This window comes from Hippoglossus stenolepis, chromosome 20, assembly GCF_022539355.2.
Source record: "Hippoglossus stenolepis isolate QCI-W04-F060 chromosome 20, HSTE1.2, whole genome shotgun sequence".
Lineage (NCBI taxonomy): Eukaryota > Metazoa > Chordata > Actinopteri > Pleuronectiformes > Pleuronectidae > Hippoglossus > Hippoglossus stenolepis.
Window position 1 is genome coordinate 7,697,164 of NC_061502.1, and position 569,499 is coordinate 8,266,662.

General features: G+C 42.2%; 26 protein-coding genes across 56 annotated transcripts; 13 read left to right on the forward strand and 13 right to left on the reverse strand.

Annotated features, from left to right (window-relative positions):
- Positions 1-1,300: 1,300 nt before the first annotated feature.
- LOC118099588 (1-phosphatidylinositol 4,5-bisphosphate phosphodiesterase beta-4) lies at positions 1,301-69,702 on the forward strand. Of its 6 annotated transcripts, none has more exons than XM_035144259.2 (40): positions 1,306-1,492; positions 4,881-4,926; positions 17,731-17,800; positions 34,622-34,719; positions 40,435-40,515; positions 43,155-43,214; positions 45,138-45,281; positions 49,259-49,338; positions 49,466-49,519; positions 49,640-49,721; positions 49,817-49,917; positions 50,347-50,404; positions 51,348-51,456; positions 52,601-52,811; positions 52,903-52,996; positions 53,268-53,347; positions 53,582-53,666; positions 53,772-53,862; positions 53,956-54,051; positions 54,368-54,498; positions 55,203-55,298; positions 55,394-55,538; positions 55,741-55,825; positions 56,435-56,559; positions 57,636-57,687; positions 58,260-58,362; positions 58,703-58,867; positions 60,236-60,440; positions 61,579-61,667; positions 61,871-62,027; positions 62,117-62,166; positions 62,449-62,514; positions 63,303-63,418; positions 63,799-63,874; positions 63,986-64,161; positions 64,344-64,445; positions 64,579-64,636; positions 65,083-65,169; positions 65,781-65,817; positions 66,503-69,702. In XM_035144259.2, the coding sequence occupies exons 4-40, from the start codon at positions 34,636-34,638 to the stop codon at positions 66,577-66,579; spliced, it is 3,708 nt and encodes a 1,235-aa protein (XP_035000150.1). In that variant the 5' UTR covers positions 1,306-1,492; positions 4,881-4,926; positions 17,731-17,800; positions 34,622-34,635; the 3' UTR covers positions 66,580-69,702. The 6 variants fall into 6 exon arrangements, 5 of the variants coding, with proteins under 5 accessions (XP_035000153.1, XP_035000150.1, XP_035000149.1 ...); XM_035144258.2 differs by having other exon boundaries at positions 1,306-1,475; XM_035144261.2 differs by lacking the exon at positions 1,306-1,492 and adding an exon at positions 1,728-1,828.
- A 3,906-nt stretch (positions 69,703-73,608) lies between these two features.
- On the forward strand, positions 73,609-79,535 carry lamp5 (lysosomal associated membrane protein family member 5). Its single transcript, XM_035143419.2, has 6 exons — positions 73,609-74,244; positions 74,771-74,949; positions 75,503-75,634; positions 75,873-75,969; positions 76,562-76,750; positions 78,394-79,535. Exons 1-6 carry the CDS (start codon positions 74,184-74,186, stop codon positions 78,567-78,569), a joined length of 834 nt encoding a protein of 277 aa, XP_034999310.1. The 5' UTR covers positions 73,609-74,183; the 3' UTR covers positions 78,570-79,535.
- Positions 79,536-83,178: 3,643 nt separating this feature from the next.
- Positions 83,179-149,824, reverse strand: pak5 (p21 protein (Cdc42/Rac)-activated kinase 5). Of its 4 annotated transcripts, none has more exons than XM_035143695.2 (12): positions 149,635-149,824; positions 117,035-117,258; positions 115,027-115,071; positions 96,984-97,823; positions 92,434-92,643; positions 92,179-92,320; positions 91,931-92,085; positions 90,651-90,784; positions 86,580-86,706; positions 85,932-86,057; positions 85,175-85,309; positions 83,179-85,078 (listed from the first exon to the last, which is right to left on the reverse strand). In XM_035143695.2, exons 2-12 carry the CDS (start codon positions 117,236-117,238, stop codon positions 84,923-84,925), a joined length of 2,274 nt encoding a protein of 757 aa, XP_034999586.1. In that variant the 5' UTR covers positions 117,239-117,258; positions 149,635-149,824; the 3' UTR covers positions 83,179-84,922. The 4 variants fall into 4 exon arrangements, with proteins under 4 accessions (XP_034999586.1, XP_034999583.1, XP_034999585.1 ...); XM_035143692.2 differs by lacking the exon at positions 149,635-149,824 and adding an exon at positions 122,729-123,056; XM_035143694.2 differs by lacking the exons at positions 115,027-115,071; positions 149,635-149,824 and adding an exon at positions 122,729-123,053.
- A 7,887-nt stretch (positions 149,825-157,711) lies between these two features.
- On the forward strand, positions 157,712-161,832 carry LOC118099038 (galectin-3). 4 transcript variants are annotated; one of them, XM_035143287.1, is made up of 7 exons: positions 157,713-157,787; positions 158,841-158,887; positions 159,085-159,684; positions 159,771-159,859; positions 160,026-160,197; positions 160,458-160,552; positions 161,172-161,302. In XM_035143287.1, the coding sequence occupies exons 2-7, from the start codon at positions 158,846-158,848 to the stop codon at positions 161,173-161,175; spliced, it is 1,002 nt and encodes a 333-aa protein (XP_034999178.1). In that variant the 5' UTR covers positions 157,713-157,787; positions 158,841-158,845; the 3' UTR covers positions 161,176-161,302. The 4 variants fall into 4 exon arrangements, with proteins under 4 accessions (XP_034999177.1, XP_034999178.1, XP_034999176.1 ...); XM_035143286.2 differs by lacking the exon at positions 160,458-160,552 and having other exon boundaries at positions 157,712-157,787; positions 158,841-158,851; positions 161,172-161,832; XM_035143285.2 differs by lacking the exon at positions 160,458-160,552 and having other exon boundaries at positions 161,172-161,832.
- On the reverse strand, positions 161,830-187,464 carry LOC118099036 (mitogen-activated protein kinase-binding protein 1). 3 transcript variants are annotated; one of them, XM_035143284.2, is made up of 33 exons: positions 187,083-187,464; positions 185,502-185,593; positions 183,910-183,972; positions 183,714-183,771; positions 181,044-181,214; positions 180,813-180,950; positions 180,407-180,589; positions 178,927-179,087; positions 178,532-178,721; positions 177,300-177,443; positions 176,983-177,164; positions 176,773-176,864; positions 176,549-176,674; positions 176,310-176,380; positions 173,315-173,436; positions 173,122-173,197; positions 172,893-172,998; positions 172,667-172,730; positions 172,232-172,339; positions 171,954-172,114; positions 171,678-171,715; positions 170,748-170,936; positions 170,517-170,656; positions 170,221-170,360; positions 169,345-169,539; positions 169,102-169,168; positions 167,800-167,916; positions 167,361-167,539; positions 166,482-167,084; positions 166,302-166,389; positions 165,749-165,837; positions 163,435-163,520; positions 161,830-162,905 (listed from the first exon to the last, which is right to left on the reverse strand). In XM_035143284.2, exons 1-33 carry the CDS (start codon positions 187,182-187,184, stop codon positions 162,741-162,743), a joined length of 4,506 nt encoding a protein of 1,501 aa, XP_034999175.2. In that variant the 5' UTR covers positions 187,185-187,464; the 3' UTR covers positions 161,830-162,740. The 3 variants fall into 3 exon arrangements, with proteins under 3 accessions (XP_034999175.2, XP_034999174.2, XP_034999173.2); XM_035143283.2 differs by having other exon boundaries at positions 167,361-167,536; positions 172,893-173,004; XM_035143282.2 differs by having other exon boundaries at positions 172,893-173,004.
- Positions 187,465-188,356: 892 nt separating this feature from the next.
- On the reverse strand, positions 188,357-205,981 carry magl (MAX dimerization protein MGA-like). 2 transcript variants are annotated; one of them, XM_035144528.2, is made up of 22 exons: positions 205,766-205,981; positions 202,687-203,870; positions 201,060-201,513; positions 200,726-200,822; positions 200,455-200,568; positions 200,219-200,344; positions 198,627-198,737; positions 198,090-198,447; positions 196,584-196,770; positions 196,184-196,418; positions 195,859-196,034; positions 195,515-195,653; positions 195,084-195,304; positions 194,565-194,795; positions 194,178-194,439; positions 192,685-193,325; positions 192,457-192,554; positions 192,287-192,332; positions 192,022-192,171; positions 191,706-191,817; positions 190,979-191,557; positions 188,357-190,805 (listed from the first exon to the last, which is right to left on the reverse strand). In XM_035144528.2, exons 2-22 carry the CDS (start codon positions 203,832-203,834, stop codon positions 189,916-189,918), a joined length of 6,375 nt encoding a protein of 2,124 aa, XP_035000419.2. In that variant the 5' UTR covers positions 203,835-203,870; positions 205,766-205,981; the 3' UTR covers positions 188,357-189,915. The 2 variants fall into 2 exon arrangements, with proteins under 2 accessions (XP_035000419.2, XP_035000418.2); XM_035144527.2 differs by having other exon boundaries at positions 195,084-195,307.
- Positions 205,982-209,855: 3,874 nt separating this feature from the next.
- On the reverse strand, positions 209,856-210,782 carry LOC118099832 (cysteinyl leukotriene receptor 2). Its single transcript, XM_047338124.1, has one exon. It carries the CDS (start codon positions 210,780-210,782, stop codon positions 209,856-209,858), a length of 927 nt encoding a protein of 308 aa, XP_047194080.1.
- Positions 210,783-216,256: 5,474 nt separating this feature from the next.
- On the forward strand, positions 216,257-245,138 carry LOC118099621 (bromo adjacent homology domain-containing 1 protein). 2 transcript variants are annotated; one of them, XM_035144305.2, is made up of 7 exons: positions 216,257-216,891; positions 232,577-234,367; positions 235,250-235,608; positions 236,087-236,246; positions 236,391-236,470; positions 238,504-238,595; positions 238,945-245,138. In XM_035144305.2, the coding sequence occupies exons 2-7, from the start codon at positions 232,597-232,599 to the stop codon at positions 239,132-239,134; spliced, it is 2,652 nt and encodes an 883-aa protein (XP_035000196.1). In that variant the 5' UTR covers positions 216,257-216,891; positions 232,577-232,596; the 3' UTR covers positions 239,135-245,138. The 2 variants fall into 2 exon arrangements, with proteins under 2 accessions (XP_035000196.1, XP_035000197.1); XM_035144306.2 differs by lacking the exon at positions 216,257-216,891 and adding an exon at positions 227,273-227,708.
- A 2,213-nt stretch (positions 245,139-247,351) lies between these two features.
- On the forward strand, positions 247,352-258,032 carry LOC118099094 (echinoderm microtubule-associated protein-like 1). 4 transcript variants are annotated; one of them, XM_047337963.1, is made up of 8 exons: positions 247,352-247,368; positions 252,716-252,953; positions 253,958-254,158; positions 254,861-254,990; positions 255,762-255,857; positions 256,597-256,637; positions 256,844-256,870; positions 257,129-258,032. In XM_047337963.1, the coding sequence occupies exons 2-8, from the start codon at positions 252,794-252,796 to the stop codon at positions 257,401-257,403; spliced, it is 930 nt and encodes a 309-aa protein (XP_047193919.1). In that variant the 5' UTR covers positions 247,352-247,368; positions 252,716-252,793; the 3' UTR covers positions 257,404-258,032. The 4 variants fall into 4 exon arrangements, with proteins under 4 accessions (XP_047193919.1, XP_034999259.1, XP_034999261.1 ...); XM_035143368.1 differs by lacking the exons at positions 247,352-247,368; positions 252,716-252,953 and adding an exon at positions 248,409-248,695; XM_035143370.1 differs by lacking the exons at positions 247,352-247,368; positions 252,716-252,953 and adding an exon at positions 248,409-248,695 and having other exon boundaries at positions 256,600-256,637.
- Positions 258,033-261,203: 3,171 nt separating this feature from the next.
- Positions 261,204-305,821, forward strand: evlb (Enah/Vasp-like b). 4 transcript variants are annotated; one of them, XM_035143317.2, is made up of 13 exons: positions 261,204-261,671; positions 291,597-291,765; positions 292,817-292,994; positions 299,187-299,253; positions 301,908-301,975; positions 302,101-302,348; positions 302,447-302,553; positions 302,744-302,783; positions 303,440-303,491; positions 303,962-304,019; positions 304,112-304,169; positions 304,390-304,447; positions 304,932-305,821. In XM_035143317.2, the coding sequence occupies exons 1-13, from the start codon at positions 261,667-261,669 to the stop codon at positions 304,967-304,969; spliced, it is 1,146 nt and encodes a 381-aa protein (XP_034999208.1). In that variant the 5' UTR covers positions 261,204-261,666; the 3' UTR covers positions 304,970-305,821. The 4 variants fall into 4 exon arrangements, with proteins under 4 accessions (XP_034999208.1, XP_034999209.1, XP_034999206.1 ...); XM_035143318.2 differs by lacking the exon at positions 261,204-261,671 and adding an exon at positions 262,495-262,681; XM_035143315.2 differs by lacking the exon at positions 261,204-261,671 and adding an exon at positions 273,485-274,298.
- A 1,552-nt stretch (positions 305,822-307,373) lies between these two features.
- On the forward strand, positions 307,374-315,192 carry yy1b (YY1 transcription factor b). Of its 2 annotated transcripts, none has more exons than XM_035144011.2 (5): positions 307,374-308,133; positions 309,605-309,767; positions 310,651-310,711; positions 312,838-312,996; positions 314,089-315,192. In XM_035144011.2, the coding sequence occupies exons 1-5, from the start codon at positions 307,539-307,541 to the stop codon at positions 314,269-314,271; spliced, it is 1,161 nt and encodes a 386-aa protein (XP_034999902.1). In that variant the 5' UTR covers positions 307,374-307,538; the 3' UTR covers positions 314,272-315,192. The 2 variants fall into 2 exon arrangements, with proteins under 2 accessions (XP_034999902.1, XP_034999903.1); XM_035144012.2 differs by having other exon boundaries at positions 307,377-308,133; positions 309,617-309,767.
- Positions 315,193-324,905: 9,713 nt separating this feature from the next.
- Positions 324,906-338,073, reverse strand: lrfn5b (leucine rich repeat and fibronectin type III domain containing 5b). Its single transcript, XM_035143348.2, has 6 exons — positions 337,298-338,073; positions 330,931-331,847; positions 330,001-330,175; positions 328,183-328,522; positions 326,742-327,042; positions 324,906-326,609 (listed from the first exon to the last, which is right to left on the reverse strand). The coding sequence occupies exons 2-6, from the start codon at positions 331,819-331,821 to the stop codon at positions 325,914-325,916; spliced, it is 2,403 nt and encodes an 800-aa protein (XP_034999239.1). The 5' UTR covers positions 331,822-331,847; positions 337,298-338,073; the 3' UTR covers positions 324,906-325,913.
- Positions 338,074-342,474: 4,401 nt separating this feature from the next.
- LOC118099416 (methylmalonate-semialdehyde dehydrogenase [acylating], mitochondrial) lies at positions 342,475-351,705 on the forward strand. Its single transcript, XM_035144020.2, has 12 exons — positions 342,475-342,665; positions 342,934-342,978; positions 344,197-344,271; positions 344,712-344,873; positions 346,190-346,268; positions 347,210-347,512; positions 347,799-347,920; positions 348,155-348,344; positions 348,457-348,638; positions 349,377-349,556; positions 350,374-350,472; positions 350,563-351,705. Exons 1-12 carry the CDS (start codon positions 342,627-342,629, stop codon positions 350,665-350,667), a joined length of 1,581 nt encoding a protein of 526 aa, XP_034999911.1. The 5' UTR covers positions 342,475-342,626; the 3' UTR covers positions 350,668-351,705.
- A 1,940-nt stretch (positions 351,706-353,645) lies between these two features.
- On the forward strand, positions 353,646-362,448 carry LOC118099456 (ectonucleoside triphosphate diphosphohydrolase 5). Of its 3 annotated transcripts, none has more exons than XM_035144092.2 (14): positions 353,646-353,864; positions 355,649-355,875; positions 356,421-356,500; positions 356,786-356,929; positions 357,383-357,458; positions 357,975-358,010; positions 358,293-358,381; positions 358,473-358,555; positions 359,240-359,301; positions 359,691-359,792; positions 360,047-360,190; positions 360,455-360,511; positions 360,697-360,812; positions 361,719-362,448. In XM_035144092.2, the coding sequence occupies exons 2-14, from the start codon at positions 355,656-355,658 to the stop codon at positions 361,800-361,802; spliced, it is 1,293 nt and encodes a 430-aa protein (XP_034999983.1). In that variant the 5' UTR covers positions 353,646-353,864; positions 355,649-355,655; the 3' UTR covers positions 361,803-362,448. The 3 variants fall into 3 exon arrangements, with proteins under 3 accessions (XP_034999983.1, XP_034999984.1, XP_034999982.1); XM_035144093.2 differs by having other exon boundaries at positions 353,864-353,888; XM_035144091.2 differs by lacking the exon at positions 353,646-353,864 and adding an exon at positions 355,402-355,514.
- Positions 361,636-374,685, reverse strand: znf410 (zinc finger protein 410). 2 transcript variants are annotated; one of them, XM_035144090.2, is made up of 12 exons: positions 374,558-374,685; positions 374,152-374,240; positions 374,018-374,069; positions 373,804-373,933; positions 372,639-372,824; positions 371,042-371,254; positions 366,799-366,958; positions 365,872-366,053; positions 365,128-365,217; positions 364,878-364,997; positions 363,079-363,198; positions 361,636-362,630 (listed from the first exon to the last, which is right to left on the reverse strand). In XM_035144090.2, exons 3-12 carry the CDS (start codon positions 374,048-374,050, stop codon positions 362,530-362,532), a joined length of 1,335 nt encoding a protein of 444 aa, XP_034999981.1. In that variant the 5' UTR covers positions 374,051-374,069; positions 374,152-374,240; positions 374,558-374,685; the 3' UTR covers positions 361,636-362,529. The 2 variants fall into 2 exon arrangements, with proteins under 2 accessions (XP_034999981.1, XP_034999980.1); XM_035144089.2 differs by having other exon boundaries at positions 371,042-371,263.
- A 3,655-nt stretch (positions 374,686-378,340) lies between these two features.
- cipcb (CLOCK-interacting pacemaker b) lies at positions 378,341-384,046 on the reverse strand. The gene is made up of 4 exons (XM_035144228.2): positions 383,704-384,046; positions 382,050-382,235; positions 381,796-381,965; positions 378,341-381,220 (listed from the first exon to the last, which is right to left on the reverse strand). The coding sequence occupies exons 2-4, from the start codon at positions 382,156-382,158 to the stop codon at positions 380,279-380,281; spliced, it is 1,221 nt and encodes a 406-aa protein (XP_035000119.2). The 5' UTR covers positions 382,159-382,235; positions 383,704-384,046; the 3' UTR covers positions 378,341-380,278.
- A 1,429-nt stretch (positions 384,047-385,475) lies between these two features.
- On the reverse strand, positions 385,476-393,468 carry pgfa (placental growth factor a). Of its 4 annotated transcripts, none has more exons than XM_035144788.1 (7): positions 393,337-393,468; positions 390,483-390,516; positions 390,213-390,409; positions 390,041-390,117; positions 389,562-389,591; positions 389,415-389,483; positions 385,476-385,514 (listed from the first exon to the last, which is right to left on the reverse strand). In XM_035144788.1, exons 1-7 carry the CDS (start codon positions 393,409-393,411, stop codon positions 385,490-385,492), a joined length of 507 nt encoding a protein of 168 aa, XP_035000679.1. In that variant the 5' UTR covers positions 393,412-393,468; the 3' UTR covers positions 385,476-385,489. The 4 variants fall into 4 exon arrangements, with proteins under 4 accessions (XP_035000679.1, XP_035000677.1, XP_035000678.1 ...); XM_035144786.1 differs by having other exon boundaries at positions 389,415-389,486; XM_035144787.1 differs by lacking the exon at positions 385,476-385,514 and adding an exon at positions 385,694-385,863.
- Positions 393,469-396,197: 2,729 nt separating this feature from the next.
- actr10 (actin related protein 10) lies at positions 396,198-404,619 on the reverse strand. The gene is made up of 13 exons (XM_035144369.2): positions 404,411-404,619; positions 403,165-403,237; positions 402,993-403,075; positions 402,655-402,763; positions 401,956-402,063; positions 401,565-401,632; positions 401,341-401,420; positions 400,542-400,577; positions 399,796-399,875; positions 399,618-399,691; positions 399,318-399,399; positions 397,882-398,083; positions 396,198-397,511 (listed from the first exon to the last, which is right to left on the reverse strand). The coding sequence occupies exons 1-13, from the start codon at positions 404,485-404,487 to the stop codon at positions 397,330-397,332; spliced, it is 1,254 nt and encodes a 417-aa protein (XP_035000260.2). The 5' UTR covers positions 404,488-404,619; the 3' UTR covers positions 396,198-397,329.
- Positions 404,620-406,027: 1,408 nt separating this feature from the next.
- On the forward strand, positions 406,028-414,698 carry LOC118099317 (armadillo-like helical domain-containing protein 4). The gene is made up of 8 exons (XM_035143795.2): positions 406,028-406,370; positions 407,457-408,385; positions 410,023-410,409; positions 411,224-411,373; positions 411,489-411,647; positions 411,811-411,842; positions 412,546-412,695; positions 412,846-414,698. Exons 2-8 carry the CDS (start codon positions 407,476-407,478, stop codon positions 412,918-412,920), a joined length of 1,863 nt encoding a protein of 620 aa, XP_034999686.1. The 5' UTR covers positions 406,028-406,370; positions 407,457-407,475; the 3' UTR covers positions 412,921-414,698.
- An 89-nt stretch (positions 414,699-414,787) lies between these two features.
- naa30 (N-alpha-acetyltransferase 30, NatC catalytic subunit) lies at positions 414,788-424,286 on the reverse strand. The gene is made up of 4 exons (XM_035143799.2): positions 423,184-424,286; positions 421,357-421,480; positions 420,274-420,329; positions 414,788-418,705 (listed from the first exon to the last, which is right to left on the reverse strand). The coding sequence occupies exons 1-4, from the start codon at positions 424,051-424,053 to the stop codon at positions 418,568-418,570; spliced, it is 1,188 nt and encodes a 395-aa protein (XP_034999690.1). The 5' UTR covers positions 424,054-424,286; the 3' UTR covers positions 414,788-418,567.
- Positions 424,287-440,894: 16,608 nt separating this feature from the next.
- On the forward strand, positions 440,895-446,342 carry LOC118099093 (homeobox protein OTX2). Of its 2 annotated transcripts, XM_035143367.2 has the most exons (4): positions 440,895-441,032; positions 443,753-443,944; positions 444,243-444,394; positions 444,913-446,342. In XM_035143367.2, exons 2-4 carry the CDS (start codon positions 443,848-443,850, stop codon positions 445,531-445,533), a joined length of 870 nt encoding a protein of 289 aa, XP_034999258.1. In that variant the 5' UTR covers positions 440,895-441,032; positions 443,753-443,847; the 3' UTR covers positions 445,534-446,342. The 2 variants fall into 2 exon arrangements, with proteins under 2 accessions (XP_034999258.1, XP_034999257.1); XM_035143366.2 differs by lacking the exon at positions 440,895-441,032 and having other exon boundaries at positions 443,518-443,944.
- A 19,623-nt stretch (positions 446,343-465,965) lies between these two features.
- Positions 465,966-476,945, reverse strand: LOC118099654 (E3 ubiquitin-protein ligase pellino homolog 2). The gene is made up of 7 exons (XM_035144360.2): positions 476,402-476,945; positions 472,389-472,518; positions 471,862-471,963; positions 471,208-471,405; positions 470,470-470,655; positions 470,161-470,366; positions 465,966-470,062 (listed from the first exon to the last, which is right to left on the reverse strand). The coding sequence occupies exons 1-7, from the start codon at positions 476,479-476,481 to the stop codon at positions 469,678-469,680; spliced, it is 1,287 nt and encodes a 428-aa protein (XP_035000251.1). The 5' UTR covers positions 476,482-476,945; the 3' UTR covers positions 465,966-469,677.
- Positions 476,946-488,299: 11,354 nt separating this feature from the next.
- Positions 488,300-491,103, reverse strand: arf6a (ADP-ribosylation factor 6a). The gene is made up of 2 exons (XM_035144137.2): positions 490,928-491,103; positions 488,300-490,795 (listed from the first exon to the last, which is right to left on the reverse strand). The coding sequence occupies exon 2, from the start codon at positions 490,158-490,160 to the stop codon at positions 489,633-489,635; it is 528 nt and encodes a 175-aa protein (XP_035000028.1). The 5' UTR covers positions 490,161-490,795; positions 490,928-491,103; the 3' UTR covers positions 488,300-489,632.
- A 2,179-nt stretch (positions 491,104-493,282) lies between these two features.
- prpf39 (PRP39 pre-mRNA processing factor 39 homolog (yeast)) lies at positions 493,283-500,588 on the forward strand. Of its 2 annotated transcripts, none has more exons than XM_035144105.2 (15): positions 493,283-493,436; positions 494,436-494,876; positions 495,369-495,565; positions 495,674-495,799; positions 496,001-496,119; positions 496,291-496,458; positions 496,772-496,952; positions 497,367-497,474; positions 497,573-497,737; positions 498,180-498,306; positions 498,461-498,729; positions 499,005-499,189; positions 499,279-499,362; positions 499,562-499,676; positions 499,934-500,588. In XM_035144105.2, the coding sequence occupies exons 1-15, from the start codon at positions 493,424-493,426 to the stop codon at positions 500,018-500,020; spliced, it is 2,385 nt and encodes a 794-aa protein (XP_034999996.1). In that variant the 5' UTR covers positions 493,283-493,423; the 3' UTR covers positions 500,021-500,588. The 2 variants fall into 2 exon arrangements, with proteins under 2 accessions (XP_034999996.1, XP_034999997.1); XM_035144106.2 differs by having other exon boundaries at positions 499,279-499,353.
- Positions 500,589-501,045: 457 nt separating this feature from the next.
- Positions 501,046-502,583, forward strand: faua (FAU ubiquitin like and ribosomal protein S30 fusion a). Its single transcript, XM_035144398.2, has 5 exons — positions 501,046-501,156; positions 501,642-501,723; positions 501,860-502,004; positions 502,174-502,229; positions 502,360-502,583. The coding sequence occupies exons 2-5, from the start codon at positions 501,649-501,651 to the stop codon at positions 502,483-502,485; spliced, it is 402 nt and encodes a 133-aa protein (XP_035000289.1). The 5' UTR covers positions 501,046-501,156; positions 501,642-501,648; the 3' UTR covers positions 502,486-502,583.
- A 560-nt stretch (positions 502,584-503,143) lies between these two features.
- On the reverse strand, positions 503,144-505,605 carry fkbp3 (FKBP prolyl isomerase 3). The gene is made up of 7 exons (XM_035144397.2): positions 505,446-505,605; positions 505,011-505,112; positions 504,774-504,875; positions 504,546-504,681; positions 504,386-504,453; positions 503,640-503,737; positions 503,144-503,477 (listed from the first exon to the last, which is right to left on the reverse strand). Exons 1-7 carry the CDS (start codon positions 505,590-505,592, stop codon positions 503,423-503,425), a joined length of 708 nt encoding a protein of 235 aa, XP_035000288.1. The 5' UTR covers positions 505,593-505,605; the 3' UTR covers positions 503,144-503,422.
- Between the last annotated feature and the right edge of the window lie 63,894 nt (positions 505,606-569,499).

Consider the following 569,499-nt stretch of genomic DNA (forward strand, 5'->3'; position numbering starts at 1 on the left):
TATTCTGTCGCACAGTTGACGGGAAACGAATTCCTCTGGCAATGATTAACTCCACTGGTTTCACACAAATAAAAGTTACCGTCCCAGCTGTTACTTCTTAACCTGTCACAATATTTGGATAATGTCCTCTGGGGCTCTGTAGCAGCTCCTGATGATCAGTGCTATCTGGGGTCGCCTGTGGACACCACAGACACACATAAACCACAGACACACACGTTGTAATGCATGGCAGTGAGCTGCATTATGGAAATATCAGGATCCAATAGTTTTGTAGCATAACTTTAAATGAAAGTCACCTCTGCTGCATCAGCTATGACCATTCCGTTTTTTAAATGGCTTGCAATTCCCCAATAGACTGTATGGTGCATAATAAATAAACTGCTGGAATTTAAATTATAATACTTAGATTTGTTATTCAACTAGAGCTCCCCAAAGACCTTATATGTATATTTACCCCAGAATCTACCGCAGAAAAAGTGATATGGCCACGGAAAAACTGAGAACTGACAACTGAGTTGTCTGCCAGTGTGTAATTTACTATATGGAGAACCTAAATTATCATTAGGGTAAGGGTTAGTACATAAAAAAAAAAAAAATATGAAATAAGTACAAAAAAAAAAAAGTAATAATACTGTCAGGGCCAATGTGGGGTTGAGGATCCCCAAGGACACTTCAGCATGTGGAAGGGGGGGGGGAGACAGGGATCGAAAGTGCAAGACCCTCTGGTTAGTGGACGGCCCGCTCTGCCTCAACTCCGGTTGATGAATTATTGCCAGGGTGATACTGCTGATAAACTCACATTGTGGAAACAGGCCTGAGAAAACCCAGTGAATGAAACAGAAGTGCAATGAAGTGATGCTCCACGGTAAAGAAAAAGGCAGCGCGGCATCACAGGGACTCTTCACAGGCAGGAGGAGGGAGGTTTGTCTGCAGGAGTCAGCTGCTGGAGAGAGGGGGAGAGGGGAGAGGGGGAGAGAGAGGGAGAGAGAGCTGGATATGCTTCTGCTGGATGACTCACCCCTGGTGTCAACCCCAGCCACGCTCATTCACTCCCCTGCGAGCACGCGCGCCTGTTGTGCACGCGCGCACGTTTGTTTGGTGGGTGCGGAGGAGGAGGAGGAGGAGAAGGAGGGAGGGAGGCAGACAGTGGGGTGTTCCCAATCAAAGCACCAGAGGCGGCAGCAGCAGCATCATCAGGGCCGCTCACTCTCTCTCTCCACTGGAGGGCGAGTGTGGTACAAGAGCAGCGGGGGAGCGGGGGTGCGAGGGAGGGAGGAGGGGGTGGAGACGGGACAGAGCAGCAGCTGGAGGGAAGACACTGTGGTAGAGAGAGGTTCACACACAGAGAGAGAGAGAGAGAGAGAGAGAGAGAGAGAGAGAGAGAGAGGGAGAGAGAAAGTCCCGAGCCGGACTCTGCACAGCATCATTCCTCCCTCACCGCCGCCGGATTAGAGCTCCTGCTGCAGCGACATCACGTAAGAAACACGCACACGTAAGCACACACACACAAACACACACTAACGTTAGTATTGATGATTTGTGATGTTTCAGGGTAGGGGGCTCACTTTAACGCAGGGTTACGCGGAGCTGTCAGTCAAACTGGGGGATGCTGGGGAAACAGGCGCTTCAACTCCATCACGTTAAAGCTGCTTCCATCACACTCACACACACACACGCACACACACACACGCGCGCTCTCTAGCCGTGTGTCGCTAGCTAGCTAGCCCGGACGCGTTCAAACCGAGCGGACCTTTAGCAGCCCTGATAGCGGGGGCTTTGGTTTCTCCTCTCCCCTCGGCGCCGCGGCTCCTCTCCTCATCTCTCGCAGGTAAAAACGTGACACACGCGGCCTGAGAACTTGCAGGGTGCCGGTGGTGGGGGGGTTGTTGGTTGCTGGATGTTGCCAGCGGCTGCCGGGGGGAGGGAGGCTAGTCTCCGGAGCTAGCTGTAGCGGGACAGAGCAAGAGGCAGCCCCGGCCGATGTGACAGGCACACGGCGACAGCACAGGGGCCATAAAATAAAAGTCAATGGACTCAGCGACACGGGGCGGCTGTTTCCGGGCTCGTGTTGACATCACGGTCCGCTGCACTGTTCTCTATCTATTTATACATAAACACATGTGCAGACTAACGAGGGTTTTTCTCTGCGAGGTTAATTTAATATGTTGCATCCACAGACTGTGGGAGCTGCAGCTGCCATGCATCCATCCCACTCTGCAAGGTGTCATTGATTCACTGGCAGGGCAAACACAAAAGAGCTGCTTTCTGACTCGAACGAGGCTTATTTTCTGTCTATTTCAACGCGTCTCCATTGTGATATCAGTGAGCGGTGAGTTTTTAATACAATATTCCATATGTAACGTGATAAAATCTGATTTTTCTTGCTCTATCTGTCAAAAATAGGTATATTTTCAGCCTATTTTCAGCCTATTCTCTTCATGTGCATCAAATAAGTGAGTGGAAAAGAAGATGTTGGGGATAAGATTTCGTTGCTGACACCTTCCCACCGAGTTTTAGGTTTAATCACTGTCAGATTGCTGTCTGCATCCGTTTTTTTCTACAGCTGGAGATGCATATCTAAAAAAGTGTCATTCTTTGATGCAGGTTGAAAAAGACACGCTCGATTCAGAAAGCAGGTTTCTATTTTCATAACCTGTTTTATCACACACACCCGGGAGGCAGAGAGTGAGCGTGTTGTTTGTTCAGGAATAACCTGTCGGCTTGTTTGCAGTCCAAACAGCCCATAATGCATTGTCTGGTACAGGGTTTCACTTGGGTGTAAATGAACAAACTTGTTGCATGAGGAGTTACCTGCTCACACGGACGTCCTCTGTCCACTTCTGCATCGTGAGGCGTGAGCCGTGTTTGCAGAGGAAGTATTCTTCTTGTCAAAAAAGCACCACAGGTGTGTTACAGTGTGCTGTAAAACACTGTTTGGCCACTTTATCTTATCTCAGACTTTTGTTCATGGAGTGTTTCCGTGGGTGTAAAATTACAGAAGGTCGTCTTGTCTCCCGCAGCTTCGCTCACACTTTGTCCTCGGGTGCAAATGATGGATCACAAAGGAAACTCTGCATCGGCGTATTGACACAGCCACGTAAACGTTTCAGTGGTGATTACAGTCAAACATCAGCCTCCCTCACACAATTGCAATCCCTTACCTGTGGCTTAGACCCGGACTGTGAGGCTTTGTGGATGAACAGAGGTGCACTAAGAAGCTTACAGGCTGTGGGTGTGCAGGTGTTTTTTTTGTATTTTTTTGTTTGGAGCAGAGGACATTGTGTAGTGTTATGTCTTTGGTGCACTCAGTCGTCAGAAATGATTGGTTATGTTCAGCAGGTCTTGCACAGGGCAGCGTTGTCCTGCTGTACTTGGTAATATGATGACAACACGATTAGGGCTTTAATGATAATTGCTATCTTCTTTTTTTTTTTTGCAAATGCTTCATTATCGTGCTGGAAAACCACCATTAAAAATGTAATGGCCTCATGTTCTCCCTGATATCACATAATATTTTTGGAGAATTTGCAGATTTTGTGAGTGCTACGTATTTTTATTGTGAGACTGGTTGCTGTTTTGTTCTTTTTGAGTAAAAATTGTCCTTTTGTGTCCTGCTTGAAATTTGTAGCATGTGTTTTTCTCTATGCAAAGCAGGTGGCGAGGGCTGCAATTTAATTTACTGCTCAGATTTGGATGGATGAAGTGTTCAGAATTAGAATCAGAACGTGTTTTTTCAATATCTCTGTGCATTCAAACTGACAGAATAACAACATATTTGCTCCGAGTCACAACAAAACTATAGATTGTGACACTCGGATAAAAGAACACAACACATAATGGAAGAAGAGGAAAGTAAAACAACATTTCAAAGTCGTGGCACACACATGTCAAGCCTGGATCCGCAGCTTTTTTTTATTACATTTTCAATGTTTGCAAATGTGACTGTGCTGCAGCCACAGATATTTGTGCGATGAGGATATGAGATGTGTCTGAGGCGCACACATTTCCCAGTGTTGTCTTTTGGGATTCTGGCAGTTCTGTGGAAAGCTCAGTTGTAGCTGAAGGGTTTGGTCCAAACGGCAAATGAAGTGAGAAAAAAAAAAATCAGTTTTTCTCTGTTTGTATGTTTTCACACTGGCGTCCTTGCCAACATCATATTGAGTTGCTCGAAGGTTGGAGGTTTCCTCTGGTGGGACTTCAGTTGGAATCCATCCCGCTGCCTGCCAGTTTACTGTACGTCTCTATTACTTGTTTTTTTAAAGGCTGGCATGCTCGCCCGCTTGTTTCCTCGCTATTTATTCTCATGTTGCTTTTTTTCCCTTTTTATTAGACGTCTGGTCTAGATTAGCTCGGCTGTCTCCTCTTCTGTCCCTGTTGTTTTGACGTGGTCTAGCAGGTTTTTATCACAGCGCAGTTTTATTTGTTTTCACACGCGACTCCCTTGACAAAGCTGTCAGTCATCCTCGTGGATGTTTCTGAGGCCTCACAGAGAGATCTAGCGCGCACAGTCGGATGGATTGATCGGCCGGCAGACGAGCAGGCTGGCACTAGATTTGACAGACCCAGTCTTATGGTAGCATGTTAAAGAAAACGTGCTGGATCACAACCCTGTCGCTATCCTATTGTTAAAGTCTGACGAGCTATAAGGCTGATCCGAGGCTTGTTTGTCAATATCGTGATTTACTTGATGTTTTCCTTGGCAGCGGCATAAAGGGACGTGGTATGTGCACGCCTCTCTGAGCGGTTCTCTCTCAGGTCCCGTCCTTCCTACTGCACGGAACAGGTTTTTAGACCTCAGCCAAATAAGTCCACATTCAGGTCTCTTGTGATTTATGAAACTCTCTCTCCTTCTTAAAGTATGTCCTTTTTTGTCTCTGCAGGCCAAGACATGAGCTTCTCCCGCTGAGCGTTATTGATGCTGAACTGGTGAGTTTCTTATTTTATTCTTTCTCTGCTTCAATACAGGTTTCTTTGTCTTTTTCTTATTTTTTATCAGTCCATGTTAGAATTGTCAGGTTTCACAATCACCTTTTCAATATTAGTTTCCGGAGCAGCCGGTTCGCGATTGCATATTAATGGTCTAATCTGCATTAAGTCAATTAAATAAAGTGTATGCATAATGTGCGTGAGACATATGGCCCCGTCCTCCCTGCAAGGCCTACCTGACAACTTATGTAATCGGGATGTCTCGGTGTGTAATCTCATGTGCTTCTGAAAGCACAAAAAAACCCCAGAGGAAAACTAAACAACAACCAACAGGAAGCTGAGGAGTGATAAGGGGTGTTTCCTGCCATGTTGGCTTTACCACAGAAATCTACTCGACTCTTATTTCTGCCTTTTTGTTGTCCCGTCTCTCTCATTAGAGAATACAAATGCGTTTCCCGGCAAAGCATTCTGCATTTGTAAAACGAGCTTGCATTGAGAGCTGCGGCCGAGAGACATTTTATTGGATTTGTGCTGAATGATGAAAGCAAGTGGCCCTAATTTTTCACTGTATCTTTCAAACAAGACTGATTTGCAGCGCCCGCCCGTCCGTGGCCAGACATCACTCACTGATAAGCAGGTTGCGTGGCTTCTGCAGCCGCATGCTCCCTCCTGCCAACCTAGAAACTGTAATGCGGCTGAGAGGTGATTGCTCTCTGTAATATGTTCTGTATTAAAGATGTAATCTGTATTAATGATGTCATGTGTAGCATGAAGGATGTTTGTCGGCCCCGGGGCCTGATTAATTGATGTATGCTTTAAGCTTTAATATTATAGAGGAGGGACGTATACTTTTTCATTACCCTGACATTATGTTTGCTTGAATATAGGAAATATATTTATTTAGTTTTACTGCTATGCTATTGTCAGGGTTGAGCAATGGTTCTGATACTTAACAGAATTTATTTTAGAAAGCTTTGAATTCTACAAGCGGCTAACTTGCAAGATTTAACATAGCAAGATCATTAACTAAATCTATTCATCCATTATCTATACTGCTTTTTGCCTCTTGAGGGTCACGGGGGGAGCAGAAACCAATAAGACATTGGGCGAGAGGCTAGGTACACATTGAACAGGTTCACACCTATGGACAATTTAGAGTCTCCAATTAACCTATACCTCAAACCTGCATGTCTCTGGACTGTGGGAGGAAGGCCCCCGGAGAAAACCCACACAGACACGGGGAGAACAGAACATGCAAGCGCCACACAGAAACGATTTATTGGAATTATGCAAAATTATTTTTGTAAGGTGAACTCAAGCGTGAGTACAACAGAATAGGTCAAGGCACTATGGGAAAAATAAGGATTTTAAGACAGGAAAAAACACACGTTTGTTTTTGCCTTTTTTTTGTCTGTCGCTGTAGTCCAGATAACACAGGACTCATCAGTTTGTAAAAAGTATATGTTCACATTATTTTACAGGCTCATTGATTCTAATCAAGTCTTTAATCGCGGGCTCTGCTCTTTTTGTGATTTTAAACAATATAATCTTTCCTCGCTTAGAATTCTCTAGTGCATAATGTGGCTGCATAATAACATAGATATAAGAGTAGAATAGATACAAGTTTGCCTCTTTGTAGTCAATGAGGGGGACAATGATGTGCAATGGACATTGTTCATGTATAGTTTCTCAGTTTTTTTTGCAATTATGGCTCATTTAATTTCTCTATGTATTCAATCCAGCAGGGATAGTGCAGCTTGCTCCTGCTGCTTTGAATATTTTAACAGATTATAATTACCCAGCTTGTTAAACACTGTACAGTAACAGAACTTAAGGTACCAGTAATATTTGGATTTCATTCGATAGAAAATCCTTTGAGCCATATGATTCTGTTTGCAGTTTTTAGAGTAGTGTTCAGTGTGTTTGTTAAGAGAAAAGCATCATATAGGACGGTGTATGAAAACAGACAACCTTCGAAATATCAGGCTCATCCACTGTTAGCTTCAGCGTTGCCTCTGAAGGAGCATCTCTGTCAGACTCTTTTAAACGACGAGAACAAATGCTGTTATAAAAGCAGCAGCAGTCATACACCGACACTGTACCGGCAGCAATGTCAGCAGCAGCAGAGTCAACACCTACCTTAATCAATTCCCATCGCAAATGTTTGCATCCAGCACCCTGATACGCTGTTCTGCCTTCAGCCGCATTTTCAGACCTTGACATTCTTTGAAAATATGGATGTGACAGTTACCTGGGGCTGCATCCAGGCAGAGTTGGTGTCACTTTTAAAGCAACTGCATTTTACAATGTTACGGTCGGGATTTTAATGGCTGATATGGTAAAACTGTTTCATGCTCATCGAAATGTGCCGAAGCCGCTTGTTTTGCAATTTAAAAAGTAAGAGATGTTTTCAATCATTGTTTCGTACATGACTGAATATTTGTGCAATTCAATTATCGGGAATGTAGATTCAAGCACCACACTGCAGGTGATTTTAAAAAGTAGGAATGTCTACAACTGCTCAAGCATCATTAATGGACTCAGTAAAATGTTTACTAGTCTTTTTAAGATTTGGGGCGGATGCCAAGTTTAGGGAATGGCTTTGTATCAGGAGCTGTTCATCCACTTATGTCGCTGGTTTGATCCCTGGCTTCTCCAGTATGCACCTCGAAGCGACCTTGGGCGAGATGCTGAACCCCAAATTGCCCCTGATGGCTGTGCTGGCAGTATTTGACTGCCATTCGATTGATATAGTAGTGCTGTATGAATGTGACTTGTGCTGCACGGTGTTCAGTAAGTTTAGATAAGCATTATATAAATACAGTCAATTCCCCCCCCCAAAACAACATCGATATATGATATGAATAGCAAGCTAGCTAATATAGCGAATTAAATATACTGATCATGGTCATAAACACGTCACTTGTAATGGGTCCATTTTTGCAAACCCACACCCGCAGAGCTCCGTATACTGGACCTGACCCTGATCTCAAATCCAGACCTATTAACATATGTCCAGTGACCCGACCAGTAACCCGTGATCAAACACACACGCTACATGCACGGTCCTTTTCCATCCTTGTACTTGTGAATTTTTATAAATATATTTTTTACCCGTTGCACAACTTGAACCCGCAGGTATCCTACCCAGATTGATTCTTTTAATGTACATCACAAACCAGTTAGCAGCTTATTATGAAGACACTGCTTCACACTGCACCACTGTCTGCTGTGATCTGCTCCATGTACTGTAACAGTGATTTTTTAATAAATGGAGTCGGAACAGGATCTGCTGGTTAAACTATGATGACAACACCATTTCTAAATTATTCAAGGCATCTTTTTTGCTTTTTCATTTCGTAAAAAAATCCTTTTCGCAGCAGCACGTATGCCGATATATTTGGAAGACAATATCAGGTGATTAAATCAGCAGACCGACAAAATTGGTCTGGCTCCAGTCAAGTAAAGTATTTTATTTATATAGCACCAAATCGTAGGAGAAGGGCTCTACTCATCACTATGGATGTGCAGCTCTATGTGCAGACGCAGCCATAAGAGGCTCAGTTCTCTCCAGCATTACCCTCTGCTCTGTGCACTGTTAAACCTCTCAGCTCTGCTCCGTCAGTCTCGGCTTCAAACGCAGCACAGCTGATCAAAACCTGAACCTCGAACCCGACCGCTCCACATGTTATGGATAAATACGACTGGCGCTGTTTGCTGCTGGAAGAAAATGAGACATCAGTGATGAGAGAGTTGGTCTCCACTACAAGGGTAAGTGTGGCTGGAGGCTGAATATAATGACAGGGGTATTCTCTGCAGACTCAGGCAACACACACACACACACACACACACACAAACAGAGGGAGAGATGGAGAGCGTAAGCAAAACAGTCAGAAAGCGAGGGAGCCGCTTACTCTCACACCAGCAGATGGGAGCTGCAGTCATCAAGTCAATATTTACTCGTTCTTAACCAAAAATTGGCAGCATTAGCTTAGCTGCTTCGGTAGCAGGCATCCCGGTCTGTGTGAATGAGGCTTTAAGGAGGTAAGAACACAAAAGTGATGATAGTTCTAGCTCGACTAACCACGTGCACTCTTTCATTCTTCCATCCCCCCCGCTCCTTCTCACTCACATTCTCCGTGTGCACATTCACTTTATCCATGGCTCAATCCACTGTGGGGATACACGTGAACGCAATTTGCACTTCCAATTAAACTGTCGACCTTCGCTCCAGAATGCAAAGCTTGATTTTGTACCATCCTCCCCTGGATAGCTATTATTATACCCAGCCCGCCCAGTAATCGAGAGAATAAGGCTTTTTTTTTTTTCTTCTTCTTCAATCCACTGACGAGGATGATTGAAGTCAGCAAAATAATTACTGCATTTATCACACTGTCAATATCTGAGAGGGGGATATTACGAAACCTTTAGGGACACTTAGCAATCGATTGATTTCTGCATTTTGTCAGTGTATTGACTGAAACCTATCGTTTGAACAAGACAAATGCAAAGCAGGTTGTGGTTTTCCATAACAAGGGCCTCAATACGAAATAAAACTTCTACATTTCAGTTACATATATATATAAGAATTTACCCATATTTGGAATATAGAATAGATGAGCTTCAAATGTCTCAAATGCAAAGATGTCTTGCAAGGAAGTCCTTTTCAGTGGTGACCATATCTTTTTTAAATGAATGTGATTTGGAGGATGACACAGCTTGTTTGTATCAAAAGAGCAGTGTGAAAGGAAAAGTAGAGACCGAAAACAGCAGAATACACTGGACTAGGGTTAGGGTTAGCCTCAAGCATGCTGCTGAGCCTCTAACATGGCTCCAACACATGACTCGCTGGCCAGATCAGATGACTAGATAAACAGCAAGAATGCTGCTTCTTCCTTTTCTACAGCACGGCTCTTGTCTGGCTGGGAAAGGAGAGAGAGATGTTAGTGTGTGTGTACAGTATGTGCCAGAAGAGCATCTTTAATCAGCCCACTACTGTATGAGATAAAAAGTCCAAGCAATGATGTAACGTTTAACGGCTGAGCTTATCACTTATCCTGCTCAGCTAAGTTGAAATGCAGATTACACACTACACACAATTGTTCCCATTTTATTTTTGACTTGCATGATTTAATGGCTGTGAGGGATTGTCTGGTTCTATGCAGATGTCTCTGGAACAGCCTGGAGTGTTATATACAGGGCTAATTTATGTCTGTTTTGTGTGTTGAGACACAAAGTGGATTTTAACCGTGTTTTTTTGTTTTCCGACCGCGCTCGTGGGTTTTCTCATAAAATAAAAAAAAAAGCTCCCTGAACTCCAGGATGGAGAGAAACAAACACATTTTAGGCCGAGTATAAACAACACAGTGCAGTGGGCAAACAGTTCCCTCACATGGATTTCTGATCAGTGCCAGATATTTGTCAAAGGCCCCTGGCGATTTCTCATAAGCCACTTCTCGCATGTCATTTAAACAAACCTCTGGACTTGGCACATAAATCCATTCGATGGATATCATAACAAACTGCTGTAAGTAATGTAAAGTTTAGAAAAATGTCACAATCAAAGCACATAATAAGAGAGTTGTAAACATTCTTTTGGCAAATGCTGGGAGACATCTCTTCTCCCCAAATGACATTATTATGAATGGGAAGCACGTATAATATATACAGTTTTTCCAAGCAGCACTTAACCAATCCTGGCAATTGTTTGGGTAAAACGCTATTGAGAAGCTTCAACTTGCGTTCTCTGTGCCCCTATCTCTGTGACCTCTTTATTTCCCAGTGACCTTATCTGCTACGTGAGAATTATATGATATATACAGTGTAACACACTAGAATGTGTGACTTGAGAAATCCCATCAGGCCTTTGAAGATCAGAAAAAAAGTGACAGGTCATACATTACAGCTGTTATGTATTTCACAAAGTGGACGGTTATCATGTCACAGCAGTTTCCTGGCTCAGTTAAAACTGACTCAATCATTCTGTATACACACTCCACTGATGCAAGAGTTTAAGAAGGGACCTTACAAGACGTGTTTTATTGTGACTTCAAACATGCTGTTCCTTTTGCCGTTGACAAGCAGTGACATGCTTGAATAAGCCCGCAAGTCCCTTTGTTGCAAACCTTTCAAGAGCTATTTTAAAGGTCAAACCTGCAATCAGATCATATCAATATTTTATTTATTTTATGGATAAAGGAATGAATCCGACCCTGAGAACCCAGCATTAGACTGTAACTTGAAATAGCTTGTAATCTTTGCAGTTTTGCAGCAGCAGTTATCATGATCCGTGGTTTAATATATCTGCAAATACTCACTGAGCAGCTACTTTGTCAGAAATCCAGCTGAAAAGCAACTGTTTACAGTGTAGACAAACAAACTCATGTTGTATTAATAAAGCAGTGAGTCAGATAATTACCACTGCGATCTGATTCAATACTGAACATGGTGTAAGGAGTTGGAGGTCCAGCCTGCCACTCTTCTGTTTAATGGAACAAGAAGCTGCTGCCACTGTGAGCTGCTCCTTATTCTCTACTCACCCTCAAAAATAAAATAATGGCAGATTCAAAAGACCCTGTCTGAGCCGACCAAATACACGGCTTTGTCAGCGACTTCTGTGGAATAAAAGCCACTCCGTGTTTTGCCAGATGAATAATTTGAATGTACACTAGCAGCAGTCGGAAATGTTTGGTTTGCATTAGCAGTAATTTAATACATATCTGATATGGCTGTGGGAGAGTGAACAGGAAATTGCTGATACCAATGGGGTAAAATAAAAAATAGCAACGCTTAATTACATTCAGCCCTTGTGTCCGGTGAAGCTCCTGTGCATTGGCAGTTTGAATCCAGTGTAGGAATGGCAGACTCTTACATGAACAATAAAATTTGATTTGGCGTTTACAGTGGTATAGTTGAAAAAAGGCAAACTATTTTTGTATAATGAAAGTGATGGCAAGTAGCTGTGTGATTTGGCCTTCATGTTGGACATTACTAAGCACCTCTCAGAGCAGAAGGTGAAACTTTAATGTCCCATCCTGCACCTCAGGTCTCTACTTTCAGATATGGAATCATTTTAAGCAAATTCAAAGCTGTGGTCACTGGAACTGTAGACACTGCATTGGTCTGCTGTGCAAGAGTAAAGACCTGTTATGACGTTTGAATATGCTGCTGCATAAGCAAAACTCCTTCAGGCGTTGAGCGGTGTCAGAACATGATAAGCTAATAAAATGAATTGAACATATTTGTTAAGCAATCCAAGGTGGAATCAGCTGATCTGCCTGCCAGCTTCAACACAAACTCATTTAGCTGCAAAGCAATGACAAGCTCAGTACAACAAACTCCCTCTACTCAAGCTCTATAAACTGCATGCAACGTACATCCTTAGGATTTCCTCACTCTGAGAAGACGCGCACTACTACATGACTCATGCGCAGACTCAGTTCTGACGACTTGGGAGTAGCATCCTCATCACTACCATTTGACATCAAATATTATTGCACAAGAGAAGCAGTTCCAACCATCCGAATAGAGAGATTAGTGTGATGTTCAGTAATTTAGTGTGGCCCTTTTTAAGGCTGTAAGAAAAATTGAAATGGTCCTCAAAAGGTTCCCCACCCCTGACATCTGAAACAGGTCAGTACCTTACAATGGCTAAAATGACATTTAAGAGCCTGCAAATGTGTCACTTCTTATAGTGTTCAATGCCATATTAGCACTAAATATGCTGTATAATAGCTATTGTCAGTATGAGATGAGTTTGAATACTTTGCCATCATTGGTGGTAAAGACCATATTCCTTCAGTTACTGTCCTTGGATTTTGCACTCAATAACATGTGATCTAGTAATTAGCCAGCATAAAGGTGCAAGAGGAGAAGTACTGTGCGTCCATGCACCTAATTTTGTCCTTTTGAAACACAGTCGTCAATCACTCTTTAGGGCAGTGAAGCAGAGCTTTTCTCTCTGTGAGTTCTCTGTCTGACTCACCAAGTAGAAACAATCTCCCTCTCACCTTTCTCTCTCTGTCTGGATTTCACTCTCTCTGGCTGTCTCTCTCTTATTTTGGCCCTCGGGGAGCTGCCTCCTGACAGCTTCATACAGAAAAGAAAGAAAACACTGAAAAGTCGGAGTGTATTTGAAATGTTTTGGTGCATGTGCATGTCTCTCTTTGTCTGAGTGCCTCCCTCTACTCCTCCAACGTTCTCTGCTTCTCTCTGCTCACCTCCCAGTTTGATTTCACCCACGTTCTACTAAGAACACAGTAAGAGAGTGTTGTTTCAACTCATTCATTCAGTTAATGTCAGTACTCTTCTTTTGCTTGGTTTGTAGTTTTAGTGTATCTTGAATATAAAATATAAAAATAGAGAGTATTCTATCATAGCCACTTGCAATTACACACGGGGGAAAAGGTAACTGTATATAGATTTAGATATATTATGGAAATTCTTAGGCGTTCAACAGTTCCTCTATTTCTTCACCAAGCACTTTTTACATTGTTAAAATAACTATGGAAACAGAAACAAGTAACTGCAAATAATTTCAACAAGCAGAGGTGTGCCACATTCTGGGTCTATGAGTAATTTAAATTATTTCACAATCCTTCATATTGAAGCTCAATACATAATTCATCATTCTGAGCCCCTTCATGAATGTTAACTGTACATAGAAGGAGCTGTAGCACAGTTGGCGGTCAGACAAAGTTGAATTGACCGTTTTAAGCTGCCACAGATTTTGGTTGACATCCAATTATTCTCTTACTTTCCAAAGTCATAAAAAAAAATTGATTGGTTAATACCACTCTCACATTTGTACAATAAATACAAAGATGCCAGTCATCTTAGTTTATCACTGAGCTGAAAACAGCCTCTTGGAGTCTTTGCTGATTACCTAGCAACCTAACATTGGTAACAGGACAAGACAATGAGATGTAATCGCCCCATGACGTGACATTTTTACGCTGCTGTTTATGTAAAGAGTCAAGAAAAATCGTACGTGTTATTTTGTGAGCTTGAGAAGTGTTGGAAGGCTAATTTTGTTATATTTTGTCAGAGCGTTCCTGTTGGTCTGGATTGAAGATAATTTATTTTTAGGGCTTGCTGTTTCAGTTCTTTGGCCTCAGAATCGCTTTTCCAATCTGGTGACCCCACCTCAAGCCTCTGAGGAGCCCAGTCGCTCTGTAGAACGCAGCTGCATGAAAAACGGGAGGCAAGGGTTTTCTCAGAATGTTCCTCTCTTATTGGATGTCCCCTCACTGTGAACCCCAGAGATGAATGATAAAAGAGGAAGTTATCTAACGCCAGGGACAAAATGAGAGCTATCCTCTCAATACCCTGGGAGGTGTTGAGCAAAGCAGGGAAACTGAGCTGAGACAAGGTTGATAGGATTTTTGGTTTTGATTTTCAGATAGCACTTGTCTGCTTCACTTTTGAGCAATGCCACACTTGTTTTATAACCACATTTCTCCTTCATGTGTGTGTTATTTTTAGACTGGGCTATTCCAGGTAACATGTATAATGTCACTTCCCCTGCCACAGCCCATCTTGTAATACCTGTGGGAGTGAGTGTGTGTGGTTGGCTGCATTAATGGTGCTGTCCTTTTAATCAGCACCCCTGTGTGTTTTCCCTGTAGAGCTGTCACAGGTTGAGTGATGATGGCGGCTCTGCCACTGTTTACACCGTTTAAATCCTCCTGTAGGCAGGGGTGAGATTACCAGCCTCTTACCTGTTGCCCTAATCAAAGGAATTATTATCGCGCCACTGGATGTTACTTGGAATAGCACCATCTAAAAATACACACACTCCAAACACACACACACACACAGACAGACAGACAGACAGACAGACAGACAGACAGACAGACAGACAGACAGACAGACAGACAGACAGACAGACAGACAGAAAGGGCAGGGGGAGAGAGCTCAGGTTGTAAAGTACATCCATCCTTTGTTTGATATATTGTATCCGCCAGTGGACTATGCTAGCAGAGGTGCTTCCAGTGAGTTTCCATGGTAGCTCTGGGCTCTCATTTGTCACTTAAAAGCAAAAGACTTACACTCAAAGATATAATATGTAACAATTCTCCATTAAGACCTCCAACTAGACCTATGTTATACATTTTGTTGAGTTGTGTACTTACATTATCCGAAATGTTTACACCAACGTTCAAACCCAGAGAAATACCAAATTGTTTTCAAGGAAATTGGATGATTCATTTTGTCACCATCTTGATTGCATGATATCCACTTTACTCATAACTTTGCCCCGTCTCTGCTATAACCTACAGTGCAAATGATGCATTATGAAGGAAAAACACATTGCTAGCCAGTTAGCCTGTTGGCTACTCATAATGGATCACGCTTGCTGCGTAACGTGAATAAAAATCAAAGCAACACCTACTCAGTGAACATTATTTGCATCTGAGTCACGTCAGCTAGATTTTCTTCAGCAATGGTGGTGAAGTAAACAACTCCCATGATCCCATGCTGCTTTAGGACGTCATCAAACTAGGCCTCTTGTTATTGTTTGGATTGAGAGACCGTACATACTGTACATTTAATGCTGACAGTGTGTAGAAGTTCACTACTTTCCTCTCTCCTATCTTGGTCAAAAAATCTTCGGACAGGCTTTGTATTTAAAATCAAACAAATAGAACAAATCAACCTGTCTGTTGTGGGATAGATTTTATATTTGTACCTTTTTTAAATTTGTTTGGATTTCTTTGCTTTGTTACATTACAGAGTCATTACAGCCTACAGCTGTCCCCATGGACATCTTAGCTGTCCCCCAGTCCAGATTAAAGATCGGGGGGGACTGAGCCTTTGCTGTGAGGTTGCTCAGGCAATGACCTGCATGAGGAGATTCTGTTTGTCTGTCTCTCTCTCACTAAACTGTTACTCCACAGCATAACATAAATACTGATCTCTGTATACAGAACGTGACTTCCTCTTTTTTTTGGCACCGAGCGTTCCCACTGATCCGCTGCCCTGGCTGAAGAGGCCTGTGAACAGCTCTTTTCCAGTGAAGCCACTTGACATGTAGAATATTTGATCCATATAAGCTGCGACTGTGAGAGAGGCCCATTCACATTGAAGAGCAGAGGGAGAGAGAGACAGAGAGAGGAAGTAATACAAATAGAAAGCAGATGATCACCAGCAAAATTAATGTAGCACGGTCAATATTGAGTTGATCGATGGCAGATTACCTTTTGAAGACATATTGACTCCGAAAATCAATTCAATATAATTGATTTTGTTTAAGTTCCCCTTGAATTAATAGTTTTCTGTGAAAGGCAAAATATGTTTCACAGCAATCCCGTGTGGTTTACACGGGCCATTTATAGCGTCATGTCATTCATAATCCTGCTCATTATAATATTATGCATAGCCAGATTAGTAATCAAGGGCCACTCCTTTGTATTGCATAAAGCTGTCAGGGTTCCTTTCAGCACTTAACCCTAGTAACACATTTTTTGTGTTTAATGTGGTGAAGCCTTGTGGCAATTTTGGTCCAAGTGTGTTTCATAAACTACCATTTTATGGATATTTATGAGATTCAGAGAGTTGAGTGTTTCTAAAGACGATTCCCCCCTGGGAGAGACAACTCATTCAGGAAGTGGTCGTACAGGAAGTAATAGGCAGAGAGGTTGTGTAAAAAAAAAAAAAGAAGAAGGAAAGTAACAGTGACAGATGACATCTTTTGCATGGATTGTTGTGCAGTTGGATGGATGTGTTTGTTGCATATGTCCAAAATGCTTTGCAATCATATTAGAATGACAATATGTTTTCTGTCATTACATAAATATTGCAATATTGTCTCTTCCATGCTTCTGAACACGTCATCAGATGTGTAGCCCGGGGTCATTGGGTGTCTGAATTAAAGTAATGTAGAGTAGTTCATGTTAAACAGTTAATAAGTCCATGTTGTTCCATTCTCTGTAAAATGTGCCCAGAGGAGGTTCTGTATGAGAAGCCCTCTGCACAATGGAACAAAAGAGCCAGTCACAGGATACATTTTTTTTATCGGGCTTACAAAAATCAACATTAATAAGCTTTGATAATCCCCCATGTAAATAAAATCTCCAGGACGGCCAGGTTCCTCACTTGCTTGTTGAAATGTATCCTGGGCCGTCCACGCTTATCTGGCAAAGTTTATCTTCCAGAGTGATTGTATAAAGAAACCATTACCGCTGCAGTTCCTGTTCTGCGCTCGGCAAAGCAAGACGGAGCTGTGACGACTAGGTGCGGGGAGACACAAGCAGAACAGTCATCTAACAGGAAATGTTCAGGAATTTGTCTTTGGTTTGGAACTGTGGATATAAGAATATAAGGTGTCTTGCCAAGAGGAGGATTATCCCTTTTTGTTCCTGTTTCTCTCCCCACTCTGTCTCTCCCTCTGTCCCTTTGACCCAATCTGTACATTACATTTACGTCGTGCTCTTAGCAGTCCCTCTTTACCTCATCGACATACCTACCTCTATCTAAGGCAGAGAGAGAAGCGGAGGTGGTGCCGCTTGTCTTATTTGCCTGCTCATTCCCACAGCTCCCCCTCTGACGAAGGCAGCCTTTCTTAAGGGCAGCAGCTTCCTATTAAAAGTTTATTTAGAAGAAGCCAGAGAAATGATTGAAAATCTGCACAAGCCAAACAGGACGAGGTGGGTGCGGGTGATTACACACCAGTGTGTTGTGCGTGCAAACGCTCATGTAGGGACGTGCTTGTGTGTCAACCCAAGAGGAAGCTAGATAAGTTAGCAGCTAGTTGGATATCTGCAAATTGCACTTCATTTTTTTTTTCTTTTTTTTTTCTTTCAGAGTGGTCCAGTGCTGCTGTCCTCCAGTATTTCCCCTTCCCTCAGTTATCTGTTCCTCTGTCTGTCACCAGGTAAGTAACGCTCACATTCACCTCCCACATATATACACTACAGCACAGAGGCTCACAGTCTTTTTCAGTCCTTTACGTAATCATCAGGTCACTGCCTGGCTCGGACTGCAAATTGCTGTCACCTTAATAACACTGAGCATCTCTCCCTGTTAATGTGATGTGATGTGATGCAGGCATACACTCTACATATACCTCAGAAAGTAATGCGTATTAGGGTCTTGTTTTTTTCCAATTTGGTAAGAAAAATCCAACAGACACTACCTGACATAGCTGCAATGTCAGAAATCAGAGTTATTTATGCAATGAGTAAAACAACACAAAGGTCAAGTTTAGCAACGTGCAAAACTTGAGATTAGGACAAAGATGTCTCGTCCCTGGGTGACATTTCACTTTGCTCTTCCTCTTCCTCTCTCTCTTCTGGACAGGGCCGTATACCTAAATGATAACAGAGCAGCTTGACAGATCAAATTATGTTACAAATGACAATTTTCAGATCTCCGTGACACACCTGGTAATGCTGCCGAACAAGAAACATCGGTAGTCATCTCTCTGCAATGCCAGCTGGCCTTGCCGAGGCCTCACACCTGTTGCACGTCAATCCAATAGATTATGATATATCTCTATTATTTAGGATAAAACCTGGGTACAAAAGGCTTCAAGCGAAAACATGTCCAAATCGTCAGTAAAACAGCAGTTTTTATTAGGGAAGGATTGATTTGATCTTGTTGTAAACAAGGACTTTTCTTCTTTCCTTTCTTTTGTCCTCTTGAGAAAATTATTAAGAATTATCGTCCGTGGACCTTTGTGGGAAATGATCCGCTGTTTTCACACATAGCTTCTCTAACTGGGTGTGTCCTGGTGCCACTTTAAATAATTGTGCAGAACTCGACTGTTGTAATGCACTGGAAAATTCTAGAGAAAAAGTATTTTTCTCCATGTTAAAATGGCTGAATGCATTAATATTTAACCAGTGCTTTTTGCATGTACCGGGGGAAAGCAGCAACACAAACCAGCCTTAATGTATAATTCCCAGCTATCTGTTATCGCCAATTACAGGGCTTGTTTACTAGAATTGAGAGACTGTGTGTGTGTGTGTGTGTGTGTGTGTGTGTGTGTGTGTGTGTGTGTGTGTGTGTGTGTGTGTGTGTGTGTGTGTGTGTGTGTGTGTGTGTGTGTGTGTGTGTGTGTGTGTGTGTGTGTGTGTGTGTGTGTGTGGCCGAGGCTTTTAATGATGGGGGTAGTTGGTCTCCCACTAGAGATGTGCCTGTGCTCCGGTAAGGCCCGAGGGGGTAGTTGGTCTGGGTGGGCTAGTGAGTCCCTCTGTCTCTATTAATACACACTGGTATCCCATTCAGTGGCTGAAATGTGAGTGTTTGTATGTGTATGGTGTTTGTGTGCGTGCGTCTGCATGACGCCACTGCAGCCAGGCGAGCTTGAGGCTGTTACTGGCCAGAGGGTTGCTATGGAGACCAGTGGTGTCAGAGAGGAGCAACATCTGTGGGGTGTTTGTTTGTCAAGACAGGTTTTCCTCTTTTTGTGTCTGTCTTCCCACTTTCTCTGTCAGTCTAGTAGTTTAAAAGTCACCTTCTTCTGGGCTGAATTTTGAAGAGCCTGATGAAAAATCTCCGGTTTCTCATCATTAGTCTTTTCAAACAAGGCACTTGGATGTGGAACCAAATTAAAGCTGTGATTTGTTGTGCAGTAGTTCAGCTGCCCATGCTCACCCATGCTCAGAGCAGGCCCTCAGGCTGTGTCAGTCAGCAGGGACTCTCTTCACTGGGTTTATGCCAGTGGAAAGCTCGGATTCTGGGGAACCGTTTAACCTCTGCCCCCGTCCTGCTCCCTCTCTCCACAGCTCCCCTCTCTATATGGTCATGTTCTATTTCCACAACTCCTTTCTCCTGGCTGCCTTATCGGTAGCTCAGCAGGGCACAGATTCTCTTTTAATAGGTACTTATTTGGGCAATGGGAGAAATCCCATATTTTTGGAGTAATCCCTACTACCTCCCCCTGCCCTCCTCTTGCCCTCCTCTTGCCCTCCTCCTGACTGGTTCTCAAATTCTCAAGCTTCTCTTTATTACCCTTTTCTCGTGCTGGGTTATCCCTCATTTCTCTGGTTCCTCCTCTGAGCTGGACAGCAGAATGGAGAGAGGGTGAATCTTTGGCTTTCATTTCAGATGTAACAGCCCACTCCGCGAAATTGGGTTTCCTCTTTTGAGTTCCTCTAATTTAGGACAATTGAATCCTCTAAGGCATTGTTCTAAGTTCCATATGCTGTTTTGCAGTAGCCAGAATTCCGCAGCTTCCCGAGCACTTTACAGAGGTCAACCAGACTATGTTATTATCTTTGACCATGTTTGGGCAAACCTGCCCCAGAAGATCCTTCTGAGGGGCATGTGTAGCTGGGCAAACCAAACCTTTGACCCCCTAATCTGGTCTGAATGAGACTGTCATACACACAGCGCAGAGCAGCACTGACTCTGTGATGTAACAAAGTCATTTAGGGATAATTTGGTGTTTTCCTTCTGAAGGCATCCCTCTGCAAACACCAGTTGCCCAAATTAACTTGCTTGTATAAGTCACCCTGCACCTACCGACATCAATCAATTTACGCCAAGATTAGACTAAGCCCAGATAACTAGATTCTGTCTTTGTCCTTCCATGACTCTTGGAATATGATAAAATGGACAGGCAAAAGTGCTTTTCTAGTATGAAGTGTTAACAGCATGACTGTTACAGCCTACAACAGCAGAGAATCATGCCGTGTTTGGAGAAAATGTCAACTGCTGCCTGTGAGATAGTCGGACCAAAAAGATGAACCTACTGCTTGTGTTCAGAAAAAAACATTTCAATTAGAGCTATGACCAAAATAGAAAAGCTAGATGAGTCCACTTCAGAGGGGATGGAGATTGATCTTTGTCCTCATCAGTCTGTCAGAACATAAATTTGTGCTGCAGTCTACACAGGCTCCACACAGGCCCACTCTACCTTCACTTCCTCATCACTTAACCTGCACTATTTTTCGAATATTCAAGACTCGTGCTATGTCTAACCACACTTTTTAAAATGAATTGCATATGCTTCAAAGTCTTTCTAATACCAGTTTTGCAATGTGAGGTTTCTATTATTAACCAGACACATACATGAACTCTTGAAAAATGGTCTTTTCCACATTCCAGCTGGTGTTGTCGGTTACACATATTCATCACTGAGCAATAAGTCATTTTAGTTATATTTTCAGATAATAGTTATAATAATTAACTTCATTTATAAAGCACTTTTCAAAAAACAGGTTTATAAAGTGCCTCACAGACATAAAAACAGAAAATACATGCAAGTGAATGCAAGAGGCAATTGATCAAATAGAGCAATGAAACTAACAATCGTCCAGTTAAAATCCATTTTATAAATATGCATTTTTAAAAGAGGATACTGAGGTAGCTTGTCTGATCAACAGAGGGTGGTTGTTCCACAGCTATCGAACCCTAACAGCGAATGCCCGTCCTCCCACTGTCTCTTGTCTTGCCCTGGGTACTGAAAACAGCTCATGGATAGCAGGACAAAGATTGCGAGGCTATAAGGGAGAAGGTCTGTCTCCAAATCAATTCCTAAACCATGGGTAAAAAGCCCAATGAGGTGAGAATGGGTGCAATGCTTTTTCGCATTAATAAGGATTCCCCAAACAATTTGAAAGTGTTGATCTGCGTTGCTGATGCATTTTGTTCTCTGCCTTGAGTCTTGGTCCTGGGTTGTTTTGCTGACATTTCAACAGGGGTTTTATCGAAGAGCTGGAACACAGTCTGAGGGTTGGTGTGCTAAGTGTGCTGAGCCGGGCCCCTCTATTACATTGAGGGAACTCCCTGACTAAGTGCCTCTTTAAACAGACACATAAACACACGCACGCAGGCACACAAACTTGTAATTCTATCTTTGTGAGGACCCTCGTTGACATAATGCATTTCCTATAGTCTCTAGTGTTGTCCCCTAACCTAACCTAAAACTTATTTTAATCAGAACCTTAAAACCAAGTCTTAACCCTCAATCAGCCATTTGAAGCTGCGTGGACCAAACTTGCCTCATTCCATAAGGTCTATTACTCAAATTGGTTGTCACAAATTTAGAAGTGCAAGTACACACATGCAGACACCAACAGTCATACATATGGGGCTCTAAATACCTCTGATCAAGATTGCTGATTACCCGGGGACAGCCCTTACCCCTCCCTCCCATGATCTGGTTCCCTTAGAGAGGCCTCAGTATTCCCTCGGTGAGTCATTGGGGGTAGTCGTTGGCCCTTGGGTCAACAGACTTTCTCTGATACACACTCCTTTATAAGTTGGATGCACCGTCCACTCGGCCATGTGCTAAATTCTTTGTGTAACTCAGTTTGGCAGAGGTTGGATGTGGAGGACTATATATAGCTCTTATATAACTCTTTGAGTATGTGAATGTGTGTGTCCCAGCAAGGCTGTGTGTTTTATGAACTAATTTACATCTTCGTCTGCTGTCGGCAGCTGACCCGATAAGCATCTCGTGTTTAATGGTGTGGGAGATCCTGCCGCTGTATTTGCATGTGCGAAAGTCATATTCATACTGACACTCATGCATCTTGTGAATGATATCTGTGTGTGTGTGGTAAGTGCCTGTTTGAATCCAGATGGCGGACCACAGTTGGGCACTGCAGTCGATGTGTTTGACTGAAAGACGGCCAGTTTCCATCCCAGGCTAAAGTCAATTATATAACCCGGGACCAAGGAGCATGAGTGAGCAGGGTGATCCTCAACTATAAAAGGCAAGGAAGAGGTCAGGGGAGGGTCATTTAGCCTGGAAAAAGACATTCTTCCATCCAACAGCATAATACGGCCTCATCCCAGAGAAACAAACAGTGATTACACCAGTTTTGTAAGTACAGCCCTAGAAATGCATATATTAGTTTGTTTTCTTTACTAGGAGTTACTTAATGTCTGTTCCCAACAATTCTGCATACAGAGAGGAATTTTTTCATCAATATTACATCAGTGAGATGAGAACTACCGAAAATTACAGAAACTATCTCTGAGAAAATGTATGTAGCATGTACTTAGACTTTTCAGTTTGTCCCATGTCCTGTTTGCTAACATGGAGGGGGCGGAATTATGACCTATAATGCAGCCAGCCACCAAGGGGCAATAAAGATGATTTGGCTTCACTTCTGAGGAGCTGTCATGTAAATACCAGTCTATTGCTGATACAAACTTAGAAAGAAACAGACATGAACATAGACAAATAACAAAAGCAGACATATGCATCCACACGCACATATAGAGATAAACAAACCTTGTCACTCGACAAGTGAAAATAGAGTTTGAGAGAGTTTCAGTGCTCGTTTTACCATTTAGCTTTTCCTTTCACACCTCTACTCTCTCTCTTCCTTTTGGCCCGCAGCTCTTACACCTCAATCTGTTCAGAGCCCTGCATGCCAGATTGTGTGTTGTAACATGTAGCCCACACGTTCGTATGCTGTAGTAAGCTTCAGTTGGCCGTAGACAGGTGTGATAGTCAGTGAAATCACAGATGTCACACAGGTCGCACACACGTACGCAGGACCTCCGTCCTTGTTGAGCACATGTTTACTCAGCGATCACTCTGCATCCTCTGCACTTCCCCCCTGTGAAGTGACTCAATGAAAAGTAAAAACAGGTGCAGGCCATAGCAACATTGATTTCGCTGCCATATGTGCTGTTTGCTCAGAGAACAAAGGTTTTCATGCTGTGAATAAAAAATCACTACTCTCCCAGTCAAGGGCTCTCATTGCATTAACTTAAATCCAGTGTCAACAGTAGCATTTCTATGATATTGCTTTGTGTCTCATGGCATGAGTGATATGTGCAGCAATCAATGGGCAAAAATAAACCCTTCTGCTAACAGGATTCTCTTTCATAGGGCTGAGTTTAATATAATTCATGCTAATGCAATTGAAGAACCCTTCCACTGCCAGAATGTTGTTATCTGTATGTGATCTTGAGTGAACAGTGGCAACCTGTTTAAGTCGGCTTCCAGGATATATTGTATATGTGTGTTCCTGTTGTTTTTTCTGTGTGTATCATGGTTGGAGGTTGTCTTGCCTAAGGTCATAACATCCACTGTTTAACTTAACAAGCAGAGGAGTGTGTTTTTTTTATTCCACTTAGTGTGGACACTGGAGACATAGCACAATATCATGAACACAATTTTATGTAGTCTTAATATTTTTGCAATAAAAAAGCACTGAAATAAATACCTACATTATGAAGTTTTAATTCAATTTTAATTTCAGCCATTTTAGAAATGTATTGAATCCACAAATTTGTACATTTTCTGAATTTTTTTATTGTTCTAGTAAAAGTTATTTTGTTCCCATTGTATGTGCAGATGAGCAATTAGGTTCACAACAGTCGCACTGTATCACATTCCAATACAACAACACAAACTATGTCCTATTACTAGTAGACATATTTTAGCTCAAATTTAAAACGGCTGTTGCAGAGGTGTTGTGTTTTTTTGCCCAACCTCTGTTGTTCTGCCCGATAGTGCAGTGCAGTAAAACATGACAACTAAAGTGTTACATAAATATGAATGAACCTTGAAGTCTAATGTGCTGTCTCGAGGAGTAGGATCCCTCTGTGCTCTGGATTTCTCCTCAATTCCTCCCCATCGCTCACACCCTGTCCTACCCCCTGCTGATCCTTCTCAGTGCAGGATCCCCGCTGGTGTGTGTTGTTTATGTCCACACTAGTGCACAAACATTACACACACCTACAGTGGAGGTGAACAATCAGCCTAGGGCTTGAATATGGCCTACGAGGCAATTCACAAATACAAAAAAGCAACTCTGAAAAAATTACCCTTTTAAAACAAAGTATTATTAGTAGACTTGTGTGTCTTCAGGTTGGTACCGCCCCTTTCTGTTTGCATCTCTGTCTGGGTCCTGGTCAGGGTGAACATAACACACATAGTTATGTGTCACTGCTTCTATGCATCATTGCAGCTCTCAAGAAAGGAACATTTGCAGTTCCGGAATGGATAAACATTTTTTTTTTTTTTTGTTAAAGTCAAGACAAGCCAGTGTGCTAATTTCTCAGCTATGTGGTCACAGTGAAAAAAAACCCAATCTTTAGCATCATTACAACTCAGATCATGCGGCTAAACTAGATGAGTTGCAAGGAAAAATGCTCTTGGATGACGTGAGAGAGAGCTGACAGCTATTTGTGATGGAGCCTTGTTGCCTTGTTGCTGCTGTGGAGCTGCTGCATCTGGACAAAGTAAAGCTGTTCCATAGAGTCTGAACTGTTACAGAGCAGATTACGGATATGAAAGAAGATATTGAAAAGGCACTGCAAGAGATGTCTAGTCTTTCTCTCTTTCCGTGATGAAACAACAGATATAACAAAGACAGTTTCTGCAGGAGATTACCACCTAGTTTTACATCGTAGCAAGCCATGTTTGCTTTGGCAAGTGCGACTGAAAGGCAGTAGAACTGCATTTTCCTTCTGTGTGAGAACAAAAACCTGCAATGATATTTGAATGTGTTGCTGAGTTTGTAAACTCCTGCAGGCGTTCGATGAGAGACGATGAAGAGTAAACATACTGAACATATTTGTTAAGCCTCTTAAGGTGGAACCAGCTGATTTGAATGACAAACAGCAGCACAACATTATTGAGCTGCAAAGCAATGAGGACCTCAGAGCTCAGTACAGCAACCTTCCTCTGCTCGAGTTCCATAAACTGCTTGTACAATACGTCCTGAGGATTTTCTCATTTTGAGGAGACGTGCACTGAAGTTTGCATATCTGTTCGGGACAATCTACTGCTGTAACTCTTGCAAAGACTCTGCTCTGACTAACTGACCAAAACCTGGAAAGCACCATCGTCACTGACATCAAACGCATCACATTAGGAAAAAGTAAGAGTCATTTCTGTGTTCTGTTACTAAGTATTGAGCTTAAAGGATGTTAGACAAATGGGAAGGCCACCTTTTGAGTCAAGGACTCAGTTTTCTTAGCAGAGACTAATGCAGTTACAGCATCAGTATATTTTGGTAATTTTCAGATCTTTAGTTGGGCTTTGTCTTTAGTATTTCTGTGTCATGCATGATAAAAGGTGTAGTGAGATGAGGCGGTGCAAAGTGTTCATATCTCAGTGGAAAGTGACTTTGGTGGTTTGCTCTGTAGTTAACCTTATGAAGTAATGTGCACAGACCAGGCAGCTGTAAAATAGCCACTCAGACATTTGGTTGCTTCACTGGTTGGGTAGAGATTTAGGTATGATTTATTTCTTAGGACATTTAGTTGATTGAAAACTTTTAAGAGAAGTTTCACTTTCCTCTTATCTTCACCCCCATTATTTCTCCAAACTTGGCTCTGTCTTTCTGACTTCATGTGAGCCTTTGCCAGCACATGTTTACAACATATTGTACATACATATACAATGTGGTTCAGACTTACCAAATACCATGAAAGCAGCACTAGAATAAATGGTCCTGGTGGGATTTGACCTCTAACCCTTGCCGTGATAGTGTTGTGCTTTCTGAATTAAAGTAAACAACTTGTTTGTGTGGACTGAAGCAGGCTGAGAGAAGACATGCGTGGGAAGTTATCTCAGTTATTTGTTGGGAACTGAATGTGATGCATTAAAATTGGACAGAATACACGTATAAACAGAAGGGTGCTCAGAGAGCAGATACCTACTGCCAAGGTTAACGCTCTATCTTGCCACGGTAAAGAAGGTGAAAAAGAAAGATCTGCTCCAAAATAAACTTTGGGTCATGCCCCAGACTCCACAAAACTTCATGGAAATCAGACAAATAAAACAAGCGGCAATGAAAACATAACCTCCTGGGCAGAGGTAATAAAAAACTACAATGGATGAGAAACCATTGTTGTATAAAAACTCTGTATTATTTGTTTGGAAATGTGGCTTTGCAAAGATACATAAGCACTCAAAATTGTGTCAGTGTTAATAATAATAATCCACTATGACTGGTATAATCATAAAGAAAAGCAATGACATCATCAGAATCTGATGATGAAAACAGAATTGAAATGCCAGTCATAATGTGTAGCTCTGAATTAGTATTTTTAAACCTAATGACTAATTGAGAACATTAGTTAAAGTCATGCCTTTAGAGAAGATGACAGACTTCTGTTTTTTGAGTTTACTACCTTTCAATGTTCACGTCTTTCCCAGTCTTTTCACACTTCAGTTCTTAAACATGACGGAAATTGTTCTCAGCCCCGGTGGATGTGTTTTGCAGAGAGTCGGCGTAGGTGAGTCGGTAGATGTGTGTGTCCTAAGATGGTTTCAGCCTCAAGGGCTTCTCTGACCCTAATAGTGACAGAGGAGGATTGATGGTACTGTTGAAGAAAAGGCACATTAAGAAGCAGTGTAGAGACTCTGCACAGGAAACATTCCTGTTTGTCCTTCTCTGCCCTCCAGTAGACAAACACACATGCATGGGTGGTGTGTGAAATAAAATATTTTTTAGTTTTTAGCTGTATAATCCACTCTAAGTAGGACGATTAGACTAATGTTTTACTTCACTTTCACACTCTCGTAGCCGCAAGACAAGGTAAATATCTTAGACAAACAGAAAAGAGGACACGATGACACTTTGCCATGTTTATAGTTCAGATTAGAGGCCAGACACTGGTGTGAAAAGCCATTGTATATACTTCTGCAATAAAACAGTCCAGGTGAAAAGTAGGCATAATGCTACAGTCGTGCCAGATAAGAGTGTTATAGCATGTTTGACTTGGGTGTGGAAGGGTAGTCGAAGAATATTGTACATCACTTGTGTTTGCAGAGTATAAACTTCACCTCACACTCTCAAAGTTCATATAGAAGCCATAGCATGTCAAAACACAATCAGACAGTGTGTGTGTGTGTGTGTGTGTGTGTGTGTGTGTGTGTGTGTGTGTGTGTGTGTGTGTGTGTGTGTGTGTGTGTGTGTGTGTGTGTGTGTGTGTGTGTGTGTGTGTGTGTGTGTGTGTGTGCGCACATATATTGTTGCCTCCTCCTTATTCACCTGTTTGTCAGCATTAACAGTGTATATGTGCACCATAGATTATATATATGATGTGCACACAGGCATGCATGCGTGTGTGTTAACTCATTCATTTGAGCAGAAAGGTGTGCTTATGTTGTGTAGTTTTGCGTCTCTTCTACATTGTTATGATGTGTTAGTGCTACTGTGATCTGTCCAGTGTATAGTGTACCTGGATCTGTTTGTGTGGTACCTGTGTCTTGAATCTTTGCAAGGAAGTTTTGTTTGGAAGCAGTGAATGGTCGGTCACTGTCAAGTTGTGGGAGGTTTGGTGATGTGAAACAGCAGTAAATTGTGTTCTTTTTCAATTGGTGCACTCAAGTGTTTTCATGAGTGATTTGTAAATTGTACTCTCTGTACAGTAACTGACAAAAGTGAAATTGTGCTTTTTGCTCACCCTGCACTGACCAAGAGCAGGTGGTGTGTTCCAGCTGGTGAGGCTGAGGTAAAGTGCCACTGATCAGTAGTAGTAGAGAGAGGGCTGCAGCTTGCTGTGAGGCAGTGTGCGTGTGTGGTGGGGGGGTTCTTCAGCTTCATCATGTTTCTGTTACATTTGTCAGGGTTCGCTCCTTCCCTCTGTTTCATCAATGCTTTTATAATAAACACTTCATTTTTTACTGCTTTATTTGACATCCTCTTAGAGTTAAAGTGGAAACTGCAGCTTTAATGAGTTGTCATGTAAACAGGCTGTATCCGTTTGTTTTAGTCGACTGGTTCTTCTCTCAGATGTGTTTGCTGTGCACACACAGCTCTTGTTTGACATATAGGTTGAAACGATGTTCACCTTCTTTTAAATAACAAAGATCCGCCCACATTCAGAATGTAAGAAGGTACAATGAGCCAGAGAAAGTGGAAACATACACACACTGGGCCTTTTACATATTGTTCTCATCGACACGTCCTCTTTCTGAAGTACAATCTGATTACGTTTAGACATGATATGGTTCACCTGGCTTCACCTGCTCGGTAAGTCATGGAAACAGCATGTGGCCACAGCGTTTGGTTACCAGAAACACACTGTCCCTCAGCTGCCACTGGAAATGACGAATTGGGAAACTCCACTGGAGGAAGACTTTCCTGGTTTTTAATGCAGTGAGGAGGAAACAATATGTCAATGTCGTTTTTTAAATTGAGTCTTTTCTCAGTATGTTCAGGTGAGTGAATACAGTTAAACCACCGTTTTTCTCTTTTTAATATTTGGCAACCACAGACGGTGTTTGGAATACATCTGCATAAAATGGACTTTAAAGATTTACACTAACTATACTAAAGGGCTTGTGTTCCCAGCAGTGTCCTGAGGGAAGTGGAGCTGATGAGTTCATGTTTTGATGTACTAAGCAGCAGGGATGCTAACCTACACTCTGGAATTATAGGTTGCTGAAGATGCCCCTATGCGAAACACTTTCGGGAATATAAGTTTGGGAAATAGGCTTGATCTCAAAGATGAGAATCAATTCTGTTTCATCTCTGATTGTAGCATAGATGCCCAGGAGCTGTGTAGTGTGCCAATGCATAACCATGAAGCAGGGAGTGAGTTCAGCTGTGGTACAAGTAAAAGAAAAAACTTGTGTGAGAATACATAGTCCTGCATGTGTTGTCTTTGGCCGTCTTCTGGACAAAGTAAAGCAGACACCATGGGGTTCAGAGTAGACCTAAGACACAACTGGAGGATTTTTTTTAGTCAGGCCATACATGGTCAGAGTGCGAGTGCTTAGGAAACCATTGTGAAGCTGCAAGATGAAGACCCATCATAGATAAATAACATTTATCTTTTGCACTAACTCCGACCAGCTGTTTGACACCGAGTCTGACACTGAGTGAAGAACAATGTTTTCTGAGGCAACAAAAGGAGAAGAAAATCGAGGTCAACGTGGAATTTAAATACTTTTAATATTTTTGTTGTCTGCCATTGATGGAGTGGAATATTTTCAGTTCGGCTCCGTGTTTTGTTGATAGTTTCGTTCCAGTTTTTTATGAAGCATGGTTCAGAGGAAGCCTTGGCCTAATTCACAAGTGTCTCTTGAGTGTTGCATATGTAGTGGTCTGGCTTTTTACTGGTCACAGGCATAAGTGTAATTTGTATATGATATTAAGTTTAATAAGTAATCACAATAATGATACTGTACGAGCTTATAGTTTTCATATTTTTACCTTTCACCAACCCACTAACATCTGGCTCTTGCAATATGCATTAATAAAATCAGCATTCATTCCCAGGTCAAATAACTCTGTCTGTAGACACTGATGCTGCACCTTTTCCTGTGTGACCTCCAGATGTGCATTGAACTTCTGGGCATTGTTGAGTAAATAGCCATGAACATTGGTGTACATATTGTTTTTTTAAATCTTGGGAACAACGTGCAAAAGCGATTTTTATCAAATGTCAAAAGCAAGGTGAGAGAGCTTCTCAGTTTGTGGGGGGAAAAACTGGCAAACTCCTACTGGCAATCTGAAAGGAGTCAACGGCCTTTTTTTTTTGCGGTTTAACCTGCAATTAAAAAACCTCATACCCACTTATTATGGTTTAATAGAGGTATAACATGCAACCTCGTCCCCTCCCTGATCACATTCACACAGTACCATACTCGTACAGAGTCTCACCTACAGGCCACTGAGCCGCTCCACTGCTCCACAGCGCCATAGTGGTGCTGCTGTTTTGTCACCGCTTGCTTCTTTAACCTTTAGGTCTTAATTCTGATGACTCACAGCCTATCTGGTTTATTTGAATTTGAGTGAGGTAAAGCAGTGATGTCGTGCTTTCATAAGCCTTAGCGGTCCTCATCTCTGCAGCAGTATTATCCAAAAACATGGGTTAGATGGGGTCAGGTTTTGCATGAATACATGGTGATGGTAATGCTGCAATCATCAGGCGACGATGTGTGCGGTAAGATCAAACAAGGCATGAAAAGAGGTCCTTTCTAAAAAGCCTGTTATTCCACTGTTTCCTGTGGTTTCACTTGCTTAGTCTGAGCTGCAAAATGTGTTGTTTTTAATGTTGAATCTAGTTGCTTTATTCCTTGTTGGGGATTATTTGCTGAAGGATAGCCTCGCTCATTGTGCCAGCCAAATAAAATGTACTACTGTGTGTGTGTGTGTGTTGTTCACTTGTGTCCACATGAATGTGTCCTCAGTCAACCCTTCCACCACTGGCTGGCCTAATTTTAGTTTATGAGGTGTGGGACCGCTGGGTGCTACCCTAGCTGCCATTTTAGACGAGGAGGCTGGGAACGGAGAGCCTCCCGGGGCTCCTATCTATCGTAATTATCTCAGTGTCAGGGGTGGGCAGGGGGCTCGGACCTCGCTCTCTTCCTCCAGCTTCCCTCGGCTCCTCACGTGCAACGTTCACACGTCCAGGAGCTCAGAGGCCCAGCCAGTATGGCCTTACGAAACCTCCGTGTGCCGCGCTGCTATTGGACAGATTACATCCCGCTGAGGAAAATGTTATCTAATGCATACTGTTGAGAGTGGCAAGATCTAGGCTAACATCAGACAGGACAGCACAACCCAATTAGTCCAAATTAGATGTGTGATTTGTCCTATCTGAATACTTTTAAATCTGATTTAGGAATGTTTAAGATTTCCTTGAGATTTGGTTTATTATTATTGAGCAATCTGGACACGGTGCCGCCTATTTACACTAGTGGTCTCTCTGTGGGTTGTGTTGATGGCACGCTGCCTGTCCCCGGCTCTTAATCTCCACAGGAAGTGTGCATCTGTGTTTTCATTCCCCCTGACGGGACGTGTGTCTGTTTTGGTCCCCTGCTAGCTCACCACAGATGGCAAAGGGCTGGGTTTGATGAAGTTGGTTCTTTTCATTTCTATTACTGGATGTACTGACCCGGCCTGGCTGCTACACCTCCTGTAGCACTGTGACGCAGATCACACTTTTTGTGTTGGCCCCCGAAATACGCTACACTCTACACTCAGAATTAAAAAGAGTAATTGTATGTTCTCAGTTTGACTAAAGGGTCAGCCCACTATTATCAGGCTTAATTTGATCTATTATGAAGCAGCATGTTGGGTGAGATTAGCTGTTATTAGCTGCTGTTTAATGAATCCCTCTGATTGGTGATGACGACGTGCAGACAACTCGAAACCCTTGTTTCACTCTGCATTTGTCATGCCAGGGGGTGAAGTGCAGCCCTCCCGGCCAGCAGTTCTCTGTAGCCTCTGTTGCCACACACACACACACATACACACATACACCCCCCACCCGCTGTGCTCACCACCCTGTCCTCCAGCCTCTCTAGCAGCCTCTGTCACACACAGCTGTTTTACTCATCCGTCTCCCGCTGCCCACCACTGTTCTGTTTCATCTCCATGCTTCTCCTGTCACTCTCTCCTCGTCTCTCATCTCTGTGGCCATGGGAAGCTAAGGGGCCGAGAGATGTCCTCTTCGTGGCGCCTTTACATATCTCTCTTTACCATCAACTTTCTCCTAACACTCTCTTTCTGTTTGTCCTTACTTACTTCTTTTTCTGTTTTCCTTTTTGTCATTTCACCCATCAACGTTAAAGTTGATCTCTCTTTATCCCTGGCAGGAAAATGTCTGGTTTCAGTCTCTACTCTATCTGCAGGGGGGGGGGATCACATTCACAGACAGACACTACGGCATTAAAGCTTTTTCTGAAGAAATTAATACAACCCTGAATAATCCTTTTGAATATTTTTCCAAATAAAGCTGCAGCAGTGCTATATAATTATATTTTCTGTACATGCAGTATGTGATCGTTATCCCAGGGATTTGCAGCACTGTAAGATGAAAGACCACCTAATCACAGCTGAATCTCACCTCAGAGTATTCCCATTAGGACATAATACCAGCTGAGCAATTAGACTATACATAGCATGTCACGTTTTCAAGTGCGCTATTGCATGACACATTTGCGGCTGACGTAAGGGGAGCCTATATTTGGACGGTGTCATCAACAATATTACAGTTTCCTGTCAGGACCCCCGCCCCCCTCCGTGCACTGGATGTCTTAGGTGATGATACACGTGCAGGTGTGTCACATGAATCAGGCCTGACTTGCTTTTTGTGTGTTTTAGGAGGAAAACACTTCACTTTCATTACAGGCCAAGTGTGGGACAAAAGTAGACTTGATGGAAAATTTCACTTTCTCACCATCAGATGCTCAATCTGCGTTGTTCTGTCTCAGCCTGTGATGAAGTGGTGTGCCCACTTCTCCTCAGCCTGCCCTGTCTGGTGTCCATGTAACAGCTCCATTGCAGTCAGATATAGTGATTCTACTGGTGTAAATCTTGCATTTCTGCACATCATTTATTCTTATTTATGTTTATTGGTTTTATGTCAGTTATCAAGACGACTTACCTCATTAACAAACCTTAAGAACATAGAATAAAATAATACAAAATAAAACACCAGAATAGAAAATGTTCACTTCCGCATCCAAAGAGATTGACATCACATCCATGGGTGCATAGATGCACAATCGGTACTGGGTGAGAGAAATATTGGAGAGAGGAAATGTTAATTTGTAATTGTTTCCATTTTTACTATGTGGAAGATGAATTCCACTTTGACAAAACATTCAATATAACACTTAGAAAATAGTCCTTGGATTGCAAGGTTTTGCTTTATGTCCCTTTCTGGACTTTGTATTATTCTGGTCTGTAGGAAAAATATATCTAAACATTGGATTGTAACTTAATCGAGCAGTGTCCTTTGTGATGCCTAAAACACTTCACTGTGAGGCTGAATTAAATGTTGTGCTGAGATTTAACATTTGTTGTTGCTACAAAAAAGGATTCCTCTGTTTTACAGCTTAACTGGACTGAATGAGCAAATCCTTGCCTCATGCTTGCTGCAGGCCACTTTGCCTTGGCTTTAACTCTCTTATGAGGGACACTGATGTATCAATAATTTAAAGTGATATCTTCAGTGTTGCACTTGTGGCGTTTTTAGATGAGAACTAATTGTGCACCCAATTTATTTTTCATCAATGTCATGCATCTGACATTAAATGCTAGGTGATAATGTGGTGGAAGGACGTGACATGGGTCAGGAAAGAACTGCACATTGCAAGATGGAGCATATTTTGTTGATACCTCAGAGTATAGTCCTATAGTCGTATGATTCATGGATCTTGATGAAAATACCAGGCATGTTTACTGGACTGATTTTTATGAGTGTGTGCAATATGGTGCAGATCCAAATAAAAATCCATATCTAGTGAATTTAACTGAGGTTTCATAAGGTGACTGTTTATGGGCTCTCTGAGTGTCATTCCCGTTTTCATTGTCAACCTTGATTTACCGGCGTTAAGTACCACCGTGTCACGGAAAGGTTAAATGAGAAGCTAAATCAAATAGCTAATGGGAAAAGGAAAAGCAGCAGTGACATGCAAATGGAAAAGAAACGTCCTATTTGAATGCTTTTAAAGTGCATTTTCAAATAGATTTTTAAATACATCATTTATGAATTTGATCGATGTTTGATGTGGTTTTTGTTTAACGCCTCTTTAACATTTTGAAACCATTTTATTGTCCGTTAAATAACCCTGTTCAAATGAATACCCTGAAACCTAAAGCTCCTGCACATCACACCTTGTTGAGTGGTAAATGTTTTATAGTAGCTGTGCTCAATGAATTCAGCATCTTTGTGACTGTAGGACAGACGAGGACAGAAACTCGGTCCTGGAAACATCTGTGTGTTCGCTGTCTTGGTTGTTGAAGATATTCTGTTACTAACCCTGTCTGTTTCTCTTTCTGCATCTCCTCCCCTCCTCTCTGGGTCTCAGGTTTGTGAGCAGCCATGACGAAGTCCTACGTGTTCAACTGGCAGAAGCACCTGCCTGAGTTCATGCAGGAAGGCACCTCCTTCGACAGGTTTGATGAGGTAATAATGACACATTTCTTTGGTGCTTTGTCAAATAAATAAAAACCGTAAAGGCTCCAATTGGAGAAATAAAGCCTTCTAACCTCTTAATGGCAGCTTATCACATATACTGATGCAGTGAAGATTTATGTTTCATATCCCTGATGAACACATGAATGCGTGGCCAGTGTTACGAGCTGTATGAGTCTGTCAATGACATTGTTGATACTGACATAGGTTATTAGTCCTACTATCATTCTTCACTTTAATGACCATCCCCGGGCCAGTCATTAGCGTGCACACACACACACACACACACACGAGCAGAGTCTCCTTTATAACCTGACACGTCATCGGCGCACTATAGGCAGGCTACATTCATCAGCCTCATTAAGATGCCTCGCCATGGCGACTGCTTGTCTGCTACACATCCACTGAGCGTTTTTGACCATCAAAGTGTTAAGATTATCTGTGTGAGTGCGTCGTCCTTGTTTTTACATATAGACCATTCATCATAATATAAATAAAATAGATAAAATCATACATAAAAAAATCTAAGCTAAAAATATGAACTTTAAGGGGAACAAATCCGATTTTTGAAAACAGAGAAACATTGAATTATTGCTCATCAGTCTGTCCAGTACCAACAGCAAATATCTGCTCTAAGTCTGTCTGTATGTATATATGACCCCATCTATATCCTCCTGTCTTTTTGCCCACGTTTCCTCTGACTAACTTAATCAGGACACTGAGCGAGGACATTTGCCGAGCAAAGGCAAAGTGTGTCACACACGCACGCTCGCACACACATACGTACGTACACAAACCCTTGCGCGCATCAGGAAATCCCCTCAGTGCTCTCTGTTTATACGGGCATCAGCGAGGGGAGGTGCATCCCTCTCAGGCAGAGAAGGAAACTTGAAAAGCCGGTGGCAAAAAAGTCGGCATCAATTCCTCAGCTATGTCAAAGTGAGCCGTGAAACTGGGCCAGCATGCTTCTGAAGAGAGTCCTCTGTGTGCTGCTGCTGTGAATGCGAGCCAGGCTTGGACAGGACAGGACAGGGTCAGGACTGGTATGAAGCCTGCCAACAGGGACGCAGCATTGTCCTCATCCTTCCTCTAACTGATTTTCTAAGTCCTCTTCGCTGAGAGACTATCAACCTTTTGAGTTTTGTATGAAATTGGTGTATGAAATCAAAAAAATCAATAAACGTGTTACGGTGTTTTCTTTGCTATTTTATCACAATTATTTGCACCCCCCAACTACAAGTGTTCCAACACTTCCCCACAGTTCTACAGTACAACATTCCCTCCCTGACATCTACCTTGCAGGTGCACCTTTGCTGCATCCTGAGCTTAGCATAAGATGATTCTGATTGTTTGAAAGAAATAAATAAACCCAAGAGTTGTTTCCTCCTCGATAGCAGAAAGTTAGTTGTTGCAACACATGCCCTGCAGATTCTCTCCTATATAAGCAAATAAACACTGCAAATAATCATAATACAACCAAATACAGAAACATGCTGCAAGTAGGATGTAACCAGGGGACACAAAAAGTGATGAACTGACTCTGACATGTTGGGTGTTGGGAAATTAGCTATAATGTAAGAAAACCAGTCAGCATTGTCACTGTTTTTCTCTCCTCAAAAACACATTACTCTGTCGTCTATCACTCGCAGCACATTGCTGCACTTATTTGTGCTTTGACTATTTTTAGCACGTTTGTCAATTTGGTTTTTGTGTATTTACAGTGGATGTGTTGTCACATTGATTTTTCATTTGCTTGTGTTTGGTCTGTTTGCATATGTGTTCTCTTCAGTTGCAGTGTTGAGCTCTCAGAGCCGTAACTCCCCCACACAAATGCTGTGGGCGATTCCGTAGTCTTGTCTGTGTGAGACTATAGAACTGTCCTGACTGATAATAAGGTCAAACTGTGCCGGTCACTTTAAAGGTTAAAATTAATGATGGCAGCTTCCCTCTCAACCCTCTAACAGGGTTTCCTCTGGGTCCTAAAAAGTCTATCAAAGTCTAGTTTAGTCCCTAAAAACGAATAAACACATCAAAATATTACATTTTTATATGTTTTAGTAGGTCTAATTATGTTAATGCTACTTCCTATATGGTTTCAAATTTGACAGCATGCAAAGTTTGTAATACCTCTCTGTCTAAAACAATACAGATATTAGCACGCTGTTATAAAACTAAAAATAAGACCAACATGGAACTAATAACTGAGTCTACAAATACCAGAATTGATCTCCTATGGGATGTGGGAAAGTCTATAGATACCTACTGTCTATACCTGTAGGATGAGAGACAACGTGGTCTTTCAAGTGGTATTAGGCTACTTCACCTTCTCCTCAATTTTAGGGAGGTGTTAGTTATTCTGGGACTCTGATATTCCTGCATATCTGTTGCACTTGACATTGGTCTTAAATTTCATTCATTATGGTCTTAAAAAGTCAGTAAACTGATATTATCCTTTCTTTTAGCGGAGTAGTAACAGGAATAATTTTGTTCACTAAAAATTATGTTTTACATGATTATTAAGTATTTTTTAGAGACTTACTCAAATTATTGTATTTTGGAAGGGATAGTTCTGAAACTCATAATTAAGTAACTTTGTCCGAAAACTTCCCTTTTTAGTTGAGTGAGTGACTAGCTGTTGCTCCGTTGCTTGGCAAATACGAAGCCTGCAGGGGACATCTGGGTCAATTGAAATGACATTTGCCAAGAGTCCACCCACCCACAAACAAAGACATGCTCTCACACACACACACACACACACACACACACACACACACACACACACACACACACACACACACCGGCAAATATGCTAAACAGCATGGATGGATTTTTTTTCCACAAAACCTTCTTCACTGACTGAAACCCCACTGAGTGACAGATGGTAGAGACAGGTAGTACGCATGTTTGTTAGCTTGTGCGCGTGTGTGTGTGCGCGCGGGTGTGTGTGTGTGGCTGCATGGTTTTGAGTGTGAGTCAAAGCTTTATAGGGGACCTATTTCACTACCTGGATTTATTGTTTTTCTTCACCTTTTATTTGTTTAGCTTGATTTCTGTACAGTTCTGTGGGAGATGCCTCACATGTCTGTTACCTTTGCAGTATCTTAACAGTGAAAGTGGGATATTAGATTTTCCTCTTTGACCAGTCAAGTGGCAGTGAGGTCAGAGGTCAAACGGATTCTCAATGATCAGTTGTGCTTGAGGGCTTTGTGTGTGTGTGCGTGTGTGTGTCAGTCAGTCATTGTCCTACTACTAATCAAGCCACATAGATTAAGATCTTGCTGATGTTTGGTTTCCATGGAAACTGAAGAGCCACCTATTGACAGGTGATGATGTCCGAGAAAAACAGGTCACAAATGTTAAAACGTAGAAAGAAAAAAATTCAAATTCTTATACTTCCTTCTAGTTTACTTCAAAGAAAACTTAATATAGTAGATATTATTGTAAGTCCTACATAGGCTGTATTAATTATCAGGTTCAATATTGTTTCAGTGATTTAGACTAAAAGTATCACACTCACAACATGTGCACTCCATCCATGAGTTAGATGTATACAGTGTAGATAGCTTTATTTCTTTACTGTCATAAGGATAAAGTTAATACCTTGAAGTTGACTGTGACGTAACATAATCCTATAATACATGAAGTGAGATCCTTTCACATTATCATTACTTACATTGTGGGAGTACAACATATGTAACATATTGATGAACATACAAAAATAAATACATTTATTCGGATTAAAGACAAATGGCTGAAAAAAAAGCAATATGTAACTAGATACTGAACATGGTGACCTTGCATTTTTTCACTATGAATAGTCATTCACTGCTAAGCACCAGTTGGTCAGAACACAAACAGTTCCTGTTTTCATCAGACAGCCAATGGCTTCATCTTGCTCGAGGTCATGTGTGTGTGTGTGTGTATGTGAGTACATCTCCTTGATTGTCATTCATACAAATGTAAACAAAGGACTTTTTGTGCCTTTTAGTTACATAGCTTAGCTCCCTTTGAATATATATAGTACATACGTTAGTATGATGAACCATTGATGTGTTTTATCCATGTCAGTGAGTGAGAGTCTGTTTTTGTTTGCTGTTCCTTTATCCAAGATGGAGGCAACAGAAGAGGATGAACAGAGAACACACACATCCACACACACTGAATTACACTTCCCCGGGCACTTAGCAAAGAATGTACACATGTCGCAAAGAAGCTGGGCCATAACCAGGGGTCTTAATGTGTCTGTCCACTTCCACAAGGAGACGGCTGGGTCCTGAGTGAATTGTTCCTCTGCGTTTGGAAGGACTGAGTGTTCCCATAAACCTTTTAGCTTTACAAGAACAAGCCGTCTGATAGTGTAACAGTAGCCTGCTGTATGTTCTTAACAGTCAGGGCTCATTTGGGACCGTCTCTTTCATACTCGGCTTCACGATGTGCAACTGAACCCTCTGTCATACTTATTTCAGATGAAAGAGAGTCAAGCTTTTAACTGCACTTAACAGCAGTCTCACTGTTTCCTAAATGGATTTAGGATTGTTCTATTGGTTTTCATGGTGGTTTTGGATGACATGGTAGCGCAGTATGGAGAGCAGCCACAAAACAGCTCAGCTTAGTCCTGTTCTCAGCAGTGTATCTCATGGCAGCAGCATCCTGAAAGATTAAAATGTGTGTGTGCGTGTCACACACTGTTCCCTATTGCTAATATTAGAGTAAGAGTGACCCAGCAGCCATCTCCTATTTTCTATGTTTCTCACTCTCTATGTTTTATTATTCTTAGATGTGTGATTGTAGCTGGATAAACACACACAGCTGTGTCTCCATGACTCCCGAGGACATTTTATTGACTTAAATGGATTTCCTGGAGACTTAATCTAACCTTAACTATAATTACTATTTGCCTAACCTTAACTTAACCTTTAACCTAAACCTATACCTGAAGCTAACATTACCCTTAACCTAACCTGAATCTAATCTAATCTTAAAATTTCTTTGTCTTTATCTTTTATGGGGATTTGGTCTTTTCCCCATGTGGAAGACATGTCTCCATAATGTGACCGTGTAAACAGATTCATGACCCCACAACATGACTTATACCTGGACACATACACACATTTGACACAATCATTTATCAGTATAATCTCAGCTTGCAGCAGCTGATTGAGTTTAGTGTAAAATGTTTGGGTTAGACAGGCGGGCTAATGTTTGGAGATGAGTTGAACCAAATCAGCGGTCGCTCCATGTTACACATCAGCTGATGGATCCAGAGCGTACACCAGTGTGCAGCAGCGTCATAGTCACTGTACCAGCTCACTTCTGGATCCTCGAGACAGACAATCTGCTCAGGGTTGTCCTCTGTCTCTAATGCACAGCCCTGTGTTCCAGTCAGAGGGTGTTGGCATTTAACGGTTCCTGGCAGTCACATTTATCTCACCTTGTGTTTGCCTTAGCAGCAGGTTTCATCTCCTCCGCACGCAACTCGTGTGTGTACAAACTAAATGTGTTGTGCGTACTTTGTGATTGAATCGTTGTGTGTCCTCAGGCCGACAGGTACATCGTGGAAATGAATTTGCGTTACATGTGTTTGTCTGGTTGCATAAGCCCTTTGTGTGTGTGTGTGAGAAACAGGTTGGCTGTTTAATGTCATTAAATGTCAAAAGCCTGTGATGCAGCCCCCTGTCTCATAAAAATCTTCTCTTCCCTCTGCAGGACCCGTACTTCTTTGAGCCCAGTTGTCAGATGAGGGTGGACGAGTTTGGCTTCTTCATCACCTGGAAGAGCGAGGGAAAGGTATCACCTCCACGTCTTGACATTTTGTGTGTTCTTTTCTCTCTCGGGAGGTCTCGCAAAGGAAAAGCTTTTGGTCCAAAATAGGATATTTTATACGCAGGAGACAGCATCTAAAAGTCAACAGAGAAGAGGTGTAGTAAAGCAAAGTGCACATAATCAAACACTAACATGTCACTGAGAAACTGGTGTCATTCTGGTGTTGCACTTTATATTGTTCGGTAAACTTTATTTAACAAGGGACTTGAGACAAGACCCTTTCTTTTAAGGAGTTGCATTTGGTCTTTTAGTCCTCAACCCCCTCCAATGAAAATCAACTTTTTAACCTTGGCTTTTTTATTTGATACATGACACATCATGCCTGATTAGCAGTCAACGCCACGGCTAACTATGTTAATGTCAAAACTTAAGTGCAGCAATGATGGTCTCTGCCAGGGTTAAGGGCGTTGTATTTGTACCATTTGTTCCATTCCTGAGTGAGCAATTTGAGATTTGAAAGTACGGAAAAAATATATATATAGCAGACACAAATTATATTTTAATTGTTTGTAAGTGAAAGTTATTTTATTTAAGCAAATCAAAATCTATTGTGTGTGCAATAAATATAGTTGCATGTTCTATGTGCTAAATAACCCATCACACACAGTTGAACTCCTACATTCACACAAACTCTCCACTCTGTGCCTGCACACACGCTCAACCTGCAGCATTACACTTGTCACAAAATAAACCAATCCACGAGGGTAAATTCTGAATGATAAAACACAGAACGGCCAATCAGAATTCATACAAATACATTTATTGTGAACATAATTGATTATCTTTACCACTTATCCCTTGAGGGTCAGAAGGGAGCTGAAGCTAATCCCAGCTGACACTGGGCAAGAGGCGGGGTCCGCCCTGGACAGGTTGCCAGAGTATCACAGGGTCAACATAAAGACAAATAACCATTCACATTCACACTTATGGACAATTATAGTATCCAATTTACCCATCCCCAATTTGTATGCCTTTTGGACTGTGGGCAGAAAAATGTCTCTTCTAAATATAAGTTATGTGGTTGCAACATAATGCTCCAAATCTCAAATTGCTTGCTCAGGAACGAGGCACAAATGTATAACGCCATAAAACCCAGGCTGTCTAAATAGTTTTTTATGAGACCGCCATTGGGGCATTAAAGTTTCACGATAGACATAGCTATGGCGTTGACTGCTTATCAGTCACCAATACATCAACTTGTAGATAACCCCGTATAATTTGCTGTTCTGTAGTCGGTTTCCAGTTTGCAGATGATTGCCTGACTCCAAAATCACTTGCTATTGTGTTCAGTCACTAGAAAACAGGAAACTAGCAGAGGTTTGTGTGTGTGATGCGAGATACAGGCGTGCGGCTGAGGAGTGGGTGGGGATTGAGGCAGAGCCAATTTCCATATTCATAGATCTGCAAATATTAAATGAAGCAAAGATGTAGAGTTGCATTGGAGCCATTTCAAGGTCGTGAAGAATTGTTTTTCATGGGAAAAAGTAATTTTGAGCTTCCATCAAAGCCAAGAGAAGAACCTAAAAGCAAACAGCTCAACGCAGTTTCATCACCATGACAGAAGATATGTGTGGGCCACCAAGTGAATAATAGAAACAAAATTACATCTAACAATGAAGGCCCCCAGAAATGAAATGAGACTAGAAATCCTCTTCCTCACTGCTGATGTTTTCCCCAAGCATGCAAAATTTAGATAGACTCTCAACATTAACTGTGGTCGCTTTATTTTTCAGTTTAATTGTTTCTAGTTTTAAGTTTTTTTTTAAACATTTTAAGATGCACTGACATCCTTGTGTTTGAAATGCTATTACAAACTTCAACCTTTAAAATGTATTGATATTTTGTATGTTTTGTATTTTCTTTTTCTTATATTTGGGTGTGGTTTTCATGTAATCCACTTCAATCAATTGCCCTCCCGGTGGCTAGTTACAGAATAGGTCATAAACCTCGCCTCATCCATGTTAGTAGATGGGATATCGACCAAAGTAAAAACTCAAACTCTGTGTCAAATTAGTTTCTGTCTGGTAAGTTTAGTTTTAACAATCTATCTGGTGCTATAAAAACAGGGGGAAACATCATGATTGACAGTTCAAATTGCAATTGGTCGAGTGCGTGTACTCCCCCCCCCACCACCATTACAACTGTACAGACTCTGGCTCCATCAGCACAAGATGGCAGCGTTTTGGAAATAGGATATTTTGGGATAGTGGGAAGAAGTCGTCCATCTATGTATACATTCTATGCTCTATACCTCTTTATTCTGTGTGGGAATACAGGTGGGTGGAGATTAGGGATTAGCTCACTGCCAATCAAACTTGTATATTGAACCTTTGAGTGTCATTACTGCTTTAACCAAAACACAAAATAGACATGATTATAAGTAAATATGTGCAGATATTGACCAGCATGAATAACTTACAGACAGATGCTGAGAAGTTGTGGCGTAGAAGTATTAGCAGAAATAAAAAACAAATCCCACTGTAATCCATCTGCTTTGATTTTGTAATCTTCTCCTCCTCCCTCCCCGTCTCCCCTCTCACCTGCTGTCATCCCTCCCTTTTCCACCGCCCCTCTTTCTTTCCATCTGTGTTTCTCTCCTGCAGGAAGGCCAGGTGCTCGAGTGTTCGCTCATCAACAGTATCCGAGTCGGTGCCGTCCCGAAGGTGAGACCTCAGGAAATAAACAGTTTCCATCGCTTCTGCCTCCAAAACATAAATGCTGTCTGCCCACTTCAGCATTCAGTCTCCTGCTCCCACGCCGTCAGGCCTGGTGGAATCTACAGAGACCGATACGTCAATGGTGGTATTCATGCTTTAATTAGCCGAGGCTTCAGCGGTGTGATGCATAAATCGACAGACTGATCTGGGACTCTCAGCCGACTCCTCGCTGCCAAGCTTCTCCATCAAATATCACTTTCACCTGGGGCACTCGAGGAACATAAACATGAAATATTTAACTCATCCATATTTATCCAACCCTGGCTCGGTTTAGCCGCAGGTTGTATCTGAAACTTATTTCTTATTTCTTGCCGCTCTGGTTTGTGCTTTTGACCCAGAGAGGAATAATGAAAAAATGTGCTTCAAGCCCTATTATGATGGGCTGTCAGAAAATCAGTGGGTTAAGGAGTTCACTCTATGGGATCAAATGCTCACAGCCACAAGACGTTCTGTCTCTGTCAGAAATACTTTTCCTTAGGTAACAGGGAACTGGTCCTGAAAAAGCAAAGAGTACACACTGCATTATTCTTCTTCTCAGTGCTGATTCTGAGTCGCTCACACATACGCGGCGTGTTTACCTGCCTGGTTTTTCTGTATATTAAATATTGATTTGTGCAGTTTAGCCTTGACAGTGACACATTATATCATAGGCATCATGGGGAGCAGATGAATAATGAGAGCTGTTACAGGAAAATACCCCTGTGGACACCTGCTTCTAATTAGAATGCAAACCTGCGAAGCCTCTAAAACTCCGAGGGCTGACGGAAGACACTGGTGTGTGCTGAGTACACAACCTGTCTGTGTATGTACTGTTGGCCGCAGGAGGGGGTCTGTTTGTTTGTGGCTCTGTGTAGACGTGTGTATGTACATGTGTAAGGACACGTATACAGATACTGGGGCCTGACAGCAGCTCCTCCTGTTTGATCGAATGCTCTGCGCCGCTCTGTGAGAAGCGTCCGTTCGCGGGGCTCCTCCTCGGAGGGTAACGTGGTTACACAAGCTCAGGCAGCAGTTTCACATAATCCAATGAGTGAGAGAAAGATGAATGGCTTCGGATAATTGCTGGCTGGGGTTTTAAAAGCAGCCAAGCCTGTTGCCTGTTAATTCAATCGTATAACAAAAATACGAATTACTATCTGCAGGGCGACGATAGTGGCAGACTGAAATCGGATTGAAAAGATGAGAGGGAGGAATCGTGCTGTGTTTTTGAATGTGTGAGTGTTGTCATGGATTTTCTATTTCAGGCTGAGCTGTGGTGAGAAGTATAGATTCTGAGGAGAATAAACCGGGGAAATCCGGCTCTTTAAATGTCCGAAATGTCATGTCTTTAACAGGCATTAGCATTGAGCACAGGTTGTTGTAATTCAAATGATCTTTTAAATGTAAAACATCTTGTGCAGTGCTCGGCTGTTTGCTCTGCCTGTGGGGAAGTGACTCAGCTAAACTTTTCAATAATCTAAATGAGTTTTTTCGGCTGAGATTTGTTTTTAGTTGAGTTATCTAATTTGTTCAATGATGATGATATGCATTATATCAGTCTGTAGCTGACATGGAGCTTCAGGTGTCCTGAGCAACACGCAGCCTGTAAATCGTGCTATTTTTTTTTTATCCAGTGGCGTCTCCCCACAGCAGCAATTCACTTTTCTACATCTTTCTCCCTAAGCTTCTCTCCCTTTGTGTTTTCTTGTCAGTGACTGTTTTACTGCAGTAATATCAGAATGCCCTCCGAGATTTTATTAAATTTCCCTCTGCTGACTCTTAAAGTTATAGATTATTTTATGTCTGAACAACATGCCCCAACCACAGCCTGATGAAATCCGTCTTCCTCCAGAAACTGAATTACCTTTCCCCTTTCTCCTACTTTCTCAGGACCCGAAGATCTTGACGTCGTTCGAGGCCATTGGAAAGACGGAGGCCGACTTGGAGGGTTGTATCATCTGCATCTGCAGCGGCACAGACCTGGTCAACCTTAACTTCATGTTCATGGTGGCAGAGAGCCCAGACACAGCCAGGGTAAACACATGCATCCTCCGCATCTCCACAGCTTATTGCCCAGGCTCTGTGATTAATGAATTAATTTATATTCACTCACTCACTCACTACATTTAAGCTGCTTTCAGACATGGGCTCTTTCCTTTCACATATGAAGAACACAGCAGGTGATTGTCCGGGTCAGATGTGTTCACACCAACAGGAAAACGTCAGAAACATTCAGCAGGGAATGGCATCTCGAGCATGAAGGAGACGGGACGTGATGTATAATCACTGAGGAAATCTCCTGTATAGTTTACAGCTCAGCCAAATCTTTTTCATCCTGAGACATTCATTCTTCCACAGTCGCATCCGTCACATGTTAAAAAAAGCTATCAACACTTGTGGCTGTGTTTCCTCCTGTATTCTCACATTGGCTGGTTTTTGGACAATTCAGTAGGAGGCTGGCAGGAAAGTTTCTGGAAAATGTCCAGAGCAACTGACTCAGACATTTGAGTTCTCAAATTAAAACGCCTTCGGAAAATGTCTGGAGTTCAGTGCATGTCTGGGAGCAGTTTTAGTTGTGCGTCCCAGATGGTTGGAAAACAAAGCCACTGTGTCGTACCCCCCCAAAACCATTCAACATTTCCACAGTATGGAATTCAGAGGTTTAGAGAACACCCTGACACGGCACATATTTAATTCGGAACAAAGGCAAATTGGTAGGTGAATGGTTTATATGCTGACTCCCACATAAGGCAGAAATGACCTTGGATAAATAGACACTTTTAGAATGACTCATCTTTTCCTCTCTTGGTTCATCTCTTTCCTTGGTCCCTGCTGCTCTCCTGCTTTAGCTGTTACTTTCTGATCCCTTTTGTCTCTCCTGAAGTGTCCCCTCGCTCTCTTTTATTTCTCTCTTCTTTCTCTCGTCTTCTACCCACTCATCAAGGGAAAAGCTCTGAGAGAAATCAGGCTGATTAAGTACAGAAACAACTTTCTCACTCATCTCCTCCTTTCTGTTTTTGGCTCAGACAGATGGATAACACCCCTTCCTCTGACACTCACTCTCTCTTTCACTTACTCATCCACCATCTCTCTCTCTCTTATTCTTTCGCTCTAATCAGCTGACATCAGTATTGCAGATCCCCACTGGCAAACTCAGACACTGATAACACACAGGAGTTTGTTTAGACTACACTTCGGTTTTCTGGACCTGAATTGATTTGAAGAGTGATGCCACAAAGATGATTCTGTGTCAGTGTTGACATAACGAAATGCTTCACACCAGAGTCCGAACAACTTATTGGATGTCCTTGAAAAATCCGCCAATATGAGCCTCTCACAGACGTATCAGTTTCTGCGTTGATGTTTGCAGATATCGGCCGACTAGCTAACATAGAAAAGGTTTTCATAAACTCCCCAGAAACCTGTCGATATGATCTCTGACAGAATAAGTACACAAAGCTGTATAAACAAACTCCAGACGTGAAAGACAGCAAATCGTTTTGAGTGTCAAATCACCAACATAGTGGTGTCTGCGTTTATGTTGCAAATATGTGTTGATATAAAAACCTAAATTATACAGAATAAAAAAGGCAGAAAAAATGTGCAGCTGCTTATTTTCATTTATTTTTCAAAATTATTATTTGTATTATTTTTTATTGAAAAATAAACATACTTTTCTTAATTTAGCTTCTATTCTAACTTTTTTTTTTTTTTTTTAAGATTTGAAAAAAATCTTAAATCCCTAATATCTGTATCAGCATCGGCTTCCACATCAGTCAGTCCTTTGGTTGGATTGGGTCGCCGGCAACAATGCGTGAACATAAAATAAAGTTTTGTTAATATGGACATGATTTATAACGCTAAAATTGAAGAAATAAAAACCGATAACAATGTTCGGTGGTTCTCTCAATTCTCTCTGTCTTCCCTTGTGTCTGTCTCTAAAGCCCTTTAAAGACGTAAGTCTTTTAATATGAGTCACAAATATAAAGCCTAATTTTCTGAAAGGCTTTCCTCAAAAAGCTGAGCACTGTAATTCTTATAGAACAGTACTCGTGTGTACAGGACTATTTTTAGCTGCACGTTAATATCCATTTGGTGCACTGGGGTGTAGTTATGGCAGCTTGACAGTGTTTGAGGGCCTGACTCCAAACAAGCTGCAGTGCCCATGTTTATTGTAACTGTGGAAAATGGCTCCCAGTCCAATAGTGTGGCCCATTGATGAAAAAGGTGTAAAACATAGAAACAAGCTCAATTTAAAGCTCAAGCTACAGAGACGACACTTGTTTTGATCGATCGAATGTCGTTTTTTGGTGTTTTCTTGGCATTTTTGAGAATAACAAAGACCCGCACAATATCTCCATCCTTTCACTGTCTGCAAAGGTTAGAGACGCCGCTTCAAGGCAAAGGAAAGTTTTCGAGGACAACCCAGTAAAAGTCATCTGCCCTATCTTCTATTTGTGAGAAATCCACTGTGGCCCAAAGACCTGGCAATCACTGAAAGACCCAAAGACAAAACAAGAAAAAGCACTTTAACAAGTTTGAGTCAGCGCACTTTTTCTCAACCTCAGGGTCGTCTACCATCAGATGGATGGATGGATGGAGAGATAGATGGAGAGATAGATGGAGAGATAGATGACATACAAACAATTTCTGATGAATATAAAGGCGACGTACAGAGTCCTTCTGCACCTGCGGCTGGTTCAGTTCCAAAACCTTTGCTGCATGTCTTCCTCGCTCTCTCCCCCTGTCAACCTCAACTCTAGCCTATCAAAGCATTTGTTGTTAATCTATTGTTTTCAGTGCTGGGTGCTGCTACGTCAAATGACGTTTTTATCAGCTACGTCTCTGGCAACGAGACTACGTGCAAGTGAATGCGCTAACATGGCAGACACTGTGGGGGAGAGAGCACCTCAGTTGTCAGTGCATTGGTGACATCAAACAGGATGCAATGGGGGGGCAGAAAACGGTTTAAAAGAAACCAGTTTGAAACCAGTTTGAAACAGGCTGGTGGGTGCCAGCACAGCTCTGTTGGTCACCACAGTGTTTGTGTTGATGCAGTTTCCAGGAGAGGGTGTTTTTGTGGTGATGGGTGTTACAAATGATGTTTACACTCCAGAGAGCTCAGTGCCACAGGGCTGCCAATGATATGGGGGGGGGCCTGGCACACACTCACACGCACAGAGATCCAGGTACACGCCCTCATCCCCCACAGTTTAAAACACATTAATTCTTGCTATTTCTGTCCCCTTGCCTTGCTCTCTCTCTCACACACACACACACACACACACACACACACACACGCAGGCGGCCCTAAGTATCAGACCCCGGGAAATGACAGAGTTATTTACATCAGCAGACACACACACTCACACCAACGCTTACACACCGCTTCATGAACACCACACACATACCCACACAGCCTACCCACTGCTGCACCTATGTTATCTCTGCTTTTATAATGACGTCATCAATAATTCGTGTGGAGGAGAGTCGGAGCACAAAAGACGGAGAGTGTGAAGCAGTGACGGGAAACCAGGAGGGTCAAAAACGTCAGTGTTGTTTGTGTGGATGCAGTCAGCAGGGTTTCCATGAGAATGTTACACGGCCTTCTCTAGCTATTTGTTTACCGTCACCGCTTGTGGCCTTGAAACGACGTGTGTGTGCTTCCGTATGTGTGTATGTGCCTGTACCCAGTGGTTCTGTCAAAACACACGCCTTTGTGTGTGAATAAAAGGGCAATTCGTTTGCTTTTGTTTATTTCCCCAAAGACGGACCTCTAAACACAATACACACCTCTGGATACCCTCTCAGCTGCTGTGTATATATCTGGCCTTCTGCTGGTTAGTGTGTGTTAGATAAGTGTGTGTGTGTGTGTGTGTGTGTGTGTGTGTGTGTGTGTGTGTGTGTGTGTGTGTGTGTGTGTGTGTGTGTGTGTGTGTGTGTGTGTGTGTGTGTGTGTGTGTGTGTGTGTGTGTGTGTGTCCTAAATACTTTTGCTTGTTTGTTTTGCAGAAGTGGATCGAGGGTTTGAGGTCGGTGATTCACAACTTTAAGGCCAACAACGTCTGTCCAATGACCTGCCTCAAGAAACAGTAAGTGCCTCTTTCTGCCCACTTTCCACACGTCTTTATTTAGCTTCACTCTGCGTTGGGAAAAGTGTGATAATAAACAGTTTTAAGTTCACTTTGTCTGTAAATCCAAATTCCTCGTCTCCTTTAGTTGGATGAGAATGTGCTTCCTGACCAACGTGAATGGGAAGATTCCTGTGAGAGGGTAAGAGAACATCGTGGCAGATTAGTTTAAACAATATCAATCGATTTAATTCTAGTATAACTCACTCATCTCATATTCAGCTCTTCTAACTCAAACCCTTTCCCTCCTCGTCTTTCACAGCATTACACGCACATTCGCATCAGGGAAGACGGAGAAAGGGATTTTCCAGGCTCTGAAGGACCTGGGCCTTCCTAGTGGAAAGGTCAGACAACACTGATTGTCCACTGTAATGATCAGATGGATCTATACTGTATGTGTCAGTGAAAAGCTAACAGCCGTCTCGTTTCCCTTCCCCAGAACGATGAGATTGAACCAGTAGATTTCACCTATGACATTTTCTACGCGCTCACACAGAAGATCTGCCCTCGCACCGACATCGAAGAACTCTTCAAGAAAATGTGAGTCTCCCTTTATAACCTGCCTGCACGCTTTTAATAATGACTGATTGTTACACCTGAAATATAATCCATCTTCCAAATAACCAAGTGACAGTGGTGCCCTTGCATTGCCCTGTACCCATGTTACCATGTGGCCGGACAGAACAATGATATCCACTGTTCAAGTGTGAGAAAGTGCATCTTGTTGGTAGTAATCAGGAGAGATGTTTCTGCGGCCGCTGCACTAACTACGTCTGGACAGCCTAACCTGCTTCCACGGCTCCACCTAATGACAACACTTAGAACGAGCCGTGATTAACATGTTGTGACTAAAAGTGTAACGTTGAAGACTGATCCTCTTTCTAATTTTAACTGACTGTGTGAATGACTTGTCTTATTAAGAAGCATAACATTTTGTTTTTTTTCTTCTTCTAATTAATTCCTTTGCAGCAATGGGAGCAAAACTGATTATTTAACTGTAGAACAGTTAGTCAGCTTTCTGAATGAAGTAAGCTCTTTATCATTCATTAACGTCTCTCTGTGTGTGTGGTTTGCCCGCGCCCCTCTCTGCGACTCCCCTGCTTCACCCCCTCCCGCCCCCTCCCCTGCTCTCGGTGGAAGTTGCCCTCCAGCTCGGACTGCACGTCAGCCGGCCCTCATTTGAACTCCGTTAATGGGATGTGGGACAAAATGTTTTCACTTCCAGTCAGCCCTGCGAGGGCAACTTCAACCCGCTGCCCTGTCCTGCACGCCCGCCCTCATCCCAGTCCCCCCCATCTTCCATCGCCGCCGCGGCTTGCCTAGCCTGTGTCTGATTGGTGTTGCCATGGCAACGGGAGGATAGAGGTTTCCATCCTGTTGCTTCCCGCTTGGCTCATCTTGCTTCCCGCTGTCTGTCTGTGGTGCGTGGCCGTGCTCTTTGTGGCTGAATACCTGCTTAGTGGCTCCGCTGTGCAGTCCCGTGTGTGCCGCTTCATGACCAGTCCTGTTGCTCACGCTCCGGTGCCACCAGTAGACCCTCAGCTTTGGTTAGATGAACTCCCACCTGGCTAACACAGTGGGCTGTGGCATTTATTTGTCCTAATGCTGATGTGTTGCTTCTATAGAGCTGACATGAACCCCTCCATGTGTGACTCCCTCACTTTTAAACCAACCACTGCACCGTTGGCTCAGTTTCCTGTGAATATCTCACAATGAAGTTTTGTTTGTTACGTCTTGTCTAACCCGGAGTGGCTTTCTGTTTGTCACATTTAGTAAACTATTAAAAACAATTCTATTTGTCTAAATAAGAGGAGGAGCGCTGTTAGCACTTTGTCCCATGCTACATTAAACTGAGCCCTGTTCTGTGTCAGTGTCTTAAATCCAGTTAGTGTTTGGAAATAACTCAGTGTGGATGACTCTCTGTGTGTGTGTGTGTGTGTGCGTGTGCGTGTGTGTGTGCTGCTCTGCAGAACCAGCGCGACCCCCGGTTAAATGAGATTCTGTTCCCGTTCTATGACCCTAAGCGAGCCATGCAGATCATTGACAAATACGAGCGAGATGACGACCTGAAGAAGAAAGGTAAAAGGCTGAATGGAGGGAAACAGGAGGCAGGTGGATATAGAAGGCTTTGCTGCCACCTGCCTGTGTGACTTTGACATTGCAGTGTGTCACACCAAGTAATAGACCCTGCTGTAGTGTTAAGTTGATGCAGTAAAATGCATCTGTGTCATTCAGCTCATTTCTTATTCACACAGCAGCAGGTGTTGCTAAATCAACTCCATGTACCTTTGACACAGAGCAGCTGATGTTCTGTGGCAGGAAACTTCTACAGCATTTCTTTTCATTACAATCTGTAAAGCAGACAGTCTGACTGTTAACATGAAGGCAAATGTGAAGATTTGACCAGACTCCTGGGTTCAATGTGTGTTATCCAAGGGCCTGTTCGAGACAAACTCTGAGTTTAAGTCTGAGATCAGTTTCTCTGTCTGTTCCTGCAGAGAATGATGAAGCTAGATCATGTTTCAGTTCCTCATTCATACAGTTCATGTTAAAGTGCATCAGAGCACATCTACGTGCAGAAGTTTGAGTTGGATGATAAAAATATCAATTGGACACTAATTTGTAAATGAACATGTATATATTATGTGATTAATGTGATTAGTTCTGCTGATTGTTCATTTCTTTTTATTATATTACTGTATTGTAGATTATTTCTGAGTGAGCACGATAATGTGGCTGAAAAAAGACTTTTGTTCAAACGTGATCTTTATACTGTGACATTTTTAAATTGCATTTTAACTATGATTATATAAATGTACGACTACTTGTTGAAATATAGTCACTGAATGCTATTGAGCAAGATTTATGTTAACCACTGACATGGTGAATCGCAGTATCTGAGCTTGATTGAACCAACTCACATCAGCTGATCTGGAAATGAAAACTCTGACTTTTCCATCTCAGGGTTTAGGAGAGTTCTGGTTTGGGCTCAGTTTGTTAAATCAGGTTTTTTTTAAGTAGTCCCAGACTTGCAGACAGTGGGAGTTAAAAACAGGCAATGCACTTGTAGGATTCCATTAAAAAGCAATGAGTCTAGTTTAAAACTTGCAATATGCAAAATTTATCCAACTATTTCCTTTTCTACGGAATTTCTAACAACTGCATCATCCAGCTGATTATTCTCGTATGAAACAGGGACGACCTCTTACCCTCTCTTTTCCAGGTCAAATGTCCAGTGACGGGTTCTGTCGGTACTTGATGTCAGATGAAAACGCTCCAGTTTTCTTGGACCGGCTGGAGTTGTACCAGGAGATGGACCAACCGCTGGCCCATTACTTCATCAGCTCCTCCCACAACACCTACCTGACGGGCCGACAGTTTGGAGGGAAGTCCTCCGTGGAGATGTATCGCCAGGTTCTACTGTCAGGATGCAGGTAGATGGCGGAGAAACACACAGCCCATTGGACAAGTGAGGGTTGTATGTAACTATGCATGTTCATTGGTCGGTGCTCTTCATGATGTCAGGTGTGTAGAGCTGGACTGCTGGGATGGGAAAGGAGAGGACCAGGAGCCAATCATCACTCATGGAAAGGCCATGTGCACAGATATCTTGTTTAAGGTGAACACAAACACACACACACACACACACACACACACACACACACACACACACACACACAACCACACCACACCACACCACACCACACCACACCACACCACACCACAGTACAGAACCTGCTGAGCCATTTCCTGCAACATCTTTAAGAGTTTATTTGTGTGTGCCTGCCCCCTGGTGTTGAAAGAATGGTGGTGCGTTAATCATGGCTTCTTCCTTCCTAATGCTCTTTGTTTTCTTTTTTTTTTCCCTGTTCCTCCTCCTCTTTCAACAGGATGTTATCCAAGCGATCAAAGAGACGGCATTTGTCACTTCAGATAACCCGGTTATTTTGTCCTTTGAAAATCATTGCTGGTAAATGTACAATTCAGTCATAAGCAAGTTTTACTGTATGATTTTGCTCGTGTGATTATTTGCCGTAGTGCTTTATACATTATACAGTACATGGACACAATTCATTCTGTGTGTGTGTGTGTGTGTGTGTGTGTGTGTGTGTGTGTGTGTGTGTGTGTGTGTGTGTGTGTGTGTGTGTGTGTGTGTGTGTGTGTGTGTGTGTGTGTGTGTGTGTGTGTGTGTGTGTGTCATCAGTAAACCACAGCAGTACAAGATGGCCAAATATTGTGAGGAGACCTTTGGCGACTTCCTCCTCAAACTGCCTGTGGAGAACTTTCCGGTGAATACGCTCATCTCGATCAATAGTAATTTTATGATGATGGATTATTTAAGGATGATGATGATGAACATGTATTTAAATATATGACTGTGTTCTCTTTGACAGATTGAATCTGGGCGCCCCTTGCCCTCTCCGAACGACCTCAAACGTAAAATCCTCATCAAAAATAAGCGCTTGAAACCTGAAGTGGAACAGAGTGCGTACACAAGTCGTCCCAGTGAATAATTGGATCTGTTCATGACCTGTGTGTCATCTTGTTTTGTAACATGTGTCTTCATTTGGAATACAGAGCAGCTGGAGGCCTTTAAGAAACACATGGAGGCCGGAGAGACCAACACCCCAGCCATCATCATGGGAGAGGAGAATGAAGAAGAAACAGAGAACGGTCAGTTGTTATACACACTATGTAGTACAGTGTGTGTGTGTGTTGCTGAGTTTCTCACACAGCTGTAGTAGTATAGTATAGAAGAGGAAGTGATTAAGACATTTAGTAATTGGCTAACACTATTTTAGCATGATAATTAGATTGAATAAACATTTGTGCAAATATTGTTGTAAAAATAAAACATTTCAAAAAGCTGCATCAATACACTACAATACACTGTAAAGTAGTGTTTAGTATCCCGGCTGAATGCATCATGTAATGGAGATATAATTGGAGAGATGTGCTCTAATATTAGTTTATTTGTGTTTGTGTGCAGGAGAAAAAGATGCTGAGGATAAAGATTTGAATTTGAACTCCGAGGCAACGAGTATGAAAGAAGCAAACAGTGTTTCTCAGAACGCTGTCAGCACGAGGAAACCGGAGGAACGCAGCAACAGTATTAAGAAGGTGGGTCAGCGCTTTGATTTACTGACGTCACCATGGTTACAGCGTCTTCGACTCACAGGAGAACACTGAACAATAAGATTTAGATTTGACTTCAGGACCTAGTTGTTGATGGAGCTCAATGGGAAAGAAGGAGTGGCTGCAACTCTTTGGCCCAAACCCTTCCACTCTGATGTGACCACTGCAACAAGAAGACATTAGAATTACACACTTTGCCCGTGTGGCTCATTCTAATCACGGTTTGGCTGTAGCCTTGTGAGGTGCAGTGAGACAAACCTGACAATGCCTCTGATTACAGGCAGTCACTTAGTGAACCTGCTGATAATAATGTTTATCGACACTGTTAAAAATGAGTCGACCGTCGATTATTTATGTTATAAATAAGGCATATCTTTCCCTGTGTGCTTGATGACAATTTAATATAAGTAAAAAATATATCCAATTCAATTGGTTTTTTAAACCTATTGTGCTCTGGACGTTGATTATGTGCAGCCCAGCTTTGCTGTTTTGTTTTTTTTAAACTTCATCTTGAGGCTTAAAAGCATAATAAATAAATACATGTATAATGACAACATCTTTTCAATTGACTAACCTATGTAATACATATAAAGCAGGTAATTGTTGTGGTTTAATGAGAATGTTATAATGAATGAGAATGAATCACACACATCTAAGTGGATGTTTTGTTATGCGTGTGTTGTTTGCAGGTACCCGATGATGAAGTGACGGAGATGTCAGAAGCCACAGAAGCAACAGATGCCACAGACATCTCTGAAGCATCCGACCAAGACAACAACAAGAAGGCGAGGACACATCTGCCTCCACTCGTTCTCCCACACACTCATCACTACTTGTGTCTAACCCCAGATGTGTGTGTGCGTGTACCTGTCCTGTGCAGGCTGCAGAAGAAGCAGAAGACTCTGAAGAGGCTCTGATCGCTCAGTACACGTATGTAGGAGCCACCACCAACATCCACCCATATCTCTCAGCCATGGTCAACTACGCACAGCCTGTCAAGTTCCAGAGTTTTGATGTGGCAGAGGGTGAGCTTCCACTTCCTCGTTGTATAATTTGCCTCTACTATAACCAGATGATTTATAATTACATGATATGAATTAATACAATAATTAAGGGCTGACCTGAACTTTTAATATATTTTGGTCTGGATAAAAAAAAGATTATAAAATATTAATGCCAAACAAATCCAGCTTAACTCCCTGATCTCTCAATTTCTCTGTCTCTCAGAAAGAAACATCCATCATAACATGTCATCTTTCAACGAGTCTGTCGGCCTGGGTTACCTGAAGACCAACGCCATCGAGTTTGTCAAGTATCCTTTGGACTGTTGAGAAATCATTGTCAGCTGCACTGCATTTATCTGGAAAACAGAAAAGCATCTTTCAGAGTGACCAGATTTTATTATAGCACACGTTTAATTACCATTGTATCAGAAAATCTCCCAGGTGAGAAAGACGTCTATACTGCTTAACTTTAAATTTAACAAGAAGCTTTAATTGGATGTTTTATTGTGATCAGTACTACTGAGATTTCCCCTCTTGTTCACTGAGCACATTCACTTCCACACCTTTGTGATAGTCAGAGTTATATCTTAATAAGGTCACCTATATGAGATCTGGATGTTGGGTCAGTGCTGATGTTTTCAGCCATATTTGTTTCCACTCTGCTGCTGGAAGAGAACTGAAGGCCTCTGGAGGCCCGTGTGCCTTTGGACTGTGTCACTCGGCCTGACCCGCATACACACATATTCACTTGCCTCCCTCTCTCTCTCTCTCCCCCCCCCCCAATGGGACTGCATGACCCAAGCTGTTCACACTAAAAATAGTCCTGCAGTCTGTTTGATGGACACACACACATGTGCTGTAACACACATGGTCTCTTTCCTTTGGAAAAAAAATGAATTCCCTTAGCGTCAGCGCAGCTACAACAAGCGTCAGATGAGCCGTATCTACCCCAAAGGGGGCCGGGTGGACTCCAGTAATTACATGCCTCAGATCTTCTGGAACGCAGGCTGCCAGATGGTCTCACTGAACTTCCAGACCCCAGGTACCACAACACGCAACATGGGTCCCCTGACCTCACACACACCCAGAGAAGTACTCCACGTTCAGGATTGCATCAAGCTTTTGATGTAGGAAAGCGCAGCATGCAGTGAACTTCTGACCTCACGTTCACACATCATAAGCTTCTTACATTATACACGTGTAGTCTGGAATAACATGGAGCCACGAATCAACAAGCCACACGACCCCTCCACCTTACAAATGCACACATCCCAAAATATACGCATTCCAAGAACATTTTTAACTTGAAAAGCCAGCTTTGATTCACTTCACCCAAATTACAAAAAGCAAACTTTCCTCACCAACCTGTTGATAGCTCTGTCTCTATAGGCCAAGGTGTTCAGGTGTCTACAATGGAAGCTTTTCTTACTGCTCATTTGTGTTGTTTAAACTTTTATATTTTACACAAACTAGTAAAGGGCATCAGAACTTGAGTTTTATTTGGGTATCAAAACATAGTTGTTATGAAAACTGCACACATCAATTTCTATGTCAGTCTGAAACTAGAAAATAAATGTTTGGTGCATTTGGCTCAGCCTGTGAGAGAAATCTATTGCTTGTTATTTTGCAGCATCAGGTTAGGCATCCATGAACCTGAGTGGATTCATCTCATACTCAACCAGTTCATCTGCTTTTCAATAAGACTCTAAACACATCATCATAACTGCCACAGCCACATACACACCTATACAGTGAGGGATGCCTGTTGTAAAACAGCTGCTGTCCCACGGCCAGAGGCAAGAGGGCTCAGACCATATGGCTCGCTCGGAGCAGAGCATGTGCAACATTGGAGGGAGGGAGGGGTGGAGCGTCAGGGTTTCTCACAAGGGAGCTGGGGTCACACAAGAGCTGGAGCGTCTGTGATGGAGGGATAAATGGTTAGAGGGGGAAAAACAGATGTCAGGGGAAATGTAAAATGCTTCTCTCTCTTTCAGCTAAGAGATAGCTCCTCAGAAATGAATGCAAACTAAAAAGTTTATTAATTGTTTTGGATTTTTTAAATGATATCTCAGTTCCTGAACTCCACTCACCCTCTCATGTCTCTGATCTCTCTCTCAGACCTGGCCATGCAGTTGAACCAGGGAAAGTTCGAATACAACGGCTCCTGCGGGTGAGAAAGCTCCTCACTCCTGTCCTGAGCTCATTCCCATCCCTCCCTTCTCCGCCCCTCTCTGAAACTCATCAATTAAAGCTTGTCACATCTCATTAGTGGTTGCCAGCAGCGACCGTAGCTACTGTCTACCCCTGAGAGCCAATGAGTGTTTTAGAGAAGCAGGCTCATCTTCACTCGCCTCCGAGGCTCTCTGCAGTCATCTATCTCTTCCTCCCTCCATCGCTGTCTTCATCCCTTGCCTCTAATGCTATCCCTGAGGGAGAGATTTAACTGCTAATGCTGTAAATCTCATATGTGGGGAGATCAGGGCTTTTGCAGACACCCATCATTACTAATGTCTTTCTGATGGGCCCCTGGTTAACACAAAAAATGCCACACACAAAGCCTTAGTCCCACTGTGTCATTAAAGAGCACTATTGAAGCTAAAAAATGTATAGTAATAATAGAAACTATTTTATTATGAGGACTGTAATTTACATCAGAATGTCAGTGTTCCCCTATTTGATCTTCAAGGTAGATTAATTCTACTGTGTGCATTTTCCTCCATTTATCTACTGTGTGTGTGTTAGGTACCTGCTGAAGCCTGACTTCATGCGGCGGTCAGACAGGATGTTTGACCCCTTCTCAGAGACACCAGTGGATGGTGTCATCGCTGCAACCTGCAGTGTCCAGGTCAGAAAAACCTGTAAATAAAGAGAAAATTACAGCATTTTAACATAGAACTTAATCATTAAAGTAGTTTTACTATCATATTCATACAAGGCCTGGTTATCTCACTCCTCTCTGTTGTGCATCCTTCCAGGAGCCAGTTAGTTATTACAGACAAATATAAGTATATTATAGTTATAATACTGGTTGTATAATTGAGGATATTAAAGAAATTTAGATGGCGCTTGATTATAGATAATACCCTTTGTGTCAAGAATATGGTCCCATCACAGTGAATAATTACATATTAAATATGATTCCTATGAAATCTAACACTTGAAAAGTATCAATATCTTTTTCTCAGGTATTCTCTGGTCAGTTCCTGTCTGACAAGAAAATTGGCACGTATGTTGAAGTGGACATGTACGGGCTGCCGACAGACACCATCAGGAAAGAGTTTCGCACACGCATGGTGATGAACAATGGGCTGAACCCCGCCTACAACGAGGAGCCCTTCGTCTTCAGAAAGGTAGCGAGACGTCACAGTAGGAGGAATAGGAAGCCAGTGATTCGGGTTTGGGGAAAATGGGCAATAACGAGGCAGGAGTAAGCAAGAGTACATTTCTACGAGATGATGCACAATAATGCAATTTCTCCTAAATATTTAGAAAAAAGTGACATTGGATTATCTTGGATGAAAGACAATAATTATGGTCATTAGCAAAAGCATCAAACCAAAAGAGAAAAGTAAGTACAAACTACACTGGGGTCCAAAAGTTTAAAAGCACTTTCCTTGAATAGGAAACTGGTCTTGGACTTTTGGACCCTGCTGTATGTTTGCCTGTGTTGTAGCTCGCAGAAGAAACAGCTAGGGACAGCACAGAGGGAGGAACAACAGAAAGAAATAATTAGAGGTGGAGAAAGAGATGGGAGATGAAGAGAGCATAAATGTGTGTGTGTGTGTGCGTCCACTCGCTGAATAGTGCTGCTCTCAGCAGAATGAGGAGTCTCTCAGCCATGACTGTGACTCCAGCTTCCTAACACACACCATCAATCACAGCCTGCCGCAGTGCTGCTCTGCTCTCTCACACACACACACACACTTGCACAGTGCTATCGAACGGGGGCATCACAGGCAAAGCTGCTGGCAAAGACTCGTTTCTCGCATCCACACACACACACACACACAGCCCTGAAATACTGCCACACCTTTGCATGCGTACATACACACTGCTGTCAAGATGACTCAAAGCAAACAATACACACCAGCGTTTACACACACAGCACATCTGCAAGGCTACATTTGTGTAGGCGTACACACAAGCGGTGCTTCCACCCATTCATCTCCAGTGAGTATTCTTCGGCCTTATCTCTTACCTTCCCCTCCGTCTAGGTATTAATCATCCTCCTCTCGCCGCTCACTTATCTCCACACACAAGGCCAGTTAAGACTCTCGCTTCCTCTTTTTTTCCTCCAAGGGTGTACGCACACAAGCTCATCCACAGAAACAAGTTGCATACACACACACGTGTTCTACGAGATAGACTCCAATCCCTGGATATGTAGTAGCTGTGGAGATGGTCTTTTCAGTGCAGATATGCTGTGTGTTGCTCTGCTATCATGCAGTTTCTCTGTATCTCACAGTGACTGTCCCCTGATACTGTCCCCTGCAGTTTTATCCTTGACCTTCGCCTTTAATGATGCTGGTTTATTGCAATGGCTGCAAGATTTAGTTGCTTAACCATATACACACCAGAAAGAATTATGTGGGGACCGGCCTCTAATGTCAACTAACGCCCACGCTCTTTACCTAATCTTGTTGTTCATTATATTATTATAATTCCAGTTGCTTTTCCCTCCCACCCTCTTTCTTTTTCCTTGCATCTACCACTCCTAGGTGATCTTACCAGATCTGGCGGTACTGCGCATCGCCGTTTACGACGACAACAACAAGCTGATTGGCCAGCGCATCCTGCCTCTGGATGGCCTGCAGGCCGGCTACCGCCACATCTCTCTGAGGAACGAGGGCAACAAACCCCTGTCGTTGCCCACCATCTTCTGCCAAATCATCCTCAAGACCTACGTGCCCGACGGCTTTGGAGGTGAGGCGAACAAGAACCAACACACACTCACACGTTTGAGAATTTGAGGGGGGAAGCAAGTTTTTGAAAATAGACATGGGTCACTAAGAGTTCTTAATTTTTTGTATATTCTGTGCAAAAATAATACATTTCTTAAAGTTAGTAAATAAGATATATGCTGTCTGCATGTAGTCTGCCATCACTGTAACACTTGTGTTGTCTGTGAGCTTCTGTAAAACCTGCTAGTTATTATTATTATTATAAAGATTGTTTGTCATGTTGGGTCCTTGAATTTAAGGGCATTGGGTCTGTACATTTTTTGAGAAGTTCAAGAATTTTAAGCTGAGGGTGTTGAAACAGGGATTCCATGTTTGTTTCAAACTGACATACTTTGTTTTCCTGCTTCAGGAATATTCTTTATTCATGGCTGATAGGAAAGTAGCTTCTGTAGGGAGGAGAGAGAAAAGAAAAGCAGTGCAGCTCTCTCTCTCTCTCTCTCTCTCTCTCTCTCTCTCTCTCTCTCTCTCTCTCTCTCTCTCTCTCATCCGCTCACTTACTCTTTGCATCGGGCTGGTTTGAATATACAGCGTTAACGACATGAGGATCCAAATGATGATGACAGTGAATCTGCAGTAAGACCGAAGCATACAAATGAGCGGGGCAATTGAGTTGTCATTAAATAAAGCCAAGGGGTTTGTGCTGAGGAGCCATTACTGTAACCATTAGCTTTCTTCTGTGAGATCTGCTTCCAGAATCACTTCTCTACCCCGTGCAGCAGTGTAGTGGAGTTGAAAATAAAATCCTTCCCTTAAGATGCAGTGTTAAACAAGTTAGATCTAATCCAGTCCTGACAGTATACTTTCTCAATATAATAATGCAGTCGTTGCTCATGAAGAGAGGGATAGATTTTGTGATACTGTGCATCTCTGTGCGCAGGAAAGAGATAAAATCAAACACACTTTGTATACGGCATTTCTGTTTGCTTTAACCACTTCAGACATGTCTCTTTTAAATGGTCTCTTTCAGGTTCATTTACTTTCTTGAAATATGTTTCTTGCTTTGGATAAGCTTGAAATAAAAAAGGTAGTTTGTGGTCAGTTTATAAAATCATCTTCTCTTTTCCCTAAACTATACTAACTAATCGTTTTGTGTGTTTCAGCAATTGTGGATGCTCTATCAGACCCAAAGAAGTTTTTGACCATAGCAGAGAAGAGAGCTGACCAGATGAAAGCACTGGGGATTGACACGGTACACACGACAACACACAAAACAAACACAAACACACCCCGGAAGCTACAGACTGAGTTAACTGACAGGTTAACTGGTAGGAAAAACATGTTCTCACTCTGTGACCAAAAGAATGCTCCAACTATGTGTTTTACTCTGTGAACAGCACTCTCAATGAAATCATCATGAGATTTCCACTTAAATCCTTCCCTTCCCTGTTGTAGAACGACATAGCAGACGTTCCCAGTGGCAGCTCCAAGAACGACAAGAAGGGAAAGGGTAAAGGAGACACGGTGAAGACCAGTGTGACACCGCAGACCAGCTCAGACATGGCCCAGAACTCCAACAGCGCCCAGAATAACACAGCCGAAAGCAAGAAGGGTAGATGCTGATTTAGAAACATGCATATTCAACATATACAGATGTACAGTATGTAGACAGAGTTCAAACTCTCTTTTCTCCTGTGACAGATAATACACTGGTGCCTAATGTCAACATTGATGACTTAAAACAAATGAAGGTTGGTTTCCACACTTCTACCTCACCTACTCTGGAGATGCATTAAATGTGAAAGGAGTAATAAAAGTAAAATGTATCAAATATCAAAAATGTGTACAATAAAAGTTCTCCTCCTGGTAAATCTATTTTATATATTTACCCTTTTGTACTAAATTACTGTTCTGTAAACATGCTACCAGAAAAGGCCTGTACCCAGCCATTATATTGCCCCAGTCTGTTATGTTCAAAAGCTCTTCTCTACATGACTTACACAACATAACTAAATGTTTGTCTCCCACTGCAGACGTACCTTAAACTGATTAAAAAGCAACAGAAGGAGCTGAGCACTTTAAAGAAGAAACACGTGAAGGTGGGTATTAGATTGAAAGCAGACCTCCACCTTTCATCTTCCACTGACCATGGCTTCATCCCTGTGTTAGCTCGAACAAACAGCCACATAATTTATGTTTTATTTGAAATTAGACTTGCTAAAGTTGCTTTCCTTTTGACCAGAGCTCACCATAGCGACCAGAGTGGGTGTCAGCTCATTCACAGTGGCTCATTCATTATAACAGGATTAAGTCCTGTTGTGTAACATGTATAATGATACTATCCAGAGTCCAGGACCATCTGCTGACTGAATAAAGAGGACTGCTGCCTCCTTAGTCAATTTTACAACATAAATCTTATGATTTCAGAATCTGTTTTAAGCTTTTTATTTCATATGTGCTTATGAAGGAGGAGCACACAGGTTAAGAGTGCACCTCCACAGTATAAACTAGAATAGCGCATAGTAGAGCACGTACCTTCGCCAAGGTCCAACAGTCACTTTACATTTAATCAAGCTGCACCAAATTTCCCACACTCATAGATATCAGTTCTCTAATTCTGCCAGCCTTATTTCATCGAGATCCATGAATTATTCCCTGGGAAAACTGAATATGTCAAAAAACGCCATCCAGATCTGCACCAAAATGTAATGTGTTCCTCCCTGACCCAAACCACAACCTTCCACCTAGTAATGTGTTAATCCAGCGGTAGGTAGGTGTGGGAGTTTTTGTGAAATCCTGCTAAATATCAAATGCAGAAGAAAACATAACCTTTCTTGGTGACGAAATAAATACTTAAGTGGTCCATGTCTTTTCTTTTTTTCGACAGGATCAAAATATAATGCAGAAAGCCCACTGCAGTCAGATGGAAAAGTTGGTGTCTCTGAATGATAAGGAAAAGACAAACCTGGAGAAACTGCTGGAGAAAGCCATCAAGAAACGTGGGTAAGTAGTGAAACAAAAGAAAATTCACGTTCGTATTGACATTATGGCTCAGAGCTGACCAGGTTTGCCATGTATACTTTATATGTCCAGGGATACACGCTGGACCGGCTAATGTTTGTGTCCGTCCTCAGTGAACGGACCAAACAGTGTGAACTGTGTTTAAAATATGTCTACAACTCAACAATAGTGTCAGATGTAAAATTGTAATAACAGGACTCGACTTGTATGTACGCTTTTGGCCATATAGTCTGTGATCAATAAGAAAGGTCTCATTAAAACTGAACTATCTGACTAAAGTTCTTCTTTAGAGATATATTAGGATACTAAATTTAACTTGCATTGTTTTGATTGTCACTTATATTTATGTTCTTTCCTTACAGGGAAAACAACTGCCAAGAGCTGAAGAAGGAGACAGAAGATAAGATCCAAACACTCGTCACTGATCATAAAGCCAAGGTCACACTGCACTGGCTTCCTGTCCTTTCCCAAAACCATCATGTTTTTTCTGCATAGTTATTATTATTTAGCTGTGGATTACTAACTGCTGTGTACATGTGGTCTGTGTAGGTGAAGAACATCACAGCACAGCACACTAAAGAGTGGTCAGAGCTGAGCAGCAGTCACAGCAGCGAGGAGCAGGAGATGAAGGACAGCCACGTCACACAACAGTGTGAACACCTCAAGAAACTCCTGGCCACGGTCCAGGAGCAGCAGACCGTGCAGCTCAAACTCATCCATGAGCGGTGAGAGGCCTCATACACAGACACAAGCATAAACACCCGGTCACTATAGGTGATCAGGCCCAGAGGGGCAGGGACCCTGTATTTTCCACGATAAAGTGAAACCTCTGCCTTGCTGCAGCTACAAGTAATACAGTTGTTATCAAGTTTCCTTGAAGTAAATGTGGATTCTTTCACAATTTAAGGCAAAGCAAAGAGATGCGGGCCAACCAGGCTAAGATGTCCATGGAAAACAGTAAAGCCATCAGCCAGGACAAGACCATCAAAAACAAGGCAGAGAGAGAGAGGTGGGTCACACACGCACAGTAAACTGTAACTATCTGTTATCATGAGGTCATTTTATAAGAAGTTTGCTGTTGAGTTATGATGTGATGATTATTGCATGACACATGCAACACATTTCCACTTTCTGTTCCTTAGGAGAGTGCGAGAGTTAAACAGCAGCAACACCAAGAAGTTCCTGGATGAGAGGAAGAGGGTGGGTTGTTTACACTGTTCATTTTGAGTGTTTAGTTAAAAGATGTACGTAGGGTCACTGCACAGGTATTGCATTACTAGAATACATTGAATAATAATAATTGCATGATTTGTGTGAATAGAGGCATATTGCATTCACTTGAGAAAAAAAAGTCACCTATCTCCCAATGTCTCAAACCCAAATAATTTTTTTCCTTGTGCATGAAATCTATATGTTTTAGAGTTGATTATGAAAAGTGTGTGTGTGTCAGCAAAGTACAGAGATCTCAACAGGTTGTACCTCTAGTAGTTGGTTTCAATTTCAGAATCATCACACCCTTGTTGACTTTTAGTCAGCTTGAAACTTTTAAAGTTTCTTTTTAAAAGTAACCATATTTATTTAGTATTTGTGGGTTTAAACAGCGACTAAATGGTCATACTTTATTGCCTTTATCCCGGTTTCTGCAGCTGGCTATGAAGCACCAGAAGGAGCTGGAGCAGCTACAGAAAAACCAGAGAGAACAGTCGGAGAAACTGGAGAAGTTCAACGAGCAGGTACAACACTGAACAAAAGAGAATGAGCTGTACAGACAACATTTCACTGTAGATTTGAGAGGAAAATGACTGAAGAGAAAAGTCCTGCCATCCAACTTTAATTGACATGTGTAACACAACATTTATTAGAGCGACTTCCTGCACAAACCAGAACATCTTCATGCATCACTGGCTTTTTAACTATAAATGTCATGGCGGAGGAATACTGCAGCTCTCCAAGTTCATCCATAGATAAAGACACTAGTTTGTTGAAATTGTGATGCAAACTGTAATAAGCTTTGCTTTGCAGGATGTGTTAAAAAAAAGCTAGCTTCAGAACTGTGTTAACAGATTCCAAAGACAAACAACAACGATGGTTGTGCATATCAAAGAATAAGACCTTTCTTATTCTAGTATAATTTCTTTGTACTGATGTTAGTGTCCTCAGGATCATATCTCTCTACATTAAATACTACAAATGCTTAGAATATAATTCACTTTGTATGTCAATTGTCAAGGTCTCATGTTTCCATCTTTGCATTTTTTACCATCTGTCACACTCCATTACCTGAACATGTTTACCTGTATTCACGTATTCATTATTTCAATATGATTTGCTTCTTCTGGCACAGCTTTTGAAATCACACCATGCAAACAAACAGGTTCAAGGTAGGCATCTCCATCTCACTCAACTCTACCTCTGATACCACCTCTCTGTCAGTGCATCACTTATCAGTCGTGTTTCTCTTCTCCCTCTACCTCTGAGTCGCGTCACTCGTGTTTTTGTCACCTCTGTTTCTGCTGAGCCTATTTAAGATCAAATGATGGTCACCACTGAATAAAGCAGGGAAATAGTATATGGCAGATCTCTCTGCTCTTTTTTTCCAAACATGCCTCATTTTCCTTTGTATTGTGAAAATCCCATTTCCTCCTCTCTCGTCTGCAGCTCTCAATGTGTCAGCAGAGCCAAACTAGCAGCTTGAGTCATTCATCACCATGACTCACCAGCTATTACTAAGCAAAAACAGCCTGCTCCCAACCTGCTCCCCTGTGCTTTCACTCCAGCTCATAATCGTTTGCTTTCATAGAATGTGACAGTGTCTCAGTGCAGACATTCTGTAACCACCATTACACGACACTATCACTAAGCATGTGGTTAATATTACCTGTGAAAGTACTGTCATAGGCAGCCAACAGAAGGGATTACTGCAGAGGTAGAATCAGACACGTCTCTTACTGATTTACATTCAGAGCTCACAACTCCAGGTCAACAAAAGACAAGTGGATCATTTGCATAGACGTTTTTTTCTATTTTCAGTCTATGTTTTTATGTTTTTTTTGTCCCCCTCAAAAGGCCAAGGACATGCAGCAGATGGTGAAGCTGGAGGAGGAGATGGACCGCAGGCCTGCCACGGTGGTGTGAGCGACTGAGACACAAACACGCACACACGCAGGTGCAGAAACACTCCACGCCGCTGACAGCCCTCTTACAACCCAGAGACTAAAACCCTGCCTGCATCACCCGTCTCTGTACTGTTCTGTCATGCTCACAACACACAGGCAGTAGTTCTCGCCACCTCTTTTTTTCACCTGTAGTCTCTGTCCTCCACCACCTCTCCCCACCCACTAATTTTATAACACTGAGCCATTGGTGCTTATCACTGTTTGACGGGGGTTCAACCACTTGAGGAAAAGTTACTTCAGAGCTGAAGCGACAGAGTCAGACGCATCCCCTCCTCCATTGTGTTTCTTCTTTAGGTTTTTTTTAAATCTTACACTATTCTCTGCAATCTACAGCCACACAAACACATTCCCTCACGGGTCGGATGAAGTGAACATCCATTCCTTTTTTTTTTGTGTTTTAGCTTTTTTAAACCAGTACACTTTTAACTGCTCCAGAAACGGACGAGGGGAGAAGAGTATGTATAAGAGTTGTCATTACAGCACAAATAAATAAACTTTGTGAAATACACTGTATGCTACACACCAGTCCTGTCCTGAGCACTTTGTATGTAATAGGCCATCATAACAATGTGGAAAATGTAGCAGTACTAGAACTACTAGTTTTCTGTATTTCAGTAAGAATGTATTTTTTAAAAGAAATCACTGTATGAAGGAGAAGCAAAACCTCTGTGTCACCTAAATCCTACAATGCAAGATGTTTGACCTCACGGAAAATGTATTATTGACTTTTTGTTGTTTGCCAATGTCACAGCAGACTTATTATACATTGTTGAGTCAGAAGACTACAAAGGGATCACGAGGAATATCTATATATAAAATCACTTGGATGATTATGGCTAATTTGTTGTTTTTTGGAGATTTCATCACAAGCACAACCGATGGTGTAACAGCTGTACTTCACATGGCCTCACAAATGGCATAGTCCCGTATATATTTTTAAATTGCCCATGCTCTATTTCATAAAGCTGCAAAACCCTTTAATGCAACATTCTATGTGTCTAAAATCCTGTATACTATGCAAAAGAAAACACGATTCTCTCAGAGTTTAAAGTGTACAAACACGAGGAATTTCCAGTACTGGTATAGATAGGAGTATTACTGTTATAGTAACCAAAGGTTGGGACTTTGTTTGCCTTAAATGTAATGATTCCAAAATAGGGCAATGTCATTAGTAGCAGTGGTGGAGGAAGTGCTCCAACATTTACTTAAGTTTAAATAAATAGACAAATGTGCTCAAGTAGAAGTTCCATGGTCAATTTTCTACTTGAATAATAGTAAGAACTTGCTTTTGAATATACTCAAAGTATTGAAAGTAAAAGTACTTGCCGAGTGTAGCCTATCCCCTAACGTTCTATTGCAGCATTAAATGTGCCTGCTGTATATTCTGTTAACTACAAGAATAGTACAGACTCTGTCATAGTAATAAAGAATGCGGCAGTAGATGCCACGAAAAACACATTCTCATACCGGTAAATGGCTAAGAGTGAAGAGTACCTGAAAAAAATCTAAGTAAGTCTAGTACAGACACATGAAAAGTGTACTTAACTGTAATGAAGTAAATGTACTTGTTACATTCCACTACTGATTAGTAAGTAAAACACTAACGGCATGATGATGATATAATGAACTGGACATTTATGATTAAGCACTAGTTTAAGTGAGACCTTGCATTAAGGGGTTTTGCACTCAAAATTAAGTCCACGCTGTGATACACTCATAACAAAATGAATCCATACGGCAGCAAATTAATTCTGCTTTAATGCTCTTCTTTAATTGACTGGCCTCTCAACATCAGACAAGAACTTTGGCCAATTGAAGCCGACGCCATCTCATCCTGTCAGTTTCCCTCTCATAAAGCCATAGTTAAAGTGAAGTGCTCCCTTAATAGCTTCTTGACTGCACCTTATAAACCTCCGCTGGTAATCCTCGTCGTATCCCTGCTCGCCTTCGGTCAGGGCAGATCAGACGCAGTAATTATAACAGATCTGTAACAAAGCCTGAGACATGGCTGCTACACAATCCACACTGGGGATTTTCACTCCCAAAATGGTTCCCATTAAAATAAACATTTAGTGACTCTGCAGAAGAGTGTTGCTGCTGAGAAAAAGCAACTGCAGAGGGAGAGATGTGATGTGGAAATATAAAGTAATTCTGTGGGTACTGTACTTTAGTGCACATACAATCAGGTAATTACACTGCAATGGCAAACACTAACAAAGAACAATCAAAATGACCAAACGAGTTATGCTATTGATTGAAAAAAGGAAAACATGAGGATAAAAGCACCTTGAGGTATTTTGGCCTTTTTAAAGATTTTCTTTTCTGCTGTTTCATTCTGCTGTAATTCACTTCAAGGGTAGATGGGATGTTCTTGTATATACTGGAATGTATGTAGTTTGAATTTACTTTTTGACCAGTTGTGTTCTGTCATTTAAGGGCTCGGGGACAGAGTTGGGGCGCTGTGGGATGTTTGGGGGACATTTTTCAATCACTTGGTTTTTTCTCGTTTTGTTTTTTCCAGTCTGCCCTTAATGCACCACACGACACAGTATAAAACTCTCACCACATATCTAGTGCAGAGATAAACGAGTAAAAAGTGCTTTTAAAATTTTATTCCATCGCTTTCAAATGTGCCACTCAGTGTCTGTTAGGACGTTTAAATTATTTTATGAATGATAAAATGCCAAATTAAGGGGTTATTTATATGAAAATATATATAAATAAATGAATATATATATTATATATATTAAATATAATGTGTAGTTTTAAGATTGTTTTTAGAGGCTTTTTTGCACTAGTTGAATGTTTTATGTTGTGTGATTACATGTAACCTTTGGCTCTAGTTTGTCAAAAAGCAGATTATTTTTGCAGAGCAACGTCACTGAGTTTGAGTTCCTCAGATTCTACTGTATCTCCTCTTTGTTTTCTATTTGAACTGTAGCTTGTCAACAAACCATTCTGTGCGCGTTTTTGTATTTATATTGTATTGTTGAACTTATAGCAATGAAAATACTGTTGTTATCCAGCTCCTTTAATACTGTTTTATAGTATGTGTACCAATAAATCCAGGTGTAAAATGGGACATAGCCATGTGGTTCCTTTTGTGTTTTTTTTCATCTAAGTGTTTTTTTGTATGTTCGTTAGCAGGATTACACAAAAACTACTCAGGTTTCCAGGAAATTTTGTGGCCCAGGGAAGAACCAATTATATTTTATATAAATCAGGAGGTGGATCCAGGAACTTTCTTTTAAAGCTGTCTTTAACATTGTGAGATCATTTTTTTTTATTCCTTAGAGAATAATTTTTTAATTTACGAGATTGTGGAATTTGGTGTAGATCCAAATGCAAAATCTGCATCTAGTAGCGAATTTAAATGCTTTAATTTGAAACCTTAAGTGGTTTCATAAAGGGGTCGTTGGGCCTTGGTGGAGGTCAGCTTTCTACTGAGTGACCTTCGACTTTATTAATCCTGAAGGAAACTCTTGTGCCGCCTTGGTCTGTATTTATATAGAGCTTTTTTTAGACCTGATGACCACTCAAAGCACTTTAATGTACAGTTTTTTCCATTTACCCACACACACATTCATACACCATCTATTAGCAGCACTTTCTCTATCACACTTCATTCACACACTACAGCAGCACAGCCGTTAGGGGAAATTTGGGGTTCAGTATCTTGCCCAAGGACACTTAGGCACAAAGAATGGGGGAAACTGGGATCGAACTGCAGACCTTCCACTCAACCTCCTGAGCGCAAGCCGCCCCAAAATAAATATATACACTGTATTATAAGTGAAAATGAAAAATATAAGGCGTATGTGAAGTAAACGTTGAACCAGTGCCAAATAGAAATGAGAATAGTAATAAAATGATTTACGTGAGACAATAAACTAATACTGAGTGATAAAATAACGTAAAAGGTGATATTATATGATGGCAGGAATATTCAGAATAAGGAGCTTGTTGGGTTTTGCACTGAAGCAGCACCACAAACTTTGTCTCTAACAAAATCGCTCTTTGACTCAAAACATGAATCTAATTCCAACAACAGAGATTGTTTGTCTCCTCAGTTTCATCCTGACCTTGTTTTTAAATCAGACTATATCTTAGAGTCTAGGTTCCAGATTTACTGTTATCTGCGGGAGTGCGCATCGCGTGCACACACACCACCCACGTCCTTATTGACAAACAATTATCTCTGCTGACTAATCACTTTCAACAAGCGCGGGACGGTTCATAACACAGATCCACTCCTGAACACAGGCGGCTCCAGCGCTGACGCTCTTTGTTGTCATGATAAGTGAAGTATTAACATGAGAAAGACGAACAAAGCGCAGTAATTACATTACTAATTATGTCTGAGTTGCCCGGCAACACCGTGGCTTCCCCCGTCTCTATATAACAGGGTGGTGGGTTTGTTTTGTCAGCACTGGTTTGGGGGGAGAGATTTCCGAACCTGCTCCACATCATAGAAAGATGACATTTCTCTCTTTTTAAGTCAAACTCAGAATCATGCTGAAGGCTCCTGGTGGGTGTGAGGGGCAGACGGGCACCAGGATCCTCCTGGAGGCGATGTCTAAGGATAAGGTCCACCTGGCCCGGTTTGTTCTGGACGCGATGGATGGAGAAATCGTGGACTCCAGAACAGAGGGCGCACAGACGCCCCTCATCTCGTCCGTCCTGCTGCCTGACGCACACACTAGCTGTAAGTTTGTGGAGCTGCTGCTGCAGAGAGGGGCCAGTGTGAACTGCCGGGACGGGGTCGGGCGCACTGCGCTCAGTCACGCCTGCGAGAGAGGCTTCCTGGACGCTGCGAAGATCCTGGTGCGCAACAACGCAGATCCGGAGATAGTGGACTGCTGGGGAAACACCGCCCTGATGTACGCCGCGGTAGCAGATCACTCCCACGTTGTTGAGTTTTTGGTGAGAGCTTTCAAAAGGCTGGGGCTCCAGATAGACAGACAAAACAAAGTTGGCAACTCTGCTGTTGAAGTGGCAACGTTTCTCGGCCACACAGAGTGCATCTATGCGCTTACTAACAACTCCAAGAAGGGAAACACGCAGCCACGACTCAGTCTGAGATGTGACGATGAGACGTTGGAGAGGAAACCTTTAGTGAACAAACTCGAAGTCCTCCAGACGTGTGATCATGCAGATTTCTTTCAGGTTCAAAACGACACATGGCAGTCCAGACCTCGGATGAAGCAGAGTAGGTTACAATCGATGGACTCTATAGAAGAGTTTGAGAGAGAGAATGACGGCTCCTCTTCATCTCCACAAGAGCTGGATTTCTCAGGAGTATTAACACCTAAACCACTTCCGCGGACTTACCACCATTTTCCAAACTCCAGTCATCTTAAAACCACCTCTGGTTTTCACCTCCCCCCTCTTATTCACAGTGGTGAGGCTCAAAAATCAATTTTGTTCTCACCACGGCCCAACAGGAACACGCCCAAACCCAGTACGCCCTCTGCGCTGGGAATCTTACTGACTCCAATTGTTGCCAACAAAACTAAAAGTGAACCAGGATCAGAAACATCGAAAGTACTCGACTTCGGTGTGCGCAGGTTTCATGACAGCTATTATGAGAAAAGATGCAGTTTGCCAACCAGTATCCTCAGCCCCACACCCCCGGAGCGCACACTGGTGCCTTTGCGTAAATCCAGAACCGTGAGGATGCGCGAAGCGTCACAGTGCAAAGCTGAACCTCCTCATTTGATCGCACCGGCCACTGCCACTTCAACCACGACCTTCTCGGTGCTGAGCAATAAGTTCTTACGCCGGTTTACCTCCCCGGAATTTAAAAAGGACGTGAAGGAGTTGGAGGAAGATCCGCTGTTGACTTCAGGGCGAATTCCGCGATCAGAAACTTTCCCTCAGTGCCTCAAACATCCCCAGGTTGGCAGCAAACCCAGCATCGACAGCATCAGCTCCGTGAAGTGCGAGTTTGACTTTAACTTCAGAGTAACAAACTCTTAAAAAACCGCAGTGCGCCGTGCGTAAAAGTGTCGATCTCTCCACCATTAAAGACATCATGGTTACCTGTAGACCTGGTTCCAATACAATAAGTTTCCGTTCAATTATGCCACTTGTCTAAATTCACCTTCAAAACTCAAGTGTCTTCTCTGAAAGTGACGCGAACATCCAGACAGCGTCGATGTGTCATGTTCTCGTCACTGTTTAACATCATAGCGGAGACAATACATTCGCCCTGCAAACGGTTCGGCCACTGCACACCCGGACGATATGAACCGAGATAGGAGGGGGGGTGAAAACGAAGCTAAACGACCAAACTAGAAACTTAACTCGAGCAATTACAAATAACAGGAACAGTATAAACTCTGTGTGCGCTCCTGCAGCTCCAGACCAGTATAACATCCAGTTCCAGTGTAGATGTTGCGTCTGTGTTTAGCAGCACTTGCCACTCCTTTTGTAATAGGTGGGGGTTGCATCGAAGGTGGAGGGGTGATGTGCAGTGACATATTACACATATTCGTTTCTGCTGGACTGCAGTTTTTTCTTCCACCTTCATTTACTGATTTTAATGGAAATTTTAATGGAGTGTGTGTGTGTTAGAGGAGAGAGAGAGAGAGAGAGAGAGAGAGAGAGAGAGAGAGAGAGAGAGAGAGACTCAATCTGACACTATTGTGAACAGTCTTTACGGTACAATTAAAAAGGTCAGTGTTGGTTTGAGTCATGTATTCGGATTGGGTTTGGATTCAGGTTTTAGGTGTAATTTTAGTGATATCAAAGGACTAAATTATGTGCAAATTGTCTCAGTGATATGTTTAAAGCAAGTGAAAAAAATACTCCCTATTCGTTCCAATGCAGGTTCACTTACACCATAACTTCTGAAAGGCTTCTCAGTGTCTTGAGACAGGAAAATATATATATCAAATAGGACAAGTTTGTTCATGGAGGTAAATGCTCTAAAATCCTTAAATTTTGAATAGATTTGAGGTCTATATAGGATGAAGTGGATTTTTGCAGCTCTCATTCTCACCCACACTCAGCTGCAGAAGTGGAGTTGGTGAGAGGAAGGGAGGAAGGGAGGGAGGGGGTGTTGTCGGCGTTTCCCTCCAGACATACATCATTTCAGCCCATCCTACAGCTGCTACCACAGGGATGGAGACTACAGCATTGCGGGAATAACCGAGGCTGTCTGCCGAGAGACAAATTCAATTGACGGACCTTTTCTCTCAATACGGATCGTGTTTTTCCTGACGATAATAATGCGCAGAGGGAGCTCGGTGCTGCAGCTGTCACTGGGTTAAAACCTGTCAACCTTGGACAGACAGAACTCCTCGCTACCGGCTGCTCCTGCGGCGCAAACCGGATCTCACGTCCAACCTGGAGACGTTTTTTTGCTGCATTCATGATGATCTGAGCGTGACTTCTGGACGCTGAGTGTAGGCATCCCTCTCCCTCTCTCTCTCTCTCTCTCCCCCTTCAGTTTCTTTCTCTCCCGCCCCTCTTCCGTCTTTCTTTCTCTCTCTCCTTTCTTTTCGCGGGTTCAGCACCGGCTGCCTGTAGTTATAGCCCTTTTTTCAGCGCTGGGGAAGCCGACAGAGATGGGAGGACCGGGTTTCAGCACCACGGAGAGCGCCCGACTACTGCTGCTCAGTGTGTTTGGTAAGAGAGAGAGATAGTGTGTGTGTACGTGTGTGTGTACGTGTATGTGTGTGCGTGCGTGCGGCTGTCGTGACTCCTCACTGCAGTGTGTGTGTGTGTGTGTGTGTGTGTGTGTGTGTGTGTGTGTGTGTGTGCGTGTGCGTGTGCGTGCAGGTATGACTCGGCACGTTTCACCTCATCTTTCCTCCTCACATCAGTATTCTAAAAGTGGTAGAAACCTGGTCAGAGTTGCAGTCCATCACTTCCTGATGCTGTTTAGGCTGCAGCCAGTGTTGCGCCGTTGCTCCCCTGATACTGCAGATTTCAGTCTCCGGTGTTTTCACCTGACTCTGACTTTGCCGCGAGGAAACAGATGTGAAACGCCCGTGATGTGAGGATGTGGGAGACCTTCAGCTAAACTGAAAGTAGCCCACTGTTTCTGCTGGGTCTGTATGTTTTGTGCACACGTGCGTGCGTGCCCCATCTGTTACCCAATTTGACATAATCGTTACCCCCCCTCCCCCCCTCCCTGCCAACTTTTCACCAGGTGTGCTGCTGCTCTCCGGGGCGCTGGGGGAGCAGGAGGGGGAGAACCTGTCGGGTCTCTCCAACAACCCGGACAAAGCCATCTTCGCGGTGCGGGAGAACGGCACGACATGTCTGATGGTGGAGTTCGCCGTGAGATTCCTCGTGCCATATGACGTGCTCGCGCTCAACGGGATAGACGTAAGGAATCCCACCTCGCATTGTAACACAGTACATGTGGATGGTTAAACAAAATTAAACGCAGACTATGAATCAATGATGTAATCTGCGTAAAATGTTGCAGGCGTTAAATGTTTCTGTGCGTAATGGTGGCTGGAGTGATGGAAAATGTCATAAAATCTAAATATTCCACACCTTTTTTTGGTTTAAATTGACTAATTTGCTAATTAATAAAGGCGAATATATATTTATTACATTAGAACTGGATTTTGGATGCTGCTTCTGTAGTGTGCAGTCGTGCGTAAAATGCTGACGACGCATAAGGTCCGAATTTTTTTGTTTTTTCAAACGCCATAATCATAAATTCAAAAGATGATTATGGATGATTTAAAAGTTGTTTCTGTTTGTATCAAGTTATTCAAATAGCCTGGTATGTTTGTTTTTTTCCTTTTTGGATTTCTTGTTCCCCAATAAGTTTGTGCGTAAAAATGGAAGCCAAATTCTTCCAGAGGCGTTTGAGTAATCTGTCCCTGTCTCTCAATGTTTCCCACATGTTTGTTGTGTCTCTCTGCAGCTGATCACCGAGCAGGCGTCGTTCACTCTGCCCCGTGGTGCAGAAATCGAGGGGAAATGCGGGATCACCGAGTCAGAGATCCACATAAGCTGGAAGAACGACGCCTACACTCTCCGCATCTACTTCTCCAAGGTGGGCGAGGAAACCGACACGATGCTTTTACGGCATATGCAATAAAAAAAGTCGGAATCCTCTAATGGAGAGATTAAAACACCAACATATTACAATTCATCTCAAATATGTAGGTTTTAGCAATGTCACTTTGAATCTTGTTTTTCAAGCGGAATGATGTTCTTTAAAGTGATATTTCTGTTTAGATATTTCTGTTTAGAAAAGACCGCGGTTTGACGCGTGTGTGTGTGTGTTGCAGGAGTTCCGTGACAAGGAGGCTGAGGTGTGGAAGGTTAGCAAGGTCCAGTTCGTCTACGACACCTCGGAGACATCGCATTTCAACAACGCATACAACCGTGAGTCTCCCGCTGTGTACAGTAGCAACTCAGCACATTTCCGTCCTGCCTGCTTCGATCGCAACTACAGCTCTCATTCACCTCACATTAGCATTCAGATGGAATTACAGGCTGATTCATGCAGGGATTTTAGATTTTCGCCCACGTACACACTCCAGTTGTGATTTTCTTTGAGCCAAATTTGTATTGAATTCAAATCTTTAACCCGCCCATTTTTATTATAACTAACAAGAATATATATATTTTTACTAGTATTGAGGTAGTGAGCTATATATTAATTTTATATTAATAAATTAAATCGGATGCATAAATCTGCCTCCTGTCAGACATTACAACAAACACATCTTTCATAAATTAAAAATAATTTTATTGACTGCTGGAAATATTTTGTAAATTTTTTTAATTGTATGTTCTTTTCCCAGTCTTTTTGCTTTTAGATGCAATGATCCATCCAACATACACTAAAAATCATGACAAATTATTTTGTTGAATATTGTTTTCATGCTAAATGAATGGGGGGCTAACAACAACCCTTACACACTACAAGCTAACAACTTCCTGCTTCATATTCTTTAATGACTCTTTTCTCCAGCTGGGAAGCACACAGCAAGCACCCACCGCCTGTCGGCCCTGGTGACCCCCGCTGAGCACTCCTTTGTGTGCGCGGCACAGCAGACCCTCACCCTAATCTCCAGTGACCACCAGAAGGGTGTCACGGTCTCCATGTACGACATCCAGATCCAGCCCTTTGACATCGCCTCTGACTTCATGTTCGGTGAACGTAAGAACAACCTACGTTTGATTCCTTCTTTGAGGAACACAGCCACGAGGAACAAGTCAACCTTCACCACACACTGATACTGTTTTCTAGTCACATATCGTGAAAAAACAGATGATGACGATAATGAAACACAGAGGTTGCTTCGCTGTGGCCTTACATCTCTGCACTGAGACACACACACACTCACAGCTCTCTGGGGGGTTATTGCTGCAGTGTGAGTAGTACTTTGGGCTGCAGAGAGGGAGACGGGGTAAAAAGAGAAAAAAAGAGGGGGTGGGGATGCAAGAGAGACAAAAGAGACGAAAAGAGAGAGAGAGAGAGAGAGAGAGTCATTAGGACTTTATGAGTACAGTCATATCCTTGCCCTCAATGCAGCTTTTATAGACATACTCAGTGAACCTGGCCGTCCTCTGAAGCCAATCACCTTGGAAGTATTATTTGCTGTGAGCTGCTGTAAACTAGGCTGTGCTGCAATGCTGTTCTCCTATAGTGGGCATATACTGCTGTCCACAGGGAGAAGCACCATCTGCAGCCAGATGTCTTGACATCCTTCCTCCTCACAAACACACAGAAGATATGTGCAAGCTAACGTGAATTTAGCTGCTTTAATGCACAAAAGGCGTCCAGTAGTATAAGTGAATGAGAGAGGGTTAGGGTTAGGGTTAGGGTTAGGGTTAGAGAGAGAAAGGAAGCATCTGTTTGAAACTTGTGTCATTTAGCAAATGAAACCCTCGGGAGCAGACACACATAGACGCTACCTCCATTATCCACTCACATATTACACACAGCCATGCAACACACTCACACACACAAGCTTTGCATGCTGCATGTACAGTATGCATACCTCTAACAGCTGTTGCCCAACTAAGCGTCTATAAGAGGCCACATGATGAACATGTGGTTCATTACCGAAGATAATAAATCAGTAGAGCGGAGTGATATTTCTAATACAACAATAGCAACAAAGGCCCAACAAATTCAATCAATCTGCACCAAATTGCACACTCATAGGTATCACTCCCCTAAATATGTCTGATTATTTTCATTAGGATCTATGAATCATTCCCTGGGAAATCAGTGAAAATATTGAAAAACGCCCTATCTTGCAATGTTAAATAAAGTGGGGGAAAATTCCTAGATCCACCCCCTGATAGGTTGAGAAGTTTCTGCGTAATATTACTTATGAGCAAACATACAAACCAACAAATAAACAGACAGGGGTGAAACCATACAAAATTAAATAAATCCCTTACAGAAATTATGTTATATGTGAAGTTTAGATTTACAAAAAAATGTGACAAATAATCTTGAAACATTTATAAAAATTCAAACATTTAATAGCCTAAAAATAATAAAGAAAATCAATTATTGTCAGTTTAATCAATAATGAAAATGAATGTTATTTGCAGCCAGAATTTAACAGAATTTAGTACGATGATGAAATGGATAAGATTGTATATGACCATCCATACAATTAAACATGTTTATTATTGTTTTTAAATTGTAGTGTAGTAGAAAACTCAGAAATCACCAATCTTCCCTAAAAACATGCAGTACAAAGAACATGACCTCAGGCCTTTAGAATCCTTGTCGCTCACATTCAGTCTCTTAACCATCCTGACTGTGTCTTCCACTCTATGCAGCCTTCAAGTGTATCACCGACCAGCGGGAGCGCCTGGAGGAGACCCTCCCCATCGTCCTGGGTTTCATTTTGGCTCTCATCATTGTCATCACGCTCACCGTCTACCACTTCCACCTAAAGCTGACAGCACCCCAGCCTCAGCTCCCCAGAGATCGCTCCATGTACAAGAACATGTAGTCAGCAGCAGCGGCTCCCTCGGCTCTCTCCAAAGCTACCCTGATAAAAGACTTGTATCCTCCATGTCCCAGGCCTATCACCAGAGGAAAGTGGTTGGCCATGGACTGATCCCCTGATAAGAAGAAATGTGTGTAGCCTGCACTGCAGGCCCACTGGAACTTTCCACCAGCTAAAACACAGGTGAATGGGACAGCTTGGGGCTTAGCATGGATGTAGTTGGAGGGTCAACCCACAAAAATCAAACACACCGGGCTGCTGAAGTGAATCTGTGTGCCATAAATTCATAGTCTGTATCACAGTGATTAGAATTTTAAGGAAAATAAAAACAATAATTTACGCCTTATGAAACTAAAATTGATTTATGTTCAGATTGGCGTTTGTCTGACATTTGAAAATCACCTGTTTCTTTCCTGACTATCACTGAGGCCTACTTCATCACTTCAGACATTTTTATCTAATTGTCTTCAGAAGAAATTTCAGATATTTGCCTGAACGTCTGCTGTTTGTCATCCTCTCCCTCTCTCCGAAACTGCTGCTACACAATTCATTACCTACTGTTGGTTCTGTATTTGCTAACCTCAACACATTTTTGTTCAAGAATCCCTTTTTTATTTCAGTTTTGAATGCAGCCATAGTGTTGACAGTGGACAAGTCTTGTAGTGTGTACAGTGCTGTGGCATTAAGAGTTGCAATGTTTTTGCTTTCACTTAAAAAATATCTTTTTTCTCCACACTTAAGTATTGAACATATCAACAAAAAAAAAAAAAGTCTGACTAAAAAACGTCTGTACTAATACTGAAGAATTTATCAGAATGCCATGTGGGTGTTTATTAAATGCAGAGGTTATGAAAATAAAAAAGTAATAATGTGTAAAATATTTTCAGAAACAAAGTCTATGCATTAACCTCTGCTGATGCAATCTTGTGCAGTATTCTTCTGTTCATTAAATAAATTACTGGAATCATCTCCACACCTCAGTCAAGTTATTTCTATTATCCATCACAACAGTACAGTGTCTTCAATCTTTCAAACTGAATGTCACAGCTTCTTTGTTGTATCTGATTAAAACACATTAAACAAGACGACAGTGGAATAGAGGGCCTGTAGGTGACTAATATACCTGATGTGAGTAAAGACGCTGCAGGGATGAATTATTGATTTCATTGTCTGAATCTGAGCCGTTCGAAGGAAACACAATATGAACAAATCTAATTGAAAAGAAACAGAGCATTTGTGTCAGTGACACCCATTTGCTTCAGCAGTGTGGACATCGTACATCATCCTCGGACATCGGAGTCAGAGCCCCTCGATCCAGTTTTTCCCTCTGTCAGACCACTTCACTGCTGGAAATGATCTTTTGATGAAAGGTCAACTCAAGACCTGAGAAGCTCATTCAAACTTTTCCTCTTATCCTCTCTGAGCGTTGTCAAATCCAACTGAGCTCAGATAAATCTGGTAACAACACCAACCAAATGGGAGAAGAGAGACAAGTGTCTTTAACACTGTATTCTCTAGAACAGACAATCCGTCCGTTAATTAATTAGGCAATAGAAAATCAATCACCAACAGATTTTATCTCTGGTTCATGTTTCTCCAGCTGTAGGATTTGCTGCTTCTCTTTCTTAAACGACAACAAACTGAATTTGGTTGCGTTTTTATGCTGTTTGGACAAATCAAGGCACCAGAGGACGTCATGTTTGAGATATTAAAGAACTAAACAATAATTTAGATGAATCAGATTGATTGATTCAGCCACAAAGAAGCCGCCCTATTATCACGTTTGTGAGCTCACGATAGTTCCAGGATTTAGTATTTTTCCAAAGGCATTTAGGGCTGAACTGTAAATTGTTCTGTAGACTCAGTCACTTATCTCATCTGCTTAAACTGAATGTAACATTAAGCCAAGTAATATAAACAGTCTATTTCAAGCATTCAACATAAAAAAAAACATTATTGTTATTATTATTTTACAGGCATACACTTTTATAAATGTCATCAAATTTATCTTTGTCTTTATCTAATTTTATTCTGTTTATCATCAAAGTCTGGAATACATATTCTCGTCTTACAACTCCAACAGTGATTGCTAGTATGTTGTTTGAGTGATAGTGGTATATTCAAGTTTCACCTAACTGAAATAAATGATTCGAGCAATCATCAGCCAACCGACTGTCCTCTACATTAGTCCACAAACATGTCCTATCTCCTCTCAGCCAGAAAATGAGTGGAATAACGCACAATGTACCACATGATCAAGCCCTGTATAGAGAACTTACTAGTTAGATGGCAAAGTGTCTACATCTACAGAAAAAACACAAAAATCAACTGTTTCTCTCAGTTTCTGCTTAATTCAAATGAAGCTAAAAAAACAAAAACACACAATAACACAGTTGACCTCAGACCCACACAGACAAACTTAAAATGCTGCTTACCAGGACCTCAGTACTTAGTGTAACTTAGTGTCGTTCCCTCTCATGTACCTCATGTACCTAACCCTAACCCCTAACCCTATTTGGAATGATAATAAATCAGAGCAACAACAAACTAACAACTTCAACAGCTTCTCAATAACCTGAGAAATGACACAACTCATACTAATACACTCCAGATCATAGACTGTATATAAAGGTTACATAGTTTATGCTGCCGACACTACACAGGGTATCAGTGTGTGTTTGCAGCAGGTGACACATTCAGACACAAACTCATTCAATGTAAATTAACTCACCGGTCGCTGAGCTTCACAGGTTCAGTGTGTTTAGTTTCCTGTTGTGGCAGAAACACACCAAAACAATCCTCTTCAGGGAAGAACATCCTCCTCCATGGAAACGTTTCCTCAGCCACAGATAGCTCAACACAAGTCTCCATTTCCTCACCTAACTAATAACTTGTGTATTTTAAAAGTGTTTTAAAAAGTCCACATGTTGTTATTTTAGTTTGTCACGAAGCTCGTCGTTGTAAATAAAGGTTTAAATCTCAGTTTTTACACAGTAAACACTCAGAGGAAACTCACAGGTGGAGCTCGTGCTGCTGATTGGCTCTGCCCTACGTCACCGGCGCGGTTTCGACGCCAGCGGCAGAGGAGCCGCACGCTTTACGGCAGAGCGACAGAGACAGACTTTACACAGGAGTTCAGACCGTGGACTGTATATAAAGAGGTTTAGACCTAAGACACGTCTGAACACATCCTCCAGCACCTGTTGAAGTATTATTGTGTTTTACATAACATGTTTCCATTTATCTTACTATGTTTTAATGCTAAAGGAGCTAAACGCTGCTTCGAATAATTGTCCACACTGCCTGGAATATAATATAAGTATAGAAATACTAAATTCATTCATTCCTTCCTTACATAACTAAATAGTTTTGCCCATAAGCAGTAATATTTAAAGATACTCATGTAACCAACTTATTCACTTAACTCACTTATTTAACCTGTTATAATAAAACTAATTGCACAGAGTTCAAACCACTGCAAAGGCCCAGCAGTCCTCTTATGACATATGAATTCAATTTTTATTTGGATCTGCACAGAATTGCACACACGCATAAATATAATTAATCTAAATATGTCTGCTTTTTTTTTCTATCAAGATCCATGAATTATTATCTGAGAAATCAACAAAAATGTTGAAAAATCTCAGCGCGTTAAACAAAGGGAAGAAAAATTCCTACATTCATCCCTGATCCAGATTTGCACCAAAACTAAATGGGTTGTCCCCTGACATATATCACACCCTTCCACCGAGTTTTGTAGTAATCTGTCAATAGCCTTTGCGTAATGTTGCACACAATAAAAACAACAAACAAGTGGACATGTGTGAAAGCCTGAACTCCCTGGCGGAGGTAATAATACCACGATCAGTCTGAAAAAGCCGGTCATGTGTAATTTGTCTATCACTGTGGAATATAACAATGTGCAATTAATTAATGGTATTAATTGTGTACTTTTCTTGCTGTAAAATCTCAGATTAAGTAAAAAATACATTGACCACCAACCCTCTTACTGTCAGAGTATTGATTTTACAACACAATTAACATGATGCTGACCTCCTACGAGTGGAGCTGCCAAATATAGTGAGTTGTTTAGTATGTAGAAATGATTATATCATTGACCTTAACAGTAACTGAGTGACTCTACACTCTTCAGTCTGATCCTCACTGATGCCCTGCATACTGTGAGTTGCCCCAGTACTGTTATTTATTGGAGCCGTTGGCAGAGGTATCTCTCTCTGAGAAAGAAGCTCCATTCTCTGTTCGAGCCAGATCAATATCCCATTATAGTGTTTCAGAGGGAAATGGCTTAAAGGAAAGAAAGAGAAATAACCTCGTATATTATGGCAACACTGATCCACGAACGTGTCTCTCTGCTTCTCTGGTCAGAGGTGAAGTTAGGGTGAATTAGTTGGAAAATGAGAGCTGTCGAATTCAGAGAATATGGGAGGACCAAAAAAACAAAGAGAAGATGGACTGTTGATGGCTGAAGTCCCTCAGACGATCGGACAGTGTGCTGTTTGAAAAAAAAAAAAATCTCGGCTTGATATGAGACACTGAGAGAGAAGAGGAGGCTGTCGAGGGTAATGAAGGAAAAATCCATGCAACACATCTCAATGTTTTTATGGGCGTTTTTTAATTGAAACCAGCTTCACTGATAACAAACATGCAGTATCACTGTACAAGCCAACACCACAGATAAGTGTTACTCATTCAAGTCCTGACACATTGTCAAGGATTAGCCAGAGGCACACACACACACACACACACACACACACACACACACACACTCGCACACACACTTTCAGATGTTGTACAGAGATAAACACGCTCTACCTCTTTTGCTGTTTGACATACACTGACACACACTCACACACACACACACAGTCATATTTACATATCACAGTGAATGATGGGTAAAAAAACGACGCAGGGAGGAGGATTACACTGTTCTCCCGGTCCAACCAGAGATGAGAATGGCAGCACAGTTCCAGTGATAGCGAGTGTGTCTCTGACGGAGGTGGGATAAGGAGTGAGATGATGACAGTGACGATGTGAGTAGAAAACGAGACCTTTTATCAGCGTCCTAAAATCTGTGCGGTACGCAGGCGTCTTGGATGGGCGCCTCTTAGCGTTCATAGAAACAGGATGAGCCTCCTAATATTAAAGAAAACACGTCTGCGTAGAGTAAATCTTTTTTTTCAGTCTGTGCTACATTTAAATGCATGGTGTAGTTACAGTATCATAAATACAGGGCTTCATGGTTTCATAAATAGGTTTGGGGTATTGCTCGTATGATATAACAACTGATATCACTGTCCGCCGACGTGCTTTTAGAAATGTAAATCAAAACCCAACAAACAAACAAAAACAAAAATAAACAAAAAAAGGCCACACTACCAAAAAATAAAACTTCAATTCCAATAAATAAATAAATACTTTAAAACATCATACAAAATTCTGACATTACCCTTTTTTCCCAACATTTAATGGAAGTTCTGTCTACAAATGTAAGATAATAAATATATTTAGTATTTTTAGTAACAGTTAGGTTTAGGTGGGTTTATTTGGGATATCTCATATCTTTAAGCAAAAACTGGATTATAAACAGTAGGAAAGATCTCTGCAGAAACTCTGTTTAATACTGCTCATATCACAATGGTTACGACACGATAAAATACTGCAAATTATCAAAACTGTACAGAAAAACTTACAAGTTTCTCTAAAATACATTTTCACTGTTAGTGTGTGAGAAGAGGGAGACGGGAGAGAGAGAGAGAGCCCCGTCTCCGTTCGACCTGCGGGGCCGCGGCCCTTGCTTCAGATGGACTGATGATGCAGCCGCCGCCTGACAGTCACTACACGTCAAAAAACCTCTCTCCGCAGGCAGCCGATTGCTGCTCTGGTGCGGAGCAGAGCGCCAAGTTCCCAGGATTCCTCCACCTCGCCGCGGCCCTCTGTAGCTCTTCCTGATGGCTACTACGACTCTACACAGAGCTAGACACTCACAGTCTGTGAGGAGAGAAGACGGCAGCAGGGCGAGCCAGCTCACACGTGTCTACTGGATGTCTACTGAGTTCCTCTGGCACAGCACAGTCTTCTACTCCAGTTCATATTTAAAAAAAATAGTAGACGTTTTTTTTCTTCTTTTCTGTGTCGTGTGTGTTTTTTTAAAACAGATTTCTTAGATATTCCTCAAGCTAATCTACGTCACGGTTACAGTTGTGAGTGTTAGTGGCTCGCCACCGAGCGGTGGAGTGTTTTGGCTGGGTGAGGGCAGTGCCACCCTGGTAGTGTGTGTGTGCAGTAGGCTATGTGTGTGTTTTCAGTGTAGAAAAGGGCAGGGGTGGTCCGGCAGGTCAGCGGTGGCGGTAGTGTCTCATGAGGGGGACGATGCAGGAAGGTGGACCCGACAGCTTGAGGAAGGGGTGCTGGAGGAGCTCCTGGGCTGTGGCTCTCTGAGACGGCTCCCTCACCAGCATCAGGTCCAGGAAGGATCGCAGAACCGAGGACACCTGGAGGATGGAAAGAAACACTTCAACTCTGGTCCTTCTCTTGAAAGATAGAGGAACTTACAGTTACTTATAATTTGTATGTATCGAGAGATCTACCTTGTGTGATTCTTTTAGCCGAGGAGGCAGGTTGTCTCGTATCCTCCTCATGGCCTGCAGAGGGGGCTCATTGAAGTAAGGGGGCTCTCCATCCACCATCTCAATCACCATGATGCCTAAAGACCAAATATCAACCTGGACCCACACCAGACCTCATCAGTTTTATACGTTATCACAAGGCAGTTTACTAAGTAAGGTCAAGACAATATTATAGAAAAAAACCAACAGTTCCCACAATGAGTGAGAAATGACGCCAAAATATCCCGGTTACAAACGCTGCCATCTTGCACAGTGGCCATCGTGGTATGGACCCCTGGTTGCAAGGTCCCACCGATTCATGCTCTCGACCAATCGTGAGTCAGTCTCAGCTGACAATCATGATGTTTCACCACGTTTTTATAGCATCCAATAACTACTTAAAATGGAAAAAGAGAACACTTGACCAAACATCATCTTCTTTTTAAGTTTTGTTAACTTTAATTTGGTCCATGTACTATCCACTAACATGGAGGAGGCAAGATTCTTTACATATAATGCAGCCGGCCACCAGAGGGGCAATCGAGATGCTTTGGCTTCACTTTTGTACAGCTGTTGTGTCCTCCATCTTTACATACATTTTATGCGTTCAACACAGAGCAATGTTAGTCAGTGTGTGTTTGTTTGTTTGTGTGTGTGTGTGTGTGTGTGTGTGTGTGTGTGTGTGTGTGTGTGTGTGTGTGTGTGTGTGTGTGTGTGTGTGTGTGTGTAAAGTCCCCACCTCCGTCCCATAAGGTAGTCTAGAGATGACCTCTGGTGCCATCCAGTACGGCGTGCCCACGAGGGACTTCCTCTTGGGCACCTCTTTGGAAACTTGGGCACAAAAGCCGAAGTCTGACAGCTTGATCTGCAAACACACACACACACACACACACACACACACACACACACACACACACACACACACACACACACACACACACACACACAGCAGAGACTGTATTAGTTCAGAACCTCAGTGTCTGAAGTCAAGAAGTGCACTGACCCATTGTGATGAAGAGCTCTCATAGAAGACACTAATCCCTGTATTAGTGGTTAATTATCCTTCAATTAATCATGTCTTATCAGCTCGTTCGAGGCATTAGGCAGGATTTAATTACTAGGGCATGAGTGGTAATTGATGATGATGAGTTTCTGGCGCTGGCTGTTGACAAGTAGCGGGAGTGACACCCATGAGAAGGTCAGTGAGTGTGTGAGAGAGTGTGTCGACATCGCCACTGACAGGAACAATGGCGATGGTTACTAAAACCTAAGGTATTAGTTTAAATGAGCATCTTCAGGTTTATTAACAAACCAAAATACATCATCTAAACACACAAAGGAAGAAAGGCATGACACACACACACACACAATCATCATATGCACTTACCCTGCCGTCGCTGGTCAGGAGAATGGAGTCGCTCTTGATGTCGCGGTGGATGACGCCCTGTGTGTGCAGGTAGGACAGAGCCCTCAGCACCGACAGACACACTGTAGCAATCTGCTCCTCGTTCATCCTGTGAGGACACGCGCACACACACACACACAAATACACACGCATGTGTCAGCGATAACTATAAAAAGTAGAGGAGATGGTACTATAAGAAAATATGTCACAAGTTATAATATGTGTCTGGTCATTTGATTAACAATACATTTCTTTGTCTGTTAGCAGCATCAAACTCAAACTATGGGATTGGTGGAGGGATGCAATACGTGTCAGGGAAGAACCAAATCAAATTTGGTTTGAATCGGGATCAGGGGGCAGATCCAGGATTTTTTCACATATTTCATTTTATTCAAATTTCCCTTTTTATTTTTATTGGATACTCAAGTAGTAAGTAATTTATTTATTATTATTATTTATGTAATCCATGTTTTTTTTATTATTTTGTAATATGTCATATTTTTGGAAATGGTATAGTATGGAGGCTGTGAAAAAGTAAAGACAAAATTTGCCTGTCTTAATTTATATTCAAAGAAAGTATATCAAAATGATATTATAACCACCAAATGGCCAAATATATTTCCATATTTGAAATGATAACACTTTTTTAGATGTAGAAATTACATCTAAACTACACACAATTGCAGATTTTGCCTTCATAATGAGATTACAGTCCAACACAGCTGATATGGAGCAGAAATCCGGTTTGAAAATATCCCCCTGTAGCCTGCAGCGGCTGGAGCTGTGATGTGCGCAGCAGGCAGGAGGGTCCCATATGGAGAGACAGGGCGATGCAGTGTGTCTGACTGAGCTCACACACAAACCCCCAGCTCCACTGAACATTAACATCTAGACCCAGCTGGCCCGACCATGCTGTGCGTGTATGTGTGTGTGTCACATACAGGACATGTGCAGAAGCAGAGACATTAATTTGCAAGCATAAATTAAGGAAACAAACATACATGTCATACGTGTACGTACAGTAAAGACAGCCATGGTCATGATTGCTCATATTAACACTCACACTCACCTCTCTCTAAAAGATCCCACTGTAGGAGTTGTCACTTAGATACGTTATGTGAAACAACCCCCAGGCCACACACACACACACACACACCACACACACACACACACACACACACCGCACAAACACACACACTCACACACAAACACACCCACTCCACACTGCAGCAGATTTTATTGTCACACATGTATGCATTTACAATCACGAGAAATAAATGAGCCTTCTGCTAATGGAGAAACAACTGGCTAACCCAGAGTGAATGGGATGGAGACGTGTACGCAAAGACAATTCACCTCTTACCGATAACCAACCCCCCGCCCCCACCACCCCATCCTATGCCGCCAATCCCCGCTCTCACACACACACAAACCCACACACATAGAAATTAACGCAGACAATCAAAAGCGAGGCATGCTCGCTGAAATAGAAAATTGTTTCAAACAGAAAGTAAAACACAATTTTAATGAGCCTGTAAAGGTTGTCAGGGGGGAGAATTACGCACACACCTACACACACACACACAAACAGACACACACACATACCAGTAAACACAAATACATATGCTTTTGCACTTACACTGGATAAAATCCCTGTGAAGTGCAGCTCATTAACCAACTCTCAAAGCATAATTGAAATTTGAACGTGATTGAAATAGTTCAGGAGCAGGGACGGCTGTTCTGCCACTGCTGACTTGCCTGTGTGTGTGTATGTGTGTTCGATGATTGTGTGTGTGTGTGTGTGTTCCCAAATGTCGTTGTGTGTGCACTCGTTGCCAATGACCCAGCGAGCTGGTGAGGCTTGCGCAACGTGAGGCAGGCAGCAGTTATTCCCACAACAAAAGGCTTAACAGAAATAGCACAAAGCTTTCACCTGGACAAATATGGCTGAAATTACAGAGGAACAACACAGCGCTGTATTCCTTACATCATAAATATATAGTATGATGCACAATAATTACATCAAGTGGTTAATCTGTGTGTCTACTAACCAAACAATATATAATACAGTGATTTAAATGACGAATGTGTATTTTACTTAGAATATTTAAAATGCAAACTTCTAAACACACATTTATTTCAATATACATCAAACACATGGAGTGGCTGTGAGTGAGAGACGATGACAAAGAGAGCGAGTTAAAGACAAACGTGTGCCCAATAATATCCTGTTCACTGAGATATCTATTAGTACATGCACATATGTACTGAAACTCTCTCTCGCACACACACACACACACGCACACGCACACACGCAACGCACAGCACGCACACACACACACACACACACACACACACACACACACACACACACACACACCGAACACTCAAAGCCTCAGCAGAGCGTGTTATTAGCATCCGACACCGCACAGTGCTAATTCTGACACTCCACACAAATGACTGTAATTAAACACCAGACACAAAGTAAACTTAAAACAATGAGGTGGCAGCTTCGAAAGCACGACTCAACAACAGAGAAGCAATTAAGGAAAGTTGGAGAACAATTATCTTGAAAAACTACCAACACCAGGACTGGATAACAACCCACCTGCTTGATTTCCCTGCTCGTCTTGTGAAATCACGTAGCTTTGTGAATTTTCCAAAGTGTAGTGCACATCAAATGTCCACATGATTTTGTTAACAACCCATGCTCACTTATTTACTTCATTCAGACATAACAAGTAAAAATGGAGGATGTGAACCTTCTCCCATGTGGCTGCTATCTCAGTCTGACTCTATGTCACATTGGCTTCTATCTCTTTTATTTACTTATGCACATACCACCCTTTTCAGTCCTCCTTCATTGGAGTGTGTCCAAAAGCAGCTGTTTAGGTTTTATCGTGACAGTTTGTCATTTTGGGAAATGTGCTCATTGTCTTTCTTTCCGAGATCCAGAGAAGGAGATTGATACCACTCTCATGTCTGTCCATTAAAAAAACATGCAGCAGCAAGGGGTTAATTAGCCTAGCTTAGCACAAAGGCTTGAAGCAGAGGGAAACAGCTAGCCTAGATCTGTCCAAATGGAACATGCCTACTAGCAGCTATAAAACTGACCATGTTGAATTGTGTTTGTAAAAACTCCTGGTTGCCAGCTAATCAACCAAAAGAGATCAGATGTCCATTAGTGTCCTGCAGACATGTTTGAAGCATTGACTGTATATAAAGATGGACGACATGACCAATTCCCAAAATTAAACCAAATCATCTTGCTCGCCCCCTGGTGGCTGCAGAATAGGTCATGAGCCCTGCCTCCTCCATGTTAGTCCATGGGACATGGACCAAACAAAAAAATTAAATGTTCCCATTGACGGTTTCTGTCATTTTCGGGAGATCTTATTACACAGATTTATGTTCAATTGTTAAAATATGTTTTAGTATGTTAACTTAGTTATTTGATGCTATAAAAATGGGGTGAATCAGTGTTGACAGCTGAGACTGTGCGAGATTTTGATACCGCAGCTCCACACCACGTCAAAAGCCCAAGATGTTGAAACCTGTTATCCAGGATAATTTGGCTTCACTTTTGCACAATGAGAGTCAATGGAGAGGCGTCGTCCATCTTTATAAACTGTACAGTCTATGTTTAGAAGGCCGATTACCTTCGCACAGAGACAAACAAGCTTGTCACCTCTGCTTGCAGCCTATCTGCTAAACTAGCTGTCCCCTGGGTGTAGTGGTATCTAGATCGCCTAATCTCTTTGCAAGTAAGCGAAGAAGTGTGCTTCCCAAAATGTCAAACTATTCCTTTAATTGGTACTCCTGTTCTGTTATAGTTGGTGATTCATTTTAGAGGTGATTGATTTTACTTTGGACTCGTCATTCATCTAAAGAAGGGGTGGTCCTGTTTAGTGCTAACACTCTGGAGCTTAGAACTCCCTCTACCTCGTTTACTTCTGTGATTGTTACTGTTGGACTACAGAGTTCACCTCAGGACTTTTCTCTCCTTATTTTACACCTCAGTATGCTATACTGGATTTCTACATTCAAGGTTACCTGGTGTGAGTCACAATGTCAGTGAGCGCCCCACCCTCCAGGAACTCCATCACGACCCACAGCTCGTCTCCCACCAGGTAGCTGTTGTACATGTCCACCACGTTCTCATGGTGGTAGTCCCTCATAATCACCACCTGAAACACAGGGAGACAGATTTTAACTGTTGCTACATGATTATTATAATCAAAATCACAATGTTAGCTTGTTCTATTATATAACCGCAAAAAGCTGCGATTTGATTTAATAAAATACTGTGGATTAAGGGTTTTTTATTAGGATTTTGTATTTTTCTCCACAAGTTTATAAGTTGGTATGTGCATGAAATATACATTTTCTTTGATAACCAAGCAATCACACTCAAAATAACACTTTATTATTTTTATTTATTTTTATTATAACCCAACTGCAAGTCGTGATATTGTCCACAATAATTGCACTGTGGCTTTTTCACCAAACTTTGCCTAATTGTCATATATTTTTACATTTAATTTTCTTTTAAATGATGTGTTTTCATTGGAATGTGTCATGATGTCGAGCTATTTCAAACCGTGGCCTAAAAATTATATATTCTGTGTGTATTCAGTGTGTGTGTGTATCAATTTAATTACTGTATCAGAATGAACGTTAAATATGTTGTAAAGACATGATCCACTATTTCATTACTTTATTTAATTTATTCATGTAATTTCTATAATTTATTAATTTAACTCAAGTGGAGGCAGAACTATAAAAGGATTACATTCAGCAATTAATGAGATTACATAAACCAAATTAGTTCTCAGCTGAACACCCACAGCTTCAGATCAGTGTTCACTGTACACACATGTTTGCATGCATACCAGCATATATTCATATGTTTTATTTCAGTGCAAGTGCAAATGACACAGAGCTCATTTTCAATAGTTGCTGAGCCATAAATAGAATTAGCCATGAATTAATTTGTTGCCTAAGGTTTGCAACATGAACACAGTTTGGTTTTCAGTAAATACATTTTATTATGGAAGTAAAATGTGTGTTTGGATGGACATGAACAGGGAAATAGAAGAAATTTAAACTTGTATTATTCATTAATAAGCAGGCTCCTGTAACTCTGAGGGATAGGGAGATTTATTTCCATCTATTTGGCATAAAATCCTCTTTAATGATGCGACTTGAACTGGTTTCATCTCTGCTGCTGCTTGTTTGAGCCAGTCAGAGCTCTGATCTCACACGTGAGTAGTTTTGAGGAGTGCCTATCATTCACTGGATCCAGCACCAGTTAATCCGTCAGTCTCTCTCACCTCATTGAAGAGCAGCTCTCTCCTCTGCTGTTTCCTGAGGTCCATCTTCTTCACAGCCACCTGCTTGCCGCTGTGTTTCTCGCTGGCGATGCACACGATACCCGTGGAGCCCTCGCCGATCTTGATAAAGCTGTCCAGGTATTCCCGAGGGTCGCCTGTAGCGAAACACAAACCCAGCTCAGTTTTAATTGAGCACCAGGCACCTGAAGCATTTCAGTATCACTCTCATTTCATTTCCCATATCTGACCTGGGTTGACCACCAGCTGAAGTGCAGCTCTGAACTGCTCGTGGGAGACTCTAGAGGGTTGGGTGTCCGAGCTAGACCCCCAGGAGGGAGGGGGATAGGCCCCCGGGGGGATGTAAGGTGATGAAGGCTGTGAGTACGCCCCCTGGATGGAAACACAGGTATAGCAAAAATACAATGTTATTAATGTTTTCCTGCAGTTATTGAATTTGGGAAACTGTACCAGCTCTAAACGTTCTGACTGTGAACATACTGTACCTGAGGGGTGTACGGTGGGCTCGGCTGGGAGGGAGGGTGATGGTAGGGTGAGGGTTTGTAATGGTGAAAGACAGGGGGGTAGGGTAAGTGTGCTGGGGGGTAGCCTGGTGGCTTGGAGTGGCTCTGAGGTAGCTTAAGAGGCCCTCGGGGGTAGGTGTCACCGCCCATAACCTGGGGACTGCCGTCACGTGATGGACGCTCATAGTCACCCTGGAGGAGACAGAAATGACAAGGTTATTTAATTGATTGAGCTCAAAATTTAAAAATAACTAGAAATATGACTAACTTTCAGCAAATATGGTGAAAATCTCCTGTACTATTCCCGAGTTATGGCGTTCCTAAGCGCTGAATAATACATGCATGAGCACACACAGTAAAATGTCGGCTCTACTTCTAGGTAAGTCAGCAGGTACGTTGGCCCTCGACAAACTTAATGGATATCATTTAGTCGAGAGGACAGGGGCCATACTTTATCATTAGTATCCCACAATGCTCCTCAGCTGCTCCATTCATCAACTAGGAGCCAAGAGAGAACCCAGATCTGGGACACACCTCTTCCTCAAGATCCCAGAAACACGTGAGCGTACGCACACACACACACACACACACACACACACACACACACACACACACACACACACACACACACACACACACACACACAACAAAAGAGAGAATGTTGAGTCTAGAAAAGCTCTAGAAAGACCTATTAAAAGCTCAGTTGTATGACTCAACTTAAATGATCTGACTCATCAAAGGCCTGGTGTACACACTTGGCACGCACACGCACACACACACACACACACACACACACACACACACACACACACACACACACACACACACACACACGACACAAATGACAACACCAGTACTGATTTCATCACTCAGTGACTTTATAGTCAGCATCACACAGTGTCAGTGTATAAAGGTGGAACCTGTCTTTCTGTGCCCATAGCTAATAGAAAACAGGAAAAGGATAGATTGACTTGTCTAAACCACAGTATAATGGATGGAAGAGTGATGCAAACATAGAAATGTGCCTAACTTGGCTAAAATAGTGAAATCAATTTTGCATGTTCAGCTTCATCATATACAAACAGCCACAGTCATTTTCATGAATTAAGCTACAGCCTGCATATAAAGAAAAGAAAAAGGTACAGTGCAATAACAAAATATCAATAGACAAAGATAGTCGTTAGCAGTGGATCACGCTAACTCCACCATGCAGAGATTAAAGTAAATAACGTTTGCAACAGCTCCAAAATATGCTCTTCAACCAGCAGGTTTTTTAAGTCATACATTCTCAGAATAAGAGAAAAATCATTCCTTGTATTTGTTTCTCTCTCTGTGTGCCTTCTTTTACACTTACACAAAGACACACACACACACAAAAAGACACACACGCTCACGCACGCACACAGGGCAGGAGGAGGAGGAGCACTGATATGTTAGAATGGTGTATAATTACATGGTATGAACTCTTTTAATCAATCACTCAAGGCAGGTGTGTGTGTGTGTGTGTGGGGGAGAGGCGGGCTGCCACTGGGCCGGCCTAGCCTAGCGCCCCACTATCATTGGCCGGTACCACTGGCTGGCTGTCAGCCAGGGGTCTCCTGATCCATGTTGGTTAAACGTGCATTAATCTGAGTTTGGCAGGGTAATCAACAACCTAACTCAACTGTGAAATTGAATTCCGCGGTGGAACATCGTTCGGCCAGTTTTATGCTAAGGCTGCAGAAAGGGAAAGTGCCGCAACATCAATTTGTCACCGAGAGCTGCGGCACTGAGCTCAGACTCGCCACCAAACAGAGAGAAAGAGAGAGGAGGAGGAGAATGGAAGGAGGAGAGAGGGAGTGTGTTTGTTTGTGTCTTTGTGTGTGTGCATGTGTCTGTGTGTGGCCGAGTCTCTGGGCTGTCTACTGTTACATCCCCACTGGCTCCCAACAACAGCGGGGAACGAGAAGGATTTACTTCAGTGGTGTGAGCAGGCTGAATGAGGGAAGAGGAAGAAAAGGCGGAGAAGGAGAGAGGATAGAGAGGGGTGGGTTTGTTACAGGGTCCATGAGCCGAGAAGAATAGTGATTCTTAAGCTGCCAGATGACGCCTTGTTTCTTTTCCCCTTATCACCGCTGAAAAATCTTCAAACACTACAAGGCAAATTAGGGCACATTGATTCCACCACCGCACTTCATCACAGCCTCATTCATTTCATTTAAACACATAAACAACCAATTAAACATCAAATCTATTAACAAAAATACACCAAACATAGTCAGAGGGATTTTGTTCCTACAGCATTTTCTGTCTTTTTGGATCATTACACAAACTGTGGATGAGTTAAGTCCTAAATATTTACATTGCCTACAAACTTTATACATTTCCAGAAAAGCAAATGTGCCTCCTCAAGAAAAAGAAACTCAGAAAATGGGGATAATAAAGAATATATAAGAAAAAAATGACCTCTCCCTGCATCACTTTCAATCCTGCATACTCTTGCGTTCTTGTTTTTTTTACTGAGTAGCTATTTACTGAAGCATGCAGGTTAAATGGTATTTCATCAAGGCACCCTGGGATCTACATCAGCAAAACCCAGTTCTCCTCTCAGCTACTGGACTCACTGGGTGTGAAGGGGGGATATTGGAGAGCAGTACACACTCCTGTATAACGGACCTAATGGGGCACTGAACGCTTCGGAGAACGATACAAAGGAAGTGACCAAACCCCTGCTGTGGCATTGACTCGCAGCATATTTTGCCCCCCCCCGCTAACATCCTCTACTAACCTGCAGTATTCTAATATGTCCCACAGCTAAAAGGCAGTTCTGTATCATAATATTGGCATAAAAGAATCACAACTGGAAACATATGGTTACATTACACAGCCACTAAAGCGTGGGACGTTTGTTTGCTCTCGGAGTCTGTGTGGGAAAATCTCTTGGGTGTCCCTGGCTCTCCCACAGCTCCACTGGAGAACATCACAGCCGGCATCACACTCTCTGCCACTAGTGCTTACAGTGAAGCTGTTTCTTACACAGGGGGAAGCAATAGCCTGTGAAACGTCAATATCAGGTCACGCTGCTGGGCAATTTTACTCGTAATCAAGTCTGTCAATTTACATTTACTGCACAGTTTACATTTTTGTATCTTTGGCATTCTGCTGAACTTAACTTTGGTTCAAATCTTTGGTTAGGAAGAGTCATATGTGTGTGTAGTGTCTCATCTTCGTAAAGAAGATGAACCTGCTGTGTTAATAAAATCATTGTAACAGTTTAACCTGACCTGAACCTTGTCCCTTAGATAATTATTTCCATTATTGACACCAATGATCTTTGATTTGATTTTTGACTTTTGATTTTACTGACGGTATAATAAATAATATAAATGATGTGTCGTAATGATGAATCTGGCAAACTCAAATATATAATATTCCACTGCAGTTTCTGTTGAGGGTATACAAAATAATTAAATGTTGTATTTTTTGTAAGCCTAAGTACAATTCTCAGTACCTCGTGTTGTCATTATTATTGTCAATCTTTCTACAGAAGCCTAAGTCAGAAATCATTCTATTGTCTGCAGGTCATGCAAACTACAGATATGAGGCCTCTGCACAAATCTTAAAAACCGTGTGCAGGTTACTCCGATTTACGTCTCTCTTAGATATTATTATTTCAGATTTGTCATGACACCTTTGGAACATCACGTCCCAGAAAATAACTTTATGTATGTGCTCTTGTAAGTTACTCCTTTTCGTGAGAGTTATTCATAATGCTATTTTATGATGTGCACATTTAAAGATTCTTTGATATTTATTGTAGTAGTAGCAGTAGCAGTAGCAGGTGAGGTACATAACATTTATCACAGTAAAACAACACAATTAGTACCAAAACATTACAGTTTTTGTCAGTTCTGCTCTGATTCAGTCGTCTACTTGAGGTTCTGAGGATCTAATTCCCTTTTCATTTTCCTGCCATGTCACTGCCTCTCACCTCTTTCTTTCTTCACTACATTCCTTTGTGCTTTTCTGGGTCTGGTCTGTGTAATTCAGAGCTTTCTGGTCGATGGTCAACCTGAGTATTAATTGATCTGTGTGCCGAGACAGTGGCAACTGAAGAGGGCTAATTCTGTATGTGGCAGTGGCTGCATCCTTTAGAGAAGAGTAGATTAGCTGCTGACACCGTCTATCTGGCAAGAGGACCAGAAAAGAAATGTACAAAGAGAGACTGTGAGAGAAACATGGGCAGAGAGAGTGGAGGGGAAAAGGGAGGAATATTTGAAAAGCGACTGCAGGTGGACGGAAGGTGGGACTAAATGTGGGCACACATCTGTGTAATTTTCTCTGAAATGTTTCTACACACTTGTCAGGGTTGTGTTGAAACCTGTTTCCTGGACAGCCACTGCAATTTGGCACCTTCTAAAATATGCTCTGCAGTACAGAGTAAACACTGCTAAAATCCTTGTCACAACTATTTTCATCGATGACTCGGCCTTTTATATAAATTCATACATGTTGCATAAATAGTGCATAGGTTGGGGTTTTGTTGTAGTTACCTTAGCTATGGTCTGTGAGTTAGCGAGACTCTCCGAGAGGCGAGGGTAGGTGTAGGAGCTGTATGGATGGGCCTGTGGAGGGTGCTTGAAAGCGCCGCTGGCTGCATAGGGGACATTTGGCTCCTGCAGCCCGGAGCCTGACCGAGATCGCTGCCTGATAGCTGGCGTAGGGCTTGTCTGCGTCACATAGGAACTCTTGGGTCGCTTTTCGTATTCGTCCCGCAGGCCACCATAGCTCCACTCACTGTCTGGGTAGTTGATCTGCTCACTGTGTAGTGAGGCACGAGACGGCGTGCCCACTGAAGTGTCCCGGTAGTCCTGACTGGACGAGCCCCCCACAGACGCCCGATAGTAGCCACTGGAACCCACCCCGCTCCCCACGGTGGAGGCCACCTCATCGGCTGAGCGCCCTTTGCTCTCCAGGTAGGTGTGATAGTCCGGCGGCAACTTGCCATAGTCTGATTTTTGGGGCATGGCGTCTGGGTAGAAGTGGCTGCGTATGGGGTGCGAGTGGCCATTCTGCTTGGTGAATCGATAGTGCCTCCCCACTGCCCAGTCCCCATCTATGGAGAAGCTGGGCTTGCCAGGATCCAGCGAGAAGTCCCTGCTGGCGCTGTCTAAGTCACAGGAGTAGCGGGAGTAGTAGTGGTTGAATCCGTTCTCCTCCGGGGCGTTGGGATGACCACTGCCTGAGGGTTTGGAGCTGCTTCCAGCCTGGTGGGCCCCTGGGGGACTCTCTTTGCGCAGGGAGTTGGAGCGTGTCACTGAGATGTTGTCGAACTCTTCCAGCAGGCCGTTGATGGATGCGTCTTTGGGTGGCCGGTTACCTCGAACGATGGTCTACAAGAAGAACAAACACATTTACACTTAACATGCAGAGAGTGTGCTGCCTGAGAGATTGATGGAGACAGCCCTGATACTGTGGGTTGCAGGACATTTGATTTCAGTTCAATCATTCTTGGCTGAAAATAGAAAGATGAATTGAAATTCCACTTAAATGAACTAAAAACATACATTTTCAAGACCGGAATTTCAATGAGTGTGTATCAGGGCTTTGTGACAAGTATGAAAGGAATCATAACTTGCGATAAATGAATGCTGGTGTTTGTCACCTGAGAGGATCAGCAGGCATTGGTCTACACAACCACTAGTTGTTGTGAGATGGGATGCAGCTAGAAGATGCATGAAGATAAATTGCGGGATATCTCGGATGATAAAAGGAAACCACTGGTGGGTTTAAGGAGAAAATTCCTGCCCCATTTCCCTTGTAACAGATTAGCTTCATTTTCAGCGGGCTGATCAGGAAACATTAATAGTCGTGACGTGTGGTTTCGGAGCTCGTGAGGCACGCGAGCATGCGCTTGCACACACAAACTGAGAGAGGGCGAGGAGGAGAGAGAGAGACTGAACACGTATGCTCACATCTGCTTCAAAGCATCGGCAGCTTAAACATCAGGGGTGCTGCTTATCCCCTCCTACCTTGTGTTAAGCCCTTTACACGGCTGTGTCGTGAGTCATGGGGAACTGGTGCCACAGCTGTACGCATGGTGTGTGTGTGTGCACTGCTTATTTTTTCATGTGGACTGTTAACCACCTCCACACGGTAAAAAAAAAACCCACCAGAGCGATGGCAAAAGCCGCCTGGCCGCAGACACACGGCTTTTATCTCCTCTCCCTCTTGGACATGACAGGAAGGACTGCATTAGAACAATGGAAACATGTTGCGTGACTGCTGAGGGCTGAGAGGAGGCTGAGCTGTGGGGATTATTTGAATTTCAAAATCTTACATAATCTAATTGAGAGCTTTTTGTCGTGATCAAACAAAACTGCAAAATTTTATTTTCGTATCTGCGGCCGTGTTGCAGTGGTGTTTTCTCTGTATTATACAGCCTCCCAGTACTTCAAGCAATAAATCCTCCCATCAACATCTTGTCAGTTGTTATATTTTGTACAATCTCAGTTCTCTTACAAATCCTTGTGTGCTTCGACATCCCTACTTTCTTTTCCTCTCCTCGTATCCATGGTGTACATCATGGGAGCATTTGTATTTACATCTTGATGTTTTTATGGTTTCAGTCAGTTTTCAGCTGACTATTCACAAAAATTACTACCCAATGCATACTTGTGAGGTTTTCAAAAGCCTGCAACTATTCTATTCTATCTAAACCATTCATCTTATGTGTATTGTTAAGGACCCAAGGAAGTGCAGTGTTGAATTTGGCTCAATTTGGATATGCGATACGCTCAATATGAATAAACTCTAAATGGTGACCAGTGCTCTGCAGTAGCGGCAACTGGGACTCATCAACGTAAGTGACTTTGTGGATCAGCGCGTCTGAGACAATGTTTTTTTTTCCCTGTAACAGCAATGACAACATGATTTTCAAGTTTGGGGAGTCTAGCGTCACTGAAACTTCAAGGTGAACAGCTACTCTTAGGCATTGCACTAGTTCCCTACAAATTCTGAATGTTATATTTCCAAGAATGTCTTCAACTAAATTCAAGTAGTTATTACGTTAACTTGAACCGAGCCTGCCAGTTTCACAGCTGTTTGAATCCCCACTGGAGCAGCCTTTTGTGAAGCCTTACTACGACAGACCTACTGTATTGTTCGCCTGTTCCACACTCGTTAGCCTTTTCCACATCAGAGGGTGTTTGCTGAACTGCACATTAGCCCCGACACTGTCACATCAGCAAGTTGCGAGACACCCTTTGACAGCGCTCACGCCTCGCTGTCCGTCACATGGCTGTCATACTTGTCTCTTTCACGGTTTGTCCGTGTCACATGTGCTGAGGCAGAGTCTCAGAAAAGCCGGGATAATCATCAACACTGAGCAAACATTGTGTTGACACAGGGATACATTTAGTAGCCTTCACTCGGCTACCTGCAAACTGCCCTGCTGTCGTCTCATTCATCCATGAGACTGTGGCTCACACAGTCTATAGAGGCAGGATTATCATTTCCTAAGACTTGATTGATCCTTATAAAGGCAACCTCTCTTCAATTCCAGTCGTCAACAGGAAGGTCAGAGTTTTGCTCAAAGATACACTTTAAGATATAGGTTCTTTTAGGTGAGTTAAATCTCCTTTGCTGCCACGTTTATGATTTTAGCTGAGTCTGCCAGTCTCTGCAAATCAGAGCAAAGTAGAAAAAAAACGCAAAAAAGCACAAATAGTTCCCTATTATGATTCGATGACATAAGAGATTTTGAAATACCATTTTTCCCTTCACGATTCCGATTCCTAGACTTTGTGTATCAGCCGATACCGAGTACCGATCTGACACCAACAACTTATATATTATCTATTTGAACAGCTGTCTGCTACTAACCCTGTATGGAAGGGATGATTGTTATCATTGTTGACCTGGATCGCGTTAAATCTTTTCAAAAACAAAGAAATACAAAGAATAAATGCCATATAACTTATGTTATTATCTAGTTTGACAGTCTTAACTGAAAAAGAACCCAAATAAATAAATAAAAGAATTAACGGTAGTATAGATAATTCTAAATGCTACACTACCATTCTAAAAACAGTACTTTCCAATGGCAGTATAGCACAAATACAAAAATTTCAGTCGCGAAGAGGAATAGAAAATTGCTTTTTAATCTGGGTGGAACAAAAATACTTTAGAGACGTGGTGTAGGATCGTACCCAGATTTGCGTACTCCTCAAACCAGAAGAAAACAGTATAGTGGTACATCTCTAAATGGAATATGCATATATTACTCAATTACATGAATTACATTGAATTATTAGTGCAGGTTACCATGGTGACAGCCCTTTCCTTGTATTTAACATCTCCAAGGGCAGCTTTCATTTTTTAGTTGTACTAGTTCCCTTTCTGTTTTGCTTTTTCTACAGAGCAGATTATAGTTTCAATGTAAAAGTAGGAGGGCTCTCTTCGGAGCCCTCTGCTATTTCTTACAAATTTTATTTCTCTCCTCTATTTTGTGACTTGGTACATCCCCCCCCTCTCCTTCTTTAACACTCCACTTGCTCTCCTCTGTGTGAGAGCCATTGGCTGCTTGGTGCCATGAACTGGAACCCAAGGTGAAATGGCCTATAAAAGCAGTGAGTTAAGTCTGGCTGAGGGGCTGAGGCTGCAGGACGGATGGTCTTTTAAAACAGGTCGATGGGTAGAAATCTATCAGGCTCCGGACAGATGTTGCAGTGCACGGAGCAGACTTGGGCTGACATCGTGAAATCACAAAACATATTAAAACTCGCACATGGGTCTGTTTCATTTTGCTACACTGCATTTTCTTTAGGAAATAAGACTCAAGGCATAAAGGATATTAATGAATGCAAATAAATCTTCTACCAAAAATAAATGCTGCTGTTCTTGTGATGAGAGTTATCCCCTCATCTCCTCTAAACAGAGCTTTGAGTGAATCCTAAAATGAGTCACATCGCGTTGCTCTATATGGATGTTGGTGATTCAGCTAATTCAATTGGCAGACTACAGCGGGGAGTGTCAGTTATCTAATAAAACATCATCATCTCCATTTGGTTCAGAATCAATAAGACTGTGTCACAGAGCGTGACAGGTACCGCGGCTGGAGAGAGTCGACGGGAGAACAAGGGGGTGAATGAAAGCTGAGGAGGTGATGGAGGAGCAGAGGGGAGAAGGAGACCAGGTTAATTGTGTGCCAAATCACTGTCAAACGTCCCGGCATCGGCCCTGGAAATCTCCACGTTCATTTGAAAATAGGTAGCTGATACTGGCTTCTGTGCCCCCCTCCCCCGTTCTCCTCTCCCCTCTCACTTCCCCCACCGCCGTCCTTACAGCTCTGTGAGCCTTGTGCACAGGTTGTGTTCAGCGGCGGCTGTGACAGCAGCCATATTTCACGAGCGTGCAGCGTTGGCCTGTCCTTTGGTGATAAGCTGTAATAGATCTACTCTCTCCACTCACCACGGCCAGTTCAAGGTAAGCACAGGAGAGGAGAGGAGAGGAGAGGAGAGGAGAGGAGAGGAGAGGAGAGGAGAGGAGAAGAAAGAAAGAGGAGAGGAGAGGAACGACTATGAAAGGAAAGGAAAGTGAAGCTAAAGGAGAGGAAAGGAAAGTAAAAGTAAGGAAAGGAAAGAAGATAATGGGAAAATGATTGATGGGAAATGAGAAGAGTAAATAGCATATGCGGGAGAAGTGACCAAGAAATAGGCAGAATGATGCAAAAACAGTGAAGAAGAAACCGAGAAGGGCCTTTGAACGTAGAAAGAGAAGAATCCCAGAAAGGAAAGGGTGCTGAAGGGGTGAGAGGGGGTGGGAGTGTCGTGGAACAGGAGCCATGAAAAATGAGGCTCGTTGGGAGATAAGGGGGGATTAACCTTGCTGGTAATGAAGGGAGGATGTGATGTGAAGATGGAGGAGGGAAGAGAGGGGGAGATAATTGATGAGCTTGCCCTTCCTGTGACTCCTAGCCAGCACCCTGGTTTGGAGGCTGCGCTTCACTGGACAGCAGGGTCCCGGGACAACTGTGAGGCCGGAGCAGGAGGAGATGGAGCTGTGCACAGTGCGGTTTCATTTGATTGAGTTTCTGCAGTTTGCCGGAATCTGCATATAAAACAACTTCTGCAAACATTAAAGCAGAAGCCTTTGATTCAAAGAAGAATTCCCAGGTGAATTTTGTCGGAGAAAATTGGCAACTCTCATGAAAAAGTTTTCAAATGCGGTAAATCAACAGAAAAAGCTAACCACTCTTGAAACTTCTCTTTTTGACATTTCTGAGATAACATTTTGAAAGAAATACGCTCCGACAAACTTTGCTTAAATGTAAAAACAATTTTGTTGACATTACTTGATAGTTAGTAGCTAGGAGGAGATATCAGAGGACATCTAGGCTAAAAAGATGGTGTAAATGACGTTGATTCGAGTCGAATTTGAATGTCGGGGCTTATGGACACTACCACACGAGCAGTATGGAGGCATTATACATTTTTCTGTTGTTTTTTTACACTTTTTACAAGTGTTCACCATTTACTTCAATTGTATTGGATTTGGCTCCAACCTTGTCCGCCCTTGCAACTCCAAAAGTGTTTCGTGAACTCAAACACTTCCCCCCTCCCTCCATCTGCATAGTGGGGAGGAGATAATGAGTGAATTTTCATTATTGGGTGAACTATCCCTTTAAAACCCGATATATTTGAAATGTTGCAAGGTTTAGTCCATTAAGTTCTGCAGATATTTTCCAGTGTATTCCAGTTTGCGATCCTATACCTGCATCAAATACAGGATAGAAATGGCAAACAAGTTATATATACACACACACACACACACACACACACACACACACACACACACACACACACACACACACACATGCACAACAGGGGCAGGTGTGTAACGCCTCCTCTTCGCGTGTCTTTAGTTACACATGAAAGCTCATCAACCTACCACACCCCCACTCACCCTTTCTGCCTCGCACACACACACAAGCTGTGGAATACCGCCTACTCAAGACACCCACTCTCAAATCCTGCCTGTACTCAAACATACACACAGAAATTATATTTTTTCCCACTGGGACATGTTTGTTGTCATGTTGTTCTATACAGTCGTACATGATGAAAAATGTATTAGTACAACAGAAAGAGTGTATTTGTTTCTCCTCCTCCACATCGCAACAGTCTCCCTCCGTCTCCCTCTGTCTCTATTAAATCCCAGACACCACCTCTACTCTGTGAATTTCGGTCACGAAGCACACTGCAGCAAGCAGGCAAGCACGCGTGGGTATTTACACACTCACACACACCCACACCCACACACACACACACCAAATGATAAATGTATTGTACTATTCTAGTCTAATCAGCTCGAATCCATTTAAGGTTCAGTATCTTGTCCAAGGACACCTCAAAATGCAGACTGGAGGAGACCGGAGGGATCGAACCACCGTCCCTCCAGTAAACGCACAGCCCGCTCTCCCTCCTGTGCGACGGCGTGCTACTACCGCCGCCACTGCCGCACCTAAAGTGCAATATCCTTTTGCATCAGCTACCAATTTGTGAACAGAGGCTTCCTCACTGCCGTCTGAGAAAGATAATATCAGCGAGCCCTTGAGACAAAGACTCTGCCCACGACTGAGAGTCTCGATAAGCACAGAACATGACCTACAGTGCCGACTAATGAATGATCCAACTACCACGGATGATGCATAAACAAAGAGCAAAGACGGTGTTTGTGTAAAAGCATCCATCACTCACAGTGATAAAAAAAAAGAAGCTGGGTGCATTATCTCTGCTCTGTATCAGGCTCATCTATGCAGGTGATACTGCACGAGACAATCGCTCCTATCGTTTTTCAACAGTCTGTGGATTCATGCCGAACGTAACATGGATTTAAACAGATGATCTCACACGATTCGGGTAAGTACTCAGATTATAGGATGTTCTTATCCTCTATCCCTCTCTGCTGGATGGACGAGGTAAAGAGAACAAGCTGCTACAAAGCTAAAATAATAGCGGCGCTGCAATTGTAATTATTCCATAAATATTACACCTAATTTGTGGTTATGATGTGTATTTTATCTTTTTATCTTTTTGCGTTTATTGCTATTTTTTGTATTTGCTTTTATTTACTTTCTGTGTTTTCTGTACCTATCGATGTAAAGTATCTTTGAGCATTTTTAAAGGCACGATAGAAATAAAAATCATTATTATCATTATTGTTATTATAATGTTGATGATTATATTTGTTCTTATATATAATATCTATATAATTAGATATAGTAGTATAGGAGTAGTGGTAGTAGTAGTAGGGGCATTATTATTACTATTATCATTTAATTGTATACATCTCAGAATCCGAAAAGACCTGCAGACATAAAACTTGGCAGATACATTCAACACATTACCAACTACAACTCCCCCAAAGAATTACCTTAGCTGACCTCATGGTGGCGCTGTAATAACAGTTTTTACAAGCTAGAAACCACTTGTTCCCTCCCCTAGATTCTGTGGATGATTTTGCATTATTTGTGGAATAAGAACCTGCCCTCCCTGATCAAAATATAACATGAATCATGTCCAAATTATTCTAAAAGTCTTCACGGCTTCTACATTAGACGGGTCACATGGTCACGCTATCCCTTCATGTATGATGTTGGGTGTTAAAAGCACAAGAGGTTTATTTACTGATTTGTCACCTTCCAAACTCATTCTCTGTGAAGCACTGATCACCAGGATGAGTGTTTTAGTAGTTTTGAGATCATTTGTAAACGAGAATGACAAACAGAAGGGCACAAAGCTCTACCAAGGCCCAACAGTCCCCTAATGAAACCATTTAAATTCAATAGATCTAGACTTTTATTTGGATCTGCACCATATTGCACACACTCATAGATATCAGCCGTCCATACATGCCCGATTTTTCAGCAAGATCCATTCACTATTCTGTGAGAATCCAGGATCCGCCCCCTGACCAATACCATAACCTTCCACTGGTAATCTGTCCAGTAGTCTTTGTGCAATGATGCTTACTAACAGACAAACACAAAAAGACATAACCTCCTTAGTGGATGTAACAATTACATGTATACACAGACATAGGGAGGTATTGAGAAAATAGAAACAGAGGTCTGAGAGCTGAGTTTTACTAGTTTTTGTTTTTAAAAGATTTTGGCGGGATTTCCAGAGGTCAATCATTGAAATAACTGCTCCACTAAATCCCAGAAACACATATTCATATATATATTACAGTCCATAGCTTTATAATCCATTTTATGCTGATCTTCATGTTTGACTAGTATCAAATTTGACCTTTTTGCACTGTGCGATAAGTGTAGGGATCTCCTAGTATAAAAAACATTGCTCTTTTCAGATGGTTCCATGGTTTTTCTCTTCCATTTCAGTTCCTTTCCAGGAAATTAATGAAGAACTGTAAATACTAAAATAAAAGATCTTCCCAAAACTAATTCACCACACAGTTGTATTTTCCTGTGTCTCCTCAGAGATTAAAAAAATGCTTTTGTGATGTGAAACATCTGAAAAGGAGCCATACGTTTTTTTTTTTTGCCCATGGCATCAGTGTTTGTGTTACATTTCTGAGAGAAGCAGGAAGTAGCTTGTGCTCTGCTGCCCTCTGCTGGTCCGACTCAGTATTTCAAACCTGAACCAGAACATTTACTGTGAATTAAAATAAGCGTGCGATAAAATGATGTGGATGTTAATTTCACTGATAAAGAGACAAAGTGCAGTGAGGCCTCTGGTAATAAGTTTCCCTGAGGCACATATCTCGGATCTCAGATATTAATTACTATGACTAATCCTGACCTAGAAACCCCGGCGGGATGTGACCTCAGATCAGTATGCAAGCTGACAGGTTGACCCACCTGTATTACTTCAGCCGAGGACGTGCAACATTTTCACTTTCACTTCTTGACATGTTATTAACCAAACTAGATGAGGTCTCAGCAAACGTGAACAAAATTATTCAAGGAGCGGCGTTTTTTGGAGCATTTCCATGATTAATAGGCTGCGAGCTGACCTGTTTCCTCAGGCCATCCTGCTGCCTGTTAGTTACAGAAGCTAATAACCATCATCTCAACACGCTGAGCGGAGGCTGTACAGAAGAGAAATACTATCACGTCACATGTGTAACAGTCAAAGCTGACTTGAAGTTTATCTTGCTACAGACAATGTCTTACAGCAAATGTTTGTGCATCTCAGGGGCATTTCTGTCCGCACAAAAGATTTTTGGAAGTGTTTCCTTTTGACGAAACATTTAAAACAAGCAATGTGAAGGAGAATGTTCGTCAAGTGGTCCTTTGAACTTTGACTCATAAGTCGAAAAGTGAGTAGACTAATGTGATCTTAATACAGAGACACTAAAAGTGACTTAAGACTAACATTTTATGAAGCTATCTTTCCGACCGTATAAATAGTAAATTAGTACTCGTAAATAAAATCTTAAATAAGTTAAGTCAGTTGTATGAATTGTTTTAAGTGGTACACACGAATGGAGGTCTTATAAAATGCTTTTTATGTAATTCAAATACATTACGATTAAAGAAAGAGATCATAATGGTCAAGCTTAAACGAAAAATGTCAAAGTTGAACTAATAAAAACAAACAACTATGTAATAATTAAAGCAGAGTTTACAATTGATTTACACACAGCTGTGTGTGAGCGAGAATAACACAAAAGGTTCATATGATTGTACTCAGACTGGATCCATTGTCCTGCAATTTTAGGAGTGTGTTAGGAATGTGGTTATTCACTTTGCAAAATATTGAAACATAGCATACAGCTTCCTCTGCTAGTCACTATCTAAACTTCTCTCTACTCTCAGTCGTTTTTGAAAGACTGTTCAGATTAACTTCTGAAGTAGACATGGATCATTTGCAAAAAAAAAGGTTGGGCACAACCCATATAACAGCTTTCATCCCATTTTTAATATGTTTGAATAACCTATATGACTACTTATATATTTGAATAGCATATTTCTCCAGCTGAGGGGTTTCATGACCAAGGGGTTTTTGGTCACATGTGCAGGTGTGTATACTTTTGGAAACCTGTGATGGAGGTTTTCAATGAGCTTAATGTGTAAAGAAAGTATTGTGTACATGTGTCTCATGCTGCTGTAGGCAGACTGTGGAGCCCCTGCCTCTAGCTGGCATTGCTACTGTTTGTGTCTATCTTTTCTTCCAGTGACACGATGCCTCCGACCCCCACAGCTCCCGGCAGCTCAGACCAGTATGACCCAGTCACCTCTGACCTCAGCTGGTTATAGAGCCTCGACTACCAGCTCCAGGATCCATGAGTCACACAGGGTGCAAACACGTGGAATGAGGGATGATTTCCAGCAAAATGGATTAGCTGAGGGGGCATAATGAAATACAAACATAAAGTCAGAGCAAATCCCCCGACCTTAAGCATATTAGTGCGGTAAAGCCTGGACAACCCTCTAAGCACTGGCACATTTAGGCTGATTCAGAAACATAGCAGGCATAAGACATAATACCAGTAAAATAATAAACAGAGCCAAACAGCAGCACTCTGTCTTTCCCTGTGTGATAAGTGATGTGAACTAAATTACTTTTCTTTCCAAGGAGTTTCCAAATAAGTCTGTCACTGTCTGAGAAACTTTCTGATGTAAAGGAGGAGAGAGGAGAGGAGGCAGAGAGCAAGAAGAAGAAGAGGAGGAGGAGGGGATCAATTAGACGTCCCTCAGTTATCTTCTTGTCAACTCAGAGGCTGATAAACAGACAGCTGCCCGCTATAGATTAATTACACAACAGTGCTCATTAATCTAAGCCCTGTCAGTCTGTTAACAGCCCCAACAACACATCACTACCCCCACCGTCCTCATCCAACTCTCACTTTTTACTCCATTTCCCTCTCATTCAACTGCCTCTGCTTCACTTATTATTACACACCTCACATGTAGCTAAAAGAAACAGTAGAGTGAGTTAATAACTTCAGATCGACACTGAATATGATGAAAGAAAGTATGACTTTTACTTTTACTTGTATTCAGAAATAACTGAATACTTTACTTTGGCTCATCAGCATCATATTATCATAAATATCGGGACTTTGAATAATTTGTGAAGAATGCTTGTTCAAGAAACTGTCGACTCTGAAAAAAGAACCAAACAGACTTTGAGAAAGTTGCCTGTTTTGAGGAGGAGGAAATGTTTCTTAGTGATTGAGGTCATCGTTGGTTAGGAGTGTGCGTCATTCAAAGGAAACATAGTCTCTCAAGAAACAATGACATTGGTTCAAGATTTTGGATCCGGGGAGAGTGAATCTCTGGTGAGCACGAGTTATTCTTGATGGTTCTCTCTTTTTTAATTTTTTTCTTTAAATATTATGACTTTTTTCTCAATAAATTACAACTTTATTCTTGTAATATCATGAGTTTTTATCATGAAAAATAAAAAACGATGCTCACTCATTGCACTCACTGCAAAACATGATTTCCATTCAATATTTTTTTACAATGGGGGAAAAAGGAATTGCATGATTTGAACAGCAAGTTGTAGTTTATCTTTCTGGCCACACGAGGCTACTGTAAGTCCAGTCATTAAGTAGCATGTGCTGATGGAGAAACAAATGTTGAATGAATGTTCTCACTTATGACACTGATTTTGAAATCACAAAAGCACATTCATACTGAATTCATAGGTCACAAAGTGTGTTGAAGAAGATTAAGGTTTTTGAAGAGTCACAGTTTCTCATTAAAGAAATTGGAGTGTGCTGCAAATCCATTACAAACTTGCAGCTTTAAAAGAGTGACACACCAATCACCTCATATTTAAAAAAAATTTCCTGCAACAATCTATTGCTATTTAAAATTCACAGTTTAAATGTCCTTCCAAAAAAACCCACATGCAGACACTGAAGGATGGTTGTTCGCCAGGACATTTTGAGCTGCCCTGGCACGATGCGGTGCACGTTACCAAAAGCCAAAATTCCCTTCCACCCCAACCCGCCAACTGTGGCTCTGCAGCCTCTGTGAGAGGTGAGAGTGCGACCGTGAATGGCAGCAGCGAAAGAAGACAAAGTGAGAAAGCAGAGGAGAGGAGGAGTGGAGAGGAGGAAGGAATGAGAGAGGTCTAAATCAATGCCATCCACTTCAGCTCAGTGCCAAGAAAGACAGATGCTCTCTCTATCCGTTTGCATGTGTGTGTGTGTGTGTGTGTGTGTGTGTGTGTGTGTGTGTGCGCGCACACACGTGCATGCATGCATGCTCAGACACACATATCAATCAGGAGTTATCTTCCTTCGAGTCAATTTCTGCTTTGACCAGTTTCATCACAGATCAATGTGGAAGATGGAATGTAAGACACACTGAGCCGAATTCAAATTAAACTTGAAATTAAAACGGGTATCGATCACAGCATCCAACTTTCTCTTCTGTCCATTAAGAAGTTGAATGAGTGCCACAGTCATTGTGCATGTTGAGCTGGAGCAGGAGCACAGAGGCAGTTTGGCAGATTCTATGCAAAGAAATAGTGTGTGTGTGTGTGTGTGTGTGTGTGTGTGTGTGTGTGTGTGTGTGTGTGTGTGTGTGTGTGTGTGTGTGTGTGTGTGTGTGTGTGTGTGTGTGTGTGTGTGTGTATCTGGTGGAGGAGATTGTATATGACTTGTTGTACGTAATTTAAATCCATATTTTATCTTCCTACAAAAGAATCTAATAAAATCTGATATGGGTTTGAGCTTGAACTTTTAAGGAGGGGACATGTTGGAGATTCTGAACCTGCCTCACTTTTAACCTCTTGTCAGAACCTCCTTCCCTCTCAGTCTGGGCAGTCCACTGCCTTGGAGCTCGCCCAGTATCATTAATACACGCTGCAATAAAACGCCTACTCGAATTGGCATCTCTGTGCGTGCATGTCAGAGCCCTAACGGCCCACTTCCCTATTCAATAAAGACACAAGTTAGCATTTCTACCCCTGAAGCAAGGACTGGGTGACCCTGTTAAATCAGACACACTATCTCCGCTCCATATGTATACATGCAGCAAACCCAGCAAAGCTACAAAAATAACTCCTGCCGTGCAGCGCACAGAGCACGAGTCTCCATCTGTCAAGAAACACGAGGAAACAACCTGCTCCCTCATTGCACGGCTATAATTCATGGAACGTCACAGTTTAGTGTTGAAAATGCAGCAAGAATAGAAACAGGTTTAAACACAGTCTAAATATGTGACCTGATCTCTGGGGAGTCAGCACTAAACAGCAGAACAAATGCTGAACGGACACGTTACAATATTAAAATGTTACGATCTTGCACCATCGGGGTTTGTTCTGCTGTGTGTGTTTTCACAAAGTGCTGGCAGAGAGAGCTGGGAACTTGTTGCAGAAGTCAAATCTGCATAGCCAGCATACCAGTGTGCAGCCTTGGCTCGCACCAACACACACACATTCAAACAGCCCACCTGTAACTGTTTATGAATCGTCTGTGCCTGGGGTCTAACTGCCACCGCCTCCTCGGTCCTCACCACTCCCACCACCTGCCTCAGCTGTGCTCTCGCCGGCTCTCTCGGCCCCTCGCTCGTCCCACTGGCCCTGGCCCCGATCTCCACCACTCCTCGCCCCCCAGCCATAGCCAGTGGCTCAACCCGGCTGCAGCATGCCTCCAGGCTGGATCGAGTGCAAGTCGGGCGCTCTACACCCACAGCAACCAAGCGACTCGATGATCGAGTTTCCACTTCTGTCACCGGCCATCAAGCTGGTGGGGGCTGTGGTGGCTGTGCTATTACTGACCCACTGACATTTACAGTGGGGCTTTACTAGTTATCACCTTGTCTGTTGTACACGCTGTCGTGTGCTGTCGCTTACTTTGTCTCCCTATGAGCCACAGTGACAACATAAACGTTTTGTGTCATTTAAGTCACTGAAATTCAACTTTTATGCATGAATTATAGTAAAGAAGTAAACTAAAACATTTCACTCTGTTAAATAAGCATCTTCTAGCAGTGCACCTTACAAATCTGGGTGCATTTTAAATCATTTCTCTCTATGGGTGAGATATTTTCAGTGAGGCTATAATGGGTTTGACAGCAGCGAGATGTTTATGTGCAGCGATCTGAAATACCACCATGCAGCTCTCTCCACCTACACGGGTAGGCAGTGGACTGGAGGTTGTCAGCAGTCCTTCTGGGAAATGTTAGAGATCACAAGAGAGAAGAGGAAGACAAGAATACAGGCTCAACAAGGACTGCTATATCTGTAAATGAGTCTATCCAAAGTTGGACTTTACATAAGTCTTTATTTAGGAAAACAGAGTCCGACCGATTTATCACTTTGCCCATATTATCGGCCGTTTTTTGGCTTATTGGAGTCATATTGGTGAGTGTCGGCATCGGCCAGAATTTCCTGTGAAGAGTGTGAACGGGCAGTGGGGTTTGGGACTACTTCTCCAAAGATGGTGGTCTAGTTGTCTGCAATACCTGTAAAGTAAAAATAAGCCAGGGATCTAAACCATATCAGCTCACGTGTCAATATCGGATATTTCTTCCGCCCGAATATCCCTACTATAAACATTATTACGCAAATATCTGATAATCTCCAATTGCACCAGCCTCCTTCATCACAGAATCAACGTGCATGTGTAAATTGAAGTTCTAATGCACCAGAATTGGTTCCCCTTCCTGCAGACTGTGTCTTTAAATCATGAAAACCTGTGGATCAACTCGAGCTGTAAAACTATTCTCACATTAACGTCCCGCTCGCATGGCGTGAGGCTGAAACTGATATCATTACTCACACTGTAGCTGTAAGCGTCAAAATACACATTAATCAAAAATGGATTTAGGTGTTATTTTTAAAAAAAATGAGCTGTTACTGCTCTGTTGGATTTATCGTCAGAGACAACGCGAATAAAATGATGCGTTCCGATATCAGAGGGGTGGATTGGACTTCATTCAGGAGGCGAACATGTTATTTGAAGATAAGGAGAAATATGCAACTTAGATCACGATGCACAAATTATTCCATTGATCCCTCCAGGTTCACTTATTATCCTCTCTTTTGCTACAGCTAATGTAGCATGACGAGGAATAAGCTGGTCTCCTATAAAATCCTCACAAGTTGTTTTTTTCTTTTTGCTCTAACTAGCTCACTGAGGCTGATGTCGATGCCTTGAGGCTGTTTGATAGCCCTGGGATCAAGACAAAGTATTTAAACAGCTCCCATATAAATCATGCAATGGAGGGAAAAATTAAAATGGACTAACATTATCTCTCATTTAGCGTATTTACTCTTTCTGCAGCAAACTGACACTGATGTACAGTTTATGCATCTTCACTCAGTATGTTGCTGTCTGAGTATAATCGACCTGTGTCTACCACTGACCCTGACCTTGTGTGAAGGATATAAACTCTTGCTGTTTATTAGAATCCCATTAAAACAGCCCTGTTGCTAATTACCACCGTTTCCGTGCTGCTTTCTTGAGCACTTTATTTTGTCACAGTTATTGTCGGGTTATAAAAGTTTTGACCCATTTTCTAGACACTAATTACTGACCTCATATAGCCACGACAAAATGCTAGTGCTAATGAATGCAACACATTAACACGCATGTAGCCTTTGTGTCACACACCCACCTACACAGACACACTTGAACCATGCATGTCAACATCAGACCAAGAAGTGCAACATAAAAAACATGTTTTGAGGTTGACGTACTTCTGGTACACTTGCTCCAGAACATCAAACACTTCACACTGTCAGAATGGAGAAGCTTTAAGAGCACAATGTTTAAAACATGGAAATATAATGTTAGGCTACGGTGTTAGCCTCAAGTTTTGGATTAGCATGTGTGCTGGGGGCTGAAGAAGGGGGAGGTAGAGGGGAGAGAATAGAGATGAGAGCCAAAGCTTTAAGCAAAACCAAAGCTCAGCTGTGAAGAGCAGTCTGACAACAAGACTACAAGACGGGTGAATGCACGATGAACGCACAAGCCAGAGGGCAGAGGTAGTAGTTATTTCATACTCACACACACACACGCACATACGTAAACACGCACACACACACACACACACACACACACACACACACACACACACACACACACACCTTTGTTGACCTTTTACAGTTTACTATTTGTCTGCCCGGTTTGGTGGGGACAGCACTGGAAGTCTGCCAGACTGGAAACCACTTCACCCATGCCCACCTGGTGTGTTCATAAACACATACACACACACACACACACACACACACACACACACACACACACACAGACACACAGACTTAGAGGACAAGGCTGGGGAGTCTGCCAAGCAGAGGAAGCCTTGTGTCAATCAAGTGTCAGGGCAACCAGGGGAGAAGGATATCAGGCCATGGGTGAGACACTAAAAATATCCCTGCCCACCTTGAGAGTCAGGGTCAGACACACACACACACACACACACACACACACACACACACACACACACACACACACACACACACACACACACACACACACACACACACACAGACTCACTAGCAATGCATGTGCATACACGCTACTCTCATTAAATTGACAAAAAACATAAATACCATTCTTTGTGTGCGCACACAGGGCTGTGCAAGATCATCTGGATTTGACAAGTGAAGCGACCCCCACTTCTAAGTAACATCAAACTACTTTCCTTAATAAAGACTTCGACTACAGCACAAATCAGATGGGTATTTTTCCTCGAGGGAAGTCTGGGTGATTTTGATACGGCACATGCAAATTTTACTATAACGTTTGTGAAATCCACTTATAGTATCCCAGGAGTAACTAGAGTTATAAAATACTGTTTTCATACTTGTTGGTCCTCTTTGAGTTTTAGGATTTGTCTACACTAGTGCAATTATTTCTTTGAATTGATATTTTCCCTTTCATTTAAAACAAAAACAAATCTCTGTCCACACGACCTTCATTTTACAAAATATCTCCGTCCAGATGAGAACAAAAACACCTACAAATAGTCAAACAAGCTCCTCAGAAGGCAGCGATAAAGTCTCCATCAATGATACAACAAATACCAGAGAAGAACGTTGTGAGAGGAGAGGCGAGGAGAGTTGTAGAAAGGGTCCTTCTAGCACGTGCGAACCCTTTATAACCTATTTTCTGGTGGCCCACAACACAGCAGAATCAGTTGTCATGGCAACATGCACTTCATATCTCAGCACTCATCATCATCACCATTATCATCATCATTATGATTATCATCATCATCATCATCATCATCATCATCATCATCATCATCATCATCATCATCATCATCATCATCAATAGTGCTCCATAGCAAAGGGGAGAAACAAGGGAGCATGCTGCTACAGTTAATCTAGTCTTTTCTGGGGAGGCTCATGCGGATGGAACAAAAGGAGAGTGGAGATGGAGTCTAAGAAAAGACTTGGCAGAGCAATGTAGTTATGTCATGTGTGTGGAGTCATTCTCGAGCGTTTCTCCCTGTTCCTGCTGACACACCACCTCCACCTGAATGCATGACAGCAGGCACTGGAGGAGAGATGTGGAAACAAAACAGCAAAGTTGTGACTGAACAAAAAAAAAAAAGAAAAGAAAGAAGGGTTGAAACCAGAAGGGAAGAGGATGTCATACTTTGGGCAACGGCGTTTCGGATGACCGGACTTTCTTGGGAGATATCTGTGAAGAGAGCAAGAGAATTATTGTCTTGTTGCCCCCTCTTCAGAGATATCTCCTGTGGCATATTGCTGTTCTCTGTTACAGGACTTCAGTGGATGTCTGAGCACATTATTAGACCTGTAAGTGGTTCCTCAAAGATTATGCACAGCAATTTAGCTTAATGCTCACAGTAGTGCATCGTGAAAGATTAAAAGTGAGTCGGTTATGGGACGAGGGATCTTAACATCTTATCAAGGTCAACAGAAATGGTGTAAGCAGGTGTTGTAACACACGCGAGACAAAGGGTCCCTACGTTCAGAGCTGAGGGGCACTGGCCCACTGAGAGGTTGGAATATGGGTCACACGCAGTAAGATGGGACCCACAGAAAGTACAATGGAAGAGAAAAGAAAAGTCACAGTTTAAGCAGTGACCCTGTGAAGACCCACGAGGCCTAATACAACCTGCAGTATGCAAAAGAAGGCCCCCTCGCAGTGCAAAATAATCACTTGTTCTGCTACAACCCAGGGAAAGGTGCACAGAAATATTAATCTTCACGTTTATAAATGACAGCTAACATTATCCATATCAAATTTCAGTTGATTAAATAGGTCGAAATGATATGTAAAGAAGAACCAATGAACAACAACACATCAGAGGAGACACTCAGAAGGTTCGGAGACAAGAGGAGACACACAATCACAGTCAAAGTGGGGAAAAGGAAGGCAAATAGGGCAGAATGAAAAGGGACCTCAGTTTGTATTTGGGCTTCTGATGGTTATGGTTTGATTTAATACATAAGTTTAATAAGGTACTGTCATTAAAGCTGCATTAAGCAATTTTTGACCAGCAGGGGGCAGAAGCTCTTTGAGTTTATAAAGACCTTGTGGTTAAGATGTGTATCGTAAGTTTCTGCGAAGTATCTATGTAATATTCACTGGCCTATATCTTTATCCTAACTACATTTTGCACATGGTTTGGGTCTTTTTTTTCTTTCTTTGATAATTCATAGAATAAGGTATAACATAAAATAAACCCTTGTTACAGTAAATGGTCTTCAGATACTCAAATTTCTACTCTACTCTACCTTTTTGTTTACCTCAGTTGTCTGCAGGCTGAGCTGAGATAGGTAATGAGTTAGTGAGATATGTTGGATGTTTTTTATGTTTGATATAAAGCCATTGAAATATGACGACACTGTATTGTTACAGTAGCTAAAGCAGAGAAGACTCATTGAATTGAGTGCGGGCTGATGTTAAAGGGTATGAATTGAACAAATTAAGGTCTCGGTTAGTTTGGTTTGTTGTTTGTTTTTTAAATGTTCACAAAGTTTAAGGGAAACAGCAATGATTTCAAATGAAAGCCAAATATTTAAGCTATGATTTTTTTTTTTCATGATTCTATCTTCTTCGGAGGCTGAGAAATTAAGTTTTTGTAAATGTTGGCAATTCTGTCAGCTCTTCAGAAACCCCTCAGGTTTCAGGGGGTCGTTTTCAAACAACACTTTTACGGTTTTAGAGTGATTTTATATTTGGCACCTGAGGTCCTGATGGGTTAAATGTTGTATGAGGGAGTCATTCAATGTTAGTTTAATATTTAAAAAAAAGCTCAATGCAGCTTTAAAGCAATATCATTTATATTGATATGACTATAATCTTATATGTGAAATGGAAAATTGAACAGTGTGAAGTAGCCAGGTGGCACTGGAGAATTTTCTATTTTGCCTCTGAGGAAAGACAACATAGTGTAGCAAGGGGACAGTGAAAGTGAAAAACAGCTGCACAGAGTGAGTTCGCAAAGAAAGAAAAGTCAAATGAATAGATTTGAGACAGTGGATGGAAGAAATGAGGATTGTGCAAATCTAAATTCATACATAAAGACAGAGAGAGGAAGGATGTGGGTGAGAAACAGAAGAATGAAGAGTCCTTGTTACTAATTTGTGCCCCAGTGCTCAGCCCTGACGCCCTCTGTCTATTCACTCTCTACCTTCATTGGTGCCAGCTGGATGGGGGTGATATAGGAGGGGTCCACCATGGGCTTGGGCCGGTTGGCAGTATCCGCCAGGAGGCTCTGCCATTGCTGCGGCAGCCCGGTGAACTTCTGCTCCCGCGGGTCGAAGCCCGTGTGGACCCGGTGCTCGAAATTAGACGGAGCAGAGATCTCCAGCCGTTTCTTCTTCTTCCCAAACATGCTGGAAAACCCTGGCAAACCTGGACAACGAAAGAAGAGAGCTGAAGATTAACACTCAAAACTCATTACTGCAACTCTTATTCTGAAAGGCAACACAATTTCTCGCCTTTCATTTCAATCTGTCTTCCTCAAACTGTTCTCCGCTTCCTGTCTAGCACTATGACATTAGCCGTGTCTCAATTCAGAGCTGCATCCTTCGGAGGCTGCATTTGAAGCATTTCCCATTTCGAAGGCTTCTCAAAATGTGGCCCACAAATCCCCGATCCAACGGGTGGATCCCTCTCGGGCCAACCTATCCCAGTTTTCATTGCAATCTGTTTTTTTAAAGAGGTAATGATGCAAGTGACAAGACGTTCAATGCTGAAGTATCAGGCTTAAACTCAACCAGACCGCAAGACTACAGGGTCGACCAATGGGCATTAAAACATTATTGTTGGGTCCAGCTGCAGCTCTGTCAGCTCTGAAGACCATATTGTCTCATTTCGGTTCGACCTTCGCAGTCTACTCGGTCCACAAAGGAGACGGCACCAGAATTGGGTCCCAGCTAGTGAATGCTGTATGTGGGTGGTGTGACACTATCAGGTGGAGTGGACACAGGCGAGTGTTATTAATCCAGTTTGGATCAATGCTTGATCAAATTGAAAATCCCAACATATAATATAACATGAGACATGCAGTAATATTGCACGCACCAGGGCACAAGCAATTGCTGTTTTTGACATCTAATTAGCACAGTGATCGGGTCTTTAAAGAGAAGCTGCGTACTGTGTTCAGAGTTTTGATTAATGATTCCTCCATGTAAGGTTTTTTAGAGCTGAAAATGTCATGAAAACAAGTTTTTTTCCCTCCAGCTCAACTTAACAAGCAAACCATAAAACTTATCATAAAACTTATCATAAAATCTCATAAAAGTAAAAAAAAAAATCAGTATTTCAAGAGTGTGCAACAACAAATATGCATCAAGATTTATCAAATATCTCGCCAACTATTTATCATTCCCTAATAATCATTCTGACGATTAAAAAATCAGCACAGCAATCAATTAGGCTGTGCCAATCAGGGCTGCAAGCTGCATGGTTCAAGCGTCCCAGGTCGGTCAGGCTGATTGGCTGCAAATGCCGGTTTTATACGGAATGTTTGGTGTTGTGCTCTGCTGCTCTGTAGCATGCCATGCTCTGCCTCAAAAAGCTGCAGGATACAAACACAAAAATGAACAAGCAACAAAAACATGCTAGAAAACCTAGTGACCACTTTGGTTATATAATATAAACATCATAAAATCAAGCTGATGCACTGAAGCAAAAAGCGAATAGACTTTGTTTTTTTTTACATGAGGTGTGATAGTGGTTTACAGTATGCAGCTACTGTAAGAGGCACGGCGTGCATGGCAGCTGCACTGCTCCTGCCTCCATACCAAGAGGAACTGTTTGGAAATCCCACTGTGGTTTGGGTGGGTGCATGACGTCCAGTCACAGGAACCAAATGTCATGCTGTTGTTGTTGTGCCAGTGAATGGAGCCTATTGTGTCACTTCCTTCTAGAAGGCATTGTCCTCAGAGTAAAACAAAGTCATCCTTCTTCCTCCTCCTCTTTCTTATTTTTCCTCTCCCGCCTCTGTTATGGCTTACAGATAATGTTTGCTGTGCCAGTCCATACTACTAATTCCTGCATTAACATATATTGTACATTATACATATTGTGCATTATACTCAAAACAAGCAAGAAACCTACACTTGAGCAAACATGGAGGGTAAACCAGTTGAGGATTGAATATCTTGAATATCTGCCTGTTGGCTACACCCCACCCTCCTCAAACTTTCAGTTCTTTGACACTACTTATGCAGAAGAGTGTTTCAAGGGACTTCAGGGACCCCAGGAAAAAGGAACCCTGGGGGGGCCTACATCGAACCAAACCAAATAACATAGTCAAATGTCCTTCTAAGCCTTCAACACAATCATGGCACAACAGATGATTAGGAAGGACACTGCTGCCTTTAGAAAGGTCAATACTGGATCAGGTGTTGAGTCATAGGTGGAAAGATCATTCCACAGGCAGGTTTCGAGAACTCTGTGCTCTAAGTTTGCACTGAAAGATTGTGTGTAAGTGTGTAATTTTAAGTGTGTAATTTTGAGAAATACAAAATGTGCATTATTTTAGAGAAAAGAAAAGATATACAGTGTTTTAGCCTGAGCAGAACAATTTTACATTTATTGTGATAAATAGTTCTTAAATTTTAACTGTGTTGTTATTAGTATAATGAGTTACAATAATATATCTAAGAGCAGGGTGCATCCAACAAAAACCTCCACCACAGCATCACATTATAGCCCAGAGGGGTTATATCCAACAACTATCTAGAGTTACAGATTTAACGGGGAAAAAAAGAGAGGTAGGCTGGAAAACACACATTCTATTTGTCTCTCTTGTTCCATTCCATCGTCTAATTAACTTAAAAACACAACTTGAATACTCTTCACAGGTTTCCAGATAACCAGCAAAAAGAAATGTCAAACAGTCCACAGCCTGTGCTGAGCCACAATTCTCTTATGCAATGCAGACATGTCAGCAACCCTCTCCACTTTTGGCAGATGTCCACCAAATCTACACAAATCGACCCGAGGCTACTGACTTTGTTACTATTTTTAGAGCAGGCATAAAATGGCTTCAGCGGTTTAAATTTGAGATTGGAAATTGATTTCCCAAGATAAAGTCAATAAAGACAACATCAAGGATAAGGCTGAAAAACAACTCTTGGGAGAGACAAGTGTGACAGAAGGCGCTGCTCAAATATTTGGTAAACATCGGCCATAAAGTGGCTTTCTGCAGTCACCACACTGAGACACACAGTGACTAAATGGGGCTTGATTGCAGCTTTGCACTGAATCATCTTCTGACACACGCAGTAGCTGAAGCCCTTGTTACCTAAGAGCAACACAAACACACACAAAAAAAAACCCACATCCCATAATGCTGGATCCCACTCTGAACCAGACGTGAAGTCCAGTACAAGGGGCTGCCTCTAAGAACTGTTTCTAATTGGGTGTATGGATGGTGGCACTGTTGGTAAACCTCAACCAGGTAAAACCAACAATACAAGAGTAAATTGATAAATGAGTACGTCTGCTTTAATGTTAGCAGCAAATATTAGCATGTCCAGCTAACTAACTGAAAATACAGTGGCTTTTATAGCATTTATATTAAGATATTAGGAGGTAAAAAAAGAATTATGATAACGATATAGTGGCCGATATGTATATATTTATAAAATCTAATCATGTCTTTTTTCTCAATCATGTCTGTACTGATTTTCATGTCAAAATCAAACCATCAAAAGGAATCAAGATTTCCGTTCAGTGGACAACCCGATTTATCTCCTGAGCCACAGTCTCCCCTGACAGAATCCAAGAACCAAAAACTTGACAGTAAACAGTAGGAGACTTGACTGTGCAGACAGCTGGGTTGAACTACACCTTTCTTTTATCTAAATTTAATTTCATGATGGATAAAATGTACTAGGGAACACCCTGTTTCACCGTCTCTGTGGTCTGTGCGCAGCCACATGGAAGCCCCTGACCTAGATGGTACATCTTGGGAATGAGATTATTAAAGGCTAGTGGGGCTTAAGTAGTCTAGGCCAAGCTCAACTGCTAAGACACACAACAACACATGTGCACACACACATACACACATAGTGAATGCATGTAAGACAACAGATGGAGGTGAACGTATATGCAGGCATGTCTTACTCCTGCAGAGCTTTTAGCAGTCGCCCTCTCACAACAGTTGAAAAACAGGTTTGGACTGAAGTGTACTTTAAGGGTAGCGGCCCCTGGGAATTGCCTGTGTGCAAAGGCCATAGGAATATATGTACTGCTCAACCTCTCCTGGCTGCCACATAAGCACCTCTTCAGCTGTAATTTATGGGCAGGTTGTGAAGCACTTTGTGAAGTTTCAGACTTAATGCCTGCAAGGTTATTCTGCCAAAGAGAAGCAATGTCACTCTGATGAGAAATTGCACCTGCTAATATACGGCAGAGATTCTGAAACTACATTATTCTGCAGTGTGCGTGTCACTGTGTGTAAGACTGGCGTGAGCTGTGACTGTGTGTGTGTGTGTGTATTGTGTGTATTCACTCATAAAACACAGCTCTCAGGGCTCTGGTGCGGAGTGTAGCTTGAATAACTAAAAATGTAGATTGTTCTGCCCCATGAATATTTGCCCTATAAGTTTGTGAAAGCGATATATTTTTATGTTCCCGTCACACCTGTGCATGATGTTACGAGAATCATGATATAACCACGTGTACTTATACACAAACCATGACTTTAACATCCATTACACTCAAAACAGAGACATGCTCAGTCATGCATATGTAAACACATACGTATATATATATAGTGGATGAACCTGGACAACACACACGCAAACACATGCATATCAACGAATACACACAAACCTACTTAAAGGGGAGACTAGTCCCAAGGCAGAGATCCTGACTCCCAGGCTGATTTGTCTCCAAACCATCTGTCACCATCTGAGCCTCCACAGGCATTTCCCCTTTTGTACAACAACACCTCAACGGACACACACTTTCACTGGAAGCTGCCCCATGCATGCTACAGTCAAACATTGACTCATTGCGTGTGTGTGTGTGTTGGTGTCAACTTGTGCCTTGTACGTATAGTGCATCTATTTTTGTTTCCCATGCGCATGTTAGCACTCAGCATGGCGTAATCGTGTTTTCAAAACAGCACATTTATTTTGTATCCTTTAGATTGTAATTTAGAGGCATAATTTGGTACTGAGATGCAAAGCATTCACTCATGCACAACATATGCAAATGCATTTCATGCATAATTTAAAATGCAACATGAAAAGGACACAAATTCCTGCTGATAAACAAGTGGAAGGAGGGGCGACGCTCCCTTCCTCGCTCGCTGCTACAGGGAAGAGGAGGAATTCCTAATTTAATTAAAAAGGTCAAATGTTTCAGAGCCAAAAGAACAAAACCTGAAGGAACAGTCTCACTCAAGGTACGATTCTTTTCCTCAGTGTGGCTTTACGTGGTTTGAATGACAGAAGCTGCACAAAGCGAGACGATATTTGCTCCTGCATCATTAGCGTCTCGGTTCTGTGACTGCTCGCCTCTTTGTCCTGCGCCGCTCCGTAGTCTGCTGTTCGGCTCGGTCCCATTTGCATTCACTCGTTCTCCCCAGACCTCGCTCCTTCAGATGATTTAATTGGCCCAGAACACTGTTAACACAGACGTTTGGATCGCACCTTCCATTCCCTGTGGATGTATTTGTAGAGCGGTAAACAACTTCAGCCAGAGAAGCTTTTTATCACTCGCATACTGTTCACAACATGCTGAGAAGTTTGTAACATCGCTCCCGCACATCCTGTTAAAAGATGTGATGATCCAGAGGTCGCAGCATGTTAAATTATACCTCTGATTCTTAAAATTCTTATATTTAATTCTCTCCTCTTACCTGGAAACAAACTGATGGTTTCTTTCAGCCAATCAAAATGCTCGGGATAAGCCATGACGAGGGAGTCCGGGACAATCAGAGCCTCCTCACAAGTGTTTAGATGTGAAATTGCACTCCTGATAAATCCATTATGCACCTCAATTTTCTTTCAACGAAACCTGAAACAGTGAGTCCCCTGCTTCAACCATGATTGCCGAATTATGACCAGCAATTCCCGAGAGGAGCGACACTTCAGTGACTTCATCGAACTGACAAATCAGGTCAGATCCAGGACCCTCTGCAGCCCCCACTGAGCTCCTGCTACTACTACTACTACTACTCCTGGTCTGCTGCTGCTGTGACTCCTGCTGCCTGCATGCTCTGATAACTCCCAATGTGAGATGCACAGGGCAGGGAAAAAGTGCCGACGCCAGCAGCCCGAGCCAAGGCACGGCCAGACAGCTTAAGCCCAGACCCATCCCATTTCACTTTCATTGTTTGTCTAACAGGGACAGACCGGCCGCGTCCCAAACTTACCACCCTGCAATGTGACCTTCATCATCCTCCTCCCACCTGTCTGTCAACTGAACCACAAAAACAACAAGAGAGCGCAAGTGTCTTCTGTGTTCCCACAATCCACATGCTGGTGTTTGTGTCCTGCCTTACTCTGTCACACACACACACACACACATGTCTCCCACTGATGCCCGCTTGTGTGGATATCAACTTTGGTGTCAAGTGCAGCACCACCAGGCGCCCTATCGCTGCCTCTTTCACAAGGCAAATCACACAGAGGGAGACAGATAGTGTGATGGAGGAGATAAGACGGAAGAAAGAGAGGGAAACAGCTGGTGCAGTCAGCGGCTGTGACAGAGCCTGGCCGTTTGCCGACACTAAGGGGACGTTTAGCGGTGGCAGTCACGGAGAGGCCCTCTGCTGAGGGCAACACACACACACACACACACACACACACACACACACACACACACACACACACACACACACACACACACACACACACAAGAGAACAAAGCTGTGAGGATCACACTCTACAGTAAATTCCCTCAGAGACAGAGTTTGTGAAAAAAGGTAGGTATGGCCCTGATGTGGCAAATCACACAGTGCACCATTGCAAGGCTGTGGGCCAAATTACAATATAGTAAATTAATGGAACGTATCTGTTTTGAGACACTGAAAATAAACAATTTTTAAAGTGTTGTCTCTCACTGACATTGTGTTTTTACAAATACAAGTTCCTCTGTCTAGAGGTTAACACACCTCTACACTGTTTTTCTGAACATCTGAGTATTTTTTGGACAGAAACCAGGTTACCCAGCTTCATTGAGTTTATCCAGCTCCTGCATTGTGTTACTTATCATCTCATGTAGTATGAAAAATGACTAAAGCACACACAACCACACCGACACCGACACACGGGACAATATTATAGACTTCCAGACAACTTTGAAGGTGCAGAGTTTGTCTTTCCTCTTCATTTCAAGTAGAGATTTTGTAGAAATCAAGACACTGTTCAAGGCTATAGCAAAGTGATGACATTAAAAAAAAATGTTCAGGATGAAACGTTAATCCTCATACATAATACATATTTTACAGTCCAAAAAGTTTCACAGTCCACAAAGTTTGACATAATTCTACAAAGGTAAGTCACAGGGAGGAGACAGGGGTTGATGGTTGGTTGTACAAAGCAGAGCTTTAACACCAGACTGAGGTTCACGTCCTGTGTCCCACATGTTTAGACACAAGCTGTTTTCAGCAGGACAGGGGTGGTGTCTGGGCAGAGCATGTAGGAAGCAGCACAAAACATACATTCTACTGTGGAAATCTTTGTTTTTGTTTACAGCAAATTGACCCCAGCGTGTGACCTCATCACCAAAAGCTCTCAAATCTCATTGTCTTTAAAGGTTGACATCTTCATCACATGTATGACACCTCTTTTTCATCCTGAAATATTTTCATCCTAATCATTTTGTTGTTGTTTTGTGGCTGTTATATGTTACAAAATGTCATCAACCAGCTCAGATTTTCCGATTGTCTTCTCAAATGGGACACAAGAGAAATGGAGTTAAATGCATCTCAGAGAATGCTTAAATGTGTTGGCAGTAAAAAGTTTGATATATTCAATATAAATATTTCTTTCTTGCATTATCCCACAGCATCAAATTTCATACAAAATGCTGTTGAAGACTAGTTGTATACATACATGTCTTCTTAAGGTAGACAGGGTTGTCTTATGAGACAAAGTAAAGGACATTAATAATATGATGATTAACACAACATAACTCTAAAGGCCATTTAATGATCCAAACTTTGCTGTAAGATCAAAATAATGAAAAATGGTTTAGGATACACTGCAACTTATGGAGTTTAGATTTTGATATCAGCCTCCTGCTTTAACATTAAGGGAAGAAAGAATGTGTTTGATGGTGAAAAGACTCGTGCAGCTGACACACCCCTCTACACACCCTACACTACTGGATATAAATACACATACCACACTCTCTCACCCCCTCTCACCCCTCCCTCTCTCTCTCTCTCTCCCCCTCTCTCTCTTTCTCTGCAAAACACAAACACATGCAGAGGAGTAATGTAAGTGCTCCAGAGGTGGGGAGGAGCAGACTAAATAGAGAAAGAGACAGCTATTATGGCAGCTGATGTGGCTATGCTAAGTACCCCACACTTTAAAAGCATCAATACAGCACACGCCATGGCTAATGGGCGGCTACGTCTCAACTGTCACACGACAAATGCTTTCAAGTGAGATAAATGATATTTCTTGCAAAGTATTTAAGTGCAAACAAAGAATGTGTATTTTGGTGGTGCAACTCCAAGTCAATGCAAAAGACAGTGAGAGAGTGTGTGAAAGGGAGACGTCCGGTTCAGACGGGGTCTTGGAGTCTCCCTCGGATCTCTCACTATATCGAGGGGAAGGATCGGCTGAAGTTGTTGTTGTCTCCTCATGTGGAAACACAATGGAAGAATATAGCAGGGAAAGGGTGAGTCTGGGAGGCACTGACAGATCAGGAGAGTTATCTAAATGAGATCTCCACAGTCCTGAGGACAGAGGAGAGTGTCACTGTCTGCGTGTGCACACATGTGTAACCATGTGGATGTGTGCAGCTGTGTGTCTTTGATTTAAAGGCACAATGAAGCAAAGGGTGAGATAAAACCGAAAATGTTTAATTCTATATATTTGGTTGTATTTGTTTAAAAATATCAAGCCTCAATTACATGTATTTGACATAAGGGTTTGATAATGACATCTTAGGAATCATTGCGCATTTCTTTTTTAATACATCGGCCGATTTATCTATATTGGAATTGTTTTACTCCCTAATATCAGTATTGGAATTGATCAATAATCCAAATCAGTCAGGCTCTATACTTTAGTTACTTCTAGTTTCAACTGTTTTATTACTTCTGCCTCACAATGTAATAAACTAAATAGAAAGGGGAGACTGCTTTTACTGGTTCACCTGAGTTAACCATCCATTTCTACTACTTATCTTTGTCTAGGTCTTATGCTGGGCCCTTAGTAGATTAGTTGAGACATCTTTATCCCTAGCCACCTCCTCCAGCTCCTCCTGAGGTGTTCTAGATGGAATATGTTATCCCTCCAGCATGTTCTGGGTCTGCTTCCAGTGAGATGTGTCCGACATACAGGCCTCCCTGTATCCTTTCAAAGTGAAGGATCAGCACATGTAAACATTAGTCTTTAAACCCCCTATTCTGCGGTATGAGTCATCATCATTTAAATGATTAATTTCCATTTAATTCTTTAGTAGAAGTTGAACTGCACAGTTCAACGCTTGCAGAATAACTGCACAGAATGGATCAGCTTAGAGCAAGTTTGAACAAAAAGGGGCCCTCCATGTAAACTCAACCACGTCTTTTATTTGTTTTATTTTTTAGCCTATGTTTATTTACATTTTGGTAAACTGCAAATTTAAAGGTTAGCCAATTTATCTATTAGCAATTCCTGTTTGCAAAGACATTCATGACTTAAAGATGTGCTTTATGGATGTGTATTTGCAATAGATATCAGAGATACTGGTATTCTTGCAACATGTAGGTGCGTGCGTGCGTGTGTGTGTCACAGCCTCTGCTGCTGTTGGAAGTTAGATGTTTTTTTATTATTTTGTGATGCAACACACCTTTTGCATGGTCTAAACCCAAACTTTAAAAAATGCAGCTTTCCAACACATTCATTTAAAAAGAATTTGGTGTTACGGAGTTCTAACACAACAGCACAACAGTAACAATAAGCTCCACAGTTAATCAAATGTATAAAAGTTTAACTATATGTGGTTGTTACATGTTTACATACGATACATAAAACAATACACTGTTTGCTTCAGCAAACAAGCAAAGGCAGATAAAGACATGTTCCTTATCTGTGCAACAGGAGCTACTGATAAAGAATGAAGGAATAACCTTGCTGTCAAGCACGTGAAGAGAAGACTCTGCCATATGTTATTAGTTTCAGAGCTCGGGGGCAAACATCTGTATGCAGACATCATCCACATCCAGCCTAGGGAGACAAATGCTTCTTCTTTTTAACTGAGAGCCGCCTTTTGATAGACTCGCCATCTCAATGAGACACAGTCAGACATAAAGAGAGTGACTGGCAACGCTGCAGGGAACTCTGACTATTTGTTTACGTTAGCATCTGGATGAGCGTGCAAATGTGTGTGTGTGTGTGTGTGTGTGTGTGTGTGTGTGTGTGTGTGTGTGTGTGTGTGTGCGTGTAGTGTGCACGTCTATGTCGATTTGCATGATGGTCAGCTATTGATGCTGAATGAGCCACAGTCTTAGCGGATGAATCTCTATATTGTACAACCACTTAAGACGCACTACATAAATAAATGGCAGGAAATATGTTATTTTGCTCTGTGATCATAATGGTATCTGGTGAAACAATACAAATGTATCCTCTTATCAATAAGATAAATCTATAAATTGGTATTAACATGACAGAACCATCCCTTTTTCTTAGCTACACTGCACTGCATGTATATTATTTACTCACAGTGCCGAGCACAATGTAGCTCTTTCAGGTTTTCTTGCTCATTGTTGCACATTGTAGTATTAAAGAGGTGTTTACAACTACAAACTACAGATATCAAGTATAATCCCAAGTTGTCTGAGTGCATGGAGGATCATCGGCCAGGGCAAGGGGAGTAACAAACGTAAGCACTCACTGTGGCGGAATGACTTAAAATCGCAATCTGTTGGTCATTTCACTCGAACTGCTGGGATTAAGTTCTTAATTCACTTAACTCGGTGTCCCCAGCTGTCTGGCAAATTTAACCCAGACCCTCCAGTCACCAGGTAATTGGATTTGATGATGTGAAGGTCAAGATGTCTGGGGGTTTAGCATGTTTAGGTCACAAACAGTTGTTGTTTAAAAAGCACATCTTTTTCGGTTTAGCGGGTCTAAATGACACAATGAAATTATACCTCCAGCTATCTCTGTCTGTCTGTATGTGGAACTCATGACTCAACAACAGCTCATCTTATCGGCTTCAAACTTGGCATGTTTATTGGTAAATGCCCAGGGAAGTGCCGTGTTGAATTTAGTGCGATTTGGAGACACCATACGTTCAATAATAATAACATTTGAATAAACAGCCGGCCAGCAGTCTGTAGCAGTCGGTGGGAACGGGGTGAATTGAATGCACAATGGCCTCATTGCAGGTAAACCAGATAGGAAAGCTCTGCAAACAACATCCAGCACACACACACAAAAAAAGGAAAGTGAGATTATTGTAGAACTGTTTAAGAAGGAGTCATTAACGATAAGGAATAATTCTCAATTCCCTCCAGAGCATTAACACAGGCCAAGCAAACCACCCATCCCAAACAGACACTGCACTAGTGTCATTAAATAATGTTGAAGCGATGCTGATTTTCCACCTAAAATTAAGATTGTATTCATCTTTGACTTAGTCTGCCAGTCTTTTATCAGTTTCTCAGCTTGTTCTGCCCCCCCCACCCAACCAGGAAAAACAATCAATTAATGCTACTTGGATTTGCATTGTGTAAATGATACCATTATGCATTATTTGAAAATAATAATCACTCTCCACTTCACACACAATCCTAATAGTCATTTTAAAAAACATTTTGAATATTGAGTAATAAGTTAATCATATGCTAATTGACACACATGTATATGCTACATTAAATTAATACTGTCCATTAGCACTAATGGTTGTAATTTGAAAGAAAGCATTTACCACGTGTAAGAAATGATGCTTGAACAGTAAGCCAGCACCTTCAGCCTCTGACCATTAAAAACCGAGCCCTTCCTGCCTGTGGTTTCTAGGCTAAAAGCACTCTGTTCTTTGAAAGCCTCCTCCTTTCCACCCCATTATCTACACAAGGATGTTAAACTCTCAGCTTAATCGTTTATTATTGATAGCTCGGCAAGAAGCCTTCCCCCCTGGTGTTATGGGAAAATGGTTAAGGCAGAGAAGTAAAAGACGTACGTTAAGGATTTGTACAGGCAGCCACTTCGCATCAGGGCAGCATGAGACGCTGGCCGTGTTTATGTGTACAGTATATTGTAATGTTTGAATGTTATCCAGCCTAAAAACTGCTGGGGTAAGGCGTGTGTAAGTGGTCGAACCAGCAGGTTTTCCTGATGTGAGTGTGTGGATAAGACAGAATATATGTTTGATTTAAAGTGGTAACAGTGGCCAAAGTGTTTCCGGAGCAGGAGACTAAGTAGAATAAAATCTAAATAACATGAGTCTTTTTCATATTGACAGAATTGTCTTATAACTGACCTTCACTAAGCTTCACCCCCATAGATAATAGATAATATGTTGTATTCTATCCACTTCTTTTATACACATTCTTTAAATGTGTGCAAACAAAAATGTTGGAGCAAACTCTAATTATAGCAAAGACGTTTTCATGCTTGGCTGAGGTGGAAAACTGGAAGTACGAATAAAAGGACATTTTGACAATGTGCAATGGAAACATGAAGCATGAGCCTTAAAGGAGACATATTATGTTCATATCCAGGTTTATAATTCTAATTTAGTTTATTACTTGAAAAGGTTTATATGCTAAATACTGTCCATTAGTGCAGCTCCTCTTTTCAGCCTCTGTCAGAGACACTTGGTTTTAGCTCTTGTCTCTTTGAGACCCCCCATGAAGCCCAGTCTGCTGTCATTGGCCAGCTGGTTTTCTTAGGGGGTGTACCACACAAGCCACTAGATAAGGATTCAGCAAATGTGGGGCATTGTGATGTCATAAGGTGGAAGTATATGGGACCTTTTACATACACAAAAAATGTATATAACACTAGAGGAAAGAAAAAGTGAAAAATACCTTATGTCTCCTTTACACGTCAACAAAAGCTTCTGCTAGCACAGAGTGGATGTGTCGAGGCTATTTTTCATAATTTGTAACATCTGCTGTAAACCTCATAATGTAGTTAGCTAAGGATGCTAGGTTACTGCTGTAGGTTGTAAGCTAGTTATCCAGGCCTGCAAATCTTTACAGCTTGCTCAAAGGCAGACAAACACACTGTTTAATCATTAAATTCTTTCTTAAATTTGGTTTGTTAAAGTTCTTTCAGTTTCTGCTGTAAAAAAGACACCATAGATGCAGAGTATCGCTCTAACTCTCCCATGCACATCATTTTAGCATGAGGGAGATCTTAGCTATGACCTATATATAGCTGCTTGTGGGAGGGTTTGGTCACCTGATTAGCATTTGCCCCTTCATTCAACAGCCACGTGTCAGTGTTACTGTCTGACTGCGATCTATGAAACGGAAGCACAGGGTCGATCTGTGTGGCGGGCGTATCAGGGGTTGCACCTCTTTAAAAGTTGTGGCAAGGCCTGCCGTTTATGAGCTGGATAACGTCGCTTTGACAGCATATCAATCCGTCACATCTCAGCCAAGGACGCAGAGCAAAACGTCCGCTCTGACAGATGATGCGGCCTGGGATTTTCACCATAACGGCAGAGGACAATCCAGTTTACAACGCTGCTCCGGACCACTTCTACTATGAATGTTAATCCTCAGAAAAGCCACACACACACACACGAAGCGGCGAGATGCACCAGGGTGACCTCGTTTTAAAGAGCAAAAAGTCATGTGACCACGCACTTGTGGACAGAAAGGAAGAGATAAAGAAGATGAGTAAAGAGGAGGAATGATGAGATAATGTTGAGAAAGGAAGCAGGCGAATCAGAACATGTGGATCTTGATTTTCCATCAAGGACCAGCTTCATTTGCAATATCTGACCTATTTAATATTAAACATTTGTTGTGTAATATTTCTTTAAAATAATTGGCATTTAAGCTTAGGTCAACACAACCTTTCTGCTGAAATAATAAAATATATTTAAACAGGAAAACATCTATAAATATATCTGTATCTGCTCCATATAATTGCAACCATAGAAACCTTAATCTTATCTGGCAACAGCGCTGTTCAGTCTCAAATGGTTTCATGCTCTCTAAATTAAAAGTAATGTCGGTTAATTGTATTTCTGATTAATTGTACTGGGAAAACACAATGCACACGAACAATGCAGGGCGTTATCTCAACGGTACAGTCCAGTGTGTCTCACAGCTCCACCATTAGCCCACACATGGCAAAGGAAAGATAAGTCTAACCTACAAACAGAGAAGTGATACTTATAAAACATTGATCAGAGCCCCACTAAGGCCTACGGACCAATCATTTGCCACCATTTCCTCTTTACCTCCTCCTCCTCCTCTACAACCCGTTCCCTCTGTAGGGTGTTTATATTCCACTGCCTCCTCTTCCACCTCGCTTGTCTTTAGCTGTGCATGGTAAGTGCGAGCTTATACCTGTTGACCCAGATTACCAGTTTCTTGCGGGGCCTGAACACAGGAAGTTGCTTCTGTGCTACTGAGAGCTCAGTAATGTAAAGAGAAGGGCCATCTTTTGCGAAATGTGCGGATGATTCAGGCGAGGGGTGGGGTCTGGGTATAACATGGAGGAGGCAGGACATGAAGTTTAAATTCCACAGCACAAATCACTTGTTTTTATTTACAGCACATCAACACCGGCATTTGCCCTTATCACAAAAAGCTCTCGAATCCTGGTTGAAATCTTGTCAGCATCTTCTTCATGTATGGCACCTCTTTTTCATCTGAGATAATTATATTCTTCCAGCTTTGCGCCCAATTGCTCATGGTGAATTTTATGCTGCATTCTCACATGGGCTCACTCTGGCAGGAAAAGTTCCAGAAAATGTCCAGAGGAACTGACTGGAACACAATTTATTGGCAGATTCAATTTATTGGCAGATTCTACCAAAAAGCAATGTCACACTGAACAGAAGAGGACCATTGAGATAATCCACCCTTTGGTCCTTTACTGCATTGTGGTTGCCAAAAACTGACCTGATTGAGGCTCAATAGACAGTTAACCAGACAAGTTATCCACATGCTCACTCATACATTTTATACCACTGTAGCCGTTTTAAGGCAGCGATTAATTCTCAGTATCCTAATAATATTGTCCTACATCTAACAAAGAAACTGTCTCCTGGAACCATGTGAAAATACATTTTACTGCAATGCATGGATTAAAATGCTTATTGGTTTCAGTTTGTTGGAAACGATGTTCCCCAAAGGCTCTATCTGCTGTCCAACATAACCATATCAGAGTGATACTGAGTTCTGTTGAGCCGTTTTCAGACATGACCTCCGGGTAAAATCCGGAGAATTGGCTATGGACTTTAGCTGCAGTTTGCCTTTTCACACATGCACATCGCAGCGGGGGGTTCTTTGCACAGACGCGTTCACAACAGCATCAAATCCCCCGAATAATTCAGGTGAGATGTTAGAAGCGTCATACACCCCCCCACCCCCCCCACTCACTTGTGGTCAATCCAATGGTTTCAATGGATTGTAAGCGCTGTAATATCCACATTACATACAGTAGATCTGATGCTGTGTATCAACATGCAGTGCTGTATAAAATACTTCACAAAAAAAGCCATAAAAAGTTTTTGAGCGACACAGCGAAAAAAAACCCAATCACTGTTTATGAAGTATCAGCTCTATTGAGCCGATAAGTGGCAAGTCAGTTCAGGCACAGGCCCAAAGTTGTTACTCAATAAAGGCTCCAATTAAACACCCTCCAACCCTTTCCAGTCCAACAAAACGAACACCTGACTCAGCATCACTCAATGCGACACATCTGCATCACTCTGCTTTCATCCAGGTACGGTAACACTGACGGTCACTCTTTAAAACAGCTTCAGCTTTTTGTTTTAAATGTTACGTTAATGCAGTTTCAGTTTGTGTGGGCCGTTTGATGAGTTGGAAGAGTTGGAAGAGGTTGACACGCTGTCGTGTTATATAAAGCTGCATTATAGTTGAAACAAAATGGAATGTATGCATGTGGCAGTGTATCAGATGAATAAAAAGGTGCATGGCAGCGGAGATGACGAATTTCTCTAGTAAATGCTTGTAGACGACACAAATTGAGTCATGATCCAAACAAATAGAGACTGACATGACAGTGTGTTCAGATTGATCTACTGTGTGTCATGTCGAGCATTTAAGCCGATGCGGTTCAATACCAGTGTGGAACAAATCCTCGACCCTCCATAGATGATGCGTACAGAGACACACAGGCCTGTTTACTTCAATAAAAGGGAGTTCAATAGCAGCTCAAACAAACATTTGTGGATTAACAAAATCTGTTCGCTGAGTCTCTGGAGCGCCGAACAAAGTGTCTCTTTGTACTCGAGAAGATAAAACAAATGGAATACTAGATGTGATTTTTTTGTTCTCGGAGAAGTCGGATTAGTACAGTTACAGCAGGGTAGTGCTGTAAAAGATTTTTTGACTGGTCTCCTGACTGCAACGCCTCTTGACTACATGAAATGCTAAATATAGCCTCCCTTCCCTCTCCACCAAACAGCTTCTGAGCTAATGTGGGCTGCTAGGCAGTGGTGGGCCGGGGTGTGAGAGGATGACATGCGTCCAGCGGAGATGCTCTCATCAGCGGATCTCAGCTGTGCGGTGTTTCAGTCTCAGCCACAGACTCATACCAGTCCACATGACTTCACACACTGATGCTCACTGATAACAGCGCCGGATTAGGGCCACTGTGTGTCGATATGCGAGTGTGTGCACAAATGTGTATGTGTGTGTGTGTGTGTGTGTGTGAGTTAGTGCTTAGGCCTAAGTTCCGTGGAAAAAGCCACATATATCCACACCCCACATAGCCACAAATTCCTGCCGGTAGTACCCACCAGCAGCGATGTGACCAGATTCCAGAGCGTCTGAGGCAGAGGTTTTCAATCCGGGGATCGGGAAACGCAAAGGATCACTCTTAGGGGTCATAAGATGATTACCAGTTTCCCAAAGAAAACAAGTTCTTACACTGAACTCTCTCTCTCTCTCTCTCTCTCTCTCTCTCTCTATATATATATATATATATATATATATATATACTGTATATATAATTATAGACATTTTGCTTCATTCTTTTTTTGCAACTATTGCAACTACACATTTTAATTTAAGGGCCACAACGTTTTGAGTCATTAAGTAGGTTACTAAAAATGAAGGCCTATATAAAAAGTTTATTTCTTAGACTGTATATAAAGATGGACAACATGTCTCCACTTCCTCTCACTATCCATAAGAACGCTGCCACCGATGATGTCAACTGGAGCCAGAGTCTGTGCAGTAGCAATCAGGGGATGGAGCCACGTTGTTGAGGTAACACGATCCACACGTTCAGCCAATCAGGAGTCATGTTTCACCAGGTTTTATATAAAATAATTAAATAAAACCAAACTTACCAAAAAGATGGCACTTCAACAAACCCTTTGAGATAAAATGACAGAAACCATCTTTGTGAAAAATGTATTTAAAGTGTACTTTCACTGTTTTAGTTTGATCCATTTACCATCCACTAACATGGAAGGGGGTAGGGTTTCTGACCTATACTGCAGCCAGTCACCAGGGGGGAGATCAAGATGCTTTAGCTTCACTTTTCCGGAGCTTTCATGTCGTCCATCTTTATATAAAGTCTATTGTCTATTTACAGCTAAAAAGATAAATGCAAAATGATGTTGACCAGAAAAAGACATTTCACATGCTCTAATGCACTAATTTTGTACAGAAATTCTTCATCTTAATGGCAAGGCAGTGTAAAAGGAGTAAAAGCTTTTTCAGTATTTCCCTCATGGCTTTAACTCTATTCTTCTCTTACAACCCCGGCCATCGTCTCCACGAACACAAAGTAATAGAAGATAATACTGTCAGAGCCCGTTACTATCAGATGTGCACCCAATACAAAATGAGACGGGGTGTGTTCTTAGTCTCAGGCATGACACAGTTAAATTCAACTTATATTTCTTCCCCATCCTTTTTTTTTTCATTCCTTTTTCTTTCGGTCTTTCCCTTTCTAACATTCTCTAACTCTTTCATATCGTATCTGTTCAAATCATTCATGGTATTTGTATTTCATGCTATGGAGTCTTTCTATAACATCCAACTAACAAACTTAAATACAAATCCATATGAGAAATTCGCTTTTAGATGACAAATTAATATATTGCTCATCGTGTTTCAATATGTAAAAGACTATAAATAAATGGTGGCACATCCACACACACATTTCACACAGAGGCTTTGACAGTGATTGGCATGAGCAAGATGAGATGTAGCAGCCTTCATGGTCATGTCTGCTTTTTCAAGGACAGTCTTTCAGAAACAATGTACAGATTTTTCTTATCAATATAAAAACCATCAAAAGGTCCAGAATTTATTGAAATTGCTCCTGTTTAACTAATTCCACTTAAAAAAGAAGATCTTTAAAATCCTAGAGATCCAGGATCATTGATATGGATGTTTGGGGGTGGATGCTGATATAAAATACCAGATACCCATATATCAGCCAATAAATATATTTTAACAAATTGGCAATGATTACTTAAGCCTAGTTTATGCTCGCTGTTCCTGTTCTTGCATCTAGTGCAACATGGATTGACCAAGAGTCTGTGAACAGGTCTGTCTCCACAGATATCGTAATACTCCCTCATTAATGTCAAAGCTGTTCTTTTTGTCTTCTTCTTGGCCTTTTTCCGGCATTGTGTTAATTTTCCATGTGGTGACACCTATCGTTTTTTAGAAGAATGCCATGCGTCACCACACATTCAAAATCGAGTATAAAATGGAGAGGCTTCATGTTGACATTGGCTGTGTACAATGAGCAATCATTAATAACATTATAATGAGTATAACCGCAGCTTAAGACGTCATCGTCATCGAACGTTATGACAACGAAATGTAACTGAGGGTTGATATTTGATAGATTAACCATAAACATTATATCAAATAACTATAAAGAAAAAGAAAAGAAAAGAAAATATTTCTGCATTGTTTATTCTGTAAAGTAAAACCTTTATATATCGGTGTATATCCATAAAACATAAACATAAATTCCAATATGTCTGTAAAAGGCTCATATTGGTGGATAACATTTATAATATTATCAGGTTCTATAGAGATACTGTAGGTCCAGTAAACCCTCACATTTCTCCACATTGCAAATGTGCATGCACTTGAGGAGCATTGATGCATCTAAAGGGCTTGGAGAATGATGAATTGATAAAAAAAGAAGAAGAAAAACACAAGAGCAAAGATGTAAGGAATTGATCAAACTGTGTATTACGCTGCTCCAACAGAAGCTGCAATTGTTGGCATGTTCATCCAGCTTAGTGTCTACACTAGTAACTCAGCATTACCCCCAAGACCAGGGAGGACATCGGAGGCTTCACTCTGCATTTACAGAAACATTCAAAAGTCAGCAACAATCAGACAAATCCATGGTCACTGCCAAGAAATGAGAGGCAATTTTTGTGTATCTCTGTCTTCAATCAAGGACACATTGTCTAATAAAATTACTATGAATTTTGATGAGGCTGCCACCTTCATCACCATAAAATCCATACGTGTGGAAAGCTCCGGAGTTGCATCTAAATGAGACTTGTGATGAGACTGTTTTGTCAAAAAAAGACGCTTTAAAAAGAAACATTAAAATGTTGCTCAGGAAGATGAAGATGCCCTCAATAACCCGAGCTACTACTTGTAAACCATGACAGCTCTTAGCTCCATTTCCTACTGCACGCACACACACACACACACACACACACACACACACACACACACACACACACACACACACACACACACACACACACACACACACACACACACACACACACACACACACACACACTGACTCACTTCAGAGGGATTGACTGGAGCAAGTTGAGAAAGTAGCAGCCATTACCTTGTCTGCTTGTAAACCACGAGGGCCAGAGCAATCATCACTCTTAAACACAACGTTTCCTATTACTCACACACACACACACACACACACACACACACACACACACACACACACACACACACACACACACACACACACACACACAAACACACACACTAGTGCATGGTCCATTTGCAGATGGATAAACAGAGAGGGAAATGCACAATGGCACGGCCATCTGAGGAAATGAAGAGGCTTAGCTGGAAGGATAATAGAATGACAGGGGAAAAACAAAGCCAAATAATTCATAATGCATCGTAGCATGCTGCATAACTGCACAATCAGGGAAACTGCCTTTTTCCTGGAGCGTTACAGAAGAGACAGCGTAGCTGCTTACAGAGCTGAAAGAAGTGAAGGACCTAGTTTCTGTTGCAGTAGTTTTTGGGTGACAGAGGTCGTTCTATTTCTAACCAGATAATGTAACATCACAATTTTCTAATATATTGAAATAAATTCAGAATGACTTTGCAAAACAATAAGAAATCTTGGCTGAACAGTTGCCAGTACAGGGGTCCACCATTTCATTTGCTCCCTTGCAATAAAACTCACAACAACAACAAAAAGATGTGCCGCCCATTTATATTTCAGCAGCATGCAGCTTCCTCTTCCTCCTCTTCTTCTTGCGTCTCACGGTAGACTTAGAAAGTTTTTAGGTTTTTTGGTCTTAAACACACAGGGGGTTTAAAAGAAACTGGTGCCTGGTTTAATTGGAGCTACGCTGGCAGGGCTGTGAACGCTGCACAACCAGAACCCTCAACCCAGGCAAGCAGGAACACACTAAAGCCCCATGGAGTACATACAGCTAACAAGCCTATATGCTGCACCTTTAAACTCCCTTTACACTAATAGATAGCTTTAACTCAGCTATGAATTAGCAAGTCAGTTTAAAAGCATGAGAATATGAGCTGCTGCTTCCTGAAACATCTGTTCATACACGATCTTGCTTTAAAAAACTTAAACAATGACTTTATAGGTGCAGAATATTGTGGTAAATTATGAAGAGTTGGGCATTAATTAATACGGCGCCCCTGATGGGTCACAGCAAGAATTGAGGATTAGGACACGGTCACACATATGTGAGTGTGAAGCGAAGTTCACACCTGCCAAAGTTGATCTCCAGTTGAAACCACTCTGCGATCTACTTCACCACAGGGAGTTAATATTTTATTCCCCTCTTTGCTCGCCCTGACTGGAAGAGAACGTTAGGTGAAGGATCACGACTGAAAGATTTGTTGTTTTGCTACTTTTGCGTTCTCTCAAAATACATTTTACATTACAACATATAGTTTTGTGTTACCTCGCAATACATTTCTTGTTCTATTCCTTCTGATCAGATTTGTAGTAGACTGCAACTGGAGCCGTTTTTTCCAGTCTGTACCTGTCCAACTCTGAGAGAAAACTAACCCAGTCCGACCTGAACCCGACAGGCAATGTTTTTGTGTTCGAACCTGACCCGAGCCTATAATGGAGTTAAATTAGACTGCACTGATTTTGTGTTACTCTGTCCTTGACACACATGATTATTGTTCTTTTCCCTTGATTTCAGACGTGATCTGTAAAAACAATCAGCCCAGCCAACATAACCAACCTGCCCCGGACAATATCATTTCATGGCCTTCCGACAGGTGCAGGCCGGGTGTCCACACTCTAATATGTGAACCATTTCAGCTCATTTTCTCCCACCAAAACCCTGTAGTACCAATCAGGTTATTGAATTTTACTTTGAATGGGGCATGAAGCATGCTGACATAGTCCGACTGCTTATTATATAATAAGTAAAAGTAAACTCTTAGATCAGAAGAAGAATGCAGTATGTGATCTGCAGGATGCTGTCAGATTCATTCAGAACCAGATACTGGACAACTGCACAGATACAGATGACTGCACACTTGTGCACCTATAACAAAAAGACAGTGTTGCATGATGAGAATGGGAAACTATTGCAAGATAATGTGAAACATATTGTGAGGGAACACAAAAGTATTCTTCAAAGAATCACTGTGACCCTTCGGGGGCTCCGTAAATTACATAATAGTAAGTAGTTAAAGATTTTACGTAGCTTTTTTACAAGTACTCCACAAATAGAGAAGTATATCAATCAATCTAATTGGCACAACCACACGAGCACCGGCCTGCAGCTGCTGCTCTGACAAGTTACACAGCATTAACACGCCGTACACGTCAGAGTGGATCTGTCTCTCTCTCTCTCTCTCTCTCTTTCCTTTTTTTTTTGTAATCAGCTACGTCTCTGCATCCCTCTTTTGTCGAAATTTCCTGCAGTTTCATGCCCGGGCATCAAAGAGAGCACAGCTGTGTCACTGGATGAATGCTTTAATCTATTCAGCCAGTGCATCTGTGTGCTCTGTCTTACCCTACGTCATTAGCCGCCCGCCCTGATGTGTGTATTTGTCTGTGTGTGTGTGTGTGTGTGTGTGTGTGTGTGTGTGTGTGTGTGTGTGTGTGTGTGTGTGTGTGTGTGTGTGTGTGTGTGTGTGTGTGTGTGTGTGTGTGTGGTTAGGGCTATGTGAGTACTCATGTGAGTGCATATACAGTACATTCAGTTATGCACATATACACTATGTATGAGTCTAGGTGCATATGTGCTTTCACACGTCTGCGTGTGCGCTCATGCAGGACTCAAGACTAAAAATGAAATATACACACTGACACACACACACACACACACAGATGACATGAGAGGATAATGAGGGACTTATTTTATGCCCCAAGTTGTGTTTGGTTCCCGGCTGAAGTCCATCTTAAGACATCACATCACGGACACTAATCTGTGTGATGGTCAAGTTTCCAAGCAGTGCTAAATTTAGGCCGTATCGCTGGTTTTTGAATGATGAGGGATGAGAAACAACACTCTTCATCGTCAGAAAAGGGAGAAAATAGAGGACTGGAGCTCTGCAGGAGATCGCCACAAGCTACAACATCCTCCACCCTCAACAGCAGTATTAACACTGTCCAGCAAAACATGTCTGCTTGTGTTTACAGTGACAACACATCCACATCTACAGAAAGCATCTTGATCACAAAACTAATTGTGGGATAGATTAGTCTTGACTCATATAAATCATTGTCGACTGGCTGCGTCCAATCAGACAGTCATCTATTCTGTATAATTAGCTTCACGACAGGACACTGTTTGTCCTCCTGTAATGCTGACTGAATGGATTTCACTCATTGAGTCCGAAGAAGAACACAGTTCCCTGTGCAGTTTAAGCTTAATGGCTTAAATCAGAACTTAACATTTGTGAGATTTAGTCTGCTTGACCTTTTGCTAAATCCCTCCTGAACAGAACAGTTGGACAATCGTGGTTTAGAAACACTAACTAGGGACAGCAGGTCTGTGGAGTTTCATATCTCTCCACATGTAGAAGCCATGTATTTAGGACTGTGGTAGGCGGAGGAGGCATGACATTAACATTACATTACATTAAAAAAGCCCCAATCACAACTCGTATACCCACAGTGTGGGAGCCAGTCCTGGAAGCTGTTAGAGTCTAGGCTAACATTTATGTCTTTGACCTGCTCATTATTGTATTTGGAGAAGTTTATTCTACAGCATCCAAAGCTTAACTTGTTATTTTAAATATCTTTGCATTCACCAGAAGTATCGGTTACTCCTAACATATAATGCTGGCGCTAGCCATCTCTAAACAGCAAAATGTGAACCATGCTTCCATGTGTTTCCATGTCTTTCCACATAGCTAGCTGTAGTGTTTCCATTTTTTAGCATGTCCTGCATGTAGCCATCATAGACTGTATATCAAGATGGACATGGCAACTTCCCAAAAGTCATGGAAAAGATTCTCAATCGCCCCCTGGTGGCTGGCTGCAGTATATTGGTGATTAATCCTGCCTCATCCATGTTAATGAAAGGGACATTGACCAAACTAAATGTTTGAAACATCATGGTTGACAGCCACTGCTACAAGATAGGATTTTCAACAGTCATTGAGCTAATAATGGCTTGCTATCTGACTTAATACAGCTGATCAAATCTGACAGCTGCAAAACTTGTACGTTGGCTGGCTGGAAATTAAAATGCTGCTTGAAATCAAGAACCAACTGTTTCAAATACTAGAAAATATTTCAAGAAGTAAATCTGCCACTATTATCATTCATATGGTGTCTGCTAATGTGCTAACCAAAGATGTTAAGCTTTACAGGGATAGCAATAACAGCTGAAGGAGTTGGGGCTTAGTGAATGATCTCAGTTCAAGGGTCAGATTGAGTTGGCTCAAAAACACAGCGGTCAGGTTTGGACCACATCGTCTCATAATCACCTCTCACATGGAGGGAACCATGCAGTTGGCGAAGAGGCTGCTATAATGTGAGCTTCAGTGCGAGCGCAGCCTGCATCTTCAACCTCTCACTTCCCTTTGAAGCCTTACCATGTGGGTGAGGGAGCTGGGGGATGGTAATGAATCAAGCTGAGCCATAATGAATGTCCTTATTCAAGTCTGCTTTGATGAAATTCCACCTGACTGATCTCAAATCACAGAACAAGCTTGCTGGCAACTGTCGGACCATGGTGGCTGGCAATAGGATGGAAAGCGTTGAGCGACTTCAATGATCCCTTCAGAATACTCTACTGTGTCCCCCTTTCACTTCTTATGTCCCTTCCCTCCTACTTCCTCAGTGATCACTGCGTAGGATGAAATCAGACGAGAGTTTGTTCACTTGCAGAAAACAGTCCAAGTCACTCCTGGATACTTGTCATGCCTCTACAATACAGCTTTTTCCATTTCTAAGAGGAGAATACACCCAGAGGAACATTTAAACAATCGAGACATAATTTACTGCTGCATTCATGTACTGAAACCTGCTACAATTATGAACACATGCAGCAATTAAAATGTTTTATGAGCCCTATAAAGTGATTTACTCAATGTTAGCCTTGGTCCATTCACCAGTGCACTGTTCAAATACATCAACCACATTAAAACATCATAAAAAACACGGTACTGATCACTGCAGAACAATAACCCTGTTAACAAAGCCAAAGCAATAAATACAAGCTGCTGTTTCACTTATCTCACAATTCATTTCAGAACAGTCAGTGTGTGGACGTAGAAATGAGCAAATACAATGTCTTTCTTTTTACACTTCATATGAGATGAGGTGCAGCAGTGTTATCTACAGGCTTTTTAAAAGTCTGGGGCCCATCTGGAAGCCTGCAGCTTTCAAGATAGGTACTGAAGACTGCCAGGAGTAAGAATGAAGTAATTATAGAGAAGGATCTCAACAGTGTTTAGCTGTGCGTACGGCCAACTGCCGCTGCTGCAGGTTATGAGTTGTGTTTATGACGGCTTGCCTTGCAACTCTTCTTTTTTAACAGGACTTGTAACACTGCAGGGAGAAGTGCATTTTAGTTCAACCAAAGCAAGAGTCGATAGAGTAAAAATGAAGCAGAAGATGAGGGAGATGAACAAGGTTGTTGCAGGACTGAGGGTTTGCGCTAGACTCAGAAGTTTGCATTGCGTTAATGTGGCCGTCTCTAATTGTTGGTGCTGAAGTGAAAGTCATAAGAATGACGATTACGGCTTCATGCTCGAATCACACAACACAGCCGGCTTTTGCGCTAACGTGCCATGCTGGCTATCAATGCAATGCTAAAGAGAAGTATACAGGAAATAGAATCCTAGACCAGATGACCACACACCATCTGCCTCTGTCTCCTCTTTCACATTGATGTGATTTGATTGGCCGGTGCCTCCGCTGATGGATAGCTTCTGCTGTATGCAGCTGGACAACAATGCAGTTCGACAACGTATGATGTCACCCCATTCAAAGTGAATGAGCAGCGTTTCGATTGAAGCCTCCAAAGCATACAAGTGATTACAGTGTTATTGTGTTAAAACTAATTTTACATTGATCCTCACTTTAGTAATATCATCAACACTAGTTTCAATTAATATGATGATATTTTAGAAATGTTGTAAAAACCTATACTCTAAGTGCTCATAGTCTTCCTTCCCAAACTGTCCCTAAAGTGCAGGACAGGCATTTTGTATAACAGTGGATATGACAGAAATGAGAGTGTCACAATTTTTCTTTCACATTGATGTGCAACAGTCCACTCATGGCCCTGAAGTACAGTGGACCACAAGGACAAAGCACATACATGAGTGAAAGCATGAAGGAAAACCACGCTCCACACTCTGAAATGCAACTAATATCAAAATGCAAGAAGAATAACTACACCAGGAGTGCTCAGGATTTATGTAACTCACCTAACATTTTATTAAGGGTTTGATGTTTTCAGACAGAAAAGTAATCATTTAGATTTCAAATATGTGGTCAGTCTGCAGTCTGGCTCCAGAGATGACTTGTCGGGGCACTGTAGTGGATTGCCCTGGGGAACAGTCTTATCTCAGGGCTTTTGGTAATTTATTGCTGGCTCTGTTGTCTGTAGCATTTTGAAATATAATTCCCTTTGTAAGATAAAAAACTGCTTTCAAGAGTTGAAATATTATATTTGTTGCTGCCAGTTTGTCTGAAGGGTGAAACTTAGTACATGCACTGCTTTAATAAACAGAGCAGTCTGTGCAGTCTATATTAAAATAAGCTTTATCTCTTTATGTAGGTTACAGATTGAACAAAAAGGCAGATCTTTTACTACACTCACTGTTCAACTCTTTGGGGGAAGGGTGCAGACACAGCAATTGGCTTTCTGTGGCTGCCCATTCTAGACAGGTATCGCTTTAATAGCGATTTAACTGGAATTAAGCTCCAACTGGTTACTACAGCAGTTTACTATAGCACATACACGAACACAGACACAGTAACGCTCAGACTCACACAGGTTTGCAACAGATTTGGCCTTTGCTGCACACCTATTGTAGAAAGAACCATACAGTAGGAAGCTCCTTTTGGCCAACATGCAGGGAGGCTGAGGCGTGTTAACACACACATTTGCCACCCACCATGCACACAGAAATAGCGTTAACACCCTTAGCCTGGAGGGTGGGTGACAGGGCTGCAAGGGCCAGTGCTGTGTTGGGCAGCAGTAGAGGCAGATGCAGCACTTGGTAGCTTGAGGGCATCACTGGATATTCAAGCTTCACTGGGCCTCTTCATGAGTGCCCTCTGATGCCTTAGCCCCATGACCAATGGCACACACACACGCACACACACACACACACACACACACACACACACACACACACACACACACACACACACACACACACACACACACACACACACACACACACACACACACACACACACACACACACACACACACACACACACACACACACACACACACACACACACACTAGTCAGGCCTCTCCAGCTTTGGACAAGAGGGGAATTGGTAAAGAAGTACAGCAGCCTCACTGAACGCAGACACAAACAAGCTAGACTGAGAAAACTGAGAGTCTGTCAGCTACAGCAGTGGACTGTGTCTCTTCTAATACTGATTCTGCCAAGTATCTAGGTCTACGCTTTGTGTGTGTGTGTGTAGGTGGGTGTGTGTATGACAGCCATGACACAGCTGTAATATGGCCAACATTTGGCACAACATTTAGTGTAAAACAGCATTTTGACTTGGCTGCTGCATGTGAGATGACACCAGGTGTTGTGCAGATCTACTTTGATTTATTTAAGCTAATTCCATCCCAAGTTAACAAGATAGATAGATAGATAGATAGATAGATAGATAGATAGATAGATAGATAGATAGATAGATAGATAGATAGATAGATAGATAGATAGTGTAAATATCAAGGTAAGAGTGTATTGCAGCTCAACAGATGATAGTGCTCAGAGGGGAGTCTTTATATATAATAATAATCATATAATAATAATAATAATAATAATAATAATAATAATAATAATAATAATAATAATAATAATAATACTTTTAACATTTAAAGTGTAATTGTCATTTAACCTCAACTTGGATTTACAAATTACACTATAACCACAGACTGTAGACAAAGATGGACGACATGACAGCAATCAGTTACACACACACACACACAGACACACACACACACACACACACACACACACACACACACACACACACACACACACACACACACACACACACACACACACACAGTTTATTCCTATATTGCTTGTGCTCCACTCCTCCTTTGTCATAATGTCTCTCTACGCTCAGTCTGTCTGTCTTCCTATTTCACACACACACACACACACACACACACACACACACACACACACACACACACACACACACACACACACACACACACACACACACACACACACACACACACACCACACTTTGATACTGACATGCCAAGTCATGCAGAAAACACAATGGAAGCTTTTTTTAAATCCCAGGTCAAAAACAGCAAAATGCAATAATCTGGGACAAAAGTGCTGACATCTGAAGATGACTGTGGCATTCAGATAGACTGCTCAGCTGCAGCTGAAGTGAACAGAAGTGACAGACTGAGGGAAAGCGAGACCTCCAACACAGACACAGATAGATATTCAGACTCTACTTCTATAATCTCATCCCTCCCATTTACTCTTTCTGTTAGTTTCTGCGTCTCTGATACTTGAATTCTTCCACTTCTTTCTCTTGTTTCATCCTTCACTCCACCATTTAACCACCTTGTTGGAAATCCCTGTACTTTACCTGTTCTCTATTTTTCTTTCATCCCCACCACCTTCACCTCTCAACTGCCTCCCATCTCCTATCCCTGTCCTGCTCTTCCTCTTGTCTACTCTCCTCTCATATTGTTTCTTCTCACGTCTCATTTATTCTACCATCTTCCCCCTCCTTTCCTTTCCTTTCCTTTCTTCTCCTCTCCTCTCTTCTAAACCTAGCTTTCATGCTCCCTAACTCCGTGCCCTGATTAGCAAGATCCACCAGCGCAAGACTGCCAGACACTTGGTTGACCAATGAGTCTTTCGAGAGGCTCCAATATAAATATACGGTTGATTCAGACACTTCAATTACAGAGAACACATTCCTGCCCATGCATTTCAAACACTGTTAGAGAGAGAGAGAGATTGGCGGGTAGCACGAGGTCAGTCTTGAAGGTTGAGGAAGTCGCACCGACAGAGAGGGCCTGGATGGCAGGGCAGAGCTCGATTTTCTTCTTCTGGCGAAATTACTCAACGTATGACTCCCGCCGACTCTTACGTAATTTGGGATTTTGTGCGAGCAACGCTGGCCGAATCCTCGTAGACCCCGAGAGCTGTGCAGTGCAGCGCAGAGCCATCAGGACGGAAATAGTTAGTCATGTGTTCATTATCGCTATCCTCTTTTTAAGTGCTCAGCCCATATACAGAAACATTAAACAGAAGAGGACCGTCGAGTGGGTCTGTGCACGCGTGTGTAGGTGTATGTGTGTGTGAGAGAGAAAGAGACACGGAAAGACAGAGAGAGGCAGAATATGAAGGGAATGAGGTTGTGGGATTGTGATAACTTCAAAGGTTATTATTATTAATACTGCGGGCTGAAGCCATGCTCCAGCATCCCTCAAGCTTTGATCATTATGTAAAGCTGTTGTGCTCATTGCTGGCACTGAATACATTACAGAGTGCGCACACAAGCGTACAAGGACCCAACATTGACTCAGTTGCTTCGAACTTTCTCCCAAATATAAAACAACGTGCATCCCTTATGAATCTCTGAGAGCATCTCCAACCTTTGACCTCACGTTGACGTGTGATCTGGACAAGAGGATGCAGATGTGGCAAACGCCGATGATACTACAGAGGCACTCCGCGAATCTGATACGTGAAGATCAGTGTAGTAGGTACAGAGACCACTCATCATCTCGTGAAAACAGTTGTATAATGGCTACTTTACTTCTAGAGGAGCTGTGTCAAGTTTGAGGGGGAAATAATGATATCATCGGGGTTAACTCAGCTTCGGTTTCATGGACACATTTGTAACTAGGATAGCACTTATAGGAGCGCAGAACTCAGGCCCAACAGTCACACTCATAGGTATCCGTCCTCTAATGTGCCTGACTTTATTTTCCATCAGGATTCATGAGTTATTTCTCTGGGAATTGGTGAAAACATCATAATGCTAATCTTGCAATGGTAAAGACAGTGAAAAGAATTACTGTATCCACAACAAATTGCAATGGCGTCTTCCCTGACCCATTCCGCATCATTCCACCCAGTTTAATGGTGATCAATCCAGTGGTTTTTGTGTAATGCTGCTAACTATCAAATGAACAAATGCTGATGAAAACATAACCTCCATGGTGGAGGTAAAAACTGAAGAGTCTTAAATATGTGGATGTTACAAGGCAGGTAGGGTAAACACAGAGCTGCTTTATATGCAATATGGGGATTTTAGGACTCACTCGTCTGAAAGTCATTGCATTACCCTCTGGGATATTTTTATACCATAACTTTTTTAACCAGTCCCTCAAAAGTATCCTGCTGGGAGGTCATAACTCTTGAGCCAGTTTAGCCATCATAGTTTTTTGCAGAATACGGATTTATGCCGCAAATTAATTGCGTGTTAACTGTTTCTATGAAGATACCAAATCCTTTATTACTGACATTTTTAGTTGTTTGTGGGGCTACGAATAATGATTATTTTCATAATCCATGAATCTGCAGATAAAATATCACATAGGTTTTGGCATGTCCGGCCATAAAGATCAAAATAAGTGCTACTTTAATTGATTCGACATTGAAATGCCAAGTGATGAAAAACAACCCCAGAAATCATTATCCAGCTCATAATGAATAAATGGTTTGTCATTAAAATGTGTAAAAAAAAAATGCCTATCATCCCTTTCTAAATCACATGACGATCTCCTCAATAAACAGTCCAAAACCAAAATATATTCAGATACTCCAGTGGTTCTTAAACTGGGAGGTTAGTCCCCACCTTGGGGGGGATACAGTGACTGAAGGGGGAGCGTGGATGACCAGGGGGAAATATGGAGTTAAATAAAAATGAACAAACAAGAGAGTGCTAATGTGCTCGTGTTGACCTTTATCTCACTAAAAAAACATTGTGGGCTTGGGGGCATGCACTTTTTTCGCCCTCTGAAGGGGGGCGCCACTGAGATACTATCACAGGCAAGCAGCCAATATTTGTCAAATAAACTCTCAATCAGAACAATAACAAAAGACCTAGTTTGATGACGTCGTGACGCAGGCTGGGCACCATTGCTGATGAAAATCTACCTGACGCAAATAGTGTTTACAGATGAGGTAATGTGTTTAAGATTTAGTCACATTACGCAGCAAAGGAATAATCGTGATCCATTACGAGTGACCAAAAAAGTTGACTGGCTAACTGGCTACTAGTGGGTTTTTCCTTCTTAAAGCATATATTTTGCAATTAAAAGGCGACCAATGGGAAACATCCCGTTACCTTGAATTAAATTGGGGATTTCTCTGGGTTTAAACATTGTTTAGTACACAAGTCAACAAGGTATATAACACAGGCCTGGACATTTAATGAAGAATTGGTACACATCATATCTTTAATTTTTTATCTGAATAAACCCCTGCTTAATTTTCTGTCGATCAATGCATTCATTAATGGACTTATTGTTTCATCACTAGTTATTTGCATTGGGATATCTGTCAACTGAAGGTCATTTGTCTCCTTTATATCGCTTCTAAACATAATAATAGTACTATAGACTGTGTCCACTATCACCTTTAAGCCTAACACCAGTGAGCAGTCTGGTCCATGTCCCATGTTCTTGACAAAATATGGCCGTCCTGACAGCTTTACAGGTTTTGTGCTACATGTTATTATTACCCCTATTAATAGAGACGTAGTTGCTGTAAGGACGATTATGAGCTTAGGAGGGGAACCCCGGGCTCAGAGGGCCGAGCCACCACTTTTAATTTTCGTCTACACATTCTAATCCAGGAGCCACATTGAACTTGAAAACAAGCCATCTGTTCCTGCCCCTACCTGGCCTACATTAGCCGAGCACACACACTGAACCCACTCACACACGGGCAGTGCAAACACAATGTCTTGCACTGTCATCATCAGAGAGTGGTGTGCCACAATGCGAAAGGGACCAAATAAAGAGATGGAGCAACATGACAGCTTCACCTCACCACTGAGCACCATCCACGCACTGCGAGACCCCCTCTGTACATTATGAGGCTGCGGGTGCATTACAGTGATTTCCCTCCAGCCATCGGCAAACAGCAATCCCTCCTCGCTTGTGGCAGCATTGGGGGGAAAGCAGGGCACAAACAGGCCTCCACTATGTACCAGCAGCATGCATATAGGTGTGATGTGCCCACCCAGTTCAACACCAAGGACAGCGGCCGGCGCGCGGAGAGCCTGACAGCCATGACAACACATGCACTGCGAGAAAAGGATGATTTATTTCTGCACGGATGCACCGCAAACCTGCCCTGGATGACGCTGCTGTTTCACACACAGACCCGGACTAAACCCCTCACTCGAGCATTTCGCCTTCTCCATGCACAGCGGCTCTTTTGCCCCCTGCAAGAAGCAGCAGCCACATTTCTTTTCTTTTTTTTTTATCATTTCATCTAAACCACGGCGTCAAGGCGCACGCATCGAATAAAACGCTCCAGCACCTACCTGCTCTCTTTGGAGGGGGGGTCGTCGAGGAGCTCACATGTCCCGTCGCTTATTTTGGTCTGTTCCCGTGCAAGAGTGTTATTATGGTGGGCACCGTTATGTGTCTGCCAGCGCCATGTTATCCTCGCTGAGTGGAGCACTGTGCGGTGCTGTCTGCGCGCTACATCCGGGCTGTTGGAGGGGGAGACAGCGAATGAGCGCGGCCGCTCGGCGGAGGAGAGGGCGGAGAGCGCGGCGGATGTGTGGAGCACCTGTGTGGAGCAGGGACAAACCTCCAGCTACATGATCCACGCCGTGATCCACACCTCCACCTGCAGAGAGGAAGGCTACTGAGCGCCCACCTCCACCCTCTGGACATTACTGACGTTTCACTCATTTCAATTACACACACTAGTTCCATTAAAGGTTCAGTGTGTAGAATTTTAGCAGTAGAATCTAGTGGTGAAGTTTTATGTTGCAGCTGAATACCCCTCACCTCACCCTCCCCTTCCAAACATGAACCTGTGGCAACATTCAGTTGTCATTAAAACTCAAAAGGTGTTAAGATTGTCCAGTCAGAGCTACTGTTAAAAACATGGCAGCCTCCGTAGAGAGGGCCCCCCGATGTAAATATAAAGTATTTAAATAAAAAGGGGCCATTGTAGAGTTAAGAAAACAACAATTTGTACTATTTAGATGAAACACACTTGTGAAAACATCACTCGGATTATTTTATATTCAATTCTGCCGATAAATCCTTTTCACCTCAGTCTTACACACTGGACCTTTAAACAAATATATATTAAGTTATCTGCACCCAAGCACAGGTGTTGTAACGCTTAGCTAGCTAGTGAGCAGAGGAGGGCAATCAATTGAATTAAAACTAAAAATACATTTCTAAAACAGTGAGCTAAATGATACAGGTAAATATATAAAAATAATTAAACCTAGCTGAATATGTGGACCACAACCTCATGCTACATCCCTGTAGATCAGTGGTGGGTAGAATAGACTGAAACAGTACTCAAGTATTGTTACTTTATAATTCTAATGACTAGTTACTAGTTACATTAAACAAATACATAAACTATATATAAAACTAGTTACATTAAACAAATATATATACTATATATCTAACTAGTTGCATTCAACAAATATATGTATCTGCACCGACGCCGCAAGCACAGGTGTTGCAACGCTAACTAGCTAGCTAGCTAGTGAGCAGAGAAGAGTTAAACAATTAAAGAAGAAATGGTTGAAATTAATAAATTCATTGATTAAACCTATTGCTGGAATAGTTCAAATACATTCTGAAACAGTGAGCTAAAAGTTACAGGTAAATATTTGAAGTAGTTAGACCTAGCTGGATATGTAGAGCACCTGTACAACTTCCAGGTGCATCACTGTAGATCCACACCTCCCCCTGCAGAGAGGAGGTCTAACACACTGAGCTCCCACCTCTCACACTCAATTACACAAAATATTCAACAAACATATTGAGTTGCCTGCACCCAATTACAGGTGTTGTGACACGAACTAGATAGCAAGCGAGTAGAGAAGGCGGAACGATTAAATTAAAGCAAAAAGGGTTGAAATTGATCTGAATAATTGATAAAAGCCACTGAAATGAATGAAAACAGTGAGATACAAGTAAAGGGTAAATGGTTGAAATACTGTAGATAGACATTAGTATATCCACTAATGTCTATCTACAGTAACAAACAATGTCGAAAAGTGTTTTATCGGTATTTTACTAATGGTAGAAATAAAGGTTGTTGCTAAATAGTTGAAAAGGTTATCTAAAAGTAGATGACAAATGTGCAAGCAGGCCAAACTTTAAATAAAGAGCACAAGCTATATACTATAGACAACGGATAATTAACTTTAAGATTAAGCTAACATTAAGATTAAGAGTAAACAGACCTATATACTGTCCTAATCTTAGCGTAAGACTGTGGGGGCAGATACTTTCAAGGCTGCATCATGATTTTAATTAATATGTTTATATATGTAGCCTATACAGGGCTGGAGTGACCTTCTCACAGGCCCCATGGCAAAAATGATCCCCTATTAACCCCCCTGTCATTGCACAAGGAGTATAATTAGGTTAATGGGGGAAGGTTTATATGCTGGAATAGTATCTGCTTGCATATCTGATTTGTAGTGATTGGATTTCACACTCACACAGTAAAAAACATGCATTCATTTGGGAATTTTCAACTCTTAAACAGAGATTTTAATTTTGGCACGGGGGCGCTCTCCAGAACAAGGCGTCGAGATTTGTCAGTAAAGCATACGGATATTCAAATGTAAGTTTTCTTTATTTTCTCTCCTGAGGTTTATTACTTCACTGAGCTGTTGCTTCAGACAAAAACTGAGCCAGACCTCTTCTGAAGTGCATTACTGTATTATGTTGACATTTCTCTGCTACTCAGGCTTGGGTGTATATGCAAGTGTTTTTTTAAGAGAGGCCAGGCTCATGGCTATGGTCCAGCGCATTAGGGAGACACACACACACAGTGGGTCAGTCTCTTCCAGCTCCTGCAGTGTCACAGCCCTTAGTGTCCCATCTCTGTTTCTGATATGCCATTTGTTGCATAGGACTCTTCACCCGACTACAGTGACTGGATCTACAAGGGCACGAGTCCGTTTCTCTAACCCTACCCCTAACCCCCTTTGGTTAACTGAGGGAGAAAATGACAGAGGAGGTGGTGAGAAAACATTATCATTCCATGGTCTTGCTCTATGTGTTGTTGTTAAAGATAGGGATCAATGAGGGCGCAGCTACCACCTGTATTACCATCTTCCCTCAGGCTCATCAGCCTGATAAGTTGATTTACTTGCAAGGAAACAGATTCCATTCTCCCTTTTCCCGAGCTGGTCCTACAGGTGGGGACTTTAATGCACATCACATCCTACAGAATAAATCAGAAGGGCATTTCTGCTCTAAATCTGTGCTATGAACCATATCTAACCACCATAGATGCTTGTAAAAGTGGGCGTACATTTTACAAATTGACACACTCCTCTTCACTACTACATCTTCTCCTTGCTCCGGTGATTTGTCCTCTTCCGATGACACCATCCTCACCTCCTCCATCTGCCATGCAGCCTCCCCACCCCCCATAAATCTCCATGGGAAATGTGATCCCAGACTATATAAGCAGTGGGAACACCCCTCCAGCTCAGGACTATTCCAGGCTGAGACACGTTGATTATGGGCTGCATGGACAGCCACATCTATCCTTCTCACGGGGGAGGGGAGCCTGGTGATTTAGTTTAGGAGTTCAATCATTGAACGAGTTAAACATAGTGGCTAGATAGAGTACAGGACAAGACAATTAAGTGTGCATTGCACAAAAACATTATGTTTTCTCAGAGATGAATAATGGTAAACATCTTCTGGGAAACCCTGGCTCTAGAAACACTTGCATAAGCACTCAGAGGGACACTTGACCACAAACATATCTCTTGAGAATCAATTAGTCACATTATTGGAATTTGTTAGAGTTTGCAATTTCTTAAAAGCCTTACCGGAGAGCGATAGCTTCAACTTTGACTTTAGTATTATCCCAAAGGAAATTAGGTTTGCAGGCCGGCATAAACACGTAGGTCACAGGAATGACAATCAACAACAACATTTATTATTCAAGGAAGACAAATAATGTAAAATATGGAGAATGCATAAAAATAAAAATGCTGAATGAACAGAGCAGCGTCATGCCAGAAAATATAAACAAATCATTCTGTGTGTGAACAAAAAAGTGGAAAAAAAGATTAGACCAATGCCAAATAAAATGCCTGATAAGATAAATATTAACTCATTTGGAATACAGCACTTGCTGTTGCATTGATTTATGCTCCTTAAACTAAAGCTTAACAGTGCAGTATCACTGTGATTGGTTACAGAGCTGCATCTCATCCCTATGCTGCTTTGTGGCTCAGTCATGTCATGTTATATGCTGATATCATGTCTGTTGACCATACATAAACTGCAGACTCATGAAATCTTATTTCCTTGAATAAAGGACACTCCAGTGACAAAATCCCTCTAACCCACATGTGAGTATTTTTACCCCATCTAGTGCTGGATTGTGGAAGCACACAGGTTACTACAGTGCATCACTGTAATCCTTTGTGGTTATTAAATTGATCTCATAGTGGTGCAGATGTGATGATGATTTTAACACACACACACACACACACGCTAAAACATGCTGCTGTCCCCATGGCAACAGCAGCAAAATAATTTTCTTTTAAATCATCACACACACACACACACACACACACACACACACACACACACACACACACACACATGCTTTGATTCACACTTGTGTGTTTACTCGCTCTTTGAAGGCACAAAAGCATCTTGAGCTTATTTTCTTCTCTCAGTGAGATCTGCCAGCCACAGGTTATTAAAAATACTATCTCAGAGAAAACCACTCCTTTCATTACAGGTAAACATGTAGAAATGTCACCTATATTTGGGGATTACCCTGAGGGAGTGTTTCTTTTGTATTTCAACCACCCAGCAATTTTCACTTCATTTAAGAAAAAGTGGTAAAAGAGGGAAAATGTGAAGAAAGGGAGATAAGGAGGTTGCAGCTTACGAGTGTTGGAACCAGGCCCAGAGCTTATCAGAGGCTAATGCCACCACCGTCGTTTTGGAAAACCCTGCTCCTGCCAGAACACTCTCTTCTGCCTAACAGCAGCGCTCCTCACGGCCGTGTCCCTTTTTTCAACAGCCCTCCCATTGGCTGAAACTACAAAAGGAGATGTCCTGTAAGTGACATCATGACTCCTTCTCTTGACCACATGGTAATCCTGCACTCAAATGAAGCACCGTACCCTGCTTTCAAATTCAAATTGAGGTTTATTTGTGGCCCGTGCATAACTTTTCTTTATCACATTATCTCAATGATACATATCGGGTTGAAACCAGCTTGGCCAGTTCCAACATGACAGGCTGATGGGCCAACTGGGTGAATTAGCATGAACCAAATGTTGTGGATTGTATCTTGGCGAGACGTTTCTTCTGACAATAGGGAGCCCGAGCAAAGAAATTATCCACAATCCTCACAAGAAGCTTGAGAAACGATTTCCCATAGATTCTGCATAAATGAGAAATCTGTGTATTACATTCAGTTCATTAGCTCTGTCGCAACATGAAGGTATTGATGCCTGTCTCATTAAAGGTGAAGCTGAAAGTCTCCAATGGGGAATCTATAGTGCGTCAGAGCAGCAGGTAGAAACATAGTATTTGAGTCAACTGAGTTTGAGCCACAGCAGTGTTTAAGGTTCCCACTGCTTATGTGTCCTTGAGAAACATGTCCAAGGTTTTTGTAGCTGATCTAGTGCCCTTCAAGCAGGATTACATATTTCTCTAGTGACGGTCAGCTCTAACTGTAAAAGAGTCTTTTTTTGGCTCACTTGAGGGCAGTGAAACACGTAAACCCAGCAATGACACATTATCACATTTTACAGTTGATATACATGTTGGCAAACAGTTTCCACATCCAGCAGATAAGACACATTCTTACCATTTGGTTGGAGCTGTGATACATGTGACACGTGATGAATGTAAAGCCAATGTTCAGTCTTATTTTATCTCTGTTTTGGTCTCCACCAGCCCTGGGGAGACATATCCAAGTCTTAAGCAGCTAAATGCTCCACTATCTTCACTAGCTGGTCTGTTACTTCTGCTATTTGTAGGGTACAGTGGGTTTATCAGGGCTTTTATGCTTCTCCCAATAATTCGATGGGAGTAGAGTTAATAGAACAGTTAAGTTTTGGTCACTACAATCGAAACATTGAGCTGAAAGACGCTTAAATTCTCTGTAGAGCTGAGAAGACCTCCAGAGTTATAATGATACTATTAATCAAATTGTATTTATGAAAATATTGCTTAAGTTGCACAACCTGTTCTCAGCAAAAATGTCATGCTGCTCTAAATGTCAAGTAGATACCGTACACCACTATATGAGTATACTGGAAATTTATATTTACTGCTGTAATACAGGCCAATGCAAATTTACAGTTTATCAATAAAAAAATAAAATAATACAAGAACAACACTTTGCTCTGTCACGGCTTGTAAAAGATCTAATCATCCCAGGTTCTTAGACCAACAGATTTGAACACAATTATATCTGATTCTCCTGTGTCCTATCTCTCTTTACAGCTTTTCTTTGGTTTACGACTTTATGACAATTAGCCACATGACTCTATTGAAAATGTCAGATATCTATACTCTAGTATGTTTATGAATACAGAAAATACCAAAGAGGAAAATATTCCACACTCTAACGTGCCTTTAAAGCAGGCACTATAAAACTGTTATTATTGAAACGCTGTTAAGGTGTCAAGCTAATTTGTGAATAATAATTTGTACAGGCTTATTTGCATGAACGTTAACTTAAAAAATACCTTAATACCTGGTTCTTTAACCCATCACATCCTGTCAATCAAAGCAGTATTGGAGGTAGAAATTACCTGTAACCCTGAGCGGCTACTTATCTGAGGGAGGGTCAGCTTTGACAGCAAGTTTCATTAAATTGACTTACAGTCAATTATATTCTCTATATGTTCTACATATATGAGGGATGTTCTTCATCCTCTATGTCTCCAGATGGAGTTTAAACTTAGAGACTCAGCTGCATAAATGTCAGGCGCTGAATTCTCTGAGGATTAAGTCTCAGCATTCTGAGACGCTTCTGCAATTTCTGACATTTTTCAGCTCAGGTGATGGCTAATCTAATAACACAGTGAGGACAACCAGTGCAGTTCTGTTAATTCACATATGTGTTACTTGTTATGGAGCCTGTTGCCCTGGAGATTCATAATTTGACCCTGACATGTCTCCTGTTTATCAAAATTATCTGGATCAGTATTTTAACATGTTAGAGGAGGACAGAGAGTTCAACAATAGAGAAACATAACACATGAAGTCTGACTGAGCCCATGACAGTGAGTTAACCTGCAGATGAACTGATCAGCGTCCATGAGCAGGAGTCATTGGAACATACAGAAAAACAGCAGTGAGACCTGACTTCATTGTCTGTCTGCTGTAATTGTGTTACCATGTGAAGCTTAGACAGATATGTGTTACACCATCTCATGACAGCTCCACAGTGAAGGGAACCACAGTAACACAAGAACAGGTCATTGTGCTGTCAGCGGATCTGGTCAGGGGTAAAAAAGAGAATGTCATCCCCACCACCAACACTTCTTCTTCACTCCTTCGCTCTCGACCAGCCAGAAGCTGGTTCTTTGCCACTGTCACATAGTGCTCACTCATTTAGTGCTAAAAGTTGTGGGAGTTTACTGAATCCAGATATATTTAATCCAATACACTCATAGGATCCAAAACTCAAACTCAGGCAACAAAACTCAGTTGCAAAGAACTAAACCAAGCGAGAGGTAACATCAGTGACCAGAGCTGGAACTTAACAGACAAAGAAGACTGTGGAGCAGAGAGAGAAATACCAATGGAATGAAGGAATAATACAGCACAGGTGAACACGTCAGGGCAGACAATCACTAAAAAGGGAAACCAGACAAAGGCAGAAAGAAAGAGACTCACAAGATAAGTAACTTCAGAGTAAAACAGGAAATTACAGGAAAAAGTCCAACCTCAAAAGTCCCAAAGTCAGCACAAAAAAGTCATTCACAGACCAAACTAAATAACAAGTTAAAATCAAAAGATTTCCAAAACGTCCGAGTCACTCCAAACCTCTTAATGGACTTAAACAACAGAGGGGAAGTTGGGTTTATATATTAAAAGTACCCCGTGATAATTTCTGTTATTTGCCACTGTGACAATAAAATTGACTTAACAACACACTATTGTATATATAGTAGTATGTGAATACATGGCAAATATTATATATATTTCCTTTTTCTTCAGTTTTATTTGATTAAAAACCCTCATAACTTTTATAACTCTTCGGAGGAAAAGGCGACCATTCATAAATGTTGTGACAAGTGAGGGCGTGGCATCTCTTTGTGACGGTGCAGTGATGGATCGAGGAGGGACCCAGTGCTGAGAAGCGTTTGCAGCTATAAAAGACAGTTGCCTTGTTCATGGCTATAGGACGACTGACTCACCTGAACCACACCACAGCCTGCAGCCTGCTCCTGTGTGCACCTGAAGACGAGAGACAACAAAAAAGGTAACTTCTTGGTTTAATTGTATCTGCAGCAGCTTATACAAATTATATTAATTTCAAAATATATATTTTATTTCCATGCATCACAACCAAAAAGGCTCCTCACATCCAAAAATGTTCATGGTATCAGGAAAAAGGATGTTTGACCTGGTCCTGGACTGATTCTAATGTAATAATAATAATCAATAATAATGATATAATGTTATTCTAATATATAAATATTAACAATCTGCATACAGCTATATGTCGTGAATTGGTTTGATTGCCGTGCATTTGTTAGTAATGATGGTGATGATAAGGATAATAGGGTCAAAAATAAGGTTTAAAGATAAGCCTTAAACATTATTCCTAAATACAGATTGTGTGTAATTATAAAATCTTATCAACACTTTTGCTTTAACATGCATTAGCTGCACACTATTATAATTTTTTTAGTAAACACACATAATAAATAAGCCATTATCATAATGACATATGTTGTATTTCTTCTAAATAGTTTACGCAAAGTCTCAGTAGTGACTGAAATAACCTTATACCAGTAAAAGTGGATGAGGAGTCCCAGGAATCATTGTTATTGCACATTCCTCTCTAACAGCACATATGACCCACAGTCAATGTTCTGCTCTCATCATTCCATTAGTGTGTCCCATGGCATCCAATCAGCTGCAGTTAACAATGTATTTCTCTATGGAGACAGTCATTCACTGATGCATTTGTTTGCTGACACTTTATGATATCTTTAAACAGCTAGAGAGTCCCCTGGTGGTCACCTGGAGAACTATTTTCTCCTCCCCACAGCTTATAAAAAACTCAGTGTTTGGAGTGAAAAAAGAAAAGAAAGAAAGAAAGAAAGAAAGAAAAGAAACGAAACCATTTCATACAGTCTCAATACTACTGTTTGAAATCTTTTTTATTTATTTCAACTCTGGTTTGATTGGCTGTTATGTCCCATAAGATGCCATTTTCTTTTTCTTTTATGATTTCCTTCTCTTTCTGTCTCTACAGTTTGCGCTATGTTTGCAATAATTAAATGTGTACTTGATCTTGTTCTGACAGGCAGCATGGATGTAAGTACCTCATCAAATTCTCAGATCTCTGCACTGGTAAGACTTACACAAGTCATTCTCCCCATTTTTCCATCTAAACATAAGTGCTTACATCTTTGCTTGTGTCAAACTGCCATGTTTGCAACTGCAAGATGGTGTCCTCCATCCTCTCCACCCTCTCTCTCCCTCGTATCTCTATCCTCGCCCCTGACCCTTCTCTCTCTTCTCCCTCCTCCCCCTCTCCTCCCTCTCAGCATTCTGACGCTCTCTGTGGCAGCTGCCCGTCCTATGGTTCTGCCCCACAGACTAACAGCCTCTGGCCCCCCCTGCCTCCGTCTGGAACTGGTTTCCCTGCGTGGCCGGGACAGCCCGCCCAGGCCACACCGTGCTGGACCGGCCAGCCAAACTCACCCTGCTGGACTACGACACAACCAGCTCAGGTCTCCGTCCCGGCTCCTGTTCTGTTTCCTGCCCCAGTGCAGGCTGTATCACCAGCTCCAGTACCAACTGCCATAGTGCCAGCTCCAGTTCTAGCTCCAGCTCAAGCCTCAGGGCAGCCCTGCTACCCTTGTTGGCCAGGCACAGAGTATCAGCCTTTTCAGCCACCAGCTCCAATTCAAGCCCAGCTGCCTGCTCCAGCCCCGGCTCCGGCCCCGGCTCCGGCCCCGGCTCCAACTCTAATCCCAGTTACAGCACCTGCTCCTGCTCCTGCTCCTGCTCCGAGCGCCCATCAACATTTACCTGGGTGGCCTGCCCGCCCCGGCTGGCCTTATAACCCAGGACAGTCAGGGTGGCCTGGACAGAATCCATCTATGATGCCTCTCCACTGGCTCCCACCTACATCTGGACCTCTAGTAAGTCCAATGCAAGGAATCTCACTACAATGGTGCTTGGTTGTCAGGTTGGTTTATGGTCCTTCTCTCCCTTCTGTGCTGATCAGAGTGTTCCATACAACTTGAACCTGGCCCGAGGGGTGTATGACAAGATGATGATGACCATCCTGGGCCACGTGAAACCTAATGCTAAAATGTAAGCATGTTTAAATGTGCTTAGTGTCTTCCTGTGCCAATCTGTTTCTTATATATTCAGAGCACATTCAAAATATGAAAGTCTCATTATCGAGGGAAAAACAGATGAGTTCAACACAACAGAGAAAATACAGCATCAGTGAAAGTCAAGCTTTGGTCTCCCGCAGGTTCACAGTGAACTTCCTGAGGGGCAATGACATCGCCTTTCATATCAACCCTCGCTTCAATGAAGGGGGCAAACAGGTGTTTGTCCGTAACCACAAACTGGGCGAGCGCTGGGGCCCTGAAGAGAGGGACCTGAAGGGGCCCTTCCCCTTTGCCCCCGGGAGCCCGTTTGAGGTGAGTTTTAGAAAGAGAAACCTCATAGTGGATTCAGATGCTATATGTAGCATGCTAACATCATTAAAATCATTATCATTTACCTTTAAGTATCAGCGTCTGTTGCTGTTAATATACCCTTATATAATTCCATTCCATTAACAGACACTACTAATCATTTTTTAACCATTTGTTTGTGGTGAGAGTTTTAAACGATGTTGATGTTTCAAAGTTCCACACGTCACCTTTAACTGAGGTCACTTTCTCATGGTTAACGTCAGGGTAACGTTTGGAAAAGACTGAAAGGGTTGGAAAGTCGTTTGTGCAAGCGAGTCCTAGATAAGGGAGGTGCTGCACTGCAGGGAGGCTCCTGGAGGTCAGTGGGGGTCTCACGTTGCTCAATAACATCAATAACAATTATGCTTCTCCAGGAGGTGACTAATCTGAGGAATCTATTTCTGTCGCTGATGTGTCCGAGAGTCCTCATGTCCATGTTTACTGACAAACGTAACAACCACAGTGGGTTTCACTACAGTTTTACCTTAATTAACTTTACATCATTATCCTAGTAAAATATTTTTCCAACATAAGAACCCCTTAAAAAAATGCTGTGATTTTTGACTGAATAAAAAGATGGACGAAATGACAGCCCCTAAAAGTGACACCTAATCTGGTTGATTCCCCCCTGGTGGCTGGCTGCAGCATACGTCATAAGCCTGGCCTCCTCCATGTTAACAGATGGGACATGGACCAAACTAAAAACCCAAAGTACATGTGAAATACATTTCTCACTCACTCAGCCCAGGATGGCAGCGCCAGAACCTTTTTGTACAGTGGGAGGAAGTGGAGACATTTCATCCATCTTGATATACAGTCACTGCCTGTGATTTATTTATGTATTTTTTTATATTTAACTTGAGCACTGCATGCATGATAGTCTGATAGCACAGTGTGTGTGGTCAGTGTTACATTGGTGGTGACCCGCTCCATTCCAGATGAAGATCCTGTGCACTCAGGAGGTGTTCAGGGTGGCGGTGAACAACATCCCGTTGTTTGAGTTTCGACACCGCATCAGGGAGCTGAACCGGGTCGACAGAATCAACATCCTGCATGACGTCGTCCTCACCTACGTCAACATCGAGACACTTCCATAGAAAACACGCTGTAACTCATGTGCATGTATACATGTACTAGCACAAATCTATGATAGACGTATGAGTGCGTTGTAAATGCAGCAGAAATACATATATAGGACACAGAAATTTGCCCACACACAAAGATACATACAGGCTATTAATACATTGTAATGTGGAAACACTGAAGCCTTCTCTTTTTATATCATAGTGCTTAGAGATTGAATAACTGTGTGTTTTTAAGAATATTAATAATCACAAGAGCTGAGCTCATTCTATAAAGTGCCACAATTAGTTACACCGCTAACCATTTAGTTTACATAAAGCTTTTCATTATAAAGATGCTCCTGCTATTTATTGTGCACACTTGTATTATTAAATTGTCACTAATAAGAGAAAATAAAACATGTATCAATATTGTCTGAAGACCACAGGATCTATTATGGTTCAGTTTTCTGTGGTTCTGTTTACTGTAATTATTCTTGGATTAGATTATGGCTGAGAAATAAACAATCAAATCCAACGTCTTCATTGTTTATTTTTTGTAAGAGACTTCTTCTGTGTTTGACAACAACAGAATACAAAGATCTTTCTAAAAACCCTGTAAAACCAGCACAATGAAAACGTTCATACATACAGACACTAACAAATCTTCATTACATGACATACATTAAGCAATAACTGTATCAAAGGTTACAGCTACTTTTGTATTGAAGGAGACACTACTGGCAATAAAAGAGAATCACATGGCTAAATTTCAGTCTTGTCCATATCCTTCATCTGACACGTGACCCTACTCCTGAGCTTCACTTCCTTTATCGTCCCACCTGAACATGATCCCTCCGTCACAACCCTCTGTTTTTATTAATATATAAAACGAAAAGATTGTTGTCCCACAAGCAGAGAGGACCTGATGATGTGACTGTCCTGCAGTCAGCACTTTAGTCGTACTCTGTTAAGTGTCTGAGATTTACCATGTGGCTGTTTAGTGATATACAACTGAACTGAATTCAGTTTTATCTGAATCAGTTTTATACCAACTGTGCTCTTCATGTAACTTCCTCATTGTTCCTCTAGTGTCTCCCTTCATTACATATCCACTCATTAAGGTTTAAGAAAAAGTGGAAAACAAACTATGGCATCTTGAAAAATAAGGCAACATTTTTACTCATTATTTCAGTGCATGACACTCGTGATTTAGTTCCAATTTCTTCAAATATAATAACATCTCATGAGTTTACAGTTAAAAAAGATTAAGTTTAAAAACATCTCTGTGCAAATAACAAGTGTGCAATTCACAGTGCTACTGAGTGTGCATACGTTTGTTCATGTGTTGCATAGCAGACTTCAGGTCTTGGTATCCAGCCTCCTCTCCACAGACCTCAGCAGCAGCTCAGCGTACTGCTCCAGCAGAGCGAGGGCCTTGTCTCCTTACCCCTTCACCACCTGGTCCTGGTCCTGGTCCTGGTTCCCCTCGCACTGTGAGGGCGGCTGAAGCAGAGAGTCCAGCTCCGTCTTCACCGTGAACATGGCCTCGGACAGGAGTCTCCTCATCTGCTGCTGGTCCTCACTGGGCTGGTGGCCACTCTGTAGAACCTGGTTTAAATCAACCCATGGATTCAGGACCCAGACAGTGAGTAAGACAGTCAGACAGTTTGGTGAAACAATCAGTCGATACATAGATTGTCAAAAAATAATAATTTTGGCCATGTTTTAAGTTGGTTATAAAAAGAATCAATAATAATTATAGAATTGATTATTATAATATGTAATAATAATTTCAGGCCTACAGTCAAGATGTAAAAATGTATGCGTGATAATTACAATGGATTTCTACAGAAACGAGATGTACAAACATAACAACAGCAGCATCCACACAAGTAAAATTTCAAAAACAATACATTATAAGAATGTGTATAATTTAAGCAGTAAATATTTAACCTATACATGCAATTTATAACAATGAGAGAAACATGAGAGTGACAGGTGTGTAAACATGCAAGAAATTATTTGTATCTATTCCCTCTTAACTTTCACCATCTCTCTCGTTTCCTCTTATTTAATTTTGTCACACATGCACGCACACACACACACCTGGACATACAGCACAGACACACTCACTGACCGTGGTGTAGAGCATGATGGTCTTGCTCAGACTGTTGTGAAGCTCGATAACCGTCCGCCTGCAAGTTTCCAGGGTGATAGAGTGATCTGTCGAGAGAGCAGGAGAAGGACTCTATCAGGTGCAGCGCGGCATGTGGCAAATCAGTGTGTGCACACAGTATAGACACACTACGACACACTTTAACTGAGTGCAGCAAGTGCACAGTTAATGTTGAGCGAAAGGTTCAAGAGTATCAAAAGAAACTCTATAAATCTCACACACACACACACACACACACACACACACACACACACACACACACACACACACACACACACACACACACACACACACACACACACACACACACACGGAGGCTAGAGCGAGAGCAGCAGGCGTGAAACTGAGAGATATGATTTCAACATGTATGGTAAAAACACAGCTGTGCCGCTGGATATCAGAGAAGCTAGTTCAGTGAATGTCTTTAAAAGAAAACTTAAAAGACATTTCTCTTTGTTTCAGCCTTCAACTGGTTCAGCACTTGCCTTCTTTTATGAATATTTAAATATTTATTTTTCTTTTAAATGTCTTTTCAACAGGTTCTTATGTTTCTTAAAATCTGTTCTCTTCTTATGTGAATTACATTTTAACATGTTTTTTATTGTTATCTATGTGATGTGTGTATGCTGAGGTTGGTTAGGTGAGAAACCCACTGAATTTGGTCTTTTACCCCCTGACATCACCTCCCTGCTGTCTTTTAACACGGTCTCCCATTAAACACGCTCCAATGGCTGGATCAACTTCAGGAGCAAAACTGTTTCTTACTGAGCTCGGTAAATCCAGTTTATCGCATCATGCAGCTGCAACTTGGAGCAACATACAGAACATTCTAAAGCTCAACTCGTTATTATCTTTCCTCCAGCTTTTCTTGTTCTAGTTGATTCATTTGCTTTGAATTAAAATGTACAGTATGTTCTGTATTTATTCCTCAGGCTTTTACTTTTGCTCTTGTTTTTGCCATTTAGCTAATTTTAGTGTTTCTTATTTCTGCTTTCTTGGTGTCTTGGAATGTTTCGTTTATTTTCGGTACTCAACTATGTTGGAAAAGAGATCTCTATCTCAGTGTATTTCCCAGTTAAAATAATGGTTGACATAACAGCAGGTAAAGAGGCGCGAAATTACCTCAGTAAGGTTCACCTCAGAATTTTAATACTATTACATATGTATTTATTTACTGAGAAATGTGAGGGAAACTGGGAGCATTAATGTGTGCATTATTAATTCATTTTCATTCTTGATGTCTCCAACATGGAAAGGATCTATCTTTTTAGGAAGCATGAATGTGCTTTATACATTTTAAGGAGATTGACTGTTTACGTTTTCGAATTCCAAGAGTCAAGTTTCAAGCCTGTTGCATGAGATCTTGGTGTTTTGCTCCAGATCAATTTACATGTTTAGCAGCACACAATCATGTTTGCTCCTATTTTAATCATCATCTCATCAACTTTTAAAGACACAGAGAAAAAAGACGACTGAGAGAGCAAAAGTCGTGACTCTTGTCATACATGTCCAGTTTGGAGTCAATTGGACCATGTATGTCCGAGATACAACAACCTTGTGTTTTGATGGTGATTCATCAAAATTTGCCACCACGGCACTTTCACACCGTGTGACGTAAAACTCACTATTTGAGTTAGTTTTGTTCTCCAGTCAAGATGACACTCACCGAATTTGAAGTTGATCTACATCTCTAGGAGGAGTTTGTTAAAATACACAATGTGTAAAACGGCCAAAATAGCCACAAAATCCAAAATGGCCGACTTCCTGTTGCGTTTATCAAATTGGTGCAGGGGACTATTTTTTCCGTCTGGTCACGATACATGTGTGTAACACATTTCGTAAAGATCGGTTAAACCAGAGGGAATTGCTGCGTTTTAGGGGGCGCTGTTGAGCCATTTTTCCCACGCCCATTTCGAATTACTCCAGCATACATAAATTTCCATCAGGCCTGACACGCCCGCGAAGTTTGGTGAGATTTCAAGTACGTTCAAGCTGTCATAAATGCTAATCATTTACCTGAATAGTCAAACCAAAAGCAATAGGGCCTTTGCCCAGTCGTGCTCGGGCCATAATAAACCAAAAGAGAGGACGATACAAAATAATCAAACTTCTCATTTGTAATAACAGCACTGACAGAAGGAGGGCAGACATAAGTAGACTGACAGACAGGCCGGTAGACAGACAGCAGACAAGCAGTGTGAAGAAGAGGTGCAGTGATGAAGAGAAGGGGCATTTGCGACAGGCAAGTTAATAAACGGTTTGTGGGGAGTCAGACCTGGCTGAGGGTCAGTGCTCGATGCAGGGGCCTGTCCGCGCAGCAGAGGGCACTCTTTAGCCGCAGCCACCTGTCCTGACTCATAGGCACTGGGGGTGGGGGGGATGAGAGAAATCAGCATCAGTTACTGTATTTAATGCAACTGTGACAAGTTGAATTAGAAGAGCAAATAACAAGCAAAATCTGTGAAATGAGCTGAATTTTGCAAATACAAAAATGTAAGGAGGTAACTATTAAACATAAAACAGTGCTTATTGCATACTCAAACATTTTCCTCAAGATTAGTAGTGATTCGGCTATCGGTCATTGTTGTACTGAATATAGTTTTTTGTACTTTTTCTCTGTCTAATTTCACTGATTGCGTGTGTATGTATATGTTTTTGATAGTATGATTTTCCCATCAACCTGCCAGGGACTGTGTGATTAAAAACTAGTCTGTATAACAATCTGGCACATTTACATGTTGGACTCAAATATGAATGTTATTTAAAGTAAAGTACAAGTATGAAATAAAACCATAAAGTGTAATAAACATCTAGTGAAAGTGTTTTACCTCTTAGGAACCGAGCCTCCACTCTGCTTCACTGATAGTGAACTCGGCAAAGAAAGATCCAAACTTAGAGACAGATGTCGACCTATTGCTAAAAATAACAAGATAAACACAAGGCAACACATGTAAGAATGTAGTTCTGTGTGTATATGGCACATTACAGGATGAGGCTGGCTGTCTAACCTTGTTTGTTTCCTGGAAAGTCACACTGGGGGTCTCTGAGGCCTCCAAACCCACTGGTGCTTGGTTTTACCTCCAGGCAGAGGCTGCGTCGAGGGCTGAGAGGCTGCTTGGGCAGCGGGATGCGAGAGGGTGGAATGTTGTGGGTAAAAGTCGAAGGTGAAACTGCAGCTGTACGATGGGGAGAAGCAGGGGAGGGACTTTTTGCCAGAGGGTACAATACGGATGACGATGAAGAGACGATAGAGGGGAAAGCAGTGATGGGAGAGGAGGTGAACAGCGGGAGCTCGACCTCCATCTCCCCAGATAACCTCATGCCCTTAAGGAAGGACGGGGAGCAAGGAGGCGTCCCGACCTGGATACCTTCCGACAGGGAGGAGGAGCGGCTGCTTTTGGCCATGGAGCTGGCTGTAGGGTTCATGTAGGAGTGCTGGGGCTTGAGTTTGGGACTCTCCCAAGGTAAGGGGGACTGGGGAGACTGGGGAGAGCCCGAGGAGGGCGAGGAAAAGTGGAAGGACGGCCTGGGGGTGTCTTGGTCCAGGAAAAGCTGCTGAGGTCTCTTGCGCAGGTCCTTTCGGTCGGTGGAGAGGACGGGGGACTGAGGAGCTGGAGAAATAATGTTGAGGGGGAGATGAATGTGAATTTTTATATATCAACTTTATGGCTTTTATATATATAAATTGTCAATCCTGGGAAATTATCAAAAGTAAAACTAACGAAATGTTATATTTCATAGTAGAACCGAACACAGATGCAAATGAGCTACATAGCTAACTCTCACTTAATGGTTGTGTCGTGCAGGATCCCTGTTAAATACATGTCAGCTAATAAACCAAACTCAAATATAAAGTAATAAATGAGCTAAGTGAGGATGGAACATACCATCCGAGGCCAGGTTCTGAGCAGAGTGGGATTTCATCAAACACGTGGTTCTGTCCAGCAGGAGCGGAGCTTTGGGTGGAGGAGGGTTGGACATCCTCCACAGGTGGGACCTGGACGTCTTCTTCTTCTTTTCGGTTCTGAGGGTGGGGGTGCACTCCTTCTCTGGAGCATCGGCCCTGCTGAGACACGTCAGCTTTAAAATCACTTCTCGCACATTTATCAGTCGTCAACAACATAACAAAAACACGCTAAAGTGAATATCAGTCTGTGCTTCATTTTAATGATCTGCTCTCTACCAATGATTTCTAATCATTTATTTAAACAGAGTAGCCTACCAATTGTACTTTGTGAACTTTTAATTTATAATTGATGACTCTACAAAGCAGCCCTTGTCTAAGATTAAACATCTTTCAGGTCCATGTCTGTATTTCCTCCTTACTTTGGCCCCTCAGTCCAGCCAGGGGACACTGGGGTCTTGTCCTCCATGTTTCTGCTCTGACCATCTTCCATCAAGGGCCGTACCTTTGACACAGGAGGCTTGGTGGAGTGGTTGCTCCTATTCAGAGGGAAGTCATGACAGGGTTAGAGGAGCAGACACACAATGTAATCCCTTGTTAAATGAATAGTTAGCACAATCACGTTAGGATCCATACTACTCTAATAAATATGAAGCTGTCTACGAGCTGGTTATTCTAATGCACATGAAACAGTTCAGCCCATTAACCTGTGGGAACCATGGCATGTTCTTTAATTTAACTTTTTCAAATCAAACAAAGACAGAGCCACGGTAGCTTTTAGACATTTGATTATATTCATTGATTTTTAGATTCATTTTAAAGGAATAGTTGCACTGTTTGAGAAAGTATCTATAGGCCTTATACTACACAGCCTATGTGGACAGAGCCAGAAGACATGATATCAGCTTACAGCTAACATGGCTCTGTGTACAAAAAATACACATCAGCTCACTAGTTAACACATTAAATCCTTGAATCTTGTTTGTTGTGTTTGTACAAAAACAAATTGTATGTTTTACAGGGGTTTAAGAATTGGCTAAGACCAGTTGCCAAGCAACCAGCAGAGACTTCATTAACTTGTAGATGGATGTTGTTATCATCGAACAGAGCCAAGCTAGTCGTTTGTCCGTGGTTCCAATCTGTAAACTGGCTGCTGGCTGTAACTTCACATTTGCTGAACTGCACTGACATGGGAGAGGCATCCATTCGCTCAGCTAACATTTGGCAGGAATATGGATAAACACATTTCCAGAAAATATTCAACCATTTCTTAAATTAAATAACATTTCACACAAGTGAATTCCAAACACTCCTGCAATCTTTCATGTAATTTGTTTTATTTATTTAGTGCCAAATCCCAACCTGCATTATCTAAAGGCACTTCACGTAATGAGGTCAAGACCTTACAATATTATAAGGAAATCCAAAAGTTCCCACAACGAGCAAACGCTTGGTGACGGCGGAAAGAAAAAAGACCCTTTGCAATGTAATGAAAAATGCAAGTAAAAATGTTACAACCTTTAGGTCATCCAAGGACCGAAAACAACCCAACAATGTTCTCTCACACAAAATTACCCAGAGAGCCTTCAACAATGTCTTTACAATCCGACAGCCGGCTGGATCAAGAGGGTACACAGATGGTTTAGCAGAGCAGTGTGCGTGAGTCCACATGGATTTGTAATTATAGCTGTGAGTCCACACTGGTCTGAAGTGGTCAGCAGTACCTGTTATTATGTCCTCTGGCCAGGAAGCGTGAAGACATGCTGAGCCTGGGGACTTTGCTCTGCTCAGCTGTGGACAGACAGTAGACATTAGAATAAAAACAAACAAAAGGATAAACGTAGAAATTGGCAGAGAAAGAAGAGAAATACCCAAAGGAAAGATAAATCTAAAGTAGAAGGAGAACCACCAGACTAATCAATACTGTGTGTGTCGGTATTAGCACGTGTGTGTTCGCCCTGTCTGACCCGTGCTGCAGCTCTCTGTCAGCGTTTCAAAGTTCTGCTTGAGGAAGTCTTCTCGGCTGCGGCCGGCACTGTCGGTCACCGTCCTCAGAGCCTCGTCCATACTCGTCACTTCTGCCTTTTGTTTCACTTCCTCCCTCTCTTCATCGTCCTCCTCGTCGCAGCTGTCCGGGCTCAGGGACTCCACATCTGCAAAATCTGAGGACAAATAGAAATGCACGTACCAGATAATCCTTAGAAACGGCCAGTCAGAACTCTGAGGCTTATGTGGTAGAAAGTTATTATCAGACATATTTCTATCAGAAAAAAGTTTCTCAACTGCAGGGTCTATATGAATAAACGTGGTGTCTTGTGAGATTTCTGCAGAGGTGTAAGAATCAGTATAGATGTTACTAGAGTAAATGAAGATGGAAAAGAACATAAATGAAAAATGTAATGTTCGCTTAAAAGTTTAGAGTGAATTTCCCCTATGGAATCATGTAGTTGCAGCTGAAAAATCCACAGCAAAACATCTGAAAATTCCCTGTGCCAAATTTAATTCTAATAAAGTGAAGCAGAGCAGAGTTAAAGAGGTTTTAGTAGAGATATGTACAGGCTTAATCTGTGTCATTTGAGATTTCTCACTTTAAAACTCATTTACTTTCTTTTTAGTAAATGTACAGCATGAGCAGCTGACAGCCACAGAGTCTTTTCTGATACTACCACTAGGGGGGACTAAAGTCAGAACATGTCTTACTGTAAACAGAGAAATAGCTTTGAATCTTAATTTTTGGTGCTTTGTGTTTTTATTCAAGGGAAGATAGGTTATTAAATGAAATACTGCACATTGCTTTAATTGTTTTCTGGTGTTATTTTCTCTCTCATCGTTGTTGCTCTCACCATCCAGGACCCCATCCAGGCTGGACTCCCTGTGGTCGAAGCCCAGGGAGCAGGCGCTGTCCGGGCTGCGGCTGTCCTGGCTCTCACTGCGGATCCCTCGTCCTTGCATCCTGCGGTGCTGCTCCTTCACTATGTAATCACTGACGTATGAAAACACAGAGAGGTGGAAATAACAATGAGGAGAAGAAGAGGGGCGGAGAGGGGGGGAACAGCAAACTAAGAATAGAAAGGCACTTTTGTTCTCTCTCACGGTCACTGGGATGAAAACAGTGTGTGTGCAGCAGGCAGGGATTTACCTGCCCTGTAGACTTGTGCTCTCCTCTTTGTCCTCGGGGTACAACACTGCTCCGTCGTTCCCCTTGATGCCCTTGGACGTGTGTGAGGACAGCCAGTCAGCATGTGGCCAGGCCTGATGCCTCTTGGATCTCTCCTCCAACTGCAGCAGCAAATGAGGAAAGGTGACTTAGTGCAGCAGACAGCAATTACACACATACCTCTTTCTTTTCCTCCTGTACGTGCATGCACACCATGGGCTCCTGCAGACTGGACGTGCTCTGTCTCACTGGGCCGTGGGGGCTTTTCTTGTGAGATAAGCTCTCCAGCTGCCTCAGGTCCAGCATGGATTTGACCATCAGCTCCAGAGTGCCCATACGATGAGACCAGCGGCGGCGTGGACGCTTGGCAGGGTCCGGGGCGACCTGGTTGATGACTGCATGCTGCGAATGAGACAGGAGACCATGACCTTTGTTGTTATAAGACAGGGCTGAAAAATATGGCACAGAGGTTCTGGAAAATGAAAGTTTGAATTAATTAATGTCAGTTTTTCATAAGATGCGGGTATGTGGTGTAACTTATAGTGCCCTAAATTGAACTGCGTATTTCAGAATGAATTTCATATCACTTTTGAAGACTCAGCCTCCACCCCCAGCACATCACAGAGGGATTAATCTCATGTTTGGGGGAGATAAGCCTGAGATCCTTAAGCCACTTCAGTCCTCCTAAAGTCTTTATAAAGACATGGTAGACATCAGCTGTCCAGTCTGTATTAAAAATATTCTGCATATACTTTATATATATTTATACTCAATATTATGCACTGTTCATAAAACAATTAAGCAGGGATGGAGTCAAGGGTGAGTTGTGTATTGTGAATTAATGTGATTAACATGGAATGACAATTAAATGCACTGGAACACACACACACACACACACACACACACACACACACACACACACACACACACACACACACACACACACACACAGACACACACGGAGGACTTTTCATTGACTTATATTGATTTCCTGGAGACTTGCTTTAACCTTACTTTTTCACTGAAAGATAATGATGGAATAATTTTGAATTTGTAAATACAATACCATACACATTTAATACTTATAAACATGCATCCAAAGCTGATCAAATTTATACTGATCCATTGAATAAAAGCTCCTACCTTTGTCTGCTCCCACTCCTGTCCTTCATCTGAGCCTCCTGATGTATGGAAAAGCACAATAATTAAAAGTTATGAACAATGACTACACCATGATACAATTTTGTATGCCTGAATTTGGATTTTTTAAATTCTCTTGCCCTCTGCACAGAGGTTAAATAACAGTACAGCAGGGCGTGTGCTCACTAACACGGTTGCGAGAGGACATTCCTCCGCTCAGTGCTACACCCTGATTCTAATTCCCTTGATAAACATTTGGATTAGAGTCTCAGACAGTACCTGTGTCCTCCTCGCCATGGCTGCTCTCAGAGGAAGCGGTGGTTGCGGTGTCTTCAGGGTCATCGGGGTCAGCAGCGTTCTCCGCCCCGTCCTCCCCCTCAGGCTCGTGGTCACTGTCTGAGGACATGGTGCCCAGAGTGGGGGCGCTGTACACCTCCCGCCTGGAGGAACACAATTGGAGGGCCAGAGAAAAATATTGTGTAAAGTGGCAGCTGTATGATCATTACTAGAACGAACGTGATCAACGAAAAGGCCTCGACGGCGGAGTGAGTCGTCACCTGAGGCTGGTGGTGGCGGGCGGCGTGTTTGGGTTCTGTCTGAGTTGGAAGAGCCGCTCCCTCATGCTGATCGTCAGCTCTGGAGCCAGTCGCCACACAAAGATACAGCTGGGAGATAAAAGCATTCAGGCATTAAAAATTCAGCATTTCATTTCAGCTGCACTATTGAGGAAACTGTCTGCAAACACATTTCCTCACTCATTTCCTTCTGCAGCAGAGGTTGTAGATGATATTAATTTGGGTGCTGCTGTCATCCTGGGTACAATCTTATTCTACTGCACTGAACATTTTCATACTTAAGCATCTTATTGTTGTCACAGCTCTCATTTTAAATATATAACTAATGCTACTCTTTTTCAGAAATATCACGATTATTCCACCTATCAACTCGATGCTGGATTTTACAGTAGAGCTACACACAATACTGTCTCTCACCTGTCACCTGACACAGAAATCAAATGCTTGCAGTCGTTGGTAAACTTCATCCCTGTGACAATCTCTGCAAAAAAAACAAAGTTATGGCCGGTTAGTTATTTTATTGCCCCCGGCTGTGTCGGGCGTTGCATCCTATTCCCTGCTGCTATAAAATGTGTAATTTACTCTGCTCAGTTTGGCTGCATGAATTGTGTATGCGTGTGTGTGTGTGTGTGTGTTCTGTTACCAGAGTGTCCAAACATGGTGGCGACACACTCCCCTGTGTAGAAGTCAAAGATGCTGATGTTTTTATTAGAGCAGCTCGTGGCCACGTATTGACCTGAGGGATCGATCTGCACCTGCCGGATACAAACACATTCTATAGTCGATGAACCGTGTGTGTGTGTGTGTGTGTGTGCGTGTGTGTGTGCGTGTGTGTGTATGAGAGATGAGTGGACAGTGGAGAAAGATGTTACCCTAAGCAGACTGCCATCTTCACTCAGCGATCCTTTATAGAGCTTCTTCTGCTTGCCACTGCTGATGTTGAAAATCCTGCAGTCAGGAGGGAAAGAAAACTCAAATATATTTTAAAAAACAACTTTCTTATAAGATGCATTTCCAGTTGCTATAACCTCCCTGTCCTTCATGCATCCCCATGCACACACTCACCGGATGCAGCGATCTTGGCAGCCGGCAGCAGCGTACTTGCAGGTGGGGTCTACACCCATGTCGTACAGCGTGGCCTTGCTCACCATATGGTGGGAGCGCCTGAACTCTGTCCCTCTGTCCGTCTGTAGAAAAGAGAGAAACACTGTCAGGTCTGTGCAGAGGAGGAGGGAGGCGGTAGATACAGCATCAGAAGAAAAGATGCAAATGACACATAAAGAAAGTGGGATGTTAAAACAAATGAAGACTAGAATGGCCCAACAGTCCACTGGGGAAACCACATTTGAATTTACTAGATCTAGATTTTTATTTGGGTTTGCACCACATTTCACACAAGCAAAAAATGTTGACCCTAACCATGATGCGGATTGGCACCATCATTTATTGGGTTCTCTCCGGACCCATAACAAACCCTTCCACCAAGTTTCATGCAATCCATGAAAACAACCTTGTTGGTGGAGGTCAATTGTTAGTGGAGGTCAATAGATGGATTCTCATTTACATCTCAGCACTTCCTCTTTATTGTGCACGTCAATAATATAATGTTCTCTAAATAAATATTGTATTACTGGCGCAGGGCATGTTCTAAATCCATCGTTTGGAACGGGCTGTTTCCTTGGCCTGTGGTGATGCAGCTTTCCTTGTGAAGCTGTGAAAGTGACCTGCAGTAATCGAGCTGCAGCAAGTACAGACCTGCTGCTGGACTCAGTCCACAGAACCCTGAAGCTGCTGCAGCTGCTGCACAAAGAGCCGTTCAAGTGATTATTCAAAGCTCAGTGAAGCTCAGCTCAGTACGCAGAACCCTGAACCGGACAATCAGTTGTTGTTGCTGTCATCAACGTCACTTAGGTTGATGAGTCCCAGCCGCTGCTGGTCACCTGTTTATTCTAATTTCTTTTAATGAAACAAATAATGTGTCCAAATCGCTACAAACCCAAAACTGCACAGGGTTGGGCCCTTAACAATACACATGCCAAGTATGAAGTCGATAAGATGAATGGTTCTGGATGTATGCGTTCCACGTACAGACAGGAACTTCTGGAATTATTAGATACACAAACAATTAGTCCCAATTTGAGTGGGATGAAGAATTTTAAATTTTATTCTAAGCTCTTTAATTTCGCGTATGTATTAACATAGTATACAAAGAAGACAGCCATGACCTCTGCGTTATCTAAAAGGTGCAGAGATTAGTTGGAATAAATAGGAATATGTGTATCTTAGAAGTATGAATATACACATACATGTAGTTGTTTTACTGCCGTATGCTTTAAAATGGATTTGGAGGAATGAATAGGTTTGACAATGACCCACTGTGAGATAAAATAATAAAAAACGTTTTTGAAGTTTGTGCAACGGAGACTCAGTGTTTGCTCGTCCCATTAGGAATCCTTGAGAGCACACAGCACCGACGATGCTCACTCATGTTTTGCAGAGAGCACAGGGCTGTCACAGTACGTTACTGACATGAGTTGTCTGTAAGTGTCTGGATGCTGAGGGGAGGTTCTGCTCCAACACTAATAAGCCACTGTTTATTGTGCTCTGCAAATCTTAATGTGCACTGACCTGAATTCTGTCTTAAGTTTAAGAAGATTGTTGTAACTTATGCAAGACGAATCAAACAGAAAAATACCACAGTGACCCGGGGAAAGAAAGCAGCATGACGTCTCCTTTATTGCTTCAGTTATACAACTTGTACTGCAGATGGTCTTTATGTGGTACATACTGTAAAGTTTTTTTGTATTTACAAAAAGAGGCTACATGGGTTGTGTAACTCTTGTGCTGCACAGTGAGAACTCTCTTTGGCAAGAAAGCAGCAAAGAATACTAAACCTAGATGAGCTCCTCGCTGTGTCTGTTATGGTCAGAGAGAAAAACCACAGAAAGGAGGCTGTGCTTTCATTGCCGTTTGACCGTCTGTTCACGGGATTGCGCAAAAACTACAGCTTCTATTTCATTGAAACTTGGTGGACAGGTGCCATATAGTCCAAGGTAAAACCTGGATTTGATTAAAAGGTCCAAGATTTTCTTTAACACTGTGTGTTGTGTTTCAACATTTTCAATAATTTCCTCAATGAATAATTCATAGGTTTTTATAAACATATTTAGAGGACTGGTATTTATGAGTGTTTGTAATTTGGTGCAGATCCAAATCCAAATCTGGATCTAGCCGATTCATTAAATGTGGATTCATAAGAGGACTGCTGGGACTTAGTGGAGGTATGCGGTTCACTGAGTGCTATTCTAGTTAGTTAGCAGGATTACTAAAAAGCCACTGAACCGTTTTCCATTAAATTCAGTGGGATGGGGCATGACCCAGAGAAGAACCCATTACATGTGTGAGCAGATACAGATTAACGGGTGGATCCGGGAATTTCTTTGCACTTTCTTTAGCACAGTAAAATAGGGTGTTTGCCTTGATGACTCATGTTACCCTGCTGGCGTTTCCCTCTCTACCAAAATGAAACAGTAAATCAGGAGTAACCAGGAATTTGACAGTGATATTAAAATTGCTGCGAGCCTCAAATTACTTATTGCTTTTAAGTGATGTGAAAATACGATTATGTATATATATATATTTTTAAATAGCATATTATTACTGTAGTTTATTTGACATACCTCTGCCAAGGCCCCTTTATGAAACCACATTTAAATTCACTAGATCCAGAGTTTTATTTGGATCTGCACCAAACACATAAATATCAGTCTCCTAAATGTGCCAGATTTTTTTCATCAAGATCCATGATTTATTCTCTGAGAAATAGAAGAAACTGTCTTAAAAACGTCAAATCTGGGAAAAGAAAGTGGAAAAAATATACTGGATCCACACCAAAGGTAATGTTTTATTCTCTGACCCATTGCAACCTCGTTAAGTATAACTGATGTGAACAGAGGTAATAACGTTATGTGGTTATACTGGATGTTCTACAGCATATTCCACATGTCACAAGACTCACATTTGATTGTTGAGATCTGACAAACTGAATCTTGTGTCCTACCTTGTGTGCAGTCCGGACGTAGATGCTCTTGTCTGCTCCACAGCTGATCATCCTCACCTTGTTCTCGTTGGCTGAGGAACAAAAATAATTAATTGCAGGACAACGTCAGTCAGTTTTATTCAGTGGGGCTTAAAAAAATACAAGCAGCCAAATGAAAGAGGGACTTGAAGGAGGGAGATGAAAACGAGGATTAAGGACAGATTAGCTGTCAGATGTTGACAGTGTCTTGTGGGGCTCACCAGCGAAGCGGACGGCTGTTATGGATGAAGAGTGCTCGTCGAGCGTCTGCACCAGACTGTAGTCATCCTCAGCATCCAACACATGGATCAGACGGTCCCTGCTCGCTGTGGCCAACAGCTTCAGACCTGACAGTGAGAACTCTGTTAAAGCTAATATCGTGCACTCGTCCAATGCACAGTTTCTCTCACTACATTCAGTAGCACAGACACGTGAAGACACTGACCTGTTTCTGGGCTACTGTACTCCAGACAGATTATCTCAGCATCATGGGCCTCCACCTTCAGAATCTCTGCCATGCTGCTGAGGTCATGAACCCTGGAGACGACACACACACACACACGCACACACACTTTTTAAAGACATTTTCAAAGGTTACCTGTCAGTCATTATCAGTCAAACTCTGGGAATAGTCCATTGTCTAAATCTGTCCTACCTCAGCATGCCGTTGCGGTCTCCAGAAGCCAGGTGTTTGCCGTCTGGACTGACACAGATGGTCCTGATGCCTGTCCTGCTTTCTGTCGCCTGTCCATCCCCTGATTTATCTGCATTCGTCACACAGTCTGCATCCAGTAATGCTGCAGTGTTTCCATCTACATAGATTATATTCAGGAGATCCTGCAATGCAGTAATGGACAGAGAAATAACTCATCATGGAGTTCTGCTTGGGGGAACCAGCGAGGATCTGGAAGGTATGTGTGGCAGACCCCACCCTCTAGAGCTCTGATATACAGATATTAATGTCAAACTCACCCTGCTGAGGATGTTCTGGAAATGAACACGAGTCTGAGACCAGTCGTCTATGCGCCACAGTCTGATGGTGTTATCAGCCGAGCAACTGAGGAAGGCGCCCGATGACAAACCAGCCGCCACTTCCCCGGGAACATCGGGGAAAACCTGACGAGGAAAAGAAGAGAAGATGGTTTTTTTGGAATATAAACTCCAGGAAGCTAAACGTGTTGAATTACAAGGCTGTAATATACTTTTACAGTCATAATGGAGTGTTGTCATAAACTGCAATAAAGCAATTTTACAAAAGAGTATGCATGAGCTTTTATTGCCTATTATGAGCAAGTTAAAATGTAAAACATCTATAAATACAACTATATATAACTAATTCAATGTAAATATAAACAACAACATTTTATAATTAAAATATCCATTAGTGTGTTTACAAAGTGTGTGTCCCGTTTTAGCACTGGGGTGGTGTAGAAGGGTTAGGGTTAGTGTGGTTCCTAAAGGAAAAATCCCACATTCTTATTATCGGCCATAATATTTTAACCATCCAATGTAGACTTAACAAAAGCTATGCGATTGTAAAATGTTGTTATATTCTCCTGTAAAAAGCCACAAGTCTGTATGATATCAACTGTGTTTTAAGAAAAATGGTTTTAATTTCGTGATGTCAGCGGGTACCATGCTTCCCAAATCCTCAGGTGTAATAGCGGCGGCTGTGATTGATGGAGCTTGCTGTTACCATGGAATCTCTTCCACCACTGCATCATGTCAGATTCAATCGGATCATTCAGCTTTACACTTTACATTTACTACGCTAAATCACTACAACAACATTAAATCCAAGAAGAAGTGCACTGGACGTTGTTGGGATCATTTGCAATGGTTTATGGGATGTGTAGTTTCTGTACTCTTAAAACAATTATGTACAAAGTCTTGTTTCTTTGCCTTTTTTCTTTATTCCAATATTTTCTATTACTTTTGCTCCGAATCAAACGCTGGTCATGATTCCTCTCGTAGCTGGCCAATCTCGTTCCAGGCTTAATACTCTCTTAATAAGTATTTTCTGGAACGTCAGTGGAGAGTGAATTAGTGGAAAATTTACTTCTGGAACCAGAGCCGGATCCCTGATATTGATCAATTCCCCCCCCCCCGTTTCCAAGAATCAGCAACCTAATCAATAACCAACATCCAAACTATTGAGCCAGGATCTGTCTGCATGTGTCGTTAATTTCCTCTTGGATGTTTACCTCCAGGTCCCAGACACAAGCAGCATGGAACAGGGCAGAGTGCACCTTCCCCACCCTGCTCACATCTCTCACATCCCACACATACAGACTGTGGTCATTATACACACAGCTGAGCCAGTGGCCGAGGGGGTCGTAGGTCACCGCGATGGCTGCTGGGTAACGGTCATCTGCCTTGGTGGAAAATAGGTGGCTGGTGGGAGAGAGAGAAAAGGTTGCTTAAAGATCATGGAATAACAATATCAGATATTTTCTTTTGAAACATCAATAAGGGAGGGCTTCAGACTGTGAAATGGGGCAGCTGGAGACAGGAAGCGCTATAAATAGAGAGCGTTTGATCCCGCAGTGGATCGCTGCCAAGGATTGGCCGTGTGTGTGGCTCCTGAGCTCTCCCTCACCTGGCCTGGGTGATGGCCGAGACGTCAGCGCGAAGGGGGTGCGGCCGGGGCAACGTGCAGACAAAGTGCAGGTTGGCAGGGCTGAAGGCTCGCACCGTTCCGTCAGCGCAGCCACAGAAGATCATCTCCTCGGACAGGGACAGAGACTGGGCCACACTCGTCTGCAGCGCATCACACAAAACAGTAGACACATCAGATCGATTTAGAAGATCTGTAATTTACAGATAAGCACTGAACTCTGTCCAGAGTAAAGAAAGCCATGTAAACTGAGGCTTTTAGTAATAATCAGCAGGACATGGAGTAATAAGTTGCAGTTTTGGGAGTTTTACTCATTTAACCCGAAAAAATTGTTTGTTTTTATCCTTGAAAATAACATTTATGACAATTTATCTTAGGTGCGTCCACAGGAGTCCTGCCTGTCACTCATAATAAAGGTCCCAGTGGAACATATCCTGTCCTTGGTCCTAATCTGTGTTCGATCCTCCGACAGAAGGCAGGAGCAGCGGCCACACGCCTTCATCCTCACCTCTTAATGAAACACCACAGCTGGACACTGACCATACACATGACTGGTACAGAGCTCAGAACCAAAGTGATGGATACATACAGTAAATTCACTCAGTGTTTAGATGAGTGAATGAAGTGGGTTGGGGATATAACATGATTCATCAATCCATCCATTATCCAGATCACTCATCCTTTTAGGGTGGTGGTACTCACATACTCCCTTTCGCACTGATCTCCAATTAACCTAACCCCAATCTCCATGTTTTTGGACTGTAGGAGGAAGCAGGAGCACACAGAGAGCACCCACCCACTCAGACACGGGGAGAACAAGCAAACTCTACAAAGAAAGACCCCGGACGAATTGGGATTCAAACCCTTTTTGCCCAGTTCTGTTTGATCACAAGACATTTTTCATGAAAATCAGTAGCATTTTGCCAAACCAACTTGGGTTTTAAACTACACTCGTCGATGTCAGTTGGGATGAGGATCAGTTGGCACCAAAGCTGGTGCAATCAAAATGTATTTCTATGACCCATATTCACAAATCACAATTTGTCTCATAAGGCCTAACAAGGTGTGACATCCTCTGTCCGTAACCCTCCATTACAGTGAAGATGAACTCCCTCCCAAAAAACTTTTAATCCTAGGGATCCCTCTCCCAGGACGGACAGACGTGCAATAGATGTTGTGTGTACATCAACAAAAAACACAATATTTACTACTTTCATTTGAAGGCAGTGTCTAACATAAATGGAGAGGTGTATCAAGCTGGAGAGACAAGTTGTACTAAAGCAAAGGTGCTTATTGACTTTCTGGCAGAGAGACAAACACTTTGATTAATCAGTGTTGTGCATCAGCAAAGATAATGTTTCCCTGATGGATGTAGTGACACAGCCCAATCATTACCATCCCATTACTGTCTTTACAAAACAGGACCAGTATCTAAACCACACACACGTCCCCTGTCACTCACCCGCAGGTCCACCCACTTGTCCAGCATCCTCTTGCTGTTGAACTCGCACAGCAGGCCGGAGGAGGTGATGCAGAAGGTGGAGTCCCACTTAGAGCCCCGCCCACAGGCCACATCGCAGAAGAAGTTGTTCCGCAGCTCTCCCAGCAGCGCCGAGCGGCCCAGCAGCGGGACGGGAGCGCTGGCCTGAACGCCACAGAAGGATGAGGGTTAGCTGAGGTAACACTGAGGTAGTTAATGCACAGAGCTTTCCCACCATAGACGCTACATAAAGATGGACAGACTTCTACAAAATCACTCATAAAACACAATATTCTCCTTTATAGACAGAAAAAAAACATTGTCCAGGAGCATATAGCCCACATTTCTGTGGTGATAAAACTTTTAAGGTTTTATGTTACTTCAGTACCTTGCTGGCCTTGCAGTGATCCAGATACCAGAACTTGACGTGTCTGTTCCCCACAGTCACAAAGTAGGAGCTGTCCTCAGAGAAAGACACACTCGTCACTTTACTCGACACCTTGTTGGCTGCGACAACGACGTCTTTCTACAAGAGAACACACACAACAATACATGTGACAGTTACACAGATGGTAAGAGGAGCTGAGCTGGCTGTGAGCTTAAAAGGAGTGTGAAGTACCTTCCACGCCCACACGTTCACCATCATGTCATGTTGGTTTCCCACGCTGACGATGTATTTACTGTTGGGGGAGAAGGCCACGCACGAGACGCCATATTTGTGCTCCTGGAGCTCCGCCACCTGTCGTCGCTCGGCCACGTCCCACAGTCTCACTGCCGGTAGGTGACCACTCTGGGGACATGGAGAGGGATGTGTTGATATTTGATCAACAATGAAGAAGGAGCTCATTGTGTGTATCCGTTACATCACTTTAAAGGAGATGTATGATGCTTTTTCAGTTTTTCGTTCCTATAGTGTCATTGTTTGTGTATGTAAAAGTTCTGCAAAGATAAAGAGTCCAAAGTTCACGATAAAGGGACACAAAACACTGCCCCATCAATACTGCAGCCGATACTTCCTGTGAATCTGATGACATCACAATGCCCCACATTAGCATAATGCTCACCTAGCAGCTAGTCTGGCACGCCCCCAAACGAAGACAAGCTAAGCGAGCAAATGGGCCGACATCTCCTACTTATGATGGAGGCGGTTGACTAATCGCAAAAGAGTGGGGCCAGCTGGCCAATCAGAGCAGATTTGGCTTAAAGAGACAGGAGCGAAAACCAAGCGTTTCAGACAGAGGCTGAAAGGAGGAGCTGCAGCAATGGACAGTGTGAGGAAAGTGATGTTTTTAGAGCTTGTAAACATTTTTAAGTAATAACTCAAAGTTAAATTAAACTATAAACATAATATGTCTCTTTTAAGTGACATGTTCATGTACATCTGGATTTACTTGCTAATTTAACGTTGTCAACCTTTTGTTGATACCTTCAGTTTTCCACATCAGCCAAGCATGAACACTTTTTTGCAATATTAACAGGTTCTTCGGGTGTTTCCACACAGTTTATAATGTGCATACAAACAGGTAGAAACCCACCTTTTAACTATGTGGGTGCGGGGCTATAGTAATAAGTAATAACCCACATTAAAATAATAAACCTGAATATGTTCATGCTATGGCTCCTTTAAATCCACTGCAGCAGGATACAGGCAGCAGTCACCTGTCACTGCAGTCTATCCAGCTCTCTGAGAGATTATCCTTTCTGTCCTCTGACCTCTGCTCACTGCACTTGTCCCTCAACCTGCTCACATTATTCTCCTCTCGGGGATCACAAGGTCAGCAGGCTATTTGTGTCGCCTCTTTTTTTAATATGGTGGAACGACCTCTCCAAGGTCAGTTACTAGGTGAGAGGAAAGGCAGCCTGGAGGATGCTGGAAATGGATAACGCTCAACTAAAGGCAGTGCATTATCCAATAGGAACAGACAGTAAGAGAGAATAAAGAAAGAAAGATGTCTGCTGTCAGGCTGCCCTTTATGTAAATGAGCCACTGTTTGGTTTCTTATCAGATCATTCAGGAATATCTTAAACTCTTCTCCTCTTGCAGGAAATCCTCGAGGGGAGCTGAGATGCTCAGAGGTTTGATCACAGAAATACACCAGTCAGAAGAACCACAACAATTCTTGCAGATGAATAAGATACATTCCACATTTGCAATTGGACTATTGGCCAGTAACTGAGAAGATTGAATATAAAATAAGCTGCGGCCCTGTCTCAACAACGCCTACTCAGACACTGAGATCCATCAATCAATCAAATTTTAATCAAAATTTCGTATTTGGTTGCAGGACAGCTTGTCTTCTGCGTATTTGTTTTTTGAACTTTGGTCTCTGCCATCATGGCAACTACAGCCTGCTCATCCACTTACACAGAGAAGTCATTCATCGGCTTTGATTGGCAGCAGGGAGGGAGGATTAAGAAAGCGTGTTGTGTGGAAGCACATTCTGTAACTCCAACACAGTGGGTCAGGACGCTTTGATGACAAGACACGTTAGTTTGTAACTTGAGGAAAACTTGAAAACTCTGGATGCTTCATTATCATCCCTGGTTAATAATCCAGAAGGCCTTCGTCCCGCTTATACTCTGCAACCTGGGTGGATCTAATTAGCTGAAAGCTGCAGTAAGTATCTAATGTATTGGAAACACTTATCCTCAAGTCAGGAGTGTTTCAAGGGACATGATACCAAACCACATTGACCCAGTCTTCAAACAATTCTTTGAATACTAATATCGTAAACAAAGTGCAAAATGTGCATACTCATAAATAATACCTCCAAAATGAGTGAGTATACACATGTTTTTTTTAATGCTAAAAAGGCGATTAACTTCTTTCTCATTGTCAATGGAGGAGTTTGCCTTTGTGTTTTTTATGACGTCCTTTTTACGCTGTCTTGCCAAACTAACGAGTTCACTTGAGTTTCATGTTCATCAGCAAAGATCGGAACCAGAGCCCATAAAAACTCTACTACAGAGATGCAGACAGGCCAGATGTTGGCAGGTGTTAGTAGGCACAGGTCCTTGTAGGGGGGTTTCCTTGTTGCAGATTCCTGTATATCATCGATAATAGAATTCAAGGAGCTCTCACAAAAATGGTATTGGTAATCAACTGTTCTCGGGGGTCCCCTCTCAACTCGGGCAATTGCCTACTTTGCCCACCCTGTTGCAACACCCCTGCCCGCTGTCAAATTCACCAGGTGAAGGCCTTAGTAAAGTGACGTAAGGAAGGGAGAATTTGATCCGGCACTTTGAGAGAATGCATAGTAAAAAATATTTGCCATGTTAGAAGACTCACCTCTCCTGTGACCAAGAACTTGCCATCAGGGGAGAAGGATAGAGCTGTGATGGTCTTTCTGTGAGAGAGAGAGAGAGAGAGAGAGAGAGAGAGAGGAGAAAGAGAGAGAGAAGAGAGAAGAGAAGGAAAGACGCTTATGTTCTGCTTGACTGGGACTTTACACAGTGTAACGTGTGTGACTGTATCTGTGACTCACCTTGAAGTGTTGATTATGTGGTGCTGTCTGTTCTTTTTGGGGTTCAGTAGCACAACCACACACCTACATGTGAGGAGATCAAAAAATATATGAATCCATATAAATACTTCAGTTGGAACAGGGTTTTAAAATTCTACAACGTTATGTATATATTGAGGTTATAATTTAGTATAAAGGGAAATTCGTCATCTTTCAAGTGTTTTTGTATTGATTAAGTCATTGTGTTCTCAGGAAATGCAAACACTTGTCTACGCCTGAGTGGAAAATAACAGATTATTAAAGTTGATTGAACGCACACTGCATGGTACAGATTACACACTGTGAACTTAAAGACATTTAAGCTCTGATGTTTACACAGGAATCCAAACAGCATTACTGTACCAGCAGCTAATCTGTACACAAGTAAACCAGAGTTTACAGGTTTAGCAGAGGATTCAGGTTTGAAATATACACTCATTCCTGTGTTTATTCTTCTGTTGAGACATTTAATAATACTTTTTATTCACTACTGAAGTGTGCTTGAGTTAATTAATATTACAAACACTGCTGCAAAGGCCGGTCGAAGAAGGCTGAATGTTAATTAGAAGCATTTTTTGACTTTAAAGCAAAGTAGCAAAACTCAGCTTCAAAACACATCAGATCACATCATGCGGAAGTATCATTGAGCAGGATCCTGTCTGTTTCCAGTCTTTATGCTGAGATAAGAACTAATGGTTATAGCCTCAAACTTACAGGCAGACATGAGAGCGTCTGATGATATGAATGTTTCAGAGAAAAAGTAATGTCTTCCTTATTGGCAACACCTTGTGATTCTACAATTATTATTGAGTTATTAATTTCCCTAATCAAATAGCTAAAAAAAAACTACATTTCCTGTTATTAGAACTTCCTCTTTACAACTTGTTCAAGAGCGGCACAAACTGTAGATCAACAGTGAACACACACAAGATGAATGGCGGAAAATGCACAGAATGAATGAATCAAGGTAGAATGAACGACATTTCCTGACACGGTAATAAAGTCAAGGACTCTAATTCTCCTCTGTTTTCCAGCCGTTGAACGTCTTATAGCATTAACACAGCGTTGCGACACAAAAGAGGCTCAGGGCTCAGTTCTCTGGCCTTTATGTACCTCCTCTGCTTGTTCTGAAACCCTCACCCTGGTGGTGCTGCAGCTCCGAGGCCCCCGAGCATCGGCCACCCCAGATCTACAGTTAAATCCTGTAGATCCTGCAGCTCACACGTTGCTTTGGATTTTTATTTTTTTATTTTCTGCACTTTACATTGTGAGTCTCAGTGTTTGCACAGAAAGAATAAAAAATTACACAGTGCTTTGTAGATCAGTGTATCACTGACTATCAGAGGAACTCTTCCTGAGGAGAGGATAATAAACTGCTGTGGAGCTTCTCTGATGAGACGGCCCACAGAGCTCTCCTCCTCAGTTCCTCTGAGATAACACACACACACACACACACGGAAATATGCACACTAAACATCTGTGTGAGGTCGATATGATAAGGAAGCTGTGCATGGAGGTGCGGATAGGTCAAAGGTCAGATGTTTAGATAATGATCGGTCTCTCTCTCCTCTTACCCAGCAGGGTAGGCCACTAGCCCAGAGTGGGGGTCACAGGCCAGACCACTGTTTCCTGAAGCAGTGATGCCCAGAACCTTCTCCAACGTCACCTGTGGAGACACAAAGCAGGAAAACACACCTTCACTCAGTGAGAGGGGAGAGTAGAGCTGGTTGACATTGGGATAATTGCAAGGCAGCAGGGATGTATACCCAAGCAGCTTCGTCAGTGAGTGAAAGACAGAAATAAGACTGCTGCTGTGTGCTGTTGTGTTGTGCAAAGACGATTAGCTTCATGTTACCTTAAATCAAACCACTCAGTAACATCTCCAAAACTCTGACTTCCCCCGTTGCTTATAAGATACAAAAAAGGTATTATCTCTCTCCTTATCTCTCTGATAGTGCCCGGGTATAAATAACCATTGATGTGTTGGTTGCTGGTGTGAGCAGACCTGCACAGACACTTTGGTTTGCAGACTTATTCTCCCCATGATAAACAAACAAGTGTCTGGCAAACAGGCTAAACAAGCTGCCAAGTCACGTGCAGCAGGGGGCATCTCCTTGGTTCCAAACTGAAGCTTTGGACTAAAATAGTCGGTTGGCCCGATTCAGGAGGTCGGTGATTCAGGAGGTCGGTGGTTCAATCCCAAGCTCCTCTGGTCTGCATGCCGACGTGCCCTTTAGCAAGATACCGATCCCTTAATTTAGGCTAACGAGTGCTACGTCAGTGTGTGAAAACAAACAACAAAGCGAAGAATATAGAGGCACTGTACGAATGTGTGTGAATGGTCGAATGTAACTTTGCTATTTAATATGAGCAGCGCTGTACAAACTCAATCTAATTTCCATTTAAAATATTAATATTATTATTTCTCCCTTTCTTGTAGAGTAAGAAAGTAAATGAAGAGTTTTACGTCGCAGTTAAACAGAGGATGCGACAGCCGGCTTGGCGTGTCACGCTGTCTGTCTGTGTTGGGATTTATAAAGCAGCTGTTAGTGTCTTTGATTCGTCTGGAGCAACATATGAATGTACCTGAGTCCACTGTGTCCTACTGACACATATATTATTATAATAACAGGAAATATTTAAAAGCACTATCACATACTGTGAGGCCAGAAACACAGTCAAACTAGTGTGAGCTTGTAGTTTCTACATTGCTCTTATATCATAAATGAATAGTTTTTCTCTGTACCTCTTTCTAAACAGACAACTTTTATTATACGCTGCATCTGAGAACACATTTGGGGTTGGCTCAATAGTAAGTTATCGTTCATAAATGTTTAATAAAGTTGTTAACAGAGTCCAATCATTTCATGTCAATTATCTTTTACTAAGTTGTTCTTGGTAAAAGTTGTTTTTGTTAATGTCTCATATGATTTGATTGCCATCAATAAGGCCATTAGCTTTATCTTGAATATTTATTAAGGAGGCCTTATTAGATATTTTCCCTCTGCAGCTGCATTTAAGTAAAGTTGTTCAGTTATACTGTTGAATGTAGCAGGAGATTTGATTCCACAAATAAAAGAGACGCCCATTGCGTTAATACTCATTAAAGAAGTGTGTGTGTATGCGTGTATGTGTGTGTGTGTATAGAGACGTGCCTTGCTGCTGAGGTTTTCTCTCCTGTTCTTCTTTTGCTTAGTTGAGGGAGAGCGCAGCAAATTCCTGAGGCGACTTTTGATCGTGAATCCATCTCCTGGCATGTTGTCTGCAGACCCCCACCTCACACACACACACAGACACACACAGCTGACCCTCCACTGAGACAGATCCACCACCAGAGGAAGAAGTTAGTGAGCGTGCGTAATGATCCACCTAACCCTCCACAGGAGACGATCTGTGGATCTCTTTACGGAGTTGGACACTGCTGCCGGGACATGAGGACACGGATCGCTCTTCTCTTCTCCTGCAGCTTCTCTCTGTTAATCCTCTGGACTGCTGCTGCTGCTGCTGGAGACGGATCCTCAGCCTCGGTGCGTTTCGCGCTGCGTTTTACGCACAGACCGGGATCCAGGAGAGGCTGTTTGCCTGCGTGTGTGACATCACAGCCTTAATCTGCTCCGGTCTCATGATTAAATCAATGATTGCTTTTGTTGCAGTTCGTACTAATTGATTTAATAGGATTAAACAGAGACTGTGGACTCTGCACTGATTGGCGGATGTTGAGGCACCACTGCTCTTTGTGTTCTCAGCTGATTGATTATAGGTAACTGATCCATCATGTGCATGGTGCAATAATACAGTCATAATTATGATTTAATAGAAGCAAGAACAAAAATTACCATAACAACAGAAACTAACTATATTCAGATAATAGAATAATCCATCTATTAATCTATATTAAAATGAGTCGTAATACAGAACAAGCTCTCAGTAGACACACAGGCACTTCATCTAATTCATATGCAATAAAATCAGACAGAGCCATAAAAAGGCAGCCAGCACAGTTATAGTGTGTCAAGTGTCTCGGTCGCTTCATTATCATCCAACAGTCAGATCATAACGTTACTTAAATATTATGTTTGAGGTGATTCCCAGAGATTTAAAATGTTGGCCTTGACCACGTGCTCCCTCCATTTGGCTTCCTGTCAAAACAGACCACGCCCCCTCCACGCAGTGACGTCAGGCCACTGGTAATTTATTATTTGTCTCCATTTAACCTGGTTACTCCCACTGAGATTACAAATCTGTCCCTTTCACCGTGTATCAAGGTGCTTTAATTCCAGAGGCAATGATTTACACAAAATAACCAAAGTACAATGAACTGATAAGGTCTACTGAACGTGAGTGTTCCGTCATTGTTGCTCTTTTGGACGATAACTGGGCGAGTGTAAAATGTGTATGAAGTGTAAAATGAATTGAACAGAAACAATAATTCCAATTTAAATTCAGTGTCTTTTAATGATCTTTTTAAAAACAATGAGCAAATTCTCTGACCAGTTGTGTTTGTTCTAGAGGAAAAATGTTCGCTCCCTATTCACAAAAGGAAAATCAATTCTGTCTCAATACTTTTTGACAGATTGAAGTGTGACGTGATAAATGCATAAACATTTTATTCATTTCAAAGGCCACATTACTTTTCACATTTTCAACTTATAACTCACAAGTATTAGGACAACCAGTGTTTCAAAAATCCCTCTTGAGAAAGATATATAGTGATTAAAAAAAGAAATACATTATGTACAGGTTATTTTTATAGATACAGGGCTAACAGCTTCTTGATTGCTTGTGACACCTCAGGTTTATTTATTATTGAACTAAATCCCCAAATAAAGATCAATACAAGTCAGATACTAAAAGAACCATAAAGTGCTCCTACAGATGATTTTCACTGTTAGTGACAAAGAAGGAATTCTAATGAGGAAATACGCATCAGACTAGCTCCTAACAAAAATAAAAAAACTATTAACATTTAGGTTTCACATAGTTAATGACACAGTGTATTGTCTGATTCTATTCAGGAAACAGATATTTAATTCACACTGGAAGGCTGAAGATTAATTAATGTCATCTGTACGGCTTAATATTCATTTGCATATGACAGATTAGTAATAAATGACTTCAACAAAAACAATCTGAATTAATCTTAGTATTGTTTTTGAAAAGAAATAAACGTGAGAGTAGGCGTCACTTAAAGAGGAAATTTACCACGGAAAATATCAAAACTAAATTTCATTCATACATTCAGCAGGTCACGTAATGCATTCTCTTCTTTATACCAGAAAACTAAAATGGGCGAGACTTCTCATACAATTTACAAAAAACTCTGCCAAAGCCTCAACACAGCAAGAAAAGTGAGTGACAACCCATGTTGACAATGAAACGAGCATTACTTACTGTCGTCAATTCATTGATGCACGTTTGTGGAAACACGCACAAACCAGTCGCCACTTAAATTTGATGCTTGTCTATTTGAGGTGTTACGGTACAGGTGCGTTCTTCCTTTTATGGAGGCCCAAGCAACACCTCACATAGACAAGCTTCACATTTTAAGCAGGCTTGACTAGGTTTTCATGAACAACAACTCAGCTCATTTCATTGTCAATATTCGTCATCGCTCAAACTGTTGTGATAGAGTTAGTTTGTCAGTTGTGCTGTGGCTCTTGCATTCGTGTTTTCCGTAAATGTGCTTGTGTGAGACGTCTCGGCCACCGTATAAACAGCCCCGTCTCTACAGTATGAAAGAAGTCCACTGAGTTGTGTGCTGACTCGTACAGAAAAAGAGCAGCACCTAGTGTTGGTCTCTGGTCCTTTGGATTTAAACACAGGCACGTTTGGTGAGGCTTTCAAGACAAGCCCCCTCTACATGTGTAAGACTCGGAGGATGACGGTCGGACAGGTGTGTCTGCCTCAGAGAGGGATGTGGTTTCAGTGTGAGACTGAGGTTAAATAATCGTGTGCGTTGGTTATTGCAGCGGCAGGAAGTTAAGAGAGCTATTCAGAATCCAGCTCTAGTTCCAGCTCCTTCTCTACGTCGATCCACGAACGTCTCTTGGCACTGGGGAGGTCCTTTCCTAAAGCACCGCGCGTTAACGGCCGTGATGCGTTTAGCTCGCCTAGTGAGGCAGTATTGGTATCTTGGCCTTTCAAAAGGTAAGACAGTCTGACAGGGCTGTCCTCGTTGGATTTAGAAGAACGTCTTCTCCTCTGTGCAGCCGGAATCCATTGCTCTCCTGGCTCCCTCTGCTTCGGGGGCCGTCCTCTGCCTCTTTTCACCGGGACAGGACTGTCTGCTGCATCACTGGCCACTGCTGGGCTGTCCGCAGCTCGTTTCTTGGTCAATCCCAAAGATTCAGTTTCACTTTGTCTTTCTTCGACCAGAGGAGATGTTGCACTTTCAATGACTGGTTTCCTGGTCTCGTCTACCACAGGGAATGGTTGGGTAGCGACGCGGTTCTTTGGAGGCCTGCCTCTGCGGGGTATTATTGCAGGAGGTTTAGGTTTGGATTTAGAACCATGAAACTGTTGCGTACAGTTTAAGCTCAAAGAAGCAGCTGGCGGTGTTATGCTCAAACCTTCCACTGTGCCCCCCTTCTGGTTGTCCTGCAAAGCCACTGAAGGCATGATAATTGATTTGTTAAGGAGGGTTAACTCAAACATGGGATTGAGTAGATGTGGAGACTTTGGATCGGAGTTTAAGGATGTAGTCGTTTCCTCCAGAACATGGCTGCTCTCTGAGGCCGAGGGTGGGTTGGATGAAGACAGGCTCTTCTCCTGGTTGTTGGATTCCACATCAGACGGCATATCAGCTAAAGTGCTTACCCCATTCACCCCTGTCTTCAGCTTTGCCTCCATTAGCATGAGAGTAAAGAAGCCTGGAGAAGCTGTGAGAAGATAAACAAAATATGCATTTAATAAAATGATAATTGGAAATTTAAATGAAACAATTAGACCTGGATAACTAATAATAATACTAATAAACTATATTTATACAGCACTTTTCAAAAACAAGTTTACAAAGTGCTTCATGGATGTCTTACGCAATGCAACAACTTACTTGGTTTCATGGATGAGGGAAGTATGAGTCTGCCAGTCTTAGAGCGAATCAGAGGAAGTGCAACGGACGGTAAAGGGCGTTTGGAGGGCTTTTTGCGATTGGGTGTTTTAGTTACAGGGGTTGCAGTGGTTGGAGGGATGTCTTTACCTGCCGGGACCTGAGAATGTGAATTAGGCACGCTGCCCTGGGCTGGAGCTCCAGGCTCTTTCTGATTCTCTCCCTGGGATAGGGCTGCAGTGAGGTCAGCCTTGGCAGGCGTGGACGCAGCCTGAGGATGAGGCAGCGGTGTGGACACGGGTTTGGGAGGGTTTTCACTGGATTGGGTTGAGTTAGGCTCAAGCAGGGGTTGTGCATTTGTTTGGGCAGCAGTTTTGTGTGGCTTCGCCTCAGATTGAGTTGTGATGAAGTCAGGTTGTAACAGGGGCATGTGCTGGGACTGGGAGGCTGTGTTTTGCAGGAAAGCAGCTCTGGACTGGAGGAGCTGGGAAAAGAATGGACTCCATTTCATCGCCTTCTCTCTCATTTTATGCCTCATGCAGATGTCACTCAGCTTGTGTTTGATCAGATTCTCGGACTTCCCTAAAAAATGGTGACATTTCACATGAAACAAGTTTCAGTGAAGGCAGCTAAAATACACACACACACACACACACAACTTAACATGAGCGGCTGCATTTTATTTATCGAATTTAAAATGTCAACTTGCAGGAACAGAAACTGTACATACCAGACAAAATGGAGAGCTTATTCACATAGTCTGACTGTAACTGAGACAATTTCCTCTTCTTCTCCTTGAGGAACTCGGACGTCTCACCCATGTCTTGGATTTCCTTCACAGCCTGCAAACACAGAACCCCCCAGAAAAGACTGTGAAGACGGTAACAGAGCTGTGAATGGATTATCCTGTCGGACTACAATTATACATTTGTAAACAGTTTATACAGGGATACACAGCTAATATAAAAGGGGTTTTATTTATTTTATGTTTGTGGGCCACCATAATTGGAGAAAAAAAAACTGCTTGAGGATATTGTGGAACTGACCAGTGAGAGCAGGTGGAGCCTGGGGGGCTTGATGCCACCGAGGTCACCGCAAAGGATGGTCTGGAGTTTGTCAAAGAGTATCCGCTGTTCAGAGCGTCTCTGCCTTTCAAGCGCTGTGTGGATTTTTTGCTTCTTTTTGTCCCGTTCTTCCTGGGGGGGGGAGAGAGAGACAGCAGAGATAATGAGCAACACATGCAACACCAACACGACCCTTCACTTAAAAAGCCACGGCAAAGTGATTTTAGAAATGGTTGGTTGTGAGTACCTGGGTGCTGAGTTCCGTTTCAGGTACAAGACTGGACTGGAAGAGACTGGAATCGCAGAAAAGAATAAAAAAAAAAATTCTTCAAACCTCTCGAGTATAATTCAAACTTCAACACATACTTCTTTATATATCTTTTCATTCACAAGCACACACATTCTCGTGTGTATTACCGTGAGTCCTGTAATGTTTTTATAGCAGCCTCCTTCATTTCTGCGATGGCCATTTCTTGTCTTTCTTCCTCTACCGTCTCAATGTCCAATAGCTCCTCCTGAAGAAACAACATTCACAATGTTGTTTAAGCTGTGACTACAGGTTGATGTTTTTGTTTAGGCCATATAATTCACATTTTACATTTCAAAACCAATTTACGCTATGTAATAAATATTTCTTTAACATACGTATTCTTCGTCACCATCACCATCTCCACAATAGTCAGAGTCTTCAGAGCTTAGGCATTCTGAGGTGAAATCCATGTTTGATTCCACCCGTCTGCTGTTGGCGTCATAACCTGGAGACATCTTTTCACCACACACCAGCCTAGATGAGAAGCCAGGCTCTAATGATGCACTACTTGATAAAGTGTCCAAACCGAGCCAGTTTGCATCCCAACTAGCTGGTTGTCTATAATTAAACAAGGCATCTTGTTGTGGGGGAGTTATATTTTTAGCAGCAGTCATGTTTATAGTCTTTACAGTTTGTGATGGTTGTGTAGCTTCATTACATCCAGGCCTTGGGAGGTCAATGAGGGTGAAGCCCCCAGGCAAGGCCACCCCTGGTGGATTCTGGCCTTTGGTGCTCTCGTTGGCTGGAGGGCAGATCCTGAAAGAATAAGTCCCACTCTGTCCAAGGAAGCTGGGGCTTTTCAGTGAGGGGGAAACGGTGAGAGAGACCGGCGAGGACTTGGAGCTGGTGTGGCGGTGACTGACTGAGCTGAGCTGGGTCGAGATGAACGGCTTGACACGGATAACACTGGAGGAGTTTTGTGAATGCTGTGGGAAGGGGGTGGATCCTTTTTTCCAGGAGTCGAGATGCAACGGAACTGAAGGAACAGAAAAATGCGAGGCAGGGCAGTGAGACAAAGAAATAATGATCCTGCTTGATTAGGGACTTTCAAAGAATCTCAATCTTTAAAGAAAAGTTATGGAGAACGAATAACATGAAGGTCTATCCTTGGATTCTTTAATATTGTGAATTAGCAGCAATGTTTAATTAATGCTGATATAACTACACTGCTGCTTTTTTCTCAGCCTGTTTATTGTACTAGTAACAGATATATCATGATTAAAATGCACAGAACACAGACAAAGGTTTGTGTTCATTTATTTGATCCTTACACCTTACATGAAATTTAGTTTTATCAATAGATTGTAAATTAAGAACGGACAACGCAACTCTATTTCCTCCCATCGTACAAAAATGAGGCTAAAATGTATATCAGATACTGGTGCCGCCATCTTGTGCTTTTGATATCATTTGGAGCCAAAGGCTGTGCAGTAGGGATCCTGGTGTGGCGCTGCGGTCAAGCCGATACACTCACTCGACCAATCGCGAGTCAGTCTCAGCTGTCAATCATTACGTTTCACCCCGTTTTTATAGCATCAAATAACTAATTAAAACCAAACTTATCAGGTATATGAACAATTAAACACTAAGAACAACTTAAAATGGCCGGCACTAACTCTGGGGAAAAGGGATTTGACGTATACTTTTGACTTTGTCAGTTTGACCCAGGTCACATCTACTAACATGACTGAAGCAGGGATTTAATGCAACCAGTCACTAGGGGGCGATCAAGATGATTTGGCTTCACTTTAGGTGTGCTGTCATCTAAATAGTTTCAACAATGTGTGTGTGTGTGTGTGCTAAGGTGTAGCAACAGAGACGATCTTACCTAATGATTGGACTGCAATCTTCAGCTTTGTGGTTCTCCTTGCAGTGACCGTGTGAGGCACTTCAGTGTCTGTGGCTTTCACATGCAGAGTACTAGGACTGTTGCTCCTTAGTATTGAGTCTGGCTTCTGAGAGTTTTTATGAGAAATGTCAGCGGGAGCATTAAGTCGGCCTGTCACGTATGCTGCAAGGCGGTTAGCTGGATGTAGAGATCCCATACTTCCCAGCAACAGTCTGGCCTGATTGTAAGATTTGCCATTCACCTGCAAAGAAATATATATATGAGAATGTTAAACTTTACAATTACAAGTACATACTTTACACCCAACCATTATCAACACCGTCAGTCATTTTCTACTAGTTAAAGGTGTTTTTCCTTGAGGCTAACCTGTACAAGTGCACATGGTTGGCTGCCAGCAGGTTTGGTCCTGGCTTTGAGTTTGCCTGCAGGTAAAACTCCACCCAGGAAAGGCGTGACTCCAACCTGCATCTCCAACTCTTCACTGAGGCCGTCTTCCTCCTCTGTGTTGGTTTCCCCATCAACAAGCTTTTCCTCATCACTGTTGTCACGTTCATCCTCCTCATTATCACTGGCTTTTGATGGTTTACTTATTTGCACCTACAAGAAGTAGAGTAGGAGAATTATATTTAAAAAAAAATCTAAGTAATGAAACGAGGTTAAAACACTACTTAGAAACAACCACTGAGATCTGACAATATTTAGAAGCTGGTCTATTTTGGTGTACCTGCTGTTCTTTTTAAATGGTAATGCAAATAGCTAAGAAGTCAAAGCTGTAAGCCTGTAAGTTTAAGTGAAAAAACATCCCAACCATTACTTCTGTATAATTCTTTAAATATACTACAGGTAATAGACTTAAAACCAATAGATTACTCATTGGAATCCTACCCTGTAGGTGACAATCAAGCCACTGGGCTTTTGCATGGAGATCTTGGTGAGTGGGCTGATGAGGTATGGTCCGATGTGGAAACTCTGAGACAACCTTTTCTCATTCATGCGCCGACATAAAGCTCCTAGGACCATTTTGTGGTCCTTTTTCCACTGACATGTTGACTGGATCTGGATTTGCTTCTTTGGTTCTTTTTCTGTGGTTTCCTGACCTGTCTTCCCTGCTGAGGGACATAAGGAGATATGGTTATGTATAACAGCAAATATTTTCAGTATCATACAGTTGGGTACATCCAGCCAACACAAAGAAAACACTAGTAAGAAAACACAAAACAACAAAATAAGGATTTAAGAAAATGTAGTCTAATTGTCTGTGGTATAACAAACAGGATTACATTATGTTTTAATTACACCCATGTACATTTCTTGACCTGTTTTCTTTAAAGTACTTGGATGGTATCTCTGCGGGTTGTCAGTGGTTGTCTTCTGTTTTCTGCTTTTGAACTCTCTGACACGAGCACATGTCATGCTATCCCAGTATTTATACACTGGATCCTTGTCCTCTCCAATCTGAAATAATCAAAATTTCAATAAATCAAAAAAGGGACAATGGATTAAAGAAAAAAACCATGAGCACAGATTTTTTGATATAAAAACTAACAGTAAATAAATAGCAATATTTACAAGAATCTAATGAATAAATCAAGAGCTTTTAGTACAAACATTTGGAAAAGCTTCATTTAAATCCAATAAAAGAACGGCTTTTATAATTTACCGGCTGTGTTAGACGAGTAACACTGCTGTGTTTCACGTTCTTTGCCGAGACCAAATATTGAGGACTTTCGGGGACGAAGAGCGGCTCTGCATCCTCATCAGTAATGTTGCGTTTCCACAGTTTATGAGTGTGGGAGCCTGGGCAAGGTTGAACCACATGTTGCGTATTAGTCATAGCTGAGGAAGGACAAAAGCATGTGGTTAACACTTGTGAGTTACTGAGGGTTGCAACCAAACAGACGTCCAAATAAATCAAAAGCCATACAAATTGAAATAACCATTTATGAGTCAGAATAAAAATACATAAATGATATACAAAATCTTACAGTAAACAGATTGGATCTCTGGTTCCCTCTCCCCAGCAGAAATGTGCTTGGTGATCTTGCGTTTGAAGCAGGTACAACCAAACATGCATTCAGGCCGGCGGCAGTGGAGAGGACCTCTGTTCAGATTCTGCAGACTGGAACACACACAGCCCAGTCTGCAGAACTCCTGACTACATTCTAGTCCAGTGTCTTTAGACTGTGGATATAAAGGTTCCTTCAGGCCCAAAAAATGCATCTGATTAAAAGGAAAGGAGAAGACAGACAACACCTCTTAATCTCTGATTTAGATTTTACATTACAAAAACAAGAATTACTTTTTACTTGACCAAAAAAAGACATCAGAACAGACACAGCCCGTCATTGGTATCAAATGATTGTACAAACACAGTATGTCATATACCTGTTTTGTCAGGAGTACAGACAGAGCCACGGTCAGCCTGTCTGGAGTCAGCTGCGTTCTTCTCAGACCCTCGTTCAGGGCTCCGACCTCCATTTGCAATAGTTTGACCTCAAACTTAGGTAAGCTTGCCGGTCTGTGTGTTATCCCCTGGTTCTGCCCAAAGCTCGCTGGGTGGTGTGTAGATGATCTGAAGAGAGAGAGAGGAACAAATTATGTTCTGCGTGGTTTGAGGTTTAGTGGGAAAAACAACGAGATAAAAGACTGTAGGTGGAATGATGGAGGGGAGTTTACATGGAAAGATATTTGTAGTATTTAAAAAGGTATGTGCTAATTCAGATTGAACTTAAATGTGTACATCTCAAAGAAAGCATGTTAACATTGTTCTACAAACACAGACATACTCCACATAAAAGGAAGACAAGTGGGCTAAACAAGACATAAGCTCAGGAGTTACTCTTACAAAAATTAAAGACAAAACACATTTGGAAAAAGCTGTGAAACTGTAAATGGCCATTAGAAGAACGGTTCTATCTTATTACACTTTTTGTGAAGTCGATACATATGTTTGTTGTTAAGGACTTGGGGGCGCTTAGGGGACGCCGTTTCAAGTCGAATATGACACCACACGAGCAGTAGGCAGGCATGTTATGATTTGTATGTGGTTTTATTACGTCTGAACTGTATATCACCAGTTACTTCAGTTGTATGGGATTCAGCTGCAACAAAGTTCAGAAGTGTTCAGTGGACTCAAACACTTCACCCACCCCTCCATCTGCATAGTGGTGAGTAGATAAGTGAATTTAAACTATCCCTTTAATAGAGCTGATATGTTTAACATTAATACAATTTGATTAAACAGTTCATGTTAATCACGATAACAGGTGCGTTTGCGAAACTGATTTTCAAGTTTACGGTTCTGTGAACTGAGTCAAGCGTCACCAAACTTTGAATAAACAGGTGAACAGCTCTTTGTGCAGAAGCGGTGATGCTGCTTTAGGTTTCTGTAGACTGCAGCTCAATTACTGCAGGGCAGGTTTACAATTTCAGAAAGAATGCTGCAACCAGCATTACCAAAGGTCCAGTAAAAAGCCCAATCCAAACAGGCAGGTTTAGAAAAGGCAATGCACTAGTAAATGAAAGAACTGCATCTCAGAAACCCCAGGTTTCAACAAGTTAAATATAGGACCTTTATAGACCGTAATAAATGAAATGTAAGATCTATGTCAAGTACGACAGATATAAAGGGTCACAGAAATACTTACACTCCTCCATAATTTAAGATAAGATGAAGTAGCAGACTAGGAAATAACCCTCGATACACCACCTAATCTCGCAAACAGCATCCACAGCCAAGCCAAGTGAATTGAGATCAATTTTGACCAAGGAGTCAAGGACTCTCAGTTATCAGTTCCACATTGGTCTTATTCATAGTTTTACAACAGTGTGCCAATTTTCTGCACTAAAAGAAAATAGCATAAAACCATAGACTAACATGTTCTTGCGTACCTGTGTGAAACAGCACTAGACCCAGAAGCAGCATTTGCAGCATCTGTCAGTGTGGACGGAGATTTGGCTTGAACGGGTGTGGCAGGGCTGGGCCGAGGGGGAGCCGGTGACGTCACTGCAGCGTAGAGGGGGGGTTTGTGGGAGAGCGGGCAAGGTCTGTTGGGAGCAGGCTTCCGATGCTTGAGCACGCTGTCCAGGGTTTTTACGTAGCTGGAGCCTTTAGCGGGCAGCTGATAGGCCACAGAGTCCTCTGAGTACGTGGAGAAGGCAGCAGCCCGCTCACTGATTTGCTTAGCTTCGCTTTCCAAGTACTCATCCAACATGTCGCTGCAGAAGGCAGAAAGGTTCTTCTGTAATCCTTTTGGAGAGGAAGAATAAAGAGACTTTAATTTATCAACGGGGAATAATGAATCAGACACTAATATATTCAGCTGGTTTCAGTTCAGTTAATCTTTTAGTAATTACAATGACTATACTAATCCCACTGAATGATAAAAGGGACACAGCAGATACTACAACAAGGAGAACAAGCCTCACCATCACTGTTAAAAGACGATTCTTTGTTTTTTATGAACTTGTTTTTCCAGCCTTTTATTTTTGTCACGTCACTTGTCTTCCCTGTCCTGGAGATGAAGGGTAGTCCTTTCTCTGTGAAGGAAATATACTGTGTTAGTCGTCAGTTAAAGGACAAAGCACACTAATAAAAAAAGCTTCACAGTGTGGGGTTTAAGTGCTACTTAGGCAACAGATTTCTCTACAGTTATTCTCATTATTGCAGAATACAATGTGTAAATTGACAGAAATGAAAATCCTGAAAATGCTTAAGTTGAGCCGCAATCCTTGATAGAAACAACTGTTGAGAAGGGAACAAGATTGGAACTACGATTAACCACTGCCTCTGTTTTATTGTCCGTGTGTATTAATGTATAATTATCAGGGGGTGGGTGTAAATAACACTGTGAATACTTAATTATGTTCTTAAGAATGGTTTAAGAGTGCGTTTGTTTCAGCACCTTAGGTCTTAATGGGTTAAATCTAGTCCATTGATCAACGTAACACTTCGATCCAATGAGCACAAAGCGGAGGTGTCCTGGGAACCACACAGAGCCAGGCCCTCCGGACTTGTTTGTTTCTAATTTCTGTCCAACGTGTTTCAAACACAGACATTCAACATCAAAACTATTTCTAGGCTATTTTCTTAAACTACTTGAGCCACTGTTTCAGTCATACAAGGCTCTAATCTCATATTTGTAATCACCATTATCTGGTTTCTGAGCAATGACCCTGTAGTTAAGCTAGAGTTCTTTTTTCTGCATCTGCAAATACGTAAGCAAAGGCCTGCAAGGTTCACCATGACATTCATTTTATCATCACATTGCAAGGCTTTGTGTGGACATCAGATTACACTCTGATCGGTTGTGTCTAGAAATCATAACAAATCTCTTGACTCTCATTATGTCAAGGGTGGAAACAGAGCAGACAAGCACCAACAAGACACACCCGCACAGTGTCTACACTTAACTTATTAAAGAACATTTAATTAGATGTTTCAGAACTTAAAGTATCAGGTTTTTAGATCAAATTTTGTGGACAATTCAGTAACATGATAATAGTGACAGAAATGATAATTCATTGACAAATGTGCTGAAAATGTTCATAAAGTCCTTATACACAAACTGAAAACATTTGATTATGATTATGATTAGGCTATAAACAAGTTAGACAGAGAAACTATGATTTACCTCATTCATAATTCCTCACACTTTATGGGTACCAACAACCCACGCACTCTTCCAAGTGGACAAGGAAGAAGTATGATAAGAACAACTACTTGTCTGTGGAGTCTGCAGCTGTCTGTGTGCACACCCAACAGGGAGTATAATTGAAGACTTGGGGCGCAACACTAGTCAGGAAGTTGAGCCTGAGGCTGCTTGATTAAGGGTCTTCGATCCTATATTCAAAGCCAATAAGGATTTAGACTGTCTTTTATTACACAGGTTAAAGTTAAATCTTGGGGTTTATTTGTTTTACTCACTTTCTTATTATGGCAGCACTGGCACAAATTATGTGTACAACGACAATATACCATAAATAAAGTTTGCAGACAGTAAAAAATCTGTCCAACTTACCACAGAGAGAGAGCGATGTGGAGTTTTCTTGTTCTGGTAGATCTGCTGGAGGAAGAGGCAGATGAACCCCCACATACTGCAGGTCAACAGACTTGGTCGGGTTTAGAGAGCTCAGCTTCAACCCAACTATAAAAAGGACAGAAAGGAGTCAGAGGCAGAAAATATTCACATTATGTTATTTGGTCAAATCCTGGTCAACCACTGGGATGATTGTGTGTGTGTTTGTATGAACTCACCTTCCTGCAGCACAGGATGGATGACCTGTCTGTGTTTGAAAACTCTGAGGTCCTGCAGCAGGACGGCCTCCTTGTGAACGATCTTCTCCTCATCAGTCGCTGGGGTCAGCTCCTCTGAAACACACACGCACAGGAGAAATGTTTACAAATCACAAGCACAACATTTGCTTCACTGTTAGTCGAGTAAATTAAAACTAGGTTGTAACAGTATAATAAAAGGTTCAAATACAGATCAAAACAGGTGAACAAATAACAATTTCTTTATGTTCACCTGTTTGCTTCAGTTGCTTCTGAGTCGTTGGGGAAACTGGAGATACTGGTTCTGTGCTTTCGGATGGCTTGTTCCTGATGTGAACATCAAGAGCTTCCTGTGAAATAACAAAAGACATTTACAGAACTTAAACCACAGACCACTCATAAAGACAACATCTTCTGCTAAAGAAAAACTAAATGTCATTTCAGAAATGTGTGCAGCTTCACAGAAAAGTCAACAAGCTCATTGGTTCACTGGAGGAGGAACAACACCTGGATTATATTAAATAAATCTTCAGAGCTGTGCTGATATTTGCAGAGCATTCTTTGCTAGTCATTTGTGGTGGTTTTACCTTTGAGGTGAATGACACAAACAACAGGCCCTCGACATTGTCCAGCTCTGGTTGCAAAGCGACAGTCAGTGACGGGCTGTGGACGACCTTGTGAGAGGGGGCAGCTGCAGCCCTCCACTCTCTTCCCCGAGCCACCCAACGTGTGTTTGTCTTCTTCCTTCTCTTGCGGGTCCTAGGCGATGACCCCGGGGTAGACATTGAGGGAGTGGGAGTCGTGGATATTGCTTCGAGGCTGTGCTGCAACTTAGGGGTTACAATGTTATCGAGGTTTTCCTCCACGGATTCCACAAGTGGATGTTTTTCGACAAGCACAAGCTCACCAAGAGCATGCTTGCCTCGTAAGCAGTGGACATATTGTTGGTTCTTATTAGAAGATGTTGACATTATGGGCTTCAGGACCAGCCGAGTAGGAGGCACATTTGAGGCCGAAGCAGGGACGACGTGATTCTTTGTGCTGTAAGATACATTGAAGGTAATATTGTTTATTGATAGTAAACATGAAGAAGTTTAAAAGATTTAATGATTTCAATAAAAAAAATATTAATTTGTAATACATGTGTTGGTGGTATTTAAACAAGCTAATTCCAGTAGTTTAGTTGGCACACATTTCCCTTATACTATATATGAGTATATGTATACATGTCCATATACTTGAATAAAAGGCTTAAAAGCTAATACATGTAACCATAACACAGTCTGATTTGGATCTTATATCTATAGATAGAATGCAACAATGGAGAACTGCTTAAGAACTGCTGCACTCTGAAACCCATTCTTCTCAATAGCACAAGGACATTTTCATTGCTTGCTTATAGGGCAGCACACAGCTTGGAGAGCTCTCAAGCAAGCTGTGACTAACACTCCAATACAAACGAAGCTTCCAGTCGGGCACGGAATGCACAATGGAGGAAAAAAAATGATATTGTTAGTGTCTAAATTCCCTGAATAATCTGACATGAGTTTATGTGTCTATCAAGACACCAGAAGGGAAGCAGTATCACGGATACACATTTCAAATCAAGTAGGTATGTCAGATGTGTTGTTGTTGGTAGGGAAAATGTCTAAACAAAAAAAGGATGCATCTCCACCTATTAAGCTCTGAAAGCAGCAGCCAGTGCAGCGCAAATTGCTTTCTATCTGGAAGGGCAAAGTAAAGATACAGGATCGCAATAAATACTGGTTTAAGTTATATGAATATTATACTTAATACATACAATTTTTAGTTTTAGTGAAGACTGTGTAACAGGTGCTAGCTCAAATGAGTGGTTGGTCTTAGAAAATACTTCACTTAGATGTTTTTAAAGTTGTCAACATTCTGTAAATTTGATTGTTTCTGTAAGTGACCTGCCAGAATTTACTCTCATTATTTATTGAAAAATTTAATTGGGGTTGATTTACTGAGTTAATACTGTAGTTATAATAAGTTAAAAGCAGTGATTCAGTATGTGTGTTCAGCACCAACATAACAATACAAAAATAATCCAGATTGAAGCGCACTGAACCTGTTTTCAGGTGATAATGACAACTCACTTTAACTGGTCTGACAAAGCAAACTGTCGAATGGTTTGTAAGAGGAATATGAATGTGTTACTAAGTGACCAAATCAGACGAGAAAACTGCAACTTACCTCAGATCCACAACCTCCTCTTTGCTTTCATTTGGCTCCAACACGTTGAACTGAGCTTCTATCTTCACCATAGATTGAGGCTCTGCACTGACCCGGACTAGACGAGGGTTGTGTCCGTCCTCCCTGAAGCCTTTTGCAAATGGGTTATGGTTAATTTTCAGCTGCGTGATCCGAAAGTTCTGGTAAGTTGTCACAGCCATGAATTCAGTTTGTGGAAAAGTGAAGGTCATGCTTTCCGGCCCCATAACCACAGGCTTATCGGGTGTGGTTATGACTCCATCTGGGACAGGTATCACATGTAGCCTTGGAATGTAGCGATGCATGGAGTGTAGGATTATGTGACCGTCCTGGTCTTGGAAATTATTGGTCAGTTTGAGCTTGTAGAAAGAAACCAGGCCGCCCATCCACACCGAGCCTTTGCTAGTTGCGTAATGGTGGGCAAAGGCTCGGATCAGACCCTGGGTCTGGTTTTCAGCTGCTGCAGTGCTCTCCCACTGGGATCTGTTCCAGCGGTATTTGAACTGGTCAGACGGAACCAAGGACAGGACCAGAGTGTAGTGGCCCTCAGGATCTAAGCCAGCCAGACGATACCGGCAGTACGGAAACATGCGTCGTCCTTGTTTTGTGAGAATCATCTCAGTTCCACAGCTGTTAAACTGCTTCCACACGCTGTTATTCTCCAGAGAGACAGTGACGCCTTTGAAAGTTAGAACAGGAGAAAAATCTTGTTTCTGGACTGCACCGCCGAACGTGCTGGATGGCCACTCGGACAACGGTAATGAGTCTGGAATGTTGAGAAGATTTGTCCCTGAGCATTTTAAAGAGTCTGAGGCTGATGCTATGTTTGAGGTAGGTGGGCTCGTTTCAACAGTCCCTTCACGGGTATTCGATGATGTTACTGCAGGCTTGGCTGGGCTAGCTTCAGCAGGTGAGGAGAGGGCAGAGCTGCAGTCATGACTTGCCATGGACACGGCTCTGTTCTCGATCTCAGTCTCACTAGTGAAATTAGTCATAGTGGTAGGAAAAAGAGGTGAAACAATGATGGCAGCAGGAGTAGCCGACGGAGGGACATCAGTCAGGCTCCCCTTCTCCTCCTCCACTACAGGGGGGTCCTCCATGGACGTGAGTTCAGAGTCTGTTGCCGGCATCACCAACGGATATTGTTATTCCACTTCATTTAATACCTAACGTAAAAAAAGATACAAGAATAATAATGTTATTCATTTAGTAGAGTGGCGCTCCGAAGGTACAACATATATTACAGAGATATTAACATACTCAGACAAGACAGAGCATAGAAATCCAAGACAAAAAATGTTGTTTTAAATAATTACAACAGAAGTTAAGAGAAGCCATTAGAGCTCAATCAAGAAGAGCAAACAGTGGCAGAAAGACAAAGCTGCTAATGATTAATCAACAAATGCAAACAATGATCAGCAATTAGTACAACCTACAATGTGCAGCACTACTCTAAATATCAACCCAAGAAACAAGAAAGTCAATATCAAAGCCTTGTTTCTATATTGTACAAATTTAGTGGGCATCTGACTCTTGGTTTCTGTGGTTACTAGCTGTATGACTGTAAAATAAAAAAGGCATCCGGGACAAGTTTCAAGATATCTGATCTGCATGATTCATAGAAGAGCTCTTTATGTCAAATAAGAATCCCATTGAGAATCAAACCATTTCAGAGCAATTTTAGGATCAGACCATACCCTCCTGAAAAATAAATTAGCTGCTAATGGAGAAATGATCATTTATTTACAAGGGGGGGGCATCGCTCATCCTATGAAAAGCTGGTGGAGACATGTTCTCACATTGATGGATACGTTGGAAAGAAAAATTATTGAAATGATTATTGATATTGTTTTATTGACACTATGGCATGACACTATGAGTAGGCCGATTTGTTTGGATGATTCCTGCACATATAAGATAATTAGAAACATTACATTTGAACAGTTCCAGATTCTGGACTAAAGACTAAGAGGTTCTGGAGCACTCTGCCTGAGGAAATATGACAGACTGAGACGGTAGCTTCTTTCTTTTGCTTACATTTATGTCTTACGTTTCTTTTATAACTGTTTTTGTTATTCTTGTATGTTTTTTTTGTTGTTTGTTTTCCATTGTGTAACTTTGTTTTGAAAAGTGCTATATGAGATAATATTGTTATACATTATGTACAATATATTTTATATATAATACAATATTTAGGCTGTTGTGATATTGCTATAAGTGAAAATGATATTGCGACAATTAATGATGTTTTATTGCCCAGCCGTAGTGGCATGACACTGAGCGCAGGTTGATACGTTGAAATGATGTTGCATATGCATATATAACAATAACAATAAAAACATTCGATTTTAAATTAAATCTGGTCAGGGTTAAGCCCCTGGAGGAGAAAAACAGTAACTACCCCCTTAGGTTAGCACCCTTTAAAATCTCCATTCGATGACATGTGCCTGGTTTTACTTCCATTTTAAAAAATGCCAAAAGTGACTTTAGGTGAGAGTATTTCTCAGTTTGATCATTTATCTCGGCCGTGTGAGGGAGCTGGACTTTGTCTTCCTGGAGCGAGCTGCGAGACCTCTTCGGTGTGACTGACCAATGGCCTGGCAGATATCACTCAGCTGAGGACATGGCTCAAACGCTCGGACGGGGGCCTGTGTTTCTAACTACAGATAACACACACACACCAACACGTCTTGTGCTCGGGGTCCCACCTTAGAAACCACACGCGCGTTCAGTGCCGTCGACGACAGAGGCGCCACAGAGGAAACCTGTTTTCTGCCCCACGGTTCATCCCACACGGTCACACCAACACCCAGATGCTGGGCTCTGAGGAAAAGGTGTTAACCGGCCGAGCGAGCGCTTCGAGCGACTTACTACCGGCGTGTTTACAACGCAAACACACAACTATTCTCCGGGTAACTACGTAAACCATTCAAATGTGAAGCCGGGTTAGAGGTTTAAGTTGTTTAACACCCGCTTTAACAGCGCGCGGGGAGGAGAGGAAGGCCGTCCGCTCCTCCACTCAGCAAGTTGGGGAAAGTTGCAGGTTTCACTGACGCCTCACCTTTTAACCGTCGGTTGGAGCTCCTCGTGGCCGGCGGCGGAGACGCTGTTCCCGGCGAAGAGTGGCGACTGTTGCACGTCCTGTCGGTTGTAACGAGCCTCGTCGCGGTCCCTCGAACATAAACACGAACTGGCAAATGGAGGCCGAGAGCCACGCCAGTGTGTGCTCGTATCGACCGACCCGAGCGTGCACGCGGAGGAGTCAAAGCGCATGCACGTATATCAGCACCCCCCACCTCTCTCTCTCTCTCCCTCTCCTCGATGGCGCGCGATTCCCGGGTCGCCAGCAGCGCGAGGGGAGCGGGAGTCCGTGCGCGAGCCGGTGAGGACAACAAGTTTGCACGAGGGTGCGTGCGTGTGGTTCTATTGACCCACACACGTACACACACACCTGAGACTCTTCCTCTTCACTTGTTTCACCTTTGACGATCACATCTCCATTCTCTCTCTCACACACACACACACACTCCTCTCTGTCCCTCACACGTACACACACACATACACACTTACACACACATCCGTGCTCTCGGGTCGTGACGTCACGCGGTCACCATGGCGGTTGCGCTCCCGCAGCCAATCCTCACGCTTCCTCCGCAGGATTTTTACGACCTGTTTTTTCCTCGTGACACTGTCCGGAGTGAAAACGGCCAAAAACACCCCGCCCATGTTAATTTGGTTCTAAAATATAATAAATACGACAACGCCCACGTGTTTTCTCCTCGGACACACGACCGATCGTCAACTCGGACCTGCGCAATTCAAATCTATAACCGCTGTAATTCGTAGACACGCCGCAAAACTGCGGGGACCACTGTTTTTAACCTCAGCGACTCTCGCAAACATGGCGGCAGTCGCTGAGGTTAAAAAATTAAAAAACATCGCACATCGGTCCAAACTTTTCTGTCCTGCAAACATCTGTCGCATAATAACGAGAGAAAAAACCTGAATATAAATAACCAAGTTATTCTATTGTCATGTAAGAGTTTCCCCACATGGACAGGAAGTTATAGCATGGTGAGTGTTGGGTGGTGGCTATTTACTGGGGTGCAGTCACCTAAATATTGACGTTTTGCAGTCTTTACTAAAGAAGTTAATAAACGCTTATTAATTGTTATTTTGCCTTAATATGCTCGAAAGTACCTGTACGCTACATGTTACATATAACACCTACAGGCTAATCAAAGATCTAAACCACAAACACAACAATTAGCTAAGTTATATAGCCTTTAATATACTTTTATACAAACAATTAGCTGGAATAAATTTGCTGAATATTGATAGTCCGATTAAAAGTTATTCTATCACCATGTAAGAATTCCCAAATAAGATGCACAGGAAATTGAAGCATGAAGCGATTTTTGGGTGGTGACTATTTACTGGGTTGCAGTAACCCATTTAAAGTTTTTGATACCCAAGTATGTACAACATAAGAAAATACACACTCTGTAAGTCCTGCTTAGCCTTAATATTTAATTATAATGTACACAGGGATTTGATTCATATTAAATATTATACGAACATGCTAATCTAATTTAATAACAACACAATCAAAAATCTTTAGCTAAGTTATGTGTCCTTAAATTTACTTTTATGAATCTTTTAACTGGCAGCTGGACGTAACTAAATTTAATGTTGGCAAGGGTGTTTAAAATAAACAGACAAAAAAACATGTATATATGTGCTGTATTTTCACCACTTAATATTATGTCTTACATTAATATGGCAACCAACCATCCATATAGCCACATGGTTCACCAAATCTAGTGGATCAGTAAACTGATGGAGTCAATGAAACATTTATTAATGTTTAATTTTTTGTCTGGGTGTCAAAAGTGTCTGTGGATTGAGGGTGGTATCTGTCCACCATTGTTCTGATAGGTGGGGAGGGGAGGGCGCGGAGATGTATTCAATGCCTCCATGAGAAAGATGCAAACACTTATAATAAAAGTGGTGAGCGTGCATGGCAGCTGTTGTGTTCGACACCACGCAGCATCGTGAGATGATGACATCTGGGTCATTTCTCGCGTGTGCCACTAAAAGACACCAAGCAACTTATATTTTCTGAAACGGTTGAGTTCACTGTGGCGTTAATATCCAGCGTATTCATATGAAAAGACGAAATTTCGACCATATCATAAATGTAACGTGATGTTTGTGTCAACGAGGCGGAGTCTAATCGCGACAAGGAAGTGTGGGGGGAATCCACGTGAACCCATCGGTTGTGACCCACGTGGACGTCTCGTGGTGACGCGCTGCAGTCTGTTCCTGACAACACCTCATGCTCACCTAATCCTGGAGTAAAACTATAATAAAACCTGTGGGGTTATTCTGCTTTGACAGCTTATAAACGATGTATTCCGTCGTGGGGGGTGGACTTTGAAACGCTTTTACATACAAACTGTGTGAAAACAATAAATAAATGAATATAAAGATATTTACTCTGCACAAAACAACACCCAAGTGGTAAACCCCCCATAAAATCCCTTAATTATGCATAAGTCTAATGTCCACTGCAGGGTCTTTTTCAATTTCCACATAAATGTGCATAGATGATCAGATTATTTGTTATACATTAAACATAAATTCATCACTACACAATTTTAGAACTGTAAAATAACTCTAGGGTTTACAAGTGCGCTCGCACACACACACACACACACTCACACCCACACACACACACAGCTGTAACACAAGACAGGTATGTACATTTAAAATACACTTATAATGCTGTGAACATTTAGAAATTACTAATAATTTTTGTTTCGCATTGGTTATACAAAAAAATTACTTTATTGTGTAAAGTCTGAAGTTCATCACTATCGATTTTATTCTTCTTTGTCATTTTTTGTTGCATAACAAACAATAAACTATTTACAGACATTTACCAAAATGTGATATCACTGAGACAAAATCAGAAGTGGCAGCGCAGACAATAAACGGTGCACAGACTTTGTTTGACCTTTGTGAGTTCTGTCACAACTGTCAAACCAAGTTTAAAATGACCATGAATAGATATAATAACCTATTTAATCAATCACCACGCGTTTAAAACCCAGATTCTACTCATTGTATTTTTTATAATGGAGACGTGTTTGACCTCATATTATCAGAGTGTTACAATCAACCTGCCATCAACCAGATCTCTCTAAACTTAAATACATTTATCACAACCAGCCTCAGGAATAAAATGGAACCTGCGTCTAATAATTTTTACAGTCGTCTTTTTAAGTGACTCCTTTTTTTGTCCAATGTCAAAACAGAATCTTTTAATTTTGTTGTTCATGTTACATTTTCTCCTGAGCTAACTGTCAGGTCAAAGGTGTCAATGCACGCGACATGTCACATGACAAAATGTTAATGGATGGGACAGGTTGTCAAGAGCTGAGCACTTCAGAGTTCAGTCGCACGTCCATGCACGCAGCTTCAAATCCTATCCACGAAATCTGTATTTACACGGCAGTGAGAGCGCAGTAGAAGATGATGGAAAGTGACGGGTCAAGTTATGAATCTGCTGGTTCTGAGTGAGAGAAGAAGCAACTTAGGCTATGTTGGTTTATGCACAACAGGGTAATGTTCATTTCCAATCACAGCTGTTATGTTCGTAAGTGCAGTGAAAAACCAAAGGGAGTTTGTGAGTCTGTATTTATCAGAGCGAAGCAGCGACCAGCAATTATTTCAGGTCACACTTTCACCGCATGAGATTCTCTTGTCCTCCTCCTGCTGCGAGAGTCTCTTTAAACAGCAAATAATAACACGTACAAACTGAAAACTACTCTTAAAATTGCAAAAACAAACATTTGCACCTAAGGAACATTTTTATTTCATATGTGATGTTAATAATAAAGGTATAAAACTGTAAGAAAAAGCTGTAATATCATGAAGAAGTAAAGATTACTTCATCACGAAAGCTCTGAAAAAAGTGTTGCAACTAACTTAACAACCTAACATAATTTTTTCGCATATAATGTCGAATCATAAAACACATTTTCATTGATGATCTTAAAAACCTATTTGATTTGTTATATTACAAATTCACAAAAAATATGTAGTTAAAAGAATCTGATAATTCTGACCTGAAGAGGGGCTCTACATCACTTCCTCATAAAGTTTTTCAGAGAGAACAGATTGTTTCCTATCCCGTACACATAGGGACTGATGGATGTGTAAGAAGTTGAGATGAAGAACTCCATTTCTTCCCAAAAAGGAAAGTCAGTGGGGATGAAAGCCAGCTGGAAGATCAGGTAGAGAGTCCAGTCTACTTGGAACAACCCCATAGCGGCCAGCACAGCTATCACGCTGCGCTGACGCCCCGGACCTTTACTCTTCTTTCTGGTCTGGCTCGACACGCTCACGCTCGTCACGGATGTCACCCGCTTCCTCTGGCTCAGCAGCACTTTGATGATGAGGCAGCCGGTGCCTGTGACAATGATGAGAGGCAGCAGGTAGCACATCATGATGGACAGGTATTTGTAGAAGCGGTTGATTAGGGGACAGAAATGTTTGCCACACTGAAAGAAGTCTGGCGGGCAGCTGCCTTTGTCTCTCGTCACATTGTCCGCAGGGCCTTGCAGGTTTATGACAAAAATGGGGACACTGAGCAGCAACGAGAGCACCACACAAACCCCGCTCACCAACCACGCTGTCCTGATGCTGTCCAGACAGATCGGGAGACTGACCCTCGTGCTGGCGTCTCGCAGCTTCTGGTAGCGGTAGATGCTGATGAGGACAGTGAAGAGGATGCTGCTGATTTCCCCGAACATAGTCAGGAACTTGAGAATGCGACACGGCCATGTGCTCGTGATGATGAAGTAACCCTCAAGAAAAACAGTGTCGTAGATGTTCATGATGACAATCTCGTCTAGGTTGGCCGTGGCCAGTCCCAGCAGAAAGAACTCAAAGGACTTCACTCGGGAGAACTTGGTCTTAAGGATGGAGAGGATGAGAAATACGTTACCCACAAGTCCTATGCAAGAAATGAAGATCCTCAAGCCGAGGAGGTTGACAGAAAATCCACTCATTATTATAAAATGAGCTAGATCGCACAAAAAAGTCACTTCTGTGTTGTTGTCACAGAAGTCGAGAGGGTTATGATTTGCTGCATCACTGACCAGAAACCCTTGTTATCAAGATCTGAAAGGTGGCAAGAATCTCGATTGATGATTGGCTGCGCTCATTATAGAGAGAAGGAGAACAAGAGGATGCTGGAAACATTGAAGGGTGGGACTCATTAAAGTTTTACCTTTGAGCTTTTCGAAGCTTCATCTTGAGACCAGCTTTGTGTCTGACATCACAGAATACAACTCCTTCGAGAACAGGAATATCCTTCAACACTTATTATTTAACGAATGTTCTCCACCTAATCTTTTTCATTTTGTGGTTTAATTAACATGCTACACTTTGACTTATGATGCACAATTGACAATGTCCAATAAATGTTTTTGTTTTTTAACATCTCTACCTAATACCCATTTGTAAGCATGTTAACTCTAATGATTCTTTCAATATTTTAGGAAAGTTTGAGGGATTATGTCAAAGTTCTATATATATAAGAGAGAGGAGAGAGAGAAAGAGAGGAGGAGAGAGAGCTCAAGTAAATTGTGTTTCTAACCAGATGTACTGGTTAAAACTTCCTGTTCCTGTTTTAGAGTGGGGCAGTAAACATACAATAGAATATGAGAGAAGACAAACTGCTCATCTGTTCAAATATAGTCAGTGTGATAGATATAAGAACATTAATCTCCTTATTTTAGGGTTGAAATATAAGGTCCAGAATTGAAAAAAAAAGAAAACAATGTGTCTGGGTATGACCATATGTCTGTCTTTGTGTGTGTCTGTCTGTCTGTCTGTCTGTCTGTCGGTCTGTCGGTCTGTCTGTCTGTCTGTCTGTCTGTCTGTCTTTGTGTGTGTGTGACAGAAGCTTGTGGACCCTGCTGTTGACACAGAACCAGTTCATGTTCCAGCTTGCCTCTTTTCCTCTTTTCCACTGTCTAGTTAGCATTTGTTCTCTTCAACCATCCCATATCCTGATTCAGCTTAATTGTGAATCCCACTGTGTGTTTACTGTGTTTGTTTGTGTGTGTGTGTGTGTGTGTGTGTGTGTGTGTGTTTGTCTTTGTCTGTGTGTGTGTGTGTAATTAAGGATAAGCCCTACATTGGCAGTTTATGGTTAAACTGAGTGTTGCGCAATGAGCCTGGACAGCTCAGTCCTTTTTCACCATCCAATAATTAGCAATCAGTAACCTGATCAAATGGCATGTACAAGTTTAATAGTAATAGTAATCATAACAAGGTATCGGACAATAGCCCCAACCCTACGCAAAACCCATTGTTATTTCACTTTGATACAGTTGGAGTTTTCCTCACATCACGACCTCTTCCTTACTTTATACAGACTTATTGATTTTTGGAAAACACTAACCAAATCCTCCCATATTAGACTGACAGACAGACTTTTGCTATAGATTGGCACCCTAAAAAACATTTATGGTATAACCACATAAATAAATCTCCAGCCATACTGTTAACTCTGTTAGGTTGTGTTTAGGTAAACACAGTGTTCCTCTGGGCCAATCTTTATGTACAGTTTATACGTACCTGCTGTGATACCTTGCTATGTCTCTGACTCTATTATTAGTGTTTTGACACCTGATAGGTTGGTGAGTTACATTTCTATCATTCCTATTGGTTGGCATAGTTTGTGACCCCATGCAATTCCTCTCCACCCACCTTCAACCTGAGCAGAGGTCCAGTGAAAACACCTGGGTTAGTGTGCAGGGAAGAACTAATCAGTCCCAGTAACATGCACATATCTGCTGTATGACCGTGAGACAGATAGCAAACTTTATTTCTTTTTTCCATTTTTCTGGATCTCTTAAAAAAGCAAATATTCACCAGACATCACGTTGTAGTCTACATTGATCTGCAATTTAAGTTACAGAAGAGTCCGAGGCCTTATACTCCTGAAGTCTAGTCCTCAGGTTTGATTTAGAAAACTTGATCTATTGGCTGGGAAATATACACATTTTTATTTATGCATAATAATAAGTACATTAAGAATCTGTACATTGAAATATAATGTTATCACTGGAGACGTTTTGACACGGCACAGATGTAAATGTTGAAATTAATCACTCCATTTAATCACTGATTATATGGAATTTCTCTATAATTTTTCATATTTTCTTTATATGGAGTGTGGTCTTTCATTCTTTCATTTTGAGTGCATTATTTCTTCAGGTTAAGACTTTGTAGTATATCAATCAATCAATCAATCAATCAATCACACAGAAAAACCTTATTTGTATAGCTCCTTTCATACAGGTTAGTGCAGTTCTAAGTACTTCAGACTTGATAAATAAAGCAAATAAATATGCTGACAATGAGATACCGTAAAATGTATTTAAAAAGTTATAATAACAGTAAAACCAATTAAAAACAAAAATACAATAAGAAGAAATAAAAAGTCAATAAAATTGGATAAAAACACCTGCATACAGATAAAATTGAATAAAATTGTAAACATAGATGCTATAAAATAATGTCTATAAATTCTAAATCAAACGCCAGGTATCTACAGATATAGCAGTATATGAGTACAGATAAACAGTCTTGAGCAGGAGCAGAGCTAATTTACATGCAACAGGATATTTGAGAGAGATAAGATGTATTTTGAGGGAAGCCTTGAAAAATGGGAAAGAAACTCCACATGGTTTGTCTCCTATGACAAGTCAAAATGTCTGCTATTTTTTATTTATATATATATTTATTTATTCCTTACATAGATTATTCAAAGTGGAGACTTGGACTTCACGCATCAAGGATTAATTTGCAGATGACCTTGACTATTTGAGGTCAGATCTGAACTTGGACTTGAGCCGCAGCAACAAAGCCACAAGGCTGCTTAAAGGGTTATCAAACATTAATATGCAGGAGCAGCAGCATTCAGAATACAATTGCCAATCATGTTGTTGGCTGCTATTCAAGATTTATATTGCTTGGTGGAATAATTACATTTAATTATCAGTTAATGAAAATATCAAACATGTTTGACTTGTGGTGAAGTCATAGCTGCTTAAAGAACGTCTCCGTGAAGTTAATTATGAGTGTAAATTGAGGTTATGGAGACACAAAATCTAAATTTGATTTGAAAAGTGAATGAAGAACGAGAAGAAATGCATCCTGCAGGATCCTCCTTAGTTGAAGCTGAATTTTCATGGGGCATATTTTAAGACAATTTGGAAATTAATAGAATTACCTGCAAACAACTGACAAACTGTAACAATGGGGGGTTAGGGACCCAACCTGTTGACCTTTGGTTTGAATTTAAGTTTATTTATGTCTCCCATTCGCCACTGCATTAGCCAACCCCACATGTTTTTTGACAGTATTTCCTTAACAGAAGATACTTTAATACACATCATTTATATTAAGACTCCCAACCACTAATTCGTAAGGACCATAGACTTAACATAAAGATGGCGCACATGACGTGGCTGGCTGAAGCATAGGTCATGAACCCTACCTCCTCCATGTTAGTGGATGGGACACAGACCAAACTAAAAAGTGAAAGTACACGTCAAATAATCTTTCATTGGCAGTGCCCAGGATGATTGATAAGATAAAATAAGAAAAGATAATCCTTTATTAGTCCTACAACAGGGACATATGCAGTGTTACAGCAGCAAAGAGCATAGTCAAAAAATCTGAAAAGTAATAAGTAAACATGCAATGTGCTGGGATATATAGAGTGTAAATAAAATATGTACAATGTGAGAATATGAGCAGTGAAATGGGTTGCACATTATCCATGAATTGCACAGGCAGAAATGAATATTGTACTGTTAAAAAGTGAAAAAGTGAGTGTTTGCACGGTGAGCATTAACATTTTAGAGAGAATAATGCAACAGGCATACACTCAGTGTCCATGTCTCTTCAAAAGCCTCCTGGCTGCTTGCTTTAGAAGTAACTTTGTGCAGTGCCTGTTCTAATCCTGCCTGTTTGGATTGGGCTGTTCTCTTGTCCTGTGTTGATGATCTGGAGCCACTCCAGAGTTATCAGAATAGTCATTAGTGAGTCCTCCTCAAACAGTTCTACAACATGCTGTCACTTTTTATTGTTTGTGTGCTGGACATTGTGTGCAGAACTTTTTTATAAACAGTCAATGGTACAGAGTGAAGTTAGTTAGCTTCTGTTCATCCTACCTGGTTTATCTGCAATGCATATTTTGTAGTCAGTGTTTTTCATAAAATGAAACTAAATTTGCTTTATTACTGTTCACATGTGTGATTCATATATAAGTCTGATTGATTAACTTCGCTGCTGTTATTTTTTTCATACATTGCATGTCGGCTATTTCAGAGGTCGCAGATCAGCACCTGTCACGGGTCAGTTCATCAGTCCGTTATGGTGCAATAAAAAAATCGGATTATCAGAATGATCTGGCGGTGATTTTGACCCACGGTTTGACCCAGTTGCTGACCAATGCGTTTGTGAGATATGCGTTCCACTTACAGGTTAAGTTAGGTTCCATTTAGGTTTAGGTTAAGGGTGGCATAAGGGTTAGGTGTGGTTTCGGTTAGGGTTAGGTTAAGGTTAGATTAAAGGGATAGTTCACCAAAAATTCCCTCATTATCTACTCACCACTATGCCGATGGAGGGGTGGATGAAATGTTTGGTGTCATTTTACACCATGTTTTTAGCCTAAATGTCCGTTGTTATCCTCCTGCCTGGAGCCGCTTTCATGTTCGCACGTGCACACACCGCACAAGCTCGCGCCTCTATGCTCTTGCCCAAAGGGCACGTGACGACATCAGCGATACTCAGCAGTAACTGCAGCTGTGCAACGATGCTACCGGAACAAGCGATGCTACAGAGTAACCAGCGCGCACCATAGGAGAAGTATGGAGGCATTTTAAGTTTTTTGTTGTTGTTTTTTTAACGTTTAAAGAAGTGGTCGGCAGTTACTTCAATTGTATTGGATTTGGCTGCAATGCTGTTTACCCCTGAAACTCCAAAAGTGTTTTGATGACTCAAACACTTCACCCACTCCTCCATCGGCATAGTGGTGATTAGATAATGATCACCACTATCCCTTTAAGGTTAGTTTTGGGCAAATGTGAAGCCAAGAAGGTTTGCCAGATATTCGTTCCACACACAGAGAGACAGACAAACGTTAGTGGAATTAGAAGATGTATGATTATGCTGAAAAATGACAAGACCTAAATGTCTGTACGTTTGTTAAGAATCCCTGTTGGACTCATACTTGCAGTGGTTGGCATGGTCCCCGCTCTGTGACACAGCATGTGTTGATGTGCGGGTTCTTCCAGGCTGAAAGACAAGTCACCACCTCCATGTCCAATTAACACCACAGCACATCCTCCTCCAGACTAAGTGAGCTGGGGGTGGATCCAGCGAGAGGCGGCCCCCCCTGGCCGCAGTTACGCGTGGATACGCCTTTAAAAGGCTCACCATGTTGCCATCACATGCTCCAGCGCAGAAGTAGGATGAGGATGTGCTCGTTATGTAAAACGCGTTTGTTACTTATATCGTGAAGGCGCTTGTGCAGAGTTTGTTGTTGTTGTTGGGAGGCTGGTGGACTTTGTGAGGCAGGAGGAGCCGCCGTGTGTGTGTGTGTGTGTGCGTGCGTGTCCGTCAGAGCGCTGCGAGTTGTTGTTCAGCAGCAAACACACACTGACTGGTGCGCAAACTGAGAGCAGCCGTGTGTGTTGGTGCCAAGTGACGGATATCAGCGACGTGTGTGTGTCTCCAGCGGCTCCCCTCGAGCCTCGCAGCCGCGTGTCGCTGCAGGAGGAGCGGATGTAAAAACAGAGAAACCTCCGCCTGCTTGCGTCGGGGAGGAGTGCTGCCTCCTGCTTCTAGCGAGTTGCTCGCTCTCCCTCTCGTCGACAGCGAGGGGGTCCCCTCGAGTGTGGAGGAGAAACCTCGGCCACAGTCGTGTTTATTCCCCCCAGTGGAGTGGAGCTGCGTCGGGTATAACCAGGCGGCCGGGGCGGACTCGCCTCACCTACTGTGGCCGTGTGGGGGGAAACAAGGTGCCCGGACTCCGGCTCCTCTCTCGCCGCTGACAAGCAGACGGAGACGGTGGCAGCCGCGCACAGCTACGTTACGGTAAGTGGCCGCTGCTCATTCCAGCTCCCTGTGTGTTTGTATCGCCACCTCTGCTCCGTGTGTTGTGTTTAATTTGTATTTGAGTGCTGTGTGGGGGACGTTGCGGAGGCAGATAATGGCCATGGTGATGAAGGAGATTCCCAGGGAGTGGTACTCTGTCTGTCGGACTGGCCCTCCACTGTGTTATCATAGCCAGCCCCCTCCTCTCTCTGCCCCCCTCTGTGCCACCAGCAGCCTCCACCAAAGTCTCGTGTCTGACACGGAATGGACTCAAACAGGGTCAGTGATAGTGACACATGGCCTCAGAGATCACTGATCTTATGATGGGCTGGATGGATGCGCTGTGTTCACGTGGATATCAGTCCGTGTGTGTGGGGTCCAGGTATTACTCATCATGTGGGGACCTAAATCATTTACCCAGTCCCGTTATGGGGACAAAAACAAGTCCATATAACGTAAATAACTACATCGCAAGGTGAAGACATGCTTTAAGTGTAGGTGAAGGCTCAGGGTTAGGTTAAATTTAGATTAAGAGTGGGGTTAGGGTTCAGTTTGGGTTAAGGTTGGGTGAAGGGTTAAGAGTGGGAAAAGGATTCAGTTTAGGTTAAAGTCAGGTGAAAGGTTAGGTTGAGGTCAGGTTAAGTTTAGGTTAAGAGTGGGGTTTGGTTAAGGTTAGGTGACGCGTTGGGCTTAGATTAAGGTTAGGCAAGTAGTAGAGTTTAGGTTAGAGCAAGTCTCGTGTGTGTGTGTGGGGGTACACACACATGTATGAGGGGTTACGAACTTCACACTACTGATCGCCTGTGGCATTTCTTGGGGCTGTAATTTTTGTGTGATGCATGTTGGGCCTTTTAAGGGTCTGACCAACTGAGGTGTGTGGGTGTACTTGTTTTTGTTGCCTCTTTAGCACCTTTTCCAGTAGAAACACTGAGTTCAGTTCACATCATTGGGACCAAAGCCTAGTCTTAATGAGGAAAAACTTAATTTCATGGTTTAGGTTAGGCTGCACAATAGTGGGAAGTCAATACTGTGTGTGTGTGTGTGTGTGTGTGTGTGTGTGTGTGTGTGTGTGTGTGTGTGTGTGTGTGTGTGTGTGTGTGTGTGTGTGTGTGTGTGTGTGTGTGTGTGTGTGTGTGTGTGTGTGTGTGTGTGTGTGTGTGTGTGTGTGGCTCAGGTAAATGAAGAGGCTTCACAAATGCCGGAGCAATTAGCCCACATCACAGTTTGTCAATTAGGTCGTAAAGGCAACGAGCTCATAACGGATGATGCCATTATGACATCATAGATAAACCTCCTGGGCCTGGAGGCTCTGGTGTGTACAGCACATACACTGTAAAATACACGTGTGCAAAAGTGCTTTACGTTAGTTTTTTATTTACAAGAAAGAGTGCGTGCAAATAAAAACCGTGAAAAAATAAAGCTCTCTTACACAAATTTCAATTATTTATTTAAAATCTTTATTTTGTTATTGTGAAGTGCAGGATAAATGCACCTCTTTGGGCCTCAGACGGCTATTTCAGTGAGACCCTGTGAGAAGTTTTGAGGGGAAATGTGTCTTTGTTGGACATAAACGTGACGAGGTAGACCCTGGGATCACAAGCCAAAAAAATATGTGATCATATTTAAAAGAAAAAGTGAAATCCTAATTTGAAAAAGCATGTGGTAATCACAGCTGTCAAATTAATGTAGCTAAAGAAAAAATACAATATTTCCTGTGAAGTGTAGTGGAGAAGCAGTGGTGTTGAGAAATTACTTAACTAAATATGTATATTTAGTTAACTAATAAAAGGTTGGTTTAATGTTAGAGGAAGTGCAGACTTAAAAGAGAACTTCCTCAGTTACACATTTAATCCTTGTTTTTTTTTCATGCTTGATTGAACAATTTTAATAAACAGCCACCCCCGGCCTGTATATAAACCTCTCTCCCTTGTTCACGCTGTCGTAAATAACTTTTTTTTCCATCCACCAAGTCTCATTTTCCCGCTCTGCCATGAGGTTTTCCTGCAGTGTAGATGAAAAAGAAACTGATCTGCCGGGCCACACTTTGACGCCCCAGTTTATTGCAGTTGATCATTAATCTTTTGGAGTTTCCTCGTGGACGTACGTACGTATACTTCCACAACGCTGCACTCGTTCAGAAAGATCCAGCGGACGACCGCACCCCACGTCACTAAACCGTTGTAAATGTCGTAAAACTTAATATAAAAGTGTTTTAATGACTCACACCTCAGACCTGTCGTTAAATAGCCAAGCCAGACTAATAACTGAGCCATTACTGTAAAGTCAATCAGCTGTGGATTAGCAATGGATCTCTGCCAACATACAAATCTCAATGTTTAAATCCTCAAAGAAAAATGGGCCATTTGAAATGTTTTTGGAGCAATAGCCTGTTTTGGATATTATAAACATCTTTGTAGTGGGTCCACATCTTATTCAATGTATTTACTTGTTTTCATTTATTTTATTCCAGTTCTGTATAACTTCATTTGCATCGTTTACAATACATTGGCTATAATAGGTCTTTTTCTCAGCAGACATTTTGACATGTGACAGTAGGAGAAGCACGGGTGTTAATAATGAAATGAATTCCTGAGCGGAGCCATCGTTAATGTGATCAGAAACACTGCGTTCAGTCTGGATGAAATGTTGCAAAATGTGTATGTAAACGGCCGTGTGTTTAATGCTCTGTTGTGATATGCAAGCGTTGCAACTATGGCAGCTGAGAAGGCCATCCTTCCTCAAGGATGCCAAGAAGACATCTCGCCAGTAGATGACATGGGTTTAAATGCATGTTTAACTCTTCAAAATAAGCTTGATGCTACAGTCGATGTGTTTTTGCTCTCTGGAAAAGCTGCTTCATACATCTTCCATTGATGCAAACACCAAGCAGCAGTAGATAACTTTAGAAACCATTATGGATTTGTATATTTATATATGTCACTGCTGATTGGGACACACGCACACGCACACACCAAATGAAAGAAAACGTACCATTGCACACTGTTGCAGCTCGTTTCGAGCAAACATGTCGTTCTGCCCAGAAATCGAAGCAACTCGCTGCAAAACATTTTGAGAGTAAAGGTAACACTGGAGCTGTGAGAGAGGCCAATTTTACTTTCTGCACTGTTCAACAGAAATAACACAGTATTGGATTTTAGGGAGGACGCCTCTAGAAGCTTCCTTCTGTTTTCAGTTATATGTAATGTACAGTGTGGAGGAGGGTTTGTGATTTTTAACAACATTGTGTATGTACAGTATTATATTTAATGATGCTATATGATACAACCTACTCTCACTTCATTTAAAATCTTTGAAAAATATCAATTCTGTGGAATCTTATCAGTTCTTTTATTGGTTTATTGACTATTCATTTCATTTAAAGGTAGTAAATGCTTATTTAAGCATCTTGTGCACCGACGTGTTTACATTGGCTGTTTGATCAGAACCTTCTGAGGAGAGGCGATGGGATTAAAGTCACAGTCGCTTGGTTTCGTAGGAAGTTGCTTGTTTATGTTCGTTTACTGTCATTGCTCTAAAGAAGTCTTGTACCTAAACACCAAGTTTATGAGTTCAATTATCTTATAGGAATAAAGCTTTTTATTTTACATACTTCACGGCACCTTGTGAGTGTCTGTGCTCAATCTCGTGAATAACGAGAAATCCTGACGTGTGTGTGTGTGTGTGTGACTCTGTCCTTTTTTACGGGGCTATATGTTTTTAATTTCATAATTAATCCATGGTGGCCCTTTAACTATAGAAGCTGTGGCCTAATTATTGAATTAATTTTTGATGCCCTGCCATGCTCGGGGTTCACAGTAGCGCTGATGATGATCAGATTAAAATGGCATTGAGAAGTGGGACGAACACCAAAATATTCACTTGCATGTTATCCTTACAATACATTCGAAGTAAAAGCATGTTAACAAGGTTGCGTGTATGAGGGGACTCTTTAGTGTTTGCGGCCGACCAAAACACGTTGAATACGTGAGTTGATAATCAGTACTCCACTCAAATAAATCTTCAGTTTTTCATACAATTACTGACATTGCATGACAGTGATTGTGCTTTTGAAATGTTTCTAGGGCGCAGAGAAAATAAATACTATAGAAGGTTTCTCATTGAAAGTTGCGTGTTTTTCGTGAAGATATCTATTTCTGACATATGCTGTTCTGAAGTAAAGTTGTAACAGCTGCTGGTGATGAAGCCCAGTTTGTCTCTGTTAAGCAGTTCTGACCTGCGTGTAAAATCCGGGGAATTGGCGACGGAGTTTACCCGCAGTTTGCCTTTCACACATGCACAACACAGTGGAAGGCTCTCTGCACAGACGCATTCACAACAGCAATAAATCCTCCGCATTTTTCAGGTAAGAGGTGGAGCAGCCGGGTGCAGCAGACAGAAACAGGAAGTGACGTATTAACTCCATTTTCACACAGGCACTGGGGTTGGCTCTTCTCACCACAAACCCTCTTGAAATCTTCGTCGGTGTCACTGCTTTTTCACCAAGAAATATTTTGTTTCTTGTGGTGAGTCCAGTGTCGGATCCCATGCTGTGTTCACACATCGACTTCTTTACGGACATTATACTAGGGGGGGCCAGGCGGAGAATATACCGATGGACTGCAGGGTTCGGTGCATGTCTGAAAGCAGCTTTAGAGTCTCTGTTGTTATAGTTTCTACAGTAAATCACTTCATGAGCAAACTAAAACTCTATCTGTCTTTGCTGAAAACATTTAAGAACCAGAGACTTGAAAAATGGCTGTTGAAACATGCATTTTTCTTCCACTGGGATGATTCACACTGCTTATAACGGCTTCAGTCATCCAAATTCTCAAAACGTCCTCAGACATGTATCCTGAATTTCTTACAGTGTAAGCACGCAGCTCCTCCACCCTCCATCCTTCTCCTTCAGTTCACTCAATTACCTCTTCTATAAACAAAACCCAGACTCACGGCAGCTACGCGTTACATTTTTGTGTCACTAAGTGTGTGATGGTAAACTAATCAAACTTAAATTCAATCATGCTCCATGTGCACAGTTCCCCACCCCTCACCTCAAACAAAACATAGATTTTAGCCTTGTCTGTGAAATAGCAAGTAAGTAAAATGTATGTAGCACCTTTGACAGGGCAAGTCACAAAGTGCTTCACAAGAGTGCAGATGTTAAAAGTTAAACAATAAAAGAAACCGTCCAAGCATTTGCACACATAAATTCATTTCCAGCTTTTCTGGAGGCGTCCACAGAGACCGCAGATCTTAAGTCAATAGAAAAAAAACATTCCATCATGTCGAAGTAATTGCAAATATCACCTTTTGCAATCACCTTTTTGTTTTTATCGTGTGGGAGGGACAACTAGAAAGACCAGATCAGAGGAACTGCTGGTGATGTAAGGTAGCAACAGGTAGGAAATGTATAAAGGTGCCTGGCCATGAAGTTACCTATATTTTACGAGAACCTTAAAATGATTTCTGAATTTAATGGGAAGCCAATGTAAAGAATATAGAATGGGTTTGATGTGGGTCATCCTGCTGAATCCAGTCAGTAGCCTTGCAGCAGCGTTCTGGACCATTTGCTGAGGCAGGTAAAAAGGGAATTACAGTAATCGAGTTGGGAAGATATAAGAGCGTGAGTTATCCTCTCCAGTTCAGCTTTTGAGACACTAGGCTTCAGTTGCATTAAATGCTATATTAAATAAACTTTACTTACTGTGAAATATTGGATTTTGGCTAATCCAGGACCGGGTAATTAAACAATATCAATAATATAACAATATCTATCATTATTGCAGTATGATTTTCAAATAAAAAAGTACTATATATGTTGATATGATGCTTGTGATCCTAATTGATTTACCTCAGGTATGAAAATTGATTTAGTGTCCATCAAGTGTTTGTCATTTTCTGCTAATAGGGAAGTGTTTGAAACCAAGTCTTTAAACTTAATAGAAATAATAATGTGACATTATCACTATGATAATTACCCCCTAACCCTGATATGATCATTTTTATCTTGAGATAATTTTCGGCCATATCATCCCGCCCTAGGTAAATTTCTTAACATTTCATCCATTATTCCTATTACATTATACACCTTATAAGGTTTTGTGACAAGTAGGTAGAAAATATCATCTTTATTGTTAAAAACACATCGATTGATTTGTGTTTCTGTTCACTTGACGGATTTAAGTCCAACCCTCTTTTCCACTCTTTAAAAAAAACCACTGCAACGCACTAACATGTGGCCTTTGTCTGCAATGTGAATGGATATGATCAGCATTCAGTCCCGGGTCAAGTGACTCTGCAGTAGACATGGGATTTTATCGGCTCCGTTGGAGTGTGATGGAAACATGACACCCGGGTGAACACGCTTATTAGTCAAAAGAGCAAGGTGAGAGAGAGAGAGAGAGCGCCTCAGTTGTCTGCACTCGTGACCTCAAACACACCCGGGATAAAAACAGAAAGGAAAACTCTTCTACTGGCAACGGGAAAGGAGTCAATTGCCTTTTTTTAGTAGGTTTACCTGTATTTAAATACCCTGTGACTTTTGGTGTAAAAGAGGTATATTGCTCTACTTTAAGTGTTTGGTCTCTACCGCCTCCCAAAGCACAAAATAATCCCAGACATCAATAGTTCTGCTATGTGGCATAAACTAGGATGACCAGTGTCCAAGCTGAACACATGACCTCCACATGCTTTCCGTTCAACACCACAGCTTCCTTCGCTGGCGCAGAACATTGGTGTTGGATGGTAAAGCATCTCCTGCAGAATCATTTAGTAAGAACATAATTCCTGTGGTCTGGGGGAATATGAATTTTAAGAACATGCTGAACGTAAGGATGTATTAGAGGTTTCTGTTGATGTTTCCATGCCATAAAAACTGGTCCCTATTAGAAACGATTGTAATCGCCATGAATCCAGACTGACCACAGCCCTCCTTCCCTGAGAAGTTTTTACAGACGAGTATTTTGTACTGGGAATGTAGCTTATGAGGGTTGAGTGTCAAAGTAATAACTGTGTAGTCAGCTCTTTCATTAAGTAAGGCTGTACGTGTATAATCAAAGCTCTTTCATCCCTATGTCTTGTCATTAAAAATAGTCTGGGTTTGGATTGGTAGCAGACTGGCTTCCTTCACTGGTGGCAAGTTTGGATTCTTTAAATTATATAACCTCTTGCAAAAAATGACTTTCAAACCCAGAGTGAAAGGGGCAAAAACATCAATTGATACTCTACACTGGCCAATTTAAAATTAAAATCGATAAAACTAATACTTTTATACTTTTAATTTTGATAATCAAGAGTATCTCAATTTCTTTAACAAAGCAGAGAAACAAAAGCTGTTTTCAGACATGACCTCCGTAGGATCTTCTGGAAATGTGGGTCTGGAAGCTTTCTGGAATTTGCCTTTCACACATGAAGAGCACAGCTGGAGATTCTTTGCTCAAACATGTTCACAACAACACAGAAATCTCAGTGGTGCAGCAGACAAAGGCAGGACAAAAACGTATTAATTATTTTAATTAATTAGATTTTTGTTTACAGCACATTGACACTGGCATCAGCTCTTATCACCTAAAGCTCTTGACATCTTCGTCGGTCTCTTCTACGTGTATGGCACCACTTTTTCATTCGATTTTTTTTTTTTTTTTTTTTCTTTTTAAAAATTGAATTTTCATTTTGCTCACGGTGAATCCTGCGGAGGATCTCCTGCTGCAGACTTTATACTGGGGGGCTGGCCAGAGAAAGTCCGGAGGCTCTCAGTTGGACAATTGCGTTTTCATGTACATTTCTCCGGAGGATCTCAGGAGCTCAGTGCATGTATGAGAGCAGCTCAAGGCCTTTGTGCTTATCTGTTTCAGAGTCTGTTTTTTTTTTTTAGGGGTAGGCTGTGTGGAGAAAGGTGGATCTTAAGCTGTACTGCTCAGCAAACTGAAAAACAAATAAAAAAGTCAGTAACTGTTGAATTTTATATATTCTGGGTAAATGTGATAATAAAATATTGTATTTAATTTACATATATGCTCGATAATGTATCAAACACGGTCAAGAGGCAGGATTTGAAATGATGAAGTTTCAATAGGGTGCTGGAACAAAAAATGAGTCATCTGAGTAAGATGATGACGCACTTGTGGACATTCCTGTAGAGCAGTATGGTGAATTGACTGTATTTCTATAGTATTTCTCTAAGTCTTATCGATCTTTAAGTGCTTTACACTACAAGCTACAGTCACCTGTTCACACACTATTCAAATAGTGCTGTGCTTTTTATCACAGACCATTCACACACAGCACAGCTGCCAGAGGCTAATTGGGACTCAGTATCTTGCCCAAGGACACTTCAGCATGTAGAGTGAAGGAGCCCGGGATTGAACCACTGGCTTTATCTCCAGAGCTGGAGACACCCGCCTGAGAGCAACACCCAGGACTTTTCCATTCTATGGGGGACATCTATTAGGGTGCAGATAATTTAATCAGCTCTGCCGCTGCCTTTTGTTCCTGTGATGAGGACATGCTTCATGTCAAAACATTAGTCGCTGCACCGTATTAAAAAGGTGTGACTATACACCGGGGCCTCCAGCCCTCACCACTCTAGATCCACTCATTCTCAATGAACTGTCAAAAGGCAGTTTACTTTATTTCATGTAATGGATTACATCATCAAAAACTTGAGTAATCTTTCCTGTACTTCTTCACCCCTGTGCTCAGTCAGCAGTGGTGAAAATTAACTTAAGTACTCCAATACCTACTACTAAACTGAGGTGTTTGCACTCTACTTGGGTATTTTCAGTGCTCTTTTACACTTGTCCACTACACACAAAAGAGAATATTTAACTTTTCTCTTTTACACATTAATTTGACAGCCGCGTTACTTTACAGATTAAAGTACATACAAAATTAATGGAGGTGCTCTAGCTTTAGTTGCGGATGCTGAGGTCATGTTCTCTGAATTTACCTTTGGGATTTGAGGTTTTAGAGACCCGTGTTGAGTTTCTTTTAAATATTGACACAATGTGTGTATTTCTAGATATATTTAACTGAATATATTAAAAAGTAATTAAATAAGTAAAGGCATACTTCCATTGGTGTGGAGAAGGAGCCTATTTGTTGAAAAATAAAAGTCACATACTAAAAAAAACCTTGTAAACTGAAAAATCTATATGATTACAACATTTTATAGACTATAAAGACAAGAGGAGGGAGTAGACTTATTGTCTCACTATTTCAATACAGCTCTTTTATTGAACCTCTTTAATATGATTGTTATAAAGCTGTAAATGATATTTATAAGCTTCACTTCCACCAGGTAGAGCACTAAACTGATGCTTACATGTTCATTTATGCATATGTCTCTTTATATTTTAGTGATAAAACTTCTTATTGGCGATTTTTACTTCTGAGTAGCTTTTATAGTGGGATTTTGCTGCTTGTGTACATAGTCTGCCTCTGTCAGTATGTGTATTGTCGTTAGACGACACAACCCAACAATGCACAATGGGGTTTGCTTGTGTTTCTTGGGCCATGTAGAGGGAATACATGCGTCCTCCCATCTGGACATGTTGAACTTGATCTGCAGCCTAATTGGTTCATTTTTCTTTCCAACCCCAGCTGCTTATGAAGAGTTTAATTCTATATATCCTCCATTTAAGGATGAATGTCAGCTACATAAGTTAAGATATGTATTGTTACCTTCAGGAGGTTGTTTCTACTCCTACTAGTTGGTTGACTGGTTTGTCAACAGGATCAGGCAGAAACTACTCAATGGATTTCCATGCAACTTGGTGGAAAGATGGAAGATGGGCCAAGAAAGAATCCATTACATTTTGGCAAAGACAATGGGGCAGATACAGGAATCTCTTTCCTTAACATTGCAAGATAGGGTGTTTTCCAACATTTTCATCAGTCTCTCAGGGAATCATTCATGGATCTTGAAGATAAAGAATAAGCCACATTTAGGGGACTGATATTTAATGAATTTGGGCTACTTGGTGTGGCTTGATTGAATTTAAGGGGACTGTTGGGCCTTGGCGGAGATATAAGCTCTACTGAGCTCTACCCAATCTCTAAGGAAATGTTTAATGAATCTCAATGTTTTTTTTTTTAAGCATTTCATATTATTTTAACCCCTTACAGCTAACTTTCTGTTTATGAACTTCACTTGCGTGTGGTGCAGATTAAGTCATCCGAACTTTGTTCAATGGGGATCATTTAAAAACCATGTGTCCCTCTCACCACATGGGACACTGTTGATATCGGTTTTAATGGCCTCCCTCCGCGTTCACCTCCACATGAACGTCTCCGGACGGTGTTTGAAGAGTGTGACGGTGGTTGGCTGGTCGTGGCTCGGTCACGTCGAATGACAGGGTGAGGCTGCCGTCGTAAGGGAGGAGGAGGGCAGTCACATCCATCGCCCGTGATGTACTAGCTCCGTGTGTTGGAGGCAAGTTCCCTCGATTACTGCGAATATTTAGTTCCTCGCGGACCGAGCAGCCCTCCGCAACACACCGCTGCCTGTCCGTCACCGGAGGACGGGGGTGTCGAGCAGGAAGGCTGGATTAAGTTTGTCCTACTGATCGGTGGAAGCCCAACCAGGAAGAGCGCACACACACGCACACACACTGACACACACTCATCGCGCAGGCAGCGCCACCGACCGTCCTCCCTCCACTCCTCCCCAGCTCTCCCAGTTCACGGAGCTCTGCCATCGCACCAGTCCGACTCTTCTCCCGCACCTCCTCCTCCTCCTGAGCCGCGGATTTGTTCGACGGCTCCCCGGCTGGCAGGCGAGGCGAGGCAGGGCAGGAGACGGGGAAGCGTGTCTGCGCGTAAGTTGTGGCGACATTCTCCTTTTTCTTATTATTATTTAGAAATTATTCTTATTTCTCGCTGCCATTCGGCCCTGCATGTTTGAAGTTGCTCCGACTGCCCAGTCGTCCAGGAGCGGAGCGCAGAGCCCATTTTTTTCCGCTTCGTGCACCAGAAGCGATTCGCAGAGGCTGCCGCTACGTGCCGTGTCCTCCCGGGGCTCCGCCACCAGGACCGGGGAACCGAACAGCCGCCGTGTCGGTAATGAGGGATCCGTCAAGTAAATGTGATCAGGAGGGGGGTGGGGGGCTGACTGCCCTTTATTTTTGCTTGATGTGTGTGTATGTGTGTGTTCTGGTAGCCACCCCCTCCCCTCTCCAGCCCATATTTAGAGCCTGGGCTGGCTACTTCAGATGGGCAAGCTACGTCAAGCTGCACAGTTTCCCATCCTACTGTATTCCTCAGCCACATTTATACATGCGTGTATGTGTTTGCATGTGGTGTGGATGTACAGTACATGCATGCAAACCCCCGACACCTCAATGCATGTGGATCAAGCTCAAGGCTGCAAGTCTGGGAGGAAAACAAGAAAAATCCCAGCCGGCTAATGTTTGAAATTCTTCTCGTCTTTTATCTGCTCTTGATAAAAAAGAGAAAAAAAACCCCCTCAACATGCCAACGCTTCCAGTTCAACCTGCCCGTCAGCAGCTGTGACATGGAGCATGTAAAAGAAGAGCCCTCTCACTGTGACCCGATGGGCTCCCTTTACCCAGGCTGGCTATTTATTTTTGATGTGTGCTGCCTCCACCTGCAAGTTGAAAAGCAGGAAGATTAGAAAACAGAGGAAAAAACAACAAGTGGATGGAGTATTGAGTGCAGGTGTGGAGGTGGAGGTGTTTGTGGCTGTAGCAGAGTTTGAGTTTTATTCTGGAAGGTGTACGTGTGTTGGCTAATGCAGTGGTTTCTGATCCTTTTTAAAATGAACCTGTATGGGACCCTTCATTGTACGAGTGGTGTGTCCTCAGAGACGTCTCATTTGAAGGAGTTTTAGAGGCTCAAAAAGATGTCAGAATTACACAAAGACTACAAAACTAAGTAGGCACCGTGTTAAAGTTATTAGTGGATAAAAAAGGGTTTAAAATAACAAGGGCTAGGCTGTGTAGTTTAAAAAAAAGTTTTTGTGTGTCAAGGAATATTTTTCAACTTTTTAAAATAATATTCTTTCATTAATTTCACCAGCAGTATTGAGCAGCGTTGTCTCAGTCACTCATTCAGAGGCTGTTAAAGGCCAATGTTGTGCTTTACTCAAAAAGAAAGTCTATTCTGATACGTCTGCCGGAAATATATTAGTAATTGATGGAAGGGGATCCAAACAATGATACTGTAGAGCCCTTTGCCTTTTATTAAAAATAAAATAAAACCTGATTCAGTGCACTTGCCACCTGAATAACATTCAATTAGTTCCTTAGAGAAATGTTACAGTATTGCTTAAGCAAAACCCCTACTTGGAACATATACGCAGTGCATAAACAATTATCAAATAGTTTATACACACTGTAATGTATTGTAAACAATTATAAAGACTTATGACCTGATCTTTCATTCTAGTCTATTCAGTCTAACACTGTTATAATCATATTAATCCCATTCCTTCAGTAGTTTTAAATACATTTAAAAACTGACCTGTGATATCATTTTACAAGATGGTTTTACTGAACTTAAGGTCTCGTTGCAGGTGTTTTTATAATATCAATTACAGAATAAACACAGATGTTGAATAATTTAACAAATGCTTTTCAACACAATGTAAAAAGGTTATAATACAATATATAGTTAATCATTATTGATATGCTTTACAAACACATACAATGATTTATAACCCAGATGAAGGGACTTCAATTAAAGCATAACTATCCAGAATAATTTAAATCACTCTCAGGCAAGTTTATAAATGCATTTGAAACTACTGAAGACTTCTGGTTCAAACTGTAAACCCTTTGTTACACTGTAATAACAAGAATTCATAAACTGTTGCATATATACCACTTACAGAGGATTTATATGATGGTTTTTTTGTCGTTACCAGGGATATAAGTAAACATAAATAAATTAAAATCAAAGCCTCTGTTAGAAACCCATCTACATCATATCTTATAATTTTCTCAGTATCAGAGTAGTTCAATCTTATTTATTGCTGACCCCTTCGATTTAAGGGAGTGTGGAACTATTGGGACGTCTCAATCCACAGTTTGGCGACCACAAGGCTATTGAATGTATGGCCAGATACCACAAATGCATGCTCGTGCTGTTGGTATTCATGTTTGCGTGGCGTTGCGTTGCGTGTCGACAAATTGAATTTCATTTGCGTGTCCCGATGCTGTAGAGTCATTATTTAACCTCATCTGCGTTGCTGTTTTGACCTTATTCTCATGAGTGTGAAGAAGTCTTACCATAAAACATGATCCTGGTGAGCTGGCTGCTTGATGCTCAGAGAGGAACTGATGATCTGTTTTCTAACCAATTAGAGACAGAGCGCAGGGCCATTGATCTTGCTATAAATGTGAAATTACTTCCTGAGGATCACCGGGCCAAGCTGTTTCTAAAGAGCCAAATTGCCATTTGACCAGAGCGCTGCCACCTGAGATAATATCTTACAGGTTATTTATTTCGGTGTTTGCCCTCCTACACCTCGTAGCAGTGTCCCACAAAAGCTGCTGGAAAATTGTCTGTCATGCATTCATGGCACGATAAAAGCTAAGTTTCAAGGCTTTTGAAGTAGGGCAGTTTTGAGTAGAAATATCGAATTGGATGTCAGAGAACTACTTTAAATTAACATACAAATACAGAGTTTGATTGTTAAACATGAAGTGAAACACCTCAGGTTTTTTTGGTGCCATTCAGGTATTGAATTTCAGTCCTAGTCGGCAAGGTCACACCATGAAACTGATTAGATCTTCTCTGTGAAGTGCAGTCGAGAGTTGGGCATTCTGTGACAGAGCAAAGATGAGATGAAGGTTCACACATCACTGAGCAGATCAGTGTCAAATAATGATAGTTCTTTTTTTGTTGCTTCAAGGTCTTTAAGCTATTAGTTACATGTAAATCTTGTATTTAGTGTTATGTGAAGTGCAGTGGGTCGAGACACAAGGCTGCTTCTTCCTATTTAGGTTGTTGTTCAATTTATAAATAATTAATCAGGCTAAATAAGAAATCTCAAATTGCTTCAATTATCATTAACCCTGGAGCTAAACCCTACTGCCAGGATCACTCACATTTGAGTCCTATGGCACCTTCATGATGCACAAGCCCTCAGACGAGACAAAATCAAACATGTTTGAGACATTTTGTTGGGGTTCGGCTGCCTACGAGTTGTCAGTTGTGCCAAAATCTCCGGTCTTGAATGTGATTAAACTGCAGAGTAATGTGCATCAGGCCTCTCAGTGCCACACACAGCCACGCTAGTCTGAACAGATGCCCTGACCCGTAACTCAGAAGTGCTACTGCATACGGAAAGAATTAGGAAACATTAAAAAGCTATGATAAGACTTCGTATGACTGATATGATGAATATTTCAAGCTAAATTGAGGAAAAACCTCAAAATACTGTCTTTTTAGAGATTAGAAAGCGCATGCTGTAAATATGCATGTCAATAGTCTTTTAAGAGGGGATTTCATTAACTGTATTAATTAGCTATAATGTTATAGCTAATTACGGGATGGGAGTTTGGTAGTCTTGCGAGTTTGGAAAAGAACAGTTTGATTTCCAAAATGAATGTTGAATGATAGAAAATATAGTTCTATTTGGGGTTTTCTCTCGGGAGCAGGACTATAAGCACAGTTTTTAATGCAGATCTTAGTCTTAACAAGTTTGTCCATCTCATCAGGGAGACAATAACTCTTTATGATCTTCACTTTAGAAATACACAGTGCTTACTTCAATTCTTTGTTTTTTTTCTTCTTTTTTTCCCACAAAAACTCCCAAGCTAATTATCTGCGGCTGGTTGTACATTTAATTACTAAATGATTTTACAATGAGCTTTGGGAATATTTATGCTCTAACATACTGAAGATGTATGCACGAGATCCTATTCCTCTGTGTAACATAGAGATAATGAGTCATTCGACGCCATGAAATTACAGGTACAAAATGTGACTGGGTTTAAATGGGCTTTTAGTCAGCTTGTTTATTTTGTCTTATTTTACTCAGCGGAGTTGAATGTTGTAGTGAATCCTGTCGGAGTCAATATTTCAGATGAAACAATTGGCCTTAACAAGGTTTGATTTACATGCTGGGTGCACATCGGGTGATAAGGCATCAAGCGCAGTGAATGAATGACAGAGTGTATCAGATTCTTCCATTGAACATAAAACGGCCACACAAGCACATTGTAATGAGAGGAAACAGGTGTATAATAGCTGGAGCTATTGATTACAAAAGCATTCAGCTGAATTTACTCCTCATTAGGCTTCTTTATTGAATCAGAAGTTGCTGTTGTATTTAAATCTAAACTAAAGGCTTAGGTACATCATTTTCTTAGTTATGTTTGTGTCTTTTTGGTTTAATCTTGTTTTCATGTTCTTTGTGCCTCACTTATTTCCACACATCAAAAAAACTTTCTGCTTTATTTAATTTTAAGTAATGACAATTAAAAAAAAAAGTAAGATCTTCTGTGTGATAATGAGAAACGAAACTCTCCATAGATGTTATAAAACATTAAACATGTGTAATACTGAATCACCTCTCTATGGATCTAATTAACAGCCTTGATTGTGAATTGATGTTCTGTATAGATTACTGGTTGTTGTTCTGCAGATTGTGAGCATTGCTCGGACATGGTGAAATGAGGACAAACTGGGTTTTAACCACTTTCTGGTCTCTTATCTCTAGGCCCCCAGGAGAAGCATGTGATGACTCACGCAAGGCAGAAGGGTTCCCTCAGGCAGAGCCGCAGTAGTGCTGAGTGGTGGGACAACTGTCCTCTTGGGCCACATGGTGGCACTATGGGCGGCACCGGGCCTGAGCGCTCACTCCGATTTGGCAGGACAAAGAAGATAAGTGACGTCACCAAACAAGGGAAAGAAATGGGCAAGAAGATGACTCACAAGAGAGGGAGAAGAGAAAAATCTGATCAGAACAGGAAACTCGACCGACGGCGTGACAAAAAATTGGACAGGAAGTTGTATCCCTTGAGAGGGCGGGCTGGGGGTTCAGGTGAGGAGGGGCTCAGCTGCCGCGTCCTCCTCACCCGATTGGAGGAAAGCATACGTGAAAAAGAGAGTTCTGAAGAAAGGAAAGGAAACCATGCACGCCGACATTTAGCCCTCAAAAGTAAACCCCAAAAAGGGAAACGCAATGAAAGAAGAGAGTCAAAGAGTTCACCAAAAAACAAATCAAAGTCAGTTAGCTCAAGTCATGGGGAGGGTATTAATGTCTTACAACCACGCAAGCGCCGGCTGGCCTCTCTCAATGCTGAGGCAGTGAACAGTCTACTGCTTGAAAGGCCTTCTGACCTTCAGCCAGCAGCCAAACAGGCCAGGAGACAGATAGAACCCACAAATGGAGGGGGTTCCTCAGATGCAGATCCAACCAGAAGTGTCCCAGGAGGTCTGAAGGCCTCACGAGGTAATATCAGTAAAGTCTCCTCATCTCACAGACGTGAACTGTGCCAAAGCTCTACGCCAGTCAAGAGGGCCAAAGTCAGTCGTGCTGATGAGCGCAGGGAGATGAGTCAGGAGAGTCTCGATGCTCCCGCCCCCAGACGATTGGCTGGACTCAATGCCGCAGCCCTGCTGAAGTTAACCAGCTCCTCTGCTACCAGTAAACAGAGATTAAAGGCTGCACCCACAGCTACTATCACGTCAGACTGCAAGGCTCCAGCTGCAGTCTCAACCCCAATACAGGACTCTAGAGTCAAACAGAAACACAAAGGGCGATCACAAAAGCAGAAGGGGAAGAAGGCCCCCTCCCCACACAGCAGTTGCACAGCCTGCAAGAAGAAGGCGGACTTTGAGCCCAAAGTTGAGTGGGAAACAAGCAACTGCACACACAGACTGACCAAACCCGGCTACCAGTCACGCAGCATGCTAGCATACCCGCTAAAGCAAGTGAAGGAGGAGCAGCTGGAAACTGAACTGAGCCCATACTACTGCTGTCCACCAGAGGGCTCAGTAGAATACTGCCACCGTTTGGCCTTCTTTCTGGGTCAGCAGCCCTATCGAGAATCAGACGAACAGCCTCTTAACACAGCCATGACCCCTGTGAAGCGCGAGTGCCTCGTAACCTCACCGTCCCTGACCCATTCCCATCCACACACAGCCCTGACCCTCAGCCCCCACCCCTGCCTCTGCACCGCTGACCACTGCTTCTCCAGCTACTACGTCCACATTGCCCACCCGACACACACTGGAACAACATCACAATCCCTGGCCCCGCGACCTCTGAACTTTTCCCCATCCAGTCTGTGCCCTAACCGGATGACTGGCTCCAAGCTACTGGGTTCACGGATGTCCCACGGCTCAGGGCTGGCCCACCCTGCCTACTGCAACTCTGTGGCTTCACCCTGTTATGGTGATGCCTGTGGGATCAATGGTTACACCTACAGAGCCATGCCTCCCGTCACCAGCAGGGGTTGCTCTTTCAGCACAGGATGCACTGGATGTACACACAGCATCAAAACAGGTGAGCTAATGCGACCTACAAAAGAAAAACACACTATCTGTACTGACCAATTCCACAAGATTAGTCTCACTTCAGTAAATAGTAATATGATGACCAATTATCCCCAAGAGTGTTGCAACAGCTGCAAGTAGCATTTTTCAGTAAGATGTGGAGCAGGTTGAGCGTTATGGCAAGTTCATTGTGATTTTGCCTCTTTGATTCACTCATCTTAAGCCCTCTTTGTACAGCTGTTATTATGAAAGAAACCCTTATCCTTGTGTTATGCTTGGATTTATCTATTACTTGCAGAACTTAAGATTCCTTTGTTGTTGAATGTGCCTTGAGCTAGTTGTGTTGTTGAACATATGTGAACATCTCATTTTTTTGTTGCCTTTTTTGTTGTCCATAGCTCAAGGCTCTGGCTCAGATCTTTCTTGATAAAGAGGCTAATTTGTAATGTGTTCATACAGTACATATATAAAGGACTGATGAATAAGATAAGAGAAGCAGGTTATTTTTTAGGTCAATTATATATTTTGCTCATTTTAAAGTTAGTGTAACCTTTGCTGAATAGCATCAATAGAATCAACTTAATTTTGTTAACATGAGCTAACATAAGCCACTATTAGCTACTGGTCTTCTTTGTTCATTTTATAGGCGTTTGGCTAACAACGTCAAGGTGCATTATCGCCATTTACTATATTTTCCTCTTCTTTGCTCGGCCCACCATTCCAGACCACGCTCAGTTATGCTCAGCGCCTTTGAACATCAAAGGATTTGTGGCTTAAGTCCCATTTATGCTGCATTTATGTACAAAAAGTGATGCGTCCAGACACGGTGGACGGTTGTAATGCATTTCTTGCCATATGTTTTAAGTGTTATTTTAATCTTTTACCTTTCCAGAGGGTTATGCCTCCCCTCAGGGTGACCACAGCTCCTCCCTTCTGGTATCCCCATCCCTGCCCATCTCCAGCTGCCCTCTCTCCAGCGTGCCCACTTCCACCCAGACTAAACCCCACCTGCTGACCCCCCTGTCTGGGCGGGACCAGCCCCAGGCCAGGTTAAAGCTGGCCAGGGAATGCTCTCCGAGCACCAAGCCCTCAAACGGCTCTCTGTCCATAGGTCGAACACGGCCGCCTCAGAAACAGTCATCACCTGTGCCAAGCTGGACCAGCACCAAACAAAAGAAAATCAGCCGCAGACGTGCCACCAACGGCTGGCGGCCTGTTGGAATGCCCACTGAGAGGGATGTCTTCATTGCGGTACGTTATTTGGGAATGTGTCTGTGTACAACTAAGATGAGCTACTATTAGAGAGCCTCTTTTCTGGTTGTCTCTCTCACTCTCTTGTATACCGTTACCTGATATTACCCTGTTAGTAGAAAACTCAGCATCCACACAGCTGCCTGGCAAAAAAGAAATCAGCTCATGTGGGAGAAGATAATTGTGTTTTGACCACACAGCTTTGTGTGACACATTCTTTTTTTTATGCCTCTGCACCAGCAAAAGCCGTGGCTGGAGGCATAATTTTTTCAGTTGTCCATCCGTCCCATTAACTTGAACGCGATATCTCAGTAACACCTTGAGGGAATTTCTTCAAATTTGACACAAACATTCAATTAGACACAAGTAGGAGCTGGTTTAAATTTGGAGGTCAAAGGTAACTGTGAACTCAAGAAATACACTTTCCCTATAAAGATAATTATATGTGTCATTTTCGTTGTGTATGTGTCTGTCGCAGGGGGAGGATGAGACGGCCCTGCGGCAGTGTTATGAAGGAGTCGAGAGGGACGGTGAAGTGATACATATCAGAGACACAGTGCTGCTACGATCGGGCCCCAGGAAGAAGACCCTCCCATATGTTGCCAAGATATCAGCGCTGTGGGAGGACCCCAAAACAGGTAAAGGAGAAGAGGAGGGGGCAGATCATTTAAGATGCGATGGTTTGTGAGCATGGATGGATGGATGGTTGAGGAAGTATCTGGCCAAGGTTGTTTACCTGTAACCTCTGTGTGTTTTGTGTTCGTCTCTACTCGCTGCCTCAGGAGAGCTGATGATGAGTCTTTTCTGGTACTACCGACCTGAGCACACCCAGGGAGGCCGAGATCCCAGCGCCCACTGTGAGGTGAGGCTAGAATAGACCAGAGCAAAGACTCCATTTTTCCCACTGGTTAAACTACAGTTCAGCAGGAAAACAGTAACATCTTACATAAAAACTGTGTGTGCCCTCTTAAACACAAATCACTGTACCTGTAATTAAACTACAAACTGCTACATGTTAATTTTATTATCATATTTTATATGATTCAGTTAATTAACATAATGCTTTCTCAGACCTTTATCGAGACCCAAAGGTGTAATATTGATTTAAAAAGTAAGACAGTATGGAAAAAAACATCCATATGAAGACTATATTTATAACCTAAACATAACATTGTGAAATAATTGGTTATAATTTACTTTTTTCAGAATGTTTTTCCTGATTCCCTCACTAAAGCAGATTATACTGCAAGTTATTTGTATTCATTTGCAGCTTTTTTTAATGTTAAATTACTATGTTTTTATTTTACAGTGTAATTTTCATTCCAGCTGTGGCTGGAGGCATTTAGTTTTATTGGTTTTCTGTGTGTGTCATCCATTACTTCCCATGAACACAATATTTCAGTAAAACCTCAAGGGAATTCTTTTCAAATTTGGCAAAAGCATCAAAAGATAAAAGATGATTGGATTTTGATGGTTAAAGATCAAAGGTCATGGACACTGTGATGTTACCCAGATTTAGTTTGCATTCATTTGCTAGATAAAAAACATGTACTCAATACAATTCAATAATTATTCAGTATTTCAGTAGGGACAAACATGGATATAAATTGCAACTTGAATGGAAGCAATTCTTGTTCCAGCGTGAATCTATTTCATAATCCATCTTCTCATATTGAAGTTTTTGGGCAGAGGCAGTGATGTAACTGTTGCTATGGTCTAAAAGAGCAAACAGCATGAATTTAGAAACAAGTCAAATAAAATAATTGTAAAAAAATCATTTCACATAAAAAAATATTTCATTATGAGTTTTGATGGTACATTAATGAAAAATGCCATTGTATAATTTAATACTTTACATTTTGACCCCCTGAAGTCTTTTATAGCTGGACTATATGGGCAAAAATTATATCAAGAAATGACATTTTCATATCAGTCAATATTAATTATCACAATAAATGTCACATTATTATTTCTCTCAAGTTTAAATATATTTGTTCCTGTGTGAAGGTTGTGGTTTCAAACTCTTCTTTATGAGCAGATAATGATAATCACTTGATGAACAACAACACATTTTATAAATCTAAGGTAGATAAATGATGTATTATATACGTTTTCACTGTGCCTACACAATGCGTAAGTATTGTATCCATATACATTTATGTTGTATTAATATTTCAATAATTATGGATATTGTTTTATTGCCCAGCACTATAGTGAACACATACAACCCAGTTTTGTAGAAGACAGGTGGAAAATACAATAAATTCTATGGTCTGTTGAGTAAGTTTGATAATAATCAGTTTAAGAGAAATACCATCCTGTGCTTTCACATTAGTTTTTTTTTTTTTGTGTGGCAGAAAAGATTATTCTCTCAGATCAGAGCAGGTATTGTCGATTGCATGACTTGTATTAAATATTTATTGATCTGCTTTGTTAAAATTATGTGATAATTATTTATTTATAGGTGAGGGATAATGTCCTGATATGTGAGAAAATTGTGTGCAAGGTGCTGAACAGAATTGCTTGTCTAGGCACAAATATTTAGACGCCGACTGCTGCAGGAGACATCATTATCTTTCTCTCGCAGACCTGAAACTGTCGATAGTTGGTTAAGTCTTTAGCGTGAGCACAATGATGATACCTCTGCCTCAGTCAAACAGAATAAGAGAAGTGTTCCCAGTGAAACACTTCTCATGTTTCGAGCGTATGTTGTGTGTTTGCGTTTTACCTCGGCTCAAAGCGTAGAAACACACCGAAACAGTCCTATTCTGCATGAACAATTATGACTGTGCTCACAATGGGGGAAAAAAAACCTTGTCATTTCTTCAGCCTTCAGCTCGCACAAGAGTAAACACTTGTATTGATGTGACACTGTCCACCCACTGTTGCTTTCAGAATGAGATTTTTGCCTCTCGGCATCAGGATGAAAATAGTGTGGCCTGCATAGAAGACAGATGCTATGTTCTCCCACTAGCCCAGTACTGTAGGTAAGTACACACACACTTGCACACTCACACTCACACACACACATGCTCACACTCACAGCAATATATGCTAGCAGAAAGTCTGTTCAGAAGTCTTTCCTTTCAATCAACACCTCAGCGTCTGAGATATGCAGAAGCCTGTTTTTCTGGCTTTCATATCACACATCGGTGACACTGCAACTGTTAATGAATTTTAGGGAACACTGGGCCATGAACGTTTGCTTAGAAATCATTTCCAAATATCTGTTTCGAGTTCTGTTGCTTGTACTCTTCAGATAATCCTACTAACATGAGGACATATTTTAAATGTCACCTGTTGATTTTTTTTCCTGCTCTCCATTCCTTTTCCTAGATATTGTGCCTTGGTGAAGCGGCGTGCCGAAGGTGCCCCATCTGGCAGCGCCAGCATGGTGCCCTGCCGCCCGGACTTTGCCCCCCCCTCCCACCGCTGTGTGCCCACAGACGTTGACCCCGAGCTGGTGTATCTCTGCCGGCACGTCTACGACTTCCGCTACGGACGCATCCTGAAGAACCTGCAGTAGAGGGCAGACGGTTTGTCGCATCTATGAATTAATCATCAAGTCCCGAAGGAGCAAACACCCTGGTCTTTTCTGCAGGGGACCTCATGGTCAGAGGGAAGGGGGATGATGGGGTTGGGTTGGTGATGCAAAAAGTGTTTTTACGAAGCACAGTTCCCTTTAGTCAACTACAGAGGGGGGTTACTATGTGATAGATGAATCTGTCTCAGTCACGGCACCGATATTTCCTGCTTTGGAACAGTTAGGCGCGGACTTTTCGTCCATCAGTTTGGATTTTTTGGCTTCCACAGCACTCCGAGGTTACATAAAAGGTTGTGTCTCCCCCTCCCCTTTGCCTGCCAGGAATGCTGAACACCAGGCTGAACTTGGCTACTGTCAGGACCGCATTTCCCCCAAAGCATCTTAGCACAACAATCATGTTTGTTCCATTTGTAAACCAATGGCTCAGGGATGGTCTGCCTCTAAGGTGCTTCTGGGGAAGACAAGCCTGCACTGTCAGCTCGATGTTAACGGTGTTCAACCAGCCAGTGTGGAAGAGCAGCTAATGGAGAGTGTCGTCTTATTTCCCCTGATTTGAGTTTGTCTCAGTGTGAGTGTGTGAGAGAGTGGCAGAGCGAGGGTTGTCAGTATGGATAAATGGATAAATGTGGGTGTGTGTGATGGTTTTTTAGGAGGCTTTCAGGCAATCAAACCAAACAAGCAGCTTTAGAGGAAGTGGGGCTTTCTCTCTCTCTTCCACCCTCCTCTCTCCTTTGTGCTTCAGCTCACTGACACTGACATTTTCATCTTGAGTGACGCTCCTCTCAAACTAAATTACCTGAAGAGGATATGTGTGACAGACCTTTACTTACCAAACTCAACTTGAGTTAAAGTTTAAGTTTCTTTAACCTGGGGTCATGGCTCTAAACTGATTCTACTAATGAAAACACACTCAACTATGACAGGCACAGTTGGGGCTGGTTCAGGGGGGCTCACTGAAGCCCCTCAAGGCCATGACGAAAAATGCATGAGGTGTTATCTATATTCTTTTTAAAATAATACCAGTGTTTCCCATGAATAGCTTAGACTGTGGCGGCCCGCCATAGTCCAATTCATCCAGCCAGAGTCTCCTAATGAACCAAAATCTTTATACACACTCACAATAACATAAAAGATATCTACTTTCTACTTGCTGCACCTTTCATCGTAGAACCGCGTGCAGCGCTCCTTGATGAGGAGCACACAGTTCTCCACAGACAGGGAGCTACAGTCTTATGCTTTATTGTGCATGACAGCAAACTGTGTGCTCTTGGGCGTGTTGCAAGTTCAGTTTCTATGGGAATTCTCGCAATATTACATAACTCATTGGGCCTATTAGCCAAGTTATGAAAGTTCACCTGCTGGTATTCTGATTATTGTTTTCATGTTGTACACACTACATTTCCCCTAGATTTATCTTGTGAACCTCCAACCTTGAAGTCCAAACTGTGCCTATGACTAAAACCACAGTTGATCCTCAGACTCGTTTTTCTTCTCAGCCACAGCCCTTGTTTGAAGAAGCCTTTGTTCCAAATAGGATCTTAGAGGATCCGACGGAGAGAGAGAGAGAGCCCTTGCTGAAGATTCGAGACCCGCCTCTGCCCTGTAGAGGCTTATTAAGAGGAGGGCCATCGTTCATTGCGTTTCTTTTATTGTCATATTTTTTCCCCTTTGCTGTTCCCTGTGACTTGCCTTATGACTTGCAGGTAGAACATTAGGCAGCTAGTCTCACCACATACGATAAGGAAGTGGTAGATTGGATTTACTCTTGTCCCGAGAAGTAGGATTTTGCTGCCGATCAATTGACAGCCGTGGCATGAAAATGCACTGGTTTAGGGCTGCAACTAATGCATTATCTAAGTATTTTCATCATCTGTTTATGGTTTTGCTGATAAATTGCATCAAACTCATGAAAAATGGCCTGTGTCATAAAAAGTGTCTTGTCCAAAACCCAAAGATTTTAAATGGCTTCAATGAAGATTAGATCATCAAAATACTAGCTGATTAATTTGACATCTATCGACTGATCGTTGCAGCTCTACACTGGTTAGAAACCCAGTGCACTTTTCATGTTGTCGACCTGCTTTGCTCTAGCTGCTCACCGTGTGTCCTGAAGTGCCACAACACCTGGGAAATGTCTATTCTATCCGTTCTAATTCTACACCCATACAGATTTTTCTTCCTCCTCCTCCTCTTTCCCCAAAGACAAACCAAAGGATGTCACACAAGCCAGAGTCCCCGTCTCCTCCCTCGCACTTCTTCTTCTCTTCAGCACCTCTGCCCTCGTTCCCTTATTATATTGCACTAATCCATTCCTTAATTACAACAAACATGATTTATTTGTTTTCCTTTTTGTTCTAGCTACTAATATTGTCCTGGGGGAACATACTGTTTATCATTATCAATGTATGCGTGCGTGTGCGTATGTGTGTGTCTGTGTGTTTTGTAGAGAAGGAAATGGTAACGATGTCATGGCTGCTTTTGTCAGTGCAAACTGTATATTTCGATGATTTCACCAGTAGAGGAGTTGGCCAGTGTGTTTGTCCGGTTACCTGATGCACAACCTGTTGAATCCCATGGAATATAAACAGTATACATATACAGTATATGTATATTACTAGAGTCATTCCATTAGATTTTTTTGAAATCAGCTCTGACATACTTATATAAATATACAATATAAATGTATGTATGTATTATGTATCCTCACTGTTGATGTGCTGAGGTTTCAGAAAGGGATCTGGATGAGGCCTGACTCAGACTGTAGATAAAGATGGACGACACGTCTCCACTTCCTCCCACTATCCACAAACGAAGCCAAAATATCTTGAATATGAGCGCCGCCATCTTGTGCTGATGATGTCATTTGGGGTAGCAATCAGGGAATGGAGCTGTGGCAGCGAGAGCCTGCAGATACATGTGCTCGACCAATCGCTAGTCATACTCAGCTGTCAATCATGACGTTTCACCCCGTTTTTATAGCATTGAAGAACAAATTAAAAACCAAATTTACTGGGGAAATGAACAAAGAACTACCTAATATTACAGAAACCATCATGAACTTCATTTATTTGACTTTTTTAGTTTGATTCATTCACTAACATGGAGAAGGTGGGGTGTATGAGCTATACTGCAGCCCACCACTAGAGGGCATTCAAGATACTTTGGCATCACATTTGGGGAGCCGTCATGTCATCCATCTTTATGCACAGCCTATGGGATGAACATAGCACCATGTTAGGCGTGTGTTTGGATTGCAGGGTGGGTTTCGGGTGGGGGTCGGGGTGGGGTTGATACTTATTTGAGTCGTGGCGGTCTTTCACACCGCAACTCTTTCATTGCCTTTTGAACCTGCAAGTGTTTTACTCAGCAAAAAGAGTCGGAGTGTGTGTACCTTTTTAAACAAACAAACCTAAAGATTACCCGATTACTTTACTACACAGCAAATGCCCTGAATTTCAACGTTATTGGACGAGTAAAAGTTTCTAACACTTTAAAGCCATCTTTAACTTTCTCTCTATTCGAGCAGCATGACTCCGAACACAGATCCCAAAATCAAATCCTGCTCAATAGGTTTTTTTTTTCTTGGTTTCTATTAAAAAGCCCAGATTCTTCAAAGAAGTAATATATATATTCTCCTACTTTACAATTTCTCCTTATTAAGAATATTTTATTATGTCGATTTCCTAAGATGGCATATGCAATATATTTTTAGACTTGCTATTTTTGGAAAGTGAACTTAAAAAAAAGATCAAGAAAAGAATATGCATTATTATTTATTTCTGTATTACAAATTAGTTTTAAAATCATCAGAGTGTTAATTGAGATTTGACCAAATGAAAAAGAAGAGAAGAGAAGAATGAAGGGAACCGATGCCGTCGTATAATCTGAGGCTGTAGATAAAAAGCAGTGAGGAAAATTCCCTTCCAGCCGATTTCTATCGAAGTGTACATATCTGAATCCAGGAAGCACTGGGCACTCTTTAAAACAAGCAGACAGCCAATGCACAGCGTAGTATTTTTGCAAGATCTGTAATAGTTATATTTAAAGTAAGAAAAAAAATATTTAAATGGAGTAAACAGTACAATATATTAAGATTTCAATTTAACTTATTTGGAAATATTGTGTCTAATTGATGAACTATATCTTGTTTCTTTGTTCTCCAGGATTGAAATGATTTCTGTTTATTTGTAATTTATGAGTTTAGAGATTAAATGACTGCGCGGTGGTTGTCGACGGAGATGTAAATGTTGTTTACTTTGAATCGTTTTGCTGTCGGGGGCTGGAGACCAGACCCATATCACGCTCTGACAGACAGGAGAGCAGAAGTCGACACAAATTTGAACATTTGATCAGATTCCCTTTTTGAGATACTTTGAAATAAGTCAAGACTGACCTGAGGCCTCTGGGACTTCAAGCTCTCCTGCTCAACTTGACCGACCTTAAGTGCAACAGTTGGGAGAATTCCGTGGCGACGTGGTCACCTGAGCTTTTATCAGTTCATCCTATCAGGGCAACGGTACACCTGAGACAGGACGGGACGTCCTCTGACCTCCAGGTCTAGTTTACTTTTCTAAGTTTAGCCCAATATTGGGACTGTGGGGAAATTACTACGGAGGATGATGCAGTCAGAAGAAGTTTTAATCTTTATTTTTGCTCAGCAAGTGTAGTCTATATTATTTTGGGGAGCAGGAGAGGGTGATTAAACTTCCCTTTGTTACATAATTATATTTTTTCATTTGAAATCCATTTTTTTGGGTTCCACAAAAGGAAGGGACAAAGATAAATATGTAGAATTCTTCTATAATAAAAAATATATGATTTATCTCCCCTTCCCAACACAAGTAAATCTCCCTCATTGAAGTCATTAAATTGACAATGACTTAACATCCTTGTTTAACTTCTCTGAATTTAGCTCAATATTATAGTTTTCAATTTGAGTCAGGAATAAGGGACAAGGATAGTCTTTATTTGTGAGAGCAGGAGAGGGTGTTTTAGCTTTCTTTTATTTCATAATTATATTTTAAATAATTTTTTTAAAGTATTGCATAATTTAAGTCCAGTTTTCGTAGGGGCCAAAAAAGAAAGGGTCTAAACAACATATTGATGTGCCTGTGGAAGTTTTTTTTTTTTAATTGAATTTATTACATAAAATTTAAGATGTATCTTCCTTCACACAAATAATTTTCCTACAGCCCCTTATGGAAGTCATTAAAATGACAAGGTTTAGCAGTGGGCTGAGATTTAATTTAGGAATTTTTATATACTTAATGAGTAGATCAAATTAAGGATCTACTGAACAGCTTCTCCCTCTGTCCCCATCAGCTGGCCACCGCTGCCTTTCTCCCAGATGTGCATTGATGGTGTTTGGCCCCTAGAGGGCAGAAATTCCTGTGTGACTCATGGACACATCCCAATGCTGTCCAACAATTTCCTCCCTCGTGCTATGGCCTTGAATTTTTATCTTTTGGCTACTGAGAGCGAACTTCCTGGAGGTAGTCATAAGTCTGGTCAGCACTGCTAAAAGCATGGACCAGACTGAATGTTATTATTGATGTAAATTAATTTTCCAGCAGCTTTTCATGGACACAGTTGCATCCCTTGTTGCCATGGCAGCAGGGCAGGGCCGTCACTCAGGAGATGGTTTGGTGGCCAGGGTCAAACGCTGGGTGACCTTCTTTTGATGCCACACAGGAAGTGCGTTCCCTCAGCGAGTCCAAACAAAAGCACCCGACCAACCCATGAGATTCTGCTTTCTGTGTCTGTGCTGATGCTTGTTGTCGACATATACTTGGAAAAATGGGGGAATATACAGTAAAGAGTCTAGATATTTTTGGAGTAGAGAAGCGATGTGTGTATCAGAATATTGTCACTTTGTCATGCTCTCTGAAAATTGCTTGGATTTTTTTTTGTTGGAAGAATTATAACATCCCTCTGATTTGATGTTCCATTCAAAGAATATTTATAAATTTTAAGTCCTTTGTGAAAATTGTGTCTGTGTTTTTTTGTTTTTTTTTAAACATTTAAACATGACCCGTCAACTTGTTCCACCATTATTATTTAAAGTGTTTTTAAAGGTCACCTATTTCTCTTTGAAGGACCTTTACCAACAGGTTAAATATTCTTTTGCAGTGGATCTAACTTCAGTGTATGTATCAACTATCTCTATATAACATTATACTGTATTAAAACTGTTCTCCTTGCATGTGTTCTAGGAAATCAATGAAATTCCTTAAGCAACCAGCTGTTATTAAGTACAGTACCCACAGGAGGTCAGTAGTGAGACTATATGCAGGGGTCAGGGTCAGACCGTCAGAGGTGTGACCTCTGTGACCTCTGTATCAAGGTAGTAACCAGGACCAAGACACTGGCTGGTTATCTGTAAATGTTGAGGCTACAGTGTGCAGATTGATTTGAACTCTCTCTTGTCTTACTCCCACGATTCCCTGTATCTTCTCCTCCGTCAGCAGAGTTGTTATCTGTCTGTGGCCTTCGTCTGTTGTTCAGACCTCATGCAACTCACACACACATGCACGCACGTCTCTCTATAGTTGTAAGGAAACTCATTGACATAATGCATTACCTAACCCCTTACCCTTAACCATCACAACTAAATGCTTAACCCTAACCCTAAAACCAGGTCTTTACCCTCAAACAGCCCATTGAATTTGAAAGGACCAGCCACTCATTAAAATGTCCTTCATAACTATATAACTATATGACAGACAACCACGGCTGAACAAGACTTTGTTGTGCAAGCATTCATGATCTGGAGCAAATATAAAAAATTGAAAATAGCTTTTCCTAATATATGGTTCGAATATTTTAATCAAAAGTATCAAACAACTAAGTTAAAATACTTGTAATTGAGTTCTTATACTTTGCTTAAGTGTAAAATGTATATAAGGCTGCACAATGAGAAGCCTGCCTTCATGAAGACCACCTGATGAACACTAGCAGAAGTATTTTGTACTTCTTTTAAAACTAGGCCTGTACTCAATGATTGAAATGATGGCTGTGCCTGGTAAAATATCTGTTCATTGTTAATGCTTAAGTCTAGTATGTAGAATACTGTGTGTTGTCAGGTAGTGGCAAGGTGCTCCATTGGAATTGCATTGGTGGAGATAGAGAAAAATAATTATATGTATAATAAATATATATTTAATATGATTATAATAATTATTTGTACAAAGAAAGACACGCAGGCATGTACAGTTATGTAATCTACAGGGGTTTGCGTTCAGGGTATTTACAGATACTACAGGGATCCATAATTAGATTTTAGATAACAGGCCAAATTTGTATTTTTGAAAATGATTTAAATCTTAATGCTCAGCCTTACTCCTATTCTTACATAATCCTTTAAATGGGATTTTTCTATCTGCAATATCCATGTTTATTATTCTATGTATGGCCTACTCTGACCCATCAGAGCTATTATTAAAATCATATCTTAAGTATGATAATTAATTGTAGTAGCCTGTTATTATGGGAGAATCAACAGTCCACACATAGATGCATATTAAGTGACTGTTTATCTTTCTCATTGTTTTCTTACATTTACATTTATTAACATAAATTTACACTAAATAGTTCCACCTCAGCATTTATCTAATTGCAAACAGGAAGTGAGAGGAGGAGACAAACCAAATGTGAAAACCGAGGGGGGGAAATATGAGAATGAGAGGAACAGGATGTTTACACACAGCATGTCCTGTATACGTTTGATCTCGGTTGCCATCTTTCATCTGAAGATTTTTATGAAACACCAGGAAAAGTGTAAAAGGTAAATTTTAGTTTTTTTACATTATAGGAAACAAATGAAATTGCTCCAAGGGGGGCGAGGAGGCTCTGACGGATCAGCAAAGAGAAGCATCTGTTGGAGAACGAATCCGAGCAGCGAATGCAAAATAGACAGAAAACCAGCTTACACCGGGGGAGACCCGACACAATCACCTAACTGGCGTTTCATCTGCTCCTGTTGTCTTTCTCTGTCGGTCTAATTACCACGTCCGGCTTATTGTCCTCCTGATGACTGTAATTAATCAAGTTGTGCTCCCTAATCTCTGAATCTCATCATCCTTACAGTGCACCAGGGCTGGACACGCCGGATGGTAGCCTGATGTAAGCTCTTCAGGGGGGTGTAATTGTGTGCTCGGCTGCAACTTTGTGTGCAACAGCAAATTGCATGGTCCCACCCTGCTGTGTGTGTGTGTGTGTTCTCAGCGCGCAGGTCAGTAATTGTTACTCGGTGCTCTCCTCCTCGAAGCAGGAGCTGCTTGTTTGCTGACAGCGGTGTTATGTAACTTATCTTTCAGGAAGTTATTTTGAGGTCTTTAATGTGAAAGTCTTTTCCCTGTCTGAGGCCTCCCTGACCCCCGTCTACATGCTCTACAAATATAGATGGATTATCAAACAGGACTACAAGGAACATGAACCCCAGAGGCCCTGACATCCTGACCATGAGGACCACAGCTTCTGTATAAAGATACACAAAATGACTGAAAGGACACAAACTGAGATATAGAGAGATGAAAAAGAGAAGAAGTGGTCCAAAATGACAAAAATGGACACAATTCTCCAAAAACGAGACCCAAAATTATCTCAAAGAGACAGTATGGGCACAAGAGGCTCAAAGAGCTCCAAACTACAAAGAAGAGACCAAAAATGTCCATAGACAGAAAAAGGGTTGAGTAGGGATTCAAAATGACCCAAGATACACAAAATGAATGACAGACAAAAAAGAGGTCCAATATAACCACAAACGGTCTCAAACGTGACAAAAAGGGGACAAATAACTACCCAAAAAAGCACAAAATGACCGCAAAGACACAAAAAAATGTCCATAAAATGAGCATAAAGAGAAAAAAGACTTTTTACAAACAGACAAAAACTGACCAAAAGAGGCAGAAGAAGACCACAAACAGAGTCAAGTAGGACAAAAAGGGGCACTAAATGATCACGAAGTTAAAAAAACAGGACACAAAACGATAAATGATTATATTGTTGGCAGGTGATTGTGTCTCTTTCAGGCTCAGTGGTCCTGTAGTGGAGGGATGGGGGGGCCTTTAACCCGTCTGATCCCAGGGGCCGTTTTCTCATTATCCATCCATGTGCACAAGACACACACAGCACAGCACAGATCCCTTAGTCTTGTCCTGAGCTTCAGATGGCTTACAGGTCCTTAATCTGTCCTCTGAGTGACATCACCCTCTCCCTGCACAGCGGGGGAGAGAGAGAGAGGGAGGGAGGGAGGGAAAAGGAGAGGTGGTGTCCACCGGTGGTTTAGGGAAGGTGAATTATCTCGGCAGTGAAGCGTACAAGACTTAGCAGGAGCCTGAGGCTCACCCACTCAGGCAGACAGACGGAGTGTGTCAGGGACCATGGCGGCGGGCACAGCGGTGGAGGGGGACGCACTCATGGAGGAGCTGGTGGACCAGGGCCTGGGGATGGAGGAGACGGATCACGGCCTGCTGAGGAGGCCCTCGCTGAAGGAGAGCTACAACAGCGACTCACTGCTGGCACCGGACACCGACTTCATGACAGGTACAAGACCAAGTGGCATTAGATGTTAGACAAACAGTTTAAACTTTTCATTATTTTAAATCTCATCTTAAAAGCTTTCTCTTTTTGGAATGTTTGATTAGCATTTATTTACTTGTTTTTATTTGTTTTGTTTTTTTATCACTTATTTGTCTGTTTTCTTTACCTTTGCTTGTTAGCACTTTGTGACACTGTTTAGGAAAGTGCAAACAAATTACAGTTTATTATTGTTATGGTGATGATTATTATTTCCATTTATGAGGCAGATTTATTAACTATATAATATATAACTATATAAGTTTGTTCAATTCCGTGTGAGGTGCTCAAAGCTTTGACAAGTTACGCTTAAAAAGTTTAATTAGCCAAAAACCTGATACTGTTAAAAAAACTGAGCTAAACTTTTATAGTTCTCTATATGAATGTATAACCATTTGTGGTTTGTACACTTCTGAACAGATTCATTTATGTTGCTTCTGCTTTGTCAGCAGAAAAAAACTCAACGAATCTAAGTTATATTGTCACTGGCAGCTCTTGCGTCACTGGCAGCCCAACACACAGAGTTGTTCAGATGTATTCATGGAGCTTATACAGTATAAACAGTTGTATCAGATGAAATAAACACTTACAGTGACACACAAATGAAAATAAATGAGTTTTATAGTGAGAAATCTGAAATGGCACACATGGTGCCAAAGTTGGGCCATTTTGAACATTACATCTCTACTAGAACCTGTATGACTTTCCTCTGCTTCACTTTATTAAAAGGAAATTTGGCCCGCATTAAATTGAAATGTTTTGCAATGGATTACTAAAGGTTTTGGGTTCCAACTGAATAATTTCACAAGGGATATTCATTCTAAAATTTAATAAAAACCAGACATGAAATCTTTCATTTATGTAGCATTTCGTCTTTATTTACTCTGACCTTGCAACACATATACTGATACTACTGATATTACTATACTTAATATAGAGCCTGTGGTTGCAGAGATTTACTCTATTGGTTTTGGGCATGTTATTTTCAAGAAACAGGCAGATTTTAAGGGGTTAATGAGTTAAAAAATAAATGAATCTCCAACATTTCATGACAGGTGAGTCTTGGAGGAGTATATGTACTATTAACACAGAACATGTGACTCACACAGCACGAAAAAAACCTCCGACTGACAATTTATTGTACAAATCCGGGTTTAATTGAGATCAAGGAAGTCACAACCTCACGAAATGCATTGGGTGTAAATCCATCTGTCCTCACTGCTGCTTTGTTAACACCGGCACTGAACAGGCAGGTTAAATTAAGCTGCAGTCCTGCATACCTGTGTGATGCATCACACGCGGTGCAGTCAGTGTGTGGGTGTTGTGGAATGTGGCTTGGCCGAGGAGATTTTAGGGGGGAAATGCCCCCCGTGCCCCTGGGGATATTAGTATCAGTGGACTAATAAGTGCAGGATTGCTCGTGCCCACGTGGCCCGTGTGTGTCAGCGTGCAGGGTTGTGCTGATGTGAGCAGACAGATGCTGCGTCTTCATTCAAGAAACACCATCTGTGAGCGGAGATTAAAACACTCCACTGCTTCTCTGCGATGTATTTTCATTTTAGCCAACATGTATAACAGGCGTATGATATTTTTGAGGCTGCTGCTGCGGCCCTGACTCTCGTGCACGTGTGTGAATGTGAGTGTGTGTGAGTCACAGGCACAGAAATAGACTCAATGCTTGTGTGTGTCCGTGTTCACATTTGCATGAGAGGTATCCGGGGAGCCTGCCTTCCCTTTGTGTAGCATGAGTTAGTGCAGTGATTGAGCTTTGGGCTGCTAATTCCCTTTTACAGCAGCAGGATTATGTGCTATTCTAATCCCAATCCCATATGGGGTGTGTGGAGGTGGCACGAGGATGATGTCACGGCCAGGACAAGAGGAGACACAGAAAAATCACAGGCCTACACGATCACAACTCTCCATGAGAGACAGATTACAGCTGCATGCCCCGACGATTAGAGCCCCAGTCCACAGCAGATCATCGCTGCCTGTCAGGAGGAAGGACTCATATCTCCACAGATTTATAGAGGGAGGGAGGATAAATCAGTTTAAAGACCAGAACACATGCATTTCACATGTGTTCTGATAAGAGCCTTTTTTTAGATATAATAATGGGCGTGCGTTGCGATACGTTTTTTCTTATAGTTATTTTAGATACTTTACATTTATTCATTATTTATCCATTACACAACCAATCATTTCAACCACAGACTGTTTATAAAGATGGACGACTTGACGGCTCCCCAAAAGTGAAGCCAAAGCATCTCCATCGCACCCTGGTGGCTGGCTTCAGTATAGGTCATACAGGCCCGCCTCTTCCATGTTAGCAGATGCAACCTAGACCAAATTAAAAAAGTTAAAGAACACGCCAAATAAAGTGTTGATGTTTTCCATTATTTGGGGTAGTTCTTATCACACAGCTGAGACTGACTAGCGATTAGTCAAGTGTGTATATCAACGTGAGCTCGATACTTCGGCTCCACATACACAAGATGGCGATATCTGGGATATTTTGACTTTATTTCTCGACAGTGGGAGGAAGAGGAGCGGCCTCGTCCATCTTCATATACAGTTTTTGATTTCAACCATATATTCATCACTGTCATAGTGACAGGGCCTTTAGTGTGGCAGCCCCCACCCTCAGGAACTCTCTCCCAGCAGAGATACACAAAGGATTTTAATCTCTAGTTATCTCCAGCTAATATTTAATAATATTTTTGTTTCTTTCACTTTTAGTTCAGTTTTGACTTTTCCTGACTTTGAAAAGTAGCATTGTGTAGCTTCGAAGGCACTATTAATGAATACATTGTTTTATTATTATTTTATTTTCTATTAAAAGTTACTATTATTATTATTACTTAAAGTTAACTATGCAGCTCTTTATCCATCGATTTCATCCATTTATTCATCTTCAAACAATATTTTAACCCTTCATTGCTTTAGACTAAGTGACAACTTCATCTGATTAGTTTTAAGATATTTTGGTTATTTATCTATTATTTTCAGCTAATTACTTAAACCCTGTATTATTACTTGGAGCTAACAATTCTAACTATTCATCTATTACTTTTTACCTTATTATTCAAACAATTCCAACTTGGAGCTAATCATTTTGACTAGCTTAGCTCTTTTAGCCATTAATCCTAATTAACTATACTTCCGTTTATCCATTACTTTTGTATCAATCTATTTTTACCATTCGTCCATTACTTCAAACTAAAATGTTAGTAATAATTAGAGCTAACTATTGATCTTACCTATTTATGCCATTGTACCTTACTTTTGTACATTTATTTTAACCATTAGTCCATTACCATCAGACCATTTGTGCAGTATACTTGAAGATGCACTTAATACAGTTAACAAAATTATAAATAAATAAATACACAGTTAAAGATATGCATCTGATCCCTTACGTAATTAACTTTAATTAAAAAACACAGGGAAATAACTTGCACCTGCACTTTTCTTTCTGCCTCTGCGTCATCTTCCCTGTGACTGACGCGTTGTCACCTCTGTGTCTCTGTGGCTGAACAAGATGTTTACAAGAGCACGTCACAAGAACAGGCCACATCATAGGTTTATTACTGTTTCCTCTCTGTGTCTCACTCTGACATGGGATTTGTGTGTGGGGGTGGGGTCAAAGAGGCTCAGTCTGAGGGATTATCATCATAGTCTGAACACACACACACACACACACACACACACAGAAGTACACACAAACACACGTGCACAGACAATTTAGGCTGAATTGGACGACTGCTGAGTTTTTAAGCATTATCAGCCCCACCCCCACCTTTATACAAGGCACACACCCTGAGCAGAAGAGCTTTAAGCCCTGTCATACACATCACTGCATCCAGAGTGTATGAGGCGACCACTGAGGAAATGTGAGAGGATCAAATCATCAGTCACCTCATCTCCTGCGGCAGATGACTTGGATGCTGTAAACAGAGGCGGGTGAAAGACCAGAAAGGCAGATCTCTTTGTGTGTGTGTGTGTGTGACATAAGCGGAGCGAAGGAGATGAGATCTTAGTGGAGACAGGCAAGTGGATCAAAATCAGATGGAGGGAGATCCAGCCTATCTGAGCGGGGCCAGAGGAGGAAAGAGAGTGTGCTCGCGAGAGGAGAGGAAGAGGAGGAAGGCGTCTGGGGCGGTGGTGGAAGGCCCGTCCGGCCAGCAGAGGCCCCCTGACCCCTCACAGACTTCCAGAGTCTCCCATGGTATCAACCTCTGAACTATTGTTTCTGTCGCTGGTGATGATTGATGCGTGTGAAAAGAGAAACTATATCGTGTTACTGAGTGTTTTGCATATGTGTCTTTGTTTACACGCTGCTGTGTGTGATGACACTGTGGATGATCTGCTGTGTCCAGCTGTGCCGTGACCTCATTAACACGATTTCTGCTACATGAACAGAAGATGCTAAAGAGCTTATTCCTTTCTCTGATTATTCATTTTCAGATTTTGTTCACACGAGCGTTTATGGTATGGTAGCATTTCACCCAGCCGATAATGCCTCAGGCTGAACCAATATTTGGCTTAGAGGAAAAGTAATATTCTTATGTTTTATTATATTCCTTCACAAGATTACAGGTTTTAAAAGAGCAGACAGCGAAATAGGGGCAGGAGGATTACTTTTTTTCCAAGCTCAAGATTTTCTCTCGTACCAAACCATGGTGTGGTTTCACTATGAGTCACTTGCATATTCATTTCTTTCTTGGCAACTTTCCCTTCCTGTGTGTGTGTGTGTGTGTGTGTGTGTGTGTGTGTGTGTGTGTGTGTGTGTGTGTGTGTGTGTGTGTGTGTGTGTGTGTGTGTGTGTGTGTGTGTGTGTGTGTGTGTGTGTGTGTGTGTGTGTGTGTGTGTGTGTGTGTCAACTGTCAACCTCTGCAGCATCAGTTGGTTTACAGAGTCTTTCCTGCTTTGTTTTGTGAGCGCTCTTTGTTTTGCTCTGTGAAATCCGTTAATTGAAATATACTGAGAGATGATTTGGACGCAGGTAATGAATGACTCACCCTCTTTAACCCTGTTATCAGTTATGCAATATTGAAAAGCTTTGTCCTGGTTCAAACATGTCACGCAACCCATCTATCCATCTATCTATCCCCCTATCTATGTATCCATCCATCCATCAAATTTCCTTCCTTCCTTTCTTCCTTTTTTCTTTCCTTCCTACTGACCTACCTATCTAACACCTACACATGCTGTTTTCTCTTCTTCCTCCAGATGACCGCAGCTCGGCAGCCAGTGGTCTGGATGTGGCTGACCGACTGACCTACCTGGAGCAGAGGATGCAGATGCAGGAAGACGAGATCCAGCTGTTGAAGATGGCGCTGGCTGACGTCCTCAAGAGGCTCAACATCTCTGAGGAGCACCAGGCCGCTGCTGCCGCCGCCACTGCTGGCAGGAGGGCGCCAGGTGGTAAAGGTGAGCCAAGATCTGTGTGTGGATGATTGTCTGTATCCAGCAGTTTTTTATTTTGTAGACCTGTACACTTTTTTGGAGAACATAGATTTGTTGATGTCGTCGATGTTTTCTTCAGCTTTACTAAAGAATTAATTAAACTAATGACGCTCATTGTTTTGCAAGTGCATCCACCTGAATGAGAGCAAAGTCACTCAGCATTATTGGATAATCACATTTACTGTCGCTGTCAGTGTATCATCCCCCACAGACATGATGTATACACTGTACACAAATACAAAAACAAGAAATAAGTTACAGTAAAAGGTTTGTTTTTAAATTATTTGTGCAGTGTTTTTAAATCGGATGGATCTGACTGATTGCATTTATACCTACAACAGACAAATATCTGGGAAAGAATCCAGAAGATTACATTAGCTTCCATGTTCTTATACACATGCTTCATATGTATGTATAGAAACGTGTATACAATCCAATTCCAATTATTTCAAATTCCAAAATGGGTCTAATTTGTTCAGTCGACAAACAGAGCAGTCACAACAATCACTACTAACATAAGATTTAACAACCTTTTACACACTAAAATAATAATAATAATAATAATAATCCAATTAATTTGTAGAGCACTTTTCAAAATCAGATAAGATCATCAGCAGCATACACTAACACAAATTCATCCCCAACATGTTGTGTGTTCCCCCACAGCCAGACCAGTCTCTCTGGCTCTGCCCTCCAGGCATCCCATGGTCTCCACGAGTTCTGCCTCCCTGAAGAAGAGCTCCACGCTGCCCTCCAGCTCCACAGCCAGGAACTACAGCCCCACACCACCTCTCAGGTTAAACATCACTGCACAGTTTTCAAAAATGAGGCTGTGATCAAATCTAATGAGACTCTCTCCTATCCACACAGAAGTTAATGTCATATTTAGATTTTTCTATTTTTTAATCACTATTACTGAGAGAAATCTGTTAAAAATATACGTTATCTTTATCAAGATTTGCACAGTAAAAAAGCTAAAATATTAAAATGTGTGACTGATTTCATGATGGAATAATAATCCCACTGGCATTCATCTCATCCCAGTCACACACACAACAATGAAGAAGCTTCTGTGCACACTCTTAATGTAAAACTGTTAAATGAAGCAGCTCACACTTCAGCTTCTCCAGCTTCACCCTCATCACCTCATCCAGGATTGATTCTCAATAATTATTCCAACACTCGCCTTTATTTCAAAGCAATAAAGCAGCAAACCATTTATGGCACCTCTCTTCCTCTCAATTACTTTTGGAATGATACTGTCATTACATCGCATTAGCCAGGGAGTGTGATGGCTTCTCTCTGTGGAGCCTGAACGTGCCGCTGCTGCTGGGGTATCTGGGGGACGCTGATATGATTGCACAGAGAGAGTTAAATCTCCATCCACTTAAGAATGTCCATCCAGTGTTAGGACGGGGGGGAGGTTGTCGTCATCAGCTGCTGATGACGACTGACTGACTCCACTCTCTTATTCTCTCCATTTCTTTCTCTCTCTATATATATAGAGAGAATGTATACATTTATATACAGAGCCATGATCTTACAGTGCTCGTTCCTTTCCTTCCAGCGGTGTGAAGAGCCCAGCAGGGAGTGTGAAGGACAGCCCATGTAAGACGCCCAAATCACGGCCCACGTCTGCAGCCTCCTCATGTAAAAAGGAATGGTGAGAAGCTCTTCTCCATTTTATACAAAACTTAAATGTCCTGTAAAAGGAAAACTGCCTGTTATCTTCTGTCTATTAAGCTAACTGCTGTTTCAGGAAACAGCCTCACCATCTTAAAATCCTTCATTGTCTCTTCCTGTTGCTATAAAAATGTCTCCATATTCGCTTCTTGCAAGTGATCAATGTACATCAATTTTCTATTGATTTTGGGGCAGCTCAGTTATTCCTGACTAATCAGGTTCCAATCAAGTCTCTAAAATAAATCATGGTTATTTACAATCCCAAGATCCTGCTGTGTGTAAGATGAAGATTCGTTCTTCAGACCTGTAGATGTTTTTCTTTCCTCTAGTGTGTTAAATTGTCTGGGTTTTGTAGAAATTCTGCAGTCTTTCAAGTCTTAAAATGAAGCACCTAAAATGATTTGTCAATATTGTGAAAGACTGGGCTTTATCGGGAGGGGGCCTCAAAGAGACAGGAGCTAAAAGCAAGCGTTTCAGACAGAGGCATAAAAGAGGAGCTGCAGCGATGGACAGTTTGAGGATGTGTTTCCTGAACATTAGAGCATGTAAACCTTTTCAAGTAATAAGTTAAAATTCTGAACCTGAATATGTCTTCCTTATCTGTTTGAACTGATGCTTTCATGCTGGGCCTTGTTCCAATATGATGCATTTCACCTGTTGAAATCTTTTTCAGATTTACAGACACTCAGTATTTCTGTCTCTCTCTTTTCTCATTATAGCAGCAGCAGCAGCAAGTCTAAGGAGGATGCAGTAAGTGCAGGTAAGAGAGAAACCGTCTCTGGTTCTCTGCAGTTGGTTCTTATTTTATATTCCCTCCTGTAACTGGCAGCATGCAGCCTCATAACAGGAATGTGAAACAGCTGCTGATCGAGCCTCCGCAGAGGAGATGAGTCGGGGCATAAGAACAAAGGAAGTCTGGAATTGCTGCATGTAAACTAATCTAATCTTTCTATTATTTGTGTGCAGGAACCAGACGTGTGACACAGTGCAAAGGTAGACTTCGCCCCTGACAATACAGGAAATCATCTATAACATCATGTAAAATTGAGAACATTGTTTTTGAGTTGTTATTTTATGCTCGTCTCTCATTTTTCTCACATCTCACCATGACATGCGTGTCCTCCCTCTCCCCTGCGCCCTTATTTTCATGTCTTTTTTTGTGTTACCCCACCTCTATCTGCCCTCACACCTCCCCTCCTCTCCGGTCTCTTCACTCACCACCTCCTCACCTCATTTCACCACTTCACTTAGTGACTATGCAGATCTATCTGAGCCCCCAAGCAAGAAAGACTGGATCTTCTGAGACCACCAAGTCGGCGTCCAAGGTGCCCACCGGCAGCGGGCCCGCTGCGGCGCCTGGCAACCCCCAGGCGAGGGGGGGCGGCAAGACGGAGAAGAGGAGGTCTACCCCGTCCTTGACCCTGAACCTGCAGAAGACTACGACCACCCAGAGCACGCACCAGGACACTTCCAGCCACAAGAGCCCCATCAAGTCACCCAGCCAGTACTTTCAGATTTGTTATTGAAGAGAGTGGATGGAGATAGAATTACTCCAACTTTGTCATTAAGTTTACGCATAATAATTATTTAAAGCCTCAATTTACCATGTGAACAGTAATTGCAAGTAAAGACTTGATTCTAATCTTGGAAAAACAAGACGTTGAGTTCAAATTGATAATAATTACATTCTGAGATCTACAGTACAGCATCTCAACACATTCCCATTAACAAGTCGGATTAATTAAATGAGTCACTACAGGGTGTTATGACATTAATATATATTTTAATATTTATTTTCAGGGTAGTGTGAACACTTTAAGGAGCACTGTGTAGTTTCAGTTTCTCACATGTTAGTTCCTGCATCTTGTTTCAGTGTTTCTGTGTTCAAGTCTTCACTTTGTCTGACTGTACGGATGTGTCTTTGTCTGTAGTCGTCTTTGAGCACTGACTGTGTGATGTAAGAGGGAAACAGTGTGTGTGTGTGAGAGTTTGTGTGTGTGTGGGTGTGTGAGTGTGTGTGTGTGTGTCTCCATCTCCCTCTCCCTACCTGCTTGCTGTGATATTATCAGTTTTGTAGTCGATGTTAAATCTTACCTTCACTTAAAAGGCTCCTAGTTCAGGAAAAAAACAATAAACAACTGTGTTCTGATCACAAGTGGGACGACTTCACTTTATGCTGTGTGTTGTTGTGTGTGTGTGTGTGTGTGTGTGTGTGTGTGTGTGTGTGTGTGTGTGTGTGTGTGTGTGTGTGTGTGTGTGTGTGTGTGTGTGTGTGTGTGTGTGCAGTATGTGAAGGGTTGGCGTTGTAAGTTGGCAGAAGCTGGCACCCTACCCCCTCACCCTAACCTGAATGCCAGGGAAGGTTCTAGAAAATGTCTGAAGCAACTGACTCGGACATGTGCGTTGTCACACACAGCCCCTTCTCAGGAAACTGTCTGGCCTTAAGTGACAATGTCTGAAAGCAGCTTTAATGAAAAGTCCTGGCAGAGTTACGTCCAATCAGCCCTTCTCTGAAGAGCGGTCTTTTAAAAAGGGACTGCAGGGCACACAGCGAATGAGCACTGTGATGAACAGGAAACTACTGAAAGCCGCGTCATGTGCCACGACCTTTTCATTTGGATAAACAGTAAAATAAAGACGAGGCAAATAGTCGAGCTGTGAGACGCACACTTTCCACTGCCTCTGAGAGTCCCACTAACACAAGATGATCCTTAGAGGAGCTGAATAAAGCTCAGGTCAACAACTGACTATACATCTAAAGGTGCAGTAAAAATTGCTCTGGCATCTTGTGCTCACTCTGCTCTTTATTCACATTAATTCTGAGGGTCCTGGTGATGTTCCAGGGATAAATTCTGTGTGCCCACCCTCAGCGCCCTCCTGTGGAGATTAAAGCCACCCACACACACTGGGATACAGTAACAATAAAAGGTAACATCATGTGGTTGTTAACAGAGGCTCCAGATTTAACTGAATAAAATGAAAGTTCTCTTAAAACAAGGGCTGAACTTTTTATGATCACAAACCCAGTGTGTGGCCTCAAATATTTTCCTCAGTCACCGCAAGAACCACAGGAGAAATTCTTGGGCTCGTTGGAAACTAGGAGGACCTCTGCTGGTGAGAAGGAACAACTGCAACTACAGGTTTGCTTGAAGTTTAGCCTAAGCCTGTGTTTGTAGTTAAGATGTAGAATAAAAACTGTATTTACAGTTAAGGTATAGTTTAAAAACTGAATTATAATTAAGAACAAAACAAAACTCCAAAATTATGTTTTATTTTTAGTTTATTTGAAACCTCTTCTTGTTTGTGTGCTTTTTTCTTGTGCCAGCTTTAGATGCAGGTACAAGAAAAGCATATTCAACTTTCATGACCTACATGTGGATTTACAATCCAGTACAATCAGTATTTGTCTTCTTGCAAATATTGATGAATAACCAGGATTCCCCTGAATGAATGAAAGTACAGAATGGGGAGGCATCACTGAAAAAAGAGAATATCACCCAAAAGACCAATGTTGACATAATAACTGATATAAAAATGAGGGAAAATCAAATTTAGTTAAATTTTATTTGTATAGCACCAAATCACAATATATCTCAAGGCACTTTAGATTGTAAATACAAGACCTTAACCCAACCAACCTAGATGATTTATGTACAATACGTACAGAGCACGTTCTGTTTAAAAGTACAAATTCTTTCCCAAATTTTTGTATCAAAACAAACTCTTTTCATGAGCAGCTGATTTATAGACGATACTACCTTTAAAATTGTACAATGTCCAGGGAAACATGTTATTGGTAGATAAGTAGTAATGCATTCATGTAACATTTTTAGACATAAGGACATTTGCTATTCATCTGACCTTTGACCCTAAAGTCCATTTCAAGTCTTAACTTCATTTTTACCAAATAATAGACAAACACAATTTAAAACCATTATATCACATGATATAAAACATTTTAGTCACAGATGGGACATATACAGTTAAGAAATTAATCTGTAAGTCCATAATATAAAACACTTAACACTTATATAGAGCAAACCACAGAGGCACTTTAAGACCTGAATAAGGAAATCCATAGATTTGTTTTCCAGCAGGAGAGAGAGAGCAGAGTTACGTCTGCCCTCCACATGAGGAAACAGCAGCTGGCTGACGCAGACACGCACAGATGTTAAAGATTGTCGGGCCAGCCTGTCGACAGGTGTGTGTGCCCCATACATTCTGTCATTTTATATCAGGCTGTTATTCTGTACTACAGCGTGTAGTAATGTTGAATGGGCTCAGCCATCAGTCTCATTCATCATTCAGAGAGTTACGGAGAGAGGTTAGAAATCACAGAATTTAGAAGTGATGAGAAAGAAGGAGATATCATAGGTGTCTTAAAACGTGTATTTGTGTTGCATGGTGTGTGTAAGAGCATTATGGAAACATTACACTTACACACACCATAGACTGTATAAAAAGTTTTTATTTAGCATTTACATGGACTTTTTAGTTTGTACAATGTCCAGCCCACTAGCGACAGAAAAGTTTTGGCTTCACTTTTTGGGGAGCCGTCACGTTGTCCATCTTTATACACAGTCCATGGTTGAAATTACTGGTTGCAAAAGCTAAGTGTAATGGATAAATGGTTGAAAGAGTTAACTTAAGTCCATGTAGAAGATCCATGTCACACTTCAACTCAAGTGAAAAGCTAACATTATACATGTTAAAAAACCAAGGGGCATTGAAACTTTCTAGCTGTGTCCGACTTCAGCCCTGTTGCTAGGTAACAGCAATGAGGGCGGGGCGACGAGCTGGTGACGCCATTCACGGACAGACTCTGTAGGCCAGACCGTCTCATTTTGGTTCAGCCTCTGAAGACCACCACGAAGACCACTTCCTTTGTGGGCCGCGTAGACCACATGCTCCGAAGGATACACACACACACTGACTAAATAACTAACCCTAATTCTAACCACACACACACACACACACACACACACACACACACACACACACACACACACACACACACACACACACACACACACACACACACACTTAAAGTTTGTGGTCATGACTTTATATCCAATCACATCACTGATATTCCAGTGAAGCTCTATTGTTCTGTAGTTTAAAAAAATTACCTCAGATATTTTATGTGTGTTATTTTCATTCTCTAAAAAACTTTCTCTCTAAATGAATCAGTGTGCGTTTGCTTGTTATACCTGCCTGCGCGGTTGCTGTACCACCACCGGGGGCGCAGTCGTGCAGCAAAACCAGCACATGAATATTTCAGCAGCCTCTCTCTCTCTTGCTCTCTCTCTTGCTCTCTCTCTCTCTCTGACTCTCGCTCTCGCTCTCTCTCGCTCTCTCTCTCTCTCCATCCAGCCTCCCAGTGGTTGGAGTGAGGAAAAAGATGGCACCTCACATTGAGCCGCTGTCACCACACTCACCGCCCGGCTCCCCGTCCCTCGGACAGCGGCGTGCAGCTCTCTGAAATGGCCTGAACCAGCAGCCTCCTCCTGACGCAGCCCGGAGAAAACCACTCTTTCTTTTTGTAACAGCACAGACCTGAACACTGTGGCCATCCGTGCAGCCTTGATTCCTCCACACCCTGTCGCCTTGTTTCCACCCTCAACATCTGCGCGTCCAGGCTCCGCTCGTTTTTTTTTTTTTTACCACACAGCTGCAGCTGCAACATCTGGATCATTTCTTTCCTTTTTTGAAACAGCTGGAGCTGGAGTGAAGGGCACAGCACTGAGCGGAGAGACCACACGTCTCATCCACACGGACAGCAGGGGAAGATGAGGTAAGCAAGCACAAGCATGCGTTATTTGCTCTCCGGCTGCAGCGAAGAAAAGGCGCAGAGATTGCACCGACGCGATTGCACTGCGCATTATTCTGAGGGGACATTAGCGGAGCTGAGATAAGCCCAACGATTCCTATTCGCAGACATACTGTTTTACCGTTTTACTGGCGCAGCTTCGTGCAGAGGCCTGTGCTGTGATGTGATGTGATGTGGCAGCGCAGCAGCACAAAAGGTGTGTGACACGAACACGCGCGGCTCGGGTCACCTGTTGGGAGACACACACAGAGCTTTAATAGATCTGTATGAGGAGCGTACATGTGCGCAGACACAGCGCGAGCATCATCTCTCCAGCTCTCATCCCTGACTCCAGCTCCGTGATGTGTCACGTGGAGGTTTGTCAGCAGAAAAAGGGGGGGGGGGTGTTGTCATGGAAACCAGACTACGCGCATCCCAATTGATAGATATGCTTAGACATACTTGATTGCGACATAGATCTGGTCCTCTGATTCAAAGGAATCGCACGTGGTTGTTATTATCAACACACCTCTGTCTGAGCGCGCACACTTTGCGAAGCTGAAAACCCCGCACGCGCACGCAGGCACGCTCGTACACACCTTCCCAGCTGTGGGCCAATCAGCTGACAGGATTCATCACAGCTTCCAGACGCAGCCCTCGCAGTGGAGGTGTAAGCGCCGGGTTGAGTGGCTGACTCCCGGAGCCTATCAGCTGAGGCGTTACTGGCAGGGCCCACAGGCCTGCAGCCAATCAGAGGCGAGCCTGCTGCTGCACAGCGTGGGTGGGGTACTGGCTTTTTGGCACAGGCTCACCACGAACAGGAGGAAGCCTGGGCTCTGTCTAATTACTGCTGGCACTGAAATCTGTGTGAATCAGTGTGTGTGTGTGTCTGTGTGTGTGTGTGTGTGTGTGTGTGTGTGTGTGTGTGTGTGTGTGTGTGTGTGTGTGTGTGTGTGTGTGTGTGCCACAAGGTCAGAGTGGGATTTTGCCCAAAGGTCAGTGGTGGTTTTATCAGTCAACACCTTCACAACATTCAGTCTCTCTGTGCTGTTTCCATCTCTGTCTTTTCAGCCCTTTTTATACTAATGGTACCCAAAACACTCTTAAATGAGATGATGTGCCCTTGAGCAAGGCTTCATATAATGATGTATGTTAATATTGTAGCCTGATACGTGGAAGTTGGCAAATTAGACTAAATACCCAATGACTTTTTTCCATTTAGGCTACAACAGATTAACAGACATTGCAGTGACAGAACAGTTGCACCAGTGCACGTCAATGAAACAAACCTTTTAAGGTCTATTATTATTATTACTTTCATTATTATTAATTTATTTTCTACCTGCTGATCTTAGTATTTTAAAAGGTAGATTTCTTAGCTGTAACATTTTAATTTTTATATTTCTGCACTAATGTCGTGAGACCTTTAAACTACTCTGAATTTATTATCTTTATTACAACTAGTTGCCTTCAAATCTTAATTTTTAAAGTGTAAACCTGTGTTTTGAAAGGTGCTATATAAATAAAGTTATAACTGTTATTTTCCGGCTGTGAATGGCATTGCACTTCCCATTTGTAAGTGTTTGACACCCCCCGGAAAGGAGTTGCCACATCTCATGGGGTTTATCCTGTGACAATAGATTCCTATTATTACTGAACAATACAATATACCAACAGAGTATGTACAACGACATTTTTTGTTGCCCAATGTCAACAGCTTTTTTACGAGTACACTTTATTCTGTCACCTGGCCAAAAAAACACTCAGTCGGAGTGTATACTTCAGCTTCATACCTGCATTATTTAAGGAACTAAACCATATAAGTCATCATCAACACATACTGAAACACAAAGATGTTCAACTGTGGAGTCTGTGTTTTTATCTAAACTACCCTGACAAGCTGTCCGCTGCTATTGTAGGTTTTCTCTGTCAGCCGCTACGACACATTTTAATTTGTGATGAGCAGCTCTGTGCTTTACGAGGTGCTCTGTAGGTGGCAACATAGACTGTGACTCAGCCCACAACATCCACCACTTCATAGTTTGTTGCAGCTCAGCTGGATGCAACTGAGTGTGTGTGTTTATCAGTGTGTGTTCGTGTCTGTACCTGCGTTGCCCCCGATGTTTAGGGAATTTAAAATGTGCAGAAATGAGCGAGTTAACTGGTTCTGATGATTGTGTGTGACGGTGTCCAGCAGCTGGTTGTGTGTGTGTGTGTGTGTGTGTAGCCGCCAGTCTCCTGCTATAGTATGCAGTGGGACATGATCTGATGTTATGTGCTGTGATCTAATGAGTATTGACCTCAGTGCTGTGAGCTGCTGTCCAAGCATACATTATTCAAGGTCACATGCACTGACTGCAGTGTCATGACAAGGAAACTGAGTTGTTACCTCCACCATAGGAGGCTGCTTCTGTTTGTTTTTAAGCATCATTACACAAAACAAGTACTTTACTCATTACCATGAAAATTGGTGTAAGGATGGGTAAAGAACGAACAGGGGGTGGATCCAAGAATTGTTTTTTCACTTTGTTTAATTTTGTGAGATTGTTTTTTCCCCCCAACATTTTTGTGATCAGGCACATTTAAGGAACTGATATCTATGAGTGTGTGAAATTTGGTGCAGTTTAGTTCGATTTAAAGGGAGTGTTGGGCAGAGGTATGTTGTCTAACTGTCTCTCTAAGTGCCATTCTAGGTTAAAGTGTTTTTAAAGGACACAGGTCATTGATAGTTTTTCAGTTGTAGATTTTAAAAAACTTCTGTGCATCCGTGTGTAACTGTAAAACAGAGTGTTTGGGAAACAATGACGTCCCAGCTTACTTTGCACATGCCCACTGTTTCCCTGTGTAAGGAACGACAAAAATGGCGGCTATAAACTGCTTCTTTCTACATTTGGTTACCACTGCTACGTCTTACTAAGTTTGCAGCTAAATTTAGCATTCACTGCCTCGCCCAATATTACTGGGACCACAGCGCTCTTCGTTGGTATTTGACAGATCGGTGATGTAGATTTAGGACGTGGGTGGTGTGGACAAAGATATATATATATATGGGAAAATATCATTTCAAAAACATATAGTGAAAAACTATAGTGTAGACATGCTTAAAGATGACAATAATAAACTATGTATAAACCTCAAAAGTAAATATAAATTCAATCACATACCGTCAGACATTTCCAGAACTAATTTATAAAGTTAGTAATAAATGCCACACTTTTGTAAATGGATTTTGTTCTTTTATATACAGTTTAATTCTCTCTGGTTTTGCAGAATAGTCTTCTGTTGTTTAAACTGATCTTGTTCTATTTGTGCTCTTCTCTTCTGGTTTTCAGTCCCATAGAGTCAACAGCTGTATCTGTTTCCCATTTGTCAAGATTACTTTTATCTGTGTGAATTACCTCCAGCTGGGAGGAGGTGGAAGGTGATGTCGGCCTCTGGGGGGAAATCCTGAGACGGTGAAGCCACAGTTGGTGACTCTTGTCTGGGATTTATGTTGACGGACTGATCCCCCGACTGGATGGAGCCTGTCTGTGTGATTACTCTGCTTGAGGCTGAACATTTTATCTTCCCAGCGTCCATCTCCACCAGCTCTCTCTCGCTCCCACTTATTGATTAATAGGCTGTTAAACTCCTGGTCTGACACGATGGCTGCTCTTGGATTTATGATCATGCACTTGTTTGCTGCTTTTTTTTGCACAATACAGTCGACTCCTCAGCTGCTCAGTTACAGACCTGATAGCTCAGCAGTCTCTTAGTGAACACAAAGATCTCAGATTGATCACTGGACAAAAGGGTTCAGCTGTTGCCTTTAAATTTCGTTCAACCTATTATTGATCCCATTTGGATAGATTATAATATCTGGAGACTGTGGTGATCTAGTGCCACCGTCAGGTCACAATTTAAATGTTTCTAAATCCTTTGGTTTATGACTAAAAACCTGCAAAACGCTAACACAGTAAACACATTAAGGTGAACATGCTAGAAGCCCTTTCATTGTGAGCAGGATTTGTTGCTTTTTTTGGTTTTGTTTATGAATATTTGGGGGATCTAAGCAATACCAGAAAACTGAAGACTACAGATTTTGTTTTTGAGAAATTATGAACTCTGGTAAAACCTTCTCTCAAGAAAGTGAAATTGGGTTCCGTCTTGGCCCACAACCAACCCTTCAACCAAGATTAAAGAAATCGGTTCAGTACTTTTTGAATAATCCGGCTACAGACAAACAGCTATAAAAACATAACCTCCTTGGCAGAAGTAATCAGAAAAAGAAAAGATATTGTTATTGAAAATAGCCCCACTGCTCTGACTGGATCGACTGTAACTCAGCTTTACTCCCCACAAACCATTTTCTCTTTACAGGCCCATCTGGAGTTAAATGACTATTTTCAGTAAATTTCTCTTTTTTGTTTCAGTTTCTTAAACAAGACTCTTGTTTCTCAATACTTCTGTTTCACAGGGGAAATGTTATTTTCCAACTGATTCTTTCTGTTATACTTTCCAAAACTTTTCCAACTTGTTGCTTCCTCTACTTTGTTTTCTCACTGAAAAGACAAATCTTATTCAAAGTCAACATATTATAAAGAAATCATTCATAACGTGTTAATAATTATCCATCAGTGCTGCAAATGACTGCAGTTAGTGCTACTTTGAAGTTTTTTTTTTAGGTGAGGTGCTTCTAGATATTTATGATTTCTTTGTTCGTTGGCTTGTGACTGACAAACCTCTTTCACGGAGTCCGACCACAGGATTGACGTGTGGTCCCGCCTGCAGCCCGAGCCTTGCCTATGGTGGCCACCTCCTCCATTTGCGTGGACCGGAGTGTTTCATTATGCTGTGAAAATGCGGTGCTGCCTCCATCGATCCCTCATCATCGCTGTGGCCTGATGGGTATTGACAGGCGCAGTTGGTGGTATGTGTGTGACCCATATGAATAGCAGCATTAGTTGTAGCTGTGCGCTGTCATGATGCAGGACAAGGGTGAACCCATAGAGGTGAAGTCAGTTTAACCCTCGTTGCTCATTTGTACCAACCTGAAGTTACATGAATGCACTGTAGGTGTGTTTAAGAGGCTTCAGAGAGGTTGCTGGTGTGAGAGGGCAATGTGCATTTACATACAGTAATACTGTGAACCAATAGTGAGTGCATCTGGTGCCTGACCTACATTAAATCATGTAAATGTCATGGTCAATGTCCACTGTATCAGTGAGGTTGGATTTCTGTCTGTGTATGGTTCTCAGTGCACAGCTGTGTGCTTTGTAGTTTCACAGGTGCGTGCTCTCGACCAAAACTCCTCATCACGTCTCAACCTTAAAGTCCAGGTATTTTCAGGCTCCAGACATGTTGGAAATTCTGATTCATTTCTGAACCACAGAAATTAGTCCCTCGACTTTATAATCATCGCACAGCTTTTTTTAATAAAAAGTTTAGGGCCCTAAAAACAAGTCCAACATCAGTTTTCAATGTTACACGGCTTCTAACTCATTAAAGCACCATCTGGGGAATCGTTAAAGCTGCTATAATAAATATTTTGAATGGCGGTGTATGTGAAAGAGCTCCTCGGACCCCTCTCAGAACCAGAGTGATTTAGCATGTTTTTTAATGACTTCGTTTTGGTTTAACTTTTGGTTTAACTTTACTTTTCTGGTTCAGTCTCACCGCTGCCATTACCGTTGTTCCCAGAGACAAAAGCTCTGACAAACCCACCACACACTACCTGTATGTAGCAGCTAAACAGCCTGATATTACAGAGGAGGTGGAGACCAAAACAGAGTTAAAAGAGAATGACAATGTCGCTCTGTGTATGTTTGCTAACAACTGTGTTTGCTAGCAACTTCACCCTAAAAAGAGACAACATGTCAGTGCCTAATAAAGGTTTGACTGTGTAGGTTTGAAATGTGAAGGTGATTGCCATTTTGACAAATATTGACTGACACTGCATTGATCATTGGTCGTGTTTTTAAATGCATAAGAGTGGATTAGATAATAGATGGTTAGATCATTAGATGGTCTGCAAGCACTAACGCTCTGTCCAAACTAATGCAGATATTTTGCGAAACAAACTTTTCCCTCTGCGTTTGAACCTCTCATCCACATGCACAGTGTTTTAAATCACTAAAACGGAGATTCTTTCACCTTCACCTTCCAAAGTGCAGATTACTTTGTGTATGCCCACTGTTGCTTTGTGAAATGAGCATGCGCCAGAAACAACAACAACAATGGCGGCTATATCCCTGTTTCTCAACGTTTGGTCAGCACTACTATAGGTTTGCGGCTAAATTTAACATCATTGCACCACATTATGGATTATAAGGTGTGAAGTAGTCTGCAAGGCCTAAGTTACACTTTTAGACGACAATGATGAAGTTCTGTTTCAAACAATTACCTATATTTACCACTGATTATATACTAGTATATATTGAATATATACTACAATTAATAGTACGTACCATGAGAAAGAAACCTAATGTCACCCGGATTAAGGTTTTATGTAAATAATGACAAATTCTTTTGTATAGGCACAATTCTGAAGTTGGAAAATATTGTGACTCTATCTGCAGATCTGTAATTGACTAAATTTGGCGGCAATATTTGCTTACAACATGTTTAACCTTTTTAGGATAATTTGTTGGCAATTCACAGTACTTCAATAATGTTAGGGAGGTTTGTTAAATACTGACAACTGTGAAACTAATGTGAGGCTCTGGAGAGAAGTGCCGTCCTGTGCTTCCAACACCCATCATCCACCACTTTCCAATTTTGGGCGGAACAACAACAAAGCACTTTGGGGACGAGATATAATCCAGAAGGCAGACTTTGGATTTTCAAGTACATAAACACAAGGTTGAGTCTTTCTACTCAAAGCTGCATAGAGCTGTGATGTTTTTATTGCCTGCCATCAATTCCACATTCATGTTGCACTCGAGAGCTAAATCGTAAACCGCGTTTCATGAGCGAGATTTTGTTAATGGGGCAGAAACAAGAATGCACAGACATCTGTGATAGTAAACAGTGGAAGTTCAGCGGTGGCAGCTTTAGTTCCTCTGCTGGCTCAGGGAAAATTGATGGCCCTCCAGTGACTTGTGTATAGTTGCATGATGCAGAGGCTGTAGCTGACACACTGTGTGAGTCATAACAGCCACGTTTGTCATAATGCAGAGCGACATACACAACACAAAATGGAGAAGGATGCTGCACACGATGATACATGCAGAGTCAGGTGTGAGGTCACATGTCTCGTTGCTGTCGTGAATCTGTGTAATAACACAGTGCATTCTGGGTGACAACAGTGTGGATTGTGAGTCATAATTTTGCACAACGAGGCCTCAGGAGGCAGAGTGATGGGTGTGTGTGTGTCTGTGTGTCTGTGTGTCTGTGTGTTTGTGTGTTTGTGTGTGTGCATGTTTAAGAGAGAGAGAGGTGAGCAAATCTTTGTGAATGAGAGGGAAATCACTCCCTCTTCCTTTTCACTCTCCCTTCCCCCTCTCCTTTTCTCCTGCGTGCTCCCATTGGTGTGCTGCGTAATTAAAGTGAATGGCTCATGTGAGTCAGACTGTGTGTGTGTGTGTGTGCATACTTCATGTGTGTTTGTGCATTTGTTTGCAGCTGAAATTCAATCCTCAGGGCCTGAGAGTGTGAGTTAACTGAGAGGACAGGAAGCATCAGAGGTCTTCAAGCTCCTCTCCGTCACACCTCTCACACTCGTTTATCCCATTTTCTGTCTTTCTCTCCCCCCTCACTTGACCCCTTATAGCGTGACTGCGTACAGGTGGATTGTGGGTGTTTGCGGGGATGAAGGGAGCGAGGAGTCAGATTGGATTATACGGAACAGCATGTGACTGGATAGCTAGGAAAACATACAGTGTAATCTGAAAGTATTTGGACAGTGACACATTTTTTGTTGTTGTTTTGGCTCCGAACTGGAGGCATTGGATTAGAAATGAAACATTGACAACAAGGTCAAAGTGCCAGGCCTCAGCTTTAATTTACCCAGTGAGGAATCATAGCTGAGCCAAGACAGTTGTGCATCCTCACACTGAAGCAGAGCTGAGTGCTAAGATGTAAAGAATTGGTCCGATGTAAAAAATAATGAGGTGAGACCACAGGTTTTTTGCAGACACCTGCCAACTGGAAAGAATCTTCTGTTATCAGGAGCCCTGATGCTTTTAATGGAGGTAGAAACACTCTTATTTGGTATTTTAAAAAATAATTAAGTAAATATAAACTTGGTTTAAGTAAACAAATATGATTTTATGTCTTAAGCCGAGGCCCAACTGTCTCCTTATGAAACCTCATTTAAATTTACCAGATCCAGATTTTTGTTTGGATCTGCTCTCAGATATGAGTTCCCTAAATATGCCGGATTTCTTTCATCAATAGCCATGAATGAGTCTCTGGGAAACTGGTGAATATGTAAACAAATTGAATGTGTTGTTCCCTGACACCATACCACATCCTCCCACCAAGTTTTGTGGAAATCCGTCCAGTAGATTTTGTGTAACCTCGCTGACAAACAAACCAACAAATGGACAGAGGTGACAATACTTCCTTGTGACAATATGTTTAGCATCTTCTGAAATGTCCTCTTGTTCATTCTTAGATTCTGCATCATCTGTGAGGTCAAACCTGAGCTGTTGGTTTGGACTGTGCTTCACCGTCACATACTCAGAGCCGTACGCTGCTACAAAATAAAAGTTTGTTTACACGGCATGCGTTTATTAAAAGTGACAGCCCAGTCGCTCTCAGCAAAGCACGTGTTTAAGTCAACTACCACCTGAAGGAGTTTGAACTCACAACACTCTCAGCATCACAGCCTGTAGCTACGTGTGTGCACACGTTTCCTGAATCTGGTGCCACTCCTCCCTACACTGTTCTCTCTATCCATCAGCTCAGGTCAGTACTTTGGCTAGCAGCAGATTCACAGATAAAGCAATGACAATATGCACATACATTATACAGTATACCACAACAAAACTAAACTTTATCGTAGGAACCACTCTCATCCCAAAACTCTTATCACAAGTCTCCCCCCATTCTATCTTGTGCCCCCTGCCTCACAGCATCTCTCACACATTCTTGTCTTTCTATAGTTTTGAGGACACTCATTGACTTAAGGTACTTATTTGTATTTGAATATTTAAGTGAAGCTTTATACTTAAAACTGTTAACAGTTCATTTGTTTGATTTCAACTTCCAATTTGCGATCGTCAACCATCATTTTGTGTTTTTTCCTCTTTTAAGGGAAAGTATTGGTTGTGGCACCGTTTAGGCACCGGAAAAATCCAAAACTTAACCAAACCCTACTCACAACTGTAGAAAGACACACACACACACACACACACACACACACACACACACACACACACACACTCAAACGCACACACACAGTACAGCAGATAATCTAAATAATGAAATTAATTACTGGACGTCATCAGGAACACGAACACCTGGACCTGTCCTGCTGTGATTGGTGGAAATGTGCTCTGTGTAAAAGCTGTAGTTGGTGTGAACAGAGGTGTGAGTCTCTGAGGATTATAACACATGCTGCTGCTGAGGTGCTGGGGGATGGGTGCACTCTCAGTGAAAGTGGAGGCTGTAATGTCCTCTCTCCCTTCCTGTTTCTCTCTCCATCTTTTTCCCCCTTCCTCTGCTTCCCTCCCCCCACGTTCTTGCCCTCCGCCGGACTCTCTCTCTCTCCTGCTGTCTCTCCATCCAGCTTATCTCCATCCCACTCAGGCGTTTAACTCCCTCTACCTGTCTGTCTGTCCCTCCATCTGTCTGCTCTATCCTCTTCCGCTGACTCCCCTCCATCATCCGTTTGTTGTAAATAACGATTCTCACTCTCTCTCCCTCCATCTGTGACTCCTGATCTGTCAGTCTGCTGCTTTTTTTTTCTTCCTGTCCTTGTTTTCTGTTCCTCTTCTGCTCAGATGGAGAATCTCACACTGTCTATTGTGACGACTAGAATACGACTCTTTCTTTCGAGCGAGAGGGATGAATGACTTGAAGAGGGTTTAGTGTCGGCTCGCAGTCTTTCGCTGCCTTTTCAAGTGGAGGAGAGGTTGATGCATTAGCTACAATAAAGTGTGCTGCTTTGGTGAGTGTCCTCAGTCAGTGAGGAGTGTCAGAGAAAAGGCAAGTGTCCATGGCTTGCTGCAGTTTAACTGGGAAAGAGTGTCATATATTGATTTTACAATCCTGTGAACAATCTCCGTGGACGCACTCTGGCCTCTGTAAATAGTTCATGTGGCTCATAAATCCAGCGAAAATCCCACAAAATAATCACTTGTGGCAAAAGCTTTGCACCTTAACAGGAGATTCTGTCGTCCATTTCGCTTTTGTGAGTCATTTTTCAGAAAACAAGACAAAAAGCGACCAGTGCCGACTAAACAACTGAAGGCTGCCACAGGTTCTCCTTCATGTTTGGAAGAGGAGGGTGAGGTGAGGGGTATTAAGCTGCAACATGCAACTTCACCACTAGGTGTCCCTTAATCTTACACACTGAACCTTTAACATGGCTCTTGCAAGCCTCTGAAGTTGCCTGAGCAACTCTTTAAATCTGTGCATGAATTTTTGCAAAGCTTTAACGACGCCTCATTCCTTTGAGAAACGCTGCATGATGCAACTTAGTGCAAGCAGACTGTAGCAACCCGAGGTGGACAAGTTTTTCCATGGTCTGACAGATCTGCGAGCTAATATCACACAGATGTTAGAGGATGAACAAGGATGACATATTATTGGCGCAAAGATTCGTGGCCAAACACCTCCACCGGAAGGCGAGTAACCTGCAACGAATCGCTGTCAAATTGCTGCTTCCGCTGTCTTCCACGCTGATTACAGAGCAAACCGTGTCAGCCAACGCTTCTGCAGCTGTAGACCAATCAATAAAATTGCCTGCCGGCGAAACACAGCAGGGCAGATGTGGGTGATGTGAGCGGGGAGAGCTGTACTAGAAAGAGACCACTGGTGGGATATTTTCCTGGTATGTCGGAGGATGTACAGTAAATATGCAAAGGATTTATTGGTTGCTGGTAAGCCAAGAAGATTAGTGTTATGGCCGCACACCACTTATATCACATATAATCTACACGCATCTGGATATAGAGGGATGCAGGAAGAGAATATTACACACTCAGATGTGGCTGCTTATTGTCTGTCTGACCCACATCGCAAAGATTTTATTGAATTCAATTTCAAAGCTCGTGCACATGGAAATGCAACTGTGTGTGGTTTGCATTCATTATGTTTAGAGCCACATGTTACTGAGTTTCAACAGAAGGATGTTTTGCCTTTTCTCTCTCCACCTGTGTCCCTTTTCTGTTAATTAACATCCAGTGAACTGTCTCATCAGTTTGTGTGTGTGTGTGTGTGTGTGTGTGTGTGTGTGTGTGTGTGTGTGTGTGTGTGTGTGTGTGTGTGTGTGTGTGTGTGTGTGTGTGTGTGTGTGTGTGTGTTGCATCCCGAGCTCCACCCGAGCTTGGCATGCCACCTCAAATCATAAGCGAGAAAAGACGGGAGCCATCAGATGAATTAAAATCTGTTGCTCCTCCTCCTCCTCCTCCTCGCCTCTCTTCCCTCTCGCCATGTGGGCTTACGCATTCCCGCCTCAGCCAATCCCGCCACCCGGAGAGGGGAGGAGAATAGGGAGAGGAGGAGGGCGACGACGAAGAGAGAGGGGGAGAGATGGAGGAGGAGGGAGGAGGGGCAGGACCAGCAGCCTCCGGGGCTGGCGGCCCATCGTTCTTGTCACAGCTGGGAGGGGAGAATGTGGGGAGGAGGAGGAGGGGGTGGAGAGGGAGGAGGTAATCCAATGAGACACAGAGAGGAGAGGCAGCGCGAGGGCAACGCCTCACAGCACTGGGAATCTCTCTCTATCTCCATCTCTCTCTCTCTCGTTCCCCCCCTCCTCTGTCTCTGAAGCGTAAAAACCAAAGGACTCTCATCTCCCATTCACTCTCCTCTGTATGTGGCTGCTGAGGGCTACTCTCACATTTTTAAGCCTCTCTTTCTCCCTCACAGTTCCCATTCCTCCTCCATTTTCAGCTAATTTTGCTTCTCCACCAACGAAAGGATGAATTAGTGACTGAAAAAAAAAAACTGGATTATTTTTTTTGTTTCTCCTGGTTCTTGAGGAGGCATCATCTGTTTTTTTACTCGGAGTCATCTTTGTTCTTGTGCTCCCAGCTGCTGAGTGTACAGTGGCTGCTAGTGGGGAAATAGGTTAGTGTGTCTGTTGGGTGCCAGGCGGCAGAGGTGATTGAATGTTTTGTGCACGGACGAGACGAAAGAGGAGGGGGATGCCTTCCCGGCGGTAGCGTTTTTTGTAGCCCTGTGACCATTCGGGGAGAAGGATGCTCTCACCGAACTCTCACCTTTAGTGGAAGTGTCAGTGACGGAATTGAGGGAGACGAAGCAAAAAAGACTGACACAACAGTTACAGACATTTCTTTTCATTGTTTTTGAAGTCGCGGAGCGGGGGCTGACCGGTGTGTCTGCTGCTGTGTGTGTGTGTGTGGACACCATGGACATCAACCTTCAGTCTCACAGATTTTACTTCCCCCAGATCTACTGTGCTGAACCGGGGGCTCAGCCGCAGCTCGCTGAGTTCAAAGTCAGGTAAGCTTCCGGGGGGGGGGCAAAAATGTCTCTATCAGATGAACGGCTTTATAGATCCACTGTAGATGTAGCTATAAAGCATCATGGTCGTCCGACAGCTCCCCAGCTGCTGCTGCATATACAACGTTCCAGTGTATGATGAGTGCTGCTGTGAGCGGCTGGTTGCCCTTGCAGGGGGATGGGGCTGCATGCTAATATGTCAGCTCGCTGTGCAGAAAAGTGTAAAGCTCCTGGGGAAAGCAGCGCACATTGATGGCCTATAGAGGAGCTTGCCAAGTTCGGACAGAGGGGGTGACAGTGCTGCAGTTGTGTTATATTTGCGATCAGGGGACCTGCGGCCGCTGTGGCCAGCTCGTTTGCCGCCTCTGGAGCTCTTTTGTTCCCTGTGTTTGGGTCTCTTTCTGTTTCCTCCTCTACAGTCAACGCAGGAAGTGCTCAGGGTGGAACCCGTTGCATCCCAAGCTGACGCCTGCCGTCATGGTGGTACAGCTCTCAAAGACGCATGCCCAGAAATGCAACAGCTTCCCCGCTCTTTGTCTTGTGGAGATGTGATTGTTCAGGATGTAGCTGTTGCATTCAGGCATGCAGGGAGTCAGAGCTGATGCTGTGTGACATCCACACAAGAACATTTGTGTCGTTTCTCTTCAGTGAAGCGTGCATTATTATTTTTTGCAGAGTGTCCTCGTATCCATCCCCATCCTTCCACCCATCTCTGCATCCACAGCCCTACACTTCCTTCTAATCCGTTGTGTGATACAGTTGACGATTCCTCCTCTAACAGCTCTGATTAGTGCAGCTTTAAGGGACTCAGCCGGAGTTGTGCCCCACTAAGCAGCTTCAGTTTGGGCCGGTGCTCCAGGGCTGGAGCAGCTTTATGGGGCTACAGCGTGTCACTATCACGGCCTGGCCGGGCTCCCCGGTGGCGCTACAGGAGGCTGAAGGCATTCACAGCAGGGCGCCACCATGGGAAAGAAAGGGAAAGTAACCGTGGGCCCAATTTTCTAAGTACCAGTGATACAAAAGCAGGGGAAAATGGAATAGAGCTGTGACTATACACCTACTTCCTTTAAGTCATCCTGGGGCTTGACTTAATTTATCACATTTTAAACTCTATTGCGATTCTATACATGTCATGCCAGCTGTGAACCCAATGTTAGTGTTTAAGTCTTTGGCCAGAAGGTTATTTTCCCCTGCGTTTGAAGCCTAATAAACAATTAAACAGGTTGGATCCACTGCAGCCTTACCTCTGAGGCTTTCAGTGAAATGACTGCATCAGCAAATATCAGGACATGTCAGCAAATATCAGTGTTTGATGTGTCTGCGTGTCATGAAAAACAAAAAACCCAAACACCGTCTCTCACCCGGCTCTGCCTCACACACACACACAAACCCTGCGTGCATTCACAGAGATTAAAGAGGTTTAAAGTAAGATGTGTTTTTACGAAACCCAATTCAGGCCCTTAAGCAATGTACATTTTTCGCAAATCTGATTTTATGCGATGAACACATACTTTAACAAGCCGAGAGAGATGTCAATGCACACAGACACACAAACACACACACACACACAAACATAAACAAACAGGCTGCTGTGTCTATTTCCGTGCAGATTTTTGTCGAAGTTAGTTCAGCACAATGTGAACAGGAAATGACTACAGCTCCACGGCAGCATATCCATAGGCCTATTATTAACAAGGAAGGCTTATTAGAGCTGGAGTGAGAGGGAAGACGAAAGATGGGAGGTAATGTAGAGACACAGAGGGAGAGCGAGGGAGAGGAGAGAAATGCATCGAGAGGAAGAGAGAATAAGAGACCAGGGGAAAGAGGGGGGATGGTGAGAAAAGCAAAGCTAAGCAAAAGGAAGAGTGAGTGGATTTTAAATGTGAGAGGGAAACAGTCAGATGGATGGATGTGGAATTAGAGGAGAAAAGAGGAGCTGTGTTGATTTGTGGAAAAAACAAAATCTTCAGATTTGATTGAACATGGTTTTGGCGTGGCTCTCGGCGTGGAAAAACCTTCACACGGGATGCTGGGGTATGAGAGAGAGGCTGGGCTCCATGGTGACCGGGGTAGATGTAGCCACAGTATAGCCAGATAACCATGACAACCAGCAGCGGGTAATCTATGAGAGCACACATACAGTAATGCATACATACAGAGAGAGAGTGTGGTGGGGGACCCTCTGCTTCAGTGACCTCTAAAGCTGCAAACACAACCTTCTTTGCAATGAGTGTAATTTTGTAAATAAGAAAGGTTTCTGAAGCAGCTCATAATTTCAGTTTTAAATGGTCTGTGTAGTTCTCAGTTGCTTGTTAGGGAGCAAAGCAGCCTATTGTTGGGCATGTGTCTCATTAGTGAAACCTAAAAATATAACTTTTTAAACATATTTCATATTTTTCTCTGTCAAACGAGCTGTCAGCCACTTTAACTACCGGCCGCTCTTGTCTCCAGGTGTGATATTCACCACACCACGATATGTGGTTTTCTTTGTGTGCTGGTACTTAAATTAAGTAGATTAAGGCAAAGTAATGAGTAGAGTGACATTGTTTAAATTACGTAGAGATTAGGTTTGTGATTATTTGAGTAAGCGTAGAATTTAACAGGGGATATTGCTCTTTGTTTTCTGTTTCCTTTGACTGTCATTTATGGGCTGTGAGATTTCCTTAATCGATGGTTCTATGACATCATCAGATGAGGTAATTTACTGGCAGTGTTGTCAAATATATGCTGGGAAAAGACGGCTACCATCTTCTTCTGTTCTTCTGATTATTCCTCTACTAAAAAAATCTACATGCTGTTGAAAAAAAGTCTGTTCGGTAGCTCCAGTTCGAGAACTTGTGTGTCAATTGTGTAATTTATATACACTTACCCCAACATGGCGTATATTTCACATCCGTCTGTCTTTCCTTCCGTCCATCCATCCATCCATGCATTATCTATACTGCTTATGCTTTGAGGGTCGCGAGGGGAGTTGGAGCCAATCCCAGCTGACATTGGCCGAGAGGCGGGGTACACCCTGGACAGGTCGCCAGCGTATCGCAGGGTCCATATAATGACAAAAACAACCATTTAACACACACATTCACACCTATGGTCAATTTCCTGTTAGCCGAACCTCAGTCTGCATGTCTTTGGACTGTCCTGCCAGAGAAAACCTACATACACACGGGGAGAAAATACAAGCTCCACACAGAAAGACCCCGGTCGAACCAACCGAACCGAACCCATCAGAAAAGATGAGATGTGAATGTGAGGATGGCTGCTTTTGTCCAAAAGTTTACCCTGTCTGATTAAATCAAGATATATTTGGATTTTCTGACCCCCGCTCCGTCTGAAATAAAACAGGATTTCACTCCCTTCATTCACCTTGAAAGCCTCTGACTTAAATCCAAGAGCTGCTGTAATGCAAGTTATTGCTTGAGGATTAGGCCTTGGGTTGATGGAAAGGGCTCTGTGTTTTTCAGGATTCACAGAGGAGACCAAATGTCTGCGTTATTCCCTGAGCCGAGCGTGGTCTGACAGATTAAAGACGGTGGCCACCGCGCACACATGTCAAACATGGGAAAAGCACTGCTGGAAATTTGTGAAATATTCTGGGTCATTGAATCCACTGACTGATGATTTGTGGCACAAATAGGAACAGAGCACCACCACATGTGCACTGCAGCGCTGTGTGTGTTTTTAAAGGAGGACGAGTCTGCCAATTACAGATGCGTGCGAGTGGTTGTGTGTTCTATGCAGACGGTCAGGTCTGCACCGAGAGCACTTAACCTAATGGCCTTCAGCTCAACGCTCAACTGTAAAATGGAGCACATGTAAACACGTCTGCACTGTGTGTGTGTGTGTTTGTGCATGTGTTTGTGCGTGTGTGTGTTTGTGTGTGAGGCTGCAGAGTAAGTAGCAGCAGTTAAATGGCATCATGGGGTAGAGAGAGCTCAGCCTCGGGGCATCGCCACTGCTTCCTTTTCCTCCACTTTCGTCTTCCAGGGACGGGGAAGTGTTTTCTTTTCAGGCTATCTGGGTGTTAATGCTCCAGCTATGTTCTCACCTAAAGTCGTCTCTCTGCTGGGAAATATTTTTCCCTCTGCCAAATGGAGAGACATACATTTTTTAAAGCCGCCCATGCTCTTTACCTTATCTTCTGTGTCTCTCCGCCTTTTTGATTTATATTTCTGTTTCTGTCATCTGTTATCTTTTTCCCCTCTGTCTTCAGTTTCTCTCATTGTCCCTTGGTTGTTTCATCTTTTTTCTCCCGCCTTCTTTTTAACGCGCTCGCTTCCGCTCAGCATGGGGTCCGAACATCTCTGCTCGACCTTTTTGATATGGAGGCTCGTGCGCAGGCTTGCTGGGAGAACGACTGACCTCCCATATATGCAGACACACATTCACCAGTGGAAGTCCACAAAGTTTGATTCCTCTAATATGTTTACCGTCGTGCTCAGCTTCAGTCGGAGGTAGACAAGGACGGCCCGAGGCACTAGACTTGGTATTAAACATTCCAGCTAACGCTCATTAAGCCGAGCAAAGTAGACAGGAATGTCTGGCTCCATGGTGGACTTGAAGCCTTTAATGCCGCACATGGGAGAGAACAGGAATAGTTCAACATTTAGTGGAATAAAGAAGGTTTCTTGGCCAAAGGAAATATGTAGCTGGAGCCAACAGCAGGTTAGCTTAACTTAGCTTTGCATAAAAAACTGGAAACACGGGTAAACAGCTCAAACAATCCACCCACCAGCACCTGTCAAGTTCACCAAAGCTGCTTTGACACATGCACTGAACCTGGATGTGAGAACGCAAATGTCCGAGTCAGTTACTCCCAACATTTTCCAGAACTTATCCAGCAAGCCCCCCAATAAAATATCTGGAAAATATTTTGCATGAGTTTAGCATGTTAATGACACTCTTAAAAGGTGAGGGATGCAAAACTGCCCCCTCCCCCAAAAATGAATACAAATATCTCAGGATGAAAAAGAGATGTCATATATGTAGAAGTCAAATGTCAAACTTCAGATTCTTCCTGTAAGGTGCTCTTCCTGTTCTTGCACAATTCTGATCTCATCTGCATGCACCTTATCAAATCTCAGCTGTGAGTCCGGATGCAATGGATTTAAAGCAGATTAATTAGTTTGTTTAAGGCTGCAGTCAACTCATCAGGGATCTATTGACCCTGTTTTGTCTCCTCTGTTATGTCAGAGGATTATTGCGCCGTCTTTGCAGAGACATAAAGGACCATCCAAAGTCTAAATCCTCCGCCGCTGAGGCTCGCGGTTATTTTCCACTCTCCCTTCTGTCTATCTGATGTTGTATAAGTCAAGCGAGGTCAGACACACAGTCCTCTAATTTCTATTGTTCCGCCTGTCATCTTCTCCTTGTGATGTGAGGGTAAGTCAGTAGGATGCAAGGCACTGTAACTGGTGGGAGTTTAGACCATCCAAAGTAAGCTTGACTCTCTTCTAGACCTTTTGCACCACAAATGTTATTCACGTGACAATTTTAAGTTTTATATTTTTCTGACCACACTCAAAAATTTGCTTCCTGCCTTAGATCTCTAACACACTACTTGAACTTTCTCTCTTTATCTCTGGACAAGATTTAGAGTTTTAGAATTACTCTGGTTCTGACAGTAAATTTTCTTGATTGACGTTTCAATCCTCCAGGAAAACTGAAAAAACAAGTAATGGTACAAGACAGTTCATAAATATTTTATGAGTGTAGAAACTATGCATCCCATAAACCATTGCTCAAGATTTTTTTTTAAAGATCATTGCAATTACTTCCTGCTCGTTTCTTCTTAAATTTGTCCAGTGATCTGATCTCATTGGGCTTAGAAAGGGAAATCATTGCTCTCTTGTAAAAGTAATGTAACGCTGAACCATCTGATTATATCCGACAGGATTTAACAATTGTGGTAAATATATCAAGGTCAACAGCGAGCTCCACCAATCAGAGGCGTTGCTATTGCACCTGAGGATTGTGGGTAGTGTAGTATTTCTCTTTGACCTTGCAAAGAAAACACATATTTCTTCAAACACAGTTGATATCATTCAAACTTGTGGCCTCTGCAAGAGCATTCAACATTGTACAGGACACAATCCTGTAGCTTGTGGTAAGTCTACCATGGATGCTCACAATATCATGGCTGTCAATCAGAATCTCTATTCAAAAAATGAATGGGGTTTTTACTTCTGGAACCACGCTGTTGAGCTCTATAGTGCAGGCAGGTATTAGCCAAACACAAAAGTGGAGAGCGCCTCCCTCATCTCAACCTTTTGATCCAGCTCTCCCCAGCGAGGTCCCCCCACCGCTGTGCTGCTTTTTCAGGCACTGCATTAGCACTCGGAGTTGAGGAAACTCTTAAATGCTTTATGCCGTCATGCGGAGCAGCAGTAACAGACACCTCATCCCTCGCACTCACTTCGCTGGCTTTCAGCTGGAATTAAACCCTGAATCCAGATGTGTTGTATGAGACCAAAATGAGGTTTCTGACCTGCAACGTCAAGGCTCTATAATTGGTTTTGAAAAAAGAACAACAAAACCCCCTGAAGCAAACCAACAGTAGACATAGCAAATAGTTATGAATATGCTTCACGGTCTGCAGGATCTTCAGTGTCTGCCTTCAAGGCGAATGGAGAGGTTAGAACTCATACAGCATCTCATGGCAGCACATACACTGACTCTCACACTCTCATATGGATGCGTAAGCCCGTGTTAATGCACGGTTGCAGCCTGGTGAGACAGTCTTTTGATGTCAGAGGATGAGACAGGATATTGTGTGGCATTATTGCAGAGACAGCGGAGTCTGTAATTAAGGAACAGACTGTCTGAAGACTTATGCTACTGTTTTTTTATTTATTTCTCATTCACTGCTCATTCATCTTTTCTTCACAGCCATATTTTCTAGGCCAAGCGAATATTCCACTCCAGTTGTCATGCCAACAGATTAGCGTGCTCTTGCGTGGTCTCAGCAGAGTCTAGAAGCGCGTTTGTGTGTGTGTGTGTGAGTCTATGCACCTTCTCTGCAGGGTCTCCAGGCTCTGGAATGCTTTCAAATACACAAAAGTTGAGTACACTGAAGTGCAAGCACACACACACACACACACACACACACACACACACACACACACACACACACACACACAACACACATGCTCAGGCACACACTGTTTGATTTGCATGGTTTTGAATTATTCTTGTGACAGATTTCACATAGAAGTGTACAGCATCAAAAATAAATACAGAGATTAATATTGTATCAAATAAATATGAACTGCTAAAGTCTTGATTTGTAATGCTGGGTTAGAATAAAGTGGGTTTATAAATGGATGAACCTTCCAACTCTGTCTTTGAATGGTGGATTAGCTGGGAGGTGCTTGAAGGAAGCTCTGTGATTTCAGTATAAATTGCCTAAAATTTACAAGAAAACCCAAATAAAAACAATTCATCATCATTGAAAAGATTATGTGAATTTGCACCTATTGAACTATTTATATGTCAGTGCTTTTAACAAGCACTGAGATTAACCAGTGAGAGAGGCAAAATGAACACAAACTTAATCTCTTCAATTTGAATTATACAACTTTAAGAGAGTATTGGGGCCATATTGATGAGATTTTGAGAATAATGTCATAACAATAAGAGAAAGAAGTTGTACTTTTATGAGAATAAAGTCAGAATTGAGAAGAATGTCATAAAGTTACAAGAATGAATATAAAAGTTTTAAAAGAAATAATCAGCAAGGATAACTCTGAGTTCCCTCTGGATCCAAAATCATTTAGGGTGCCCTTATACTGGCTAACTGGTCTCTGTCATTATACCTGTTTGTATTTCCTCATAAACCAAAGTACTTTACAGATTTAAAGTTTGACTGCATAGCGGCACTAGAAAATTCTGGGGTCTCTAGATTCCTTATAAATCATTCTCTATAGAGACATTAAATACTAACTACTAACGTAACTCTCAATCTCAGACTCTCTTCACATGTTTTTTTGTCAGTTCTTATGTCCTTATTTGCCACTGGTCTAAAACATCGCACAACTTGACTAGAGTTTGATTAACTTGCACAACAGTCTGCAGAAATTGGGCCAGAGAGACATGATTAAAAGTTTAAAAAACGCTGTTCTATTCTGGCTCTAATATGCAGTGTCATATTTCACAATAACACTATTACTGAGTCACAGTTAAGCTTTCCCATGAAACATCTTCTTCGTTGAGTCACAGAATCCTCTGTTCATAACTCTAATATTTGCAGAAACACACATGGAGTGACTGCAGTGTCTCCACACATATTAAACTTGTAACCTCATTTAGCCAAAGTTAGTTATTTTTAGACGTTTCCTTTGCAAGTTGAGCAGTTTGGGTTGTTTTATAACTGTGTTTGTATTAGAGCCGGCAGGCAGGCTGTTTAAAAGCCTTCTGTCAGTGCAGGGCCATTTTTCTCTCTTCTGAGTCTTTTTAGTCTCCTACTTCATTTTTTTTCCATGTCCCCCCTTCACCACCAGAACCTCAAATACGCAAGAAGCTGCTTATGTAACTAGACTGCAAGCCAGCCTGAGAGTTTACCTTCTTCCAGACCATTCTTCACAGATATGTGCATAAACATGCTCCCACTCTGTACACACAGTGATTTATACCACGGGATAGAAACACGCACACGCACACGCACACACACACACACACACACACACACACACACACACACACACATGCACACATGCACACACAGTCACAGTCACAGTCGTGTCTGCACGATTTCAGAGGACATTGCTTTTACTTACATCGATTTCCTGCTGACTTACACTGACAGCCACAGTTACTAGTACTACTTGCCTAACCACCTCAAAACATGTCTTCACCTTAAAATTGAATTACTTGCGTTATGAGGACTTGCTTGAGGACACCCCCCCTCCCACCCCCACAATAATGGTACTGTGTAACTAAACTGCTTTAGTTCCCTACAACATGAATAATGCCTTTGAATAACACACACACACACAAGCATACACACACTGTAAGGCTGTAACTCAGCTTCCCTCTCAGTAACAAATGGAGGCATTCTTTTGGAAAGTACAAGGAGTCACTGGCAGGTACTGCTGCGGATGAAGAGCCTGTATAATATTAGTGTGCTTTTAGAGTTTATTATTGCTAAGTAAACCATATTGCATAAAGAAAGTAATATTAAAGCTATTGTATATATTGTATGATATAGGTTACAAACAATAAAATAAGTGATCAGCTGGAGGATGAACTATTGTATCCATGTGTTCATATTAGATTATTTAATTAATAATGTGCAAATATGGCCCAATGCTACTTAAACATATAGCGGACGTATAATGCTCACTTGTTATAGAGCTTTGTCTTTATCTCGTCCTCACAAAATATGTGAGAGTTGCTCTGTGAATAAGTCCTAACCAACTATTCACAGAGCTCGTTGTGTTGTAGCTGCCAACACCTAACATGCTATCACTCTGGGAAACGGCCGAGCTAATAAGTCACTACAGAGCCCTGAGTTTCATTCTATTGTCTTCTGTTGTTCTATTTGCTTCCCCTGCGCCATTTGGCTTTTTGGATTTTGTATAATGATGAAAAACATTTTTAACATATTAGGAAATACGATACTTTATTGTGTTTTCTTCAAAATCTGTTTAAAGCCTTGCTGTTGAGTGCTACAGCTTCCAGTGGAGTCTCAGCGTTGTCGAGTTTTTCATTCACAGAGAATAGGTTTGCATGTGGAAACCTTTTGATCATTTTACAAAGTTTGAGGGGAACGAGCATTGTGTAATTTTTTGCAGAGCAAACACGGACGACATCCGACAAGCTACTGTTTCACAGAAGCTGCGGCAGCAACTGGGACGTACTCTTTCTCGTGCATGTTTCCTAAAGTAAAATAAAGCCATTTAACCAAAGTGGCTCCTCATTATGTCAACTGACCCCTGTGGCTCTGTTACAGTCGAGATTTAGCTCATTTTTATCCCATTTCCTATTAAAAGCTGTGGTTTAGCCGAGGCTCATTGCTAATGTAGCTTTAACCCGGCATGCTTATAAATGTTTAAGCTGTCAGCTGTTCTTTCTGATTCATGCAGCTTTGATGTTTCATGCAGATGAGGCTCTCACACACACACACACACACACACACACACACACTGCTGCGTGCATATACAAGACGTTTCATTGTGCATCATTTTTGGCCAGTTTATAGGCTGAAGATTCTCCGTAATTTTTCTCCCGTCTAGGAAAACAGAGAGCATTTTGTAAAGGAGTTAGACAAAAACAGTTTGTGGTGAATTGTTCTGCCAGCTCACTCTCGGGATTTGGCTGTTCTCTCCATGCAGCTGGCTGCGGGATACAAAGAGACTTTCTGTGATCCATGCACACTTCTCTTCTTACATTTCTACTGGTTATATCCCTACTACCTCTATGTAAACAGTGAATCGGCAACAGTGATGGACAAATGGGCCGAGTGTTGTCAAATCTTATAGTCATTTTCTGGCTCGTCATTGGCCTGAAGGGACTAACATCTAAAAAACTGGTGAATGCGACATGAGGGCTGAGTATGAATGACTGAGACTTGTACTCTGCAGACAGGACAGTTGGGCCTGTTAGTGTAGTTAGTAATGGATTTGATGGTGTTGTCTCAGGGTCGCCGCTGTTGTGCAGTGTCTGTATTGAGGCTAAGAGAACGGGACTGTTATTTATGCAAATGAGAGGCAACAAATCTCTGAGGAGAATCCGATATTTGGTTTGCAAATGAAGCAAAAGTTTGTGTGTGAACCAATTTCTTCACCATGGATGCAACTCTCACCCTTTCAACTCACACAGATACAGACACACACTTTATTTCTGACAAGCGAAATAATATCTGATAAGGGATTGGAAATGATCTTGAATAATGCCTGAACAGTTACAATAAACATATATATTAGAACCTGTTCCGCCAGCTCAAATATAGATGTATCTATATTTTCTACATATATATAACCTGGCATCCTTCTTTATCTCTTCTTTTTTCACCAAAGGTCTTGATCATTTTGGGAACTGTTGGGTTTCTCTAAAATTTTTAAGGTCTTGACCATAATATGTTTTTATTGCCATGGATTTTGTGAAGCACTTTGTATCCTTGTTAAGATAAATGCTATACAAATAAGGTTATTATTATAAGTCTTTACAGTTTTTACTTTTGGTGGTGCTGTAATTAAGCTATAATTATATGGAGCTTTTTTCCTATCTTTCTTCAAGACCACTCTCTTGAAGAAAGATAGGAAAAAAGCTCCATATCATTATAGCTTTGTTGAATTACAGTATATTCTTCCTGATGCCTTGTCACTTCTGACAGAACGGAGAGTGAACCACAGCTCTGTGTTGCTGTGATTTCCATGTTTCTTGTCTATCCCTCTGTGTTGGCGGTGCTGTGACATCAGGAGGTTTGTATTAACCTCTTGTTCTGGATTCAGCAGCATCACTGGTCACATTAATCCATCAAATCAGTTTAGGAAATTTTGATCTCCTTATGACAGTCACTGCTGCCCACTGGAAATGTTCCATTTAGAGATAATATTGCTCGCCAGTTTAGTTGCTTGCATTCACATAAAAAAAATATGTCCTTAATATTGAGTTTCTTTCTGATTGAATCTTGGTTTGATCCTTAAATCATTGCAGCTATGAATCATGTTGTTTGATCAGAACACACTTCTTTGTCTATTACATGTTAAGGAGTATTTAAATGTGCTATAGTTGTGGGTTGTGGTTATGGTCACTTATCAAGAACTCCAGCCAGTGTATCATTCACTATGCAAGAGGTTATAATGTGTCTTCTGAGCAGCCTTACTTCTTCGAGGCAGACTGAGCACTACAGTGACCTGCAATGGGCAAGCGACAAGTTGACCAACCTTGTCGGGGCTAGCTGGGTAGCATGCTAAACACGTTTGAAGAAAAGAACTGATAAAGATAGAAGCAAGAGTTAACATTGGTGTTGCTTTTTGCAGCTGGAGACAGCTTTGATCCTGAGCTTGCAAGTTTTCTGCTGGATTGGTCCCCAAACATCGGTTTATGCTAACTTGGGTTCCTATCAAAACAATTGTAGGGGATTTTCCCATTATTCAAATTACTTTTATAAGCTTTCTTTTGGGATTTGCTATAGAAATCCAAAGGCCATAAAACATTTCCTTTCGGAGGTCCATAATTCCACAATGAGGCTTCTTACTTCAGCACTGTCAAGCCTAAAACATATTTCTATTTGCGTGGACAGTAAAATCTCCTGTTTTTGTTTCTGTTTAATCAACATGATAGCCCAGAGATAAAAGGTGAAACACTGCAGCCTCCCTCACACACCGGATGGTTTCTGTGGTTTCACAGTGTCAAAAGATTCACAGGCACCAAGTGTGTTGCATTCTGCAGATACAATATTTTTGCAGAAACAAGGATGTGACTTCCAGGCTTGCAGCTAAAAGGCGAATTCACATGCTACACACAGCAACAGTAGACATGTGATCATGTAATCAGCTATGTTGCCTCGTTGAATACCATTTTGTCCAATGGCCGACTTTTAGGCTAATTCATTTTGACCCTGGGGCATATGTTTAGGGTTACGGATGCATTCTTCATTCACCCAAACTGGATGAATCTATACCGTGAATGTACCCAAATTTGCATGCAGCAATGCATGTGTGAGTCTATTTCGGGCAGAGTCTTCTTCTTTGTTGTTAGCGCACCGCCGCCTTGAGCTGCGAGGCCCCGGAAAGTGGAGCAGCACAATAGCTTTGATGTTGTGATGTCTGCAGGGTGGTGGAGCTGCAGCCTGCCTTCTGCGTGGACGCAGGCCGAGACATATACAAGGCCAGCTGACAGCACAGATTAGTGTAAGAGACGGACCAGGACTGACACATGAAAAACGCAGTACGCACACTGACAGGCAGTGTGTTCGCCCACAGAGGAACCGGCACAAACATACATGACAACATTTCCTTTGTAATGTTCACTCAGCGAAAGGCTCATAAGTGACTCAGAGCGACTGATATTAAGGTTTTAGTTCCTGACTAACCGACTTGCCTTGTGGCTGGTGCTGATTCATAGAAACTGTTGCAAAGTCAATGATCCGCTCATGTTTTCAATTACATTCTTAATAGATGAGTACTTCATGTTTCCCAGACAGAAAACCAATTGACACAAGAGCAATAAAGTGGGAATGCGTGAGAATTTTCAGCTGCAGTCTCCATTACCAAGCACTTATTGTACTAAATTTAAACTCCACCTCTGTCTGTTTTTTGGCAGTTCGGCAGCAGAGGAGAGGATCAAAGTGCTAATTACGTTTCATGCTTCAGGGCTTTGTCATGTGTGTATTTCTCTTTCCTCTGAGTGTGTACGTGGATTTCTTTTTTCTAAATGTACTCCCCTTGTGAGTCGGAAAGCGCATCCCTCTCCTATGACAACTCGCAGTTCCGCCGTTCATCTCGGATCAGAGGAACGAAGCGAGAAGAGTAAATTTAGTGCAAGGAGGCAGGAAGTTTGGCACCAGAAATAGAGACGAGAACTGCTAGTTAGAAGTGAATGAATGTGACTGCTCCAGGTGCGAGCAGACTCATGAGAGATGACGGAAGTGTGAGATGCTTTTTGATATGCTTCCATCTGACCTGTGCGATGCAGACTTTGAAATGTGGGGAAAGAAATTTGTCTTATTTTGTGAGAGAGAGAGGAAAACAGCATCTTATTAACCCCGAAACGACCCAAAGAACAACTTAATGAGTTTGCTGTGTGTTAACAGTGTGTGTTTATTGGTCTTGTGCATTTTCAGATGAGCAATGAGATAAAAAAAAAAAAACGCATTTTAACTAAATAATTTTCAACTATACAAACATCCTGCAGAGTGGATGAATAATTCATATGTTTATCATTACCAACCCTCATTAGTCTGACCCTGGACACAGTAACCTATTAACTTAACTTGTCTCATGCTGACAAGCAAACGTAAAACCCATTTCTTTAAATTTGATGATGTTATTATAAGTATTTTAAGCTCGAAAACCGGCTGTACAAGACACTGGAGTTCTCATCTTTGATTTTGTACTTTCTCTAAAGATATAATATGCAACAATTCTTCATTAAAGTGTCTAAAAATGATGAGGGCCCAGATTTATGTTATATAATCTATTGACTTGTGTACTTAAATTATCCAAAATGATTCCAACAAAATCAAACCCAGAGAAATCCCTGATTTTAGTCAAGGTAATGGGATGTTTCATTTTGGTCGCATTTTAACTGTGTCATATCTGTTTAACTCGTGCCTTTGCCCTTTTCTGCTAGAAATTCCAGGACAAACAACATATAACACAGGAAAAACACACTTCTAGCCAGTTAGCCAGTCGGCTGATCTTTCCTTCCACTGTATGTATCGGTCACTCTAAATGGATCACGATTATTAATTGTCGTTTGCTGCATAACGTGAATAAGTAAAACATTACGTTCCCATGATCCCACACTGCTTCACGACATCATCAAACAATGTCTTTTATTATTGTTTAGATTGTAAGACCCCTAGTAGCATTTAAATGGTGGGTGTGTTGTTTGAGACGAGTAGTCGCAGAGTGAAACTTTTCTGTTCTGTTCAGATTCTGTTTCTGCTCATCGCAGTCAGCAGTTGCAAAGCTGAATATCAAAGTCCGGGAGAGGAGCTGCAGCCATTGTTTGCACAATCCCACCATGCATTTCTCCGGCATGCTGCTCACTGTTTGTGTTGTGAGTGTAGCCATCATTGTCTGCACTGTCAAGGTTATGTTGTGTTGTTCAAAGAAATGAGATTATATTAGATCCTGGACTGAACAGTTTGAGAGTCCAGTCGGAACAGGACAGGCCGAGCTTTAATGGTGAGCGAGCACCTTTTTTACTCTTGTACACGATTGCCCTGCATCAATCATCCTGCTCTGTGATTGGACCGTTTCTGCAGAGGTGACCCGGAGGAGAGTATTGCTGAGCCGCTTCCCGAGATTTCTGTCAGCTCGAATTTACCGTAGCAGCAGCTGGTCGTGTGCAGACCGAGGATGATGGATTCAAAGTGTGTGTCTGCGTCCTGCTCTTGCATATGTGTCTGCATGAGTGTGCGCTGTCAAGGTAAATTCAGAAGCAGCTGATTTATTCATGCACAGCAGAGGGATTGTTAATTTTTTAACGGGTGTGGCTTGGAGCGATCTACACTACTGTTGTGTATATGTGCATGTATGAGTGTGTATTTTTTGTGCGTCCTACAACTGTCAGTCAGAGAAACTTTTAGTTTTCTTGTTGTCTCAGCTCCTCTCTCTCTCTCTCTCTCTCTCTCTCTCTCTCTCTCTCTCTCTCTCTCTCTCCTCTCTCTCTCTCTCTTTCTCTGTCCTTCTCTCTCTCTCTCTCTCTCCCTCTCCTCTCCTCCATCTCCTTCTCCCTGTATCCTCCTTTTTTTCCCCTCCTGCTCACATCTCTTTTAGCACAAGAACCTCATTTATTCATGCTTCTGGGCCCTTGATGCCATTTTCAGCTGGTTGCCAAGAACTGCTATTTAAAAATTAACAGCGTCGACAAGTTAAAGAAAATAAATTAAACACACAGTTGCCCTTCCGCTTCTCGAGTTGACTTGAAGTGTGTGCACATCAAAGCAACTAACGTAAGATAACGTGGCTGAGAGAAAGTTATTTATACCTCTTGGCTTAATATGCATGCAGCAGGGTGATATGTGGAGCTTTTCTTTTCCTTTGTTGTGTTATTTTGAAACCTGGTTTTACAAGTTCCAGCTGCTTCCTGCTGCTTTCACAGTCAAGCTGGCATTTTTTTATTTTATCCTAATGTCAGCCTGGTGTTTCTCTTCATTATCTTCAGAAAGGATAAACGTGTTGCTATTGGATACTATGTGTGACAAGACAGACACGCTTTCCGTATTCTTTAGGCCTGTAATAAGTTCTATAACAGAATAGGCTTGTTTTTCCCACAGCGAAATTACAAAATTCAAAATTTGAGTGAACTGAAGTCTCCTCCACTCAAAAGAATGGTTCAACATTTTGGAAAATTGGCTTATTCACTTCATTGCAAGGAGTTAGCCTCCGTACTCTGAGTACTTTGCGATCCTTAGAGGATCACCAAAATTACGACAATTCGTCCTGAGTGAGACCTGAATGTCTGTATTTCGTGACACTCCATCCAATGATTGTCAAGACCTATTTGATCTCTATTGTCCAGGTTAGATGTTTTCCCCTGCTTTCACCATTTATGCTAAGCTAAGCAAACCTCCAGCTGTGAATTTAGTCTGCAGATGTGAGAGCTGTGCCTCTTCTCTCTCCCCCAGAAGGCAAACAAGCATATTTCCATAAATCTCTAACTATTGCCTCTGCAGAATCCCTCAAATATCATCTTTATCATAAAGTACGATGCTCTGCCTTCTCCCTGCACCCTGTGCTGCATCTAAAAGCCCAGAGTTCCCCCCCTCTCTGTCTTTTTCCTCTCCCTCCCTGACGCAGCTCTTTTGCTTGGCCCCAGGGTTTGATCCACTAATTTTTAGCTTGGCAAAGAGGCAAAGACACAGATGGGACTCGTCTTGTTAATCTCATTTGCAAGTCAATTTTTTTTTTTATTTTTTTTTTTTATCGCTCTTCCTCCCCTGTGTTTGTCCTCCTCCTCCCTCATATACTTGCACCTTGGTTTTCTATTTGCCCCTTAACTCTGCAGAGAGTCTGCGTAGCCCCTTATGTCTGTAAAACACATGGTAAAGTACACAAAACTACTGTGTGTGTGCGTGTTCGTGTGTTACAGTGAGGGAAAGTGAGAGAGTTGCAGCCTCAGTGACCTATGATTACACAGTCAGATGGACAAGCAGGCAGACCCAGACCCAACACTGGCGGAAACACACACACACACACACACACACACACACACACACACACACACACACACACACACACACACACACACACACACACACACACACACATTATGATCGCCTCTCATTAACACCAACAGATGCTGGGCGAGCACTTGATTACATTTGGATTACACTATTAGTGCAACCCAGGATTAGACGACTGAGTTGTTGCCCTGTTCACTGTAATTGTCTCATTTACTTCCTCAGACAAATATAATTACTGTTAAATGAAAATGATAATTAGTATAATCTGAAAATGCTGTTGCCTGGTTTACTTTATTTGTCTTGTGGGAAACTATCTATTATAATTTGATGGTGTCTGACACTGTAAGAATAACCAGGAGTGGGGTTCCTTTAAATCTGCTGTTTCACACAGTCTGTCTATTATTAACTTTCTCTCTTCTCTTTGCTTCTTTCATTCACAGTGAGCAGAGTATCTGCCAGGCGCGGGCCTCTGTCATGGTCTACGATGACACCAGTAAGAAGTGGGTGCCCATAAAGCCTGGACAGCAGGGATTCAGCCGCATCAACATCTACCACAACACTGCCAACAACACGTTCAGAGTGGTGGGCGTCAAGCTGCAGGACCAGCAGGTAACTGGTCGTGACACACGGGCTGTATTGTGAGGAAAGTGACGATTGGGGTGTTACTAGTTTCATTCACTGTAGAGAGAGAGAGAGAGGGTTCATTGTTGTGCAGGATTATTGCAACACACAGAACATTCAGGCTGTTTTAGATCCTGATTGTGTGTAAGTGTATAATACTGCAGTTGTCATCACTGAATGGACGTTTAATAGGAGAAAATAGTGTGTTAGTGTGTGTGAGTGTGTGTGTGTGTGAGTTAGGCCTGGTGTTTCATTAAAGGTCTTTAGTAGCGCTAATCCCTCTCCGCTGTGACTTGACTGGAATTTGCCTCCCGTCTGTCAGTCTCTAAAAGCGGTGTCTCATTAGCTCTCAGCTCTGACATGTGTGTGTCTATGTGTGGAGTGATAACACACGTAGTTGTGACACAGACACAATAACAACTATACAGATAATAACAAATACTAAAAAACATACAACGGTAAAATCTAATTAACATACATTTTGAGAGAATTGATGTTGGATTCTTCAACATAACGGAATTCCACATTTAAAGGAAACATTTGCACTTCAAGGACCCTGTAACTGATGCAAACCCCCATTTGAAAAGATTTTTGGTTTTATTTCAGGAAGTGCATGAAATTCAGGACCAAAATAGTCTCACATTATCTCAGTGTGTTATTTATGGAGGAAATAATTGTGAAAATATTATTTCCCTTTTTGCCAGGGACCCCCTGCAGCCCCTCAAGGCCCTCAGGGGTCCCCGGACCCCACTTTGAGAACTTTCCTCATTTAACTTTTATTTTTAAAAGTCCAATACAGTTAATGATAATATTCATATACATGTAATTTTTTGTTGCATATTATAACTCATGATTTAAGACACATAAAACATGTGACAGGTGATAAATCCACATCTTTGGATGTTTTGTTTTATATCCTTACAGTGCGACTTGAGACAAATCATCAATGCCCCACTGTGAAAAATCTGTTTGCATTTTTCCTTTACGAAACTAACTGCAGCTCTTCCTCTCATCTGCCCCCCCTCTTCCTCTCCCACAGGTGGTAATCAATTACTCCATAGTTAAGGGGCTCAAGTACAACCAGGCCACCCCGACCTTCCACCAGTGGCGCGATGCCAGACAGGTCTACGGACTCAATTTCGCCAGCAAAGAGGAGGCCACCACCTTCTCCAACGCCATGCTCTTTGCCCTCAATGTCCTCAGTGCTCAGGATGGAGGTGAGTGTTCCCTCAGGGCATCGCACACACAAGCACACACATACATACACACGCACACACCAATTTAAAATGAGTACATATGGAAAAATGCTCAGGAAGCCTATTATGGACAATTTCCTTATTTTAGGAGAGTGCGCGCACACACACACACACACACACACACACACACACACACACACACACACACACACACACACACACACCATTAACGACCCTAGCCTTGGCTCCATTCTTCTAGAGGAACAGATCAGCTCACAGCTATGATTTGCAGTCTAAACTCAAGTCACTAAACATGGCACACGACACAGCTTGGGAAATTTCATGTCAGCAGATGAAGTGTTTGTCATCACTCTCATAAAAGTCCTATTTCAGACAGGAGACCTGGTTTGTGTGAAAACTAGAAAACTTTCTCTGAAATAGCAACTTGTCAAATTACTGTAAGAGATGGCAGATTATGCGGTGGTTTATAAATGAAGCCAAATATTAATATGATCCATAATGCAGTAAAATCTTTGAATGCATTAGGCCCCTGGTCACACGTCTTGTCTCACGGTGTAGCAGTAACAATTTCCTCCCTCCCTCAAGCCTTGATGACATAGATATATTGCATTTTTAATGATTCTACTCTGATGAAGTCTTTTTTCTCAGACCATAAAGAAACTGAGGTTGTATAATTTCCACATGGAGAATAAGAAATAATGTGTGTGGCACTGGAACGGAAATTGATAAGTGGAATAGGTACATGATCTGCCAGCTAAAGCCCAATTCAGACATGATGTCTTACATAACGTCATTATAGAAACACTGCAGCAAAGCATGGCCAGATTCTGTTGTAGTGTCCAGGTGCTTCAGGATTAAAACTAAAATTCTACAGAGCTCTTGACGATGGGGATCATGTGAAAAGTAGAATGATTTTGAACATGAAATCCGTTCTTTTTCTAGGTGGCTTTCCTCCACATTGATCTTACTGACTAATTTAAATATTTATTTCATTTTATCTTTTAAATATGATCTAGTTTTTACTCTTTTCTCATCTGCAACATTTTTTTGTATTTGTTCTCTATTGCTGTGTGAACCTCAAATTGCTTTTAATTGTTTCCTATTGTTTGCCTTCAAATTTTAATTATTAAGTGGTCTTTATTTATATAGCACTTTCCTAGTCTTGATAACCTCTCAAAGCACTTTACAGAACAGTTTTTTCACCCATTCACACACAGATTCACACACAGATTCCCACAATGCATCTACATCACTCACACACTGCTGGCACAGCTGTCAGGGGCAATTTGAGGTCCAGTATCTTGCCTAAAGACACTTGGGTATGGGGGAGACAGGGATTGAACCGCTGATCTTTTGGTTAGTGGACAACCCACTCCACCACCTGAGCCACAGCCGCTTTAAAGCGCCTTGTAACATTGTTTGGAAAGGTTCTTTATAAATGAGGTTTATTATTAGTTATTGAGATTATTTGAAAGCTTAAATCTTCGTCAAATCCGAATAGGATCCTGTAGTTTGAATGAAAAGTTAATTTGTTGAGAATCTTTGTTGCTTTTTCATCCCTGTTCTCTCTCTTCCCTTCATTTCCTGTGACCTCTCTGTTGTCTTTGAGTATCAGATCAGATCGGAGTATGAATATAGATCAGCTTCATTTTGACACCTAGTCCCCCTCTACTGGACACTTGGGGATATAAGTCATGACACAGCGTCCTCAGCAAATCATAAACGAGTACAGATTCTCACCTACAGAGCGTCAGCAAAGCCTTTCTACTGTGACATATGTCGTCAGAGGGTTATTAAAAATAGATAAGGGAGCACTGCTGCAGCCAATCACGTCTAAGAATAGCTGCAGTCTTTTGTCGACTTTTGACATGTCGCTGCAGAAAAAGACAGGTTGTGTTAATAATGGATGTGTGGCAGTGTTGAGCTCTGTGTGTATATAAGTGTGTGTTTGCATACGTGTGTTTAAAATGGGAAGACACTGAATATGAACTGGAGAGTGAGAGAATTAGAGACTCAGCTTGCCTGTCATAACTCCAGCAGTGTGTGTGTGTGTATGTGTGTGTGTGTCTCCCCCTGCCGCCCCCTCAAGCCTCTTAATTAGAGTGAGTCATTGAGACGATCTCCCCTGGGTGCTGTGCTAGAGAGCGGATCTTTTCATCTGTCTAACAACACGGGGACGGGGGAACAAAGAGGCTCGAGTGACATCAGCCAAACACAAGTGCACAAACAGACAAGAGAGGGATACACACACTTGACACACACATAGACTAAACGCCTCAATGTTACCAGCTTGCCAAAATACAACCGTGGCCTGAGCTGCATGGAAGGTAACATTACCCCACCACTATCACACACACTTTGCGTGAATAGCAGCTTCCAGGTGCATGCATGGGTGGGTGAATGAGAGATGGTGGTTGTGTTGTTTCCTATTTTCACTCTCCCACAATGCAACAAATTTAACTTGTGCTCCAGTTGATGACATAAGACACTTTAACACCTTGTAAAGCAAAGATCAGAATGTGACTCGCTCTCTAAGCATGTGTGCCTACACCCTCTAGTGGCAAGGAGTTCAGAGCCTGACATTTGATTGAGTCATTGAAAGAAACAATTTATAAATTGAGATTGATTTTGGATGTTGGAAAACAAATGTCACCACAAAGTTACAATTCTGGAGCTTTCGATCATAATTCTTCACAGCAGGTTGAATTTCATTCCTGACCACGAAAAAGCGGTTGCCTGCTAATTTTTTGAGCCACAGTTCAATTTAAAATCTACATGTGGGATGCTCAGTCTAACTCAGGGATACATTAGGATGAGCTCGCTGCAGTATGTGCGAGTGCGTTGCATTAGGCCACACAGCCTACAGACAAACACGACCTTTTGAAACATTAACCAGAGCCGCTCGCTGCGCTGCTGCTGCTGCTGCTGCTGCTGCTGCTGCTGCTCCCTCTGCCTCTGCCGGGAGGTGTGGATTACAAGAAGATGACAGATGATACAGTGGCTGGGTGGAGGAGGGGAGAAACGCAGGTGAGGAGAGAGAGGGATGTGATGGAGGGTGAGGAAGAGGATGAGGAGGGAAAGTAGCTGAAGGCGAGAGATGGTCAGCGGGGAGTGGGTCTGCCAGTGCCTCTGTGTCTGCTACAGCCGGTTCCTCTTCTTCAGCATGTCATGTAGGTAGTAAAGCTCTGTGTGCCTGTGTTTGAACCTCTGTGTGACAACTCTCATTCAAAGTGTGTGTGTGTGTGTGTGTGTTTGTTGTGTGTGTGTGTACCTGGTACAGTTGCAGTGTCCATTCCTACAAGTGTGTGACTCACTGATCGGAGAGTTTCTTGGCCATCGGCTGCTATTATTGTTAAACTGTTACTCAAAAGTTACACGACAATCATAATATAAATGAAGCCAACTTCATCTTTTTTTGCTGCTTATAACACAAGTTAAAGCACTGTACTTTTCTACATGCGTATAAAATGAAAAGTATTATTTAAGGTGCTATTAATGCATTATATAAACAGCTATTTTTAAACGTACTGAACTTGTTTTTCGAACTTTTTGATTGATTGATTTGATCTTTATGAAAATGTTCAGATCTGGCATTAACAGGTCCTGAGTGATCCCAAATGCTTTTTCAGTGCATCCTGAGATCCAATCCCAACTTTTGAAGGTCTGACAGGATAAAGTTTACATCTACATATTTTAAGTTTTTAAAAAGCAAAGCTAGATGATGCCTCTCCTCTTGCTGTCAGCTACTCCACAATTTGTAATGCTACCTCTAGTTTTGTAAAAGGGAAACTGTAGAGTCAAAACATATTCTGCTGTAGATATAATTGCTTCCTCTTCTTACTGTTACTCACTCTTTTTCCACAGATGATGTCTACTTTCCACGTTTTCTTGACATTTTATGGATTAAATTAATTAACTCAGACCGTGCCCTTTGTAAAAGACGTCAAAAATCTATTGTTCTAAACCAAAAAGATATATACAGTTAAAAAATCTGACTTTGGTCAATTAGAGTATAATGACAAAAATGACCAACATGCAATATACTTTATATAGGCCCTGTGGTTTTGTATATAGTCCGCTAAATAGATGCCAGAACCAATATATATGGACATAACTGTTACAAATGTAATATGTAAAAAAAATATTTTAGGTTTTACAAATGTGTAGAGTTCAATAGTTAAAACTGCCATTAAAAAAATGCTAACATCTCCTTTGAATCAAATGAGTCTGTAAAGTATAAAATATAATACAGTAAAGGCATTGACATAAAATGAGGAAGAAAAGGCAGATCCAGTAGATGGCAGTAATGCACCTTGACGTTGGTTCCCACCCGCCAAAAAAAATGAACAGAAGAAGAAGAAGAAGAAGAAGAAGAAGAAGAAGAACATTGACATAAAGAAAAAATACAAAGTAGATGGCTGTAATGCAACTTCATGTCGGTTGTCACCTGCAAATAAACTGAACAAAGAAGAAAAAGAAGAGATTGACATAAAAGTTGACCTGAGCACTGAGCACAGAAGAAGAAGAACACAATTAGATGGTGGAAATGCACCTTGACGTTGGTTGTCACCCGCCAATAAACCAAATGAAGAAGAAGACATTGACATAAAAACCTTATGCAGTTTCATTTGTACACTTTTCATTTGTAAATTCGTATTAGTTCGAAATTAGACCCCAAAAGCAATAATTTGATGGGTCCCTCATAATCATCATTATTATTTACAGCTTTTTGTGTGTGTGTGTGTGTGTGTGTGTGTGTGTGTGTGTGTGTGTGTGTGTGTGTGTGTGTGTGTGTGTGTGTGTGTGTGTGTGTGTGTGTGTGTGTGTGTGGTATCTGATAGTAGGCATGAGTAAGATCTTTTGTAGTCCTGTGTTATTTTGGGATACCTGTTACTTGATATCAATGGCAACCATTAGCACCATTGGCTGAGAGTCACTTCCATTGGAGATGTGAGCAGTGGAGCGAATCACCAGTGAGTATTGACCCTGAAAAGGGCCCGACTGTGTCGAGCTGTAAAACTGTAATGTACGGGACAAGTTTCATTAGACGGGACGGTTACAGTCTCTTTGGAGGACACAAGAGTTTTTGTGTTTTTAACCTCTACAACAATCCTCATTAGCACGTAGGAGCAAAGATATCATAAATCAACAAAATAAAAGTCTTTTCACTGCGTCTCTGTTCCTGTAACTTCTGTAACTACTCCTGGAAAGGTTTAAGACTTCAAGATATTTATCAATTACCGAAACAGACCGATGCCAAGACACAAGTGTAAATTCTGAACCCTCTTTGTGAAGTCGTTCTCCGGAGGAACAATGAAGATTAGTATTGTCCCAGAGGAGTTCAGTGATGTGAAAACTGATGATCCACTCCCATTTGATTGTTCTCCCTGAGCTTGATGTCCTCTCGTCCTCATCTTGTCGTGTCTTAAATTAATTACGCTCCCTATCTGGCTCTGCATCTGCGAGGCCTCACTCGTGGTATTAAACGGATTACATCGCAAAAGCCTTGTAGCTCGTGTAACATCATAAACAAGAGGAGGGGGGATGCTGGAGAGAGTCACAGATCCTTGATTTTGAGGGTCCTCTTCTGTGATTAACATCGATTAAGTGACTTCAGGTCATTTAACACAAAATAGTCCTCGTTGATTTTGATGAGAGCAGGAGGGACAATGCAGTATTTTCAAAAAGGGACAAGTGTGTGTTTGCGCTCAATTTGACATTTAGCTGAATTAAATATGTCAAAAGACACCGATACCCAGACAACGGTGCGTGTGCACGTGTGTGTGACGGGTATAGTCTTCTCAGACAATATTGAGAATCAAATGGAGCATCATGTATCCCTAATAGAGCATTGTGGGTAACAGAAGAGCAGTGTGACGGCAGGGCTTAGCACCGCAGTCTTGTGCTGCGACACCGGATCATGTTCTTCTTGCCCATGACATTAAAAGCAGACAAATTAATTTATGTTCATTTACCTAGAGTGAGGGCTTAATGTGCTGTTCATTCCACATTACTGAAGAAAGAGGACTTCATCATCAACTGCTGTTTAATTCCCTGTCATTGGGGCGTTAATTGTCTTGACTGGCACAAATTTTAATTAACGTTATAAAGCTCATGATGGATTGTTGCGGTCCGCTTCACTTTTTTCCTGTTCTTACTCTGTTTTCACTCTTCACTCTTGTTCTTCTTTAGGTCCAGCTGTCCAGCGCCAAGTCCAGAATGGGCCGACTTCAGATGAGATGGAAGTTCAGAGAGCGAGGTAAAACACATCCACTGAGAACTCATAGGGCAAACTTGTTAGCTAACAGCTGCGAATTTAAACACATCTAATATGTATATGGACCATACACTGCACACGAAGATGGACGACGCGTTTTCAATTCTTCCCACTATCTAAAAGATGAAGCCCAAATATCCTAAATACGATGATGATACATTTACTTGACCAATCGTGAGCCAGTCTCAGCTGTCAATCATGAAAAACTAAACGTTTTACCCAGTTTTGCAGAAAAATTAACACTTGAACAAACATCAGTTGGACTTCCTAAAACATTAGGAGCCAACTTTGTGGAAAATTGATTTGTCTTTTACTTTGACTTTTTAGTTTATTCCATGTCCCAGAAACTAACATGGAGGAGGTGGGGTTTATCACCTATACTGCAGTAAGCCACCAGGTGACGATCGAGACGCATTGGCTTCACTTTTGCAGAGCTGTCATGTCGTCCATCTTTACATTCAGTCTATGATATGGACCAACATTGGCATCCACGCTTTTGTCCACCTGGAGACTTCAAGTTAACGAACAACCCAACAACTGCGATTGAAAAGTTGCTAAACTCTGATTGGACAGAATTCTGTGACTTTACCATTATCCAAATGAGCCCTGTTCATTTTTAACCACAGACAAATGCACAAAGACAGAAATCTATTGTCTGAAATCACCAAAATTCACTGTGGTGGCAAAACATTACTGGGTTTTCATGTGGGACCCCAACACCCACAACAAGAGGTGGTCCAGACTAAAGGTTTTTAGGAGTGGAGTCCTGGAGGCGACAAAAGCACCGGTGCACATCCAGGGTGACACTGCAAAGACTGACTTTTTAAAGGAGATAAATGATCCTCTTCTATATTTAGAGCTGTGACATTTACTGTCTGCTCCCAAAAATGTTTACTGCTGAGGTTTCTCTTATTTCAGCTCAGGTATCTGTGGACATTTTACTGACCTATCTCCAAACCAGTGGATGAACTGTCAGTGACCTGAACAGCATGTGTTAGGGTGGTTAGGATTAGGGTTGACGGTCCACTCCCATGTGTCTAGCAACCTGTCCCACAGAGAGAGGGTATTGACTTCTATTCCTATTCTCTTTCATCCCTCTCCTCCCCTTTAATATGCCATCACAGCACTAACTCAGACAGTGAGCTTAAAAAAAAAACGCTCAAACACAAGAAGGCTCTTTTTATTCTGAATTGTAGCGGCAGATTGTAGAATCCAAAAATAATGGATAATGGAGTAGTATTAAAAATGCTGCTCGAGGCAGTTTCCATGGTTTACTAAGCAAGCGTGCATTTGTTCCACTGTGGCTACTGTTCTTCTTTTCCCCTTCAGAGACACACTCAGACACAACTAGGTCTTTGTTGCCGATTTTAAACCTGTTTCATCTCTGCCTATTGGTTCATCCAAATGCCAAATGCCAGGGCTTAAGAGAACAAATATAATGGGAGTTACAGCTCTATCTGATCCCATGTCTGCTAAACTGTACCTCGGGCACAAAGGATTACAGTTGTGATTGTGAGGGGAGATTGTGTGCTTATGTGTGTGGGTTTGGATGTGTGTGTGTGTGTGTGTGTGTGTGTGTGTGTGTGTGTGTGTGTGTGTGTGTGTGTGTGTCAGCAGATGCAAATTAATTTGACTGAGCTCTCTCCAGTGGTAGCGAGGAGGTATTACTCAGCAGCAGCACTCCCGCTGGGTGCACCGCTGTCACGCCGACCAGGTTGCTGTCTCAGCACTCCAACACACAGCTGGAAAATTCCACTTCCTCTCCATGAGCTGTCTCTCTCTCTCTCCCTCTCTCTCTCTCTCTCTCTCTCTCTCTCTCTCTCTCTCTCTCTCTCTCTCTCTCTCTCTCTCTCCCTCTCTCTCCTGAGTGGTGACATACATATGGCTCTGGCATCAAACACAGGGATGAGAGGTTCTACGGCAGCGGTGAGGTGGAGGCAGATGAAGAAGGGAGCGGGTTTGGATAGACGAGAGGAAAGACGTTTTACTTGGAGCTGTAACGTTGAAATGGAAACTGCGCAGCGATGTCAAAACATCATCCGAAATGTGTAGACTAGTCACTGACTTCAAGTCATGTTGAGTCTACAAACTGCTCAAATCAAAGTTGCCTGCAGCAACGTGACAGAAACAGAGAAAATCATCCCACATTTTCCACAAAATGATGAGACCTTGGAAAATAAAGTTGCCTTAAAAAACAACTTAGTTTAGTTGCAACTCCAAGACAAGGACGTATCATAGTTATCCATTTCTCTGTCTAATCTATCTATCTATCTATCTATCTATCTATCTATCTATCTATCTATCTATCTATCTATCTATCTATCTATCTATCTATCTATCTATCTGTCTGTCTGTCTGTTTGTCTGTCACTCCGTCGATCCGTCTATCTATAGCTGGTGCACAACTGGTCGGATGATTTCTAGATTTGAAATCTTTTTAATCACAATGCTTTGGGCATGCTGACGTTTAAAGTATCCCAGTGTGGTTTGAAGGCAGGAGGACTTTTCTCTGGTCGCCAGTGCGAGAGTGTCGGCTGAACTGTTCCTTTAGGCCGATAAAAATGACAGAATCACAGATAAGACGTGACGTTTGTTATGTTAAGGGACCGACTGTGTGTTTCCTTCCCGTCCCTGTAGGCAGATGATGGAGCAGCAGCAGCAGATGCAGGCGCACTTGGAGCGGGAGCGACGGACCTCCAACTCAGGTACTCGCATAAGTCAACGGGCATTTATATAGTGAAGTAATTGTTTACAGTAAAATATATTTTATGTGTGGAGTGCAGGTACAGTACATACAAATTGCTTTGTTTTTGTCACACTCTCCCTCCAGGTTCTCCTTTCCAAGGCCACCCTGCTGTTCTCTCTGTGGCCCCACCAGTAGTACCTCCCCCAATGAACATGGGCGGCCCTCCTCCCCCTCCGCCACCGCCGGGACCTCCACCACCCTCAGCGGGGGCACCCCAGCCTCCTCTCCCACCGCCACTACCCATGGGCGTTGGGAGTTACGGGGATGAGTCGCCTGGGCAGACGGGACTCGCCGCGATGATCGCTGGAGCCAAACTGCGCCGCGTTCAAAGAGTGAGATGCTGATTTATCCTTGTGTCTTTTGATGACTCCGATTATTAGTGTTTTATTTCTACCAAACATGACTGACATGTGTACTACCTCTCCTCTAGCCTCCTCAGCCTGAGGACAGCTCCTCAAGCGCCAAAAACGATGCCAACAGAACGAGTGGAGGCAGCGGAGGACTGATGGAGGAGATGAACGCTCTGTTGGCACGAAGGTCAGAGTAATGCATTGAGAAAACAACAAAATCGATATCCTGAAGGCATATTGGACAATAATTGCTCACTTAACTGTTTAATCAATGTGTGGTTCAGCATCTATTAGTGATTATTATTATTGCACCAATTAAAACTATTGACAATCCTGTATTCAGCCTCGTTCTCACTTGAGGTTTCTTCTTCCCCCAGAAGGAAAGCGGCCTCAGAGAAGCCGGAGGACAGCCAAAACGTGAGTGAATGACTGAGAACAGTGAGGATTTGTGATTCACGCTGCTTGTGCTCGCTGTCTGATTTACCGCGGTAATTAGGATGATGACTGAGTTTGGGATTGTGATAATGTCGCTAGATGAGGGTGATAATGATGCCACTGCCACTTTGGCTGTATCTTAATTTATGTTATTTGCATAGGGATTAAAAACATAGATGCACAGGCTTAGTCAAAGTGAGATGAGGAAAAAGTGACTGAGGAATCAGATAAAAGAAGAGTGCTGTTTTGTGCAAGTGGGAAAAATAAATGCTAAATATCATGTGTCAAATTTTATTGTCATATGTGCAGTAAAATGAGCATTGCATCATACTATGAAATTCTTACTTTGTCAGTCCTCCGTTGACACAAGATTAAACACAAAAATAAGATTAAAAGAGTTAAAAGTTGCGATCATAATCCACGATCAGCTGCCACCACGATCCATGATGTGCCGCGTTCCTGGATCTGAAATGATGAAGCACAAAGACTCTAGGGAAGTATTGATGAGACATTAATGGGATGAAGAGGAAGAGGAGGAGAAGCTTTGTGTGTAATACAAATTAACCTTATTAAGAAATGACAGTGTCCATAATGAGGATGAGGTTGTGATGTTTATTGACACCTGTGTCTTTCTTCAGGATGATCCAAATTGTCCGTCACCCAGCACCCGGGGGGGACAGAACGCCACAGGTGAGGAAAACAAAAGCCATGAAGTGTTTTGTGTAATCTAATGCAAGTGGTTTGAGCATCTTCAGAGCAAGTCCGACATATTCAAAAATTGCAGACAGTCACACGTCAAAGTGGAAGAAAATATATTTTACATGCTGAACAGCAGGCAGCCTTAATTGGATTGTTCTGCTCTGTATCGGTGCATTAAGAGGGATGATGATGTAATTATTAGTGAGAGTAAATTGTTCCATGTGCCACACGTTGCTAAACAAGTCAATTAGGCTTCCACATTACATGCATCTAGACGCCAATGTCTCTATCAAGAGCAGAGTCAGAAATGCAAACCACCCCTGATTTAAATACGAGTGCACGTACTCTACACATGCTTCACTTCGTTCCACCCTAATGTCTAATCTGTCTATGTGAGGTTCTACTGTTTGTAAGTCCCTGCTGGTTATGACATCTAATTGTCCTGCTCCTTTAACGTCTAGATGGTGCAAAAAAGCCGTGGGACCGAGCCAACTCTGCAGACAGGTCCATGGTCTCAAGGTGAGAGCTGGAAGTGTTGGATACGTCTGTGAAGCACAGCAGCAGCAGCAGCAGTGAATCTAACAGAGAGTCATTTTTGTATTATTATGCAGGGTACGGCCCGTGGGGAGTGGCAGTGACACAGACGCAGACCTCGATAGAATGAAACAGGTAAAAAAAACACTTAGCCAGAAAATTTTATTAACTCTCATGAAGTTTGGGTGTTTTTAACAGTGTTGCCTTTGCTCTCCATAAATCGATTCCCAAGAAATGATTTCGATTTGAAAAACCTTTTTTGCTTTAAACATTTGCTCTCTGTGTACATGGATTTCTATTGTAAGCAGAAATATGAGATGTACCATAAACAAGTCATTTGTTCTTGCTTCACCAGGAAATCTTGGAAGAGGTGTTCCGTGAATTGCACAAAGTAAAGGAGGAAATCATCGATGGTACGTTTCACTATGTCTTTAGCAGACAGAAACAGGGTTAATCAATCAAAATGAAGGAATATTTTCTTTCTGGAAATCTACCCAGTGGGATGGTGGGAGTTTGGTAGTTATGTAGAGATGTGACCACTGGGTTGCACTAGAATCCAAGAAAACTGAATGCTGTAATTTCATGAAAACCTTTAACACATCGGCCTGCAGCAACGCATGGCTACAGACACAATGTATCAACTATCACAGATATGAACAATATAAATAACTTTGTTAGATTCATTAAATAATTCCATATTGTTATATTTATGAGAATTAAATTCTTTATGACATTGTTGACCTGTGTGCTAAAGAAGGGTCATGTGCATTGTTCAGTTTATAATACATCTATTTCTAAAGCTGTTTCATGTTCTCTACATTATCTCTAACTTGTCACATCAGCACTAGAACCTGAACAGTCAAACTAAACTTGTTCCTATGTTTTTTCTCTTTCCAGCCATTAGACATGAACTCAGTCGAATTAGTACGACATAATGTCTTAGAGCTGCTCCCCGACATGAACCACCTTTTCGAACCCTTGCCCCTGCAACAGCTGCTGTGGCCCTGAGGAGGAGGAGGAGGAGAAGAAGTCAGGGACGAAGGCCCAAACTGTGACATCCACTCACCCTGTTCAGCTGTGGTGTTGAAGCAATGCAGCGACGTTGATCTAACACCTCAGGCGTGTCTGTGTAACATTTGGTTTGTGTGTTTGAAGACAAAGATGTGAATGGGGCACACTCTCGCACTGATTCCTCTGATTTATAAACATTTTCTGTCCGTCTGTCCGCCCAGTTCGCCCCTCTGTCCTCGGCCCAAAGGAAATATAATAAAATGTATATGATTTTATTTGTCTTCTGTTTGTTTTTCACAGGTTTGTTTTGATCTTTTTTTTATTATTACTATCATTTTCATTATTATTGCTATCATTTATATGATTGTCTATGTCATGTTAATATGAGTAGTAGTAGTGTAGTGAGTACAATGGTAACAATGAGGAAATGATAATGAGAATATGATAGTAACAATAATGTTGATAATTATCATTGCACATCATTTTACGTCATCCTTTTGTATTTTATATTGGTTCTTTTCATTTGGTTTTTGTTTTAAATACACTTGCGATCACATCCAAAAAATGTATTTCTTATCATTATTCCCAGAACATTTAAAAAAATGTTTTTTATCCTTTTGGCCAGCACAGCTATGTATGGCAGAAAAAAACAGGCTCAGACCTGAAACCAAGGGTGGGATAAACTTCTTTGGATATTGCAATCGTATAAAAAATGAAATAATACACCAGAGTATTTGTGATCATGTTGTTAATAAAATGTTTATTGGCTGCAAGGATATGGTGAAGTATTGTTCATTTTATTCTCTCCTTTTATGACAAAGTGCTTCCTGGTTTGACGACAACAAAAAAGACGAGTTTAAAGTGAATTTAAATAAAACTGTGAACAATGTCTCGGATAAATGAGGCCATCTCAGTCCTTTTGTGTTGTCTGGGTGCTATTTTGAATCCTGTCTGACTCCAATTTTTATTTTCACTTTTTTCGTTTTTAACACAAAAAGCAGTTCTTGTTGAATATGAGCCATAAATTACAGCCGGTGTCGCACAGAGAAGTGTGAAACATCTGAGCTGTTTCTGTGAAACCTTATTGTGCTATTAAAGTGTGGCACACAGTGGAGGAGGCTGTTGAACTAAATTTGCATGCAAGTATTACTTTACATTACATTTCATTTAGCTGACACTTTTATCCAAAGCGACTTACAGTAAGTGCATTCAACCATGAGGGTACAAACCCAGGACAGCAAGCAGCAATATATATATATATATATAAACACACACAATTGCAATGGTTATTTGACATCATCTTCTTAACCAAGTTCTTAATATGTCATGTCGAGTTCACTCAAGGTGTTAAGAAGACTGTATTAATACTAAATACATGTTAAAGTTAAACCCTGGAACATTGTGTACTATTGTATATATTAATGAGTTGTATGCATTATATGATATATTACGGGATATTAATTTAAATAATTCTAAATCACAATAATTAAATTCCTTAAAAACTGCTCATAATACCAGATTCAGTCCAAGGTGTGTGGCGTGTTCCTTTAAGGCCCTAGTTGCTGCAGCTTCTAGTAGTGAAGTATATTTTTACATTTAACATATTTAAAGTATTCAGCTAGAGCGTGTAAATACTCCATCATTACCATCCACTGAATGAAACTGGTGGAGACATGTAGGTAAATGTTTGGGAGATATTGGGCTGACGGGATGTTGGCATGAGTTCTATGGACATGGAGAATCTATGTCAAGAGGCCAGATTGATCTTGTTAATAATTTATGTTTTTATTTTATTATGTCTCATGTTGAGGTCATGGGCCATATTACAAATAATTTACGAAATTTTAAAAATAATGACATATTGTATGTTGTGCCATACTACTACTAATAAAAAAACTTTAATAACATGTGTCATATGTTGAGGTCACATGTTATATTACTAATATGAAACAGATTTAATAACATGTCATATGTTGAGTTCAGGTACCATATTACTCATAGTAAAAAATAAGAAATTGTTATAACATATGTCAGATGTTGAGTTTATGCACATTATTACAAATAAGACATTTTGGTGGAAAATTTGTGGGTTTTCCTGTTGTAGATGCTGGTCAATCAAAAAGAGAGACTAATATCCATGAATAGAATTCAAATCAATCAATCAATCAATCAATCAATCAGGATCAATACATACACATTTTATTAAACACATTGATCAGTTGGTGACTCCACTGACTTGTGAAGCTTTCAGAAACACTAGAACTAAACCTAGGGAACATACCGACTGTGAGAGCAGGCTTTCAGCCAAGTCTCGCGATGTTTGCGCGTGAGAGCCCATAGTGGCGACGAGAAGTGTGGTGGGCCGGAGAGAGGAGTTGTTGTCGAAGGAGCAGAGACGGCGGAGCAGAGCAGGGGGTGTGTGAGTGTGTTTGCGGGGCCCAACAAGGAACACAACACGGCGTGAATGAGAGAGGCAAGCTGGCGGGATTCAATATGGCATCCGGAGATACGCTGTACATTGAGACAGACGGCTCGGAGATGCCGGCCGAGATCGTGGAGCTCCACGAGATAGAGGTGGAGACGATACCGGTGGAGACTATCGAGACCACGGTGGTCGGCGGGGATGACGACGACGACGACGACGATGAGGACGAGGACGAGGACGACGACGACGAGGACGGGCAGCCGATGATCGCGCTGCAGCCGCTGGTCACGGACGACCCCAACTCGATCCACCACCACCACCACCACCACCATCATCAGGAGGTGATCCTGGTGCAGACCCGGGAGGAGGTGGTCGGCGGGGACGACTCGGACATGCACACGGACGGCGGCGGGTACGAGGACCAGATCCTCATCCCGGTACCTGCTCCGGGGGTGGAGGACGAATACATCGAGCAGACTTTGGTGACTGTGGCCGGGAAGAGCTCGGTGGGTCGGGTGAAACGAGCAGGCGGCGGTGGTGGGAAGAAAGCGGGCAAAAAGAGCTACCTAAGCGGCGCGGAGGCCGGCGGGAGAAAATGGGAGCAGAAGCAGGTGCAAATAAAGACACTGGAGGGGGAGTTTTCTGTCACGATGTGGGCATCGGGTAAGTAACGCTGGCCCGGCCGCGTCTGTCAGCTCCGTTGTTAGCCTTTGCATGAGGCCTCGTTGCCTGGGCGTTGTCCTGCTGCACCAGACTAGTTCCTGGAGTGGTCCCATTGCACCGCGGTGAGAAGAGCCGAATATTCCGCGTTTGTCGATGCGAAGCCCCAATGTGTCACTCCGATATGTTTTTGTTTTGAAGGGAGGCCATGTTTTAGGTGTTGCTGGGCGCCGCCATATTCCCCGAGTCTAGTAAGTATGGCGGCGGCCCCGAAAAAATGGCGATAGTCGCGGCCGGGCAGATATGGCGGCTGCGCTCGGGGCTGAGACAGACGGGGTTTTCGTGGGTCTTCAGGCCGCAGTTCTGTGGCGAATTCACCGCTTATATGCAGCTTATTCGCCGCAGAATAGTCACGTAAAGACTGTCAATGTTTAAAATGTGTGAAATATTAGGAGCTAGGCGCTATTTGGCCAGTTAATGGTTTAGCTGGTTAGCTCCGGGTGCTGGCGGAGCTAGTTAGCCACACAGGCTAGCGTCTGCATCATGCTAGCAGCCTGTGTGATGGTACTGTGAGCCCACTAACACCAACCGGGGGCTAATCCAGCATTAATATGTAGGATTAAATAACCGCAGAGAGCTTTTATTCTCTGTTTTATTGAGCTGCCAAATGAGGGAAAAACAGCTTGAACTGGTTGTTACCGCTAATAAACCCGTTCACTCTGCACACAGCCAAGATCTGTGGCTATTTTTAGATCACCAGTCATTTGAATGAACAGGGACATTTTTTATTTAACGATTCAATGCATTGTCATGTGTTTAGCTGTCATCGAAGCATTTAGCATTACATTGAAAGGAGGATTTTTAAAAAAAAAGCTGATTTTGGTGCAAAGTAAAAAGTGCAGCACTATCTGCAATAGGGAGTGAAATTATATATAAGTAAATACTACTTAGAAATGTGTCATATTTTATGATTCCTCCATAGTTATGCAACAGCAATGTGACTTTTATTATAACCAAAGCAGAAGTAGTAGACGTTTTTACCCCCCCCCCCTCAAAAGGGAAACAGCACTAATGTCTGTTAAAGGAAGTTGTGTAGCATTTGTTTGTGTTTTTGTGCACAAAGCTAATTCTAATTGCCCCACGCAAGGATTTTCTTTAATTGTATGCAGTTTTAAGAAGATGACTTATTAGTATCAACATTTGTTTTAATTTATTTAAACAGATTTTTGTGTAAATTACAAAACAATATAAGTGTAGCACTCTCGGCTGTAGGGGGTGAACTATTTATAAGTAAATACCTCACTGTTGGTGTCTAGAACTGTCATTGTTTTATTATTTCAGAGTAACTATGCAACAGTAATGTGAGTCTTACTGCAACTCAATGATTGGCAGCAGCAGATCGTTGCATCCCCCATGTCTGCAGTTAGGGACACAGTACTGTGTTATCGGTTCAGTCTCTGTAATTTTTTCCTAGATAATAATAAAGACATCGACCATGAGTCGGTGGTGGAGGAGCAGATCGTCGGGGAGAACTCCCCTCCAGACTACTCAGAGTACATGACGGGGAAGAAGCTGCCCCCTGGTGGCATCCCAGGGATCGACCTGTCAGACCCCAAGCAGCTGGCTGAGTTTGCCAGGTGAGTGTGAGTCTCAGGGTCTCTGCAGAACTGGTTCCCAAGAGTAAATGTGACTGTGGACAACAGCGAGGAATAATTAAATGCACATTATTAATTTAAATGAAGGGGGGGAAATGTAGTGTACAAAGATGGCTCTGGTACAATCGTAAAAAAATTAAATCTTGCATTTTTGTGTAGCAACGTTTTTTTTTATTTCATTTTTATATTTAAAGCTCACTTGTTAAAACAATAAATACAAAAAATAAGAATGAGTTAAACGTATGTCTACTGTATGTGTTAAGTATTTTATGTGCAAGGTACACTATTGATAGGGCATCATAATAAGAGATATTAAGTATCTAGATGTTTATTCTGTTGTTAATTTTGAAAAATATAAACAAATAATCACCAGGATTTGTCATTGTCAGTTTAGACACTTTTTCATTTTCATTATAGATTTTTCATCCAATTATTTTGTCATTTAGTCTTTTAAAGTGTCAGCAAATGCTCATCAGAGCTCTAATAAAAGATGACCTTTCTAAATGGATTTTGTGCAATCAGGAGTTAATAACTCACAGAGAAAAGAAGCAGGAGCCGATACATTTAGACAAGGATATGAATATTATTTAAATATTTTCAAACGTTGTTTTGGCATTGATTTGTCTTGTAAGTGTCAATCAGTGAAATGTAAAGCTGTTTTTTCCCCACTGTTGTGTGGAGGTGAAATGTCAAGCAGCAATGTAGCTACTGCAGCATACACCCCATCACTGGAACTTTGATAACTAAGAGACTCAACATTAAACTCCTCGTAGCTAATATGGGTGCATGTGATGATGGGATGGCATTGAAACGTGTTTATTTTTGTTTGTCAAAACCCCCCACGTGTCCTTTTTATTCCAAACAGAATGAAACCCAGGAAAGTCAAAGAGGACGACGCACCCCGGACGATAGCTTGCCCTCATAAAGTGAGTCTGATGACACTTTCCCTGAACAAACGTTACGACCACTTTACTGTGATATGAGTTAATTTTTCCAAACGGGCTGAAGAGTCTTACATTGTTGCTTTTTGTGTAATTGAAAAATGAAAGACAACTGTTATTGAGCAGTTAAAACGGCACTCAAATGTAGAGGGTAATGTTCATATTCTCAGGAGAACAAACTACCTGTTCAGCTAATATAAAGGTAATATATAATATTGTCTGCTATAAGTGTGAAGCTGTTAACAGAACATTAACACTTCAGTGGAGAATGAAGCATGATCCACTTATTTTCAGGGTTTAAACTTGATTTAAAGTTAAAGTGATAAAAGATATTGAGGAAACTCGACATTACAGTGGTTAGAAAAAACATGTTCTTTCGTCTATGAATGAATTGGTCATAAATATGGTTCATTGGTTATAATTACAAACAAACTCAACCTATTTTTTCCCAACGACACATGAATCGATGTATTATTCAATCATACATTATTCATAAATTCACAGTGTAGTATGTGGACCCCGAGGCTAATGACCAACAATAGCTTATTGGAGTCAGTATATAATAAACCTGAGGTCAAATCAATGAAACCAGATTGGGTGTTAGCGCTGCTTTAACATATAAAAACATTTGGACATTTTCAGTTTGCTGTTCACGAGAAGCATCTAATGATGCGCATGGTGCTTTGCAGGAAGGAGCTCTCAGAGGACTTGTGATCAAGAACTGTTGATTTGCATGAAGCTGGAAATGTTTACGAAATCGTCTCAGACAGTTTAGATATTCATCAGTCCACAGTCGGACAAACTGTCTGTAAATAGAGATGATTTAGTTCTGTGGCTGCGCTCCCTTAGAAGAGGGTGCCCAGCGGAGAGGACTCCGAAGACACTGCAGGATGATCAAGTGACTATGTGCACTAATGACACTAAAGCTGCTCTCAGACACAAGTCCGGATATTTCCCAGAAAATTTCCAGAGGGGCTGGATATGAGACCTCAAATGTCCAAGTCGGTTCTCCCGGACATTTTCTGGAACTTTTCCTGCAAGTTCCCTAGTGAAATATCCAAGTGGCAAAAGTTAGAACAGCAGGAACGTTCACAGCAACTAAATGGTTGTGTCAGTGACACTTCTAACACACAATAGATGTGAAACTGAAAAACACAAAAGGAATACAAGTATCACGGTGATGAGGACTTATGCTGGTGTTGATGTGCTGTAAACAAAAGCCCGGTGTTTTCCACAACCGAGTTTATACGTCATGTCCTGCCTCCTACGTGCTCTACCCCGGAATCTCTTGCTGCATTCATGTGTGAAAGGCAACCTTCAGAAATGTCTGGGATTTTTTAGGATCACTAAAACATCATCTGAATAATGAGGTAGGGCTGAGGGAGCACCATTTTTCAAGGCTGCTGTGCTGTCTCTTGGCCTATGGAGCTGTACAACTTTGAAGGGAAAATTAATTCCTATATTTATCGAGGTCTTTTACAGGGTACAGTCAGGCTGTCTGCCTGCCAGCTGAAATTCAGTAGAAGCTGCGTTATGCAGCAGGACAATGACTGAACCGTGAATAAATCTACAACAGAACGACATCAAACAAAGAAAACCCACCTGCTGGAGTGTCCCAGTTAGAGCCCACACTTGAACCCAATACAGATGCTGTGAAATGAGCTCAGACAGCAGCTCACACCAGACATCCTCTGAATATGTCTAAGCTGAAGCAGCTCTGTAGGAAGAGCGCTCCAAAACTCCGCCCGAACACTGTGCAGGTCTAATCTGCAGTTACAGGAAAAGAGCTTGTTTGATGTTAATTCTGCCAAAAGAAGTTTCAACCACTTGTAAAATCCAAGGGTTCACATAGTTTTCCCACCAGGCTGTGAATGATTGAGTGTTTTCAACAAAGACACAGAAGATTTTTATTGTCATTAGCTTTCGCATATTGTGTTTGTCTATACGTTTGACTTAGATGTACATCAATTCACATTTAATAACCAAATTATTCAGAAAACCAGTTTATTCTTTGTTTTTCTTTCCACTGCATATGTTTATATAGAAGCAAAAACCTTATGTTGCCCCACTTCAGTGTCTACAAAACTTCTTTTTGTCTTTTCGCTCCCCAGGGCTGCACAAAAATGTTCAGGGATAACTCAGCCATGCGGAAGCATCTCCACACCCACGGACCCCGAGTGCACGTCTGCGCCGAGTGTGGCAAGGCCTTCGTCGAGAGCTCCAAACTCAAACGTCACCAACTCGTTCACACAGGGGAGAAACCGTTCCAGGTCAGTAACATCACACTCCCCTCCATTAATAGAGACACTTGCAACTATTTTTACATTATAAGCACATAAGCTAGTTCCAGTTTGGGAAAATAAGAAATGCTCACTTTTAGGGCTCAGAATGAACGCCCACCTTGTACTAAATGAATTAACACTGTAGTTAACTATGTCTGTGGAGGATAACTCATTGGCCAAGACTTTGCATGAACTCAGAGTTTGGGAATACACTCAAAAGTTAATTGCTAATTAATTGAATCTACTCTCTGTAATTACTGGCATATGTCAGTGAAGATTAAATATTTTGGCGGGTGTTTAGGCCTTTTTAGTTTTACCCATAATTACTGCTGCCATGTCTGTCAAGCTTTCTGTTGCTGAACATATACAATTATATTTATTCTGTTTTATTATCAGAATGTGTACAGATAGAGAAAAAACAGAATGAATGACAACCGATCATTTCTGTAATCTAGAATCATGTCAGTCACTAGAAGATTTTAATGTTGTACCTTAGCTAGTTAATCATAATCATTTATAAAAATCACTGGCTGACTTTTTAATTGCTTTAGTCTAATTTAACATGAGAATATTGCAGAATAATCTAATATGTTTTATATCCCTACATACATGATATCATCCTAAAATACTGGGATCAGGCTGCATGTCTCAAGTGAAAAGTCAGCATCTTCATCAGCTGATGCCAAACAAGAAACTATATTTTTCTAGTCTTACAGTCTACAAGTAGACAATGCCATTATTATAAGTATAATACGGATACATATAAGTTCAAACTGTTACATTTCTTCTAAAATAAGCAGTTTTCACTTTTAACGACATAAAAAAAATGGATTTTTGGATGAGGACTAACTGTGTTTGGCAAACTTCGTGTTATTTTTGTTAGCGTAGGCTGGAGCGTAAACTTTCCAGAATAGATTCAGAGCTGTGAGGCAGTGCTAAGGAAGTGATGGGCAAATACTATTCACTTGTTTATTGTGACCCCACAAGCTAATGTAGTAAGTATCTGATGTGGGGAAGAGGTTTATCAAAGCCGATGTCACAGTCACTGAAGCTGACACTCCTCTTCCCCTCGTTTCTTAGTGTACATTCGAAGGCTGTGGGAAAAGGTTTTCTCTGGACTTCAACCTGCGCACACACGTGCGGATCCACACTGGAGACCGACCCTACGTCTGCCCTTTCGACGGCTGCAATAAGAAGTTCGCCCAGTCAACCAACCTAAAGTCTCACATTCTGACACATGCCAAAGCCAAAAACAACCAATGAGAACCCGTCCACCAGCGTCGAGCCACACAGACGGGAAAAAAAGAAGAGCATCCTGGCGGCACACCCCTCTTTTGAAGATGGAATGAAAGGCTTGAGACTTAATTGATTTATATTACAAAATGTGACTTTAAAAAAAAAAGAAACACTGAAAATCAGCTAGTTTTCCTGCGTCCCCCTCTCTTCTGCTGTCTTATTGGATGAGGAACACAGTGACTATTCCCCAAACTCGGCCAACACGCTCCCCTTTGTTTCTCCAGTGGCGCTCAGCTGCCAGAAGATGGAACTCATGGACACACATCAGAGACTTATTTTTACCAGAGTGAGCAGAGAAGCAGCGATCCTTTAGTATCTTATTTTCTCGCATAGCTTTTATTTTCCTCGAGTGTGCATATTGTACACTTGACTCAGGCTATGTTTAGTAAGATGGTGATTTTATTTTTCTTTCTCCTGCATTATGAGATCGTACCTATGATACAAAACGGCCTCGGTCTTGTGTGACCCGTCTCACATGTATGAGAAATAAAAAAAACAGCTGTTATGTTTGCTTTCCATACCCTCTTTGGTTGTACTTTTCTCTAACCACAAAATAACCTTGTATACTTGTATTGTATGGCTGTATTAAAATGATGTAGACATAGATAGAGGTGTGATTTAAAGTGTTAACCAATTTAAACTTTTAGTCATGAGTTGCTTTATATTTTCTATGAATTGTCTTTACACAGATGAATGGGTAATATACACTTACTCTGTCTCATGTAAAGTATCTGAAGCGTACATTAACCTGACTGCAAGACCATCATTTTCTTTGTTAGAATGTAATGTACAGACGAAGTCAACCATTTACTTCCTTTGTTGATATTTACACCCATGTATCTCAACTGCCCACAATAAAATGGGTCATTGCAACCCTGTCAAAATACACTAAGTTTTTACTCAGTGTATCTTTTTAATAAACCACTGATACTCTTCATTTTATCAATATAGAATCAGTGTTCCCAAAAACGATGACCGAGACGTCTCACAGAAAACACGAATGCAAGAGCGACACAGTGGAAACACAACCACAATGGATGTTGACATGAAACAAGGCTTTTAGTGAGCAGGTGTTTATGAAAACTCGGTCAAGCCAGCCGCTGCTTAAAATTTGATGCTTGTGTTCTTGAGGTTTTTCGGTACAGGTGCTTGGAGCAGCCAGAAAGGAAGAATGCACAGTTGTGTGGCTTTTTTTTTGTCGTGTTGTCACTTTTGCATTCTTGTTTCTTTTGCATCACTGTTTTCTGTTGTTCCGCTTGTGTGAGGCCTCTCGGCCACTGTATTCAAGCTCTGCTGTAGAAGAATATAATTAGCAGATTAATCAATAATGAAAGTCAAACATAATTTTTCTATTTTTAACTTATTCTTCATAATTTGCTCAGGACAGAAAACTGCCAAATTACAATGTTTTAACGCAAAAGGCTCCCACATCCTTTTCCCTAACCTCAAATTAATTTCACTTTCATTTCCCCGCTGCACTTTGAAAGCAGCGCCCTTTGTTGGCGTGCTCTCAGATATTAGAAACTCCAGCAACACCTCCGCCACGCACATGAAGACGTCAACATTGGTGGAAAGCAGCTACATACATTTACTGATATATATTTATATACACACATAGACCATTTTAGAATTTCGAACTCACGTGTACTGTTTTTGTTTATATTAATTGAGGGAAACACATTTATATGAAAGCTTATGTTAGTAGTTAGATTACAGGTTTGAAAAAAAATCACATTTAAAAAAACATGATCTATTTAGAACATCCATCCACTGGGCCCAGGTAACGAGGGGCAGGGACCATGGAAAGGCCCCTGGATACGAACCAGGAGCATTCTTTCTCTAAGATGACAATGCTAACCACTGCTCACCTGTTCACTATCAAATGAAACACAAATGATACTGAGAAATATGAGCATTATTAGATATCTAGGAATTAACGTCTGGGGGATTTGTACTGAATTGAATTAAACATACAGAAGATTCCTCCATTGAGTCTTCCTAAGCGTGTGTGTAATTAAAAAACGTAACTCTCCTCAACAACAACATCAAGTTTCAGTCTTCGTTTGTATTTAACTCAGAAAAAAAAACTTTTAGTGAAAGCTGCCTCAGCTCGGTGGGATTTCTCTCCTTCCTTCTGGGGTCCACACTTACACAATAAGTCCCTTCCTCTTTTTCTGCACAGCCAAGCAGGATTAGCACAAAGTGCCGACCTCAGCATCCTGCTAAGATCCTGCTCTTTGCTTCTGATCCTGGACATCCTGCACCCGCTCCTGCTGCCCCCTACAGACAACCATATGTAACGACCTGGACCGGCCTGGAGACAGTGCTGTCCATGGTGCTGAAACCCAGAGACAACAACCACAGCAGGCCTCTGTCTGTGTGTGTGTGTGTGGTAAAGAGCTGTTTGAAGACTTTTCTGATCTTTTGTGACATCCCCTGTCGCCAGTGTCCGTCACAGGGAACGATCCAACGAGGCGAAAGAAAAACAAAAGGGAGCTGTGTACCTTTGAATTTCTGCTGAGGAAATCAAATTGATTCGGCTCAAGCACGTTCTTGATGTGTTATTGGCTTTTTTATACTCTAAACAGCTCAGTCCCACTGCTTGAAATTCAGGAGCAGGCGCACGTTTTCCTTTACCTGAGAACAGCTCTGACTGGTGCGATGCCATGCGATCCTCAGTGTATGTGTGTGCATGTGAAGCCTGTTTCAGGCATGATTCCACTTGCTTTGTTTTCTTTGAGAGGGAGCATTTATTCCTCAGATTGGTTGTTGTGATTGACAAAGGCAGAGGAGAGTAAATGTGCTACTTGTTATGCAGCTGAAGTCTGTCAAGCCTCCAACACCTGCTCTCTTTCAGATGCTTATTTCATTATGGCTTCTCTCTCCCAGGAGTCAAGGCACTTGTATCGCTTTTTTCTCTCTTTTTTTTCCATTTTTTAAATCCTGTGCTGCGTGTTTACCTGGATGTTATTCCCCTTTATCTCTCTCTGTCTCCGCTTTGGCCAAGTCGCAGCTTATTTGCAGCCGAGTGTGATCTCACCTACGATCTTGACGCCTGGAATTTCTTTCATTAGTTTGTTTCTCTCTCTCTCTCTCTCTCTCTCTCTCTCTCTCTCTCTCTGTGGCAGGAATCAAACAAAGATTTATCACACCGAGGCATACGGGGTCGCCTCAGCAGGAAGATACCCACAGTTTGCTGCGCTAAACCCCTTCATCTGTGAGTGGAGACTAAATCAGGAAATCCGCGCAGATCAATCCCTCAGCCCCTCCACTCTTCATTTTTTATTTTACATTTCCTAATAACACTCCTGCCGCAAGGATCTTTCCCTCGCTTGTGATCTGCTTGTCAAGAGCTGTGTTATGTAGTCCTGTAGCGTGAGATGTAAATAAATCCTCGGGCAAATAATCACCAGAGTAAACACAATATTATATAAGCTACGTCCAACATTAATTTTGTGTTTTATTTGTTTAAATCTACATAAATTAAATGTTTCATCCTACAAAACTCTATTCTGCAAATACAGAATTGTACAAATGGGCTTTAATTTGTGTAGATCCTTGGTTATAAACCCTGTCAGTTAGTTCTGATGTGTTTAACCCGTCCATTGCTCTATCACACAGTCACATTAATTGTAAGACATTCAGGACATTATCATTTATTTTATTCAATCTGCAGGTCAGATCTCTGATTTTAAATCAGCTCTAGACGTGTTTAAATCTCCTGAAGTGCCCCATTTTTTTGCAGTGGGCATAGACAGAGATGCTATTTCCATGCAGAAAATATGTTGCCAAGGTAACAGAGGAGAGAGTGAGAGTGTGTGTGTGTGTGTGTGTGTGTGTGTGTGTGTGTGTGTGTGTGTGTGTGTGTGTGTGTGTGTGTGTGTGTGTGTGTGAGAGAGAGAGAGAGAGAGAGAGGCTGAGATACCCCTGAATACCAGGACTGCCACTGCAGACGTAAAGCACAATGCTCCACCCTGCATGTCAGCATCGCGCCGGCAGAATTTCAACCCATGTTTGACGCTTGTTACAGATCCGAGGCCCCGTCTGCGAACACTTTAAATGTCAAGACAATTTTATTCCCGCCTTTGTTTGCCGCTGTGACACGGCGCAGAACAGTGTGGGCTATAATTCATCTATTACTTTTCTGTGCTATCTTCATCTCACCTCTGGTCCCCTCATGAGCTCTGTTTCTCCGCAACTTTGTCTCCACCTTCAGTGCCTCCTGCCTGCCTACAGACTGCATTCATCTCTTCACCTTGGTGCATCTTCATCCTCTCTCTCCGTCTGTGCACCTGTCTCCTCTCATCCTCTCTCTGTGTCTGTCAAACTCAGATTTGCTTGATTGACATGGCCTTAATTAAATACGCTGCTGTCAAAACAGCTTGTACAAGGTTTGCAATTCAAATTTAACCTTCAAAATGAAAGAAAAAAGATAAGACAACAATTGATGTGCGCATTACTGTCTTAAATACATACAATATACACTCATCAATCATCATCTATTTCAATAATCGGTTATTTCTACTCATTTATCATGTGAAAAGTAGTTTTTCATTTTCAAATGTGAGGATTTGCTGCAATTCTCTATTGTAAATCATTATAATTTGATGTCCTTGGAATTTCATTGGTTCGTAGGAAAAAAAGAGGCCGAGAAACAGTGATGAATCGAAACAAATCGAGAAACATTGATGTACATTCTTCTCTATTTCCTGAAATCTAATAGCTCTCAGTAGAGCACAAACCTCCACCAAGGCCCAGCAGTCCACTTCAATTCAACCAAGCCGCATCAAATTGCACACACTCAAAGATGTCAGTCCCGTAAATAGGTCTGATTCATCTAGATCCATGAATTATTCACTGGGATATTGGTGAAACTGTCAATAAACTCCCTATCTCGCAATGTTACTGAAACTGTTAAAAAAAAGAGCCTGGTTCAGCATCAGTTTTATTGGGTTCTTCCCTGACAGACACCGCATCCTTCCACCAAGTCTCATGTGTGATGCTAACGCTAACTAACCAACAAACACCAATGGAAACACCACACACTGTTTTGAGTGATGGAAAACTAGGTGATTTTGCTATTTAATTCATTACAACAAATTTGAGGTACATCTTATGTACTTGAGTTTTTTTCTCCATATCCACCTAACAGTGTGTTTCCCTTCTCTACTCTGAGTACATTTTTACGTACTTTTATCATGCCGCATACTGCATTGGGTGGTTTAATGAATTTTTTTGGTATTATTCTTTTATGAGTGTGTTTTTGTACAAGTTTTTCCTTGTTTGGGTGTGTGTGTTTTGTGAAGCACTTTGTGAGAAGTACCATATAAATAAACATATTTTTATTTGAAATATTTATTTTATTCGTCTTTTTATAAACTGTTTTATTATATTGTAATATAATGCACAGATATTTTGTTCCCAACTCTCAATTTTATTTTATTCAATATTTTATACTGTTATTTTCTTGGTCTCTGTATATTTCTGTTCTTTGCTGGAACGACTATAACAAAACCGAATTTCCCTCGTGGTCAATAAAGTATTTTAGATTCCGTTAAATTATTATTATTATTATTATTGTTATTATTATTGTTTCTCTCCCTTCTTCTTCATGCCAGACGTCAATCACAAACTTTTATTTTGATCAATGCTTAATTTCAGGATTCTCGTCACGTCTCCACACTTCTCTCCACACGGCCACTAAAGCTGAAGTTGGAAGAAAAGACCTTGGCCATTGCATCTACATTGCAAATCAGCGACTGTACAGGGCTTTGATTGCCCTACACTTCACAAATGATGTAGAGCTGGTTAGATCAAACGACCTTTAAAGGCTTGTTTATGAAGAGCCACCTGACATTCTCAATTTTACCCAGCGTGCCACTGTCCCGCTGGCTGCGTTGGATGACAACTGATCAAACAGCAGCCACTTCAATGTTACTTTCTGTCCATATCCCCACGTGTGCTCGCATGTATGCCGTATATGGCCAATTAGCATGGAATTCATGTTAAATGTGACACCTTGGTTTGATATCTCAACTCAACAGGAGCACTCAGATGAAATCACTCTGAGCAATAAATAGAATTAGCACTCAGATACGGAGTCAATTCATAATCCCAGTGTGAGCCGGTTATGAAAGCCGCGGAACAATGCAGATTTCAGTGTGAGGACGGAGAAATTATTCAGCTGTGGCCGGGAGGAAAAGCAGGCATGCGTGCAGTAACATGTAATAGTTTGGTACCGCTTCGTTTCTGTGCGATTTCGGAGCAAAATAATGTGGCCCATGACCTCTCAACAGCTTCCTATCCTCCATTAGGCCTAGCAGAAGCCTGAAGCGATAACAAGATTAGCATAAGCACTTTTAGTAAGTCACTGTGAAAGGGATCCTTAAAGAGGCTTAAACTGTCCCCCCCTTCACCGGCAGCTGATACATAGTTGGGAGCTGGCTGGCACATCTGTCTGGCTGCCGCACTGTTCTCTCTGTGATCTCTAACACAGGCAAATCAATGTGAGATCCATCATTGGGGGACTCTCAGTGCACAGGCGGAGAGAAAACCACAGACAGGGAGCAAATCACTTCTATAGGCGATAGGAGCTATCAGGCAAATGGGCAGAAAATGGTTCCTAATGGTGCCTGGTATGTCTGGTGTAAGCTGCAACCAGCCTCTTTGTCGTCCATCACCCCTGGAGCATATGTAACTGAGAGAAGGAGCAGAGAGGAAGAGGAGGGAGCATCTGTTCGTGCAGCGTGGGAACCCCTCGGGGGGTGCGGCGCGATAATCTGGGTTCATGTCAAAACCATATCTGGTGTCTGGTGCTGCCGGGATGATGCCGTGTCATTTATTGGAAGTCACTCACTCAGCATGCCTGGTGTGCGGCCTCCCCTCTGCCCACTCCCTAATGGGATCTCAAAAAATGCTGCATCATTTTCAGCGCGTCTCTGTCTGGGGCTTTATCGAAATCCTGTTGGTAATCGAGGCGTAGTTGACTCAAAAAGCTGCGGTCATAAAAAATGACTGTCTCCAAACTCTCCTGAACCGGCAAAACCAGGCACAGGAGAACGGCGCTACAATTAAGTTTGTGGCAGAACAACTTGGTTATCAGCTTCAGTCGTGAGTTAGATGAGACAGTAACAGTTGGTGCTGAGTAAACAAGGAAGTCTTTAGATTTGACCATTTCAATTATCTCGCCCCTGCCCAGACTGCTGTTTTCCCAGAAACAGTGATCACATTCACTATTAATGAGCCATGATGTTCATCCTGGACCCATTTACTCCTCTCAATAATGCATACTCTTCGGAATTGCCTGTGCATATTTTACATTGTGCCCACCGCCCCCCTCCCCCTTCCCCTGAGAGGAATATCACTGGTGTTTTGGTCGCATTTGCTATCTGGCCCCAGGCCCTCTCTCTCTGTGTACTCCCAGGGATAATACTTGCCAGGGATACGATGTCTCATGTGTGACTCTCTGACTAAGAGGGCCTGCTGCGTGGAGATAATGAAACATCGAGCTGCAGCACGCGGAGCGAAAGGTGCGAACACACTTGTTGAGGGACCTCAGTCTTCTTCAATTAAACATTCCTATTACTGTCGGGTCTAACTGTGATTCTAATGGGCTCTTCAGTTTGTTCAAATAGGCTCAACGATCTCTTTAAATAAGACAATTGTTCACAAATTGGACACATCAATGCTCCCAATGCGATTTCCCCCCCCCACATCATGATTGTCATTAAAAGCAGACAATTGTGGTATCGAAGGCCGTGTTGGTTTAAGTGTCGAGGGACTTCCTGTCAGAACTGAAGGAAACTCACACAAAGGAATGAAAAGCCCATTAGCGGTGACGGCACAAAATGAATTAAATCAGTGGAACATTGATGCTCCTGTTGAAAGAGAGAAGGGAAAAGGCTCCGACCCTGGTGCATTCGAGCAGCATATCAAATCAGCCCAGACTGACAGGGGCCGGCCCACAGACTGTGTTTGAAGGTGGACAACATGGCTGCCCGCCAAAAGTGAAGCCAAAGCCTCTCAATCGCCACCTGGTGGCTGGGTGCAGAACAGGATATAAATCCTGCCTCCTCTATGTTAGTTAATGGGACATGGACCAAATTGAAAGTAGACAGTTCTTGTCACACTGATGTTTGTTCATGTGTTAATTTGTATGGTTAGTTTGGTTTTATTTGCTTATTTCTTATTTCATGCTATAAAAATGGGGTGAAACGTCATGATTGAAAGCTGAGACTGACCTGCAATAGGTCAAGTATATGTATTGTCAGGACATTTCTAAGGCTCCTCCAAATGCGGCTGAGAAATGTGTCCTTCCATCCCAGAGAAACGAAGGCTGCAACATGTGGATCCTTCTCGGGTACAACATATCCCAGGAATCGTTGTGCTTCGGTGACAAACTGTTTTTCAAAGAGGTAATGTGCCGGCAAGCGGTTAAATGTCCAATGCTTGAATATCATGCTTCAACTCTACCAAACAGCCAATGGTACAAAAAACAAGGGGCATACAAACTTTCTCGTCCAGTCACATCGCAGGTCGGTTGCTAGGTGACAGAGGTAAGGGCGGGACGAGCTGGTGTCTCATTTTGGTTTGGCCTTCACCGTCTACCCAGCCCACGAAGACCGCGTCCTTTGTGGGCCGTGTAGACCACGTCCTCCAAAGTATGCAGCCCTTGAATTGAGACACAGCCCACAACCTTCCAAATGCGTAAGATGGCAGCGTTCGTATCCAAGATATTTTGGCTTAATTTTGTAGTAGTGGGAGGAAGTGGCGACAAGGCATCCATCTTTATATACAGTCTATTGGCTGCATGTCTGTTTGTGAAAGGCAGGTCAGGATTGGCAGGTCCAGCTCTCAAGTGGGCCAGCAGGTGGGAGGTTGTTGATGGTGGGGGAGGTCAGAGGAGCTGTTCAGGAGCACGGTGAGACTATTACAGTTGATGCAAGAGACAGTAGAGAGGAGGGAGGGAAGTCAGACAGAGGAAACATGACGGGGGTTTGGAAAGCGGGTCAGGCCTCTGCAATGTTGTGAAGGGGAGCGTCTGGTTCTGGTTTTGGTCGCAGGGCTCCGCGTCATGCCGCTTGCCGCCTGCACCTCCAGCACCTCCAGCACCTCCAGCACCTCCAGCAGAGGCCTATCACCCCACGTTCAACCCACCCCCCGCCCCATCACCCCCTGTGTGAAGGTGAACTGAATACCGAGGAGCCAGAGGCTGCACGGCTAGCTTTACAAAGGATGTTCTTTTCTCTGTCTCCTGCACTCCTCTTTCTGTTTCACTCTGCATTCTCTCTCATTCTCCGCTCCCCGTGCCATCTTCCACTCGTCTCTCTGTGAGCCGTCTCCCTTTCTTCTCCGCACCTCTCGCTCCCTCTCTATTTCTTCATCCTCACCCCTGCCTCCCTGCCTCCCGCCCTTCTTGACGTATTTGTTTCACGAAAAAAAAACCTCCATCTACTCCTCTCTGCTCTCTCTCTCTCTCTCTCTCTCTCTCTCTCTCTCTCTCTCTCTCTCTCTCTCTCTCTCCAGAAATGCATCCATTATTAACATAAACTTCTGGCTCTCGCCAAAGACTGAACCGAGGTTCAGGCCAAGCATTTTAATCACCCATAATGAGGAGGAAATAAGGAATAAAAGTCCTTGAATCTAGCCTGTTTGGTTGACAGCAATTAATTTATGTCTCGCGTACTGTATGTGCAACTCATCTTAACAGGTTTACCCTGCATAACATTGTATTTCTAACCAATCCGCTGTTTCCCCCAAGGTTTCATGCGGTGAGAAGAATACCAGTGCATGTATACAAAAATCAATCCGGCAGCATCCAAGCACCAAACTACAGAGTGGCTCAGAGCTTGTATTCCCGCAGATAATGAACACCATGTCAGTGCTGCTATCAGGCCGACGTTACTGTAACTGTAGAATTAGTTGTGCATGGGCTCCCACTGTGGAGCTTGTGTGTAATTTCTCCTGCGGCAGGTTCCTGCAGTAATGGCTGACGTCCGAGGTCAGAGGCACAACATTGTCAGTCGAGCGTGGAGATTTCACAGGCAAGAAGCGTCCACTGGTGTTATGGTGGGGGTTCGTACGAGACGTCTCAAACAAACAAATGAAAGGGCCACACAAAGGAAACACAACCACAATGGAGGTGAGAGACAATGGATGTTGACAATCAAATGAGCAGAGCTACTGGATGTATGAGTCAAGTGAACCGACGTCTGTGTGACATCTGTATGAGTCAGTCCTGCTCATTTCATGGTCAGCATAAGTTGTTACTCATTTCTGATATGGTTTTGTTTCCATTGTGTGGCTTTTGCAGTTGTGTTGTGGCTTTTGAAGTTATGTTGTGGCTTTTGCATTCATGTTGTGGCTTTTGCATTTGTGTTGTGGCTTCTGCATTCATGTTGTGGCTTTTGCATTTGTGTTGTGGCTCCTGCATTCATGTTGTCGCTTTTGGACACTTTGTGGCTGTTGCACTTGTGCTGAGGCTTTTGCGGTCACGTTTTCCGTTAATGCGCTTGTGTGAGACGTCTCCATTTCCTGACGTGTGGGGAAAAACTTGTCGGGGGGGGGCATTCACAAGGCTAAAATAAGATAAAATTGAGTGCTTCCCTTTTATCACTGGTTTATTTATACTGGTAAACATCAAACAGAAACAACAGCAAAATCAAGAGCTGGCATCCTTCCATACGTATGATTATCGTTTCTCTTACATCAACAAGTTCATTTACAATGGTTGTCATCGTCAGTAAGTAAAAAATATGGAAATGAACCACGCCCCTGGATGGAGTTCTCTTGTCATGTTAGATTACCTCGCTGCACCTGTCACATCGTCCATGTTGGTTCAATTGTTGCTCAAATCGGTCGTGACAGGAATCCTATCGCAGTAGAGTCTTTATGTAATTATGTGATAAAAATGTATTGATTCAAACCGGAGGGCAGTATTAGGCTGAGTCGACTTGTGCCACAAATATGCTGCATTGTGCTGTGTCTGGGAGTGTTGGTGAGGAGGAGATGGAGCGCTGTCTGTCTGTCTGTCTGTCTACTACATTCTGTTCCAACACCTCTGGGATGTAAAGCACATTCGTAATCTCTCCAAACCACCGCCAAGTTAATTAAGACATGTCACCATGTTTCTGTAGAGCTGGAGACAAGAATCATGTTCAGAGATTGTATCATTTTAAGTAACAGGCAATGAGACTGTGAGTATAATAACCCCACCCTCTGCATGTTTCCTGCTTGGTTATAATACAGTGTCGAGATTACTGCATTCAATACCATATGAACACTTATGGTTGTAATGAGATATACAGTATCTCACACAACTAAACATTTTTGTACATGACGTCGTTTTATACATTGTTGTGCCTTTCGTCAGAGTTCGATCAAGTGTCGTTATAAAGAAGACTTTGATAGGTTATAAGGTAGAAAACAAATGTGAAATGTTTCCCACGACCCTGTGTGCCTGCCTTGCCCTCAGATATATGAGAGAAGCTTACAGGTCCCTCAGTAGAGAGCGCAAAGCTCAAAACAAGGCATAAAATCCCTGTCTGTTCCTCGACGGGCCACAAATCCGATCCAAAAAAAACAAGAAGTCACAGGTTATAAACTCCAAATCATAAAGTGCTCTCCAGAAGCCACTCAGACCTGGAGAGCTTGTCCCTGGCCCTGTGAATGTTTGTTGTGCTCTCGAGCTGCGGCAGCTCCACGCTCATCGACAGGCTGCGTTTGGAACGCAGGCTGGCCCCGGTTTTGGGGTAGGCTACATAGCAGTGCTCCCTGTACGAGTCTGTGTTGAGGGAATGCCTGCGGTTCACCCTCACTGCCCCTGCAGGTACAGTCATGTAATGCTGTTGGGGGGGCTGGTGTGGCCGCGGAACCCTGGGGACGGCGGTCCAGTTGGTGGGCTGGCCGGGAATAGCCAAAGCGACGGTGGTTGCCATTTTAACCTCCGATGAGTTATTGCGGTTCATGTTCTCAAGCTCAACATCTGCCTGAGCTTCAGACCGGCGAGCCTCTGAGGGTTTTGGTGGGGCGCTGGAACGTTTGGGCCTCGGGGCACCTGGGGAGGCCGGGTGCCAGCTGTGGCTGGCAGCGGAGGTAGAGACAGTGCAGTCAGGGACAGAAGGTTTGGTAGTGGCTACAGCTGGCGGTCGTTGCTTGTCTGGCTCTGGCGGAGGCAGGGAAACTCTGAGGCACTCCTTGTCATTCTTTTCCGGACGTAGAACTTGCTTGGAGAGGGACTTGGGGACCCCACAGCCCTGTAGCTGTCCATCACTGCTCAGTGACCGAATATCCCCCATCTCCAGAGCCTGACATGACAGGAGACAAGCAGGGGAACAAAAAACGGGATGAAGGCGCTTTTTTCAGACACCTCTGTTTCAATATCAGCAAAGATAATGAACAGAAAAAGAACAAAACAGAGGGAATCATGCCAAACCGACCTTATCTGCATCTCCTTGGTTACACACCCGGTAGCGCACAATGAGGAAGATAATAAAAGCCAGAACTGAGGCCACAATAATCCCTCCGATAATAACCACAATGGTGCCGCCGAGAAACTGGGACTGCATGAAATGGCATCTCAGGTACTGTGGCTCTGTGGTGAAGTGAATGCAGCCGATCACCCTGGTGGCAGTCAGTGAGGTCACCTGGTCGTCATAGATGGCCAGCACGCACAGGTCGTATTGAGTACCAGCCGCCAGGTTGTTTACCAGGATGTCTTTACTAGTCGGAGGAATCATTCTGGAATAAAAAACAAAACAAAAAACAGCTTTGTGAGTTCCGACACAGATTAGAGAGGGTTAAATGAAATGAGACAGAAGCAAATCAGATAATCTGTTTTATTGTTTCGTGACGATAAAATGACATGACAGTCCTTTATCTCTCAGGGTGCTATTTAAGATCTTCTAGGCATAAATCTTTTGTGACATTTGGGTTATTCACACTGCAACATTATGGATAAAAGGTTGCTTTCAGTAGCTGTGGATGCAGAATGCCTCCGTTTGTTCAGCACTAGACTCACCCATCTCCCTCATAACTTATATATAAGTCATAAATTTGGTCAAAGTTCATATGGGAAAAAAAGCGTCTCAACAACAATCCCTTCATATCACATTGATTAGCACTAAATATGGAGCGAGAGAACTGAGAGATGAAAGATGTCTGTGTCGGACGCTTCCTCAGATGGACGTGTGCAAAGCGTCTGATTGTCCTGTGTAAAACACCGGTTGACTCCTCTTTCATCTTCTTATCGGGCCGCAGCTTAGTGCTGACACTCAGTTTTGATTTTGTTGATTAAGCATTATCAAGGTTCTGCACATAGCAAATGGTACACTCCGGCGAGGGAGGATTACGAGTGGAAGAATCAGGAGTCGGATACAGTGCATTAGTCTGTCTTTCTGATGGGATTTATAGAAGCCACAAATAATCACGCTGACAGTCAGGTCCAGTTCTTATTGACTAAATATCCAAAGGGGTTTAAGCATTTTAAAGTAGGCTAATAAGGTAAAACAAGGGTCATGGGACTGGGATATGATTCCAATCAGTTTAATCTTATTTGCATGCATTAAGGCTCGGATGTTTGTTTATGAGATTAAATAGCTTTGTTTTACCAGTATTTTTAATGAAAAGAGCATTTCCGTAAATGTATCTATTCATTTATTTTCTCGCAGTTTTATTCTGATGTATTTTTATTTGGTGCGTATATGTGGATATATATATATGTTTTATTTTTTACTGCCTAGGGTTCTCTCTGTATTTCTGAAGTTCCCATTGTGAGTGTTATTGTTTAAAAACCAAATCAAGTTTTAAAAGAGCATGTTCCTCAACCTGAAATTTGATGGTGTTTATTAATACAGCAGCTCCAGAGTAAAGTCGCCTCACCTGTACACCAGAGAATCATCGTATGTCCCGTTATATTGGATCTGGAACATGCGGATTCCAGGGATACTCCTCTGGAAGTTAAACTTGACCAGGGCCGAGGTGGACGTGGCCTCTGCGATTACCACTTTCTTCTCCGGGCTCGTCTTCGTGTTCCCCAGGGGCACCCCTCCTCCAGCGTCTCCCGCGCCTGTCTTGGTCACCGTGGCGATATCTGATGATCCGGGGTCGGGCTCCTGCTCTGCGATTGTATTGTTGGTGATGTGAGGGAGTTTAGCGATGACCAGGTCCACGGTCTGCTGGGCCTCGCCGGCTGGGTTGGAGGCCACGCAGGTGAAGGAGCCTGGGGAACAAACTAATCAGATTAGCATTCGCCCTCATATTTACTATAATTATGAGCATTAGCATTACATCAGTATTAATAACATCTAATCATAGTCAATCATATTTGTGAAATTGGTTGAACATTTGTCATCCGTGTTAATACCCCTACAAATACAAAGATTACAAAGACAGATAGTATACAGCTCCACACTGGATGTTTATGTGGACCAGCTCTTGGCCAACTCAAGACCAGAGCTGGCCCACACCTGGCCCAGATAAAAGAAATCAGATCTGTGCCAGAATTGGCCCGTTGTGCCAACAGACACCGGTCCAAGCCTGTTCTGCGGATCCTACACTTGGGCCACATCCAGCTGCCTGGCCCAGATCCGTAGCTCATTTTGTAGTCATTTGGCTCCAATATAGATTTTTTGAAATATTTAATATTAGTACTGAACACATTTCAAGCTTCTAAACATAAATATGGATATTACATACCCATCAGGTGTAGGCTAGCTAACCAAAGATGCTAGCTGTCATGTGTGATGGTGTCAGTGTGTGTTTTTGTATTCAACTTAGTCTTTGACTGAACTCACCAGAAACATCCCTCTGTTATTTCCCTCCAGTGTCTCTCTCCCTCCTTTTCTCTCTAATCTCTGTACGTCTCAGAATCAGATTCACACAGCCCCGGGATAAGTGCAAATTTTTACTCAAGCTTAAAAAATGTATCAACTCGCACAGACGTGTCTCCACATGTATTTACACTATCCTGGGAAGAATTGTGTGTCTGTGTCTTTTCATTGACTCTGTGTGCAACTCACAATGTCTTTGTTCTGCCTGGGCTCACACTGGGCAAAGCTATGCTTGGCTTAGCATAGCGTAATGATTAGAACGAGAGGAAAAAAGTTGGCGTGTCCAACAAGCTCTGCCTAGCAACACCTGTAAAGCCTGATTTTCCTCCAGTTTTATCTATTTAATTTTTAGTTCATACAAAAACTAGTGTAAAATTGATTAGATCTGGTTTCACAAGAATTTATGTGATTTACTTTTTCTTGGCACAGAGCAGTGAATCCCTGGATGATTGCCATCACTGTAAGATTTCCTGTCAATCAGTGGAGAATCCAAAAAGAAATGATCCTTTGTCTGGCACATAACCTGCTGCCAAACCAAAGTGTGTTGCATCTCCCATTAAAGAGCAAAGCTGAGGTAACTAAGCTAAGTTTATCAACAACTGGAACCGGCTTATTGTTTTAACTACAGGCAAAGTCTTGAAAAGAAAAGCTTTTTATCTCAACTAACCACTAAATCATAACGGTCTGTCATCAAGTTGAAAAAGTCTCTCTTCATTCTATCATGACTTTAATCATTCTTCCACACTTCAACAATACCACCTGGGGCAGACAAATAAACTCGGGCCTATAGGCTTCTGCGTACGCAAACAAAACAACTAATTTTGTCGAGTCAACAACACAAGCACAGCCAGCGGGGGTGTAAACAGACCAGAGTCCTTCACGGTGCTGATGAGGATGTCCAACGTGCCGTCGGTGTGGACCGTGGCCCTGGAGGAGTTAGACATAAGGCGGCCATCAGGGGCGATCCAGTGGATGATGGGATCGGGGTCGCCCCTGGCCTTGCAGCGCAGAGTCACGCTCTGACCCTCCAAAGCTCGCAGCTCCTGAGGCAGAGGGAGGCAACGTAGTTAGCAGGAGGACGTCAGCATATGCTAAACACACAGTGATAATGCACTGCATCCTAAAACTGAAAAACCACTTGGACTGACAACATCCTCTGTCTGTATAACATATTACAATTAATGCCTTTATTGGAGATGTTGTATTTTAGTGCTTTATTCCATGTAAACATAATCAAACAATTGATATTTGTCATGATATTGGATTAGCATGATTATGAAGGCACGATTATCAACATGACAGCAAATTGCAGTGTGTATGAGTCCAGGATAATTTCCCCTGCAATTATGCAAAGGAGGTCTGCTGAATGTAAATGAGACGATATAGCTGCAGTTATTTGGCAACGGTTTGATCATAATTTTGTTTGGATGCTTGAATCAAGGGCTAAATCACTGTAAGCTTTTGCTGTGTAATAAGAGCTTCTGTGTGGATCCATCATAAACCTGCAAATAGCTTTAGTAAAATGATAACTGATGATCCTGCTAAAGAACGTCTCTGAAAACTCCCCACAGACCACAGTTTGATTAGATTTTTTGAGTATGTATTTTACAATATTCAGATCAGTGTCCAACCCACAAGTTGTGTAAGACACCTCTGGGTCTCAAAGCTAATATTTGGTGTGTCAGTCAGAAAGCACAAAGTGCCACCTCGGGTTGACAGAGGAGGAATTCAATGTCTCGCTCAGACAGTTTAACAGTAGTAAGTGTTATGTCTTATCAGTTAAATGCAGAGGTTATACCTGAGAGTGCCTGGTGATGAGAGGGGGCTCACACAGGAACTCTTCCTCTGAGACGGTCCAGAAGTAGCGTCCAGCAAGGTGTTGCGGTGAAGCGCAGGTCTCCAGATCATCCTCCCTCCGCAATCTCCGAAGCCAGAGCAGCTCACAGTTACATCTCAGAGGATTACCTCCGAAGCTCAAGGCGAAAGACAAAGGCCCCATTATCCCAGAGTTGGCCAGGACCCCTGCTCTTTGGAAAACGGGGTCAGGAGGAAGCTTCTGGAGCTTGTTGGAGGTCACATCCAGCCGTTTGAGCTTCTGCAGCCCAGAGAAGGTTCCTTCTGGGATGTAGCTGAGCATGTTGTGGTCTAAATTGAGGGTGTGAAGACTGGGCATCCTCTGGATTGCCACCCATGGTGCGCTTTCCAAGTTGTTGTAGGATAGGTCCAGCTCCTCCAATGCCGTGAGGTCATTGAAGGCCCCGATATGGATGTGTTGGAGTTGGTTGTTGTTGAGGATGAGGTGGTGCAGCTTGGACATGCCACTGAAGGTGTCGTTGGTGATGCGGGCTAGCCGGTTGCTGTCGAGGTGAAGAGCTCGTAGGTTCTCTAGGTCTTTGAAGGCATGAGGTGCGATGGAGCCAATAGTGTTCCGAGAGAGGGTCAGGTCTACCAGCTTGGTCATGTTAGCAAAGTCTTTGCGTTTGATGCTGGTTACAAAGTTATCCCCGAGACGCATCTCCACCGTGTGCCTATCGATGTTCGGGGGCACAAACAGCAGCCCCTTCTTGTCGCACAAAGTCGCCAGGTTGGGGTTGAGCATCTGGCAGACGCAGCGTTTGGGGCAGACTTGAACTTTGTGGGCTTTGACAGCCACCCCGAGAACTATCAGGTAAACCAGGAGAGACTCCATTTGGCTTCTCAGTCAGGTTAATACACCTAGAAAAGATCAATGCAAAGAGGGAGGAAAAAGAGAAGGACAATCTATTTATAAAACTGTGATGTGTGTCATCTTTATCAGGCTGTAATTTCTGTAGCTGGGTAATCACACATGCACTGAAAAATCCCTCCTTAAAATGGGAACTGGGGGATTCTGCTGTGTAAAGTCAAAGCTTTTCCGCTAGATTTGAAACCCATATCGCTGCCAGCTCACAGCAAGATTTACAGAGTCCAAATTCTGAGCAGGAAGCTAAGCGACTCAGAGGCGGAACAATAAATGCTGCGCAATTAGACATGAAACTAATTAGTCACCTGCAGTCTTGAGAGTGAAGCATCCTCAGTAATCATGTGTGGTTTTTGTGACAGTTCTCCTTTTTAGCCTCTGCTCCCCTGCTCATACTTTTTTGATAAGATAATACCAGCCCTTTTATGTTTGTGTACAGAGGGATGAAAGTCTAGATTGACAGTCCAGGGCCTCATCAGAATTAGACTGATATCTCCCAGGATCATATCGCCGATAGGAAAGGGATGATTGAACCCAGTGCCTCAGCGAGGATGTGCTATGCCTCGCTATTGATTTTCTCTCTGCTCTCTCTCTTGCTGCTACTCTTACTTATCACACGACTGAGATGGGGGGATAAGGAGGGATCCATTTGATGAATCCTGAGACCTTGTCAGGGATATAGCGTGTCATCAAACTAAGAATGTGGAGATCAGAACTCAGCTCTGCAGGTGCACTGCGAAATGTTCCCCTGAGCGAGAGCGACATTAGTTGTGATTATATTTACCAAGCTGAAATTTAGTGTCGCTTTGGTTGAGCATGCAATATTTAGCCCTCTGGATGTCCCCCGTTACAGCACACGGAAAGGAACACCATTGAAAACATACGAGAAGAGCAAGGGACTCTAACCCATGGCAGTAGTAAAAATCCAAAAGCTCAACGTTAAATACCAAAGAGAATGGCTCGTTTATGAGTATAGCATTCTGTGGTCTGCTGGTAATGCATCCATTGTTGGCATTAGGTCTGGGAGAGTGTGCAGGAAAATCTTTGCCTCAGCAAAGAGCCTGCCAGCTGAGCACCTTCATGCTTCAAAAGCTTTTGTTGCACTGGGGGCTGGGACACACAAGTCACAAGTCATGGTGTAATAACCCTGACAGCCGGAATATGAGGAAAATACCATGAGAGTAAAAGCAAACATCAGACGGGACAGAAGTGACACGCTGCCATCTGGGGGCATTTTTTCTAATGTGAGAAGGGGAGTGAAGGAGGCCTGATGGCAGCCGCTGACAGCAGTTCATTTTGACGGGTGGGTAAAATGTCTTTCAGGAAGGCAAGGGAGAGGTCGCCTTAAAATGGCCCATAATAGCACTGGGCGGAAAGATATCATCGGAGCGAGCATGCAGGGTGTGACATTTTCATGAATACTGTTGATCATGCAGCAATGAATCAATGTCTCTTACAGCCTCATTTTTACAAGGGGACAACTTTACCAAGTCACACAGCAGCCCCATTAGGTGGAATGCAGTCTGAGTTGCAGTGGTGCAGAGATCTGAGCTGGTGGTCATTATTAAACGTTGCCTTGCCTCTCTGTAAAAGTGGCAGATGACTTCAGTTTGCTGCAAAGCTATGTGTACGGGCTTCCAAGTACCTGCGTGGAAAGTTCAATATCCAGACCTACTTCTATGTGCGTGTGCATGCGTAACAGAGGATAGTCTAGAAAAGCCGAGGTGTACACGAGTGGGTTTATGTCGGTGTGCCAACCGCCTTCTGCTCTGACTCTGAATGGCAAAGCCTCTGGAAGTGCAATGAGGCAGAGAGGACCTGCTACTTCCAGGCTCGAATGGCGCCGAAGACGTGATATTGATTCACTCTGTGGAGATGGGGCTTTTTTCGTCTGTGAAAACTCAGCCGAACGTGAAGAGAATGGTTGCAATGGTAATCCCTACAAAATTTGTTCTGCGAGGACAAAAGGACAGCCCTGAGACGGGGCAGGAAATATCTGTCGCCGCCTCCCTAATTTGCATTTAATTATGGGGGATTCATGGCGATTTGCATAACAGGTTGCACTCATCAGGTACATGAACAAATAAGTAGATAATCAATCTATGCATTCATCAATCACGTACTTCATCTTTAAATGTCACACCCCCGGAAAATCATTATCCTTCAGATTGGGCTGTTCATTATGATGGGACGACTTGGGAGGGCCACACATAAACAAGAAAACAGATAATCTACTGATTCATTAAGCATAATCCCTTTCTTAGTCAATCAAATGTTCGTTTACTACCTCTGAGCAGGTCTTTTCACCCTCAGAGAACAGAACAGACTGACAGCACACACCCACACACACACACACCAGTGGGTGGATTTGTCCCTAATAGAGTTAGCTCACTACACAACAACCCCCAGCTATGGAGACAGACATTCATGCACAGCAGAACCCGTATACTGTAGCAGAGGATATCTATGGTCTCCCTGGGGTAGCATTCGCCAACAAAAGCCTTACGCAGCACAGTGCATGCCAATCGGCCGGTGAGGTCACAGGGAATATGTTTTCAGATGGTCTAACTTATGCTGGAGATCATGTGAGAGAGCCTCTGCAATCCAGGTCTGGGCGGGGAATCAGGGAAAGCCGATCCTGCGAGGGGAAGTTAATGAGAGGGGGTCTGCTTGGTATGCCTCCGCGCAGGTCGACGTGTTGGCACATGGCAGCATCTCGGCATACAGCGTCTCACCTGCGTTACTCGGGGGAAAGGCAGCTGGACGTGCGCTACTGCCAAAAATAAGCTCTGTTGTGTCAGGGAGGTAAACTGATGCTGCAACGTGATGGTAAAATGGTATCGACAGAGCAGTGAAACTGGTCCTCGGCCTGCCTGCTTTATGAGACTAAATGGAGCTGCAGCATCGGCCGAAGTGGATCATATTTTGACTGGGGTGGTAGAAATTCTATTTTACCAGGTAAATGCTCATGTAGCCCGAGTCCAAACACCCTGACCAAATATTGATGCTGTTATGGGCCGTCTAACTCACACATCTGTGTTTGTGCATGTGGGTATGTACTGTGACACCCTTTTCCTACAGAGTCTGCCAATGTTAGAATACGATAGCTCTTGGGTGACAGCCTTGATGCCATGGCAACACAGAAAACGTCAGTTTTTTGGTGAGATGTAATCAGTGGCTCATTTTCAGATTACCTAATAATAATATTTAGAACAAAGCGTCCTATCTGGAGGAAAAAGGGTTGGTTAAAGGCCAGATGAGAGCCATTGTACAGTTTATGACACTGTGGCGATGGGAGGAAAGGAGATAGTACACTCAGATAATTCTGTATTGGATTCAGTGTTTGGACAGACTGAATGTAATAAAAACCTAAATGGAGAACTCCATTGATGGTGTGTGTGTGTCCAGATATTACTCATGTTGTGGGGACCTAAATCTGTTTACACAATCACATTATGGGGACTTGTTTTGGGGACAAAAAGCACATCTCCATAATGTAAATTATTAGATTTTTAAGATGAAAACATGTTTTAAGGATAGGTTAAGATTAGATTTAGGTTAAGGTTAGATGTAGGTTAAGGGTAGGTTTAGGTTTAGGTTTAGGTTTAGGTTAGATTAGATTAGGTAAGTAGTAACTATGGTTAACGCTAGAGTAAGTCTCCAGGAAATCTATGTAAGTCATTGTAACGTCCTCTGAAGTCATGGAGACACAAATATGTGTGTGTGTGTGTGTCTGTGTGTGTGTGTGTGTGTGTGTGTGTGTGTGTGTGTGTGTGTGTGTGTGTGTGTGTGTGTGTGTGTGTGTGTGTGTGTGTGTGTGTGTGTGTGTGTGTGCAGCCAGAAGGATAGCATCAATGGAAGAGCTGTTCATCAACATTGTAATTCTAAGTGTTTTGCTTCATATATTATTACTGGAGTCCCTTCAATATTATAGGAGCTGCTGTCTATACTGGAGCAGAAGAAATAAACGCTGATCACTGATGTTGGATCATAATACTTGCAACGTTGTGGCGTGCGAGGAGGAGGGGCTTATGTCCCTGGGATGCTCTCTGAATATCAATACATCCCATTCAAATGAATATTCTCCACATTAGGGGCCCGCAGATCTGTGGATTTCCCACATCTGCCAATTCCCAGGTGTAATTTCAGGTACAGTACGTTTAAGAAAAATCTGAAATCCCTGCCTGTCTTTGTGATAAACCCATGTCTGTATTACAGGGGCTTTTTCTTCATGTCACAGTCTGAATGAGGGGAAACAAGGACAGCCAGAACTAAATCCACGATCAGAGTACCTACTGGCTCATTTCCCCTCTTTCACAGACCCTCATATTTTCCACCCAACACAGCAACAAAATAACTAAATAATGTATAATCCTCTCCCCTCATTCTGTTGTGTAATCAAAAAAGCGACCCTCTTAGGCAGTAAAGGCACCAAATATGGACCATGCATGTGTGTGTGTGGCAAACAATCTCAGATCTTCGTGAGAAACCCTTCTTCGGCCAGAACACAAAAAAGCTTAACATGTGGCGAGCGGAATAAATTTGGGTCAGTGAGTGTGGAGCGGGTCTGCAGAGGTGCCGAGGCAGCGCACATCACCTTTGTGTGTGTGTGTGTGTGTGTGTGTGTGTGTGTGTGTGTGTGTGTGTGTGTCTGCTATCAGCTGAAAGGTAGCAGCGCACACAGGCTACATCAGTGAGTGCATTAACGCAGCAGTCGGAGCAAATAGAGGCAGCAAAATGAGGCGTGAGCCTGGTTTCACTGGTTGTAGCAGTTGCAATGCTGCCTCGAGCACTCATGAATAATAAGATGTGTGATAACTAACACTAGAAAGGCGAGATCAGTGGAAGTCATCCTTTGTAGAAGAGGAAAGAAAAATCTCCGGGACCACATTTTCACCTCTCTTCATCAGTCATCCCACATCATATTATCATGTTTTACTTAGGCTCATTTAGACTTTATCTCTGCCTAATGGCTGATGTATCATTTGCATATCAGCAAGGGGGTTAAGCCACAGCACAGACTGTCACATATTATTGCCTATCCTCTGAAGATCAGGAAAGAATGACACGATAAAACACATCTGCACATCTGAGATCTGGATCTTATCCTGCATGCAGCTCGTACATCCAACAGAGGGCTGAATAATGGCCACATCAGATTCTCACGTTCACCTGTAGGAGAAGAAAAAAACAGCACAGGATGCAGCCAAGCGGAGACTAAAAATAAAAATTCTTATCTGACAGTGGTTCCTTGGCAAATCTTTTTCTGACCTTGCGGTGCAGGGGTCCTGCTGGTGGGTTTAACAGCCCCCATGTCACAAGAGGGGGGACATGTGAACCCCTTCAGATTGGGGGGGTCCTGAGAGAACTACTTAAAGTGAATGCCCCCCTCCCCAAAAGAGTTGCTGCGATTCACACCAATGGCATCCTGAAATATTGAACTTACCTTGCAGATGGAACATCAAGCCAACTCAGAGGAGGAGGTGGAGGAGGGTGGTGGGTTTGAGCTGATTTCCTCCCAGAGGAGCTGAGAGCATACTGATACTGTCTTGCCTTAAAAAAAAGAAAAGATGGGGTCTCTTCTTCTTTTCTTGGGAGATAATTCAGGTGTCCCGAAAACACGCGTCTCGGCTCCTACAACATGTGATGGTGGCCTGCGTAACCAGCGATGCCCTTCAAGAAATCCATGAGCCTCCACGTAGAAGGACGACCCCTCTCCTCTGTGTTGATGCCCTCAAAAAATCCGAGGAGTGCAGCTCAGATTTTCCTCCTTCGGTGGGGAAGAGGAAAGATGGAAAACGCAGCGTGCAGGGTCCCGGTGTGGCTCGGAGGCTGCCTGCAGCTGTGCGGGGATCGCCTCCACTGCGCATCCGCACCTCCAGAGAGAGAAAACGCCTTATGTGGCGACGGCGGCTGCTTTAATATCTACAGCGGCCGCCCGCGTTCATGCAGCTGGATGCGGCCAGATGTTCCTGTCGCTTTCGCCGGCGACGCACGGGGGCTCAGCGCGAGATAATCCAGATTGACGGAAAGGTTGCTGCCATAATACAGCCCGTATCTCACCCCCTCCTCCCCCTGCTCCTGCTCCTGCACCCCGGACTGACTGGCTGTCAAGCACCTATACCCGGCTCCATTCCTGACCAGGGGGCTGCTGTGCCCGGAATGGTAATCGGGGCGCTCCGAGCTGCACAGAGACCATTTGTGTGCGCAGACAGATGCAGCAGTGCCTCTCAGCCTATCTCACAGGCAGGCATCATAATTTATTCATGTAAGCTTCAACCCTCCTGCACGAAAACGCAATGGGCCTATAATATTCTCCAAGAACGAAATATAAAATAAAATAAAATGCTCATGTTCATTAGATTTAGACAAGCCGGAGCCAGGCACGAACTAATATGGGCCTGAATAAGACTCTTTTTTAAATTCAACCCTACCCTAACCCCCTTTACTCGGGGATATAGTGAGGTTCTAAGATTCTATGATGCAAACAAAACACAAATAAGAAAGAGTAAAATTTGCGAAACTAGTGCCGTGCTCATTCTAAACAGTCTGGGGTGCAAAGTGAAGGTAGAAAACTTTGTGTTCATCCTACCTGGTTTATCTGCAATGAAGATTTTATAGTCAATGGTTTCATAAAATCGAACTGAATTTGCTTTATCACTATTCACATGTGTGGTTTATATACAAGTTTGAATGATTTACTGGTCAAATTGTTTTGTACATTACATGTCTGTTAAGTAACCAACACAATTCCCACACCCAATTTCATAACTTTTCAAAAAAAGCTCTGTAATTCAGCTCAATATAAAGCATTGCAGCAACAAAATGAAGGTTGTGCGCTTACTTTGAAAATAAATTGCTTGAAGGAGATCAGCGCCTGCAACACCCGTGAATGTATGTGTCATTCTGATATGTTGAAATAAAAATAATCAGATTATCAAAATGATCTGGCAGCGATTGTGACCTGTTGTTTGACCCAATTGTCGACCACGGCTGTAATTTAACTGAGGACGTAGAAGAAGACATTTTCAACTTGGTCCACAGACTGAGGGCAAATTGTTATTGAATGCATCAAGTGTCACACCAAATTCTACACTGCCTTTCTTCGGGCCATTGACAAAACACATGCCAAGTGTGAAGCCGATAAGATGAATGGTAGCAAGATATGCGTTCCACATACAGACAGACAGACACATGTTTGTGGAATTAATAGGCAGACAATAAACAAAACATTCCAAGACACCCAGAAAACACAAATGAGAAACAGTAAAATTTGCGAAACAGACGACTCAAGAGCAAAAGTTAAAGTCTTAGGAATAAGTACTGTAATTAAAATGTAATTCTAGCAAATGAAAGGAGGGAAAATGTTTTGTTTCTTCACAAGAAGCTGATTTACTTACTGAAGGTGTTCACAAGAAACGTGATATTTAAAAGTAGTTTTCTCATGAATTCCGATTCTAAGGTACTTTTACTCTGTGACTCTTTAACAGTTTGCACTATTCATGATCAGATTGTTATAATCTACATTTTGACCCATTCTTTAAGATAAGATGTTTTACATGTTGTCTGCGGAGCCACACACAGCAGCCTATAGCTGGATATCCCTGCATGTATTACATAGATTATTGGCAAGAAAGTGTTGACTTGGCTGAAACCATAAGCCCTGGCTCCCTATGGGTCTGCTTGGCACTCAATCCGTCGCTATCTGATGCAATGATCCTATGGCCTTTTTGTGAAAAGTTGGCAAAGATGTCTATACGTGCATACCTCTATTACAGTAGTGTTGCAGCATTCTTCTTGGCCTCGCAGAGTCTGTGTTCTTTTTCCAAAAATTATATTCCAAAGAAAAATTACCTATACTGCTCTTGTTGCCTCCTGGCACATTGAAAATAGGTGTTGGTTGTCATCCGGGGAATTACCTAGAGGATTCGTACACTGCAGATCAATAGCTCCATCCAGTTGCAACACATCCACTGGAGATCAATAGGAATAGCCTAATGGTTTGAGCATCCATAGTTATGCAGAACAAGAAGTCTCTTTATCATACTGCATGGGAGTGTGCTGTGTGTACAGAGTCACTGATAGATGTGTGACAACGTCTTTGTTGTTCTGCTCGCTTCGTGAGGTCCCACCGGCAGTCGGTAGATTTCCAGACATTCATTTCAGACGTGATTTTGAGACTGAAACTGAAAAAAAAAAGATATCTGGCGCCACAGTAACAACAGCATACACACATTCTGCTGGTGGGAAGTGTTAATGTCAAGGCCTGCATGTGACCCACAGTGAGTGTATCATCCGAGTCATCGTGAGCTGACAGTTGGTGATAGGAAATGACACTGACACGTCTTGGTTTTTACTGCCCTCCTTTGCTGTTGTGATTCACGTTGGGCTCCTTCTCTCGCCGACGCGTGTCATCTGAGGACTGCTGGTAGGTGAGGCCCTCTGCTCATTCACCTGTGCGGCTCCTCTGCTCCAGGAACAGGCCCATGTTGTCCCGGAGGGGGTCGGCTATGCTGCTGCTCCACCTGGTCTCTGTGATTCCCAGCAGCTCACGCACACAAGCAGAGATGACCTGCGTGGGCGCACAGCATCGGTGAGTCCTTTGATAAAGTGTATATTAACAGTATCTAACCTTTATTTAATGACGTAGTCCCACCGAGAGTGATGGTGTCTAGTCTGTAAAGGAGATCTCACCGAGACTGTGGCATCATGGGTAGAAAGGTTATAGGGTTACACCACCAAAATCAAACCCCTCAAAGGACTTACAGCTTAAATCAATATAAATCCTCAATCAACTGTCAAAAATGTACACTCACCATGAGAGGCAGAATTTTTTTGGTTCACTTTGATGCTTCTGTATTCAAGCAGAGTTGAAAGCATCAAGGTGTTTTTTGCTAATTTAGTTCTGACCTCAGGGAGAGATGAGAAAAACACATTTGCTGTAAAAAGCACAAATGTGATACAGCTGATTTGAGGTGTTCGCTGGCAGTGACGCTCAGTTAGAAAATACAACTTTAATTAGAAGTCACACTTTTCAAAGGAAAACATGCACAAGTGTCAAATGGAATGTGCAACTGAGTCGGCACAGGCTATGCCAGTTTTCTAGTGTTTAAAGATAACTCGAAGCTCAGTGGAGGGTGATTTTAGAATACATGACATAGGATGTATCTCCAGTTCCTCCTACTGTCCAGAATGAAACAGAATTATCTGAATACAAACGCTGCCATCTTGCACATTTGGAGCCAGTCTGTGCAGTCGCAATCAAGAATGAAGCCGCAGTCTCGAGGTCCTGTCGATACACATGCTCGACAAATCACTAGTCAGTCTCAGCTGTCAATCATGAGGTCTCAGCATGTGTTTGTGTCCTTAAATAACTAATTAAAACCAAACTTAATCAGAGACACACATTAGTGAGATAGTAGTTATCTAAGATGACCGAAATCCTCTCTGAGAACATTTTATTTGAAGTGTACTTTGACATTACAATTTGGTCCATGTCCCATCTCCTAACGTGGAGGAGGTGGGATTTATGACCTATACTGCAGCCAGCCACTAGGGGTGATCTAGATACTTTTGCTTCACTTTTGGAGCCAGTCCATGGATGTAACAGAATTATTTCTGCTTTATAGGTTAGTCTTTTTATTTATTTATTTTCACTTTTCACCCCATGATTGGTAAAAAAATCTGTAAAAATGTCTGTGCTACAAGATGCCACGAAAGCTTGTTATTTTTACTCAAATTAAAAATGTGACTAAATTAACATAAAGACACCATCATTTGTTTCAGCTCCAGATGGTGAAGAGTAAGTAAATCTAAAGTGTCATCATCATCTTTGGCTCACCCTGATGAAGCTTCCTTGATCATTGTGTGAACCTGCAGCTTTGATATGTAAACAAGGCTCCTTTATAACATCTTTTTTTTTTCTCTAAAGATTAGAATAAAAAAAAATATCTAGTTTCTTCTTAATACCTGCATATCTTTAAAATCTGTGATTCCGAGTCTTGGCAGGTAGATACAGTTTACATAGATGAGCTTCCTGCCAGGGATGAAGTTGTCTGTGAAACATGCCTGAAACAGAAACGATACAGTCAGTAAGGTGAAATATTGATAAACATAACATAGTAATTGTAATAATAATGTAATATATCCATAACCAGGGGAGTGTTAACCTACTTTGTATTGTGGAAATCCTATAGACTCAATCCACCTGGCAACTTCATGACAACTCCACTGTAGGAAGTCCATGTTGCCTGTAAGCGTGTTGCCATGGAAACTGTCACCTGCCACTCGGTGTGAGCAAATATTTCCTTCACAAACCAATACTACCTTTAGTCCTTTCATAAAAAACTGTTGTAATTGGACTTTATTGAGAAAACTTCCGATTTTTTCACGCTAAAGTTCATCAAGTAGTTTTTTAAAGCTCAAAACTCAAGAATCAGAGAGGAGTCGAGTCCCGGTTCGGTGGAGTAGCCAATCAGCTTCGTGTAATGTAGGGCGGCTGGGGAATTGGGAGAAGCGATTGGCTTCTGATCCCGCTTGGTCCCGCCCTCCTCGAGCAGAAACAGCCAATCGCACTTCGCGCAGCTTCTGCAGATAAACAAATCATACGTGCCGCTGCTAATCCGCCACATCCGCAGCCGTTATGTTTTGTAGATCGAGTGAAAGCGCAGCGTGTAAATCCCGTCGCCGTGTCCTCTGCTAGCCGAAGTTCTCTGTGTGGTCTGGGTCGGTTGAAGGGCTTTGCAGCGGGGAACCAGAAACAAGAACTCAACACAATGGCAGCCATTCTTCTCCGGTCGCTACGTAGCAAGAAGGTAAAGCAGACTCATTTTCACCTTATGCTGAAAAGAGTTTGTTCCCGACGCTTGTGCAAATAGCTAAAGCTAACATGTCACTGGCTCACACGCTGGTCCACTGCACAAGTGTTTCATGTTTCTGTCTCTGTGTGTGTTGTTTGCATCACTTTAACAGTCAGATAGGTCAGTGCATATCTCTGAATTAGCTGTTTGTCCATTCGACCTTTGACAAAGAGTTCAATATGAAGTGTGCTGGACTAATTCTCTGGTGTTTTGTCCCTCGCAGGCCCACATCCAGCTGGGTCGCGTGTGTTACTCCTCCTCCTCAGTGGTAAGAGACTCAGCAGCTTTCGTAACCCACCGCGAGTGAATGTTATGTCAGACTCTGTGAGGCTCTGAAAACGACCTGTTGTGTTGCATCATCTTCAGGATTACGGCTCTGCCAATATCAATATCTGATGGTTTATCAATCACAGGTTTAATGGCTGATAACATGAACATCTACGATAAGGGTTCAAATTGGGTCCTTAAAGCATAGTGACCTTATATTTCTTAGAACGTTTTAGTTCCTTGGCGATCATATTGATGTATCTGTGACAATTTGGCAGATTATATTGGTGGTGTTTGTCAGTCGGTCTCGACTTGACATATCTCCAGATTTAGATTTTTATGGCACATGATCTGCAGCTCACACCACCACCAGTGTGGAGTCTTTGGTGCATTCTCATCTGTTCCTAAAAAGGTCATTTAAATGAAAGCACAGGTTCCCAGTAGCATTGCATACTAATGCACTCCTATTGTAACATGTTAGAGGTTCCAAATCAATAAATCTATATACATAAGTGTCTCTTTTCACACTGTGCACTCACTGCAATGCAGAGTAATTTTCCTAGGTCAATACATTTACCCTCCTGGTATAATGTTTTCAAAGAGGATCAACATGTTTTATATTGACATGAGGTGACACATCTGCCTGTGCTGTAATGTCAGAAATCCAACTTCAAATTAAGAAAGCCACAGCCAAAACCCCATAAAGAGATGTTAGATAATAACATTTCTCTGGCGCTCTTTAATTTGACTCTTTAGATTACCTATGGGGGACATTAGCAGGGTTTTCAATTTTCATGCTTATTTGGTCACATGAGAAACTTATTGAAGTGGAATTCTCAAGGTCTTGGATTCAGAATTAAGGATCTAATGAAGAAACACTTTTTTAGTTTTTAGTGCACTGTATTTGATCACCCAAAGCATATGCTCCATTTACTTAAACCCTGCCTAGAAGTAGAGTGTGTGGTGTGGAACTGGGACACAGCTAGTGTAACATAGAAAACTCTTTGAATCAGCAAGATTTATCCCAGAAATGTCTTCTCAGGAAAACTAGAATATAAAAAATAAACCGGTTACAGAACTCGGTGTACAGAAAGTGGACAGATCTAAAATGAATGCTGTAGCTGTAGAAGTGATAGATTTAGACGCCCTCGGTGAACTAAATTAATGATGTAACCAAGCAGGGGAGCGAGTTAATCATATGCTTCTGTGATCCTTTTAGCCCACCACCAAGCTGTTCATTGATGGCAAATTTGTGGAGTCCAACACGTCGGAATGGCTCGACATTCACAACCCTGTGAGTATTCATAGATGCACGATATCCAACCTGCACAGAAGCTGCAGCTACAAGATCTCTACTAAAGGCTGGCTGCAAACAACCCGTGCAGCTTTGTATTAAAAATGTGTATACATTGGAGAGGAGAAAATCTTGATTCATCATTTTCCAATAACCTAATTTATAAAGTGAGCAAGTTAAGCAATGTTTTAAATCCTCAAATCCGTCCCTGTTGATGCACAGCCATGAAAGGATAAGCCTCTGGTAAGGAGGTGATGGGTGGCTCCAGCATGAACAACTAGACGTCTGTTTCCATCACAATAAAAACCTGTAAAGGATAGAAAACCATAATTTGGTTATTAATATTAATGAATTAATGTACATGCAGCAATATATGTAATGAACCCCCCCCCCCCTGCTCTGAGTCAACTTGTCTGTGTGGACTGTCTCCGGCTCCTCAGGCCACTAATGAGGTGGTAGGACGTGTTCCCAAAGCAACCCAGGAGGAGATGCTGGCAGCTGTGGACTCGTGCTCCAGAGCCTTCCATTCCTGGTCGGAGACGTCCATCCTCAGCAGGCAGCAGGTCTTCCTGCGCTACCAGCAGCTCATCAAGGACAACATTGTAAGATGCATCTGTCAGAGTAACTGACTGCTTGTTGTGTTTCCGTGGCCCCGTTTAGACCTGGTATTAACATCTGTCCTGAGAGATAAACATGTCATTTCTGTTCCAAAAGACTCAATGAGGTTGTTTTCTTCCAGTGTGAGGCTACATCCATACTACAGCGTTTTTGACCTCTGTCCATGCGAGTGATAAGTGTCTCTATATCAGTTTTAATACCCGTCCTTACCAACACGGCTGAAAACGCATATCATGTGACCACTCGTGTACAGTGGGCTTTGTGTGCCGATGTTAACAGGAAGCAGTTGGTTGTTAGTTGCAGAATGAGCTTGGCTACAAACGATTAATGTCTCGTCTCCTCTTCCTGTTTACAGTTGTATCATTGTAAAATGCAGAATTAAACTGCACAACATCCGTCTGCAAAGGGCCAGCAATGCTTGTAATTGATTATCCAGGTTGTGCTCTACACTGTTAGCCAAGGCTGACACATTGGTTGTTTTCATCCGGAAAGCGGTCATGTAATACGAGCCTGACTTATCAGCAAAGGCTAGGTCGTGACCTAGAAGACCCAATCAGCATATGGTTGTTAGAGTCTACGTCATTGTTTCCAAATGCCTCTGTTTCTGCTCGTCTAGTCTAAGCAGGGGCCCTGAAGTTTTCAAACTAAAACAAGGCTAGCAGCGTTCCCACATTTCTCAATTTTTGCATCTCTAAAACTCTGGAGTAATGTGGATGCTTGGTGTATCCAGGTGAATGCGTGTTCAAATGAAAACGTAGTAATGTGGATGAAGCCCAACTATACAGATGTGTTCGGTTCGGCATGAGAGAAAGCGGAGTCAGGAGGGACTGAGTGAATTGAAGAGTTGTAGCACGGCTGTGAAAATAATGATTATACCCATTTGGACAGAAAAAGGGATATGTGGTCATCAGTGTTGATATTGTGGCAGTGGCCGCAAATAAATTGATAAATGGTCACTGAGAAGAAGAATTAAAATACTTAAGATTCATTGTGTGCCGGTAGTGGGTCAGAGGACATTCCTTATGTGGCACGGGTCGTATTTATGTTCACACAATGAAAAGAAAGTGGCCACACGCGTCTCAGACCACCTCCCAATGTGGTTTGAGTGATCAGATCTCAGGTCGATTTGGGTGCGTTCACTTATGTACTTTGTGCTGATCACCTGTGATCTGATGTTAATACTCGGTCTGAACGTGGTCCATGTTATTGAAAATTTGGAGAGCAAGAAAATGTGTGCTTTTTGGGGAGGGCTTAAAATCAATTTGCTGATGTCTGAAATAGTTTTCCCTTATATTTCCAGAAAGAACTGGCTAAAGCGATCACCCTGGAGCAGGGCAAAACTCTGGCTGATGCAGAGGGAGATGTATACAGAGGACTGCGTAAGTAATGCATCGACTCTACTTCCATTTGAGTTTTGATATCCAGATTTGATCAGAGGGCCGGTTGTGTCTTATCTCCTGATTAAAAGTCCTTTGACAAATCTGGCACTGTGTAAAGTGATTTAATTTGAATTAATATTGGGACCGAGGTTTGACCATATTGGATTAAAGAGGGTTAGTCTGGTTTTCATTATAGTTTAAAGTCATAACTTAATTAGTCATATCTAAACAAGGGTTAACTTAATTATTAATTGTTCCTGCAGCATTACATTTCTCAGTTTTGACATTAAAGTGTGGCCAGCTTGTTTAGTGTTCTGCTTTCTCTGTAAAGCACTGTGCAAGAGGATAGAAAAAAAACTTTTGGTTATTAATATTAATGAATTAATGTACATGCAGCAATATAAGTAATGACCCCCCCCCTCCTGCTCTGAGTCAAGTTGTCTGTGTGGACTGATTATGCAGTTCCCCTCACCCTGGTGCACTTGCTCACTTTGGCAGTTGCGCATTAACTAGAATCATCTTCAGAAATTAAAAGAGCCAAATGCACTAGCAAATAAAGAAAGATATATTTTGGTTACAAGACTTTTTTTGTACTTGGTACAGCTCCCAGTTTTGGGATGCCCAAATAATTCTGGCACGCTATCTTTCAACTTATTAGCTGACAGACATGCTACATCTGCAGGTGTGCTGCCAGAAATAGAGATTTTCGACAGTACAGGGAGTAATGGCGCTGGAAGTTTTTTTTTTTCTCACAGTGGGGGGGAAAAAAGTAAATTAACAGATTTTACTCGTTGAGAGGCCAAAGTACAAACTGTTCTATTTTTTTGTCTGTATTAAAATGTCTTCTTCTATTGATCTATAACTCTAGTATTGTTCTGAATCTGTTTTTATTTGCACTCTTATCTATCTTCATCCTTTCTTTTTTTTTTTTTTACCCTCAGAGGTGGTGGAGCACGCCTGCAGCATTACGTCCCTCATGCTGGGGGAAACCTTACCCTCCATCAGTAAGGACATGGACACTTACACCTATCGCCTGCCCATCGGAGTGTGCGCCGGCATTGCCCCATTTAACTTCCCTGCCATGATTCCGCTGTGGATGTTCCCTATCGGCATGGTGTGCGGCAACACGTACCTGATGAAGCCCTCTGAAAGGGTCCCAGGATGCACCATGCTCCTGGCTAAAATGATTCAGGATGCAGGGGCACCAGATGGTACACTCAACATCATCCACGGCCAGCACGCAGGTGAGTGTGCGAGGTTGTGTGTCCTCCTGTTCATTCAGATCCACGGTTGGTGTGTAATAAACAGTGGGGAGAGGTTCAACGATGATTCAAACACTTATCATATACCCCCTGGCAATATGCAGATGGGACATTTCCATAATATATGCAGCCTATATCTAAGTTAGTTAATTTACAAGTGTTTAGGCTGGAGGATTTGAATCTGTGTATCCAAGGCCTCGGTGCTCATTTACGGAGGCAGCACTGATGATGATGAAGTGTTTCTATATCTGTTTGTATTTTTCTGTAGCGGTGAACTTCATCTGTGACCATCCAGCCATCAAAGCCATTAGCTTCGTGGGGTCCAACCAGGCTGGAGAGTACATCTACGAGAAGGGCTCCAAAAACGGCAAGAGGGTGCAGTCCAACATGGTACAGCAAACTCAGTTCTCATTTTAACTAAACAAATAACCCATATACACATATTCTGGACAGATACATATGGAGCAGAATTAGTTCGATTGCCGTTACCATGACAACAGCTGAGCACTTAGCTGTCAATCATTCGTTACATATAGGGTTAGCGCTGTGCTGCCTCTGTTTGATGTCCTACTGTCTACTGGGGAGAAACCCAACTGAGCAGTGTCCTACATTTTGTGGTTTCAGGGTGCCAAGAACCACGGTGTGGTGATGCCTGATGCCAACAAAGAGAACACCCTCAACCAGCTGGTGGGCGCCGCCTTCGGAGCAGCCGGCCAGCGCTGTATGGCTCTCTCCACTGCCATCTTCGTCGGGGAGTCTCGCGAATGGCTCCCAGAGCTGGTGCAGCGCTCCAAATCCCTCCGTGTCAATGCAGGTGATTTCAGTAGTGCCCTTGTCAGTGTGAATAAAAAAAAATGTTCTTGCTTTTATAGTATCAGCTCTTGTGTGTTTTCCTGAACAATAAATACATTTTCCTTGTCTTGAAGGTGATCAGCCTGGTGCCGATGTGGGCCCCCTGATCTCCCCTGACGCCAGGAACCGGGTGGAGTCTTTGATCCAGAGTGGTGTTGATGAAGGGGCCAGGCTGCTGCTGGATGGGAGGAATGTCAAGGTCAAAGGATATGAAAATGGAAACTTTGTTGGACCAACCATCCTGAGCAATGTTACGGTGAGCTGAGAACTGGAACTTAGAACTAAAGGTGCAACATTACCATTTATTTTTTTGTTCCTAAAAAGTCTAATAGAGAATAATAAGAAGTAGTCCTTGCTTTCTAACAAACTTATGTATCTAGGATTTAGAAAACAAACTAAATTATGGAAATTCCAATATTTTTAGCATGAATAAAATGTCCTTTTTAATAACACTTAAATATAAGCTTATTTACTGTGAAATTGTATGTATAGTTCAAATGGTTAATGCAAACAATCCCTCTCAAAAACGGATTCAGTTTAATATGTTTGACAAAGCTGGTTAATTAAAATGATGTCTCAATTCCCACAACTTCTTTGGTTGGCCTTATCGTTGACCACGAGTTCCACCCCAGTTGATTTGTTCCCCTTATGAATAGCATTGGAAACAATAGAGAAGACGCTCATGCTAAAAAGAAAACACTAAGTTGCACTAGTGTTTTCACACTAAGACACTTGCCTTATAAAACCATCTCACAAAAACATGAAGCTTTGTTAGTGACATTTTCCTCACCATTAAGTGTTGATTGTGAGCCTTCGTAAACATCTAAAAATAGAGATTAGCTGTAGGCACATTACCCCTGTTTTGTCTAGGTATTTATATAACATCCTAAACTTTGTACAATGTGCTGGTAATGAAGCGTCCTCGAGGATTCGTTGTGGATGATGTGAAATGCTGGTGGAAACTCTGGTGTGATCACTCTGCTGTTCTTTCCAGCCGGACATGACGTGTTACAGAGAGGAGATCTTCGGACCGGTGCTCGTGGTTCTGGAGGCTGACAATCTGGACGAAGCTATCTCTTTAATCAACAGTAACCCGTACGGCAACGGGACTGCCATCTTCACCACCAATGGAGCCACAGCACGCAAATACACACATGAAGTTGACGTTGGACAGGTGAGACTGAAGTAGAGGCCTCTAGAGATCTCAGAAACAGGCTTTTATGTAAACATGTTTTTTTTTAACTGGGACAAAACTGGTTGCATGTAAATGTGTGGGAGGTGTTCTCGTTTGGATGAGGGTAACATATCCTGAGTTCATGTGAAGTGAGAATATTCACCGGAGTGACGCAATGATACTGAAGTGTTAATGAAAGTGACAACCTCGGTGTGAATTAGCTATACATCCATTTAAACTGGAAGTGTAACTGCATGTTACAATCCCAAGTCTTCATTAATCCAGCAAGAGCTAATTTGGAATGGTCCCAAGCAAGAAACATTTATTCACATACTTGCTTACTTTGCTAAATACTTGATTAAATAATTAATCTTTAGATTTATAAACATCAGAAAATTTGTGGAAAATCCAAGTCCAAGGTGATGTCGTTTGATGTTTGTTTTTCTCTAACCAATAGCCCAAACTCACAGATATTAAATATTCTGTTGATCAACCCCTGATTGTAGCCCAAACATAAGTCTTGTCCAGATGTTATATCATAATTGAGTCTTTTCCCAGTGGAGTCGAAAAGCACGTCTATTGCAAATAGATGTGGAGTGATCTTTATCCAAATGGAATTATTTATACACATCTTCCTTACATTTTCTTGTCTGAGGGAATTCAGAGCATCGTTAAGTGCATGTGTTGGTATATTAGATTTTATCATATTTTTCCTACATTTTCCAAGCAACTCACAGTAATATAAATCCATGAAGTATTTATCCCCCTGCTGTACTTCTGTATGATTTCTTACTAACGTGTGTCTGCGTTTCTACAGATTGGCGTGAACGTGCCCATCCCCGTCCCCCTCCCCATGTTCTCCTTCACTGGCTCCAGAGGTTCATTCAGAGGAGACACCAACTTCTACGGCAAACAGGTAAAAAAAAAAGAACAAAGCAGTGAGTCACTAGATCAACGCAATGAAAAACTTGTCTCCCTGACGCAGCAGTTATCTCTCCATCTTCAGGGCATCCAGTTTTACACTCAGATCAAGACGGTGACATCACAGTGGAAGGCTGAGGACGCGACGGTGACGAGCCCAGCTGTTACTATGCCAACCATGGGACGCTAAGCCAAGATGTTAACCTTCACTGACTTCTCATATGCCTTAAAGCCAAGGAGGGATTGGAAAAAGGTTACTGTCCTTTTTACTGTTGAAATGTTCACATGGGGGGATTATTGGTTGGTGATTGCTTGAACTTCCTGGACACTGTAGTTGCACAAAAACACATTGATTCAAATGAAACCGCTATTGGAGACGGGGGAGCTGAATTGGACGGCTGGGATGAATGGAGCTGTGAGTCTCTGTGTGAGGTTTGTTGTATTTTTGTACCCGTTTTCTTCTGTTCATATCCTGTAGTGTAGTCGGCAGTGACTAAATCAAGGTCTGTCAGTTTAATGATCCTCTCTGTGCTCCGATGTTACATTTCTGAAGACCTGAAGGAGAAATCGGAAGGATTTGAGAATCTGCTGCTGAGCAGTAACCGCAAATGTCTTCCTCCTGTATCCACCCACTGTGGTTATTTAGCTTGTTGTGTGTATCAGAAATTTAGGTAGATATTCATGGAACAAATTCTTAATCAGAACAAGGACACTCCAATTCTGTTACTCCATTTAAATCTGAAATAATAGTTGATATTCATGACTTGAAGATGTATGTTGTTTTTTCTGTCCAGGGGTGGGATCAGTGTGTGTCTTCTGTGTCAGATAGAAGTTCAGAGTTTTGAACTGAACAGTTAGAGCAATATTTGTTTTAGTCGTGAATGGTATAGAAGTTAAATTGCAGTGTTTTACATGTCATGATGATCTCCATTAACACGAGGTTCTAGGGATGAAACAGTCGCACATACGTGAATGAAGCAGTGGCAAACCTTCCGCACCCGTTCATGTCCAATTAGCGGAAGCAAGGGGGGCATTGCATGGAGTTCAACTTTGGTGAACTTTGACCCGTGATATTCACGTATGTGTGACCGAGCCCTTACAGTATGTCAGAGATTTTTCCATCCAAGATACTTCAAACATTGTCCACTTGACTCCTCTCTTAGGTCATGAAGCTGAAGATTATTTGAGTCTCTGTAGATGGCTGAATAAAAAACACTAATTGATTCTAGTGAATTCTCTTGTGTTTAAACTTGTTGCCGGGATCTGCCTTTATCCTCCTACTCACTACACAAACATCTGTCTGTATTTCGAACGCATAAATCATGAATCGTTCATCTTATTGGCCTGACACTTGGATTGGGTTTTTTTAATGGTCCGGGGAAGTGCAGTGTTTAATTTGGTGTGATTTAAACAAGCCATACATTTAATATTAATAAAATGAAAAATAACACAGGACCAGCGCTCTGCACCAGTCAGTGGGGTCAGCGCAGTGTGCCTTCAATCTGTGGACTGAGTGGAACGTGTCTTCTACGTCCTCCGATAAACAAAGAAAAAGCACATTTGTTTTGTTGCTGCAATTAGGGTTGCAAAATTCTGGGAATATTCAAAATTGGAAACTTTCCATGGGAATTAACGGGAATATACGGGAATTAATGGGAATAAACTGGAAACTTTGGGGTAATTTATACTAACTGTATTTACCTTGTCATATACAGACATAAATAGAAACATTTTGTTTTGTCATAAGCAGACATGCATGCAAACATTTCTAATACAAATTTTAAAAATGACATTTTTGACTTAATCCATTTGTGAGTAGAACTCTACCGTCTCTATGTGGATCTCAGGATAGAACCCGGTCAGTGAAAACTTATCAAAACCTGCAGGAACGATGGACTTCAATATGAAAATCTGACCTCAGCAGTTTATGTGACAGTATGTTGGAGATGAGTATTGGTGGTTTCTGAATATATTTTTACTTTAGAGGAAATGGATGTAAAGTGCAAAGGGGAAGTAGTTTTACACATAAACGTCAGTTAATGGGAAGTAGTTCACAGGTGTTAAATGTCTCCTGTGGCTCAGCGGAGGAGAAAGCGATGTTGATGTCATCGACCATGATCAACCATGATCTTGGTAATCAATATGCTAGACAAAGACGTTCAAAAACAACAGAAAGTCATAGGTTTACATTTCTGGCAGACAATGTTCCCAACTAGCTGCATCCAGGTTCCAGCTGAGCTAGGCTTGCCTAGTCTTGTTTTCAACTACATTTAAGTTACCTGTTATAAGCTAACATTTGCAAAAAAAGTGTCAAAATTTCCAAAATTCCCGAGCTTAACTTCCCATGGAAAGTTTCCGGAAATTTACCGGAAATTTTCCGCCCCTTTGCAACCCAAGCTGCAATGCTTTATAGCAGCGGAATTACAGAGCTTTTATTTTGAAAAGCTTTAAACTTTGGTCTGAAGATTTTGTCGGTTGCGTAACAGACCTCTGAAATAGCTGACATGCAATGAATGAAAAATAACAGTTCAGTAAAAGCATGTACAATTTAAATAAAATAAAATGGCAGTTTAATTTTATGCAAATGTTTGACTTTAAAATATCCAATGCAGATAAACCAGGTAGGATGAACACAAAGTGTTCTAACTTCACTCTGCATCATAGACTTTTAGAAAAAGCTCTGTACACAACGTCCAGCACACAATAAACAATACAAAGTGACAGTAAAGTGTTGAACTGTTTGAGGAGGACTCGCTATTGACAAGGAATAATAATGAAGTAGCTCTGGAGCTTTAACACAGGCCAAGAGAACTCTATACCTCTATATTTATCTATCTGTATATCTAGATCCCTATATCTCTCTACCTTTCCATCTCTCTACCTATCTCTGTCTCTATATTTATCTATCTGTATATCTAGATCCCTATATCTCTCTACCTATCTCTGTCTATCTATCTATCTCTATATCTATCTAGGTTTAGAAGAAACACTGCACGCTCCTTCAACAATCCCTGAACCACTATAACATGCAGGTATGCTGGAGCAAAAATAACCTTGTCTAACGGTCTTGACAGAGGAAAACTAGGTGTGAGCCTCTGAACGTGACATGAGCAGCAGCCTGTAATTGAAGTTGCTGAAAGCCTCCAGTGTTGTGAGCAGGCTGTGAAATGTAAACATGGCAACTGAACGCTCCCGCTGGCGGCACCGTTAACCACTGGATGCGTCTCCTCCCTCCACCGACTGACTGTGCAAACAGCCGCATGTTGTTCTCTGTGGATCTGCCATGTTGTCAGCATCTTTCATTGTTGTCACCTCTACCGAGCCCCCCCCCCCAAAAAAAACAACGTTACCCCGAGGAGTCAGCTGTGTGCTCGCCCGGACATCATGGTGAGCCCCCGCTGGGTTTAACGCGTTAAGTCACCCTCGGTCTCTGCTGTGTGTGTGTGTGTGTGTGTGTGTGTTTTATTTCTTCCAGTGTAGTTTTGAATTCAACCTCACTTCAGGTTGTACCTCCAAATGTAGTTACTCTCTGTAGCACTGCAGCTAACGTTAGCCAACTAGCCTCAACTTCACTAAGTTAAGCTACCAAACATCATGGTTGACAGAGCTGTTTTGGTCGGTAAACGCAGCACATGTAGCTTTATCCGGTCTATGGGATGTTGTTGTTAATAAAAAAGTGGTGGACATGAATACAAAAGCAACGATAACGCGAGATATTAAAAAAAACAAGCATTTTATACCCTGGACTGACAGGCTCTCATTCATAAAAAAGTAAACTAAACTCGCTACAATAAACTGACACTCCCTGAGCACGAGTTTGTTTTGTAGAGCTACTAAAGTAATGTGTGTGTCAGACCTGCTCTGGACTGAACCACCTACAAATCCACTGTAATATGAGAACAAGCTATTTTAAATCCACACACAGCCAGAGGATACTGAAAAAACCGACACATTGCAAACGCATCAGCAGCAGCAGCAGAGTTTTATTCTAGCATTGGCAGGTGCGTTTCTCTTAATGCTACACTAAGTGCGTTTATTTTAGTAATAACATTTCCGTGCATGGTCCAGACGTGGAGAAAAAGATCTGATCACGTCCAATATCCTTTATAAGATCTGATAGAACACAGCTTAAACAGCCTTGTATTTTAAATAAAATACTTTTTATTTAACCATGCAGCATTGTGGAATAAACAGTTTTCATTCAGCAACTGATTGCACGATGTGACTATGAGAATCAGTTGCATGTGTCCAATGTATTTTTTTCATGCGTTGGGATCAAGCAATCTATTGAAAGTAGATAGTCATGCAGAAGTTCAATATCTAAAGACTTTTGCAGTGTCGCACATACACAGATTCATGTGTTCAGGCTGGTGTACTTTGATGATGAGCCTCAGTTCAGGTCAGTGCTTTATTGGGCTTGCAGCAGAGCACAGATACAATCAATGAGAATATGCACATACATATATTACAACACATAACACAACAATACTCAACAACTTTGAGTGTTTTGTGCTGAAAGTAGAAATTATTATTCAATAATAACTGAATAAAAGGACAGAGCGAGGGGCCCAGGCAATCCTTAGACTGTAAAATCATACGTCTAGTTGTAGCTTTTCTATATTTTTCTAACTTGCTCCAGTTAAATCAAAACTGAAATCAGTATTCAAAGGCAGAATTAGTTTTTTCAGTCCCCTGATTTTCTTCAGGCTGACAGTCTCAGCAGAGGTTTCCCACAGAGCAGAACTTAACTGAGGCTTTGTAAGACCTCACAGTTCCCCTCATTGGATGTCTGAGTTTGTCAGTGTTAGACATGCTCGAGTTGCTGTGTATTGATCGAACACCAGGATCAAAGAATTAGTCCATTAATTAAATCCCGACTGTGATGTTTTCTAACTCCCCTGCAGGAGGTGACTCAGCAGGTAGACAGGAGGATTTCTTTGGGATGTGTCCCTGTGGTTGGTTAGGTAGTCACTGGGGCGAGGCCAAATGACCTGTTGTAAATACGCTGATTGCTTCTCACTCCTCAGTTGTTGTGAGGTAATTGAACATCTGCCAGAACTAGTCAGCAACAGTTAGAGCTGTTATATTGAGCAGTGTATTTCTAATAATACTGTAAAAGGACTTTAACTTGAAGACCTTTCTTTATTCCTTTTTTTTTGCTGATTCTCCAGAGTGAAGATGAAGCCCGCCGTGCCGCTTCTTCTTCTCCTGGTGCTGCTCGCCGCTGTGGGACTGAGCCAAGCCCAGGTCAGGACCTCGCTTCTGGGTTTCACCAACAGCATCCTGCCCAGCCTCAGCCGCCCGGCAAACCACAGCCGCATCTTCTATGCCGTGATGTTTGATGCAGGGAGCACGGGCACACGCATCCACGTTTACACCTTCATCCAGAGCGACTCAGGTAATGCTGAGCAGAGCAGGTCAGTTTACTGTCCCTCGGCTGTTTTACTCATTTCATCATATAGGATCCCATTTAATTACTGATGTACTGAAACAATGAGGTCATATATTCGATGGAGTTGTAAGTTAACACAGGGTCAACGGTACAATGATGAGTGTTGGATGAGAAGGACAGATCAGCCTAGCAATGCAATAAGAGCAATAGAGAATATAAAGTAAGAAAAAGAGAGAAGACAATTTACAATTACAAGTTATAGAGCTTAAAATAAAAAAATCATATACAATATTATATACATCAGAGGATGCAAATAATAGCAGAGTAACAAGCCGTGCCTCAGTTTCCCCTACATCTTCAGTGCCTCTCAGTTCTTTAGCATCTTAATTCTTTGGTACTAATCCTATTTTGCCAGATTCAAGTCAACCCTCCTCATCTTGAATAAAGGGATCTATTCTGCATATGTATGCTAAGCAGATTGAGGTCTCTTAATGCGTTTTAATAGCTGCTGCTGCTGCATATTTGATGATGGTGGATCTTGTGTCTCGTAGAGGAGCTGCCCATCCTGGACAACGAGATGTTCCATTCCATAAAGCCTGGATTGTCGGCATATGCTGACTCCCCTGAAACGGTGAGTTCATTGTCAAACCTAATCAATGATATTGAGCCGGAGAGAAAAGGTCTGCTGGCTCTACATTGTGTTCAGAACCACTGCCAATAGCCTCCCCGCCCCCTCCCCCCCTCCCCAGGGACTCACATTGGTAATGAATGGAGGGAGGAGGTGAGAGAAAAACAAAATGACAGGTGAAGATTCATGCAAGTGTTTTCTCAACGTTAACCTGTCACCCTGCTGTCAACACCGTTCTGTTTTTCTTCTAGTGAGGATTGTGTGTGTGTGTGTGTGTGTTTCTTAAAGGCGGGACACACAGTGCGGATGTTGTTGAAGGTGGCCAAGAGGACTGTGCCCCGCGTGGAGTGGAAGAGGACCCCCGTGGTCCTCAGAGCCACGGCTGGACTCCGGCTGCTGACCGCACAGAAGGCTCGGGCTCTGTTGGAGCAGGTAACACGAGATACTATCCAGATCTTGAGAGTAGCTGTTTACACAATAGCAAACATTTTGCAAAGTAGTGCACAGTTCTTTATCATGAGTGAGTTGTTAGGAGCTACATTGTCAGACACTTAAAAGGGAAAGCGGATAAAGACAGAACAACTTAACTGCTACGGCAGGTGGTACGGAGACGAGAGGAGAAGTATTGTTATCAGAGCGCTGTGAGCTTAGTGTGGAGGGCTCTTGAGGAGGGGATAAGATAGTAATGGATGGCCCCGGGGCACCTTGGAAGATGAATTATATTTTATTAATCCCCATGAGGGAATTAATTAATCCCTTCAAGCGGAGGGCACCTCTGGATGAGCTGCCAATACAGTAGATAACATTCAGGGCATTTCTCTGCCGCTCTCCACTGCTCCCTCGTGTTCTCATTCTCTCCCCCCCCCGTCTCTTCTTCCTCCTCAGGTTCAACATGTGTTTGATGAATCTCCCTTTTTGGTCCCAGACAACAGCGTCACCATAATGAATGGCACAAATGAAGGTACCGTCTGCCCACCCTCTGCCTTGACAAGCAACACATAAGTCAGTTATCGCAGCCGCTCATGTTCCTCCCGTGTTACAATCGTAGGTGGCATCGCCAAGTCTCCTGCCCTACTTCTCGTCTGCTCGGCCGTTTCTATAAGGAATCCTTGTTTACTGCAGACATGCGACTAAATTGCTCTCGATTACTGCTTGTCTATTTTGATGACACTTTAGAAAATTGCCTTTTCACCGCAAGGGAGTTGCAGCAACGTTAAAAAGGCTGTAATTATGTGGTGGAAAATGTTACTGTCTGTTGGGCCATAGTGTAATTGATTTGTCAGCATTTCAACTTTGTTTGTAGTGTTGGCAGCTCCTACTCACACGTCAGCATGCGTTTGTTTGTGTTGTAACCATTGTCAATTCTGCGAGAATTTGTCATCAGCTTTCCTAAATTGAACTTGTGAGCTCCACCTGAAATAACAACTGTTTTTTCTGTTTTCTTGGTTTGCTTGTTTGCTAATTTTGCAAAATGCAGGAATCTTGGCTTGGATTTCTTTGAACTTTCTGACAGGTAAGAACCGATTGTGACACAACACTGAATATTTCCCTTGATTATTTTGTTCTCTGAGCTCAGCTACTGTACATTCAGTGTCGCTGTCTTAAAATAGATCCTTGTTCACTAACAGTCTGACAAATCACAGCTCTTTGCCTAAAGCGGACTGCTCTGATCTTTATCAGCCTCAGTGTTAGGATTTTATACTTGAGGGTTTTTGAAGATATAATCTAAGGTACAACATCTCCAGTTGATTCTTCTCTATTGTGGCTGTGGGATTAAAGTAGGAAATATTTTCAGGTCACCTCAACGCACAAACCAAGAAGACGGTGGGAATATTGGATTTGGGAGGAGGATCTACGCAGATCACGTTCCTGCCGAAACTGAGGGTCTGTTATTTGTTTTTTTGCGAGACATTTCTCTTTAAATTAAATAAAAAACGAATGACTTATCCACTATGTCCTTCATATTCCTCTGTAGGAAACCATTGAAAGTGTTCCTGTCACTGACTTCGTGGCCAGTTTTGACATCTTCAACTCAACATATGAATTATACACTTACAGGTGTAGATCAATGCATGTTTCTACATATTAATTATAAGTGATAGAAGAAAAATCAATGCCTGATTTAATATATTTAAATGGTCATCTACATATATTTATATATATTAATACATTTACACACACAATTGGCCTCCACTTTGACTAGTTGTTTTAAATGCCACTGATTTTGTTGTTCTAACTTCACCTGGATCCGTTTTTAATTATTTCTCATATAATTATCGAATTACATTTTAATTATTTAATGGCACTCAGTAGAGCTCATTGCTCCACCAAGGCCCAGCAGTCCCCTTCAATTCAATCAAGCTGCACCAATCAGTCTGTGAAATATGATTTTATTTCATCAAGATCCAGTAATTATCTTCTGGGAAAGTGGTGAAAATGGTAAAAAGAAAAAAAGCCCTATCCCACAGTGCTAAAGAAAGTGAAAATGTAATTGTCTCTTTCTTGGCCCATGTTCCATCCTTCTACTAAGTTTTGTGGAAATCCGTTCTGTAGTATTTGTGTAATCCTGCTAACAAACAAGCAGACAGGTGAAAACATAACCTCCATGTTGCATCAACACTTATATTTTCTGTATGGTCATTAGGATGTGAATAATGTTTTCAGAGTGATATATTTGATATTTACACATTTTATTACTACATTGGTTTTCTAACAATCTAACACAACGCCCCTTTCATCCAGTTACCTGGGAAATGGGCTGATGGCCGGACGACTCGCCACGCTGGGAGCTCTGGGTGCAGAAGGTACTGTATATGGAGAAACGGTGCTTTGCTGCCATTGGCTGTTGGTCAGTGTTTTTTTATTTTGTGTGTGTGTGTGTGTCTGAAAGAAACTGGGACACAACAATGATTCAGTTTTCCCCCCTCTCCCTCTCCCTCTCCTTTGTTGTTTTCCGTCCTTCCTGCCTATTTCTCCAAATGCTGAGAGGTTATACAAGAGAAAGATGTCTTTGTGGGACATAAAGTCTTCCACTCTGATAAACCATTGAAGTGAGACCCTGAGATGAATCCTTGAAGCGCTTCAGTGGAAATTGTCTCTTGAGTCAGTCTCAGGCTGTGGTGACCAGGTCTGAGGCCGTTGAGCCAGTTAGCAGATTAAACCATGTCAACCAGTCATGTCCGTGCTCTCGCAGGGATGGAGTGGCGGGTTTTTAAAAGTTCCTGCCTGCCGAAGAAATTCCGGGATGAATGGAGCTTTGGAGGGATCACCTATCATGTCAGCGGAGACCCAGAGGGTAAGATGTGGTTCAAGTATCATCAGTCATGAGGGGAACAAATCCAAAGCTGCCGTTTCCTCAAATGTTCATGTTACGCTTGGGACGTCCAGCGTAAATTTGATAATGTGACAGGTTTGAGCAAAAATACACGTGAGAAAATGTAATGGCTGCAGCAGCAATGTTACAAAAGCCCATTAAAATGAACTTTTCCGCATCGTTTCGTAATGTGGCTCCTAAATAGGATGCATCATTTACACTGCTTTCTTCTCCAGGATACACAGGATTCAAGCTCTGTTATCAAGAAGTGCTTAAGGTGGTGAAGGGCGTCATTCATCAGCCATATGAGCTGGAAGGCAGCAACGTCTTCTATGCGTTCTCCTATTACTTTGACAGAGCGGTGGACGCAGGCCTTATCGGTTAGTACACACACTCCCTCTCTGCACACACCTTACATAATTATACAGGCCCAGCAAGATGTTAATACCCACTCCAGTGCGAGACAGCGAGGGGAGAATGTGAGTCATCTGCACTTCGGTGTGCAGTTATTAGACAAATCGCTGTCCTCTGCCAGTCCACAGTATTCAGTATTATGTTAATGTGCATGGGAATCTGATCTTGAAATGAATGGTATAGCGTTTCAAATGTGAGGTGACCCGCTCACCCGCCACCCTCTGTTACAGATGGGGTCCGCGGAGGGATGCTGCAGGTCAGAGACTTCAAGAAGAGAGCTAAAGAGGGTGAGTTGGTCAAAGCGGCGCACGGTTACTGTGACCGATGTGCAGCTCGCCGTTCTCGAGACACAGCGAGCATCTCCATCGTGTGCACTCGTGTGCTTGCTGCTATCTCCAACCTTTGTCATGCTCCCAGCAGAATACCGATGCCCGATTATCCAAACATAATTCGTCCCTTTTTCTCTGCTCAGTGTGCAACAAGATGACCAAGTACCCTCGCATCAGCCCTTTCCTGTGCATGGACATGACCTACATCACTTGTCTGCTCAAGGATGGATTTGGCTTCAAGGAGAGCACCGTGCTGCAGGTGAGGCATCAGTGCACAACACAGTCTACAGGGTTTGTGGCCTTGTAAGGATGCAACAGGAGAAACAAGTTACAAGACATTTTAAAACCATTCAGGTTTAAATCTGTGCAATTTTTATGAAATCACATTAAAAGCTTGGTAGATTTTGAATTGGTTAAATATGTTTTTACCATTTTAACCGGGCATAGATACGGAGAGAGTGTGCACATTTACATGGTCGCGAATACTCCGACATTATTAAAGATTATGTAAGTACACAAGTCTGTGTACTTACATAATCCAAAATGTAACTTTTTTAATTGTATCATCTGTTTTACCCATGACAAATTGTATTGGTCATTGTAATGGGTCACGATTATTTATTTTTATTTGTTGCGTAAAGTGATAAAAAAACTTTCATCCGTGAACATGATTTGTACCAGTCATATCAGGTAGGTTTTCATCAGCAATTGCAAAATCTCCCATGATCCCACTCTACTTCACGACATGTTGTTATTGTTTTGATGGAGATTCCCCCAGTGGCTGAAGTTACGTGTACGTTTAACCCGATTAGTTTTCACAGCAGTTAGCAACTGATTGACGAAACTTGCCCGGAGCTCGAGTGTAAACAAGTCGTACCATATCAATGGAATATTCTATTAGCAACTCATGTGAACATCATAATAGAAATGTCTTATTCAGAATAAGGTGGGAGTATTTCTGTCCACGTATACATAGTCAATCATACATCATTAATTGCAGATGCTAGTTACTATGTTTTTGCTCTTTCAAAATGTGCTTTTAAGTGAATGCAGAGAAAAAAGAAATTCAATACAAAAATGTCTTACTTTTACTGTTACTTTTTTTATTTCAATAAATACAAAAGGCATTTGAGTGATTTGGTGTTGGGTTCTTGTCTCCTCCTAGTTGACCAAGAAAGTGAACAACGTGGAGGCGAGCTGGGCTCTGGGCGCCATGCTGGACCACTTCCACAACCTGAAGATCCACTGACTGACTGCTGATTTAGTTGGTGGCTCAATAACAACAACAACAACAATAAGTAACGGGCACTGGCTTATCCAACAGGCCCAGACGTTTGCTGTGTGTTTCATATGAGCCTCATTTCTTTTTAAAAGCATTTATTCTCTAGTATTAATATATATATTGAGCTGTAATGAAAGTTAGGTGACGTTTGAGTGAAAGACGGTTTCAATAACACACTGTTAGTGCAGCTTTGGACGACACAGTTTGTTTGAGTTATCAGGGGCGACTTGGCTGCTTGTGTTGTGTGAGACCAGTGTTTACCTGCAGCACTATGAAATACTGTGCTTTAGCAGTTTTAATGCCAAGTGTTTTATTTTTACTAATAGGGATAATGGGTTATACATGTGTCTGGTACATTTCAATAAGTGGCACTCACTGTGCAGTTGAGAGCATCACTGCATTCCAACCTCTGCCTTCTGTTTATAGTGATTACGCAATCTGCACAGCACAATTCACGGTCATTATATTATCATAAACTTTTAAAACCCGTCTCGGTATTTCTTTGGGAGCATTTGTTTTCAAAAACTTGAGGAAAAAAGGTTGTTTTGTACAAACTCTGCCCTTTTCACGCTTTTCAAAATAAAACCATCGTTGGTTGCTAATTACAAATATCTACAGGGGTTAAAGTCAGTGATTCATCTATTTACACATTGATGTTTAGTCCACTGAGTGTGTGACATTTGTCACAGCAGAACTACAGCAGCGCCACCACGTCTTCTCCATATGCATGGCCTTCCGTCGTCATGGTCACCAGCTCGTGCGGCTGAGAAAGAACTACCACGGAGTCTGCAGAGCCTGAGGGGGGGGGGACCCCAACACAAAGACATGAAGTTAATTCATCAACTTCAGATTTGTAAAATGTTTGGCTGTTTAAGTGTTTGTCTTTCTCTGATTATAAGGAAGAGTTTAAAACAACAAACGAGCAGGGTTTAAAACTGAATCACCACAAATACAGGCTGCAACTCTTCTACATCACAGTCTAAGTCACGTCATTTAAGACATTAATACAACAGAAGTTCATTGTTCTAACGCTGGAAACGAAAAGGTCTAAAAGTGAAGACAACAAATGCTGAAGCCTTGAGTGAGGATGAGGATGAGAGCAACACCACAAGTTGACTCAGCACCTCTGAAATTAATACTGGGAGCTTTGTTAAAGTAGTGACGACTGTAAATGATGTATTGTGTTTCCTTATTTTTTGTACACATTGGACACATTACCTCTGTCACACGTGCACACGCCTACCTGGGGATCTCAGCATAGCATGATGAAGATTCATGGGTTCCACGGCTGTTGTCATGGTGACCATACTGTCTGTATTCTCGCCGTCCGCCTCCAGCAGGCTGCTTTGTGTCAGCGCCTCTCCTGTCACCGGCAAACAGACACAACTTCACACACCACAACACAAGAGAAGAACGAAGGGGAGAGTGACACACGATGTGCTCGATTACCGGAGCCGACACCAGAGTCCCATGAGTCAAACCTGAAATCTGCTCATTATTACCGACTTTCCATGTTACCTTTTGACCTGTGCGCGGATTCTCAAGTTAAAGGGCTTTAGTTATTCCAACAGTCTACTTAAAAATAAAACTGTGTCTCTGTTATGTATAAATAACTCAGAAACTACCCCTCTGTTGTGAAGCTGTATCTTCCTTTGCTCTTCTTTTACAAAACACCAGCGTCTTTGGGGAAGCTGACCCGAATAAATCTGCTGTTTATAATTAGAGCTTTGGCAGTGTTTCCTCTTTCAGCAGCGGTGCTTCCCCCACTGCTGCAGAAATGTGACAAGAAGGCAAAAGCACCGTCTGCTCTCGTTGTTTCACTCGATGTTTCACGCCATATGGGAAACTTATTTAAGCTGACTTTGTACAATTAGACGAATGAAGGGATGCAAAGAGCACATTCAGAGGCGGTTTTTCATCTGAAGCGGCACTGAAACTGGAGCTGAGAACAGGCAGTGAGTGCAGTCGGGTAAATGTCCTACATCTGCGGTGGAAGATTTACTCGAGCATCTATTAGTTTATCTCAGAGATTTAATAGATGTGTTCATAATGTTTCAAATTGTAAATTATATACTTTAAAGCCAAATTTGACCCACTCAGAAGAAGCCAGGACTGTTTCTGCAGCAGGGGGGAGGTTCTCGGTCTTTTTCAAAGACATCAGCAGTCTGAAACAATTCAGCTACCGGCCCTGAGAAAAATGTATAATTCACATTTTTCATTTAAGTGCTGAGTCATTAATAATTTAAAAAACCTTCCAGAATGTAACTTAGACCAACACCATCTCTATGCACATTTTAAATGTATGGGCTGCTCAAAGCTACATAATCCAAGGATTCGCATGTACCCACCACACCAGATGTGTGTTACTTGTATATCCGTCTTTGTGAGGACCAGTTTGACTATTACACCATATTAAGTGGGGCTATTTTGGTAAAGTGAAGACATTTTGGCTTTCTGATAAACCTTTAATGATTGTTTAATTAATATGTTTGTGTTTTCAAGGCATGCGCATGCCAGTGTAAACAGATTGCTCAGATAATATCTCATCTCCTACACATGCAAGTATCATTGTAAAATTCAGAATTTAACAGGACAACAAGCTGTTAGCAAAGACACAAAGGTTTTTGATTATCCATGTTGCGTTAAACGCTTATCTTCTTATGGAAGGGGGTCATATGATAGGAGCTTGACAAATCAGAGAAGGCTATGTCGTGACCAAAAAGACCTAATCAGCAAGCGGTTGTGAGTGTCTACATCACTGTTTCCACACATCTCTGTTTCTGCCCGTCCAGACTATAACGCAGCCCCAGAGTCTTTACAATAAAACGGAACCAGCAGCATTTCCAGATTTCTGTTTTACCGTCTCTAAAACTCTGGAGAAGTGTGGACGCCAGGCGCCTCTGTAGCAGAGTTGGTGCATTTTCAAAGTCGTATGGATGTAGCATAAGGGTCAAGACTTGGTTTAAGGGTTCAGGCTAGAATTAGGTTTATCTTGGGGATATTTTAAAGGTTGGGTTTAGGCATGTAGTTGTTGTAGTTGACCTGTTTCTCTGCTCTCGCTGCTGAGCCCCTCCTCTCCGTGTCTCTTCCTCATGTGGACGTTTCTGCTGCCGGACTGAGAGAACGTCTTACCACAGATCCCACAGTGATGAGGCTTCTCACCTGGGACACACACACAGATATGTACTATAATGTGATCCCTTCTGAACTGACTGACGGACGCGTCTCCTCAAGGCACATGATGATAATCTACATCTGTAACACTGGTTCCTAAAAACTGGGTCTCACTCACCTGAATGTACGAGCATGTGTTTTCGTAGACTGGAGTACTCTGCAAAGGATCGCCCACAACCATCTGCTTCACAAAGAAAAGGCTTCTCTCCTGGAAACAGCCACAGCCACACACACACACACACACACACACACACACACACACACACACACACACACACACACACACACACACACACACACACACACACACACACACACACACACACACACACACACACACACACACACACAGTTTAGCTCTACGACACAAATACCTAAGGTAGTAAACTTTATGGCAGAATAACACGGATGTATAAGATGTGAATGTGTTGAAAGGTCAAAGAAACACAGTGTTTATAGAACTTTTAGTGACAGCTGAACTATTCTTTCGCACAAGAAAGTAAAACATGTAATATAAGTGGATATTATAGCTCATAAATAGCTTTTCTTCCAGAACTTATGGGCAAAATATAAACACAGTACAGTGTAGCTGGTCTGCTCGCTAACTGGTCCCCAGACAGAAGAAGACGACAGTGGAACGGGCCATCAAAAATCTTAATGTCACCCTAAATAAAATATGACGGAGTACTGTTACTTTCCAGCAGTGAAATGGAGGCGCCAGTGCTGCTGACTCGTCATATCTCCAGCCTTGACTGCACCAAGGAAGCATTAAATGAGCAGAGTCAAATGGCCTGAGTTATTGCCTTCACCGTGTTCAGGCTTTTATACCAGGAGCATAGTCCCACCCACTTCACCCCCACACCTGTATGTATGCGTCTGTGGTTCTTCAAGTTTCCAGCCGTGGTGAACTTCTTGCCACAGTTCTTCTCCTTGCAGATGAAGGGCTTCTCGCCGTTGTGCGTCCTCATGTGAACCTGCAGCCTCTGAAGTACGTAGAAGCTCTTCCCGCAGCCCTCGGCGCCGCACCTGAACATGCGGTCGTTCCTGGGAGCCCGGATAAACCAAACAAACAAACTCAGTGTTTCCTGTGCACAAGTTTTTTCATTTGCAGCGGGCCACCCGAGAGTCAGACAGGGCAACCGCAAATAGATTTCCTACACTGATGCTAACAGCACTCCTGCAGGACATGAAAACACTACTCTCTACATCTCAGCTGTGTTTCTGCCTCCAACACACACAACCAGTAGGAAAGACTACCTGAGCTGTGATCATATATATTTACTAAATTACTTTTAAATTTACACTTATTGTAAGTGGCTTTGGATAAAAGCTTCAGCTAAATGATCTGTAATGTAAAAAAAATTTTGAAGTGTGAAGCCGATAAGATGATCAGTTCGCGAGATTTGCGTTCCACGTTCAGACAGATGTTAATTAGAGGAAAATGACTCACTTCATTGTCTTCTTCGTTGTTGTACATGCATTTGTCGTATTGTTGGACCTTGTTTGGTTAAAGACGCATGCAGTCAGCAGCTCAGACTGGATTGCACGTGGCAGCAGTGTGTCATCATTTGTATGATAAGTTGAAAACTATTAACCAGCGAGCTGAAATTATTATCATTATTCAATTTGGAAAGTGGATCCACAATAGCCAGCACTTGCACAGGGAATTAATTGAATATCGGTGCTTTGGCTGCAGCATCTGGTTGGGATGGCTGCCCGACTCCATTATCTCCCACTGCTGTGTGTGAGTGTGTGTGTGTGTGTGTGTGTGAGAGAGAGACTGTGTTACCTGTGTGTTTTGAGGTGATATTTGAGATGAGCCGGCCAGGTGAACGTCCTGCAGCAACCCTCGAACGAGCAGCGGAGGATTTGCTTAGAGAGGGGGCGGCCGGTCCGAGGCGGAAGCTCCCGCTTGTCCCCGTCTGCTGTTAGACCATGTGTGTGGTCACCTAGGCAACCGGGAGAGGAGAGTGAGCGGGGCCGTGCAGAAAAACAATCTAGAAGAGCCAGGTGGCCGGCCTCTGGAGCCCCGGCTGTACAAAAGCCAATCACCGGGTTCTGACTGAGACCTGCTGAACGAGCGTGGCCAAAAGAAAACAACCCTGAAGCTGAATGCAATCACTTTCCTTTTTTACCGCTTTGACTCTCTTTGAATGTCTGTAACAGGTCCAATTGTGCTCGGAGCATGGCAGCGGTAATGCTCCTATAACGGACACCCCACTGCTGAGGGAAACATGCTTAATCTAATGCAAGTTAGTGGGAGGGAAGCCATTACAGTGACTCAAAGAGGAGTTTCACTCTGCTGCAGACACTTTCTTATTCAACAATATACAAAGCGTTTTAAGCCTTCTGTTAACTGGTCCAGCAGCTCAGAATAAGCTGAGAGCTCATGTCAAAGACGTTCAGGGCTCTAAAAAAAAAAAGTGTCCTTTTTTCCCCTCTGCTAACTCCTCTAACTTCACTTTAATGGAAATATAATGAGGTCAAGGAGAAATGTGGTGAAATCAAATGGAGGTAGAAAGAGAACAGCCCAGCTCACCTTGAAATTAGAGCCAGACTGATGTGGATGTTTAGAGGCCAATGCCAATATTTTTATTACCAACCTATAAATCTGTCTGGCTTTTGATTGCAACCTTGATTACACAAGATTGGTCTGAAGCACCCACTTCTGAATATTGCATTACTATGTATAGATGGGGGACAAATCAAAAGGTAAAAACTAATCTAAGTCATATGTTTGGCCACAATGAGATGCTGGATGAGCCTCAACATGTCTTGACACTGAATCAACATGTCTCACCTCTTCCAGGGGGATGAAGACCTTTCTCCCTAAAAGATATTTACTTGTTTGGTCTTTTGAAATTTTCGTTGGAGGGCACTGTTTATCACATTGGTCTCAAAATCTCTCACAGGTGTTTGACGGGTCTGAATGGGGCAGAGCGAATCACACCATGTTCACACTCATCTAACCGTTCAGTGAGCCCTTTTTGCCTGTGGATGGGGGGGCGTTGTCATCCTGGAAGAGACAAGAATCCTCTCAGGATAAAAATCATGTAAAGGATAACGGTGATCAATCAGAACAGCTTTCTATCGATTTGCAGTGACTTGTCACAAGTGGACACTACAAGTGGACACAAACCATACCAGCAAAACCTCCCACTGGGAATTACAGATCCCCTGAAGTATTCAGGCACGTGTACCGTTCGCTTGGTGTACACCGCACATGCTCACTTGTCAAAAATGTGTGGAAGGCTGACTCATCAGACCACATCAGGCTTCCACACTTGCCTGTTTGCACTGTTTCTCTTAACCACCTCTAGAAAATGTGCAAAACTATATATACACATATTCTCATACAGTTTACACTTGTCACTTTGGTTTCACACTTGCATCCTTTAATGGATGTGGTATTATAGTGTATTTGTACTGTATTTGACCCTCTGTTAACTTACATATGACAAACACAATTTGAAACACATCACTTTGTTCCACGTCTGCAGAACATGCCAATGTTTTTTGTACCTCTGAGCTCTAAATATGCACCATAACTGTAATACTCCTCTCTATGTTGTCTACACACTGTTCCTGACTTCAGTCTGATCATGTCCTTCATTGTCCTGCACCGGCAAGAGTTGCTCTTCTCATTAAAAGCCTTTCTATCTCGATTTAAAAAACACATTTTTAAATACAGGTTAAAAATATTATAATATTATAATACAATGCATTGACAACAAAAATAATGTTGGAAAACTGATCTTGGAAAACAGAAACCAGGTTGAGATCAAAGGAAATAAACTGGGACCACATAAGGGGGAGAGATTTCGCTAACATCTCACTTTTTTAACCAGGACCTCCAGCTGCAATTCGACTCAGAAGGGGTTCAAAGATCAGAGATGTAGCCAAGAGTCAGAGAGCTTTGAAAGTCATGGCTGAATTCTGTATGCATCAGGCTTCCTGTGGCGGGACGTTAAAATGGGCTGTGATGTGGTGCTGGCTCCCGGTGTGGGTCAACAGATCTGTACGTGACTGTGCGCTGCAGCAAAGACATCTCAGTCTGAGATCAGATCAGAGGCCTCACAGTGGGATAAAGTGAAGGTGTGGGGAGCCATCAACAGCCGATTGAAACTTTGTTTTGATAAGAGACATAAAAAATCCTACACAAACAAAGCAGAATTTGGAAGGAATCATAAACGTGACTTTGTACTGTGTTCAACATCCTATGCAGGTTGCACAGCAGAAGCTCATTAATCATCTGCATAACTGTAAAGGTGGAGATCAACATCTTTTTGTCCGTTAAGTGTGAGGCTACAGCCAGAAGCCGACGTTTCACAGTATTCTGTCATCCATCAGATTCTATGACCTGAATAGAAATTTCAAACACTGCAGACATTTTTATTTTTAGTTGTTTTTGACACCAAACATGAGAACACAGTGATTACACAGAGACAAATTCTCATAGATGTGATTTTGATGCCCCGAAAATTTGTTTTAGATTGTGCATTTGTGTCGTGTCGCAATTATAAAAGAATAGAAAGAAAGATTTGTTCTCAGCTGGGAAAATTAAAGCGAATGGCATCTCAAGTCGGAACAACTTTTGGTTCAGGAGTTGCTGAGTTACTGATGTATTCACTTATAAACCAATTAACTTAATAATTTAACAATAAGCTCTGAATAGAAGCTTCTTATTTTGTCACTTGCAAACTACATGTCCAACTCTCTGAGGCAGCTAACACCATTTTTAGACAATGCAGACATTTTCATGATTAACATGCGTACGTTTGAAATAACTTATCTGTTTATCAGACCTGATCCTTTTTCTTTGCTCGTCGTTAATATGAAAATATTGGAAAGAGGCGTCATGGTGTTGTTTAAATGCTCTCATACAAAAAATCCAACACATCTTATATTCAGCATTAATGATTTTTCCACAGTACGACTTCAAAGCCCTTGAACACACAAGCAGCGACTTCACAACTTCGGCTAATGGGACGTTCTGAGGAGCACATGAGAGATTCTGTGACACAGCAGCTTCGAGTGACCTAAAAACACCAGTCGATCAAATATTTTTAGCTTAGATGGGAAAACTATAGGCCCACACAAGAATTTGTGCCAAATCATGTATCACAGATTTTATCCAATAGCCTTCCTGAATATATATAACAGCCAGAAATAGTCCAGTCCAAGATATAGCATGTGAATTAGTCAGTGTCAAGGATGATGTTAGTTGTCTTTTTGCTAAGCTAAGCTGACTGGCTGCAAGCTATAGCTTCATATTTAGCATGAAAAACAGGAGTGATATGGGTGTTCTCATTTCACTCTTGGCAAGAAAGTGAATTAGCATGTTTTCAAAATGTCAAACTATTCAGAACACCTGTTATTCTGTTATCATTCATATAATGTTTTTCCTGTTGTCCGAATACCTGAACGTCCTCCTGCCCTCGTCTCTGGTCCCCGCTCTGCTGCTGCTCATCTCTGCTCTCATCTAACCTGAGTCTGTCTTCCTGACAACTGCAGCCGCGTAGCCTCAGGTCTGCATTAGCCACATCACTAAAGGCGCATTATATCATCAGAGACGCGGCGCACCAATATGGACTGAGGCGTGATCGATGTTTCAAGATGATGTGGCATTTACAACTCCTTTGGATATTTTGCAGCCAGACTCGTAAATCTATCTTGACAAAGCTACAAATTCATTTTGATTCAGAGACTTAAGATGAGAAGCGTTGAACACAGTTCCAGTCAGTTCTGATTACACTACTTTTTCATCTCGTCGCTGACCTTATTTCTCTTCTCTATCTCTCATCCCTGCCGTAGGAAGTTTTCTTAGCACAGAAAATGCACTGCCTCACATATACAGGATTCATTCTCATTGTTTTTCTCCCCCTTTCATTTTCATCTGAAGCCACGATCACTGCACACATCCATAAACGTATCATTATATCATCTTATTAAGAACCCACTTGGATTAATTTACAGTGTGATAGACTCATGTAAACTTTTCTGCCTGTATTGATAAGACAAAGTGACTTTACCGTTGCTGACACCTGCAGCTCTGGCGTCCTGGCTGGCCTTGGCATCTCTCGCAAGCTGCGCCCGCGTGGCGGCAATCAGGCTGTCGTGTGCCAGCTCTTGTACCCGCAGATACCATGGAGCGCTGCCATCTATCCCGTAGTCCCCTGATGAGACCCCTTCATCATCATCGTCCCCGGTGCCATCTGCGGCGAAGATCAGGGACTCGGAGGAGGCTGTGATGCCTCAGAGGGAAGACAAGGCAGAGGGAGGACCACCGTGAAACAAGACGTTCAAGGCCAATGCAATATTCTGCAAGATCACTGATGATGTGAGCCGCTCGAGGTCACATTTCTGAATTCATTACTGTCCTGCGTTGATGCTCAGCCATTCTTGATTCAATGTTATGGCTCTTTTCTGAAAGGCTGATAGGATGGTGGCCAGCAGACCCACAAATATCCACAAAGAAACAAGACCCCTCCATTCAGAATTTGAATTCAATGTAACAATAGAAAATGATTCTGTCGGCTAAAAAGTATTTTCTATCCTCATATCTTGCACTGAGTCACAGACACAACACATCAGGTCTATGTCAAGAGAGAAGAGACCAAATTTATTTTTTTCTCTCTCGTGCCAAGGCCTCATAAACCAAGAGAATGTGTCTGCCAAGGATCATTTCTTCCAGCCAAAATATTTCACTGGGCTTTTTTCATGAAAATGTGTCACTGCATTTCTTTTTAGTGCTCTGTATAGAATCAGGAGCAAAGCGAGACACAAAGTACAGACAGAAGATCGGATTTGTTTTATAGTAAAATATTCTCTCTTTTACTTGTATTATTCATCACAAACTGACTCATCAAATTGGGATAATGTCAGGTTTCTCTTTAGACTGCAGCTATTTTTGTTGTGCATATGACCTAGAAAATGTGATAAAAGAAAAACTGCCCATTACCTCAATTCCACTATAATTAGGCTGACAAGAGGAAGACAAGAGGAAAGGTTCCTTTCTTTATCTTTTCATAACACAGATAAGCACGAGAGATCATGATTCTTTCCTGTTATCAGCAGGGTTTTCTAATTTTGCCCCGTTTTCTTATTTATCTGTCCTTAACACAAACTTATCTCCGCTTTTCTCTCACTCATTTGCAGCTGCCTCTCACTTGCCAGTTGTCTGCTAGTCTGCATCACATGGGGCAACACTGTGTTGTTGCTGATTGAGGGATAAATCAAAGATAATACAGCATTATGGGATGCTCTAGATTATTTGGGATAAAGTAGGAGCACTTGTTTTGATGCAGGTGAGGTCCACAATAAATATGCAGCAGAATGTCGTTGTCAATTAGAAGTGAGATGTGTTAATTCAAATCAAATTTAGTTTGAGTTATCCATATGCATAAATCTCTGTTTGCACAAGGGGCAACATCCTCTGTCCTTAAAGCTATGATGACGATTTGAATACAATTAATCATACAGCAAGATCGTTCCACTTTGTTAAGTGCTGCAGTGAAAATGTAAGCAATAAAATGTTATAATTATTCAGCGAATACTGCACTTTGTTGCTCTGTAGGCTTAACTGTGAGACTCTGGGGTGTACATGGGTATATACATTATATTTATTACCTTTTGCAAGGTTGAGCAGGACGTAGGAAGTGCTCTCTGACTGTTGTAAGTCATGGAGGATGGGCGGGGGGCTGGGTGAGGCCCGTGGGTGAGGGTGCGTCTGGACCACTAAGGAGCTTCGCTCTGACACACCTCCGTACTCGGACAGGGAGGGAGAACTCTGTGGCTCATGGCTCAAGCCTCCATCTGAGGAAAGCAGCTCATGTTAGTATCTGACCAGAGAAGACTGGAGCACAAAGAACAAAACAGACTGCAAAATGAAAAAGAATAAAGAACACTTTTTCTGTTCGGATGCACAAAATGCAGTTTACAAGTATAAACATGACTGTTTGCTTTTGGAAAACTCCACTTCAATATAACAGAGTAAATTTATCTAATTTATTTGTAAAAACCAAGAACAGGAAATCCAACACAGAGACAAATGAATGAACATTTGTCTCGCAAGGAGCATCTATCAAACCACAGGTTCAAATTGAAAAGTTACGGATGCTGAAGCATCTTAAGCAAAGCAGAGTGAGATGAAGCTAATGAAAGCTTATTTTAATAATGTAGGATTAAAAACCAATGCAATGGTGGAGATTCACAGAACTTCAAAATGATGAGCAAGTGCACTTCCTTAAAACCAGGGACGGTAACTGTGTCCATAGATTTATAACTTCTATTAGTATTTGGCCTGTTACCTTTAAGTAAACAGAAACTAAAGAAATGGCTCTTGATTGTCATCTTTCTTTAAGAGCCTTTGCTCGATATTGACATTTCAATTCCGCTGACTGACGGATCAGCCTTTTGCTTCTTTGTCTTTGTTTTATTTGAATACATTTCTGTTTTTTGTATTTGCTTTATTGAGCTCATGCTTTCCCCTGCAGTTACAGAGAAAAGCAGCAGAGGTGACAGTCTTTGACTACAAAGTGCCGCTCGACATACTATGACTCACTCAAATCCACACCCTTGTTTGGCTGTCCTGATACTGCAGGCATCAAATGTTTACTCTGGTTCTCTTACAGCAAAGTGAGCACTAACAAGCTACAAATACCGCAGGTTAAGTAAATACCCACCATGCGTTGTATTGTGGCACAGTAAAGGGAGTTAAATTGACTAAGTTAAGTATTCCTCCGCTGGGATTTTGACAGATCTGGGGAGCATGTGACAGTGATCAGCTGCTGACCTGTGAGCTCCAGCGGGCTGCACAGTGAGCCCTCAGCCGAGGTCAGCAGAGGCAGACAGTGTTTGGACTCGGAGTCCTCCAGACCCTGCACCAGGGGGATGGACGCGTTCTGGACAAACTGCACCAGCAGCTGAGAGGAGACACACTCAGGATCAGCAGCTGCACGTTCAACGTTACCTGTCGCAACAGAGTCCTCCTGGCGAAAAGAGCTTACCTCTGGTTTGGAGTCCAGCTCATCAGAAAGCATTGGTCACCCTGTGTGCGACCTGGGACACCAGAGGATAAACCCACACACGTTAAATGCCACCGAATATGCTCAGATTGAAATTGAATTAAAACGCAACTTACCTCACGATTTGACCTGCTGGGTGGAAGATGTTTCTGTCGCTCAGACGCTCAGGCTGCAGGTCATCTCCGAGTCAACACCATCACACGAGCTGTGACAGAAACACCAGGAGGAAACGTCACACTCACAGGTACACTGCTAGTCACTGCGGGTTAACCACCACTAACTAGCTGGTCAGACCGTGTAGCTACTTGTTGCTAAAGCTCCACAGCTCCGCGTCGGTCTCTGGGTAAAATGTCAGACTGCACTTGTCAACTTAGCTAGCACAGTTAGCAGTTGCCACAACTAGCTACCGGGGCTAACAGGACAGATGTTAGCTGTCCGAGGGCAAAACCTGACCGACGACTGTGCAACATACGTTATTATAACTCCATTACACCTCCAGTGACATTAAGCATATTTATTTACCTTATAAAAGAGGCGTGACTGAGCTACTGTGTCGGAGAAGCTAGCTAATTGTCCCAAAATAGAGTGGTAGCTTGGTTCTACGGAGACACCGGTGGAACAATTTTACAACACTTCCGCGTTTTGCGCAAAAGGAGGTCGAAGCATCGGCGCCACCCAGTGGTCAAAGCTGTAAACTACACTTAACGATAAAGAGAAATTCACACGACAACTCAGAAGGTTTTGGTTTTTTGGATGAATTATTTACACATTCAATTCAATAATTGATTTAAAATGTTATTTCAAAAATATTCATGTTTATTAATATCTCTTAATTTTATATTCCAAATTCAAGATTCAACAACCTTATTGCCGTTTCCCCATGCATCAGCTGTGCGGGGCAGATTGAGGCATTTCCGAATGGTAAAAAAATTATAAATACAACAGCTTAAAATATTTTGAAATGTTTAGTAATTTAGAAGTTAAAGAGCAGGCTGGTTAACTGCATGGATGGATTATTACCTATATCGACCACAGGTCCAGGAGGAAACTGCACCAGAGCCACTTTTTAACCATTTTCCCCCCAACATTTCTGAGTCAATGTAACAACTATATAAAACAACCACAAAAGAAGATGTGAAATGGCCACACAAAATGCTCACAAATGTTTGTGTCATTTGTGACTCGTTAAATCTGGGGATCTTGCCTCCTTATGTAAGAGAGGTTGAGTTCCTCTCACACATCTGTGGCCAGGGGCCCATTATAGCTCCATATCATACAGTAACACTTTTAGAACACTGATAAGCACACAGAAGTGGAGAGTGAAGGAGCAAATGGGGCATGGGGTCAAGGGGCCCAAATCCAGAGGCTCTTCATAAAGTGAAGAGCACAGTCTCTATTGACTGTTTTTGAGAAAATATAATCTGCACCACATGTTTTCTTTGATGGCTTCCTGTAATATTCTGAGTAAAGTGAATCAGATGTGATACAGCAGCTTTAAAGAGTTAGACAGACTCATGTTTAAAGTGAGTAGTTTTCAACCAACAGCAGAACCTGAGACAAACCACTGGAGAATAGTTCTTCAGAGGCCTCCATCTGTGGATTAACTGTCAATCATTTATCAAACAATATGCTGTTTTAAGGTCAGATACAGTGCACAGAGCCAATAGTTCATTTTAAGATAAGATAGGAAAAGATAGTCCTTAATTAGTTCTGATATACATTGGTATATATTAAAACATGTATGCGAGGCAAAAGGTCTATCTTACAAAATATAAATAATTAAACTTTGACTTTCGTCTGAAAAGTCCAAGCATTGTTCAGTGTTCACGTCATCCATTTATGCTGTTCTTTCTCACTTTGTCCCTGTGATGAGAGAAGTGTGTGGAAAACCCCCAAAATAAATGTGTCAGTCTTCCTCTTTCTCATCTGGATCCAAGAAAAAAACTTCATGCTCTTCTTCCCATGTAAACTAAAAGTATCTGAACTGAAGTGGGACAATCGGGAAATGTACCATTAATACAGACAATTAAGTTTTTCTTTGGAAAGACATTTATTACACAAGCAATGAGTCTGTAAATTAAAATGTACCAATAAAAAGTGCCCTTGAGCAGATCACAACAAATCCTTCCTCAATGTTAGTCTATTAGTCTTTGACCGTTATTGCAGAAGTGTCATTATTACAAGTCTTGTGTCTTCAGAGAGTTTAAGTAAAAGACATGAAAAAAAGGTAAAAAAAGAGACATGAAACAGATGTTTTCCAAATCCCGTGAGGACTTTAACAACGTTCCGCATTTACACTTTTAGAATAGACAAAAAAAAGTTTCCCAGCAAGCCGCACTACATTCAGTCTGCAATGTTTAATTCCATTAGAAGAATCCATCATGGTTTCCTAACACAGTTCCTTTGGTGAACAACATAGAAATAAGTCGAGCTAAGATTTTCCACGGCTGCTGCTGCTGCTCTACTGAAACGTTTTTATAAAACAGTCAGAATCTTTTTCACAAACATTTTCAGCATCTATAAAATGAAAAGAAGGCAGACTGAAAAGCACCGAAGAAACAAAGTGGCCAATATAATGATGGACAAAACCCCCAAAATCAAGCGTTACAAGATTACAAGTCTCAAACTACACAAGCAAAACTAGTCTTTACTGCTCTTCTATTAACTTGTTCTGGAAATCGAGACAGAAAATAACTTGATTATCAACAACAGCGATAACAGTCCATGACACAGCATGTAGAGTGTATAATGGCGTCATCAGAGACAGTTATGGTTTGATACATTTAAGGTAATAAAAAGTCAATCACACGGGCGTGATCCAAGAAAGAGAAACCACTCAAGTGTTGATCCATGTAAACAAAGTAACTTTACAGATCACAGAGAAATGATTACATCTACTTCTAATAAATAAATACGTTGTGATGAACGCTGATGGCAGCAGCAGACGAGAGAAGTGCTTCAAAAAGACGAGCGTGATCAGCATTGTTACCCTATTTTCAGCCAAAATCCCACCGACCTTTTGAATGATTTAGTACCCTCATTTTTTCCATTGGCAGCGAACCAGGGTCATAACTGCAAGATTTAATTTTAGCAGAAGGCCGACACACCGTTTCCAAGATTTAAAGGCTCTACAGCGAAGCGTTTAACAAGGTACAATATCAGCCCTAAGAATAACGCATCTGATGGAGGAGGAATTGATCTGCATGAGGTAAAATTTAATTTAGAAGTTTAGGTAAATGTGTTTTGTGTTGTTGGTCCAAGAAATAAAGAAAATATTTGCACTGGTAAGTTCTCAAGAAAAGCTGAAACATTTGTTTTTAGCCAAGGCAAAAGAACGCAAATAGTGCCAGCAGTCTATTATTTCTCAAACCTGTTTTTCTGGTGCTTAAACATGCACATAAACATAAAAGAAATACATATTGGGGTGCCTTCATGAATGTCCTGTAGGTCTAATGAATGTACCCTTGATTGAAACTGTACAGTAAATTCATTATTTTTAATTAGTAGAGTAGAAACGTCAACAACGCCCCTATGACCGGCCTCAACATCTTGTTTTTTATTACCAAGCTACAGGAATCTATGTCTGCGCAAACAGCCAGTCAGCCACTCAGCAGCTCTTCACTCAGAGTTGTTCATTTCAGAAAAGAGAATTGAATAACATTAATTCATGTTCGGAGCTTAAAGATCCTAATAACCCAGACTACTCTGTACCTTACTCCAGCACAGAATATTTGGAGCAGTGGCTACAAGGTCAGGAGAAAATAAAAACTGTTATATTTTAGTTGGTTCAGTCAGATGTAATCCTAGATTCCCAAAAAGAAAAAACATGGATATAACCGATAAGAAAGATTGTTTTACAGCACCGTGAACTGAGGAACAACTATGAAAAAGGATAATAAAAAAACTCTGGATGAAACTCCAACTAAAAGCTCTACTTAAGTTTCCTACAGATTAAATGATCCCAGAAAAACCTTAGAGTGGTTAATTATCTGGCTGCAGTGATGTGAGAAGATACGGTGTCGTTCAAGCTAAAAAGAAAAAACACAATGCATCTGGGGCTGTGTTGTCGACAGTGGAGCTGGTGCACTGAGGAGAATAATGGGTGGAGTATGTAAGATGACCTCAAAAGCCTTCAGTGAAACCTCAAACTATCAGAGAGACGCCTGGGTGTTAAACACGGAGCGAGTTTCCAGCAGGACGGTGACCCTGGAAAACACGAAAACTAAATCTGGTCTGGGAGCATCTGAAAACCAAAACATACTGATTAATTTAGTGTTGGCTGTGGAAAAAGAACAACACATTATCTGCCTCTGGTCAACGATTTAATCAGCAAGAACGACTGAATAAAACATTAACTCTTGTTGTGTCATTCGGTTAACAAAAATAAAGGCTGTAATTTCATGTGCGCTTTAGTTCCTACAAAAACAAAACAGACAAAAAACACATTAAATTAACAAGAGGCCATGTTTCTGAGATTTGGTTTGTCACAGAATACATGACCCTCACAACTGTAATGATGTTCAGATGGACATGGTTTAAAATGGCAGAAGTTGGATAGAACGATTCCCTTGTGAGTCATTTCAAGTCAACATAAGCACAACAAGCACATTATCCTCACAAATATTTCATAGTTTAATAAACAGACATTTGATAAACAATGTTTAATATTGAGAAAACTGCTAGTAATGGTAAAATCTCATAGTATAATCTAATGTACGACTTTACTGTAGGAGCAGTATGTATTTACTGGTAATGTGCTTATGATGACTCACAATGCACTTGAAAAATAAGAAGTTTGCAATCTTGTTTGCAAATAATTATTTCCCATAGCTGCCATTTAATTCTGCCCAGGAGAGCTTCTCTTCCATCATTTTAGTGCAAATTCAAAGGTCTGTGACAGACTCAGGATTTGGATATTAAGGCCATAATTTAGAAACGTACAAATATGCAACAATAAACACAAAACTGTTCCAGATTTAGATAGTCTAACTGATGGACTTTTTGTTGAATAGAAGATCAAAACCGTGGATGCAAGAGGCCTGAAGGTTATGCAAGACAACTGCTCTTCATCAAGACACTTGATTGTCTAAGTGGACTCACAATTATTTCATACATTTCACATTAAATTACAACCATGCGTATATACATATATAAAACAAATATTACATAAGTCAATGGTTGCGCTACAGGAAGATAACAGGATGTCACCAGGGAAGAATTTAAAAAGGCCGTTAGGAGCTTTACTGGCAGACAGTTGGCCTCGTATCACAGCAAACATGATGGGAATGCTGAATTTGAAACTGTCGACTGGCCTTAATAAATCTTTCACATCAAGTTTTTAAAACACAACAGGAACTGAAAGACCCGTTAGGCACATGTTAGAAGATGCTGACTGGCAGAAGGCCTGAACACATTCATCCCTTAGGCCTGTCGTAATCAGAGATTGTGCATAATTGGTAACTGCTGCACAAAGTTATCTTTTGTATTATGTGTAACATAGCATAAAAGAAAGCATGAATGATGCAAAAATCTGAATTTGTTTTTGACTTGTGCACTTTATGCCTCGGTGTTTTAATCAATCAAACTTTCAGATTCTGAGCCTCTGTTGTGCTTTTGATACATAGAAAAGGTTTTCTTTTTGTTCTTCCCTTCATACGTTCGATCCAATCCTCTCGTTTTGGGTCTTGATTGCCAATGAGACAAATAGTTCTGTGCAGCAGTTTCAGTGGAAGAGTTGTAATCAGGGTCAGTGTGCTGTGGTTCTTTCCTTTGATCCCTGACACATCCAGTCGACAGTTGGTGATCAAGCTTCATGCGAGCGGCTGACCATCACTCACTTTTTACATCTTTTCTCTTTCTACAAGTGTAACACATTAGACTGACCCCATCAGGTACAGCAAAGCTAAATTTGCAGGCAACTTTTAAAAGCTACACAGTATCATTCGTATAGATATTCTTGCAATGAGTTTGAGTGGGACTTTTATCAGAAGCTGTGTGGCCACAAAGAGTCTTCATCTGCATCAATTGTGTGAGGTCAGCTTGGTGTGTCAGAGCCCTTGGGCAGGCAGCAGCCAAAATGTAGGCCACAGCACACTGTCTGTGTGAGAGAATCTGGGGTGGGTATATATTGTGGAGCACATTACTTTCGGTCCATCTGTCTCTGCAACGCTGTGACGCCCCCCAACCCTGGCCTTCCCTTCCCCATCCCAGACTAAAGGTTCACTGTCTTGCACTAACCCAGGTTTAATCTGCCTTTAAGCTGGTCTGAGCAGCTCTCTCCCCCTCTGGCTCTCTGTCCTCCTCCTGAAGGCTGGCCTGCAGCTTAATACAGATGCTAGTGTCACCGCTCCGCAGGGCCTGAAAGAAGAGGTCTGTGTGTTCCTTCAGCCGGTCTAGGTCGTTCTGGGTGTGTCGGCTCTGCCTGAGGAGCTCCTTGGTACGAAGAGTAATGTCGAGCAGGCCAGATTTGTTTAGAATGTTGTAGGTGTTGCAGAAGCGCTTCCTCTTTGTATCAGCATCATTGTCACTTAGGTCACTTTCTTCCAGCATAATGTTCTCCTGGGCGTCCACCCGTGGAAAAGGGAGTGTCTGTTTTTTGGAATCTGTGGTCTGAGTGATCGAAAGGGAGGTGGTAAACTCTGATTGGCTGATGGCTGAGGAAGGCCTCTCCCTGGCAGGACTACTGTTGGCGCTGGATTCTGATGTAGGGAAAGAAAGTCGGTTCTGGAGACGGGAAGACACGGTGCTACGGACACCAGGAAGACTGGTAATGATCGAGTCAGAGCTACTAACACTACCACACACACTTCTTGGCTGTTTTTCTCTTTGACAGTGTTCACGGTGGTTGGAGGTCAGACTGTTACCTCTCTTTGAATCCGTTGAGGAGGAAGAGGAATAAGAAGAAGAGGAGGAGGAGGAGGAAGGTGAAGACAAGGACGCAGTTCCTCTCCCTGAGGAAGAGGATTTGTCTCCGGGATGTGGTGCAATCTTGGGGTAGGATTTCAGGATTGGAAGATACTTCTTAGGGCGTTTGTGTCTGGAGGTGGTCTCTTTAGAGGCAGGGGAAGCTTGATGAGAGACCACAGGCTGGAGGAACACTACCTGAGGTTGCTGGACCACGGGCTGAACCACCTCCACAGCGGGACTAAAGCCCCAAGGCTTTAGAGCAGGAGGGTTGTTTTCAGGCTGTAAAGGCAACACAGTCAAAATTTAAAGCTTTCAAAACACATTCACATTCCGAAACCAGCAATTATAAACTTTTACTCTATCCAGTAGCAAGAATTCCAACCATTTCCTGTTGATAATCTAAGTAACAGCTCCAGAACCACAATCAAATCCAACATATACGACAAATTAACACTAAACCACATTACACAATCACCAAATAAAGTTTTGCTTTCATCTCTCTGTGTGGGCACTGAATTCACTTTTGCAAACCAGTGTCAGTATGCCTTTCTGATTTCATTATTGTCATAAAAACTGAATCTAATTGAGCCCTATGTACTTTTATATCTGTGTTGTTCAGCTAGTTGTCTTGAATCTTGTCTTTTTTAGTAACACATTCCTGGCAGCTGTGGGTGGATTGTGTAGCCACACATTCAAGTTAAACAAAGGCACCCTAACCAAAACTTCCCTGCTGTAAACAGCCAGATGGTAAAAGATTGAGGGTTGAAACTCTGGGCAGAAACAAAGCTAACTCATCCACACATAACATTAAACTCTCAGTGTTTATCTTTTAAGATTGATGTTTTGTTTTGTACCGGTTTCAGGAGGACATTGTTCATGATGATCATGCGAGAGAGGTTGGAGTAGGAGCCTCCTAGCACAGCCACCCGAGAGCCAGACGCCTGTGGTCCCTGCTGCACAACAGGGCGGGGCGAATCCTCAGAGTCTGTGGTGTCCATAGTGCTCATATGCTCTGAGCTTGCATCTATAGACAAGGAAGTAAATTAACTGGGGTTAATTTGAGTGACACCTTAAAAGGAAAGCACATGTGGCAAGAGAAAGTTCACACCTGAGAATCCAGAGTCCCTCTCCGAATCAGCACGGGAGCCTCCGGACTTCATGATGCGCGGTCTGCTCGCTGCCCTCGAGTGACTTTCTGCCTTCCTCTTGGTGCTCATCTCCTTTGTTGTAGTTGTTCACGACGACGTCCTTGGCTCGAAAAGCTCTCACAAAAACCACACCAGCCGATCAAAGGCTAAATTTGGGAATAAAAGAAGATTAATGAGACAGCTGTTTCATCTCGGTTACAAAATATGGGGCTTTGTACTGATACATAAACACTGGAAGGTGTTGACTGACTTATTAAGTTAGGTCTGGGAAGCACATGTATATCCTAATGTATCAATGTCAACTTTATTTATGTTGCACATTTAAAACAACTTGGTTGACCAAAGTGCTTTACAAAGTAAAAGGTACAACAAGAAAACAGCCATACGCAATATATCAAACACTAATGACAATAAAATAAACACTGCTGGGAGAACAACATTCTCAATTCGAAAAGAAGGCCAAAGAGAAGAGAGGTGTCCTTAACAATGATTTGAAGCGTGCGTGCGGGGGGGCAGATCTAATATGGAGTGGTAAGCTGTTCCACAAATTTGGGGGGCGGCTACTGCAAAGGCTCGATCTACTTTGGTTACGAGCCTAGGCAAATCCAGGAGCAGCTGGGGGGCTGACCACAGCTCTCTAGGTAGAGTGTGAACATGTAGGAGTTCGACTACGTAATGTGGTTCCAGTCCATTAAGAGATTTAAAAATACATTTCAAATTGATCCTGTAACAAACAGGAAGCCAGTGGAGGGAGTGCAACACAGGTGTCATATGGTCCCTCTTTCTATGTCCTGTCAAGCTCAGTTAAATGCAATCCACACTTATACCTAGCCGGCTGTAGCATAACCAGCAGGAGACCCTTGATGTGGTTTTGGTGAGACTACACAGTATAAGAGTTTTGGGCCTTTTTGGTGTTGCACTTTGTAGACGGTGCCTACGGACTCGCCTCACAGCTGTACACAGAGACCAATGTTGTGTCTCCAGCTCGGCTCGTCTTGATGAAAATCGTCTTGAAGCCCGTTGTCTACCTTACTACGATGGGAAAGACGCGTTGTTTGTGTTTTTAAAAAACGTTTCACTTATGACTTATTGAACCGGGAAGTTCGAATCTGTGAACACGTCTCTAACTTTATGGAACTACAGAAGACACACGCCACCTCCTGGTGTGACTGTGGGCTTCATTTCTGACTTTACAACACAGTTCCGGTTGAACTTAGTGGACAAGCTCATCCTGCTAATATCAACCAGCTGAATATACAGTATCATTTTTCAAACAAACAAACAGCATTTATTTTACGCTGCACTACTTTTGTACGATCGTAATATTTTGACACTGACAACAAAAGCTGTAGCAAACCCGGATGTTGAAGCTTTGTATTGTGTTAGGAAGTTAGCAAAATGGACCATGTACTTTTTGCTCTGCTACATTTCGGGGAATATTTTGGAGATGCTACATTGTGACATAGCTAATTCTAACTCAAAAATAATGCAAACAATATGGACGTATAGTTAGCATTAGCACTTTGGTTAGCAGCGTTTGAATGCAAAGTAGCGTCACACAGAGGGAACCGAACCAGCAGGAGACACATCATAAACATGACAGGAAACACCTACATTGAAGTGAGCGCTGTTCCAACGACGCCGTGCTCAACAACCGAGGGGGTGTTAGCTTGTAGCCGGGGTCGAGGTGCTGCCTGCGTCCCGTCGACGCGTGTTCTTTTGGAGCTGGAACTCTGTGTTCCACGGTACTATACACGAGACACGCCGCCGCCCCTCCCCTGTCTGCGCGGTCAAGTGCGGGCGCACGGCGGCTTCGGTCGCTGACGGCTGCGGTTTGATCGTCCTCCGATGGCGTCAACACGTTCAACAAGCTTCACCTCCAGCTCCGGCGCGGCGGTAGAAGCGCTGTTCCGGGGCAGCGTGTTCCTCACAGCCGCCCGCCGTATTTGGAAGTCAGGGGCGTGGCTTAGTCTGGAGTAGCGCAGTCGTCACGCAGTCGGTCCGCTCCGCCCGCTGGATTCCGCGGCCTGTGATTGGCCGGCGGGCGGAGCCGCTGAAAAACGTGACCGCCGCCTGAACGTGCGGCAGCGTGAGGACATCGTGTTCACGGAGCAGCGCGTGTGTTTGCTTTGCTGTACAACACACACACCACCGACACACACCGCCGACACACACCGCCGGGGAACCCTGTGACGACAGGGTTCGAGCGCGATGTTCCGGGTTACATAACAGCCCGCTCGGCCCCACGGCCACCCTGAGCTGAGGAGGCAGTAAATAATAACAGTCAGGTCACAACGTGCTCACGTGCAGGTACGCAGACTGCGGTCAGGAGGAGGTGGGACGTGAATACAAGCCCAGAGAGACACCGTGACTGCTGAGGTTTCATGGTTATAAAGGTCCAGTGTGTGTAACATTTAGGTGAAAGGATTTGAATATGAAATAATCCTAGTGTTTTCCCCAAGCGTGTTTCATCTAAATTGTACGAATTGTTGTTTTCTTTGCCCTAGAATGGGCCCTTTATGTTTAAATTTCAAATGTTTCTTGAAGAAATTGTACTTTCTTGATTCTTGTTGTTCTGGGTTTGTACCCTCATGGTTGAATGCACTTATTGTAAGTCGCTTTGGATAAAAGCGTCAGCTACATGTAATGTAAATACTTGAGAGGGTCCTCTGTACGGAGGCCGCCATGTTTTTTACAGTAGTTCAAACTGGGAACTTTTGAGTTTTTATGACAAATGAGGGCTATGACAGGTTCTCTTTCATTTTGGGAAGGGGAGTTGAGGGGTATTCAGCTGCAACATGCAACTTCACCACTAGATGTCACTAAATTCCACACACTGAACCTTTAACGTCAATAATAAAGTTGTGAGGTGAAAAGGATCCAATACAATTGAAAACTGGCGACCACTTCTTAAAACGTAGCACATGAGCAGTATGGAGGCATTATATGCTTTTTCCGTTGTTTTTTTACATTTCAAGAAGTGGTCACCAGTTACTCCAATTGTATTGATTTGGCTGCAATGCTGTTTACCCCTGAAAAAAGTGTTTTGTGAAATTAAACACTTCACCCACCCCTCCATTGGCCTAGTGGTGAGTAGACAATGAGTGTATTTTCATTTTTAGGTGAATTATCCCTTGTAGCCTGATCATTTCAAAATACCATATTTTCAGGGTTTTCTCTTGAGTCTCACCTCATCTCTATCACCTCACAAGGCTGTGGGTGCAATACCAATCAATGGATAACAGTTACTCCTTGTGCTCTGTTGACAATGTGCTTACTACACAGCCCTGCCAGAAAGAGCGACCTCACACTCAATGTGGCCTCACATGTTACAGACCTTAATGGTCCGAAAATGCAAATGTAGATAACACAGAAACTCCTTATGTGTTTGAAGTGTGTTTTATTTTCTCAGTTTATCACGATCCCTGTTGAGACAAGAGTGGATTCATTGATCAGAACACACTTCTACAAAAATAGGACGCTACATATACATGGTCTCATATATGACTTGTGACTGTAAAAGCTCAAACAAAAGCAGCCACATTTTAAAAATCAAATATTGACATTGATTTCGGTCCATGTAAAATCAGCAGTCAGAGCCAAATGAGTGTAGATATACTGTTATTAAGCAAAAAGTAGAAAACAAAGTCATGACGTAAAGACAGGTGTTAAGATTCAATTCACAGATGTGCTTCAGATCGCCATGTTAAAGTCCGTCCTCCCAATGAAACTTTTGACAGAGGTGTGAATCAGTTGTTCTGAGGAAACTGGCACCTGGAAAGTCAACAATAAACAAGCAGGGACATTCAGCAGGAGAGCATTTGAGTAATTAAAATTTTATAACAACATTTCTTAATTCGCTACAGTTTCATGTAGCTTGATCATTGCTGCCCTTGAGGGTTGTGGCCATTCAACGAGAAACAAGAACATGACAAAAGCACAAACCTGACACTGAGAACAAACTGGAAACTGATTATTAATGATAACATTTTCATTATGTGTTCTTAGTTAGACATTAAGAGGCAATCTGAATGGCTTGTTTTAAAAAAATTTTGAGAGATACTTGTTTCATGGCTTGTAGCAAAGATAAAAATACACCTCAGTCATTTCCCCCCATTCTGGATTCAGTAGTTCTCTACAGGTAATATTACACACAGTTCCAACATGCATGTGGCATTGAAGAGACCCATGTGCTAAAAAAAGAAGTCTCAGCAGTACCAAGTGATCTTTTTGACACCTACGAATGCATTACAGAAAAGGTCAACAGGGCACAGGCTCAGGGGCCCGTGGGGGTCAGGGGTCACTCGAGGATAGAGCATGTGTGTGAAGTGGTATTTCTCAGTGAAAAAGCAAAATGTCCTCCTGAAAACCCCAAATAAAAGCTTAAATATTCAATCTCAAGTCATCACAAGAGGAACTCTGTTGTAGTTAAATGGTCACAGTGCAATGGTGCATCGCCGCACCGTCCACAGTTCTGTGTTTACTGTCTGGCTCTTTCCTATCAACGGTGAAATGTAGACACCAACACCACAAGACCGCCATCACAACAACTTCTAAAGAGCCTGTATGTGCCTCAGGTTACATGTAGGAAGTTAAACTCCACTTTAGTTTTTGTTGAGTACTCCTCTCATTGAATTTTGTCTAGAAATTAAAAACCGTGTGGTCCGTTGACTGCTAAACACAAGGTGGAGGGGTAATGAGATAATAAGCGTGTAGCACAAACTATGTGTTAGGAGCAGGAGTCGAGGCGAGGCACGGTGCGGCTGTTTAACCAGACGGCTTCCAGAGCAACACGGCCACACAGGCTCTTCAATGATAACACACTTTTAACAGACTTTAACCTAAAGCAACCTTTACCCAGAATGACTCCGCAACAGGACACGGTGAAACCTGATCGTCACCGCTCCAAGCAGTTGACCTAGTTGTCTCCAGATAGATCACATCTCCTTCAAATAATCCATTGTTGCTCGATCCCCAAGGAGGAAAAGATTATGTGCTCCAATGACTGAGTTGATAATAGGGTTCCTTAACGAATGGTTAAAGAATAGGACCTTATTTTTCAAATCTGTCTCAAAACAATACTTACATGCTCACATTGAAAGACTATTTAATTACACAGTGCCTGTAAATAGGTATTTTCATGGTGTGGTTACAAAGTTATGGGAAACAAAACTCCTCGTCTGTGCAAAAATGCATTGTGTATCCAGAGACAATGTTTCTGTGCTGAGTTGTGGTGAAGGGATCACAACACAAAGGAGAGATTTCTTAATAATAGGGCTAACCAGTCATATTATTATACTGTCAAAAAAATGCTTTTATCGCATGATGGCCGTGACTTTTATTATTTGTATCTTTATTATTATTATTTCTTTACTCTGATCTTTTGTGAATTCTATATTTTATTCTATTATTATTATTTTATTGTTGTAGAGCACTTTGTTACTTGTATTGAAAATTGCTATTCAAACAAAGTTATTATTATTATTATTATTATTATTATTATAATTATTACATAGATTTTTCTAACTGAGGCATTCAAATGAATTTTTTTGTCCCACATGTCCCTCATCACTTAGACTGGAATTGCATCAGCGTCTGTCCACACTAAGGCGATTATATTTGCAAACATCTCTTATTCTGTCGGTTTCACCCCCTTTGTCCAGATAAAAACAGTTTTTCTCACCGTAAAATTGAGTTTTTCCAAAAACGCGTTAATCTTAAAAATGTCAGCTTTGTGTTTCCACACAGGGGAAGTGAAGAAGGGTCTTTTTGCGGCCATTGTGGACAGGAGGGATGATGACACTGACCAAAAACCATTTCAACATCCGTATGGGAATATGAGTGATGATGTAAGATCGACTTGAGAAAAGTCAACCTTTGGATTTCGGATGACACAGCTTCAATGCAGAATGATAAGAATTGATTCAACAGACTGCAGTGAATGAGGTTTTATGACCCAGAAATCCCATAATGCAAATGGAGGCATTGTTTATGATGTTTACCTCAGAGACTGTATATAAAGATGATCGTCATGACTGCTCCCTAAAGGTGAAGCCAAGGCGTCCCAGTTTCCACGTAATGGCTGGCTGCAGTATGAGTCATAAACCCTCCTCCATGTTAGCAGATGGGACATTGACAAGTACAAGTCAAATACAATTTTCTCAAAGATGGTTTCTGTTATTTTACGTTGTTCTTATCACAGCGATGTTTGTTCAAATGTGCGTAACTCGGCAGCTTTCGTATCCAGGATTCTCTGGTTTCGTTTGTGTAAGGAAGTGGAGACATGTCCTTTATCTTTATCCACAGTCTAAGATTTAACCGAGCAGTTAAATCAAAACCCTTCAACTCCCACACCTCAAGTTTGTAACACAGATTTTTCTGTTGTAGACATATCAACAGGGTTATTTTCAGAGTATTTACACAGCTTCCCCTTAAAACCACAAGAGACGTTCAAAAACTGTTTTCACAGACTAAGTAGTACTTACTTACTCACTGACAAGTAAACTGAGCTTCATGTGTGGCCTTATCAGTATTTATTTTGGGCGTCACGTCTTTTTCAAGCTTATCTTCACTGTACAATAATTCAATATTGGTTACACAACAATTTGAGAGGGAGAAAGAAAGGAAAGAGATTATTACAGAGAGATTACCTCTGACACATGCTGCTTTTGACCTTTTCCAAATACCAAACTCACTGCACATATAACTCTTGGTTCTGTCTGCAGAATGAAGACAGAACAGTTTGAGCGAAAAAAGTAAAGAAAGTTTTTACTGTGGATGTAGCTGCAGTTAGAGTTTGGTCAGATTGAATTTTGAGGCCAGAGCAGAGCACTGCTGTTGTTGAAGTCACTCCAGTAAATAGATTTAATGTAAATTTGATTATATACACAGTGTTTGCAAGACTGTACTTGGCTTGTCTGCCTGATACAGTCAAGAATTTCACATAAACACACATAAGCAAATTGATGGGATTTATTTTAATCACTTATCTTAAAATGTCTTCCTCGTTTTAGTCGTTTTTTTCTGATTATGTGGATATATTTTTTCTAAGACTGAATTTGTACACATTCAGTCCTTGGTGTGAACTCTCAGCAGCCTTGGATTACTGTGCTACACACACTCTGTGGCCTCAGACAGAAGCACAAGCTCATCTTAAGTGGTCGGTGGATTACAGGCATGCCAGAGAGAAGAGCAGCACAGCAGACAACATATTGTTATATTTTTTAATCTCATCTGTCCTTGGTCGCCTGACAGAGTGAGGGGGCAGGGGGTTTCACATTATGAAACTGTGTGTGAGCGCCACAGGGGAGCAATCCATCTCTTACTTGCCACAGCCGGTCTCTGTCTTCTTGAGTTTCCTCCGCCGAGGTTTACTCCTGAAGGACTCCTGGCTGCTGCTGTGGTGGAAGAGCCGATTGCAATGAGGATAATCATGTGTTCACGTCTGACAAATAAAATGTTCATCTACCGACCTTGTATAGTTTAGAAGTTTCTGACGGGCTCTAAAAACAAGGAGAGAAAACAGAAACAACTGAGTCATATAGATCTCAATTTGCATGTGATGTTTTTTTAAATAATTGGGAGACTGGGGACCGTTACAACAGGGGACAAACAAGTTAGAGTGATGTCACTCATACTAGGTAGGCCTATGCTACACATAAACTCAGTATTAATGAATAAACAAATAATACAATACTATCATTGTAGCCATAACCAAAAATATATTTCTTTAGTTTACGGTGCTTATTGAGACCAATAACAAAAGTTAAACACTGTATTTCTAATGTGTTTATTAGAAATACAGTAACCCAGATGTGTGTTGCAGCTGTTCAAAGGGTTGGGGTCAGTTGGCAGATGTAAGTTGAATATAGAAAGGTTTGGTTGTTCAGTAACTGAGAGAAATGCAAAAAGTGTTGCAACCATCCCCACTCTCCTCCGATTGCTAATTTACCTGCAGTCACATTTCTGATGCTCCACAAATGTCAGCTCCACGTGGTCGCTGGATATCATCGGAGCAATTCTTATCATCTGAGAACCATAGGAAAGGAAAAACTGAACTAAGGACCGCATATTTTATGTAAACAGGAAGATCTCCCTTTATGTGTTTCAAGATCTTTCTCCACCTGCACAGTGATGTTGCGTTCGAGGGTGGGATGACACTCCAGGTATTCGTCCCGACAGCAACCAGAGCATCGCCATAGTGACACACAAGCAGGCATGTAGATGTAGCCAACGACTCCAGGGAACTCCTGCTCCACATCCACCAGCTGCTCCATAGGGTGACACATGCTCTTCGCCATCACCTCCTCGAACATCATCCCTAGAGTGCCAGATGAGTATTAAGCCTTTCCATCATTTGCAACAGGAAGGGAAAGTCTGTTCAGAACATTTACCTCTGGGGGCCTTATTGTCTGGCGGAGGTGGAATCTGCAAAAATACATAGAAAAATAAAACGATTTGAAATCTGCAAAAGATACATAGAAAATGAATCCAAAATTATCTTAAATCTGCAAAAAATATATAGATAAATATATAAAAATAGATTTAAATCTGCAAAAAAAAATTCTCTCAAATTGGCAAAATACATAGAAAAATACATTCAATTTAAATTTACATCTGCAAAAATAAGAAAATTTGATTTTAAATTTGCAAAAATACATGGAAAAATAAGACAAATATTATTAAAATCTGCAAAATTACATTGAAAAATTATAATTAATTGACTTTAAATCTGCAAAAATACGTAGAAAAAGAAGAATTAAAAAATATATATTAATTTAGTCAAAGCAATACAATCAACGCCAGATGAGGCTGCAGTGATAAAGAACCTGCAGGAAACTGACACAGTGAGTGGTTACAACAACAGTTGCAGAGTGCCATCTTGTGGTAGAGAAAAGATACTGCACACACATCATATGATCCAGTGAAAGCAGTGGTGCAGCATGGTGTGAGGGGTGTTACTTCTGAGCTGCTGTTTGCAGATCAGCACAAAAAAAGAAAAATGCAGTAAAATGAGACAGCCGACCACAAAAAGCACGTTGCTTTCTCAACACTGGAAGGGTCAGTATTACAAGAAGAAAATAAAAACCTTCAAAGAATGCAAAGAATAACAGCAAACAATAGCTGATGCCTCCTCTCGTGGGAGTTCTACACACAATAAACACAGTTTAACACAAAGGCAGCTCTGAAGTTAGTCGTAACACAGAATGAACTTTGTTAGATTCTCACAACCCAGCCTCCAAACTCGCAACGTTCCCGTTTTTTTAAACAACAAATTGAGCAGAAATTGATGTTGATCTTGGCTCTCTCTCCCTCTCTCTCTCCTCTCTCTCTCTCTCTCCTCTCTCTTTTTCTTCTATCTCTTTTTGACTCCTCAACTCTCTCCTGTCTTCCTCTCAGTCTAGAAACTGTGGTGGAAACTTTCTAATTCCTAGGTTGGACAAAATGTATTTATTCTGGGATTTTTGTGAGTTCCACTATACTTCATGAGCATAAAACTGGCAGACACATCAACAATGGTGTGATGTGGAAATCCTTTCATGTCGGACATTACAAGCTCCATAACATTGTGTTCAAACTGATTGTTGGTTTGCTCAAGTGAACAAATACTGACAATTGTTGTCTCTTCTATTATTCTTCTTTTGTTCCTCCGATGTTGTAACTTACATGGAAATCCAAGACTTAGTTTTCTGATACAATGCTTCAGTCATAGGTTGGACCACAGGATTAAATGTGGGATAGTCATGTTTATTTCCATGCAGCTCTACTGTAGTTCTGCCAAATACAACACAAGCCCAGAGTCCTTCAACGTGATGCATCATCCGACAACAGGAGCAGATGTGATGTGAAGTTGGATATGATCAGCTTCATAACAATAACATTTCTGTGTCTATGACTGATTATTGGTTTGATAAAAATGAATGTGGAAAACTGATGTCTCTTCTCTCATTTTTCTTTTGTTCCTCCGACGTTGTAACTTACAGGAAGCTTCCAAAGGGAATGAAAGACATGAGATAGATATTTTTCCTACCTTAAGTTTCCTTTGTCATTCTCTTCCAAATGTTGGATGCATTATATCACATATGTTTATCTGATCATCTTGGATTTTAGTTTTTTGTGAAATGTATAACTTTCATTAAAGAGTGGCTGCAGGGGCACAGCAAGCTGGACTCAGACCAGGATCCGAGTTCAGTGCGTGGTGATATTTGAGCTGTCATGCTTATATATTCCCAGTCTTTGTGCTTCTCTGTAAAGAACAAGTGCAGATTTCAATCCATGATCTGTTGCTGTGACTCAAATCTCCATAAAAAACCGTGTGGATCTATAAGAGGCCTTCTGGACTGCACCATGCATGAGAAACATCTAACGTTCTTCCACACTCATACATATTAGAACCACCTTTACAGTGTGCGCCTCCACACACCACAATGCATGGTCGCTGAGCAGTCGGCTTCCCGCTGAGTGATACGGCCTGACTGCGTCTGTCTCGCCAAAGGGTCGGATCCCGTTATACAGTCAGAGGAAGCACCTGTGCACGAACCAGAGAACCAGATGTGGACCTTTACACCCTCCTCACATCTAAGGAAACAAGACCTGGAGCCACACAGTCTCCAAACCACCACCGCTGTCTCGTGTGAGGGAGGAAATCAATCATCTGAAATGATCACTTTGTGAAATTCAAAACTCACTGAGGTCTGATATAGAGTAGATGCATGAATACTAATACGCAGAGCTGGTCAACATGAGGTCTGCACCCTCTGTTATTTACTTATAGACAGTTACTGCCTCACATGCTTTGTTGCTTTATAATAGTTTAAGTGCACAAAAAACCTGATGTTTGAGGTTAGAAGGCTGAACATACAGTTCACTTGTACATTTCTGTATCTGGATCAGTCACATGCATCACTGTAAACATGCAGATTGTCAAACCACTGAATTTAGATGGAATGTATAGGGTGGAGCGCAGCCAATCAGAGACCGAGACAGGAGCCCTGACGGGACTCCTCTTAAGTTCTGTGCTTCATGTGAACAAACTAATAGGAGTCACATTTGTAGAAAAGAAGAGACATCTATTAATTTTAAAAACAGACAAACATATAACATATTATCAAATAAATACAATTTTAAAATATGTGTAAATATTTAAACATTAAATGGAAAATGTGTTTCCTCAAACACAATAAAGAAACACTCTATGCAAACATTACAAGTAAGGGGCAGGCTATGTGCTGGTGTTTGTTGAATTACCTGTGCATGTACCGTCAGCTGAACCAGGAGAACCAGAACAAGATGCGAGACTCCGGGGGAAATAAACTGCATCATCCTGGCTGGATGGAGAAGTGACCTCCTGTCTGGTCCGGTCAGTCAGAAAGAAGTGAAAGAGTGGGAAAAAGAGGAGGGAGAGAGAGAGAGAGAGAGAGAGAGAGAGAGAGAGAGAGAGAGAGAGAGAGAGAGAGAGAGAGAGAGAGAGACATAGGATATGCGCGCCGCTCCGCTGTGCGCAAGAGCCGAGCTGGGATGAAACAGCGCGCACACACATACAAGTTAATCAATATGAAACAATGGGAATATGAATTCAATAGAAGTTATGATGAAAACTCCCATAATCTGTCACGCACACACATATTTCTGTCCACGTGGGTTTACGGTTTGGACATAAACAGATAATCATCTACCGATATAGATCGATAGTAATCAATAACCATCATAAGAGCCTGTACTTTATTACACATTATATACCTGGTGGTGATGGAAACTTAAAGGCAAACACGTGACTGGAACGTTGTAACTTTGTAATGTATTCAATTCTTCACTCTGGGTGTTTTAATGAAGTTTAGCCTTACTGTGGTTTCATGTGTAAACTATGTGATGACATATTGCGTCATAATCATAATCAGTTTACCAGGAGTCTGTTGGTATCTGTTCATTTTCACAATAACCAAATCTACTGGCCAACAGTTTAAACCTGATTTGGCTTTTGATTAAATTTAAATTGTTTCCACCAGTAAAAGCCCATTCTATTATAGCCCATTCATTAAGAAACAGGACAGCCAACATCAAGTCTGTCTTTTGTCTGCGTTGGAGTGTTGTCATGAGGCAGTGTGCACTCAAATGACCTGAGCAAGCACATTCACACAAAGTGCCGTAGACTTCCATATATCAGAGACATGAATAAAAACAAATGACCCTTGGAAGAAAAAGATGATTTGATGCCTGCTGTGGTGGATTGAATAGTTTTGAGTCAGTAAATAACATTTTATTCAGAATGGACATGAAGTTGCCTTATTCTGTTTGTCTGTCACACACAAAATTATTTCTGAATAGTCAGACATACTGATATACAGAAATAAACATCAGTAGTCGACCAACAACCATATAATATGACATTCTGTACTATCGATATATTCCGGGATTAGTTAGAAAAATACTTCCCAAAAGAATCTTAAACTTTACAGCCTGCAAATAGTCAGGAGAAAACATGTTGTTCTGTTGTGGAACAAAAACTTGCAAACACGCTGGTAAGGTCTGTTAAGTGTTTGTGATCTTTAGTCCTGATGATGATACAGAAACACTGACTGGTGCTGCCCGACCTCCCTGGATCTCTGCACTAGCTGCCATCCCACAGCTGCTCTGGTTTCTCTCTGGATGGGGTTGCTAGTTCAAGCAGTTTGGCTTTTCTCCGGTGTTTATGCACAACTCTGGTCCTCGGAGCTCCGCGTGTTTAGATTTAGCACAGAGGCAGCAGCAAGACCTGAGGTTATCAGTACCGAGGCTGTTAGAAGAAGAGGAAAGTCTCCGCGGAGTTTTGTCGTGTTTGTGCACAATCCCAATCACAAGCTCACTGCTGACTGTGTATCTGGTGTGAGGGCTGCTTCTTGATTATGTTCACTTTCTAGAATGACCTACAGGTGCATCCATGCTACAGTTGTCCTCTTCTGATGCCACACAAACCATGGGTGCCCTTCCATTTATTAGGAGGGCTCAAATGTATTTTCACAGCCAGTGTTATTTACGGGATAATTGGGTTCTGGTGATCCACCGCTACGGAGGAGAAAACCAAGATGGGTGATGCCTTCCCTCTCAACAGATTAGCCTCTCGCTCTATTCAGGTTGATGATCAGCATCCTGCGATATTCCTGATGTTACAAGTACAGTACAAAACACAACAAATACAAACAGAGAGATGGGGGGAACGTAACTGTGAACCTTGCAAACTTAGATCTACCAGTCTCCATTTGATCTAATGCAAGATACATTTGATTTATACAGTCTCGTGTATAAATATGATCTCTGACAGATTTGAATGTGCAAGCTTTTTCTTTCCAGTTGGCGAACACTCCTCACAGATGGGGACTCACCCAATTCCAGGGGAGTCCCCTTTCCCGCTCCGAGTCCCAGTCTGACAGCCGGAGGTCAGACGGACAGCTGCAGCTCTCTTGGTCTGGGAACCACACCGTCGCTCCAGTCCCAGTCCCCATCGAGGGAGGACGGGGGGGTCTCCCTCAGCAGGAGCGGAGGCAGCAGGTGGGGCTGTGCAGCTCTACATCCTAAGATAGAGGCGAGGCCATGGCTGCCTTTAATTATATGATAAAAGGAACAGTCTGAATAAGTCTGTGATAACTCAAACAAAATGTCCCTGTATCCAAAGTTAAGGAGGTCCGCACTGTGTGAAGTTAATCTTAGCGTTCATGACGCAGAAAGTGAATTTTCTATTCTAAACTCTGGAGTTGAAAGAGACTCCATAGATGGAAAAAAAAGAAAGGGAAACAAGGTTCAGTTCATCACAAAATATGAATGTTTAAAAATATGATGACCATCTGACTGGACAGATAAGACAAGCACATACACAACCCTTTTACTATTAGGTCTTTGTTTCTCCTCCATTCAATGTTTATGGCTATTTTCCATTTCCCCTATTTTGCCAGCATTGTGCTGCAGATGCATTGTGGGTACTGCTACTGGTTCCCAAGCCCACGGTAGCCGGGCTAAGAGACGAATGTGACCCAAAGGGCCAAACAGATGCAACTCCATTCTGGGATGGACGCACACAGCCGCACACACACACAGAGTACACGAGGAGTGGGCTGAAAAAAGAACAACAGTCTTCATTGTGATGAAAGCAAATGTTTTATTTTGTTTGGTCACTGTTAACCTACCCTGTAGCTGTGAAGAGGGAATAGTTAGTTTTACTGAAAGTGGTCACAACGCAAGTTTACACCAACACATCTGACTACACAGTCTGGAGAGTGAGACACTGTATGTGCACTCATTTGTTGTTACTGTATTTACATTCAAAACGATGCTGGGAGCCTCTCAACACAAACCGCTGATGCTGTTCTGGCTGTTTCTTTAAGAAATATTTCTGGATAAAAATCAGTGAAATGCATGTCTGATTAAATTCTGAATATTTATTCGTTGAATTTGAGGGTTACAGGGCAACATGTCATTGTTTGAAAGGTGTTTTACAGTTTGTACACAACAATGATCAACACACACACAAGTGCTTCTGATTATTTAGCTGGATTAGACCTGTTTCTCTGGACAGAGCCTCTTGCTTGCTCTGATGCTGGAGCAGGACAATTTACACTTTAAACTTACTGTAACAAGTTGCTGATAACCGTGAGTAACTGTCTATGTGTGTGCAGGGCCTTTAACGGGATTAAATTACTTTACATTGGCAAGTGCAAATAAATAAATCAAACAGTTTTTTTTTTTTTTAAGAGTCAAGGGGTATTATCTTCAGAGTGAGATCTTCACATTTGATGACATGACACTGGAATGTTTCTCTAGGGTTTAGTGACAACTTCAAACAGATGGAAAACTAAAACCTGACCTGGTTGTAGGGTTTTAAAACATTTCTGTTGAATATGATTCAACAGAAACCAGAACAAACTTGAGTGTGATTAAGAGTAAATACATACATCTTCACTGCCTTGCTCAATGAGACTTCAACAGAAGACTTGGCTGCATGCAGCACAAGGACAGTTTGAAACTTTAAAACTGTAATACTTCATGTAATCGCCTAAACCCCATTGGGTTCTGTCTGTCAAAAACCTCCTCGTCTGACCATCAAACAGTCCACAATCACTGCACACAAAAACGTAGGTGTGACTACTGGACATGACAAACATGTAGTGCCATTTGTGTATTTAACAAACTCACAAGATATTTGTTGAGATGTTACATTTAAAGATCTATTAGACAGAAGAGTACATTATTACAGTTATTTTGCAGAATGTTCTACTTCTCTGTGGAGAAGGCTCTCTTCATTAGTGGAGGAGGGGTCTTTCCTGCTTCAAACAGAGACTCGGGTGGAGGGGAGCTCAGGCAGCACCAGTCTGGGATGCGACCTGTTTGGTTGTAGTAGTCCCGTGACACCGACCTGCTCCCCAGGACGTCCTGAAGGGCCCCGAAGATCGCACCTGTTGAGCAGAGAGCGATAAGAGACGGATTTATAAATGATTCACAAGAAGTCACAAGCAAAAACTTCTGACATTATGGATTTTTAAAGTGTGTTGAAGCAGAAGAAATATTTATTCACAATGATTATTGTTCAAGATTTTCTCTGACTGAAAGTCTTCCCACACTAGGTAGTGATGAATAAAATCAATTAAAAAAATTGAAGGTTACACAAGAGAGTGCATAACTCCGCCAAGGACCAACAGTCCCCTTATATAGCCAAGGAAAATGAAATCACAACGACAAATATCAGTCCCCTAAACATGCCTGATTTTTTATATCAAGATCCAAGAAATAATCTAGCAGCGGTAACAATAAAATCTCATATCTGACCTCCGAGCCAGGCGGTGCAGTTGGGCTTAGCAGGCGGAGCGTGTATTCGGAAGCTCTTGCTGGCCAGCACGTTGCTGTACTTGGGTTTCTCCACCAGGAGGCGTATTTCTGCCAGCAGACGGTGCAGGAAGCCAGGCAGCATGGCTGTGCCTCCGATCACCACCAGGTTCTCAGAGAGCACTTTACGGGTGTCAATGGGGCACTAAAGAAAAAAACACACCCACATTTACCAAATAAAATCACTTGCAGGAATCACTTTTTATTTTAAGGTGGGAATTGCAATGAAGAATGTGTCTTTTCTGTCTAGATCCCGTGTTTGTAGGTGAAAAGAGAAGATGGAATATTTATTGTATTCATTCATTTGACACCATTATTACATATCAGTGAAGAAAACCGTTAAGACAACCACAAACCACTTCACTCTGCCATATCAGTGGTGTCGGAGAAAAGATGGGGCAGGAGAACTACACTTTGTGGTTATCAGGACAGGTGCAGACTAAAACCTAATGTGATGGATGAGAGTCGCCGTGGATAGCGTTACTGCAGTGCTGCCCTCTGTGGGTAGAGCTCGCCTGAAGCCTCGGGGGAGCTGCTGAGCCGTGTTTCTGTACATCCTGAGAAGAGTCGTGCACATACTGCTGTTTCAGACTGTGAGATGTCGGCTGCTGCTGTACGGTTAGAGATTAATTAGGCTGCTGTCCTGGGCTGACTTCATCCCCACACGGAGAAAGAAGAAAAAAAAAAAGCTCCCAGATTCAGGGAATGGCCACAGCCGAGTGTCGCCATAGCAACTGCACTAAGTCAAACTGCGGGCTCAACTCCACGGGTGCATATTATGAAGAGGAAGGCTGTATTAGACTCAAATTTTGTCAGATTTTGCTGTTCAATAAGAATACTCCTGTAAACTGAGGGGTCTCCCATGGATGATAAAGATCTTCGACTTTCAGGGTACAGCTCTGATAGAGGGAGAGAGAAAAACATAGTTGCAGACCAGTGCAGTTGTTATTTTCCCACATGGTGGCGCCCATCTGTGTGTTCATGGTCCTGCTGGTCTTACATTGAGTAGTGGTCAGGTGCATTGATCTTTGACCAACAAAACCCTGTTCTGAAGTCAATGGTGCAGCATTTCACTGTTATTTTAAAGCTGCAGATACTAAGGGGAAAGCGACATGGCACTATGATTGGTGTATTGCAAATGATGCCAGAAACAAACCCCTTGATTAATTTAGAGACTAAGTACAACAGTTCTGAATCTTGTGCCTGGCAGAGCAATGTTTTCTCCTGTTCTCTGTTAAACTAGTGGACATGAATTTGGACACGTCCTCAGTGCACTAGCAAATTGTTCTAAAAGTTGAAGTAGTTGAAAGGACAAGGACAAATATAACATCCTGCTGTCACGCATATCAATTACATACAGAATGAATCATTTTCTCTACCTTGACCAGAGCGTCAAGTATCAATGAGGCCACACTCTTCTCCTCGTTGTCCTGTTCAAACAAGATCTCCATCACAGAGTCCCTAAGAAAAGAAGAGAAGAGTTCATGAGAACCTCTGAAGGAGATGTTCAGCAAAGACAAAAAAAATATCGCATACACTCATTTTACTGAAGGGACATAAACCTAATGAGAAATTAAAACAAATTCAAACATAGCCCACACTAAAATATAGGAATAAGATGTAAACATTTTTACAAGAACTCCAACAGCAGATTTAAAGCAAATATTCTGACAAACTACCTGATTGACCCTTTAATGTGCAGGATTTTCTCCCCATCCAGTGGATAATCAACATCTGGAGGAGGAGCTGGATGCTACAAACACATAAAAAAGTTTTTCAGAAAATTACACCAATGAGTTCCTGAATACAAATAAACACCAGCTCACTGAGGGATCCTGTTAAAAACATGTCATTCACCTCTGCTGTTCCATCCAGGTTAAATTTGGCTTCTTGGATATTGAGTCCTCTCTGCATGTCACTGACAAAACATGTTCTCACTACAGGAAACAAAACAAAATCAGTGAGTAACGATAACAACTTAATTATGATTTAATACCAAATGACTAGAGGCCATGTTAATGACTGACAATATATTAAAAGGTAGTAAAGATACAAACTGGACACAAGTCCTAAATCAAAGCTTAAATTACATAATGTGGGATGTTGCACAATCCCCGCAAATTATGTATTTCATTCACACAATGAAACACACACGTAAATGAAAGAAATGAACCAAAAATGTGCTCCTTGTCCCAATCCACTGGTCATTCAATAAACAGCGAATAGTTTTAAAACAATTTAACCACAGTTATGTGCAGGGAATCTTCTTGCAGACAGACACTAAATGAGACTAAACATGAAACTATTCTTGTGAAACCATAAAGGGCTGGAGCCTGCCCCAGTTTCCTGAAAACAGAGTAGCCTGTCTGCTTTGATTAAAGAGAACGAACATGAGTGATCCATGTGGTCAGTTTATTTGTTGACCTTCCTTATAATAATCCAGCGGGTGAATGGTGAAGACAGAGCAGAACAGTCAGACACATTTTGGTTGTCTTTTTAAAAATGCGGACATTGTTGGAAATAAAAAAAAACATTGTGATCCCTCAGAGGAGTAAAATGAGAGGTGCCGCTCATAAAGACAAAAACATCTCAGTCAAACCAACCTTTGATATCCTCCACAGTCTCCTCCGGGATGGTCCCTGGGGAAAAGAAAAGAGACAAGTTTTTTTCTGTCAACTTGTTTTCATATCAGCCATTTCCCATTTTCCCCCCATTTCACTTCAGAGTTAGATTTATATCATGAGGCTGAATCAGCGTTTAAAGAAAGAATGAGCTCACACTGCAGCAAATAACTAGAATCGAGTCGGATTGCTTTGTGTAAAACAAATCCAGGTCATAAAAACTATGATTCTCCTGGGTGGGGGGGGAACCAACACTGTTGCAAAATAAGTTTTTCTGGTGTTATTTTGTTTTTATTGTCATTTGGACAACTTCGAACTCCTGCACGGCTTGATTTTGTGCAACATATCTCCAGATTTAGGTTAATAACAGAGATCTCAGTCCAACTGAATTTATTTCAAAAACGCAGTTCTTTGAACAGAGTCCAGTCCAGTGAGTCAACCTGCTGTCGGTCTTAATTATTGATGCATGTATGAGTAGCTTCTCTCACTGTGCGGCAGCTGTGGATCTCACAGCTCAACACTATGATTCAGTATCAAGACGGAAAACTCTAAAAGAGGCTGCAAGTGTATATATAATTCACAAATGGAGAAAGGGATTTACTCAAATGTCACACAGAAACAAGTTCCTCTTATGAATAGTCAATGATGCATAATGGGTCAAAGTCATGATATTGTGTTTTCATTCTAAGTAGTCAAACAAATGAGCTGTCCACATCAGAGCTACATGTTTGTCCGTTAAAAAGACAGAGACAGATGGTGTGTGGTGTTTTTCTCTAATTACCGATGATGGCTGGTACACTCTGCCCAGTGGCGGTGTCTGTGTCTACCGTGCACTGTTCCACGAGCAGGCCGTCTAATTCTCTACAATACAGACAGTTGTGGTTATGACAGGAAAGAAGCACAAAACGCTACATAACATTTTCAATCATCACACACACGAGAGTGATTGTTTCTATAAGTGTGTAAAAGTCAGTCTCTCCTCTTCAATCACTTCCAGCTACTTACTTGTGAATGGCTTTCCCTCCCAAAGGCAGAGCCTCCCAGGCTGGCAGAATGGGAGTGCACTCATACACCTGATTTCACAGTTAAGGTAAGACGTCAACCCCAAAGTAAATATTACAAAACAATATATTACATGTTGTTTTGAGTCTACAAATTCAGAAATAGTATATATAAAAAAGTTAAATATAAGAATACAGCTGCAATCTACCAATAGTAAGTTACACAAACAGCTGAGAGAGATGTAAAAAGATCTCTCGAGATTCATCAGAACTTATCAGACATGATGATAATATTAATCTGATATAATTTGTATCATGTACCGCCTGGTAACTGTTGTGGCTATTTCTGTTTGGGGTATTTCTTTAAGTCAGTAAGTCACAGATTACAAGGATACAGGCAGCACCAGTGTCTCTGTGTGGCCACAGTCCATCACCAGGCCAGAGTTGATGCCCAAAGTCATGATGGCCATAAGGTGACTTGGGGCAAACAGCACAGAGGGCACCTGAAACACAGAGTACAACCATATTCACTACATACTGCAGTTTCCTCTTATCATTAGGAACAGGATAAGGATAACAAAAGCTAAGCGTGTAGGATTTAGGAGGATCTATCGACAGGAATTGAGAATAATAATTTTCATTAGTGTATAATCACCCGAAACTAGGAATCATTGTTTTCATTCCCTCTGAGTGGTGGCAGGTCCTCTTTTACAGAGTCTGCCATGTTGTACCCCTTCTCTACAGTAGCCCAGAAAAGACAAACCAGCACTGACTCTATAGAGAACTGTTAATATCTACTACACACTTTTAAGGGCAAGGTGAGGGGTATTCAGATGGTTGCAATATACAACTTCACCACTAGATGCCTTTAATTCAAACACACTGAACCTTCAAGTTGAAAGAGTTTTGTAAAAACATTTGCGTGATTCTTCTGTTTCTGTCCTTTACAACTTTTAAACTCTGTATAGACAAATAAAATAAATAACTATATGAGACTTAGATTTATGTGCATTTGAATATGACGTAAGATGTAACACCTCGTCCAAACAAGATCTGTATATTTCAGAAAAGACTGATGTGTTTGATTGCTCTACCTCAAACTGTTTGAAGAAAACCTTGGTGAGAGTCTCTCTGAAGTGAGAAGGGCAGAGGATGGACTCGATGATGACCACTCTTCTGTCGCGAGGGTTCACCAGCAGGTGTCTGGTTGAGACGGACAAGAGTGCAAACACTGATTTTAAGGAAAGTTGCATGTTCTGTATGAGGCATGTCTCAAATGTTCGACCTTTTTAGGGCCAAAAACTAGAATAATGTACAAATTCATCACTGTATTAGGACACAGTATGACTACAGAGCATGTTTTATTTGTTTCGTTGCCGTACACATATCTTAGTAACTTGATTATAATGAGTAACTAATGCAGGAGTCTCACCTGAAGTACAGTATGTGGATAAACTCTTTGAGTATGATATAAAGCTCTTCTGTGTTGATGTTGTACTGAACCACCTTGACAGCCTGAAAGAGAGAAAACCACACAACATTTTAACATATTTTGCCGTTTCCTTCCAAATGATCACACTCAGTAAGGCACAGCTGTGTCTCACCTGCTGCTGTCCTGGTTTCCGGATCTCGCTCGGAATTATGAACCTGGGCCCCGTTTCCCCTGCGAAGCCACATCTGGAAAGAAATACAGCTGTTAGCTGAGCTGCTGATATGCAGAGGATAACATTTGTGAACGTTCACTAACATATACTAGTTAGATTAACGCTCCAACACATACTACAATATAAAAATTGCTACTGAACTGCTCGCTAACCAAACAATTATAAACATGATGCACACCAACATTGCATGACTTTTTTTTTGAGTAATAAAGGCTAAAGTGCTGCTTAATTGTTTTATGAGAAGAAGAAAAAATTCTGTCAGTACAGTCGTCTCTATTATGAATAAAAGAAGAGAGCAGCTCTGTGTCAAATGTTGTGGGAAAGCCACTGCAGACAAAGACTCTTTATAGAGAACTTTCCTCTTGATCTTCATGTGATTTGCCTCAGGCCACTTTCTCAACCTTACTAACTTGTAACCCACTTTGACTAAACTTGTATTAAAACAGCATTTAAACATGGCACTGAAACTATACTAACTGTGGGGAGAAAGGAAATGAGACTTTCCTTATAGCAGTTATGGTAAATGTCATGTGGTCAATGTAAATCCCCCAAATGAGGGGAGATCTGTGAGGTACGATGACGAGTAAAGTGACTTATAGTCTCAGGCAATGATCAGATTAACATGTGCTAACATTAGCTCCATCTACTGTCGGTCACTTCACCAGAAGTCATGGTGAGGGGGAGATGTTCATCTCTCAGCCGACTAATAGCAGGAATGTGGCCTCAAAGCTAAACCCAAGAGTTGACGTTCCACTGGTCCAGTTACATGTTATGCATTCGATTTTTAGCAACAATATAAAAAACATCTCAATACCTTTGACCTGAAAAATATCAGCTTTAAAATAACTTATTGACTGAAAAATTGGTCGAATGCGAACATGCAGGATGTTCAGAAACTGCAGCTGCTCGTGATGCTCCTAACGTTGAGTACAGTTGTTTGTATTTTGCTCTCAGCTCTGACTTGACAGCAGCTAACACTAGCTGAATGTCCCAGTTAGCACTGGCTATGTGGCTCACTAGCTAACACCGCTGAAGCATTTACTACAAGTATGAACCATTTAGCATCATGTGTTATTTAGCTTTAGCTTGTGTATTACAAATTACGGGTGGTTAAGAAATGAAACACAGAGCTGGGTTAGCAATTTGTGCAAAGCGCTAACAAGGCGTGCTAACGACTGTCACTCACTTTGTGTATGCTGCTCCTAAATCAATGACGATCGCAGTCTTCTCTCCTCCGCTGCCCAACCCATCAAATAATGGCATTTTATTATTATGTTCGCCTCTGGGCGAAAAGAACGTGAGTTGCAAATCAACACCGACAGCCGCAAATCTGCATCCCAACAAAAATCTGTTGTCTTCCTGTTGGGTTGGGTTGGGTCTTCAGAAACGCAATGACGTCATGTATGAGCGCCTGATCAAAAAACAAATCCCAACAGCAAAAATATAAAACTGATTTTATAGAAATAATTTGAAAATTATCTTACCACCCCAAAAACTATACAATCTATCCGACAGTTAATGATGCAATGGTATTAAAATAAAATGACAACAACTGGGTAACCCATTCATTTTATCAGGTACATTTTTATAGTTAAAAAAAACTATTCTGTGACACTTCCAAATAATGAGAAATTTGTTCTTACAGTAAGTCTGATACAGGAGTTTTTTTTTAGGATGTTTCAATTGTTGGGACATATTGGGGACACATTTGGAAGAATGATCTTCCATCTGACACAGTGTTATAACCCATGAATGCTGATGGTCTAACCTGGTGTAACCTCATTGTCCTGCCACATGGGGTCACTGCAACTTTTTCAGTCTACTCAAATCAAACTATACTGCTGTTTAGCCATGCTGTCTGTGGAAGGTCCTTGTTGAATGTATTAAACCTGTCGAGAGTTCAGTTTCATCATCATATCATTGTCTGTACAATCACATTACATCAGACCATGACCTCATCATTCAATTCAACAATTTGTTTGGGAGACAGTCTGGGATTGGCATACACTTCAGATCATGTAGTCGTACATTTAAAACTTAAAACAAATAAATATTATTAGTTGTGATTGTTACTGATTGATTATTCCTGCATGCACTTGCTTGAATACCAGGCTACTTTGAAATAAAATAATAATTTTACAGAGCAAAGAAATCAATTGAGAACAAATTCACAAAACTGTTTGTTTGTACCACAATATAACCTATTAACAAAAAAAAAGGACTGTAAAATCTCTATAGAGCAAAATTAATAATGGTAAGAACATGTTTTCTAACACAGAACTCTTTTACACCCTGCAGACCACATCAGGAACTTGAATATATCTCTGTTGTCCCCCCTAATTGAAGTTCACTCCATTAATTCTCTTTTTGTGCAGTTTGGATTCTCTATTGACAGAAAGATCTGATATACACTTAACTTGCACGTGCATGAACCAAAATTCTATTATAAATATTCAAACCTCAAGAACAACACTTGCTTGTTAATTTTAACAAATAGTGAACCATTATGCACCATGTATATTATGTAGACAATTGACCACTTGCAATTTTACCTAGTAAAAAATTACCAACAATTCATGCAGATAAGCAAAGATTAATTTTTTTATTAATGTAATAAGTCTAATGTGAATATTACAATTGTAGTGGGAAAATCACATTAGGTAATTTGTTCATTTAAAAACAGGTTTTAAATATAATATAAGCTTAAGTCTCAGTCAAGAATATTTTCTTGGTGATTTATATATACACATATATATATATATAAACTGCATGGTCTCTCTGCTCTTATTCAGTATGAGGAGCCTGAAGTGACCTTTGGGGAAAGACAACAACAACAACAATGAAGAAAAGACTAAAGCAGATGAAAATGAACTGCTGATTAGAAAGCGATGCGGTGAAGGGCATTGCTGATACACCAGAAGGTGAAGTCATCGGTTGGAGTAAATCCTGCAGATTTGAGGCATTTAAAGGCAGCGCTGGGGAAGAAGCCTGAGACTTCCAGTCAGTGACGCTGAGCTGCACAACAACCAGCCTCATCCTCCTCATCCTCCTCCAGCCTGCTCTCCTGTCCTCTCCTCTCCTCTCTCGGTGCATGTGAGGCTCATGTGCGCCCTGCAGGCTCAGCGATCCGACACCAACTCTGGAAGGTAAAGGCATTTATTTTTTATTTTTAGCCATATGCGACTTCCATTGTTACCAGGTAAATCTCGCTCTCAGTGCCTGGGCATGGTGGGATTTAGGTGGGTGCCATACGGCCGTGATTGGCTCAGGTGCATGCGGTCAGATCGGATCAACACCGCAATATGAATGTGTTTACAATCCATATGCTGTTAGCGATTATGTAATTGGGCATTAGATTGCATGGGATTGATTGGGTGTACGAGGTGTGGTGGTTGCATGGTGGTTTCGGGGGTTTGCGCATGGAGTAAAGTGTATGGCATTGTTGGACTGAGCATCATCACGGCTGCAACATGACTTCTCAGACGCTTGTCTGACTCAGGGTGTCACCCTGTCAACACCAGGCGCGTCGTTCCTCCTCATCCTCACACAGCAGCGATCGATTATCAGGTGATTATCGGTGTTAAGATCACGTGGAGAAACAAATGCGCCCCAGAGAATCAGATTTCCCCCTAATCTGATTTATTGTGCTATTTATAGTCATGTATATACATCATGAATGCATATTGGTCGGTTGTGAGGGAGATGCAGATGTGTGCAATGTAAACACATGTAACATCAGGGCTCCATCTGTGCAGTATCGCGGAGGATAGGCAGCCTAGTGCTATTCATGGGTGATAATGTGCAGAGGATTGCTGTGTCAGATTCACACTCTTTTGTCACTCTACCTCTCTCTCTCTGTGTGTGTGTGTGTGTGTGTGTGTGTGTGTGTGTGTGTGTGCATGTATTTTCTCTTTATGCAAAATGAACACATGAGTCTGAGATTAAAAGGAATTCCATCCAAATTATTCAAAAAGATTCAGCCGCAGCATCAAAGCAATGCCAATCCTGCTCTGTATATGAAGTTCTCATGCCAGTCCTTTAATCTGCAGCTGCACACATCAGTAATGTGCCATGTCACCTATCTTCCTCTCCGGGCACCTCCACCTCTTCTTTGTCTCCCTCGCTCTCTGTCCACGTGTCTGACAAAGCGTAGAAGTTGCAGGCAGGGTACTGATCACACCTCAGTTCCACTTGTTAGCATTTGTCTATATTTTTGGGTCCACTCTCTGCAGGTGCTGAGACGAGACAGAGATGCTGATGTCTGGGATGCTCCGTCGCCTCCTCCTGGCTGGGATCTGCCTTTGTGTCTGTGGAACGCCCGTCCACCTCCCCAGCTTCACTCCCACGCAGGACAGCCACTGTGATGGGGAGTGTAAGTCAGTAAGAACTGTCAGGTCAACACCCGTGCTGGGTGTGGGTGTAAAGGCTAAACCCTTGGACAGAGAGTATGTGACTGGCCTGGTACTGAATGTAGGTGCAGGAGGAGGGGCTGACCCGAATGGACGACCTGAGGGGATAGCGCCGGTGACGCAGACAGAAAACGGGGACAGCCTCGATGGAAGATCTGGGCCGAGGAAGGCTGGTGGAGAGGCATGGAGCCAAAAGAGCAAGGTAAAAAAGGATGTGAGCTCATCTGAAATGGAGGACGGTGAGAGACAGGCAGCGTCAGTTCTGCCAGGGGAGTCAGAGAGCACTGAGGACAACATGTCTGTCATTGATGAGAAGACATCACCTTCTACAAGTGGGAAACAGCAGCTATTAGAAGACATGAGTTCTTCAAGATTAAGTCCAGGTGGATTTCTGGCTTCCTCTACAGCGCCACCTCAGCTGGAGTCTTCATACAGCCAACAAAATAGCCAAGGTGGGGTGGACAGAACAGGACTCCCTGATGGAGATGACTCTCGCCAGGAAAAAGACCCAGAGACGAGCTCGCCCTCCTTTACAGAACCTCCATACCCTTCAACACGGGTCCAGAAGCTGACCTCCCACAGTCCCATCCCTCCTTCGGTCCTTGTCTCCACAGCTTTGACGGATTGGGGCCATGATGGAGCCACGACATCCTCACTCCCAGACCCCTTGTTACCTGAGATTGGACCAAACCTGATGCCCAGAGAGGACGGACCGGAAAGCCTGTGGACCGAGGCAGCGAGACCTGGCGGAGGTAAGTCATTAAAGGTTCATTGTGTAGAATTCAGTGGTGAATTTGGATGTTGCAGCTGAACATCCCTCAACTCACCCTCTCCTTCTAATCATGAAAGAGAACCTGTGGTAGCCTTCAGTTATAAAAACTCAAAAGGTGTTTAGTTTGTCCAGCTTGGACTACTGTAAAAAACATGGCGGCCTCCGCAGAGAGGACCCTCTCCAGATGTAAATATAAAGTATATAAATATAAAGGGCCAAATCTAGGGTAAAAAAACAAACAATAATTTGTACAATTTAGATGAAACACACTGGTGAAAACATCACTAGGATTATTTTATTTCTGCCAAAAGATCCCTTTCACCTAAATCTTACACACTGAACCTTTCAAGTTAGAAATGCATATTTGATAAAAGTAGGACATGGACATATGCATTGGGGTACAACTTTCTCTAATCCCTTATTGGTCATTAATTCCACATGAGTTGCCACAGAGGGCCTTTAAAGTTGTGTCGCTAAGATGAATGCTCTGCAGGCAGTGTCACCCTGTAAGAATTCCCTCCACAACAAGCCGTTTTTTTCCGGGCCTGTGGGGTTTTGCAGGGTTTCAGGAGGCTTCATTAAAAAAAGTGCAGTGGAAATGAAAACGACATGTCTAGTGGCGGAGATTGCTTTTGATGACTGGCGAGGAAGGCGCCCGCTTTTCCACGCTCCACTTTGAACCCCAGCTGGGACCTGTGGCAGTCTAATTACTTTCTATTCCTGACTTCAGTCTGAAAAACGGAAAGAAAAGGACACACACACACACAAGTGGCATCAAACGTTGGTGGCAGTGTTATGCAAGTCCTCAGAGGATTCAACCTCTCTCTATCTATATATATGCATATGTATATATACATATCACCCATTCAAACCTTCTCTCTTTCCTTCCCACCCTTCATTCTCCCAGCAGCCTATTGTAAAGGAGCAGGAGTGTTTTTATTCAGTGAGGCAGGAGAGGGAAATGGATTAAAGGAGTCTGTCTGAGCCAATATGTGTTCCTGCCGTCCGTATGGGGATTGTGCGTTTGATGAATCTTCCTTCCAAAAAGAAGCTGCGCAAAAAAAAAAACTAAATTCCCAAACAGCATTATGTAAAAGGATTTCAGTCTTTAAAAGCAATTTTCAACCGACTTAAGAAATGTCTCGGGTTTGGAGGAAATGCCTGAAAGATATGCCGTACCACTTCTCCTGTGACAGCCCCCCGTGTGGTGTAGCCTCTTATCGAAAGAGAACCATTTTCAAATCCACCATTCATTGTGTCGTAGCTGCACTGTGAACTCAGCTCTCAGAGGGTACAAGTGCCTTTAATGAGGAAACAGCATGTCTAAAGAGGTAGCTGTTTCAAAAAGCTGCATTCTGTCATAATTACTAATGGGGCTGAATATAGTAGCTGCTCTGCGATACATTTTTCATTCCAGCTGTCGGCACAGCACGGTGTACAGAAACTGCAAGACCCACAACCTGTCATTATTCATATGCCCTAGTTTGCTCGCTGAGTTCCATGTGAACCGGCGGCAGGATTTCACTGATGTTTACCAGAAGGTCTGAACAATCCTGCCCTTTCAAAATTAAATTGTCCTGCTGTATATCATGACCTTCATTCTGCCTCTAATTGCAGCGGACACTGAGGTGCCACTGACTCAGGATGAAGCCACGGAGGGCACCATGTCATCAGAGGCTCTCCCTCTCATCTTTGAGCCGTTTGAAGATGTTACACCAGAGGGGGCAGCGGCAGCAGCAGTGGTCACACCAGTGCCTGGCAGCGCTCAGCCTCCCACTGCCATGGCGACCAGAGGAATGCCTTTGTCAGAGGTGGACCTGGACCAGCTGGTCACAATGGAGGCAGACATGGACGGCCCCTCGCATGCCCCACCCCTGCTGATGCCAGACTGGACGTCAGCGTGGCAGACATCCGGCGCCGAGCTCCAGGAACCGATCGGCTCCTCGGTTCCGTCTGTTTCACAGCAGCGAGCTGCAAGTGAGCCGGAGGATGGATCTGAGAGAGGTGAGAGAGGGGATATGGTTGATAAGAATGAAGAAATAAATGTCTTTTTCATATAGATCCAGTATACTCGAACATTACTCCAAAGCAAAATGAAGTAGGAGTCAGAGCCTAATAAAGTACTGTATACTAAAATACACATTTAAAATCCAGTATTCAAAGAGGTGGGATGTTACCAATTCTATCCATAGACTTTATATTAAGATGGAGGACACATCTCCACTTCGCCACCATTATCCAGAAATGAAGCCAAAATATCCTGGATAAGAATGCTGGACCGAAAAATTTAATTTTAGACATAAGTCAATGTGATAAGAGCTACTAAAATGACAGCAACCATCTTTGAGAAAAATGCATGTGAGGTGTGCTTTGACTTTTTAGTTTTGCACATACTCCATCCGGTAACATGGAGGAGGCGGGATTTATGACTTTTTTCTTTAGCCATCCACGATTGCAATGCTTTGGCTTCACGTTTGGGGAGCTGTCACGTCTTCCATCTTTATGTACAGTTCATAATTTTAATTTATTCCATTGACATTTATTTTTACAGACACATGCTTTCATCCCAAAAAATATCTTAAGCATTGTTTGTATAAATTAAAGATACACTGTCTAGGATGTAGATGCACACTTGTAGATGCATTTGTGAAGGCATGTCTGAATCGCTGAAATATAACAAATCAATTTCTACATTTGTCAAAAGTCTAAGAAGGCACCCTGCACTTAGATTCAACCCTTTACACATTGTGAAATGTCTAGAAATGTCTACAAGCATCCAGTATTATTGTCGTCTCTCTGTGTGATGTGGGACATGCAGTTTCTGTGAGGACGCCAAACCTTGAAGGGTATTTGCCCACCACTGGCCCCTCCCTTTCATCCTTCCCGCACGCTATGACAACGGTTACCATGGCAGCCCATCAGCCTGTGCACAAATCTAGATCAGGGTTAGAGGAGATGGAGTCTGAGGGTGAGAAACCATTTAATACAAAAATTCCCATTTTTTAAAATGTATTTTTATTTCCAGCCCCCAAATGTGACCCTTTGTTCTTGGCTGCTGAGTAGATGAATTTGTTCCCCCACAGAGGAGACAGATGAGGACGAGGAGGACGAGAACTCTGAGGAATCGGTGGAGGAGGAGAGCGATGAGGACCTGACAGATAAGCCAAAAACATTCTCAACGCAGCCTCCCTACAGCCTCATCCCTCCGCCTCCTGTCTGGGTTCAACGCAACCAGGGGCTGAGTATGACAACATGATTTCTAAACCTTATCTTATAGAGTTGCTTGTTACTAAACTACCAGACTACACATTACCAGAAATTTCACCTGCAATTATCTGCAAATGAGGAGAAAATATTATTTGCCTATGTTGTCCTGCTAAATCTGTGGCTTTTCTTTTCTCCCAGTGCGAAGCTGGGTAGAGCTGATCAGAGAAAAGGTAAGACTGCCCCCTCCTGTCCTTAAAAAGGACTTGCCGATTAAAAATGTGAGTTTCCCTCATTAAGACATTTAAAATAAAGGTGGCAATATTCTATATTTCACTTCCTGTCAATTTATCAGACGATAAGTCCAAAAGCAACATTTAACTGATATACAATATTCTTCTGTTGTATTAAGCCGCACTGTTGAAATAAGTGATATATTCCGTCTTTATTTTTGAGTCAATCCCACATAAACCATCCCGCTGCTATACTCACTGCATGAGGAACAAAATGTGTGTTACTCTGTGGCTGAAAATGGTCCATATCAAAAGAACCATTTAGTCTTGTTTGGGTAAAAATAGTGGCCGGCTGTTTTAAGAAATCTTTTTCAAATTTGAAAAATTTACATGTGCCATATTTGGAGATGCACTTCTTGGTGGTTACAAACAGTCTGAGGACATTAGCAGGTTTGGGAGGTTGTTAGGTATTGAGAGGCAAAGTAACTCATAATTTCCATGGGATTTGTCAACAATTACAAAAATATAGAATTCTGTCAATCTTAACCAATGAAGGCATCATAAGTCATTTTTCTTCCTCCAGCAAATTGATCACCAATATGTATAAAGGGAATTTAATTGATTTATCTGGATTAGATAGCCTATGTTTACATCTCTGCTCCATTTTTGACCTGTGCTTGACCTGTGTCGTCTTTGTCGGCAGGCGGGTTATGTGTCCGGGATGTTGGCCCCTGTGGGCATCGGCATCACAGGGGCCCTGCTAATCGTCGGTGCCCTCTACAGCATCAGGATGATTCACCGCAAGAGGAGGAACAGCTTCAAACACCAGAGGAGGAAGGTCAGGCAGCCAGAGGTCAATACCCTACTTGTATTAAACACAAATACGTTTTTATGTTCCACCTGCCAGTTTTTTTGGTCAGAATTACAACAAACAGCTCCTTTGTGAATTATTCTGTTCCTAAGATGCTTTCGATTAAGCATTACGTTTATTTTTCCTCCCCAGCAACCCAGAGAGCCCGGCACTAGTCGTCAGGACCAGGCCATGCTGCTGGCCGACAGCTCCGAAGATGAATTCTGATCGGACTTTATTTGGGGGGGGGGCTCCTTTTTGTCGGCGACCACTGCCCGACACTCCTGTAACGGAGGCTCGGCGAACATCACCATCGCTATGACTACTGCATCTCTAATCACCCCGGGCCGTTCGGCTATGACTCATCTGATCCACAGAGTGTGACTGAGTACAGGGCACAATTTGCACGGGCTGCACAATGGTCGGCTTTGTAAACCCCCCACCCGTCCTAAAAGTACCAATGTGAGCACTTTTTTGAAAGTTGTCAGGTGACGTTGACTCTAATGGCTTGGCAGGGCTGGTGTGGTGCACTTTGACTTAAAAAAAAAGAAATAATAATACTGATGTGAAAACAAAATGTATTCGCAGGGTATCGGTGGGATTAAAGTGTTGCTGGTTTGACCGAGGTTTCGTGGAGTGGAGAACCAGCAGGTTTTCTGTCAAGTAATAAAAGGGCTGTAGAAGGGTGACATTACACATTGTAAATATTTGTCATGTTGGTGTAAATAAAGGTTCATTTTTAGATACACGTTAGCATTTTTGGGAAAAGAAAATAGTTGGATTAGAGGACGGACACGGCTAGCTAATTTAGCATAAAGCTAGCTAGCCAGGCTCTGTCCAAATGGGCACCTCCACAGCTCACCAACACACGTATGTCTTATTCATTTAACGTGAACAAAAAATAAAGTGTAAAAATGAAAATTAGGCACTTTATGGAGATTATGTGCGAACTATCTCGTAGCTGGGAGCAGTGACTTTCTGAGGTTTTCTGTGGTTACCTCAACTGCTCAATGCTAAACAAACATGATCAAAAACAGTGTTGGTGCAGAATTATTTTATTTGTTTTATTTTTTGCCAATAAAACGACCCAGGTCAACTGTTCTCAACTGTTTTCAACAGGATAGAGCCAGGCTAGCTGTTTTCCCAGTTTAGAGGTTTTATGATAAGATAAGCTAAACTTAGCAATGCCAAGAGTCTCCTGGCTGCCACCATTAGCATCATATTTCCATACGACAGTGGTATCAGTCTTTTAATTTAACTTTTTTGCAAGAAAACAAATAAGTGTGTATCTGAAAATGAAGAACTCTTTCTTAGATTAGGATTTTAGAAATCTTCACATACAATTCATTTGCATTAGCGCATTGTATTAATGTGAATTTTGTGGAAATGAGAATGTTCATTGTCATTGGTTCAAAAAAGTTACATTGAGAGGCACGCACACAAAATACCATCATCCGAAAAGTATGTAGCAAAGAACAGATTTTAAGAATAATGAAACTGATAACTCATTCTTGTGTGTGCGTTATCTTCTTTCTTCTATGTGCACAACATCCATTTCTGTTGTCTGGAAAAGCACAAATATTGGAGACACTGAGGCCGAAGTTGACATTTTTTTGTTAAACTAGTTAAGTGTTTTTTATTTTTTTATTTGATCAAGACAAGAGCAGATAACTGACAATTTGATTTACTGTCACGTTGCTGAGATGGGATCTTTTCAGAGCAAGCTTTGAGTTCTTACTTTCTGGAGAAAATCTGAGGAATAGTTGACTTTAGAAATAATTCAAAACATTCTGTATTTCAACACCAATGGCATCAACACCACTTCTTGTCTTTTGTTCAAAGAAAGTATATTTTCTGTAACTTCATGAGCCATGTGCTATGCTTAATGTTTAACTGCCTGTGTATATGCAATAATACTGTTTTAGGATAAGTGTGATGTAAAACAGTGACACATTTTTGTCTATGTAGATATGAAACATGTGATCAAATAAAACCAATGTTTTAGATGTCTGATTCAGAATCCATCTTATGATACATCTTGTAATCTCACAGGATCTGAACTGGGGGGAAAAAAAGTGCAGACGAGATAACCCAGTTTACAGCATTTAAAAAAATCAAATAATTTATTTCTGTGTTCTTTTTCCACATTAAATAAAAGCTATTGGACATTTCCAGGTCAAAATCAAGAGAGGGGACAGGGAAGAGGAACAGGGGGAAACAGAAATCTGACATGCAAAAAAACCTTTTGCTCTCCCCTTTTGCACACTTGGTGGTGGATGGCGGTGTAGGCGGTGCTGGCCGCCCTGAAAACACTGCAGGAAGCCCCTGTGGTCGGTTGGTTGGTTGTGGGGACCGTAGCGTTCTGTGGTGCAGGACTACTTCCAATACAAATGTTATCTGACTAACAACCTGGTTTCTGGGGGAATTTTATCTAATAAATGTAGAACGGCAGATGTTGCCTTGGGTGAGGACAGAGGTGGGGTTGGCATTGTTTGAATAAGCAACCTGGATAGAACAGCAGATTCCAGATGCAGTCTGGAATAGGGGGAACCTCTGACATTTGTGAACACCTAACTGGCATGTCAAGTCAAAACTGATTCCAAATGCAGACGAGTCATTGTCAGAGAGAGTTGGGTAAAACTTGGTGACGAAGCCCTGCGTTGACTGAGACAGAGCCCTTTGGCTCATTGTAGCAGGCTGTAATGCCCATATACCTAATGGAACTGCCAGAGTTTCACAGGATAAAAAAAAGACCCTTTCCTTCAATATCTAAAACACCTCTTCATGCTGACAGCTGGTTTTGAAAGAACAGGATGGATGCACGTGTCATCCAGCCTGTTCCTCCATGAGTAGTCAGAGTAATAGAAGACAAGGCCCGAACAGTAAAAGAACAGAGAAGAATGGGGACACAACTGTTGACAGGGACGATAATATTTAAACCTCCAGAATTAAATCAGGAGGAGTTTAAACAGGGAGATCACTAAAATGGGAGTAAGATGAGCAGCAAAGGTGATAAGTGTCATTCTCGTACGCTCATCGTTCTGGTTACATCTCTGGATGGGCTAAGTAGCACAGAAATTAAAAATAAAACTCTGAAAATCTGATAAATCGAACCAAATTGTCCCCTTTTCCCAAACAGGTGATTCACAAAAAAAAAAAAAACCATGCTCTCAATACGATGAATAGAACAACACTCATATACAAATCTGGAAAAAAAGAAAAGAAAATAGGTCATCTGATCCATTGTTCCAAATGCACACACACACAAACTTGGATACACAGGCTGTTACGTGGGTGGCAACTCTGTAACCATCTACTCTCCCTTCCAGTCCTGGGCTCCTGGGATTAAATCTCTCATCTGAAAGGGGGAAATAAACCCGAAACACGAACATGGTCTTGTAGTGTCATTAATAAAGACAAGCTAATCTGTCTTTAAATCATTAAAGCATCTAAAGCTGGAGATTTGTTTGTTCAATATTTGTAGCTGATAGTATTCCTGATTTGTTTCTGTTGTGTTACATGGCAGTGTCTTTGAGTGCTTTCTACTCTGAATAAAGCAGGCAGGGATAAAAGCACACAGATGTCCAATTGCATAATTTTGAAATGCTGATTGTAAATTGAAATTGCAATACCAACCTGTGATGCAAGTTGTTTTACAATTTAAATTTGAAAAAGAAAAAAACAAGGCAAAGCAAAACAAAGATGATTTGAGGTTTATTCTCCCCTTAACTATGAACCACGCTGTCTCCTGCTTTCCTTGAATGAAAACTCAAATCCTGGAAAGGAAGAAAACAAGTGCTTTTGTTCCTTCCTGTTACTAACAAGTGTCCTCATTAGGGTGGAACAAAACACAGCACCATAAAGGCTCTGATTTTCCTGTGCCTCTGAAAGTTGAGAAATAAAAGTCTATCAGAACAGATCCACACCGTTGTTAAAATAACAGGACACATTCATACAGACACACAAACACACACTGCAGCAATTTCCAAAGAAGTGCATCTGACCTTTGTTCATTTTAATTTGAAGGAAAGATAAAATAAGAAATAACGAGAAGCGGCAGAAGCAACGTTTCTTTGTCATAATTGGTGTTGATTGAAACGTCCGGGTGCATCTACGACAGGTTCCGGGCGGGAGATCTTCAAAATGTTAGCGAGGTTGGTTGTGCATCGAGTTAGGGCACCTGGGAAGTGCACTGTGGTCTCAGCCGCTTACAGCAGCGTGAGGTTATACAGGTGTATAGAAGTATATCTAAATAAACTGAAAGCGAACAAAAGAATAAAATATAATCTGCTAAGAATACTTGTCTAGTTTCCTTTTTTCTTTAAATCAAGAGATAAACACACACGCACACACAGCATACTCAAACAGCAATCCAGCATAATGTAACACTTTGCCTCCCGTCTGGTGCTGAGGGCAGACGAGAAGCGGGGGCCGACGCCGCTGTGCGTGTCGCCTCTTAGCGGGCTGACCACCGCAGTCGTGGCTGAGAGTTCTGATGGATCGAGTGGCACTTGCAATGAGGAGAAACAGACGATTATTATAAAGGAGTAAACTGAGACGGCTAGGAAAGTTTGACTGCACCATTGTTGGCAAGAAACGTCTTTGAAAAGACAAACTTTTCTCCTTTTTGGGAATTTTGCAGCAGCTGGCAGTGCATTTAGGGAAAACAAGTTCTGATCTGCAAAAATAGGAGGATTAAAAAATAGGCTCGTCACCCACACACTCCGTCACGGTTTGAAGAGGAGAGACTTTGGGAAGGACGATGAAGCGAAAGAGGCGGCTGATCCACCGGCTGGGCAAAAGTTTGAGGTGCTAACGGAGTGATTTGTTTTTCGATCAACTGCTCTGCACCGACATGCTTACACCAAACAGAGGAAGGGGTCGGAGGGGGGGGTGGGCCTCAGACAGGGTTTAATCAACACACACTCTCCACACTTAGTCCCGCGCTCACGTTAAAATAAATGCATGCATATCTTTACAGGCGTTCAGTCCTGGAGGCGGGTGATGGAGACAGGATGGGAAACAAGAACACACAATGGTATGCACATCTCCAACCAAACATGCGCTCACACAGTCACACAAACGTGTTCTTTTGCTCACAGCGAAAAACCAACCACGCCACGTACACATGCACACAAACACACAAACACATACACACAAAAAGCCAATAACCTGCTCCCAATCCCCCTGCCCCACCCCCCCAAAAACATGACAAAATACAAACACGCAGTCATACTATAGCTTTTTCCATCCCCCGTCAAACTTACAAGGTTAAAAAAGAAACACAAAAATAAACTCAACAATTATTTTCTTCCCAGTCTGTTGTAGCGCCCTGCGTCCTTGTTTCACGTGGTGATGTTTCCTTTAAGTCTTGTCCTGTGTTCTGCAGAAGTGGTTGGTGCGGCGCTGCGTCCCCCTTTGCGTCGGACACACGTCCTCACCTGAGCTGCCTCACAACCCCCTCCCTGTTCTGAGCGCTGCGGCATTCGAGCTTGAAGGTCAAAAGGTCATGAAGTCCCCCTACTCAAGGTCATCCCAGAGACCGCCCTCACTTGCCCCTTCCTCGTCATAGAAAGTATCAGGGGCCCCTTCATGAAAACATCAGGTGGGATTTCAGTCTGTTTCTGCCTAAACAACAGTTGTTCAGAAGTCAAGGACAAAAAGAGGATGTGTCTGCACGTCTATGCATACCTATGTGCATACTCCTCAGGGTTGTGCACAGGTGTATGTGTGTATGTGTGCGTATGAACTGTGTGTGTCTGTGTATATAAAGAGTGAAATGACCAGGGAAGAGCTGAGGCTGTCAAGCTGATCATGTAGGAGGTGAACAGCACCTGCTGTCCCGTCCCTCCATCCCCGTCCCCTCATCTTTCCTTTAGCGAAGCCACAGTTTGAGCCGCAGCGCATCCACTCCATTCAGGTAGTATCTGAACAGCCGCTTGTCTCTGACAAAACCCAAGTTCTCGTACAGCTTCAGGGCTGATTTGTTGGTGATCTCAGTCTCCAATACAACCTGGGGACACACAGAAGAGGTTGGTTTCGCACCTTAACACGAGTTTACAAGGTTTTTGCAGGTTTCAACAAGTTAAATTTAAGACTTTTTCAGACTAATTAATGAAATTTAAGACCTATGACAAGTCAGACAGATATGAAGGAATATCAGAGTCAGAATGACATCCCTATGGTTTAGAATAAAAAGGAAATGGGGAGGTAAACTACAGGCAGAGACAGTAGGTATCCATAGTCTTTTCACAAAGCCAAGCTGTGTGTACTGAGAAAAATTCTGACCAGGGTGTTTGTAGACCAGTCATAAGTTCCATTTTGGTCTCGTCTGTATTGACGCATTTATTTAACATTAACATAATTAAGACCTACTTAAACGTATTGAAGACCATGAAGATGATATTTTATTATATTTAAGGCTTTTTGATTTTAGACTGTTTAAGTCTCCACAGAACCCTGATTAACATGTTTTAGTCTGTAAAATGTCAATATTGCTGTAAATATGTCATATGATCAATATACACCAATTTCATCTCAGTACAATGACAGCTGTTGTTTATGCTAGGCTAAGCAATATTGCATTCATATACCAGTGTTCAAGTAAATCCTCAAGTCAAAATTAATGAGGACTAACAAATGCCACAATTAAATCTAAACACAGCGCCTGTGACTATGTGTAAAATAAAAGAACATGATAAAATGCTTGAGATAGGTTAACAGTGAACTCCAGTCTAAGAAATGTTATTACTTAGGAACGCAGTAACCAGAAGATAAAGTTTAACAGGCTTTCTTTGTTGCTGTACTCAGGGAAGCTTGATTATCAGTTAAAAGACATTTGCATGCAAAGCAGTTGGAAAATCAAACTCAGTAGAAAACCTGAAGTACTATGGAGAACTAACGATGCTATAAACCATGACCTGGGGCTCAATGATTCGAGTTGGAGGTGGACTGTGAGGAAAATATATTTTGTATCACTGGAGTTGGGCCAACACAAACCTAAAATAACAACAAAGATGGATGCCTTCTCTTTTTATTGCTGCAAAACAAATCTACCTACGGGGTACAAATAAAGTTACCTTAACCTTAAAGCACCAAATGCCAAAAGTATGGTTATATTCTAATAATTTCCCAATGTGTTATTTTATGGATTTTCAGTATTTGAGAAATATTTGGTTTGTAGAACCATTTTCCCAGATGAGTTGCGGGTAAAAGCCAGAGAATTGGCTACAGGGTTTACCCGCAGTTTGCCTTTCACACATGAACAACGCAGCGGGAGGTTGTCCGCACAGATGCAGATTTGGTTCGATTCCCCAGCTCCAGTCTGCATTCCAAAGTGTCCTTGGGCAAGATAATGAACCCCAAATTGCCCCTGACGGCTGTGCCAGCAGTGTATGGGAGTGCTGCATTTAATAGCACTGTATGAGTGTGTGTGTAGGAATGGGTGAATGTGACTTGAGTGGTCCATCAGACAAGAGCTATATAAATGCAGACCATTTCCCATTCAAATATGTATTGAAAATGTATGGCATGTGAATTATATGAGCTTTCCTTCAGTCAGAATAAGTCTATGTAGATTACCTCGTCACAGTCACCCTCCACCATGGCATAGATGGCCTTCTTCACCAGATTAGTGCCTGAAACAGAGGAATCTGAGTCATTGACAGCATTCAATTCAACAAAACACAGACTTAAGCATGAATAGCACTTTTTCAAACCTGACGTCTGATGGTCTAAGATCAAGGGCAAAGAAATGGCACTTAAGTTTAAAGTAAAGTGTTAGACATCCTCCCACGGTGTATATATTATTTAAATGGCACATTTGTATAAAGAGATTTATTTGTCAACTAAAAAATGAACGATTCTTTCGCACAACTTGTTCTGCATTAGAAAAGCGTGACATGACCAAATTCTCATATCCTTGTACAACCTCATATCGACATAATGACACAACATTAAAATTCTTCTTCTGCTTTGGCCCGTCTCTCTTGATATATTCTTTGCAACTCAACTTCAAGTGTTTTCTACATGACATTGGGCATCTTTGGTCAAGTCTTAGCACCAACTCATGAAACCCTCATTTCACGACTATGTTAATTTGGGGCCATGTCAGTGCAGATTTAAGTTGAAACAGCAGCTGTTATCCGCTTCCATCTTTGTGATTATTTGCCGTATGTTGTGCTGCAGGCAAAAGCCTCATGCAACATCTGAGTCTGAGGTTTGTGTTGAACACTCAACTTAACTTTTGTTGCTCTAAACTGCAGACTGCCTCTACTGTTTGTCTCGATTCTTGCGTAGATGGTAAAAAAGAGGCTAGTAGTGTTTTAGTCTATAGTGGACAGCGGTCTGTCACAGAATTTACAAATACAGCCCTTATTTTGAGTATGTGCCCCAAAAGATGGTCCCTCTCCTGTTCAAGTTACCCTGTGGTGCTTTCAATTTACTTTCATGTTTGCTTGTGTTGCCTTTATCCAAACTTTCTGGCTGCACATGTGCCGTGTGGACGAACACAAAGCATCATCCAAATGGGAAAAAATAACCAGAAAGATTGTGATTTGCAACATAATGAAACAAACAATAGAGGTTTGATATTATGCCACCCATCCTTTGTACTGTATATCATATGACACAGTCGTACTCTGTATTATGAGCACACCGACTCACCAATGCTTTTCCTTCTGTGTTTTGAATCCACAGCCAGCATGGCGATGTAGCCACGGCGGAACATCTTCTTGTGCATGTCAAGCTTACATACGATGGCTCCGACACACTCCTGTTCCACCATGGCCTGCGAGACAAACACATGCACACACACGGCACTCAGGTCTTCTGTGGTGTTACTCAGTATACCGACACAGAACAGTATTGCAATATCCTGGTTAAACATGGTACAAAGCTCTATTCCATTACTTTAAGAATGCCTTGTTTTAATAACAGCTGTATTTCCTATGAATTGCTTCAATGTGTGACGGGGGTGTTTAGCTCTGTGCTTCCTCTCACTGCAGACATAGTGGGTGTGCCAACCATTCTTAGCTTTATGCTATCATTAAGAGGAGAGGCATGGATGCTAATACCAAAAACGGAAGCAAGTGAAATGTGGAATTATTTTGATTAGAGAGCTGACAGTCAGTGCAAGTGCGTGGACACCACGAAGGTCCGTCTGTAAAAGAAACCTACGCAGAACAAAGGAACCAACTTGGCAAAAACATCTCGTCTACAGACACAGAGACAGGTCAGGGAATGTGAGGTAACAGAATGACATCATACTCATGTCCTGAAATATACTGCGAGTCATATAAGTGATTTAATTTCATCTTGAGCTGCTAAGGATCCGGTGGCCAGGAGTTCGTAATTGATCCATTTCCTCATAGTGCTGGTACTGTTAACTAGTTTTGTCAATTATTCTTTTTAGAAAGTGCTGTCAGAGAAATCACATAAACTCAAGTATAGGGGATAGATTCGATTACTGCAAATCATACTTATAAAACTAAAATGTATGATTTTAATGTTGTAATTTATTGCTAAAACAATATGTATGAGAAATTTAAAGTAGACTGGACACAGGTGACTCCTTGACAGAGGTCTGTGCTCTAGTTAATAGACTTTCTAGTTTTCTATTTAGTCAAAGTTGATTTAAATATGAGGTTCTCTCTTTTCCATGTCTTGTCTTCCATTACGTCCCCTGATCTTTTAGGTTTTTACCGAGGAATCCTTCCGACATTGGAATTGAGACACTGTTATCAGTTGATGATTGGTATCATGACAACACTAGTCTCCAGAATGTCTACAGTTGAGGTTGCTACAAGCCTAATGACGATTCCTCTACAGTTCCCGTCAACTTGCCTGTTCTGCCGGCTCTCTGAGCTGAACTCTGACCTTTATTTCATAGCACTTCCTCTTGTGTCACATGCTGTGTACTAGACAAACTGGAACTGGGAAGTTTACGACCTTGAGGCTCAGAGGATAAACAAGGAAAGTGTCGACAGTGTTTGTAAAAAGTAGAAAGCCCTTAGTGAGTGGACCCTGCAGGTACAAGAGGAAATGCCTCCTACAGCAAAACTAACAAAAGTGAAACATAAGGATTATAAAACACTGTCTGTGCTTATTTTCCTGTTCAAAGATGACTGGACAGAAGACCCTAACATCAGTGATGAACACTGATAATATTCAGTCAGACTGAAAACCACAAGTCTATGAAGGATCTGTGGCAGAAATGTGGTGTTAGTACCTTGTCAACACATAGTACGGCTACACAAAGCAATGTGCTGTCAGTGGGACATTTACACGTGTGTTTGAATAGGAGGTGTTTGTTTTATACACACTGAGAGGTGACAGGTGATGGGAAGCTACGAGCATGTGGTCACACCCAGCTCCAGGAGAGCCATGTCGCTTCAGGTCGTGGAACAGGAGGGGATCGCCCTGGTTTGTGACTCGGTGAACGAAGAGAGACAGTGAACACAGACATGATCTTCAGATTCCAGCGTCACTCACCAGAAAGCAGAGCTGCGGCCAGTTGTGGATGAAGTACCTGTACGTGTAAATAGAATAAGGCTCAGACAAGTCCTTCGTGATCAATCTCATGATCCACGGCATCTGCAGCTCAGACTCGTAGCGGACGTATCGGATGCCGTGACTATCCTCCTCCACTCGGCCTGGAGACCTGTTCAGGTCGAGCCGGGCCAGCTCTGCGGCCGGCGGCTGCTGCTGCTCCGGGTCAGCGGTGCCCTCGTCCCCGCCGGGCCCCGCAGCGTCCGGCGGCTCGTCGCTCGGCGGTCTCGGCGGCTCCGTGTGGTCGAACTCCTCTTTCCCTTCGTCCCCGAGGTGACTGTGGGACTCGTCGGCTCTTGAGAAACCCGGTATCCCGTTCACGCTATTGTTAACCAGGGGAGAGAGACTGCCGTTTTTGGAGAAGGGGCTGTGGCCTTCGTGTTGGCAATGCTCACTATTGTTTCTAGCGGCCGGAGCCTCCTCACTGCTGCCGCTGCTGCTGCTGCTGTCACAGTTGTCCATGGACGGTCTCGGATTGTCAGGTCGGTTTCCTGGGTGTTGGTGGCTGTTAGCGTCCTCGGAGGGGCTCGCCAAGCCGTTTAGCTGCTGCTGCTCTCGGGCTTGCATTTTAAGGTGCAGCGGCGCCGGGCTAGCTCGCGCTAGCATGTTTTTCTGCTTCGCCTTCACCGACCCTTTCCCTTCGCTTACCGGCCCTGACGTCTTCCCTGTACCGGCGGGTAAACAGCCCTCCCCGTGGCAGGCCGGTTCTCCGTCTCCCCCCGCCGGCTCCGCGCTCCCAGCCCCGGGGAAAGGAGGAATTTCAGCCGGGGATGCAGGCAGTGCGTTACTAGGCCCAGTCGGCACTGTGGCCATCCCACCGCATTAAGGTGGGGATTCGCGCTTGGAAAACGTCGAACACGATCTCATCCACAGGGCGAAGGGATAAACCAAACACGTACAAGTTAGTTCGCCGAATATTGCATAAATCCGAGGGGTTTGGAGGAGACAACGTTTCCGCTGGCGACGGCAGTCGCTGCTTTCTCCTCGGTTTCCCTGCTGCCGCAAAGCGCTGTCGCAGCAAACGCCATTGCAACAGCAGCGCGAGACGTTTTACGACAGTGGTGTAACGTATGACAGATGATGGTTTTTTAAATGAACTCATTCCTCTTTATTCGTTTATTTTTTATTTTGTATTATCTGTACTTTCCTTATAACATGTTTACAGGATTTATAAATCAAGAATATGAACAAAATAAATGGAAATACATTTTTACAATGACGTGTGACCTCTCGTTTATTTATGCTCACCTTGTTCTTGTATTTGAAATAAACGTGTTTGTTTGTTTGTTTGTTGTTTTACAATGTTTCACGATTTCATCTCGCTAAAATCATTTAATTCTGGCAAAGAGAGACACATGATGAATTACAGCTCTGTCGAAAGATGACTTTAGATGCCACCATACTTGACATCATTTTAATTATAATTTTAAACAATTTATAGCTGCATATTGATTATGAATTTAGCGTTTGTGCTGCTTTAAATTTTGAACTTTACTCTAACTCAAGACCTGTGAGTTTTTTTTTACCAACAGAGGGCGCCAGTTTTTTATATGGAAAGATAACATTTTTCCTCTTTACTTCAGTTTCTCCAGTAGATGTCGCCAGTAGATTAGTTTCCTTTTCTTATCAGTTCACTGCTTCATCCTGCAAAGTAAGTGCAGGTTTACATTAAATAATATCCACACCACAGACTTAGCACTACTTTCCAGAGTCACATTATTCTTCATGTACTGTTTCCAACTACAGATGGGTTTCCTCTGCTGATGCTTCAAAAAGAAGTGTGGATTTTTCATCAACATAGAGGAAACAAAGAGACATGGGAAACCTGTGCCCTCTGAGAACTGATCATATCATCAGCGATAATGCCGGTGAACAATTGATGTTTGCAAAAATCAAGACAATAAACTTATTAGTGGGACGTGATGTCTAAATCTAAAGTTACACTTCATTTCGTTTATCTGCAGGGTGGTGTAGTTCATCCTAGGTGGCAGTGTTGATCTATCACGTCCTCAGGGAGCTCCATGCACTCAGAGATGGAACACTGTTTGGGGAACTCATGGTTCACATGGTATACAAGGTCAGATAGATAGATGGATAGATAGATAGATAGTATAAGTAAGTGAAATGTTGATACCTCCTGTTTTCTCTTTTCTATCCTACCTTCAGCTACAATGATCACATGCCAGTTTCCTATAGACGTATATATGTATATGTTGTTTGTAAATATAGCCCGTGTCACAGCGCGGGAGACACAGAGATAGACGGAGGAGAAAGACAGCTCTTTGAAAGCTAAGCCTTGGGGCTGAGAACTCTCTGAAGAGCGGGAATCAGACATGCACAATCAGTTCCCCCTCTTCAAATCTCCTTTACAGGCCTATCTACTTGAGCAGCCTTCTCTTAATTACTTTCCTCTATCACTTAGCGAGCCGTGCCTGCCTGGGACGAGGAGCAGCAGTGTCTTGCCAGAGACACTTGGCTGGGTTGAACCCATATTCACATATCTTCTTTCGCACAATCCCGTCCTGTACCTTTTCTCTATACCCCCCCCCACCCGCCCGCCATCTCATCATCCTTTTATTTCTCCCCTCCTCCTTTTCCTTTCATTCGACACTGCCTCTCGTCTCTCTCCGTGGCTCTTTCCATCCTGTCTCTATGTACCCTTTTCCAAATATCTCCAGGGTGTCAGTTGCGTCATGTGACCTGGTGTGCTTGTGATTACAGCAGTTGGCAGCCATACTCGTTTCTGAGGAACAACCCCAGAAATACCTTGATAAAGAGAATGGCAGAGAAGCATAAGGTCAGTATGGAGAGTGACAGCAATGCTCGGGACAACCCAGGCTGAGGCTACATTCATATTTTGATTTAAAAATGGCATTTTTTAACAAAAACAATCGACGTCCACAAGAGTTTTGGGTCAGCATCAGTTTTGATTCATGTCTACACCAACAAGCCTGAAAACGCAGATCACGTGACCACTCACATACCCCTGGCCAGTGTAAACAGGAATTGCTCTAATTAAAGATCGTCTTAGACATATGCATGCAATTGTATCATTATAAAATCCAGAATTTTATTTGTAAGTGCTTCTTCATGCCGCGTTCTACACTTGTAGTCAAGGCTAATGTCTACATGGTAGTTTCTTAGTTTCTGCCAATCCAGACTTAAATGTGGCCCCGGATTTTCAAAACTTAAAACGGTCAAGCAGTGTATCCAAACTTCTCCATTATGAGTAGTGTGGACGGCATGCCTATCCGTAGCAGAGCTGATGCGGTGTTAAACATAAACGTAGTATGGATGTAGTCGGACACTGAGATCCAAAAACCCTCCTCGTGTGAATCTCTGTCTCAGGGGCTGCAGGCCAAGCTTTGGATCGCCATCTTTTTTTTTTGTACCCCCTTCTTCCTGCCTGTCACATTAGATTGCTCCCCATCACTCTGCTCACTTCTCTGTGTCCCTCCTCTTCTCCTTCTTTTTAGTCTGGCGTCTGGTCCACTAGAGCTGCATTTAATTAGTTTCTGTTGGGTTAATTAGGGGCTAAAGTTAGGGGGTCGGACCAGAACAAAAGCGGGTCAGGCTGGACGGATGCAGGTGCTCCAGAGTGGTTGCCAGATTCCACCGTTCAGATTAAGACGGCTGCAAATTGTCTGGAGACTGGAGAGAGAGAGAGAGAGAGAGAGAGAGAGAGAGAGAGAGAGAGAGAGAGAGAGAGAGAGAGAGAGAGAGAGAGAGAGAACGGAGGAGGTTTCCACCACATGGCGGCTCCTTATACACTCGTGCTGGCATCATTGTTCTTACTTGTGTAGAGTCCGTTTCTAAACCGGCCGGTTTGGAATGAACTGTTCTCTTGTCCTGTGTTTATGCTCCAGAGCTACTTCAGAACTATTTCTTGTCATTAGTGAGTCCTCCAGTTCTACAATATACTTCACTTATTATTGTTTGTGTGCTGGTAGTTGTGACGTTGATTGAAGTTAGAATAATATGTGTTCATCCTACCTGGTTTATCTACAGTGAAGATTTTAAAGTCAATATTTTTCATAAAATCTGAGTTGGCTTTAATACTATTCACGTGTGGGGCTCATTGAGAAGTTTGATTATTTTACTTATCTGTTGTCATGCTTTTCATACATTGCATGCAGGCTATTTCAGAGGTGTGTGTATACACAATCTTTAGACACAAGATCACAACATTTCAAAATAAAAGCTAAAATTCAGCTCGATATGCAGCAACACAATGGACATGTGTTTTTACTTTGTAGAGAAATTGCTGAAAAGAAAGTTATTCTATGAATGTGGTTGGCATGACGCAGAGCAGTACCAGTGAATCTCTGTGTCAGTCTGATATCATGACATTTTTAAAAAATGCGATTTTGACCCGTGATTTGACCTAGTTGCCGATCACTGCTGTAGTTTGTCCAAAGACGTAGAAAAAATCATGTTCAACTCGGCTCGCAGACTGAAGGTACACTGCACAGTCCCCACAGACTGCAACAGAGAGCTGGTCGCCTGTGTATTCAATTTCTATTAATATTGAACATATCGCGTTTCCAAATCACATCAAACTCAACACTGCACTTCCCTGGAACATCAACAATACACATGCCAAGTGTGAAGTTGATAAGATGAAAAGTTTGCAAGATATACATTCCACAAACAGACAGAAATACGTTTGTAGAATCAGATTATATATGGTTTTTTTGGTCATATTTTTCCACAAGTCATATTCCCCATCCTCTCCCATAAAACAATAGCACACATTAAACAGAGCTAATCTAATGTATGGTGTGTGTGTGTGCAGTGTTTTTCCCTGCTGCCTCACAAGGTGCTGTGTTGTATGTTCTCATTCATATCGTTCCCGCAGCACCCAGTTCCCCCCTTTCTTCATCTACGAGGGGCAGCTATACCCTCTCTCTTGGCATTGTTGTTTGGCGGACGACATCAAATGACCACTCTGCACAAGTGAAGCGAACATAAAATGGGCATTTCAAGTCTGTCAAGGGTACATCAGTTGTTTAAATGCAGTGATCGTGTAAATGAAACGCATGAAAACAGTAGATGTGAGTTGAGGAAAGCTTTGGGCTGCGGCACTTTGAAGTTTGTCTGTTTACTTATTGTTAATTAGAGTTTTTAAACATATGTAAGTGACGTCTTTTATAGCTGTATGTAAAATATTAAATGCAGGCAACATGTGTAACTGTCTAATGTGAAGCTTTGATTCCAGAAAACCAGAAAAGGAGCCGAAAAGACCCGATTTGACCTTTTCTTCTATCCTGTGGAGATGAAGAGAGATCAGATAAATGGTGAGAGGAGAGGTAGATTAGATGAGAGGAGAGGAGGGGATGGGAGAGGAGAGGAGAGGAGAGGAGAGGAGAGGAGAGAGGGGCATCTCTGGCATGGCTGGAGCTCCCTCAGTGCGCGAGGGTCCTGGGGCCCTTTAGACAGGCGCCAGCCCAGCAGGGATGCAGAGACAATCACGCAGCACCAGATTCAATGCACAGAGGATAGAGGGATGGAGGGAGATGAGGAGAAACGGACGGGAGGTTTGAGGGGGGGAGTGGGTGGTATGGGACAAAGAGCACTGCTGAGAAAGGTGGAGGACGTGACAAGGAGACGAGCGGCGAGGTCCAGGTAGAGATGACGAGACTGAAAAGAGTTGAAAAGACACGAATGGAGGGGGAGAAAACGACAGGGGAGATCAATGAAAGATGAGAGGACGGGAAGTAAAAAGGAAGAAAGAGCGAGCAATGGAGAGATAGCGTATATTCCCTCTGTAACAGTCTTTATCACCGGCCCAGATCGTGGCGTATGAACAGTGATCCAAGTCAACCATCTGCTGAGGCTAGATAAGCCTGGGAGAGCCGGGTATTGAGCTGTCACTCAGGGAGGTGTGCAGGAGAAAAAGAAAGAGAGGAGGGGAGAGAGAGAGACAGAGCAGAAATAAAGACAGAACGGGAGAGAGGGAGAGAGATCAAGAAGGAGGGAGGGAAGGGAGGAGGGGTACGAGCAAGGTAGGAAAATTCAAAGAAGATTTCTCGAGCATCCGTCTTGTTAGAGAAAGACTTAACGTCAAATAGATGTCCGGCCCTGTCCTTCCTAATCCTACAGCTAATGAGAACAACAATAACACCAGGCTTTTTATTTGTTTTCATATTTGTCAACCCACATCTTTCATACACACATATTTAGGCCTACACACACACACACGCTCACACGGTTTTGCATGGACACACACTCACATCATGAAGGCTACTCACTAATGATTGTGAGGCTGTTTCTTGTTTTTCTGTCACTTCAACACACACACACATACAAACACACGCATATACACACTCACACACACACACACACACACACACGCATGCATAAATCACAATACACACATTATGGGGGAAAAAATGGTGTGTGTGTGTGTGTTCATCTCAGTTGATTAGACACCTCCTCTGTTGTGGAGGATCCCTATGCAGAGTAGAAGATGGCTTCCTCCGTTGATTAGGCTCGTGTGTAGGTGATTAAGTTAAATCCCACTTAAACGCACCCCACTTAAACCACTCACTGCATATCTATGAATGACGGTTCTCTCCTGCATGTGTGTGTGTGACAGAGGAAAACTCTTGACAATCACACACCGTCCTTTTAATTTTGTGTGTTTTTAAAGTGCACATTCAGTCCTATCTCTTTACAGATCTGTGTCTTATAAAGTGTGATACTGTGGTAGTGGCCGGGGCGTGAATTAAGGCCGGGAGGGGGTCAGGCCCGAGAGTGGGGGGGTGGTTAGGAGGGGATTAGCTGGGGCCAGTTGGATCATTTTACAGCCGAAGGACCCCCCCCTCACCCCCCTGCCCCACCACCCTCTGCAGTCTCCTGGACAATGAGGATTAAACTCCTCTTGTTCCTCAACTCCGAAAAAAAAAAACGGCAGGACGACAAAGACACTATTCCTCCCGGGTCCCTCTGGCTGGGAGCTGAGTGTAGAGGGAGGGAAGCACGGATGGAGGGAGGGAGGGAGGGAGTAGGAGGAGGGAGGAGGCAGGAGGAGGCAGGGGGTCCATCATAAAATTAATCCCTTCACAGTTTCCTCTGGGTGCAAAGTGAGATATGAGGCAGACATGTCTAATGAAACGCTACAGTCATCTAAGGGCACAGCGATAAAAGCATACATTCAACTAATGGGGATCGTCATTAGTGCCTCTATTAAGCGGATCGAGAGGGTGGCGCTCTCCTTTGGTGATCGGCGCCAAAGATTTCCAACAAAACTCCACCTTCCCACATTCCTCTATTTCACTGCTCGTACAGAAAGTTGTGTGGCGACGTTTAAGCTCACTCACCCATAATCCTCTGGGGATGAAACTGCTGCTTGACGCAGTTTCTATTTGTAGTTTTTCATGAAGGAAATAGTTTGGGAATAAGCTTCTTCACTCTCTACAATCACTCTTCAATCAACACTCACATAACTAGCCAGGAGAAGTTAGCGTAGCTTAGCATGAGGAAAGGAAGCTAGCATGGCTCCGTGTGAAAGTAACGCAAAGCTACAGCTCATGAATTAACATGTTTTATTTTGTCAGTTTATTCTGTACGAGTTTCTGGTTTTAAATAGATTGTGTGCCCTACAACCAAATATGTTTGTTTTACCCAACAACAAATGAGGAGTTCAGGGCCCGAACACACATTTGCTTCCTGCGGCAAAGGAAATCGCAGCGCAGCTTTGTGTGAAGTTCAACTTTGGTGAACTTTGACCAACAATATTCACTTCACATTCACATATGTTTTATTTGCCACTTTGCTCGCGCTGATATGAAATGAACATGAGGCGTGTTGGTGGTGGAATTTAGTTACATCTACACTGAACCAGGTAGGGTGTTGTTTCCCAGGTTTCCACAGACATGATCTCCTGACAATGTTTACAAAATTGGGTCCGGACCTTTCCTGGAGTTTGCCCTTCACATAAGAAGAACATGCAGCAGGAGATTGTTCAAGTCAGACGTGTTCACAACAAAATATCCAGAACATTAATGTTAGGGATGCCATCTGAGTAGAGCATGCAGGAGACAGGACATTTATAAATTCTACTGCAGAGATTGCTTGTTTTTGTTTTCACCGGCATCGGCCCTTATCACCAAAAGCTCTTGAATCTCTTTGTCTTTGCAAGTTGACATCTTCATTGGCGTCTTCTACGTGTGTGGCTCATCTTTTATATTTGTATTCTTTTGGGGGTTGGCTCCTATATGCCTGGAAGCAGCTTTAGTTCAAATAATTGACTGTTGACTGTAGCTTTAAGTTTACTATCCAGACTTCCCAAAGGTTTCGATCTTCTCATCTAACTCTCAACCAGACTGAAAAGAAGCATTTTCTAACTATTCTCAAATGAATGAGCCTTAGAGGTGATTACTTGATGTTTTGTTACCTTTGAAGACAACAAAGTTCGCCCTTATTTGGAGTCTTTATGCTAAGCTAACTATCTGGCCCTTTAAAATTATGTTGTGAGGCACAAACACCAGCTGCAGTGTATGTCTCCTGCACTCTGTGAATAAGAAGTATCACAAGCTTAGTTAATTGAAAACTAAATCATGTGTAAAAGCTGCAGTTGAGCAGTATGTGATCGTTGCCTGAGGCGTGGTGATTAAGTATGTATGGGGCAAAGTGTCCCCTAAGCACGTAATACTGGGCTCAGTATGTGGCAGAGTGTCAGGCTTAGTGAGGGAGATGGATTTAGTTGCACTCTGTGTTTGCACTTACAATCACTATAACAACCAGTGTTGCTTTTAGCGATAGGGGACAAAAGTAAACTTTTGATGGCGTAATGTGGAGGAGCAAATTTACCGGTCGATTTCTAAGTGAGAGCGACAATGACAGAGGAAGACAAAAGAAAGAGAAGTCCACCGGTTTTAATCTGAGAATAAAAAAAATGAGGGAGTCAATATGGGCACGTGAAAAGAAAAGTGAAAAACAGAACGGAGGATGAGGGCGAGCAGCACAACAGAACCAGGGGGAGTGAGAGGAGAGAGGAGAGGAGGGGTCTTTCATACAAAAAGGGCTCTCTTTTACTTATAGAAGAAGAAAAAAAAAGAGCAAAAGAAAAGCTCTCTTCTCGCCTCCTGGACGCAGTGTCAAACCCAATCAGTGTCTGGTCTGCCAGCGCTGCTCGTCTCCCAGGCACCGGCTCACAATAGAGGCGAGCCTCGGCCGCCACACCTCTCACTTCCAATCTGCATCGTCCAGGACGGGCCTGAGAGCAGGGGGCCACAGGGAGGAACGACAATGCCCCTCAAGATGGTCAAATTCTCATTGAAAAAATCCTCATACAGCCAGAATTGGATTAGCTAGTAAAAGTAGAGAACACTTTTCTAGAAGCTTTATATCAGTTCATTTTGATTTGGATCGTTAGTATGATTTTTTTATTGTCGGAGAACAGGCGTAAGTGTGGCTTACGACAAACGGCTGCGTGTAGGTCGGGACATTGTTCTTAAAAAATGTCTATGCATAAGGAAAAGAATGGGACTTAGTGTCAGGGTGCACACACAAAGCCAAAACACAAACATGGATAAACTCCACGATTACAACAACCAACAATCCCTGAGCTGCGGAGTCCCCGCGCTAATAAACGTGAGCAACAAGGCTTGATCCTTAAAAACCTCGCCACTCAAAAAGAAAATGTCTGTCGTGAATAGACACCCCCCTAAATCGCATTGTTGAGCAAATCCTGTATTAAAAGGAAAGAGTTACTCTGCATTTATACTCCTGAAGACTTTAGCTAAGCCAGTGCCTCCGCCACTTTGCAGCGTGGGCTTCATCGAGCAAATCCGTCTCTCAATGGCGATTGGCTGAGGCCGAAGGGGCCATCTTTTTCACACGCTTCCTCGCTCGCCACCCCCTCCCTCTCCAGCTAGTGTTTACCCGTCACCAGACAATGGCTGGTTACTGGCAATTAAACAACATTTTCCAAGGAATCCGTGGCACTGGTCTAATGGCATTACTGTTGGATGATTCAATCCTTGAATAGTCAACAGGATTTTGCCTCTCACCAGGAAAATACTGCTTCATCGAATTACCCGTATTACATAGATTTACCCCAAGCTTATGATTCAGGGTTCACAGATTACTGCTCCTCTAAAGATGGTGGGAGAAAAGGAGCGATAGGCCGGGAGAGAGATGACTCCAACGCCGCAAAGCCGGCCGCCGCTTTCACTGGCGCGCTCGTCTTCCAAAAGGCTAAAGCGCGAGCAGAAACTTTGCAGATTTACACAGATTATCAATTTACCTGAATGCAGAGAACATCTTTTAATTTTGCTGAATTGCACTTTAATATTAGATGCTGCAAGTTTACTCAACATTTACAAGTCTCTCTCTCTCTTTAACGCTCACACACACATGCACACACACGTGCACATAGGAGCCAAACTGCACATTGTGCCCTTTGACCCTCCGTGGGTCGAGTCGGGCTGGGCAGCTCAGGGAACCAGGAAGACCAGCCAAGTCCATTATCTCACAATGAAGGGCTAATTACTGGGCCTGCAAGCCTCAAATCACACGGCAGCAGACCGCCTGTCTCTGTCCTCCGCTCACCCAACATCTTAATTGCTCTTTTATTCTCTCTCCGTTTCTACTGTGCCTCTCTCCCCGACTCACTCCTTCGCTCGCCTCACCCATTTTCGCACATAAAAGCGACATGCTAATTGCCTGCTATGGAAATATTGGGCCTGTGATTAGCCAGGCAGAAGGCTTGGCTGGCCCGCAGTTCTTCGCTCCCTTTCTGTACGAGGCAGCGTCGAGCCAGCACGCCGGGCATAAAAATAGGAAACCGGGGTCGACGGCGGCGGTGAAAGGAAATTTCATTTTTTCAGTCTGTCGCAGGCGAAGCGGGGTTGAAAGTGTGAGAACTGTTATTGTGCCGCGGTGACAGTTTGTCAGGCTGCTACGTCGGCAAAATGTTGATGGAAAATTCGCTTGAACGAAATTACAGGAAAATTAGTTCAGATACTTTCAGGCTTAGCTGGCATATTGTTATTAGTAGAAATGACATTATTGTGAGCCAAGTTATTTCAGTTATTTATTTATATTACTTAAAAAATAGACTACAGCTGTCAACTTGATTTAATACATAAGAATACAAACCCTTCTGCAGGCTGGTGCATGTGATTGGTCATGAACTATTACTCAGGTATTGTGTTTTTATCTGTGATGAGTTATTCAGCCGAACCCTCATTATGTTCACCTCCCTGACTCGGACTCATTATCTCTCTCTCCAGCTAACCTACGAATAATGGCTGCACATAATCATTTAACAAGACAACAAGGCTTCACCCTAATAGACTCCATCATGAGATAAGTATACATATGGAAATGAGGCCCAGTGGAGGAATTTGCAGCCTCTTCTCTTTATAACCTGCTCTCGGATATGCACTGAAGTCATTTCTCTGACATTTTTCTAGAAGAGCTGTATTTGAGAATGCAAATATCTGGTTGCTCCGGACATTTCCTGGTAGTTTTCCTACCAGGCCACCAAGTAAAGTGTTGATGATGTTCCCAACATGCGACAGACGCAAACGTGACATAAAAGAATACAAATATCTCAGGATGAAATACAGTATGTGCTTATTTTTCCTGTCTTTACTCTGGTCTTTCTCTTTAAGAGCAGGACTTATTGATTTGTCATTCAGATTTTGTCCTTTTTTTCACTCAAAACCCTGCGCTCGCACTCAAATAGCCCCTTGTGCTTATAGAATTCCTGTGCTCCAGCTTCAGCTCTTCTCCTTGCACTCACGTTTCTTCTGTGAGTGTGTGAAACGTCTCCTCCCAGATTTCTCCTCTGCTTTTGGATTTTTTTGTGCAACAAATCTGTCAAAGTGTTTTGAGCGAGAGCAAAATCTGAACGGGAAATCAAGTGCTGCTGCAAAACGGAAAGCCCACACTCTTAGTGATGAGGGCCAACACCAATATGGATGTGCTGCAAACTAAAATATGTGATTTCCGCAGCAGAATTTATACATGTCCTGCCTCCTGCTCCTCTTCCAGTCACAACCCCTCGCCTGAATGTCATTTTCCCGAAGTTTGTGTCTAAAAACAGCTTCAGTGTAAACTCTGGAAACAGCACTAACCTGGCTCTGTGTGAAGGCAACAAAATCCACTCTTCTAAAGCTCACAAATTAACTCACATTTCCTTTGTTGTGTAAAAGAAATCTCCTGCTATGTTCTTCATATGAGAAAAGCAACTTTACCGAAGAATTGCTCCTTTAACAAAACATATTCTCTCCAATTAGACAGTTGTGACTCATTGAGAATGAAGTATGCTTTGTAAGTCTTACTGTATAATTATATGAACTCAAATTTGAAACCAATAAATCCTTGATAATCCAATAGTGCTTTCATTTGTTTTTAAATGTAACCTGCACCTTGAGCAAGGCATTTTGCTCCAATTTATGCTGTGAGTGTATCATGGAAGTGACAGATAAAGCTTAATCTGTCTCTTTTTAATATACTCCAGATGTTCCAGAGTCATTTTAATATTTTGGATTCACTTAGAGTCACCTGCCATTTTGACCTCAAGTTTGTCCTAGTACCAAAGCAAAGCTTTTTGAGAAGCATGGCGGATACAGAAATGCTCTTTCGGCGGCTCCTTGAGCACTTTGTCCAAGATGTTGGAAATAAATAGAGAGAGAGGGAGCGAGCTGGAGAGCCAACGGAGGGAACAGTGGAGGGTTCGAGCGGCACCATGATTGGTGGCTGTGGCGGTGGAGGGGAGGTTTGAGGGCCAAGAAAGGGTGCGGGCCGGCTGTTCAAAGGCTGGCTTTTTGCATTGTTGGTCAGTTGGGGATTAAGGTCCTCTGTGCAGCAGAATAGCCCCTCTAATTAAAAAGGATAAGAAGGCAGGAAAATAGCGAGAGGCACGGGAGGAAGCAAAGAGAGAGGGAGAGAGGGGAGAGCAAATTTGCAAAGAAAAGAAAGAAAAGAAAAACTGTTTTCAGTGTCACTCCTGTAGCCGGGCCCATCGATTCAGTCTGGATTAACTTTACACTCCTCCTCCCTGTGTCTCTCTCTTTCTCTCTCTGTCAATCTCTCCCCGGCCTCTTTCCGTCATTCTTTCTTTCTCGCAATTTCCGAAAGTAATTCTACATTCTCTTCAAAGTATAATGGTCAACAGTTTATTCAAAGTATTAACCTCAAAAAAGTAACATCAATGCAGTTCTTTTGTCAAATTCCTCTCAAAACATTGACGTGTTGCACTAATAGACCTTACATATCAACTCAGTGATTTTAAAGATACTTTTTAAGCTGTAAAACAGGTCATTTTTTGAAAAGGTTTTGCAGGTTTGCAGGGAGTGAATCTGTGTTTAAGGATCCTGAATAAATCCAGCCACTTGCAGCAGTGTGTGTCTTTGTGTGTGTGCTGCATGCTATTTGCCGTCATCAGAATGTGAATAGAGGGAGCTGTGTTGCTGTGGCCCAGATGCTGGCTGACAGTAGGTGGGCTGTTTGCCGTGGGGATGCCAGGTTGTGTTTTTGTTTGGCCCTCCTCTGTCCCGCCTGCCTCCCTCCCCTTGCCTGGCAGGGGGTCCTGGGCTCCTGGGGCCGGTCCCTGCTGACCAATACCCAGGTATGAGGCTTCTCAGTTTGGCTAACACTAGCCGCAGGCCATGGGAGGTTAACGAGGTACCAGCAGGGACAAGACATTCAACTCTGCCTCGGGCACAACCACAAGTGGTGGGTGTATCTCAATGAAGGGCATGAATATGATATGATGTAGGCCACGCTGGTGGGCGCTAAGGGGGTCCAATGGTAATAATAATACTGCAGGTGCATCATAAAACATATTACACTGACACTATCAAAGACTAAATGTTGTGGCTATTTGTCGTCCGACTCAAATTCTTAACTCAAAATCATGTGGCAACTGAGGCACCTAGGAAAAGAATCTTACTCAGGGAAAAAATCAGAATGAAAACAGTAACAGTAATAAAAACAGGATTTAGATGTTGTGTGGTTTGTTGTACCATTGGGCAAGGCAGGGTAATGGCGTCTCCCTGGTAAAATAGACATAAGCCTCTCCTGATTTCTGTCGGCCCAATCCCTGTCCACCTTTATCCACCTGTGTGCACCTCAGCCACATGAACTCAATATCGCAAACAAAAGGATGGCGCCAACGAAACGTGTCTCTCAGCAGAACAGATGTCAAATCAACATTTCAAAAAACCTAATCCAGTTATTTAAATGGAATCAGTGCAATCGTTGGATTTATTTCTGAGGGCAAAGTAAATCCACTTTAAACTTGGTGAATTTTTTGAGAAATAGCCATCATGAGTCATATGACACATCTGCTGTCACTCCATGTAATCTCTTTATTTTGTTCTTTCTGGAAAAATGAAGCCTCCTCCAGCGCATTTACGTTTCACATCCTACAACAAAGCGGCATCAACTATAGCACTTTCCATAAGAAATATAAACTTTTGTGATTTTAGACAAATAATTATAATAAAACTACAGCTCCCTTTTAACTGTAGGTACTCCAGATACTTACATGATGGTAACTTGGTTTTCTGTAAGATGGTGAGTTAAAGGCTGCTTAACTTATATTGTTTGTCTAGAAATATCAAGCAAGCAACGGAACATACTTAGGTTCTGTTTGAAGATGATGATGTCAGTGGGATTTTGAATGAGGTTTTTCGACTGGAACAATCAAGAATTTCTGATTTCAGTTCAGCTTGCTAGAGAGCTGAGAGTCCCAAACGCAGGAAGCTGTTGTAGCTTATAAGCTATGCTGTTACAACCAGTTTATGTGATGTATGTTTGTAAAGCCACTTATGAGGCCGGAGCCAAAAACAATAGGTCTCTTTAATAGAATGTATCACTTAAATGAAATAAGGTGTCTTAACAAAACCTGCTGACTTTGCATCCGTTGTTTTCCTCATGAAACACCTGCTCACAGACTCTTCTGGTAATTACCCAGTAGTTTATTATCCACTGACGCTCACTCTGGTCTCTTATAGCGTCATCAATACATGTATTGCTTCTTGCTCTGTGCCTATCAATAAATCTATCAATGTGAGGTTTTACAGTGCAGATGGCATAAACACAATCATGTGTCCAATACAGCTCCGTGCGTGTGTGTGTGTAACAGATGGGGTTGGTTGAGTGGGCCAAGTCATTGATTTGACCTTGAAGTGAACAGATGAAGTGAACAGAATTGAGGATCAGGGAAAACTGAGAAAAACATCATGGTTTGAATTTTTTAAGTTGATACAAAGCCTTTCAGAAATTAGAAAACACGAAGTTAATGGGGATTCTCAGGTTTTTTTTGTTGCTATTATTGAATTGCTATTTGACATTTTTTTAACATACGTAATTGTGAGGTTGGGTCAAACAAAGGACATCGTAACAATCCCAGTTGAACTGCTGTACAATATTTGCAATAAAATTGTTGAAAATGTCATTTTATCTGAAATGATGATATGATAAAAGAGAAAGAGAAATATACAGTAAGTGCTTTGTTTCCGAAACATGGCACGAAAGGTTGCACATCTATCAAATAGATAGATAGATAGATAGATAGATAGATAGATAGATAGATAGATAGATAGATAGATAGATAGATAGATAGATAGATAGATAGATAGATAGATAGATAGATAGATAGATAGATGGATGGGTGCAGGCAGGTAGATAGGTAGGTAGACAGTTAGATTTTTAGTACAATACCCAATAGAGATAACTTATTCTTACCCTCCATGTTGTGTGTGACCACATGGACCAGTCTTATTTTCACATGAACCAGTCCTGTAAGAAGTAAACAGAAGGATCTAGAGGAGGCAGCACATCACACGCTCCTCCAGTATAATCCACCACACTGTGAGAGTGCAGCATTTACAGTCCCACGATTCCCAGTCTTCAGTTCCTCTCGCTCTAACAGCGGGAGAAACCGTGACTTCGTCAATTGGCCCGGAGACAGGGGGAGGGCATATTGCCACAGACATTAACAAGCGACTTCACCTTCTTTACAACCGCGGCCCCGTTTAGCTGAAAACGCTCCCCAGGGCTATTAGATATTTTTCTGATGAATTATATATCAGAGACGCAGATGAAAGGCCTCAGCGTGAGCCAGGAACATTACTGTGGGACGACAAGGCCACCAGATACTTAAGCCCTGTTGGGCTGTTTGTTTTTGCACAATCACCGAGGGGAAAAATGGGAAAAGTCCAGTAAAAATAAAGGAAGAGTTTTATTTTTATTCATTTTTCCTTCATGTTTTCAAAACGCTTTCAGTCCACTAACAACCTAAATGAAAAAGTAGCTCCTAACCTTATTGATAAAAGCAAAACACGGCATGTCATAATACACAATGAGGTGTCCACATAAATACAGTAAATGATTTGCCATAGTCAGTATTGATTTCAGGCTTGTCTAACGACCCACGCAGCCTCACAGTCTGTTCATCATGTAGGCTCCTAATTAGTTCTCTAACCTGCTGCTTGTTCTGCAGCATCAACCTCCTCCTCTCAGCGATCACTGCTGAGGACAGAGATTTGACTAAATGGTATGAAACCGATTTGGAAATAAGAGAGAAATCCACTTTGAATTGGGATTAGACTCGGGCTCTGCAGTTCAGCGGAAAGAGCAGGAGCAGAATTAGCTCCATTGCTAATCCAGCACAGACATTTTATTTAATCCCAAAATGGAAGTGGACACAGATTGAGGTTGTGTGAAACAGGGCGAGAGGTAAATCTTCATGAAAGTAAATACTTTTTTTGTGTCATGGTGTAACTCAGACATTTTGATCAACTCCACATATAATTGTGGTGTTGGTGCTGGCGGGGGGTCCGCAGTGGAGGGGGGTGGGCCCCGTTTTTTTCTTCTTAAATCTGCTTTACAGGGTTACACAGAATCAAAGCGTGACAGACCCCAGAGAAGTTACTGCTTCAAAACACTACTTCAATTTTTGCTTGCTCAGCTTAATCTAAGAAAACCAACTGTGTATATCCTGCAGCTTAACATCCTCTGAGTCTATATGTAACGTTTAAATCAGAATATAAACCAGGGCCTATTAGTGTACTTGATTATAAATTAAATGACTGAATGAATAAATAAATAAATAAATTCTATTTTATTCAATTCAATTTTACTTGTATAGTGCCAAATCATAATATACATTATTTCAAGGTAACTTTACATAGTAATGTAAAAATCATAGAGAAACCCAACAGTTCCCACAACAATCAAGCACTTTGGCGACTGTGGAGAGAATAATCTCCTGAAATAATACGTCAAATAAAATGAAAATATATAAAAATGCTTTGATCATCATTGGGATCCACAGACTTGGCTGCTGCAACACATCTGTACCTGGTCTGTAAAAAAAAAACGTAAATATGCACTTGGTCTTATAAAATAAAATAATATCAAATGAATGCATTCATTATAACTGCTGTGAATAATATCTTACATATTTACTTTATGGTTAAATGATACAAAGTGTGCTATAATCCATAATCAATGATGCTGTGGTGCCGATGCTGCACCACCAGGCCTCTCTCCTCCAGCTGCTGCATCCTCTCACACATCTGCACATCATCACATTTTCTCTCCTTTACACTGGATGCTATAAATCTTCTCCCTCCCTCCCTCCTTCCTTCCTTCCCTCCCTCAATTCCACTCTCTCTCTCCACATAAATACCCAGCATCTCTTAGTATTATCCACAGCCAACAAGCTCCCACCCGGAGGAGAATATAATCACAGCAGCTTCATAAAAACCACTCTGCTACACCAGAGAGAGGCGTTGGGGAAATAAAGGCCTTTTCAAACAACTGAAGTAAGTGACTTGTTTCTCTTTCGCGGTTCACATTTTGCAAAGTGTATTTTGGGAAACAGTTTGTCATCTAATTGCTGGTGAGGGGCAGCAGACAGACAGACAGCAGCCTACAGGGAGATAATTGGGGAGGCGTGTTTAAAAAGCCAACTTTTCTGCCTCTGTGCCTCTGTGGGCCGGGGTCCTCTGGGCTGGGGGGGGGGCAGTCAAGCGAGTAATGGCAGGACAGTGGATAACTTCACATAATAGGTGGTCTATAGCCTGTATATACATTGTCTCTGGATGCACTCAGCATGTTAGAGGTGGGGGGGGATGAAGTCAAGTTAAAGTCTGACTGAACTGAATCGTTCAGTGTCAATAAGTCAAATATTATAATTGTATATTAGTGGAACAGAATAAGCTTTTGAAATCACCTTATTATTCTTCCATATATATATTTTTTGTTTTATATTTTTTTATTCCATTTTGCCTGTGCTGTGATTTGCAAAATTGTTTTCTACATTTGAAAAATATGTCAAAATGATGATAAAATAAAATAATATGTAATGATATAAAACGTTCACAATAATAATAATAATAATAATAATAATAATAATAATAATAATAATAGGCGCATCCTTAGTGTGTCAGTTTGGGAAAGTGAGCTGCAGTGCTGGTTATGCTGTGTTGGGGTTTTTTATAGTGGGGTGGGGGTCCCGGTTGTCTGGCAGTCAGCTGGTCTCATATATACAATGCCAGTCTTTGTTTTATTTTCCTGACGCAGAAAATTAAGGAGGCCTGAATGCGGAGTCGAGGCTGGCGTCCTGTAATCAGGCCAGCGCGTGCCGTCCGGATTATCTCGTTAATTTCTTACAGGGGAAAAAAGGAGAAAAAAAAAAATCTCATGTAGCCAATAATAATAATTACCGAGGAGGCAGCAGGGTATTTATTATTGAACGGATGTGGAGCAAGCGGTGGCCCGGGGAGGAGAAGAGTGACAGATTGAGCGGAGCAGTGTCCGTTATTGGCTCCACATAATAATCATCATCATTAAAGAAGGAGCACCCCGGGGTCCTGGGAACTTTATTCTACAGGTAGGCGTCACTAAACGTTGGCAGAGGCCACAGACACAAACATGGAGACTAATTAGCTGTTGATAAAAAAAAATATTATTAAAATATAATCTGAAAGATTTTAGGGCCTGTTAAACCATTTTCTTCTTGTGCATAATATTAAAATAGTTATTTCTCTTTGTCATGCATGTGTGTGCCTAACTTTTAAAAAATTTAATTAAATTAACTTAGAATCACAATATGACTCTAGTAACTCGTCATATTCTGCGTGTGATTTACAAATACCTTTATAATATAAACGTGATGACATTTTACATTATATAAACAATCACACGTTTGTCTCATACATGAATCCCCATAATTTAGAATAATAATAACTTTATTTATATAGCACTTTTTTTTTTTAATCTAAGAAACGAAGTGCTTTTTAACAAAGGCCTAGTTAATCTATAGGTTAAGTTTACTGATGAGATCCTCATGTGATATTTCAATAGGAATTAAATATAGCTATGTTTTTCTAAGTAATTGTTTTTTGTTTCCTCTGGTGTTGTTGTCTCCGTAAAAGTTTGAATTGTTGCTCTGTCATTTTAAATAAGACATGAATTCCGCTATTTTATATAAAACAGTCGCTTTACCAATAAAAATTGAATCTAATTTGTATTTTTGGTAAAATATCAGAGTGAAACGTAACGTTTCTTTTCCCCTGTAAAACTTTATTTAATCGTTGTTGTTGTATTTCCAAGAGCTGGAGACAAATGTAGTGGGCCATCTCCCTGTTTGTTTAGATTAAGATTAAGTGCTCCTCTCTAATCAACACTTTTCGATAGTCTCACCTTCCAAATCTAATTATCGGGAGCAATTCATTAGTGAAGGACGGGGAATCGCCCTGAGGAGTGTCATAATACGTCAGTGCTATCGCCTTGACTTTTTTTGGGGAGGGGGGAGAGAACATCTCCATGTTTCTAATTATTTGCTAAAGTTGTCCTTCTTATTTTAATGTGGTTACATTTGAATGTACATGGGTTTTAGTGGAAACCAACAATGGGGCCTGCAGATATAGAAATGAAGATGCTCGGCTGTGTTTGAATGAGCGCTCAGTTTGCAGTATTGGCTCCTTTGTTTGCTCCCTGCAGTCTTTTGTTATCAGCATTACTTATCCGTCAACAGTGGGCTTTGTTTCTGCAAATGGCCCCCCAATCAGCTGTCTATTTAGCTTCGCCTAACCTGTGGGTATATGTTAATTGAGGGCCCGGTTGGGGCCCCAGCGAGTGTGCGCATTTTTTAACGACAATGTTTTGTTTTGGTGGCAGCAGCAACTAGAGGAGAGAGAGGGGTGTGTTTGAGGAGGGGGGGTAACAGGGATGGGCGGGGTTATAGTAGCAGTTAGTGTGTGTTTGGAGGGGTGGGGGGGGAGTGGGGGGGTGATGGCGTAAACGCTTGTCAGCCAGACAGCATCGTGAGTCCAACAGGGGACAGCTGGGGGTCTCCACTCGGCTTTAAGAGCCCGCAGAGCCCGAGGACGCCCACTTCTTTGCGACCCAGCGCTGTGCGTAAAAGGCTGTGCGTAAAAACGCGGCGGACACGAGAGAGAAATCCCAACATCCTTCGAGCAAGAGACGATTTCACACGTTTTTTTTAAAAACCTCATCTTGTTTTGTGTCCCGACTTCAGGTCGTGAAACATCAAAACCGGAGACTCGCGAGGATTAAAACACGTTTTTCATTAATTTCTTCCCACCGGAGCCTCCTCACAGAACGGACGCCAGCATGATGTCCTATCTGAAGCAGCCGCCGTACACGGTGAACGGACTGAGCTTATCTACCTCAGGAGTGGACCTGCTGCATCCATCTGTGGGATACCACGGTAAGAGACTGAAGGAAATGTATTCTGCATCATGTGTGTTGGTTATTAAATTGATGATCGAATCATTATTTTAAATTAATCATAAATGGATATGCTACTTCCATTGGTTACTTATTATAAAATACCTCGTTAGAACTTTTGAAGTCTTAATTATTCGAATTGGGTCAGATATTTGAGAAAATCTCTGACAATTGTTTTCCATCGATTACAATAGTCTGTCCACTCGAAATTCGCTGCGCTTAATTCGTTTCCCGTATTTCTAAAATAACAGATTTCCTCCTTTTCGTTTTCTTCCCAGGCGCCCCTCGCAAACAGAGGCGGGAGAGGACGACCTTCACCCGGGCCCAGCTCGACGTGCTGGAGAACCTGTTCGGCAAGACCCGGTACCCTGACATCTTCATGAGGGAGGAGGTGGCCTTAAAGATCAACCTGCCCGAGTCCAGAGTGCAGGTGAGAATGAAATCAAAAACACACACACACACACACACACACACACACACACACACACACACACACACACACACACACACACACACACACACACACACACAGCAGCCCACTACTGCAGAGTGTCCTCTTCAAGACTTTTGTTCATTTAATGTAATTGATTGATCAACTGTTATTTGATTAGCTCCCTTTGTGAGTGACCCACTTTTGAATTGTCATCAATCAATATAACGGTTAGAGCCCATATTCACAAATTCACAAAGACTATCGGCAATTTACTTTTAAAACTATAAATACAAATTCTAATTTGTAAAAACTAAAAATAAACACAGTTGTCTCAGATGTAGGCCTACAATTAAATATTTGATTTGAGATTCTGATCGCTTCAAAATTTAGATTATCTATTAACAGTGACATTACAGGGTTAGTGGAGTATACCTTAAATTCTGGAAACAGTACAAAAATAAATATGTTTTTCTAAAACTGGATTTAACTAATTCTAGCGCTCTTTTTCTTTTTAGGTGTGGTTCAAGAACCGACGGGCCAAGCATCGCCAGCAGGCCCAGCAGACCCAGAGTGGAGTGCAGAATAAAGCAGTGAGCAGGCCGGTGAAGAAGAAGTGCTCCCCGCTCCGAGAGCCCAGCTCCGAGAGCGGAGCCAGCGGCCAGTTTACGCCGCCCTCCAGCACCTCGCTCCCGGCTGTGAGCAGCAGCGCGGCGCCGGTGTCTATCTGGAGCCCGGCCTCCATCTCCCCGCTCTCCGACCCGCTCTCCACCTCCTCCTCCTCCTGCATGCAGCGCTCCTACCCCATGGCCTACACGCAGGCGTCGGGCTACAACCAGGGCTACACGGGCTCCTCGTCCTACTTCACCGGCATGGAGTGCGGCTCCTACCTGTCGCCTATGCACCACCAGCTCTCGGGCGCCGCTATGAGCCCCATGGGCAGCAACGGCGCCTCCAGCCACCTGAGCCCGGCCTCCTCCCTCTCCTCGTCGGCGTACGGAGCGGCGGGCCTCGGCTTCAGCGGCCCCGCGGACTGCCTGGACTATAAGGACCAGACAGCTTCATCGTGGAAGCTCAATTTCAACACGGACTGTTTGGATTACAAAGACCAGGCAGCGTGGAAGTTTCAAGTGTTGTGAGAGGACAAAAGTAAAGGGACATTTTTTCCATAAACTGCAGACTTCACATGTAACAAAGCCCCAAGTTTGGGAAGCAGCAAAGGCCCTAACTTCTACCTCGAGCAGGGCTGCCAGTCTCACTTGTTGGGTTTAACTTATTGAACATTCAGACTGACTTCTCCCCAACTTTGATCAAGGACACGGAACAAATTTGTTGACCAAAAGGGGAAAAAAAGATCAAGAGAGCAAAAAAAAAAAAGATCCAAGCCTAAGTTGGCTGAGTTTGAGGAATAGGTCAGGTTTTCTTCTAAGCTCCTTAAAGACTCCCCTCTCTTGTCTTTTTATTTCGTTGGCACGCTGAAGGGCCCCTTTGATCAAAGCGATGTGCATGAGTGTGTGTGTTGTAGAGAGAGAGAGAGAGAGTGTGTGTGTGTTGTGTAGAGAGAGTGTGTGTGAGGGCAGCTCTGACATGAACCTGGATGCACTATTTAATTTATGAGAAATATGTTTAAGACTAGTTATAAGAGACAATCAGTGCGTGTGCTCATACATGTCCATTATGTGTTTATGAATTATTAACTTCCCCCTTGTGTTAGTTTTTTTTATTAAATAAATTGTGATTCCTTGTACCTGTATGCAATTTTGCTTTGTGCGTAAAAACATGCGCCACGAACCCAGCTGTGAATTAGATCATTTTATTCCCATGTCTCCTGCAGTGTTCGCCCTTTCAAAGATGATAAATTATGACGAGGACACATTTTGTCAATAAGGCCGCAGCAGTGAGGAGGCCACAAACACACTAAACCACAATAAAGACCACTTGAACCTGATCCAACTCGTGCGTAAAATCAATCCACATCCTCTGTGTTTATTCCTGTTTCTGTTTCACACACAAACAATATGTCAACAACGCCATTAAAGAAGGAAGAGTTACCCTCATGTTAGATTTTATAGCAGCACAAACATCTTTGACCCACATTAAACGTGCCATTTGTGCTTTGCAGTAAAAAAAAAAAGGTCGATTACTTGACTTGCACCACCGCCACTTCACTGCCACGTCACAGGTCCGCGGATTCCTTGCCACGACTGGGGGGGAATGTGAACGTCGGAAGGGGGAGAGCTATGCTAATCCCGTCTCATAAAGAGGATAATCCAACATTTTTTATTGACGGGCTGCACCGCTCGGGCCAATTCACACACGGAGAAAATGGGAAAAAATGAGCTCTGGCTGTTCAGAGTCCAGCGGCAAACAGGAGCCGAAAGACACGTTACACACACAAAAAGAATCAGCTCAGCACAGAGGCCAGGCGTTAAGACTTCACAGGCACTATCTGCTGGGGTCCATGTGCTGCACGTGGGTAAATAAGCCATCATCCTGGGAAATAACACTTTTATGTGAAAAAAGATAAATTTGTGACCCTTTTAAAAGAATATATTAAATCATGAAAGCATATTATAAGTAATATTATTATGATATGAATTGTCTTTGGGATCCAGTGCAACATAATCATTTTGATCAGATCCAGTCATCTGTTGCATTCCCTGTCATCAGTCGTGTGTACGGCACATGTGGATACTTCTGTGAACGCCCCTCTTTGCGTTGGGGGGGTATGTGATATAATATTAGCTCCAGGGGCTCGTGCATGCATGGATTAAAGAAGAGGAAGATGATGAAGAGGGCTCGTGCTATATCGCTCTAATTAGGATGTGACAGGAGACGTCATCAAGCTTCTTATAACTGCATGGCGCGGTGACTTTTCGCTGCCGTTCAACGGCTTTGTTGCGCATTTGACCCCCAATTAGCGCCCATTATAACGCACACAATCACAGAGCCGCACACAGCTGACTGGTGTCCGCCGTGCAGTCTATTAAGCATGGAGCCCGTTCTACTTTTATTCACTTTAGGCTACACAGATAACACTGATTTATATGTTTCTGATCAATTTACATGACAATGACAGCAATTTGGATTTGGCACAAGTGGCGACCTGAAATCGTGACCCAAATAAAGACCAGGATGATAACACAGATAAATAAATAAAAACAATTTACATCTAAAAAATGATGGGACACAATTTCACAACGATTTCATATTAATAAAAATCTATAATCTGAGCAACATATGATATAATCTGGTGAAAAATCCAGTGTTTCTGAAAGAAACAGAGTCTGATCCATGCGTAAAATGGGATCTTTTACATTTTATTCCACAGCCAAATAAATGAATGATGCACCAGCTTTCCCCCACATCAGAAAGTCAGTAAGTAAATATTCTCTTTTTCTTAACAACAAAATCTCAGCTTCCACAGTGATAAATGTGCGATAGGAGGAGGCCTGAGTCGCTCGTCCTGCAGGAGGACCCCGGAGCCCCCGAGTAACCATTTGGTTTTAATTAAGCCCAAGCGACACTAAAGACGACATATGGATCCGGCAGACGCGCTTCATTAATCCTATCATCGCATTTGAGGATGTTAAACAATAAAGAAGAAGAGGAAGACCGTACATTTTGCGGACCGGCGCCTCGAGGCCCGGTGCTCGGCGATCCTCCTCCCCGAGCGGCGGCACTTCACCGCGCACAGGGATTTCCAGGTTGCCCCTCCGGTGGAGAGAGAACCGAGAGACCGAGATATGTGTTAAGAGCTCAGTCATCCAAAGTCTGTCTCTTTATGGAAATGTAGTTTAATAGTAATAATACAATAAACCAGTCACATAAAGACATCGGACATAATATCAGTGTCTGAACTCAAACGTTAAAAAAAGCCATTTAAACTCTGCAGGTCAAACAACAGCAATTCCATAATTTTTTCAAATACTTGTAGACTGTAATGATTTCTTTGCCCACGGTCAATAGGCCATTGACACTAACACTGTGTGTATATTCAATACATATACCAAGGTCATAGTTTTAGTTCAATCACTTTTATCAGCTTTATTTATTATATATGTTGTATATTAGATTATTGCTAATTATTAAATTATTTGAAAACTATTTCACTTTTTTTTCTCTTCCTCACTTAATATCTATCTATCTATCTATCTATCTATCTATCTATCTATCTATCTATCTATCTATCTATCTATCTATCTATATCAAAGTTCATAAGAATCATTTGTGACAGTTGGATATTATCCTTCTTTGCCCATATGTTATTTTATTTCATTGCAAATGTGGGATTTTTAAGATCTAGTCTTTGTTTGACCTACACTTTTTGAAATGTGTCTTAAAAAATGTAAAATAGCAATTCAATAAAAGCATCAAATCTTTAAAAAAAAACTGTCATATGCACCTGAATCCACAAAAAAAGAAAAGAACATCATAATAGTGGCTGTTTTTGATGTGAAAGTATTTCAGAAGGGCTTGGTATCAACTTAAAAAAACATACCCATGTACACAGTTATATCATCTCAGTGGAACACTTATGAACATTCTTTTTTATTTGAGTCAGACTAATTCAAAAAGCCTAATGGGAACAGACCAATGTGTCAATCCATGTCTGGTAAGATGAAAAGCACGACAAAGACATCAACAGATGTCAATGATGAAGAATTCATGATTTAAACAGACAAAGCTATCATCAGCTTCATGTCACCAACAGAACATATGGCTGCATATTTCAAGAATAAAGAATGAGTGAAAGTACATGGACATTTGAATAGAGTGTAACCGTCATTTAATAAAGTGGGATATGGACCTGATTCGTCTGCGGCAGCTGCATGAGCGATAATCACAAGATAAACCGAGGAGACTTTCTTTCATGAAGACGAGAACACTGGACATATTCGGCCAATTTGTCGGTGAGAATGCAACTGAAGACCATTGTTATGCATAAGCATGTGTCCTACATTCCCAGAGAGACCTCGTCTATCACATATCAACACAGCAACACATACATAATTCATCTGCAACAACAAGTCATGGAATCTCATTTAAAAGACTGAAACAATAGTGTTCCTGTGCTCCTGTCAGACTGGCGGTTGAGGGACGGCGTTTCACGAACCCTCTCTGTCGGTGATAAGCCACGTAAGGTGGAGGGTGGATTTGATGAGATTAAACTCAATTCTGTCAGATGCACTAAGTGTTAATATGTGTTGTTTTAATAAGACTTAAAAAAAAAAAACTTGATTCCTCCAAAACACTCAAATAGTTTTGGTATACATTTTTACGGCTTCAAGAAAACTCATTCATCTCTTATGTAAAAAACCTTCAGACATTGAGATTATTTCCTGAAGAGGTCTGGAGTGGACAAAGAGAAGCAGAGATCTGAGGAAAAGGGTTTTATAGCCGTTCACAAATGCTGCTGTTGTTTTAAATGAAAAAGCTACAACCCTTTATTTACAGAAGTCCAGCATCTCTAATTTTAAGCATAATCAACAAAAGAGTAAATGTTCCCGCAGAGAACAATGGCCTCTGACTGATATTTGTACCTGTATTACTATTTTATTAGAATAATGTATGGGCATCAATGCATAAACAGCAATTTAATGTCATAACTGTTTGACATGGAGCTATTAATCAGCTTTTTGATACATTCTGCTAAACACATTTTTTAAGGCTTTTGAAATTAATCTTTATTTTCTCGTGAAACATTGGACTATTTGTACCATCAACAATAATTTAAACAAAGAGAACACTCATAGAAAGACCCCACCTCATTGTAAGGGGTCTCATGCCAGAAAAGGTTTTACATTTATTATGTAACTGTTCATAAGTTTAAAAGGAAAATTTTGCATCTAAACGAGTAATGCAAATTAGTCACTGAATGCAATGGAATTAAAAGTAAAATATTTGCAAGTGATATAGAAACATAAAATAGTATAAAAAAGCAACAGGCCCAAAGTGTTTATTATTATATATTAGTGTAGTATTATAAATGTTTGTGTGTTCACCCCTGTTCATTTGTTTGTTGGTCGATTTCTATGTTTGTATGTGAGCAGGATTACACAAAAACTACTGGACGGATTTTCACGAAACTTGGTGGAAAGAAGTGGAACTGGAACAGGCCTCAGTCAAAATCATAGAAACATCTGATTTATATCATAATCTGTAAATTAATCTCACGTCGTGATGAGGATTAATTGATTGTCATAACTGGAGCCTGTTATGAATGTAAGCAAACCTCTTACACCAGTAAAATATTTAACTAAATGACATTTAAGTGGTTGTAGGGATTGAGTTGTGTCCCATCCATATGGCTGGAGCCAAAATATTAATAGAGATGAGATCTTGTAATTTCATGAAATACAGAGCGGTAAAAACACACATACGATGCAAACTTAAGCAGAAAGCTGATTACAGATTTAAAGAAAATCCAGCATATGTAAAAACATGAATTGCCATTAGGGAATTAATGCTTTACATAAAGTTAATGCCTAGTTAACATTTATTTTTATTTCCCCCCCCCCCAAAACATCAATTTAGCATCGTGACCTTACAACCCAGGATTAAGTCAACAGTGGACACTCAGCCAACAAAGCACTCCTGGCCTCATGAGAACAGACCATTAGCAGGGAAAAAAATAAATCTCCTCATAAGAGGAAGAGGGAGATGTTGTAATAACAGATTACATGCATTTAATGGCCAAATTTATATCGATAAGCTGGAGCTAAAAGCGTTTGACGCAAACAGATAATGGAGTGCAGCTTTGTCCAGGAAGCTCACATATGGAACACGGGAATGTCAGTGAGGAGGAGTGTTGCTAGTTTAGTCAGCAAATATTGACCCTAAATGATGATCTGGTCTCAGACACAAGCACGACTTTTTCATGCCAAATCTTGTCCTTCAACACCTGACGGCAGTACGACCGGAGCGTGTTGCAGAAAGGACTTCAATCCCTTCAATAAAACCCATAAATGAGAACATGGAGCGCTACAGATTGTATCTGTTGCATATAATTTCAAATTTACGAAACTGTCCTATTTCTTTACAGAGCTCTGAATGCACAAACCTCTCATTGATCTAATTCTAATCGCATAGCTCATCTTAGGTTCCCAGTCTTTCTTTAAAAAGGGGTCTGGACTTTTTCTGGCCCCTGTTTCACATTAGTTCCTGTCCGTTTGTTTGTTTGTCTGTTTACGCAAAAATTACTTGATGGAATACCATGAAACTTATTGGTGGAAGGATGCAGTGTGGGTCAGGGAAGAATCTACAAAATGTTGGTGTGGATTTAGATTAAAGGGCAGATCCAGGAGTCATTTTAGAACATAGGACAAGATGGTCAGCATGTTGTTCTACATTGTGAGATGAGGGTATTTTTTTTTTTATTTCATGGCCTTGCCGGAGGAATGCACTCTGCTGTGCCATTCACTTTAAATGCAGTTTAAAGCCTTAACATTTTAATATTGCTATTAATTTAGCCTGATTCTGTCTCATGATTCTGCAAATGTCTCTCATTATTTAATTTAATTTAAATCTAATCTTCTGTATCTTTTCCCCCTGCATTGATTTTGATTCTATCGTCGCACTATTTTCTTTTTATCCAAACTCGTGTTGCTGATGCAACAAAGCAAAAGTATCCATTTAAAATCTCAAATGTGAGTCTGTTATCTTTCAAGATATGTTTATTACATATATGTGACATGTACACTGCACTTGCATCTTGTTCACTTGCACCAACAAAGTGAATTCATCCATTATTTGACAAAATATCATCATATGAATGGATATTATAGAAACGCATTAAGCAGCATTATTTATCTGACATGTTTATCTGACATCTGTGAACATAAACAAGTGGATTTAAAAACAGGGTGGGAATCTGTCGCATGTAACATAAATGCTGAATGAGAATGATGTTCTCTATAAAGGATGGAGGAGGATCAACTAAGGAAATTATTTGACACTAGAATGATAGAATATGTTGGATAAAAAGAAGTACAACTTTCATGGTCTTTCTCAGTTATCACTGGGGTTCAAATTATGCACACATAATTTGAACCCCAAAAACCCCAAATCAAGCAGCAATAATAAAATCTTCAGATAAAATATACAAATTCACAGCAATTTTAGAAAACATCATATTAAATATGATGTTTTTTCACACAAGTAATTATGAGAGTGCTTCTAAATAAGGTCAGCAGCTCGCTAAGTGGACAACTTGTTAGACCTCAACTGCCAAACCTCTCCTGTACTGCTGTTACAATGTGGAGGTCAAAGGTCAAGGGGCCTCCCGCTGCTTGTCAGTCAACGGTACAGTGCAGGAAACCTCATGAAACCACACACAGGGTTGGTCTCCGGTACAATTAGCGAGAAGTGGGACACGAGCCGCAGACAGGGACACAATCGGTGTGTGTCAGCAGAGGCCTCATGACAACACCCTCCTGGTTCCCACTGCTTTACTGACCTTCACGCTGTCGCTCTGGGCAGATGGAAAGGTAACGCAGGAGAGAAGGACGGATGTGGCGTGTGTTGACAGATGCCTCTCTCTCCCCGCCTCGCCTCGGCCCACCTGTTAAGGGGAAGCACTGAGCTCTCTGTTGGGGACGCACGCCGGGAGGTGGTGGCCAGGGAGGGGTGGACTGGCACGTGCACCCCCTGCAGAGATCTACCTCGAGTGATACATCTTGTACCAGGCCGCATGTGTACATGTGGGCCTAAGGTGTGTGTGATTGAGATGCAGGTGTGTGTGTGTGTGTGTGTGTGCGTGTGCAACACATAGAACGTGGAGTAAGCATCGATGCGTTCACGGGTCCGTGGATCAATCCTATATGTGATGCGAGTGAGCGTGTTTGGGGGAGCAGGAGGCGTGTGCCCTCGCTGCACCCCCACAGTCGCCACACGCCTGACCACCTGCTCTGGGATTAGAGAGCATGCGGATTACATGCGTCACAATGGAGATACACAAACACAAATATGCCCTTAGCCAACAAAGGACACGCACACACACACACACGACAGCCTCATCACTAATGGATTTTAACATCTTCAATATTTTCATAGTTTGGGAAATAATGGCTTCAGACGCAATGTGTGACACGACAGATGATATTTGTATTCATGTTGACTGGTGTGTTTAGGTGCATGTGGAGAAGTTGTAATAATGATGACTGTTTTATTAATCTTTATATGTTTATCGTAGAAGGCTTATCACACTGTAGTGTGTACTTGTTGTTTTAGAGGGTTTAATATATGTGTGTGTGTGTGTGTGTGTGTGTGTGAGGGGTTTTGCCATGCATGCTCCACTGTGACCCACAACAGATCTGCTGTCCTACTTTTCAGCAATAAAAACACAGTGACGTCAGCACGGAGGAACCAGCAGGCGATCCAGTCCGAGACAGATCCACCAAACAGAACATCAACAACAATATCAGAGACAAAACATAAACCCAAACAACTATCATGGGTTATCTAAAGGCCACATGCTCTCAGTCGCCACAAGTAAGGCCCAATAACAGGTAACTCAAAAGGCCTTTATTGATGCAGGAAAAATACAGCCTGAAAAATACTTCTTTAATACTTAGTGTGACAATAAAGGAACAAAAGACAGGATATGTCATCTTATGTTGTATAATCACTTTTTAAATCTGTTTGTTGCAAGTTGGCCAACTTCAATTCCAAATGAATGAATGAATGAACGAATGCACTACCGTTTTAAAAATGCAGTCAAAAAATGGCAATGGAAATAAACTTAGAAAATAAATATTATGTATACAGAAGGAAAATCATGTATAGTTTGAGCACCAAAAATAGAGAATGAGGACGTTTTTTCACAAGAACGTTATTCAAAGTTGATTTGAATGCACAAAATTGAAGCAGATACACTTGATCTATTACCTTTTGAATTCCCTTCAAGTACAAGTAGTTTTATGTCTTATTGGGGTTGTTTATTATTGATGTTATTACAGCTTATTTAAATTGGTAGGGAATTGTTTTTGCATAAAAGAAGGATACATGATCAAAAAGTATCGCTAGCACTGAAGTCTCTATATATGACAATCTATATGTCAATCCAATTTTATCTGTATTGCACATATTCACAATTTGCCTCATAGGGAAAAATTAGGTGTGACATCCTCTGCAACAACCAAAATGAAAATAAAAAACATTTTAGCTCTCAGAGAGAGTCAAACCCTCTTGTATGCATCATGTAAATCATTGCAACCCTGCCATGTAAATATAAAACAGTAATAATCCCAGGACCCTGATGTATAAAGTTCTGAGTGTTCTGAGGGAGCACTTTACAAGTTAGCAGATGAAGAGTATGAGGAAGGCCAACAAAGTGCCCGTGGACTTGTCCCTGCGATGGTGGGATGTTACAGGAGACCTCGCTCCCCGTCTTCCTCGCCTCCTCTTGCCCCCACGGGGTCGGTGGGTTTGTTTTGCTAATGACCCCATCCCGTTATGACCTCATTCAGTTTGCGCTCAGTAATTGGTGGCACACAGACACACTGTGGTGTCGGGGGGAGGGGCTCACACGCCAAGGGGGGGCCATCCCATTGTAAACATTACTCCCTGACAAATAAGGTATTGTTATTGATGATTAACGGCAATGAGTGGTGCTGCATGCGTGTGTGTGCGTTCATGTGTGTGTGTGTGTGTGTGTGTGTGTTTGGGCTGAGGAAAGGATCATGAGGATGATGTGGGTGAAAGATGAAGCGGTTTCTCTGAAGATGACGTGAGGTGTAACTGCAGATTAACATCAGCATCATGGAGGGAAGTGACAGAGATGAATCTGATAATGTTTGTTGTCACACTCCATCAGTGATGATGATGAGGATGATGAAGATGATACTCTTCCCACCTTCAGATGACGAAATGCCATCGAGCAAGGCACTGCGTCCTGAGCATTTAGGTCTTGGGGTTTCCTCGGTGCACTACTTGTTTTAATCAGTGTAGGGATGCAACAAAGTATATTTACTTATTCCTAAGTATATTTTCATGTACCTGTACTTTACTTAAGTAGATTTATTTTAAGGTACTTTCCACTTATACTCCAGTACATATATCAATAAATATTTTTCTACTCCACTACAGGAGAAGGGAACTGGGCCACTGAAAGCAAAAGCTAAACAGATCTTTACAAACACAAAGATAAAAAAAAATCTTATCAGGATTCATGTGTAAAAGAGTTGATTCAGATTATTATTGGTATTAACCCTTGAAGTGGTATAACAGAATACAATATTCTTACTTCATTGCCAGTCCACCTGAGTCGCTCCTGCATGATGGTGGTGGGAGTAAAATCCTTGATTTAGCACAGTGGTTGCCATGTTTAGGGGCCGGGCAGGGGGATGATGGAAAACCTGTGTCTTCCTCAGGTTCAGGGCCAGTCCAAGAAAACTGCTTGTGTGAGCAAATTCATCAAAGATACACCACAAATATTCTGAATGAGCATAGACGACATTATCATTACATTCGAAGATTCAAAACATATAAGGATGTAACACAACACTCTGACGCAGGTGACTTCACGTAACATGGAGGTATTGCTGCTTTATCTAAAGTAAAAGATCCACCATATCCTCCACCGCTGCACAAAGGGTAATGTCTATAATGTGGAGGATATAGTTATTATCTGTGACAGAAGGAAATAAGTTCCCGTCTCCTCCTCCACCTTCATCCAAAACTTTCATTTGACTCGCAGATAGGCTCCTCCTGCACGGATGGAAGGTGCACTATTCGACTCGTAATATGGCACAAAATTATACCCTCAAGGTGTGTGTGTGTGTGTGTGTGCGTGTGTGTGTGTGTGTACTTAAGCATTCAAAGTGGTTGCGTGTCTCCTGTGAGAAATGCCTTGGGTCATTTGCGGGTTTTTCTAATGTGTGTCTACATGCCATTATTCAAATGAATTGGGGAGGCAAAGGGGGGACTTGGGCTATATCAATGCATTTGTGTGTGTGAGTGTGTGTGTGTGTGTGTGTGTGTGTGTATGTGTGTCAATTGTATGTCAAAAAAGCACATGATAGCTCTCAGCGTTAATTATCTTTCATCATTATCTGTAATAATTACACACTTTACATCATTCCTATTAATTATAGAGCAGTTATAAATGAATTAGCATGTTTTAAGTCTTCTTTGGTGTGTCAATGGATTTGTCAGGTTAGCAAACTGACTGGTGTTACAGTGTGTGTGCGTGTGTGTAGGCAAGAACATGCTGTGCAATCTGGGGGACACACCGCTCCACCCACATGTGCATGCCTGTGTGTGTGTGTGCATGTGTGTGTATGTGTGTGTGTGTCATGCAGGTGAGACAATACTCCCCAAACAACCACAACACAAACAGCTACAAATACTAAAATACACATCTACTGCGTTGGTATCAAAAAACACTAAATATGTGCACATACACTCATAACTACCCCCCTCCTCACACACACACACACAGACACACATTCTCCTACTCTTTCTAGTTTTTCCGTGGGTGGCACCCCCTCCTCCTCCTCACCTCTCCTCATCCCACTATCACATCGGACAGGATCTACTTAGAGTACCACGCCAGAGAGGAGAGAATGGGGAGAGAAAGGGTATTATGACAGCGAGGAGAGGGGGGAAAAAAGGAAGAGAGAGAGGGAGCGAGAGAAAAGAAGGGCAGACAGGGTATTATGCGAGAGAGGGATGAGAGCAGTGAAGGCATTTGGAGTCTTTATTCGCCTTCCTAAGCCACGGGCCCTGCTCCCAATCCGATTGGTCGATATGGCCAGCCATGTAAATGAAATGCAAAGCAGAGAGAGACCCTGATTTCCCTTTGCCAATTTGTGGGGCCCTTTTCTCTCCTCCTCTGCCGATGGCTTCGGTTTCCTTTTATCAGTCTGTCTTCCTCGCAACGTGACGCCTTTCTTCCTCACTATCACAGTCTGCCGCCTTCCACCTCTGATTCTTCCCCTCTCTCTCTCTCCCTCTGGAAGATAATGATTTGCCTTTTTTTTTCTTCCTGTAAGAGCTGAACTCTGCACTTCTCTAATGTTCAGCTCGAAGGATTTAATCCACAGCAGCTTTTTTTATTTCCTGGGAAACTCCAGTGGTGATTAAGCATATGCTCTTTTGCATGTGTGCGACACTGTTTGTGAGAGTGTGTGTGCGTGTGTGTGTGTGTGTGTGCAGAGGCCTACATGTCCCCTCACGCAGGCCGAATAATGCAGGATTTGAGTCCATTAAAAGGTTGTTTTGCTCTTCACTTGCAGGTCTCACCCTTGATGAACTTCTCGACGCATTATTTCCTAGTATCAAAATACTCTGGACCCCTCCCTGATAGAAAGTGCTCTAGACATCCATGCTAGTGATGGACACCCTCCTCCACCCCTGCAGAAGGAGAGGGTCTGTTGACGCTAAACTCTTCCCAGGGGGTAGAGTACCATTAATGGGGGCTCAGGCTGCGCAAAGCCCTGGCTGTGAGATTTAGGTTGCCCGTTTATTTATTTTATTTATTTATTTTTAAAGGGTCTAATCAGCTCCAGCAGTGCTTCATGGGACGGGACAGGGTGACAGGACGAGAGACGGGGCAGGGCAGTCTGTCTCAGATTAAAGATGACCACCACAGCTGTAATCCACTGTAACACTGCCAAATTGGTATTTCCTCCCCTTCGCCCTAACTGAGCAGCGCCGAGCGAGAGGAGATTGGGGCAGAGAGAGAGGAAGAGCAGCACACGGTGACCTGATGGAGAAAACACTGTTCATTCCAATAATTATAACTAGAAACTAAATCCAGGAAATTGCTCACAACAGGAAGATGTTACGTAGTGTTCAACATGGATCTTTCTGGGCGGAGTCATGCAAGGCTTTGGGTGGATTGCTGGAAGCTAACGTTATAAATAAGTAATGACTGAATAGCAAAGGTTGAGCGAGGGGACAAAATACAGTGGAGGGTCAGACTGAGGAGGAGGAGGAAGTCCAGGGAGGAGAAGGTGTCTGTGCACTGACACTGTTCATCATGCAAACACTGCCACCTGCAGGTGGTTTATAACACAGTCACATGCAATATAAATAAAGTAAATCTCACCTTCGAACACACACAGAGCCATGCTGAGAAAAAGTCACACGTCAGATCAGAAAATTCTGATTCAGACTTTTATCCATAAGACACTTTGCTTAAAATATGAATCTAATAAACTCTGTAGACGCTGATGTGATGGCGTTGATGGTGTAACAACAAAACTGTAAAAGAAACAGATCAATTAGCGACCTTTCAATACGGTAATAAAAAATGTTTTGCATGTAATTTGATAAGTTTTGAAATGGTTGTAAGTTTTGTGTTGATTGTCTCAATTAGAGGATTTGTTAATTTGTCTCTGAAGAACATTTTAGCATATTTGTTGAAATCCTCTTAACATCCTGAGAGCCAACAATAAATAAAGTCCTTTGGTCTGTGGGCCAACCATTCCTTTCGGACTGAACGAGAGGGAGAGGGATGTACTGCTGCATTTTTTGCAGCCTGCTCTCGTTGGCTTCTCCATGATTACCTACCCTAGCTTTAACATGTAGACATTTGACACATGTTTCAAAAACAAGTCAAATTAATCCACACTAAAATACACAATCTCTCGCCTTGAGCCTCCTTTCTCAATCAGTTCTGTTAAACTAAAGCTGCACTGGCTTCACCAACACAGCCGAGTTGGTACAGTTTTATCTAAACAGTGGTCAGTCACATGTACACACTTCAATGGCAGGTTTACTTAATCATGTTTGTGTCTTCTTGTGTTTTGGAACATCTTTTTATTCCCATGACAGACGGAGTAAGCTGAGCTCCATCGACTGATGAAGGGGAAAAGCTTGAGACTGAACACTCAAGCTTTAATTTGTCACATATACATTTTGAACTTAAAAGGGTTTTGATAAAACTAATGCCAGCCCATTGTCTTACTTCTAGAAAACTTTCTGCTGATGGAATGTTACTCTGCTGTGACGTTTACCTTATGTAACCTGGACATGTGTGTGTGTGTGTTTGTGTGTGTTTGTGCATGTGTGTGCAGGAATGATCATGGTGTGCAACGTGTGGGACACAACGCTCCAGCTTCTTCATAGGAGGGAGGAGGCCTACCAAAACACACATAAAACACACACACACACACACACACACACACACACACACACACACACACACACACACACACACACACACACACACACACACACACACACACACACACACACACACACACACACCTAATCATCATCCTCTCCTTCCTCTCGTCCTCCCATCAACCCTCTCTTTCGTTGGCTCTCCCCTCCACAGTCCTGCCAAGCTGACAGCTCCAAGCTCCATGGAAAATGAGTCTCGCTTGCATTACAATCGCGCGGGACAGATTCCATTAGCACTATCTGAAATTGAGCGCGGGGAGCAGAGAGCGGGAGGCAGCAGCGCGTGGCCTTATCAGAGGGAGAGGGTGAGCTCCACCACCGACGTCACTAATCCACTGGGTGGGATTGAGCAGACACACACACACACACACACACACACACACACACACACACACACACACACACACACACACACACACACACACACACACACACACACACACACACACACACTGAAACACAACTTGGGGAAGATGCACACAAGGCTTTTCACATACTGCAGACAACAGGCATAAACAACTATATATATATATGCATACACACACACGCACACACCTGAAGATGAACAGGAAATGAAATAAACATGAGCAAAATTAATGCTCACGCCCACACACAGATATGCAGTCACCTACACACACTTACACACATATGTAGATGGACAAGAAATGACATGAACATAAGCCAAATAAACATCATATACAGACACACACATACACAAAAACTTGCACATACACACATACACAAAAACACACACAAAACCTCACACATACAGAAACTTGAAGGAAAAACAGGACATGAAATAAATATAAACAAAATAAACATCATAAACACATGCACAAGCACACGCACACGCACGCACACACACACACACACACACACATTCTAGGCCTTGATACCACATCCTCAACTCTCAGTCTATTGAAAATGACCAAAATTTGCCTTTAGCTAAAGGACATGATGAAACTGGCAGAAAATAGGCAACAGCTCAACTCTCACACAGACTCTCTGCCACTCTCTCTCTCCCTTTGCATGTGTGTGTGTTTGTGTGTGTGTATGTGTGTGAGTGTTTTCCTGATGAGAGCTGGCAGGTCTGTTCAGTGCTGCTGTTGGGATTTGTAACACGTCAGTTCCTTGGTTTGAGATGAAACTGAGCCTCTCAGTTGAGCCTCTCATCTCTACCTGCTCGTGTTGTCAGCCCCCTCCTCGCTCTATCTCTCTCTCTCTCTCATACACACACACACACACACACACACACACACACACATTCCTACATATCCAAGTGTAGTGGTCCTAGACCTTTGGACCCCACTGCACATGAACACACACGTCCATTTGCAGGAACACCTCACACAACCCCCTCTCCCCAGCCCAGTATCCTCATCCTTATTAAACCTTGACACATAAATTCAAGGGTATGTGGGTGTGTGATATTAGCTGTATGTGTTGGGGGTGGGGAGGGGGTTTAATCTTTATGTAGTGGGGATCTTTCACACAAGATCACTCAATTTAAACAGAGCGGGAACACTTTGATGTTTCCAGTCGCCCGCTCTCCGTCTCCCATTCGCCCCCCCCTCTCTAATTTGCTCCGTGTTGCACCCCCCTGTGCCCCAGTGATAAGGTGTAATGAGAAATGTTTTCAAAACGGCTCTCACCTACCATGCAGTGATAATTGAGTGTGTGCTTGAAGCAGCCGTGAGAGGAGAGTGCTCATCCCTGACCGCTGAGGAGAAAGAAGAGGAGAGGAACACTTCACTCCTCGTGAACACAGAGAAGAGAGTGAAATAAAATGTGCATCAAACAAGCCCCTTCTCACGGCCCGGCCCCTCCTGCAAGACACAAAGTAATGAGGGGAAATACCATCTTCATTAGTTGCCATTTACAGGGAATTACGGCGATGCTTCCTCCGGGCTGTTATTGGTCACGCCGACTGTGAGCGGCGAGAGCAACGCCAGCGAGGAAAGAGAAGGAAATTTGGGTGGAAAACAGACCGAGTTGGCCTACATTCATTTAGCAGCAGGGGGACGACGCTGCAGGAGCATCAGCACCATCAAAATGAGGAACACGAAGAGACAAATAAGATCAGTTTCCAGAGCAAAGTACAAACCCAACAGGAGCCGGAGTGGGAAAAAGAAATGACAACATGGAAACAGAAAGGCAAAAGAAAGGTCACTTGAATCCAATGGGAGAAAAAGAATGACCAGTATGAACTGGGACAAAGGAGGCCAAATGCGAAATAACCACATTTCTCAGCTGTAAGAGTCTGAAAAACCGCAACATGACAAAAGATGATGTCTGTAGGAAGACAAACCTTATAACCAATCACATCTCAGCAACATTGTGTAGTTCATCGCACAAGCCAGCACATTGAAGGTGGCCATTAACGCTACCACAGCAGAATGTGATCATTTAGGAAACAAAACAAGTAAAAAACAGTATGGAGATGAAGCTTCTGAAGATATTTTAACATATTGCTTCTGTTAAGAGGTCGAAATAATAGTTTCATCAGAGATTAGAGGAAGCTCAACTGGGGCGGAGGTTTCCTATTCATAACATACACATATACAAGCTATTAACTGGAGAATTCATGACACAGGAGAAGTTATGGTACAATCTGTGAATGCGTCTGGAAAAAAAATGGTAATGTGTTATTTTTTGCAATTTGCTAAAATTGTAGAATTCTTAAGCTCTGTCTTATATTAGCTCTGACAAATAATTTTATATTAATGTAAACTGCTCTCAGTGTTAGCCCATCAAAATATGGTAATATGTAATGTCCAGATGAAAGATGCCTTAATATCATATTCATATAAATAAGATTAAATCATAATTAAAGGATCCGCTTACGTCAATCACAAAAAATATAAATTTTCTCATGTTTGTCTAGTCATATGTAGATTTCCAGATAATGTTATTCATCTTTTTTGTCAATTTTTTGGGGGATTATTTTAAAGATTCATCCCTCAGATGATGATTATAATCTCACATAAAACAAGTCTCTAATTCCATTGTAATATTTAGAGTTTTCATTTCTAGTAATTATAACTTTTGTGTATAGTGTTTTTTTTATTCCTTTTATGTTTAGACTGCTATTGCTGCATAAAAAAAATGAACGTTTATATGCTGCAAAGAAAAATCATGTTAATTGGTAACACAAATTAATTGAGTTTGTTCAAATTATAGTTCACAAGTTATATGAACACAATTGATCCATTTATTTTGAAAACAACATATGTCATTGCAGTAAAATTGGTGAAGTATTTTCTTTTTTCAAGGTATTGAACTCTGTAGTTATTGAGCTAAAAGTTGTCAAATTTGAAATATCAAAGCCTAAAAACACTCCATGTGCAGTTATTTTAAAACTATGGGATGTGAAGTCAGGTCAGGTCACTAAAACCGAAGAATTAGCAGAAAACCCACAGAGGATGTGACCTCAGTGTCACTCAGCATTATTACTGTTGTATATGACATTCAGAGTAAATTGCTGAAATAATGTAGTGTCTACAGGGATTAGTGGTTTGATAGAAGACAGAGTGAATAAACTGAATCATCAGCAGACTGCACATGACTTCCACAGTGCGGATGCTGCTGTCGTATATATTCCTGCAGACCTGAGGGGGCTGTGTGTGGCAGGTGTTGAGACACATTTCGTATTCTCACTCAGCCACATCCAGGTCGGGGCCCTCCCTTCACTAAACTGTGACATGTGACGACAGCAGAGCGGGAGAGGGTCCGGATTACACATCCCGCTGCCACAACATCACCTCCCTAACAGGATAACACAGCATAATAAACTCCATAAAATAATCAAACTTATTACAACTCTTAACCCCTGTTTAATACTTTCTGCTCGGCTTACGTGCGCTGGCATCCACCGCTCGTCGAGCCACAAAAGAGAATAATGTTCTCAGACTGGAGAACACAGGACAGCAGCTTGTGGTGCCTTAATATTGGCTTTAATTGGATTTGTAAATTATGTGGCTAAATTAACACTTTCTATGGCTCGGTGACTTATAGCGAGAGTGTGTAAGGGAAGAGAAAAAAGAAGTGAAAGTCTTAAAGTTAATTAATCGTCTGTGGCCTCGGCTTAATTAAAGTTTCCCAGTGTTTGTAGTTAATGGGTGGATTGGTGGAACAATGGTGGGAATGCCCCCTGCTACCTTCAGAGGGAGTCCTCAGAGGGGACAGATTTCAGAGACACTGATTAACACACACACACACACACACACAAGCACACAAGCACACAAGCACACACGCACACACGCACACACACACACACTAGTTCAGATGCTTTCACATGGTCCACAAGTGCACAAATTTGTACGCACGAACACACACACACTCACAGGAGAGTCATCTTCAAACTCCACAGTCACGTATATCATAACTCCCATTGAGGGTTTCACATTAATTAGCTGGGATCAAAACCTACAAATCCCTCCAGAGAGAATTCAACTGTATTGCTTAAACCCTGCCTCCGGCATCTATGCTACGTCCCCTGACACACACTCTCTCTCTCACACACACACACACACACACAGTGAGCATGGCCGTATAAACCTGCATGGGAGCCGCAGGGCGAGAGAGAGAACTGCTGGGCCCCTCTTCCTTTCCACACTGTGCAGAATGCACTATATTTCCTAAACGTGGTTTGTTGCACAGTCCTGAGTTCACACTGTGATAATCTGATTTGACACAAATCAATTTAGAAAAACACAATTCAAGCACAGTATCACCTGAAATTAATATTATGGTCTTCTGAATGGATTCTGACACAAGACCCCTCCTCAAGACAAGTCCTGGATATTAAGAGATGAAGCAACCCAGCCGTCGGCTTTATTTTTAAATGTGTCACCACACCAGGACGTATCAGTGTCCTATTTCCCAGTCTTCACACAGTCCCTCCCTCCAGCATATCAGTAACCAGACCTTAATTCTCCTGCCTGTATAACACGATGAGTGCTTGAAGTGTCAGTGGAAGTGCTACAGATGAAGTGCAGCTCTGCGATGCGGCCAAGTCTCTGTCATGTCAGGTGATCTAATGCTTTAGTCGAACAAAGTTACAACTCATGGTACTACCGTAAACTACATGATACAGTGAACCTGGGGCTTTCGGGACCAGGGCCGAGGTGTAATCCAGCACGGACATCGAGAATAAACTGTTAAACAACACCAGTGTTTCTGGGTTCAACCATCCAGTTTCTCATGCCTCTGTTACAATATCAAGAGTTTCTTCCTCATTACTACAATGGGGCTCAGTTTAGAGCACAAACCTCTGCCAAGGCCCAACAGTCCCCTTCAATTCAATTAAGCTGCATCAAATATCACATACAATAGATATCAATTTCCAAAAGATACCAGATTTTCATCAAGATCCATGAATTAATACCTGAGAAATCAGCGACAATGTTTGAAAACACACTATCTTGAATTCCCTCCACCAGGTTCTGTTGAAATCCCGTCAGGTTTTTTTTTTTATCTTGCTCACAAAAAAACATACAAACCAACAAACATACAGAAGGGGCTGGAAACATAACCTCTTTGGCTATAACTACTAGAACATTTACTCATTATAAACTTCCAAACATATCAAACAGCAGCTGTAACATCCTCATTCATGGGCGGATCATCATAACCATGAGCCCTGGACCCCTGGAGTGTGGCCAATGGGGAAACCTACAACCACACAACATTTATCACTTTGAAATTATATTCATTATGTTGACATGTTAACAGGACATGAAACATCAGATAAAGTCTAATATGATCTATAATCTGCTAATTTAGAAAATATTCCAAAAAAAAGTATAATCATACAATCTCATTTCCCCAATATTTCCCAAAATGCTAATACTAATAATAAATGTTAAGGGCCTCCACTGGCTCCAGAGCCCTGGGCATGTGCCTGCTGTGCATTGTCCTCAGTAGAAAACTTTCAACATGTATTATAATTAACTTTGTTTAAAGTCTCTTCTATAGTTTCAGCGTGCTTTTAGTTTTCTCCCTCCTGTGCTTTAGAAAAGATTAAATGTAATCTGTAAGTGAGACACCCCTGAAATAAGCTTCATAATCGTTGAAAGAGTAAAAAAGCCTCTACTGCAGTGAAACAATTCCTGAACAGACTTGTGAGCAGCGTCGCTCTCAGCAGCTCTTTCATCCTGGATTCTTCTGCGAGGTGTCAAACTCAAGTTCTTTAAATTGCTCTGCGTTGGGTAATTTTAAACGTCTCATCACATGTGCAACTGCCAAAACTGCTCATTACAACGCTTGATTATTGTAAAGAGGTGATGCAACTCAAAGCAACCTCATCATGGGCCTGCAGTCAGTCTCGGCGTTGGTAGAGAGCGCCCTCTGCTGGGATAGAAGTGCACTTTGCTTTTGGCTTCATTTAAATACAATTAAATGTATATTATTATAGCGACAAAACAGACAGAGCAGGTTCAACTTTTTAACAGGTTTATTGACATGTGTATAGCGATTGTCTGTGCACCGGACAATTACAGGAGAATATGATATAAAATAATAGAAAATAGCTGTACAAAACACAGATGTATTTAAAGGAATGCATTGTTAACTGTGAGGTTTTGCCCTGTAGAAGAAGTGTCAGCTACTCAGTTGAGGAGAATGAGGTTTAATCATGTGGCATGAAGGTCAATCGATAGATATAATAAAACAACAGAAAGTTAGGGACGAGCTAATGATGTTACTGGTAGTGTTAAACAACCTGATGCCACGCTAAAATACATTATGCGTCTGACTCTTTCACTAAATTCTAAAAACAAATTTAAAAAAAGGGAAATTGCATATGGACACCTGTAACCCACAGAGGGTTTGAATAAAAGAATAGAGCAAAGGAGAAGTGAAAGAAGAGTGAGCTAAACAAGAAGCCAATTAGGGTGCTGCAAGGCTTCTCCCATCCACATGCCAATGTGTTACATTAACTGTTGATTACATCATCTTCAAAAGCAGGATTCACTGGATTTGGCGTGCGTAGTAAAGGGCAGCTGATCGAGATGTTTTCATTGCCTTGTACTGCAGTAAGACCCGTATGGGACTGAACCTGGACCTGTGGTGATCTTCTCTCTCTACCCTCGTCTCACATCGGTTCTGCTACACAGTATGAATCTCGTTGTTTTTTTAACATTTAGTCTCAAAGTGACTTCTACCTTCGGGCGTTGCCCGCCGTGAATCTGAAAACACCAATCCTGAGCGACAGTAATTATCAACACTGCGTCGTTTTGTCCACCGCATTCAGCTGAGCTTAAATCTTGTATTTAGACTTCACATGGAAAATACAGTGTTCTGAAAACTCTTGGTAGCGTGAGTTGTTCCACTATCGGCTAAAATCAGACTGAATATAAAGATGGATGACATGACAGCTCCTCAAAAGTGAAGCCAAAGCACCTGGATCGTGGTATATGGGTCTGGTCACACATATATAAGTGAAGCTAAAATAGGAAGCTAATGTTTTATTACCCTCTCACTCACACAGATTTGAAGTGAACTGGAGTCGAAAGTTCATCTCTGAAATATTCACTGGTGTGTGACCATACAGGTAAACTGACTCACGATTGGTCGAGTGCACAAATCAACCTCGACACCATAATCTCCCAATCGCTACAACGCAGACTCCGGCTCCAATGCAAAGAAACCGGTGTTCATACACAGGGTATTTTGGCTCCGTTTCTGGCTACTGGAAGGATGTGGAGACACGTCGTCCATCTTTATTTACAGTCTGGTCTAAATACAAAATGTAAACACACGTTGACGTGGACATCCCTCTGCAGTGAATTGGTTTTGGTGGAAAATATTAGCATAGTAGTACAAAGTGGGATTTGATGGTTCTCATTCACAAATGTCACACATCTATCAAGTATGAGGTTTTTGTTCTCAGGCTCTCTGTCTTTGTTTCTTTTAAAGACGTCTTCCAAAAAAAAAAGAAAATAAAAATAATACAACCCCTAAACTAAAATGCTGCCGTTTTGACAGCAGAGTACGTGGAAGACATCTTGGTCTGCAACAAACCCTCTGAGCATGAATAACAGGTTGGCAATCCACCGTGCAAAGTTTTTGGAGTACGTGTCTGTGTAGTGTACATACTGTATGTGTACGTTCAGCACATGCAAGCGAGACACAAATTCCACGTGAGTGTGTGTGTGTTATCAATTATACGTCTTCCACACTTGAGGCTATTATTGAAATCATCAAACTCTTTTGAGCTAGTTCACCAGGCTACACCATAATATTCAGTTACAAAAATAGTATCACAATATAGACCATTCAATATGAGCACCAGGGAAGGCTTAACATAGCCTGAGTATTTGGCTACATTCATTGTCTGGGCAATGTTTTATGGTAGCAGTGTGTTAACGTGTGTTTGTTGGACACAGTGTTGGCAACGTTTTTTTCTCACTCACAAGCTCTCCTACATCTACCACACGATAATATTCGGAAACATACAGAACTTGCTTACACTGAGTAACAACGGTTAACTCAAACCAATTATCTGTTAGAAAAATAGTTTTTTTTTTCTTTCATTTTAACACTGAACATCTAAAAGAATTCCTCCCCGCTTCCCCGGTTAAATCCCCTCCCCATTTCCTAACAAAATAGTTTTCTTTGAAATAAACAAACAAACCAAACCAAAAAAAGGTTTTCTTTTGAGGTTATGCACGGTCAAACCGCTCAGACGCTCCGTCACACTAACGCAGAGCCTGTTAATCAGAATTCAGTAACCAGAAGTGTGTTCAATTTCATTTAACAATCCTAAATGCTTGTATGTGATGACTTGTCCTGATTTCTGTCGGTCATGATGTGGCTGCTTCATGTATTTGAATGGATGGGGTTGCCACAGTGGATCACCATCCACATATGTGATTTGGCATGAGCTTTGTGCTGTTCCTGACACAACCTGGGTTCAGGGGAGCCGAGGATCAAACCGACAGCCCTGCAGCCATCATGCTCTATCACTAGATCCATGGCCCCCCCTACTGGATGCATTTAAAATGATTTAAAAATATATTTTTTTCACTGATTCAGTTGCTCGTCTTTAAAATGTCAGCCTTTGGTTACATCACACTTACTAAGATACCTGGTTACCTGGTCTACGACCTCATGTAGAAATAAAATGAATTGTGGTATTGAACACGCCTCTGGTTGAGCCCTTAACCTGGAAACCATTTCAGCCTTGTTATATGTGACGAGCGCTGACACAACACTTGGCTAAACATAGCACAACATTTAGCTTATCTATGAGAGTGCTTTTATTGCTTTAGGGGGGTTATGAAGTGGCGTTTACCCAGTTTTATTCCCAGCCCTTGTTTATCCTTTGTCTGCTCGATAATCTGGATAAGACTTGTCCTTACATAGCATGAAGAGCTCCCTCTGGTGCTTCAGTGCTAATCAAAGAGTCTGCAGGTTTCTAACTCCAAGCTAATGGTAAACAGGGGGTCTCGTTTATCATGGGCCTGTGCATAGGTGTCACACTAAATGGATATTTGAATACAAACAATGATTTTAAAAGTGGTTAATCATTTCCTCTTCATGGAACAACCTGTGATCCCTCGCTCATTTAACACAGGTACTTATCATACAGCCTGTTGAGTGCAGCTATGAATATGAATCAACTGGCCATTCAGGTTAGCGAGGAAGTCAGAATGCAAACAAGTGCAAATGAAGGTGAAAGTGGTTGGATATTAAATCTGAAAGTGGAGACTACGATGTCAGAATTCATGTTTCACTCAGTGAGACACTTCACCCACCTAAAGGTGGTGTTTACGCTCTTGTGTGTATTTTCAGAGGTTTCTGGGTAAATCGGCTAGTGAGGCGTTGGTTTGAAATAAAAACCAGCAGACTCTTGAATAACAGAGAAGAGGACATCAGGTATTTCAGAATAAATACTGTTCACATGACAGTATGGATTATTCTGCCACTATCCTCATCATCGTATACCAATTAACAGCGACTGAAGGATAAACAAGACACAGGATTCTTCAGCTTGGAGCTGCGTTCACTGACAACGTTGAATACTGACTGCAGAACACATATGCTTTAATAACGCGAAAATGACGTTAAGCACTCCAACTTAATTACCTTTCCATACTGACCAATATTTGCGACATGAATGGTTGTTGTTATAGTGGTTGCTGTGGCGACTAGTCGATGGGGCCCTGGAAGATGAGCCGCGTCCAGCCGGGGGTGCTGAGGGCACTGGAGCAGAAGGGGCAGACAGGTCTGAAGGCGTGGGTCCCATGGGGCAGTGGGGTCTCTGCCCAGTACCTGACTGTCTTCTCTGAGCAGACGTGACCGCACGGAACAAAACCGTGAGTAGGAGAGCCGGCGTCAACATACACAGCAGGCTCACAGCCCAGCCACAGGGGCACGTAGGGACCCACACTCCTGCACAGGGGACATTCTCGGCGGGTTGTAGAGCCCTCGCCCTCCCCTGGTTGCTCCTCCCTCTCAGATCTCTGGCCCCAGTCGTGGCGTCCATGGACATGGCCGCAAGTGAGGTAGACCCAGGGTTGACGTTCTTCAAGGCTACAGTAAAACATCAACGTTTTTTGTCAGTAGTAGTTAGTACTTTAGACATGAAGATAAAACACAATCCATTGTATGAACAAGCGCTAAAGATTGACCTGTGGCTGCGTGGCAGGCTGGGGAAGGCCAGTGTGCTGAGGCCGACAGGACACTGGGGCCGGGAGGCATTGAGCTCCTGTCGAAGTGCTTCCAGGTGACGCAGGGTGGGCGCACGCATGAGCCCCTCGCCCGTACGCCACAGCAGGGTGGCACCACACAGGTCAACCAGGGAACCGTCTCGTAGTGCGCTGCTCTCTCCCTCTGCCTGGATACAGAGCAGACACACAAAAACCAAAAATAAACCTCCCACAACCTTCATGGGGTCAAAAAGCGATACGGACGTGGCAACCTAAACAGTGGTGACTCACCAGTTTGCCCCGGCTGGGCCCAGAGCGTGTCTCCCTAAGGGCGTAGACATCACCGCAGACAGAGATCTCCCTCCACAGCCCCTGCTTCGGCTCCTCTGGAAACCCCTCTGGATGCATCACTAGCACCCCGTTGGTGGTCAAACCGTCCATGTGTCCATCAGGGTTTTTCCATTTGGTTGCTTTTTCCTGTGGTGGCACAGACGTGAGCACGTATAAATGATACATGATGTCATATAACGTTTGTTTTAGCTCAGAGGTTCCAAAACGTTTTAGCCCCTGACCCCAGAGACTGAGGACCCCCATTATCCAAGAGGATATTGATTTGAGCTAGTTTGCAAAAAATTCTGTTGGAATATATCCTATGGTTCTATAAATTAACCTGCTGCAACTGACACTATGACTAATATGTTATAATGACCTCAGGGGTCACGGGCACAAAGAATTTCACAAAGTTGATAAAATATTTTTATTTGCATGGTTTTATCTTGGATTGAAATACTACTTTTTATCTTTTATAACAATTATGGCTAAAATATTCTATTAAAAATGGTTTTAAATTGCAACTGATTTACAGAAATCATATCACGAGCCCCAAAGTGGTCAAGAACCCTAAATTGTGAACCATATATCGAAAACACACACCTTGAGTTTGTCAATATTTCAAACAGTTACAATCCTGATTCCAAAAATACACCTCTTATCAGACACCTCTATTGGCTGGAATATCAGTGTACTCACTCCTAGGAAGATATTTTTGGAGGAGTCGAAGCCTGCAGCGTAAATGCGCGCAGTGTAGGGTGGGTTGCGTTCGCACACGACTCTGCAGGCAAAACGTGAGATCGTGCTGGGAGCAATGGAGGGGTCCTCCCCCTCCTTCCCCCCTCCGGAGGTGTCTGTCACCACAAAGTCGATGGGACTTTCTGTGGAGCGTCCGATCTGCGGGGGCAGACACAGAGAAGCGCTTTGTGAACAAAACAAATGATGATTGAAGTGATATTCAGAATTAAAAGTGGTGTAATGTCTATTAATATACTGTTGATGATGATTGTGGCTTTTAATTCTGTGGGTAACTTGATTAAAAGATTCCTTGTTTTCTGAAAACCAAATAAATCTGTGATACTATTATATGAGCAAAACCTGGTGTATAAAAATAGACTTTCATGGAGATTTTCCACACGAGAATTTATTTTTACTTCTTAATGGATCTGAACCAAAATAATCTACTGACAACAAAAACTGCTTTGATGAGATTACATAACAGCATAACTTGGGAGAAAAACAGCACGTGATCACAAATTAGAGATAATTTTTATAGTTACCGTACCGACTTTTATTCAAGAATGTTGTATAGAAACATTTGAACATGTATTTTTGAGTTTCTCAATGTGTTACCTGGAACATGTCTGTGTTGTTGTCATGGCAGTACTCCACCACCACTGTCTGGTTACGGGACAGAGTGAAAGAAATGCTGTGCTGCCCCCTGCTGTGTACGGCCTGCAACAACAACAACAAAAGCAAGCAGGATGAGTGGATGAGCTCATCTTTTGGAACAGTCTTTTATCTCTTCACAATCTACACACTCCAAGAAAAACTAAACTGAAGATCAATAAAACACAGTCAATTCATAATTGTAAAACAAAGTCATGTTATGGTATATGTCGTAGTAGCATGTCACAATGAGCGCATGATGGTAAAACCCGTCTTAAACTATTTTTTCTTTACTTCATCATCTCTCTGTCCCCATTTATGGATGCAGACATGCACGCACACACATATACAACAGAGAGTGACAGACCACACACACACCAGTCATGATGCTGAGTCATCCATCCTCTGGCCCATTTAGGAAAGACTAGGGAGTCACAGGAAGGAAAGGAATTCTTCACGCTGATAAAAAAACACAGCAAACACACATGTACCTTGCTGTCCTGTGGCGTGTTGAGGATGTGCACCGCACTGGGCTTGACACCGTTGGCCTTGGCCCTTCGGTACAGAGCGAAGCGACTCTTTCTGCGCCCCCGGTCTCCGCTTGGAAGAGAACCATTGTACCTGCGGAAAGACAAAGCACAGGACGGAAATAAGGACATCACACCCAAATGAACCAGATCAGACCAGAATACAACTCAGAGACAACATGTACATAAGTTCACACATTCATCCCGTTTATCTTGTTTCATGGAGAATGCCTCATGGTAGGAAAAACACAGTGATCTTGTTTGCATACTGAAAAAGTGGAGCTAGCTTGTTGTTTAACTTCTATTTAAAGTGGAAAGCATTTTCAGCAAGCTTGAATAGCTTTATAAACACAATCACACATTACTATTAACAGTGCAGCTTTGAGTACGTGTTCTAGTTTGGACATAACAAGTTTTAGGAGTGGTAAATAATGTTTTCTAGACAGAGCCTTTTAAAATCCAACATGAATACATTCTCAGTTTTCCTTCTTTTTTTTTTTTTTAAATTACTGTGTAATGATCATGTTAACTTCATTCTAACGTCGGAGCTAACTGAAATCTGGACATTGTCCTTTTTTTTGAAGCCGTGTTAAAACCAAATTTTTAGTCTGGGCTGACACAGGAGGCTGTATTCTGGTTTTCGGCTTCTGACTAATCAGCAGGACATGGTCTTTATTAAAACTATTCAGCGGATACCCCGCAGGCAAGAAGACTTTAGGAGGGACAATAACTGGTTTTACTGGCCTTCAAACTGCATCAGATCAGAGGGCATCTGGTTTGGCTCTGTTCTGAGTCAGTCAGTCCTGCAGCAGCGTGGGCTGACGACGCCACAGCCCGCTCTACTATGTTTGTACCATGTAGCTGTGAAACTGTATGATTCATTAAACTGTCTTTAAAAATAAAATCATTCTGTGACAGTTTTTTTTATATTTGATTAATTTGTTCATTAAATGCCAATAATGTTATGGTCGAATGCCAAAAAAACACCCCAGCCTTTCTTCATTTGTTTCATCAAAAATCAGATACTTTGAGTTTTTTGCTGCTGGACAGTTTATATTATATTAGTTTTAAGACATGACTCTTGGCTCTGGTGAGTTGTTTAGACATTAATCTGCTCATCCGACAACGGAATAAACTGACTAATTATTGGTAAAAAAAAATCCTTGGTTGAAACCCAAATAAATAAATACACTTTTCAGTGTCGTGGTTAATATTCAACTGTTTTTGATGTTGTATACACCAAACAATGTAAACAATAAACAGGAAAAAAATAGGGCTGATTAATTAATAATTAAAATAATTGTTTGTTGTATTTAGCCGAAGCAAACGCTTTGCCCATATCTTTCATATAATAACATGACACGTTGTTTATTGACTTCAGTTTCACTAGTACATTTTGTTAGTAAAAGTCTGTTTGTTTGTCTAAGAGAAGTTTATTGGCATTATACGTTTTAATAAACCAAACGTCCATGGATCTCAGGGCCAGAATTCATTGACATCAACCACAAGGCCAGAGCAGGGCAGAGAGTCAGTGGGGTGATGGTGAGATGATTGGGCATTCTACCTGGAAAACCCTTCAAACAGGCTGCATGTACTTGACATTAAATGTGGAGTCCAACTAAGGAGGATGACTCAGTGCTGCCTGCTCCCTTCATTGCCCTGCCTGTTAATTCAAATGCCGTCTGACAAGAGGAGGACTGGGTCAGTAATGACAGACATATGAGGACAGAGCTTTGAGGGTTCTGGTTAGAAGGTATGAGATATGAAATGGGACCGAGGATAAGAGGGCACAGGAGAGAAAATCAGCTTAAAGAGAGCGAAAAGGTGGCAAACGCCTTGATGGAGAAAGAAAAGCAGTCAGAATCTATCCTGAGTATTAGAGAGAGAAAACTTAAGCTAAATGAATGAAATGAGGATAAGGGCAGGGAAAGGATATGGAGGGAGAAAGGGCAGACATACAGCGAGCATAAGGGTCGGAGGAAAAGGCTACAGTAAGAGCTATGTGAAGTGTGCTGGGCAGCCATGGCCTGCATCACGCATGTGTGCACATCATAAAGCACAATATGAAATATTCACTCCTTCTGCCCCTCGACACAGGGTTTATTTTAGTTGAGGGCAAGGCACCGAGGAGAGCTGCTCCTGTAAAAGTCAGCACTCAGCAAAACACAGAGAGGCTGGCGGAGAAAGGACTGGGTCTAAGGCAGAGGAATGCGACTGAGACTGTTAAGAGGGGCTGTGGCTGAGATAAACAGGTGTGGGGGAGATAACCAGCAAAGACAAGAGGGTGTTTGCATGGCGACGGGAGCGGGTCACGGGGTAGAGGTGCATTGAGCGATGCCGGGGGCTGCTGGGACAGGGGCCGTGCCGCCGTACACAGTGTCCAGGCTAACTACGGTAATGAGCGATGGCAGGCAGCCACTGCAAAGATCACATGGCCGTACTGAAGCTGCAATCGACCACACGGTGCATACGATCATCAAGGCCGACAGATGCAAAGTCAAACCACACTTGCACAAAATGGGCCAGGAAAACATGAAATCTGACAAGAAGCAGAGGAGAGAACAGCCTGTTCGGACGCTGGGAGTTACCTGCTGTATGTCTGAGGACAGAGGGTGGTCAAGGGCCGGAATCATAATAAATCTGATCTATATAGTGGATAACCTAAGTAATAATATGATATTCAAAGCCAACAGTGTGATATGATTGAGTTATTTTTAACATACTGTATGTGGCTTTAATAACACAATAATACCAGACAGTCTTTCAAATGTAGGCCCACAAGGAGGATAGCTATCATAACCCACAAGCCTTTGGCCATCATTCAAACCATACCTCAATCATTACAGTTTAAAAGTGAGCCAACACAAAATGCATTTTCTACAATCGAAGAGGCACATTAAGCATCGTGCCACAAACCGCAGGGTGTGCTTGTGTGTATTTTGCATGGCTAGAAATCTAACATTTGCATCAAATGATCATTTCCTCAGCCTCTTCAGAGGGTGTGAAGGCCTGCTCTGTTCACAGAGGACGACTAATCAGTATTCTGATACAGGCGGCCTACAGCCTCCTAACTCCACGTTCAGCCAGAGGGGAAGCAATAGGCCATTAGGTCAGTTATCTTTGGCATACACAGGAAGCGCTGCGTGACTCTGCGTGTATGTGTGTGTGTGTGTGCTGTGGCATTTCTAGGCCCTGCGGACCACCATGCACAGCGTGGAGGATGAAGGGTGGGAAACTCTGTGGAAGCTGGTGGCTGTCATCAGCACATCCGGCCCTACTGTGTTGCTGGTGATGTAGAGAGGCTTTATTCCTCCTCCTCCTCCTCCTCCTCCTGCTGCTTCTTCTTCCTCCTCGGCATGGATGGTCATCTGGATGCAAGCGCTCTCTTCTTCAGCCACAGACTACACAGGCTTTAAATCACACATTGCAACCTGCATGTTCCTCCACACCATGATATCACCCTCCTCTGCCTCACTATCGCAGATCCAGCATAGTATGACATCATTGGGATTTTCAGGCAGAGCAATCCAGCCCCCCTCCCCTCCCTCCCTCCATCACCACCCCCGACACAACCATTGATGAAAAAGCGGCTACATCTGTGTGGCCTCATGTACCATGGCTATAACATGTATGTAGCTCACACATACAAAGCATACGTGATGCTGGAAACCCCCCACAGGGAAGAGAATATGGCTTCCTGTGATAAAGTTAGTTTGTAACATTACTACACCTCCCTGGCGGCGGTGAACGACGGTGGTGTGTAATAAATGAGCTGGTACTATAAAGATTTACAGCCCGAATAAACCACCGTAACAGCCATTTATTTTAACAAGAACAAACCTGAGCTCACACGTCATCTGTGGGTTTATTGTGCCGATGCTAATGCTAAACATTCAAGGTTAATGGAGGGTTTCTCCATCCCACACGTTTCTTACTATAGCTTCAGGTTTAAAAAAAAAACAAAAAGGGAGACTTACCCCAAAATGACCAGTTCGCCATATTTCACCGGGTCTTTAACGGGCACATCGTCGTCTCCGTCTTTTTTCGGTGAATTCATCAGACTGGACTTGCTCCAGAAGAAAAAGAATTTAAAAAAAAAAGAATATATATGTGTGTCTGTGTCCGCGTCCAATGGCAACAGTGGTGGTGGGATAAAACAATGCTAACCCACTCCTCGCAAACTGTGGACAAGTGGTATTTGGGTTGAAAATCTCTCAAAGTTTGCCCACAGTTCGGTAAAGTTTCCCGGGACTTCTGGCGGCGTGTTTTCTTGTTTTAGTCCCGTGAAGGAGCATCTTTTCCGGGGTTTTGTGCCAGTGTGGAGCGAGTTTGTACCACGGCGAATCTGTTCAGTAGCATCGGATACAACAACGGCTAACGGCAGGGAGTGGAGCGCACCACGTTTTCATGTAGGGGTGGTCGCTCGAAAAACTTCTTAAATAGTTGATTAAACCACTTCTACAAAGATCATTATTCAACTATACGCTTTTTTATCGATATTGAAACTATTTATTATTGGGCAGAAGCAAAGCAGATATTAACAATTAAAGATTTAGATACTCTTGTGCGTGTGAACACCCCTGTGGAAGCAGAACATGGACGCAGCCTCGAGCAGACGCTGGCTCCCACAGATGGAGTAAAATGAGGGATTTCAAAAATCCAGAGGAAGTGCCCACGTCCGCCGGCACGTAAACGCGTCCTGGTGCGTTTAAAGTGACACAAGGATGCATTTCGGTTTTAATGTGTGGAAATCGTGCCGCTCTGATCTCGTGGGTGCTTATGGAGTCTGACGTAAAGGGATGCTTGGAGGGGGTGTGGTTTAAGCCAGGATGTGGGTCACCATTGCGCCCCCCGACCAGACACCCGCTCTTCCCCCTGTCTGCATCTCATGTGGGAGTTGGGACACGGATGTAGGCCGACTGGAGCCCACTGTCCATCTCTCATTCTCTCCCTCTCTTCCTCTCTCTCACACACACACACACACACGCACGTCTCCCTATAGTTGAGGACTCATTGACATAACGCATTCCCTAGTCCGCCCCTTAACCTAACTAAATGCCTAACCTAAACCTAATTCTAAACCTAAAACCAAGTCTTAACCCTCAAACAGCCCTTTGAATTTGTGAGGACCAGCCAAAATGTCCTCACAACGTCAAAATGTCCTCACAATGATGGTATTGAACCAAAATTGGCCCGCACACACACACAGTTATTAGTTATTACTTGCAGAACTCTAACCTAAGGTGCATAATGTGACTTTGTAAACAGATTTAGTTCGAGACAAATGAGTAATACCTGGAGTGCACACAAACACACACTCACATACAAATTATTGTACTAACATTAATTATCACAACTAAATGCCTAAGCCTAACCCTAACCTTACCCTAAGCCTAAAACCAAGTCGTCACTCCATAAGGTCTATGCTCAAACTGGTCCTCACAAATATATCAGTACAAGTACACACATACTAGGCCTATATACCAAAACCTCAGCTTTTAATATAATGGAAATGACAAATATTTGCCTATAGCTAATGCAACTGTCCTAGGTAACAAAAAGAGGTAACACAAACATATACGTACACTGACAGACACACAGGTTTGTGCAGCCAACCCTATTGGGATTTTGCATTGACTTCCATTCATTGTGGACAGAATAACCAAAGCCTTATTCTGAGCCTTATTCCGAACCTTATGACCAATTCACACCTAACCTGAACTTTAACCTAAGCACAATTAAAACCTTACCTCTAACTTTAACCAGGACCTCATTAGGCTGGGCCATTTGGTCTTCCACACACTCACACACAAAGAGAGAGAGAGAGAGAGCCCTAGTGTGTATTAACTCATAGTGCTGTGCTAGCCACATGAGGGCAGTGTACTTCAGCTGCAAAGTATATCTTTCCAGTTTTAGGATAAAGTTAGTCAAATGTAGCTATTCACCCCAACATGGTGGATTGTTGTCTGCACTTTGGTTCAGACACAGCGGTTGTGTTGTCACATTTTCCTTCCAACACCCCTGCCGCTTGTTGCTGCTCATTGTTATTTGATGAGACAGAGAGCGAAGCCCTCCCTGCAGGCTTTTTGGACAGAACCCAGATCTGTGGTGTCATTAACAGAATCTGCTCTGTCTCCCCGGTGGCATGGCCGCCCTCACCTGGAACAGTAGCCTACTTTTATGTCCTGGTGTGCTGGTGGAACGTGTAGTGGCTTGTGTGCAGGGAAAGACACAGGCGCCGTGCAATAATGTGCATGACCTTGCAGTGTGTGGTGATGGTGGTGGAACTGGCTTACAATTGTGTCAGTGTCACTTTAATAATAGCTTGTGCAAATTCACAGATATGATGTCAACTTCAAAATGGAAATGGCTGTGCCCTTGCTAACACATTAGCTAAAGTGATGTGACTGTAATAATAATATTAATAAGTGTATTCATATGTAACCTTTCAAACCAGTCAGTGCCTCACAAAGAGGACAAATTAAAACAAGAAGAGAAAACGTCAAAGACAAGAGGCAAACTAAAGATTAAATAATACATCATTTAAAAATGTTGACGACCCTGACCCATGCCATTTGAAATCAAAGATAAAAGAATCATTTCACACAACATCATTTAAAAGAAAAGAAAAAAACAGTTGATGACCCTAAAAGAGTCATGAGTCATGAATGGGCTTCAGTTTCCAAACAACCACACCCATGAATGACAGCCCACTGCAGTCACAGAGAAACTGATCAACCAGCCCGAGTGCTGACTCAGAAGTTTCAACGAGTGTATCACAAGTTTAACTGCCAGCACACATTACATGTCTTCTGCAATACTATGTAGAAACTGGATGGACCAGATGTGCGTGCGTGTGTCGTGCGTGTATGTTTCTTTCTTTCCCTCTGCAGGATTAAGGTCACACCCTCCTCACTCCTTTCTTTCTCTCTCCCTTCATCCCTCGCTTTTGCTCTCTGCCTCTTCCTCTCTGCTTTTCTTTCTGTCTTTCCCGGTGCTTGTTTGGCTGGATGTCAGCATAAAACCAAATAAAAAAATGTTTGGCCTTCATCGCATAGAAAGAATCCTGACTGCGCCCCTTACTTTAATGCTCATCATAATCAATCAGCAGGGCAAGGATCCACTTTAGACCAATGGGGATTATATGTTTGTGTCACCTTAGCAGGAATTTAAAGAACTCCCTGACCTAATGAATAGAAAAAAAACAAAAAAAACATCATCAATCTCCAATAGAGAACTCCTCATTTCACTGAGGTCATAGCACATGTCCAGCTCTAGAGCAGGAGGAGGTTTCATCTTGTTTCAACTTGTTTAAGGATACTTAGCAGAGCAGATGCTTGTTGTCATAAAGCTGCAGTGAGATAATAAATCTGTTAATAAACTGTCTCCCTGATCACATCACCCCACTGCCACCAATAGACAGGGGAGCTTTTTATATACACTGTCTTTCCATGGTGTCCTCTGATCTCATAGTTAAAGCTATGAACACAGAGTGATGTTGATTGATTAAAGAAAATTGGATATGACAGTTCTGATTGAGTTTTGTTCTGTGACGGCCTCATCAGCCGGACATGTTCACATGAGTGAAGATCTCTGCACGTCGAGCTTCTGCTGCTGTGGCGTTGCAAGTGGCTGCAGCCCAGTGACTGCTGTATTCACCATTCATAAAATATATAATTATAAATTCTTTAATCCACTTGCATGAATAGAGAGCACCTAGGCAGCCAATTGCAAAGGCAGTTGCACCTCTTTTGTCTGTAGCACAGTGTGTAGTATAAAATGACCTTGCTGCATCACACAAGTTGTCTAAAAACCATATTTGGTGAGACCACGGCAGATCAGACCCTGCACCTTAATTGTGCACATGCGGAATGCATTACCCCTGCTATCGTTATGTAGCTTTTCTCAGGCTGTAGTTCAAGTCAAGCAAAGCGCAGGAGAAGGGGTGGCCGGTGATAATTTAGAGGTGGATTCTCGTGCAGAATATACACAAATATGGACATGTCTTGGAGGAACTCTTTTCCTGCATGTTTGAAATATAAGAGGATCTCATGATAGACACTAATACAGCACATGTCTCTGTACATTCTCAAATGATAAGTGTAAGTATGCATGTAATAACAACATGGAGGAAAGTCAATGATGAGAACAAAAGAATAAATCACATTATTAAATACAGAGAAGATGAATAGATTAGAAAATTGTCTTTGTAAACACGCATGTACACATATAATCGCATGATCCCCAAAATGCGTTGGTATTTTGGCTCAGGAGCCTATTTCATCAATGTACACCATCGGACACAGCACATGATTAATGGGACTTCTGGATTTTTTTCTACTATTTATACGTAGATGCCTCTGGTCCCACCTCGTCGCTCTGGAATTATCACCTGACGATTATTCAAAAGATGAAACCAGATATTTGTAGAAGAATGGTGTGTAAGGAGTGGAGATAGATCAATTTAGACCACTTAGACGTGCTACAGCCATCTGCTGCGGCGTCTTTGTCAGCGTTGCCATAGAGACACGAGCAAACAAAGACAAGGTTTTTCTGTCATTTAGCATCCCTGTCTCCTCTGTGTGTAGTTACAGCTAAACTGCTGAAGCAAAACCTTTTTGAAGTCGTGCACACCAAGCAGGATAACAGCAGTTATTATTAAACCATATTGTTTTTCTCCTCTCGTGCACTGTACATAGGCATCACTTTGTGCTCATGCAAGAGCATGTGGCCTTGCTTGTAACCTACCTGTCCTACCTGTGATGCATGAGTGCACACATGCATGCTGGGTGTGTCTGTGTCTGTCTGTGTGTGTATTGGACATACTCCCTGGACATGAGGGGGAGGCTGTCTCCTGCATGGAGCAGACATGATGCTGCAGATGGCTCAGCATATTACACTCCTCTGTGTGCACACAGACACAACAGGCTCCACCAGTGATTTTGTGGCCGCCTGCAGGGGGGACTAATTGTGTACACAAGCAGGTTTGTTGCAAAACACTGAAAGTGAATGGCATTACAAACAGTGGCAGTTGCACTGTGCGTAAGTGTGAGATCATGTGAGAGGCAGGAAATAAGGAAGTCATGTGACGGCCTTGTAGAAACAATGGAGCAAATGAAGTTGTTGCACATGTGACTGACAAGATCAACCTTTGTAGTCTGTTGGTAAGGGAATGCACTGCATGTGTTCCAGTATTTCCGTTTCAAAGAGGTTTTTCATCCTGGTGCGTTTGTCTGTCTTTTAGTTCCCAGGATTAGACAAGAACTACATATGGGATTACCATGTAACTTAATGGAGGGATGCAGAGAATAATTCATGGATGGAGATGAAATATTAAGTAGACTGATATGAGTGTGTGCAATTGGATGCAGATCCAAGTAAAAATCTGTACCTAATGACTTTAAATGGTGGTTTCGTAAGGGTGCTGTTGGCCCTTGGGGCAGCGGTTAGCACTATTGCCTCTTACTTAGTGGAGTTTGCGTGTTCTCTGCGTGGGTTTTCTCTGGGTACTCTGGCCTCCACCCACAGTCTCAAGCCATGCGGTGTGGGGATTAGGTTAATGAGAGACTGGGAGATGTGTGAATGAGTTTGTTTCTGTATCATAGCCCTGTAATATGCTGGCTGCCTCTCCAGGGTGTACCCCACCTCTCGCCCAATGTCAGCAGGGATTGGCTCCAGCTCCCCCTGCGATCCTCAGAGAGTAAGATAACAGACGGACAATCTATCACAAGAACTGAATAGAACACTGAGGAACTTTTGAACCCTGTAATGCAGGGACAACAGGAAACCTTGTCCCAGTGCATGAAGCTGCTTTTATAGATCATAAGGCCTTTTAGTTGGATCACTTCAGCTCAGATTAAACAGTGACTGGTGAGCTGAGACAATTGCTTTTAGCACACTGAGTCCCTTCACAAGTCACTGAGCTCCATGTAGCACCTGCCAGCAACCTGCCTTACATGAACATGACCACAGACGCCACACACACGCTCACACACACACACACACAAAGCTGAGCTATGAGGACAAGAAAGCAGATGGCTCCTCAGACAGGTCATTAGTAAGAGCCGTTGGGGGGAGGCTGTGCGTGGTGGGTTATTTTTGGATTTAGTGTTGTGCTTTATTTATGGATGAAAGTTGTGGTATCAATAACTATTTCTGTGTTTGTGTAAGTGGGTGGTTGCCAACAGGAACCTGAGGGAGAGAGCGAGCGAGCGGCATTGAGAATAATTGGCTCCCTGTTCAGTCGGACAGAATTCCACAGCAGTCCTATTAATAATTACACAATTTGTGAATTTCAACCTTTAACCTGGGTTCAACCAGGTTTATTACAACAGCTTTCTAAAGAGTGGCTGAGACACTTGTTGCATCTGTTATCACTGCTCAGAATGGGGAAATGAAGTGTGACTGCTATTCGAAGCAGTCACACTCTAGGATCCTCACTCTTTCTATTTCTCAGTTGCAATGCAGAAAATCAGTCTGTAATTACAGAGCTGTTTAACACACATATAATTAGCATCAGAATAACAATACTTACACCCCCGTCCTAACAGTTTTATTTTAGAACCGGGCGCTCGGTTTATTGTTCTTATCTCTACTACAGTACGCTGCATATCATATTTTTTTTGTATCTCATTATCCATCTGTTGCTGTGGCGTGCCAAGTGTCACACAGGAAGGTTGCACTATATGTCACTTCCTGTCACAAACGAAAGTGCTGCTCAGAATTTATTCATCAGTTTGGGTCTGTATCAAAGAGGAAAAGTCTTTTTGTATATCAAAAAATGTCATCAGGTCTGAGCTCAACGGTTGATTGGGACAAACGCTTGGGTTCTGACGTACCTGGACGTTGTGTGCTTGGGCGTGTCGGCTGCTCAAGTCCATGGAGCCGGGGGGGTCATCTGTGGAGGCTTGGCGTTCGCTTTTGGTGGGGTACCCCTTTTTACCTCTCTGTTTATTTGTTTGGAAGCAAGATTATGCAAAAACGTCTGGACGTATTACTGCTGGATGTATTACCATGAAACATGATGGGTCAGGGAGGAACATGTTAAATCTGGAGCATATCCAGATCAGCAGACAGACCCAGGAATTTTCCTTAAGATGTAATGTTTTGAACAATTCATGGATCTTGAAAAAAAAAAACAGGCATAGAGAACTGATGAGTGTGTGAAATTTGGTTCAGCTAGATTGAATTTAAGGGGACTGTTGGGCCTTGACGGGGCTATGAGCTCTTCGCCTTTTTATACATCTCTTTACCTGCTCCTATTTGCATATTTCCTGCAGCAAATATTCAGTTTAAACCCTTTTTAAAGGATGTGAAAAAGCTGTACTTTCAATGTACAGCTTCCATTAATTACATCTCTGAGGCTGAATTATTGCTGCAGCACACAACCCTCCCACTGCACTACTTCCCCGCCAAACGCGAACACGGGGCCTCGGGCTCCCCATAATTATTAGCACATTGTCCGAGGCGGGAGGGAAATACAATGTGCGACAGATTCTGACGAGCTCACAACTGCCTGGAAGCTGAATGTCACGGTGCATGCTGCTTTTACAACACTGTTTAAACGGGCCCCATGACAACCAAGACTTTCTGAGCTAGCAGCTCCGGCCCCTCCACCCCGTGCTGAAGACCCTTTGTGTGTCCCAGTAGTGGATGTTGCAGACAGGAAATGCCCGTTAAGACAACTGTGAGTATTCACAAGACACAGTATTTTTTTTTTAATGCAACAAAGAAAAGACTAAATTAAATGGGAACCTTATGATGAATTGCTCAATCATTGCTTGCTCAAGATTAGGCAGAAAGGTGTGTTATTATTATGTCATGTTATTTTTTGTCCTGTTGCCCATGGCAATTGGGAGGATACAGTGTTAGAAAGGGTGCATAGAGGAGGATTATGACAGCAAATTAGAGTTTCCTTCCTCTAGGTGATGAGGAAGAGCTTTTTTAAATATGCACTGAAAATGTCCAGCAAACTAGAAGGGCCCTTGAAGAGCACTTACCTCCACCAAGGCCAATGCCCTATGTCCCCATCATATAGAAAGTGAAAAATAAATTCCCGTATCCGCCCATGATCCAGATCTGCACAATACTTTAAAGAAATTCACAAAAATGACAAAAACCGCCCTATCTTACAATCTTAAAGAAAGTGAAAAAGATTCCTGGATCTGCACCAAAATGTAATGGGTTCTTCCCTGACCCATACCACATCATTCCACCAAGTTTCATGGAAATCCGTGCTGTAGTTTTAGCAGGATCTTGCTTACTATCAAACAAACCAACATGCAGACTGTTGATAAACATAACCTCTTAGGCAGAGGTATTTGAATTGTTTAAGTACAGACAGTCACTCATAAACAAACCTTTCAAAAATTTTAGATCAGGTGATTTTTTCCCCCTAATGTTATGTGCTGATGTACTTGGATCCCTCACTTTAAAGTACAAGTAGCAATACCACAGTGTGAACATACTCTATTACATTGCATTCAATGAGTTGCATAAAAATTAATAGATGCAGAAACCTACAGGAACTGCCGGAGGTGTGAGAAGAGACGTGCTCATGCTATCTCACTACAGTACATGACTGTTACAAGTGTCATAATAACAGTTTTTAAACTGCTTTTAACAAGATTTAAAGTGACATGACACAGAGCCATCATCTGTAAAAGCCGATTTTCCTAGAGAGCACATGTCAGAGGTTGTACTGCGATGGTTTATTAAATATGAGCAGCAGACTCCTCTGTGTTTGTGTTCAATGGTTTCCTGGTTTTGACTCATGAAGAGCTGAAGTGAGATTAAAGTCAAAGAGGAACGCCCAGGGTAAACAAAAGACAGAGGAACTGCCAATGAGCTCCCTTTTAATGTATTGTTTGAAATTACCCCGTTCAAAAGGCCATACAATAGTCCAGTCCACCCCCCCCCACCCAGACAGAATACAATGGCGACAACGCTCGGGGCTAAAACTGAACGAGAAAGAAAACGAAGCAGTTTTGCTTGAGGGGGCTGCTTTCATTCAAATCCAGCACTTTTACAGCAGCTTTCACTTGGCGACCGGTCACAGGAAACACGAGTGAATCACATCTGAAGGCCTGATGTGACTGCTGATGGTGACGATGACGATGATGCAGAGGAAGGAAAGGAAGAGAAGTTGCATCAGTGAGGGCGCAGGGTCATTGTGTAGGATTGGACAGCGACAGGAAGAGAATGAGTGTCTATGCAATTACTTACTCAGGAGCACGTGTACATGCACATGTCCCACAAACGCCTGTCTGTCTCGCAAGCCGTTCATCTTATCGACTTCACACTCGGCACATGTAGTCGTTGCGGCCCAGGTACATGCAGTGTCTAATATGGTGCAATTTGGAGATGCGATATGTTCAATATCAATAAACTATCAAATCTATAAAACTATAAAGTCTTCACAGATAAACCAGGTAGGATGAAGGGAAACGTTCTAACTTCACTCTGCACCATAGACTGTTTATAAAAAAGCTCTTCAAACAACGTCAAAGAACTGTTTGAGAAGGACTCACAATTCTGATAATTCTGAGGTGTCCCCGGAGCAAACGGGCCCATTCCAAACAGGCAGGTTTAGAACAGGAACTGCACTAGTTCATGAAAACTTCAAACCTGCCTAAGTAAGAGAACACAAAGCAAACAGTTAAATCCTTTAAGTGAGGGCCACAGGTGAGCCTGGCAGCATTCGACACCAGCCAATGTGTGCAGTGCATCTGCTGCTGAGGGCAGTGACAGCTGGACAAGGGCCCCCGTGACATGTGCAGTGTTTCAGACCTGATGTAACATCCGGAGCCGTGCTCTCCCTTTTTTACTCTTCCACTGCTCCTGAGAAATGAGAGAGCGCTTATAGTTTTCACGTTTCCACAACGGAAAATCAAAAGCAAACAAGATCACACTTGACACCACTGAGGCACTGCCCTCGACTATTCAAATAGAGAGCTTTCAGTACAATAGCGCACTCTGAAAGTGCAGGAAATTCCTGTAACTGGTGCTGCCGATTCCAAAGAAACTGACCTGAGAGTGACAGTGCCGGGTTCAGGGGCAGATAATAGGTCTGTTGAGTCTGCGAGGTGTCTGAGTTTATCTGCCTGGGCCGCGTCCTTCATGCCGGACGCAGCTTTCAGCACAGCAACAGGTCAAACTTCACATCAACAGCCACTGAACAAACAGCACATGAGCAAACACAGCAAATACAGAGATAGAACATTCCTGCACAGTGACTGTCCGGAAACCTCAGCTAGAATAACACTATTAGGTCAATTTAATACTTAGCTTTTCATGAAACTGGAGGGTGATTATTACCTGACTGCTGAGCACATAAGAGTCAGCCAGAGGAGTTAGGATTCCACCTGTGTGTGTTTATGTTTGAGACACAACCTGACATTTACTGTAACTCACTCTACTCACTCCTAAACCACCAACTTCCCATGGCAACTACTTTTGTCTTTCAAGCGTCTCCTGACTTCACAGTGACGTCACACAGTCCACACCCTTTCATCGAATGACCTCTCACACACACACACACACACACACACACACACACACACACACACACACACACACACACACACACACACACACACACACACACACACACACACACACACACACACACACACACACACGTCTCCATGACTTCAGGGGACAGTACGTTGACTTACATTAATTTCATGGAGACTTTCTCTAAATTTTACCATAGTTACTACTTTCCTAAACCAATCCCAAACCTAAACCTAACATTATACTAACATTAACCTAAACCTAGACTTAACCTTAAACCTAGACCTAACCCAAACGTAAGCAAAACCTAACCTAAACCTAGTCTTGACATAAACATTAAATTAAACCTAACATTAACCTAATAATAACCTAAACCTGCCTAAAAATGTAATGAATTGCATTATGGGGGGTCTTGATTTTTGTCCCCGTAAGAAAGACAAGTCCCCATAATGAGACTGTGTGAACGTGTTAGGTCCCCACAACATGAGTAAAACCTGGACCACCACACAGAGCTCTTGGGCTTGTCCTTATGGCTCAGAAACACATGAATCCCAGTGCTACAGTAAAGCTGGCAGATTAAAAAAAATGAATGAATGGCTGGAAATGAAATGTTGGCGCGACCTCAGATCTGCGCCTCAGGGTGACTCGCAGACCCAGGGCAGATTGCCAGGCTGTCACCATAACCTCCGTGGTTGCACAAGGGAAGTAAGACACTGGTGTTGTCGCTTTCTCAGTAACACAAATTCATTCAACTCTAAACCAGATTGTACGATTTTTATCATCAAGTTAAACATGACAGTTGAAGTCTGCTTGTGTTAAATGTGTCATTTCCTGCTTACGGAACTGAACTGTTGCCACTTCACTTTTGACAGCACCCTTGTTTGAACAGGAATGTGAAGTTAGCCATTACCAGGAGAGCACTGAGTGTCCTGTTCCTACCTGAAATGCAGAGATTTGTTGAGTTTTAATCTTTCATGGCACAAGAACTGGGCCGACTCCAGCAATGTATACTTTTTTTTAATTTGCCTCCTTTGTTTCAAAATGTCAAACGTTCTCTATGGAGTCCGCGCCCTGATGGATAAAAGTGATACTTTCAGAAAGCACGGTTTACCTGACAATCACTACCCTGAAACCAGAGAAGTCATCATTTATTCAGAGCTGATGACACACACACACACACGAGCTCAGAGAGGAAACGGGCCGAGGATCACTTCACTTCACAGCCCGCTCTAGCTAACCCTTCTTTCAACCATCATAACGCTCTGAGCTCTCACTTCCTCTTTCATCAGCTCAACTGGTTTCTTTAAAAAAGAAATATTACCGAATCGTTGCAGCTGCTCATTGAAAAGGCGTCACTTCTGTTCTGATCTGGATATATTTTTTTATTATTTCATTAGCAGAGAAAAAGGAAGCGAACAAAATAAAATAATAGAGCAGTATCTAGAAACAATCCACAGAAGGCTGGTGTTGGAGGACCTTTACCTCTACAGGCAGGTGATGATGGAATAAAAAGAAGAAGAAGAAGAGGAGGAGGAGGAGCAGTCACTGAGGCACCTACACTGGAGGTGGCAGGGGGGTTGGGAAATTCGTAAACACTCGCTGGGGCCCAAAAGTCAGTCACAGAAAATAAAAAGGTGCACAGCCAGCTCGTCGGAACACCCACCCAACACATTCACGCACCAACACACCCTCCCCAAAGTGCAAACTCAGCATTTTGAGAACACCTTCTGTTGTAGTAACTGTCTTGATTTTTTTATTTTTTTTTGGGGAAGGGGGCATCTGTGACCCCCTCCTAAGGCAGCTGAAACTACAAAATACTCAAGAGTAATGGAAGCTCTGAGAGGAAAAGAATAAACAGGCAATAATAACAATAATAATAAGACTGGTGGTAACAGGTTGACACCCCTGAAACAACAAAAATATATATCCATATCACAGTGTGTGTGAATATCCAGCGTCCACATAGTGTCTTTGAAAACAAACCGCCACAGCCGACATGATGGATGTATCACTGCACAGGAAATAAGTACTAACACGTTTCCTCATTCATCCCAGTACAATCAGATATGAAAACAGTTAATTTTTTTTTCTTTTCTTCTTCTTCGAGGTCCTAACATATCCACAGTACACATTCTTACACGTTGCAGAGGCAGTTTGAGCCACAAAGGTGATATGCTGATGCTATAGGCGATGGTTTCTGGACGTCCCCCCCCCACCCCCACCCCCATCCTTTGGATATGTAGCTGGGTCGTGAGAATACTGAATGAGAGCTGAGCGGGCAGGGTGGGGGCGAAACGGTAAGTGTGTGTCCCAAAGTCCCCGAAATGATACCAAAAAGGAGGAAATCAATAAAAGTATTTGCAATACGAGCTGGAAATGAAGCTTAATGTATATTTAGACAGTACTGATTATACAGAATGTGAACCAAAGCAAACTAAAAGAAAAGCCAGGCGTAAAACAATTGTTTAAATGAAATCTGGGGTTATAGTGAAGTCATCATTATCAAAAAAAAGAAAAGGAAAGGAAAATAAAACAAATTATAATTGCTACTCTCTTTGATATACTCAGAAGAGAGGTTGTGGTATTAATTGCTTCAGATTGCATTTTTTTTTTCTTTTTTTTTCTTACTCGTGTTTTCATTCTCAGCTACTTTTTTTGTCTCCAAGTGTCCAGGCTGGTGAAGTGGGAGCAACATTAAGATTTGTAATTTGAGGTAAGCCAGGTGAGGCCTTCGCATAGTCCGTCCCCCGTGGTCGCACACGCGGGCTGAACGTACCAATTCCTATCGCGGATCCGGGTCAGGCCCAGCTTCTCCTGGATCTCGTGGGGCTTCATGGCGTCGGGCAGGTCCTGCTTGTTGGCGAAGATCAGGATGATGGCGTCCCGCATCTCCCGGTCGTTGATGATGCGGTGGAGCTCCTGCCTGGCCTCGTCGATCCTGTCCCTGTCGGCACAGTCCACCACGAAAATGAGGCCCTGGGTGCCGGTGTAGTAATGTCTCCAGAGGGGCCGGATCTTGTCCTGCCCACCCACGTCCCAAACGTTGAACTTCACATTCTTGTAGGTGACGGTCTCCACGTTGAAGCCCACCGTGGGGATGGTGGTGACCGACTGTCCCAGCTTCAGCTTGTACAGGATGGTCGTCTTGCCGGCGGCGTCAAGTCCAAGCATCAATATTCTCATCTCCTTGTTGCCAAAGATCTTTGACAGGATTTTGCCCATGTTGTTTGCTGTGCATAAATACTTGGGTTTAAAAAAAAAAAAAAATCACTTCTCTAATGAGACACAGTCCAAGTGGGAGAGGTCAGAGTGTCAGTGTGTGCTGGGAGCCTTCCACGTGACGGCCGCGGTGGGCTCACACAAGTGTCAGTATTCAAAAGGTGCTGACTTTCAAGTTTGAGTTGTACAATTGTGTTGGACTGAGGTGATGTGACCTGAGATGGTGACTCACTGTGAGCAGCGTGTGTGGAGCCCTGGTAGATTTGGGTGGGGATATATTTTCATGATCCACTGGAAGAGGTTAAAAAAAAAAAAATGTGCATCCCCCGACGGCTTCAGAGCAGCTGAGGCCACATTACAGGACTTATTTCTCCTTCAGGAACCAGGCGGATCTGCTGGAGATGTCCACCAGAAGCCTTCAGTAGGTGAATCAGGCCCAGTCCTGAGCCCGGGTTCCCACTTCCTCCTTCGGCAGCTCCACACTTGCCTTCACTCAAATCCAGTCGATGGATTTCACAGCCCCGGGTTTTTCCCCCCTTCTTCTCACGAGCACTCCGGTGCGTTTCTGCCGCGGGACCTCCAGAGGAAGAGCTCCCCAAAAGGTCATTGATTCATCCGACTTTCTTCTCCTCTTCCCCCTGTGACACAAGAGCGGTCCGGAGAAGGGAGGGGTGTTAGTACACGGAGCAACTTTGGGTCCGACAAATTCACCCCTCCGCGGCCGGAAAAGCCGAACAGAGGCGGGGAACACAGAGAAGCGGGTTGACTACCTGCGTTCGCGGCGATCTCCCCTCCGTCCCCGGGCCGTTTCTCCCCGCTCTTGCCGCTCTCTCCGTCGCTCTTCCTCCCTCTCTCTCTGCGGCCGTTCAGTCGAGCTGTGGCGGGGCTGTGTTACCGGAAAAGGTGCGGACCCGGATCAGCCGCCACTTCCTCTACACACACTCCGCCGAGGCGTTCAGGGACACAGTGTGAGCTCGGACATTTGAGGAAGATTTACTACTAAAGTGTTTTTTCAAAATGTATCTCTCCAACATACCTCTACATTATTTTACTTCATTTTATTTTATTTTTAAAATAGTATGTAATAGTTAAAAGTTTGAATAGCGTAAATATATATATTTTTTAAACTTTTTATTTATTTAAAAGGGGACAGTGCACATTAATTAGGATGAGCACAATGGTTCATATAAATGTACCAGAGTTAGTCTCTTAGACTAATTTCATCTGCAGTCCCAGGCAGGTTGATGTTCAAAACTATTTAACCGTTAATATTAATATTTATTTATTTAAAAAAATGTTTTACAGTGTTTACACTTGGTTAGTTACTGACTTTTTGCTATAAATCTATATATATTGTATCACTGTATTTATTTTACCCGTTGGATTATTTCTGATAGCTTTTTGGTGCTGATTAATAAAGTTGGTGGATAAGAAAAATATCACTTTGTGAACTGCAATCAGTTCAGTTCTGAATGTATTATTTTTAAATAAAAAATGATTGAAATAATTTACAACAACAACAATAATCATTTATTAAAAAACATAGTTACAACGTGCTTTATAAATGAAAAAAACACAGAAGTAAAATTACATTAAAGAACATAAAACAAGTAAAAAAACAGACATAAAAGAAAAAATTGAATAATAAAAACCCTGAAAGTGTGACAGAAATGTATTTCAATGATAAAAGCTAGAATGAGTTAAAATCAGGGGAATGCGGTTTAGTCATACTGTAAACTTAAAAATGTATCATAATGAAATACTGCATAGATCAAAATGCCTCGATACAAAGCGGGCAGTTGCATGGGAATGAAGTCTTCAGAATTACGACGACACTTTAAAGCACCATACGCCATTTCGCATGCGCGCTGTAAACGCAGTGAGCTGCAGCGCGGCCCCATTAGCTGCTGCTGACGCCATTTGAGCTTTCAGAGTGAATTTAATCACCTCTGATGCTACATGTGGCTCATGAATCACCCACACATCTGTACACATGAAGCAGAGGTGCGGATTTAGCAGATCCTCTCAGCTCAGGAGGTTTTTACTCATGGTGTTTCCCACACGTTCTGCCATTCATTCAAAACGTCCCTGTATGATCAGGCTGTGACGTGGAGGTTGTGAGTGAGTGGGACTGAGGAACTACAGTGTTTCATTATGAACATTTGTAGAAGTTACCTACATACAAAGGGAATTTCCCAAACCAAACTGTATTATCAGAATCATCTGTACAATAGTAAATATTAAGAGCATGATGTATAATAAAGATACAGTGTGACATTTGATGTTGATAAGTTAATTTCTCATTGAAGGTATCAGCTTATATGCCTATAATACAAAGTTAGCCTGCTTGTTATTGTGATATAAGCAATTGTAAAACGACAGGGACATTATGTTGTATTCTAAACATCAATGATCTAAAACATTTAGACAAGATAACATTAAGGTTAGGAGTAAAAATACAAAAGTCTATTATAATTACTGTTACGGTTCAATGTAATTTCCTTGTAGTCAATGTAAAATTATCCAATCCAGTGTTTGAGTAGCTCTGTATGTTCTGTATGTGGTAGTATAGAATTGAGTATATATATATAAATAATATATAATCATGTGCAGTACTGTTACACTGTTTATATTAGAGTGCTTATAGCTTATGTACTTAAGGTTGTATAGAATAAGCCTAAGTATATATAAATATGATATATAAATGATTTATAATCAGCCATGTGCAGTACTGTTACACTGTTTATATATATCGTTTACCTTGTACATATTTCAATTGTTAGTTTTTAGTTGCTTGTGTTTGTATATAACACAGTAAATCTCACCATAGCAGGCCTAATAAAGGATTATTCAATCTTATCTTATCTTATCTTATAAATATAATATAATACCAAATAAATATAATAAAATGATGAAAATATATCTACATATTTCAGACATTTAAAGCTGTACATTCTAAATATCTCCCAACTGTACACACCTCTATCTTTTGCAGGTTAAAATAACGGAACCCTCTTATTTTAATTCTTAAATTCCTCTTTTGTCTCGTGACCTTCGTGCTGAATTCAAAACTGATCAGAAAGTCGAACACGCGCGCGCACACACGTACCCACAGGTTGGCGGGCGTCGGACCGCGCATGCGCACTCTCCACCTCAGCGCTTCCTCAACTTGATAAGAATGGTAGCCGGAGCACGCCTGCACGTCGTAGGTTAGATAAAGTGACTTCGGGAGCCGCACGCAAGTTCTCACCGCCGGTCAGAATTCCATGGAAGATACTGGTAAGATCCACGAACCCTTAATGCTTCGTGTGGTGGATGTAGGGAGACTAGAAATGTGTTGATTCAACAGAGCTAACGCTAGCTACGAGACGTTGCTAGAGCCGTTGCCAGCGCTAGCCCGCTAGCTAACGTGGAGGAGCCGCGGGTGCCGTCTATCAACTGGACATGTAGGCAAATGCCTAGCACGCTGTAGTTCTGGTTATGTGGCTAGTTTACTCTGAGTTTACCAAGCTCTGATTATATTATAACGTGTCGCCTAGCTGAGTCGAACATATTAGTTAAGGCTATAAAACGTCTTTAGTTTTATTACGTTTCCCCGATACTTGACGAAGGCTGTTGCGAGGCTAACGCTAATCTCTGGTCACTAGTGCTGCGATGGGTGTCGGTGAAACAGGAGTTGAGGCCCAACTTCAGATTGAACTTTGATTATGCAAACAACCTCCCGGGTGCAAACACGGGCTCGAGCTAACGCTAAAGCTAACATTTACCGATTCCAACCGAAGAAGCTACGGGCCTTTGCTGTGAAGTTAAGCAGCTGCGCGTTCTGTTATTTAAGTAACCGAACACGTGGTTACATTATTTTTAGTAGCTTAATGGGGATTTACCCGTAAGCTGTCGTCTGTTTTAATGTTAGAACAAGGAAGTATCCTGTTGCACCAGCAGCTGCTTCTGCCCGGGTGACCTCTTATGGTGTGGAGGGAACTTATAGTCAATGTTTGATGATAATATGAGCTTCTGCAAGTTAATATAAAACACGCGTCAGGATATGAACGTACAATTCGTATGATGCGTATCACGTGACGATCATGAAATTATGAAATGTGATAGCATGAGTAAAACATGTTCCTATACCACACAAGTTCTGGAAACTTCTTTATCTACATTTTGTGCTTTTTGAGGTGCTGACTGGTGGTAAATTATTACAATGTGGTCAAATTCGGCTCTGTTTGTGTGTGCTCATAAAACCTAACATGACCAATCCAACCTGCTTTTCAACAGACCTGCACCTCTCAGACAACACCCTTACTGGAATGCTGGACACTGAGTCCACTGCCATGGAGAGCAATGGGGATGCTTTTCTTCCTGAACTTCCTGTTTTAGGCCAAACTGCCGAATGGTCCCTGGGCCAAGTTGCTCCAGAGCCACTCACAACCATCTTGCCTGAGGACTCTGATGCGTCCGAGGATGGTGCTGGGGAACCACAGCAACCAACTCAGGAGATGAATTCTACAGAGCTGGGATCTGTGGAGAAGGCCGTCGAGCAGTTTCAGCTCGCCAGTGCTCAGCTTCTCCAAGAGGAGCAGCCGCCACAGCCCACAGAAGAACCAGAACAGCCACCAGAACAGCCACCAGAGCACAAAGCAGAGTCTGTGGATGCTGAGCAAGAATGCCAAGAGATGAGTGTGGAGCCAAGTGCTACTGTACAAGATGGCAGTCAAGGTGATTAACATAGATTGATGGATTACTTTATTGATTGCTGGAGGGAGATTAAATAGAAGATTTGGTATTTAGTTATTATGAAGTTGGTCTTAGTTTAACCATAAGAAAGATGTGCAACAAAAGTAAGATTTAGTGTTGATCATGACTAACTAGTTCTCTAAAGGAGATCCCTCTTCAATAATACACTCAACTGAAGTGTTTAGCAGCTACTCTAAACAATGCTATTGGTCACATGACCAAACACATGAGGCACTGTTCATTTGTTTCTCAAACACATCAGATTTTACTGCAATAAAGTTCAGTCTTAGTATGATTCTATAAAAACTGCACCATAGGGTTTTTGAAAAAGTGTCAACATTTTTATTTTGTTTTTGCACTTAGTGTAATTTATTGGTAAAAATAAGAGTATCACTGTTGGTCACATAATAGCAAGTGTAAAGTATTTTAACCTCCATTAGTGCAACTAATTGATTTGCCCAATACCTTCTTCAGATGGGACCGAGGCACCACAGGTTACAGAGGATGGCATGGAGCTGGAAGAACCATCCAAAGAGACAACAGAAGAAGAAGCGACTGTTGCTCCAGAGCCACCGCTGCCCAGTGAGTTTGAAAAACTCTTTAAAGGCTGCGAGGAGAACCCAGAAGACTTCAATGGTTGGGTCTACTTGCTGCAGTATGTGGAGCAAGAGGTAAAATAAAATAGAGAGATTATTAAAGTATGTTTAGTTTAAACATTTCTAAAGTTGAACTTTTACATAACCTCTTTCTGTGAATCTTTTTGGTTTCTCTCATTGCAGAACGTCCTTGAATCTGTGAGAACTTCATTTGATTTATTCTTCCTACGCTATCCCTACTGCTATGGCTACTGGAAGAAGTATGCAGATATCGAGAAAAAGCACGGCAATGTGCAGGTTGCAGAAGAGGTAAATATACACATTATTAGGACATACACACATTTATTGCCTTTATATTGTATTTTTTCTACCTTTTGATTGTCTGGTCAAATAGTTTCTTGTTGTGCAGTTATTAAAGATACTAAGCTATAAGGGCAAAGAGAGATCTTATAAGAATTTTAGCAAATTAGCGCCAGTCATTGACAGGCTTTTTGTTTCATCTCTGCCAAGGTATACAGAAGAGGCTTGCAGGCCATCCCTCTCAGTGTGGACCTGTGGCTGCACTACCTGGCCTACATCAAGGAGAACTCAGACCCTATAGACCCAGAGACGGAGGGACACATTCGAGCGTAAGTAAAACACATCACGTCAACAGAACCTAAAGCTAAAATCTAAATGGCCCTATCTTTATGTGTAAATAATCGAATTTAACCACACATTGATGGTTTTTTAACAGTATTTGGCCCTTTTGAAACATCAAATATAATTTTTATAATCTTTTCTTCATTTTCTACCATCAGTACTTATGAACAGTCGGTGCTTGCAGCAGGCACAGACTTCCGCTCAGACCGTCTGTGGGAGTCTTTCATCAGCTGGGAGACGGAGCAAGAGAAGCTGGCAAATGTCACTGCTGTCTATGATCGCATCTTGGGCATCCCAACCCAGCTATATTCCCAGCACTTTCAGAGGTAAGGGGAAAGAAGAAGAAGATGGTGGTTGCAGTCATGTTGTGTCTGATTTTTATCAGCTCCAAGCACCAGAGTTGCAGGATCTTCTGAGATGAAAAAATATTTATTTTTGCAAGAACATTTTTGTGAATATGGCTTGCTCTTTGGGGCACTCAGCTCCATACAAAAACAAATCGGAGAACTTTTTCCTTTAAGCCATTTAGATTAAAATACAATACTCTATTAAAATTTTTGAGTTGAATCTTTATCTACACTTTGAATTGCCTTGTTGAAATGTGCGATACAAATAAACTTGCCTTTTCAAACTTTGCAGCTTCAAAGATCATGTGCAGAACAACAACCCTAAACACTTCCTGTCAGAGAAGGAGTTCATCGAGATGAGGCTTGAGCTCTCTAAATCCAGCCTTGTGTCGATGGTCGGCAGCGATGGAGAGACGCCTGCTGCTGAGGAGGAGCTACCACCTGGAACAGACGATCTTGCTGATCCTGCAAAGGTAGAAATCCAACTTCTAGTCCTGGAGGGGTGACGCATTTAGCAAAATTGTTGCAGGTAGGGGATAGTAGGAGCTTAACTTGATGAAATAGAAAGAAACATTTGTTCAGGTTTGAAGGGGTGTTTTTATGTCAGCAGCCAAGCCAATGAATGCCAGTGGGGATTCAAGGTGGCTTCCAATCAGAGACTCGTCTTAAATCTAAAAGGATGACCTGAGGCCCATTGATCCCAGCACCTGCACCCAGAGGCTGATGTGCTGGGTGCATACATACTCTCCCCTCTGCAGGCTTCTTGTGTCTGGCAAGCTCATGGTGATGTAAATTCTTGGCTGCAGGTCTAGCAGTTTTTACATCAAGTGGAGAATCTGAAGTACACATGACAGTGTTGACCTTTTTTTTTGTGTGTTTTTATGTAGAGAGTGACAGAGATCGAGAATATGCGCCACAAAGTCATCGAGGTTCGGCAGGAAGTATTCAACCACAATGAACATGAAGTCAGCAAGCGCTGGGCCTTCGAGGAAGGGGTATGTGTCTTTTCGCCACCACAGTGTTAATTATTGTAAATGTTTTTCTTTGTATTTTTGCCTCTGTATAACAATAATTAATTTGTATGTCTTTATAGATTAAGAGACCATACTTCCATGTCAAAGCCTTAGAGAAGACCCAGCTGAACAACTGGAAGGAGTACCTGGACTTTGAGATTGAAAATGGGTCTCCGGAGCGCGTGGTCGTTTTGTTTGAACGATGCCTCGTTGCCTGTTCTCTCTACGAAGAGTTTTGGACCAAGGTAAAGTCACCGCTAACCCCTCTCTCATTCCCGATTCCTCCCTGCACTTCCCCCTCATCAACGATGATAATCACATCGACAAAGTAAATCGTCCTGCACTCTCTTTGCGTGTAACGTTGATATGTGACTGTATCTGTTGTATTAGGGGATGGCCAGCTTGCCACACAAGATTTGACTGCAGCATTTGCCAACTACTACGTTGCATCTTCTTCGTCTCCCACTACCTTACAGAAACTTATCTAATTGGTTCCATGAAGGTGCTGATGGGTTTACACAGAAAATTTCTAAAAACGATCTTGTCAATGAAGAAATTCAGTGTTTCTGTCAACTGAAAATGTGGATTTAAAATGTGTTGTCTCTTTTGCCTCTCTTTCTCCTCTATTCTTTTTTTCTCTGTCCTCTCCTGCACTTTTTCCAACTCGCTTTCTCTTTCTCACTCAAGTATGCAAAATATGTAGAGAGCTACAGCACTGAATGTGTGAGACATGTCTACAAGAAGGCGTGTAACATCCACCTGCCCAAGAAACCTGCCATCCACCTGCTGTGGGCGGCCTTTGAGGAGCAGCAGGGTGAGTGACACTCAGTCAAACTAACATGCATATTGAACTTAGCAGTCAAATTAACCAAGGAGACGATGAGGAACTTAACATGTGCAAAGTGACATGTGGTCCAAAAACCTAAAATTACAGTATTTTGACTTGAGTTCATGTTCTATTTGCTCAGGCCAAGTGGAGGAGGCTCGTGACATTCTGAAGTCCCTGGAAGTGGCAGTCCCAGGTATGGCCATGGTGCGCCTTCGGAGGGTCAGTCTCGAGCGTCGCCACGGTAATTTGGAGGATGCAGAGGTGCTGTTAAGGGAGGCCATGGATTCTGCGGAGGCCGTTTCCGAGACATCTTTCTATGCTGTGAAGCTGGCGAGGCAGCTGATGAAGGTGCAGAAAAGTCTGAGCAAAGCCAGGAAGGTGCTGCTGGATGCTATCGAAAAAGACCAGGTGAGGAACTAGTCGGTCAACTCTACATACCAACATGGTGGATTTGGCTTTAGGTTTAGGAGCTGAACAAATCTGCAGACCGTTACTGTAAGGGAAAACCGATTAATAAGAGTAATTTTGTCATGATGGGGTTTGCACTGCTTACTGATGGATTTTGTCATTTTAAATGTTTTTATTTTTATTTACTTTGTTCAGAATGAAGTCAACATGATTGCACTGCCTGAATCTGTACAATTTAACAAGTGAATTTCCTTGCTCCTCTTCTGCCTTTACAGACGAGTCCAAAACTGTATCTAAACCTGCTTGAGCTGGAGTACAGTGGGGACGTGACGCAGAACCAGGCAGAGATCTTGGCTTGTTTCGACCGAGCCTTGAACAGTCAGATGCCCCTGGAATCTCGCCTCCTCTTCTCCCAGCGCAAGGTTGAATTCCTTGAGGACTTTGGCACCGACATCAATGTGTGAGTTTCTTTTGTTAAATTTAAAATAGTGTGTGTTATAAATATACACATAAGTATTCATTCTTATTTATTTTTTTTACATCTCTCAGGCTTGTGGCTGCATATGACGAACAGCAGAAACTACTGAAAGAAAGTGAACCCACGAAGCGGAAAGCGGAGAACGGGTATGACAGGTGGATATGGGAACAGGGCTTGGGTCACATCACAATTTTCACAATTCTTTCAAGTAACTTATCACTCTTGGAAAATATTTTTGAGCAGTTTGACCAGTTGTCTGTAGTTACTGGTTGGGTCACAGTAATGTAACAGGCGATATTTCATGGTGACCTTCTTTACAAGAGAATTTACTAACTTAAATCTTTTCGTCCGCAGCTCTCAGGAACCTGATTCCAAGAAACAACGTGTGGATGACAGTTCCGCGGGTGCAGCAAATGCAGCGACAGACGCGCAGGCAAACAACTCGGCTTATAACTACAACTGGTATCAGGTAGGTCTCATACCCAAGTCCAAGGTTTCCTTACTTTCCTTTTTTGTCGCACCGAACATATATGGCCATTTACTTTATTTTACAGTGTATCCTCTAGGATATTCTTTTTAGCAGTGGTGGCAGAAAATGAATAAATGTGGGTGGACTGCCCGTAAAATGTTGGACTTTTTTTCACTTTGTTTCGATTTGTGTCTCAAACTCTCGAGCTGATCAACTGTATGTTCTCAACTCTTCTCTTTTTCTCTCCTTTTCATCAGCAATATGGCGGTTGGGGACAGAACTCCTGGGGGCAGTACAACCAATACCCCCAGTATAACCAGTACTACCCCCCTCCTCCAACATGATGAACAAAATCCTGACCTGAAGTCGGAGACTCAGAGGAAATCATCCTTTCTGACCTGCCTACATCACTGAACAGGGCTTCTTCACAGGGTGTCATGGATATTTCAACCCAACCACAGACTTGCAGCAGCCGATTTGTTCCTCCTTTCTGGTTTCGAGTGTGCTCATCAGTTAAATTACACTTTGTAGCTATTGGTTGGAGTAGAATAGACTTGGCCCTCCATGGCATTCATGTTTAATATAATATAACTTGCAATGATCATCTCCAACAATGGAGGTGCTTTATTTTGGGTGTTCTTAATGCATGTTATTTGTGAAGGCAGAGTTATATTTTCCCTGTTACGAAGGCTTTTTAATTTTTTTAGATTGGATGACTTAGTTTGGTCTCTTTCTTTGTGTTTAAACTTGTAAAGGAGACCTTCATGTGTGTACCTCTGAGTCATGTTTCCCCTTCTCAAACTGAAAGATTTTTAATATTTCATGGTTCTGTTTCCACAAAACATGAAGAGTTACTCTTTTTTTTTTTTTTATTTTGACTTGATTTCCTAATAAAGACAACAATATCCTGAACTGTCTCGTTGATTTAATCTTTCTTACTATTGCTGTGTGGGTTAAATAAATGCTGAAGATCTCATGAGCTCTTAAGAGACATTACACAGACAATCCTATCAAGTATTTTGGAATAAAACTTTTATACTACAAGCAATGAATTTTTAACATGGTCCAATGTGCATATGAGCGAAAACCTAGTATTGTAAAGTTAAATTTGCATATGACCGATTGTTAAGAGTTTTTTTTCTTTTCTACTGAGTCACGTAAAGGAACTGACCCATGGTTTATAAATATGAAAATGTACATTTAAACCTCAAACATGTGATTCTAAAGCAGCTATATAGTCTCTTACCCTCCGTTTAGCTTCTGATTTTATTACCTGCTTGTGTGGTAAAGTTTAAATCACCAGAAAAATGCGAAGTATTGAATTACTGCCGATTTTTTCCACGCAAACAAAACGCACCACCCTTCAACTTGTGATGGGCGTGGCTACAGAGGCGGAAGTACGTAATGTCTGCACATGCGCGGTGTGGTCCCTTCAGCAGCCCTTTTTATGCCTAGCGTTGATCGACTAGCATCAAGCGAGGTAAGGCCTGTGCGTTTTCAGAGAAAAACCCTAAATTCGACAAACCCCGACAGGTTTAAGTTGACAAATATAACACGTATGTCACCGCGTATCACGTTACATCTTATTTTGAGCAGTTACGGGTTATATTACGTGTTTTTATGCGGCTTTATGAAACGTGTGCCCCATGTGGCTAACCACGCTAGCATAGCATTAGCGCGATACCCGTAGACACAAGTGTGTTCCCGGCACGTTGCTCTGCTTCTCTTCCGTTTCCAAGTTTTCAGTTTTTGAAAAGCGTTTATACACATTCGTGTATGTTTGTAGCTGTAATTTCATTCTGATGTGACTTATTTTCAGACAGGGTAAATACATGGCGGGTTAGGGGTGGGGGGGTCCTTGTTCGCTGTCACATATAAATCCAAAGCCACGAGCTGATTTCCGCGTCAATTACATGTTTAAATGAAAGTCAATGTTTAATCGTTGGGCCTTGTGTTTTCTTCCAGCATCAAGATGCAGCTGTTTTTGCGTGCACAGAACACTCACACCCTTGAGGTGACCGGACAGGAAACTGTTGGACAGATCAAGGTAAAATCTCAACAAGTTGTGCAGTTGACTTTTAAGATATCCTGGTCATTTTTTAACAGCTTATTATTAACACCCAAGTTGAATTCTTATGTGGAAACGTGTATGAGAATACCTGTATCTCTGGTTTCTCTCTCAGGCTCATGTCCAGGATCTAGAGGGTCTCCTGGTCGAGGATCAGGTGCTTCTGCTTGCCGGGTGCCCACTGGAGGATGATTCCTCCCTGGCATCCTGTGGAGTCTTGGAGCACTGCACCCTGGATGTAGCTGGCAGGCTGCTGGGAGGTGAGTTCACTAACGCAACACTTAATAGCATGTTTGTCCACCAAAGAGAACATGCACATCCATTTTAAATACAAGTGGCACACATGGTGTGGCCCCCACAGGTTGGTTTTAAACTTTAGAACTTATTGGACGTGTCCTGACTATGATTTCCTTTTCTCCCCTACAACAGGTAAGGTCCACGGATCTCTGGCCCGTGCTGGAAAAGTGAGGGGACAGACACCCAAGGTAAAGAGACATTAGTTTTCTGTCCTGTTCCAGTATAATTTTAAATGTTATTAATTTACAACATGTCTTGCATTTGGGATTGTCTCATGAATGTGAAAAATAAGACTCTCTTTGCCATCTCGTTGTCCAGGTTGAAAAGCAGGAGAAGAAGAAGAAGAAGACTGGCCGTGCCAAGCGTCGCATCCAGTACAACCGGCGCTTTGTGAACGTTGTGCCCACCTTCGGAAAGAAGAAGGGACCCAACGCCAACTCCTAAATGCTTCAATGCCCCAAAGGAGAAGCGTGATCACCACCTGTCAGTTTTTATCAAGTTAAATGTTATCCTGTACAGAATAAAATTTGGCTTGGACAGAACTGAATGTTGTGTGACGTGTCCTGCAATGGAAGTCTTATTTTCAAACCAGTAGCTTAGCTTACAGCAGTTTATTAAACTAGAATGGCACTAAGTAGAGTGCATACCTCTGCCAAGGCCCAATAGTGCCCTCAAATTCAAGCCAGCTGCACTAACTTGTACAGATTCATAAATATCTGAATATGTAGGATTTAACATTCAATACCATGATTGTGGGGAAAAAAGTCACCATGTTAAGATGGAGAACTACTGCATCTGTCCCCAGATCTACACTAAAATTTAAAAGGTTCTTTCCTGACTCATACGGACTTTCCTTCCAGGTTTCATGGTTCAGTTATCTCAAACTGACGGACCTTTGCTGAGGTAAACATTTACCATTTTGTGGTATATATATATAGAAGCAAGGTAAAGTGCTCCGTTTGCCTTTTAATTTCTGTTCTCTCAAATTTGCTTAATAAATTGGTTTAATCTACCAATAGCATGCTGTGTATAATCCTGCAAATGATACACACATTAAATATACTTGCACAGTCAGTGGTTAATAAGGTAGACCAGAAAGCAATTTCCTTTAAGTATGAACTAAGTCCACAAAACAAGTTTATTTATCAATTACATTTTACATGTAAACAGAAACAAAAATATTTCAGGATGATTATATGTACATTATTAACAAGCCATTCCATTTGGCCAAAAACATTTGAAGTAAGTGGTCGTTTTTTCTTGATGCAGCCTGTTGTACATAATGTAATGTGAGATAAGGTGTAGAGGAAGTAGTCACAGCACAGTCGCGATCGTGTTGTCCATCTGTAAGTGTGATGCATGCTGGCAAACGTGAAGTCAGTTAATCCACTGACACAAGCTCCACTTCAAAGATCAGCTTGGCATTGGGTGGTACTCTGTTGGAGCTGGGGTTAAGGAGAAGATGGCTGAAAATGAATTTAGCATCAGATCAAATTACAAAAGGAACAAATGACCCCCAGTGTTGGCAGGACAACATTTCACTGCAACTATACAAGACACACAGACAGTGGGAAACAATCAGCCACAGAAAAGGATACTTGTTGTCAGGGAGACCCTTCTTTCCATAGGCCCACTCTGGTTCGATCTCCACTCGGGCTGTTTCCCCCTTGCTCATTGTTAGCACGGCCTCATCCCACTGTGAAAGTAACAGATTAAATATGATGAGGTGGTGGAGGGAAGAGTCACACTGAGGAACTGAAGATGCGTTCAGACGTGCACTGACATCCCCGGACATTCTCCAGAGGGGCTGTGTGTACGAGTGGGAGGCTCTTGACTCTCTGTAAAGCTTCACCGGCCAGAACCCTATTTAGATACTCAGCAGCATGTCTGAATGAGCCATCACGACAACACAGCAGCAGATCCTCCGCAGGATTTACCAAGAGCAAGAGATTGTGTTGATTTGGTTTCTAACACACGACAGATGCATAAATGAAAAAACTAAAAATACAATTATCTCAGGAAGGAAAAAGCAGAGCCACACACGTAGAAGATGTCTAGAGGTATTTTAAGATAAGAGGGATGATGTGTGGTAAACAAAAACACGTTATCTCCACAGTTAACATAACACATTACATCCTGCCTCTGCAATGCTGCCCCCACCTGAGCGTTACGGATATTTCTGTGTTGTTGTGAACGCGTCTGAGCAGAGAGAATCTCCTGCTGCATTGTTCATATGTGAAAGGCAAAACCTCTGGAGAAAGTCAGACATTCTCTGGGGTACATATCTGAGAACAGCTTGAGAGACGTTTGGATGAACAGCACAATTAACATGATATTGACTTACTCCTCTGATGACTCTTCCCAAACCGACCTTGAAGCACAGTGGTTTGGTCTGTCTCTTCTTTCTGGCGGCTGTAGAAACACAAGTGAAGCGATGGTTTAAACCTGATTGGAAGTGGCCAGATGATAAAAGCACAATATTTAAAGGTGCACTTTGGTCAAACCTGCGGGAATATTGGTGTCAAACACAGTTCCATCCTCCAGGGAGCCAGTGTACCAGCAGCCCACAACGTCGCCCTTCTTTGGGAAGTTGGTCTTGTCGCCTTTCTTCAGTACCGACTTGAAGTACTTGGGCGGACCCTGAGAAAAGCAACGCAGGTTCATAATCGTTTTTTTGTGCACGTAAAGCAAACATTAAAAACGTGTCCATCTTCACCATCCTGCACCATTACCTCATCTACCACCTCTACTTTAACTTCTTTGGGCTTTTCTTCAATTTTCACATCTCTGATATGCTCGGTCACTTCTTTTATTGGATCTGTGCCTTTAAATTTCTGCAACACACAGAAAGCACAACACAACACACACACATTGTTTACATGAGGCTGTCAACCATCACACACATTGTTTACATGCGGCTGTCAACCATCTCAGTGTACATCATCCCCAGTGACGCGGTGGCTACTCACTTTGCTCTCGAACAGCTCATTGTAAGCGATGATCAGTTGCTCTTTCTTGGCCGTTTTGGAGACATTTTTGATGTTGCCCAGCAGCTTGTGCTCGTTAAGGAACTGAAACAAAAAGACGTTAGGAACGTTAATGACGTTGGCTAAATTGAACGATTACGTGTTTTTATTTAATAAGAAATAACGTTAAACAGTGAATGCAGCTGTCTCTACTAGTGGTCAGATGAAATACTGTTTACAAAAACACCAGTGTAACTATTGAGTATAACATGTGTTGTCGTGTTTTTAGCTTTGCGGGATGCTAAACCACTGCAGCTTTCCTGATGTGGCTCTGCTGCAGCTAACCACGCTGCATGCTGCACTTCTCACTGAGGTTTACAACTTGAACCTGGACATATTCACACCGAGATCACGCACGGGAAAGAGGCGCGAACATACCGAGTGGGCTGCATTGTCCTGGATGAATTTGATTATGTCTTTTTTGGGCAAATCGTCACTTTTGAGCTGCTCATCGTTCCACTCCCGTGCTGGTTCGGCCGCCATCTTGAAAGGCGAACTGTTCAACTTTGACCCCCAGTGGCGCATTTGAGGCACTGCAAACACTTCCGTATCTTATTTTCAGAGTACGCATGTTTTATTATTTTTATTATTTTTATTATATTATTTACTGCCACGGTTTAGCTCATAAAATGGAAGGCGATATTATTTAGGACTTGACAAGAGAAAAAAACTAATAAACAAATAGATAAATAGATAAAAATAAAAAAATATAACACCCTCCCATTATTCGACATGACTCAAGTAATAGGTGGAAAAACACTCTGAAGTGTGTCCTGCAACCTAGTGGACATATGTGAGTATAATATTTCATCAGGAGACAAACATGTGCCTTAACTTAGAAATGCAAAAGTAAACATATTAAGAGGACGCGAATTGCATCAAAACATTACAACTTACATTCATTCTTTCATTCATTCAGTCCTCAGTGTCTCGTCTTCAGCCGGTGCAGAAATGCCGCAGCTCATATTTTAACCAACACCAAGTGTATAGGGCCCATATCTCTCCAATCGTTGCCTCCCTTCATTGGCTGGTAGTTAAATTAAGAATAAATTTCATGATTATTTTTAATAACTTTCAGAGCCCAGCACAGTCTGGCCCTCCAGTTATATTATGGAGATACTAACTCCCTTTGCTTCAAGTCGTAATCTATAATCTCCCAACTATCACTTGCTAGTCTCTAAATCAAGGCTGGTAACTAAGGGTGACCAGGCTTTTGGCATCAGGACCCCGAGGCTCTGTAACTTCTTGCCTGAGGAGAGTAGACTTGCTCACACTGTACCTGGTTTTAAATCAGTGCTTAAAACATATTTATAGAGAAAAACCGGTAAAATTGTCTTTTTTTCTTTTCTTTTGATGCCTGATTTGAACTGGTTTTAACGGATGTTGTTTCTTTTCAATATTGTCTTTTATGTTATTTTTCATTTTTACTTGTGTTGTTTTATTCCCATATATTTTGTAAAGTACTTTGTAACCCTTTTCTAGATATGTGCTATATGTCAATACAGTTTTATTACTATATATTTGTATAAGTCATTTTTTCACCTCCATTCATTGCTATTTAAATATGTTATATTAATCGTCAGGTATTTTGTAACTTAGACATCTTATGCTGCCTTTAATATTGTGTATGAGAGACATAAAGAATTGGTGCTCTGGCATTGCACCTTGAGACAGTTCCAATTCTTGAGAAAATAACAACAATCTTGTGATTTAGCGCCATTCAAACCAAACTGAATTATACCTGAAGAGTGTAGCTTTATTCTACATTTATTCCTGTGTGTTGTGTCACTTTTCAGCCTCTCGTTTCCTTTATCAGATGACATGTCAGTCTCATGTTATTGTTGCATCACTTGGCCTTCCCGTAGGCGAGCTCGCTGCTGTGCAAATAGAAATCTGACATTCATGTACCGACACAAAGACCAGCATAAATAACCTTGCTCACCTCGATTCATCACTAACCTAGAAAGACAGTCACCCGATGATGATGATGATGATTTGCCACCACTATACCTAGCTGTACAAGAAGGGGTTTACCCTGGTTTGTTACTAGGCAACAACAGTGACACTGGGTGAGAAGCTCATGAGGAGGAGGAGTGGACTAATTATCTCTTTAGAGGAAATCTCCCAGGTCCCATTTCATCTCCTTTACTTTGCCTGTGAAGGAAAGATTGTCACAACTGCACAAAGTGTGGAAGTGAATTAGCTTCAGGAGAAATGAAAGAAATGTACTAACTCTGTACTTTATAAAAACAAGAAAGAAGAAAGAAAAAGAAGAAACAAATGGGCCCACGCTTTGGCATTGACGATCTGATGTTGTCTTTATGGTGACATACATAAACTTGCCATTTATCTGTGTATAGTACAAGTTGCTTTTAGTTAACACTTGGCCAGAGGGCCTACTTAAAATCTCCTTGTCTCTTTCCTTCATTCTTATGCTGCCAGCATAATGTTTGCTTGCTCTCTCTCTCTCTCTCTCTCTCTCTCTCTCTCTCTCTCTCTCTCTCTCTCTCTCTCTCTCTCTCTCACTGCTCATGAGTGGGAATGAAACCTGCGTCACAGAAAGTTCCAGGAGAAAAGGCGTTTGAGGATCACACGCCTGGTGCATCGTGTTGTGATGAAGAGTTTCTTAGGAATGCAAAGCTGAGCAGCTTAGATGAGCTCACACATCAAGTGAGGAAAGAATCCAAATTGATTCGGCTCCTGAGAGCTCTTCACGACGGCAGGTTACACAAACAAGTCATACACAGTCTGAGATGTGCCTCTCCACACAGAGATCGCAAACAATATCACTCTCAAGTGGTGTTTCCAGAACTGTGGCCTTAATTCAAATTAAAAACATGTCAGTCAAACTGTTTGGCAAAGGCCATGTTTTAAAGTTTATGGTCAATGCTCAGACAATGTATTATATGCATTTTATATGCTGTATAAAAGATGAAACATGTGAAATTATAATTGAAGATGTATTAGTAACCAGTCAATCAATCTATCAATCAATCTATCAATATATTGTAATGGAAATTTACTTAATAACTTCTTAGTTTATGCTTACAGATACTATTTCCTCTCCAACACATTTAGGATGCAGCCTATCAGCCACAGTTTTACAGGCGATAAGTTCCAGACACAGAACAACACATTCACACACCCCCCTCTGCATGTTTTGGGGTCAGGAGGTAACCCACACAGAGACACTTAAATATGAGCACAGACACTTCACATTTCATCATACTTGCAACCTCCACCTTGCCTGTGCGATCCATTCTGCAGAAAGCTTTTTACAAATAAATTTACAAAGACAACTTGTCTCAGAACCTCGTTTGTTGACCAAATTTCAACCACACTATCTATCTATCTATCTATCTATCTATCTATCTATCTATCTATCTATCTATCTATCTATCTATCTATCTATCTATCTATCTATCTATCTATCTATCTATCTATCTATCTATCTATCTATCTATCTATCTATCCATCGTCACTTCAGTCCAGTCTGCCTGCGGTTACCGTCTCTAACCTCAGGGGGGCAGTATGTACATACTGTTCAGCTTTATGAAGCCGCTTGTGTTGCACACTTACTGAAGATTGATCTTTTCAATATATGAGGTTTACAATGAGGCCTGACAGGAGGGAAAATGGCCGAGATTCATCCTGGTGAAGAGCACAACAATAATAAATACCATAAACAGTGTGAATGAATAATAAGTGCGGAGGGGAACAGGTTTGCAAAGCTGCTGTGGATGGTGTTGATTTAGTGTTTATGCAAAAAATGTTAAATCTCAATCTGTTATCATCTGTACGTACAGGAAGAAAAAAGAGCATGAGTCAGTCTGTGTGTGTGGAACCACTAATTTGCTAAAACCTCGTGACTGCAGCAGTGTGAAAAACACCTCGCTAAATTTCGATCTAAAGCTTGAATTAAATAAACTTTTTAATATTGTTTACCGTTGGAATCAATGCACAGGAGAAAATATTGAGGAAATGCGGCCATCATGCTATTCTTCTTCTTTGTTTTATAAACATTGCTTTTCATTCATTTGCAGGCCTTGGAATTCCTTGTCTACCGTCTCTCTTATCGATTGGCAACAAACACCCTGAGGGTACATTTGATGAATTTTTACAAGTTTAGATAAAAGTGAGCAACAGGGAGAGAAGGACAGAAGTGTGCGAGGTCAGTGGCTTGTGTTGGTAATAATAGGATTACTCAGAGAACTGTGTCCAGGAAACAAACCAGAGAAATCACATTTTTTGCTTTAATGCCAATCAGGAGCGAGCAGGACGTGGAGATATCATCTGGCCTAACACGAGCCGAGCAGCCGGGGGTGCAGCTCGTCTCCCAGGGCCTTCATATTTCCACACAGGTCCTCTTACTCATACTAGTGGAATTAAAGTCTTTCCTAATGGAAATCATCCCTTGTGGCCTTGGTCCACTGTGGATGATGTGTTTTCTGCTCAGAGCCCTAATAAGCTCCCTCTAAGCCATATGGGAAGCTGGGTTCACCTGCCTGTGCCCGGGGCTGTGACAACACATCTTTAGCTTCATGTGGGATAGGATTCACGTGCCACCGCAGCTGAAACCAACAGCTTACACCTTAAATAATGCAGTGTCTATATAATGCAGTCAGTAGAAGGGGGAATAGGTCACCATCTACTGTACCAGTCTGGCTGCATGTGGAACGCATATCTCCTGAACCGTTAATCTAATCGGCTTCATGTGTGTTTGCATGGGCATTTTAAATTGCCTGAGAAAGTGCATTGTTGATTTTTCTGCGATTTGCCCATGTGATATATTCAATATTAATTGAATAATATGAATAAACAGGCGACCAATGCTCTGTAGCAGTCAGTGGAGGTGGGTCAGTGTGCCCTCAGTCTGTGGATGGAGTCGAACGTGTCTTTCTTCCACGTCCTTGGATAAACTACAGCAGTGGTTCGGCAACTGGGTCAAACCACGGGTCAAATTCACCAGATCATTTAGATAATCTGATTATTTTTATTTCACTGGACATTCACTGGCGTCACGAGTGCTGATCTCCGTCATGGCAACAACATACATGGAATCACTTCCTCTTCAGCAATTTGAGTAAAAGCACAACAACATTCAGATTTTATTTTGAAAAGTTGTGACCTTGGGTCTGAATATTGTGTCGATTTCTTAACAGACCTCTGAAATAACCGACATGCAATGTATGAAAAAATAATACCAGTCAACTAAATCATTCAAGCTTATATATAAACCCCACACTTGAGCAGTAATGAAGCAAAGTCAGTTTCATTTTATGAAAAACTATAAAATCTTCATTACTTCAAAAACCAGGTAGGATGAACACAAAGTTTTCTGACTTCACTCTGCACCATAGGCGTTTTATCAAAAGCTCTGCACACAAACAATAGAGTATACAATGCATTGTAGGCCTGTATGAGGAGGACTCACAAATGACAAGGAATAATTCTGTAGTAGCTCTGTAACATATCAAAGAGGCTGTCATTCTTAAAATTACAATTTTATTATTCCCGATAATGAAACAGAGATTGATAATTAAATTTCATCTGAGGAAGTAGCAACTGGTGAATTCTTACATTAAGCATTTCAGAAGGAAAGTATAGGTTGGATTCAGGTGCAGTACAGCTGGTGGGTTGGTTAACAGGGAGCGTGGAGCACGGAGACACACAACCACACAACCACACACTCTCTCTCTCTCTCTCTCTCTCTCTCTCTCTCTCTCTCTCTCTCTCTCTCTGTTGGTATCAACATGCAGCAACCATCCAACAAGCTGCAGCAGACTCTGGAACATTTCCAATCCAGAGCTTAGCCTGCAGATCTGTAGTCTCAGTACTAGCCCACGCCTGCCCTGTCAGATCTAATCTCTTGGCTGCATGCCGTGAAATGGGGCTTATTAAGAGTTTAACTGAGATCAGCCCGACCCTGATCTGAGGCGTGCGGAGGAAAAGGGAAATCGCTCACCTGAAAAATCTCAAAAATCCCAAGAACTTGGGTGGCATCAGGGGTGGATATCAGTCCCCGGATCACCACGGCGTGCTCTTCGTTGCCTCCTGGCTCTGCCGTTGTATCATCTGCTAATGAGAAACCAAAAGAGAAACGATGGATTTGAAGTTTCATTTGGAAGTGGTCCCAGTGTGATATCTCTAAGGGCTTGAAGGGAGCAACTTCTGAGCCACATGCTCCCAAAACTCTTGTCTCCTCATATTACTCTCACGCTGTCTGTTTGCATTTGAAGAATAAGAGTGCTGACTTCATCCTCAGTGCAAATTATATGTTTGAATACGGCATTAGAACTTTGTCCCCTGCCCCTGTCTCCACCTAAAATTACTGTCAGAAAATACTTTTTTCCAGATAACAGCAGGAGTGGATGATGGTTGCTATTTCTTCACTTAGTCTGTCTTCAGACTGAATTCAGAAATTCCAGGCAGACTCCGTCTCCTTGAAATTACATTCTTACCTAAGATTTGCAAAAGCAAATATCACAGAAGCAAATTTCACAGAGAAGTAGTGCTTGCTGAATTACTTTTTGCCGTGTTAGTGTCATGGTTCCTGGGATGGCAATGTCTGCCTCTAGCTCAGTCAGTCTCTTGGTCAGCGTTCGATCCACCACTTTGGTCCAGACTAAAATATGACTATATATTACCATAACAACTACTGGCTTGATTGCCTTAACAATTTCTACAACGTTCATGCTTCCTTGATGATGAACCATACAGACTTTTGTTATCCTCTAATATTTCCTCCTCCATCTGTGGTCTTAAGTTAATGTCTGCTCGGCAAAAGTGAAGCTGGAGCTGCAGTATAGATCTTAAACCCTGCCTCCTCCATGTTGGAGGATGGGACATGGACCAAACTACAAGCTCAAAGTTTACGCAAAGTACATTTTGTATCAAATATGGTTTCTGTTATTGCAAATTTTCCAGTGATCTTGGTTTTAATGAGTTATTTCACGCTATAAAAACAAGGTGAAACGTCATGACTGACAGTTGAGACTGACTCGCGATTGGTCGCAGGTATTGACGGGACGTCCCGACCACGGCTCTACGCTACAATGACCACTGCGAAGATTCTGGCTTTAAAAGTGCAAGATGGCAGCGTTCGTATCCAGGATAATTGGGCTTAATTTCTGGAAAGTGGGAGGAAGTGGAGATGCGTCGTCTATCTGCTCCATTACAATAAGTGCCTCAGTAAACCATGTCAGTGAATGAGAATGCACAATGCCAGAGCCCAGGTACTGACTCAACTAAAATAAATCATTAATATTACTAATTAAATCTGTGCTTTAGACAAGTTTACATTTTTGCTGTGAAATGGGTCTTTGTTCTGCTCACTGTACATCTGCAACCTGTCCATACTGTACATTCACTATGAAATGTTTGCATGAGCTGACACTTGACAACAGAAAAGAACTGGTGAAACAAATTAGTGGAACATAAATGTCATTTATAGGAGACAGTTACACGTTTGTGCAAGCACACGAACTTCAACATACACCGTCCATGCTACTACAAAATTTGAAGATTCACTGATTCACCCCTATATGTTCCCCCGAAGAAGCAATGTTGTCTCACTCCTCACATCCAGTGATCTGCACAGTCTGAGATCAAGGCCCCATCTCCGGCAGACACACATCATCCACTCTCCCTGACCCCGTCCCATCACCAAATGGAGCTGAGCTAAGGTTTGTGTTTACCAACCTCGGGCTGAGGGGCACATGTGTGTTCCCCAAGTTGCTGTAAACTCATGCAGTTCTCAGTGGGAAGCCTGAGATCTGAGATGGTCGATGGATGGTGATGGTCAACGGAATGCTGATCGCAGGCCAAAACCAAAACCACATACGATGTCTCAGGCTAATTTGCTTTGGATGTGGCACGAGCGCAGCGTGATGGAAAGCCAGATTTTTAATTTCGGGCAGGAGAGAGTGAGGAACATTCTGACACTTTTATTACTTTGAATCATAACTCTGACTTGTACATTTTCTGTTCATCATCTGAAAATATGCCAAATTTTAGAGCCTTATGTTTCTTAAACAGCTCAGATTTGTGGCTGAACATATTTCACGGTGATCCAGACTGACTTAAACATATTGGCAATATTCAGTCTCATCTGGTGTGATGCATCCCAAAGTGATGCACTGCCTGTAGACTCCATTAAATCCAAACCAGGGTACCCGGTGTGGCCGGGCACTAGCCTCCTGTTGCTCCCATAAAACATTCAAACCTTCAGATAACATTCGAGCAATGTATTTTTTCCCCTCTATAATAGAAAAAGGATGGCAAGTATGTCAAGTAAAAACACTAAGCAATTTTGCTCCACTTGCACACAGCAGAATATGTTTTCAAACTCGGGATGTAGCAACTCTTTCCCTCCATTTGTTCAAAGATTGGATTGCATTTTAGAGCAATCCCCTTCCTTCGCAAGAACACAAGCACGCACGGCCGTATGCACGCGTGTGCGCTAACACACACGCTGAAGGGTTTTTGTGTAATTGAAAATGGGTTTGCGTTCAGTAGATGGAATTCCATCTTTCTCCGCTCAATTCCATGGCTGCCATGTGAAATACATCATGACTGCGGAGAGAAGACGACTGATCAATAACGGAACATGTCTCTTATATTTAGTATTTATGAAACACCTCCTAAAGGTTACCTTCTCAGGCAGAGCGTCTCCTCTTTGGGGCAAAGCACAACAGGAAAGACGGGCAAACACGTGACAGATCGTGTCATGAGTCATGAACCCATTATGTTGACTGCAAATAAAATTGAACTCCACGAGCAGCTCAGATCCTGGGATGTCACTTTTTCTTTATTTTTTCCATCAGTGTACATGTGTGTGCTCAAATGCACTTTGAAGAAAGATGAGACAAAGTGCGATGTGTGTTAAATCCTGTGCTTGGTCAGGGTTCGCACCTGGTGCAAAAACCACGGGACATTAAAGCACATGAAGGAGAGAGGTGACCAGTTTATTTTTATGTGCAGCTTCCCTGCCTCGTCCTCCCCAGCCAGCTGAGTCACAAAGACTCTGATTTTAATCAGCATTTGAAGCCCGACACTGACGAGGCACCATGCAATGAACATGAAAGGCTCAGACACACACACACACACACACACACACACACACACACACACACACACACACACACACACACACACACACACACACACACACACACACACACACACACACACACACACGACCCCAAAAAAGCCCATTCGTCTCTAATGGAGAGGAGGAAAGAAGTGCCAGATTGTCTGTGGCATCTCCAGCACTTTTAAAGAGGAGGGGGAGGTAGAAGAGGGGTCATGTTTGAATAATGAATCCGTGCAGGCAATGGAGTGCAGCTCTCGTGTCTGTCTGAGGTTTACAAATCTTCCTTCCGGTGGCTGAGGCAGCGACCACAGGTTCAATGTCAGACTGAGACGCTGGAGGAAAGACAGTCTCTCTTCGCCAAGTGCTCAGACGAGACACGAGAGCCTGAGTAGAAAGTATCGCAAAACAAAATAAACCATACACACATGCCAAGAAAAATAGCCACACAGACACTGCGGCGATGATGATGATGACGAGGACGATGATGATGATGCTTTATTGTTATATTACAGCAATGTTCTCTGAGTATAAGCAGAAGGTCAGACTCCACTCTGATAAAAAAAAAAAGCCATTATGTGGAAGGGTGAGCTGGTCCACTGGGGCTCAGCACTCATCATTGTAAAGGACAGTAGGCAGGTTGAGGCGTCCCAGGATGGCAATAACCAGCCACACAGGTGGAGACAGGTGTCGTTGGGGATGGGCAGGGCTCTGTGGCATTTGCTCCTCTGGCACAGACACAACACAATTAATTTTGTTCTGGGTCATAGGTTTTATTTTACCTTGAAATCCCGAATTGAAGCTGCAGGGAAGTGAAAAGTATGGGACATGTAACACAGCCTTACAAACAATGACAAACTGTCAGTGTTGTGTCTTAAACTCGCTCTTTGCCGGTCACAGTTATCCCAGCAATCGAGACGTAATGTCGCCACACTGTGTGATTTTAGATAGCATGCTAGCGTTCCAGAATCAGAGGCGTGATGTGTCACATCAGCGTCCTGTCCTGCAGTGACGGCTCTTCCTCTCACACAGACGTCAACTCCGTTCTGAGACCAACTCAAAAGATTGACGACGCGTCTCCTCTTCCTCACACTGCCCAGAAGTGAAGCTAAAATAGTTTGGAATACGAACGCCGCCACCCTCGTGCATTCGGAGCCCGTGCAGTAGCGTTTGGACAATCATGAGTCAGTTTCAGCTGTCAATCGCAATGTTTTCACCATGTTTTTATTGCATTTAATAACAAATTAAAACAAAGTTTAACACTTAAACAAACATCGGTGTGATAAGGACTACCTAAAATGACCCAATCTTCAACTTTTTAGTTTGACCCATGTCCCATCTGCTAACATGGAAAGGGTGGGATCTATGACCTTTTCTGCTGCCCGCCACCAGGAGCTTCACTTTTGGGGAGCAGTTGTGTCGTCCATCTTTATTCCCCCGCCTATGGTTTGTACCATTTACACAGGACACTAATTCCCACCTTGTACAGGCTCAGGAGATAATGAGTCACAATAGTCTTAATATGCACTTAATTATTTATCACAATAATATGCTGGGGTTTAATAAACAGTGCACACTTGAGAAATATAAGTATGAAAATGGATTTAATTAGTAGAATTTATCTGCTGAAGATTGATTCTCTATGGAATTAGGAATGAAAAGATATGCAGAAATAAGCAACTAGAATAACAGCCCTGTGGTTGTATGCCTCCGCCAACCAGTGCAGTTTCAGTTTACACACATTTTTTTTCCAGAGTTATACCGGGTCACTGTGACAACTGGTCCAAATTTGAAGAAATTATGACAGAATTGAGATGTCATGTTCAAGAGACCCAAAACGTGTTTTGTGAGGCTTCAGTGAGGCCTCAACCTTTTGTCACCAAAATCGAATCAGTTAATCTGTAAGTCTAAGTGAAAATGTGCGCCAAATTTAAAAGAATAATTTTGAAGCATTTGTAAGATAACGTGCTCACAAGGCAAACAAATGGTTTTGTGAGTTTTTTGGGGTGTTCCTGATGTATCACATTCATAAGAACACAGAGTCACAGTTACCTTGATCTGTGACCTGATCATTTGATTTTTTAGTCCAAGTGAATTTACAAAATCTGAAGACATTCCCTCAAGCTGTGACCTTGATCTTTGACCTTATTCCACGAAATTGTAATCAGTTCATCTTTGAGTCCAAGTGAATGTGTTAAACCAAGTGTGAAGAAATTCCCTCAAGGCGTTTATGTCCACAAGAAAAAAATGTAACGCCTCCTGCCAGTGGGTGCCGCCAGCATGGAGGCTTAAAAAATGCAAATGAAACGATGCCTTCAGGGTCAGTCCAGGATATTAGAATATCACTTACACAGTGACTGGACTTATACAGTATATTCTGTGCAATATAATGTCTTGGTGCTATGAAGCATACTCCATCTTACTACATGCTGTACACACACAGGAAGCAGCAGCTGAAGTCGTCGGCTTTTAGACTTTTTAACTGCTCATCTTTGCACGATCCCGGACAGAGGTACCGAGTTAATAAAGCGAAATGATGCAATTTCATGTGGGAGCCACCCTGTAGGAATATAAAGTGAAGGCGGGATGGAGTTTCTGGTTTTTAAGGCTTGACCCTGCTCCCCGGTGATACTGCATTCAGCGAGACAAGACTTCAGCTCATCCTAATTATTTCTAACTGATGGGCCAATCCATCAAGAGAGACAGTGAGAGAGAGAGGGGGAGAGAGAGGGAGAGAGAGAGAGAGAGAGAGAGAGAGAGAGAGAGAGAGAGAGAGGGAGGGAGGGAGACAGGGAAGAAGTCATGCTGAGGCTCAACCAAGGATCTTTCCTTTCTGTGGTTTGTTCATTTTTCTCTTTCCCCTTCACATCTCTTTTTACTTTTCCTTCATCACTTTATTTACAGTTTTTTTTAAAGGAGGCTAAACTTTAAACACTAAAAAAGGCAATGAACTCCTTTACCACTGCGTCATTCTGGACGTTACAAACGCACAAACAACTTAGGCAGACTCCCACTTGCTTTTTTGCCAAATTACAATAATCACATTTACAACACCAATAAAAATTAAAATTTGCATCTACTGCCAAGTCATTCGACACGGCAGTGAATGCTAATTGTCTCCATTTCCATTGCAAAAAAAAATCCAGATGTTCCTGGGTCTTTGTGGATTTTTGACCAGTGGAAACGGAGCTTCACTGTTCTGCGTATTTGGTGCAGACTAAGTCAATAAACACAAATGCATGAGGTGGCCACTGTAATAGTTTATAAAGCAGGAGCATTACTTCCATGCTTCATCGATGTGAATTCAGAAAACCTATTTAGTTTTTATTCCTCATATGAGGATTCTGAGACAAATATCCTCAGCCCCGGCACATGGTGTCATTAAATTCAGATTTATAAGATTGATATCGATACTTATCAAAACACTAACGCCCCCTTACGCCATCTAAGGCCCCAGGCGCCTCTTCGCCCCTCATGAGGGGAGAGATGGATAGACTCTGTGAATGGACAAGACTGAGAAGAAGACGAAGGGATCGGTAGAGAGAGGAGGAAAAAATGTTCTAGGCCACAGCAGCTAAGTGCGATTCACCGTTGCGGCATTAGCTGAAGTCTCCTGATAACAATGGTAAAGGATTAATCAGTATTCTCCGCACTAGTCCTTTATCACAGCCGCAACTGTGGCCTTCCTCTAAAGGTAAGGTTAAAATGGAGATTACGCTTTGTTCCCGTGCACCTCCTCTAATGAACCTTATCTCCCCTCACTACCCATCTCTTCATTCTGTCTCGTGCGCACAGAATTACACAGCTCCTGCCCTCCTCTCCCCTCTCTGGAGGAAAACAGAGAGAGAGGCTCTCTGCTTTCTGTGCCTCTCGGTTTAAATGCGATGGGGCAGTCACCCCGTCGCCTCCTTCACTTCCACTTAGAGTCGTTCACACCTCACAGCTGTCCCGTCCAATGTCTAAACTGTGTGTTCACGTTCACAAGCACATCAGTGGTTTCATGAAAAATGCAAAGATAAAATATGCTTCTGTAATTCAGTTAACACTAATATAGCCACATTAGAAAACCAAATTCTCTGACCAAGAGTCCCGTGCGATCAGTCGCAGATTCAAATTACTTTTGTTTTATGAATTTAATTTAATTGCTCAATTACTGCAGTTGGTTATTAAATCTTACAAACAAAATTTGCTTACATTTGAAATTGTGTTGTCAATTTGTTCGCTAATCTTTCATCAAAGTTGGTTTCTGTCATTTTAAATGCACTTTTCCTGTAGGTTTGGACTTAATTAGTAATTGGATGCTATAAGAATGGGGTGAAACATCGAGATTGACAGCTGAGCCTGACTTGTGATTGGTCGAGGCTCTATCCCCTGATTGCGACTGCGCAGACTGGCTCCAAATGATGTCATCGCCACAAGATGGCAGCGTTCATATCTGGAATATTTTAGCTTCATTTTCATTTCATCTAGATAGTGGGAGGAATATAATATATTCATATACAGTCTATGGTGAAACCCAATTCAGTAAATCACTAATTTGAAACAACCTAATAAACAAGAATTAATATAAGACACGATATATTCCACAGGAAACACTAATTATCAAAAGGCACCCCCTCACTAACTGATTGACATGATTGTTAACCAGGTAGTGAAGTTCCAAGGAAAAAATCAAAATGATTGTTGAGTTCTGCTCAAATAGCAGATGTATGGACAGACGCACTACACATGATCCCCATATCCACCACATTATATGCTTGGGGATAAAAAACAAATGCACTCAACACACAATTCTACTGATTTACTGAATGATTTTTGATTCGTGATCAAACCCAATCCAGTGCTCATATGTGCTAAAAGTAATATATGTCAAGCACCACTTCAAGAGGCCATTCGGCAAATTTCTCCAGGACCCTCTCAGTCACACAAAGACAATTTAAAATGTGTAATAGTCGCCTTTGCTCATCTCTTACCTTTTCATTTACAGCAGCAGCAGTCTTTACACCTGCAGGTGCAGGAGGCAGAAATGTGTAACACAGAGATGGCATATCGTGCCATTCAACTTGAAGAGCCTCAAAATCTTGTGAGTACATGAAAGTGGCATCTCGCAGCACATCGACGCTGTGATCCATCAACAGGCTGCTGAAGAGGAGTTGTGAGGAATCACAGTGAGTTTTTTAGGGTTTCCTTTGAGACGGAGAACAAAGGGAAGCAGCTGAGGCAGCAACATATACACAGATAAAAACAGTTGTTTGTTAATGTGTTGTCGTTCACCACTCTAATGCCGACTTTCAAAATAAAATTATATATACATTTGTTATAATACTGTGATTTAAGTGGTTTTCCAATTGACGTGTTTGTATCTCTGCCGATTGATAAACATGAAGAAAATTGATGATGGTAAATGTGGTGCAAAATGTGAGAGGTGAAGACTTGCTGTAAAAAACGTGTAGAACAAAAATATGTATCAGTATTTGATGCACTTGGATAAATTGTATTGTATGTGGTGTGTTCAGGTTCGATTCAGATTTCACAACCTCTCTTCAGGTGAGACTTTCATACTGCAACCCTTGTCTTTGGAAAGTGAAGAAGAAAGGACAGAACTAGAAGGGAAACAACAGAGGCTAATGGCCTAATTCGCCATTTTAAATGAAGTCTTGGATCTGCACGTTTATCTGGATCTGCTCTAAAATGTAACAGGCTCTTTCTTGAGTCATGGCCCACGCCTCCACAAAATTTCATGGAATTAAGTAAAGCAGCGAAGACAATTTTGTGAGGACCCCCTTAAATTCTATGATCAGCATTACACCCTGGTCAGAAAGTCCCTAATGGGGCCTTATATCACTAACTCGGATGTTTGGTTGAAGACTATCTTCACATCTGAATGTGTGTGTATGGCGTGTCTGAGATGGTGGTGGAGGAAGATGAGAATGATGTGGATTGGTGTCATGAGTGTCTGTGAGGTGGCATGGAGTAGGGTGGCTCCATGTGGGACCCCCGATGCCCCTTTTGCCGGGGGCCCCAAAGACCTCTTGAAACGCCACCACCCTCCAGCTACTCCCCCTCCGTGCTTTCTGACTTTCACAGCTACAGGAGTAAGTTTTGTAACATACTTAGTGTGGCAGAAATCACGGCACACAGATTCTTCAGAGAGCACACTCGTGAAATTACATTTGTCAGTTTGAGAGGCTGTCATCACAGAGTTGTGCTGGTTCTTAAAATCCTACTCAAATAATAAATATAAATATATGTAAATAAGCGTTTTCAGCTGTCATTGTATTTATGTAAACTTCGCCTTGAATCTACCTCGGTGTGTGAAAGGGGCTTCATAAATGGAAATGCCTTGCCTTGTATTCAATCTATACTTTTGTGCTGATTCTCTTCTTTGACTTCACACTCACGAAATGTATGAATGCTTTGAAATACGTTCACAGGCGTTCACATTTTTGTGCCACTTTAAGTTCAACTAACTTTGGTGTGAATAAATGATTCAAATTTTTTGTTCAACATCTTCTCATGTCGAGTCTAAAAGCTTTTTATCCTAATAACAATACATCCCCGTGCAAAGGTGTTCTCTCGATGAGGCAAAATCAAAGATGTAAAAGGTGCAATTTGCCAAATTTTCCTCATTAAAACTTTACAATACAAAAAAATGTTCTTGCCTCGGTTGAGGCTTTTCGCTTCCCTCTTATTTCTCCAAATGACAGTGCAGGCAAGGGCAGACTCCGTGAAGGATGTGGCTATTTTAGCTTTTACCTGTGTGCTCTTAAAAGGCAATGCTTCTCCGTACAAAGGCTCCTCCTGGTGCATTTATTGTTTCCCCATTAATTTGATGAATTCTCCTGCTATCTGCCGAGCCATGCATCACAAACAACAACAACATCAGGTGTGATGTGAATAAAATTTCGGGGCTAAAAAGAGAGGAGGAAGAACACAGAAAAACCAGAGCATATACAACCTTTCCTTGGTGGTCACGTGCACATGCTGTTACTGCTATAGTGTGGTCCTGGGCTGCTATCAGCAAATAGTGTATCTTTATAACTGTCAGACTAGAGGACGTTAAAGGACATTTTCCAGGTGAAAACATGTTGTTGTTGTTCACTTTCATTTTTAGGAATGCAGACATGAATTCCTAAATATGAATTATATTGAATCGATTAACTCTGTTATCGCTCTGTTTTAGATACTCTTCTCAAAATGTAGAGCAAGCTTTTATCCAGCCACTAGGGGGCAGTGAAATGAGCTGATTTTGTGGTGAAACTGTTCGCACATATTTGCAGGCACAATGAAAAAAAAAACGTTAGTGCCAAAATGCAGGGTAGAAGAAATTCTTGAATATCCCTTGTACATTTGAAGATCTTCTGGACTAGTTTGATGATAAGGTACCATACACGAGCGGATGTTAGGGACATTATCATCAGTTGTGTACCTTAGTGTCATCAGGTTTTTCAGCCTTTTATTCAGAAGACACCCTCTGCTACGAGGGGCCGACCACACGCTGCTCAGACCTGGGTGTGTGTGTGTCACTGACATCTTGGGGCCCAATCGGGGTCTTTCCTCCTGATCCATTGCCAATGGCTGCATCGTTCCACAGTCTGTGATTATTCTAATTCTTTGGAGAATTAAAGACATGATGTGATGAATCAAACCACTTAATGCTGCAGGGTCGTCCCCTCAAAGGACTTTGAGGATGTCTTGCCTTATGTACCATCATGTTAACAGATGCTTGCTGACCTCATGACAAGGTCGACCTCTTTAGTCATGAGCCCTTGTGTTAATCCTGCTCTCCTCAGTACAGTGGCTTCATGTTAACCCTCAGTCCACAGTCATCTTTAAATTGTGTTCAACTGCACCAAATCCTGATGTAATTAAATGTCACTTTACCCTCTTCATTCTCATATTCAGCGACTAGTTGCTATCTTCTTCTCGCCATCATTTGGTGCCGAGCAGCTGAAAACAGCTTCCTGCTGTGGCTGGAAATGGTGACGACCGGAGCAGTGAGAGTGAACCAAAACAGTTAAGTTGCAGGCTGTAAAACCAAACAAGTGAGATGGAAGACAGGAAAACAGATTGTAGCTGAAGGCAACTGCTGAGGTGGTGATGATTCTCTATAGGTATGTTGCTATGAGCAGCTAATTTCACATTATACATGGTCACTTGAGCTGAAAAAAAGTCATTAATGCAGTTTTAAAGGAGGCCTGCTATGTTTCTTTCAGCTTTTGAGATTTTTTTCCTCTCAAACGTTAAATAGGATTTTTTGGAGGTAAATGGTCTGCAGAGTTAAAAAGCCCATAGTCAGTGTTGAAGGGAGCTCCCTCTACATCTGCGTTTGGCTTTGAAGATTATAAATTGGGACTTTTTTGGGCTCTGAGTTAGAAAGAAGTGAGTTTACAAGACCTATGTTGCTCTCTCCTCATCTCTGCTTGAGGCAACTGGAGCCTAGATTGGTCATTACCAACAAAAACACACCCAAACACTTGACAGTTAAGTTGCATTGTGGATAATGTAGTGTCAGGACAACCTCTAAGTAGGAAGAAGACCGACGGGAATAAAAACGACAACATCTCTGGTTCTGCTGCATTAATATAGATTGTTTCTTTTAGACTGACAGTATAAAGCTAAATCTGTGGATTACTACTATATCAATGCCCATAAACTCAAAGGTTGGCAGCAACTAAACATCCTATTTGAAAATATTAAGGATCATAAGTCTTTTCTTTTTTGCTCCAACTGTTCTGTTGTTGCAGTCACCATCTTCCCTGCCAGACATTTGTCTCCTGTCAAAATGACCAATGTGACCAATTTCTGTTTCAGATTTGAACCACTCACTTTCATGTATCTTTGCTGGGTATCAACCTTCTCTCCCTTTGTGCAGCTCAAATCTATCTGCTCTCCGAATGCAATTTGCATAAAAAGACTTGTGAATAATATTGTCGCATCTGCTTCAAGGGACGTATCCTGTCATACATGCACTATTGTTCCCACTGAATCTCTGCACAAACACTGAAGTCATTTCTCTGCACGGATGCCCTCTCTAAGCCAACGGGCTTCAGATGAATTCTAAATCACCCAACGTGCTTCACTCTCTCAGACCACTCAGATCCCGAGCTGGCATGATGTATCTGTATGCACATCTGTCAGACCGTCCCTGTCTCCTCTCCACCACCACCACCACCACCCCTCTCCCCCTCCCTGTGAACAACCCCCCCCATCTCTCAGTCCCAGACTCATTTGATTTGGGGCGTAATCGCGGGTGCAGATCTGTGGCAGGGTGTGGAGGGGAGCGATTGCTGTGCTTCACTGAGTGCCGAGGATGAGATAGAAGAGAACAGTGCCCAGGAGACTCCGAGCTGCTGTGGCTGGTTACCTAGACTCGTACTTGGCTCCGAGCGCACTACAGTGCCAACGGGAAGCCGACGTTGGCTCTGCCAGTTTAAGTCTCTGTGTCTTTCTTCTTTCTCTCTCTTTTTTACATCCCACTCTCTCTCTCCTGTGGTTGCATCTTGTTCTCTTTTGTCACCTGTCTCTGTCATTTTCTCTCTTATTTCTTTTCCCCTGTCTAACTTTTTTTCCCCTCTATTTGACAATTGATCACCTCAAATGCTCTATCTATCTATCTATCTATCTATCTATCTATCTATCTATCTATCTATCTATCTATCTATCTATCTATCTATCTATCTATCTATCTATCTATCAAGGATTTTTTGACCATCCTCACACAGTACTGTATATGCCACTGTATATTATGTATATTGTATAATACACATCATATCTGTACAGGAGAATAGTGCCTGTCTAAATTCCACACACACTCCCTTCTCTCTCTATGTAGTACCAACGGTCAGGTTATAGATACAGGGCCGACCAACAGAACATTGTAGTGTCTACGTTGAAGGACTTTCATATCTAACTCAGATGCGCCAGACAGAGAGGCTTCAAAGTTCAACTCTCACCGACTTTAACTCTTCTGTGTATTTCACCAGTGGCAAGACGTAAGGACACAATGTGATTTAGGAATACATAGAGAGTGACAGCAATTCTAGCCATTCACGGATGAAATATACTGGGATGCTGTGGGAGACATCTTCAGACTTGGAGGTGACAATGGCTCATGTTACTCTGTTAGCGTTTGTATATTGTTTCACCTTCTGGTCTCCTTGATGCATCAAGCCGACATTGAAACACCTTTTGCATAAGACATCAGTTGCTGCCTGAGTTCTCCTCTCACCAGCTTCCAGGAAACTTCCATAACACCGCTTACTCCTGTCTGTGAAATTCAGTGGCTATGCAATCCATTTCCCTGATCATATTCTGTTTACACTTTATATATTAGTTTTTACTCCATTTATATTTGTATATTCTTTTTTATATCTCCTTACAAGTATTTATTACTTATTATTACTTTACTAATGTTTTTTTTTGACTGCCCTCTTGCTGTTATGTTGCAGATCTCCCCACTTTGGGACTAATAAAGGATTATCTTATCATATCTTATCTTATCTTAGATGTTCTTGTCTCCTTCTCCTCTCTCTAGACGAGCGTGCACTTTCAATTTGATGTGGACTTAGTTCCTTCAGATTTATTCTTGTTGGGGCTCGAGTTCCCAATTACCACGCCAGGTGCCTCCACTTTTTCGATTTCACATCCTCTCGGCTACAAACGTAAAAGCCAAATATGTGTGAATGCTGACTGCAGACGAACAGTGGGAAGATTCTTTTAATCGAGTAATCAAGTCCCTCAAGCTGCATAATTAAACTGTTAAAACCCATCAGCCTCCCTTGGTTCCATGCCAACGTATTAAGGAGAGGTATCGTCTGTAATTATATTCGAGACACATCGAGAATAAAGTTAAGTGCCAGTGGACAGAGGAAATAATATTAAGCCAGCTCTTCTGGGACACTGAGACCCCAACAATTAAGTCCCAACATGCTACGTAAGAGAACAATCACATACAGTGGGTCATGAGGCTTAATTGCATGACATTAACATGCAAAGCTCTCCCCAAATTGGCTCCTATAAGAAATTAGCAGTTGCTGTGGTATAAATATTCCAAGTGAGTGTCTTTAGGTGAGGTGAATCTACAGACTCAGCTCCCCGCTCAATGTCGTGGCCTTGAGATCCACACAGGAGGGGGAAAAAAATTGAGTCCGGTAGCAGTGGCTCCACAGGACACTCCAGACCTTCAAAGGAAATGATTTATTCAGGAAGTAAGTGTTGCACTGGGCCATGGGGCCTCCTCTGCCATAATTTAGGTGCATGCGCCTGCTTCATTTATCCTCCCCCTTTTATTGATTAATTCATGGCCCTGATTAAATTTTCACAAGTTGCCAATTGTCCTTCACAACGTCTGACTCCCCTGTCGATTAGGGGCCTGTGGGGACGCCTGCCCTCTTGATAACGGGCAAAAGCTCTGGAACGTTTACTCCCTCGTCATCGACGGGGCCGGGCTAAAAGATCCCTTCTCTGAATATTTTACAAATTGCAGCCTATTATAATCTTTCCCTTTTTTGAGTCACCCAGTGAGTTATTACTCAAATATTGATGACATGGTAATTCATCAATAATTGTGGGCTGCTGGGATAACAGCCTAACATGTGGGCAAAGTAGAGTATCAATTAAGTAGTCAGTCTTTTCTCACTTAACTTGCAGTGATTCTGTATCCGTCAAAAGATCTTTTTTTCTCAAGTTGAGTTTTAAACAAACTGCTACATCGGGGTTTTTCAACAGACATTTTGACTTGGCATAGGAGGAGAAAGCACAGGCTCATTCATGCTCAACGTTAGATACCTAAGCGGAAATGGATGGAGCCGTAGGGGGGCGGTGTAGCCAACAGTTCAGGCAAGACGACCATCGGAGAAAGGACTAAATTAAACTTTGAAATAAATTTCTCGAGGAGAGACTTTACAAGGTTGTAAGAAAATCGCGACTCTGTGCTGCCCTCTAGTGGATGTACTGCCTGACAGACTATGCCAATGTAAAGGACGCATGGAAGTATCTGTGCAGTGACATTACATCGTTTGGACCGGAAGGTTTTTTATGTACATAAAGGCAGCATCAATGAACTGTTCAGTGCAAGACATGACAGTGTGGGTATGGACTAGCATACGAAATCCCACTCATCCATCATCTATACCGCTCATCCTTCGAGGGTCACCGGAAGGCTAGAGCCAATCCCAGCTGACGTTGGGCAGTAGGTGGAGTACACCCTGGACACCAGTGCATCTCAGTGCTGTCACATAGAGACAAACAACCATTCAAGCTCGCTACAGGCAATTTAGAGTCTCCAATTAACCCAAGCTGCATGTCTTTGGACTGGGGGTGGAAGCCGTAGTTTGTGGAGAAAACCCAAACAGACACGTTGAGAACACGCAAACACTTCCCGTGCTGCCCCCAAGCCACATACCAGGACCCTGACACTGAAGCAGCTTAATGGAATTCAGCCACCATTCATTCTGTCGTTTAAGTCTGTGCTTTTCCTACCGGGACATGTCAAAAGGCCTATGGTAAAATGTCCAAAACCTAAACAGCACTGACATTTCATATAATAATTCATAAGGCCTTGAAGAAGCTCAGGCAGGAGAAATTATTTAAAGGTGGATGCAAATGACAGAACTTCTAAAACTAATTATACAGCTAGAAGCCATATTTAGATGAAGATACAGTGCAGGAACCTCGAAGAAAAGCTTAGATGTAAATTAGATTGGGATGTGTGAGTCACTTTAATAAGTTTAATGACCATGTTCAGAGAGAAAGATGAGCATTATAAGTTTTCTTCAAGGTAACAGCTAAGTTATGTCACACGCTGTGGCTCTGTCTCTGGAACTTTGATGATTCCCCACCTTTTCCTTCTCCACTTTTCTCAACGCCATGACATATAAAGCAACGGCTGTGAGAAATCACTTTCATTTCGTTGCAATAATGGAGCCAAAACCTACAATTATTATCACACCTCTCTGTCTGATTGTCTGATATGCACCTGTGCACACACAGGCACACACACACACAGAAAAAAAACTATGCTAACCTTGCTATTGGGATAAAGTTGAAGAAGCTCATCATCATAAAAAGATCTTACCCTTTGCTACATATTTGGATTCTGTGTGTGTGTGTATGTGTGTGTGTGTGTGTGTGTGTGTGTGTGTGTGTGTGTGTGTGTGTGTGTGTGTGTGTGTGTGTGTGTGTGGTCCAGGTATTACTCATGACGTTGGGACCTAAATCTGTTTACACGGTCAGATTATGGGGACATTCAATTTTAAGGTGAAGACATGTTTTAAGGTTAGGTTTAATTTAGGTCACCATTAGGTTTAGGTTTGGGTCAGGCAAATAGTATCTAATGTTACGGTGATCCAGGAACTCAATGTAAGTCAATGTAATGTCCCCTTGAAGTAATGGAGACACGACTGTGTGTGTGTGTGTGTGTGTGTGTGTTTGTGTGGTCCTAAACGTGTGTATGAGGTCAGCAGTGAATCAGCTGACATCACCATCGTCTCCACTGAGTCAAATAAACAGCAGAGCATCAACATGTACTGTGGGATCTCACAGTTTGTCTTAAGTCATTTACTGTTGTGTCACAGCTGGGTCTGCTGTGTTTGGCTTCTCTGGATGTGAGGCAGTTGTCAGAGCGACACTGCTGAGCAGCACACGCTCTCACATCAGGTCCACACACAGCAGTCAAAGATGTCCGCCCTGTGTGGACCTTTAACACACTGTTGTTTACTGAGGCACAGATACGTGGCCTCACAAGTCTGGGAATGATTTTTACCATTTTAGTCCAACGTACCAAACACAGCTACTCCTGACAAACATACAAAAATACTGATTCTGCTCATCCTGTGCTAGGAAAAAAACTGAGAACAGAAAGCAGCTTGTTGCAATCAGAAAAAAAAAACGTAGCAATGTAAGATTTAATCACACAATGATTACAACACTAACCCTTAACAGTGTGAGAAATTGCTCTTATGTAAATCCAATCAGGAAGACTACCTCTACATCCCTTCCCATCTGTAATCCAATCAGATTTTTACATGATCAGCCAATCGTGATCGTTGCCAAAATTTTAATCTGTGCTCCTCTCATTTTTCAGTGATTCGCGGCGACCCTCCTCCGGTCTCCAGATCCAGCGCCCTACGACTCCACTCATTTCATTCAGATGCTCTACTCTCTAGATCCCTTCAACCACCACCAGTGTCTGGACCTTTGGAGGGTTTCCTACACCCATGATGACATCACAAGGGGTAAAATTTACTCTAATTTACTGTACATCACGTCACGTTCTTCTTGTTGTGCACGGCAATAGAATTTGTTCATTTTTCAATTAAAATCTTGTCTGGTTGAAATGATTAAACAATGATCAGTGGTTACAGCATGTAAAGATTATCCAAACAGTCAGAAAACCATTTGAAAATAATTGTCAATCTAACTTTTGAAATCAATGATGGGAGAAGATTCTCAATGGGAAGTCAAGTGCTTTAGCTGTTTCAAAGCTTTTGATGGTATCGTGTGATCTTCCTCAGGTAGTGGAGTTGCCGAGGTGACAAGGAAATGTAGGTGTTCATGTTGTGACCATTATAATAATAATTATTATCACTACATCAACAAAGATCTCTTTAAAGCTGCATCTCCGATTTTTTGGCCACTTGGGGGCAACACAATATAAACAACAATGATGTACTCTCACAAGCTACAGTTGCAAAAAATGCCAGTAAACACTTTTTCATATCGAGCAGACATCCCCATTAGCATTAATATGAACTTGTGTCTCTCTCCACCCAGTGGATGTGAGATCAATATTCACTCGGCTATTATCTATGGACTCTACTCCAGAGGACAATATCTGGCTCTTAAGCAGCTCGATGCGACACAATACTCACTGGGTCATTACTAACCTTGTCTTTGTGCCGTTTGCAGATGGATGCGGTGGAAGGAAAATTGACAAGATTGGAGATGCAGGTCGCGCCCTCTAGCTTACCAGGTTGCATGGGCATACAGAGTTTGGTTCTGACTTGGACCTTTGCTGCGTGTCTTCACCCATTCTCTCTCCTCATTTCATGCTTGTACTGTGCAATAAAGGCGAAAATGCCCGAAAATATATCTAAAAAGACAATGATACAAAATACAATATAGTGGCGCAGACAGGAATAGTTGGGAACAATTGTGAATGGATTTGTTATTTCAAGCAAAAACCTCCATGTAATAAATGTTGATTTGTGGAGGTCTAATGTTGTTGTCTTATAAATAATATGTGAACTCCCAGGAAGCTTGATGAATCACTGAAACAACGAACAATGTGTTCAAACTATAAATCTTCTGTATGCAGGGCAGAAGAATTGTGCATAGAAACTTTAGGCTGAGTGATGTTAAACGACCCCTCTCCTGTTCAGAGGAGGCACCGCAATGGAAGCTGTCTGACGGGTATTTAATAACTGAAGTGTTATCCAAACCGCAACCCTAAAATTAGTCACCACGTTCAGTTGCCATGGAGAGTATCAGATGGGGCTTTGTCTGTGTGTCAGGGAGAAGCATAAATCCGACATCCCCGCGATAAAAGCCGCTAGATTAGAAACAAGGGAATGTGCTGGATACATCTTTCTATCTCTCCTTTCTACTCTGCTCACTTTGTTGTTCCGTCCTTTCTCACTTCCCTCATTCCAATTTATTTCTCCTTGCTACCTGCCTCAAGGAAAAATGGACTCTCTGCCATCGTGATATTAGCCTGCAACTCAGGTCTCCCTGTGTCGTAGTGTCCTCTAGTATGAGCCTTAGGTTACATCCATACCTCCATGTTTTGGTTTGAAAATGGCTTTGTCAAACTTGAACCATCTCTCTTCATACAAGAGTTTTCGCAAACACATATCACGTGACCACTCACATACACGTGGCATGCACGTGCTAGTGTAAACAGGAGGGCATGCTCGCCCCGCTGGATACGGGAATTGACGCAGGTTGCTCGAATAACATCTCGTCTCCTGCAACAGTTGTTCTTGAAATGCAGAATTTAACTGCACAGCAGCTGTTGGCAAAGACAAAAGGAGCAGCAAAGCTTGTAATTGATTATCCATGTTGTGTTCTGCACTGGTAGCCGAGGCCAATGCCGGTTGTTTTCTTCTGAAAGGGGGTCATGTGATAGGAGCCTGACGAATCAGCAAAGGCTACGTTGTGACCGAAAAGACAGAATCAACAAGCGGTATTGAGTGTCTTCGCCATCGATTCCAATTGTCTACGTTTTTGCACGTCCACACTAAAATGCGGCTCCTGAGTTTTCAAAGTAAAACGGAGCCAACAGCGTTTTTTCTCAGTTTTAGCGGCTCTAAAACCTCAGAGTAGTGTGTACGTGGAGTAAATGTGTTTTGTATGGCTTCAGCCTTATTTCATACATTCATTTCTTTATAATCATTATTTTCTTTATTTCATTCTTTTTTCCCCTTTTTTATCTTTCTCTTTTTTTCTTTTTTTCTCCTCCCCTCATCCCTCTCAGAGTAAAGGTTGTATGCCATTGCCCCCTCGTGAAGGCACCATCCCACTGTAAACGAATGAGTCTGTCACACTGCAAACAATCTGCATTCATCATGTCTTATCTGCGCGGGCCTCCACAGTGGCAGTCGTGATACCAGGGCAGAGCGAGTGTGTTTGGGCCGGTGGCGGGGTCAAGGTCTGCGGCTCTGGGAAATAGCACGCGAGCTCAAGGCTTATTTGGCGAGCTGGTGTTGGATTTAAGCATCAGGCTGTGGAGGAGGGGGATAGGCGGCTGGACTTATCCTTGATCTAGGATCCCTCGCTCTCTCTCTTTATTCATCCGTGGATGGTTTGCTGACCATGCATGCTTTTTCCCAGCTATTCCATGTCTCAGATTCACACAGCTGTGTACATATTAACATCTGCCGGAATGATGCCATAACAAGAGTCTTAAACTTAAACATAAACAGATTTAAGTGCCTTGCTTGAGGGCTTATCATAATTAATTGTTGAGATGAGGGAGGCGAGATGGAGACAGCCCTTTTTAATCACTTTCTCTTCCATTTGGAGGATCCACAGGAGCATTTCCATCCATCCATCCATCATCTATACAGCTTATCCTTTTGAGGGTCTTGGGGGGGAGCTGGAGCCAATCCTAGGACAGGTCGCCAGACGCCGCTAATGCCGGAGTTAGCCTGGTGCAGCAGGCAGAGGCAGGATGTAACGTATAAATTCCTGATGCACATCAGGCATCAGGCCCTTATCACCAAAAACTCTCTCGACATCTTCTACGGTGTATGGTAACGCTATGGTAACGTGTATTTTTATTCGTTTTGTTTGTTTTTTCATTTTTGCGTCTGTCACATGTTCATAAATACGCCCCCTCTTGCTCTCGGGGAATCCTGCGGAGAATCTCCTGCTGTCTTCTCACATAGGCTCACTTGGACATTATCCAGAGTTTTTACAAGGGGGCTGGAAAAGAAAGTCTGGAGCCTTGAATTCAGTTCATATCTGAAAGCAGAAATATTTACAGGGTCAATTTAGAGTCTCCAATTGACCTAATCCCAATCTGTATGTTTTTGGACTGTAGCAGGAAGTTTTAGGACTGTGAGGCAACAGCGCTAACCACCGCACCACTGCGCCTCCCGAGCGTTTTCACTTTAACTTTGAAATCACTCTGCAGATAAAGAGAAAAAAAAGATTAAAGTTCTTCTGGAAGGTTTGGCATCACTGTGAAAAACAGTGTGTGTGAAATAAGTGTTTACTGTTACCAATTCCAAGTTTCCACAGAGTCATAATAAGTCGCTCAGCACTCACGAGAGATCTTATACCAAGTTATCAGAGTCATTACCCAAGCCAGAGAGATGCAAACTGTTTTCTGTAAACACAGGCGGGACCATGGGGCTTGTATTGATGAATTCTATGATATGTTTAGACTGTCAAAAAAGCTTGTCAATATCCGTGGGCTGGCTGACGGAGTTTCAGTGGAGCTTATTGGATCCAATAAAGCACTGGGACCTGATGTGAATTTGGATTTCACAGATCATTCCAGTGCTGTAATGGTGCACCGGAGGGCAACGATAGATTAACAGAAATGAAACCAGAACAACAAAGACATTTTTCTTTCTCTTTAATCCACAAGTCATAATGACGATGCAGTTTCTGGAGCTCCTCCGGTATCAAACCTGTGGCTACACTTTGTCCTTGAAACAATAATGGTGATAGGAAAAGTGTTTATGAGCGCGTCGTGTGAATGATAGCGCTGGTTTGAAGGTCGGAGCCGCAGCGCTGACCAAGCAAACAGAGCCACAGACTCCACCTGCTGCCCGGCAGACATCAGGGCTGCCTATCACTCACCCACCCGGCGGACATCAGCACTCTGGGTGACTGGTCTGCACCTCCCAGCTAGCCACTCTATCACCGCAGACAGCGCTCGCGGGAGCATGGGCAGAGGGCAGGTTGGAGGTTGTAGCCAAGCGCACGGCCCGAATGTAACATCTGGGGACTGGTTTGGGGGCAGCAGAGAGTTCAGGAGTCACTTGGACTTTTTCCGAACGAGTGACTGGATGCAAGATGAGATGAGACAGAGGTAAAATGGGAATATGGTAATATAGCTGCTGGTTTGATAATTAGGTATTCTGAGATTGATGTCCGCAGCTGACCACGACGACACACGCGCACCAACACATATGTTTATGTTTATGCAATGAATACTATTAGACTGAGCAGGCAGCAGTTGTGGCTGCGCGCTGTCTCATTAAAATCCCATCTCGGTGTTTCTTCGTCAAGTCGCCCATCGCTGAAACCAAAAGGCAAGATGTGTGAAGAACAGAAAGAAAAGTAATCTCTCCACTATAGTACTCCCACAAATCAATTTTTCATTTCCCCCTATTCTGCTTCTGAGTGAATTATATATAATATCCTTGAAGTGCCAAGCAGGAGTTAATATGAATGTGCTGCCTGTGCTGTGATTATTTCTTTTGTTGTGTGTGTATGTTTTGTTTTCATTATTCAAATCGCTGAAGGGGAGTTTATCGCATGCTGGGAGGGGGGGTGGAGGTCATGCGGCACCACACCAGGAGACTCACAGTTTGTGAAAGTACAAAAACTACCTTCTTATAAATAGATCAAATTAACCTGCATTTTAATCCAATCTGGCCTTTGATTGAGTTGTTAGCTTTCGGTTTTAATCCGGCCACATGTAGTGCTCGAGAACACTTCCTTTTGTACTTGGGCCTTTTCTGCTTTCTGCTGTAATGTGAATGGATTCAGTGACGCATGCAATAACAAGTAACACAGGTATAGTAATGACCACTAGAGTTACTCACTGCACATACACTGGTTTTTGAGTGTAGGGTCATTGCATCTATCAGCTGCAGGTTGACCAGTTAAAACAAAAAAAAAAAGGAGATCAGAACCACACATGAGTTAAAGCGATACATCTCAGAACAGCGTTTTGCATCATTACTGCCCTCGTGTGGCAACAGAATGTGATTGTCTCTGAAAGCTAGCATGCTAAACACCGTTAGATCTATAAGTTCTGTCTTCTTTTTTTTAACGTTTTAAACCGTATATAAAGATGTACTCTGCCATCTTGCACATTCAGAGCCGCAGTCTGTGCAGAGGATAGAACCACAGAATTGATGTCCCGTTAAAACACGGGCCAGTTTCAGCCGTCAATCATTAGGTTTCACCCTGTTTTTATTTCATCAAATAACTAATTAAAACCAAACTTACCAGAAAAATTGGACATGTACTTCTTTTTTTTGTCCAATTCACTAACATGAAGAAGGAGGCAGCTGGCGATCAAGATGCTTTAGGTTTAATTTAAGGGAGCGGTTGTGTTCGCCATCTTCACATATAGTGGTGTGCGATGCACATGTGTATTGTAGATAATCTCTGAGATTTTTGCAGGGTCACTATCTATAAATACTTACAAACAAGTATTCTTGTCAAGCTGCCCTTGCCTCAGCCTCCACTGCTCTGAGAGTTACGATAGTCATAATAATGCATAATTATCCACGTGTGCAGACGTGTGTGGAAACTGTTCTTGTGCAGAAAATTGCTCCAGAAGTCTCCGGCTCTGTTTGTTTATCTGTAAAAGTCACTGCACAGCCCTGGCATATATAATTAGGAAAAACACTATGATGGACAATATCTAAAAGCGGTGGCCTTTCAACCGATCTGCATTTCACACCAAACAAGCTCCATCTGAATCTCATGTGGCCCGGCTGCGACTGTCGACAGTGAAACACACTATCCCTGACGGATAGGGACACTGCTCCACTAATGCACATTTAATTGTGTGAGCCATTACGATGCTGGAATATTTTAATTACATACTGTACATGCATTTTACTTTCCTTGGAGGAACCCACTCTGTGGTTAATTTGATTTTGTATAATTACTGCAGAATGAATTTTAATTGTTATATCCAATCCTAAAATGAATTGGCGTATATTTTCTGATCCCTACTGTGAGGTGACTTTTCACTCCAATTTAACACAACCCAATCTAGATTGTATTTGGCCAAATAAAGAAAAGGGAGTCCATCTAGATCATTTTGTTTGAATAAAAGGCTGAGGACAGTAAGTGCTCTATTAACCCACTTTTCAGCAAAATCTAGCTGCAGCGGAAATCTCATCACTGTGGGGCGAAGTCGCGCTCTGCAGTGAGAGGATTTGAATGCAAAAGACTGGGGGCTCTTAACGTTGTTGTTTTCCCAACGACAGGCGGCAGTTCCTCCATCCAGACTTTGTCGAGAACATTACGGGTGTCACAGTAGCCGGGACATCTGCCACATTTATTACAGCTGGTTGCCTATTTCCGTTCTAAATGACACCGGCACCTGTGTCTGTGCCACTCTCCATGACATTTCCCGCGTTAGAAAATGAAATACGCGTCCCTATCTCGCTCCCCCTGTCCCTCCGTCTCTCATCCTCCGCCGATGGCTCGTGTTGTCCGAGTGGATCCGGTGGGTTTCTGCCGGGTAGAGATGAGCTTCCCCTATTCGAAAATCAGGAGACACAGCCGCCTCATAATTAGATTTGCTTTCTGTGTGGCGCCAGTCCCTTCAATCTAATCTATTTATGCATTCCCTCTTTCAGGCCTCATTGAGATTCTATCGCCTTGTATTTGTACCCTGCCTGTCAAAACGGCCTTCTTTTCTTCACAATTTTGGGCTCATTTCACTGGCGGAGATGGGCGATGATTGCCCGCTGGTCTCATCTCAAATGCAATGTGCTGGAACTTAAGAGGCTTCTCTTCTCTCTTTAAAAGGTGTCTGTGTGTGTGTGTGTGTGTGTGTGTGAGTGTGTGCATGTTAGTTTAGCAGGATGATACATATGCTTGGCAGTGGGATGTGTTTGTGTTGTTGTGTACGTGCGCTCGCGTCCCTCCGTCCCTATAGTATCAATATGGGAATCAATAAATACTCTCCGTGCATGAGTGCGTGTGAGGCAGAGGTATGGGTTGTGGAGAGCGAGGGGGTGGGGGTGTTAAAGTAAGATTAACTTTATTGATCCCTTGAGGGGGAATTGGTTATTGTAGGAGCAAACAATAAGCCAAGGATGAAAATGCAATAAAGTGAACATGAAGATGTGTGCCATCGTACCAGAATAGATCTTCTCTTCTGGGCTGAAATGAATTTCTCAAATCGCAGATTCGGGAAATGTGCACTGCTCTCTTCTGCACGTTTCCCCAAAGATGGAATATACTCGTTTACTTTTCTTGCTATTTGAAATTAAAGTGGGACTGTGTAATATTACAAATACTTGCAAATGATGTTTGAAGAAATATTGTATAGTGCAGGAAGTAAAGAGTCAAAAATCTGCTCAATGTCGAATATACAGCAAAGTTTGCAGACATTTGTTAATACCGGTCTCATTTTAAAGCAGACTTATTAGTTCCACAGTCGATGCTGTCAGTTTGGGGCTGTGCAAATGGAAAGTGATTAATCATAAGGGTGCGTAGTTATCTATTTGCATTATCTAATTTACTAGTGGAAGCAGCAGAGTCTGTGTGTGAAGATAAATGAGTGTGTGTCTTGTGTGTGGCTGCGTGCTTCACTGGCTATGTGCGTTATTTGTTCGCATGAAAGGGAGAGAGAGCCTCACAGTAAATAGGATGCAGGTGACTTGACGCGCTCGCTTCGCGTCTCTCAGCGATGAGACCCGTCTCACTTTGTTGCCAATCCTATCAGCGTGAATGGCAACATCCCCAGAAGGTCACATCAAAGCTTCAGTACATCTGAACAATGAATTACCTCGATAACAACAACGAACGCTATTCCTGACAAGTCGCTCGCTATTTTGTCATTGTCCAGCTGACACCGTCTTCAGACTGGCATCGGTCCACTCGTGAAACAAATCAGGCTTGTGGTGAAGCCATCTGTGTTGAAGGACGTAGAAAAGAAACTAACAGAAGATCACAGAACAACTGGAGGATTCACACATCTTGTACTTACCTGTAGATTTGTTGGGAATAAAAATGTGTTTTTAAAAAAGGCTTCCAACAGTCGTCGTAAGTATATCGATCTACTAATATCAAATACAACACAGAGGTTCAGCAGTTATTTTCAGGAGTATATGTCAGAACCATATTATATAAAGATCTATAAACGCATCTCCACAACTTCCCACTATCCAGAAATAAAGCTAAAATATCCTGAATATGAACGCTGCCATCCTGCGCATTTGGAGCCAAAGTCTGCATAGTACTGATTCCCATCAATACACGCACTCGACCAATCCCAAGTAAGTTTATTCTGTCAGTCTTGAGGGTTCACCCCTTTTTTAAAGCATCAAATAATTTAAAACAAACTTACCTGAAAGATTAACACTTGAACAAACATCAGTGGGATAAGCCAAAAGAAAAAAGAAACCAACTTTGGGAAAGACGTAATAGACATGTATTTTGATTTTTAGTTTGGCTGATGTCCCATTCACTAACATAGAGGAGGCGGGATATATGAACAGCAGTATAAATACTGTGAAACATCATGATTGACAGCTGAGACATGTGTTTGGACGGTACTTTGTTGAACTTTTATTTTTCTAACTCTCATGAACTTGGGTGATCTTGTGCTTTCTGAGAATATTAACAAGTGGGAAATTAATTAATGACACTTAACCAAAACAACCAGCACTCACATAGCAAGTTAGATAACCAACAACCACATCAGAGGAGTTCGACTAGAGAAAAGCACAAGACAAACATCCTGAAAAAAAAAACTCTGACATCGCTGTTATGTTCACTCAACCTTCCCCGTTGAATTCAAATGGTGGTGGGGGAAAAAAAGCGAAGCACCCTTTAGCAGCTATATGCTAATTCCCTGCGTGGAGCAAAAGACGCTCGGAATGACACGCTTGCTCCTGAGCTGCTTGTTTCCTGTGTGCATTCAGTTCTCTTGGGCATGTAATGCAGCTCCGCTTCCTGAGAGCTGCAGCTACCAGCAGCACTGTTCAGCTGGTGACACCATTCCAGTGAGTGATGGTCTGTCTGACAGGGGCTTCTGTCACCGCCCCGCGAGAGGAGTCAACCAACTGAGCAGTCCCTCAGCTACCGAGGAGCTCTGCCATGTTGCCAGAGGGGTAAACACTGGTTGGTTTTAATTTTACTCTGTCTAGTTGAGCATGTGTCGGCTGAACCACTTGATTGTGGTCTCCGAAGCGTTTCAGCCCACTATTGACAAGTATTCACATCCTGTTATCTAACTGTGAGGGATTGTGCTGCTCTCACTACGCTATTGTGCTCTGAATTGTTTGTGCTGGTGTTGTGGGCTTTCTAAGCACGTCTGTGTGGAATGGGCTGTTTGCTTGGCATGTGGTAATGTGGGCTGCAGCTTTCGTTCTGACACCGGATCATGAATAATACACGTGTATTATAATTTTAAGAATAACTGCTTCTTTGATATGCCCCCGAGCTACTTCAGAATTATTTTGTTTTTTATTTATTACTTTTTATTGTTTGTGAGCTGGAGGTTGGGTGCAGAGCTTTAAATATACAATATTTATATATAATATTTTTTTGTACTGATTTTACATTCAAGGTTTTTCATAAAAATTTAAGTGAATTTACTTTATTACTGTTGACATGTGTGGCTCATATTAAAGTCTGAAGATTTACCTAAAAGTGCACAACTTTTCAAAATAAAAGATCCATTATTCATCTCAAAATAAAGCATTGCAGCAACAAAACAAACACATGCTTTAAATGGCTAAAGAGGAAGTGATTCCATGAATGTTATTGCCAGGGCGGGGATCAGCACATGCAACACCCGTGTCTGTCTGTGTCAGTCCGATATGGTGAAATATACATAAGCAAATTATCAAAATGATAATTGACCCAGTTGCCGAGCACTGCTGTAGTTTATCTGACGTTGTAGAAGACACATTCAGCTCAGTCCCCAGCTGAATATACGCTGCCTCCAGCACACTGCCACTGACTGCTACAAAGCACTGGTGACCTGTCTATTCAACTTGAATTAATATTGAACGTACAGTATCGCGTTTCCAAATCGCACCAAATCCGACACTGCACTTCCCTGGAACATTAACAATACAAATGCCAAGTGTGAAGCCAACAAGATGAATGATTCATGAGGTATGCGTGGAATGAGCAGATTAAGTGTTTGTCTCTCACATATGACAAAAGCCTCTTCCCTGACAGTTTAATTGGGTTTCTGTAGACATTCAATAAATGCTCCTGTGTGTGTGTGGAGCCGAGTTTGCATCACCGCTGTGACAAACCCGAAGCTCGCGGGAGGCACCTTGAACTTACACCTCACGATACTTTGCAAATAAGATTAGAGCAATTTAATTAGGCAGAAAGCCGCAGTAATAAAGCCATTAAATTAGTCACTGGTGCAGGGCAACAGCAGCAAGGAATCCCACTAATTAACCTGTGTCTCTTAGACTGTTGCAGCCCAGCTTGTCATAATGACAACGACTTGATGCTGCAACGACCTGAATGTCCTGACCTTGTCCAAAGCACTTAAATTCCCATCTAGCAGCGAAATTGGCAGAGTTCATTAGTATAAATACACAAAGTGTGCAAGATCCGCTTTTTCTCTAAGAGTACAAGAGAGTATAATGCAATAGATTGAAGCATAAGTTCAATTTCAACCAAACTCATTAGGATTAATTGAAGTTTAGTCTTTGTGCGTGGACACAACCCCTGTTCATTCCACGAATTTATCTGCAGTATTAAGAAACTTCACTACATCTTTAGAGAAAATAAAAATGTCTTCTTCCTTCTTTCGTTCAGTGACGTCTGCGGATCAGGCATCCGTCATTCTTCTGAATCCTTTTCCACCACTTGACCCTCAGCCATGCCCAACAGAGTCATAAAGATGAGAAAGTAATAGAAAACAGTGAAACCAGAGCTCGACTGGAGAAATGATGTCTCCGGGCTCATAACCTCGTGTAACCCTCATCTTAAGTCGTGGTATTAAATGGTATCAAATGGTATTAATGACTCTACCCGTCAACATTTTCCTTACACTGCAGCTAGAGGGCGAGTTACCCCAGAAAACCATTTTACAGTATGTCTCAGAGGGATGAGGGTAAAAGGAAGCTTTATCCAGCTGTGCTGAATCTATTTTAATATATCATATGATATGAATGAAAGATTTTCTGCTCTCTTATACAGCGATCCTATTTTTTTGTTTTACTTCAAAGCAAGAGCGCAGGATGTTGTCTTTAATGAGAGATGCATCCATGAGATTATTTGACATCTCACGCTGGCAGATCATATAGCTGAGGCTTCACAGGGCTGCACCCCACTGAGAATCCTCGAGACGTAAAAAACATGACATCTTAAGGATTTAACATGAAGGTCTGGAGCACCAGTGTTTCTGCTGGTCTCTGACACGGTTTCTGTTTTGGGCGGGGAGTGCTTCTGGCATGCATCGGGTGGCCGCGGCACCCACGGGACGTTGCCGAGCCCCTGGCATTGTCATTCTCCATTGATCAGAGGGGAGAGGCTAACAAGGTCTCCAGGCTACACGCGGCTCTGCTCTGCCTGCTGTTAGAAACCTGCTCCTACTGCTCAATTTGGGCTTTAATGCTGCGAGTCTTTTCCCTCCTGAAAGGGAAATTATTATCATGTCTATTGGAAACTTGGATATACTTTCCTTAGATGTCGTCATTTCTGTGGTATTGTTGAAAATGTGTGTGATAAGGGAAGAAACAGGTTCAAGTTAACCAGGTTTATATAGAAGAAGCCAAACCCAAACTGTCAATTTGAACATTGCTGTACTTTACATTACATTTACATGATCTATAATTGTTATGTTCACAGCCCAATGAGGCCCTGTACAGTTAAAATTTGATTTGATTTGCGACAATGTGAAATAAAAATCATTTACTTTTTAAGTGCATTAAGATTTTGTCGTGGCAAGAACAAAAGTCTTCCTGTTTCACATTGAGGGGTAATGGCTACATAGCTGCACAAGTGTGTCTCCTAAAACCTGTAACTACAACATGACTCAAACTGGGATTGGTCAGTTTGGGGGATCTTGTATTTTCTCCGACAGGTTTGGTGTGGGATTGTTGACAGTGACGACAACAGACAAGGCTCAGATGTCGTTTTCATTCCGTTCTCTGCAGCCCCTTCTGTCCGTCACAGTGAATGAAGCAACATAAATATTCAAATATAAATATTCAGTAAGTAGACAAGTAAGACCTTCCTACTGCTTGTATCACATAAATGAATGTGAATGATGATCACGTGTTTCTGTTCACATCGACATCGGTGTTGGCCCTTATCACCAAAAGCTCTCACAGCCTGTTGCCTATAGTTGACACTTCTTCCGCATCTTCTATGTGATGTTTGAATTCTTTTAGTTTTTTCAGTTTTGTGTCAGTCATGTGTTTAGAAACATCATCAACGCACCCAATCGCTCGCTGGACGTTTTCCTGCAGTATTCTCACGTGCACTCAAGCCGACGTTTGGTGGACATTTTATGAGGGAGCAGACAGGAAAAGTTCCTGAAAATGACTCCAGTTCTGTGAGAAAAAGTAAGTAAATAAAAGAGCAACATCGTTTCTGTGCGAAATATAATTAAAGCATGACACACTTCTCTGTCGTTGTGTCACCATAAATACCAGCAGTATTACAAAACTTATGCTGCAGGTAGTTATGATTGGATCGTTGTTAAACCTTTTGCCACCATCCATCTCTAGTCCTGCTTTCCCCTCTTGCTCTTTCTCTGTAAAATGACCATTAGCAGGGTACATTGGCGACATGGATTTAAGTGAAGTTATGTACGGAGCATAGCTCATTAGATTGCCTCCACACCATCAAATCCTGTGTGGTGATCCAGGCCCTCGTGCTTGCAACCTGCATAGCAATCATCCCTCCCTCTGACCTGCTCCGGCGACCCGTCGCTTGCCCTCTCTCTACCTGCCTCCTCATTAGTGGCTGGCTCTCAATGAGGAAAAATCCATTAGTAATCCTACTATCTCACACGGCATGAATCTGGATTTTGTTCCCACTTTCTTTCATTCTCTCATTCATTTTGTAGCTTTCTCTCTCTCTAATTGCTTGAGCACAAATACAAGCGCGAAGCACTTTTCACGCTGACACGTTTTAGTTTTTTATTTTACACTGTTCCCCCTCCTAGCATTGTGTTTGTCTCCCTACGCAGCTTCACGAGCTTCAATCCTCTCTTCCTCCGCATGTCTGAGAAATACCCAGAGAGCACACATACACGCTCCCTCCCACGCAGTCCTCCTCTGGCACACGGTGCATCTGAGCCGGGTGAAATCGTGGTCAGAAGACGTCTCTGCCGCTTGGATCTAAATTGGCCAGTATTGAACTCTGAGCTTCAGAGGACGGCCCGTGGTAACAAGTGGGAGGCGGTGAAGCCCCCCCGAACAATGAGCAGTCGCTCATTAAGTTTGCAGGGGAAAGTTACTGTTGGCAGGATGAGGAGGAGGATTTTATAATCAGGCAAGTTGTGAATATTCAAATGTACATATGTCTCATGTGAATATTTATGTCATCCATCTACTAAATGAGTGGAGTGACTGCAACAACAGAGTACACAGATGGCTGAGAGACATTACTCAGGGAAGCCGTGTAATAAATTAGAACATTTTTGGTAGGAGGAAAACAAACAGACTCTTAAAGAAATTTGCTAAAAATACAGATTAGATGAGACGCTGCAGCCTTAGGTCACAATATACATCCGACATTGAGTTTGGAGAAAGACAGCAAAGAACTGCCGCCAGCTCAGATGAATGAAACCAGATGTGGTAATCACACAATTCATCTTTTTGTTACCTGCGTAACTCCGACGCTACGTGATGCAAATGAGGCTAAATTACACCAATTAGGTTGCTGTGATGGAGCTAGGTGCTCTTCATCTTCGTCCCCTAATTAGTTATTTTTGTGCTGCAATTTTTCCTAATTGAAAATGTCAGGAAAATGCATTTAGCGCAAACAAAGCGTTGCTAATTGTGGTGTGGGACAATGGCAGGCATGATAAATGAATTAGCCCGGATGACACATATGTGTGAGCACAGTGTGGGTGAATGTGAGTGTGTGAGTCTGTAGTGCGTGTGTGGGCATGGTGGTGTGTTTCCAGTATGACTCAGGAGCAGTTTGACGGAAATGCAAGCATCGACACCTTCACCTGGAACTGACCAGCTTTTCTTTCAGAGGATTATTCAGGTGACTTTGCAAAATTAGCCCATTAATTACATTACTGCTGAGCGCTCTCTGAAGAACACCATACATTGATTTCTTTTTCCTTTCCAGGCAGCCACTGGTTTCTATATTTTTCAGTTAACAATGACACAGACCTGTTTACTGAGTCAACATTTAGTCACATCTTCTTTTAATGACCAATGAGACTTTACTAGAGTTACTAAAACTATGAATATGTGTATAATTAATGTTTGAAGTTCGGTCAACATTACCAAGAAACATTAACTGTTTTATAGGAGAGGGGATGCTAACCAATTTCCGCCCTCACATCAGATTAGTTGAACTGTTCAAATGGGATGATGGTGCAAGTGTCAACCCACTATGATGTCACCAGTTTGTGAACGGCTGTCTTGAAGCTAGAGTTTGGCATTTTGTCCAGCGCCATCTTGGTCTTTAGAAAACCAGAAGTAACCATATTTGGAGGAGCGAGGGGTGGAGCCTGACTGAAAGCTTAAGAAAATTGCACACTCACCTGCGACCTGCACCCATTGGATGATACTATCTGTCAATCACACCCCAATGCAAAGCTATATCGTCTACTTTACTTTAACACAATTTAAAACACAAATATCATGAATTGAAGACTTAAAACTAGCGATTGTGACCATTGACTCTGTTATGAAAATGTTTAATCGAGCAAGAAGTGGGGTCTTTTTCTCATACACGTGGTCTGTGCCAATTATTTCCACTGGTTGGAGAAATTGGATGACCTATCAGAGATTAGCAGGTGGGATTAGGAATGAGCATATCAGCTTCCAACATATCTGGGTATTATGGTGAAGAAATACAGTGATCAACATAGTTTACAGTAATAAGAAATTTTGATTGAATTCTTATGGTCCATCTCAAAAATATTCAGTTAAATGCTCCTTGCAAGCGCTTCTGCAATTTCCATTTCATCTGAAAATGAAATTGGTGGGATTGCTCACTACAAAATAACTCCCACACAAACATGAAATTGTCAAACATGAACATGCTGTCAGGATAAATGAAGTAAAACAAAATGCTAATTAAGTCTGATTATTGGCATCAGACTGTTGCCAACTGTGTGACGTGTTCAGACAGTTCTGCCTGTACCTGCAGTCTACTTATCAAAAAGATGTGAAATCTTTTCATCATATTGAGATATTGTGGGTCCGTTACTTCACTCTGCGTGTGGTAGACGTTTTTCATGCGGCAGTGGAGACACAAGCCAATCAAATAGTGTTCAAGCAAATACTCAAGCACAGGCGCTCGTCAATCAAATCACATGGCACGTTAGAACAAAAGCCAACCATGTTGCCAAACCCAAGCAGGTAGCGCGGATTGTTGTCGCTATGACGACTGCGCCAGCACCAAGAGTCAGGCACGCCCACCGTCAAGCATTAACGCAACACTTAACTCTTAACCGTTGGAATGACCAAATCAAACTCCCACCGTCCTTTCTACAGTGTCTGTATTTGCGTCTTTGTGTTTGGTTTTCCCACATCAAATTAGTCAGTTCCACAGATTTAATGTCGGAGAATCCTCGAATGCACCGCCATGAACAACATCCCTCACTAAGTGACGCGACAGAAAATCTAACATTAACAAAATCAAGGTGAATGTAAGATAACGGCCAGATAAGGCTGCATGGAGGTTAATTCCAGCCGTCACTTCAGCGGTTCTACGATATCAATTGTGCCTCAACCTAACCGTGTCATCCCCTTCATTGCACCAACCATATTTGGCTCTTCCCCATTTCCCACTCACAGGGGTAAAACTCACGTGTCCTTTATTCAATCTAGCTCTTGATCATGCAGATAATGACTTTAGAGAGCGACTTGGGCCGAGGGACATGGGGAAGCTGTGTGTGCATGACAGGCAGCAGACGGGATAAAGAGACGGTTGGCCCTGCTCGGATGACAGGCTGCCGTTCATATACGGAAGGCAGGAGCTTGAAAAGTAATATATCCAACACCAATTTGTGGGGCTTTGTCTTTGTGCATATGTGTGCAGGGACAAAAATACATAATAAAATACATGTAGGCTGCAGTGAGGAGATTTTTTTGCTGAACTGTATTTATGTCATGTGAAATAATCACAAACGCAGCCACAGGCAAGGTCAAGCCTCCTTTTTATGCCCTAGAATAACAGATGAATTCAGACATACTGTAAAGTACAGTCCCTGGATCTGCACACTGTACTTGTGTGTTCAGTAGATTTAGCACATGAATAGTAATGCTGGTCATCTCCTATAAAGCCACAAGCAGGCAGAATCATTCTGACACACACTTGTGTTAACTCTAAAATGTCAGAGGCAATGTACCCGTTCCCTTTGTCTGCTTCCTTTTGCTTCATGCCCTCTTTTTCTCTCCGGCACGCTCTGTCTTATTTGCACGGGAAATTCAGCAGGACGCTCTCCCTCCAGAGATGACACAATTTCATCCTTCGTCTCTCACTCGAGTCCCCCAGTAACATTTCTCACTCCGAATTACAGCTAGATGTCATGATTTCACCCTCATTACCAGTCGTAATCATGGCAGGAGAGAAGTGGCTCACGACGGCATACGGGCAGGAAGTGGCTGTCGAGCAGAGTGCATCACATGCAAATTGAGGCCTCATTGTGACCCGAAAGTGAAGCGGTTTGAAACTACACTCATCTTTACTCGAAACCTGAAGTCGAGTGGAAAAACACTTGACTGGACTTGAAAAGTTATTATCTTGATTATGTATATTCTGCCTGTATACTGGTGTTATGCACCTCCACACCTTCACCACTTTTACATCCATCGCCAGCTTTCTACTCTCCGACTTAAATGAGGCTTGGTGTGTGTGTGTGTGTGTGTGTGTGTGAGTGTTGTATTTCTCTTATTCTCCCACTCTCTGATGTATTCGATTCCTCTTCTCCATAGACCACCATTGTTCTACAAAACCATTATAAACACATACATAAGACTAACTATAATACAGGTTGACATGTTCCTTCATTACAATGAACATGGGCATTGTAGTTAGTTTTTTGTTAGCTACTCCATATACACAAATTCAACAGAGCACCGAGTGTGAATTAATCTACAACTGAAAATAGTCCTGGACAAATTCACTGTTTAGTCTATATCAATCCATCTATCAATCTTTCTTTAATAACATGCAACTTCAGGACGTGACCTCTCTTAAGAGCAGAAACAAATGGGTCTCGGACTGACTGCCAGACTGAGATAGTAATACATTGTTGGTGATTCGTCGGTGGATGCCATCCCCTTTAAACCAAAAATGACATCCCCTCCCAAAGTTTGATGGATATATGTCCATACGTTGTTCAGTTATTTTGCTCTCACACACACACACACACACACACACACACACACACACACACACACACACACACACACACACACACACACACACACACACACACACACACACACACACACACACACACACACACACACACACACAAATGACAACCGTTTTGAATCAACAAACAATTCTCCCGGTTTAAAAATGGATCTTTACACAGCAGCAATCTAATTACAATGGAAAAATATGACAACAGACTTCAATTGATTATTTAAGGCTATGTTCTCTTTCTATTTTCCCCAATGTTCATTGTAGCAGAATACATATGGAAAAAAAATACACGCGATAATGTAAGTTATTTGGACACATGAGAAAACCTTCATCCACACATTCCGCTGCATGAAATAAAAAGGTGTATTTACTGGTTACTTTAATACACGGATGTAAAAGCACAGGTTTAGTTGGGAGGGAAGGAGGACGACTGGATAATGCAGGAACATGTTATCCTTTGGGTTTTTGTGGTTTGTGTGCAGAGGGGGGTAAAAATTAACAAATCGCCTACTGATTGTTTTCATTGATTTTTTTTTAAAGCGATGTTAATGGGTTGCAGCTCAAGAGAGGACATGAGGCATCATCATCATCGTCATCATCATCATCATCATCATCATCATCATCATCATCATCATCATCATCATCATCACTACTATTACTGATGCGTGCACTCAGAGGACATTACTTGTGTGTTTAATCTAAGAAACAAGATGTGGTCATGCACAGTTTGACATAGATACGACTCGTCCCATGTGGGCCTTGTTCCCGGGGAGAGGCTCAGTTTGCCGTGAAGATCGGCCGCAGCTGTGGCACAGAGGCGTACGTTCCATTCCGCTGTGGGTGACCCTCCCCTGTGCCGGCCTAAGCAAACACTGCAGCTGTGGTGAACCTCTGCCACACTCTTCCCACTCAGTACTGCTCACTCTGACTCTGTTTTCCACTCACATACACACACACACACACACACACACACACACACACACACACACACACACACACACACACACACACACACACACACACACACACACACACACACACACACACACACACACACACACACACACACAGAGAAGCAAACACGCTCTCAGTCTCTTGGGATGTATATCTTCATGTGCGAATTCAGAGAAAAACAAACCGCCATCAGAAAGCAACATATGGCCTGCTTCTAATGGAACACATCTCTTGGGCTCTATCTGATGCAGTAACACAAAAAGAACCATCGTCCTGAATGGTTTGCACTGTTGTTGGAGCTCTGGGTGGAATTATTTACTGAATAAAACAAGTGACACAATTTTTGCACAATTGTCAGATTTGCAATACAGCTATTTCTTCTGAGGATGATATTGCGTCTTGTCTTTGCCAGGTTTGAACCCCAAGGACAATTGGAAGATGTATTCGGCAGCGGAAGGAATCACAAAACTCCTTTATTTATGCATGTAGGTCGGTGAATAACATTCTTATTTACAGCGTAACCTTGGAGGAGTGAATTTTCCTCCTGAGTGGGGAGGAGATAAAAAAGTGACGTTCAGGCTAAACAAAAACACTGAGGGACAATATTAGACAGCCATAACCAAAACCATAAATATGAAAATAAGAGGTAGAAAAATGTGGTGGCAAAACAGAATGAACGCAGGAGGAACAATGAAAAGGGATTAGGCAATAAATAATAGTAAGCATGAAGAGAGGCAACACATAAAAGTGCAACAGAACAGCAGGAGAGTGAATTCATGAGAAAACAGAAAAAGGTACATGGGGGGAAAAAAAGCATAGCCAAAGGCATGAAACCCAGATTGAGGTTTTGTGTTGCACTACACTCAATAAAATGTGCAAGCACAGACACAGTGTGATATTTAAATCAATATTCATTATTTAAAACTTTAAAACTTTTTCTCCTCAGTCTGAAAACACCACGGTAGGAGAAAACACGAGAAGTTTGGTCACAGATGGTGCCCACACCTTGTGTTGCTGACCTGCTCCACATAGGTAAATCAAATTCCTGAAATTTATTGAACGTATTTGGCAAGTTGACCAATTATCTTCAAAGGATGTGAGAGCGGACCCCCACTTGGGACAGCGGTGAAATAAATGGAGGTGAGAAAAAACTAAATAGATACATGCATTTGAAAAGATTAAATGAGAAAGAAGATGAAGGTTTCAGAAAAACCCCAGAACAAGTAATCTCCATCCCCATAGACTTTATATAAAGATGGATAACGTGACCAAAAAGGGAAGCCAAATTGTCTCAATCGCCACCTGGTTGCTGACCACAGAATAGGTAATAAATCCCAGCTCCCCCAAAAGGTCAAAGTACAGGTCAAATACATTTTTCTCAAAGATTGATGGATGTTCATGTATGTTTGGCCGTTAGATATTTGAAGCTATAAAAATGGGATGAAACGTCATGAGTTGCAGCTGCGCCTGACCCGTGATTGGTCGAGCTCGTGTACAGGACCTGGCTACTGCGGCGCCACCACAATCACTCCTGCGCAGACTCCTCTGGTTGAGAGTGGAGATCATCCATCTTTCCTGTTGGGAGACAGGGTTGTCACGCGATGGGCAGCCTCCTCCCAAGGGTCTGGAGAGAAAAACAAAAACAAAACAAAGCACCTCCTCCCGTGCTGTGCGCCTTCCCCACTGATGGATGGAGCTAACTTTCATCCGCCCCCATCGCCGCTCCACCTGCCTTCTGCCATGCACCATTAAAAAACTATATCAATCTAATATTGAACCTTCGCTCTCTCCTTCCTTTCCCCATTCCTTCTAGTGAGATAAACATAAATCCGTAGAAACAAAAACAAAAAAAAGTTATTCTGTTCGGCTGTGGTCCATCTGTGTATCTAGCACGTCTGTCTGTATGTTCCGTCTCGCGCCAATGTCACACGTAATGTTCTTATGTCTTGCTTCACCAATTAAAATAAAAGAGCTTTACAAGCTGGCGGACATCGTGTCACAAGAGTTGGAGGTGATGAGATGTGATGATCGGTGTCTTTAAAGCTGAATACTAGACACTCACATCATTTGTTCTGCCTTCCTCAAACTACTGCCAGGAGGAAGGAGGCATACTATGGTGTAAAATGTTACTGTAAACAGGAGCTATGGGATTTCCCTTGAAAACTGTGTGAAACGAATGCACAGCTTCCTTTTCCAGTTAGACTTGCAAAACTGTACAATCAGACATTCTATTTCCAGCATATATTTAGACAATGTAAAATGTATCAAATCTTAACCTGTATCAAGCTCTTCATGAGGTTATTGTGTGTCATACATAAGAATTTTGAAGCATTGTAAGTCCAACAGTACAAACTGCAGTGTTTCCCTGAGAATTATAACAATCTCCAGTACGCCGCTGTCACTCGCAACAGATTCCAAGTGACAGTCTGAAGAGAGAAGTTCTCACATGAGAGAGAGAGAGAGAGAGAGAGCTGCACTGCATGTCACTTGCGGGTTCGCGTAGAACTGCAGCTGAAACTATGTGGTGTGACTGTGAGCGTGGATAGTAACAACTTTATGGACAATAGCACCAGTGGGCACGCGACAAGTAGTGCTGCACACAGCTATACAATACATTTCTTTCTTCATTTTGAAAAATTAGAATATGGCGAGCCTCCACAATCTAGATCATCAATGGGAAACACTGAACAGGGGTGTTGGGTTATACAACGTAATACACATTTATATTATCCATATCAAATATATAACTTCCATATGCATCAAAGCACATATGATACAACCCAGCTTTCTTTTTTCCTTGTATAGCTGTATTCCTCTTCCTATAAATCAGGACATGCTGCTCAGTGAACTGCCAACACTAGATACTGCCAGTCACAGCTATAATCAATGCTTTCAAACGCCTCTCAATCTAAAGGACCCTGAAGAAAAACTCAACAATGAATCCAAACAAACGGCTTATGGTTTATGTAACACTGAGGTGTGACAGAGGACAGGATCCAAGAAAACCCAAAACAGTGTAGTTTTTGCCATGGAAACAAGCTGTTTTCAAAGTAGCGCTATTCCAACGGAGTGGTATAGCCTACATACTGCGTTTCATCTGGTATGAAAAATTTAGAACATGTGTTATATCACCATCAGACCCACAGAGACATGAATATCAAAGCACATTCTGTGGTTGTGTTTCATAACACGCATCCAATTCTCTTTCTACCTCTCCCTCACAGCTCACTGATGCAACATGTGAATGTGTGTATACTGTACATGGATCTCGCGCGTCCACAGAACACACAGAATAATCAATGTTGAAACAATGGCGTCAGACTAAACCAGGGCTCAACCTCACGTGTTTTTTTTTTTGTGTTCCTCCTGCTCTGTGCTCTCCCTCTTCTTCCGTCAACTCCGCCCAGCTCCCAGATCAACACAGATGCTTCCTAATAGACGCTGCTAACTCAAAGACCATCTCTGGTGTAGCCAAGACAACACAGCTTATGATATATTCCCTCTTGATATTAAAAACGAGTGGGATGAGCGGAGGGATTGTCTGGGCTCTCTTATCTGACTTCTGAGAGCCTAGGTGCCCCCCCACCCCACCCTCCTTCTTTCTGCCACCCCCTTTGCGCTCCCCTCTTCCTCCTGATCATCACAGTAATACCATGGAGGGACGGAGAGGGAGGTATGCATTCTGTATGGATAACAATATGGGCGAACTGCCCCACCACCACCACCTCGTATTCACCAAATCCCCCTGGTGCTGTTCTGAGATCAGCCTATTTGTTATACACAAGGATTTTTTTTTTTTTTCATGTGCGATGCATACTAACAGCAACAAAGTCCTTGTCAGAATACTGCCTGTGTTGCCTTGCCACTGATGGTCTATAGGGAAATACTGTATGTGTGTGTGAGTGTGTGTGTTTGCCAACATTAAGTGCAAACTCCCTGACTGCTGAGATGTGTGTGTGTTTACACTGAATATAAGTGCAAATTGGCCAATTCTACACTTTATTTATTGTGCGTGAACTCAATTTGCTTGTCTAAACTATCACCCGAAGGTTGAAACAACAATCAACAGCAAAGTGTTGAATATTAAGAGGAATAAAAAAAATAAAAAACACGTGACAGCATCGAGAGAACAGAAAGTGAAGATTTTCATATGCTGTGTGCACAATGGAGGTAAAGTCCTTTTGTCCTTGAAGCCCCCTAAGACTGACTGAAACTTCATTCACTTCACACAACCCGCGTTTAGATATACAACAGAAATTCGATTATAGCTTAATTAAATCAATAATGCATGTAAGACAGAGCCCTCGTACTGTAAACATCATTCCCTGATTGTATTAATGAGATTTTGATCTTAATCTATCATCTTAATTATATTAATATATGCACAGTGCTTGGGTTTTTATCCCATTCATTGACACATTTAGATTTTGCGCACACCTTGTGCCATATTACTGAGTTCACTGTGTTATCGGAAAGTGGAGAGGAAGTGCAAGTTTAGCTTCTAATTTCTACACATCTCTGAATAGTCAAACTTACTCTTTTCGTCGAAGGCAGGATCTTCAACATCCATCGTGGTTAAACACCCAGAAATCCTCTTAGATGGGAAATGTAGTTCATTAGGTCAGAACATTTATCACAAAGAAAGAAACTAAGCAGTGACAACATTACATTTAATTCTTCATCTATGGATTTAAAGATCCAGATGTTGTGTTTAAAAACATGTTGAAAGACCTCAATTGATTTGAAATTACTCTTTTTCACAAAAAACTGCTCCAGAACATGTATAGTCCCATTCATTTGCCATTGGCATTGCTGACTAATGTCATTTTATTTTGAAAAACAATACAGGATATGCTAAGATACTGCCAACAAAAGGGGTTAAGTTTTCACTATTGTATATGTCTCCACTTCCTCCCACCATCCAGAAATAACGTCAAGATATGTTGGATACACGCTGCCATCTTGAGCTGATGACGTTATTTTGAGCCAGAGTCTACACAGTAGTGAATGGGGGATGGAGCCACAGTATCGAGGACCATGTTTCATTGTGTCGTGCATCTTATAAACAGTCTATGGTTTTTACCGATGTTAGTTTGTTTGTTTTTTCTTCAGCAGGATAAAGCGTTAAATAAAATAAAAAACAATTTTCTCCAAACTTAAAGGAGACATGGAGCATAGAGTCAGGGAAGAAGTTTTCTCAACTTCACAAGAAATAACGTTTGTATCTTGATGTAAAAAAATCGGACATATTTATGTTGTTGTGATCAGTTTGTATAAATTGATGCCGAATTTCAGACCACTTCCTTTTTATGTTTTTCTTGTAAGAGCTAGACAGACGTGTGTAGGATTGTTTGGCCTTGGCGGAGGTATATGCCCTGCTGAGAGCCATTACAGCAAATATATGGCGAATATGGACAAAAGCTTGTCTATGAAGGACGGGTAAACCAAGGGTAACTACAGAAAGGCCTGGGATTGAAGAAGGTTTAAGTGCAGTGTAATTATAGTCATACTTCTTCCACTGATGGTTTGTCTGAAAAGATGTCATCATGATGAATTAAAATGTTCTGGTGTTCAATATGTAGTTCTACGAAATTGAGGTCTGAGAGGCAGAGTTTTTACTCAAAATTACTCAAACAATGATTTGAATTTGGATTTTGTTAAGTATTTTGTTGTGGCTTAAACCACAGGGTTTTGCGAGCATCACAGCATCATTTAAAATAAACTAAATGGAGTCAAAGAAACTGAGTCTGTTGTTGAGAGGCTCAGTCAGTTTTTATCTTTCTTGTTTTTATCTGTCACTCACAGCAGAGAGACAGAGACATGTTGATCATCTGAGCCGTCAATTGATCGATCAGTTGTTATCCACTGGTCTACAACCAGTCACAAGTTATTGGCAAATTTTCCTCTTTGTCAAAGACTGTCAGTCATGACAAACCGTCTGCTCACAACACAGCCACAATTAGAATCGTTTGACTGGCAGCCAATCATGAAACATGACAGGTTGTCACAATGGAGGCCGAGTCTAACACCTTTTATTAATTAAAAAACTATTTTTGAACATGATTATGTTTTCAAAGGAGATTATTATATGTAATAGTTTACTCTTGAAATACACAATATGTCCACGACACCATAAAAAAATACAAATTGACCTGGAAATAAGTTTTTTTTTAAATAAATGTCTATAAATTCAATTTAACCTCTAGATCCTTGAGCTAGCTGGATGTTCTATACCATGTTAAAGTTGAATATAAAACAACAACTGACAAATGTACACGATATTTTCTGTTGAGAACTTTTTTCTGCCCACCAGGAAAATGGTAAAGATGCTGAATCAGATGAATGTTGTTTTGTTTAATGGAATCTGATTCGACTTTTATATTTTTTCTGGTTGTGTCAGGTTGTTTAGGCCTTTTGCAGTGAGGTAAGAGGAATGTGCAAGGCAATCCAGTTTTATTCCATGTTTCAGAAACAGGCAGTTACACTGTAATCATCAAAATTTATTTTTAGAGCAGAGGATGTGGATTTTTTAAATATTTATCAATTTAGAATGTTCATAAAATGCTATTTTATTTCAAAAGGATGTAACAAAAGGAATGATGAAGTTAAAAAATACCAGGATAGATGGGGAAAGAAGAATTGGAGATGATATTTATTTAACCAAAAGAGAATAGCTATTTATTCATTTATTTTGTTTGTTTGGTTTTTATACCGATTTCTTTCTTTGTTCCCTAATTTTGTTGTTGAGCCTGTTGCCTGTTATGACAATATATATCTATCGGCATGATTTTGTATTGTGTAATGTGATTTTTTGTGTTGTTTTATGCCAAGTCTCCTAAAACAAACAAAAATCATGTAGTGTTTAGTTGTGTGAAAACAATCAGAAGCTGCAGAAAGATATAAATCTGAAATCAGAGTGGATCCTGGGACATGAATTACCTACACACCATAATACACTCCACTATACACTTATGGGCTCAAATCTACAGACTCTGCCTCTTCACAGCACGCACACGCACACACACACACACACACACACACACACACACACACACACACACACACACACACACACACACACACTCACACACATGCACACAGACACACACACACACACACTCACACTCACACACATGCACACAGACACACACACACACTCCCATGCATGCACACAGACACATGCACGCTCACGTCCCAGCAGCCAGTCGTTCCCTGCTTTGCATAAACCAATAATGTAATGGAGAGAAAGCAATTCCCAGATGAACACTGTTATGAATAATTTAAAATAATACAGCTGAAAACCATCTCGAACTTTTAAACTTGCTCCAATCACACATTCAAAAAGTCCATAAAGAAATTTAAATGCAGTCAATAGATGTAATGTTGTAGAATCACTGTACAAATAAGATGAGTTGTGAGCATTTACATCCAATTGAATCCAATAAGTCGGCGCCGCTTTGATTTTTTGCCGTGATGGATTGTGGCCTGCTGAGCCGGTCAGTGAGCTCATGGCCCTGCTCTGCATTGTGGGTAGTAACAGGCTACAGCTAGCTTTGTTTCAGTGAATAACTTCCCTACACGCCTCGGGGATGAGGTGACCGCAAGAAGCGGATAGCAGGCTGCAGATAAAAGAATGTTATCCTCAGACATTGGACATGCATGTGCTGCGAGCGTGTAAAGATGGAGCTGTAGATAAATAAGTCTGTGTATTTCTGCCAACCAGAGCTAAAAACAGAAAAGTTTGGCACCATGAGCGCCTCAGGCTGCTGACAAGTCATAGGTGTGGTTTGTTTTGTGATTCACTGGCCCTGGTTGATCCGACCTGCTCAGATTGGGTCAGGAAAGGCTATAAATCAAGTCATTAACGTGCACGTCATAAACAGGCCTTTTTTAACAGTATAAATAGCTCTTCCACCTCACAGCAACTTGGTTCAAAGTTCGATTCCCTGCTTTACCGAGGTCTTTCTTTGTGGAGTTTGCATGTTCTCCTCGTGTCTGTTTTCACTGGGTACTGCAGCGTCCTCCCACAGCCCATAAGCATGCAGATGGGGTAAGGTTATAGTTGAAGACTCTACATTGACTGTAGGTGAGAGTGTTAATGGTGTTTTGTCGGTACACGTTGCCCTGTGATGCACAAGTGACCTGACCAGGGTGTAGCCCACCCCTCGCCCAATGTCAGCTGGGATTGGCTGCCCCCTCCCCGTGACCCTTGAAGGACAAGTGAGTATAGAGGAGCATACAGTAGCACAAGTACCCAAACACATGAGATACTTAGATGCTGCTGACAGCACACGCAATTATGGTGATCGTGATGAAAGAGAGGTTTTTAAAGCCTTCTTGAATAGTTGAGAGAGGTAATGCAGAGTCTTGAATGTAGGGGTCGGGCATTGCAAAGACTTAATTAAGATATTCTTGAATGTAGATATAAATTTAGAAAAGTACATTTCAAAAAATGTTTTGCAAAAAGGGCTCTGATTTAGTCAGAGGTCAAAAGGGGCAGGGGCTTGAGTAGCACTATGGGTCTATCTGTGCTCCTGCCTGGATGAAAAATGGATGAGTTCTATGTAGCTGCTTCAGTTTCTATATTGTGTTGGGTGTTACTGTTGATAGATCACAAATAAATTGACACACAAAGAGAGTAAAAGATTTTTATGGTCCCAGGAAAAGAAGCATTGTGGGGAAGAAATGTCTTTATTTGTGTTTGTAGTATTTGTGTTTGCAATGCACCTCAGCTCAGCTCCGATTTTCCAAAATAGCTCATATTCGATTCCCTCTCTCTCTTGTGGAGGGCTTTAAAACCACAGGTTACATCAGAACCGACTGCTTCACAGCCGACTACACATCCACCTCCGTCCAAAGCACCAGCCAACCTCTCTGTGACCGGCCGCCCTGCTGCACGGTGGGCTGGTGCAACGGGACACAATGGAGGTCGTATCTGGGAGAGGACAGTACATCAGCCGGACGCTAATCGGCTGACTCACCTTCACAATGCTCCCCCCTGGGATGGGCCAGAGGACTAGCGAACGGGAAAAGGCGGAGGGAAATCAGACTGTGAGCGATTAGGTTAATGAAAGAGGAAAATGGAGTGAAAGGACAGGAAAAGGTGGCCCTAAGGCAAATAAGTTTAGAGGAGAGCTGAATCAATTGCTCTGACAGCTTCCGAGCACAGCGTTGAGACACTGATTGGCAGAGGAGAAACAGGAGCCAAGATACACTGTCAGTGGGTGAAAGAATTACTTTAAATGTTCTATTTTAGAGCCTCCAATTTCTATCAACTGCTGGAAGGTCAATGAAAGCAGCTCTATCACACAAAAGCCCTCTTTTTACAGCCGTCTGGTTTAACTGACCACCTGTAAAGTTAACTGAAAATCTCCTTTGAAGGTTCCGCTTGGAGGATTTTTATGTAGAAATCCAACCGTCTTTGCCAAAACCTTGAAGTGTTGCTGAAATGGAGACGGGCAAAAGTTGGCAGTTCAATAAAGCATCACTCGATTAAAAGGACAATATCGTCAAATATTTGTATTGAACGATCTAATCTGCCCTGACAGACAGAATTCAGGTACAACCTTAAGGATTTATTATAATTATACTGTACATTAATCCTGATGTGGGCTGTAAGCACCAGGTATAAATGTAAGTATTCAGGTCACTCGCGTAAACGATTAGGAAAAGCATGTAGATGTAGCAGATGTAAATTAAGAAAAATTGAATGCAAGCGTCACATGGCTTTTCCATTTGTTTATTTCAAACTGGGTTTAATTTAAATGAACATGTTTTAATACAAACTATAGATATAGCCTGAATATTTGTTTTTGGATTGTGCAGTTCACCAAAGTAATGCTTCATGATGATTAGATATTGTGGACTCCAAAAGTAAAATAATTATTACATTTCAGTAAAATGTATGCTGCTGTTTACATCTGCTGACATTTCAGTTACAGGGAGATTTACCACCTTCACTGTGCAGCTGAAGCCTGTTTGAAGGTACTAGCAGGATGTTTATGTCATACTCACCTCGTAAAACTACGAGAAGCATTTGAGAAACAATCTGAAGAATGGTAACATAAATGAAATGAAGATAAACGCACTATTTGAGGACATTGTTAACTTTAAATAATTGTGATTGAGTAACAGGTTTGAAATTGGCATTAAAGCACCAATTATATAAAAGTGTTTGGTCTTTCAAATGTGTACTGATAATAGCAGGTCACCAATTTGGAATCTACCTGTCTGTCTCTCTATCAGAGGGAAGTGTAGGTTGCTTGATGCTGAATTTGAAGTAAATAAGGCTTTCACAGTGTTTTTAAGAACTACACCATTTTCATATGTAGAGTAATGAAAAGTGACAGTGATGAACTGTTGAGATTTTCACCTTTGGATAAATGTGTTAAATTGGTGTCAGATCATCCTCCTGGTCCAAACCTGTTTCAGAAATTAACCACAATCATCAGAAATTGTTTTTGTTTCTTCTGGAACCAGACAAACTAAAAATGTTTCAATTTGTGTCAATTTGTCTCAAAAAAGCATCGCAGAGCAGATTACTGATATGTCACAAGATATTTAAAAACCCAGAAGGACAATGCAAGAAATGTGAGTTTTTACTTCTCTGGCCTGCAATGGAACAACAGAGAATTAGCCTTTTTTGTGTTTGGGATCACGGCAGAGTTTAATAACAGGGAGGAATCACCGTCTTTACAAGCCACGCACGGTACGACCAATGACGAAGATTTGTCTGAGCAAGTTGTTTTGGCTATAAACAGCTGTGTCTGACATCAGACGCCACATGTGAAGAAACCCAAAGCGTATCAGGCCTGCAGTGCCTGGCTTCAGTTGCTAAGCTATGATTGGACATTCATTGCCTGGTCGAGGGGATTAGTGGACATTAGCATATTTTTTAAAATTGCAGCCAGTTCACAGTTTTGTTTATTCATGTTGTCGAGCTGAAAGAATCTAAACATTGGGCTGCACTGACCTGTGAAGCTGCCGTCTACTGATTGTAAATTCTGCCCTTTGAGTCATCATCATTTCCTCTTAGTGTGGTTCGTGTTGGGTGCGTCTCTCACGGATTTATTTCTTCCTCCAAGTGAAGCGTTAGATATGAGAGCCGGCTCGTTTGGTGGCAAACAGCAAGCAGATGAACTTCAGAAATGTTTTTATCATTTATTATTTAGCTCTGTGGCTGGTTTGCACTTCTAAAAGCTGCACAGTCAAATATCTGCTACTTGAAATTTCCACAGACATTTTTCGGAGCTATGTGGCTTTTCTTTAAATAATATAACCCCCCCCATTTCTTTTACAACTTGTCTTTTTCATGTTGAACAGAATATTCACTAGTTGTCCAGAAAAGGACAATCTTACTTGAGGACAGTGTATGTGATCGGGGGGGAACTTGATTGCCAGTCCTGTCACCTTCGCTGAAGCCTAAGAGCGTTGTTGGGATTGGGGCTGTCGCTGTGCTGGTGTTGGAGAAGCATTCATTTTGGTGATCTACACCCAGCGTTGTTCCGTATGTCACAATTTATTTCAAGGGCTGGCCCCATCAAATTATACTGGGCTCCTCAGGACATCCCAGAATCCAACTGTGGCGAGAAACAAAACAAAACTAAGACCCCGTTTTCCTCTCAGTGTCTTCTGCAGAGGAATAAACAAAGAGACAAATAACTCTGAGACAAGAGCAGTCATACTCGAGCAGATGTGCGTATTGATTTAAAGAAAAGTCTTCCTGCAGAATGTGGAGCACGTTTAAGCACCTACAGGAACAAAACCTCTTAAATCCTCGCTCCACCCACCAACATCTTCCGTCTCAGCTTGACAAAACAAAAAAGAAAAGACAACCAAACAAGCACCACTGAAATAAAGCCCAGAGGAGCTCAAACCATCTGGACTGGAAAATATGTACAAGCTGTAAACAAATAGCCAAGGAACAAACCTCTGGGTCTGAGAGAGAGCGCTCGTCACACGCTCAAAGATTCACCTCACACTACAGAGCTGACCCGACCCTCGCCCCATATATCCCCAACCCCTCATCTGCGGCAATCAAATATATCTCCTGTCGTCCGCGAGACAACAAAGTGTCTCGAGAACTGTCTTTTTTAATCTGGATGAAAAACTCCGGTGTTCACAGCCCAAACAAAGAGTGCGAAGGTCGGCCTCGGAGGTTAAAGGTTATGGCCAATAGAGAGGAGCTTACTGCTTAATGTCAGAGATGCTGAGTTTACATCAGCTGTGGGTCCTGCGACATTTGTCCAAGATGAGGAGGAGAGAATGTGAATTACTTTGTTTCTTTCGCTGAGAGAGATGAGGTGAAAAATGACACAGAAGCCATGACAGAATTTGTCGTATTTTTCTTTCACCCTTCTCGTGTTCTTCAGTCCTTATTTTCCTAAGGGCCCCAGGCTCCACTGACGGGCAGTAAAGTGAGCTAATGCCACTCCACCCCCAGCAGCCTCTCAGTGCACCAATCACATGAGTGTGAAATATAATTGGACACCTGCACCCAAGGAGCACCGAAAATAGCTTTCCATGTTTACACCAGAGCTCGGAGGAGGAAGTGCAGCGCAGTCACAGGATCATCGTTACCCTTTGTTAGTCTCAGGCTCTTGTCTGATTGCCCAGCCAATCAGCAGCACTGAGAAACAAATCCACCCCACGTTCCTGAAAGCAAAATGGAATTTCAAGTGCTTTTCGATGTCTTCGCAAATCCTTGCGCACGCACCAATGTCTTCACAAATATCTCACGCCACACTTCTTGCCCTGAATGTGGTTTAGCGCAGCTCATTCAGGAGGAATTTTCTGTACACTACAAGGATGAATTCCTTCAGAGGAGGAATAGTTTGTTCTTAAGTGAGAGAGCCAGCTGCGGTTCATTTCCTTCCACCCACTCGTTTTTTTTTCTCCACCCCCTGTCCTCATCGCTCATTCTTGCTTGATGCAAGATTTGCTTAAATGATCTCTGGTTCCCCATTAGTGGACCATGATGTTTAATAATCGGACTTCATCCAAGCAGTGTCATTGGAAGAAGCAAAAGAGAAAGACTTGATCTCTCAGAAGCGGCGTGTGCTGAGAGCAGCAGAGCGAGGGGTTGACGCGTCTGTCCGCGTGACCCACTATTTACTGTTCTCTCCAGATCAATAGACGCTCCAGGCAGTGAAAACCTCACTGAACCAGATCTACATCTCCACCTCTTTCCCCCAGGGACCTGGAGATGGATCTCAGCACACAATTAAAATTTCACACTTCACCGCATCCCACAGACTGTCAATATTAGGAAAATGAACAACAGCAGAGTTTGCAGTAAACACAAAGTTAAAGAGGACTAATAACTTGTAAAAGTAACAGTAATATATGAAGGGGTCGTTAGTCAAGATTAAAGGTCCAGTGTTTGGGAATTAGGGGGATCTGTTAAATATTCATTAGGTTTTCATTGTGTCGTCCTTACCTTAGAATGAGCCCTTCTGATGTGTCCTCTTCAACGGAGCACGCCATGTTGCACCGCCATGTTTCTACAGAACAGACAAATCCAACACTGGCTCTACAGAGGGCCCTCCATGTATTTGCATCACCTAAAGGTCACTGTAGGTTCTCCTACCCGCCTGGAAGGAGAGGGTGAAGGTTGGTGTTTTCGTTTGGTTGCAATATGTCATTTCACCACTAAATCCTTCACACTGAATGTTAAAATGTTTGATTGTTAAATGTCCCGGATACAGACGTTGCAATCGTCTGCTGCACCCGGCTGCTCCACCTCTTGCCTGAATATTGCAGAGGATTTGTTGCTGTTGTGCTTCTGTGCAGAGAACCTCCCGGCAACGTGAAGTTGCAAATTAACATAATGCGAATGTCTTTGCACTGTGGGCGAAAGTCAGGGGATCATCCAGGTCATTAGAACCATGAATGCGGAAAATTGCACTTTATTTCACCCAAACCAATGGACTGACCTATTAACTGACAGGCAACAATACTGACATTCTACTACAACTTTGGATCAAAATATCTGTTGTCAAGATCTGTGCACCAAAGGTCATGTTACAGGCAGAGGAATGACTGCAGCCTTGAATTGCTCGAGATCTTCTATTCCCAGCTGCTTTTCTTCACCCCCACAGAAGGTTTGGTCCTCTGAGAGAAAATCTGGCACAGGATGGCTGCTCTGTTCCCCACAAGACATGACTAAATGAGACGGCTGCAGCTGCAGCGAACTCAGTGCTGCCTCTCTGGCCAAGACAAAACAAAGCAAAACAAATACCATGTCAAATGGTGTGACACATCCCCAAGTTCTCAAGGCGGATTTTAAATCCATTTGACCAGCTTGATAAAAAAATGATTTCCCATTAAATACATGCCACAGGATTCCAGTGCGGCTCCACAGCGAGCGTGTCAGAAACAAACAAAGTAAAATCCGTTGAAATCACAAAGTTGTCAGCCTTTTGTCAGGGTAAAATCTAGTTTACGATGCTGTGGGGTGGATTTTGTCAAGGAATCTTAGAAGCACAACCTGTTATGTGGAACCAGGGATCTGCAGTACTTGTCAAAGTCTTGGCAACGCTACACTTTTCAAATGATTTCCAGCCAACTCACATAAAAATGAGGGCTCAGGCATCCAGAGAAATATGTGAGCACTGGAAAGGTATCCTCACTTTGATGGATGGGGGATTTTCACTAAGATAACATGTCTGTCTGTCTGTGTGTCTGTGTCTGTGTCTGTGTGTTTGTGTGTCTGTCTGTGTCTGTCTGTGTGTGTCTGTGTGTCTGTGTGTCTGTGTGTGTGTAACCTACAAAGTATGAGCTTGTTGTTTTGGTTCACTCTCTCATCAGCGTTGTTTCCAGATGCTGAAGGCAGCTGTTAGTGTGCACCTGCCCTGCATCCAGGCCTCACCTCTCATGCAGTGTGACATCCACACAGATCTCATGCCACACACACATTTTCTAATGCTAACTTTTCATTTTGGCTTCCTCTGATCACAGAGATCCGGACATTAGTATTTTAATAAAGGCTGTGAAAAAGAATTGCCTAAAAACAACTCTACTTGATGTGCAACAGCAAGATAGCAGACTTTCTCATCAGATCACCAGTGTGTGTGTGTGTGTGTGTGTGTGTGTGTGTGTGTGTGTGTGTGTGTGTGTGTGTGTGTGTGTGTGTGTGTGTGTGGGAGGAGTGAATGATTTTGTTGTTTCTATAAAATCTTTACTCGACACGGTGGTTCTTTGATTATGTCAGCAAAATGGACAGGCTGGTGCATCTGCCGAGGTGTGATACAGGTTACTGGAGAATTTCACTGGCAGCCTGTTTGTAGTTCGATTCTTTTCGTCCAGACAACATCTGATAAAAAGTTAAACTAGCAGAGCATCATGATGCTGGGGTTCCAGTTTGACTGGTGGTCATGTTGTCTTGTGATCTTTGTTTACGGTTTGCTTGTCCAAAACACATTTTTCACATCCATGAGAAATGTGGCAGTCAAAACATATGTTCAAAAATAGGAAAAATCTACAAAGTTGCATGTTTGTTCTCCACATTTTTCCTCTAACAATATGAACCAGGGGCAGAATGGATGGTTGTTTGTCTTCATGTTGACCCTGTCCTGTCTGCCTCTCACCCAATGTAGTATTTATACAGGATTTGAACCCCAAGACAAGTTTGCCTGTGACCTACCCTACATGGTGAGCCATTGACATATTTCAGCATAGACAATCCATTTAATATGAAATGTGCAATCAATGAATAAAATCGAATAAAATAGGGATTGCTTGCCGAGGAACAGAAAAAGTGCAACAAACGTCTCCGTCTCCGTCAACACTTGACCAACACAGTGGAGCCATGTTATGTCACAGCATAGTCAAAATACTTAATTGACATTTAAGCCGAATCCATTGACTTAATATAGTGATTATTACTGTTAGATTCACTGGAGGTGCAGAAGACATAAATCTCTCTAAGTAGGTTCCCACTGGAAAGTGAATCAGATGTACGACCAAACAGCATCACTTGTTGTCATGGTGACTAAAGAAGCGTGGATTAAAATGTATTTCTAGGTTGAATTCAATGCTGAATGACTTACTTCTGCTTATGGGCATGTGACCTTATCACACTGTGAAATAAGTCAACCCTCCGTTCCCTCACAGCCACTTTCCCTCAATGAAAGAAAAAGAATCCTCTTCTTTTTTTTTTTGCCAAATGAAATTTGAGACCACTTGATGCGACACCCGGAGCGGAGCATTTGGAGTCGGTGTAAATTATAATTCTTGGGCTCATATTTAATGGCGTGACCGCTCATAAGTGCAGGGAGATAAGAGAGCAGTGGGGGTGGATCCAATGGCCTTGTGTGATTGGGATGTGGTGATGAGAAAAGGTCATTTGTGCTAATGCAACATTTTTTATTCCGTGAGAAAGACGTCAGCGCTGATAGATGATCCAAAGGTCGCCCGTGTCATCACGCCCCTTCTGTCCTGCGGGGTGATGCAAAACGGATCTGATCACTGCTCTCCACACTCGCCGCGCCATCTGAGAACAAGAGCGCTAACAGCTCGTCTGGTGGGTGGGTGAGAGCCTGGGTGGGGCTCGCTCGCTCACATGATGAACAACCCCTCTCCACCAACTTACTCATAACGTTAACTCACACACTGAGATGGCAAACGTCAGAGTCGAGGGAGCGGATGGAGTTTAAGCTAAGGAGCAGACTGATGATCTTTTGATCTGTATCAGCAACTTTTGCAGTAATGAAAAGTCCTCACACCAGAGACGCTGCTCGGATAAACACACGATTCACACTCTGCAGATGAATCACCTGCTTGATATGCACAGGAGCAATAATCATTAACTTGCAAGCTCATAAGCATTACACTCACATCTTACCAGCAAACAAAGCTTACGAAATCTCTTTTTGTCAATTAGCTCTTTGAGAAACGCTCCCGAGAAAAATACTGTGAACGTGACGCCATGATGCCAGAGAATTAAGAGAAGTCGTCCTTATGGTTCCTGAAGTCAGCGCTAAATCACTCAGCAAGGGAACTATAGATTGAGAGAAAAGTAAATGAATGCTCTGTTTACAGCATCTGAAAAATCTGATGGAGATTTTGAGATTACGAAGAAGAAGTGATTTCCAATAGTGGAGCGTTAGCTAGAGCTAACTAAAATGTCAGCAATATTTCACGCTGGAAAGTCCCACAAGTAAATAATGACGTGTACTTAATATGCAAGACCTCAGTTTCGAGCTATTTCAAGGTAGTAATTGTTGTGTTTTCATAGATTTACTTAACTGTTGGTGTTGTTTTTTTCAGTTTGGACTAACTAACGAGGTAATAACAGAAGTATAGGTTATAAGTATACGTTTTTTTTTTTTTTAATGCGCTAATATCGTAACAATACTCAGTATCGGTCAATGCACAATGTCCAGGTATCAGAAAAGGTATCATAAAGGGAAACACGGTATAAGATCATGTCAAATGTTTGCTCAGAGGAGTAGAATTTAAATTGACAATAATGACTATAATAACAAACTATAATCAACAACATAGGAGTGAAAACGAGGTTAAAGATTTTTCCTCTAAAGAAAAGTTCTCCCCACCTCAGAGAAACGTTCTGCAGAAGCAGGTCACGTTGTGCCCACGCTGAAACCACATGTGAAACCATGCACCACAGGAGGTTATCCATGTTCTATTAGATACAGAAATACAGCAGTCGCAGTACAGGCTCGTCGTTGTCATCATAATCAAATTAGGCAGAAAATCAGCCGATAATCAGCAGAATTTCCGAATCTCTTCATCTCGTGTTTAATCACCTGAACGGTTGAAACTGAAACAATGAGGTAATGAGCTCGGTGCGAGTGCTCTGCATGGGTCCTGCATCGGCTCACAAGTGCAGCACAGCAGAAGTGATGGAGACGGAGCTAAAGTGCAGCACGTGTCTAAAAGGTGACCACTCTTCTGCTCACAGCCCCCCTTTGTCTGTCTGTCCAGTTGCCACAATTCAAAGCAGATCTGATGTCTTGCTCCCATGATGTGTGCTCTTATCACACGGCACAGATGTCTGAGTGGATGCCAGCAGGCTCGGCTCTGTGATGAGAACTCGTCGTTATGCGCGGTGTCACCCGGTGCGAGCGCTGGCTTCCGAAGGGCAGACAGATAAATTATTCAGCCTGAAGTTTTGCATCAACACGGCTCAGATGGCAGCACATGAGAGGGATTCATTTATGCAACATTCCACAGGAGGACGAGTCGACGCCTCACAGCCGCGCGTTGAGTGAGAGGTGCTCATACGTATGTGCAGAGGCGGATCAGGGCTCATGATGGAGGAATCGCTAATTGTCTGAGTCGCTGTTGACATCTTTGTATTCAAGAGATGCAGGTGATGGAGAAAACAACAGAGCGATGCCTCCTGGACTGTGCCTGCTCATATTGTTGACTGGATTTATTGTTTTCAGATATTCTTAGTCTGGCATGGAAATTTTTTTAATCTTATTTAAAAAGCAATAACTTGAAAAGTTGAGGAAAAAAAAAAAAGGATGAGGCACTGAGGCAACAAAGAGAGTTCCAGCTAATGAATTAAACAAAATCCCAGCAGTGTTTGGTTATTGAAAATAAGAGATGTTTAATTCTGACAAGCAATCTATTTTAATAATCTCATCTGGACACAAATTAGTCCACATGTTGAGCGCAAATGAGGAGTGTTTTTGTTTTTATTGGGAATATGTCAACGCCGCGGCGGCCGCAGATGTGGTCATCTCGTGTTCGCCCGAGCGGCTCTGACACAGCTGGCGAAACACAATAGATGTTTGAGTGACGTGGGGAGCCCTGTCGGAGGAGCATTAGCAGACCATTAGCATTCCATGACATTTCAGCAGCCGCCCGGAAAGCAGCGGTGGCCCTGTAAACAAAGTGCTGTCGTGCCGCGTGGCAAGGAGAAAAGGGAATAGGACGTAATGTAAAATGGCATTGTTCAGTGGCTGAGACACCAGGCGCGCATTCTAATGCAGATCTACGGGGGCAACCTCTGGCTGCGGTGAAACAGAGGAGGGAGCAGATAAGGGAGTGGACCAACGGGACATGCAGCAGGGTAATTGAAAGTGCTTAGGATTTTAAAGGCCAAACGCTACCAAGGGTTATCAGCTGCAGAAACAATGTGAATTTTTTATGGGAGTGACTTATTATCCGGACAAAAAGGAGGTTTGTCACGCCTGGCAGAGGACACGCAAGGTAAAGTAAGATCATAAAGGCCACAAGCAAACTTTAGAGTGTTTTTTTTTTAAAAGCACTGTAAAATCACTTTTAGCACCTTGTTTGCAGGGACAATGATCGGGCTGTGTACTCGACACTGTGTGAGCAAATGTACTGATCCCTTCACGTTAATTATCTGTGTAATGGAACAAACTCCATAATGTGGTTCAGATGTTAAGGGCGGTGCGACGTGACCAAAAATATCCTGATAGAGGTCATTTCATTTCCAGATAAGGAAACTTACATATTGTTAAAATAAGGCTTCAATATTAATAATCTAATTATGTCATGTATGATAATATATTAAGGGACCAGAGATTTCAAGAATAAAGTGGTAGCATTACAATAATAACATCTTAATATTACGCAAAACTAAGTTGTAACATTACAGGACAAAATGGTTGAAAATATTGGCATAAATAAGTTGTAATATTATGAGAATAAAGTTACAATTTAATAAATCATTTTACATGGAGAATATCAGAATATCAGCTTCTCGCCTGCGTTAAAATGAGCAATGTGGAGCATCAAGTGATTCTTTAGAAGAGGTTTCAGAATTAACGAAATATCTTTCAGAAGAAAGAACCAAGCAGACTTGGAGGAAGTTGCCTCTTTTGTGGAGGAGGAAATGTTTGGAAGCGGTCGACTGAGAGATTATTGTTTGTTACATCGTGCTATTTAAAGAGGTTTCACAGTTTATCAAGAAATAATAAGATTGGTTCAAAGTTTTGGATCAAGAAGGATATAAAATTGTTATTATTTAAATTATGTCTTTATTCTTAAAATGTTTTGACTGTCTTCTCAATTATCACTAGATTCTTGTAATATTATGACATTATTCTCGAAATCTCATCATCTCCATCATATACTGACACTTATGTCGACTACTTAATTTAGGACTTTTATTTGTTATATATAATTATTGAAGCATCTCTATCAATAGCATTGGCTTGAGGGATATGATATATAATGTTAACATAAGAAAACAAATCTAAACCCACAAATCATTGGTTTTTTTCTGCCTCTTCCTCTTTTCCTTTTCGCTCTTGTTCACCAGGAGACTTTTCATGATGAAATAATTCAAGCTAATATTAATTGAAATGTCTTTCCAGCTGATCCTAACTAGCGTTAGTCATTAGTCACCCAGTGTTACATCCTCACAGTTCAGGGGGTGTAGTGTTTTTAATGTTGTTGTAATGAAAAAGCTGTTTTTGTTGATAATGCTGTAAAAAACAGGCCTAATAAAATCAAGCTCCTTCTTCTGGCGCCTTCCGACATTCTGCATCCTACTGCCTAGACGCTGTGTGAATGAACCAGTCCTGATGTGCAGGCAAACAAAGCACTCCATGTAACTGAAGATGCTGAAATCATTGCTACTGTTGCAAAGCAGAGCAAAACAAACCTGAGAGTAAAGAGCAACACAATATGACGTGTATATGCTTCTGATTTCCCACAGAGCTACACAATCCCACAAAAGCCCCGTGGGGGGGAAAGACACATTGACACTGCAAGTTAGTGTTGAGACAAACTCAGTGTTTTGTCATGTGTGGATACTGGACCCACGCACACATATGTGTCGTACCTACATATTCCACACAAACTCACACTCAGCCTCACAGCGCTCTCTGAATCGGTGGGCAGCCTTAGGAAAGCCCCGGGGCTGAGGGGAGTCTGACCATGAAATCTGCATTTCATAAAACAATAAGAAATAAAGAAATAAAAAAACTCTCCCTGATTCCCTCAGGGCACAGAGCTGGAGAATAACACAACTGGCAAATTCTACTCCAGGAGACAAAATACATCCACTTGCCTTTAAGGAAGATGGCCGCAGTTTGGCCTCGGTGATATACTTATATATGGTGGAGAGCCCCTTAGCCCCTAAAGGGAGGCCTCATTGTGTAGGAGAAGCCAAAACAGTGTAAACAGATCATCCTGACGTGCATTATTATATCTGACAGTGTTGTATGAACAACAAATATCAGCCTGGTCTTTAAACAACTGTGAAATCTGAATAATATATAAGCCTTAATAAAATACAAACAATGCTTGTTTGTATTCTTGCTAAGAATTAGTTTGTGTGTTAATAGCCAGGACCTGATTAGCGTAGCTTAGCATAGAGATTGTTGAATCTTTATCATAGTCTCTTTATAAAGATGGACAACGCGTCTCCACTTCCTCCCACTAACCAGAAATGAAGTCAGAGTCTGTGCAGAAGCGGTTTTGAGATCATAACATTTCACCCGTATTTTATAGCATTAAATAATTAATTAAAACCAAACGTACCAGAAAAATTAAAACTGTGATAAGAACTTCCTAAATTGAAACCATCTGTTAAAAAAATTGTATTTGACAAGTATTTTAACTTTTTAGTTCCTCTAGCAACATTGAGGAGGCGGTGTTTATGACCTATACTACAGCCAGCCACCAGGTGGCGATTAATGCACTTTGGCTTCACTTTTGGGGAGCTGTCATGTCGTCCATCTTTATATACTGTATATGGTGTAGGATGTGTACACTGAAATGTGATAATTACAATCTGTGGTTTGACAGGAAGTTATACTGTAAACTCCACTGTTATACAGGCTAGCTACCAAATATGTCCTGGTTCTAGTTCAATACTTGCAGAAATGAATATTTTAAGATATGGGTTGTTGCTTTCCTGCTGAGAGTTGAACAAGACAACACAATTTACAATAACAGAGTTTGACACCTGCAATGTTTCCATCATTCGCACCAGGGTGCAGTCTTCTTCAGTCCTTGTTGGCGGGTTAGTGTGTTTAAGGACAAATTACCGCCACCTGTTGGTCAGTGGAAAAGAGTGAAGACATTGGCAACAATGCAACGTGGCATCTCTCTGACATTGTATTTATATCAAAATACCATTTTCAAAAAGTTGAGGTAGTTTTATCGTGTGTGCAGCCGGTCAGAGAGATGAAGGGCTCCGGCCGTGTACAGTAACTTCAGCTCTGGCAGTGTGTGAGCTTCCCTCAGTCGAGAGGCCCCTGCTGGCTAACCTTTGGATGACTTTCAAGTCACTGAACACACCATTGTCTTTCCCTCAGATGTCCTTTTACTCGCCACAATCACTCAGACGCTCTCAGCTCAGAGAGGAAAGCAAAACCTGCTCGCTCCTCAGAAGAAGCACAATCTGGGGAGCACCGTCAAAGGAACAATTTGCACAACACAAAAGCTTTTGTTTCCGGC

What these genes read in the sequence shown, in the direction of transcription:
- LOC118099588 (XM_035144259.2), top strand. Translation starts at nt 34,636, where the DNA reads ATGACGAAGTCCTACGTGTTCAACTGGCAGAAGCACCTGCCTGAGTTC. An exon ending in CCTTCGACAGGTTTGATGAG is followed by an intron (nt 34,720 to 40,434) that starts GTAATAATGACA and finishes TTCCCTCTGCAG; the next exon opens with GACCCGTACTTCTTTGAGCC. An exon ending in AACGCCATCGAGTTTGTCAA is followed by an intron (nt 55,826 to 56,434) that starts GTATCCTTTGGA and finishes GCGTCAGCGCAG; the next exon opens with CTACAACAAGCGTCAGATGA.
- LOC118099832 (XM_047338124.1), bottom strand. Translation starts at nt 210,782, where the DNA reads ATGAGTGGATTTTCTGTCAACCTCCTCGGCTTGAGGATCTTCATTTCT.
- LOC118099416 (XM_035144020.2), top strand. Translation starts at nt 342,627, where the DNA reads ATGGCAGCCATTCTTCTCCGGTCGCTACGTAGCAAGAAG. An exon ending in CCATCCTGAGCAATGTTACG is followed by an intron (nt 348,639 to 349,376) that starts GTGAGCTGAGAA and finishes TGTTCTTTCCAG; the next exon opens with CCGGACATGACGTGTTACAG. An exon ending in ATGAAGTTGACGTTGGACAG is followed by an intron (nt 349,557 to 350,373) that starts GTGAGACTGAAG and finishes GCGTTTCTACAG; the next exon opens with ATTGGCGTGAACGTGCCCAT.
- pak5 (XM_035143692.2), bottom strand. Translation starts at nt 122,783, where the DNA reads ATGGCTTATCCCGAGCATTTTGATTGGCTGAAAGAAACCATCAGTTTG. An exon ending in GAGAGCTGCTCTTCAATGAG is followed by an intron (nt 90,785 to 91,930) that starts GTGAGAGAGACT and finishes CCTGTGTTTCAG; the next exon opens with GTGGTGATTATGAGGGACTA. An exon ending in TCCTGACCAGCGACGGCAGG is followed by an intron (nt 86,058 to 86,579) that starts GTAAGTGCATAT and finishes GTGTGTTTGCAG; the next exon opens with ATCAAGCTGTCAGACTTCGG.
- LOC118099456 (XM_035144092.2), top strand. Translation starts at nt 355,656, where the DNA reads ATGAAGCCCGCCGTGCCGCTTCTTCTTCTCCTGGTGCTGCTCGCCGCT. An exon ending in TTCTTTGAACTTTCTGACAG is followed by an intron (nt 358,011 to 358,292) that starts GTAAGAACCGAT and finishes AAATATTTTCAG; the next exon opens with GTCACCTCAACGCACAAACC. An exon ending in GGGAGCTCTGGGTGCAGAAG is followed by an intron (nt 359,302 to 359,690) that starts GTACTGTATATG and finishes GTGCTCTCGCAG; the next exon opens with GGATGGAGTGGCGGGTTTTT.
- faua (XM_035144398.2), top strand. Translation starts at nt 501,649, where the DNA reads ATGCAGCTGTTTTTGCGTGCACAGAACACTCACACCCTTGAGGTGACC. An exon ending in AAACTGTTGGACAGATCAAG is followed by an intron (nt 501,724 to 501,859) that starts GTAAAATCTCAA and finishes TTTCTCTCTCAG; the next exon opens with GCTCATGTCCAGGATCTAGA. An exon ending in TGAGGGGACAGACACCCAAG is followed by an intron (nt 502,230 to 502,359) that starts GTAAAGAGACAT and finishes CTCGTTGTCCAG; the next exon opens with GTTGAAAAGCAGGAGAAGAA.
- actr10 (XM_035144369.2), bottom strand. Translation starts at nt 404,487, where the DNA reads ATGCCATTATTTGATGGGTTGGGCAGCGGAGGAGAGAAGACTGCGATC. An exon ending in GGAAACCAGGACAGCAGCAG is followed by an intron (nt 403,076 to 403,164) that starts GTGAGACACAGC and finishes TCTCTCTTTCAG; the next exon opens with GCTGTCAAGGTGGTTCAGTA. An exon ending in ATCCACATACTGTACTTCAG is followed by an intron (nt 402,764 to 402,992) that starts GTGAGACTCCTG and finishes CGTCTCAACCAG; the next exon opens with ACACCTGCTGGTGAACCCTC.
- evlb (XM_035143315.2), top strand. Translation starts at nt 274,204, where the DNA reads ATGGACATCAACCTTCAGTCTCACAGATTTTACTTCCCCCAGATCTAC. An exon ending in CCTCAGTGCTCAGGATGGAG is followed by an intron (nt 292,995 to 299,186) that starts GTGAGTGTTCCC and finishes GTTCTTCTTTAG; the next exon opens with GTCCAGCTGTCCAGCGCCAA. An exon ending in GACAGGTCCATGGTCTCAAG is followed by an intron (nt 304,020 to 304,111) that starts GTGAGAGCTGGA and finishes ATTATTATGCAG; the next exon opens with GGTACGGCCCGTGGGGAGTG.
- znf410 (XM_035144089.2), bottom strand. Translation starts at nt 374,050, where the DNA reads ATGCTTTCTGATGAGCTGGACTCCAAACCAGAG. An exon ending in AGCTGGACTCCAAACCAGAG is followed by an intron (nt 373,934 to 374,017) that starts GTAAGCTCTTTT and finishes GTCTCCTCTCAG; the next exon opens with CTGCTGGTGCAGTTTGTCCA. An exon ending in CCTGCTCAACCTTGCAAAAG is followed by an intron (nt 371,264 to 372,638) that starts GTAATAAATATA and finishes CTTCCCTCTGAG; the next exon opens with GCATCACAGCCTCCTCCGAG.
- LOC118099654 (XM_035144360.2), bottom strand. Translation starts at nt 476,481, where the DNA reads ATGAATTCACCGAAAAAAGACGGAGACGACGATGTGCCCGTTAAAGAC. An exon ending in ACACGCCACAGGACAGCAAG is followed by an intron (nt 471,964 to 472,388) that starts GTACATGTGTGT and finishes TTGTTGTTGCAG; the next exon opens with GCCGTACACAGCAGGGGGCA. An exon ending in GGCCCAGCCGGGGCAAACTG is followed by an intron (nt 470,367 to 470,469) that starts GTGAGTCACCAC and finishes CTCTGTATCCAG; the next exon opens with GCAGAGGGAGAGAGCAGCGC.
- magl (XM_035144527.2), bottom strand. Translation starts at nt 203,834, where the DNA reads ATGCCGGCAACAGACTCTGAACTCACGTCCATGGAGGACCCCCCTGTA. An exon ending in CACATCGCTCTCTCTCTGTG is followed by an intron (nt 198,738 to 200,218) that starts GTAAGTTGGACA and finishes TTTCCTTCACAG; the next exon opens with AGAAAGGACTACCCTTCATC. An exon ending in AAGTACTTTAAAGAAAACAG is followed by an intron (nt 195,308 to 195,514) that starts GTCAAGAAATGT and finishes TATGTCCCTCAG; the next exon opens with CAGGGAAGACAGGTCAGGAA.
- arf6a (XM_035144137.2), bottom strand. Translation starts at nt 490,160, where the DNA reads ATGGGCAAAATCCTGTCAAAGATCTTTGGCAACAAGGAGATGAGAATA.
- lrfn5b (XM_035143348.2), bottom strand. Translation starts at nt 331,821, where the DNA reads ATGGAGTCTCTCCTGGTTTACCTGATAGTTCTCGGGGTGGCTGTCAAA. An exon ending in TCATCACCAGGCACTCTCAG is followed by an intron (nt 330,176 to 330,930) that starts GTATAACCTCTG and finishes CCTCTGCCTCAG; the next exon opens with GAGCTGCGAGCTTTGGAGGG. An exon ending in CAGCACCGTGAAGGACTCTG is followed by an intron (nt 328,523 to 330,000) that starts GTCTGTTTACAC and finishes TTTGTTCCCCAG; the next exon opens with GCTCCTTCACCTGCGTGGCC.
- LOC118099094 (XM_035143368.1), top strand. Translation starts at nt 248,533, where the DNA reads ATGGCGGCGGGCACAGCGGTGGAGGGGGACGCACTCATGGAGGAGCTG. An exon ending in GGACACCGACTTCATGACAG is followed by an intron (nt 248,696 to 253,957) that starts GTACAAGACCAA and finishes TTCTTCCTCCAG; the next exon opens with ATGACCGCAGCTCGGCAGCC. An exon ending in AGCCCCACACCACCTCTCAG is followed by an intron (nt 254,991 to 255,761) that starts GTTAAACATCAC and finishes CTTTCCTTCCAG; the next exon opens with CGGTGTGAAGAGCCCAGCAG.
- LOC118099621 (XM_035144305.2), top strand. Translation starts at nt 232,597, where the DNA reads ATGACTCACGCAAGGCAGAAGGGTTCCCTCAGGCAGAGCCGCAGTAGT. An exon ending in TACACACAGCATCAAAACAG is followed by an intron (nt 234,368 to 235,249) that starts GTGAGCTAATGC and finishes TTACCTTTCCAG; the next exon opens with AGGGTTATGCCTCCCCTCAG. An exon ending in CCACTAGCCCAGTACTGTAG is followed by an intron (nt 238,596 to 238,944) that starts GTAAGTACACAC and finishes TCCTTTTCCTAG; the next exon opens with ATATTGTGCCTTGGTGAAGC.
- LOC118099038 (XM_035143285.2), top strand. Translation starts at nt 158,846, where the DNA reads ATGGATGTAAGTACCTCATCAAATTCTCAGATCTCTGCACTG. An exon ending in CACCTACATCTGGACCTCTA is followed by an intron (nt 159,685 to 159,770) that starts GTAAGTCCAATG and finishes TGTGCTGATCAG; the next exon opens with AGTGTTCCATACAACTTGAA. An exon ending in CCCCCGGGAGCCCGTTTGAG is followed by an intron (nt 160,198 to 161,171) that starts GTGAGTTTTAGA and finishes GCTCCATTCCAG; the next exon opens with ATGAAGATCCTGTGCACTCA.
- LOC118099036 (XM_035143282.2), bottom strand. Translation starts at nt 187,184, where the DNA reads ATGCCAGGAGATGGATTCACGATCAAAAGTCGCCTCAGGAATTTGCTG. An exon ending in TGCCAAGATCGCTGCATCCG is followed by an intron (nt 173,198 to 173,314) that starts GTGAGTGTGTGC and finishes TCCTGACTGCAG; the next exon opens with GATTTTCAACATCAGCAGTG. An exon ending in GAGCACTGACCCTCAGCCAG is followed by an intron (nt 163,521 to 165,748) that starts GTCTGACTCCCC and finishes CTCTCTCGACAG; the next exon opens with ATCACTCTATCACCCTGGAA.
- naa30 (XM_035143799.2), bottom strand. Translation starts at nt 424,053, where the DNA reads ATGGCCACAGTGCCGACTGGGCCTAGTAACGCACTGCCTGCATCCCCG. An exon ending in ACACAGAAGGAAAAGCATTG is followed by an intron (nt 420,330 to 421,356) that starts GTGAGTCGGTGT and finishes CCTCTGTTTCAG; the next exon opens with GCACTAATCTGGTGAAGAAG. An exon ending in TGGAGGGTGACTGTGACGAG is followed by an intron (nt 418,706 to 420,273) that starts GTAATCTACATA and finishes GTGTGTCCCCAG; the next exon opens with GTTGTATTGGAGACTGAGAT.
- prpf39 (XM_035144105.2), top strand. An exon ending in TGCAGTATGTGGAGCAAGAG is followed by an intron (nt 495,566 to 495,673) that starts GTAAAATAAAAT and finishes CTCTCATTGCAG; the next exon opens with AACGTCCTTGAATCTGTGAG. An exon ending in ACGAAGAGTTTTGGACCAAG is followed by an intron (nt 497,738 to 498,179) that starts GTAAAGTCACCG and finishes TTCTCACTCAAG; the next exon opens with TATGCAAAATATGTAGAGAG.
- LOC118099317 (XM_035143795.2), top strand. Translation starts at nt 407,476, where the DNA reads ATGCTGATGTCTGGGATGCTCCGTCGCCTCCTCCTGGCTGGGATCTGC. An exon ending in GGCAGCGAGACCTGGCGGAG is followed by an intron (nt 408,386 to 410,022) that starts GTAAGTCATTAA and finishes CTCTAATTGCAG; the next exon opens with CGGACACTGAGGTGCCACTG. An exon ending in TCAACGCAACCAGGGGCTGA is followed by an intron (nt 411,648 to 411,810) that starts GTATGACAACAT and finishes CTTTTCTCCCAG; the next exon opens with TGCGAAGCTGGGTAGAGCTG.
- cipcb (XM_035144228.2), bottom strand. Translation starts at nt 382,158, where the DNA reads ATGAGCACCAAGAGGAAGGCAGAAAGTCACTCGAGGGCAGCGAGCAGA. An exon ending in GAGGGACTCTGGATTCTCAG is followed by an intron (nt 381,966 to 382,049) that starts GTGTGAACTTTC and finishes CCTTGTCTATAG; the next exon opens with ATGCAAGCTCAGAGCATATG. An exon ending in ACAATGTCCTCCTGAAACCG is followed by an intron (nt 381,221 to 381,795) that starts GTACAAAACAAA and finishes TTGCCTTTACAG; the next exon opens with CCTGAAAACAACCCTCCTGC.
- lamp5 (XM_035143419.2), top strand. Translation starts at nt 74,184, where the DNA reads ATGGGAGGACCGGGTTTCAGCACCACGGAGAGCGCCCGACTACTGCTG. An exon ending in ACTGCTGCTCAGTGTGTTTG is followed by an intron (nt 74,245 to 74,770) that starts GTAAGAGAGAGA and finishes ACTTTTCACCAG; the next exon opens with GTGTGCTGCTGCTCTCCGGG. An exon ending in TTTCAACAACGCATACAACC is followed by an intron (nt 75,970 to 76,561) that starts GTGAGTCTCCCG and finishes TCTTTTCTCCAG; the next exon opens with CTGGGAAGCACACAGCAAGC.
- LOC118099093 (XM_035143367.2), top strand. Translation starts at nt 443,848, where the DNA reads ATGATGTCCTATCTGAAGCAGCCGCCGTACACGGTGAACGGACTGAGC. An exon ending in TCCATCTGTGGGATACCACG is followed by an intron (nt 443,945 to 444,242) that starts GTAAGAGACTGA and finishes TTTTCTTCCCAG; the next exon opens with GCGCCCCTCGCAAACAGAGG. An exon ending in TGCCCGAGTCCAGAGTGCAG is followed by an intron (nt 444,395 to 444,912) that starts GTGAGAATGAAA and finishes TTTTCTTTTTAG; the next exon opens with GTGTGGTTCAAGAACCGACG.
- fkbp3 (XM_035144397.2), bottom strand. Translation starts at nt 505,592, where the DNA reads ATGCGCCACTGGGGGTCAAAGTTGAACAGTTCGCCTTTCAAGATGGCG. An exon ending in AAGTAGAGGTGGTAGATGAG is followed by an intron (nt 504,682 to 504,773) that starts GTAATGGTGCAG and finishes TGCTTTTCTCAG; the next exon opens with GGTCCGCCCAAGTACTTCAA. An exon ending in TGGGAAGAGTCATCAGAGGA is followed by an intron (nt 503,738 to 504,385) that starts GTAAGTCAATAT and finishes TTACTTTCACAG; the next exon opens with TGGGATGAGGCCGTGCTAAC.
- pgfa (XM_035144786.1), bottom strand. Translation starts at nt 393,411, where the DNA reads ATGATGCAGTTTATTTCCCCCGGAGTCTCGCATCTTGTTCTGGTTCTC. An exon ending in AGCTGACGGTACATGCACAG is followed by an intron (nt 390,517 to 393,336) that starts GTAATTCAACAA and finishes GTATTTTTGCAG; the next exon opens with ATTCCACCTCCGCCAGACAA. An exon ending in ACAGAGACCGGCTGTGGCAA is followed by an intron (nt 385,515 to 389,414) that starts GTAAGAGATGGA and finishes TTGTCTCAACAG; the next exon opens with GGATCGTGATAAACTGAGAA.
- yy1b (XM_035144011.2), top strand. Translation starts at nt 307,539, where the DNA reads ATGGCATCCGGAGATACGCTGTACATTGAGACAGACGGCTCGGAGATG. An exon ending in CAGCTGGCTGAGTTTGCCAG is followed by an intron (nt 309,768 to 310,650) that starts GTGAGTGTGAGT and finishes TATTCCAAACAG; the next exon opens with AATGAAACCCAGGAAAGTCA. An exon ending in CGATAGCTTGCCCTCATAAA is followed by an intron (nt 310,712 to 312,837) that starts GTGAGTCTGATG and finishes TTCGCTCCCCAG; the next exon opens with GGCTGCACAAAAATGTTCAG.